General features: G+C 46.0%; 10 protein-coding genes and 1 long non-coding RNA gene across 33 annotated transcripts; 5 read left to right on the top strand and 6 right to left on the bottom strand.

Moving 5' to 3' along the window:
- The first annotated feature begins 18883 nt into the window (after positions 1-18883).
- Positions 18884-25183, top strand: LOC125744956 (uncharacterized). Its single transcript, XR_007398533.1, has 3 exons — positions 18884-18935; positions 21072-21257; positions 24387-25183. It is a non-coding gene; the product is annotated as an uncharacterized LOC125744956 (long non-coding RNA).
- A 34444-nt stretch (positions 25184-59627) lies between these two features.
- Positions 59628-228538, top strand: prdm16 (PR domain containing 16). 9 transcript variants are annotated; one of them, XM_049017754.1, is made up of 17 exons: positions 59628-59917; positions 113135-113484; positions 144688-144738; positions 204185-204322; positions 209647-209749; positions 213014-213215; positions 213663-213810; positions 213911-214064; positions 214682-216173; positions 216406-216490; positions 218514-218683; positions 219237-219314; positions 223222-223391; positions 223794-223965; positions 226018-226254; positions 227033-227207; positions 228395-228538. In XM_049017754.1, the coding sequence occupies exons 1-17, from the start codon at positions 59881-59883 to the stop codon at positions 228527-228529; spliced, it is 3897 nt and encodes a 1298-aa protein (XP_048873711.1). In that variant the 5' UTR covers positions 59628-59880; the 3' UTR covers positions 228530-228538. The 9 variants fall into 9 exon arrangements, with proteins under 9 accessions (XP_048873711.1, XP_048873707.1, XP_048873704.1 ...); XM_049017750.1 differs by having other exon boundaries at positions 216403-216490; XM_049017747.1 differs by having other exon boundaries at positions 213911-214163; positions 216403-216490.
- Positions 228539-233030: 4492 nt separating this feature from the next.
- On the top strand, positions 233031-238718 carry tprg1l (tumor protein p63 regulated 1-like). The gene is made up of 6 exons (XM_049016016.1): positions 233031-233463; positions 233954-234045; positions 234509-234559; positions 234743-234868; positions 235256-235409; positions 235979-238718. The coding sequence occupies exons 1-6, from the start codon at positions 233233-233235 to the stop codon at positions 236171-236173; spliced, it is 849 nt and encodes a 282-aa protein (XP_048871973.1). The 5' UTR covers positions 233031-233232; the 3' UTR covers positions 236174-238718.
- Positions 238719-240553: 1835 nt separating this feature from the next.
- Positions 240554-256077, bottom strand: wrap73 (WD repeat containing, antisense to TP73). Of its 2 annotated transcripts, none has more exons than XM_049016014.1 (13): positions 255987-256077; positions 255433-255582; positions 255021-255173; positions 254327-254443; positions 246913-246985; positions 245541-245644; positions 244141-244227; positions 243708-243842; positions 243295-243372; positions 243070-243175; positions 242802-242927; positions 242118-242309; positions 240554-241003 (listed from the first exon to the last, which is right to left on the bottom strand). In XM_049016014.1, the coding sequence occupies exons 2-13, from the start codon at positions 255499-255501 to the stop codon at positions 240876-240878; spliced, it is 1368 nt and encodes a 455-aa protein (XP_048871971.1). In that variant the 5' UTR covers positions 255502-255582; positions 255987-256077; the 3' UTR covers positions 240554-240875. The 2 variants fall into 2 exon arrangements, with proteins under 2 accessions (XP_048871971.1, XP_048871972.1); XM_049016015.1 differs by having other exon boundaries at positions 255991-256075.
- Positions 254440-297561, top strand: tp73 (tumor protein p73). Of its 7 annotated transcripts, none has more exons than XM_049016004.1 (14): positions 254440-254565; positions 263838-263933; positions 264960-265098; positions 272996-273241; positions 283221-283407; positions 284298-284413; positions 285125-285234; positions 285992-286134; positions 286224-286312; positions 286859-286980; positions 288595-288746; positions 290553-290685; positions 293205-293298; positions 294353-297561. In XM_049016004.1, exons 1-14 carry the CDS (start codon positions 254534-254536, stop codon positions 294659-294661), a joined length of 1968 nt encoding a protein of 655 aa, XP_048871961.1. In that variant the 5' UTR covers positions 254440-254533; the 3' UTR covers positions 294662-297561. The 7 variants fall into 7 exon arrangements, with proteins under 7 accessions (XP_048871961.1, XP_048871962.1, XP_048871963.1 ...); XM_049016005.1 differs by lacking the exon at positions 254440-254565 and adding an exon at positions 256820-256982; XM_049016006.1 differs by lacking the exon at positions 254440-254565 and adding an exon at positions 259908-259925.
- A 22-nt stretch (positions 297562-297583) lies between these two features.
- On the bottom strand, positions 297584-311234 carry LOC125744328 (myo-inositol 2-dehydrogenase-like). Of its 3 annotated transcripts, none has more exons than XM_049016012.1 (10): positions 311159-311234; positions 309686-309927; positions 303323-303838; positions 302514-302584; positions 302291-302399; positions 302056-302186; positions 301712-301819; positions 301022-301140; positions 300316-300472; positions 297584-299301 (listed from the first exon to the last, which is right to left on the bottom strand). In XM_049016012.1, exons 2-10 carry the CDS (start codon positions 309925-309927, stop codon positions 299153-299155), a joined length of 1602 nt encoding a protein of 533 aa, XP_048871969.1. In that variant the 5' UTR covers positions 311159-311234; the 3' UTR covers positions 297584-299152. The 3 variants fall into 3 exon arrangements, with proteins under 3 accessions (XP_048871969.1, XP_048871970.1, XP_048871968.1); XM_049016013.1 differs by lacking the exon at positions 311159-311234 and adding an exon at positions 310460-310725; XM_049016011.1 differs by lacking the exons at positions 309686-309927; positions 311159-311234 and adding exons at positions 307444-307686; positions 308993-309403.
- On the top strand, positions 309809-317128 carry rer1 (retention in endoplasmic reticulum sorting receptor 1). 3 transcript variants are annotated; one of them, XM_049016018.1, is made up of 8 exons: positions 311596-311641; positions 312171-312206; positions 312965-313052; positions 313392-313496; positions 313592-313691; positions 313990-314068; positions 314900-315035; positions 315150-317128. In XM_049016018.1, the coding sequence occupies exons 3-8, from the start codon at positions 312972-312974 to the stop codon at positions 315237-315239; spliced, it is 591 nt and encodes a 196-aa protein (XP_048871975.1). In that variant the 5' UTR covers positions 311596-311641; positions 312171-312206; positions 312965-312971; the 3' UTR covers positions 315240-317128. The 3 variants fall into 3 exon arrangements, with proteins under 3 accessions (XP_048871976.1, XP_048871974.1, XP_048871975.1); XM_049016019.1 differs by lacking the exons at positions 311596-311641; positions 312171-312206 and adding an exon at positions 309809-309945; XM_049016017.1 differs by lacking the exon at positions 312171-312206 and having other exon boundaries at positions 311506-311641.
- A 14911-nt stretch (positions 317129-332039) lies between these two features.
- On the bottom strand, positions 332040-368281 carry LOC125744912 (probable G-protein coupled receptor 153). Its single transcript, XM_049017214.1, has 6 exons — positions 367857-368281; positions 355001-355584; positions 347329-347758; positions 339694-339883; positions 337711-337883; positions 332040-335072 (listed from the first exon to the last, which is right to left on the bottom strand). The coding sequence occupies exons 2-6, from the start codon at positions 355351-355353 to the stop codon at positions 334299-334301; spliced, it is 1920 nt and encodes a 639-aa protein (XP_048873171.1). The 5' UTR covers positions 355354-355584; positions 367857-368281; the 3' UTR covers positions 332040-334298.
- Positions 368282-372080: 3799 nt separating this feature from the next.
- acot7 (acyl-CoA thioesterase 7) lies at positions 372081-448196 on the bottom strand. 4 transcript variants are annotated; one of them, XM_049017222.1, is made up of 10 exons: positions 447912-448196; positions 433542-433659; positions 432058-432214; positions 421115-421206; positions 416048-416162; positions 415783-415797; positions 414770-414856; positions 397917-398033; positions 390225-390409; positions 372081-372456 (listed from the first exon to the last, which is right to left on the bottom strand). In XM_049017222.1, the coding sequence occupies exons 1-10, from the start codon at positions 447959-447961 to the stop codon at positions 372361-372363; spliced, it is 1032 nt and encodes a 343-aa protein (XP_048873179.1). In that variant the 5' UTR covers positions 447962-448196; the 3' UTR covers positions 372081-372360. The 4 variants fall into 4 exon arrangements, with proteins under 4 accessions (XP_048873179.1, XP_048873176.1, XP_048873175.1 ...); XM_049017219.1 differs by lacking the exon at positions 447912-448196 and adding an exon at positions 446702-446917; XM_049017218.1 differs by lacking the exon at positions 447912-448196 and adding an exon at positions 437373-437495.
- A 1562-nt stretch (positions 448197-449758) lies between these two features.
- Positions 449759-450997, bottom strand: LOC125744922 (transcription factor HES-2-like). The gene is made up of 4 exons (XM_049017233.1): positions 450896-450997; positions 450682-450777; positions 450468-450555; positions 449759-450357 (listed from the first exon to the last, which is right to left on the bottom strand). Exons 1-4 carry the CDS (start codon positions 450983-450985, stop codon positions 450050-450052), a joined length of 582 nt encoding a protein of 193 aa, XP_048873190.1. The 5' UTR covers positions 450986-450997; the 3' UTR covers positions 449759-450049.
- A 4773-nt stretch (positions 450998-455770) lies between these two features.
- Positions 455771-456700, bottom strand: LOC125744923 (transcription factor HES-2-like). Its single transcript, XM_049017234.1, has 4 exons — positions 456620-456700; positions 456435-456530; positions 456215-456302; positions 455771-456117 (listed from the first exon to the last, which is right to left on the bottom strand). Exons 1-4 carry the CDS (start codon positions 456698-456700, stop codon positions 455771-455773), a joined length of 612 nt encoding a protein of 203 aa, XP_048873191.1.
- Between the last annotated feature and the right edge of the window lie 13620 nt (positions 456701-470320).

The following is a 470320-nucleotide window of genomic DNA, read 5'->3' as shown; positions in this document are numbered from 1 at the left end:
AAATTACTCACTGAAAAATAAACTGCTGGTGCGTACAGGAGTGGGGGAGGCGTGGTATGACATGGATTGACTGTGTCACTGGTGTTGGGTTACCGCGAGCACCGGCGGAGCAGGCCGAGACGTCCCCTGCACTTCCTGACTTGGAGCATATGCCAGCCCCTATACAGAAGGTTTCCCCCAACCTCCAACCCCCCAAAAAACATACAAAAGACACTTGATGGCCTGTGCCCCTCTACGCCACCCAGTCCCCCACTCTGTGGAATTCCTCTCCGTCTGCGTTTACCTCTGACATGTCTTAGGTGAGACTTCTGCGGAGCTTCCTGCAGGCTTCCCTGTCCTGGGACACGCGGCCATGGTACCTCTGCTGTGCTGTCCATTCCTGCTGTTCCGGCACGATCCCAGTGCTCCGCACACGCGCTCTTCATTATGAAGCATGACTTCTCCGTGTTGACCCCATGCCCACTTCTGAAAAAATTAAGCTCTGCATTATAAAGTTCCATTCCCCTTTGCCCCCTGAGACTACAGCGTTTGTCTTTATTCCTGAAAAGCATGGGATATTCCCAAATATGTGCTGTTCCCCTCTCCTTGCTCCCTGTGGCAGATGTAAATTTGTAAACGTATGCCGGCCCCCGCGATCTTGGCATCCGACATACTTGCCTTTTCCTCTCCCACCTGTAGGTGGCAGCGCAGCCCACCGCATCTGCCCACGCTGCCTTCCAACCATCCGCCCCCCCCCCCCCCCCCCCCCCACGCTGCTGTCCGTCGCTCACATGCCCAGGCGGCAGCAGCCAACATATGGAAATGCTTGATTTGATATAGTGTCGTTTTACATTGTAGAAATGAGCGTACGTATTTTTCAGTTCGGAGTGAGAAATGCGATCTGGGGGTTACTACCAGTTTTTTAAATAAAAAACATACTTCTTATTAAACCATTATCTGAGAATAGCGGAGGGGCTGGAGATAAGGGTACTGGTGTACGTTTTACGACATGGCGCTGGCGCAGGTTTGAGAGCCGCTCCGGGGGGGGGGGGGGGGGGGGGGGGGGGGCGCGTTACGCGTCAGGCCAAGATGGCCGACTTCACACTGGGCCTCAGGCCTGGTCTGCAGTTCCTGTTATACCAGGCCCTGACCTCCACCCCCCCCAGGGCTGTCGACATGGCAACACAGGCCTCAGTGATTCAGTGGTACTTATGTCATTCCAGCCCATCTAATGTAACATCTGACATGTTAGACAGGGAATAATTATGCTCCGTTGTTTTTTTTTGTCAAGAATGTGAATGTTACATAAATATAATGTGATTTTGTTCATTTGAATGACAGCCCCAGAGGCAGCTTATTTACCCCCCAGGCTAACAGTCCAGGCACCAGCCTTGACGTTTGAGGTGATTATGAAGCACGCGTCCACATGCACGCTCAGGCTTCACCTTCACGATTATTTATCCTAAAAAAAGGCAAAAGACTTGCTGAATGTCTCCTCAGATACTGATGGTGGTATGTTTCATAACTAAGCCTGCGGTGGTTTGAAAATCATTTTCCTTGTGCGACTGCACTATGCAGAATATTCAGATTGTATTTTCAGTTCCGGACTGAAGGGGAAACGATGCAGGTTTGTGGCTGGTGATTACGGCGTCCGAATCGGCATCTTCTGATAAAGGAGATATTGGGGTGATAGACTGTTGAGAAGAGTTAGTGTTTGTTTTGCTAGGGGACATAGAATGCATTGGTCTTTAGTGCACTTTAGTACGCTTGAGATAACAAATTTGGGGGGTGCGTTGGATGGAAATGATGAGCGATTGTGGCTGTCGCCTCGTGGTTCTGGCGAAGTCCACCTCGCGGAAGTCCCAGCAGACGTTCTGTGAATGAGTCCTGAATAGAAGCCGCAGAGATGAACGTCTGGCCCCAGTGTTTTTAACCACATCTAATGACACGGAAGCCTTTGGAGAAGATCGAGGTTTTCTAACCAGATACTTTAATCGGTCCACTGATAGCAGAAAGCAAAAAGTCGTTACAAAGCATGCGGAAAGAATTCACCGAAAACAGCCTTTGGTTTAGCGTTCTTTAGGGATCCATTTTATCATTGTCTTTAAAGATTCAAGTTAAGTAAAGCTTTATTGCCATCACAGCCATGGACAATACACAGTGAATGAAATTGTGCTCCTCCTGAACACATGATGCATCATTCATGACAGAACAAACATTACACTGCAAAGAGGCCTGTACAATGATCAATAAATTAAGAGGTGATCATCAGAGGGAACACTGCTACCAATATTTCCTACTAAACATAACGTAACATTCTACGTCGAACAAACAAGAGGTACTCTACGCAACACTGGGAAATTAATGCAAGTCATCTGTGAGTAGCTTTACACTCGGCTGAGATTCAGCTGTTTCTTTCGCCTGTGATTCTTTTGCTGTACATCGTTTCCCTCGGAAACATCCCCCGTTGGTTCCTGAAGAGTAAGGAAGGAATCGTAGGGTTTGGCAGACCCTGCGAGGGGGCAGGCGGTGCCGCGATTCTCAGCCATAAAAGGGCCGTGAGGCTGTTGGGACAGATCCAGGACCAGAGCCAGACCCTGCCAGCGCGGGTAGGAGGTCGGGCCGTCATCTTAAAGGGGGTGTGGGCCACCGGACTCCCAGAGTAATGGTGAAGGAGGCTGCGATCCAGAGGGGGCCGCTACCATTACTTTACCATGTGTCTTTCTGCAGTGAGTAAGACAGAGAGAACCGTGGATCGGCAGAACATGGAGAGCCCACCTGGCCTATAACTGCCGCACCTGGTTTGGGAAAACCGCGACCCAGTGGGCGGAGCTCCGGCTCCGTGCTACTGCTTCCCGCCGCGGGAGACGAAGGCGGGCTGCGGGAAACACAAACAAACATAACGGATGTCCCAGACGGATATCCGCAGCCCTCACCACGCCCTCCCGCAAACATTAACACGCCGCGTTTTATTTTTAGGGGAAATTCTCCATGTCCCGTATAAAAGTAATAAAAAAATGACCTTATTCTTTAAATTTATTTAAGCGCTTTTTCTTGTGTAGTGTGACGCTCACTGGCTAGCGGCCGAATCCTCTCTGAAAGCTTCACCCGATTTCTTGCCCCGCAGAAATAAATTTAACTACCTACAGATACTGGGTAGTTAACACTGATGGTGTTGTGGTTAAGGTGACCTTGATTTTGGTTATTTTACAGTAATTTAATACCCTGAGCACACCAGAGGCTCCTGTCCAGGCGTGAGAGATCCGGGGGGGGGGGGGGGGGGGTGTTATAAAGAGAAAGAGGACATGTGACATGTATCTGTTCTCTGACAGAAAAGGGCCGGGTTTCCTTTAAAGGTACAAATGGGTCTCCCGTCACAGTGCCGTGTTCCTGTTAGCGTAGCCGCGACGCTGCGAGCTGCAAGCAGCCAGATGCTTCCCTCTCCTCCGAGCAGGAGCTGGCTGCCCTAATCTCCCGCTCATTGAGACCTCAAGCGGCTGTCACCCTCCCTGTCACGCTCCGCTGCCCTCAGCCGATTGGCTAGAGGCAGATTTATTTCTGGCTGTCACAGCCAATAGCGTGCCGGCGTGGTTCACACTGCTGTTTAGTTCCAGTGACAAACATGCTGATTAGAGGAGCCCGGTGATGGATGGCTCTTTGTTGAAGAGTAACAGAGTTTTCATTGCGTCACGACGGACCTGACGCCGCACAGCCACTCACCATCCTGGCTGGCGTGGCCTCACCTCCACAGGTCATCCTGGGAAGGTCAGGAGTTAATGAGCAAATTGTTTTTTTCCCCCGTACTTTCGCTGAAGTAAAATTGCTCGTTTTGCAGTCATATTTGCAGACACTCCATTACTGTTGCTTCCATGACCATCATAATCCCTGTTGTGTTCCAGGTTGGCCCCACTCCCCTCTCACGCCCAGAGGGCGCCGTTGTTCCCCTAGGCTCCCTGTTTGACGTCCTGCTAAGTCCCGTGTGTGAGGGAAGGTGTGGATGGAGACGCAGAAACAGGAACGCGGAAACGCACGCGACCAAATTCCAGGTAATCAACCCAAGATCTGTGTTACCATAGCGATGCATCGTCCTGCTCTCTGAAGGCAGCGAAAAGACAACGAGCTTTTCAGACACATTCCTACAGACTCACCTTGATGTGAAATTTGTTTTTAAAGGATTTGCGTCTTCGAGTCCGATGAGCGTGAATACCAAGCCGACAACCATTGGTTGGTGGCTAATTGATGTTGTTTGATTTTACAGCCAAACTAAATGAAACGTTGGTGAGTCAAAGGCCAGGGGGAAAAACCTGTGAAAACACATATTGTTTGTTGGGGGGGCGGGCGGGAAAATAAACACGTTTTACGAGAGTGGCACAATCTTTGTAAAATCTGTGAGTCTAAGCTGAGGGAGCCTGAGGTTTCGGGTTTGGTGTTATCACATCTTCCCTGGGGTGTCCCAGCCCTTGGAGTGAGGTGGGGGGGTTCTCAGGATGCAGGTTGATGGTGTTCCCCTGGAAGCAGACGCTCGCCTGCATTAATGACTCCTAACTAAAACATTCATAAAGTGTTATTGGATTTTAAATACCGAGGTTAAGAAGCGCGACCTTGGGGGGCTGAAGGTCGCGTTTCCGTCCCGGCGCCCCCCCACCCCCCACCTCCCTCACCCTCACCCTCTGCACAGGTCCGGCCGTTACATCATGAACCTCTACTCCAGACTGGATGGAGTTCAACAGTGGCCCAAGGCACTGAATATTTTTCCATTTATTTAGAAGAGGGGCTCAGAGTTGGGGCGGTGGGGGGGGGGGGCTGACACGCCGGGGAAGAGGGCGGAACGCATTATGGGTTAAGTAATGAGTAATCAGCAGCGGCTCCCGTCTGCGCGGCCCCCACTCAATCTCATGGTTAACTGAGCCATGGCGGGATGGGGGCAGCTCTGCTGGATTCGGGGGCCGGGGCCTGGGCCGGGGGTGCCGCCCGCCCGCCCGCCGGAGATCTCTGCACGCCAGCCTGCTCCGCCGTACCGCCAGGGAGCCACAGCGCCGTGACGACTGGCCGTTTCTCTGTGCCTTCTGTGGGTAAATCTATTACCCATGTGTTATTAATGTAAGCAGGCCCTGTGGGCAATGCTCCCTCTGCCCCCCTCCTCTCTTTATCAGCCCCTCCCCGTTTATTGGGACGCCAGCTTCCTCTGGGTCCGAATTCGCCGAATCCACTGCTGCTCCTCTCAGCGTAATTATTAAAACACCTGATGCAGAAAATTGATATTCTCCTCTCCTTCTCATAGCCCCCCCCTCCCCATAAAAAGTAGACACTTTGTGTGTAAGAGGAGAGACAGCTGTTCCTGGGCTCCCAGCGGCCCTGGTGTAGCATATGTCAGGTGTCAGGTTGGGAGATTCCCGCGGTTTGTCGGAGGGACAGGCCTCCAGAAAATCCCAGGCTTTGGGTGGAGAACCGGGACTCAAACCGCATCTATCCAGTTTCTCGTTTTGCAATCGGACATGGTTCCCCGCACAGGTAGCTGAGTTTGAGGGGGGGGGGGGGGGGGTGCGTTCAGTGTCACAGCAGTAAAGTCGAACGAATGTCAGTCCGCATCGCACAAACAAACGACACTGACCAAACCACCGTGCTGGCGATTACCCCGCTAGCGCCGCCGTCGCCGCGCAATATTAAGTGTAACGATGATGAATTAATGTCACGTCACGTGGCGCTAACTGTCACTTTGATTTCTTGTCAGGCGTCACGCTGCTTCAGCTGGGAGCCCTTAAAGTACGGCGGCAGTAATCTGGTGAAAAAGAAAGCGCTAAGCCACCGTGAAGCAGAGGTTTCATTTTGGTTCCGGGCCCAGTTTGTTTTGTCACAGGGCCAAACCATCTGTATGGACCAGAGGGGGGTGTGGGGGTATCTCAGACATTTACAGTGCAGCCGGGCCACTTGAGTCAGTCCCCTGGTTAACTTAATAACCTCGATCACGAGCTTGATGTGCAGTTTTCTTTAAGGACACTAAGGCAGCCATCTTGCTGGGCCCTGAGGGGCATCCCCCCACATCAATTTGCATAACTCCGCCCACCTGAACATAAACCATTAGTTTTCGTGGACGTGTCGGCTTGTGAGTGTCGGTGCCATGCATGGCAAAGCATGTCTGTGACTGTGAGCGACAGCGTTATTAAGACAGAGACCAGACGGATGTCATTAAACGGGCCAGGCGCACTGCAGAAGAAGTAAATCAGGCACGTTTTCGGCCGCCCGTTTCGGTGGCGGGCCTGCAATCCATCGGGTCCTCAGTACCCCATTACCCAAGAAGCCAAGGGCTCTAAATGGCGTCTGCTATTTTCAATAACTTTGCAGTCACAGCAGCAGCGGTATTTTATTGGTCTGTGTGACTCAGAGCTGTTAAAGATATAAAAAGGCAGTAAATGATACGGCAACTTTAATCACAAACCAGAAGAACGTTATGCGTGTGCATTCAGAGAGAGGGACCCGCAAGGGCCTCCCGAACACCTGTCTGGCGTTACGCTACTCGAGGTTATGGTCTGTGCCACAGGTTGGCATCCGTGGTCAATGAATCGTCCATGTCGATTAATCAATCACGTCAACATCGACGAGGCAGAAAATCTCGCGCCCTTCAGCGAGCTGTCCGTGGGGGCAGCCACTGATTTGCAAATCGCTAAGTACATCCAGGTCGCTAATAAACGTGACTGGTGCATAATTTGGCTAATTTAAAGTCAACCAGATGTTGAGGTCCTGCCCATAGCAGCCGTCAAAGAAAGGGCCATGTGTCGGAAGATGTGATCGCGGGAGGACGACTGTCAGCTCCATTATCGCACTCGCAGGGCTGGTGTCCATGTCTGTTTAACACTCTTGTCTGTGGTATAATAAACACAAGAGGTCTGTGGGCGCTTGTCCACCAAAAGAATGGATTGTTAATCCCTTTGACTTCTAACCAGCCAATATGTCCACAGTAAACTTTAACAGTCACAAACACTCTTAGCTGAATCTGAGAAGTAACAAGATAAGTAATTCACCAAAGCATATTCTAAGGCATGACCAGATTATCCGTGCATTAAAAAAACGTGTATGTGTGTGTGTGCGTGTGTGTGTGTGTGTGTGTGTGTGTGTGTGTGTGGACCACGGCGGGGGGGGTGTCGTAATTGCTTTCTCATGGTAGAATGTTTTTATGGGTGAGGAAGGAGCTTCCTAACATTCTCTTTCTGGTGTTGTTTGTCAGGTTTGTCTTATGGAAGCAGGAACATGTGGGTTCTTAGTGGAAAAAACATTCCGCACAAGGATGCAAATCAGAAAGGAAAAGATAACAGCTTTTATTTCGCAAACCTCTGAGCGGGGGGGGGGGGGGGGTACAAGGGGGGCTTCAGCTTCCTGACCATTACGCTGATCTTTTTGCACATTTAAGTAAAGCTCCAGCAGACTCAGATAGCCCTCCTGTCCAGACGGGGGCGCCGTCGCGTGAATCCGTGTTGGCTGCCCGGCATGTAGCCGAACTCATCATGTGTGCTAATTCAGCATTATGGCAGCCTGGCGTAATCATGTTTTTTTTCCCTAATCCGCTGTTTCAGTAACTCAAACCAAAAACAATGTGAAGACCGAAAACATGCTCCAAAAATTGCCAGTGGGCGCTAATACGTTTGGGTGCGCCTAAATGTGGGGACCAGCTTTCCCTCCCATGCCATTTGGCTTCAGTGTTGCGGGGGCGGGGGCTGTGCATGCATGTGTATTTGATTTTTGTATCTCTGCGAGTGTGTGTATGTGTGTGCACGCCTGCGAGGGTCTGCACATGCCTCGGGCCTCACTCCTGCCATGTGACAGTGCCCCGTTACTCCCCTCTCCTCCTCTCTGTTTTGATTTCTACTTAAAGTTTTATGTCACCCCCCCTCGAGGGGGCTATTAGCTCGTATGCTAATGGCCCTATGCATATTCTATTAGCGCTGTCAACAGAAGATAAGAGACACATTCAGTATGGAGCACTTAGGGGGCAGTTAAAGAGGGGAGGGGGCTGCTCTTCCTGTGGTATCAGTCATTTTCCCCATCCCAGGCCCCCGCCGTCTGTGATCAGGTGACCTCTTCAGAGTGGGTCATATGATGCCGACGGCCCTGGGGGGGGGGGGGGGCACTCCCTCCATCGTACACGAGGCTTCGGCCGGTTCTGTCGCACGCTCCGACGTCCACGTTTACTCCTGGGAGCGGGCGGGCATGTCTGACGTGAAGCATGTCTCGAGGAAAACGTGCTGGTGAGCTGGAGGGTTAATACAATCACGCGTCATGGAGCAGAGGGGTTGGACAGAAACTATGAGCAACCACGATTCCCAGACCCATTTTTACAGCCAACCAGTAAAAGCCGGCAACTGGAGAAGCAGAGTACACTGGCAGAAAGGCACGGCCAATTTCAGCATTCGAATCAAAATGCTCGGATGACATTTCTGAGTTTGCTAATTCAATCCAGGTCTGTGTAGCCTGTCCCATCACGCGCTTTCTGTGGGGCACCTCTCCCGTTATCAGAGATGGCGGACTACGCTTTTAAAGTCATCCTCAATCTGCTGAAAACTACATCTCCTGTCCTGTCAGGAGCGGCATTTGTTTGGGAGTGTGTCCGCGGTCTGTGTCTTTGCAGGAAAACTGCCGGTCTGTGTCTTTGCAGGAAAGCTGCCGGTCTGTGTCTTTGCAGGAACACTGCCGGTCTGTGTCTTTGCAGGAAAGCTGCCGGTCTGTGTCTTTGCAGGAACACTGCCGGTCTGTGTCTTTGCAGGAACACTGCCGGTCTGTGTCTTTGCAGGAACACTGCCGGTCTGTGTCGTTGGCGGACGCGGCTGATTGGCTGACACCTTCGACGGCTCGTCTGGGATGCTTGGGAGAATTTTTTGTTTTAAATGAAAAGATAAATCACACCGTAAGATAAAAAAGACCCTCCCGAATTATGCCCCCCCCCCTCAAAAAAAAAATCTCATTTTGTTTCTACCTAAAACAGATGAACATTTTATGGAAATGTGGAAACGATTAGTTTAAGGGTCGTCTTTTAGAGCAATTCCCAAATGAAACTAGCAGGCCCTATATTTATGAAGCTCATTGCAAGGGGTCTTAATGACGCAATTAACCAAAGGTTCTGCTGACTTTGATCTAAACGTGGTGATTTTTACAAAAACATCTCGCAGTGATAGATACTCATAACTCAGAGTCCTTAATTGTGCTTAATTTGTTTGGAATAGGAATGTGCTTTCGATTAGCGGGTGGATTCGGCCCTCGTGTTTAAAGGAAGCTGTCAGGCAAAATTAAGAACCAGTTTGCTTTCGGAGTTACTGTTTTTTATCACGGACGGAGGGAGAGCCCCAAACAGAGAGCAGGGGATAATTAGGCGCCAAACAGAGGCATGTGAAGAAGGAGGAGAGGAGGGGAGGCGAAGCGATACGAGCCAGGCTGAAGTTTCATGTGTACGAGTGGCCGGAAGGTGCCATTAAGAAAAGTCCCGCTCCTGGTTACGCGTTACAGCTGTCTTCAGCTCGCCTGTGGCACACCTTCATAGGATTCGGGTGATAATAATTCCATATCACTTCCTGCTGGGACTGCGTGAAGTCCATTCTAAGCAGTGCCCCCTCCTCCCCCGCAAGACCCCCTGCACCTCCCCCCCCCCCCCCCCCCCCCCCCACCCCCTCCCGTGACATTAAACAAAAGCAGAGCCCTACCTGCCACACCGCCTCACGCTGATGGAGGCGCTAGATGAATCCTGTTTCCGATTAGCCTGAGGGCGGCCAGGCCTCCCCGAGAAGGTGCGCTCGGGAAGGACCCTCTAATTAAACATCGCAGATGCACTCGGCACATGGGCTGTAATGGGGGTTTCCTGTACGAAGAAATAAGTCCCAAACGAAAGCAGAGTCTGTCGCAGTAGCAGTTCGCAGTGTCCGCTCGGGACTGACCTTCCCTTATTTGGTGAAATAATCCGCAGTTTACAACCTATGCCACTTATGATGACATGCACATATAACAGAGTCTTTTTTTAACAAAAAAGTAAATGTATGGGAAAAAAATTGCAAAAAAACTGCAGCCATGAAACTGGCAGCTCTATGCTACCCAGTGTGAGCTGCATGCTGTAGGACAGTCACCGTGGGAAAGTACTGCACTGCACTGCACTGTACAACAGCGTGACCATCACAGCCTGAGACATGCATCTCCCTGTCTCATGCCTAAATGTCACGCCAGTTATCATATTCTGGCATAGATCCATTTCGACGTTCAAACTGTCGGTTAGAACGGAGCCCAGTTGTCAGCTTGGGACAATTTGTATTTTAATTTTCTACTTTCTGGCTCAATGAATTCAATCCACTGGAATTTACAAGCACACACACTCACATATATAATATTGCAATGAAAATCAATTTAAATGAAATATAGACATATTTCTGCCCCTCAGTAGATCACAGTATATTATATTGAAGATGTATTGGCACCTGTGCTTGTTTGGATTCGTTGTATGTTTGTCTTTGAGTCGCAGGGACATGGTGGATGTAGGTGTGGAGTCGCTGGCTTGGAGGTGATCGGACAATGTGTCTCAGAGCAAGTCTACATGGGAGGGATGTGCAAACATGTATTTTAGTATTTGTATGTGTATGTGTGCTTGTTCCGCGTGCTTGTCTCGGTGTCTCACATGTATGTTTGCACTATTACTGTCTTCTCCTCTGCGCCTCTGTTCACTAACTTCCAGCTAAAACATGATATTTTACGGTTTCTCCACATTTCAGGTTGTGTAGCTATACCCAGAGTATACCAGGGGTTACGTTAGGGGACGTGACCCCACAACCTCCTGTCACCTTTATTCCTTGGAACCCTCAGCACTGTGCTCCACATGTCCGTTCCAGCTTTCCCTCTTTTCGTAATGCTGCTGGAAGGTGGCCTGATACCAGCACAGACCGACTTCCTTGATCAGCGGAACTCAGAGCGGGACTCAGAACCCATCCATCCTGGATGAGAAACACTCCACGTTCGGCGCAGATGTTTCCAAATGAGCCAGATGCAGGTTTCTGCAACGGGCCGTTTCCCTGATTAGCTTTTGGAAGCTCAGAAATGCGTAGCTTCCCTCTGATGATTTGGAACGTCCGCTCACCCTGCGTCCCACCGCCGCGTAACCCCGCGGTGTTCCCCCGCCGGGAGGCGTGCTGGCGGAGGTACGGGCGGCCAAGCTCTCCTCTCATCTTTGCGGGCTTGGCAGCCCGCTCCCTCAAACACTGTCCCCCTCCTTTTGTTTTCCTCCAGAAGCTCAGGGTATTTTTTCATGGACTAAACCTTATGAATCTGTAACCAAAGTTGCTCGGCTTCCTGCTCTCCGGAGACCAACTAAGCCGGGCTTGAGAACAGCCAGATAAGCGGCTCACAGGCCACACGCACCCTTCTGACAGCGCCTTCGCAGTCGGACCTCCCAGTGTCCCGGACCTCCCGCCTCATGGCCCATTACAGATGTCCCTCCTCATCAGTGGCCTGTCTGTCACCTCGCTGTCCCCTTCCCCTGTCCCGTTCACAGAGCTGCGGATTCCTGACACTTTGAGCTCGTCCTTGGGGGGGCACCTTTTTGCTTAGCTGACAGTCTCTGTCAGCATAGGACAATCCACTGGCTCTGAAGCCCTGGCTTTAAACTTTAATGCTGCCACACAGACACGCAAAACAGATTCATTTTAACGTTCATGCGAATGAAGGGGAATCCTACCAAGGTCCCAGAGGTGACCTGAGAGCCCAAAAAAGGGTCCCAGATAATCCGAGCAACTCAAATACAATAAAAAACAAAAATACAATTAATACAGAGTAATACAAAGTGCATATTACTAGTAAAAAGCCGGTTTTAAAAAGTGTTTATAGAGATGGTTTAAATGAGAAATTCAGTAACCTCAGACTTTGAGTGGCAGAATGTTCCAGAACATTTATGACAAAATCCTTATTCATAAGCATGCTTCTGTTTCCATAACCCCCACCCCCCCAATCACACCTGTCATATTCTATCCCCCTCCCCTTTTGTTTGTCATGTAAGCTCTGTAGTTCAGCCCAAGAGGATGACTGTCCTACAGCCCATACGGACAAGGACATAATTAGTTTGACTAATGTTATTGAAACGTTACCCTGTATTTTAACTTTAGATATTTTTTCTCATCACCTTTTATTGTTATTGTTAAGGCTAATGGTCAATATGGGGAGGTAGCAGACAGAGGACTCTGGATGGGATGAAGGGGACCCCAGGTAGCAGACAGAGGACTCTGGGTGGGATAAAGGGGACCCCAGGTAGCAGACAGAGGACTCTGGGTGGGATAAAGGGGACCTCAGGTAGCAGACAGAGGACTCTGGGTGGGATAAAGGGGACCCCAGGTAGCAGACAGAGGACTCTGGGTGGGATAAAGGGGACCCCAGGTAGCAGACAGAGGACTCTGGGTGGGATAAAGGAGACCCCAGGTAGCAGACAGAGGACTCTGGGTGGGATAAAGGAGACCTCAGGTAGCAGACAGAGGACTCTGGGTGGGATAAAGGGGACCCCAGGTAGCAGACAGAGGACTCTGGGTGGGATAAAGGGGACCCCAGGTAGCAGACAGAGGACTCTGGGTGGGATAAAGGGGACCCCAGGTAGCAGACAGAGGACTCTGGGTGGGATAAAGGAGACCTCAGGTAGCAGACAGAGGACTCTGGGTGGGATAAAGGGGACCCCAGGTAGCAGACAGAGGACTCTGGGTGGGATAAAGGGGACCCCAGGTAGCAGACAGAGGACTCTGGGTGGGATAAAGGGGACCCCAGGTAGCAGACAGAGGACTCTGGGTGGGATAAAGGGGACCCCAGGTAGCAGACAGAGGACTCTGGGTGTGATAAAGGGGACCCCAGGTAGCAGACAGAGGACTCTGGGTGGGATAAAGGGGACCCCAGGTAGCAGACAGAGGACTCTGGGTGTGATAAAGGGGACCCCAGGTAGCAGACAGAGGACTCTGGGTGGGATAAAGGGGACCCCAGGTAGCAGACAGAGGACTCTGGGTGGGATAAAGGGGACCCCAGGTAGCAGACAGAGGACTCTGGGTGGGATAAAGGGGACCCCAGGTGAAACATGAACATCACTAACCCTAACCTCTCCCCAGCATCTCAGACTTTCCACTGATTACATGCTTTTTTTCCTGTCTAACAGCTTTGAAGCAGGACGATGCAGACGAGAACCAGGGCTGAAATTAAAGCCTTTTTAGGATGAGTGCCCGGCAGTGTCGAGGGGGGGGGGGGTGTTTTGTTAACGCAGAAGCCACCAAAAGGATGTGCCACCACAGGTGGTATCAGGACAGCGTGCGGCACACAAAGCGATGTGGTATTTAAGCCTAGGATGCAGCTGGGGGGGGGGGGGCGTGTGTGGTGTACATTCATGCACCACGCCGAACCCCATAGAGGAACCACATTATTAACACTCCCCTGTGATTCCGCGGGACTGGACCTTCATTAAGATGCTTTTCTTTTTTTTTGTTCTTTTGTTCTTGTCAGGAGACTTAATTAGATTAAATAATAGCCATGCATGTGTTGGCTTAATCCACTCAAAGCAGCCATTCCAGTCATTCTCTGCACTCGAATTAAACAAAAAAAAGAGAGAGTTCCTTTTCAAGTTTTAAAAACATTTCTCGGCATGCTTGCTGTGTTTCAGACCTTCCCTTCATCCTTTTCAGTCTGCCCAATGGGATGATGATGTATCCAGTGCAGGAATTAAACCTCTTTGAGACCCGAATGAGTGTACAAATTACTCACTTCCTCCATTCATATTAACTACAGTACTTTTTTTTTAACATGCATGCTGTTGCGCCTGAAATTGCTGAAAGATTTTAAGATATTTGGGAACATTTGACCCTCCTCGCTTCCGCAGAACTGGAGAAGTGAAAACCATCTGTTTGCATTTTCAGACGCTGAATAAAATCGCCGGTTGAGAAACACGGTCTCTTTGAAACCAGAACCGCTCGTGGTCTCGTACGTGTTTCCCGTGCAAATTCCCAGTTTAATTCCCCATTTCTGATTGATTGAGCGATTAATTGCAGTGGATGGTGAAAGAAAGGCTCTCTCTCTCTCTCTGTCAATGACCTTGTTACATATTTCTGTTTAAGTCCTATTTGTAAGGTCATTAAAAAAAACATTTGAAGGGTTTTTCTCCCTGGTGAGCGCTAGAGTTTCGATATCACTGATAGTATAGTGCAGTGTTTTAGAAAGTCAAATAAGTGACAACATGATTCTCGTGGCAAACTGGGCTGCAGCAGTGCCTTTGTTTCCCCAGTCGGGGGTTTGAATGCTGCCCTGTTCTGCGTGTGGAGTTTGCACCCTGTGGGTTGTCTTCAGGTTCTCTGTAACCTCTGTTGTAGATCAGTAGCCGATGACTGAGCATGCTAACTGCAGTGGCTGCATAAGGGAATACACATTCGATTTTAAAAGGAACATTTTGCAAAAAGTAATATCCAGGTAAAGCACAGGCATAAGCCAGTCGGGGTGGAACATGTTTATGACATCACACTAGGATAACAGAATGAACATTCTAGATGAAAATCAAACATGTCCGACCTGGCAGCAGAGCAACAAGAGAAGAAGAGGTGAAGAGATCAGATGGGAAACGACAACTGAGAGAACAATTCACAAGAGATGAGATTTATCAAAGATGTGAATCAACACGTGTGAAGGAGGAGAGAAAGCAGGCTGGCAGTTTGTTGTCATTCTTGCGGGACGGCGAGGCCCAGTCGACGGTGACCTCCTGAGAGGAAGAACGGCATCCTCCGTGTCCGCAGACTGAAAGAGGTCCCAGGGCGATTCCGCTTCCCAGAATGCCGAGGGTGAGGGGGGCCAGCGTTGACAATAAATAGTCCCTGACATCTCTTATAGGTGAAAGTCGTTTTAGAAATTTTTAATGGACAGTATAAATCTTTTAAATTATAAATCAATAAATAGTTAATACAATAATAGGAATCTCTATAAATATTTAAGTAAGCAGATACACAGAGTGGAAGGCGTGTGGAGGGGAGACGGGAGCCGGGCGTCTTTTATAGACCTCCGACAAACTGCAAACCCACCTCTTCTGGGTTTTTGGCTCTGGCCCTAAGAGGGCAGGACTGACTCCCGCAGCCTTTTTACAAACTGCACCAGGTTGCACTGAAGGTGCCTTCCGGAAGCCGTCGGCCCAAACCCAGGTTCCTACAATTTCAATTTCCTGTAAGGGCAAGGAGCAGCACTAATACATTCAGCCAGTAAGATTTAAGGTAAACTATCCAACACCGATATCAATGAAAAACAACAAAAAAAAAAAAAGTAATTCTGGGTGTAATTGGGGCAAGATGTCTGGATGACATGTTTGCTCAGTGGCGAGTGGAGGGCGTGCGATTTATAAATTGAATCATAATGCCAGCGGACTAGTATTGATGATCCGGTGAGGAGCGTGACGTGAGTGGAGCTGACTGCAGCACACTGAGCTAATTGCTGTTGTTTTCTGTGAGGTTGCACGGGACACGAGGCAAAACCTCAATTTCAACACAACAGAGGAACCGTTTACACTGAGTGATGTTTGCATCACGAAAATAATGCTCAGCATAATTCGATCCAGCTTTGAGTTTACGCGCTCAGCCCACCAGTTTCGCTCTGTCTCGTAAGCGTGTGCGTGTGTTTCTGTGTGTCACCCCAGTGACTTTTTCCCCCGTAATCCATCTGTTAATCAAACTGACAGGCGGCCGCCTCGCCTGTTGATCCGCTTGCAGCCCCCTGGCATCCAGTGGGCCGCACCCTCGCCCTGCGAGCCCTTCGCTGCGATTACCGGCACCCGCTCTTGCTTCCCGTCCTCCCCACGATGATATCGGGGGGTGGGGGGGGGGGGATTCTGCATCAACCGAACCACAGAGGAACGGCGACTGACCATGAGGAAATATCCAGGCATTAACCGATCCAGATGCTCGGAGAGGCAGCATTTTAATACACATGGCTTCCCGCTTCGCATGAGACAGGAATTTCCATCCACCTCGGTTCACGATCTCTGTCTTCCCAATGCCCATAATGCCTTTTCCATTTGGAATTAATTTGCCGGAACATTACTGCCGTGTGATCAGCAAAACGAGTATCTCCTTCATCAGCTACTCTGGAAATGACACCGAGGGTGACAGTTCCATTTGCCAAGAACGGATGACTGCCATCATAGCATGCTGGGTTGTTGATTTTTATTTTGCCTTCCAGAGGTAATATGGGTTCACCAGAACCTCCAAACCGCAGTCATCTCATCTGCTACTTAGAGGATAAATCCTTGCTGCTTTATTTGCCCCTGTCAGAGCTGTACTTATCGGGCAAAATTATCCCTTATTTCACTTTACCCCCATAAAAAGAGTTATTGATCTATATCTTCTATTTAGCTGGTCTTATTGTTGTCGTAGGGATTGATATCCAGCTAAGAGTGATATTTCTTCCCCCGTTGCCACTATTAGATCCATCAGACGCTAACGATGTCTCAATTTTAATGCTAGCTTTCTTCCTGTTGCTGTCATTCCCCCTCCACCAACCCGTCTCATTGAAGGGAACGTTCTCTCCCTGCCGTCAGCCCGCAAGGAGTGGCCACGGTCCATTCATTAGCCCCCCGTCCCCTCTCCTCGTAATGAGGCACGGCACGCAGAGGAATTTAATTAGCACTAATTCAGTTAGAGGCCCTTTCGCGGTGGAAGATAACCAGGGACATTTGTTATGGGGGGAGGCAGGCAATTAGGGCCCCCGTCAGGACAGCTTTGTCATATTCCGGGAGGACATCCTAAGACCACTGCAAAATAAATAAATAATGTTAAATAAATCCAGGACCATGAATCCATGCAAATGACTTTGTCCTGTGACACGTTTTGGTCAAATAACCTACCTTCTGTGTGAATATATGTAATATTCATGTATAATTTAGCCAAATTGCAGCAAAGGTGATGCATTTATTAGTTTTTAGGAATGAATCGCCGCTTTTCCCCAAATTGTCTGTATTTACGACCTCCAGTTTTTGAACGGATCTTGCTTTTCTCGGGGTCCCTTTGGACTGCGGACGGCGGCGTGTGCTCTGGCCGGCGTGGGGTGCCTGTCCCCGACCGGACCAGCGAAACGGGCCCTTTTGTGCGTTTTTATTATGTGTGAGGGACCATCAAAGCAGAAGGAGCCACTTCACCTGCTCCCTCGGGCTCTATTGAGTTTCACTGACTTTTATGTCTCCTCTGACCTCTGGGGTAGCGGGGGGTGGGCAGCCTTTCTCTGTCATGTTACTGGGGCTTTATCTAATTTTGGTAATTTTATATTCCGCCCCTATGAAAACAAGAAAGGAAAGCAGACGAGAAGTTTGTTTCAAAGGGCTATCTTGCCGATTCACTTTTTTTAAAGGATATTACATTACATAAGAAGGTTGGGATTTCTTTACTTGAAATTTGCAGAATGAAGCAGGCAGCTGCGCAGTGGAATGGGGGGGGGGGGTTCAGGGGCTCGAGATCCCATCCTGTGCCAGTGACGGTCCCTGGACTGGTTTTTGCTGACTCTGCTCACATTCTCCGTTGTCCCGCAGGTTGCTGGAAGTTTCGTGGACTGTGCCACACTGCTCCGTAACTCGGTACCGTTTCAAAGTCCCATAGGCTTGGTCTGGGCTTTTTGCCGACCCGGTCCAATGACCTCTGGCAGGCATGGTGGGGGCTGGGGTATTTTATCAGGTCGTCCCCCAGAGGCCCTTTGGGCTGCAGCAGAGGCCGCGGTTTCATGCTGAAAGTGGACAGCAAGCATGTGCGGTCACCCCCCCCCCCCCCCCAATCCTGTGCTCTGACCCTAACGGCCCGTCAGAGAACACGATGCGTGCATGCATGATGTCCCAGTCGGGCTGTAAATCTCATGACCGCCTCCCCCGAGCCCGCTGGCTCGCACCCTCCTATTGTATGGTTTGGCGAAAATCACGTCCACAGTCACCGGGGGACAGAACATCACACCACATGTCTCTGGCAGCCTGGGAGGGGAACCCCCAGTGTGGTACACCTCACCCCAAGCGGCGTCTAAGCGGCCAGACCTGGCTTTCGACCCAACCTGCATAAAAATGTTCAAAACAAAAGAACGGAACCATCAGTGCGGGGTGGTCGACTCTGTGCTGCTCGCTGGCGGTTCCTGAGCTCCTCTGCCATGCAACTGGGATCAGCCCATCGACCCCAGTGTGGGAGAGAGTCAAGGGGGTCAGGGAACCGGCTGAAGACAGACAAATGCCACATCGACACAGTACAACAGAATTTACCACTACAGCAAAATTAGGCAGGCAAGGAAAGAAAACGCGTATCAATACACATTACAGCCCCTTAATAGCTATAATGAGGAACCCACACAACCCCCTCCCACCAAATTAGCAGCAATTACTTCTGTCCTTATTGTTTTTTTTTATGTATATGCATCCTATATTTTACGTCGTTTACGCTAATTTGTAATAGACCGACATTGCAGTGCATGCTTCTCTGCACACTGCATTTTGTTAGGCACGTTCTCTCACCGTTAGCCTTCTGTGTATAATCTGTACTGTAGATTTTATCGTTTTTTTTTTTTTTTTACATGCGGCGGGACGAAACAAATTTCACGTATATGGTAAACTACCTGGCGCATAAAAGTGATCCTGATTCTGATAAAATAACATATAAATGCAATACAGTCGTGCACTTAATATTGCTTCCGGCCACAGGGTGAAACCAACTGTATAATCGGAATTAAACGTAGCCTACAATTTCTGCACATCTTTAGCACTTCTGGGAGAGGTAGATAGCGTAATGCACTGCATTTTAAACCATATGTATAGAAATACACAGTAAATGCATATTTTATTTTAGTCTAGTACCTGAGAAGTAGTGGGACACGCCACACTTGTCTGATGTGAGCCAGTGCATTACTTCGGATTGAAAGGAGGAACCGAGCGACTTCGGTTTTTATCGCCGTACAAAAGCCCGTGTTCAGCAGCGGCGGTGGGTGAATGGCAGGGAAAGCGCCCTTTTAAGGGGTGGGGGGCAATAAATGCTGAACTCTCAGCACATTTTAGGCGCCGGCTCCCGTCAAAAGCACGCAGGCAGAAGTCCTGACCGACAAACATTTAAATGTTTAAGCAGGGGGGAGGGTGTTTCGTAAACAAAGCAGTAGTTAATGTTTAAATAGGACGTAATGGAAATACAATGACCAGAAAATAGAAAACAGACCCAAAATGCATTTTATGAAAGCAAACGAAGTGTAAATAATGTATCGGAAGTAGCAGTTTTACAGAATGTTTCATGCACGGGGGGTTTAAAACAAGCGATTGTGTGTTTGTCTACAAATGCGGGGCCGGGAGCGACATTGTGTTACGGTGGAAGTGTGAAGTATCCTAGATGGGGGGGTGCTAAATGTAAGTGGCTTAGTAAAAATTATGTTGGTTGACATCATATGACATCTGCGTTTGCAGGCGTTTTATCCTCCCATTGTATTTATATAAATCATGTATGTGTTTTCCAGCGTTTCTCTTCCCAGGAGCGCAAAGTTAGACATTCATCTCAGTTAAAGAAAGTTCATAGAAAAGCATATCAGCGTGTGTTCCGTGTTTGCCCGACTTCAGTTAGGCCTGTACTTAACATCGCACTGACCTCTTTATCAGTATGCCGCTTCTTAATGAGGCGTAACTATTTTAATAGAAGAGAGGAATGAAGTCCCCGTTGCGTAAGTGCAGAGCCTGCGGCAAACTTAAACTCTGACTTATTCTACCTGCAGGACACTAACGAGGTAACTGAACCTTCTCGCGTCCGGGGGAATAAGGAGCCTAGGGGACGACTTTCGTTCAGGAAAGTTGGTTTTAATGTCTTCAAGTCACACTGAGGTTAAGAGCGCAAAGAAAACAGCGCTCCGAAAGCCTTCTATCGCCCGCAGAAGGGGCTTTAATTACGCGGAGAAGGCAGGTGCGCTCTCAAGCATTACCCTGGAAAAAAAGGGAAAACCAACAATGCAGCATTTTTATTTTTCGAGATTAAATAGGTCCCTCTCAGTGGGAGGCTGGATAGCAGTTCCTCCTTCTTTGGTGCGAGGACAGCAGAGTTCTCACTAGGGGGCGCCAGTCAACAATGAGAGCGGGCCTGAGCCGCACCGCAGGGAGCAGCTTAACGCCGGTAGCTTAACTCCTGCTGCCATAAAGACCTCTAGCCGGTCGGCCAGCGAGGCCGCTTTTCCTGTTTGTCTCATTTATTTAGGTCAAGCGACTCTACAGTCATTTAATATATCACAAACATACTAAATGACTGCAAAGCCCATATATGTGTATACTTAATATATGTATCTGATGTCATCTGTATTTCAGGCTTCAACATTATTTCGTTATTACAGTAAAGTTTTCAGCCGATTTTATATAATTTTTTCAGCATTTAATTTTGCACGGAGCAGATTCCTGGATTTGTCTGAAATGTCATAGCGTATTTCACGACTGGCAAAGCCCGGGTCAGAAAGCGTGTTTCTCAATTTCCCTGCGTCCCAGACCGTTGAGCTGTTCCTTTTTCTTCACCCCCTGCGCTACAGACAGGCAGTAATGAAAAACAAACCGCTGCAAACTTCCCGCATGTAGAAAATGTTGCCCTAAACGCACACACGGTTACCTACGCCAAATGTATTGGAGCGGCGAGCGCCTCGGTGAGGAAGCATCGCGGGGAACCCCCCGGCGCGCGGACCTTTCAGCGTCACGAGGGGCGCGGGGGATCAGCCATTATTCGCTCGGCGATTTGGGCCAAGGGCTCTTGACCCAAAGGGCTGTCTCCACTCACCAATAAAGGTGTCAGGGCTCTGATAGATTCCTGCTAACTTAGCAAGAAGCAAAGAAGAAAAATACAGCCTGCCTTCTAGTTCGGAAAGGGAAAAGGGAGAAATCTCCAGCCGTTAATACTGTTATTGTTTCGTAATAGTCTGTGAAGGAAAAGCTAGCGAGAGGAATTATGGTGCTGAGCCATATTTTCGTTTAAAAGATGATGGCATTGCCTGGGTTACGTGTCACGTTTGTGGGTTAATAATATCAACCAGGGATTCTCTTTATGTCTCACCTGTCCAGTATTTTCGATTTCCCTCTCATCACTTTAGTGATTTTGCCCCCACAGCTGGACCCTCGCTGGACCCTGGAAGGGTTCCCCTCTGGCCGGCGGTTGATGTCGTCAGCCGTGACTGCGGGTTCCCAGCGACGCCCATGGGCCTGAACACATCGCCTTGGCTGCGTCGTCTGAGCGTGGCAGCCAGAAGGCTCTGGCCCCTTTCAACAGATGCTGCAGTATTTGTAACCTTTGCAGGTATTTTCTTCCAAGCTTAGCCACATTGCTCGAAGTTTACAGTGTTTTTCAGCCATTTATACAGATGGGTTTTTTACTGAAGCAATTAAGGTTAAGTACACAGCTTAAGGGTACAAGAGCAGGACCCCCTCTTGGGACTAGAGTGTGCTGGGCACTGTTCCCTAACCACCACGACCACCTACCTCAATCAGATGTACTTTTCCAGTGCATACATTTCCCTCCCCAACGCAGAGTCTTCACACTAGCAGAAGGGCTATTACTGCCACGTATGCTGCGAGTCACCCTGGCCAGCTGATTAGCGTTATGCTAATAATTTCAGAGTGTGAAGTTGCATGTTTGGGAGGGAGCGATCGCCTAACAGCGTTGAGGACCTCCCCCACCCCCCAGGAGCCACACCCATATCAGAGGCTCTCCGCAAGCAGCGGGTGCATCAGTATCTCTGTAAACCCACTTCCCCGTGGAGCCCCGACCCCTGCAACCCGAGGAGCCGGGGGGGGGGGGGGGAGCTCGCTCCCTGTGTCTTACTTTTCACCTGTCTCCCGACGGCTTTCTCGCCTTCACGTTTGGCCGCCGCATGACTTCTCAGGTTCGCCAGAGTGTGAAGGGTTCTTGTGGGACCCCTGAACGGGAGCGGACAATGGGCCGGCATGGAGGGCTCCGCCGGATCCGGGTCCTGCAGCCGGCCACAATGGGCTGACTGTGCTTCTCACCCGTAATGTGACTTTCGTGTCGGGCTGGCCGGGTCACCGCCCCCCCTCGAATACGCAAAAGAAAGACACTGCAAGGTCTTGGTCGGGCGCCAGTCCATAACATCCCCCCGCACCCCACCCCTTCTCCCCCGCATCACCTAATTTGATCCGTATTTCCCTTTTGGAAACGACAGGACAACTTTTGAAAAGCCTTAATTTAATTGCATGTCCTGCTCTTGCCATTTTTTTAGTCTGAGTGGGTTGGGGGGGGAGAGACAAACATTGCACAAACATGGTGGCAAAGGGATCACCTTGGTCTGTTCCAGAGGTGCAGTGTTTGCTAGAAATCTGGGCTGACAAGAGTATTCAGGAACGGCTGGATGCAAAACAAAGAATACAGGATTATCTTGTTATACGTGCAGTGCAAATAAACAGAAATAACTACGCTGCATAGTAATTAAATCCATGCGTCGTCACGCCGACTCCAAATAAGCCACGAAATAAGGACATTAGTTATGAATTCCTGTCTCTTGTACAGTTGTGCTTTCTCTCCTATTCCTACACAAAGAAGTCGCATGGTGATGGCGAAAGTGTGGTCAGGACCAGGTCGTTAAGCACAGTGTGACTGCAGACCGGTAGGGGAGCGGGCAGGGGGGCCAATTTTGCTAGGGTACGGTACAAGGCAACCAGGCCAGGTGTGAGTTTGCCAGGGGAAGAACTCTGGTTTGGCTCCAAGATCCACGTGGGTCTGTTCTACCAGGTTGCAGGCAAAGTTATGTGGTGACCCTTTGTCAGGGACCAAAAGCAGTGTCTATCAGCTGACGTCCCATAATTACCCTCTTTCAGACCTTTGAACGGGAAACCAGCGTGCATTATGTATAAAGGTACTTCTTGAAGGTTAGACAAGTTTTGTGGCCTTTTTTTTTGCGTTTCCCTGGGAGGTGAAATAGGTGCTTCTAAGCCAGCGAGTCCCCCAGCCGCGGACTGTTTAGCTTTCGACAACTAATTAAGGGGCTCTCATCATCATTAGGGCAGAGTGCACTGTGACACATTATGATAATGCATATGGTAATGGGTAATTAACTACAGAGAAGGAAAAAGGGTTTGCCCGAGCCGTTTCCCCACGGAGAGAGTCGTTGGGATGGAGTGCAGAATAGGAATCGCTTTCTGCTGCCATTACTGCTGGAACTGTGATTGGGTAAAATCCCCATATATAGTATTCATAGGGACTGAATATAATTTCATTGCAATACATTGAAAGTATTTGGTAGGTACAAGATACTACAAAATATTACAATGCAGTGTGTGCGGCTCAGCGGGCTAAGATTCTGTGCCTGTTAGTGGAAGGTTGTTGGTTCAAATCGTGTGCTCAGCAGAGCAGTCGCATTGCCATAGGTTTCAGTATATCTGTTCTTGTGCGAATGGCAAATACAGCTTCATTTCAATGCATGTGTCAAGATGTCCAAATCATAGGCAAATATTTGCCAGTCTAGGGTCACCCGGTCAGGAGAGTGCTGTACTATTGAACCAGGTGTGCACGGACAGGTGTAACAAATGTCAGTGAGGAGATGGAGGGGTCTATTTATTTCCAGAACTTTCCACGACCTGAGCACACTCATTTCCAAGGTGGTGTCCATGCACCATGAAATGAGTCAGATATCCCAGTAGGCACGTCGTTGATCTCCTGCAAAACTCTGGGCCAACTCCAGATCCCTGGGATCCTTGTTTCTGATTGGTCAGCCATCGAATGCACGGTTTTGCATATCGGAATAATAGAAGGCACTTCTATGCAATGAACAGGCTCCCGTTTGTAGTGTAGTTATTAGCCAGCCTACCTGTTACACCTGTCTGGGCAAGGCTGATACCCAGGACAGCAGAGAGTGGAGACAAAAAGGACATTTGTGTGAAAAGCTAATTCTGTACACTGTGTAAATGTCACGTCAGAAAAGGAGACGAATCTAAAAACCCAAAGGGTATAAAAAGTCGGATTTTTTTTCCCAGCTACCTGTGTGTTTCAGTTGCGGTCACAATAATGTTTCAATGAATATGTAATTAAAAATATAGAAGCCAGATTTTGTATTTTCGGGTCATGGGTCCTGCCGACGTTGGAGACCTTTTTGCAGGTGCAAGTACTGCCCAAGAAAAACAATAATTAATAACCCACAGAACTTAGTCCCAGTAAAAATAATAGATGAGGATTGATTCGACTGAGTTGTAAATAGACTGAGACAGGCACGTAAATTACCGGGAACCTCGACTGCTTTTATGAGCGCCGGTTGCCATGGTGGCCGGACACATGTGAGGTGACTTATATGCCGGTATTCTTCTGCGTAACTTTTCTGTTTTGGGGGTGTCCCATTTCAAGACACCAAAACAGGGTCCTTTCACTCGCCTTCTGTTTTTTTTTACCCCCCCCCCCCCCCCCCGCCACTCTACCCAGAAGTGTCAGAACCCCTTTCTAATAATGGATCAACGCTGGAAGCGTTCTCTGGTCAGTTCGGACGGGACCACTCTGAGTGATACGTTTAGCGGAGGGATCCGTGGCGGCCCTTACAGGAGCTGCAAAGCATGTGCACCGTCCCGTTACGAAAGCTTCCTGTCCGGCAGTCAGGAATTAGATACTGGCATCCAGGAAGCACGGAAGAGCTGACTGCCTTTTCCAGTTGCGTTGGCTGTCGCTCCCTCGGAACGGATTGATTTTTTTCGACTTAGGCTGTAAAAAGACCTCAGTAAGGCCTTTTCAACTCGGCCGTAAAAACGCTTAATCAATAAAATCTTTGGAGACAAATATGTTTGAGTACATTGACTCGATTTCATATCCAAGCCCTAAATTAACTGCGAGATGCTGTCAAGCATTATGCATCATATGTAATATTGTTTGTATTTTAAAAATTTGCAAAGACTTTACCCCTCCCCCCTTGATTCATGGATGATATAATGTACATTTTATTTGTGCAGCCATTTGTGAAATAGATGTATTGCGCAGATAAGAGTTTGAGTTCACCCATTCATTCGCCCCTTACTGGTAAATATGTAACATGCTTTGGATACTTCCTATCCTGTTCTACTGCAGAGTATCCTTTTTCCTTGAAGCATTACAGTAATTGTGGAGTTTCCCTAAAATCTGTAACAAATATCAAAGGAATTCAGAGGCTTTTTGATAAACTCAACACACAGCACGCTGCTTAAACATACCCGTTAAGTGTTAAAGAGGGCGTCAGTCCCACAGGCTGAATGCGGGTTTTCTTTATACGCAAAATCGACTCAAAGTCTTCCAGCCTGGTTTCAAGCTTAATTCCTGCATTGTCACAGGGCTGTAATTTAAGTCAATATGAAGTAAATCATTTTTGTGGCACTAATTAAAATTTCCCTTTAGCTGTAAAATGTCCCCAATATTATGTTCTTCGGCGGAGCCCGCAGAATAAATCCACGTTGTCACTGGCGATTCACCACGCCACATTAAACTCTTTTAGATCAATTAAACTTCCCGGCTCAGTTTACAAGCCACCAGACTTAATGTCCTGAACTTCCGAGCAGGAAACGCCCACACAGGAAACTGTACCTGCATTTTAATTTATTGACCCTGGGCCAAGTAAACAATGGAGACTTCGGGGTATGATTTATTTGCTCTAACGTTGTTTTAAAAAAAGATGTACATACAATTTAGCAAATGAAATTTTTAAAAATGCTGATTGGAAGGTAATAAAGTTAAGGTTCACCATAACTTTTATATGTTCTTCAAAATATTTACACGGATATGTATCTATGTGTGTATTACATATGTGCTTACAACAATTTAATACTATATATAATACACAGGCCTGTAGGAAATACCTATCTATACTTAAAACAATATTATATACAAAACGTACTGTCATGACGCCACCCGCACCAAATGAAATTCCTTGTATTTCTCTGTACTTGGCGAATAAAAAAAAAAGATTGTTTCTGAGATTCTGTTTCCGTGTTGTCGTCTCTTATTAAATGAGCCAGACTTTTTTAGGCTCAACAGCTGCGCGATTGCAGTCATCGCGTTACTTACTGAATGCTGAACCGCAAGATGTGTGCGGCAAGGAAGACGAGGTACGATTCAGCACTCAGATGCTCTTGATGAGTATGGACTACCGCCGAAACGTGCATTCTTTCGGCACGCAGATGAGCCAGAGAAGGGGGGTGGGTGAGTGGCCGGTCTCCAGATTTAGCCGCGGGGGAAGCAGGTGTTTCGCGTGTGTGACGTGAAGAGAAACCGGCGCCAGGAACATCTGCTGCCTTCATCAAGGCCTCTGAGGGCCCCTGGCCGGTTAGTGTCTTGTCATTGGTACCTGTAAATAACACATTCATCAAAAAGTGTGACCATACCTCTCCTTTCCCCTTGTGCCAGAACTGTGCGGAAATTCTCTGTGACGGGGGCTTGGATTAATAATAGCCGTCTCTCTCGGTGCATTCCAGCTTTTCAGTGGTGTAGCAGATATCCAAAAAACATAACGCACAAAGCCGAGGTGGAAATCCCTGTTCTAGAATCGTAAGAAAAATCAGGCGCCCCCCTAGTGGTGTGAGATGTTTCTGCAGTCTGTTTCTCATTGTTAATGAAGCTCGGGGTACTGACGCACATAAACTGATATTGTTGGGTCCTCAGTGTTGGTTTGCCCTGATGTTAATCCTGCTCCTCTGAGGTTGTGACCTGTTACAACTTTATGGACCCTAGAATGCTCTCCTCCAAAACCAGCAGTATGTTGCATGCTGAATTGCAGTTGTTTTAGTCTTGTAGTTTTATCCTATTTGTAAAGACAAAGTATAGTAATTTATATAGTTCAGGTTAGCCTGTTCTCCTTTAAATGTTATTAGTTGATTTTCTTTTTTAGTAAATAATACTTTGTCATTTTTAGACTACATATTGTTATCCACCCTTAGTCTTCTACAAATGGAATTTCAAAAAAACCGTCCATTGTTATTAATAAAACGCTGGTATCGGTACCTGAAAAAATACTTGACTGCTGTCTTTTAAACTGCTGGATGCCCAGGTTAATTGTTTTTGAAAACCTCCCTTGGGGGAAACAAACTCCACAGACTGAATTCGGTGTGACTTAACACATGCACTTTATGTCACCGGTGTGCTATGAGAGTCTGTGATTTCACACGTTTTATGTAAAATTTACAGTTGCGGTGTTAAATGACGCGGCAGCGGGGACACCCGAGCTCCCGGAGAACAAAGCGGCCGTGTTCAGAGAGCCTCCCGCACGCCGTCTCCGGCTCCCCCGGTCGTTTTATCGCCTTCCCCGCAGCTCCGAGGTGCGATCATAGCGCGGCGCTCAGTGTTATAACTGTTAAGCGACGTAGCGGTAATGAGGAAAACACATGTACGTCGCACCTCTCTCTCATAAGATGCTGCACCCAGCAGCCACCCGATGCGGGGGTCGCTAATGCCTGTTGGTGCAGTTAGACCGCAGGCAAGATTTGCGCGCTTGTGTGTAAAGTATCTGCGGATGGTAACTATCGTTAGTGAAGCACAAGGAGGATTTTAAATGAATAAATCGGCTTTCGGTTCTCCCGTGATTAAACGGGAGCTGTTCAACGCCGTCACGCATAGTAGGCACTTCGGGAAAGTGAGCGTTCCAGCCGCAAATAAACAACGTTAATCCGAAGAGGAATCCGATGCCATCCCCGTTTATATCAGTTTCAGAGCTGGCGGGGTCCGTCCACATGAGCGCACGATTCTTCTGATTTTTCCTTCTGGCGGTTTTGCGTAAAAATAAATATTTATTCGATAGGGTCATTTTTACTGTTGCAAAAATTACATAATAATAAATACTTTAAAAAATAAAGTAATGCACGCACAATTTCCCATATGTTAACCTGAAACAGTTGGTTAAAATTGCAAAAAAACAAAAAAAAAAACAAACATACAAAGCAAATCATCTCCATGTAAAACGGCGCTTCTGCTCACCTTTGCAGTTTTGGTATATTAACGTGAGGGAGCCTTAATGTTATTTTCAATGATGATACAAAAATGAGGCTCATTACAATTTTTATTACCATACTTTCTGGTTTAAATGACTTTAAATTTCTCGTCCGGCTTTTACAGACTTTAAATGACTCTGTAGATGCGTATGATTGCTGATTACGATAGTCTTGTATACGTATATAGTTTTACTGTGTAAAATGCTGGTAATATTTTAATTTGTAGTGTAGTGTATATAGATGCATTATAATCATTGTTATTGTGTACCATATCCCCAACTGAATGTGACAGCCCAGCTTTGACATCAGTGCAGGCAGTGATGTAAAGGTCTGAGGAAGATTGCCAGCATTTTAAAATTCATTTCAACACCGACTGTGCAGCTCGTCCCGTGAAAATAATTTGGCCTGTTGCCTGTTCATAAATCGAAAAATAACTGAGGCCAAATGAGTTACCCGTGAAATTAAAAGGTATTCTACTTAAGGAAGGGTTGTGGGTGGGGGGTGGATGGCGCTTTCGTAGTTACAGAATGAATTGGAATTCCCCTCATATCGATAACAGATTAACGCGGTCCATAAAAGTGCTCGGCCTGGACTGAGGTGCCCGTGTAAGTCGCAGGTAATGAAATAAAGCGCTAACCTTTCTGCGGCGGCAGTGTAGGGGAGCGGCTCTTACAGGCCATTCCACTCTGGGCCGCCGAGCAGCGCCAGGCTTGGCAGAGGAACACAGGCACCGCCTTTATAGCGAGCTGCGAGCTGCTCTGCTCCGCCAGCAGACCCAGTATTAATGAAAGTACCTCTGGCTCCAAGTGGATGAGGTCAGTTTTTCGCTCAGGTCTGTTCTGGCTGAGGTGAGATTATTTGGCCCTGCGGGGGTTTATAGTTCTCTCCCCCAACCCCATTCTCCACCCCCGCTCGATTAGCGTATAATCCCGTGTGCTCATGTAGCGTTCCTTTCTGCCGCGAATTGCTTTATGCCGAAATGATTTATTAAAGCTAGTCAACCGGTATCACTGAAATGGGGGGAAAAAGTTTCACAAAAAGAAAGTTATGTGTACCGGACTGGTTCGTCATGGGGAGGGTGAGAGGGTGAAGGAGCGTGACGGGCAGAGGATGCAATGCATGCTGGGAAGTCTTCAGCAGGTAGCACGAGCTATGACCTGGGACTGCTTTTCATGCTGTGCTGCCACACAAACACCTAGGCATATAGTATGCAGCAAAATATTTTGTACTGCAGACAAACCCCTTCCCAGTTCCCCTGAACTCAGTGACCAGCGCACTCAGTCGGTTGCCAAACGCTGATAAGTATCACTGATGAACAGACAGTTCTGTACTTTACCCTTGTACTCTGTTTATACATATGCAGGCATATAATTTCCCTGTTTTATTTATTTATTTATTTTTTTACTTCGCAAGGGGCCAGGAAATCATTTTCAGCTTTTTTTCCCCCTGAGCTGGCAGAGCGTAGGCCTTTCGGTCTTCTGGAAAATCAGCTGTAGAATGCGCTTTGTCAGCCCACCTTGCTAAATAATATATTGATCGGTTGGCTGTTTTTTTTTTTCCTGGGATGGGCATCTTCTTCTCTAGGGCAGGCAGGAGATGGATGCTTTCAGCACCCTGGACAGGGAGTTTGGGGACGTATAAAAGGAGCATGAACAGTGACTGATCATAATCTTTACATGCATGGATAATATAATGCATGATTCTGGTTATTAAATTTGCTCCAGGGGGTTTGATGAGAAAAACACATGAACCCCTTGGCTGAGGGGTTGGGATGGGGGGGTGGGGGGTGGGCTGGTAACTTAAACCTGGCTTTGTGTGAATCTGCCATGTGAGGGAGAAACACTGGGACATGTTGCGTAATCTGGCGTGTCTTGTCAGTACCATCTGCAGGACAATACGCACAGGCATCGCTTTGGGCTTTATCTAGGTGTACGCGGCCTAGTGTGGGGGGGCGGGGAGGGGGGTGGGGCGGTTATTTGGGTGAACTAGAGGTGTCCAGGTAACCAGACAAGGCCGTGTGACCAGGACAATCACATTATACAAGAACAACAACCACATGGGTTGGCCCCCCCTTACAGGGTCGTTCCCCTTGCGCCTGTAGCTTCTGGGGATGGTCTCCAGGCCCCCACGCCTGTACAGGATGAGTATGAATGAATGAGTATGAGTAAAAATGAGTGGGTAGACAGTAGTAATAATAATAATAGTGATGATAATTGGGTCTACCCCATACCCCTGTGCTGTCAGAGACCCTCTCCGAGACCCTATCTTCCAATCGGTTGGAAGATAAGTGAGTTATCATTATTATTTATACTGTTATTAATATTGCATGCACTTTACTCCCATGCACTTTACTCGCATTCCGTTGATTCTTTTTTCAGTTCTATGAGGTGTAACATGTCATCGTTTGCCTCTGAAAATGTGTACAGTGGCCCCCAGCCTGCCGCCCACCTCCCAACCTGCAGTGGGGACTTGGGTTGGAAGATGTGATGTGTGGTCTGGAGTGAGAATTTGAACAAATGTGACAATCTGAGCAAATGTGAAAATCTCAGCAAATGCACATACTCTGTGAAGGGTGCTGCAAAATCTATTAATGCAGTTTGACAAGGAGCGAATTATTACAACATGTAAATGTTTAGGCCATGGTATTTAGTCTACTTTCTGTTTTCAGTAATTGGGTTAAATTGTAAAGTTGTTTCGTTCCAAAGAGGCTATTTTATATTTTATTTACTGACTACCTACAGTAAAAAAATCCCTGCACTGTTCATGACAATCACATGGCAGCCAGCCTCAATGTCAGAACAGTGAATCCCCCCGTACTGCGGTTTGTTTTTATGTCTAAGCCCATAGTTATCTCAGGTATAACCAGAGAGCAAGACACTCTGGATTCAGCCCATAATCATCATCCCTTCCCCGGCTGGGCCACTCAAGAGATCCAAAAACCAGTTTATATTTTCTTTTATTTTATTTCACATTTCCCCTCTATAAACAGAGACTGGGAATGTAACAGAACAAAACTGTTGTACTGCATCTGGCCAAACTCAGTTTTTTTTTTTCTCTAAATAATCTTCCCAGTCGGCTTACAAAGTTGTGGGAGGATTTTCAGTGATTACATATGTCCCTAAATTCCAAACAACGACTCAGATTTGACACTATGTAAATATGCATATTACATCTGTGACTCCATGCAAACAAACAAAAGAAAACTTAATGTAATTTAAGCTGGAAATATTTTCATCCTCCTCTGTTTTTTTAATTTTGCCATCACCTACGAATGGAATGTAAATGTCGCAGTGGGGAGCTCTGTGATCCGCCGTTTCGTTCCACGGGAGGTTTTTGGCGGCGGCGAGCAGATGGACAGTGTGAACCTGCACTGCATTGAATCTGAACGCCTCTCTATACCAAAAAACACTGTGGCTGCAGATATCTTCCTAGGATTTTGAGCAATCCCAAGCTCGACAACAGCCTGTCGCGGCCAGGGCTGGCTGTCGGAAAACTCCTGGCGATGTCAAACACCTCCGGTGTCTGCTTTTTGCCGCCCTTGAAAGGTGGGATTGGACTCTGCTGTTGAACGCCAGCCCGAGAAGGCTGATTAATTCACCTCCCGTGTTCTTTGTAAAACGTTATCCACGGGATGGGAGCCGGGATCCGCAGTGTCGAGACTCCTGTTGGACTGCAAGTGTTGGTGGGAGGGGGCTTTAGATAGTGTGTGTGTGCGTGGGGGGTTGTTAGGCAGGTCCAAAGTCCCAGCGAAGTATGGATTGTCCCCATAGTGCTGATGGGTGGCCACACGGACTGGGTCTGTGCAGTTTGTGGCTCTGTACCAGTACTCACACCATTCGCATGTATCATATTAGCATCCTAAAGTGTCCTAAGTGTTATTGCAGTCTTCATTGTTTTGACACTTCTTCAGAACTTCCACTTCGAATCCCTTGACGTCTCTTAACATGCCATGACCCCGGTGCCCACGGAGTTAACGGGATCTTGTCATCGCATGCGTTTCCTTTGCTTATAACGAGACAGATGCATTCACGATTTATCTGTGACGTTGCAGTTCAGCGTAGTTATTCTGAACACGGCCATGCAGAGTCTGTATGTAGGATCTTCACATCTGTCATCAGATTTGCATATGGTCTTATTTATGTGGTAAGTGACTCAATGGGGATTCTGTTGCACGGGTATAACACTGTAATGCATGTTCTAAATCCTGCTGTATTTACAGCAAGGTCTTAATTAGCGGTGTTAGTGTTATTGTGAGGGGTTGCTGTTAAAAGGCAGAGCCCTCGCTGTATTTCAGAGCCCAGTGGTACACACCAATGGGTTTAGGTCTTTCCCCAGTTTCTCCTTGGTGCCAGTAATGGAAGACTGAAAAAAAAGGTTCTGTCAAGGTCAAGACCCAAACCAGGGAACGTAACTTGCATTAAATTCAACCCTCAGCCAGCAGCATAAGACCTTGTCACTGAAAGGTATGTTCAAAATAAAATATCCAAAGCACATTTTAACATAAAGCTTGTTAACAAATGTTAATGAGAATTTTTTTTTCCAGATGAGATAAAAAAGACTTCTTCACCTCAGAAAAGGGCATCTTGAAAAACGTGAACAGCAGAACATTATTAGTAGATGGTCAGCTGCCAGTTTTAACACTTAATTTGAGTAGTAAATGTCCTCAGTTGGGCATATCTGCAGAAGTATGTGCATATAGGAGGAAGGAAAATGACTCATTTGCAAAAAAAGCATTTAATCAGTGATTTTTGGCACCATTATAAGTTATATTGTGGCGCAATAAGAGTTTTTCTAAGAGAATGGAAATGAATTTTTGCTTGTACACACTGAAGTAATTTAAAAATGCTTGTCTGGGAAGAAGGCCACATGTTTAAAACTGTTTTGATGCAAGCAACATCACACAGACAGATACTCACACACAGAGAGATACTCACACACAGAGAGATACTCACACACAGAGAGATACTCAAACACAGACAGATACTCACACACAGACAGATACTCATCTGAGTCAACAACAGTCAGTTTGCCCGCAATGCAGTTAACTGTAATTTGAAACAGATAAAAAAAAATAAAAAAAAACAAGATGCATTTCCTTGTTCTGTGGGAATGTTATACAAAGATCGACAATTTATCACAGGGAAAAGCCGCATCTTGACACATTGATTGTGAAAACAGCAGGCAGCGCACGGTTCTGATCCGAGACCGCCCATGCCTGGTTCCGGAGCTCCCCGACTGGGGGGCTTATCTTAAACTGAGCCCCAAACAGCTTTATGGAGGACAGTGCTTGGAGAGTAAGTCATCCCATCTGCCCCATCTGCCTGTCAGTTAAGCGCTAATTAAATCGCACCCCTAAAAGCTGCGCAAATTTGGACCCTCTTGGAGCAGCGCTGCGCACCTTAGAAACTGATGAATGAACTGGTGCATTGTGTCGTCATCCTTCCTGGTCAGGGGTTACGCCCTAATGGCCTGTTTGAGGGGAGGGTCCAGCCTGTCGGCTGTTCTCACATTTGAGTAAACACTGCGCACTCACAGATCATCATACAGCACCTCTCTCTCTATCCCACACCCCCCCCCCCCCACCCACCCCCTTTAGCGAAGATCCCTCATGGCTGAAATGGCCCGGCCACCCAAACAGTGAGGGGGCCCCGGCGAGCTGGAGACCTACACTTCAGCAGGCCCCGGGTTTCCGCCGGCCAGAGAGCGGAGAGAGAGCTCAGTGGAGCCGCGCCAGTCGAGAAACAAACCTGATTTACTATCACCAAAGAACGAGCTGCAGATGTCAGCTTCCAGCTCCCCTCTGCTGCCAATTAGAGACACTCACGCAAAGAGAGCTTCTCTTTTTTGCTTTTTTACAACCTTTTTTTCCTGCCCTCCTGCTTCGGAGAGCCAGGCTCTGCTGATGATGACTTCGAAATCACACGTTGGACCCAAAGCGGACCCTGTGCGGGACAGTTCTGCAGAGTTAGCACTGAGTAGGGAGCACTGGGAGCACTGGGAGCACTGGGAGCACTGGGAGCACTGGGAGCACTGGCATTATAAACAGCAGCATGGAGACAATGAAGCTCTACGGTTTCTTTCTTAAAAAAGAAATCTATGATCTGACTGCAATTCAAAATACACGTTCAGGACAAAATTAGCGTCTAATTAGCGTCTGTCCCTGTAACATTTCTTAAGTTAGATAACATTCCCACCTGATAAACATGTTTTAAGACAGAAAATGGAACAGAGAATATATCTGTTGTTTCCATACATTTCAGAATTTACCACAAACACGCACCACAGTTTTCGGCCCAGATTGATTCTGCAACATTGTTGCTCAACCTGGTATGAATAAAAATTGAATTAGTCACTTTAAATTGTTACTGCAGGTTAGAATTGCATAAAACTAGAGCCCTTTCGAGTCATTCTGACTGTTCTTGTGTTGCTGGTGTGTGTGTGACTGATTGCATAAATTTACATTTTATTCCCATAAATCACATTTTATTCACTGATTTGATACGTTTCTTTTTACAAGGACTGTGTTTAATGTTTTTTCACATGTATGTGAAAGTATTCAAAGCAATTTTACAAGGACACACTTACAGATGGAGACCAGGGGAGCATTTGGTAACGCTTCACATTAACTGCACCTTCATAATGCATTTATAATGCATTCATAGAACATTCATAAGCAGCATGTAAGTGTATCTCAACATCCTAACATACCTTAACAGCTTTAATATACATTAATAGCAAATATTATATCACAATAACAAACATTATAATAGTATAATGCTTGTTATTAATGTATATTCAAGCTGTTAGGGTATGTTGGAACATCAAGGTATACTTTCATGCTGCTTATGAATGTCCTATGAATGCATTATGACAGTGCAGTTAATGTAAAGCGTTACCAAATATTTAAATTCTTTCCAAACTGTACCCATATGTGAGTGTCATTGACCTGTGTAGAATAAAGATGAATACATTATTAAACGGCATTATCGTTTTCTCTCTGTATTGTTTAGGAGTCATAATATGCATCTGTAAATATACGTTTTGTTGCTAAGAAAATCTTCCTTAAAAAGGCTAGAGGCTGAGTTGATGTATTTGATTTGTTTAGTCTGGAAACCAGATTGTGTCTCTCAACCCTATTGAGTGTTCTATCACAGCCTGCGCTGGAAATACGCTATCGGTAAGCTGTTATTCTACGCCACAGTCGAACGCGTTTAGAGGTTAGTAGGTTACAGATGTCGGAACTGCATTTATAATGCCGTCCATGTAATAACTTGTAGCCAAATACATAAGTAATGTTTTCAGCTGTCCACATGGGGTTTTTTAGAATTTCAACAAACAATTTCCAGCTTAACATTATTGGGTTTACCGTACCCAGCACTTAGACCATTCCAAGTTTAAAAGGCAGTGCTTTTAAAAGAGCGTGCAAGAGATTTAAGGAAGTGAGTGGAGCAACACTTTGAAAACCACTGGACTTCCTCTTCAGTAAATGTTTGCAGGTGAACAACGCTGTGGTGTTTAAATGCGATGTTTGCTATTGTAAATAAATGACGCGTAAACAAATGCATTATGAATACAATGATTTATACATTAAATGTTTAGTCCATTCATATTTAGTCCCAGATATTTTTTATGAGATCATACAGAGGGCTGCCCAGGCAGAGAACAGCTTTTGCACCAAAGCAACCAGAGGTTAATTTTTAGTTTACGGTATCTAATGGTCCATGAGCTAAATAATAATAAAGCTAGTGGTTGTGGGTTAATTAAATGTTTATGAAGGGACCTTAATTTGACATATTGCTGATCTATATTTAATGCTGTTAGCATCGTTTGGTGTAATATAAATACATGACGGAGGTATGGGTCTGTTTCCAATAGGAGCCTTTGTAATAACATTTATGGGATTAAGTGGGAAAGGGGAAAATAGTTACCTGATTTATTACTTGGGGGTTTCTGCTTAGTGCAGCAGTTTTTTAAACAAGTGTTTTTCCTTTTCTCCCTCATTTGAGCCCTGTGAATAAATGCTAGTTTGTGTTTCTGCCCACCCCCGAGGGGCTGGTCGCAGACCTCTCTGCCGCAGGTTCCGCACCTCACGCTTTGAACAGGAAGCTGAATCCGGGCTCCCGAGGAAACAGGAGGAGTCGCGAGGCGTCGGGCTTCGGACAGCTGAGACCAAACAGCGGCCAGATCTCTGCCCTTCATCTCACCACACGTTTTAGTGCCAGCATCCTCCATCCGATCAATTAAAAGACACTGACGTGCAAAATGTGTATCCGAAAACTGTGCAGTCTCATATCATACGTATTCCTCTGTTTTTCTCTAAAGATGGGTGCAAAGCGTGAATTGCTTCAGCAAAACATTAAGCTGTACAGATGTTAAAAAGAATGTACATTTTTGAGAGTGGCTTTAAATAAAATCTCCTCCAAAGTAAATCACTGTCAGCTGTGGCTTCCGCGGATTTAACGCCGTGGAGCACGTATTCATATTGATTTTATCCCGTTGTGGGAAGAAAATGGTTTGCTCATTCAAAGCCGTTGCCTTCTAAGGAGAAAATTACAGCGCTGAATGAAGTGTCAATTATAATCAAAGAACACCTCAAAAGTGGCAAGATGTATTATATATTAATTACCCTATTTTAATGTCAGGTTATTTTGATTGGTCATTAGAATGAACGACTTGTACCGAGTCTAGATTATGATACCATTCAAACCACACCTCACACCCATTAAATTGTTTGACCTCTTGGTGGGGACCCTCATTCTCTCCCCCAGGTGGCTGATTGGGGAATTGCAGGCATAAAATGCCTTCAACGTACATAGAACTTATAGGCATGTTATGCGGCTCTCGCTTATAGGAATTCTCATTGGGGATCGGGAAACTCATCTGGTCACCGGGGCAAAGGTGTTAATCCCCCCCAAAAATTCTCGTAGACTGGAAATAAGGGTTGGAGGCTGAGACCGAAAGGGAACATCAGGTTTATACAATAAAGCTAGTTCGGGGAGAATGGATATAGTTGCTGAAGTAGATCGCACATACTTAGCCAGTCTTTCTAAATGTTGTTGTTACATAGCGTTTTCAGTTAAATTTATATAATAGGCCTACATCATTTAATGACATTTTCATCGTCTCCTTGTGTCCGCGTGTGTATGTGTTTCAAATAAACTAATGCGCAGTTAGAATATGTTGTTTCGTTCTGAAGTCTATATGTACATTCTCGTAAATTTTCTTAGTAAAATATACAGATGCAAATATATGCGATCCTCTTATACTGAAGGGGGATACTAAAAACTAAATAACACGACATTGACTATTCTGAGATTTTTTAACAATAGTTCTACATAATAAACGGTTTTATATTTTCTTAGGTGCTATAAATAGTAATGCTGGATTTATATGAAGTACTAAACGACACCTGTTATGCACAGGTAAGGTAATAACGGAGTTTTAAAATATTTAGAACCGTAAAACACTTTTGAAATAACTTTTTCAATTTTAGTGGTCTCGGAAAACCTACAAAAGTGGGCTGGACGAAAGACTGGGGAAATATGACCGATTAATCATTAACACAAAAGCTATGTTTCGTCTTGTAACTTCCGTATAAGGGGTAGCTACATGTTTCTTAGGGTCCTTGGAGAGTTAATGACCAAAACATTACAGGCATGAGACTCCGTCTCTTTCTGCTGATACTACTTTAAACAACTTTAGATAACCTTTCATTTATTTTTTGAAGGAAAACACATTTGTAACCGGGAGTAGGTAATACTGAGATGTATGAGTTGCGTGGCACGCAATACATTTCCTGTTTAAGAATCGCAAATCCAATTTATAGACTAATTGCCGCCTTAATAATGTTTGAATATACTCAGTAAGTCTAACCGGTCTACGCGCTGTTCTGTGTGCATGGATGTCCTGGGTTAGGGAAAGCCATGTGTATTAATTGTGTTTGCGGTATTTATGTTGCAATGTTTGAATGTTTGACCACGTCCGTCTAATTAGATATGCATCGATTATCCATTTTTGACCTTCTAATGTGCCTGATTTTGTAACGCCAAATTAGTTGTTTTCTCGCCGCCTATAGAGGACTGGAGCATTTGCATAAACCATTAATTGACAAAAAGTGTGATAATCGGTGTTGCATGTTTACTTTTACGCTGCGCCCCAAGAAGTTTACAGTCTAAGTTAATGCAGTAATTAGAGCTGACTATTTATTTTTTGTTTCATTGTTTCTGGGTGTGAGACCTTAAATAATACATTTACTGCACGTGCTTCTGCTGCGTGTTGCACTCAATTGCTCTTTTACATTTTCGTACTAAATCTCCCTGCAAATGTTTGGATATGTTTATTGTTAGAGCCAAAGTGCTTCATCTCAGGGTAGTCCCACAAATCAGCAGCTGCCTTAAAAAACAGTTTAGTAGATTTATTAAACAATATTTTATGGGTGATTGAGATACGTGTCTGGCTCCAGAACGATCAAGTAAATTAATTTTGAATTGTAAGAAGCACGCTCTCCAGAATAGCCGCCAAATCGTGTTATAACCCACCACAAAAACATCCTTCGAATTATTAATACCTATTTTAATCTTCCTTTATCTGAAAATATAGCCATTTTTACCTTTTCCGTCTCATACATAAAAATATTTCTCATGCAAATCACGCAATACGATTAGCCCAGTTGTCTGTACCAGGTCTTTAAAGTTGCCATATTTCTAAACCTGGGCAACGTTTAGGAAATGCCAAATGTGAATGTTTTATTTTTATGGCGTCTCGTTATTAATAATAGATTAATAATTTTTCACATATGGCCCTATTAGCCTGGCTAATATCAATTACCTTTCACATTTACGGTTATTTTTATGTTTATGAGTGGTTGTAAATTTTGAAAAATCTCATACTAACAAATTTAGAGTTGTATAAATTAAACATGTATTGACTCTTCCCCATAGATATTAGAACAGGGGAGCTTTTCCTTACTGTAAATGAATAGGTGAACGAGTCCTGTGTAGACTGACCTCTTCCATCATGTTTATTTTTATTTTTCATAACAATCTAAGAATGGGTGGCATATTTGTATGATGTAACGCTATGAATGAAGCATGTCTGTGCGGGTTTCTGAATGGACGAAATGCTCAGTACAGCGTATATTGTCACAGAGGTGTGCGAAAATATCAGCCTCTGTCAAAATGCGTAATATTTCCCCGAGCCAAACTAGCGAGATGAGGCCTGGGACTAATCAAAACCCAAGTGTGTTGACGTCTGGGGCCTGTTTTTCCTGCGTGTCTGTGCCGTTGCATCAAGGGCTCCTTTTGCAGACCCCTAATAAAACCCTAACGAGCCTCCTCGCCTTCGTTCGCCTATGTGCAGAGCGCACGCCTGCGCTTTGTGTCGCCGCCCAACTCACGCCCAGCACCCGCCCGCCCCGGGCTGCTCGCCACGGCCAGTAACTAAAAACGTCGCAATACTTTTTTGCACCACAAACAGTTATGTTTTATTTTCGTTTGACAAGGGCGGTCCTACGTTTAGGGGTGCGTAGAGCGCTCTATGATATCTTAAGTCTTGTTCTAAAAATACAGTTTGTCCAATTACTGACACATTAACTGGTTCTCATCTGACACACCGGGGGAATGTGTGTTTGGGGATGCCTTTTATGGGCAAGCAACACTGGGACCGCGCATTTCTCCGAGCGCCGCGCATCCCCGGGGGAGTTAATTAGCCCGCTGCTGCGCTGCTCCGGTCTGCCTGCCTAGGAAATACTCCGACCGCGTTCACACTCTGTAAATCTCCCATTTCCATGTCATTTCGTACAGGTCTGTTACGACCGAGGACCTGGACGTTGGGCCAGGAGATTAGGAGAACCAGACTTAACCTCCTGAGACTTGATCGCCCGGCTTTATGGTTGTGCTTCTGAGCAGCGCGGTGCCGATGTTTGCTCTTGTCTGGGGTTTACATTGGAACACAACCTGACAAAACATCAAACATATAAAACTGAGAAATGAAACGTCACCAAATATGGTGCAATTTATGTTCAGTTACATTTCGCCTGTCTTACCAATACGCTTCTGGTGTCTCTCTTCGTATTTTTTTTTTATTAATCATTTAATCTGCTCGCCACTTCGCTCTGTTTAAGTTATTCCTTTAATGAACTATCACGTGGTACAGGTAACGTGATGGTTGTTCAAATGCCCGTTTGTAAGAACATTCTCGATGGTGACAGCTCACAGTATCCGGGATTAAATAAAAGAGCAACATACTTAAAAAAAAAGTCAATGAGTCACATGGAGGGAATGGGAAGCCAAAGCAGGTTTGCGAGCCAGATGCAGTTTTGCTGTAATGTATGAATTTTTCAGTTCAGGAACAGCATCAGCCGCAACACTGTGATGAATGACTGTTGTCCTATAATGAGTCTTGGGAAATCAAAACACACATGTGGGAAGAAAATTTGGGCTGAACGTATTACTTTCAACCAGCCATTGCAAATAAAGAAGGCTGTGCATTCCTCATCTGATCTGACCCTTCACCTCAGAGAGAGAGAGAGAGAGAGAGAGAGAGGAAGAGGGAGATAAGGACGGCATTGCTGCAGCCAAATGGAAATCAGGGACGTGTGTCACGTGAGTGTGTTCATGGAGAGAAAACCAAAACAGTATGAGAAGGAAAGAAAAGCAGAGGTCTTGACCTTGGTGTCCTCCATGGTAGCTGTGCAAAGGATGATGGGTAACTGGGCTGGTCTGTCATACTGCCTGTACAGTCGGTCATTGTGCCAGCAGCGGCTCGCTGCTGGTCCAGCGTTTTTATCTCATGTCGTCTGGACTCTGCTGTGATTATCTCACTCTTGGAATGGGCTCGGTCCGGGAGTGACGAATGACACCGGCACGAGGCGAGCCAGCCGCCCGGTCTCCGCACTCAGCCGTACTCAGCCAAACGTCTTTTCGTGTTTCGTTGAGCTGGGAACTCTGTCTAGGAAATGAGTGTCACCTTTTCAGAGTGTTCAGTCACTCGGCTGTCTGGGAGGACACTTAAAGGCCAAGCAGAATGTTAAATCTGCTCTCATGATGAACTGATAAATTGTATGCATAACTAATAGTGTAATTACTGTAGAAAACTACTGTGAAAAATGACTGTGAAAGTTGACCAGTATTCCTATTGGCTAGACCATAAACAGTAAACTTGTTCTAGAGCTACCCAATCATTTAAATGTCATGGCAAGATTCCTTTAGCTAAGGGGTTTTGTTAAAATCCTTCCTCATTGCAAAGTATTCAAAGGATTCGCGTGCCATTTTGGAAATACAAACCATTTCTTTTTATTGTAAGTGAAGACTGAGCAGCAAAACAAGAGCTAAAACTGAACAAGACCTTATTGTTTTTATGAGTTTATTTGACTCTAATGTATCAGGAGAACTAGACTCTGAGATGCAGATTTGGATACTGACGTACACTGCGGTATTGCGGAATGAGCAGCTATGTAGTGAATGTCAGAAGGTGTTTGGCTTTTCTGCAGCCCGACTCTCCATGGATGCTCATTTCCAAACTCTAGTTTCAGTTGATAGCCATTGTTTCGGGCCACATAATTCTGAGAATGTAGAGGTTTTGTTTTTGCCTTGGCTTCTTTTGTTTCCACCGAGAGTGTACATGATGGGGTGCTATGGGCTCTAGTTGGGGCTAAGCAAAGCATAAAATATCCTGCTCAATTGAGTGAGTCTGTCAATGGCGTTTACTTCAATTTGGAGTGCAGTTTAACTAGGGGGTTGAATATTCAGACGTGCAATTTTCACCCCATTAGCCACTGTTTCATGTTTGGCTGAACTTTCTACAGTATAGTATATTTTAGAGTAAACACACACACACACACACACACACACACACACACACGCACACACACACAGTGATGTTCTTCCATGTTTGTGTTGTAGCTCAATACATTTTATTTTTCAGGGCCTTCATATAATTACCATGGAAACCATTTCAAACCCTCATGAAAATTGGAAACGACTGACTTGAGTTTCCAAAGCTTTTGTCTGCAAATCGTGTGTCGCGCAGTTGAATGGGATATATGTTTATATTCTTCCTTTCCCAGAAACGTGTTGCCAAACATGATAAATATAGCCAGAATCAGAAAGCCGGTTAAGTGTGTAACGATGGCAAGAGCATCACGAGCAGAAAATAAAGGCTGCATGGCTCAACCAGTAGGGGGCGCAACGGTTAAGGATATAGCGACCAGAAAATTTCCACCTGAGGATGGGGGGGGCTTCTGTTTCAGCCTCCACAGGTACCATGAATTCCTTCTAATCCACTGTTACATTCTAAGGAAATTGTTGAGTGTGATCGATGTTACAAAAATGCATTGTCTTTCAGGAACCAGTCATGCAAAGAAGCTGTCAGGCCATCATATGGTCCTTCTGACACCGGAAGCCAAATGTAACCAGCCTATAACATTTCCTCACAAGGCTTTCTGCTCCTACAAGGTTTTGAATCTTATTTGTACCATTTTATATTAGGCATCATATACCATATTCATGCACCTAGGCGACCGGATGAGTGAAACAGAGCAGCGGGATAAAGAAGTTTCATAATGACATTTGGGGGGTGGGGGGGGGGGGGGGGGGGGGTGTCAAGGCTTCAGCATGAGGCACTTTGGTCTGTTAAGGCTTTGCATGTTTATTCACTGATAATTGAGTCACACTGTAGTTTTTGACATTCGTTTACGTTCTATAATGCCATTATTTTGCATGTATTTACAGTGCATAAATATACTCTTTTCTGTGTGAATGCATGCTTTTGTGATGCATTTTTCTGTTTGCACCAGGTTTCCGCATTAACGGCGACTTGTGCATCCCTAACGTCTCAGCGTGCGTGGCGTGCACAGGCGTGCGCGACACGTTTCCCTGCTCTCGACGTGCCCTTGGTCTTTGCAGCACCTTTACGACGGTCGTGTCTGTGAGGGGGTGTGAAATGAGACATTTCTAGCCTGGGCCTAATCTCCTCTCCATTTTTTGAAAGGTCAGCATTGAAAAATCGTGAGCAGTGAGAACCCCACAAGGACTGGGGGGGGGCGGCACCGGATAGAGGTCTCCATTAAAAAGAATAAGAAGAGGCAAAAAAATAATAAAAAAATAATTAAATATATAACCACCACCACAGCTCCCCCCCCTACCCTCCCTCGGAGGTGCACAATGCCCAGAGCTAGGGTTAAGTGCTAGGATTTCAGGATGGGATTTGGGGTCCTGCATTTAAGCCTTTCCCCATCGCTGGGGCCCTCCCCCAGTCATCTGCCATTATCAGAACGATGATATACAGGCCCATTAAAAGAGCCAGTCGCTGACATGCCAAACAATGGCCCCTCACAGCATGGCCAGGAAGCCAGCCCATCCAGGTGCTCTCGCAAACCCCTCGTAACCAGAGCGAATTCTTAGTCTCCCTCCAGCCGTTATTGTGTGTCCAGGGGAGTCTATTGAGACTTTAAGGTTGGCGGGGGCAAGAATAAGGGCCAGTGGGGGACCTCTGGGTAGTTGTGGGGGGTGGGAGGGTTAGCTTGGGGGGGGTGTAGCTTGGGAATGGTGTGGGGGGATATGGGGGCCCCTTCAGGTGTACTAAAGGAGGACAGACATCTGATGAGGCTTGGAAGGTCACCAGGGCAGAAGTAGCGGTGATGACAAGGTACTCTTTCGTGCCCCCCCATGTCCATACCTACCGCAGTTCATCAGGTACAACGTGAGGACGACTCTGACGCGGGGCGAGAGATCACGAGGATATCATCCTCTCACGGATCCCCCCCCCCCCCCCCGGGGGGGGTCACGAGGAGAAGATCACACGACCGTGAGCAGGAGTTGGGGGGCTGTCCGTCAGCGGCTGATTTAAGCACAAAGCTGGGTCAGCAGATTGACGGGGGGGGGGGGGGGCAGCATGGGGACACAGGCCGGGCCCTGTCCCTGGTCAGTGAGACGTTCATCGGGGGGGAGCGGGCACTTGCAGTGGATAGCCGAAAGAGCCATGCATGAGGGGATGTCACTGTAGGCTTCACTGCACAAATCCGTGCAGTAATACGGGGGGAGAGCGACTGCTCCCTGTGTGTGGTCCTTCCAAAAAAAAATCTAACTCCTCATAAATTAAGGAAAAAACTCCTATCACGAACGGCACCTATTTACAGTCATCGCCCGCGCACCGAACAAGATGTTCACAGTTACTTCATCAGTTTCCCCGAAGTCTCCCGCCTGCTCTCTTCAGGTCCAGAGGATCGCTCCCCTGAAATGTGGAGCTTCACTGCCCCAGGTCATGTCCAGATTCACACCTCTCGCTGCCATCTGGACCCCTCCCAGGCGTTAATGGAAAATTTGGGAAAGTTTGGAGAAGAAGTCGAGAAAAGTGGCGAGAATTTTAATGAACTGCTTTATGCCCCCCGCTTTCCTGGAGGCTTTGGCCAAATTGCTTTGTTGTATTACAAAACACCCAAACAACCTGATAGCTTGGCTACCAGCGGCCAGTTAGAGAACTGGGAAGAATATGCTATGGAAAAAGCCGGCAATCAGCGTGGCACCTCTTAAAAGAAAGTCTACTCTAATTGAGGAAAAGTGCTACTTTATCCAGGAAAAGTCCAGATCAAATAAATGCATTTTGTTTACACATCTTCTTTTCTACTCCTGTCCTCGGAGTAAAGTGTCCACCTTGGTCAGCTGACCTCTATCCCCCAGTGTGAAGGATGACTATCGTGAAAGAGCTTGTCAGATTTGCTTCTGGGGATAATGCAGCTATTTAACATCATTGTTACGGTCACTATTATGAGTAAGATGGTTGTTGGGGTGTGCGTACCAGTGAGAGATACCAAGTCATATCTGCAGTGCCCTTCCTCGAACTGGGAATTCCTCAAGGAGCGACTGGGCGCTCTGTTTTAAAGCCACGCGTCTGTCTGGTTAATATCGCCGTGTGACAGGACACAGGGAGACGCAAATTAATTTGTATCCTGCCCGAACCCCCATCCCTGCCCCCCTCCAGCCTCCAGACTGCCACACATACGTGCCTCAGATTCTGTGAAACGAGGGTCGATGGAGGAAGCACGTTTCGCTTTTTTGAAACTTTCGGCGAATGTCTACTTCACCACAGAAACAGACAGACATGAGCTAAAGAAACAGATTTTGTGTCTGACTTCGACAAAAAAAAAAAAAAAAAAAACACTTTCCCCCTGCATCTCAACGCTGACTCTATGTCCGGCTGTGTTGCATGTAGGAAATTATCACCTTACAGCTGTCAGTGGTACGCCATAGCTACACCTTGTCTTCTTCCTTTATTGAGTGAGAGAAGTGTTATGCAGGCATCAGATGTAGCCACAAGGCCCGTCTTACTTCTGTTCAGCGATGCTTACCAGCTGAGTTGAATGAGGCCCCAGCAGAAGGTGCCAAACCTATGAATGTTTGACCTCTGACCCCTGACCTTGTCAGCCACTGTTGTAGCGGTAGAGAAGTAAAGAGTGTGACCGGGAAATCCATCATATATGCAATGTGGTCTTATGTACTGTTGGCAATATTATCGGGTCTCGCGAGCTGCTAGCAGTTTCAGGTTTTCTCCTGCCACTTGCAAAGTCAGGTCAGCGATTAGGCCAGAAAATGCTAATCAGCAGTCCTTAACTGGATGATACTGCACAACAGGAATACTGGTGAATGCGTACTGGTCATAATGAGGATGAATAATTCATCGACAGATGAAGTTAACATTACACATTAACTGTCTCTCCCAAAAAACTTGTCCGCCATGAGAGGCTTTCGCCCTGCGAGGTTATGACGCTCGCCGTCGTCAAGAGGCAACTCAAGAACACTTTAAGGACACTTTGTAACTTCTTTAAAACCTAGGGGAGCTTAAAAAAAAAGCAAACAATGTCCTTCATAACGGGAGCCTTCCCCGCTTCACTGCTTTGTTGAAAATATATTGTGAAATAAGTTGCGTGTAGCTTTAACATGCCTGCAGTTGTACTGTGATAATATGCTTTATTAAAGTATTACAGGCATGCCGTGATCATGGAGTTTGATCTTGCTACAGTCGATTATCTTCATTGCTAATTCACTACACACATACACATGTAAAAATAGCATTTGAAATAAGCAAACACACACGTACACACACACACACACACACACAGATATATATATGTCCTTAATAACTAAGTGAGACTTCAGAGAAACACAAGATTCGCATATATGTCAATAAATCTATTATTGGGTTGTCTGAAATAATCGTTAATTAAGTGTGTAAACCATTTCTAGGACTTGCTGTCTACCGTTCTGCCGGCTCAACTTTATACCATTTCATTTGCATTTTAGACCTATCTTCAGCAGTTACGATGCTGTTACTTGTGGATTATACTGAGCTTTGCTCTCCCATTGCTCTTGGATGAAACGTTTTAAAATATTTATTTGGAAATGATAAAATACTCCGGAAAAAAAACGCTCGAACAGTGTGCATGTAATAACGCCATTTATTAAACAGGCAGGCAAACAGACAGACCTCCGCAATAAGGTCTTTGTTTCAGCAAATTATAAAAGCTTTAAAATGCGCGCCCCCAGCTACACGTTGCTGGTAGAGAATGGGTTTATTATTCTGCACTGCGCAGTGAAGAAGAAGAAGAAGAGGGCCAAGTGGTAACAATTTTAAGCGTATGTCAATAAACTGCTAATACGGCGGCTTCAAAGGATACCGTGGGTGTTCCGCGCGGTAATGGAATTGTTAAGCATGCCCGGGGATTCTGTGTGCGCTCCCTGGAAAGCCAAGGATGACAACCTGTTAATATCCAGAGCGGCGTATATGGCATTTCATTAAACTAACCCTCAATCACAGATCCCATTGTTCCGCGGTCCGACCAGCGCGTCTTCCGCTCCATCTGGACTCACAGATCATAGCTCGGTCTCTCAGCCTGAGGGCCCCGTGATCGCTTAGGGCGAAAAGCAGTAAGGCACCTCCCTAATCTCCGGTGACTGTGGCAGGACCATGGTGCACGATTAACGCAGGAGGGCAGTCTTTATACGCCCTGGAGTCGAGATCGGTGCCCTCCGTGCTGCCGAAGTACCTGAACACGGCGGTATCGCACCCAATGAGTTAGATATCAGCCTCCTCAAAATCTGCTTGCGTATTATACCTACCCTGTCTCCTCGCTGTGCCTGTATTATGTTAGGAAATACAACTACAAATTGGGGAAATTCGGACACAGAAGATATTATTGCCCCACGAAACAGGAAATATATATTTTTTAAATGAGCAGATTTTAATATCAGATAATTATACTTGTAAAGATCTAAGGAGGACGTTATTTTTTTCTTTAACATTTCCGTTTTTTTATATTGAAAACGTTACTCTATACTCCATTTAAGTTGTTCTATAATAAAAGAAAAAAGTTAATCATCCTATTATAGTGTATTATAGTGGTATTGTTAGGGTGTAATAATAAGTGGTGGCACTGACGTTACTGGTTGGCCCATGTGTGTTACCTGACCTCGTGCATTAGTGTGCTTGGAGTGAACCACGTGCTCCTGCACGCGCTCCCGACACATGCTTACCAGACCGAGCAGCGTCCGAACTACGTGTTGAGATGCAGAAATCGATGTTTTGAGTTTCTCTATTACACGGGCTTCCTACTGTATTCCAGACGTGGTTTCACAAGGAAGCGCTCCTTGAGAGATTTTTATAGCGCGTTAATGCCTATATGAGACAAATCTGCGTTTTTCTTAGCTGTAGAAGTGCTCGGAAATTATCACATATAAACATGTTTTAGGTGCTCTCGAGGACCGATCTTAAGCATTCATTTTTTCACGTGTGCGCCACATGATTAAAGTTATAGGATCTATTTTAAATGAACAAACAAACTAATAAATGTATATAAACAACACCATGTAGAACAATTTAACATGCGGGTGAGACGTGAATAATGAATTGATTATGAATCACTAAAATAATGTAAATAATTAAAATAATGTAAAACTGTTATCTGGGAATTTTTTTATTTTATTAGTGCTCTACAATTAAGGAAATTTGAAACAAGAATGACCTTTATATTAAGTTCCTTTTATTTTCTGTATACAATGTTTGTCATTACCACTCATACGCATATCATACCATACGCATTTTTAGCATAAATTAGAATTAATCAGTATGTTTTTATTGTAACCCTCATATAATCCACAGCTGTTTCGCAAAAAGTTTTTTTTTCTGTATTCAGTAAGTTTGTTATGGTAATGGTTCTGCCACAAAAAAAAGGAATTACTGAAAGTGAGGCTTGCTAATGTACAAGATGAATTTGTGGCCAGACTTTCAAAAAAGTGCTTTCCGGCCGGTGACTGTGTTCCCTTTGATGCGATGGTGAGGCTAAAACACACGGCTTGGCTTGACAGAGAGTCGTATTAATCATTCTGTCAGAAAGCCCCGCGTTGCAGGTGGACAGGAAAATGAAGGAACTGAGAAAGCTAATGAATTAATAAACAACATGATGGACACACATATATGTACACATGCGTGTGTGTGTGTGTGTGTGTGTGTGCGCGCGAGCGGGTATACCTTACCTTATGGGGACACAATGTCCCTACAACGTGATGTATTTTTTCCCATAACAGAAAACGTAATTTAATAAAAAATCCGCTACTGCAATGAAAAAAACTAAAAATGCAACAACTCTTGTATTTTGCTTGGTTAGGTATGGTTATGATTAGGGCTGGGTAGGGGTTAAGCTTCTCATAGTTAGCGTTAGCATTTTTCCCATAGAAATGAATGAGCGGTCCCCATAAAGATATGCTTACCCAACACGTGTGTGTGTACTTGTGGATTCTGGGTAACTGTTAACCTACAGAATATATCATAGGGTTTAGGTCATCTGAATTTTAGGGAAAACCCATTAAATGTAATTTTCCAGGTTAAGAAATCTCAGGTGCGACTCAGTCAGTCATTAGGATTTTTATACTGACAGTACTCAATGAATTTAAATTTTTTTTTTTGGTTTTTATTTTACAAAGAAACATTGCTTTGATTGAAATATTTTAGCTCATCGTAACATAAATCAACATTTTCTGGTATTTTAAAAGTTGTCTAGAACAATAGTGACAGTAGTAGTAATAAAATTGATAATAGTGTAATGAATATTCATTTAAATCTCAGTAAGCATATAGCATATAGTGTAGTGTAATATAGTATAATATATAGTGTAGTGTAGTATATAGTATAGTGTAGTGTAGTATAGTTAGCGTAATACAGTTTATGCCAAAAATGACGTGCAGCTGAACCTGTGTGTTTCTGCAGTCGTGGGGCTTTTAAATGTTTTTTCCTCTTCCTCGGCTGTACTGTAGACAAACCCAACATCGTAAGTGAGAGTCCAGCATCGTCAATCACTTCCATAATCATACTGTCTTCATAGATGGCTTGTCCTGCATCTTCTTATTTAGGTGCATTTACCTGGCAAGAATCAGATCAGGCTGGACTTGCAAGTGCCATTTGTGCCGCCAAAAAGCAAGCGGGAGAAAGGCATCATGGGAGAAAGAGTCGCCGTTGTTGCTTCATAGACATCATGCTCCTGGGCTCTTGTGGTATGCTGAAATGGTAAACTCGCTCTCTGATTGGACGGCCTAAGTTTCATTGAAATATTTTAGCTGCTCTCCATTGGTTCCTACGCTGCTTTCTGTGTCACTACCATGAGTGTGCGACACTGCCGTCCATCCTTCATGGCAGCCTAAGAAAGGATAAGTATGCTAAATGCTAATGCAATATTTAACATGCTGTCTGATGTCAGCATTGTTACAGTAAAGCTCTTTCTCAAGCTGAAAATACAAAAAGAGAACTTATACAGAGGTTTGGAGACAACAGGTTCTCTTGTGAGATTTTGCACCTCCTCTAACCTCTGCTTTACAGCAACCCGGTTCTTGGATATCCACATTTTGCTCCCAGCTTCCGATACTGAGAGGGAGCAAAAATGTGGACCGGGTTGGGAAACACTGCTTGACATGATAGGCTGTTCAGCCAGGCTCTTATAAATAGCAGTTAGAAATTTGTTTCCTTTCAGAATATTGGCTACATCTACAGGAATGCTCATTCATTCTTGGTAAAAACACCTTGAATTGATCGCCAAACCTGACCATTTTACATGAATGTTAAGGTATACAATTTTAATTTAATTTATACTGATAAATACAACTTCAAACATAGTGTCATGCAGCATTTCTCTTAAGTTCCATGTTTAAATGTTGCTGTCACAGGAAATATAAATATAATGTTAAACTGACATCATTTAAATAGCAATGTATGTTTTCACTGCTGCACTGCAGAAAATTTTCAGAAATCTGCATGAACTGGATATGCACTGGGCCAGCATTGCAAAGAAGTATCTCTGCATAAAATATTTTCATTGCAAATATTATTTAGCCTACTATTTAGTAATTAAGGATGCCCCATGTCCCGTTTGGAGGTCATTTAATCCACCCACAAGGCACACTTTAAGGTTTGGACTAGAACCAGCCAAATGTCTTGGCGAAACTAAGTTCCAAGACCGTTACACGCATTAAGGTCTGAAAATATGGCTCAGGTACTCTTATGCTATGTCTGGCTGTGAGGAAAAGTCTACCATTTAAGGACTTGCATGACCTTTTTTATTTATTACATCACAGCAGACCATATGATAGGTGTATCATAGGGTGACAAAGCATTCATTTATGTATATTAGGGGCAACCATGGAAACAAGCAAGCTTTATCTATTAGAATGTTCTTTTAAGAAGTATCTTGCACCAACATTCCTAGCAATTTCACCAGGTTTTTGGTTATTGATTCATATTTAATAGTTTCTTTTGCTGGGAGTTTAAAGGTTTGAGTCATTGCACCGTGTCTGGAAAAGACCTCCTGGTTTGAATGTTGTAAACCGGGAACCGCAGTTGCAGTCTAGTTACAAGCGTTCAACAATAACTGCTGAGTTGTATGTAACAATGCAATATATGCAGAAGCCTTTATTTGTATTACTGGAAGTGGTGTATTCAGGTACCTCGGTGTCATTTATCCTTTGTATCTAGTCTCTGTTTTATAAGTTACATGGATTCTCTGTGTTAAATGCCTTGGCCTTTGCAAAATCGTTTTGTCGCTATTTAGATTCCTTTGCGAAAATTATGTTGTTGTTATTCTACTTACGTAAAAGCTGCATTTGCCTTTATGTTTGAAATAGTGGAAAACTCATACAGACAGCAGTAAGTAGTTCTCGAAGCTGTTCGGAACTTGTGAAGGTTGAATTATATAACATGTTGCTGTAGTTATTGGAATTTGCATTATTTTTGTTGTTCGTTTTTTTTTTTTTGAATTACACACATAATCTGAATTAAAAGGATGATCTTGCCTAAGTAATTAGAGGCACTGAGTTCTTTGATTTCGTTTTGTCAGAATTGATTTCACAATTTTCTTACCTGGAGCTACGCGTGATATTTACTTTAAGTCTTCGCTGGAAATTACATGTAAATAACATTATCGAGAACGTTGTGATTCCAGTTTTGTAAGTGCAGAGACGTGGGCAGATGAGTATCTATGTGGGGGTAATGGGGGCTGTTCCTTTTTTTCATTTGACATGCCCTTCCAGTCTTCCTCGCAAACTGAAAACGTAATCAAATCGTATCTAATTTTTCGGCAACTTACATTTGAAACAACTGATAGAAAAACACATTCCTGCACAGAACAAAGGATATTGATGTCCCTACCACAATGCCGAAGGGAGAAAACGCTTTCTGAAATTTCCATTATCTCGCAATTAGCCACCTGCATCCAAACAATGTGAAATGATGTTGTGGTCTGTAGCGTGTTTGTGTGCGCTCGCGCTCAGGAGAGAAGTGTTTGCGCAATATATTCTAAGTGTGTGAAAACAGTAACAGAGAGAAATCCTTGCCATTAGTTACCGGTATCTATGGGTACATATTATCACCGTTTCCCATAATGCCATCCCTTGTTATATTGTATTTTACGCCAGTTTCTTACAAATATTTTGAATTGTATAGTGTATTAATGAGAAGCAACTGCGAAACGGACGGAGTTTTTATGGTCTTAACAACTATTTAAAATTGGGAAACTGTCAGCCACGATGCAGACTCAGTATTTTAGATTTCTGCTTTGTTTCCAGACATTAAAACTTAAGTTTCGTGTGTGTGCTTTGACTGTACACCTGTAAGACGTGACACATTAATGCGTGATATGACTAATGCTATAGACGATCAGTCATGCCCTCACTGCCCCCCCCCCCCCCTTACTGACCCCCAACTTAAGAACTGATTAAAAAAACAGCTATAGGCCATACTGATCTTGGAATTATTATTATTATTATTATTATTATTATTATTATTATTATTATTATTTGTTTCCTTGTTTAAAGATGCATAGTTACTAAATAATAAACGGGGAACCCCAGTGTTCTGCACACTATATAAATTTGTTATCAGTCCATAAACTCGAGTCTGCTGCAGTATTTTTCCCTTGTAGATGATGATTATGGTTATAATGATCTAGATGTTGAAGACCTAGCAGTATGTGATGAAATGGTCAAATTACATATTTTCAACCTTTTAAAACCGATTCAGAAAAAAACACGTATCTCCTGTCCTTGTTGTCTGAAAGATTAAGATTATGATTCGGGTGTCCCAGCAGACAGTATGATTGATTACATCATATTAAGGTCATTACTACTTTGGGGTAATTTTCTTTCCTTGCCCGGGGCTCTCTTCGGTTGTGCATTTTTATGTCGGGTTGTGCAAAGGGTCCACTTCGTTGTTTTCATGCGCTATCAAATTAACGATTTCGCGGCCATTGGAATGAGGTATGGACACCATAGCGGGACCGAAGTGAAGTTTGTCATGAATAATAATAATAATAATAATAATAATAATAATAATGAAGATGATGGTGACGATTTCGTTTGCAAATATTAAAACTTCGAAAAATTCCTGTGCATTTGCTTTAAATGTGCGAACAAAAAAATACATATTTTATAACTGTTTATTCCGATTTTGACATTTTTCGATCATTTTCAAAGTCACGTGTGGTATATGTGAAGCTTCTTTTAATGGCAATAGAAATACCGTGAATTTATTTAATTAAAGCTAATCAAACACGTATTTTTGATGCACGATTTAATGAGTGGCGTTGAATTAACTGACATAAACGATAGATTAAACAGCGGATTTCTCAAAATATGTAAAATAATTGTTCGTTTTAATACACATGAATATGCTCTCCAGTTCCATCTGTTTTCAGTGTATTTTCAAGGTTCAAACGAACAAGCTTACAGAAATCAATTCTGCTCCTCATCAATTTTAACAGACCAGTATAACGTCTAGAAACTCATAGAAAATTACGTATATATAGAAGAGTATTTAAAATGTCACATATTTGCATATTTTTAAAATGATAGTCAAATTTCGCAAGAGACTATTGTCATCTTCTTTGACAGTATTAAAATGGACTTCTCATGATCTATCTAATAGAAAAATACGATTGTTAGATTTTTTTATTTATGTAGCTATGTTACAGTCATTGCTGGAAACACATTATGTCAGAATGGCTTTGACACATGCTTGCCAGACAGCTACAGGTTCAGAAGAATTGGAATAACAGATACTGTAGATATAAGCCTTTATTGATTTCGGGCGACCTACGCTGTCTGATACTGATACAAGCAAAACTTAACATTTGTGAAACTCGCACAGGAAAAAAAACATGACATACACATAACCGAGAGGCAAATTCAAGACATACAATTCTTAAACTAAAGTTGTTGCTCTTTCTCACATTTTGTGAATAGCAACCACCATCGACGTGAAAAACGTTGCTATATGGACGGAGCTCTGTCACTGCACGCCCGTCATTGTTGACGCGCGTATGTGGAAATATTGTGCACGTCGGATAAGGTCCGCAGTTCTGTCTGCCGCTTCGTCTCGGGCGGCGAGTTAACAGAGAAAAAGGGAGGGGAAAGTGAGTGGGATTAGCGGTCAGATTCACCATTTCCCATAGACGCCCAAGGTCTCGAACCCAATTAATGGCTAATAATTACCAAGGCAGCTTCACCGCGGACGCTTCTGCGCCTTCATTAACCAGCTGAGAAGAAAGGTAGAGCTCTGACTGCAGGAGTGCTGCACTACCTCAGGCCTGAAACGACGTGCTCGAAGACCCTTTCTTCACAAAATCGAACAATAATTTAGGAAAATCTACTAATTGATTTCAAGACTGTTTGTGTTATATCACATTTGTTTTTCTTGTGGATTGAAGTTTTTATTTCTGAATTCAATTGCTTTGGCTGCGATTCAAATAATGTCTTAAATTTACAATTATGGATACTTATGTATACGGTGCTCATTAACCCCTGACATTTAATCTACTTTCGGTCACAGTTTTGGCGGTTCCGACCACTTGTTCTCCCATGGCGCCACCATAACCCACGAAGGTCAATGTTCTCCAGGCATTTAATTTAAAGGGTGCATCACTTTTTCGTTGCTTATATGATATAATGACTGAGGCGCTAAACATCCATCCACCTCCTGTACATGGTCACGCATCGTCCTGCCTTCCGATCCCAGGCAACATAGGACACAAGATAGGGGTTCACCTTGGGCGGGAAGCCAGTCCATCGTAGGGCACATACAACCGCACACTACGGACAATTTAGAGAGAACATCTAGCCTAATTACAGGTCTATGGGAAGAAACCGTAGTAGACGGCGGGGGAGGGGGAGAGAGACATTGGGTGTACCTGTATACGACACGTACTCAGAGTCTGAGCGGGATTCGAACCCCAAACCTTCTAAGTGTCAGGTAACAGTTCCAGCCACTATACGACTGGGGAGTAACCGCCGAAATTACCAATAGCACACAGTACATTTTTTCGCTGTCAAACCAGCAGTGAGTAGTAGGGAAAAACTGAAATGTGTTTACATTTTTTTTGTAACTCTCTGTCCCGATGTAGTGCATATTCGGTGCACAGTCCAGGTCTTTCGAATTAAATGTCGGCTTCTGTTTTGATGTTTGTCTTGACCGCCCTTTCACCGCTCTGGACTTGCTTGTTTACGTTACTATAACAGGGGCCGAATTACAGTTCATATAATTCACATCACAGGTCAGTAATCCTGATAAGTATTCTGACTATTCCTTACAATCTCCCAACGGAAGGGTTTTATTTCAGATGTCTAATGTACTAAGATGTTATCTCCTAGTATTTTATAATTCTAAATCTATTTTCCCTGCCGTGGATATGGCTTCAGTTTCACCGCGCAAGGATCAAACCCTCGACTATGCAGACCACTCGAATACCTTTTTTTTTGTTCGTCGTGTTTCATATTTCTGAGTTTTCTCTGCGGTGTTATTCTGCTGTGCAAAACACCGTAATGAATCGAATCGGTCTAGATGCTAAGACGTTGAATTGGATTTTATTTTCCTGCAAACGAATGCATGGCCTGTGTCTCATGGCCCGTATGGAAGCGCTCAGACTTAATATGCAATGTTTACGTCAAGGCGTTGCTTAGGTTGTTTTCAGTCATCTATCATTACTGTGTTTATTTAGCCTATTTGACTCAGAGCCTATTTTACAACATGTTATATTTCAGCCTCACAACAACAGCTGTCTTAATGTATAATCTTATAACACTAATTAATATTACAGGATTAACTATTATTATTGCTATTATTGTTCTGTTGTTTTATATCATTATAGCAACCGGACTTTCTCTGTTGCGGCTGTACCATTACAAGAAAAATTTGCGGAGACAGAACAGCAACTGCAGCCCACGGCTAAAACCGCATATATTTTATTGCCATTGTAAAATGTTCGTAATCGATTGTTTAAATATGCGTAAATATTTTACAAGACACAACTAAATCTTTCTACAATATGTGAAACACAATGGGTAAGACCTACGGCAGGAGGACAGATGGAATGGGAATTTAAATGGATATACGCACAGACGTAAAATTAATTTGTTTGCATCACACTTTATAATTAATTTAGACGTAAAATATTAAAACACAAAACCAAAATATTAAGATCATATTACGCATCCATATATGTATCTTAAGTACGTACACAAGCACGTTTCGATTGGCTAACACCTCAAGCAGCCTTTTGATTGGAGTTTTCCGTCATGCCCGCTTGATTAATTCATTAAGAAAACCAAATTTGTTGATGAAACCAGTGCCCCGAACACGGATATTACTGTGGTCTGGATTGCAGAACACCGCTTTTCCGGGGACTGAGCCAGCATCTCTACCTTCCTGTGTTCCGAGCACAAGAAGATGGCAAAAATCTGGAAAGAAATCTCCCCAAACACGAGGTTAAGGAACCGTCACGTTTCCAGGAGCTCGTAAAAGCATACGTTTAAATGACGCAGAAAACTATTCCCCAATGAGCGAGTTTACAAGCGTAATTGCAGTTAATTAGTCTTTTAAAAAGGTGTTGCTGCGTATGAAATAATTTGTCCGAATCAGTGTGAGAAAAATGCTTTTCACGCATTTTAATTGTTTTGAAAAGCTGTTGAAAACATGAAATAAAAATGGCCTCGATCCGAGGGAAGTTTGCTATTTGTGTTTAATGTTTCAGCATTGAGAGAAGATACCGCTTTACAAAGAAAATAATAAACTAAATGAACAGAAATAAAAATCCTGCCAAAACAATGGTTTCACAGCTGCACTAGAAAACAATGTAAATGCTTTTGTTTTTTATCAGATTATTTCACTGCCATGTGTATATATGCACGCATGTATATATGTATCTGTTCATGCATATATGTATGTATGTTTGTGTGTATGCGTGCATGTATTGATGCATGCATGTATACATGTATTACTGAAAGTGTATCGTGTTATTTATCATCAAAATACACTTGAAACGCTCAAAAACACACAGTTCTATGCATACACATAATAAATAACACTCATACGAAATTTCAGCCAAGTCGCACTTTAACCATACCAGAAAAATCATTGCCTGGAGATAAAAATATATATATATATATATATATATATATATATATATATATATATATATATATATATATATATATATATATATGTTAACATTATGTACATTTAGATACGCTTACACGAGCGAACACGTTTATAGACGGCAATTTAATACTGTCACGCATTTACAGGATTTGTGTTCTTTCCATTTGTAAATTTCAGAATGGTTTAACCAAGTCTGTTTTCTACCTCAATCGAACTAAACAAACTTTATTTTATTAATACTGGTCCTATATATGAAACAGTAAGTAGCGTGTTTTCCCTTCCCATTTCCCTTCTATAAAATAATGCAATACAAAACACAATTATTATTATTATTATTATTATTATAGGCGGCTGTTGTTGCAGATAGTATTAATATGATATATACAAATATGACGGAAAGCGTGTTTGCCAAATAAACCTATGTTAATATGTAGGATAATCATAAACTCTTCATTTTGATGCTGTGCATTACAGCGACTCGGCCCGTAAGTCACACCTGAGTTTGTGTTGCACTGTCAGTGGTTGTATTTTTGCTTGTATCCTGACGTATATGAAAGTCGATTATCATCGTTTGCCATCAGGCGTTGCTCCCCGCGGCTGTCAATGGTAGTCAATCGATTAACGAAATTAGATTCAATAATTTACAAGGTCTTTTTCTGTCCTGACGCATGACTTTTCAGATCCGCTTAAATAATTTACATAACCCAAAGCATCCACGTGTGCATTCTGACTGACAAGAAATACCGATATATGAATGCAATAAAAACATTATTATAGGCATATGTAAAATATATGTTTTATTATCTATTGAATATAGCTGAATTTGGTCTATTCAACGGAACCGGAAAGTGTTCGTGTGTTTAGTTAAAGACTGATGTATTTTACAGAACCAGGGAGGTGCTTCAGTACACGAGTGCCTGACTTTAAACTAAATTCTTTTCAAAGCGCTACGGCTACTTTGAAAAAAATGAATATGCTGGAAGCTTGATGGAATATGCTGGAAGCTATCGTTTTTGTTACTTACAGTTTTAACTTCTAGAGGAGTAAAAATACCCCAAGCATTCTCACCGGAACTCTCCTTATAAGCCGAGAGCAATGTTAAACTACAGAAATAAATGCACATCTGTAATCGTTGTAAAGGACAGCATTCCTAACTGATATGTTAACGCCCCAGTATTGTCTCGTTCATTTATATTGATCGTTTGATAAAGTTTTGATTCGTGACAGTTCAAGACAGGCCATCATAATTCTTATTAACTAGAGAATCATAGAACACGACTTTTACACACTTAAAGAATTTTAATTATTATGTTTAATTTAATAACAAAATATAATAACAATAAATAAAATTATAAAAAACACGTTTTTTTTTTTACAAAAGCACCTTAAATACATAATTTATTTTATTCAAGACATAAAATATCATTTCGGCAATATGATAAGCTATTAAATACATTTTTAATGATTTCCATATTAATTTAAGGACTATTTGTAACAATTTAGAAATAATGCTTGTGATTTTAAAAACTGTGTTTCAGACAGTGCGAATGTATATGAAGACGTATCACAGCAGTCAACGTTTATGTGACATTGAAAACCGTAGTCCGGTTCCTATTAACGTGTCGAGTGCCACAGGAAGAGCATGCAGCACATACACTCACACCCACGCGACATACACACGCGCGCACACACGCATATTTAGACTCGCTTTCTTTTTCTCTCTCCCTCTCTCTCTCACGCACAATCACGCACACATATTAAACAGTATATATAGCATCATGTATAGGTATAGATATAGATATAGATATATATCTAGTATGAACAATCATGCACACGTAAAACATGTGCGAGTGAAATTCATACTTACCACATAAGATATTCTTTACCTTCGGCTACCTGGACTGTTCTCGGTTATAATAGGGATGTTGCTGTTTGTTTATGCTATACGTTCGTTGGTTTCCTATGCAGTTAGCTTTACAGAAACATCAAGTTGTGATTTTGTTTGGAATGGCGCTACACTAAACATTTTTTATCCGTGAAAATAAAATCCTGAACCGAAACCACGGGCTGGGATCCGGCACCTCCGGTCGCCTTGTCAGCTGAGTGTAGAAAACGCTCAGAGGGCTGCTGCAACGTGCGACACTGGCCAGCGCGTGCAGCGCGGTTACGGCATACACAGTACTAATTCATGTCCTCTAAAGCCATACAGCTCTCATTTGACCTTATACCTACTGAAGGATCTCAATTAATGGAAAAAGGGGGGCGGGGGGATTGTTTAAAATAAAATCATGAAAGAATGAACATGTGATAAACACTTTATGCGTGATCGACAATGTTTAAGCGCCTAGATTACATAAATTATTTTAAATAAAAAAAAGAATCAGTACAGGTATATATTACAGTATAGAATTAACTTCATAATAATAGCAAAGATTGCAATAATAATAATAATAACAATAATAATAATTATTATTATAAATATTATTATTACTGTAATAATATGTATATATACAGATATTTATACTGTACCTTAAATCCACTGTAAGTTGCAATACTTCCATTCTTTTTTTTTTATTATAATTTGCTGTTGGTATTTTATATGAAAACGGTCACCTTGCAATGCAGGGATGCGACCTTGACCCTGCATCCCGTGCAGTGTCCAGCGCGAGACCGGATCCTGCAGGTTGGCGAAAAATAAGAGTTATAACTCTTAAAGGACCAGACGGGGGACGGGTAGGGGGTGGGGGGTGGGGGGGGGGGAATGAACGAGTCTGAGATGGTGCGGAGAGAAGGGGGAGGAGGGGAAGAGATAAGTGATCTAAAGGGGAGACGATAGGACAAAAAGTGATGATGATGAATACATTGGAAAGTTTTTGGCCCTGACGAGGGTGTCAGATTGAATGGCCTGTGCGCATGTGCGAAGGTGTCCAAACTGACAATGCTTGTGAGATGAAGATAGTGTTGTTGCTGCTTCTGGGCTCAAGGAGGACGAGAGGAATCTACAAGCCGACAAGATGAGATCCAAGGCAAGGGCGAGAAAACTGGCCAAAAGTAGGTGTTTTTTCCCTTCTTATACTTTCAGCCGGCAGCTCGAAACTCCGAACTCTCGCTGTGTTCACAAATGTGTCCTTTAGAAATAACAGTTCCTGTACGTGTCGCTTCATCGTCCTCGATGAATATTTTTGTCTTCAAAGCAACCTAAAAGCGTAAATGCATCATAGCTTGTATGCCCACCCTTTTCGCTGTAGCTGGCTCGGTTTGCTTGTTCTCAGCGTCAGAAGTTTCTTATGTGATGAAACAACGGCGGTGTTTGTTATTTAAATGACAAGGGGAAAAATCTTATTGTAATTCCAAGGTAATTTTGGCGTTGTAGTTCCACCGATTCCTGCCGTCTTGTCGTAGAAACAGCAAAAATGTTAAAGGAAAGTTACTTAAAGTTGTCGAAAGCGATAGTAACTTTTTATTGAGTCGTTCCAAGTCTTGTGAAACAATATTCCTAGTTTTTGTAATAGTGGGCGCTGTAGCACCGCTCATGGTAACGGGGCGTTCAGTATCCAGTGTGGATAGCGCTCAGAAACGCGTACATTGGAAAGAGGCGCGTTATGTAGGAGAGGGAATTTGAAAGAAAATGGCTATGTTTTCAAGGAGAGTTTTCCGAGTTCTTTTATTATTTTTCCCTTACAAGAAATGGCATCACTGAAGCCTTTTTCCCTGGGCCGCTATGTTTCAGTTCTGTTTTGGTTCTCCTTCTGGGAATGGCAATCGATAATGTTTGTGGTGCAAGAAAATAGATTTCTCTGGACTTTTGCTAACTTGGTGGTATTTCACATGGGAAACGCGTTAATTCTTTTTTTTTTTACTGTCGAGCACGCAATTTTTGTGGCTAAGGTAGTTTGCTTTCATCTTTCTTTTTATAAAATGAGTTTGTTTAGGATGCAGTTGTTCTTGTGTGGATGTAGTGTTCGGGAGGGCTGGCAAAATGACATTGTCACTTTGACTGTATTCTTTGAAAGAATGTGTATCATTTGACATAAACATGTTTAAACTTCAGTTCTCATTACAATTAGCCTACGAATGCAACAATTTATACGACCAATTGCATTTGAATGTTTCAGCGCCACTTTAGCTGCTATTAACTTTCGAAGTTTTAACGACGTATGTGCTAAGATTAGATTAATCAAGCGGTTTATTCTTTAAAAATAGGCCTAAATTTCTATTGAAATTATACAAATTTATACAAATATTTTAGGACCGATTTTAATGAGCATACATCGTTCGATTGTTCATTTACTCCAAAGCTAAAAAAAACAAACGTTACAGTTTAACAGTTTGCATTTAAAAAAATTAAATCAGATTTCGAAATGAAAGGTATGGTCCATTATTTAAATGCTTAAAACACTTTTTCTTCATGCTGTGTAGGTATCACTTTACGTTGAATTTGTTTCTTGTTATGTTACATAACTGAGGTATGTACCAATTGCAACAATGTATTTGTGTGTATGTAAAGAGGTCTAACAGGTATTTTATGCATTTGACCTGATTTGTTATACATCTGTCCTATTAAATTCATTTTGTATGTTTTATTTCCTGCAATTTTATTTTTAAGCGCTTTGAATGTGACTTTAACTAAATAACAAAACAGAAGTTGTCATTAAAAAGGCATAGATATACTTGTTAGGCGATTCGCTAAACTGTCGAAAACCTATGTGCTTACATTTTAATTTTCAACAGTTTAAATTTGGTCTGAAAATTATTTAAAATGGGTTGAGAATTATTTGTTCGAGTTGATTTTCGTTCAATTCATCCTGACCTTGACAAAATACCTTTTCTGCTTTTTTTTAGGGTTAAGGAAATTAAAAAGCCAAATTTGCATTACTTCTGGCGTTAACAAATGCATCGGGTTTATTAATGTAGGGTCGAAGTCGTTTTCATCTGACCTTTTACTTTTTACAGTCACCCTGTGCCGTTCACTGAGTCTGGAAGGCCTTCTGTGTGCTTTATGCGAATGTACAACCTCCACCGCTGAACAGCGTGTTTATATGCAGGGCTGAGATAAAGAAAATACTGTAGATGGTATCGGCATTTTACAAATGTAATCGTGTCTTGCGAATGATAATACAGTTGCTTTCTCGGACGGATGCCTTCTACACGCCGAACTTTTTGCCTCTCCGAAAATATTAAGAAAGGGTTCTCAGTTTTATATTAATTAAGAATTTTGATTGAGACGGCCGATTAAGTTGCAACAGTTAAAAACAATCCGCAGGGATTCCTAGTCACCGTACCGCTCTTGTACTTCGCTAATTACTGTCAAAAAGGATAAAGCCCTACCGATCAATTATAGCCCTTACGATGATACCTCGCTACGCTCCGCGAGATGGGTTGTGACAGTTGTAAAGTATCTTGCTAACTTGTCGCGCATATCTAAATCTTGCAAAACTATATCTACAATGCGCTCTGCACAGTAGTTGCATATTATATATTTTTTTGTAAATATCACGCATAAGTTATGTTGTCCTAATTCAGTCTTTCAAATACTTGAATAACTTTGCCAACTTTGAACAAAACATTAATTTTTTCAGCTTTTATCAATAACTACGTAATATTGGCAACGTATTTTTTGTATGTTTTAGTAACACTCTGCAATTGGGTTCTTTGACGAGTCTACGTAATTTTTTTGTCAGAGAACCAATATGAAACAAAGTTAAGTTTAACTTTGGCATGCATGCTCGTCGACCGCTCTGACAATTTGAGTGCCAGTTTTCATGTAGTGATGGCCGCCCCAGATTTGTAATAATTGTTTACACTTTCATACTTGTTTAAATATCGCGACCATATAGCCGTGAGACAATTTAAGTAGTGCAACAGGAATGGAATCATTAAACAGTTAAACTCGCAGTCAGAAAGATGACGGGGAAACAGACTCAAGTCTCATTTTGTAATGTTCTTACACCGAAGCCTTCTGCGGAACCACTTTGTAGCATTCTGATATGAAGAAGAAAATTCTATAATTGACATTATATATAAAAGCGAGAAGAGGCTGGAAAACTCATTAACAGGAAAATCGATAGAAATGAGTGCAGGCATATTGAAGAGAAAAAACAACAGAGATTTTCTGCAGTTGCAGCAGAGCATTTTATTGTGGCAGCTACTTGTTTACATGACATGTGGAGGAACCGGCAGGGAATTTTCGAGTTCGTTTTTATATTATTTTTATGCATATAAGATTACATCAACGAGAGAAACGGTGAAAGACAACGACACGATTGTTTGCAGTGTGTCCTGTTTGAAATGTCTTCTGCCAGTTTACCTCTTGCCTTATTTTGATGAAACAGGTAATATGAGAAGATTGAGTACCCTGGAACTTTTACTGTAATATCGCTCCCAAAACACCATGATGTGAATATCCAGGTATTTGGGGTTTATATCCGTTATGCCGAATAACCGTTTAGGTACTAAAATACAAGAATTTTTTTAAATGTCGCCGTTAAGCATTTTAATTCTAAAATTATTATATTTCCTCAGAGTTTACAACGGATATTAGTTTTAGGTTGGGTAATTTTGCATTTCCGTTTATATATATATATTTTTTACATTTTTTTTTATTGCAGGCGCGCTACCATACACCGATGTAACGTACCACTACCACACCCGCATAAACACGTCTTAATTCAAACATATAAAGACATATGTATACACACACTCACACACGCACACATACATACATGCATAGGCCTACAGACACATTGCACGATAGCATTTCAAATGCATGTTACACACGTAATTATTATGATATTACAGTAAAGTTACTGACATCAGATTGTTTTAATTGTAATATAAAAGCTGTACGTTATGTTCACTTGCGTGTAGGCTACGTTTCACTTCATAACTTACAGGGTTAATATAGCATGCTTAATAAACACAGCAGATATAATTCATAATACATACAAATGGCATTTGAAAGGGCTGATATTGTCGCTTTTGTAACACTGCATGGATTACATAGCCCTACTTGCAGATCTTGCGTACAACGCGACATGATTCTAGCGGGCATTTAATTTATTCACTGACCGGTCCTCGAAGGCAAAACGGTTTATTGCTTTATTTTAATTTACTACATAAAACATGAAACAAAATCACCTTGCGTTAATATCAGATGGCGCTGCCTACATACGAAATTATTTTCTAAAGTTGGCCTATCCACAACGAACAAATTAGTTAGTATTTTGAAAATGAAAGAGAATATAGGCTTACTGGATATTATATATTCACGTATTTATATAGGCCTACATATAATCGTTAACTCATATACATACTTTGACACACACTGTGGCATATATGGCCTATCTTCGTGGTCACATATGATGGCTGTTCGAAATTATGAATATGTCACAATCAAAGCTGGCAGAGCTAGACACGCACAGTTTTATCCTGTTTAAGTAAACGGGGCTTAGCCTGCTATTACTGCGGCTTTACAAGAAAAAGGGCTATTAAGTTGCCTAAATATATCGTCTGGACACTTATCACCAACTATCAAAAACTCCCTCTCATAGAGAGTCTTTATTAAGCGGGAGTCGCGAGGTCTTACTAAAAGTTGAAGCTTTATTGTGATTCCTGACCCTCTGAGAGAATACTGTTTATTCGCGGAAGCATTTACTGAATGAAAGGAAACTGGTGCATACTAGAAAATAAAAGGTCCTTCTTTACAAATACCCCTAATTCATTTTCTTAACCCCCCTCCCCACTCCCCGCGCCTGCCGTCTTTCCCTTCCTCTCGCTCAGTCCATGATTCCTGGTTTACCTGCCCAGGCGGACGGTTTATGCAGGTGGCAGGTTTCGCGATTTTACTGCATGTTCACACGATCGGATCTTTATGTCAGAGAACGACCTTCTCGGGACTGTCCTGCAAGGGTTTATGTGCTGAGCAGAACCGGCGCTGCTGCACCGTCTGTTACGGTCTGAGAAGCCTTAGTAACGAGACCCTGACAGCGTAAACGAGCAGCAAAGGCTGTTTCAGAACTCGAATAACAGAAATAGACAAATTTCTCTAGAATCAAGTTTTGCACAGCTAAAATGGCTGACTGTGCAGATTTGTCCCCTACAACTGGGTAACGTTTCTTGGAACTAAACTATTCGAATGGAAGGGGAGTTTCATCAGGTCATTTTAAACAGGTAGACGTTATTATTCACCTGGGAATTTGGTTGATAACAAGATTTTGTCAATGGAAAACTCGAGTGACCCTGCCAAAGCCGGGAGTGTAGATTTGGACTACGGAAGCCGCGCAGTGGGCGTGTCTTTGCAGGGGTCCCGCCCATATAGGTGTGTCATTCTGAACTCTACTTCGCACTCTACCTGAAATTAAGGCTACATACACACGTGATTTGTAAAATTTTGACTTTGGACTGGAATGGATTGACGTCAGTCTTCACTAAGCTTGGGGGGGAGGGTCTCTTTGACAGTTGGTCAGTCCATGGTCCCATTATATTATAATTTTCTTTCCCACAAAAGGGGAGGCAGGCTCGACCTCGGCCGTACCATGTCTTGTCGCTTGTGACTCGTTATGCAATGCCCGCATGGTGTTTGTACCCCCCCCCCCGTGCCCGTGTGGGTGTGTGTGTGTGTGTGTGTGTGTGTGTGTGTGTGTGTGTGTGTGTGGGGGGGGGGGGGGGGGGGTGGTGGTGGATGGGGGTTCCTGGTGAGCCCAGGAGGAATAGTCTGTGAGCATACACCAGTCCACCTACACCCAAAGCAACATCTTCATCCCTTTCCCAGATGCCATGAGACGTTATTCAGTTTGTTTTATTAGTAGTAAATCACATCTGGAGGTGTGTAAAATGGTTCACAAGTTTGTCTGGTAGAAAATGGATCAGTATGGCCACCTCAGGCCACATGGAAATAAAATCATTACTGTGTATTCTACGTCGCCCTCTTCTATTCACTTTCTAAGGTTAGGTTATTTAATTTTCTTTAGGAATCTTTCACACCGATTCTCCTAATGAGCGAGTGCTGCAGAAATGCATTAGTTTCCCCCTCGATTAGGACAAGTCCTCCTGTTGTCCTGCCTCATGGGAACTTAGCACATGCCCGACGATGGCTTGAAGATCCTCGCTGTCACAGTGGGTTAATATGTGTCCAGGCTGCCCAGAGTAAAAAGAAACACTCTCCAAAACACCCAGAAGCAGGAACAGGCAGGTTGACAAGTCCAGTGTCCCAGCCTGACCGAGTGACATCAAACAACCATGAATTAGAGGCAGGTCAGAACAATGTAATTAGCACTGAATAAAATACTCGGTGTTGTTAATTTGAGCCTGTAAAACGACACAACGTGTAGCTTATAAAACACCTGTACAGTCAAACCTGCACATTTCTCGCTCTGTGTTCAGCAGGAAAGTAACATAAGAACTTTTTAACAGACCTGGCACAGTTTTCCAGAAACTTTAATAAAATCAAATAGGATCATAACCTTTTGTTCAGTTGAAGTTAAAGTCCATCATTATTCATCATTCAAACGAAAAATAAATCTGAACAGATAAAAATTATTCAACATCTTCATTAGAACAAGTGAAAAGGTTTCCCTCAACCAGTGAAGGATATATTAAGGAACAGAACAGAAGGTTACTTGCTCTAACCTTAAACATTGAGGGAAATGCTTAAGCAGGTAAATATTTATAAGGTGTTCTGAGCTGTGAGGTTCGTGAGTCACTTTAGATAAAAGAGTGACTGCTTGAAAAAAATCACAGTAAGCGATACTGTATAACATCGCTCACCCTCTACTGAGCAAAATCATTTTTGGATGAGGAATTTTCTGTGGATCAGCCTTAATCTCACACTCCCTCCACCCCCCACGCCAGTGAGCAAACACGTGTGTGTGGCACGTGTCACAAGACCGGAGCACTGCTGGCTGACCCTTAAATGGAGGCTGGAGGTGTCGTGGTGGAGGTGAAATTAGACCACAGAGAAAGTGGTGGAGTGTCTCTTCCGTTATACCATCCTCGGTCTGCGGTCCTCCCTAATGGTTTGAGACCTCGATGTTCCATCCTGTAGAGATAAGGAGACAAATGTGTTCCCCTGTGCATTCTGTTTCTGAGTGTGTGGTGGGGGGGGGGGGGGCGGGTGTGTCGAAGGTCTGCATGGGCTTTCATGTCGCCGATGGGCTGTACTTTCAAAGGTTTGGCCCCCGTCATTTATCTAATGGACTCTTCCGGTATCCTCCATGTTTTCCCATCAGTGGGAGACGTTAGTGTCCCGTTAGCGTGGATCTGAGGGGCGCGACAGGACAGGCAGGCGGCGTCTTGGAGCCCTGCGCTTCTGCGCCCCCCAGTCTTTGATTTTGGGATGATGAAAGAATACTTTTAAGTCTTTGGGACTTAAACGATTAGACTGTCATCCTATCAGTGTTTCTGACGAATCAGCTGTGGGTGATCTCCAGATTCACAATAATTGAACCATCATTATCACCAGACTGCACGGGCCTGTCAGACCAAACTATATATTTGTATAACGCTTAACTTTCTTTGAAATTATGAGATGGGGCGGGGGGGTGGGGGGTGTCCCAATCCCAGATGAACGCTCCGCTTATTTTACTGCTTATTTGGACTATTTCTGTCCATGAAAATTGGTTTAATTATATCAATGGTATGTTTCCCTTTTTTCACTCCGCAACACAAGCAAGCCGCCCTCCAACTGCAATTTATTTTCATAAAAATTTAAACTGGTGGCATGTTGATTTTTATGCTCCCAGCGGAGGGGAGGCTATTGGTGTATTTAATTGAATTAACTACAGTGCGGCCTACTGGAAAAATATATAAAAACTGTAACCAGCCTTCATTTTCTCAAACCACTTTAACGCCAACATCCTAAACAGATCATTAGTGCATTAGGTCCCAGTCTTTCCAATTTAGGAACCCTAGACTGCTTTTATAGCCTTTGATTACACAGCAAGAGGGTCCAGGTCAATATCAAATCCGAGTTTTACTTCCTGATTGAGTTTTTTTTGTAGTCTGTGCCATGACATCGCTGTACATTTTACAAACGACGACGAAGATGAGTGATTCTTAATGGTTTCACTGAATATTCCGGCTTTATCTATAATCTCAGGATCTCGGTGTCTTATTCAACTTTACATTGTTATCAAAGACACAGCCTCCTAAAGTACAAGTAGATTTGGTTTTGAATAGTATTTTTCAGACAGCTTAGTCTCACAGTATTCTCATTGCTAGGAATTTACACTTTCTATGATCTGTTTTTAATGCTTATATGACTTTAAACGTAAGTTATTGTTGCTTGCATTTCGTCGCAGCTCCTCTATATATTTTTTGACAACAGAATAAAAACAGTGCAAAGAATTGTGCCCTTTTCTTTATTGTTGTTTTCTTTTGTTTTGTGTTTGGATGTCATTAGTTATTATAGAAGCTGTGGTTTTAGTTAAGTCTCAGAAACTGATAGGTCTGAGTCGTGCAGCCATGTAATGCTGGGAGGCTGACGGCGTGTGGGTTTGTGTGTGCATGTGTTTGCGCGGACAGGGATTGTTTCAGTCTTTGCTAAAATATTTCAAGATGGGCTATTAACTCTCATCCCGTACTGTGAGTTTCGTGCTCCTGAAAGCGACGGCTTCATGCAGCCATCGCTGGGCTCCCCGGTAAGGACAAGGCCGCGTGTGAAAATATTGAATTGCAAAAACATCCCAGGCAAGAGACGGCGTGAATGGGGCTTTCAGCATCGCGGCGGTGCACACCCGCCATTGCCGAGTGACGAGCAACAAATGGCATTCTGTGATCCCAGGGCCCGGCGCGGGCCACCTTCAGACAGGCCGGTCCTGTCCGCTCACGGCGCCCCCTTCCTGTGCGCTTGGGCAGTGGGGTGCCTGCTTCGCTCATGAGATTCGGGGAGCCGGGAGAGCACAGCGCGCAAAAACGAGCCTTTAATTGGCCGAAGATTTGGGTCTGGGAGCTTTGGGTCTGGGAGCTTTGGGTGGACGGACTTCCTGAGAGAAACATGTGTTACGATGACAGTGGAGTGTCACATAAAAAATGTCCCCTCACAGTCTGAACGATACTAGGAATCTTTATAGGTGCATTACCAAGACTGGTGGAAATTTCTGTTGGCACGGCTTGCTACTTTGGAGATGCCATAACAATAAAAAAGTTACAAATAATAAATACAGGACACGAGATAAACAATCCAGTGTTGTTTAATCATAATCAAAAGAGGAAATAGGTTCTGACCCATTTTTTGAAAATACCACAGCTTTTATGCGTCCGGGGATGTTTTCTGCTTTGTATCGACTCTTTATTGCTTTTGTTTGTATTCATTTTTTGCTTTTAATAACCAGCACAGAACAACTTTCTGATTTCGAGCAGAAATGTTGCATGTGTAAGCGTACCATCTGCGCAGATTTGCGACGCGCGCAGTCCATGTTGGATTTAAAGACAGAACCAGCTAGTAACACACTAAACATGCTCAGTCCGTTTCACTCTTCATTTTAATAGGAAAATAATTTGATGCAGAATGTATATATAGAAGCATTCTTTGCAGCACTTAACACAGCTAAAGCTGAACTACCAGGACCTCTGAATTTGATATTTTACTTTGCCATACTTCACTGGCTCTGCTCCCAGGCCACTTTTGGAAAGCATGTATATATTTTTGTCCACATTTGACCTCTGTCGTTTTTAAACTCTGAAAAGAAAAAAGAGGCCTGTTTTACCGATGTTTCGAGGTTGCATCCGGCTGCTGTGTAATTAGCTTATTTATTGTGGTTGGGTTTCCAACACAACTTTATGCCCGTGTTTAAAATGACCCCGAGGGTGTGTGTGGAACGGTTCTTTCGCTCCCTTCGTGTGTGGAGTGGTTGTTTTGCTCCCTTATTGTGTGTGGAGCGGTTCTTTCGCTCCCTTAGTGTGTGGAGCGGTTCGTTCGCTCCCTTAGTGTGTGGAGCGGTTCTTTCGCTCCCTTAGTGTGTGGAGCGGTTCGTTCGCTCCCTTATTGTGTGGAGCGGTTCGTTCGCTCCCTTAGTGTGTGGAGCGGTTCTTTCGCTCCCTTAGTGTGTGGAGTGGTTTTTCCCTCCCTTATTGTGTGTGGAGCGGTTCTTTCGCTCCCTTAGTGTGGAGCGGTTCGTTCGCTCCCTTATTGTATGGAGCGGTTCGTTTGCTCCCTTATTGTGTGGAGCGGTTCGTTCGCTCCCTTATTGTGTGGAGCGGTTCGTTCGCTCCCTTATTGTATGGAGCGGTTCGTTCGCTCCCTTATTGTGTGGAGCGGTTCGTTCGCTCCCTTATTGTGTGGAGCGGTTCGTTCGCTCCCTTAGTGTTTGGAGCGGTTCTTTCGCTCCCTTAGTGTGTGGAGCGGTTCTTTCGCTCCATTATTGTGTGTGCAGTTCTGGATCATGAGCTGTCTATAGTTGTTCTTCTGAGTCTTGGGTTTGAGTCCTGACTTAACTCGTGACTCATAAGACAGGGACTGAAGAGTTCTGTTGTCCTCTGTAAAAAAGAGAATCTTAGACATATTCCATTGAACCACATTAATAAAAGTCAATTCCATTAATACCAATAATTTTTATACTATGGCAAATCATTAAGGATCTATGAGAAGTATTTACATGCCATTGATTTTTTTTAGTTAATTATTGGATTTGTGTAAATTCCACTGAGTAGTTCCTTCAGATGTTTAAAACAGGGAGTGCAAAATCAAGTTAAGTGTTGAGGGCAAATGCAAAGTAATGGGGTTTCTTACACTGTGACAGATTTCTGGGTTCTGGCTGAAATGGTACACGATTGGTCACTCATGGACTACAGCCCGTCTTTTTATAGGTCCAGTGATGAGAGAATATGAAACACAGATGTAGACACACACGTGTGTGCTGAGACACATGCATGCACATACGCCTTTCTGCCCCACGCACTGCACGTCACTGCGCACCTCTCCGCCGACTGGCGTCCACGTTTTCCGGAACGTTCTGCTCCTGCCTTTGGAAGGAGGCGGCGGCTTTGTCCCATCCGATAAAGGATGCCATAGTTTCCCTTTTCCTCCCCTTTGTGTCCTTGCTGGCGGCTTCCGCAGAAGTGCAAATTGTACCCTCAGAGGAGCCATCCTGGGCTGCGCAGGGCCCCGGGTCCGGCCCGCTAATTACGCGGAGGATTCTATCCTGGAAGGGCCCCGATTCCCACAGCCACCTGGCCTTCTTTTCTTGTCAGCTTTGATGGCAGACACCCCACCGCCCCTCTGCCCCCCCCCCTCCACCCCCACCCCCCCCTTGCATTTTTCTTTCTCTCATTAATAGGGGTTTTAAATTGCTTTCTGACCCTGACAAACTGCTCTTGTTGAAAAGAAGGCGAGGAGGACTCAGGACGGAGGGTTTGAACCGACGGCGGGGGGGGGGGGGGGGATATGGGGGTGGGGCAGAGAATTGGAGGTGGCTGAGAGCTTTTGCAAAGTATGTATCTGAAGTCCATTACCATTACTTTGAATTCTGTTAGGTCTCCCGAGGAAACCCCCACCCCCAGCAACTCCCACAAGTTCCTGCACCCTGCCAAGTAGAACATTGCATTGTGGGAGAAGAATACGCAGAGGAAGAGTTTTGACTGCTAATCTCCTCAAAAACCCCCCTCCGCCCCCCCACTGTGCTTCCACCAGAGGAATCCTCACAAACCCGGCACCGTCACTCAGTGCGCACCGCGATTAAGAGGCCTGCGTTCCACGCGGAAAAGTTTCAGAGCCACACGGTCCGGAGCTAACCGGCCTTGACGGTGACCGCGGCGTTTAAGTCGTTAAGAAAACGCGCCTGATTTAGCGAAACGCTGCCCAATTGGGGCCTCAGCCGCCTGCGCCCTGTTTTGTTTTACGTTAACACTCCGATTAAAAATTCTAATCAATAAGTCCCTCTGCAGTTTGCCAATTCACAGGCGGAGAGGGAACAGGGAGGCGCTCTTAGCAAAACAAATTGCCCTATTATACTCCCTTCTCTATGACATTAGGAACAGCGGGTCCTGGGGGCAGATTTGCATCTTCCACGCAGAGGAGGAAGCAGACCAGGCCATGCCAGCTAGATAATAATTAACCACCTGCGCAAACAGACGCGCTTGACTGTCTTTGCTTGCCTCTTCATCCACATTAGCACATTAGCACCATCCTGCGCTACTTGCGAGTAAGTGAGCACACGCTTTGATTAAGCAATTAATCTTTTAACCTTCTGCAGGCAGACCTTGCACAGTATATAATCTCATCAAACCTTAATATATATATATGGAGGTATAGAAGCAATTAATATATTTGTATTGTATTTAAAATTAGATACAGCCTGAAGTATCAGATTTTAAGCTCATAGGTATAATTCTATGCTATAAATAAAAGAGAGGGAGTTATTTGATCTTTGCGCCTTGGATTCATTAAGTCAATTACATCCTTTTACTGTTATTTATTGCAATGATATAGCGGCAATTAATGGTAGGTCAATGCAGTCATCCGTCCCTGTCCAGTTCGCTCGATGACTCGTTTCCCCCGTTAAGTCCCAATAGCTAGTTTCCGTCGAAGACTCTACATTAACATTTGGGCAGGAGAGTTATGGGATTGATGCTCCTCAGGTGAGACCGACCCAGGGGGCGCCGGAGTCCTCTGCAGACTCCCTGATGGTGACACGCGTCTCTGCACGACGGTAGCACCGGAGTCTTTGCGGCCAATGAAAACGGCCACATCTGTTGCCTTTTCACTTGTTGCTCCTTTCCTTCGGCCTCCGAAAGCCAAGGCCTCATAATTCATTTTTAGAATCGGGTCCCTGAAACCATTTAATATGGTGGCCATTTTCCTCCAATTCATTTTTAGAATCGGGTCCCTGAAACCATTTAATATGGTGGCCATTTTCCTCCCCCGACGGCGCTGCGTTGTGCACTCACCCGTATTTGAGGTTTTCAGAAGATGCCTTATTAAACTTTAATTGGGTCTCTGTTATTTGAAACAAATGTGCAGCGTGACTGAAGGCGCTTCTCCGTCGCCGCCGTTGGTGTGGACGCCTCGGTCGCTTCCCGCCGCCCGCGCTGATTACCAAACTCTCACCCCTAAAAAGATGTATGTGTGCAACCCCACTTACGTCCCAGGGAAAGGGAATCGTGTCCCAGCTGTGAGGCTCTAAAACTCAGCTGCCTTTGCAGGAAAAATTCCACACAACCTAGAGGTAAAAACGAAAAAAATGATTCCAGAAAGTTCAGCTTGATGGGCGTGCTTGTCGTCGTTAGCAGAACTTTATTCTTTATAACTCAATCCAGTAGCGATGAAAACACAAGTAATTGCGCTTATAGTTGCCATTGTTAAACTGCCCCGTTCTCTATGTGAACAGAACTCCTTTAAAACAATTGTGGGTATTTTATATCTTAAGTATACCCTTCAACAATATAAAGACTTGACAGTTTTTCAAGTATGTGGTATAAATGTTGCAGCATTATAGCTAGCATCCTACTGTAATCAAACTTTCGATGAAATTGTTCATAAAATAAATCATTTGGCAATCAAGTTTGACAATTTATTCATTTTAACTCGGCCTTACGCTGCTTTGCTCAATTAATGATACCGAGCTAGTTCTGCCATACATATCAAAAGTTGAAACATCTGAGTTTGTATAATATTTTTTTAGCGAAATGAGACAGAAATTCAGTGCTGACGCCTAAAACACACATTTTGTTCTCATGATGACAACAAATGGATGTACTTAAGGCTAAGCCAATTAGCTGGGAAAAAAAACACATTTGAAGAATTCTTTTCTGAGTAATTTTGTGTAGCTTCCAAAACACAACCACTCTTTTATTTTATCAAATGAATTAGCTTGCTAGTTTGGCCCTAATTTATGCCAGTCTTACATTTAACTAATAAAGAAAAGATGATCACTGTTTCCCGTATTACTTACACATTACGAGGGCACTTGAATCAATTAATAAAATATGTCATATAATTAAAAAATAGCCAGCCTCTCAGTTATTGGGGATTTATGGTATTAATAAAGACCCAGAGATACACATAACGAATGTTCTGAATTTCACCAGATTCCTAGAACTATAAAATGTACCCAGTTAGTGTGCAGGGATTCCTTTAATAAGTTTTCACACGTCGCTAAGCTAAAGCTTGCTTTTGACTGCTCTCTTTCCACACCGTCCAGGTTGTAGACGCACCAGATGTGCCCCAAGGTCAGAGTTCATGCCTCGTTAGTGCCTTTCCCCTATCATATCGCAATTGGCGGGCTCTTTCAAGCCCACGCAGACTTTGGACTTGAATGCGCTCAAACGAAAAAGCGGAGTTATTTTCGGCGATTCACAAAATGTGGCGCGGGAGGAAACCTTTGCTCCTTAGTGCCAGTCCGGGGACGAACGACGGCGGTTATGAGATAGAGACATGAGCTTTAAACGCGCCGTGTAATGGGATGAGCCCTCCTTCTTCGGCGCTTGACTGAACGTAATCTCTCCCATTCCGACGGCAGATTCCCTGGAGGGGGACTCGTGGAAACATAATACAGAAAGCCTCCCTCCATAAATCCCGCCGTGGAAGTCGGCGATGCGCATTTTAATTAAACGTAGGGCGGAGGGTCCGCACCTTTTCCTCTTGACACCTCCGTATTTATCTCCTGGACACAGTTTCGGGGCAAAGGCCCGTGAAAAGGAGCAAGATCTTCGTTTTGTGGGAGTCTTTTCTTTGATGCCAAGCACCCCCACCCACCCCAAAAAAAAAGTCAAGGCCTTCACATCTGAGTCGAGTTTACTGAAATAACAGCAAATGTTTGTCTTGTATTGCATGGCATGCTGCTTGAGGAGTAGTAAGACTTCCCTTCCAGTGCCTAAAGCGCCCCCTTAATAAAATCCTAAAGAATAACTTCTTTACCTTAATCTCCCTGATAGATTACATGGCCAGAGGCTGAATATTAGTGGTAGGCCCCTCGGTCTCCCTGAGTCACTTGCTCGCGACTCTAGTAAATAAACTCTACGTGCCCGTGTTATGACTGTGGGGGGGGGGGGGGGGGGGGGCAGGGATGTCATTTTATTGAGAAGATATTGGGAACAACATTTGGCTAATGTGATCAGATTTTCCATGGTCCCTAGTCTAGGTCACAAAATGCTGGTCAGATCCATGCAAAGGCCACCGCGCCATCGAACCTTGGGCCGGAATCCTTATATAATCGGGTGGGTTTGAAGGACCCCAGAAGGCGTCCGAGCAGATGCCTTTGGGGTGCCGAGACTTACATGTGTTACAGCGTCCCTCTGAATGTTCTGGAATGGAGCCGCTGCAGTGCCAGGGCCTGGTCGAGCGGACCGCTCTTGTAAAAGCAGGAATGTTAAAGTTTCCTGTCGTCTTGCTGCAGCGGCTAAGTAGGTGGATACTAGCCTGTGAACGGCGAGCTTTTAAGAGGCAAAACAGGCCCATAATGAAGCTGCAGTATTCTGGTTTGCCTTAAGCATTTTGAAACCCATATAACTGGGCACATTTTTAAGCCTTCTGTCTGGTTTGGGGATCTCTATATATTTATGTGTTGAAATGAATTGTTCTAGTTAATATGTTTCCCGGCTGGCCTCTAGCAAGGACGTGTCAGAGCGGCCCTCGCTCACACGTGATGGCATATGGCCGTGGCCCCCGGGTCTGGACATGTCGGCCGTCTCCAAACGGGGGCCGGTGGCCGCTGAACACTCATCATCGCGGTGGTACACGGGCCCAGGGCACCAATGAAAATTGCTCCTCCACTTCCATAACCTTTCCCACTGATGTCCTCCTCTGAGCCGCCTCTAGCCGTGTGGGAGAGGGGATCCGGTCGATTGGGGTGAATGGGGTGGGGGGGGGGTTGTTAGGGACCGGGAACTTAGTGTGGTCCAGAACAATGCTGAGGGGGGGCAGTGTGAAGGTGGCCTGGGTGACCTATGGAGTTTCCCGCTGTGCTGTAGCATCGAGCATGCCGTTGGTGTCTGGACCCGATCCACCTTCTTCCAAGAAGCCGGCCTGCTCCCCCGCAACAAATACCACGTAGAGGCACTAGTGTAATTAACGATTCATCATACAGAAGTCTGCGGATCATAATTACGAACGTCACCGGCTACTGTTGCCATGGCAGTTTGGGAAAGGTCTCCGTCGACCCCACTTTCTGAGGTGGGCGTGGGAGCCTCAGGAAAGGCGCCCCCTCTGGTGACTGGCCAGTGGTGCACTCATTTCCAGACACCCGTAAGACCACGCCACATGGCGCATTGTAACGAACGTTTCTTTAGCGTGTTCCCCACATCGTCGTCAGCTAATTAAAGAGATGGCTGCCGTATTATTAGGGCGAAAAGACCTGTGCGCGATATTCAGACCTGAGCTTCACTGTAATGGCCGGTATAGAAATTTTATTTAGCAGGGGTGTCAGAGGGGCATCCGATTCAGGGGGCCCAGCACTTTACAGGGGCCCCTGAATATATAAAATTATACAATGTATGGGGGGAGGAGCAAGGGGGCCCAAGGTGAAACATATATACGTATGGAGACGTATAAATGTTTTATGCTGTGGCGGGGGGGAAATGAACTGGACCAGATAAAGAGTGATCATAGGGGTGGGGGGTCAAAACCGTGCTGTTTGGTCTGCAGCCCATGTGCCGGTCTCAGCCATCTGTCCTCGGTGGACAAACCCGTCTTTTTAAGTGGTGAAACTTTAAGTAGCCATGAATAAAACAGCGCAGGATGAAAGTGTCCGAACGGGATTGTTTTCACTGGCTCTGGCGGCTACGCCTCCAGTGGAGTGTTTTTGGGGGGAGAAAAAACGTGCAGCCTTATTTATTTTCGGTGCTGGAGGTGCCCGTTACAAGCTTATTGGTTTAGAGTCACTTGTTAACTCCTAACCACAGACCAGGGCTCCTGAGGTAAAGGGGTGAAGGAGGAGGTATTTGGGGGCATGGGGTAGGGGCATTCCTGTCGTATTATCTCTTGGTGTCATATACTGGGTAGAAAAAAACATGCCTGCTAATGTGATGAAATTGCCCCCCTCCCCACGCCACCCTAGGCCCACTGAATGGGCAGCTGTCTCTGGAGAGACCCGTGGTCTCGCTGTCTTTGGGGTTAGGGTCCAATCCCCTCCAAGTGTAAATCTGTTCGGCTTCAACTCTCCAAAACTGGAAGGAAGGCTTCTCTTCCCCACAATGCACCCTCATTTGTTTGTTTCAAATTGTGATTTAATTAAGTTTAAATGAATGATGATGTCATTTATGGCCAGTAGGCCTCCCTGGTTGCCGGTTCCAGCCAATCAGACTGAATCCCAATGCTCTGTAAATGCCGCGTTCGACATAGAACGTTCCGTGTGGAATAACATGCATGTGCAGCTGCTGTGGGGTCAGGCTGCCCCCAGGTGTGCTGGTTCGACGGGGTGGCCCAGAGAAGGACCCACTTCTCCTCGGGAGTTGGGGGGGCGTCTCTTGGGTTAGTCCTTCCTAGGTGTCCCATCTCTCCACTCATGCATTATTGATTACATTAACTTTAAAGGCCCGGCAAAAACTCATTAGTGGCAAAAATTGACGACCAAGGCTGAAGTCGTGGAGCAAAGGGTGTAGAGGGAGCACTGTGACTGCAGCCATGTGCGGTGGAAAATACACCATTATTACTCAGAGATAAATAAAACAAAAGAACAGGCTGCCTTCAATAGGATACATTAATATTTATACAGACGTGTATATTCCATAATATACCTGCTACTGCACCCATCCCCCTGACTGCTTATCCCAGTGCTGGTTGTACTACTGCTACAGAAAACACCATAAATATAACAACAATAATAGCAACAATAAGAGTAATATGACCAGCAACGGACTGGCATCTCATTGGTGGTTTACCCTGGCTTTGTGCCTGGTGCTGCGTGGGATTGGTGGCTGCAACCCGGGCCATGATAAGAGCTTAGAAGATATGTAATAATAATAATAATAACTCAGCATCATCACATTATGTATCTCCATATGTTTAATATGTTAACGTACAAATCTTTTGGGTGATGGCCAATAAGAGAGACTTCCTGCGCTTTTCTCCAAATTGCCTGAGGTGTTCTGCTGCTCTCACGAATTCCTCTGTATTATTTGTAGAAGTGCTTCCTGGTTCAGTTTGGCTCTCGGCGTGTAGTTCATTAACGGAGCGATCGGTGGCTTTCCCAAATTCCTGCGCGGAAGCCGGCCCGTGCCTGTCCATTGGGGTCCAGGCTTGAACTTTGCTGGCCCCCTCGGCTTCCTCTTCAGCGGTTCCCCTGCCTAGGAAGGTCATCGCATTACTGACTGGCCAAATGACATCAGCATGCGCGATAGCGGCTGGTGCGTGACCCCCACGACTTCTATTAAGCTATCAATAATAAGATTATTCAGAACCTCAGCCAGTTACTTTGGATTCAGCCGTGGCCTTGATTCAATTACAAGCCGGGTTTTTCTTCAGAACTCAGATCCGTTTCCAATTGAAGGGGGTCACGCTTTGTGTTTTTCATTGTCTTGACAACGTTTTAGAAGCAGGGACCTTCATAATTATAACTGGGGGGGGGGGTCACAAGTGGTTTTACTTCAGTACTACAATTGTGTGCATTTCTTATAAATTCGATTTAGCATCACGTTAGCGTCGAGTGCTAAGGAGGCTTTGAAGTATCAGCTAAGCTTTGATAGGCGACCCGGCTTTTCCTTGGGTGGGGGTCTTTATCTCCTTTGCATTTGCTTTCTTAGAGACACTCTTGATTATCTATTTAGTTGAATAATCAGGAAGGGACAGAGTCTCTAAATGAACATTTTTTGTCATTAATTCTGATCCTGTTGGATGTACTGATCTCAGTTAACGTAGCGGGTCAGCAGTGGGTGCCGTACAGTGCAGGAGACCCCTTCAATGTGAAGTGTCCCACCCCAGTCCAAACCATTCAACCTCGTGTTGACCTTTGACCTATTCCTAGTTCCACCGTAATTGTCACAGCTGGGAATAGAAAGGAAAGCATAGCAGGGAAGAACAATGAAAACACTGGGACATGTTTGCAGTTGGGATGCCTGCAGTACGGACACAGGAGTAAGTTCCTGCTCACTCAAAGGCTCTCATGAAGGTGGGATCTTCCGGACTCTTCAGTGACTTGTCAACTCCAACAGCTGTGAGACCTGAGAGGCAGCTATCATCCTGCTCACCAGTTTAATTTTGGAACCACCCCCGTCCCACCCTCCCGCCCTTTTTGTGGAATCTTCAGGCTGGTCCATGTGCATCTGACCCATGATGAACTTTCAAGGAGTGCTGTAAGCGTTTGTTGTTGTAGTGACAGATAACATCGTCAGACTCTGAGAGCAGACATGGTTGTACCGTCTTTCACACAGTCTTCATATTCCTGAACTTTCCGACGTTCCACGCGGCATCTCTTTTACTTATTTTTACTCTTCCGATACTTTGGCAGTGCTGGAGAGAGTGCAATCGCAGATCTCTCTTACTTCTCAGAAGTGTGACTTTCATCATGATGTACTTTAAATACACGCAAGGGGAAGCCGTCAAAAAGCATTTTCTTTCAGATTTAACGGCTCCTATGATTGGCTTGTTTCACTGGTTTATTTCGAATATCGGTTATCAACCATGGTAATAAAGTATTAATGGGTTTGGTCCTCTTCAAGCTACGGAACACGGACCAGATTTACCCATCTTAAAAAATGCATTACATTTGTAACCAAATATAAATGCGAAATGTGGCTCTGAGAGAATCGAGTTTTTCTTTCCAAGAGCTGTGTAAGTTTAACTTTCTGATTTGTTTGGAGATTAAAAAATGACCATTCTGGGGTGAACAGAATAACTGTTCTTAAAAGTGACATCTTAGACATGGCTGAAATGCAGCCACACACGCATGAGGAACCCCCTCCCCCGCCACTGGGGGCGGCAGTGAGCCACGCAGGCCGTACAGTAGGGAAAATTCTGTACCTCAGATTGTAACTGCTCTGTGCTCCTTATTGGGACTGCCGGACCCTTTTCTAAAGCCAGATGTTTGTGTGTTGGGGGGTCTGGTGGAGCGATGGGGGGGATGGTGAGTGTAGAGGCTATCCCCTTGTCCCCCCAGGCCTGTTCAGGTCTGGCTGGGGGTGGGTGCTAAAATCAGGAATCAAAACCTGTAACTGGGAGCAGGGGATTGTGGGATTGGGAGTCACAGTGCAGCCGAAACATTAGGGGGCCAAAGCCACTAAAGGGCCTTAAGGCAGCCCCCCCGCCCCCCCCCCACCTCAGGTTCCTCACTGAACTCTCACCCAAATGAAACCCCATCAGGCCCCCACCCATCCTTGTCCCCCCCCCTCCCGAAGTGCTATTTTTTTGTCATGCCCCGCTTTCCAGGCAGATGCGTATTTCTGTGGTTTTCGTTGGCGTGGCACCATGGGGGGGGGGGGGGGCTCCGACACACCCCTGCCAAATTGCTTTGCCTGTCATGCTTTTCCCGTGCAGGATGCCGGCAGGTATCGCCTGGGAATGCCGATCTGTGCCGAGAGTAACACCATAATAGGGAGATGACGGCATTCCTGGGAAGTCCTGGCATTTTGATGAGTATAGCAGTTATTGTACCAGGAAAAAAGGCAAGTACTCGGTGCTGGGTCGGCGTGTAACCTCACGTGACGTGAATGTTCTCGAAATCGGCCCAAACAGTCCCGTTTTCCTCCACAGGAACCTGGAAATAGAAATGGCTTAGAAACTGATCCCAGTTGAGAAATCAGACATGTCATAGCAAATTATGGCCATGCCTTTTGAATTATGGGGGTCAACCCTGAAAGCAGTCCGGAGTTGTGCTCCCTAAGCGAGTCGTCGCGCAAAAAAAAAAAATCCAAGTGTTTCTCTGGAACAAATAATATCACCGAGGGCTGACTCATTCGCTGAGCAAATGAGGGATGATGAGAAGAAGCCCTCGTCATTCCTCTGGCTAAATCCGGGGCACCGTTTACTGAAACTGGCTCGGGCTCCGTGCGCAATAATAACCACATCCTTCAAGCATCTTCAGCAAGGTCTGTTTTTATAGCAGGGGCGGGATGGGGCACGCTCGTTAAGGGAGAGGCTATTTCTGACGGAGCTCGCCGGCGAGGTTCACACACTCAGCAGTGCCACACTGAGTCATAAAGAGCTTTACGAGGTGGCCGGCAGCTTGTGCGGAGCCGTGGTTGGCTGGCACGCATTATTAGGAAATGTTTTTGAGCGTAATGCGTCTGTTGATTGCTCTCCTTTAATTGTCTGGGAAGATGGTCGACTCGACAGCGATCTGGGATCCCGGCACGAGGGATGAGCCATCACCTGAAGCCCCCACCCACCCCATCCCCTTTTCGGCGGACCAGGCCGGAGGCTCATGTTAGCGAACGGAGTTGGACAAACAAGCCACTTCGGAAGACCGGGTCGAAATTGACACTGATCATCTTCTGGAAAAGCTCTGTAAAGTTGTAACTTGTGCCCCCCCCCCCCACACACAAAGATATGCTTGCCCCCCTGCCCCCATCATTCGCTGGCTGGACCTGTCTTGGGTGGGTGTGGCGTGTGGTAGATATGAGGTTTACAACAGAAGTACGCAGCTAACTAACAGCCTGAGTAACAGAGTGGGGGGGGCGGGCAGGGGGGAAGAGAAGGATGGATTGAGGATAGTAAGTGAGAGAGAAAAAGATGAAGAAAATGAGAGGCAGAAGTCAATGGAGGGTTATTGTTATGAGAGCTGGTGTTTAATGGGATCTCGACCATTCTCACTTCTGGGCTTTTCCACTCTGTGCTGGTGGCTGGAGTCATGGCAGCCAGAGAGATCCAGGTAGGACTGGAAGCGGGAATTTCAATGCACAACAAAGGTGGCGAATTTGCCACACTTGTCAAACCGGGCCGGAACCAGTCACCTGCCAATGTCCCCCTGCAGTGCTGACCATTAGGGCTTCATGTTGAAATCTTTAGCTTTTATTTTTGCTCCTATGTAAATGTGGCGTAATTTAAGAAAAAAAACTGTACATTTTTCCCTTGAGCGCGGCCCAAAATGTGCGGCCATTTGATTAGGCAGTTATAGCATAATCATATACATGTGATGGCTCTTGCTCGCATCTCTTATAAATGCTAAAATTAATGACATCCAACAGCTTGCGGAAGTTATCCTCACGCCCTCGCCATGTGCTTTTTCGCTGCGGCGTGTTCCGAAACCAACAAAGAACATCAATCATACTCCCCCTGCCAAGATCATAGATTGGAAATAAATATTTATACAACATAATGACTCGTCCTCCTTGAGCAGAAGCTTTAAAGCCACATCGACTGTCCCTGTAATGCCCTACAGGGCCCAGGGACCCCTGTGCAAAGCCTGGTGGTTTTGGTACATGCGCGGAGTCTGAGATATCCATCTGGGGTTTGTCATGTTAAACATCAGCCCCTGTCTTTTTCTTCTGTAATTATGGGAATATTTATTTTTTCTGTTTCCCGCGGGGGAATACTTTATGTGGGTTGGTTTGGACCACGCGGAATAGGAAATGGTCCGTTCCCCGGCTTAAATTTGCAAACTGAATGTAGTTCAGGATCTCCAAAAAAACTGTGAACCGCAATTCCATGATTTAATGTAATCCAAGTGAGGGTTATTTATAAATGTGTTTGTTTGCATGTGTGTGTGTGTGTGTGTGTGTGTGTGAGGAAGAATGAAATTAAAGCATTTAAAGCGGCAGGATTTAGACGCAGTTCACGTGTGATTTAACGCAAATGCGTTTCAGTGCTTAAAATTAACCGTGGTTTAGAAAAGGTGAGCCGGACTGGGAATACTTGCAAAGTCCAGGTTTTTTCGGAAAGGAGGCTCATGTTTACTTTGGAGAGGAAACCCCCCTGTTTAAACTTGGCCTCCAACCATGGCTCTGTACCCGCCTTCGAACCCACTGGCTGTCTAGAAGGACAATCTGTCCAAGGTGATTTCAGGCCCGTAGCTGGCCGTCTTCATTTTCGTCTTTGCACCTGAAGAGCGCGAACTCCACGTATGGGGATGATGCGTCACCCCTCTGCTCCACCGATTCGAAATCACAAAAAAAACACACCCATGCAATCATGCATGTTTGCATTGTGGCTACACCCCCCCACCCCAAGGCCAAATGTGGCTCCCCTTCTGTTTTTTACATTATTTCCAAGAGGACACATGTACAATAAGTGTCCGATGCCCATACATCTCCTGCTTGCCCCCCCGCCCCCCCACACACACACACACACACACATCCCCCACTGGCGATCCATAACATAAATCAATGGTCATCTTCACCCACACACACACTGCTGTGTTGAAAGACCCAACATCACAATAAACTGAGACTAAATTAAACAAATGACAACTGAGTCACATGGACCCCCCCCAGCCTGTAAAAGTGGACTCTCCCTGGCAGCGACACCCGCTACAACTTGGCACAGCTGCACACGGTCCGGCCGGATCTCCCCAGTACGAGACCGGGCCGGATCATTAGCGCGGGGGCCATCATTGTGAGGCCGACCTCGGTGCCCGCGAGCCCTTTTCATCTCCTGCGCTCTGATTGACGCCTTGTTGGTCCTCTGCATTGTCCCGACACGCCATTGGTGCAAAGACGTGCCCCCCACCCCCACCCCCCCCATCCATCGCCTCCCTTTCCTGTTGCTCAATGCTGATGATAGTGTCTCCTGACCCAGCTGGCATCCGCGTGTCCTGGGCCCTGAATGAACTTGGCACACAGAACTTTCTTCGCCCCCCAATCCTCTCACTCCATTCCTCTTTCCTCTCTATTTTCCCTCTTCTCCCACCCCCCCCCCCCCTTGCCCCTCCACCACTCCCCCACTCTCTTCTTTTCCGCCCTTGACACAAATGCAGACGATTCACAGAAAATGAGAGATAATGGCTACTGTCCAGTCGGGCCGTGCTAATCAGCGAGCATCGTGGGAAAAGCGCAGGATGAGGGAGGGAAAACAGCCCATTGTCTGAAGGAGATTAAAGTCCCGAAAAGCCCGCATTGTCCCTGGAAAGGATAAATCTTCCTGCTGTCACTCAAACCTGAATTAAATTCTCCTTCATTTCTAAAAGGGGCTTATCTCTGCTCAATAGCTTGTTGCGCTACAAGCAGAAGGGAATGTATTTGGTGAACTTTTTGTCTCAGACACCTTATAAAAAAATAAATAAGGGATGTGGAAGTAAAGGCAAAGTGTTTGGCCCCCGTCCCTGAAAGGGGATGTGCATTTTGGGCCGATTGCTATCATGTTAGCACTAGAAATGCCCCAAAAGCTGATTGACTGTTGTGACGCTATTGAAGGAGAAGAATATTCCTCCTGCCCCCCCCCCACCTTCCCCGTCCTCCCCCAGCTTTTTCCACATGCCAAGCTGCCTTTGGAAGCCTGGCGCCCCCCCTGGCACGGCTTGAAAACCGACCGAAGCATCATTTTATCTTCCAACACAGCCCCTCCCGACGTGCCAAATCCTGCTCCTTCACACCAGGACTTGGAAGGCCCCCCCCCCCCCCCCCGTACCCAGCGCATTGAAAACAGTCTGATTTAACGCAGAAAAAGAGAGATATACATAAAGGAATCTGTGGTAGGAGGTGAACAAGCAAAAACGTGATTTTTTCAGTCTTTTTGGGGAAGTATTGCAGTCGGAAGGAGGGGAGACTGGAAAGGCGATATTGATCATTAAAGAGGGTTAAGGAAAAAAGCCCCCACCCCACATACACACACACACCCCCTCTTTAGCACCCACGCTTCTCTGTCTCAAACAAGATTTTCCCGCTCGCTGTTCGAGGCTCAGCACTGTTGTTGTTTACACCGCCTTTAATGCTCCCTGTTGCAGCACCCCCCCCCATCCCCCCAAACCCCCCATCTCCTCGAACTCTGCCCCCCCGCCGACGCGCTTGGCTCTCTAACACACAGGCTTACACCTGCTTACAGGATTAAATTAATTAGCACGAAACAGTGACGGGGGAAAGTGCACAATTAGCACAATGAAGCTACGAGCCCATTGTTCCCAGACCCTGGCTGTTCTGCTGTGGGCAGGGTGCAGGTTTGTTGTGTGTGTGTGTGTGTGTGTGGTGTGTGTGTTTCATTTTATTCCCAGGAGGAAGTAAAGAGGCAATGTAGGACAAAAACCCTGACAGATTTGTTTGGGTGTGAATTCAATGGGATAAGGAAGCTGACAGAGTCACCGTGGTCTTAGTTGATCGGGAGACGGATCTTGCTACTGCTAAGCACTAAGGCTAAGTGCTAATATGTGGTGCTGGGCTGGTTACTTAGGACCATGTTTATCAATGTCCGGTGAGGACGTCAGACTCTGGGTTCCTGTTATGAACACTATTAGCACAGACTCTAGGCTTTCAGTGTCCAAATCAATAGGCCTGACCAGAAACACTGACCGCTAATTAGCAAATTAGCCTTTAGCTAACAGGGCTGTGCTGATGTTCCTCTGCGCAGCCAGTGAAGTTTGTCTCGTCTATGTGATGTCTGGTTCTTTCAGAGGCGAAGACGACTTCCAATGAGTGGAGGGGCAGAAATGCTAAGCCTGCCAGTGCAGACGTTTGCAGGTGTTTCACTTGAGTGTCCCTGTTAGCCACCATGGAGGACATCGACCTTATGGCTGTAGACAATGTTTGTGTTAAGGCCACTCTGTCCCGACTCTGATTTCTACCCAGCACATCAAGGCCGCTGAATTCTTATGCAGCGCCCCTCCCCTACTCCCCCCAAGAGTGAATTGGGGCTTCTTTGTTGGAGAGGGAGATCAAATAGATCAGTGCAGAGGATTGACAACAGGGCCACTTGACCTGTCACCCTCCTAGATAACCTTCCCGTCTGGGCCGGGGTTGTTTGCACGTCCAGGGATAGAGGGAGATCAGCCCTGTGGACGGCATCCATCAGCAGGAGGAGTGGGAGGGAAGCTCGACAGACCACGGGCTGCTTCTGTGGCCCCCGCCCTTGCGGACATGATATCTTCCACCTGCCCGTGACTTTGTTCCCTCCCTGTGTGGGGTGTCATGGGGGAATTCCAAAGCTTCTGAATGGGGAGTCCAATGAGTGCATAGGAGAGAGCAGAACTACAGAGAATCCTTGGTTTGTGCCATCGGCTAGCTGATGATGGTACGCCATGTTTGTCCAGTGGGAGGGCAGGTCATTCGTCAGGCAAAAGCTTGGGTAGAAGGCAAGACGGACACAGGAAATCCCTTTTGTATGACGGCGATTAGTTGGGACCCAGGCAGCGATTCCGGCACTGCCTCCCTACCAAATTCCTTTTGCGGACTTGAGCTCTCACCCAGCTGATCGCATTCCCAGCCAGCAAGCTGATTTGATCCTTACCAGGCTCTCCCATGGTGTGCGGCTCCTTCAGTTTGCACAACTATCCCAGCCTAATCTGTGGCTCATGGGATACCTTTGCCCACGTTGTTCTCGTGGTCTCGGTAAGACCTTGGTTAAGACCTCAGGAGGACCTCTGGCGGACCTCGGTAGTCTGTTAGCCACTCGTCATCTGAAGGGGGGGGGGGACTATAGTGTTGTCCCTCTTGTTTGCTTTCCCCCCCCATATACACCGGACACACACATCCGCACTTTCCTGTGTGATAGCATGCAGCTGTGTGACCCCCCCTCCAAGCGAGGCCTGTTTTGGCCCAGCCACTGCCCGCACAGACGGCGGATTGAGTGGATCTCTTCCTGTTTCAGACAGTTTGATGGCTCGGTTTGCCCGTGCGCAGCGAGCAAAAAATGTGGATTAAATTTACATGATCAAACTCAGTACTTTATATGAAACACTTATTTAACAGCACTGTCATCAAATAATCGGGGAGCATTTAGCTTTTTATTTTAGAAACCTTGCTGCATATCGAGGTTATATCTGTGGTAGGGAAGTAGGGGGCGGCTTGGTGACACATTCTGTTGAGGTGAAGAGCAAGTAGAAAGCCTCCCAGGAAGTTTCCTGTTAGGAGCACGTCTCCCACTCTGCGCACGCAACCCTCCTGGTCCGAGACGGACAGATGTGGTCAAGGCGGTGGAAGCTTAACTTGCCAGGAATGGTTTTCCTCTTTTCAAAAAAAGTGAAAGAATTTGAGTAACAGGACTAGTCACAGAGCCTTGATCCCATCAGGTATTCACGCCATTGTCAGCCGATATAACGGTCGTTCTGTCAGGCCCGCGGTCAGAGGCCTAATCTGCTCTTTCTTTGCTCTCTGAAAGGGGCCCAGCGCCACGGTCAGGGCGACACGCCGGCCGCCTATTCACCCTCCCCCGCGGAACGCAATCATCGGACAACCCTGCAATAACTCACTCCCCGACCGACCCCCTTTGAAAAACAAAACAAAGGTGGCCGCCTCAATGCCGTTAGCCCGGCGAGATAATCACGCTCTCAAAATTAACTTCCATTGAAAAAGAGCGGGAGAAGAAAAGGCATCAGCGACCGGGCGGAGCACTCTGAGGAGCAGCGGCTCGGGGCTTGATAAATGTCAGGGCGGATAATTTGAGGGGCCGTGATTAAGATCTTATCGAGGTAGGAAGTTAATGGAAAAGACTTAATAAAAAATCGGCAACGGGGTTCTTCCATGCGTCCGCACATGCGGCTGGCTCCATTCTGGACTCCTCTCTCTCGCCCACGTCCCCCCCCCCCCCCCCCCCACAACACCCCAAGATCTTACCCCATCAAAGGAGTGACATGCACTGGAGTTGGCAATGGGGGGAGGTAGGTGGGTGGATGTACTACCCAGTTCACAGTGGGGGGAAAGACAATGTACCACTCTCGGATTTGACACAACCACCAGAGAACGATTTAGGCTGGCCAGGTGATCCCAGAGCCCCTCTCCCTCCTGCCTTATCGGGCTAATTGAAGACAAGCTCTTTCATGGACCTCACAATGGATCAGACAAGAAAAGCGTTTCCACGCGAATGACTACACGGGCTGAGCCGAGTGGAGGGGGGGGGGGCAAATTCCGCCACCATTGATCCGAAGTCCCCCTCATCCCTGAACCGTTCATAAGCCCATTATAAATCCAGTTTCATTTTCATATTCCATATTAGGAAAGCACTTTCTTCTCACCTTGTGTAATTTTCCATTGCAATACAGGAAGTTGATACGTTTTTTTTTTTTTTTTGCCATCAATTAATCCCGCCTCCCGCCTCCGTGACAGACCGGGTTCTCTGTCAGCCTACGTCACCCCTTCTCAGCCGTCTCAGGTGTCTTCTTTGGGGCAGAGAGGCAGCCGGGTCAGCGGAACGCATGTAATATTTCCTCATCTGTTGTAGGAACGTGGAGCTGAGAGAGTGGCAGCTTTTGAGGGCCAACCTTTTTCTCCTAGTGCTTTCGCAGTCAGTCGTGCCGCCATCGCCACAGGTTGGCACAAATGCCCTTCCCCCCCCGAACCCCCTTCTTCTCCTGTGTGAACCCACTAGCGCCCCCTGTTGGAAGGCAGCACTACCACGAAGGTGTAATTCAAAACATGTCAGTTGATATCACCAGTGACCTTCTTTATGGGCCATGACTTGCCTGTTTGCCCAGGTGAGCCTGGAAACCCGAATGTTTGGTCGCACTTTCAGTGGGAAGGGGAGGGGGGGTTGAGGAGGGTGTTTCTAGGTTAACCACGCTGACTGGCAAAGTCAAGTTATTTGAGTGCGATTCAGCAGCTCTTAAAAGATCACAAGAAGGCATCAAAAGCGGAATTGTTTTTTTCTGCACATTCTACGCTCTCGCCCACGGAGGTGACAGTCACCCTTGCCTTTTGTGTCCGGATAGCAGCTCCCAAATCTTCCTCGTAATCTGTTGTAGGTTGGCGTTGCTGGTGGGGGCTGGAGACTGGCAGGCACTGCAAATACAAGGCCTGCTAAGCAAACATGGGAGGACAGGAGAGGAAGACAAATTACGGGATGGGTGTGGGTGGTTGGGGGGGGGGGGGGGAGCTAGAAACACGCCCGGCCTCAGGGTGGGGCAAGGAGCGAGTTGTCTCTGTGCAGAAATGTGCCAAGTACGCAGGTTGCCGATGGATCACACACACTGAGTATCTCTCCTTCCACCATTCTCTATCGTCGTAAATTCTGCACGTCATTCACGATGATCGAGTCCTTGAGCCGGGGAGATTTACGATTAATATAAAGACTGGCTATGGTGGGTTCCGGAAGCTTCTGGAGAGCTTGCGATGGGTGTCTCCAGGCTTGGTACCAGGAGGCCTTCTTGGTACCGGCACTGCACGGCCGTGCCGATGGCCCCCGCTCTCCGAGTCCTTGACAGGAGAGAATTAATTGGGCACTCTCGGCTCATTTGTCTTTATTGGATGCTAATTGGGAAAGAAGCAGGTGTTAATAGAGAGGGGGCCGGCGCTCGGGATGGGACATGCGGCAGAGCGGTGTGACAGGACCCCGCCGGCGAGCCTAACCGCATTTAATTAGACCCCCGGCTGAAATGAAACCTCAAATTATTTTTTCTCTCCCCCCCACCATAGGTGAAGTGAATAAAAGGAGGCAGAGTGGTGTGGGGGGGTGGACATAATTTACTGAAGGAATCTCGTTCCGTGCCCGATTTCACACCATCCCGAGACAGGCAAGCGCGCCAGTGTCCTCGACAAGGGGCGGGGCCACAGAGGCACTGGCCCCAGCTGAACATTGATTGGCCGCTCTCCCCTGTCATTCATTGATTCAAATCATATCATTGGCTAAATGATAAGGTTGACCACTCTTTATGAGTTATGGCCCCTCTTAAACCCCACCACCTTAAAAAAAATCCTAGAATCACCCACTGGGCCCCAACCCATGGAGAACGTCATGCAGCAAGAAGTCATCCTGTTACGTGCTGGTTATCGGTGCTACAAACGTCACCAACTGCCCCGTTACAGTTAGTTTGCCTTTGCTGGGAGCCAGTTAACTCCATGTCCGTGTGGGCAGGTAGCGTGAGGGGATGATCTCTGCAGGAACGTGATGCGGCGGTCAGGAGCTGAGAGGGGGCCCCACTACCCTGGGCGGCTGAGCGGCACCCCCGGTAGTGTCAGCAAGTTATTAATGGAGGACAGATTTAGTCAATTACGAACCGCCGGTGTCTGCACTTACAGCAGCTGCTGACGCACTCGGCGGGAGGGTAAGAGTCAGCGAGAACGTCGGCTCAGCGGAAAACGTCAGGCCCCTCCCCTTTCTCACCTGTGGTGTCGGGTACGTTGCCCCCCCCAGAATGAAAAAAGTAAACACACAGCATCCCTGGCCAGCCGTGGGTCTTGCCTCGGGGACGGGCAGCGTGTTTTGGCGTGGAGCCACTCAGCACCCCCCTCTCGCGCCGACTGGGGGCTGGGGGTGGGGTCACCGTATCCAGACCCTCTCTTCAAGCGTCTGTAGCTACTTCTGCTTTCTGTTTCCCGGCAAATGAGCAAACGCTGCGCAGACGTCCCCCGAATCCATTGCACAGAATGCGAATGACAAACATGCTCCCCCAGGAAACGGGGCTGGAGGGGGGGGGGCAGCTTTCCCTTTCCCTCATGAACACAAGAATGGTCTGTTGTCCTCACCTGTGAGAAGGACTCGTTAGATTACAGCAGAGATACTTTCGAACTGCTGTCATGATCCTTGTTTGTTTGATCTTACAGAGGCTTTAGTGTGACCCGACCAAGTCTGTATTTTACTGGGCCCCCCCCAAACTGCTGTGTGTGCCTTTCTGTTCGTCCGTGTCTCTGTATGTGTGTGTGTGTCTGGTATATATGCGTGTCTGTATGTGTGACCATGTGACTCCCTGTCTGTGTGTGTGTGGAGTGTGAGAACAGGCTGCCCTTCTTGGACCTCTGACACGGTGCCTGGCCCCCCAGCTGCGTAAGCTCGAGGCCCCCGACCCACAGTGCCCGGGCAGCCCGTGTCTCCTTGGATTGGGCCGGGAGGTGGGATTGCTGCAGGCGCTGCAGCTCTGGGCTGCAGTGATTAGGGAGCGGCTGGCTCTAATGGCTGCCATGTGTTTGTCGGGGGGGGGGGGCGCGCAGGGGCTGGAGAGGCTGTTTCGCACCCCACCCGCTAAGACCGTGCTTCCTAAAACACTCCTGCATGACGCTTGGGTGCCTCCCGTGCTCCATTTGCTGTTAGGGAGCGAACGGGAGTCACCGCATCCGGCCCTGCGCCCGGCAACACAGCAACTGCGGATGGAACTGCGACGCTGCCACTGCAAAGCTTTTACTGCGACCAAGGGTGTATGACAGCATTTGATATTGGGGGGACACGATTTACCAATTTAATTTCAACGGTTTATTTTTGCAGGGGTGGGGGGGGGGGATGAAGCCAAATTAAATATGGGGGGGTAGTTCCCCAGTCCCCTACACCCCTGACTGTGACAGTATTATTGTGAAGCTTTCACCTCAGACCTTAGGGCCCGTGCTTGCAAGTCCAAACGGAAAACTAAAGAAAAACGATGAAACAATACAGGGGACGTGCCGCCGTTCATTCGTAATCTTTCGCTCGCTTTTCCCCCCTGCCCAGTTATCTTGAAGCAATATGCTGTTTAAAAACACCCCCAGGGTCACATCGGACAAGGAAAATACCCAGGAGAAAATATATAGGAGGAGTAAAAGATCGTAAAAACACACAGCAGAGCTCAGCCACGATAATTGTTTGTCCGAGAATAGAGGCAACAGTGGTTCACTCTCCCCCCCCCCCCCACAAACAATGTATCGTTGCATATTCCTCCATTTAACATTCCACCGCAGAGAAAGTCTCCTTCCGCTGAGACCTGAGTAGTTTGTCAGGCGAAACCCCCCTTATCTGTCTATTAGTTTAGGGGGTCAAAGAGACTAAACAAAACTCGAGACTGTGAAAAAACAAAAGGCTCGTCTTGCAGGCCTAAAAAAAAACCTGAAGAATGGCAGTGTGGCGGAGAAGGCGCAGCGTGGATATTAAAGAGCCCCGTCCAGGTTTAGAGGCGGGCGGCAGTGCGGGCAGGATCTCACCGGGCTGGGCGGCTCTGCTCGTCGTTCCGGGTTCCAATAGCTTGGCCGAGGATGGCCCACGGATCATGGCCCACTTCTTTCATCATCTCTTTTTTTTTTGTGGGAAACCGCTGGGCTGGAATCCAGGGCAGGGTAACGACAATCGGGCAGTCGGTCGGACAGCCCCTTAATTTCGACCCGCTCCAAATTTGGAACTGGGGCCTCTCAGCTGAGTTAGTGAAGCTGCTCCTGTGGACCGTTTCGGTGCTGAAAGAGCCGGTGTGCGGTAACACTGGAGTCAGAGCGCTGCCCCAGAGTCAGAGCGCTAATGCTTTTCAGAACCTTCCGCCGCATTCCTGCCACATGTTTAACAGCTTGCCGGTTTTGGCTGATAATTCATTTGTGGAGTGATAATAGGCTGCCGATACCCTAATGCTTAAGCGCAGTTAGGGAGGGCCAGGGTGCTTGGAAGGCTTTGATAGTCAGTCAATAGCTGAACCCCCCCCGCAACACACAGAGACACACTCACTTAAATAAGATCTTCAGGTCAGGGCCGTGCCCAATACCCAGGCTTCCTCAGAAAATGTGAAGAGGAGAGGGAGGTGTGAACTCCAGGCTGGTGAAGAACGAGGCCTTCGTTTACTCAAGGCCTGTCCAAACAAGGATGTCCCGTGAAAAGGCGCCTCGCGGCATATTTATTGGTCATAGATGTTTCTTCATGACTGCATAAACTTCTCCCGAGGTGACCCCGGTCACAGAACGCCCCGATCTCCCTCCCCCTCCCCGGCGAGTCGGTGTGCCGAATGGGAGTGAAAATCAATGGCGTCGATGAGCAGGGAGCAGACGGGAACCCGACGCTGCCGAGGTCGCTCATTAAGACTCTAACGCCACGTCGTTTTCCCCCATTAAGCCTCTCAGCTTTTGTTTTTGAGAGCGGCTGGTCCGTCGGGGCTTCTTAGAACAATTAACAGGCTGCTTAATTAGCGAATGGGCTGGAATTGGAGAAGCCCAGGGAGGGGGGGGGGGAGTCTGATTACACATCGATGGCATTTCGGTGGGCACCGCCGTGCTTTCCCTGGATCAGTGTGGTCATGCTCCCTGGGTTCCCCCCCCCGACCCCCCCTCAACCCCCCCCCCCCCCAACATGGCGCTCACATGCCATCACCCATAATGAAGCTCCTCGTTAACATTGTTAATAGCGGGCCGTCTTGGCCTTTTCACCGGCACCGTGACGAACGGGGGGGGTGGGGGGGGGCGCAGTGTGATCAGCCTATTTTACCGTATCTTGTCAGTGTGCTGCCAGGCCTGCGTAACTCATAAAAATAAACCAAATGCCTTTTATTAGCATCTATGAATCAGAGTAAGAGGCAGCCAGACCCAGCAATGAGGCAAGCGGAACAGAATGTCTCTGCTCCCTGAAGGGCTCGGCGTTCATAACGCAAACTGTATGCGGTTATGGCCTCGGACATAGGTGAGGGACTGGCCACCCAGCAGTGGGAGCTGCATTTGGCGCAGGGCGTGTGCAGGGACTGCAAAGACGGCAAAGGCCATCGAGGAACAGGTCGTGTCCATTCGCCCGCCTCGGTGACATCGCTTCATTGCTCCCGCCACTGAACTTTTCCCGTCACATTGGAAATAACATCTCCCTGATTCCCAGCGTGCAGCGGTCACAGGCGTGAAGGTTGGGATCAATACTGAAGGTCATTTAGCTAAAAGGCAAATGGCTTGACGCGTACGAAATGTCAGCTGTGAAATATGTCTGCTCCATTTGCCCCGCGCGGCGCCCGGCCCTTTGGTTATACGCCTTGACTAAGGTGGACGGACCATTTAATCTCCTGGAAACGTCTAGACTGGGTACCGGTGCTGGGGCAGCCTGTCTCAGAAGCGTAGATGCTGGCTGTGGATCGGATGGGGTTGTGGGGGGGTGATTCCGTTGCACGGTTGGTGGAGGCAACGAAGTGTAGCGAGGGAAGGAAGGAAGGCTCTACACCATGGGAAGGAGGAGGGGTCCACAGGTCTGCGGGGGGAGAAAGGACGAAGACTCCACATGTCAGCTGAGGAGGAAGGGAGGAAGAGTCTGCACTGGTGGGGAGTGACAGAAGAGGAAGACTCTACAGGTCAGCTGAGGAGGAAGGGAGGAAGAGTCTGCACTGGTGGGGAGTGACAAAGGAGGACGACTCCCTGCGTCCCTGGAGGGCAGCGATTGGCCTGCAGCAGCTGCATGGCTGGTATTTACCGGCTCTTGTCTGTGCCCCTCGCCTGCTGTTCCTAATCAGCCCTCTTTTGTGCTGTCCCACCCGTCACCGGCGCCTAGACCTTCCGAGCCACAGCCTGGCTGTCCCACATGGGTCCTCAGCAGAGAGGGAGGCAGAGAGAGAGAGAGAGAGAGAGAGGGAGAGAGAGTGAGAGGGAGCACTGAGAAGGATGTGGCGCTGAAGGCCTCACTTAGAGCCCTTGACACACTGTTGCATGGGGGGGGGGGGGGGTGCTGCGCTTTCTCTTCGATAGGTGCCCTTTCAGGTCAAAGGTCGGGGTCAAACGCTCTGTCACGCAGAACCTCAGCTTCCCCCCAATCACCAGACTAAGATAAATGTGTCAGCGCTAAAAAGCGGGGGGTGGCCGGGGAGGGGTTTGCTGTACTGGATGGGGTGGGGGGTTGTGCTGCCAAACATCAACGCCTGAAACATAAAGATGGAGATTAGCGAGCTTGGGGTTCACCGTTTCCCCTGAGCTGAGAGTTAACATAACCGCGCCCCCCCCACGCACCCCAAAACAAATTGTGTTCCTGATGGGCGGCTTTTTTATATAGACAGCCTTCTGTCTGCCTCACTCATACTGGAAATAACTCTTCCTCGCGGACACGCGGTCTGGCCGAGGCGATTACGCACGCGTGCAGGCCCAGCCTGCCGCTTGGCGGGCTACTGGCTCGGGGAACACTGCGATATTGTTCTCACTCCCGAGAAAGAGAGCTGCGCTGCGCTCAGGGAAAAGAATGATGTCGTCATGTGTGGTCTCTGATAAATCCTGACCCCACACGGCAGCTGGCTTAAGCCTCTGGATTTATTGCCGGACTGCGCTTGATCGCTTGTTTTAATATATACCGTAATTTACAATCAGCCCTTTTTTTTGCTGATAAGATTACGGTTCCCTTCTGGTGAGGACTTGCCTTAATGTTTGGATCTATTTATTGGATGGATCTGTCAAAACAAATTCCTGTTCCGTCAAGGAGAGGTTTGCAGTAGCCAAATGCGCACGTGCATCTTCTGGGGCAGGGTTGGGGGGGGGGGTTGTAAACTTTTACTTGAAGTGTGGGCATTAGAAACCTCCTCACCCATGCCCTCATAACATAGCTGGTTCCAGTCCCAGGAGGAGTCTTGCTCATATTCCCTGAGCGAGGAACTCAACCCCTCTCAAGTAGGACTTCCAACTGTAGGAGAAGGTGAACACCATACGTTTGTGTGAAGTCGCCCCCCTCCCAAATAGATAAGTCCTTTTGCAGGTGAAAGTAGAATGCCCTCAGACTTGAGAGGAATGTGACATGCGCTGACCGTCCGCCATTCATTTTGCGACAAGCGCAGGGTTTTAATTGCGCCAGGCGCATTAAAACACGATCTTTTAAAACAAAGTAGATGGTGATATTTGAGCTTTTAGCCTGATGTATTTGGAGTTCTCGGCACGATGTTTGTCTTCCTGCCGCGCGTAAGAATGGCACTGTTTGTGCTGGGGGAGGGAGCACAAAGGCAGGAAGGGGCCGGCCGAGAACTTCCCTGCTGTATGTGCCTGCTAGTCCGGTGATTAATGATTATGGACTTGTTATCTGAAGGTGTCTGGAGGGGCGTGCACCATCGCGCCACTGCGTGAGGTGTCTCCTCAGCCTCGAGGACATAAAGTTTGGATGATGGCGATGTCGGGGGGGGGGGGGGGGGGGGGGGACCAGCCCAGGATAAAGTCGATCACGCAGGTTATGACTTTGCGTCTTTTCGCTTTGCATTCCCTCGGTCTGCATGTTTCCCTTTGTCCGGCGTGTCTGTGGTCTGTGGCGCGGGCCCTGTGCATTTTTTTAAGGGGTGGGTGGGGTGTGGGGGTGAATGCAAGCCCAACTTCTGTAACTTAAACTTCCTGCGTGCTCAAGTAGGGAAATTAGTATGTGCTTGAACATGAAGCACAGAGTATTGTTAGCATTGTTGAGGCCGGTGTCCTGTGTCTGCGTCCCCTTACAAAGGTAAATAAAGAAAGACAGAGGGTGTAATCTGAGTGTGGCCAAAGAGAAAGGCGGTGATGCAATGCAGGGCCCTGCCCTCCGGCGCTGGCTGCGTGTAATTATGTGATTAGTGTGGCTTTCGTTACATGTGTCATGCAGATTCTGCTGCCATGGAGGTGTGCGATGGGGCAGGAGCCTGACCTTTAAACCTGTCTTTGCCCGCCCGCACCTCCCATACCCTGATCCCCCACAACCGAAAAAATTGCTGTGAAGTTCACAGAAACAGCCACAGGGGGGCGTGTTGGTCAAGGAACAGGCCACCACAAGGCTCATGCATCTGCATCAACTTGTCATTATTCCTGCTGTAACTATACTAAATTTGGACAGGTTTTAGTTGATGGGTTGATGACCCCTAAAATTCAGCCCTGACCGACACTTTTAAACCAGCTGAAGTTTCGACAGGCAGCTGTCTGAAGCTGTTTTCCTCTGACGATCTTCAAACCATCCATCTTATAAAATCGGGGACATCTGCCTCCTTCAGGGACAGACGTGCACCTACCAGAACACCCAGGATCCCATCCTTACAGCCCTCTCTTCCCAGCCACCCTCCCCCCCCCCCCGCATACAGGGGACCCTGACCTAATTAAACTGAGCTGGATAACAGTCAAGTAATAAGCATCACTACTCTGGACTTTCACAAAGCTCAACTTAAACTTAAAGAGATTAGACAACTTTTGCAAGATATTAGCTGTTCAAAAAATGAGAAAAATGTCCTTAAGCCCTTCGAAAGAAAGGGGGTGAGCAAACAGGCGGCCTTTTGTTCCCACGATGGGGTCCGACCGTAGAGGGCCGGCGGGGGGGGGGGGGGGGGGGGGGGGGGGTTCTGAGCCACTGTGTGCGGGACTCCGAAACAGAGCTGATCCCCGGCCAGTAAACCCAGTCAGCTCTGGGAATTAACCGGCGGATTATGCTCCAGAACCTGCAAGCACAGCGCTTGTAAAAAGACGAAGTGATGGGGGGGTGCCCACCCAGGAGGGCAAATCCAGAGACTGGGGGGGGGGGGGTGGTAAGTCAGACGAGAGGGCTGTGGAGCAGAGGCATTGAATAATAGGACAGAGAGTCAGAGAGTGATTCGCCGTAACCGCGTGGCTCCTGGACGAGGAGCAGCCTCTGTCTGCCTGTGTTCCAGCGCCATGCCACTGCGGAGTGGGCGTGAGGAGCGGTGACTGCTGGGAAGCCTGGGATGGGGGGCAGGGGGGCATGATAAAGGCACTGAGCTCTGCAGCGTGACAACATCAGCACCTTGACATCGAGGGCCGCTCAGAATCGCCCCGCATGTTGTGTTTGACCCTCCCCCCCGCCGGTGGCCCTGTAGTGCAGACAAGGCTACGTGAGGGACTGTCATATGGAACAGATTTAGTCCCAAACCTCGTATCATCCTGTCACAGGAATGCGGTTGCCCCTCCATACACTCTCCCCCCCCCAAGCTCACCCCGCCTCTGCTCACAAAGCTCCATCATGTGGGGCAGGGGGACAGTCTGCCAGGGCTCCAGAATCCCCCCTCCCAATCCCCCCACCATCATGTGGCCGTTTCTGTCAAGCTACAAGCACCCGTCAGCCCCGTGTTACTGCTTCTGCTCCACCTTCCTGTCCCTCTCATCCATGCTTCCCCTCGCTGCTGCCCTGTTTCCAGAACTTTCTGATAGGATCCTTAAAAAACGGGCACATTGGTTTCTCCCAACACAACAGCAGAATCTCTCTTCTTTCCCTCAGAGGTGAGACGTTCCCACCCCCCGCCCCGCTCGAATCTCCTGACAGTGCTTGACCTCACGGTGCCCTTGCTCCGGCCGTCATTACCGCTCACTTCCGTTATCTGTGCCACGTTAACGCCAGCATTCTCACACGTTAGCGGCATCGCCGCACAGATAGCTGTGCTGGTCTCTGCCTGTCCTGCGGCTGCCAGGTTGACGTGGTTAATCGGTAACTGGGGCTTGAGGCAACTGGACAGGCTTCTCCGTGGCACCCGCCTGGGGGACGTGAGACTATGTCTGCCGCCGGTGAGTTTTCACTCGTTCTCTTGTCCCGTTCTCCCTTTGTCGGCTAGTCCGTGTCGATTCCGTTCAGCGTGTGTGCTCGTGTGAGACTTTACGCTCTCCGCGTTTTTCATTCATTCGTGACACGTGTGTAAATGGTGCTGGGGAAGGTGTGTGGGTCCGTGCCGTTTCCCAAGGCTTGCCTTAAACTCGCGGATCCCTTTGAGCCGGGTCGTTTCCTGCGGGGCGTGCCGCTGATACGCACACAGGTGCTGAGCTTATCGCCCCTTGTCCTCACGTGTCTTGATCATCTGCCCACTAATAAGATACACCTCCTTCACTCCACAGCATTTTCTAGTCTTTATAGCTCTTGCGAGTGTTTCTCAAAAGCATGTGTTTAACATGTAAACTCTCCACTCTATTCCATACGCCTGTCCTGTGTCCCCGGTCCCCATTTACACAGATGATATCATTGCCACAGTGACACCCATCTACCGGTTTAGCAGTTTGGCTGCTGTGTCCTCAACCCCCCCTCCCCCCCCCCCCACGATCCCCCCCATTGATTACACGTTCTCAGCGACCCTTTGGGGAGTCATTCGTATTCCTGAAGGGAGCGTGTCAGAACCCTCTAACGGGGGCCATTTTTCATCCCTCCGTCACTGTTGGTGCGGGTATGATGTGGGGTTGGGGGCAACTCTTCCCCCTCCTTTGAAAGAAGAATAAAAAACATGAGGTCGGTGGCTGACACGAGGACCCAGGGAGAGTCAGGTTCCCCCAAACAGCAGGAAGTGCAGTCGCCACCGCGGATGAGCAGCACTGCGTAGCATGTCCGCCCGTGGAAGGTGACCTCCGAGCTTCCGTCCAATCAGATGCTACTATTCCATCCCACGTGTGGCCGAGAGGAAGGCAGAACCCGAGAATCAGGAAGTACGGGGGCCTTCGCACACTCCCCCATTACCTTCATCTCTGCCTGCCCTTGTACCTCAATTCCTGTTTAATATCTAGACTGATGAGCCCAATTTGAGGGCATTTTTCCACAAGCCGCATGATTAATGGTGCTGTGAGGTGGCATCAGCGTGGCGTCCTCCGCTGGCTCGTCACCGTAGCGACACCCCTTCCTCGGCCGGCTGTAATTGATGGCAGAAGCCCACAATTTGCAAATCAAATAGCAGGAAGGCTACACACTGCCCGACACCTTTGCCTTTCACTTTCATCTCTTTTGTCATTATTTCACTTATTATTAAGTGTCCCCCCCTCCTCATTTTTTTATGCAAATGTACGCCGGGCTTCGATGGCTCCAAAGCATGATAAATATTTTATCAGGCATAATGGGAATTGTCAAACCCGTCTAATTGTACACATATTATCAGCAGCACAGTATCAAAGTCAGACAGCCTTTGATCTCTCCCTCTCCCTCCTTCTCTCTCTCTTTCTCTCTGATCCTTCGTTTTCCCCCAGTTTCTTGTCCTCTTTCTGTCTTCCTCTCCCTGTCTCTTCCTCAGTCTCATCCCTTTCTCTCCCTTTTATTTCTCTTTTTCTCTCTTTCCATCTCTTTCTTCTTGTCCTCTTTCCATCATCTCCCTTTTTATCTTCCATTTTCCATCTCACTCCTCCCTCACTTCCATCTTCTTTCTGTCTTTCTCGCATGCCTCTATCTCCCTCCACCTGTCTCTCCCTAGGTCTCCATCACTCTTTCTCTCCCTCTCATCCCTTCTTCTCCAGTCTCCATTGGTTTCCATGCCTCTTTCTATCACATTGATAAATTCTATCTCATTCCTCTATATTTCTACTATTCTCTCTCTTGCTTCCTGTCTCTTCCTTTCTCATCATCTTCTCTGTCTCCATCCCTTCCAGTCAGTCTTTCTGTCTCTATCTTCCTCTCACTCTCTCTACTCCTGTCTCTTTCACTTTATCTCTCTTTTCCTCTCTCCCCTCCTCTGTCTGTCTCACATAACTGAGCTGTCCCTGTCGCCCTATCACTCTCTGGTTCCCATGCCCACGTGGCACTGAGCACAGGCCAGGAGAAGCACCCTTTGGCCCAGTCCCTAAGCTTTTCCATCACAGCAAAAGGACTAAAGTCGTGAACGCCACGACAGAACTCACAACTGACACCCGAGCCACAGACAAACCAAGTGATACTAAAAATGGTGAACATTTACATTTCTGTCGGCCACTAGCCATGCTCAGGTACTGGCCCAGACGAAGGTGATTGAACTGCATGAGGCATCTCTGCGACGCTCGAGAAAACATTGGTTGAGTTTTCTTGGCGCTCGGCGGAGCTCAATGCAGGCAGCGGCTGAGTATGATGGACCATGGAATGTTTCTGTGGACACTGCAGGTCGCCGCGTATGAGGTAATGGATTATGATGGGTACGTTTTTAAAGTCTTCCGTTGGTTCTGAAAAATTTCTTTTGACTGAGTGACGCGCCTGAGGGGTGGGAGGCTTTTTTGTTTGTTCAAAGGGTCCTTCAGCCAGTGGGTGACCCTCCTCCGGATACGTAAGCTGGACCTATGGTCCGTGAAAGAAGACCTGGTCTCACTTCCAAGTCGCGTCCCGAGACAAAGTGCTCAGAATGACTTTGAGAGTCGCTGACAATGCCGGTGGCATCCAGGTTATTTTGAAAGATCTTTCTGGACACGTCTGCTCACGGTCCTGGGATGCTGACCTGGGTTTCCCTGCTCCCTCCAAGGGGAAGGAATCAGCACGTTTTCTCCAAAAAGCTCCATTGTTAGATCACCAAAAAAGGCTATTTTTTAGCACCACTTCAAGCTTGTTCTTTGTCATTTTTTCCCTTGTAGGCCAAAATAGCCATGTACTCCTAGTACCTTACAAATGTATTTAGACATCTCTCACACGGGGGTTGTGTGTGTGTGTGGGGGGGGGGGGGCAGGCAGGGGGGCAGAGGTATTATTGACACAGTGGCTGCTTTAGTGCAGAAATCACCAGCACCATCCAATTCTTCTCTCTCTCTCTCATGAAGTAAGGGAGATATCTTGGAAGTATTGCCTCATTTTCTTGTTATAAGATAATGTCTGGACATTTTTGGGAGAGGGTGCAATTGCTAAGTTTAGTGCCGCTGCATACCCCCCCACCATCCCAGATAAGGCCGTGTCACATGATACAGGGCCGAGCAGTGGCGGTTTGGTGTCCTGTGTTACCACGACGGTTCCCCTCTGTCTTTTCGCGGCGTTACGATAAGGGTCCTCGACGTGTCTCCACGGGGTCCTGCTGACTGACTCGCTTCCCGCCCGTTTCATCTTGCCAGCCCGTTCCGTTTTAATGAAGACAAAACAGTCTAATTAGACTTATCAATGGATATCAGTTTTTGAATCAAAGCTGTCACCAAGTACAGATCAGCAGGAAGGCAACCAAGCCCACTGACAAATAGAAAACCAGCTTTTTCGTCTAGCCCTTGATGAGTGTGAACCCCGACCAACCTATGCAGAATGACTAAACACCCCCACAGAGGCCCCCAATTTTCTGCACGGAGCCAGTTTTTTTTTATTTTACTCATCTGACACTTCTTAGTAGGGACACAAGGTGGCGTGGTGATAAAGGAGCCACAACTTTGTATGATAAATCTCCCAGCAGGGCAATCATGATCATGCGGTGTTGTAAGTTTGGATAAAGTGACTTTTCAGTATCATTAACTCTGAAATGTGTGCATAGAGGCTTTAGCAAATTAGCTGCTTGGTAATGAGTAATTAAATAACACGGTTGTCAGAGTAAATGTTTTAGCCTCGCTGGTGCTCCCCATTCGTTTGACTGTTGTAGTTGAATTACTGCACCGTGATCTGAGGAATAACAGTTGTGGTAGGGTAATTTCACTCCTATAGGACATATTAATCACGATAGGGAAAAATTTACAACAGTCATTTCATAATTATTATTCTTTCCAGTTAGAGTAAAAGCCGAGAGGTTTTGAACTACTAAATAGTGTAAAGATGCTGGATCCTCAGATAGTGCTGCAGCTGAGGGTGACGTGATCATACATCTCCAGCTGGACTTCACTCTGATGGCGGGTTTTCCCCGCTCTGGGCCTGTGCTACTTTCCTCCTCCATTGCTTCTCACTGTCTCTCTCCCGAGGGGGGGGTGGGGTGGGGATGTATTTAGGCACTACCCCCTCCTGACCCCCGCCCCCGAGAAAAACACACACACACACACCATACCCACCGGTGCTGGATCGTCTCCCTGTAGCAGAACTGTCCTAGTGCTGAATAATAAAGCTGTTACACTTGGTCCCTGAAGGGGAGGGGGGGGACTTATTTGGGATGTCACACAGCGAGCGTTGTCACAGATAACAGAGACAAAGCTGGGGGGGCACGCTCACATTACACAGGCGGCCACCTGAGCTGAAGCGAGTCGTTTGTTCCCGGGCCGACCTGACGACCCCCTAATTACCACCCAATTATCTGGAATTCACTGCAATTCTCCTGGTTTAAACAGGAAAATTGCTTTTCGCTCCATCTTCCTCCTGCCTGCCCCAGCCCCGCCTCCCCTGGCCTCCTTACCGCCTCCTCACAGCTGTCAGCGGTACTGGGAGACGGCAGCACCCTCCCGTCTTAAAGACTCTGAGAATCACTGCTCGTCTAGCTTATTTTTAACATTTATACGCATAATTTATGATCTTATTATTCACTGGCAGATGATTTAGGACAGACTTGTTATCTGGGTGATGTTTTAAATATAGTTTTAGAATGAGATCCTTATGCGACTCCTGTTGGGGAAAAATGACATAATGAAATGAATTCTTAATATAAGATTGAAGTCAACAGATTCTGAACGGTAATCGATAGCGCCGCCCCAGTGGTTCAGCCATGTCACTGCAACCTACCTTCCGGTCCTAAAGCAGCCCTACGAGGGCCACGTGGTGGGGTTATGGCAGGTTAGGTCAGGCCCTCACGATGCTGAGAAACAGAGCCAACCCCCTCGCCAAGCCCTCAGCACCTCCGGAGGCCCGGGGATGCGAGGCCCTGCCTCGTTCCCAGGATTCTTCATGCGGGCCCCCATTGTTGGGCAGCCACGCCCGGAGTGGTACGGCGGCACGGTGAGCGAGCCGATTGTGCCCCGGCCCGTTCTCATCGCCCGCTCTGCCGCCAGCACCGGAGGAAGCGACCTGCCACATTGTTCCAAATACACTTGTTACCAATTCCCAGGCTGCTCCATCTGTTTCCCTGCTTCCTTCCACCACAACCCCCCCACTCCCCAACCCCCACCCCAGCCTCACTACTTCTCCTGAGGGGAAAAAAAAAACTGGAACCTTCTCAAAAAGATCTTTTACTTTTTAATGTCGTGTTTGCAGCACCATCCAGCCCTAACCGCAGTGACACCGAACGTACTTCCGTCCCGTCGTCCGGCTAATCTCCTTCTGGCTGGCTCCGCTATCCCCTAATACCACCTTCCGTGTGACACCCGGCAAAGGCACTGTCTCTAAAATGAAAGCGTGCTTTAATTTGAGTGCAGCCACAGCGGCGAGCAGAGGCGGAATAAGCACTCATTGTTCCTCACTTGGGTCATTCTTGGGTAATTTTGTGTAATCGTGTTGTAACTACATCTTCTTGCGCCCTTACATATCCAGGAATGAGGCCAGCTCAGCCACTTATTAACCCGATTCCTTTTTAGGCGTTTCAGCGAGTTTCAGCTTCGGGATATTAAAGCACACACCCACCCACCCCAAGGCGCAGGTTGCACGTTCAATCAGCTGTTGTGAGGCATTCCGGAGGTGCTGAGTGGGGAAAGGGGATTGGTCGGCTCTCCCATTGAGGCTGGCACCACCCCCGCGGAAAAGCCGCAGCTGACGCTAAGTAGCCGCGACCGTAAGTGGATTAGGAGCTCGGCGTCGGAAACTTTATAAATGCGCCGATTTTTAAATTCATTTGTTTTGTTTTTTTTTTTTGCGATCTAATCCAGTCCGGTGTTTGATTAGTTTCGTCGACCTGCAGCTTTAAACGCATGGCCTCCACCACAGGTGGCAGTGAGACTGAACCGAAAACGGAACGGTCCAACCGGGGGGCGGCGGGGGAGAGATTTATTCGGCTGTGCCGAGCGCTCCATCATCCCGCTGAGCGGTTGTTGAGAATAAAGTTACATACAGATGGGATCTGAGGCCGGTGAAATCAGTCTTTCGGTGGCCGCGGTTGACTGTGTGTGCCTGAGATGTGCTGGCGAGTTGACTTAGCGAATGCTACTGTCCGTATATCCTCCGTGAGGGTATCGTCCTCACTGAGCTGCTCTCTTTTGGTTTACTAGACACAGTTCACATGGTGGTACTGGACTTGGGGTCCCCCAAGACGGTCCACATTTTTGCTGGAAGGGAACTGGGAAGGAGCTGGGGGGGCTCTGAAAAACACTGATCTAGATCATTGTACCTCCGGACCGAAATACAACTCTCAGCAATTTTTTTGGACACTCGGTGGATGCAGCGGACTTTGGCTTTGCGTTGCTGATGGAATTTGGCTCTCAGGGAGAAATAGTTACCAGCTGCTTCTGGATCATTCCGTTCCGCTCTGACGGACTTGTACCGATGGCCTCTGCTTGCTGGGGCATCCTGCCACCTGCCCCCTGCCCCCTGCGTGCAGGTAGACAGGTCTGCAGCCCCGTTGTGTGGTCCTCCCCATTACCCGGCCCCGTTTGGGCGCTTGGAGCCATAACTCGCTCTGGCTTCGAAATCTCGCAGCCACGGGCCCCATTTTTCCTGTAATTCCTGTAGTTCTGGGGATGCCGTGCCCCCCCCCCATAGCTGAGCTCCCAGCACAGGCAGGATAAGGCATTTCGCCTCGTTATCATGCCATTCCAGCTGATCTGTTTCACCCTGACCTGAGAGGGGGTCTGCATGCGTGTGTAAGATCAGGGGTCGGCTGAGACAGAGGGGGCCCGGAGCGTATGTACACAAACCCCATTTTCATGTGCTTAGCAGACAGCGTCCAAACTCAGGGCTGCTTCCAAAGCTTTCACTATTTCTCTCCCTGATATTGATTATACACTTATAGACTCTGACTCTTTTAAGCACATTTTTAAACACATTTTGCCCCTGATTTACACTCTAGTAGCACCAAACCAGACCCCCAATTCCCCGCTGATACTTACAGAACATAAGAACCCTGACTGACCACCATGCTAAACTCCAGCCTCAGGGCCTTAGAAATGATCTCATTGGTTGTCCATTCAAGGCCCTTCCCTGCGGAGGCTTTGATGACAAATACTTCACGTCTAGCATAACTAAACCTATGTGCACCTATATATCACCATGCACAGTTTTTCATTTTAATGGCCTTCCCTTGACGTCCGGTACCCCTGTCTCCATGGTAGCAGCTTTCTTTCACTCTTCAGTCTTCCCTCCTTCTCCGCCCCTGACTTTCCCCACCTCTCCATCTGTGCTCTTTTCACTTTCATTCCGTGCCTCCTGCTCCCTCCATCATGCTTTCCAGTCCCCATTCCTGCACCAATCTTCCTCTTCCTTCTGCACGCCTCCTCCTCCTCCTCTCTTCCTCGGCTCCTCTCCCCTCCTCTCCTGCTCCCGTTCTCTGCCGGCCCATCCCCTGGTGCCCAGGCGGGTCAGCAGTGGTGCTAACACTTTGTCAGCGTGATTAATGGCAGCGTGGATTGCCGTTAATTCAGTGGCTAATGACTGAGACTCGGGCCAGTCTGGGAGTAATCGGGTGATATATGTGTGGAGAGTGCACCCAATGGCAGAGGTGAAAATCATTTCCACGAGTCAGACATTGTTGCAGGGAACGAAGCGCTCTCTGTGTTAATAAAAATTAATGCATTTTTTTCTCCTTCCCGCCTGCACACCTTTCCCTCGATTCCCAGCGGGCCGCTAAATGAAGTCGCGCGGTGGACGAGCGGCTGCGACTCGCCGGTCCCACAATCGGCAGCGCGCGATTCGCTACGGCCATCACCGTAACGTGCTAATAGAAGCACCTTGTGCCTGCTAAGCGAGACGTGTCATTTACTGGAGACGCCGTGGAAATGTAGACGCAGCGATTTCTGTGGCGGTGCCACAGTGGTGACGTAACGGGACAACGGGGCGATCGTTAGCGTTTCCGGTGTCGAGCGCCGCGATTGGTGGGAGCCTTAAAAGCTGAGGCCGAGGCCTGGGGGAAACAAGAGAGGGACTGGCGTGAGAGGACGCGGTAAATGGAGAGGGGTGGGGGCAAACGGAAAGGCTTGCCTGAGGGGAGGAGATGGAGCGAGAGCCGTTTCCAGGGTCGAGGGTCCTGTGCAGAACAAAGGTGGGCTTTCTCACAGCGGTCAGGCTTCAGCGAAAATGTCAGTACCATCCCAGCATGCCCTGGGCCAAAGCTACGGGTACGGGCAGCTGTCATGTGACCTCGGCACCGGGTCCTCTTAAAGAGCAAGTCAGCTATTCAGTGGTACCCACAAACTATAAATATGAGCGCTAAGTCTAAGCCATCCCTTTAGCTAACCTGAGTAAACGTTCTCGTGTCCTACTCCTTCATGCCAGTTTTATTCATATAATTCGAATTACGCTGCAAAGCGTTTTTAGATATCAAATGAACAGCGTGCGTTTAAGAGGAGAATCAGCAGCCTGGATTGTCTGCAATAATAATAACAGCAGAGGCAGTCAGCATCCTCCCCTCCCGTTTCCGTTTAATCTGGGGGCTGGGCTTATACCTGCTGTGGGGAGCCAGGGGGTCTCACCCCCTCCCCATATCTGTGTCTCTTGGGTGATGTTTGTAACTCAATTTAGCAAATGTAAGTTACTATTGATTATTATTAATATTTATCATGTTTGCGAAAATGTCTTTTCCCTGGTGCTATTAATCTGCCGTGTTAATAAATGTCTGTTCAGGCCAGGCAAGCACCCCCAGGGCCTCAGGGGAGGGGGGGTTGGAGCAGCACAGATGTGGCAGCTCCAGGGCAGGGAGGAGGGTGGGAGTAGTTAAACCGCCTCCCTCCCCCAAGCCAGCACCTTTTTTTATGAGAGATCAGAAATTGACACTGATACTTTGATTTTTTCACGTAGAATTTCTCCTTCGTCGTACAAGATAAGGACCTTCCTGAGCATGAGCCTTTCGGGCCTCGATAGCATAATGGCTAAATATGCACTTATACCCTAAAGGCTGCTGGTTCAAGTCCCCGGAGGGGCTCTGCTATTGTGTTCCAGAGCAAAGCACTTTACCCAAAAGCTCGCTGGTGAAACGTCCCATCAGACGAGTGTAAGGATCTTCAAGTTGCCCAGGACAAAAGCAGCAGCTTAGCAATTAGCTGGTAATTAGGGTCAGGGCTCTTTACAGCTCGAGAGGGCCGGCATTAATCACGAATAGGAAAAAAGTAAATGAATATGACCTCCATCTCACTTCATTCCGGAACTATTCCTGCACCGGGACCCTGGCGGCATGGTGGGTAGGGACATAAACCCTCACCTGCAGGATGCTCACCTGGGCCTCGTGAGGACAGGTGCCTTGAGCTACATGCAATGTCCCCATGTTTTATTAACGGTTAATATTCTAGCCTGCTTTGGTGAGAAAAAGAGCCTGTTATCAACTGTGAAATATGCAAGAAACGATCACATGTGGAATTTATATTTGTACAGATCAAATTCGTGTTCAGTAAGATTGGCACAGCTTCCTTGATGTGTATCCTTTCTGAAGAGTCTTTCTCTGGAGAGGAGGACATCTCCTGAGCCTCAACCTTACACCCTTCTGGTTGTGAGTCTGGTTCTTTAACCACATTGCATCCTGTTACCGCTTTGCCAGTGATGGGACCCCCTCTGAAAGAGCTGGGCAGCAGGATGTGAACTGGCACAGAGGAAGGGGGGAGAGAAGGAGAGAATGAGAACGAGGGAGAGAGAGAGGGAGGTACAGCAAGAGAGGAGCAGAGGAAGAGGGGGGTGAGGAGTGAGAGAGAACAAGAATGATGGAGAGCAGCGGGGACAAACGAGTGGCATGGAGTTAGGATGAGAAAGATGGGATGCTATCTGTATTATTTTGTGGGTGCTGCCGTCTAATGCTGCGTCTGTAATGGGAAGGTTGCTGGTTCAAATCCCAGGTTCTGCAGAATGATTTTGTGGCTGGGCCGTTGACCAAGACCATTAACCCCCAACCGCTGCAGGGATGGTCTCACCCAACTTTCTCAAAAAGGGATGCGGCATTGGATGAAAGTTTGGAAAGATGGAGAGAAGGAGAAATGCGTTCGAGTGAGGAGAGGGCTGGCGGGGGGAGAGGGAGGGGGCCTTTCGGCATGTGCTGGGCCCCACAGCCTTTGTGGAAACGCAGGCAGGGCGGGTTTAATAGTGGTGAGTTAGTGGAAGGTTCTTTCTACATGTATGGAAGTGACCCGTGGTTCAATCTGGCCCATCGCCAGTGCTGCCCGCCCGCCCGCCCGCCCGGGAGAGGCCGCGGTGGCGTGAGCTGGAATGCCCCCCACTGGTTTTACTGAGGGAAACTGTACATGTTTCTGGAAAGCTCGCTGGGTATTGTAGTCGTCCATCCTGATCCCCCCCCCCCCCCAGCTTCCTTACGTCAGCGCTAACGATCCACCGTGATGGAAAAGTGGACACGGCTCTCCACCACCCCACCCCCCAGAACCCCACCCCCCCAGCACCCCACCCCCCAGCACCCCACACACCCCTGCCTTATTCATGTTCTTTTGATTTTAGCTTCAGTTTCCAGTCTTCTCTTTCTTATAAATCAAGCCGGATTGGTGCCGTAGTTAAGATAAAAATCATCAAAGGCCTGATTAGAGAGCGACAGGTAGACCTTTCCTTTCTGCATCTAATGATGCGCATAATTCCCTAAGTGGCACCACATTGAGGGATTATTGGAGGCGTGGGCTCCATCGCTCCCCCCGCACCGGGCGTCTGGACACTCGTGTCAGTCCCACATCAAATGTTCTGAAGTCCTTGCACAACCTCCCTCTCATTTTTCATATGTCGCCCCCCCCCCATCCCCCTGGCAACAGTTACACCCCCCCCCCTTATTTGGATGGGGAAATTTTTTCTGGTGAGTCTCCCTGGATACATTTTTAGCTTTTTATCACAAGTCACCCGGTTGGGGGGGGTGAGGGAGGGGGGTAGATGATAGATTGTATTTGTTCACTTAATTCTGTATGTTCCTCCTCTGCTTTCGTCCCTCTGCCAGGGTGTGGTGGGGTGGGGGGTATTTTTTCATTTGTCAAATACAGTGTAGTCAGAGGTTTGAGAGCAGCGAGTGTGGCTGCGGATGCTGACAGAGCAGGCGGTCTGCCAGTGGGAGGCGCCGGAGAGGCCCGGTAGGGCGGCGACCATCCCTTACTGGTGTGTCTGGTGGCGAGGCCCACAGATAGGAGCCTTAGCTTTGAAGTGTGTGTGACCAGGTAGGTATGGAGGCTGGTCTGTAACAGGATGGTTGTTGGTTCAAATCAAAGTGTTGCCACCACTGGGTTTTGGGCAAATCCCCCAAACACAGTCACTCCAGGGACTGTCCCACTCTGCTCTCCCCAAGAATAAAAAAAGTATGTTGTTTGGATAAAATAAACTTTAAAAAAGAGTTGGGAGCCAAATGCAAGCTGCATCTTTACTCGCACGTTACGTATTTCACGTATCAGAATCACATTAATTCCTGAGTTTATTGATTACCCAGCGGAAATCCTTGCTGTTTTTTGACTAAACTGGCAGCGTGAGGGTTAAATGGAACTGAACTTATCGGTTTAGGTTTAAAGTTTCTGTCGTACCCAAGAGAAAGATACTTAACCTCATAGGTTCAGTAAAAATCCAGCTGTGTAAACTGATAAAATATTTTAAAAATGTCTTCAGCCAAAAAAAAAAACACATAAACACAGAAAAATAATATTGTAGATGATAATATTGATAACCAGCCGACTGGCTGGAGCAGCCAACGCAGAATGTGTTTGTTAAAAGATCCTCAAGTGACAGAGAAGTGAGAGTCCTGACTGGAGGGGGGGGGGGTGGGTGGAGGGGGCATTATGGGTAAAAAATGAAGTTCAGACAACTTTTAACCTTCAACCTGGCATGGAGGGCAGAAAGACCAACACCTTGGAGTTTGAGAAAGGGGAATGGAGATGAGGAGAAAGGGGAATGGAGATGAGGAGAAAGGGGAATGGAGATGAGGAGAAAGGGGAATGGAGATGAGGAGAAAGGGGAATGGAGATGAGGAGAGGCACTTCATGCAGACAGGGGCCATCCTTTGTCACCCGCCACAGTCTTGAATAACAGAGGCCCCCATTTAAGTTTACAATTTATCGAACAGATCTGACGGCGAGGCGTCATGGCGACAGCGCCCGCCGCACGGTAGTTTCCAGAGGAATAACAAACTTGAACAAGCGTCTCATTGTCAACCGAGGGATTTTTTTTAGTGGGGGGTGAGGGGTGCACAGACCCCCAAGGTGCGAATTAATGATTGACCCCTGATGTAATCAGGATACATAGTTCCCTGTGAAGGAGAGAAAAAGAAAACATCTTCCTTGGAAAGGAAGTCACTATCTGTCAGTTTGTTAAGGTCCTGGAGGACAGCGCTAACATCACTCTTCACCACTGCCGCTCCCACCCCCCCAAGTCAAAACAGCCTCTCTGTTTCAGAATGTCATATTTTACCCTCCCCGTTCCTGGCCTCTTAATTATTTTGGCTTTTTTCTTTTATTTTATTTTCTGCATCTTAAAACTCTCTTTTTTTTTTTTTGTTGCAGTTGAGCGAATCCCTGCCTTCTGCCAAGCCATCACTATGTTCTCAAAACCCTTGCAATGACCGAAAGAGGAGAAGGACGATATGTCCATCCTCACTGCCCAGAAGAGTGGGCCGCTTCGGAGATCACTCGCTAAACGATGTTTTGCTCATTAACATCGAAATTGTAAACATGTTCCCTTTTTCTCGCACCAAATTTCAGTGCGGTGATCAGCTTGTTCTGCTCCAGGGCCCTTAACACTGTTTAATAGATTTTCCAAGCCCAGTCTTTGGTGGGTGAAACTGTAGCCAAGGGATCTGAAGCCAAAAAATGGGGGAAAGTATTTTAAAGGGTCAAAATCACTTTTGATTCTCGAAGAGTGCAGCAGATAGGCAGTCGTTATAAAACTTTAATTGATCTGTGAAACGGGGAAGCTACCGCTGGTGCATGTGTTCCCAAGTTAATTCCTTGGCAGGTCTGAACTCCTATGAAACTGTAATCATTAAAAAAAATGGGTAAAACTTTTTCCTTTTCCCTCAAAATCACAGGATGACGCAAGATCTGCTATATAGGTTATAAAAGGCTTTATTTTACTGCTTGGGGTTAACGTGATACATTTCCCGGATCTCCATGGACAGCTCAGCTGCCCCCGCTGTGGAGGATCTGCCACATGTCATTACTTCTTACATTTATATCAAGAGCCACTTAATTAAACCGGGTAATCAGTTAATTAGCCGATTCAAGAGCAAACAGTCTGCGTTCTTTCTGAGCTCACACACGGAAGAGTTACTGGAAAAGAATAGTATCGTTGTATATTAAAATGTCGTACATTTGGTGTGAGTTTATGCACGCGATAAGAAGTGGCTCACGAGTTTATGCGTGTTGGGGCGTTTCCTTCATGTGAAGCAGAATCTGCTTGATGGGGATTTTTCTGGACAGAGAAGGACGTTGTGCTGGATTAGAAGGCTGGGATGGGGGGGGGGGGGGGGGGTCCGGTGTTGCCATGACGTGGTGAGAGGGTTGATCAGAGATGCCTGAAGGACATTTTTTTTCAGTTTGCTTACAAGTAAATAGCCTTCATTTCAGACAAAAAACATTTTCAAGTCATAAAAGTTATGTGCTTGGCTGGGTTTGTGGAGGTGGGTGGTGGTGGAGGGGGGCTGGCAGGGGGCACCGGCAGGGGGCACCGGCAGGGTGATTGGAAACACTCCTGGTGTAATTGTGGCCTAGTTAACTCTGATTGCCGGCCCTGTGTTTGGATAGCAAACTGCAGCAGCACATCGACAAATTACACCAAATACGCCAATGTACTGACACCGCCGTTGTCCCGGCAACATGAAAATAGATGTTTTGTGTGGCCTCTGCTGGAAATGGAGGCTTTCTCTCATGTGATACTGCTTTGAGCCGTGCCAGATAGGTGCTGTTTGTGGTCATGCATGCTTTATTCCTCTTTCAAACGAGATTTGCTTCAGTCCGGAATGTTTGCCATCTACTTCAGACTCACTAAGAGGAAAACTCATACACGGCTAATTTAAAGAGGAAGATTTTACTCCCTTTAGACTGTTGATTACTGGACTATTTTAGCCTTAACAGCCATTAAAATATACTGGCTTCTATGAAAGCAAGGAAAATAAATAAATAAATAAAACTGTTTCACTATCAGAATTAAAGTGGTCAGAGAGTCTCGGGACTCACAGGCAATAAATCTTTGTGGTTCTGGGTTCGAAACTCCTTTCCACCATTGTCTTATTACTTTCGGGCCATTCTGCGAAAATGGCTCTCGACCACAGACTGGCAGCTGGCGATAAACACAAGTGGCTAATCGAAAACACAGGGAGAAAAGGCAATACTGCCCGATAACTGGTGCATTTTACCCTATTATCTGTAAGACGATACGACAGGAAATGTTTGCCGTTCTGGCAAGGCGGCATCGGAGTCCATCATTATCACAAGTTGAGACGTTTTGGAAGACAGGGAAAGTGGTGAGACATACTTTTCAGGAAGGCTCAGTTTCTGTATCCAGAATAACAGTTTTGGTTCTTAAGTGGATGTAATAAAGGATCTGGAATTGGAGGCTGAGGAGTTAACGTCCGTCAGTCCTGATGATGTTTGCGGTTCGGCGTGTGAATATTGACGACTCTGCGTGTCCCCAAGAGCACGGAAGTTGGCATCTGATGATCAGGGCAGCCACTTGCTCACTGGTTAATGACATTTGGATCAAAACTTTTGAAAGATCTAGAGCCAGCAAGAGTTTCGCCCCCGAAACCTTAACCGATAAAATTAACCTTAATTGCTTATGGAAAAAAAACAGCTGTTTAAATGGGTTCATTTCAGTGCAGACTTTGCAGGAAAGCACCTCAAGCGAGGTCCAAACTCAACACTGCCAGCGTACCGGGCAGATTTTTCCAACAGTACGGTGAAGACAAATCAAAATGTTTGTTTAAATGTGGTTAAAAAGCTGTGAAAAGTGAGACGTCGTGCGATGACCGCAGCCACAAGGTGAATAATGGCGAATCGATTACGATTATGCTTGGTGATGAAGACGGGCAGCGGAGGGGGTGAGGATGGCAGAGACTGATCGTGTTCCCTTGCATCTTGCTTTTAGACGACAACGATGCCACGGACAGTATGTACGAGAAAGAGCTCAGCCATGCGGCCGGGGAAAGTGCAGAGGAGGAGACAGAGGAGAGCATAATGTCCCCTATCCCAGTGGGACCACCCTCGCCTCTGCCCAACGACGAGGGCCTCACGCCCAAGGAGGGCTCGCCCTACGAGGTGCCCGTCTACATTCCCGATGACATTCCCATTCCCAGTGAGCTGGAGCTGCGTGAGTCCTCCGTACCCGGGACAGGCCTCGGGATATGGGCCAAGGCCAAGATCGGACTCGGCGAGAGGTTCGGCCCGTACAGCGGAATGCAGAGCGCTTCCATCAAGGAGACCACGTTCGGATGGGAGGTATGGAGAGTCATCGTGCGCGGCATGGTCTGGGGGGGCAGGAGGTGTGACTGCGAGGGCATGAAGAAAAGGGGCATGTAAAGATAAGGCTAGGGGCAAGCACACTCATCCACCCATCCTTCTATCTATCCATCCATCCATCCATCCATCCATCCATCCATCCACAACTACTCATTCAGGGCAACACCACAATGGAGCCTTTCCCAGGAATCACAGGGCAGGGCAACACACAATCAAATAAGTAAGAAAAAAAATGCAACTTATTTACACGGACGAGCCCCCCTGTAAAGTCTCACTGCATTCTGGGTAAAACGCGCCCCAGGCCTAGCGCATTATGAGCCGTCACTGTAGGTAAATGGCGGCGGAGGTGGCGTGTGTGAGTCTGGGAGAGGCAGGCAGACCTCGTCATGATTTGCTCCTGATTTCCAGGAGAGATACGGAGTGGGCGAGGAGCCCCGTGCTGCCCGCTCCATTTGCATCTCATAACCTGATTGGCGTCGGCCCTTTGAACCCGGGTTTTCAGGACGTCGGCACCACCGGTTCCTCGGGATTCTTGTGGCGGCCCCGATTGCCACAGATACCGGCTTCTCCATGGCCGTTTGGTCACGCCACACGATATGGCCGCCAGAGAGGCGTGCCCCACCCTCGCTCGCTCTCACCCTCCCTTCTGCAGTCTGTGGTCTTCAACCATTCGGTTTCTCTTCACCATACCGGGGGGGGGGGGGGGACGTTGGGGCCGCTCTGCCCCTCCCCCTCGTCTCCAATACAAACGGATCGAATGAGAAGCCAGATACTGACGGGATGCAGGTTCCACAGAGTCTGCATCTATATTGCATTACATATTTATATGTAATTACACATCACAGTTAATCTCGTTCACAAGCAATGAGCATTTCGCATAAATGGGGAGGGGGGCTGTCGTAAAGCACTGGGCAACAAAGTCTGGGCAACAAATGTTTTTCCGAAAGTGCCCCCCACCCCCCAGAATGCCCGTGTCTTGGACGTTTCTGCCTTACAGTCGCACTGGCTTGCGTGCAGACGGTATTGACGCCCCTTCTGGGGTAAGAGTGACAGACCTACCCCCCCCCCACCCCCACAATGGCCACATTGTGTGGGGCAGAATCCCCCACTGTGACAGAGGGATGCATTGCGGTTAGTTAGCGTGACGCCATCTTACAGAGAGGTCCCTCCTGTCTGGCTCACGCTGTGACCAGCCCCCTTATCGCACCCATGACGCCCCTCCCGCATCCACCCCCACACAGGTTTGGGGGGCTGCTGTCAATGGGGCTCATCCACAGATGGTGCCCCCACCCCAGACAGCCAGAAAGTATCCTCCCACCCGTGCCGGGCTCACATTTCACTCAAAACACATGTAAGTCTCCTTGTTAGCTATTCTCCCAATGTCAGTCCCCTTACCGCTGTGATCCGCTATGGCAGAGGCTGGGAAGGGACCAGGGATTCATTGTTTGATGGCCTGTTTCTTTTTTCTTTATGGGGGGGTTTTCACTTGAGTTGTGGTCATGTTAGGAGCAGCTGCATTCTTCTAAAGAACATTCTCTCTGGTCATAATGGAGAACCTTCCAGGCTTGTTCCCTCCTGTCACAGACAGTTACAGCCTCCAACAACTATCGCAGGGCTCCCTGAGGACCCCTAGGTGGCGCTACATCAGCCCTGCCACCACGGAACGTAGACAAACGGGAGGGCTGGTGCGATGGGTCGACACTGTTGGCTTAACCAGATTATGGGAAAGCCAGGGTGGGGAGGTTGCAAGGAAAGCTAAAGCAGCGGGGGGGGGGGGGGGGGGGGGGGGCATGAGGAATACCAGGGGGGAAGAGGGTGGGGGGGTATGGGGAATGATGGGATTGCTTGGAAAAATAATAATAATATTTGTCGGAGAGCTCGTCGGCGGATGAAAGCACCAGGCCACCGTTACTGCAGCACAGGACTCCAGGCTGCAGGGGTCTCGGCGACCCGCCCCCCCGTGCGACACGAGCCAGCAATTATTTAAACGGGCCTCTCGGAAGCACTGTGCCCAGAGCGATGCTGGTGAGCGGCAGAGGCTGGGAGGAGGCGAGCATCCACATCTGAGTCCTGGGTAATGAGTCCAGGTGGAGGGAGGCTTGTCCAGTCCACCCCGGGGTGGGGGGGGGGCCGCGGCAGGCCGGTGAGTCAGATCCATCTGAGAGAGACGGACAGCTCAATCTGCCGGATGCTTAGCTGGGGCACGTCCCCTCGGCCCCTTGCTGCCTCTTCTGCAGCCTCTGTAATAAGACTCCCAGTCATCTATTTAAAAACAATTATGCTGCCTTTATCACAACATGATATAACACGCGACCCCCACCCTGCGACCCCCCCCCCCCCCCCCCCCACCCCCAGCCTGCAGCCCATTTCAATCAGCGTGCCTCTTTAACCCCCCGCCGGGGCCTGGAGGAAAGCCTTTCAGCTCGCCTGCCCCTCAGCGCGGGCCCCGTGAAAAGGGCACCACGTCATTATGGGACTGTGGATAATGCGCCAGTGCCCAGGCAGCCGTGAGCCCCTCTCGGGCAAGGGGGCGGGGGGTGGGGTAGCCATAGGGGCTGCTGATCCTACAGAACAAAAGCATCAGGTGTACGTGGTTTCCAGAAAGCGTCGATGAAACGCCTAATGGCGATCTCAAGGTATTGACTTGTACGGCAGTCAACTCTCAGAACACCAGGCTACGCCTGGCGTGCCTCACACTATATGAAACTGAATCAGACAGAGCCAAAATGGAGATTAGAATGAGCCAAAATGGCCGCCAAGGTTTTTCGGTACCGAACGTGAGGGAACAGAGAAGGGAATCTAAAGTAGTTCAGAGTGAGGGCAGGAAAGTGGGGGGTCCCTTAGTCAGTAGATGTAGTCTTGTGACAGTTTTCAAGAGATGGGGGAATAAATGACACAAGTGCCTTCAAGAGTGACTCTGCTGACGTTTGCTGACCTTTATGTGACCTTGCATGAGTCGCATTTCTCGCTTCAGCACTCATTTGTCAGCTTCTGCACTAGTGGCTCGTCCTATTGTTCAAAGACCCGCGCACCCTCGCTATGTCCTCTTGACGTATAACCCCATCGGTAACGCCAAGCTAGCCTTAACATATCCGCGTAAATAAATGCCATCAGCGTATTCATCGCCCAGTGTCCCTTGGAATGTGTACATAAAGAATATTGACCATAATAAATATCTGCACAATTAAAAGTGCAGTTCCACGCTGTGTAATTACTAACTAGCTATTGATCCGGCCTGGCCAGGTCGATAGGGCTCGAGCCGTACGCGGGCCAGATGGCGAGACACTACTCCTGGGCCCATCGATACTTTCCCGCGGGCACTGCCAGCTACTTCCTGTCCACAGAGTCCAACGCGGAGCACATGGTCCGGGACATGCTGGTGGTTGGGGGGCGGGGTGTCAGTTTTTGCTCGGACTCCTCTGCTTCAAAGCGTCTGCTGTGATGACCTTCGGGTGACTTGTTGGCAGTTCAAACATTTCGTTTGTCCTCTTTGCGTGCCCCCCCCCCCCCCCCCCCCCCCCCTCAGCCTCCCACGCCCCCATATCAGCATTATTCATCTGATCAAAAAGTGACTATCAGGCATTTCTCTTATTTGCCATCCTATTGACTTAGCGATACGCAGGCCGCATGTGTTCTTTGGGTGTACGTGACAGACACATTCTTCCCCGTGGTGCTCCTCATACTTTCTGGAACGTTCCTTTGTCCTCTGATCCCGCTCTGACAGAGAGCTTTCATGTCGGCACTCTGCCTTTGTTTGTCCTCGTGCTAACGTCCTCTGAGGCACCACCGCACCCTGACACTATCTGTCCCAGGCCCTACCCTTGTGCTGTTTGTCCAGCTTTCGCTCCCGCTGCCAGTCCAGGAAGATAGTGCCTGGTGGAGACCGGTCCGCAAACTGTCTGGTCTGTTTGCCTGCAAGAGGCGGGCCAGAGGACGGCAGGAGAAAGGCTGATACAGCCAAGGACTTCAGGGGGGATTGTCCATTCTGTCAGGGGGAAAAAAAAAAGTTTCCCAGCTTGCAACTTGAACATGACAATGTGATATAGCGCCTTACCAGGGTCGGGTAGGCCTCTTGCCTGATAAGCTGATGGACGCAGACTCTAAGTTCAGGGGAAAAAAAGGGGGATGTTATCAGTGTGGAGCGTAGATACGCAGATGGCAAGATAGAGGGGCAAGCCACACATTGGCCCTTAACGCAAGTCAAACACAGCTCATAGTCTATTTTTTTAAGCATCTCCTACAAATCAAATCACAATTAACTTTGCCCGTGTTGTTCCAGCCAGAACAAAAAGATCCATTCAGGTAAGAAGGTGAAGTTAAGGTCATGTATTCTGAAGAGAGAGAAGGAAGTACTTAATGTCGGAGCTGCAGAAACCATTGTGTTCGACCCGTTAGAATGTGCTGCCTGTGTTAAAGCAGCAAAGCTGAAACCATATTTACACGCAATACAACTTTTCAATTAGCTGCAGATGTTTGCTACCTGCTCTCTTGCCTGATGACTGATAAAATGTCTCTAACTTGAGCTACTCTGTTGAGCAATTCGGTGTGGTTTTCGCCATTATTCCTTTAGGTTAAAAGTAACCTAAATGTATGCATGAAAAAAAGATTAAGAACAAGGATAACACCACAATTTTAGCCTCAGTTGTAATTTCTTCCATTCGCATTCATTTCATGTAGGTTTTAAACGTGCTATTAGCCAATTTAATCCAATTCTCCCAGTTTTCGGAGCACTGCAGTGGAACAGATTACGGCTAATATTAAACATATGGTCCTCGTCGCGGGCGAACGTGACGCACGGGCTTCGGAAGCTGCCGGAGACGGATGCCCCCCGGCTCTCCGTCCGCCCCCTGGATGCTGCCGGCCCACTCCTCCGAGCGCGAAGCCTGATGATGAGGAAGCGGGGAGCAAATTAAACGTCAGCATCGATTAGCGTGCTGATGCCTCCTCGTTTGTTAATAACTCGTTACGAACAGCTGTTAATTAATCTCCAGGCCGAGATGAAAGTACCCTCAAGGGGGCGGCAACAGGGAGATATGAGCAAAGAGTCTTTCATCTTTGACTGCCGCAATATCTCTTTATTAATTTTGTACTCATATTTTTTTTGGTTTGATTGAGATATTTGGTGTACTGTAAAGTTGCCATGGTAACAGTCATAGGTAACTTTTGGCAGATAACTCCACTGATCAGTGTATTAACCGACCACACGTGCTGTGCCTTCACCGATGTGGTCGTAAAACCCGAAATATGAGTGTTGTTTTTGCGGATGATGGTTCCGCTCACAGCCTGACAGCGTCCACCGATTTCGAGTTTGCTGGCTGTGTGAGACACTTCCAGGATCGGTTTTTGCATGCTGATGCCACACCAACGCTCTACTTGTCTGTTTGTCTCCCTGACAGATGTTGTGAAACGGGGGGGGGGGTCCACACCTGCCTGAGTAGCAGTCATGATGTGGGGTTAGGGTTGGGGATGCCTTACTATAGCTGCGAGACTGGGGACCTGGTCACCGCTGGCTAGAGGAAGAGGGGTGGGGGGCAGTGTTATTCACTGGCCCTGTTCTGTGTGGTTTCCCCCAGCAACATCATTCTGCACCTCGGGCCGCCCCCGTGCCGTGATTCTCCCGCCAGCTCCCACAAGCCTCTCCTCCAGCGACTTACCATGTTTTCCTAACGTCATAAACACTCGCAGATAATTGGCTGCTCTGATTGGACGACCAAAAAGAATCGCACCCCTTGGAAGAAACAGCGAAACAAGATGCGGCTTCTCTGCTAGAATGTATGAACACCCCCCCCCCCACCCCCCACCCAGTCTGCCTACTGACCAGCATTCCTCTGCTTTTGCATGGTCCTCACTGCTGCTCTGGGGGGAGAAAAGTCCATGTTGTTCTTTCCATGAGCTGACTTTCAAAATAACGGAACAGACGCGAGAGCTGCAGCACAATGACAGCATTCTGCTTCAACCCAACGTGCTGAACTCCTCTTTACTTTGGAGGGAGCACAGAAACGGTCGAGTGCTATCCGTTCATATCCTCCGCGCTGTCGCCCGAGTGCAGCGCGGCTGTTTGTCTTGTGGAATCGCACGCGGAGTCGCTTTCCAGGACGTTCCGACGTCCCCCGGCAAGTAGGGGGCCCCGGTTCATGAATCATCCCAGGATTTAGTCGTGTGTCTCCTGCTCGACGCCTTCCTGTAAATCCCGCCAGCCGCTTCCTGACGCGGACGTCCAACGTCATTTTTACTCCGTTTCTTCATACAGAAATACGTTCGTGTAAGAAAAGGAAGAAATATACCAGGTGTGAAGCCAAATAGTGGGCAGTTTTATTTAACTATTTATATTCTGTAATCTGCACTGTCAGATTTTTAATGACTTTAATTTGTCTCGTGTAGTTAGGCAAGAGGCCTGGAACTAAAAGGACATAATATATTAATGCGTCTAATTTTAAAGTGTGAATTCCTGTAGGTTTTGAGTTGTAATAACAAGGTGCTCCGTTTTTAGAGTTAAATGTATTTTTAAAGTAAGAAAGCATTATATCGATTTTTTTTATATGCCCCCCACCCCCCTGTGGCTATGCTACACACCATGACCCCTATTATTACATAAAAAAATTAAAAGCACATTAAGGTACACACAGATGCAGTGTAATTCATGTAATTTATTTACATTTAGTTATTAATTGTTTGGGACTCTTCCCTGGTTCATTGTCAGGGGCCCTATGTTGGGTCCGAGCCTAATCTCTCCGCTAACACGTCGCTTCATGAGTAGATGGGTTCCAGTCTGAGGCCAAGATGCAGAGCTCTGCTAATCCCAGCAACGCTATAAGCCGCCATGCATCTCTCTCCGAGTCTACGGAACCTTTTATTTAATCGTGTGATCGTACGGCTGCAACCGCTTACAGGGTCATCGTACAGAGGCGGCACAGGCTACAGAAGGTAAACAGTGCCCATTGACTGCTCTTCAGCAAAACGGGTGCGTTTGATTCGTTCTGTGCGTGTTTCAACAAACTTTTGAAGCCAGACATTATGCAGTTATTCCCACAAGATAAAACTTTAAAAATATTTTTTCGTTTTTCCATTCATTAAAATTCTAGTATTTCTTAGTGAAATTCCCACAAGGGGCCCCTGCTGTCCTTACAGGGGGAACCCCCCGCCCCCCTCCCCCCCCAGTGTCATTACACCCACAGCAAGAGCAGAGACCAAACACACGCAGACATGAGTGGCCATCATACTCGCCTGTCAGGCTTGGCACATCCAGTGACATCACAGGGTCCACATTCTCTGCATGACAGTAACACCTGGACAGTGGTGGTTGGGGGGATGAAAAGTGTAAGATTATTTTAGCAGGAATCGTTCAGTTTACTGACATATTGTCTGTCTACTTAAATAACAATATTCTGATGTTTGATCTGTGTACAAGTTTACGTGTTGAACAATTGGGGGAATCTGATTGGTGAAAGCAGGGAGCAGGAAGTTTTAGTTACTCAGGGTGTTTTCTAATGATTCTCGTGCGGATCTTAAATACGCGGCTCACGTCTGAATCTGCCTCCATCCCTGGCTCATTATTGGGAAGATGCTCCATCCATTTTATAGGTGATCCTATAGCTTACAGGTGTGCAGCCCCCCCACCCCGCTTGTTTGTGTGCGTCTGCCTCACTAGCTGACGCTAAACTTGCACCCTGTAGGACGGTCGACTGCAGGACAACGAGCTTCTTCCTTCTGCTTCTCCTTCCTCTGTTTCTCCCCAGCTTTAGATTTCAGGCTAATTCACTCTTATCGGGGGGGGGTAATTTATCCGGCCCTCCTTGGGTATCGGTCAGCGGCGGCGGGCCCATTGTGCGGTAAGGGCTGTGTTTGAGATAACCCCCCCTCCCCCCTCCGCCCCAAGACAGAACAAAGTCTGACTGACCTTTACAACTGAGATCTCACTCGTCTCCCCTCAAAACTAATTTCTGTGCCCAGGGTCCGGCCCCGGCGGCACAGCGAAAGGCTGGGGGGGGCCACCGGGAAGAGGCTGAATGAGCAGCAGGCAGACTGGGGCCTGGGATTAGGATGCTAGGCTGGTGCTCCTCCCCGTGTTAACAGTGCCACCCGGATCCAACTGCCGTAAGAAAAAGAAAAAGAACGAATAATAAAAAAAAAAGAATATGGGAGGAGAATTCAGCTCCGGAGACTGACAAGTGGACCCCCCCCCGCACCCCCCACTCTTTCCGCTAGATATGCTAAGCCTCGACACAATACAAAAGTCAGCGTCGGCTACCAATGGCTGTCGCCGGCTTTCTGTACACTGAGCGATTATCGGATCCGTGGCAATAACAACCTGCTACTTTCGAGCATCGGCCATTCATCACCATTCGGTTTTTATCAAACGCAGAGAGAAGCCGCTGACACAGTGGAGAATCCTTCTTGAGAGGGGTGATGGCAGACGTCCCTCACGTGAGCGATTCAGGTATACTGATGGCAGGCCTTCCCTGAATCCCTGAATAGGTCAAGGAGAAGTATGGAATGAGTCTGAGGTGGTCCGGGGGGGGGGGCTTTAACGGTTTGTCCCAAGTAGGAGAAGCGCATTGAGAGCTCCTTTCTGCCCACTGTCATCCTTCAACTTGATGAGCACTTAAAGATGTAAATCCAAAATCCCACTGTCCGTCACCCCCCTCCCCAAGAAGCTCCAGCCCGCATCAAAAGCCACTGAAGAGGACGGGCGCAGGAGAGGCAGACCTGGGCAGGCTGAATGGGGGGCGGCTCAAGGGCCTTCCAGGGTCCCGGGCCGCCCACTCCAGCCTTGTCAGGGTCGCCCTTGAGCTCGAGTCGCTCCCGGGGTTCCCAGGGAGATGAGAGTGGCGGAGACTCACTGAGGGATTAACTTTTCACATGGCTGGGAGTCCGCGCATGAAAAGGACTGACAACCAAACAGCTTTATTAAAAAACAGAAAGAAGAAGGGACTGGAGGGAGTTAGCTGGGGGGGGGGGGGTGGCGGGGGGGGAATTCTTCACATGATGGCTCTGAGAGAGGATTTTGGATATAGAATGTCTTTGGATTTTAAGAAAGGCCCTCTTCGCTTAGAATGACCAAATTGTTCCCCCCTTCTGCTACGCCCGTGCGCCTGCCAGACAAGCAGGATCCCCTTTGTGGATTGTTTGCTCCTATTGGCAAATCGAGGCCGAGATGCTATGGAGGGCAGGATAACTGCCATTCATTCCTGTGAGAATCTACCACGCCTGGATTTTTTTTTTCCTTCCCTCCCTTTTCCCATAATTCCTGTCACCGAGCAGGTGTTTTGGCCTGGCCGCTGACGGGCGGCATTATGTGAATTTCGGAAGAGACGTTTCCCCCTGCGTCCGGCCCGATTTCTGTAGCCGTTGCTGACTGAATAATCTCCCCCCTAAGAATGTAATGTTCACCATAAGCCCTTCTCTTTTTTCATAAAGGCACTTAAACCTTATTCCTTCAGTTCCGTCGCCCATTAGCCCGTAGCAGCTGGCTTGGCTGCAGTGCATTTCTGCAGGGAGGCCAACCAGGTCCCATGTCAGAATCGCAGATTGGGGAGTCCCTCCCCCCTCCCAAACTAAGGAAGCCCCCCCATCACAGCAGAGCATCTGAGAGGCAACACCTGGCACAAGAAGGTTAGAAGGTTAGAAAAAAAAGGATGGATTAGGTTTAGTCTACTGTGTATAATGAGTTAGAAACCTGTAGGAAGGTGACAATGGAATGTGTGGAGAAGGAAATTATCTTTGCCCGCCACATACTTTATGTATCTATAAGCGGAGTGGCAAACACTGAGATTTTACCCAGAGGGACTGGTCTATCGTTGGCGTGTCCGAGATTGATTGTCTTTGCAGTGCTTGCACGATAAGATGTTTCGCATGTGACTCCCAAATGTAAACATTGTGCAAACTGGCAGTTACGCAGCAAAGCTCTGCTAGTGAATGACGTGAGTCCCGCCATTGTTCGAACGCCGCAGAACGATACTCATGAACAAACACTGCTGGACTCCGCAGAGGATGTCAAAAAATGTGCTGCTGAAAAGCGGTGTCTGCGGAGAGGCTATAATTTGCACCCTCAGTAATATTGAGGCCGAATATAATTGTCCTGTTCTCATCAGGAGACTCCATTAGAAGTGTGCTTCTGCGCATTGCATTGTGGGAAAACGCGTCAGTTCGACTTATAACGATATTAGAGCGGGGTTTTGTTTTGTTTTTTCCCCTCTTCTCAACTCACTCCTTTCCACTCTCTGACGAATTGACTGTCGATATGCGTTAGTGTGAGAAATCAAAACTAATTGTTCAGCGGGAGTAATATTGACTTTCTCGGAGAGGGAATCAGGAAATCAGGCCCCATTGGCCTGGCACTTAATATGCCTGTGGTCATAGTGGCTGGACGTGGGGGTGGAGGGGGGGTGGGGGGAAGGGGGTCATGGAAGGTAGCAAGGTGTTGTGTTTCAATGTATCTGCTAGGTACCTCAAGCCCATCTTTGTTCACTCCCAGAACCACACACTCCACTCCTTCTGCTCCTCTTAAGCTCCTGGAGTCAGGTACGACTCTCCTGGGCTAATGTAAGGCGTATTATTCACAATTAGCTGCGTTTTTTTGTTTTTTTCAAAGAACGGATTCTCCGATGTGTGTGAATGGGGGCTGAATGGTGCCTGGCTTCTCCCTGTTACGCTGGAGCGGATGTTATGCTTTTCGATGTTAATATTCTTCTGTTTTAACCCAAAAGTGATGTTCTGAGTACTTTATACCCTGTGTGCCATCAGTCACATGGGTGAGTGACCGTACAGGCCACCACCAAACTGGGTGTATTCAGTTCCGTTTGAAGAGCGCCCCCCAGTGGACCGGAGGCTATGCTAATCTCCTCTTGAGGCCACTCTACAATTACCGCGTTTTTTTAGCGGGATGTCGGCACACCTTTCATTTGCCACCCCTTTGCCCCCCATCCTGGCCATCGCCATTGCATTTCACCCCCACCCCCTTCTGCTGGCTCTTCCTTCCTGTCACAGGATCCCACTTGTGGAAATGCGGCAGAGTGGCTGAATGGACCGAGGGAAAGCCGATCTTCTCGTTGCACTTCGTGAAGCAGGAGCCGGGGAGGACTTGTGGCCTGTGGGCTGCGTGTAAACAGGGTTCCTTAGCGGGGTCATGCCCCCGTTCCCGAATCCCCCTGACCCCAACGCGCCTCTAAACGTGCCACACAGCGTCTGTGGAACAGCGCCACCAGGCTGCATTCACCCACCTTCTCGGTGCTTTCTGGGCCATGCAGGGGAACTTCTTGATTGCTTTAATAACACGTACGCCTGGAAACTGTGGCCATCAGGTGGTACGGCGCAAAGATTGCCATCTGAACAGCCGAAGGGGGAGAAAAATGCGTCTGCCGCAGTAACGGGGAGGCTGATTAGGTTGTTCTGGAGTGTCAGGAGAAGGGGATTTCGGGGAAAATGCTTGTAGTGGAACTTGAATTGGAGCCGGGCTAATTAGAGTGTGTGTGGGGAGCCTGCTCATTGTAGGGCATGTAACCCACACACACACACACACACACACACACACACAGACACACAGGTTTGTAATTATATCTTTGTGGGGACTCTCCACTCATTTCTATGGGGACAACTGTAATCCCAACATGACGATCTTAATCCCTACCCAGCTCTAACCTTAACTACAAGTAACCAAACAAAATACGAGACTTTTGGCATTTTTAGTTTTTTTTGATTGCATTCACAGATCTTTGTGGGGACCTGAAAAATGGTCCCCACAATGTCAAAATGACAGGTTTTTTTTATCACATTGTGGGGGGACATTTGGTCCCCACAATGTAATATAACCCTAATCCACACACAGACACACACACACACCTTCAGCAAAACCCGTCTGCGGTGAGAAACCCGGATTACCGGGGGGGCCAGCAGGGTTTGTCCACCAATCAGCCTAAGTCAGGAGATTCCAAAAGGGAGCGATGGAGAAATGAAGGTCAGGGCGGCGTTGCGGCTGAAGGAGGCCCCCGCATTCAGGGCCGCTGAAAGCCCCCCAAGTCGGCCTTTCTCCCCCAGTAAATTGGGAGGAAATCTGGCTATTGTCAGGTGTTTTGAAGTGGCTGGGTGCTTTAGCGAGGTGCTTACCTATAGATGGGTGGTGAGACAATGCGTCTGGATGTCCAGAGGTCACCACTAGGCTAAGTACGCTAAAGCTGGAGCGAAAGGCTAAAATGGAGCATTCCGGCAACAAATCGCCGAACAAAACTCGCCGATCCCAGCAAATAAAATTCAGTTGTTACCCGTCGTCATAATAATACTCAAAGGAGATCATTTGAATATGAAAAAAACATCCGGCTAGCGGACTTCTCCATGTGGGGGGGCTCGTGTCTGACTGTTTAGTGCTGGAAATTAAATAGCAGCCAGGTTGCGAATCACAGCACAGGTCAGTCCGACTCTGTCAGACTCCTCGTTTGAATGCTGACTCCCTGCCTGCCGGTACCCCTTCCTTGGGTAATCAGTATGGGCATGTACAGGGAAAGACTGCCCCCCCCACACACACACACATCTTATAAGGTCTCAAAAGCAACTAATCATGTTCTGCTCCTCAGCTAACGAGTCTTCTGTAAGTTCCATAATTTTCCTTCTCCACTCTTACGTTTTTTTGTTCTTTCTGCTGTGCCTGTTGTGAGGAGACAGAGGCCAAAGGGAAGTTTCCCTGACATCTTTGGCTAATTTGAACACCATTTGCCCCTCAATGAGAAGCCATCGGCACTGAAGCTGTACCGCTAACCAATTGACCTCATTCAGTTGCGGAATGATATACTGGGAAGGAGGCCAGAAAAGAGCAAATTGGACACAAGCTTTATTCTCTTTTACCCCCTTCACTTCCCTTCCACACCCCCCCCCCCACCCCCAACCTGAACGTCTCGTTTCCTAGCTGGAGGGGGCTGTGCCCAGTATGGAGTTGGTGGTGGGTTGGGGTACTCGTGGCATACAGGAAGGGATTGTCAGGATGCTCGTATCCGTTACTGTGGAAACGATGGACCCAGGGCTTAGTGCCGTCCTCAGAAATGGTGTTCCCCTCCCCGAGGTGATTCCGAGTGGGGAATCCGGAACCCTGACGGAACCGGGGGCAGGATGAAATATCCTGTTAGCTTTACAATTCTGGGATTCTGTTTGGGCTCACGATCCTGTTCCCAGGATGATTTCTCATGTCAAGCAGACCCGCGGAACCCTGGAGGTCGATGAGAGGCGTCGCTGACATGCGGTTTCACGCACACAGCTGCCGAATCGGCCTCGCTAAGCCAGTAGCCACAGAGGTCAAGCACACTTTCACCTTACCAGCTAAAGGGACATTGGAATGCCTGTTTGTACCAACTGGTTATAGTGAAGAGCCGAGTTAACGTGAAGGAGAAACGATTTTTCTTAGTGTAACATGATTTATGTGTTAAATATGGTTTATGTAGTTTTTCATGTGTGACTCAGTGCTGTTCTCTAAAACTAGGCTTCTCCTAACTTAGGCTTTTCTTAACCTAGGATTCTAGTAACTCAATCCTCCAGTGACGGTACGTGAGGGTCTCAGTCCCATTTGGAAGGTGCACCTTGGAGGCTGTCAGCGTCCCACTGCTCTGTCACATAGACCACCGTACCCCCCTCCGAAACACCCACCGATGGGCCGCGGTGTGTTTCTCGTCACCGCTGGCACCCTCTTCCTCTCCGGTACCACCCCCCCCACCCCCCACCCCCCGAAAGGCCTTCCGGAGCTTCCTTCTCCATTCTGCCCATGTCCTCACTCTCATTAATCAACGTCAGTCCCGGCCGGAGCGCAACAAGGCCGCCATTCTTCCCCCGCCGCCTCAGTCCTCGTACACGCCATTGTTCCCGTGGCTGATTCACATGCCCGTACAGAGACATGAAAGAGATGGGGCACAAATGAAAGAGGCAAAAAGGACAAAAAGAAGAGCCATTTCTCTCCCTCCCTCTCTCTCCCTCTCTCTCCCTCCCTCTCTCTCCCTCTTCTTCTCTCCTTCTGAGAAGCGCTCGGTGTAGTCCTTGGGTAGAGATGATAATTTAAATTATTCATGGAGAAATGAAAAAGCCATTGAGATGGCCAGTGTATGCTCGTCTTTGTCCTACACATATTGTCCCTTGTTTGTCATTAACCTTTACTGTAACTCCGGGCTACTTCTGACGCTTTTTCACAAAGACAGCATATTTTTTTTTTTTTCTTACCCCCCCCGCCCTACCCTCCATGGGAAAAAAAGCATTTAATCACGTCTTAAGGGAGAAAAAATAAAACATTTTGAGGGATTTTTATGCTGATGCAGAAGCCGTGACAGACAACGGCTTTCGAGGACTCATTAATCTGCAGGGTGTGTTGACGGCGTAAGCGGAACAGGAAGCCGTCCTCAGGCCCCGGGCCCCCAAGGCCCTGGCGCTAGCAGGGGAAAGCAGCCCTTTCAGCAGCCAAAGGGGGGAGGAGTCACCGCACCATGCCTCCCGCGTGGGTCTCGAGGTGACGTTCCTTTATCGTCAGCTGTTTTCATTTTTGTCCCGATAAACAGTCTACACTCCGCTGGGATGGCGAGATATTCCTCCCCCCCCGCCCTCAGAAGTGTCCTCCCCAGATTGGCCATACATTTAGTACAATCATCTTTTACACAAGCAAACTGAGTTCATTTAATTCCAAATATAATTTAAAAAAATGATAATAACATTTTTAACGTTAAAATTAACGTAAATTTTGGATTGGGCCGGAGCAGTGGGAAAATCCAGCCAGAACATCCTTTCTCATGTCTCTTGTCTGCTCAAATCGGAATGCCCCTGTTTTCCTCGGATAAATGGAGGCAGCAGTGAGTTGCCGTGTGAAAGACACGTAGGGTCCCTCCTCCCCCCTCCCTGGGCCGTTGTGGCAGATGACAGACGTGAGTGGCGAGAGTGATGGCGCCATGACCCCTCCCCAGATGACAGATGACCCCCTCCTGTCGGTGTCAGGGCTCTTGCGCAGGGTCCAGTCATATACCACATTGTATGCCACTGTTTGGCGATGGAGGTTTGTCTGAAGGAGCAAAGGCAATCAGCCTTTCCATCTGCGAGCGCTGCCTGCATGCACACACAGCTCCTTCGGGCAAGTTACTGGGAGGGGGCAGGTGGCGTGCAGGGAGGGCTGGAAATTGCATTGCCAATCAATCCTCTCTGTAGCCCTGTTGATGGGTCTTTCAACTTTCCCTTCTTAACTAACCCTCCGCAGTCCATTAAGAGAGCTGGGCGCGAGCCGGAGAGCCAGGCCAGGAGATCACACTGCTGCTGGGGGCATCTGCAAGGGTGTTTAGGATGGGGCGATGTTATGGGCGCCTGTTCCCATGGCGGCTCCACGGAGAGCACGTCAGGCACCCTGCACCGGGCTCTGTGGTCCTTAAGTGACGAGGATCCGGTGAGCTCCACGGACTCACCCCTCCCTTGCAGTGAATGAGTTGTTTCGGGGCATGGTGCAATTCTACGGGCTGGCCAGTAGGGGGAGTGACCATGCACGGCAGCCATCTCGCCTCCCCGTTCCGTCCTACTTAAAAAGCATGAAGGGGTCCTGTGGGGACGTGACATGTCCCCCTGCCCGCCTCACCCATGTGGACAGCTCCCGAGCGATTTTCTCAAGAAACAGGCCCAAAATACCCTGACAGTCGGCGAGCGTGCTCCCCCATGCCCATACACGGTATTAAGATGTCTCCAACCCCTGGCCACCTCCTCCTCCTCTGTCTCTCGCTCCCGCGCGTCTGGGAAGGTGGCCAAGTGCCACCGAGGACAGAGGGGCTAATAAATCATCCCCATTTCAACATCTGCAGGCCCCAAAGGCTACCCCTCACGAAGATGGGCCCTCTCTTTCCCCCTACATCCCCCCCCGGGATGGACAAAACGCCCATTGTCCAAGTCCCCGGTGAAGAAGAGCCCCTCTTTCTCGTCCTGACAAAAGCCGTCTGAAGACAAGATGTGGACTGCCAGCAAAGAAGCACTGGTCTCAGTGGGGGACTCTACTTTCTATCCCCCCCCCCCCCCCAACAACCCCTTTTTCTTTCTGCTTTTAATACTCTCTCCTCCTGTGGGGGTCACTCACTGGAGCCCCCCCCCCTTTTCATTCCTCCGCACTTTCAGGCTCACATAAAGACATCAAGTGAAGTGAAAAACCCTAAATTGGCAGAAAGAGATATTAGACATGGCTGTCAGTCATTTTCTTTGGTACTTTTATCCGGAGAGTCGGAGAAATAAATAAATAAACAGCATCTCTGAAAGTCCGGAGCAGCTGATCGCTGTTTTCTTTTTTTTTTTTTTCATATCAGCAGAAAAATCGAACAAATTCTTTGTCATTACCGATAATGCAGAGAAATTCCTTTGGGAAGTTTTGATGTTGCGTTGAAGTAACACTAAGATATTCATTGCGTTCGAATGTGCTGGTCAGGGGGGGGTGCCTTGCCTTCGGTCGCCTGGTGGGGGGCAGGAGGTCGGGGATGCAGTGGGGTGAGTGTCATGGTGCCAGGTCAGGGGGAATGTGGAAGGTGCTCTTTGGACGTGTGTATAAAACAGGTGGGGTCCACAGTTATACGTGCGCATCTCCGTGGCGACCAGGGGAACGGCCTCCCCTTCCCCGTCGCGGGATGGCTCCACCCCCTTACCTTGACAACAGGAGTCAGCCTTTGGGACCTGGTCTTCAGCGAGGGCCCTGGTTTCACCTTCACAGCAGCAGCAGCCCCCCCCCCCCCCCCCCTAGCATTTTACGCTGTCGGTGGTCGTTGGAAAATATGAAGTCAGTCAGTGACGTGCAGAACTGGGCCGTGAACCCAAACGAGCATAGTTACCTTTGAAGGGCCTGAGTGTGACATCACCTCGGTGCACGATGAAGGACACCCTGCTGACTTATGTGCACGCCAAGGACTAATTACATCTGGGATTTTTTAAAAAATCTGAACTCTTAACCGGGTGTGACTATTTAGTCCGCAAGCTTCTAAGTTCATCTTATTTGTTTGCAACTGTTGCTTCTCTGTGAACTTTGATCATTATTTGAAGGACATACATACAACTTTATTTGAATAGCAGCAGGAAAGGGATAATTTTTTAGTTGGCATCATTTTGTAATATTTAGTCATAAATTATTTACATGCAACCATTGTGATTAATGTAGTCATTGTGTTTGTATCAAAGTGGTTTTTCTGCACAGACATCTGGACTCAGACTGGGAGAAACCCTGCTCAGTCACAGTGGTCACAAGCAAGTCTGTGTCTTGCCCTTATTCCTTTAGGTCAGCTCCTCCTAAACAGGAAAAAGAAAACAGGAAGAAAGAAAGTTATAAATTACTTAAAATACTGCCCAGCCCTGGAACACCCCCCCCCCCCCCCCCACATAACATTTAGATTCCAATTAGGCTGAGAGGAGCAGCCGACTAGCTGCTGCCAGACAGGCCCAACGTCTCAATCAGTGGAACGGCAGTGCTATGAAAGGCAGTGTTTCACGCCATCCCCGGGAGAGTGGCCTGAGTTCTAGTACGCGAGGTCAGGCCAGTGGGCCCGTTACCAGACTGACCATCCGGGAAGCGGAGCTGCTCGCACAACATGCCCATTGTCCGTGCTGCCAGCACTAGAACAGGGGCAGAGCCCTCCTCTGCGAGGTGGGATTCGTGGGGAGGGAGTAGGCAGACGGCTGGCATAGAAGATCTGGGCAGATTATAGCAATCATCTAGCTGGAGCTGCCCATCTGTATGCGACTCACAGCGTTTAATGGAAAGCACGCCGCTGAGATGGATGATTTTGCATGTGGCAGGGAGGAAGCCACGGGCAAGAATGGCGATACCATAGGGTGGCAGTGTCAGGGTCGATGGAATCCGAGCACCATCTTCGCTTCGGTGGCACCCGTCAACCCAAACGGAAGGACCGGATACGGAAGCTACTCAGAAATGCCCGATCTTGTGCCTTTGCGCTGCATGGCCTTATATGGTGAAAAGCAAAGAGGTATCGTTGACCTTTTTAATTGGGGAAAAAAGGGAATGGCTGATATGCTGCAGGAGTTAGGGTCTGTGCGTGAGATGAAATGCTGGAGGAATTTATGAAGGAACATTCATTTTTAGAGCCAGCATCACAGGTTTTAGCCAGAGTAGGATATTGGCAGGAGAGATCACTGGCTTCAGCATGCAATGAGGCTGAGCTCTTTGGGAAACACTGACCACATCTTCTATCTCCCTGTAATGGACACTTGTAGGGGACGGACTCCACTGATAGGTCTCTTGGCCCTGATAAACTGGGATTCCTGTCTGGACAAAAACCCAAACAATGACCAGTACAGAGCAAAGGCTCGTTTTCACTGACCCTTAGAGGGGGCCCAAATCCCCAGCCAGTCTCTGGCTCTGGGTCTCACTTCTGCCAGCAGCGACCTCGTTATCTTGTCTGGGCTGGCCGAGATAACACTTTTAACAGCCCTAAAGTACAATGGGCCAAGGAGTCTACAGCCACGACTAGCGTGAAGGGGTCGGGGACTTTGACACCCTGCACCCCGCACCTCCTGTCAGTGCAGACTCAGACTCCGTCCAATATTAACAAGAAAAAAATTCTTCCATCGACAGACCTTCGCAGACTGACGGCCTTCCCTTCTGACCCGGGGGAGAAAAGACTCTTGTTATTTTAAAAAGCAGACTGTAAAGATTAATGCCGGCTAGAAGAGCGTGTCATCATTTTTTTTTGCCATGCGACTAAAGCCAGGATAAAGCCGTACTGTTTTCTCGTGTGAAGAACGGGCAGATTTTTTGCTCGCCGCGTCTGACGTTCCGTCCAAGTTCTGGCCGCATCCGTTAAAGTTCGATGACACTGAAGGAAAACAGTCTCAAAAAATCGCCTAAAACTCGTGATTCTTTTTGATTTATCATGTTTGGTTGCGGTAAACGCAAGCGAAGGTTAAAAGAGAGGTCAGAAAGTGAACATCGACATAAACAGTAGCCGAGGTATGTCTGCGGTACTTGTGAAATGCTAAAATTAGCCGGCCGCTATGAAGATTACATTTGAAAGCAGGGAAGTGGCACAAGCGCGCTAAGACCTCTGTGGCTGTTAGTAATGCTCACACAGTTAGCGATAATGCTACTGATGAAAAGATGACACTAATGTGTCGGATCACAGCGCTGCCAGAAACTACTGTTTGTATATTTTTAATATCTATCTGAAGGTACCTCCTGATAAGCAGTGATGAGCCATGTCCGTCAGTCTGCTGCGATCGTTCCCTGCTAGCAAGGCAGTAAAACGTTATCACTCTCTAATAAAGTAATTCGTAATGAGCCGAAGTTCATCGGCGGGGGAATTCGCAGACAGCTGCTCCGGCAGAGGCTTCACCCGGCCCGTAGCTGTCATCACCTTCTCCAGATTGCTCGCTCCACCTCATCGTGGCCTTCGGCCTGGTGTAATGGACTCTACCGACACTTTTCTGAAGGAAATAGCTCTGAAAATCAGGTCAGTAATCGGAATTGCTGCAGAGCATCGGAGAAATTCACAGGCGATGGATTCCTGCGTTCCTTGACCAGGGTGTGGACAACAGCAGCTGCATTCAGTTATGTCATGTTGTTGGAACACGACCAAATGACCTTCGACTCTCACAACAGTATCCAGGAGACCCTGGTTTGTAGATTCTGATTCGTGTCTGGCGGAAACCAGCTGGCCTGCAGTCTCGAGTCTGCTGACGACCTCTATTTCTTGATATACCGGTTATTCCCACTGTCACTATCCAACACTGGTCCCCCAAAGTGCTTGCTCAACTTGCTCAACACTACTTGCCTTTGCAGCCTTCTGCTAGCTATTCACAGACGACCTCTAATTCCTTCCTGTTCTCCTGCTATCGTTGGGATGTGAATGACCAGCTGCGTCCACTGCGGTGTCTCAATACACAACGGTTCGGTTTTCATACTTATGACATAACAACTGCTACTTATAAAGGACCAGCAATCGGAAAGTCACTGATAAAAACCGAAAGAGGGTTTAACAGGGTCTGTTCTTGTGACGTACATTTCTCAGAATCAATGACTCAGTGAAACCTCATCCTCTTTCCTTATTTGTTAAAAGACAAAAAACACCGGCATGAACGATGAACTGTGCAATAAATCAGAATGTCGTCTATCTCTGGTCTTTGATTTTTTTTTTTCCAGTAGAAAATGCCTAGAAAAAAAATCAAGGACAGTCATAAAGATGAGGCCACCGGGACTTAACAGGAAAAACAAATCGATGCCTTACGACGACTGAACAATGTCCCACTGACGGTTGATCTTTCAAGTAGACCCTCAGTCTGAGTAAACAGACAGCAGTGAATCATGGGAGCACTGCGCTCTATGGGCCAGATGATCGATTTCATTAGTCACATCAATCATCGCTGGCTGACATTTATGATGGTGGTGATGGGCTGATCTTCTGGACCTAAGCAGACAGCACGGTGATAAATGCTATCTCCTGACTGTGAGTCTAAAGAGACTGGAGCCGTTTCATGGACAGCAGGCAGTAAATGGATCAACCGCTGTTTCAGCGTAGTGCCACAAGCCATAAGGTGTCAGTCAGAGTGGTCAGACAACCCGAGTGAATGAATTCACCTGGACGGCAGTCGACACTGCTCACTCTACTAGCAGAGGTCCATCAGATCTGCAGAGGGGTATTTTTAGTCCTCTGGCTACAGTGTGCAATTCTTAAAGGCATATTTATATGTTAGTGGGAAAAATTAGTCTCTGAAAGCCACAGTAGGTGGGATTACTGTGTGCTGTCAATCATAGCCTGCTTACACCCAAAGGGACGCAACCAAATAACCAATCACATGTCATTACACTGTTCCAACTGGATCCCAATTGATGCAGATTCCCAAACTCTATGACTTTGTTAATTTTAGGGGGGCACTTGCTTGAGTGAGACTTTGAAGCTGTGCCCCCCCCCCGCCAAAACCCATATGCTCTAGTCTCCGGTAGTGTCCCAAGATCTCCCTCTTGACAGCTGGGTACATACCCTAACAGGGGCTGTCACAAATGCCCCCATGTATTTAAGGCCAATTTTTTTGCACAATTTCTTTTTTCCTTACTCCGTCGTTTTTAAAATTTAGATTTCCCTGCATCCCTGCGTTGACATGTTCTATTTCATATTTAGAATGAGATGATTTATGAAGCATCTCTCGATCGTGAAATGCGCCGTGTTTTCATTAAATAAGCCATTTTGTTTCCGTCGACACTCCATGCCTGGATTACAGTGGATTTCCCTAAACGTTTTTGCCAGCTTTGACAAGGCACATAACACTACCCCAAATGTGATTTATTTTGTTGTGTTTAATATGCACGCAATTTCGCAGGAATTTCGCCCCATAAATCGCCGACGGTGACTTTGCAGAAGGCAGCCTTTGTTCCCCGTCAGTCTGGCAGAGTGCATATCTTGTTTGTGATCCTTTCGCCTGTATCACCAGGCACTATCTGATGGCTGATGCAGCTCACTTCACATGGGAGTATTAGTGGCCTGACAATTAAGCAATCTGATTGGACTCCTCTCGCCTGGGCAACTAAACAATTCTATAGCCACAGCTCATTTGCAGTGTACAAGCACCATTGTGTGTCTCTTTCCTGATATTATAAAAGGACAAAGGGCAGTAGTAATAGCAACAATATTACAACAACAAAGACAATATTAATAAGCATCTGATCCATGGTGTCCCCCCACCCCGTGTTCTCTGCTTCTCAGCATAGTCTCACTGGGACCCTGGACTCTAACGTCACTGTTACTGTGACTTGACTGCTGACCCCAAAACATGTTCAGTCTTGGGAAAGGGACTAGCACAACAAGGCACCATTACACTTATTTTTATATTTAACTCATTTATCTGACACTTCTGTCTGAAGCGCTTTACTGTAGAGGGAAGGGCAATAAGTTGTGTGCATTCTCTGGGATTTGAACCCACGACCCATTGTTAGCTTAAAGCTCCACTTGTTGAGTTACAGGAACTCAGGCAGCACCAAGAGAAAGAAGTGGCCTCTGTATCCTATTGGGCAGTCTTGAGTTCTGTTCAGACAAAGATGCCAGCAGGGGGCGCAGTGGTTTGGGCACCTATTCTGCAGGATTATCTGCAATAAGACATCTAGCTGTACGAGACTGAAAATGTCATTACTTTACACCGTAGAACATTTCCCATAGGTAGATGACAACATTGGAAAATGTAGTATATTTGAGCATTCCTAAAAATGCTGCCTGCTTATTATGGTGAGATTTGTGTAAACGATCTAAATAGCTCTTTTGGAAGCTTCTTTCCAGTTCATTCTCTGCTCTGGCCCATGAGAGAAGGTATCAGCACATTGTATCAAAAAGCCCCACACAGTTTACATTGAGATACCATGAGTGCAGCTCCATTCCTAACCACAGTCACGTATGTGCTTTAACTTTTGTTCTTTTCTGTTCTTTTGTCGGCCACCAAAAAAGCTCATTTTCTTTCTCTTCCCCGTGCTGCTGTCCTGTGTCCCTCCTTATAAAACCAGTTTTGTTTCGTTTGAGTCACTAAGAAAAATGTTGTCATCACTGGGCCCAAGCTGTGCGCCGGCCTATTCCAGCGCTGCGTTTGAAAAATCTTTATAAGCAATACATGTGAAAAGACGTTTTTGTCTGTTAGGCAAAACTAGCCCTTTTTTCACGTCCTATAGCGTTTCCCTGAAAATATACGAGCCATTAGCAGCGGTAATAAAGTGGCCTGTCGGTGCGTGAGGGCCGTAATGAGAAGGGGGCTTAGACATCTTAAGAAAGAGGGCGTCTGCGTCGAAACAAAGGCTGTTTTTATAAAATTACGAGGTGTTTGCCTTGGCAGCGCGTGCGCAAGCGGCGGTTTGTGCCTTCCCATTGACGGGACGAGTCCGCGGGCCCCGCAGGGTCCTGGGGAAAGTTCTGCCACGGGGGGGCAACAAAGGGGCCCATTGACAGGAAGGAGCCCACCGGAAGGGCCGCGGGGCCGGGCGGCAAAGCCGTGGCATGAGGGTTATAAGCAGTGTGTCATAGCCAGCCCCCAGGCCCTTGGATTTCTGTCCTCCCCCCTCCAAATTCAGTCTTTCCCACCCTTTTTCACAACATCAGACTGCACCACACTCTGGCAGGAAATACATGGCCGCGGTATTTATTTACCCGGGGAAAGAAATCCCATCAAGCGAGGCGCTGTGCGACTCTCCCGTAGACTCGGGGGAAGTGCCAGCGCTGACCCCGCTGTAAACCCCCGCTGCAGAGAAGGCGGCGTGCGTGCTGCTCGCTGACGCCCCCTTTCTGCCCAGCACCAGGCCGGACATGCAGGGGCTCCATGTTGGGGCGTGCGCCAAATCGTGGCCCACGTGACCCCTCGGCCCCGCGCGAGAGGAGTCCCTGGAAATCCTAGCTCGCGGGCAGAGCCGAGGGTAAAAAGAGGCAGTTTAAAGCTCGCCAGCAGTTTCTGAGTGCCCGCAGATTGGCGGCGCTGGGAAGCGACCAGCAAGCCGCACGCGAGGAGCTGAAATAAAAGACTGGCGAAAGCGGTTTATTTACGCTGAAATTTCCACAAACCGTAAATACCGAGCGCGGCTTGATAAATGATACATGTAATTTAAGTCTGCCCCATCCGTCATCACGTGACAATATCTTGTGGGCGGCCGTCCAAGATGTGGACGAGGAAAGATCTCGTCTTGCAAGTATGTTTTCGGCGTACATTTGCATACAGAGAAATTCCTGGGTTGAATTAAAGGCCCAGACTGATTATTTTTTTTGTGTGTCTCTCGGCCGAGGGCTTGGATCCAAACACACGGGTCGATGGCGAGTGCGCAGATTTAAAACAGGCCGGACGGCAGAGTGCAACACGCCCTTACTGTACATGCCTGCTGCCGGAGCTGGGCTGCTTCTCCCCTTCAGAGCTCTGGCTCACAGAGGGCAGTGGCTGCCCCGGTCGGCTCTCATGACTTGGCAGCGGCGGTGGCTACGAGAGTCGCGCTTCACATTAAGCGAGGGAGGTGTTAATTAATAAACAGGAATGCCAGCACATTCCGCCGGCATGGGGCCACCCCGTCCTGTAGAGTGGCTGCCCATCTGGATTGTTTGGGGGCCATGAGCCAGATAAAAAGCGACACTGGGAGACCACAGAGTAGAAAGAGCAGCCAGATCTATAAGCATTTCTCAATCCATAAGGGTCCTGTTATTTATTGGTGTATGGAATGGACTGTGGCTGTCAAACACACTAATACAGAAAGATATATCTCTCCTTACGCACTCACTTATGATTATTGCCGATCATCTTCATCATCTTCTGAAATGACTTATCAATAAAGCAAGGCTGGCAGGTAATTTATCTGTATTGTTTGGTCAATATGAAGTCCAGAGTTGTAGCTTAAAAGGACAAGGCTACCGTCCGTTGATGAATGAGACGCACATAAATAAAAATCGGATCCATTTAATAAAGTTCTTTTTTTATTTTTTTGTTTATTTCATTTCCCAAACGGCTTTGGTTTATACGAAGAGCTGTCACCGTCAGGCTGTGTTCGCTGGGTAAGCTTCAGCCAGTCATTTCTCAAAGTGATGGGAAGGGTTAGGCCAGTAACAGCCAATCAGATATCAGTCACTCAGCTGGGAAACAGTTAGTCTGTCAGGTAACAGTCTGTTGGTCAATCCGGTAACTGTAAGGTTGGGAAACAGCCAATCAGGAAATAGTCACTCAGCCAAGAAACAGTACATCTGTCAGTTGATCGATCAAGTAAATGTCAGCCAGGACACAGCCAATCAGGTAAGAGTCGCTCACTAAACATATAATCAGCCAGGTGACAGTCAGTCAGGAAACAGTCAGTCAGCTAACAGTCAGTCAGGAAACAGTCAGTCAGGTGACAGACAATCAGTACATTTGAGGAATAGTTAATTGGTCAGGTAACGGCGAAACAGTCAGTAAAATATTTGTCTGCTTTTCATCAGCTTCTGTACAAACCGTTACACTAACCCACGATTGCTCGATTAACTTTTATGCTTGCTTAGAGCCTAACACAGAGACACTCCAGCATAATGCTAATTAATCTCTGGCCATTTTTTATTTCATTTTTAAGTTTTTTAATTGAATTGTTAATTGCAAAATGACCTATGACGAGCTGTCCCCGGATTGAGCAGACCTGCGACTGTGTCAGGCTGAGCGGCGCCATGCCAAGTGGTAGCCACTCTGTACCCGATTCACTATGGAACAGCATGCCGTCGTCCAGTGACTGTAGTGAGGCAGCAGTGACAGCAGTGAGGCAGCAGTGACGGCAGTGAGGCAGCAGTGATAGCAGTGCCCACACAGTGGTCCCTCTTTTGTCCCCAGGGCCTGTCCTCATGTAATGCCCTATCTTCTTGAGCTTTACGTCCCAAGTGCTACATCCCAGTTCAGTAACTGCGAACTTAATCCCATTGTGATGAGTAGCTAACTGCACTGAATTTAATCCCCGTTTGCGGTCAGACGACAGGAGCTGTGCCATTGGCCAGCCAGTGCACTCCCCCCCCCCCCGCGCCTTTCTCACATTCGCTGACGAGGGGCTCGAAGTAGCCGATAAGAATATAATAATGACTCAAACAATGCTAAGCTGGGAGTGATTACGTTTAATTACCCTGCTATCGATAGCCCCCGGGTATGCGCTATCAGCGCTCTCGCTGTGTTTGCCTTGGCAAAAAACAAAAAAAAGGAAAAGCTTCAAGCTCTCGGCTTATTAAAGTCATCATAAATATATTGTATCAGATCGCCACTCAGTTTCCTGGCATTTGTAGAGCAGTCGGGTTTTTAATTTTTTGCTTTTATTTGTTTTATTTTATCAGCGCCTTCATTGTGGAAATATGTCTTAAGCGGCGATAGGCGAGGAGGGCTTGTTTCTCAGGGCCCCGCGCCGATATCTTCGCCAGAAACTCCCGAAATAGCTTTCGTCTGCCTCTCGCAGGGGCGAAACGCCTTTTCGGGGGAGGCACCCAAACAGATGGTGGGGGCAATGTCGTGGGCCTCTTGCTTTCCAGAACCATGATTTTTTTTTTTTTAAATAGCAAAAACAATAATGGATGTTTTTTTTTTCTCTGTGTGTGTGTGCGTATGTGTGTGTGTGTGTGTGTGTGTGCACGATATCAGGAATGACGTCAGCGGCTTGGAGCCGGTACGGCCCCCCCATCTAGCAGGCGTGCCCCCCCCCCCCCCCCCAAGCTTTGATTGACTCGTTCAGGGCGACTGTTTGACTCGGGCTGCTGTAGAACAGGATGGACATGATTAATGTCGGCGTGAGACAGGTTCTCTGTGATCGTGTTTGACATGTTACGCTCACTCTCTTTGAGACTGTAACGCCTCACTGGGAAGCACGATAACTGTATCCAGCACCTGTCTCCTCCCACCCTGCCCTCATAACTGATTGGATATGCCGCTTTATTTTTTTGTCAGGTGCTTATATTCGAAGACGGCTGTATATCAAGGGAGCCATATTGTTATTTTCTTCTCATCTCTTACCTCATTAAATATTGTCCAAACAACGGAGATTTCCCGATAACTGCGCTGCAGAACTTTCAATTTGCGGCTGCCAGGGTGCGGTTCCCCCGGCCAATGGCGATGTCACTCAGACGCTTCAAGGGGTCCCGAGGTTTGTTTTCCTGTCTTTCTTTTTTAGAAACTTGCGGCTTCTGACATCCGTAACCATCTATCGGCCCAAGCATCCATGTTGCCATATTATCCCGAGTTGAAGAGAATTGTTTTTGGCAAGAAACACCAGAGTCTCCCCAAGACAATTCCCGCAGGTTTGGGCCGCCCCCCGGCCCCCCGCCCCCCACCCCCCACCCCCCGCGAGGCCCTTCTATCTGCCCTGCGGCCTCAAATCGGCCATAATTATTTTATAATTGCCATTAGAAGACCTTAATTAGGCTACAAAAGCACTGCAAAAGTGAGGCTGTTTTGATTTATTTTTTGAAGCCAAACTACTGCTTATGTTTGTGAGAGATCAGAACAAAACTACTTTCCTGCAAATTATAGGGGTGTATTTCCGTGTGTGTGTGTGAGTGTGTGTGCATCCCTGCTGCCGCTCAACTGGAAAAACACGACTCGTACTTCAGAGGAATCGCTGAAATGTGTTTTCTTTTGTCCGAATCTGCTGCGGCGGCATGCAACGCAAACAGGGGCTGGTTGCGGCGGGGGGGGTTGAAAATGCCCTGGACATGGAAACTTGGAACCAGGCTTCACTGGATTTTTTATTGAGACCCATGTGTGCTTACGTGATTTCCGTCCAAACACTCAGCAGGCAGCTGAATATTCATCAGGTCATTTAATTCGCTTATTACACGTTTTTCAGAGCGTCGGACGCGCGCTGTACAAAGACGCTTTTTGTCTGTGGATTCTCTGGCCGTGCGACGCATTTGCAGTTTGTCACTTTTTCATAAGCGGCATCGACAGGCGAAACGCCTGAAGGTCTAAAGGTCACGGCAGGGGTGTGACGGGTGTCAGCCGAGTCGCCCGGCCTTTTGAAAGCCTTTTTATTCGATGACATGTCCCGCTTTTTAAATTTCGCACTGTTCTGAAATGAAGTCATGTATGAGGCTGGGGGTGATTCATGTGTTTTTTTTCCCCCCACTAATATTCTAACGTTTCATCGTGTTTTCACTTGTCAGAAGCTTTTTCCGGATCAAATCAACATACTTTACATATTACCCACTAGGTAATACAGCCGTCCGGTGATACACACATGGTCGATTCAGAGGCAGCAGGACAGTCAACAGCACCACACCGAACGCCCGTCTGTGTCGAATTATCCGTCTGTCTTGTCATTTATTTGTTTTTATTGTTGTTATAAGGGGGACCTAGTCTAGATCTAATGTTTTTAGCCCACAACCCCCAAAATAACAGCACCAGAAAGTTTAGCCCCCCCCAATTTGGCTGCAGCAGAGGGGTCCTCTTCGGCTCCTGACCAGGGCTGGGTTTCCATTAAGTAGATTTACCGTGATCGACCCGTCGCAGTTATGATGGATTTCTTTTCATACTCAGGAAATCATATCGCTACCCCCCCCCCCCCCCTGCTGGCACCCCCCTTACTTTGGGAGCCCCTGATCCAGACGGACCTACGTGCATGAAGTGACATTGCGTCTATATGGCCTTGATCCTCCCGTCATTTTAAACCTGTTACACAGAGTCCTGCACAGCCGGCCAGAAACATTAAAGCAGGACCCTCGTCCCTCGGAGCGTTCAGTCCCGTCCACACGGGCACCATGTCTTGCAGTCCAGTCTGATGGACGCCTGTTTCCATTTTGGTGTAGTGCCGCTGCTGCTCTCTTTGCTGTTCTCGCGGCTGCTCTCGCTGCTGTTCTCGCTGCCGTTCTCGCTGCCGTTCTCGCTTCCGCTCTCGCTGCCGTTCTCCATGCCGTTCTCGCGGCTGTTCTCGCTGCTGCTCTCACTGCTGTTCTCGCTGCCGCTCTTGCTGCTGTTCTCGCTGCCGTTCTCGCTGCCGTTCTCGCTGCCGTTCTCGCTTCCGCTCTCGCTGCCGTTCTCCATGCCGTTCTCGCGGCTGTTCTCGCTGCCGCTCTCGCTGCCGTTCTCGCTGTCGCTCTCAGCTGCCGCTCTCGCTGCCGTTCTCGCTGCCGTTCTCCCTGCCGTTCTCCCTGCCGCTCTCGCTGCTGTTCTCCCTGCCGCTCTCGCTGCTGTTCTCGCTGCTGCTCTCTTAGGGCAGCAGTCACCGTTTCTGCTCACTAAGAACCACAGGGATCCAGTGGTTGTGATTTTTTTCAAACTTCTTTCAACAACCAGGGCTGGACTTAAGGGTTTGGAGTTTGTCGTTGCGTCATTGCATGAAGTCTGAAAGTTGGAATAATGCATTACAGTGTTGGGGGGGGGGGGATTTGTCTGCTGTCTGCAAACTCTTGTTGAAAGTTTTAATTACAAATGTTTTGCTATAGGGGTAGCATGGTGGTGCAGTGGTTAGGGTGAGGGGGGGGCATGGTGGTGCAGTGGTTAGCACTGTTGCCTCACACCTCTGGGACCCGGGTTCGAGTCTCCACCTGGGTCACATGTGTGTGGAGTTTGCATGTTCTCCCCATGTCATCGTGGGTTTCCTCCGGGTACTCCGGTTTCCCCCCACAGTCCAAAAACATGCTGAGGCTAATTGGAGTTGCTAAATTGCCCGTAGGTGTGCATGTGTGAGTGGATGGTGTGTGAGTGTGCCCTGCGATGGGCTGGCCCCCCATCCTGGGTTGTTCCCTGCCTCGTGCCCATTGCTTCCGGGATAGGCTCTGGACCCCCCGCGACCCAGTAGGATAAGCGGTTTGGAAATGGATGGATGGATGGATGTTTTGCTATGATCTAAATTATTATTTATATCCATAAATGTAATTCTGGAAATTCTGTCTTCATGGATCCACTGGTTTTTGGGAAATCATAATGGGAAGTCCCTCCCTGTCCACAACTTGGAAGTTCTCCAGGTGGAGGGGACCCCCAAAAATGCCCAGGCAAAGGCAGTGAAGAAGCAGTGTGCCCCCCTGTCTGGCTTCGGCCACCTGGATTGGCTGGTTTCGGAGGATCCCTGCTTAACATGCTCGTACGAATAACCCCCCCTGCCCACAAGCATCCAGCGTGTGGTATGAAAGCGTGTCGGGGGGGGGGAGGGGGGGGGGCGGCTTTCAGCTGCGGGCTGCCCCCACTGGAGGTATACTGCATTAAATAAGAAACAGCAAAGAGAAGGAGCCGGCGACAGTGTTCAGGCTGCGCTCGGCGGTCCTGCTGCGGCGGTCCGCGTCCTGCGGTTCTCTTAGTGCGGTTCCGCTCCGCGGTTCCCCTTACAGTGAGTCACTGAGATACGAAGCCAAAGGGGTTAGCTGTGCTGCGTTCGTGTGGCCAGTGTTCACAAGCCTCCGTCACGTGTGACATGTGCACGTTACCTGTATCTTATCACGATAATATTTCACGTTTCAAGTTTTGTCACCTGTGTTCAAGGAACACAGCAAGATCCTTATGCTACAGTTGCAGGGAAAGGTACAAACTGCGGTGTGATGTAAAACAGGACAGTGCAGGACAAAACAGTGGAATATAATAAGTAAGAAATATGTGATGGAAGACTGACCAAAATAGGAAGCACAGTACAGGAAAATACATGAAGATAAAGAGCAGTAGTAGAATATTAACCAGAGCGTTATAATGGGGGATGATGAAGGTTACTGGTTTAGCGACCTGTAAGCATGGAGATAATTTCACATGTTCTACCAAGTATCCAAACAGTATTCACAGAACTCAGAGTAAGCCGGTGAATAACCAATGAAACATCATCAGATCGTATTGTCATTAAAGACAAGAATCGAAAGATCGATCTTTGCTGCATGGGCAAACTACACACAGACACCGGAGGCAAACACAGGGGGGAACGTTCCAGAAAAGCCTGAGGTAGCTGCAAAAAAGAGAAACATAACAAGGTACTGCGCATTGCAGTTTGTCCCGCCGTTAACCTCCGACAAAGCGACGGTTGACGTTTCCACAAGCTCGGGATCTGAAGATACATCATTTTAACGTACTGAAGAGCCCTTCAGGACGAATGAAAACACGGCGCGTCAGGGCCGCGCGTGAGACGCCGCCAGCTGGACACCCAACAACACGGACTCTGTTTCGCGAGACGGGAGGAGGGGTGGTCCGAGGTGGGAGTAGGTGCTGTAATATGGTTTGATAATCCAGATAAATTCAGAATACAGCCATCTCTCCATCTGTCACCCCCTCCCTACCCCAAATCCCCGATGAATGGGCCCTAGTGAGAAGCCCCAGTATGATTCCCCATTATCACCCCTCCCCAGAACAGACTTCCACTTCATCAACAAGCCTCTCACCAGGCTGGACAGACAGTGGAAGCATTCTTTGCCCCGTGCAGGATAAATATTGCTAAAGGCCTAATTCCACATCTCCTCCCGGGGTTTGAGTCAAGTGTCTTAGCCGAAATTTCCTGCCCAACTGAACTGTGAATTAGCGGTCAGATTTACGAGGGTGGCCCGTTGGTTACACAAAGAGGGAGATTTAACCCTCGTGCTTTTCCCGATGGCAAAGGGCTTTGGGTCGAAGCAGAAAATCTTATTGGGGTTTAGATGAGCGATCCACTTACATGCCATTCCTGATTTATTTCAGGCACTAAATTACGTTGATAAAACTATGTTTGTGTGAGTTCTTGCATGTCTGCTTGTTTGATTTTTATTTTTTATGCATCTGTGTATGTTATAACCAATTATATTCTCTTCTCTACAGCAAATGCTCAACGACCACGACATCACATCCCAGGACAGCTGCATCAAAAAGGTTAGTTTTGTTTTGCTTTTGTTTTGATTGTTTCATCTGTTTGCCTGTTGTCTGCTTCCCGTTCCCTTGCCGTTTGAGTCCCTGCCGTACATCAGCACCCCCTGTACCAACATGCCACCAACCCCTGTCAATACATGCCACCGCTAACGAGGAAAGCTAAGCATATTCCTTATCGTGGAAACTTCCGGAACTCTCACAGGCGCTGCCGCGCTCTCTCAGTATGTTTGATCAGTAAGCCAGTTCCGAACACACACAATAATAAGTATCGTTTTACAGATTCTGTAGGAGAATGATCTCTGCACGTCATCTGTACCCACAAACCATAGTGATCTTCTACTGATTTTGTGAAGGGAGGTCATATTGCACCGAGCTTCAGGCCCACATCCAGATTGAACCCAACACTAATGTCACCAGCTTGTTCGTCATGCCGTATCTGTGGTACTGAAACAGGAGTATCTGTGGCTGAGGTCATGACAACAGCAGGACAACCCGCGGAGAGCCTCTTGTTTGGATAGTCATTGTTGATAGAGCGGAATTCTGAAAAGACCTTGAGGTCGGATGTGTCTCATTGAAGTCAGAGTGGTCAGTTTATGAGGTGATAGATTTATTGAAGGGTGGGTAGTTTGTTTTTTATGGACGATGTTAAGAGGTCAAGGCGGAAAGTGAAAGAGTTTGGGTATAAAGTCAATGGTCCGTGAAGGAACAATGGCATGGCACCTGTTTGGTGGATCAGCATTGGCAGTCAGCAGAATCATCCGGACCGTCTGTGACGCCGTTGCCAGCATGAAGCGTATGAATTCACAAAGCTGTGGTTAGCCATTACAGGAAGTTTGCTTGATTCTTACCACAAATCTGCAATTGTACCAGCGACGGGGTGTGACTCGCAGGGAGAAAAATGAGTCTCGGACTCTAATAGACAGGGTGGCACAGGAGTCACACGATGCATTAAAAAAGCGAGTCTCGGCTCTTATAGACAGGGTGGCACAGGAGTCACACGATGCATTAAAAAGCGAGTCTCAGCTCTTATAGACAGGGTGGCACAGGAGTCACACGATGCATTAAAAAGCGAGTCTCAGCTCTTATAGACAGGGTGGCACAGGAGTCACACGATGCATTAAAAAGCGAGTCTCGGCTCTTATAGACAGGGTGGCACAGGAGTCACACGATGCATTAAAAAGCGAGTCTCGGCTCTTATAGACAGGGTGGCACAGGAGTCACACGATGCATTAAAAAGCGAGTCTCGGCTCTTATAGACAGGGTGGCACAGGAGTCACACGATGCATTAAAAAGCGAGTCTCGGCTCTTATAGACAGGGTGGCACAGGAGTCACACGATGCATTAAAAAGCGAGTCTCGGCTCTTATAGACAGGGTGGCACAGGAGTCACACGATGCATTAAAAAGCGAATCTCGGCTCTTATTGACAGGGTGGCACAGGAGTCACACGATGCATTAAAAGCGAGTCTCGGCTCTTATAGACAGGGTGGCACAGGAGTCACATGATATATTAAATATCCGTTTGGTAATTATTACACACATGAATGCTATTGCCATTTATTAGAGGAATTCATCATTCGTAGGCAGGCACTGCTGACCACTGAGAATACGTGAGATATGTATCCCTGTAGGGTTACAGCTTATTTACCTATGAACTGATGACTCAAAACGTCACATTTAAAGGTGGTGTATTCTAGAGGGAACAGAGTACCTGAGGGTCTGGCCTCCCCCGGTCTCACAGTGATAGTGTTCGTTCTTGAAGCCCATGGAAGACACTGTATCTTGCACTGTGTGATTTATATACTAACTGCATGAAAACAAAAGCTTACAGTGAAGTTTCCCATTGTCTTATAGAATCCTATCTTCATACGTCTAAGCAAAGTCCTTCTATGACTCAATATTATTATATCCATCCATCCATCCGTCCGTCCGTCCATCATCTCCCGCTAGATCCGAGGTCGGGTCACTGGGGCAGCAGTCTCACTAGAGACTTCCCTCTGTCTATATCTTTCCTGGAGATACCCTTCCTCCCACTGGCCTGTGAACCTAAAATGTAGCAGTCAGGATTCCGACCACTATCCGCACAGTGGACACCCAAAGGGTCGTCCCCCATTGACCTTTGACCTCCAACCTCAGTGGCGCTCAGGTGGCCGTGCTGCCTCTGAGGATGCCCTGTAGGCTCTGCCCAGAGAGCGTTTCTCATTTCCCAGCCTCTGACATGGCAACATCTTCATCACTCTCCTCACCAAGGTGAATTTGGGGGGAATGCGGCCGGGGGAGGGGTTGGGGAGGGCATGAGAGCCCCCACCAGAGTGTCCTTTGTTTACTCACAGGGAATGGCCCCAAGCCACGGCAGAAAAATCATCTGTGGGCGATAATCTATAGCATTATCTATCCGTCTCTCTCTCTATCTATCTACCTATCTATTCATTCTCCAACCTCTCCCCAGAGAGCCATTTGAGGAACTCCTAATAAAAAGGCCTTCCAGAAAGTCTTTGGGGAGGATAAAGAGCCTCGTTAAAGGCTGTCAAAGAATGGGGGGGGCATTGTCGCAGCTCAAAAGCCTTCTTATCGAAATCCGGGAGATAGATGTCCGTGAGGCGGGTGATCCGTGTATTTATTCTTCGGGGCTATCGCGGGAGCGTGCCGTCATTCTCACAGCACCAGGAGGAGGCGGCGATAACGTGGCCTATCGGTGCTTCCGGAGATTGGATCAGCGACGTGGTGGGTGCGACGCTCCGTGTGTGTGCCAGCTCTGTCCCCCCTTATCTTCCCTGCCTGAGAGCCCCCCGCCTCCCGGCTTGGCGTAATCCGCCGTCATCCAGAGACTGGAGACTCCCAATTGGATAAAACTCCATCTCTCTCTCACTCAGGTTATCGAGACTCCTCTCGCCTAGGCGATGCTGCCCCTCCGCTGCCATGACGATTACACTGTCCAATCACAGGGCTTTAATTACATCCATTCGTCCCATATTTAGTGCATACTTACATTTCGGTTTTCATATCGAGATGTGCCGTAATATCCTGTCAATCTCTATCCGTCATCCTTTTCTTTCCTCTTAAGGCTGTGACTCAGCTGCGCGGCGGTAATGAGAAAGAGATAAATGACGAGATCATCGGTGCGACTCGCCGCCGATTTGTTGAAGCCTCCCTGCTGTGCCAAGTTATTAACGACACGCCGGTGGTGCTAGAGCCCTCCCGGGAGCGGGGAGAGGATGGGGCCTTCGTGGCAGACAGCGCCGAGCGGGGAGTCCCGGCCGGGTCCGCATGGCGCCGGGCGGTATGGTGGCAATGGCTGCAGGCGACGACGGTGTTGGTTTAGCGGGAAGCACGCGGGACCTGAAATTTATGAAGGTTATTATGGGACAGAAAGCATTACAGGTCACAGAAAAGCAATTTGGGCCCTCAGGTCATACTGTTTAAATGTGATGATTGATTGATAATTATGATAATTTGTTTGAAATTATTATCTGGATATTATAATCACCGGCAGCCCTCCACACAGCAGTGCGCCTGCCCTCCATAATATGGGCCATCAGAAATGCCCCGTGGTTATGTAGTGTGGGGCTGGGGGGGAGGGCAGGGTGATGTTAGCGGGCCCCGCCCCCCCCCCCCGGTCTGTTCCCGAGGGGTGGTGGGCACTGATGAATGATGGCCCAGAGAGCTGAAAATCAGAGCAGAATAAACAGGGGCGGCTGTTAACTATCTGTGGCGGGGCAATTATGCGCAGGGGTCAAGCTGCCCCGGGGCAGGAATCGGACCTGAAAGAATGCAGGACCTTGTAGCCCGGTGCCCCCCCCCCCCTTCCCCGATGCAGGACTGGACTCCTCTGCTCTCCCTCTCTCCTTTTTCTGTGCTGTCCCTGTCCCTTGGTGATCTGCTCTGTTCACCCAGGGTATACCTCACAGAATTCAGCTCCGTAACGTTCTGCATCCATGGGCCAGGAAGAGAGCAAAAGCTCATGCTGCTTTAGGCACCTGGCAGCAGCAGCAGCGACATTCGCTCAGACCTGAACCCTGGGCATCATAACCAGGATGACATATGATTGGCTGTGAGCCCACAACTCACGCCGACCCGTCCGAAGCATCGCACGGGCAAACATGTCTCATTAAACGCGACGAGAAAGAGCGACACACCTATTCTGTTACTCCGAAAGGCCTTCGACTGCCTGCACAGACAGCCTGACATCCAGCGATCTTAACTATTTAGGCTTTGAGTGAAAGCGGAGAGGAAGTGGTCATTGGTCCCCACAATGTAATATAACCCTAATCCACACACTTTCTTACGGGATGGTCTATAATCATTACATGTGATCTGTGGGAACTACTGGAGGGGGGAGAGGTCACTTATTGTACGGTGTGGCCCCAACGGCCCCCGGAAGGCCACAGGACGGGCTGGGACTCGATGTGCGATCTGCAGATGTACCAGCACAGAGGGAAGCCTGTCTGCGACCCGGTGGCATCAGCGCTGGGGCCATGCTCATCACGAGGGGGGGGAGGACACAATCTCATCTGTGGAGGAGAGAGTCTGGAATGTATGTGGGAGAGAGAAAGACCATTGGGGGGGGGGGGGGGGGGGGGGGGGGCGGCGACCGGGCAGTAGGAAACAGTGCAGTGCGGCTGTCGTGTTCTGCGTCAGCGCCGACCTGCTACTTTCTCATCGTCCCACGCTGGACGGACGATTCTGCTTCGTAGAAGTGCGAACAATGGCCGACTCTGTCACACACGAGTGTCGTCCTTATGATGTGCCTGTCCCCCTCTCTGTCCCCCTTTCTGTCCCCCTCTCTCTCTCTCTCTCTCTATACATCCCTCTTCTTCGTCTCCGTGGCACCAGTAAAGGGAGCAGGAGTCCATTAATTCAGACTTTCTGAATGAAAACGGTGCCTGGCCAGTCATCAGGGATAATGACATGTTTGCTCCAGTTGCCAGGGAAACCAGGCATTCTGAAAGAAGTTAGCTGGTGGGGAGGCTCCTTCCCAGCGAGGCAGGGTGACACCCAGGCTTAGCGGGACCGCGCGAGTCGGCGCCCCTTGTCCGCGTGAGGTTCCTCTGCACTTGAGGCCTTCCGGCACCAGGGGGAGTTCTTCGCTTCTCTCTTCAGCCCGCATGCTGGGTCGCCGCATGCCTGATGCAGCGTGGGGCGCGGGACGTGTTCTGCGATCGCGCCTCACGTGGCGAGAGTCGAGGCTGGCGGAGGCGCACTCCTGTGGCGAGAGACTCCTGGATAGTAGAAAAAGAATGGGGAATACAGAGAGAGAGAGAGAGAGAGAGAGAGAGAAGGGAGATTTACAGAGGGAGAGAGGGACAGGGGAGAGAGACTTAGAGAAAGAAGGAGGGAGAGGGAGAGAGGGAGAAAGAGAAACTCCGAGAGAGACAAAGCGAGAGCCCCTGCCCCCCCACCCGTCCTGACCTCCCCCACCCCCACAATCCTGAGGCATGCCAAAATGCCCAGGAGAGGGGCGCTGCCAGCCGGATCCTGTCCGCAGTGGAGACAAGTCCCGTCTGGGGAGCCCAGGCACCCCCCCCCCCGACCGTAGGCAGAGGTCATGTGAACGAAAAGCCTTGACTCTGCCACCCCCATGGTATCCCATGCAAACCTTGAATATTTTCACCAGACAAAACATTGGAGGGGGGTGTGTGTGGGGGGGGGGGGGTGGCAGCTGACGTGGCCCTAATAAGAGGATGCCTCCGCAGTCTGCTCTCTGCCCCCGACAGGGCACAAACCCGCAAACCGCCCCGCACGAGGGCAAAGAGCGCCACATTTTTCTACGTTTTTTTTTTCCGTGCCCTGAAATTCAAAACCTGCACTTCCAAGCCCTGGGCGGACACGCAGCAAGCTCATTAAAACCTGAACGCTCACGGGACACAACCAAGCCAAAGAAAAGCAGCATCCCAGCTGGATAAATTCTGCCCGAAACATAAATCTGAACCTCGGCGTATCTCGGCATCCACGCGCATGTTATCCGGCGTCCCCTTTAATGCACTCCTGCCGTTCCTCACTGCGCGTGTTTGCCATTTGCTGCGACCAATCAAACGACTCCTACGCGTTTTTTTAAGTGCCTCACCCCCACTTATTTTAAAGCAACCTTGACTTCCTGTCACCTCTGCTGCCACAGATCCCTCCTTACATCCCATTTTTCGGTAGTCCCCAGGCTGCTGGATCTGGAGGGGGGGGGGCAGCCCGGATGGACCCTCAAAACTATGAGGGACAGTGACTCAGCATTGCCTTTAAAAACTCATGATGGCACTTAGAAAACTTAAGAATCTTCAAAAATGATTAAGTTAACAAGCGAACCGACAGCCTGGATCTGGCTGCAGTTCCACCCCGGGCCACATGGTGGCGGTCAACTTCCCAGATGGCGCTGGCCGCTGCGTGCCTTATCTTGCAGGTAGCGCTGTGAGAATCGCCCCACCTGGACCAAGCTTGCGTAATATCTGAGCATATAAGCCAGACCATCGCTCATCCTTTTGAGAGGCCTGTCCCCACTGTCAGCGCCATTGACACGCCAAATCCTGCTTTTGTTTGTCATGCGTGTGCGTGTCGCGTCCGCACCCCCCCCGAGCTCGGTCACGTGACTCCTGACCCTGGTTTGCACTGCTGGAGGTTTAGCTTTCAGGAATTGCTGATGGGAGGGGCTCAGTTATAACACAATGGCCTACATGAAAGCCCCCCCCCCCCCCCCCCAATCGAGCTGTTCGCCAAAAATCGATTGAGTTTTCCTAGAAATCGCAACCCAGTGTCAGAGAGTCTTGGGGACACGTGTATTCGTGGAGGCGACGGAGCAGACCTCGTCAAAGAGCCTGCATTCCTTTTGTGGCCCCCTGAATATTTATCCCCTCCACCCCCACAGAATACCTAAGTACTCAGGATGAACTCAGAGATTCACCTTAAATTTATTTGCTTTTGCGTGTTCTCCCTTATGCTCAGTTTGAACGGCTATATCAACAGTTGGTCCTCTTGGGTAAATAGATTCTGCCCAATCCGTGAAGCACAGCTTCTCCCCCACGGGCCAGGCTTGGGCTTAGTAGGCGTACGGCACTCCCCTGCGTTCGGCTAAACACGGCGGGCCGACGTGACCATAGCGTGGCCTCTCCGTCTCGCTCCATCACGTCTGGAACGGCACTGAGAGATGCCCCATGCTCCGTACCGTGCTATAGCACTCACTCCGACGTTGAGAGAGAGGACTCCAGATGTGGGGGGGGGGGGATACTGACATCTGGGCTACACATGCGGCTGGAATAATCCCTGGGTCACTCACCGCCATGCCTCTCTGCTAATTCACCACCCTGAACCCCCCGACCAAGAAAACAGAGGAAAGTGCTCCTCTCTGCATACGGCATCTCACATAAATAGAACGGTGAGGTGAATATAAACATCGTTGCAAGGATCTCAGAGGCCCCCTGCCCCCCCTGCTGGGGAGTGTGCGGGGAGGGGGGTAGATGGGACAGTAGCTGATCTGAGTGTGATACATAAGAGACACACTGAACTTCCAAAAAAACACACACACTCGACCCAAATAATTAACCCTAAATCTCAAGATTTTTCTTGTCACGTGCAGTTTTACAGCTACAAGCCTGCAGCGGTACGAATATCTGGCTCACGCCTGTGACTGGGCAAGAAAAGGGACAAAATAGATAAATTATATTAAGTAATTAAGTACTAAGAAAAAAAGGTAGTGGGACGAATGGACAGTAAGTAAAAGGATGTGTATAAAATACTATTCTGAATAATTACCGGCCAGACTTCAGTCAAGAACAGCACTGCGTGGCTGTGGGCGGCGAGAGCGTCGTCGCGGTGACAGTAGGACGGCTCACAGCGACACCCTGCGTGGACAAAAGTGGCGGACAGTGAAAGAGCAGAGGCTGGTTATTGGATTTATCCGGAGATCAGGAGGATGCTTAGCAAGGGTCATCGATCTTTATCTGTCTGAACGAGAAAACACTCAGAGGGTTATGTCAGGGAATATTGGCCACTCTTCATTTCATTGTTTTTTTGTTTATTTGTTAGATAGTCAAATTATGTTCTTGTTCTTTTCAGATGGGGGGGCGGGGACTTTCTTTTCAATCTTATTTTTAATTTTTAATAGTCCAGCGCTTCTGAAAGGTTTTAAAATTTTATTTCCTGTGTAAGAGAACAAAGAAGGAGAGAAAATCTCTGCGGAAACAATGGGCCACACGGAACGCACAAGCAAATACGCTCAGGGGGGGTTAGGAAAAATCACAAGTGCCTCTAAGCTTGTGCAAATTGCAGCCTGATGCAGACAAGTTAATAAAACAAGGATTTCCCCCTCCCCACTGAAGGTTTCAGGGTTTTAATCTTCATTACAGCGCATTACTCCTTAGCACAGGCCGGGGTGCAGCCTGGCACCATCAGACCCCCCCCTCGCCCAGCCCAAATGAACTGTTAAATAACTCCATCTAATCCGCAGACGTGAAACAATAGGTGTTTGGATGTCTATTTTCCATCCATCAATCATGCTTTCGGGCTTAAAGATTTATCATTAATTACAAGGCAGGGAGACGTCCCAGGTCGGGACAGTCGCTGGAGTGATGCTGAGCCAGCTTCAGGCATATGGTGTACGCTAACGGGCACGCATTTCTGGAATCTTCTAGAAAGCACCTGTTCGACCCCTGACCCTGAAGATGTGCCGTGTTAAGAATATGTCCCGCTAGGTTTCTCTGACCTGGTGACAGGAAAACGTTGCTAAAAGTCCACTAGCAGTGCTCACTTCGTGGGTACATGTGTCGTTTTAGCATTCTATCGATAAGTCAGTGCGCGGATTACATACAGCGTGCTGATCTTCCCCACGCTCAGTGGGTAGAGGCAGTGTGATTTGCAGAGTGGGTGGGGTGCACTGGCACGGCCCCCATGCCAGGCGTGCAGGTGAGGATCCCTCTTCAAGTATCGGACCCGCTAACAGCCTCTATTTAGCACGCTAACGAGGAGCAAGCGGACGGTCTCCTCCGCCTGGATATCCACGTAATTAGGATAATTAAAGAGGGAAGCTAATTGAGTAAACAAGCCGTAAGCCTGTCACCCCTAATTAAGCGATTACAAGGAAGAGCGGGCCGGGGTGGTGAGGGTAATTAACACGCGCTTATTGAGACGAGTGTTAGACATGGGAATTATCTGATGGAGAAACAATGATTAGCTGGGGGGGGGGTGTTGAAGGGGTAGCAGTGGTGGGAGGGGTGGGGGGCCACGGGAACGGCACGGGCCCCGGGACCCCTCGGCCAGGACCCCACGCAGCGCGCCATGTTATTGTGTTAACTCGTGCCCAGTAATCCTTTAGCTGAAAGCGGGATCCCGTCACAGAGTTCCCACGGTGCTGAGAAACGGGGCCTCCGCAAGCCAGCGTACCCCGGAAGACAGGAAGGCAGACAGGCCCCAGGAAGGCAGGCCCCAGGAAGGCAGGCCCCAAGAAGGCAGGCCCCAAGAAGGCAGGCAGGCCCCAGGAAGGCAGGCCCCAGGAAGGCAGGCAGGCAGGCCCCAGGAAGGCAGGCAGGCAGGCCCCGTGAAGGCAGGCCCCAGGAAGGCAGGCAGGCAGGCCCCGTGAAGGCAGGCCCCAGGAAGGCAGGCAGGCAGGCCCCCGAGAAGGCAGGGCAGGTAGGCTTGGGGAAGGCAGGCAGGTGGGGTGGGCGAGGGGAAGGCAAGCAGGCAGGCCCCAGGAAGGCAGACCCCAGGAATGCAGGCAGGCAGGCCCCAGGAAGGCAGGCAGGCAGGCTTGGGGAACGCAGGCAGGCAGGCTTGGGGAGGCCAGGCAGGCAGACCCCAGGAGGGCAGACCCTGGGAAGGCAGGCAGGTAGGCTTGGGGAAGGCAGGCAGGCCCCGGGAAGGCAGGCAGGTAGGCTTGGGGAAGGCAGGCAGGCCCCAGGAAGGCTGATAGATGGGTGGGCCAGGAGAAGGCAGGGCAGGCGGGCAGGCCCGGGGAAGGCAGGCAGGTAGGTTTGGGGAAGGCAGGCAGTCTCCAGGAAGGCGGGCCCCGGGAAGGCAGGCAGGCGGACTCTAGGGAAGGCTGGTGGATCCAGGGAAGGTGGGCAGGTGGGCCCCAGGAAGGCTGCTGGATGCCTGGCATGCACCCCCTCACCACTCTCTCTCTCCTGTCCCTTTTGTATCTCGCGTCCTGTCGCCTCCCCTGTTCCCCAGGCCGCAGCCTCTGCTGCTCCACCTGCTTCCCCTGGTTTGTGGGCGGCCGCCGGTGTTACCTAACCTGACAAAACAACCTTTACAGCATATTTAAAAGATATTACCCAAAAAACGTTGATTGCTTCCTAGTTATAAATCTGTTCTGAAATGTTATTTCTTCAATATAATGTAGACTAGGACTCAAACCAAACTCTCAAAAACACAGAAAATGGTGGCATTTTGTGGGCAAAAGCCCACATACATATTTGCCATACAGATATAAAGTCAGGATTCTGTTATATCCTTTGATATCGATACCGTTTCTGCCTTTACTCCTTGATTATGTCGAGTGATTCATCCATGTTCCTCTAATCAGCACACGTTGGGTGCCTCAGCATCACACAGAAAAGAAAAAAATACAATAAAATTAAAAAGCACATTAATTAAAAAGTGCTCTGAGCAAAAGTATCATTTTTGCCTAGATTTGAACCGGATTATAATAATGCGAGGTTAATACTGGGGGGGTTATCCGACTTTTTTATTGTGAATTTGATTTAAGATTCTGCCATTATGGCCACACGTGCTTGGCAAACATGACTTCTTAGCGGGTGATTTGTGTCAAGTATTTCTGAAATAGCGCATAAATGAATTAGCAATAAAATGGACTTAGCTCTGGTAGTGGGGGGTGCCCATTATTGCAACTCTAATCACTAAAGAGATGCCATTCACTTGCCTTAAGAAGTTGCATTTTTCCCTGCTTGCCGGCCACCCCGATTTCATGAAGTAACATATTTCTAATGAGAGGTCTCTGCTTGAGCTGAAAATCCCTGAAGGTTTCTGTAGATTTTAGCTTTGATTACCGCTGGCAACAGGCTCTTAGCGGACGCCGGAAACGGAGTCCTGGGTGAAAGGACCACAGCATGCCGTATCCTTTGAAATTGCGATGGGGGGGTGGGGGTGGGGGTGGAGGGGGGTTCTCCATCGCATTTAGTACATTTAATCAGCTCAGACTTTTGATAGTCAAAACAATAGCTAATTACAGTAGCACCTGCCCACGAGGTCGGGGCAGATCGTTGTTAATGAGGAACTCTTGTGATAAAGCTTCTTTTTCTGGAATATATTAAAACTGCAGGAATACCCCACGTGGACTCCAAGCCCCACACTCACATTTATTTTTCACAGGAGGATGATTGACGGAGTTAATGGGAGGGTAGGGTACGGACAGGGGGGAAGTGGGTTTAGACGTCGATTCCTTCTGCAGAGCTTGTGAAAATTATATATATTTCCATTCGGAAATGAGGGGCAGAATGGAAGGACGACTGTTTGGCTGCTGTTATTCTTTGTTGTTTTTTCACATTTGAAACTCTCAATTTGGTTGCTTTTTAAGATATTTCTGCCTTGTGCCATTGTCACTTGTTGTTTTTGGTGTCAGGTGAATGTTCGTCGATGGGGAAACGTGTTTTTCTTTTAAGTGCAATTTTTTTTGATGAAGATCCCCTCTGGTGTTTGGGTCAGGTTGTAAGGTCCCTGCTCATCCATAGGTCTGATAGGACCAGCCCTCTTTCCGACGGGGTCTGGGGCTCTGCCATGCCAGGCCTCTTCGTGTTCGTCCTTACTGAACATTAGCGGATGTTAGCAGATATAAGCAGACGTTAGCGGATGTTAGCGGATATACGCAGACGTTAGCGGATGTTAGCGGATGCTAGCAGACATTACTAGACAGTAGCAGATGTTAGTGGACGTTAACAGGGGACACAAACTGAGAGCAGGACAGGCCGGGCAGGCAAGCTCTCGAGGCCCCGACAGGCGAGATGTTGTTAGGGATAAAAAATGACTCCCATCCTTTCTGCTCTCCTCCATCCCATTCTCCATCTCTGCCCCTGGGGCATGGGGGCGGTGGTGGTGGTTGTGGGGGAGATAATGAGACGGGGAGAATGAGGCCATTAAAGGACAGCTTGATAGTTTGCGCACCACGTCCGGAGCACTGAAAGAAGCCTGGCCCAGTGCAGCGGGGAAGGCCGGGTAGGACTTCAAAGCCGCCTTCAAAATGGCCGCCACAGTGCCGGTCATGGTGTCTCCCCGTTAGCCTGCGCTAACGTTAGCGTCAGATCTCCTGTGAGATATTAACTCGCCCCTACCTCTGTCAGCTGCAGCCGCCGCTTTCATTTCTTTATGGTTCATTTATTTGACCTCGAGCCCCTCGGCCCCCCCCAGCTCGCGTAGTAATCTAACTCCCCCACACCCCCGCCACCCCGCCCCCCCGCAACCCCGCTATCAGTAACCATGTTTGCTGTAGCCAATCACTTTGATTGATCATGGGCCCAGGCCACAGGTTTGCAATCAGCTGGGCTGGGCTGCTGCACCCCCCCCCCCACCCCCCCCACCCCGCAGGATTTCCCCACAGGCTGCGCGGGCGTGACAGCGCCATAAACTGGCCATCATCAAAGTGTCCCCCCTGGCGGACAGCGCATCGAGGCTCCCCCCCGGGTGCCGGCAAAGTCATTCCCACACTGGTCAGCGGGGCGACGAGACCCCTTGCGGTTGCTGTCTCCCGTCGGGGGGACAGGGGGCAGGTTTCCTCCCCTTTTTAAACAAAACAAAAGCACTTTTTAAAATGCTCTTAACAATAACTTTGGCCCCCCCCCCCCACACCTGCTTTGTTTTTCCGTCGTCCTTGGCGAAGGAACCGGCATCCATATTCCTTTTCAGCCCCCCGGTGCTGCGCAGCATGGGCCGGACCAGTGAAACCCAACCGCACCAGCCGGTCCGAGTGCAGGCGTTGCCACGGGTACGCCCGTATTTTCCTGTCAGGAGGTCACATGACCTGATGGCTGCCATTTTGTCGCCCTGACTGCGAGGACGCGTTGCAAGGCGGGAACATGGAGGCAGTACTGGGTTGGTATAGGATGTAATGCAGAATGACCCCCAACCCGAACACCTATCCACGTGTGTCCCAGTGGCCTGCTGTGCCCCCTCCCAGCCCCCGGGAACGTAGCCCTGTGTTCAGAGCCTACTGGGGGGCCCCTGCGTTTCACGGTGCACAGGTCACTGGTGATAATAAAAGAGATATTCAGGCAGACACATCGCGGGTGGGGGAGGGGGGGGATGGTTCACTTCCTGAGTACCATATCAGCAGGTTATTTAAAACTCGCTTTCCCCTGGCAGCGGTGGGGGGCATTAATCCGCCACCGCCATCACACTGGGGGCCCTGTAGTCCAGACAAAAGGGCCTCTTTCTGACCGGATCGGCAGAACCAGTCACATATCACCATTCCTCTTCGCCGAGCAGGCGATACGTAATCTGCGCTGATGCCCAAACCGCGGCGGCCGTGTCCGCGATAGCGAGACAGACGGCAGACTGTGCGGGGGCAGGGCAGCGGGGGCGCTGGAGATCCCGGCTCAAGCCCGGGTGCCAGGAAGGCGCTCGCGGCTCTGATTAAGGCTGACTTCGGTTACAGGCAGCAGCGGGGGGGGGCCTGTTATACTGGCGGTCAGGATATAGGGGTTATCCTGAATGACCCGTGTATTGAACTGTATTTATGGCCTTTTCCACTGCTGCTCTTCCTACGCTGTAATACAGAGCCCATCGCCTATTGACGGCTTTTTCCTTTCGCTGCGTTGAGATAACACTTAACAGGCACCCAGGGCAGGTTTCTATAACAGTAAACTCAAGGAAAGTGTTTGCTTAGACATTCATATTGACTTTCCACTTAATTTGAACTCTTACCGAATTTGCCAGCATAATTAATTATAGTGTTTTTTTTCCACCACAAAAATCCCCCCATGTCACTTATAAGACCTACTATTGATTGTTTGGGATTCTATAGACACTCCCCTAATGCACTGATGAAATTCATAGCGTGCAAAGACCCTAAATTATGTTAAAGATATTTTTTACAGCATAAAAATGCACTGAGATGTAAATTTATTTGCATGGAAATTAAGTTTCAGAAATAGGTTTAGTCCCGGAGAGAGACAACCTTTGAAAACAACTGTGGCATTTTTTAAATTTAGTAAGCGAAAGCTTTTCTTCAGAGCGGCTTACGGCTTATTATTACTTGTTAATGCACATTGATGTTTTTATCGAATCACTTTGAGTTTTTTTTTTTTAACGCTGAACAAAGGCAGAACAGCATTTCCCAAACCAAGAAACTTTTGGTCTGACTCTATAACCACTAGACATTTTGAAATGCGGTTTAACGATTTCAGAATGAGTTACGCGCGGGATTACATGGGGGATGTTACTGCAGGCATCGCAGTGCTCCTCTAGGGGGCGCCAGCCAGTGCAGGGGTGCGGGGAGCTATGAGGCCGTGAAACCCAAACATAGACCCAATTCTCTGCGGGACGGCAGGAATCTGGGTCGAGGATGGAGGGACCAAAAAAAAGAATGAAAGAAAGAAAGTACGGTTGAAATAATATTTAACTGCAGCGTGAGCTGTCTGTGACCTCACGGGTTGTCCGTTACCTTTTTTCACTGGCTCTCGGCAAGGAGTCCCCCCCCCCCCCCCCCCCCCCACAGACGCCTGGCACAGCTGAACCGCTCCATGCCCGTACCGCAAGAGTGAATGTCAAAAATTTCTATTTGAGGCCACGGCGAAACCCCAGAGAAAAGCGCTAAGTATTTATGTGGAGAGGCTCTCCAAAGTGTTACACAGTGTGAGCGTACGCAGTGTGAACTTACGCAGTGTGAACTTACGCAGTGTGTACCGCGGTACTCAGCCACGCTGGCCGCTGTGCCGCTTTAAGGTGAGTCTGTCTGAAGTGTCACTCTTAAGTGACTGTGCTTACGCCATGTGCCGCTACCTAAGAGGCCTCACACAATGTTCTTCAGCCATGCTACAGAGTTTGGGCACTTTATAAGGGTATTTTCCTGTATGTAGTGCTGCCGAAATGTCTTAGGTCATCAAAGAGAATGTTTAATATTCTTTATCTGGGAGGCATATCGTACAGTATGTTTGCTAAGCAAAAAAGCAGAATTTGACACTGGAATCAGGGGTTTAATCAGAAACTCTGAACCCCTGAAATGTCACCTTGACCCCGCAGGGTGCAATATTACGTATAACTTTTACATATGCAAGGGCCCCTGTAAAGTGCTGGGCCCCCTAAATCTGCCAGGCAATCCACACCCCCACTGTGCCCCCCATGTTAATATATATAAAAGAACAAAAACATAATAAATTTTTTTTTAATTTCTTCTGTTCAGCTAAAAGCTCGTCAGGGACACCGCAGCCAGTCCATGTACTTGTTAAATTAATTTGACGAGTTATCGATCAGCCAGACATGGTATGCTAGTGGTCGAGTCAGCAAGTGCAGGGGTGGATTAGTTGCTTGTTGCAAATACAGGGAAGATATTTGGGGCGGTTCGTGCAGGTATTCTGGACATAATAGCCTTTGGCAGCCTAAGGATTTTGCTCAGTACTGCACATGTATGTATATGATGTGTGTTTTGGCGTGGATTTGTGTCTCTTTGTGATAGACTTCTCATGGTTCCTGTTTAGCTGTATCACTTAGCAGGTCTGACTCAGCCATCCTGGCTGGATTCGGCCAGGTCCGTGTTCCCAGTCTGATAAAGGCCGTCATTGTTTCCAGTGTCACCCAGGCTGCCGCAAGCCGTGAAACAAAGAGCCGCCATCGCGAACAATTACAGGAGGTGGCTTTCAGCCCATGCCCCGCGATAAGGCGGCACAGTGGCTTGGGGGGGGGGGGGGGGGTTCCCCGGTGGTTAGTTGTCACCTGTAAACAAGCAGGCAGAGAGCTAAGGCTGGGCCTTGGGTCCGGTCCACTCCGTGTATCTCTATGTTTCCTGGTTTGACGCACCATATAAATGTTCTCCAAGTATATTTTGAATTACGCCCCTCTTATATTCTCCACTTTAATGTTAACTACCCCCTCCCCCCTGCATGCCCGTATTTAGGTGGCTACCGTTGCTTTAAGGAAAGTGATTAATATGCACATTTCTGGCATCCTGCTGTGCACTGGCGCCATCTGTGGGCAGCTCACGCCGTACACTACGGTAGGTGTCTCGCCTCAAATGCCACACCCCCCCAGATAAAACGACTGCCGAGCGGCTGGGCTGTCCCACCAAATGGGTACACCAGGCTCAGCGGCAACATCACCACCCCCCCCCCCACGCCTCACTAAAAAAGTGGACCCATCTGCTTTGGCAGGGAAGCACCTACCACATGGAGGAAAGGAATCATACTCAATGTGGAGCGGCGGCGGGGAGGGGGGGGGGTTGGATTGTACACTCCGTCAAAGTGTTCCGTCCACTTTTTAACTTCATTAAGCCCTCCCCGCTCCCCATGATCCCAGATTTGAAAACGCAACAGAGCACTAAAGGCAAATAAATTGTAGAGCGGAATGCAGGCGAGCGGCACTGCAGCGGGACCGAGACCCGAGCCGGATGCATCCGCACAGAGGCTGAGGCGTCTGTTTGGACAACTGCAGAATGTTTTGTTTTCCCTGCCGTGCCGCGAAAACGATACACTGAATGTGTCTCTTACAAATTAGCCAGCGTCCACTGCAGCCCACCCCACCCTCCAAGCCGTCCATCTGGTCCCTGGCTCCTTAACGCGCTTCTCCTGAAACGGGTCCTGTGATGCTGCGCTTCAACCCACCCCCAGCCGCTAGGCCTGCATTACTCCCTCTCTGTGAGGTTTGTACTCGGTCTGCGGGTGTGGGGTTTGCACCTTCCTCACCCCCCCCCCCCCGCCCTGCCCACCCAGCACAGCTTCCCCTGGTAAACATGGTGCCCAGAGGATGTCGCTGGTGGAGGTTTCCCTCCGCAGAGGGCCGTACAGTGAACGGCGCATCTCTTGTTTGCACACCGATACACCAGCAGCACTGACTCATATCTTAGCTCAGGTGCAGTTAATCTGCCCCCCCCCCATCCATTCAGGCAGTGCCAAGCCCCGATTTTCACCACCACCCCATTCCATCCAATGTTTTCATTTCCCTTTTATTGTGAATTTACACGCTTGTAATTCTGTACGACGCACGTTTTCTTTCTTTACATGACATCAGCGGGTCGGCGTCAGCGTATGTGAGCCACACCTTTTACATTACAGCACATTTTGATGGTTCAAGATCCATGCCCCCCCCCCCCCCCAAACCAAGGTCAGGCCTGGCATGCGGGTCTCTCAGCTGATGGGACCTGCATTCCCTCGAGAGTGGCTAAGGAAGTGGGCGGGCCATTGCCGTGGTTACCGTTCTCACTTCAGACGGTACTCAGAGCTTAGCAGCCTGTGGCCATAGGCCGGAGGAAGGCTCCGCTGTTGCTTGGGAAGACGTGTCGCTGCCCCCCCTTCCCCCCCGAGCCACACGTCGCACAGACGCACACACACGCCTGGCCGTGAGGGTGTATCGATTCACCCAGCTCCCTGGTCGATGGCACACAGCAGGGGCCTCTTGGGATCAAGTGCGGTTTGGTGCTGCAGCACTGCCAACCTTCTAGGTCTGCGGCTACGTAAGAAAATGTGATTTAGAGGAAAATTTGTGTGGGGAATGTGTGTGTGAATGGTGTGTGTTGTGTCCCCAGTGGGTTGACACCCTATCTTGGGCTGTCCCCTGCCTTGCACCCATAGGGGGCCTGTTTGGAGTAAGGTTTGGCCTGGTTTGGATTGGAGTAAGGTTTGGACTGGTTTGGACTGGAGTAAGGTTTGGACTGCTTTGGATTGGAGTATGGTTTGGACTGCTTTGGATTGGAGTAAGGTTTGGACTGGTTGGATTGGAGTAAGGCTTGGACTGGTTTGGATTGGAGTAAGGCTTGGACTCGTTTGGATTGGAGTAAGGTTTGTACTGGAGTAAAGTTTAGACTGGTTTGGACTGGAGTAAGGTTTAGGACTGGTTTGGACTGGAGTCAGGTTTGGACTGGAGTAAGGTTTGGACTGGTTTGGATTGGAGTCAGGTTTGGACTGGTTTGGACTGGAGTAAGGTTTTGGACTGGAGTAAGGTTTGGACTGGTTTGGACGGGGGAAGACCTTTCATATGGTGGTCCTGGTCCCCTTACAAAGAGATGAGGTTAAATGAGCTCTGCTAGGAAAAAACATTTGCTGACCTACTGGGGTCAGGCAGGTTGTCACAGGGGCCAGAGGGGGGCAGGATGAGGTTTCTAGCTACTTTGCGGAACTTGGCAGACACTGTGAGGCACAAGCGATTTGCAGTCCTATTGGGGCAGAGTAAACACCCTCCACTGGCACATACTCTCTCTCTCTCTCCCCCCCCCCTCCTTTAGGTTTGAGGGGGGTCCTCATCTCCACCATGAACAGACTCCTGTGTCTTCCGAGGTATTTTGCTTTTTACAAGTCTGACGGCCCCTCGGAAGGAAACTATGCAAATGTACCTGACCCCCCCCCCCCCCACCATGAGGTGTCCGCAGAGTTTGGTGCGCTCACCCTGGTTGAAGAGGAAATCCTGAAAGCCTCACATATCGGGGAGGGGGGGGTTGGTTCTTCACAGACGGGCCATTGTTCGCACCGTGCCCGTAACTCATTTGCCGGGCGGTAGAATGGAGATAAATGGAGCCAGAGAGGGGTGCTCACCATTTCGGGCGATTAATGGCGCGAGAGCACGTCATCGGGCAATTAAAGGGCTATTTACGAAAACAAAACGCAGCGAATCGCGGATACTCGCTGGACCTCTCCCGCTTTTATCACCCGGAGACTATTAAAATGTAAATGTCATATTTCGGTCGGGATATGGGTTGGATGAGGGCGGGGGGGTGTGAAAAAGCCAATTATGGGATTTCTGCTTTTTTTCTTTTGGCCGGAATAACAAAATCAGCAAGCTTTTATGCAAATAATCTCGCACATGCCGGCAGGAAAGTCCGGGGGCGGCCATGTGATTCCCGCCCCCTTACCTGGGGGGGTAATGTTCTTTCACAGTGGAGTTAGTAATTGAATCAAGTCAATACAGATACAAAAAGGCAAAAAGTACGCAAGTCATGTCAGTAATGGGGAACAGATGGGGACCGTCCTGACAGGGAGGATATTTTAAAGGGGCAGATCTCCGGTCACACGTGCACGCTCCCCCACGCGGCCCCCGCCCATCCATCCAGTGCCAGCTCAGGCTGTCTGGCTTTAATATGCCTGCCCAGTGCATCCCGGTGGCCACAGCCTTAATGAAACATTAGAAGGTGCTCTTTAACAGATGCGTAAAGGATACCTGACATCCCAGGGCAGGGGCGGCTCTCGCTGGGGGAGCTCTGTCTCACTTCTTTTTAGACTTGGGGGGTATTCAGCAGAAATAAGTCCTGTTCTAGGGTAACTTGGGTAAGTAATGAAATGTAAGGGCTTGTTGCGGAGGAGGAGGGGCTGGTGTTCAGGTGGAGGGGCTTGGTGCGGAGGAGGAGGGGCTTGTTGCAGAGGAGGAGGGGCTTGGTGTGTAGGAGGAGGGGCGTGGTGTGGAGGACGAGGGGCTAGTCGCGGAGGAGGAGGGGCTTGGTGTGGAGGAGGAGGGGCTTACACATAAAATGTCTTCAGAACGTCCCACGTTTGGTGTCTTCACACCAAGAGTGACATCAGCACAGGACCATCAGTGCCATTCGTCAGAAGGGGCCTGTTTGTGCTGAGTCATGTGTTGGGCTGGCATGCGTCCTGTTCTGCTTTTTCTTTCTTTCTTTCTTTCTTTTTGGAAATGCTATAAATAGCTGGATAAAAAAAAGGACCGGCCTCCGTAAGTGAAGCAAGCGGGAGGCTGTTACCCTGTTACAGTGGGAGTTTGTGTGGCTGCTTGTTTAACATGCGGCCGGTGGAGGGAGCAGATTGGCTTCACTGTGTGATTGCAGGCGACCGCTCCGGCAGTCACAACGCCGCACAAAATGAAGAAAACTCTGAATGAAACTATGTATTTTAGCTATCGGTAGGTGGCGTGGTTGTTAAAGACCCATAGCGAGGCACTCAGGATGAATTACTCTTCTGGAAGCTCCCGTTCAGATGGGGGAAAGACAGGAGATCTGACTGGTGCACCTGTGAAGAGGGAACCGTAAAAACTGTCCTCAGAACATGACTTAATGACTGAAATAAGAACCTATCAATATCTGATCCACTTGCGACAATTCAGCCGGTTTCCAGGACAGAAGTCTTCTGGGGTTGCTGGTGTTCTGGGTCTCCGGCAGATCATCATAGTAACAAGAATGGAACACAAACAGAAATGTCAGTATTACCCATTAGGGATAAGTTATAAAGGATCTTTTTACCATGATTGTGTAAACCCCATGACAGACAGGTAGCCACAAGGTCATGCAAGACAGGCACAAACACCCCCCATCTCCCCAGGAGCGCCAGACAGAGGGGTCCTCTGACCCCTTCCTGGATCGGTGACGGCACGAGTGAGAAATTCCCCTCTCCTCACACACTCCATAAAACACCAGCTGTGTTTCTCTGACCGGGGCACCTAATCGGGGCTCACTGCAGCCTGCTGGGAGGATCCAGCAGTAGATGTCTATTCTAACGTGTGTCACTGGGCTCTAGGTATCGCCCTTACAGACAGGCATTAAGCAGGAGGAAAGTGGGGCATCCAGGTCACCACTGTAACCTACAGAATTCATATGTTTGGCTGATCGACGGGAGGAGACGTTGATGGGAGGGGCCAAGTTGGTTCACCTCAATGCCAACCTATCAGATTATTATTTTTTGGTTATTGTAAATGGAAAGCAAGCCAGTTTTTCAAAGAGAGACTTGCACATCCAAACAGCACCCCCCCCTACCAGGAAGATGCAGTGACACCCCCATGAGATCTCCCAGGATTGAACAGGAAAAATTTTGACCATACGCCGGATCCTCAGACAATAACCCAATGGCCAGCAATATTCGTAGGGTCTCCACAGAGGGCAAAGTGCTGGTTGGTGATCAGCAGTGCAGTGCCACGCCCTCCTGGGTGGGTTAAACCAAAAGGACAGAGGCACCGGGGGTTGGGGTGGAAGTTGAACCTCAGCCAACCACAGCATATGACACCTTTTCACCCCGACGAGGAAGAAAATGCTTGGTAATGACCCGGTTCGACCCCACCAGCTCCCCATGACCCCCCCCCCCTCACTGAGCGCCGCTTAATTCTTACTAATTACATTCCACACTGACAGAAAGTTGGCCACGGCAACTTCAGCCCAGGTAATTCGGCATCTTGGGTTCCAGTGGAGGGTGTCCACCCCGGCGGGGAGCCGGGGGGGGTGCAGGGGACAAGCAGTGATGACACATTAATTAACACGAGGACCCCTCCTCCCCTCCGTGTGCCAGCAGGGGGGGGGCCGCATCACCCGCTCCGATCCGTGTGACCGGGGACGGGACGGATTCTGTTTGGGCAGCAGCATGACGGGGATCAGCTCTCAGGCCTTGTCCGCTGCACGGCTCCAAGTTCACCTCCTCTGTCGTTCTTTAAGGCTACATTCGTATTACAAGCTCATTGTCCAGTTGCCATTTTTTGGCCAGATTGGATTTACTTATCTTGACAGTTCCAGCTCATAATTACAAGTGTCCTGCATCTAACTGTAAGGTGAACGCATCTGTCCTCCGAAACGATACATCGATACATTCTTGCATGAGTCGCCAACAGCAAAAAGCCTCAGGGCTTGCGTATAAGCAAAAACCGCATGAATTCCGATCTGACGGCTTACATCTGTGTCACATGGCCAATGAATTGGATATGTATCTAGTTTAGGACCACATATGAAATTGACTCAAATCTGATTGAAAAGATCGGGTTTATTTGTCCACACAGTCCTAAAAACAAATCAGATCTGAGTCACATTCATGCGGAAAAATCAGGTTTGAGTCACTTCTGCTTGGTGGCGTAGCCCTAAAACCACACACAGCTGCCTAATTCTGCTGCTTCTGCTCAGAAAACCGTCACTCGAGGTGCGTTTCTGTTTGGTCGGGCTGTACACAATCCCACAGAGACAGTGCCCCATAACCCCGCCCCCCACCGGGTCCCTAAGCAAAAGGGACCCTACATTTTCCCCTCTTTTTTATTGAGGATAATACAGCTCTTGTGTCTGGTTGAAGACAAGGGCCCTTCTGCAGCCTCAAATCCTCCGGCTGTCTTTCAAACGGTGATAGTTAGGGAAATTAGCAGCAGAGAAATCCATAAGCGTCCGTCATCGGGGGGCTTATTAACTGTCCTGGGGTGGTTATGAGGGACGGACGGGCTTCACGGCCCCCCCAGGGCGCTTCCTCCACTCCACCGGCATAGGGTCATGACTGTGCTGCAACCTGACGGTGTCAAGACGGCGGGCTTAGAACACATAAGTTAGCAGGACTTCCTGTGTGAATAACCAGTGTGCTTAATACAGCCAGATCCGGGACACTTAGGATGACCGGCAGGCCTTAAATACAGGTGGAACAGGCAAGGTCAGAACACAGTGCGCATAGAACCAATAAGTTTCGCACGCAGTGTTTAGAACACAGTGTTAGAAAACAAGGCAGGCAGGCGATGAGTTTAGAACACAGTGTTTAGAAAACAAGGCAGGCAGGCGATGAGTTTAGAACACTCTGCATGGATTAGGTGAGTTTAGAACCATGCAAGGTAAACTGGCAAATGTAGCATATGCTAACACAGATATACATACGGATATACAGAAAAATTCTGTTAGCACACGCTATACATAGACCCACACATTTAGTATGTAAACAGACCATATTGTCATTCAGAACAAACTGTGTATGGATTCCAGCAGGGCCATCATGCACCATCAGACACAGAACCAGAAGAGTTGCGGGTTCAGTTTATATTGACACCTGTTAGCTTTTCCCCTTAACCATTGGTGAGCTACTGATTCTGTCACCTAGAGCAGAGTCATGTAGACCATGTGGCTGGTAAATGGGGCAGGGTTAGGGTTGGGATTATGGTTAGGCTTAGGTTTAGGATTAGGGTTAGGGTTAGGTTTAGGATTATGGTTAGGGTTAGGTTTAGGATTAGGGTTAGGTTTAGGATTATGGTTAGGGTTAGGTTTAGGATTATGATTAGGGTTAGGTTTAGGTTTATGGTTAGGGTTAGGATTATGATTAGGGTTGTGATTCAGAGTAGTGTTGGGGTTTCAATACTCAGCCGTTTGCATCCCTGCTTATTTCCATAACGATTCCCAATTTATTCTTCAAGGTCACAGGGTCAGTGTACGGTTCCCTGTGCTTATTTACCATCAGAATTTACCTGGAGTTTACCCTGTTAGCAGGGTGAGCATGTAACACTCACAGCAATACGTTTCTGCAAACACAGGGGCTGATTTCGGTAACAGGGACATCGAGGGTAGTGTGGATTCCCTCCACAGATGTCCATCCACCGATGAAGCAGGAGACTTCTGCTCCGGGGGGCTAGGAGAGTGGAGTGCTGGCAACTTACAGGGCTGGCTGGTAAAAATACAATCCCATTATTTCTGACCAGTTGACGAAATGGAAGGCGCTTGGGTCTGGGGAGGGGGGAGCGATGACAGCAAGATTTTAGCTGAGTCTGGAAATACCGCCGCTGTTTGGCCAATGAGATTCCTCTTAGGGTGGCCCCCGCAGTGTTCACTCGCACATCTATTTGCCACCCTTTTGTGGCCGTGTGCAAATGGAGGGGGTCTTACCGCGTGCCAAGATGATCATGGAAGCGCATTTGGTTTTAGGGCAACATTTACCGTCTGTTCAGTCACATTTCCGCAGGACTGCGCGTCTTCGCTCTGCTCTGTGTAGATATTGTAACGTTCTATCTAATGTGTCAGCAGATATGGGGCAGTAAGGGGTTCGTAAGTAAGCAGATGGGTAGATTTAGCCATTTACTCACTGCTGAGTTACAGAGGCCCTCTGGTTGATGCTGGTGAAGGTTCTCCACCATGGAGAAGATGCAGAATTCCTTGCTCTCCAGAGGTTATGGGGAGAGACCCCCCCCTCACAGGGAAAGCCCCTGTGGCTCCCTGATTCCCTTTCCCCTTGGCTGCACTGGACCTCCCCGGCACAGTCCCTCTCAGTGGGGGTAGAGCTCACCAAGGATCCACGCATCTCTGGTCCTAGTTTCAATGTCTTCAGCTGACTTTAAGTAGCATTTTTTTAGTTCTTCTTCTGCACTTTCGTTTATGCTGCTGAATATTTTTTACCCAGGTCAAGTAGTGGGTCAAGTAACATACTGTCTGAGAAGACGGGGGGGGGGGGGGCTGTGACTGGATATGCCACAGAAAAGTCTTTTTACAGAAGCTGCAGCGATGGTAACGGTTTTTCCCGCCTTGTCTTGTCGTGTCCTCGCCACAGAGCAGTGTGGCTCAAACTGGGTCTCCGCTGGGCTCCTTATTCTCAAGCATATGGTCTTAAAGCTCAATGTGAAATATGGTCTCCGAGCTGAAATGGATGTCATGCAGATACGGTCGAATGATGTAATCACAACTGCGTAAATATGATCATAAAAAACATGGCGAAAATATATGGAGATAAACGTAATAAAACTGATCTTGCCTGCAACCCTGATTATCGTAAGCAGTTAGAGTATGGACAGATGGACGGATGAATGTATGGATGGATGGATGGATGAAAATATCTTTCGTTTATAAAATCAGCCATAAGCACACACATGATAAGAAGCAGTTGTCATTTTTAAATATGCAATTTTCAGCTGTAAATGACACAAAAAGGCATCAAATGGTAAATGCATCTGGTTCAGTTTCATAAAAACCCTCATAATGATGCTGACCAGCAGCTCGTCATGTAAATGTACTGGTCACCCTCTTCCGTTGCGGATTAAATAATCAGGCCGTCCTACACCCTCTTACCAACCTGTATCTCCCTCTGGGATTATTATTTGCTCCTATCCCGGCATACAAGCCCTATTTTTGCTACCACACGACTATTTAAGTCCATCTCCAGGATCTGGCAAAGCATCCCCCCCCCTCCTCCTGCACCACCAGAAAACCTGCTGGCCTGTTCAATTTCAGGTCAGAAAAATGTTTTGCGAGTCAGCTGCGCGCAAAGCGACACAAAAAAACGCACCCTGCCTGAGCCATCCCACGTGTGCGAGAGGGGAGAGAGCAGGCGGGCGGGAGGGCGGGTGCTATAGGCCCCTGGCCGCGGGGGTCTCGTATTATAAATCAATAGAGGACTTAATCATCAGAGTTCTGCCTCTAGTGCAGGCCCCCTGCTGTGACCTGTCTGCTCAGGGTCACAGACGTTTTCTCATGTCCAATCATTTTGGTTGTCTGTTGTAATAGCCTGGGCAATTATTAACCCCCCCACCGGCCCCCCACCCCCCGACAGTTTGTCTTCAACGGAAAAGACCCCCCCTCCACCACCACCACCTCTACCACATCACTTAGCCGCCAACATATAACACAAGCGGAGGTGATGCTGGGGGGGGGGGGGGGGGGGGAGCTGCCGGTCTGGAGTGCAAATTGGACCCATCTCTCTCTCTCTTTCTCTCTCTCTTTCTCTTCCTCTCTCCTTCTCTTTCTCGCTCTCTAATGTAAACCAGACCATGCCTTGAACAATCCCAGCTCTGTTGTGGCCTGTCACTCACACTTTTCAAGAAGTCTCTCTCCCTCTCCCTCTCCCCCACCATCTCCTTTTTTTTCGTCCTCCGTGAGGGACTGTGGACGGGTTTGCAAGGGTTACATGAAGAATTCCCCGATATTGTAATAGTCCAGCTTCGGATGGCCTCTCAGCACCGAGGCCAGAATCGCTTATCAACCGGGAAACAAAGTGAGACGTTTTCTGGGGTCGCGTAACGAATTCTGACGATTAGGACAGAGTGCTGCCTCTGCACATTAAATCAACATTAAATGGCTGCATGCCTTTTCTAAACAAACCAAAAATCGCATTACTCCTCTTCCAGAAGCTGCCACTCCCCAAGAACAGGAGGCTGACGGCCGTCAGTGCAGAGCCGTGTGGTCAGAAAACCACATTTTATTTTACTTCACATGCTATTGGTCTCATTAGCCCAAAACCCAGCAAACATCATCATTTTCAGGCTAAAGAATGGTGTTTTATTTGCAGACCTCTGTCTCTCTGCCGGCAGTGGGCTGAATCATTTCCCATCCTCTTTTTTTCATTTCTTAAAGCCGCCCCCCCCACCCCCGACCCAGTCACCACCCCCTCCCCAACCTTATGAAATGTGCTGATCCAAGCCAAAAGCTCTAGACTCTTGGAGGAGAAAGGGGATATGTCAATGGTGTGAAAAGTATTAACTGCCAGTAATAATTGGACCCAAGCCTAGAGGAATCCAAATATAATCTTACAGCAGGAACACTTGTAATACATTCGCTCTGGACACGGCCCAGCGCTGAAAGCAAGACCGACTTGGTGGAGTGGGTGCCGTCCCAGGCTGCCTCCATACCGTCAGAGTCCTGCGAAGCTGCCATGCCTGTCCGGCCAAGGAAAATAGGCCTGTGTTTTGCCTGGCATACTTTAAAAATCTTCCTTTTTGCTCTGTGCTCTTCCCAACAGCCCCCAACCCCCACCCTCAGCCTCCCAGTTTCCCCACAGAGGTTCAGTCTACTGGCATGGAAATGTTTAGTTGTTCCCGGGCATATGCAGTGACGGCGGGCAGGCTCTCGGCTGACTAAGCCACTGTAAGCTCGCCGCACAAGCGTCGGCTTGTGTTTTAAACGCCTCTGGTTCTCCTTAAAGATGGCGGCAGGGCCATGAACCCCCACAGCGGTCGAATAGAAGGGGAAAAAAAAAAGCAAACACGTCGCCCTCACTGCATGGGGGTTTTGCTCTGCTTCATATAGATTTAGGGGATTTTCTGCACTCCTCCTTTGATGGGGATCGAATCAGAGTCACAGCACTGGATTCATACGAGGCATCAGGTTGGCCTTGGCAGTGTTTCTGTTGCGGTTATCTTTTTAAAACCATAATTTCACCCTTAATCGCACTTTCAATTTATTGTATCAGTCAAAGATGAGCTACCAGACATGTTGAACTGGGTCGAATTGAGTGTTTTTTTTCCCCCACTTTGACGCTGTGCGAGGTCCCGAGGGCGTCCGCAGCAGGTGCCCGTCTGGATTTTGGAGGGCGGCTAAAGGAAGGCCGCGGTTCGCCAGTGCATTCCAGTGGCACGGCCGCGCTTGTCGCTCCGCCCGAACAGGCCCAGGGGCGGCCGCAGAAACGCCCGCTCAGGACCCCCGCCCAGCAACTCCCCCTCGTCTCATGGCAGCAGACACGCCTACATTGTATTTTTACGCACTTTTTTTCCATTCTTAAAAACCGCCAGAGTCATTCTGCGAGTAGCAAAAGTTTATATTTACTTTGGGAGGCCTGGAAGCAGGTAGAGCCGCCTGTGAACTGCCGTCGCGGTGGGAGAGCACGCCACTGGGAACGCTCTTTCAGGATATTTTTTTTCCGCATATGCCTCCGATCCCCCCCCCCCTTTGCACTGGGACACGAATATCATGAAAAACTGTACAGAGTGGTTTTCATGATTCACACGTTTAATATTCATCTTCAGCGTTGACGTTTTACTGCAGTGGGCTGCTGGCTCGTCCGGGGGAGGCAGCAGGCCTAAGGCTGCCCCCCGCTTCCTGGTTGAGGGGTCGTCTTCAACAACGGACATTTGGACAACTTTGCGATTTTTTTCCCAGCTTATGTATGTAACAAAAGAAAAATGTCCAAAGATTAGAGTATCAAGAATGATTGTGAAATTTGCAAATAAAACATTGAAACTAGCCAGGTTAAAGCGGAACAGGCTGTCCCACGACAGTGCGTGCCATTTTGTGTGTTCTGTCGGTAGGGTCCAATCAGCAAGCGGCTGAGAAGGGAGGTCACACACCTACGGCCCGCGTCTGGTGACTCAAAGGGTCCAAAATCACCAGACAGCCCAAGCGCTTGAAGGGCTCTAGCACCTTATTGTAACGCTGCCACTGATTGGTCCCTTAATCCTAATGCCCGCCTCCTGCCATCCCATAATGATCAGGCTTGCCGATGGCCGCAAAATGCTGCTTGACACGCATTCCGCATTCTGCATCTTTATGCGACACTGTAATTTTCTGCGTGTGTAACTCAGAATGTCGGATGTGGGGGGCAAAGGGATGGGTTTACATGTAACCTCACCCCGCCCAGCTCTGAGCCACCGGCCTCCATCCCAGCAGCCAATCAGATCCCTCGCTCCGCTTTCTACTGCTGATACTCCAGAACCACCTGGAGGCCAGATTTACTTTTCACTTAAGTTCAAAATGATATTAAAAAAAAAGGAGAAGAAGGATTAACGCATCCTTCCGAGGAGTGCGGCCCAATTTGACATCATTTTCCTCCGGTGCATCACGTCACTGACCCGCAGGACGTCACCCTGAAGGGACACAGGGCCCCGAAAAAAGGCGAATCTTATCCAGAATCACATCGATTTTAAAACGGTTTCATCCGAACCCCACTGGAGCAACATTAGAGGCTGAGAAATTCAGTGGCCGGCTGCTTTAAAGGTGAGAAACCTCAGATATATGAGAGGTGAAAAGCCTCTTTTTTATTGCTGTCTGACCAGAATCGTATATTGTGTCCTGGGCCATATTTGCCCTTTTGGAAAAGCAGCTACCTGAGCCCTGCCGATGTTGCTGAGGCAGTATTGTGAGAGCGGGGGGGACACGGAGCGTTAAGGGCAAACACAACAAAGAGCGGGGGGAGGGTGAAGGAGGTACCGTGTGTGGATTTGAATGACGTCCCGGGGGGGCATATCAGACTTCATACTTCCTTTTATATCCCGAGTGGAGAACAAGACCTTACTTTTAGCTATCAGGGAAAAGGCAGCGCTAAGCTCGGGCCACACAGATAAAGACCCTCCTCTGTTCCTGCCCGTCTAACTCCCACTCCCCTTTTTTTTCTTTTGCCCGTTTCTTGGAGGAATTCAGAGTCCTCCACCATCGGAGCGGCACCCAGCTTTTCTCCTGGCTCGGAGTCTCGGGGCAGCAGGGGCTGGACGTGATTTCAAATGTCTTATGACATTTATTTTCACATCGGGACCTGGGAATTTCCCATTTCGGACCCGTTGGGAAAAGGCGAAGGAGGCATTTCTGAAATTCCCCGGATCCAGTTGGATGACACACAGCCAGAATTTCAGGCAGGGTCACAGGTGTCCTTTCTCAGGAGCCCCCGTCAGGCAGTGCAGGGGACACCCATCCCTCCATACCGGCGAGAGGAGGGCAGCCTGTGGGGGGTTGCCAGGGGTGCTTTCCTCTCGGGCCCCTTCCAGGCTCAGGAATTATCGAATTTGCTGCTCAGAGCTCCCCTACTTAACTCGCCACAATAAAGACATGTGGGGGGTGACTGTGGGTGGGGGGGTAAAGCCCGTCACACATGCGTGCCCCCCAACACCAGCCTAGCAGCAGCACTGGGGGGGCCGGAGCACCCTCGGGTAATTGCAGCTTCAACCAGGGGCTGATTGCGGAAAATTATACCCCATGTTCCCCCCACCCTGCCGCCTCCCCTCCCAGATTGTCCCCCATTTCCTCATTACGGGGGCTCGTGTTTGTCTTCTGTTGATATGGTTGTGCGGTCGATATGTCGACGCAGCAGGATGATGCCTGACTGGGGTGGGTGAGCCCCGGCACGGGGAGGGGGGGGATTTCCCATGGCATGCCGATTCTCCCGCTGCTCTGCCCATGTGCGGATAAACAGAACTTTACGGCAAAGCGGAGGGAAGGCCAGCGGGCAGACCTAAGACCCTCCATAGCCCCAGACCACTGGTGCTCAGGGCTGCTGTGGATTATGTGTTACTCACAGTTTATTTTTTTGCGATGAGCCCCAACCCAGGACCCCCCCCCCCCCCCCCCACGGGTAAAGCCACTGCATGCAACTCAGGTTACTGACCTCAGTGCTGACCTCACTCCCACACTCAGATGACCCCGGCGGCCACCATACTGCTGCCCCCCCCCCCCCTTGAAAATACTCTGGGGGTGAAGTCCAGAGGTGCAATCTCTGTCCACAGGCACACTATTAGATCTCGACCCCTTAACACCATGTTCCCATGTTTCCAGTCCCTTAAACAGACATGATGCTTGCTCAGGTTGTTGCGGTTTTAGCAGAGATGGGTAATGGGAGAACAAGCTGGGGAGAGAGGGAGACAGAGATGGAGAGAGAGAGGGAGTGAGAGCAAGAGAGAGAGAGAGAGAGAAAGAGAGGTGGCACACGCCAACTTTGGAGAGGCTGCATGAGACTATGGACACCGAACCTCCAACAGATGACCTGTTGATTCAAATCACATAGTTTTCTAACAGAATATAGTTGTGAAGGGCTGGCCGTCTGTGGCTGGGGAGATTAGGAAGCCCTAGTGAGTCTCAAGCATAGATCTCATTCTGCCACCTCTCCCATTAACTCCCTCCCTTTTCGTTTGTGTGACTCCTCGTCAGTTTGTTGTGAGTTTCTGCCCCATTCAGAAGCACGGATGGGTCACAGCAGGGCCCCTTAAACTGTGAAAATCACCCCCCCATTATCATATTAAAAACGTCCTCACGCATCTGCGGGGGCGGCCAGTGAGTATGAATATTCGGTGTCTCATTCGCTTATGTGTGACGCATTTGTTTCAGAGTGAGTTTCAGGGCCAGAGACGGCGCTCAGCTGGATTCGGGGTGAGGACAGATTCGCAAAGCCTGATGTGGTCCCGCTGCTGGCTCGCGTTCCCTTAGGAGAGTCGGGATCCCTCTGCCAGATTGGCTGCTTCTCCGACGTTGTTTTCCGTTAAAATAAATCCAGTGTGAAGCCAGAGTGGAGTCTTTAAGACGCTGTGGGAGAAACACCAGGCACATGCTGTAAAATAGCCCCGCCCACGCAACCTTTATATGCGGGATGTAACACACCTGAGCCACCCGCCCCCCATTACCCCTGCCCCAAAAATGGCAGTTTTACAACAATGACGCCCCCCCTGGCCCAAAACTCTGTCGCAGCATTTTTTTTATCAGAGCCAATATTTTTAAAAAGGGACATAAATGAAAAAAAAATGAATATTTCACATTTTGGCTCAATGTTACTGAAAACAATGAAAAAAAAAATAGTAAAAAAAAATGTGTAGGGTTCAGCTGGATTGTAAAATGTCGCTGGTGGAAAATGAAATCATAACGTGTGCTGACCCACAGAGAGAGAGAGAGCGAGAGAGAGAGAGTTAGCCAGCTTCTGGCTTTGCTGAGGAATTATCGCGAAATCGATGAGCGTGCGGGCAGAATTGAAATGGGACGGAGTGCCAAAGGAAGGGGGGTTTCCCAGAATCCAGCAGGACAGGCTTAATACTTTTCAAGCCGTCCATCTTCGTTTGCTCGTCGACGGTATCGGGTTTAAACAGCGATGACCTAATATTTTTTATTGAAAAAAATGATCCAGTGCCTGATCTCCGACGGCGTTAGAAATTGGCCGGCAGATTGGTGCATGATGGGGTTTAACGGCAGTGACGCCAGCTTGTGGTTTGGCCTACCCCGTGCCCCCCCCCCCCCCCCCGTACAGAGAGGGGAGGTGGATGCCTCTTGCCTTGGCCTGTCCGACAACAGCCCCAGGTTCTGTTTACGCCCGATAGAGGATAGGTGGCTCCTTTAACTGAGTCATGCGCCAGCTAGCCGACTACCTCTCGTGGGATTCAGGGGTTTTTAGCGTGAGAGAGAGTCAACGTGGCAAATAAGTGCAGCCCCCCACCCCCCCCTCCCCCGGAGCCTCTCAAAGCAGGCCCTCGGGAGAGGGGTCACCCCTTGCGCTCCTTGCTCAGCTGGAGAGGAGGCCCGTTCCACCGGGCCCCACTCGCCGCGGAGCGTAGTCGCGGCATGCCAATGCACGCTCCGCTCTGAATCGGCCCCAGGTTCCCTTTCAGGCCCCGCGTGCCGCACCGAGCTGCATGGTAATGAGGGGAGCCGCCGATGCACGACATGCTAATGCTAATGAGCGCTTTCTGAAAGAGAGGGAGAGGGGAGGGAGGCAGAGTGCTGTTTTCGGGTTCTCCAGCGACAGGAAACCTTCTAACCAGGCTCCCCTGACAATTGACCCGGCTGAGACCATCTTGTGTGTTTAAGAACAGAGTAAATCTGTCATTTTCCCCCCGACTCTTCGCATCTGGAAGAGATTAGCCTGTCTCTTCAAACTGGGATGATAACCCTTCGGCAAAACCCCCGTCGATTTCAGTAAAATTTATTAAAAAGAAAATATCATTTTAAAGTAACAAAAATGGCTTTATTAAATATGAAAGGCGCTAGTGGGAGTTAGGTACGCTATGGTTGAGAGCAAGATGCACAAATCCGCTAGTCATACAGTTTTGCGGCAGTTTTATTGCTAAGTCATGCAGTCCTTCAATTTTATTCGTTTGCATCTGATATATTTCCCCAGTTCACCAATCCACCATTTCAGACACAGGGCTAGATGTAAACCTTCCTTTTTTCCTTCTACTTGACATTCTCTTTTTTGGGCACCATCAGCATAGCATCTCACTCATCCTGTGTTTCAGGTGCAAGACTATCAGACTTCTGTTAACAACCCTAGACCCAGGGCAGGGGGAGCAACACAGAGGGCAGTGACGGTGACAGGGAAGACAAGACCCCGCTTAATTAGCTCCCGCTTCCCTACAGCCGTAAGATGAATTAACATGACAGCAGATTTTAGGAGGCCATATTGGAAAAGATGAGCCGAACCCGTGACTGCAGACGGGATAGCTGAAGGTCAGCCAGGCGATTGCTGTTGGCCAGGAATGGGGACCTGCAGTCCCAGGCTGCGTGTGGTGGGCCCGGGGGGCGGGATGGGGGGTGTGCATTCAGGAGGTCAGCCTTCACTGCCAAGGACTGTTGAGTCCTAAAGTTGTAGTTTTGACATAGTTAGAGTCCCCAGCCCAAGAGATAGACAGTGTTTTTCATTTTGTCTGACGGTTATCTCTTGCCCAAAATTACCCGGACTAATATATCTCTTTTCATCGGCCATGGATAGGTCCAACAGAGGAGGAGGTGGATAGGGTGATGGCTGGGGAGGGGGGCATTGGGGAAAGGGGGTCTGTTTTGTCTCAGGGATAAAAAGGTGGGTTTCTGGCAGTAGCGGAGGCCACACTCAAGCTCCGGAGGACACAATGTCCCTTCTGTCTGTAGCAGAAAGCAGGCCTGACAGGAATCAGCTTTCAATTAGCTCTCAGGCTCCCCTATTCTTACCTCCCGCTCGCCGTAAGGGCCCGGCCGCGGCCCGCAGTCCCAGCGAGCCGCTGAAGCTGAAGATTGAGAGCTAGATTATAGGCAGCCTTGTGACAACCAAATTGTAGCTTATTTCTAAGTAATGGCATCCTGTACTGTGCGCACCGCGGATGCCTCCGCGGCACTGCACAAAGGCACAGCTTTAGATTAGCTCCGGCGTAATCTCGACAATTACCGTCACCAGAATACGAGCCGCGGATTAGCCTAAATGGATGCTATTTCCAACATCCCTCAACCAGTGATTACTTGTCAAATTCGGCTTCGAAATGTGTTACTCTCCTCTGTTTTTTTTTTTTTTTTTTTTACAACTCCCTCATGTACTTTCAGTCGGCTGGGCTATGGGAAGGTCTGCATAAGTGCATCATTGTTCCTGGTCCTCAAAGCCCCCCCCCCCCCCCCCCCCCCATCCTGGAAGACTATCATATCTGTTTTGCCCACTCTGGGTTATACCGGAGCAGTTAGCAACACGAGCTAAGCAACGTGAGAGCCTTCTTAGAAAGGTCAAAGGGCAAGAAGTCAGCTCGTACCCTAGGAGATCAGGTTGGGGTGGGGGTGGGGGGGGTGGGGGGACTTGGAGAGGATTCTGTACAGAAACTGAGGTAGCTGCCAGTTCACGCTCGACTGGCTTGGAGAAGTGGTGCCCAGCCACACACATCATCACTATCTGTCTGGGTTGCTCTGCATACATCCTGTCATTCATCCGGGGGGGGGGGGGGGGGGGGTTACATTCTGAAGTCCATTCTAGAATGTGAATTTTAAAAATAAATTCAAAAGCAGTTTGCCGAAGAAGCTACATGTGACCATCGGACAGGAGAAGTTTGTCTGTTTGTGTCTTTTGTCTTGGTTTCTATTTCCCTTGGATACGCGGCTGCCGTCCCAAATCCCGCTGGCCAAACGAGAGAGTGAAACCCCCCCACCCCAGGTCCCGTATATCGACGACATCGACCCCAGCGCTGAGAAGAATGTGGGGGGTGGAGAGGAATGCGGGCAGAAAACAACAGGCATTGTGTGGGCGTCCGTGGGCCAGAGGGCCAGGTGCCGGTCCGTGGGGATCCCGGGCCGCTATCTGAATGCGATCAGGATATGAATATGGATCCGGGGCACCTGTGAGGCTCCCTGACAAAGGGGCTGCACAGGGAAGGAGGAAGTCCAGCCCGGACACTATCCACTGCACGTCCTCCGCGGTGTCCAGGGTGAGAGAGCGAGGGAGGGGGAGAAAGGGCGGGAGCAGGGCTATTCTTTCCCTGACTGCCTCCGCACCCCTCCCCCACACTCCCTCTCCAGCATTCCCTCCATCAAGGTTGTCCTGATGCCACCCACCTATTGTGACCCCCCACTGCCAGAATCAGGCAGCCTCGGGAAACACGAAAAATGCCTAAAGAAATGCGGCGCAGTGCATGTGTGTGTAATGGGGCGCAGTGCATGTGTGTGTAATGCGGCACAGTGCATGTGTGTCTAATATGGCACAGTGCATGTGTGTGTAATGCGGAACAGTGCATGTGTGTGTAATGCGGAACAGTGCATGTGTCTAATGTGGCACAGTGCATGTGTGTTAAAAAGTGAGGCACTACGACAATACCCTCTTAAAGAGAGAGGCACCCCGACGGTAGCCCCTTAAAGACAGAGGCACCCCGACAGTAACCCCTTAAAGAGAGAGGCACCCCGACGGTAGCCCCCTTAAAGAGAGAGGCACCCCGACGGTAGCCCCCTTAAAGAGAGAGGCACCACGACGGTAGCCCCTTAAAGAGAGAGGCACCCCGACAGTAGCCCCTTAAAGAGAGAGGCACCCCGACAGTAGCCCCCTTAAAGAGAGAGGCACCCCGACGGTAGCCCCTTAAAGAGAGAGGCACCCCGACAGTAGCCCCCTTAAAGAGAGAGGCACCCCGACGGTAGCCCCCTTAAAGAGAGAGGCACCCCGACAGTAGCCCCTTAAAGAGAGAGGCACCCCGACGGTAGCCCCCTTAAAGAGAGAGGCACCCCGACGGTAGCCCCCTTTAAAGAGAGAGGCACCCCGACGGTAGCCCCTTAAAGAGAGAGGCACCCCAACAGTAGCCCCTTAAAGAGAGAGGCATCCCGACGGTAGCCCCCTTAAAGAGAGAGGCACCCCGACGGTAGCCCCCTTTAAAGAGAGAGGCACCCCGACAGTAGCCCCCTTAAAGAGAGAGGCACCCCGACGGTAGCCCCTTAAAGAGAGAGGCACCCCGACGGTAGCCCCTTAAAGAGAGAGGCACCCCGACGGTAGCCCCCTTAAAGAGAGAGGCACCCCGACGGTAGCCCCCTTTAAAGAGAGAGGCACCCCGACGGTAGCCCCTTAAAGAGAGAGGCACCCCAACAGTAGCCCCTTAAAGAGAGAGGCACCCCGACGGTAGCCCCCTTAAAGAGAGAGGCACCCCGACGGTAGCCCCCTTTAAAGAGAGAGGCACCCCGACGGTAGCCCCCTTTAAAGAGAGAGGCACCCCGACAGTAGCCCCTTAAAGAGAGAGGCACCCCGACAGTAGCCCCTTAAAGAGAGAGGCACCCCGACAGTAGCCCCCTTAAAGAGAGAGGCACCCCGACGGTAGCCCCTTAAAGAGAGAGGCACCCCGACAGTAGCCCCCTTAAAGAGAGAGGCACCCCAACAGTAGCCCCTTAAAGAGAGAGGCACCCCGACAGTAGCCCCTTAAAGAGAGAGGCACCCCGACGGTAGCCCCCTTAAAGAGAGAGGCACCCCGACGGTAGCCCCCTTTAAAGAGAGAGGCACCCCGACGGTAGCCCCTTAAAGAGAGAGGCACCCCGACAGTAGCCCCCTTAAAGAGAGAGGCACCCCGACGGTAGCCCCTTAAAGAGAGAGGCACCCCGACAGTAGCCCCTTAAAGAGAGAGGCACCCCGACAGTAGCCCCCTTAAAGAGAGAGGCACCCCGACGGTAGCCCCATAAAGAGAGAGGCACCCCGACAGTAGCCCCCTTAAAGAGAGAGGCACCCCGACGGTAGCCCCCTTAAAGAGAGAGGCACCCCGACAGTAGCCCCTTAAAGAGAGAGGCACCCTGACAGTAGCCCCTTAAAGAGAGAGGCACCCCGACGGTAGCCCCCTTAAAGAGAGAGGCACCCCGACGGTAGCCCCCTTTAAAGAGAGAGGCACCCCAACAGTAGCCCCTTAAAGAGAGAGGCACCCCGACGGTAGCCCCTTAAAGAGAGAGGCACCCCGACGGTAGCCCCCTTAAAGAGAGAGGCACCCCGACGGTAGCCCCCTTTAAAGAGAGAGGCACCCCGACGGTAGCCCCTTAAAGAGAGAGGCACCCCAACAGTAGCCCCTTAAAGAGAGAGGCACCCCGACGGTAGCCCCCTTAAAGAGAGAGGCACCCCGACAGTAGCCCCTTAAAGAGAGAGGCACCCCGACAGTAGCCCCTTAAAGAGAGAGGCACCCCGACAGTAGCCCCCTTAAAGAGAGAGGCACCCCGACGGTAGCCCCTTAAAGAGAGAGGCACCCCGACAGTAGCCCCCTTAAAGAGAGAGGCACCCCAACAGTAGCCCCTTAAAGAGAGAGGCACCCCGACAGTAGCCCCCTTAAAGAGAGAGGCACCCCGACGGTAGCCCCCTATGTGATCATATCAGCAAAGGGGCTCCACGCACAGAAAGTGATTGAATTCTCCACTGGGCAGGGTCGTGTAATACCTTACAAGGCAGCAGGGCCACCCACCGTGGCCAGATCTCTTCCCCAGGGCCTGTCTGCTGTAGGGCCAACCCCCCCAGGGGGGTTTAGACACAGCCCAGGTCTGCTTAGAAAGGGTGACAACGGGTCTAGTCACTGCAGCCGTGACATACGTCTCCAGCACTGTGCATTAAAAATACTTAAATCCCGTGCATTGTGTGTCTTGATTGAAAAGATGCGTCGAGACATAACAGCAGTCTGAGACTTACTGCTAAATTTTTGGCTTAAAAAAACCCATTATTTATACATAAAATTATAAGTATTGCCACACCTTAGTATAAAAGCAATGACTCTTTGTAACGGCCCTTCTGTTCACCTGAAGGATGCAAGGCCTCATCACCGGCCGGTTGTGGGTTCGAGCCCCAGGCTCCCTGCTCTGGTGGTCTTCAGCTTGGTGTGTAACATGTGCCGCCTGAGATAAAAACCATCCAGCCATTTTAAAGTGCAAAAAACCTGAAGTGGACGGGAATGTCTGTAAGTAAAACTTGAGGCCGCAGCCTGGCCCAGAGGCGGCGTCTGGGAGACAGAGGGTGGCTGAGGAGGCCCCGGGGCCCGGTGCTGATCCAGTGGCAGGCAGAGGTGATCCGGGGGGGGGCGGAGGGGGGGGATTCAGGTCCCTCGTGCCGGGAGCGCCTGCCCAGCACAGAAGGGGGGAGGGGGTCGCGAGGTCGCCCAGATAAGGGCACGGGGTTTTGTAAAGGAAAGCTTGACTTTCAGCTCACAGGAAGAGGGGATGAATGAAGAGGAGGAAGGTGGGACAAGGGGGCGCTGAAACCCCAAACCAGCGCATCTGATAGCGAGCCTCGCATTAAACGGACTTGAAGGAGCAGCTTGGAAGGAGAGTGTGGCCGAATCTACAGGGAATAGGAGCTTTGTGGGCCGCACACGCCAAGCACAGCGCCCCTGTGTGGCGGGAGTCGGGTCCTTCACACAGACAGCCCACTGGCCACCGGCATGATACTGCGGTCGCCGTGGCTATACACACGACTGTTTGTTTGTGGTTGCGCGGGGGCCAGGTGGGGGGGGCCACTAGCCGTGGGTTGGGATGCGGGGGCACGTTCACGTTACGTCCCTGCTTAAAGACCACTAACCCCCTCCCCCCAACCACCACCCCGCTGTGTCTAAGATTACCGCGCGGAGACACTTTGATGACAGCGCTATTTACTGACACTGACCAAGGACGGCGGGGGGGGGGAATTATTTTACAGATTCTGCAGTAAAACGGTCAGCTTGAAAATATGAGATCCACCGCGGGGGACAATCACTGACCGCTGAGATCTGATTACCGCGCGCTCCTTTACACGTAAGCCGAGACGGACAGGAAACACTCCTGGGAGATGGAAAGGAAGGCTGCGAGCCGTGGGCCATCTTAAGGAGGCTCGTAAAAGGGGGGGGGAAATAAGTGCCCTCACCAACACTTTCAGCTGATGTGTGCGGAGATATCGCAGCAGTGAGGACTTCTGACGAAGCCGGTCCAGGCTGCACATTCTGCAGGGTAGTTATGGGATTAATTAGGGCCCAGTATCACGCTGAGATGCTGGACGGCGACTAAATCAACATTTTCTTTTCCTTTTTTTTTTTTTTTCTCCCCGCAAAGCCTTCATTTTTACTCTAATAACAGGCAGCCTTTCACTGCTGTTTGAGCAGCACTTTTCGGACAAAAGTACACCAGCGATTTAGCTAATCGGACGTCCATTTTAGAGTGTGAAACGGGTTTTTTGAAATGATAGGGCAGCTTAAAGTCTCCATCCCTGCTTAGTGCCCGTGGAGGGCAGGGCCTGTGGGGAATTAGCCACTCCCCCTCTTAGGGTCACTGCTTGCAGTGTCACTGAGCCGGAGGCGCCTTGTTAGCTAAAGAGAAGGGGGACATCTAAGCAGCTCGCCGTCTGATGGCGGCGGGATGAAAAGCTACGGTTTCGGTACCACACAAGGAGTCTGGGGACGTGCCAGTCAGGGGGGCGGGGGGCAGGGGGTGGGGGGCGTGGTTGGCGGGGGCGGCTGGGAGCTTCACTATCCAAAGCCACCCGAAGAGGAGTGAGAGGGACCTGTAGGTGACATGGGCGCCTGCACCCCGAGCAGAATCGCACAGGCCTCTGAGAAACGGACCTCTGGCTTTCTGAGGGTATCGTTTTCAGAGCAGAGTGTGGTGGGGGCGCTTTAAGAAAGGCGGGGTGAATTTCAATCACCTGACACGACCCAATTGTGCCCAAAGCAAAGCCAGACTGGCAGCCCCCGCCCTGAACACTGGGTGGGGGGTTCCTGGGATGTTGCATCTCCTCATAAGCCGTCCACCTTAACTCCTGTCCCGCTTCTGCCTCACCCCACCCACCCAGTGCTGGGGTGGAGCGAGCAAACATGGCGGCACGGATCATAAAGGTTCACCACACATTTTTATTTCTGTCATTTTTTCTTCTTATAGATCAATGGTGTGATTTACAATAGAAGTAGGATATGTGGTGAATGGTGCAGGGCTCGTTTGGACACCCCTAAGGGGCGTCCAATGGAGCCCTGCACCATCCACCAAAGATCCCTGGCCTGCCCATCTGCCTTGCCCTTAGGACACCATTGTGAGCCTCTGCGGAGATCTCAGCTCTCAAACTCCATTTTAAACATCCCACGCTGTGGGGTCAAGGCCTGGGGGGCTGGGGGCTGGGATCTGCACCCCCACACTGGGGCGGCATCCCGCTCCATGGGTTCTGCGTCGGTTTTCCATACCGCCCATCCATTTGAAATATTTGCAGCTCTGCTCCTCGCTGTTCAAATGCTACCGTGCCGGAGGAAAGAAGAAATATATGCCGGAGTTCGGCGCCTCTCCCCGGTCGGGTGTGTGTCCACGGTTACGTGCGTTTCATGCCGATGTCAGACCCCTTCAGTAATTACAAAGGAGGGCAGTAGACTGAAATCAGCTGGGGGGGGGCTGCACATGGCCCCACAGGAACACCTGGAGGTCCAGTCGAGGCCCGGCCCACACGCCCCCTCGCGAATCGAGCTTTTACGGATCACCGGACCCATCAGCGTCTCTCTCATACCTCAGAGCCGAAATTCGGGCAATTATTTCCGACGCCTGACATCTAACATCAATAATATAATTTCATTTCTCTCCCCCCCCCCCGCATGCCACGCTCCAGACAGCTTATGCTCCATTCTCTTATCTGTATCTTGAGGAAATATGAGACAGGCCACTCGATAAACCAATTTTTTGCACCATCGATCCAGCAATTGTGTTTTCCTTTCCGTCTGTTCTCTCTCTTTTTTTCTCATTTATGGAAATTCTATAGACGGTGGCATGGTGTTAAATTATTAAGTAAATGTTAGAGGATGCCGGGGAGATGTGTGTGTTTTTGTACAGATCAGCGGGGGCATGTGGCCCCCGCTTCTCCCATGAAATGAATAGCCAGAGGAGTACAAGCCAGTGAAACGGACACTAATGGAAAGGCCTCATTTATGACCGCTGAATGCGACGGCGACTCGCCGGGCCTTTCATGGCAGGAGATGATTTGAGCCCTCCGACCCAGCGGGCTCGCCCTCCGGTTCTGCCGGCTTCCGAGCACCGATCGATATTGCAGCCATATTGCCCCCCCCCTCCCCCATTTGTAAACTCGCAATTGGCAGAATTAAAGGTTTCAATTTCTTGCGGTGGAGCCGGCTGCAACGCACATGGCACATGAGCGGTCGGCGCCCCCTTGGACTGTTCCGCGAGCTCCGGGTGACGGCAGGTGCGGTGTCGCCCCCTGTCTGCGGCCGAGGGAACTGGGCCGGCTTCCGCGTCCTCTGGCAAAAGAAACCCGTAATAAGTCATCCTCTTGTTATGCCTTTTTAATTATTGCTGCGGAGTTATGGGCCCCACGCGTGTCATTTGCTGGCCACAGCTGTAGCTCTGTGCAGACGGTATAAATCATGCCCCCTTTGCTAGGCTTTCATTTACATATATGAAGGCCACCCCCCCTCCCAAATTAGCATGCTGATTAATTGTGCTGTTGAGAAAAGTAGGGGGTACGTTGGTTGGGGGTAAGTTCCCTTGTTTACTGTAAACACACCCGACCCTACCCTAGGCAATGGGGCTGGACTGGTTTTGCCCCCCCCCCCCCCGCCCCCCAAGTTGGGACAGAAAATGTCTTTGTTTATGAAGTTATATTATAAGGTCCTATGCCCTGGTCATCTTACAAACCAATTAATTGTTGAATGTGTGTGTGTGCCTGTTGGGGGTAGTAGGGATTTGGGGGGGGGGGGGCGGTTATGCCAGCTTCTTGCAGCAAATGTCACTCAACTAGTCCTCGTACCACTGTGTTCCAGAATGTAAAGCAGCTGGTTGAGAGTTCTAGAATGTTCCAGACAGACTTCCCATTGTGAACCTTCACTGGCCAGTGATACGGTGAAACCCATCCCTGGCTTTTATGTTGCGATCAGAGCTGGATGGTTCTGCGTCGCCAACAGAGCCTGGCATCGCTGCGGCCGACCTCAGGGTGGGAAGGTGGTCATTATGAGCGCAAGGCCGCCAGAACACTGGCGCGACTTACGCGATGGTGCAGTTCTCCGGGCAAGCGGAGCGCACACTTGTGGCAGTTCCAGCTCGGGGAGCAGAGACCAATAACGGCTCCTAATTGCCTGGCGTCCGCCTTCTGCCGTGCCATTAGCCCGTCGATCATGGCAGGTCCGCTGAATCCTCTGGTACCCCCCTCCAGACCCCACCCCGGAGGGCTGCTCTCCCCAGATTCCCAGCTTTCACACTCCCTGGTAGCAGCAGGCCCTTCCGGAAAGGGCCGGAAGCAGAGGTCACACACACTCATTACATTTCCCTGGCTAAGACGGCGAAGCTCTGCTCCTCTCCTGGCGAAGGCCGAGACGCCGATGAGCTATGACGCATGTTCCAGGCTGCCTAGGGAGGAAAAACAGGCCCTAGGACCCTTATTTCAAAATGAAGCATATTATTCATCACCGTAGCAAAACAAAATGGAAGATTTTTTTTTGACACTGTAGTCCTGGCGGTGTGATAACGAGCCTTATATGTTATCTCAGGGGGCAGGCGTTGTTCAAGACAGACCAGTCCTTAACGGTTAAGCAGCATTTGTGTGTTTGTGAAACAGACACTCACATAATACAGCCATTCATCCGTCTCCCCCAGCCATTTATCCAGTACAGGGTGATGTGCATGATTATTTTTTTAAGCTGTAATTAACATCACTTTTAAAAGCACGCCGTGGCTTGATAAAAGACCCCATTTTGAGGATTTTTTTTTCCCCCCAGCATAACCAATCAGTGCGCCAGACCATCGGTAACATTTCGCTTGGGTGAGAATTCTCTCCGACGGCCTGACATGTTATTATTTACACTGAAATTGATCCTGTTTCCTGTGGCCCAGAGCTTGAGGCACTTGGAGCCTCATACCCGTGACTGAGACACCCCCCCCCCCCCCATCCCTCCAAGGATTGGGTGGGACAGCTGGGCAGCACGACAGCCCCCCCCCCAGCACGCATGAGGGAGCCGCCGGCAGGACGATAGATCAGGAGCTCAGGGGCAGCGTTGGGACGGACGTACGAGCTGCATGCTTGTTGCCAGGGATGGCGGCTGATCCTGCATTTCGTATATCCCCATTTCTCCGGGAATAAGGGGAGCACATGTTTCCCAGCCAGGAAAAAGCCCAGTTATAGCAGTATGTGGTACCCGGTACATTTAACAGCCAAAACTCATTTAAGCAGCCTGCCTTCACGTCCGGCTAAAGTAACTTTAAGATAAGACCGGTAGTCACAGCAAAGCCAAAACACGACAGGTTCCCACAATGCACTATTCTCTCCCGCCACAGAATTCCAAATTAACCAATTAAGGCTCAAGTTGGTTCATCATAAGAGCCATTAATATATGCAAAAAGTATATTACCTGCATCCGTCCGTGGAGAACTGGATGAGTGCAGGAAAAAAAGTCAATGCAAATATAACAGCTGAACAAAACCATTTCACATAACATTTGCATTGGTTTTGCATGTGACTTGATGTCTTTTCACATGCATGTGAATGTGTTAAAGATTTTCTATAAAAAGCAGAAGTCGTATCGTGTTGTTGGGGGCGTATACATTAGTTTAATTTCTTAGAAAACCAAAATTGCGGTTCTCTAAAATGCAATAAAATACCAGACAGTAATAAATTGCGTTAAATACCAAACGATTTGTCTTTAGTTAGTGAAACACATCAGTAGTGATGAACTGAACACACAGCAAATTGTTCCAGATGGCTGTGGCCTAGTGCCTCTAGTGGTTATTTGGTTTTGCCCATTTCTGAATTGATCTCTTTATTGGTTTTCGCAAACAGCTTTTTTTCTCTAAGACGGACATGCATTTCCTAAGATTGGGTGTTGTGCATAATCTTAGGCACATCCCTGATTTTCCTGTGGGAATTATTGAAGTTATTTGTTCCTTTAGCCTGTAGAGAAACCCGAAGTTCCCCAGAGCGCTGGGCGGTCACATGATCAGACAGCGGTCCCGGCAACGCCCCCTAGTGGGAGGTCGCTCACACCTGCCGGGCGTGACAGCTGACATCTTCGGCTGTGACGGCACCTGCTCAGCACCTTCGGGCTGCTGAAATGACCCTGATCCCCTTCCCGATTACCCCCCCCCCACCCCCCATCCACAGCTTCCACTCTGCCCACCCCCCGCAGAGCTCACAACAACAATGTCCAGGTTCGCGCACCTACCACCAAACACTGACGAACCCGTTGGACCTGTTCACAATTTTATTACCGCTGGAATAAATCAGAGGAGTAATCTGGCACCATCACTGTTGAATAATGCCGGTTACTAACAGTAACCAGGATTCACACAGCTTCCATTTCAGCGCATCGTTACATGGAGGGTAAATACAAGATTATTCAAGGGAAATTACTGACAGTCCTTCTAAGTACTTATAGGAAATCTCCTCTAATACATCCTTTAAAAGCAAACGATAAACCTATTTAGTATAGATCTAAAATATATATGTCTGCTTTATCTTTTTATGTACAATTTTGTCATTCTGCAGCCTTCAGCTCTGTACTCATGTCAGGAAGACACAAATTACACCTTCTGTCTTCCGCCGGCACAAATTCAGCGCGGTGTTTTTCTCTGGAGACATATTTTCATTTTTTTTCTGCTCGCCTTTAGGGTAGCAACAGGGAACTTGCGGCCATTATGCCCTACGTGTCACCATGGCTACGATATGTTTTTAGCTGTAGTTCCAAACATAAATTTTAGTGCCGTTTTTATTTTTTCCTGATCGATTTCTTCAGCCCTTGCCGCTTCAGTGGGTCTCTTAGGTTTAACCCTTCGACTAGATTCTTAATTTTATTATCCACAAATTAAACTGCATATCTTTTGAATCTGTATGGCTTCTGGCTTTTTCATTTTTTTTGTTTCTTGAGGATCTCTCAGTACGACGGATTAAAACGGAGCAGATGCAGGCTGCCGCTCGCGCACATGGCCGTCTAAGTCATACTCGAAAGCCTCGCTTTTTAATCACGCACCAGGCCTGAATGTTAAATTTCGGATCCATGCTGAATTTCCAGCTTTCTTTTTTTTTTTTTTGATTGTACCCATCTCCGTGCGTGTGCCCCCCCCCCCCACACACTCTGCCCCCTTACACCCATTGATTACTGCAGCCGCACTCCCGCTGACCGTAATAGCGCCGAGCGGAGGATCATGGGATGTCGGGCCTGCTTTGCCTGTGGCGGCTTGAATGGCTTCTCCACAATCACCCTAATGCACACTGGTAACCATTACTGTCAAACAGGGAGCGGGCGCCTTCCATATTTTAACTCCAGTATGAAGGCAGGTAGGTTTGCGTCATGGGGCTTGACGGACGCTCTCGCTGCCGTGTTAAACGAGAACAAATGTCCAAGGCCTCCTGTGCCGGACATGTGATTTAATTAGAAGCCCGTCTGGGCTCCATGGTGTTCATTATGCCGCCGTTGGGGGCTGCTTGTCATAGTTAGGGTTACAGCACTGGCCAGAGGGTCAAGGGGAAGGCTGATGGCAGCCATAACCATGGCTCAGTGGCAGACTGGAAGCTGCCCAACCCCCACCTTAGGAAAGGACGCTGACATATACCCTCCCCCCCCCCGCCCCCACGACAAGGAGAGCCCACGGAAAAATGCTAAAGGGCGGGACTCAGCAGCAAGTCGATGCGCACGCATCACAGAGCCATTAGGACCCATAAACGCCGGAGAGGGCCAATCCTGGGCCTGATGCAGAGGGGTCCTTTTTTATGGGGCTGACCGAGTCAGAGCCTGTAAAGGCAGCAAACAGGCCGGCCTGTTGTTGGCAATGGGTGGCGCCGGCGGACTGAGAGTTCCTGCAGCTCTCGACGCACTTCGGTCGCACGGCTAACCCCCTGCGCCCCCCTCCCCCCATCGCCCAACAGACGGTAACCACATACTTACATTTATTTATCTTCCATGGCTGCTTAAAAACAGTATGTGTAGCCAGCGGTGGGAGAGCAGGAACGCAGGAAGAGCACGCTCTTGGTATACACTCCGCCCCGCCACCCACCTTCCTCACTGAGGCATCAGTCTGATCTCGAAAAACAATCCCGGCCAGGTATGTGCCGGTCCGCTTCAGCGCAAAACTCTGCCAAACACAGGAGCCCATTAGGAGCGGCTGCTCATCTGTTCCCCATCAAGCCCAGTTCAGGTTTATCTACTCAACAGACCCAGGACACGCAGCCCTCTTCCTCGCTCTCTCTCCCCCTGCAATAATCCCTCTTGTTTTTGAAAAATCTACCTCTTTTTTTGTGTGTGTGCGCAGATTTGCCGCAGCAGGTTTGAATTTGAAAGCAATATTTGGAGGTACGTGGTGCCGTGAATTGGAAACCCATAAAGTGAATTTGCATTTCACAGCACAAGGATTTAATAGAGCAACGAGATCTGGGGCAGCCGCCCTATTGAAACCATGTGCTCCGAATCTTCATTTACAGTTACAATGTGGCTCTGGTTTCTGACCCCTCCCCACCTGTTGTCAGCCATTATCCCCCCAGAATTACAGCCTGTCGCCCTCTTGCTTGAGACCTTATTTAAACGCGCCTTTAAAGCGCGAACGACGCTCTTTTCTCTTCCATCCCCCGGTCTTGCGCGTGACCCGGCACACCGGTAGCGCTGCCAGACGCGTACCAGCGAGCGCGCGTCCCCTTGCACGGCATATAGGCAAGCATTCCGACAAATATTTGCTCAAATAAACCAATTACATAAATGAATCATTTCCGTTATAAGTCTACATAAAGCAAGCAATTGATAAGAACGAAGCTGAAAACTACTGCAAAACTATGCGGAAAGGAATCGAGTGCCTCCCCCAGAACACTGCAAATACGTATGGATGGGCAACAAGAACTTTTAAGATTGTCAGGCAAACGATTACACGAAAAATAAAACCAAGAATGCCGAGATACACATCAGATGTTGGACTACCATGCGCTTGGAAGGCATAGACATTTCCTGCCTTTTTATGTGAAACCGCGTCCAAACGCGATGTCTCCGGTGCAAATGTTTACTGTCTGTTATTACAAATTAAATGTTAAAAATTGGACCAGTTCCGAAAAATCTTCATGCTGATTGCACAAATTTGCTTGATGCTATCCAGCGACGCAGGCGCTTTCATGTTTCATTTGGAAAACGGCGCTTTCGCCTGTTTTCAGTTTAGATGTAATTATAAACAACGCCGTGACAAATGATACATGTCTTCGCGGTGTCCAAGGGCTTGTTGGCTTTATCTGGATACGGACCTTATAGGTTTTACTTATGATTTAATTAACTGTGCGGAAACTTAATGAATGGGATCATTCCCCGGATAAATCAAAAATATATGCATGTGATTGCAGCACACACATATTATTGCTATTATGTTTTTTTTTTTTTTTCAAAAAAAAAAAAAACTATCACTAACAGCATATATCAGCCCCATCTCATTTACAGGAAATACAGACACTGTGTGTCGGGGTTAATAAATAATTTGACATTGTTACATGTCCTAGGCGCTGTTATTGAATAGCTCGTTTCGTATTTGCGTGTTCATAGTTCCGTCTATTGTCCAGCTCTGGGTCCGAACAATGGCGGCACTGGTAAAGTTAATGTGAGCTTGTTTAAAGTCCAAATACACGTTTCCTAGTGGCGTTTTTATTCGCCGTTTGGCCTGGCAAGGATTTGTTTGTCGGAATGATTTAAGGCACTTGGTTATAGTCCAAGAAGACCGCGTTTGAGAGGACATCTATTAATACCACACGGAGGGACTCCTCTCGCGCTCTCCTTTAAAGTCGGTAGTGACGTAATTGATTATCTGCTGCTGGTATTTCCCCCCCTGTAAATAATTGGACGCGATGTGTCATTGAGTAAATACCTGAAGCTGTCTTTGGTGCCGAGCTGCGGTAAGTGACGGCTTGCGGGTGCAGGGGCCGCTGCCCTGGGATGACTGTACACATGCTCCCCCCGGCTCATTAGACTCAGAACAATTTAACATCGTGACACCCGGACTTCCAGGAGCCAGGGAGGAAGGAGTGTGGCACTTTTATGGATTAACCACCGCCCCCCCCCCCAAAAAAAAGAAAAGAAAAACGACTCTAACATTTCACCATTTATTTCGAGCAGATTTTTAACATTAGCCTACCAATAAAATAATTTCTTCTTGCTTTTTGACTAAATCTGCCCGATTGTCCTCAAGAAAGCTATGACCTGGATTACATTATTGGCCAATTTTATATCATTTGTTTGACTTCATATGATTTCCCAGTTGTTCCGTTTTCTGGACCCGCTTTCACAGAGACACTCGCGACTTTACATGTGGTGTACAGTGCTTGCTATTCGGAGAAGAGCAGAACTCGCCTTGTAAATTTGACGGTATCTGTTACATGTGGATGTTGTTAAAACCGTGTGTATTTTATATCCTCATGTCCTCCCTGAGTGGGATAAAACAGGATCCTCGCTTATTTTTACTTTTTTTCCTTTTACAGATTTAACCCCCCCCCCCCCCCAATAAAAAAAAACCAGTCAGCTCCGACACTGCCAGGGGCATTAAAGTCTCCCCTATTTCCTCTGGTTAGAACGCAGATCCTTTTTAAAAGGAATGAAAAGATGTGAAATTACATCCATGCACCATCCCACTTGCTCACAGACACCCACGAGCAGTCACACCCACACACAGTCACACCCACAGACAGATACCCACACACAGTCACACCCACAGACAGACACCCACACGCAGTCACACCCACAGACAGATACCCACACGCAGTCATACCCACAGACAGATACCCACACGCAGTCACACCCACAGACAGATACCCACACGCAGTCACACCCACAGACAGACACCCACACGCAGTCATACCCACAGACAGATACCCACACGCAGTCACACCCACAGACAGACACCCACACGCAGTCACACCCACAGACAGACACCCACACACAGTCACACCCACAGACAGACACCCACACGCAGTCACACCCACAGACACATACCCACACACAGTCACACGCACATATAAACACCCACACGCAGTCACACCCGCATACGAGCACCCACACGCAGTCACACCCGCATACGAGCACCCACACGCAGTCACACCCGCATACGACCACCCACACGCAGTCACACCCGCATACGAGCACCCACACGCAGTCACACCCGCATGTGAGCACCCACACGCAGTCACACCCGCATACGAGCACCCACACGCAGTCACACCCGCATACGAGCACCCACACGCAGTCACACCCGCATACGAACACCCACACGCAGTCACACCCACATACGAACACCCACACGCAGTCACACCCGCATACAAACAGTCCTGGGGACCCACTGTGATTAGCTGACTGAGAGGTCATCCCAAAAACCTGCACCCAGAGCGGCTCTCCATGGATCCGGTTCCCCTCCTGCCCCGCTCTAGAACCTGGTCTTCCTTATGCCTCCTGCAGCCATTTTCTGTGAAGGCTCCCACACGCGGGGCATTGTTTGGCCTGTCCAGGTGTACCTCTGCTGCATTCTTCTTCGAGATGGGGGGGGGGTGTTTTGTATTGGATTTTGCGGGGTCTGGAGCTGAAAGTAGGTGGCGCATTTGCAGGTCAGACTGAATATCTGCACCTTTGATCCCACCGCCCTCACTCCTAGGGTTCGGGTTTCAGCTCAGACAGCGGGGCAGGGTTGGGGGGGTGGGGGGGCCTCAGTAGCCAGTGGTCCAGCTTTTACTCTCTCTTTATGGACCAGTTTTTATCTTTATTGTGGCTGTCACAGGAGAGCCCCGGGAGAGCAGTGCGGAGAAGTGTCACTGCTGTGTATCACAGTGCTTGTTTTTGTTCATTTTACGATGCGTTTGCTGTAAATGCGGATCCCTGATGCCGCCCCCCTTTCTCAAAATGCTTACGTTCATTTACATTTATGATGTTGAAGTATCACTTACGAAGTCTGAAATCAGCCTTTGCATTGATTGTCTGTGGTATTACAAGTACAAGTAGGCTATACTCTACATCTGAGGGAACTGTTTGTTCGCAGTGATCCCCGGGTTTGCTTAATGTCACAGCCCCTTTAAACCCTTTAAACAGCATTTAAAAGGCAGGGCTGCTGATGTCATTACATCAGCAGTGGGTGTTACTGTTAAGTTAAAACATCACACGATGACCCAGACATCATATATTTAGTAAAAATGCTGCCTGCGTGACGAACGATGGTTATGGACATGGACCTGTATCCTGAAGGTTTCTGGTTCGAGTCCCTCGAGAGTCTCTCCTTTGGTCCTCCTTAGCAAACCGCTAAGCTTGAACAGCTCTAGCGAAGGAGGTACTTGCAGAAACAATGACAGCATGAGGTTCATTCGGATAAAAGCGTCAAAGTGTAAATAAAGAACATATATACATTTTTTGGGCACCCCCCACTCAAAAACGAACAAAAAGTCGAGAGTCTACTTCTGTTTCGCCTGGGCTGCTTTGCCAGAATGCCCCAGAAAATACACCCTCTATGTCATTTCAGCGTAAAAGAGGGGTGGGTGGGGAGGGGTGTTGATTCTCGAGTCAGCCCCCCAAGTACAGCGTTCCGATTTTCAGGCCTACCCTGCACCTGCTTTCCTATAATGAGTCAATATATCTCCCCCCTAATTGCCCTAAATACATATCATAAACCGGCCCAATAAAGCTGAGTTCCGAAGCCGGCCAGTAAAGCAGAAGCACGTTAGGGGCGTGGCCAGACCCAGCCATGTTAACGAGCGGCAGTAAATTACACCGGACCATTTCATTACTGAGGTGCAGCCTGAAAAATAACTTTTTTAAGAAAATGAAAAAATAAGCTGCTCCAGGAATTATCCCAGTAAATCTGTTCGGAAGACAAACTCGTTCGTGTTTGGGGAGTCCTATGGGGAGGGGGGCCGGGTAGGCAGAGCTGGAATTTGTGGCCCCTCTTCCCGTAAGCAGGGGATCCGCCTTGAGGCTTTTTACGCCCCATTTATCCATGGCGTAAATTAATCCGAAAATACGAATCAACCAATTCGGACAAATCCCGACGAACGTGGCAGGAATGGTGCGGAAAGGCAGCCGGGTGTCAAAAAAACGGGACAAATGTTTAAGCTGAATTTTGCATGAAAGCTTATTCTGTGATAGGAGAAGAGGAGATGGAGTCTTGTTTTTCATTTTTGTCATTAACACCCCCCTACATACACACACACACTTGGGCCTGAAGTGTTTGTTGTGAAAAGCCAGTCCGCTGACCAAACGGTTAAAAGAGGTCCCTGCCCCCCGTCCATGGCCGCCGACCTGCCCCCTGACCCCTGCCCCATGTACCCCCTACCTTGTGCTTGCCTTTCCATTTAATCCCCTCCATAATAAAGTAGTCGCTGTGCAGATTGGATCTGTCTGGTGCCCTTAACGGGGCTCCGCGGTGTCAGACATTTCAGCAGATACCGGCTCCTCAGCGGAGGAAGCTTCTCACTACAGGAAACTTTATTTTATTGTTTTTTTTTTTGTCTGTGTAACTCTGCTGTTGCCCTCGGCGATTCAGGACAGTGCAGATGTTGAGAGTAGAAGTGTTTCTGTCCTTGAGTGAAGCACGTTGCTTCTGGTAATCATGCAGAATCGGACTGTTACTTAAAGCCCCTCAGATGACCCAGTGATTATCTCTGACCCGTGCTCCAGTGTCTTAAAGGGCTTAAGAGTGCCCCCCCCCACCCCCACCCCCCCGCTTTAAGGATTTAAGAGTAATATGACTTCAGCTTCACATGTGTCCGTGTGTACATATGCGGGTCTGTGTGTTTCTGCCTGGCACGTCTGTGTTCTGTCTCTCTGGTTGGTCTTCAGTACAGGTCTCTACAGAGAGGCACCCCCCCCCCCCCCCCCGCTTTGCCGTGGTAATTACGCACCCAGCAAGCCCACCGCAGTCACACCCCAGCCCAGATGTCGCTTTATGAGATCCAGACTTGGCTGCTTTTTAATTATTTAGATCTTGCTCTCAGAGATGTAGGGAGACAGGAATTATGAATGGTCAGGATGGCCGCCCCGGCCCTCTCACACGTTATGGCGTACAGAACCGAAATAAGGGCTCATTCCTATATATATTTTATTGCTCCTCAAAGACTTGATATATATATATATACATTTAAAAAATAGCTCTAATGGTCCACTGACATGGGTAACAATACACCTGTGTTGCCAGAGGTGGGAGGAATCAGGTTGTAAATTGCAAAAACGTCTTACCTACCTAAACACAGCCGGTAATACAGACCCTGGTAGATTTGGGGGGATGTGACTGCAGTCTGTTCCACCAGAGTGATCTCATTGGCCACATTTCCGTGGTTTCTCACGCATTACACCCACATAGTCAGCTTTTTGGGAAACAGGCCCGTGAGTCTGCAGAGCCTAAATGCACAGGGTTCAGAACCAAACGGCGGTTTGGACTCGGGTCCCCCAGTGTCACCGTTGTAACACTGAGGCTTGCTGTCATTTCAGCAGTGAAATACACGGTTGACAGACACGGGGGTGAGTAGCGCCGCTGGCATGAATGCATCTGTGCTGTGGATTCAGGACCTCCAGCGGCGTGCAGAGAGCTTTCGGACCCCCTTTCCCGCCTGGCAGCCGCGACCGGGATACACTAACACACGCCTCCCACCCCGGCTCTTTGGACCTTTGACGTTTGGAGCCACTGACGGAAAGCAGAGACGGGGGGGGGGGTGGTTGCCGTCCACTCAAAAGCGCGAGACGGGCCGTAAAACGGAGGCATGTGTGTGAACAGGAGGAGTCACTTAGGGCGCTGCACACCACCGGCGCGGAAAACCTGCCTCCTGTCCCGTTCAGCGGATCTGACGGAGTTTCGGGCAGGAGGGAAAAACGCAGGAGTCTCCGATCACCGCAACCCTCATTACTCCCCGAAAATAGCCAGAGTTACGGGCAGGCGGCTTTCTGAGAGGATTATTAAAGATGATGCAGCCTCTGATCTCCCCGGCTAATCCCCACCATCTCATTACCGACTTTTTTTTTTGCACAGCAGAGGCAAGCAGTAATGGCTTCAGCTACAGATTTTGGGAAAAACGTGACAAACCTTGAGAAGTCATTGCTGGTGAAGGGGAGCGGGGTGGGGGGCAGGGGGGTGGGGCTCCCAGCCAACATCAGCCGGCCTGCAGGGGGCAGTCATTCGTGAGGAGCGGGAACGGCGACACCTTCTGGAGAGGAGTCGTGAATCCCCGGGTGCGAGGTCTTATTCCCGGTTTGTGGGCCAGATCCCCCCACCCCGCCCAGAATTAATACACAAGGAGAAGCTGCCAGTCTACCGCAGTTGGCCTGGTTTTATTGATACTGGTGGTGGTGTGCTGGGTGTGTATGTGTGTGTGTGTGGGGTGGGGGGGGGTAATGCTGGAGAGGCTCCCCCCCCCGCCAGCCCTCAGCCCCTTCACATTATCTTCACTGCAGCCAAGGCTGCTGAAGTTAATAAAACATGATTAATGGCCCCTTTTTCCATGCCTCTCCCACTCTTCCACTGTAATCTGTGTAACAGACAAAAGCTGTCAGCCAGAATTGCTTGGAAATAACCGTTATTGGTAACACCCCCCTTACGCCCCCTTAAATTCGCTCCCACCCTCCGACCAACGCCCGCTACAATCACCATAACCCCTCCACTTCCAAGCACGCCAGGAGTGACCCGCTGGGGGCCACACTGTCCCCGCGAGGCCTTCATCCATCACGGCCCGGCCTGCTGTGTGTCACTGTCTTTTTTGGACAGCTCTGAGTGGGCTGGAAGCGAAATACCCCCCCCCCCACCAGCAGAGCCAGGCACAAGGGTCTGTTCTCAGACAGATGGTGGTCCCTGATGAGATGGGACCCGGGTTGGGCTTTCCCAATAACACCAGCGTCCCTTCCCAGTAACACCAGTCTCCCATCAAACAGCCTGGTGGCACCTCTCCCATTTCTGGATAACACCTACCTCAGCTTGGGCATCATGGGAATTGGGAAGTAGGGCCCCTCATGGCGGGGTGGGGGGAGATGTATAGGACCTCCAAAAATCCCACGTCAGTGCCAGGTTAGCGCCACCACATGGGCGATGATGAATGTGCGCCACGTTACTGGGCTCACATGGTTCTACCAAGCGTTACAACAGAAGATCATTACAGTAATGGGAAAGGCCTGGGGATTCTGGGAACTGCGCTTGTGAAAGCAGCACTCGTCTGCAACGTTCGGTCGGCGAGGATTAGGCCGGCACTGGAGCTCAGACTGACAACTTTTCTGGGACAAACTGTGTTCTGAACTGTGCCCTTCATGTGCTGTTATACTCCTACAACTGGCTTTGGGGGCGTTTTTCTCTCTTTCACTCTGCTACTTTCTGACGTTTCTTTCAGTCCAAGGGCCTCGTTGTGATGGTGGTGTGGTCATGTTGTGTAGCGCCATGGCCCCCGTTCACCACTCCGTCTGGGTGGGGACTGTGTGAAGCCATTAGATTTCTACGACTCACCAAAATCAAATGGTGACTCCCCCCCCCCCCCCCCCCAGCCACTCACACTAAAACCCCTTCCATGGATGGTGACTGAGCAGGAACCCTGCACTTCTCGCGCGTGACTGCCCTCTAGTGGCTGGAGTGGGTCACTCCACCCCACCCCACCCCCCTCCATGTCTCTCCTCCCAGAGATTACAGCCTTGAGCTCTTCTGTGCAGGATGAGGAGTTTTTTTTTTTGGGGGGGGGGGGGGGGGGGGTATCCAAGGAGGACAAGAAGTCTTACCAGCTGCTCACAGTCGCCGGTCAGATCCAAGAACCCGTTGTGGCAATTCAAGTGTTTGTTTGTTATTCTATTATCACATCGAGAGTGAGAGAGGAGGAACCGTCTGGCTCTCATGCATGGACACGCACACAGGTGCACAGTCATGCACGGGCACAGGCAGGCGGGTGCATGCACAAGCGCGCTCCCCAGTCACACGGGAGCTGCGGGCTCGGCATGGCGAAGAGACTCCCACAGCTGAAGAACAATAAACAAACAGACTATCATCTGACGCCGCAGGTCCCGGGAATCCACTGACAGCCTCTTGTTCCTCGCTTCCCCAGGATATGAATACACAAACCAGATAGAGGCCCCTCGCATTAGCCGCTGGGTGGCCATTGTCTTCAGACTCCCCCCGTTTAAGTGTTTGCAAACTCTTCCTGTTTTCGACCGTGAAGCTCTTTGAAAGGAAATTATTCGACATCCTATAATTTTTAGGTGCAAGGCGTGTGAACTTCGAAGCAGCTCCGCCGAGCTGTACTCGACACGAAAAGAAACTCACGGGCCAGAGAGTCATTGTGGAGAGTGTATGAGAGTAGGGACTCCTGTAGAGCGTAGGGACTCCTGCAGACTCCCACAGAGCGTAGGGACTCCCACAAAGTTTTAATAGACCGTAGGGACTCCCGCAGATTCCTGCAGACTCCTACAACGCGTAGGGACTCCTGCAGACTACTGCAGGTGCAGAGACTCCAGCAGACTCTTACAGAGCATAGGAAGTCCCACAGACTCCTATAGACCGTAGGGACTCCTGCAGATTCCTATAGACCGTAGGAACTCCCACAGACTCCTGTAGACCGTAGAGAGTCTTGCAGTGTGGTATATTTGGGCCCAGGACTTTATAGGGGCCCGAGAACTGCGAAGGGTCCAGTGGTCAACCACCACTTACACCCCTCAAATTGCAAAAATCTACCAGTAGGAAGCCCAGAATTTGTAGATAAGTCTCTGGGTCTCACCGTAAAAGCTCCGATTTCCCCCGTCCAGCTACTTTCGCATGCCTTGTTACTGCACCACAGCTTCTGGCTTGTGTGGGCGAGTGGGGGGGGGTGGGGTTGCAGCATCACCCTCACTTTTTCAGATTCCCACATCACAGGTACCTCTGTCACCTCTCCCTTCACACACGCATCCCCAGGCCTTGTCAAACACCCCCACCCCCACTCAATAGTAACCTGCGCGAAACTTTCCGCATTGTGGCTTGCATTTTGAAGAAAAAAAGAAGCTACACGAGCTACACCGCCCGCCCTCGTTGACCGAGATGCAGCTCGCTGCGTGGGTACAAACCGCCGGGGTTCCGCTCCCGCACTCAGCAGTCGATGCCGAGGCAGATAAACGTTTCACAGAGAACCACCAACTTTTGCCTTTTTCTGCAGGAGCGTAAACAGGGTTACTGGAACAAAGGTGTGAGTGATCGTTTGATATAACTAAATCATTTAAATGCAAATGTCTATCTTTTTGGATAGGGACACGTCCCTCCGGTCTCACCTGGTTTGGTCTATGCCAGAACACTCATAGTACATCGTCTTCATAACGTGACGAGCAGGACAGATTCCATCGAGCAGAAAACATCTGGCGTTTTTTGTGACCCTTTTAAATCTGCAATTGGCATTTTTTTCGTCCGGTTATCTCAGAAGATTCTAGAGATGGGGTCAGTTTTTCGGGCGCAGCGATACCGAAAATAGGTTGCAGGTGTAATCTTACATCAGGCCGCTGACTTCAGGAGACCACCACCAGTCTGCAGGGAAATACCCCAGCGGAACAAGATAAAGCCTGCACTTAAATGGATGAGTTTGGCTGCCAGGGGCTGGAGAGGCCTCAGTGTGGAGGAGGCGGTCTGTGCCTTATCTCCAGATGGGTGAAATAGACTTCATTCAATGGCCTCCTTATCTCATTTCCTGTTGGCTTAATGGCACTTCCTGTCACCGGGGCCCGAATTGAGAGAGAGAGAGAGAGGGAGAGGGAGAGGGAGAGGGAGCGCATCTCTGTGGTGCAGAATTCGACGTATGTGTCCTGTAGCTGGCAGCACCTTGCCCCGCTACGTCCGTGAAACTGGGGCCCCCGCCGGCAAGTTTCAGGGCCCACGAGCAGTTTGTGATGTTGTGCTTTAACACGCGTTCATGCCTTTTCTCGCGGCCTTGTACCCCTATACATTTTACATTTTTTATCCTTTCGCACGCAAAGCACTCGTTTTCCGGGCGTATGATGCCGTCATTGCGGACACAACGGAGAGTCGGCACTGAATGGTGAGAAGGGGACCCTGAGTTTCCCGCGAGCCGTGGGCCCGAGGTTGGGGGGGCTGTGCTGCCGGGCGACACTCCGAACCCACCCTGGCTCATGTCACGCTGCCGTGCGGATTATTCGGGAGAGAGTTTTAAAATGTTAAAAAAAAAAGATCTGAAGTACGCAGAGCAGCAGATGTGAAGGGGATCCCCCCCCCCCCCCCCCGAAACAAGGGCCACTGCAGCTTCAGCGGATCGCCGGTACTGATCCACGGCACCACTGACCCAAACCAGGCCCCCTCTCGGAGGTGCTGCCTGCCTAGTGTCTCATCTGACCTACCCAGAGGGGGGCCGGAAATCAGCCTATGAGAAGTGAGGCATTTATATGCCCCCCCTTCCCCAAAAGCTCACAATGGCCCCCAGCTTACACACACCTGCTCAGAATAGCTGCCTGAATCTGTCAGGTCCAGACACAGCCACTCCAACCCCCCCCCTCCTCCTGTCAAACACACAAACGCAGTGTGACCCCTGGCATCTATAAGCCCGCCCCCAGAGCATCACATGACCGCCATATTTTAGGCATGTCTTAGGGTGGCACTACATGCAGGTGTCTCTCAGAGGTAAGCAGAATAAGACAAATAAATAAACAATGGGCATTTTTTTTTTTACTTGCACCTCATTACGTCCATTATAAATCAAAGCCACACCTGGAGACGGAGCCTTTGCAGACCTGGCCGCCGCCTGCGTCTCATTAGGCCCCATCGGGTCCTCAGCTACCTCCGAGGTGCCCCACCGCCCTGCCCGATCTAAGCTGTTTTCCATCTGTTAATAAAATGTGCACAATGCCTACGGTTTTGGACCCGGTAGGCGGTGGACGGGCCCCCATGTGACTGCGGGGCCCCACGCGGGGCCATGCCTTGTTTTTTGGCGAGCGGTTAATTCTGCTGCACGCCTGGTTAGTTTTCAGTGACTGCTTTTCGCACATAAAGTAAAGGTCTGGTGTGTATCACTTTTCGGACGTTAAACGCGTAACCCGCGCGGTGGCCTTTGTCGCAGAGACTCTGTTACGACTTTTTCCCAGAATGCCGAGCATCCAATTGCTGATGGATTTCTGCGGGGTTGGGTCACCTCGAGGCCAGCCTGCCGCGTTCCGGGTGTCTCTATGACCCGTCGAGGGCGGCAGGGTGGACCTGAAACGCAGAGGGTTGAACATCGACAGACTTAGGCGGCTCGTTCAGTAAGAGTGAGTCATACTTCACAACAGTAGCTGAAAAAAAGCCGTAATAACAGCCGAAAGACGGACGGGTGACGAGGAGCCGCTGCACGCTCGTGTGCGAGCAGAGTGCCACCACACCTCATTGTTTCACAATTAAAAAAAAGAGGGTGACCTCCGTTGAACCCGAACCCCCTCCTTGTCACAGCACCATGACCCCCGCCTTCACGCTCACAGACGCCGCAGCCTGAACCCGGGCCCTCAGCACTGGCACCCCCACAGTTTTTTTTCCTCACCTTGCTGGTCGCTCTCTTGTGTACTAACCCCCCCCACTCAGGAGATCAACGATCAACACCGGCCCCCAGATTCTCTCATACCTGAATGTGATTGCTGGGGTGGGGGACAGGGTTGGGGGGGGGTGGGGGGGACAGGGTCAAAGTTCACCCCTGCGTACTCTCATTATGACATGTAATTAGAGTAAATCTCGGGCCTTAAAGGCTCAACTGTCACGACCTGGGAGGATCTGCTACTGCGATCCGGCTCAGCGGGACGGGAAATTAGACCCTTATAAAAGCGAGGCTGCACATTTTCAGCATTAATTACCAGTCAAGTGCCTCCTCCCAGTTCCTGCACCTCGCAGTCCCTGCACCTCCCAGTCTCTGCATCTTCCTGTCCCTGTACCACCCAAAACCTTGACTTCCCAGTCCCTCCAACTCAATCCCTTCACCTCCCTGTCCCTGTACCACCCAGAACCTTGACCTCCTAGTCCTTGTACCACCCAGAACCTAGACCTCCCAGTCCCTGTACCACATAGAACCTTGACCTCCCAGTCCCTGTACCATATAGAACCTTGACCTCCCAGTCCCAGTACCACCCAGAACCTTGACCTCCCATTCCCTGTACCACATAGAACCTTGACATCCAAGTCCCTGTACCTCAGCCCTCACCATGACATACGAAGGGGACCAGTGACCAGCGACATCTGATTGTTATGCTGGCCTGCAGATGGCTGGCAGAATAATAATAATAACAATAATAATGATAATAATACAAAATGAAGAAGAATAAGAAACTGGAATAGTGTGTGATAGAAGATCGTACTTATCAAGGTCACGTTAGCGACACATGGGGGTGTAGCAGCAGCAGTCCAAGGTGCCTTTAATCAAATTCACAGCAGAACCAAGAGCAACCATCTCATATCATGTACATGATTAGACTCATAGCAGCTGTCAGAGAGGCTTGTTTTCTGTTTACTGCATATTAATGGGCTTCTCCCTACTTCATTTTTAAGCACCGTTTCATTGCTGGTCTTTCTTGGGATGGGAGGGACAATGAAGGAGTGAAGGAATCACGGGACACTGAGACAGATTTCCATCGTCTTCTTTTGGGGGATAATCAGTTGCGACAGATTCGCCACGCTCAAAACAGCTGCCATTCCGGACCCGCCCCAACTCACCGCTCCGCAGTTAAGATAATCCCCACCCCCACCCCCCCCCCCCCAATCAAACACACATCCACCGCTGAGACCCAGAGAGCCTGACAAAGGGAAAGAATTCCTCACATCAGCTTGGAGAAGGTGAGGGGAGCTGGACAGGGCAGCTGGGCCTAACCTTTCCACACCTCTCGGCATGTGCGCTAAGAATGTGCTGATTTTCTCACACACGCCTGCGGCCCCGCTTTCACCGTTGCAACTCGATATGGGGGTGCGCAAACAAGTGCTTTCACCCAGTTCGCCATCCCCAACCCCCCAGCACCACCCCCCGCCCCGCTACACCCAACCCTCCCCATTTCCAGGTTCTGAAAAAAATGATCAGCCGTGCCCAGTGAGCATCTGACAAAATACGCAGAACCTGAACACAGACATTGATCTCTGTCTCCGTGCCTCTTCCCCGGCAGGTAGTGGACGGCATGGGCAATGTGAAATTCTGCATGGCCACCGACCTGGACGGCAGCGGAAGCTGGCTGAAGTATGTCCGCATGGCCCCGTCCTTCGAGGAGCAGAACCTGACGGTGTGCTACCTGAACGGCGATCAGGTGAGGCACTTTACTTAATGATCATACATTCCTTTCACATGCCACACCATCTGTGGGAAACCATGCTTCTTTACAACCAGAAGCTCTTTAATCTAACTCACGCTACACGCGCTAATCACAAACCCTTGTGAGTGAAACAAAGGTCTTTATTGTGGGTGTTAGTCCCGCCACCTTATCCATCAGACAGAGTGATTCACGTACGAAGCAGTAGAGTAATGGCTGTCCCATGTTTTATAACCATTACCTCCAGCTGCATATTCAGACAAAGTTAACTGGGTATCTGCGCTAGGGACCGTACGCTTACTAAAGCAACATGTCGATGTAAAAGAGCCTATCTGAGCGGAATAGGGGCTAATCTCAGAAGAGGAGCTCAGGCGCGTTCGTGAGCGGTGTGGGCCGTTAAACTCAAAAGCCCGGCTCGTTTTTTAACCCTGAAAGGGAGGAGGTCGACAGGGAGGGGGATGGCCTTCCTGTGCCTTTGTTCCTGTCCGTCCTTCGTGCTGGAGAAGGCCTCTGCTGGTGCGAGTATTGATGTCCAGGCACTTCAGACAGCTCAACTCAGCACAAAGAAAGGGGGACATGAATAGGACAAAGATGGACAGCCACCAACTGACCTTAAATACCAAAAGTGACTGCTGTTTTGTTTATTTATATATTGGCAAAATCTTGCAGACAGCAGCCCAGTCAGAACACCCCACGCCATTTGGTTTATTCAACCCCTCTTATTAATTTATTTTCACCAGGTTTTATCTGCCATTCTATGTGGTTTAGGGCTTTATGGACAATAACTTATCATGTATTTATGAACACTGCACATAAATACAATACATAATTGATTAAACTTTGTGCTGTGTCCTTGTTATTTAACCATAAATCCCTCACGTGTGTGTATGAAGCTGTTCTAATCAGGACACACGTCAAGTAGCGCGTCTTAATAACAAGTTATTTAATCACTTATTTCACATAAATTAATATCATAACAATGCATTATGGGATACACAACCTGGTGTTTAGAATTCAGAGGTTTCTGCCGTACAGATTTCCCCCCCAGTCATGTCAGGGATTAAAGCATATAAATTGTGGTGAGTGAAGGACAGGTCAAGTGTTTATCTGAAAATACATCTCTTTAAAACACGCCTGACCTAAACAATTGTTCTCATTTCCTAAATGTTTTGTCTGAGAAAAAATAATTACGTATTAGTTGCTTAAAAACATTTTTTATCCAAAACAGATTGTGTAGATTACAATGTCGTGCTTTATACCATATTTGATAGTTATATCAACGTAAGTATATTAATCCAACTTGCGAGGGGGACACTCTCAGATGTGAGAGTGTGGTCCGAACTCCAGTGCGGTCCAGAGGATGGAAGCTGGCTTCGTTATCCTCAGCCTCGTTACTTGGGGCTCTGGGCTTCCTCAGCGAGGACCTCCATTCAAGAAAGCCTATTAATCTCAGTACACCTCCCCAGCTCATCAAGGTGCACTTACAATGGCCACCGCGGAGGAGAGGGTCTGCATCCTCGTCTAATTTAACCGCAAAGTCCCCGTCTGTGAAACTCACTTCATGCCTCAAAACTCGCGTGAATGGTGAAGCACGTTTCACGGGGCCCTGAACACGCGAGTTAAATGTAGGATGTAGTGTTTGCAGGTGTCTTTGTGCCTATGTGCGTGATTGATCACGTGGGGTGCGTGGGGGGGGGCATTGGTTTCTGCTCTGTCACTGCGCTTAGCCACATGAGGGCTCTTCGTCATGGTACAAGGACTTGGACCCAATACACAGTCCGGCGTTCAGGTTCCGGGAAAAAGCTGGTTAGCATTTGTAAAGTGTAGCATGTTCTCACAGGTGCAAGTCCAGAATGCCGGTGCCCATGTTTAAATGCCAAAGCAAGTTGCTGCTTTAAAAGGTATCCAGTTAGCTGAAAGATCAGTAATAATGGTACTTTATGTCTTTTCCTCTGTAGATGGGAAGGGTCTGCGGGGGGCTTTGCAGTTGAGACACAGTGAACTGTGTCCCCTCTGTCACGCTGTCATTGTCTGCTGTGTCACGAGTGGCCGGCCCTGATCTTGTTTGATCTTTCCTCTCCTTCGCTATAACGTGCCCAGTGATAAATGGAGCCCAGTGTGTGGAAACAGGATCCACTGGTTCTTAGCGCTACTCATCGGGGAAGGGGTGGTGACCACGCGGGGGATTATGTTGCGTCTTGGCATTGATGGATGACACATCTGCCCCGGACACTTGAAAGCACAGAGAGGAGGTCAAGATGTTTCTCCGAATTCTGTCAAAACTCGAAAGATTGACTGTAGCGACGACTCATCTCAGCAACGCCGACCGACTCGATCAAACGGCGCGAGTGACGCGAATCGCGCCCGGTTCCCGGTTCGCGCCCCGAACCTTGCTGTGAGGTCTCACCAAGTCAAACTTAACAAGTTAAGCTGAAGTTTGCCCTTCGCTTGTGTTTAGTTTCATTATCGAAGTTGGTCTTTCCTGACTTGTAAAATTAGGAGACTCTGGTACAATGACACGGTGCATTAAAACACAGATTAAACGTTTTGAAGTACTCGCCTTGGTGTCATTTACACTGGGGTATCGTTTAGCCCAAGAGCCCCTTTTGTTTGCACCGTTGTCTCCGTTACTACATTGGAATCGCACTCATTGCTGTGACTTATTTTCTGAATTCATCAGACTAATTGATTCGTCAGAGTATTGATTAAAAATAGGAGACATAAGGGTTTTTACTTAGTTATTTATCTATTTGCTTACTTATTCAACCTACATACTTATTTGTCAGTTTAGTCGCGAACTGAGTCAGGTTAAATAAATTAACATAATTTCTTTATGGAATAATAATGTTATTGTGTTACAAAAATATGTAGAAATATAATCGCATTTAAATTGCATTCACGTAACAAGCAGATATAGAAAATGGATGAACGGGTTTAATATTTGCCTTTTCTTAGTATTAAGATCACGTATAATAATAACTACAATTATTACAATAACTGTAACGTTACATTAATAATTAAAACGGTTGCAGAGTTCAAAACTACATATTTTATTATTGAAGAAACAATTATTTGTATTTTCTAAAATATACAATTTCCAATTATATGTATAATTCCAATAGATATAACAATAGTATGTCTGTATACCTTACTAAAACTATCTGTAGTGAGTAATTGTCGTGTGTATTTGTGGACAAAAAATATCAAATTATTTTATAGCAATTAAATCATTTTAGAATTGCATTAAATCGTAAACAACAAAGTGTGGAAACTCTTAGTAGCCGTGAAAAGTATCTGGCGATAGATAACGACTGAAAACAGGTGTCGAGAATGTGCCGTAAACAAAGCGAATGGCACCGGTTTTCGAAAACTCCATTACAATGCGTGAAAAACTGCGCGTTTTTTTGCGCGTATTTTTAAAATACTTGTTTCATCATGTAAGGTATTTTTCATCAATAATAGATTTATCTTGTGGTCAGAGCGGAAAGAACCCGTGGGGAGGGGTCTGTGCAGCAGATCAGTCAATCCTCTCGTTTTAGATAAGAGGGGAGGAGTGACTGCCGGTTAACTCTCCGAGCTCCGAGGGGCAATAGGGAATCACTAATGAGGGGAGAGCTCACCTCATCAAAGACGCTCTCAGACAGACTAGAGAGTTGAGGACTCGGCTCGCACCAGGACAGTCTGCGCTCGCCTCCTCGCGCCTTCCTCCTCGCGCGACTCCCGCACGGAGCCTGCCTCGAGCCAGGGTTCTCCTGTAATGATACTATGGGTTGTGTTGTGAACTCCACCGGGACAGAACTGCTATTCCAACTGGAAGCTGTAAGATCAACCGCTCAACTTTCCCAACTCTACCACCTTACGGAACACAAAAAGGTCAGCATACAGATCATTGCATAAATAATTGCATTTAATAATAATAATAATAATTAATAATAATAATAATACACATGTGTTTGTTGCATTTGTACATTGAATATTGATTAGTCTGCTAACAATGACATACCCTTGCGACAATGGCATGTTCTGTTGTCTCGGTTTTAGGCCGATAGAAGGCCAATCTCGGATGAAGTTATTCTAGTTTTATAATTCTTTTGCTTGCATGTTTGTTTTTTTTCCGGAGTCCCATGTGTAAATGATTGGCCGCTTGTATCTTAGCGATGAGCGCCCCCCTGAGGGCATTGGTCGTATTGAAGCATATGTTCTTGAACATGATTTAAATTGTCTTTCACGTAGCTTTTTCCTGTATTCTTTTACGTTATTTTTTAATTTAATTAGCATAGCGTGTGGTCTTATTTTTCTGTTAATTTTATTTTTTTATACGCCTACTCTGTCGTTTTGTGTACAATACGTGGTGTCTCGAAATTAATGAAGGAGTTTTAAAACAAATTTCCATTTCTTCAAAATATTGTGTTCATGTAACGGTAATACGAGGAACAGTGGTTAACTGCACTATAATTTAATTAACTTAAATATTTCGTGAGCGCGGTGTCTTATGCATATTTACTACAGTTCACGTGGGTTTGGGTTTTAAATGTTTTGAATGAATTCTCTAATTTAATTACATACATTTGATGTTTTAAATTCATTATGCATCGTGTGAGATTGTTCTCGTCGTTGATTTGCAAAGCAATTTTTAATATTCAAATGCTAAATAATAAGAGTAATTTAAAACGAGTTTGGTTGATTTTCTGGTAATCCTCTGAATATTTTGCGTTTTAATTTTGAAACGTTAACATACAACAAGTTATAATTATTTTACATGTGTTAAATTGTTTTTATCGAATTGTAACAAATGAACGTCCTTTTAGTGCTGGATATTTAATTATAACAGAAATTTAAAACAATTAAATAATTAACAAAATCGTAATTACTCATACAATTAAAATTCAATTATCCAATTTTCAGCTGGGCTATAAAAGCAGGTTAAATTATTTTACCCAAAATTCGGGTTATTTTGTAATGACTTTACATACATATATTGAGGTAATTAATTTTTTAGTATAATACATATTTTCACTGAATGAACGAAAACAAATCAATATGCTTTAAATTATTACAATTAAATTTTAAGCAATGTAAGTAAAAGCAAGATGTTATTTTTGATAAAGCATTGACATTATTAAAAGTAATTCGATATTTTAATAATAAATTAGATGTAGTTGCATGTATTATGTTCTGTCGTTGTTGCGTTAAATACGTGAAAATTTGGTGCTAATAATCGCAAATATTTCTTTATAACAAAACTGAGGACTCACTTATGTGTGAAATCGGTCTCAAATTTTAAAGCTAAATTTTACCTTTTACCTTGTCTTTTTTTACAGATTTATTATAAAGCTATTAGGGACATTGACGCGGGGGAGGAGCTTCTGGTTTATATGAAGGACGGAGTCTTCCCTGAGGAATCCATGGCCCCCAATCTGGAAGGTAAGATTAATGCGTATCATTAACGAATATTTTAAACAAACCCGGACCATTTTAGCGGCGTTTTTTTTTTCGCTAACAGACGTATTAGCTGTTTTACGGCATACCCAGTCTCTTGGCAACGTCCAGACTAACTTGTTCCTTGCGATAAATAACCGCGACAACTTAATCACTCTTCACTGTGGTGTTAATTGCCCATACCTGTTTTCTGCTAATCCCCAATTAGGCCTATTGTTCACAGATAAAAGTCAATGATGTGCTCAGCGTACATTAGGGTCTACAATAGCTTTAATTAGGCTTTTGAGTTTATTCTTTTTTCGCTGAGAGATAATGCTATTGTCTGCGTTACGGCAGGAGTGTTCGTTTTGTCTCTCGACGATGCTACAAATAACACATTTAGTCCCAATAGACAGATCTGTGATATTTGTCTAAATATTGGCCTAACTATTCAAATTTGTAGTTTTCAAATAACAATGACAAAAACAGGTTCTCTAAATGCCAACCTGACCTGGATTTCGTAGCCGTAATTACAAATGAACCATTACTTAACCTAATTATTTTCTGTCGGCTTTTCATTAGTTTTTTTGTGTTGTTTTTTGCTGCTTAAATTAACAAACTAAAAATGCAAGAAAAAAGTGCTTCTCCTGGGCCAGTTGTGCCTAGATAAGTCGAATTAATTTTTTTCTGTTATCTATCGTAAATTATTTAATCATTTATCTCCATTACTCGATCAGAATGATCATTATTATTATTAATACTACTACTACTACTACTACTACTAATAATAATAATAATAATAATAATAATAATAATAATAATTATTATTATTATTATTATTATTATTATTATTATACTATGTGATAATAACTATTATTAATAGTAATAACCTTTGATTTTTTTTTTTCTCGGTTGTTGACACAGGGGTCCCCTATAATTAAAACTGTAGAATAAATTAAGAAAGTGGAGATTTTAAGGATATACTTACACAAAACATTCACTATTAAAGTGTCCTCAGGGTCATCAGGGGCTGATCGGGAAACCTACACAGTGTGATACTGTTTATACACTTATTACACTTAGATACACTTATTCCTTTATTGTTATTTTGTAATAACTTGAAACATTAAATGGTATGTTGGATGTTATTTTCATAAGAAATACATTCTATTTAGTGGATGTGTGTGTGTGTGTGTGTGCGCGTGTGTGTGTATACACACATACACACATACATGCTTGTATTCATATTGGTGAGGGGACTGTCCATTAATTTTTATGGGCATAACCCTAATCCCATAAATGACAACCCAGACTTTTGACATTTTTCGGTTGCAATCACACATTTTTTGAAATTGAGTTTCCCCTTGTGGAGACCGAACAAATGGTCCCCACAACGTGAAAATAACAGGTTCTTATCACGATGCAGTATGTACAGGCCCAGACACACAGGATAACAGTATGTAATAGTGGCTGCATCTGCGTGTTTTGCTGCAGTCGTGCTGCAGTATTCTGTGTGGTCCCTGTCCATATGACTGACTTTTTTTACCTCGTTATAGTAAATATGTCGTATATCCCGGCTGAGCTCACCGATTACCCATCATGCTCTTCTCAGCAGGGTAGCGACCCTAACGTCATACGTTGTCTTTGGGAGATGCCCGATGCGCATCTGGGTTTTCTTTGCTGCGCTGTCTTTGCCTAAAGTGGGGTTGTCAGGTACACTGTTTTGTTGTGTTGCTCTTGATTTAGGGGACGGGGGGGGGGGGGGCACGATTACATTTTGCTTGTCACGGATAATAAGACGCGTCTCGGACGGCGCAAGGCTTTCGTGAGTCATGGACATTTTCTAGCACACACAAAAATGTTTGCTCAGAAAGATAGGTATCTTCAGATCTCAGTGCCAAAAAGAGGGAGATCGCCCCCCCCCCCCCCCCGCCCTCGGCCCCCACCGCTGCTCGCTGTGGCTTATCGGGGGTGGAGAAGCCCCCAGAGACCTCACCCAGGCTTGCAGATTACTCACTAAACGGCACATAATTGTGTTACCCTAACTTCTCTGAAAGAGCTATTAGTCTCTCATTTATTTTTTCTTCAACATTCTTCCTTTGTCCTGAGTGTTACGATGGAACAAAAAGATAATGTGGCACAATTATTTCAACCACCCCCCACCCCCAGCACCAGACTCCCCTTCTTTCTAAACACTGAAGCAGAGCCAATTCTCCGGTGAATTAAAAAAAAAAAATTGCATTTTGTACAGAGACGTGCAGGCAGAAGCCGACCACCGGGATGGTCGGCATTTCCCAAATCCCCACTTGGAAACATATGAAGCGTTCTCCTCCACAGATCGGCATGGATGAAATTTCCCTGCCTGACTCCTGACACCCTAAGAACACGCAACTTTTATTCCTCTTTATAGAATAATGTTTAAGTGATAAGAGACTCAGTATGTGTTTTATGCATTTCAAATAAACGGTGGTTTTAATCCTTCCTTGGTGTTTTGGGCTGAAGGTCATGAAGATGCTTCTGCGCTGAGATGTCAGTCAGAGGCTGGGGGGGGGCTGTGTTTGGAGGTGAAATATCCTCAGCTAGCAACGTCTGCGGGTTTTTTACCAGCCCGGGGAGTGTGTTCCCTCACAACGGATGTGCAATCCGGATCACGCTCACCCGCTTACAGCTCCCAAGAGGCTATGGGAGTGAGGCTCCAGGGCCCTCCCCATCCAATCCCCACCGCGCACACAAACACAGAGTGTAAAATGTACACCTCAGCATGGGGTGTTTGACTTCGAAGCGAAGTCAGGATGCCACCCCAGGAAGCTGCAGCCTGTGTCATAAATGCTTGACGGATCGCTTGCCACTGAGCTGCCCAGTGCCACCTGGCGGTGCTCAGTATAATTGCCGTCTTCCTAATTAAGGGCCAGGAGGCGGCTTTGGTTTGTCTCTCTGGTTTTACGCAGTTGTGGGTGATTGAGAGCACTAGAGAATTAATTGGACATGTAATGTGAAGGCGAGGCGCTTTTATTAATAGATAATTATGCACTAAATGCAATTTTGTTAATACGTATTTATTGGTTTATCGAGTCCATTTATTTCTGGCATTATAATCCGAGCCCAGGAATTCAGCCGCTACTCTGTTCTGGCTTCGGTTTCCTGGCTCCAGCAACGTGTCGCACCCGATAGCTGGTTTTGGGTGCCTCACGCACACCACCAACCATCCGGGTAATGCTGGGGGATATCAGGGAGCTGACGGCCAGCCTCGTTCTGCTTCTCCCCCACCAGACGAGCAGATGTACCGCTGCGAGGACTGCGACGAGCTCTTCCCCTCCAAGCCGGACCTCCGGCGGCACCAGAAATACTCCTGTAGCAGCGCCGGGTCCATCTTCGACACGCTGAACGAAGACCTCAAACAGGAGCGGGAAGACAGCGACGAAGGGGTGCATGAGTGCAAGGACTGTGAGAAGATCTTCCCCAACAAATACAGGTCAGCCACAGAGGCCCAGGTCACCTCCGGGGTTTGGGGGAAGTTACTCTCAAAGGTAATCCATCACAGAGAGATGTGGAAAGTCCAGTTCCAGAAAGTACAAATCCAGACCAAGGTTTTGTTTCAACCAACTGAATACTTTGTGACTGCGACTCTTTATACTATACTGGTTGGCTGAAAAAAAACTTTGGTCTGGATTTGTACTTTCTGGAACTGGACTTTCCACATCTGTCTGTGATGGATTACCTTTGAGAGTAACTTCCCCAATATTGTTAGACCTCAACAAAGCAATTTTTGTCCATTGGAAACCGAGTCTTTGCCGTTACTGTTACGCTTATCTGCACCGTCTGATCGTCACTCTGAGTTTGAATGCGGGGGGGGGTGGGGGGCAGCTAAGTGTGGTGCAGGCCCACTGAGGTCTTTTCGTTCCCCGGTCCTCTCCCACAGCCTGGGCCAGCATATGATCGTCCACACAGAGGAACGGGAGTACAAATGCGATCAGTGTCCCAAAGCCTTTAACTGGAAGTCCAACCTCATCCGGCATCAAATGTCCCACGACAGCGGCAAGCGCTTCGAGTGCGAGAACTGCGACAAGGTACCGGGATGGGGGAGGGGGTAGTTATTCATTCACCACTGTACAAGCTCGTCTGGCTCTGAAAACGAATATCTCAAAGGATGCATCCCCCTGTCGGCAGGTCTTCACAGACCCCAGTAACCTGCAGCGCCACATTCGCTCGCAGCACGTGGGGGCGCGCGCTCACACCTGCCCGGAGTGTGGCAAGACCTTCGCCACCTCCTCTGGGCTCAAGCAACACAAGCACATTCACAGCAGCGTCAAGCCGTTCATCTGTAAGTCGCCGTCGTGCTGTAGCCTCAGATATAATTGCCCCCAGCCCAAGACCTTCCGTCTGACTCCGCCCCCAACCAGAGGCGGCTGTCATTCTATAGGTCAGAGCTTTAAATGAAATTCTGCTGCCCTTCATTTCCGCCCCCCACCCTCTGTTTCTGTCAGCCCCCCCCCCACCCAACCCGAGTCATTTTCTCCATGGAGACTGTCAATCCCAAACACAGATTTGGCGTGTGGGGGTGGACGTCTCCGATACCCCAACTTTCCGCTTTGCTTCTCAGTGTTCTGTGTGTGTTTGTCCCGTCACACGAGCATATATGCACAAATGCAGTATGTAGGCATATTTGTGCTTTATGCTTATAGATTTACCTGTGTAAGACAGATGGATGCATGCATGCTTCTTTTGGCTGGATGTGTTAAGCAGCATTACAGAATTCGCTTTTGAGCCCAGCTTAAGTGATAATGGTGATGTCATTTGCTGAATTGAACTGTAGAAATGATCACAAGTAGCTTCAGAATAACAGCATGCATTGTCAATTATGGCCAGCGGAGGTGTGCGGAGCATAACCGGCAGGTGTGTGTGTGTGTGTGTGTGTATGTGGGCTCTGTGTCCTGCCAGGCGAGGTCTGTCACAAGTCCTACACGCAGTTCTCCAACCTGTGCCGCCACAAGCGCATGCACGCCGACTGCCGCACGCAGATCAAGTGCAAGGACTGCGGCCAGATGTTCAGCACTACCTCGTCCCTCAACAAGCACCGGCGTTTCTGCGAGGGCAAGAACCATTATGGCCCTGGGGGTATGTTCGCGGCCGGCATCCCCGTCACCTCCAGCCCCATCGTGGGCAAGTCCAAGTCCCACCACGGCCTCGGTCACGCCGGCATGGGCTTCAACGACTACTTCCCATCTCGACCCCACCACCCGGGGGCGCTCCCCTTCTCCCCCGGTGGCCCTGCCTTCCCGGCGCTGCCGCACGGCTTCCCTGGCATCTTCCCACCATCGCTGTACCCCCGGCCTTCGCTGCTGCCCCCCAGCCCCCTGCTGAAGAGCCCACTGGGTGGAGGCCAAGAGGGGAAGCTACCCAGGGGACCCCTGGACCCCCCCGCCCTGCCCATGGTATCTTCCGCCAGCAGCGACGGCACCCACGGAAACCCCGGGGACGACAAGAACGGGGAGTCCAAGCTGGGTGGCCCGTATGGTGACGGCAAGTCCAAGGCGAAGGTGAGCGACGCGTCGGATGGGAGTGACCTGGAGGATGTCAACACCACCAGTGGCACGGACCTGGACACCACCACAGGCACCGTGTCGGGCTCCGACCTGGACAGCGACGTGGAGAGCGAGGCCCGCAGGAAGCCAGCCGGCGAGCCCAAGCAGGACGACGTCAGCAGCAGCTCGGTGTCCGTGTCCAGCTCTGGAAACCCACCCTGCGACCGGCCTTTCCTCTTCTCCCAGCATTCCTTCTTCCCCCCGCCGGACGAGCAGGCCCTGCCGGCTTCAGGGGCGGCCACCGACTCCATCAAGGCCATCGCCTCCATCGCAGAGAAGTACTTCGGTCCAGGCTTCATGGGTCTGCAGGAGAAGAAGATGGGCTCGCTCCCGTACCACTCCATGTTCCCGTTCCAGTTCCTGCCCAACTTTCCGCACTCGCTCTACCCCTTTGCCGAGCGAGCCCTCAACCCCGGCGTCGTGTTCAAGGCCGAGCCCAAGTCGCCGCGTGAGCAGCTGCACAAGATGGCCGCTGCCGGTGCCGAGTCTCCCTTCGACCTCACCACCAAACCCAAGGAGGTCCGGCAGCCCCCACCCTCTGCCAGGCTGGCCCCGCCCCCTGGGGCTCCAGCCCCGCCCCCTCCTGGCGAGGAGCAGCCCCTGGACCTCAGCATCAGCAGTCGCAGCCGGGCCAGCCACAACGGCGGCACCGCCCTCCCCGAGCACCGTCGGAACCACGTGTACGGCACCAAGCCCGCGTCCAAGGATGAGCCGCCAGGCCCGCCACCATCGCAGGCCCTCCACCAGCTGCCATTGCCCCAGCACCAGCCCCCCCAGCAGCAGCCTCAGCACCAGCCCCCGCTGCACTACGCCAAGCCCTCCCCCTTTTTCATGGACCCAATCTACAGGTATTTCAGCCCGAGTTGATCAATGTGTGACCTGTGCTGCCCCCTTGTGGACATCCCAACCCTATGCGGTATCGCACCACCTCCGTAATCTTTAAAATTCATTAAGAACAGACCAAACCTCAGCATAGCCGCCCCCACACCATTCAGAAACAGGACCCCAGTACAGCCACCTGACAGCCACCTGACAGCCACCTGACCTCCGTACGTAACCCTGTGTCCTGTTGTCCAGCAGGGTGGAGAAGAGGAAGTTGATTGACCCAGTGGGAGCTTTGAAAGAGAAGTACCTGAGGCCATCTCCTCTACTCTTCCATCCACAGGTGAGATGCCTTTACTGGTGGATGCCCCCTGCACCCACCCACTGGGAATGATTAGCGATGCTGTGCTAAGGGCTCCCCCATGTGGCAACCTTGTCCCTACATACCTTGCCCCTAGGAGAGTGATTAAAACCGACGTAGCCAACAGCCCAGGATCTGTTTGGAGCTGTTTCTTTAGTTTTTCTTTAAACATTAATCTCAGCAGGCTAACTAGCATATTGACTTGTATGTACAAAGATGATGTCACTCGCTTTCCTTCAGCCCTCTTTGAAAATCCAAGCGCTCCATTGTATTAAGGCCTCCCTGAAGAAAAGGCAGCTCGGTACTGGCCACGCCCCCAGCCGTGTCGCGATACCGCCAGTGATAATGCTGACAATAATGGCACGTCGGCCTGGCTGCTATCCCACGCAGCGCACCGTTAGCGGCCATTGTTCCTCTTGCCCCCCCCCCCCCCCCGCGTGCAATGCAGAGCCGGACGACTTCCCATCATTTTTCTTTCCTGGTCGGCTAGATAATGCCCCCCTGTCCATCAGGAACATCCTGTATTTGTGTTCAGTAGAATAGGGTCTCTTGTTGGGAACATGCTTTATCTGACCTGGAAATCTGGTCCTCTATCAATAGCTAGTAGCTGCCCCCTCCCCCGTCGCCAACATCTTCCCCCTCTGTGTCTGGATGGCCCAGGGACTGCTGGTATTGACAGGCCTCTTGGATGTTACAGTTCACCTGACAGGACCCCCCACCCAGGGACAGCAGACTGGTCACCCTCTCCGCAAATTGAGCATATCGGACCACCTGAGTGTCCTTTTTTAGGTCAAACTCCACCCCCTTCCCTTGAATCACAGGTGTGCCTGCTTTCCGCGGCCCGGCCTTTGATACGTCGGCAGCCAGCGGGCTCGAACCTGGAGCCTTTCTCTCATCCACTGCCCACTACGTTTTTTTTTCTTCCTTTATGAAAATAATCACGCACACAAAGGCAGGCTGTGATCGTGGCACGAGAGGGATGCCAGCCGGGCCAGTGGTGCGGGCGCAAGACTAACCGAACGATCTGCCCCTGCTCTGTGCCCCCCCCACCCCCAGCAGGGAAGGATACAAGCCGGCTGGGTGCAGTGGGCCCCTTTGTTCCCGGCGTGGCTGGGAAGTGCTATCAGCGAGCACTATCTTAGGCTGTATTGTACACTTGGCGCTGGCCCGTGAATGGGTCTTTTAGGGTGGCCGCAGTGGCCTTCCCTCCAAACACCCCCCCCCCCCGGACCCCCCCCCAGGGGCTGCTCAAGTGGCTGCGAACGTGCGATAGGTCAGGGAGGTGACTCCCGGTGGCACAATCGAGAGCCGACCCTCTGATATACTGCTTCCTCCCGCCTTTCCGGAGTGATCCAATCTACCCCCCCCCTCCCCCCCGCTCTCTCCCAGCCTGTGCGACCTCGCTATTGTGTTCTGCTGCCGATGGGGCTAACCCCTTCGGTGTCCTCGCCTGCCCGCCTCCGTCGAGCTGCTGTGGCAACGGTGAGCCTGACTGACTGCATCACCGTCCAGATAAAAGCAGGGTTAATTACACCCCTACTGAACACTGTGCTCAGTTCATGCTGACTGTACACTGCTGCTAAACGCAGAGGACATTGATAGCTTGTTTGTACGGCTGCATATCCTATGGGTATAGCAAGACAGCTTCTCATGGGTCTTGAACTAACAACCTCCTGGTCGTAAACCCAGGCGCTTAATCACTTGCTGCCTCCGATGGTCAGATACCAGCCAGGCTGGGGGCCATCAGGAAGCCTGACCAGAGACAGAATCAGAAAGATCATTATTGATCGAGTATGTTAAACATTTTGACGTGTTTGTTTTGGTGGGTGTGGGTAAGTACATATGAATTTTTGCATATCCTGTTTACAGTAGACTGTCCACCTACAGCTAGAAGCAGCACAGGATTGAGTAGTGGATGGCTGGATTGCTGTTGGTGAGAATACTGCAGGGGGAGAGAAAATGTCTTTGTCTGGTTTTGACTGCTTTCCTTCCTCCGCACCCTAAGATGTCCGCCATGGAGAACATGACGGAGAAGCTGGACAGCTTCAACCCGCTGAAGCTGGACGGCCCTGGCGCGCTGCAGCATGCATCACACCCCCTCTTCAGCTTCCGCTCCCCACCACCCTCGCTCCCGGACGCCATCCTGCGCAAAGGCAAGGAGCGCTACACCTGCAGGTATGCGCACACCACGGCATTTCAGTCCCGGCGGATTACGCATCGCCCCCTGCTGTTTGGAGTGTGAACATCTCCGCCCATGTTTTCCTTGGATATGCTAGCTGGACTGCAGTAAAGAGCGTATTTATTTGGAGCTGCTTGCATTACGAAGTGATTTGGGAATTTTCGTTTGACTACGTCTATTAAAACTGATCTGAAATAGTGCAGCCGGGTTTTAGGTAAACGTGTTGAGTCTTGGATTTGTCATGCAGAGAACCTCCCTTGGAGAAAGTCATGCGGCACAGAGCCATTTCGTTAAGTTTGTCCACTCACATTAAGTGTAAGAGGGTGGTTTTTTTTTCCAGCGGTGGTGTACAGGAAATGACAGATGACTTAAGGAAAACCGAAAATGTAGAATATGACAAAATGTAAAGTTCATTTTAATTTGGCCAGTGGTCAGTTATAGTAAAAGTGGTAATGGCTCTCTCTCTCTCTCTCTCTCTCTCTCTCTGTGTCTCTCTGTTGCCACCTCTCACTGCCTCTCCTGCTCCTTCCCTGTCTCCCATTTCCACAGGTACTGTGGGAAAATCTTCCCCAGGTCGGCTAATCTGACCAGGCACTTACGGACACACACGGGAGAGCAGCCTTACAGGTGAGAGTGCCGCTCACTCCTGCTCCAGACCCTGTGCCTGTACACACCGCGAACACTCCGGGCCAAACGCGGCCTGCCTCACGCCTTCCCGGGCCAGTTCTCTTCCTTTCTGCTGGGCCTATTTCTGCTGTGGCGGGGAAGCGCCTGACTCATTCCCTGGCTTCGGCGAGAGAAGGCGCAGTGGAAGATAAATACGACCCATTCCTTTATGTATACACGCCGCCTGATATACATTCCTGCGTGTGAGGACTTAAGTGTCTCATGCTGGGGACGGGGAGAGGGGGTAGAAAGGGAAGGAAGATTGATTCTGTCTGCCCAGATGTTACGGAGGTGGGGGGACCGGTTCTGGACAATGTTGGGCCGTAATAGCACCCAGGGGAGCTCTGCGCTCTGTTTATGGGTCGGGGTAATTATCGTTGATTTGGCGACCCACCAGCCTCGAAGAGGCTTCCAGTGGCGCGGAGGCAGACGGGGTTGGGGGCTGAAGCCACTTTGCGGATCAGGCAGCCTGGCGAGGGCAGGGGGGGGCGAGGGAATGGCCAGTGTCAGGGCACTCTGACAGGGCAAAAGGGGAGGGGGCCACAGACTTTAAATCTGTCCCCCACCCACCCCTGATTCCCTGGTTACCGGAAGCAATCTGTCTCACCGAAGTGTAAACCTACCCCCCCCCCCCCCCCCCCAGCCTTGTCCCATCATCCTTCCCAGCAGCTGGGTGTCCCCAGCATGGAGATGATGCACAGGCACCAGCTGCAGCGGGATCCGATAGCAGCGACCCGACATGAAATAATGCAGCACCTTATATTTTTGGGTTTCCCTGTCAAATGTCAGGTCCAGAAAGCAAAAATACAGACCAGGATTTTGTTACAACCAACCAGTTACATTCTCTGTGACTGTGACTCTTTGTGTTCAACTGGTTGGTTGAAGCAAAATCCTGGTCTGGATTTTGACTTTCTGGACCTGAAATTTCCACTTCTGGTAGCAGGACTTTTTTTTTTAACCCAGTTCATGGATTTATGCAGCGACTAAGGTGGGCTGTAGCCCAGGGGCCCGAGTTGTAGGGGATTTTTTTTCCTGGACAGAAGGTAGGACCCCAACTATGACTTTAGTCCCAGTAATGATCTCTTCTGCTGTGGGCATCTGTGTCAAATTGTGTTACTTTGACACATTAAGTTGGCAGGCAGTTTGGTCCAAGGAGATGCACAGGTGCCTCTTCCAACCAAACATGACCTGAGGTATTTAGCAGATCTGTCATTTAACGTTAATGAGCTCGTTCGTGATCATGAGACCAGGCCGGGCTCTGCTCGGAGAAGCTCGACGCTAGCATGGAGATGGCTTCCGACGGCTATTACCGCGAGCGCTGCCGGGACCTGCCTCCAGGGACCCGGTCACCGCATGCTCAGCTCGTTCCTAACAACCCACTGATTAGCTCATTTAGCAACAATTTACCCTAACAAATGGCAGACATCATTATCTCTTCCACTCTCAGGCAAAAAAAAGGGGGGGGCAGGGAGAGGCCGGGGGACGTTTGAAACCCCTTCATGGCTCATTGTGGAAAGCTTTTCACCGAAGGAGATGGTATCTGTCTCGCTTACGCAGAAGCGGGCCAACTTAGGGTGACCAGTGAAAGACCCCATTCAGATCGTAACGCTCCCAAGGCAGTCCCTGTGACATTAAAACGAAAAAACCTGGATGATGAAGTCATTTAAAGTCCCATTGGACACCCTAATAAAAATAAACAACAAAAATCAGCCATTAAAAAAAAAAAAACAACTATTTTTGGCGTCCTACCATTCTTCATGAACCATGATGCACCTCGTCTGGAAAGTCAGCGGGCACGTGGAGGACAGACAACACGGTGGGTAACATAAAAGGACCCCGGTGCTTGACAACGAGCCATTTTCCCCAGAGCAATTACTGCTGAAAGGCAGGCGTGCTGGGAGAGCAGCCGTGGTATGCTGGAGTACAGGGCTCACAGCGCCCCCTACAGGGGGACGCTGTCTACTAGCTCGCAGCTCATGATGGAATGACTCATCGCACAGACTCATTGCACTGTCCTCTGGAACAGTCAGCAGTCCAGCACTGAGCAGTGTGAAAGCTCTTTGTCAGTGCTGAGTGTTGTTTTTCTCAGCACTGAGCATTTGCGCATTGTTATCAATGCTCAGCACTGTCTTTCTCAGTGCTGAGCACTGGTTCATCAGCGTAAAGCTTTCTTAGCGTAAAGCATTGTTTTTCTAAGCGTTACTTTTATCGCCGCTGACCATTGTTTATTGCCGCCGTTAAGTGCTGTTTTTATCAACAGCGATCGCTGTTTTCATCAGTGCTGAGCGCTGTTTGTTAGCAACGCTAAATGCTGCTTTTATCCGCAGCAAGATCTGTTTTATCAGCACTGAGCTCTGGGGGTCAAACGTGGGGTATTAATGAGGCGTAGCATTTATGGCTTAGTCTCGCCATGGCGGCAAAGCATGTTACGTGCACAAGGGCAATAACAAGGTCAGCAAACCGCACTGTAAAACAATAAGTTTATGTTCAGTGGTGGCCGACAGCTCACAGATCCATCTCTTTGTCTCTGCGGGATTTACGATTTGTACTGTAAGAGGAGAATAAGCCCAAATGCCACCCCAATCACGTACACACAAGCACACACATTTTTACCAGTCCCTGAAATTGCCTTTTCAAGAGGCTTGGTACAGCATCCAGGATATTATTTGATCTCATACCCAAATAGGGATTTATTTTTTTCTCATTTAAGTAAAACACTGTTTTCCATCCCCACTGCCCGTCTCCTCCCAGATGTTTTCAAGACGTGTTTTCTTAAAAGCTCGTCCAAGTGGATTTCGTGTCTGACCTGCTTATTTGCTTAGTGTGGATGGAAACCAGCTTTATGCATTTATTGTATTTATTTATTTATTTTTTTATTTCCACCTCACCTGGAGAGCGTCTGTAAGAATGACACACAGAACGATGAGTATGTGGAGTTCATTGGGGGTTGGGGGTGGGGGGGGGCAGACAGACCTATGGCTCGGACAGCAGAACATAATACCGCTCAGCCATTAAGCGGCGTCTCGGCTTGTTCCCAAACACGTTCCTCAGCCATTCATGACCTGGAAGTCTGCGTAGATAATCCCTTTAAACTGAAACTCAGATTGGCTATATCATGGCTGTTTGAAATGAATGTACTTGTCAGCTCACTGGTCTTCTCCGTATTCGAGGTTTCTGTCATGGTGTGCAAAGCCAGCACTGAGGCTTCAGCTTGGAGGGGGGGGGGCTGCTTGGTGCTTGGGTGGAGCCCCTCGGACTCCGCAGCTATCCCCATGGCTCCATGTACATGTGACACACCTACACGCAGACCGGTACTCACATCTTTGCGGAGACCCTCCATTCATTTCTATGGGCAAAACCCTAATCGCAGCAATGACGACCTTAACCCCCACCCACCTAACCGTAACCACAGGTAACCACACAAAATACAAGAGTTTTTTTGCTTTTTTGGATTTTTTATTGCAGTCACGGATTTTTATTAAACTGAGCTTTACCTTATGGGGACCAGGAAACTGCCGCCCAGAAAAACGGGTACACACACACACGCACACACACACACACACACACACACGCACACACACACATGCAGACACACACACACACACACACACGCACACACATGCACGCGCAGACACACACACATGCACCATTCTGTCGAGCTGGGTCTGCTTTCAGTCCTCGGAAGCTGTTGAATTCTTTGTCTGTCAGAAGGTCAGTGACAAATTTGTCTAGTGAAAAGAACAAGATCAGTGGTAATATGCCCGCGGTGTTTAGACGGCGGCATCCTGGGGGGGCCAGTGATTAGTGTTTACACAGTGGAACAGGGCACTCATTTAGACTGCACCCCCACCCCCCCTTCTCTCCCCAGATGTAAATACTGTGACCGGTCATTCAGCATATCCTCCAACCTTCAACGGCACGTGCGCAACATCCACAACAAAGAGAAGCCCTTCAAGTGTCACCTGTGCAATCGCTGCTTTGGCCAGCAGACCAACCTGGACCGTCACCTCAAGAAACACGAGCACGAGAACATCCCAGGTGTGAACGGGGAAGCCGCCCCACCCCCAGCACCGTCCCAAGGCCGCTTATCTCAAAATGGCCATCCACAATGTTAAAACCTCCTCCCCACATGGCGAGGCCACAATCGGGGCCGCATAAAGACATGGCTGAGAAAATGGATGGATGGATGGATGGTTCTTCAAACCAAAGCTACCATTATCCCAAGATCATTGACTCATGGGCGCCCCCTGGTGTCTGGGCCCCGTCTTCTCCTTTCTTCGTCCTTTATAGGTTGCCTTGGGGAATCCCATTAGACACACCCTCAAGTGTAACATGGCATGTTTAAGGCTTGCATAGTTCCTTGTTCACCAAGTTTAAATTGGACGTGTCCCTCCATTTTCCCGGGGCTGCGGTGTCATGACGTGACTTTTATGTTTTCAGTGAGTCAGCACTCTGGAGTCCTGTCAAACCTGGGAACAAATATCTCTTCTCCGAACTCCGAGCCAGACAATCACGCACTTTTAGACGAGAAGGAAGACTCCTACTTCTCTGAGATCCGCAACTTCATATCCAACAGCGAACTGAACCAGGCGTCCAGCTCCACCGATAAAAGGTCAGCAAACGCCGACACCACCCCACCACTGCCTCGGGGGGTCCTGTCACAGCCACCACAATCTGTGTGGGATGTGGCTGAAGTTTCTCTCTCTCACACCATAAGTAACCAAACAAAATAAAAGACTTTTGCCATTTTTTTTTTTTTTTTTGACAAAATTGAGTTTCTTCTTGTGGGAAACGAAAAAAATGGTCCCCACAGCGTCAAAGGAATAGGTTTTCATCACGTTGGGGACATATGATCCCACAATGTAATTTATACATAACCCAAACATACACACATGCGCACACACTCTTACCCTGTTTATATAGAGCATATAGAGCCAGTGTAACTGAGCCTCGACACATCTGGCATTGCGGCCTGCGTCCCGGCCTATTAAATCGCCCGTTCTTATCAACATTTTCTACCTGTCCTTTTCATCTGTGCTCCTCCTCCTCTTCTTTCTCCCCAAACCCACCTGGGGGTGGGATTCCGCGATGGATCTCAGCTCTCTGGCCAGAGAGCAGACCCCCCCCCCTGTTATGGTACCAGGCAATGCATGAAGCTCATCTTCAAAGATGCGAGACATATTCCTGCAGAACCTTATTATTTTCTGGGAGGGCAGCGCAGGCTTGATCGTGTTCAGGACAAACACCCCCAATCAAACCCCACAGTAGATGCTCTTCATGTGCAGACGGAGTGTCGCCCTGAGGTCACAGTGTCAAAGGCAGCTGGACATTTTGTTTTAGGGCTGTGCATCGTGACACATGTTGCCATGGCATGCAAGCTTAGGACTGAAAGATTGTGGGCCATCGATCATCCTTCTTGATTTTACTCCTCTACATGCCAGTTCGGGGTCTGTTGGTCTCCCACTTTGAGACACATGAAAGAGTCTGCCAAAGAATAACCCCCCCGTCCACCCCCGCCATCTGGGATCAATAGTCCGTCCCGTCTCTGACGAGCGAAACCCGGTGTTTTAATATCTGTAATTCAAATAACTGTTCTGCTTTCTGTCTGTCCCGAAATGACTCTCGGTGAAGAGGCCCCTTTCACGGGCCGCCTGTCCCCGTTCCAGGAAAGCACCGCGTCGACGGCTCACTCGTAAACAAGGCAGGGGCGATCCAAACGTATCAGGGCCGACGTCCGTCCCGAATAGAGCTGGCATCATACTCCTTTGTGGCCGCTTTTATTGGACGTTAAAATGACGGCTGGTGAGGAGGGATTCTGGGAGTGCTGGCTGGACGAGGTCGCCTCACTCGAACACGGGTCTACATGCCAGACTGGGACAATGCTGGAGCAGATGCCGCCTGGCAGGGGTAAACCCAGGGGGAGTCAGATTGGGGCATTTATCTGTAAGATACATGGATGGAGACCCCCCCCCGCCCCTCGGTAACCCAAACACCCAGATGACATGTTTAGACTAGATGACAAAATCCAGGTCCCCCATCCAGGACTGCGCTGTCTCTATGAACACGGGCCTGTCTGAACGGGAGTCGACTTCATTACGTGACATTTAATCTGGATTGAAAATGGAGAACAAGCAGTGGTCATATTTGGGTCCGACTTGATAAATGTCTGTATGTGTTTCGGTGTGGTAAACTACTCGCCGAGTCAATTTCGCTCCAGGAAATGACATCAAACTTTGAACCAGCAGGGCTGGAAAAGCAAAAAAAAAATGCGAAATTCCGTAATGGCGTGTGTTGATAGCCCATTTGCAGAACACCATTTTTTCCTCTCTGGCTCCGTCTTTTTGACTGAGAATTACCAAAGTGGTTATGCACCGCACTAAAGTTTTCCTTAAGGATTAGCTAATTAATCATACCACTGTTGTCTTTGAAATGTCTTTCGTTAAGCGTCAGTTAATGTGTTTATTTTGAAGGTTGTATGCTTCTCATAACGGAGGCTTTGGGTCACTCTCGTCTTTATTTTGGATCAGCGCAGCTCTCTGAAAAGTGATCCACACTTGTGTTTGTACTTAGTTCTTGCACAAAAAAAAAAAATAAAAAATGATCTGTTGTGACGAGGCACGGGACAGTAGACATTGGTGTACTGATCCACCCCCTCCTCTTATAGGCCGGACCTCCCGGAGGAGGACCACCCCCAGAGCCACGCCCTCTCGGCCTCCAAGCTCCGCAGGAGGGAGTCCGATGTGGAAGAGGAAGAGCTGGAGGGAGATGATGAGGACGAGGACGGCAGCCTGACGGAGAAGTCGCAGGATGAGGTGGCATCCCCGGCTGCTTTAGCCCAGGGCACCTACGAGGACGAGGAGGAGTCCAGCTCTCTCTGTATGACCTATGAGCAAAACCGGAGGTGAGACGCCCCCTTGCCGCCGCGTGTGGTATTGCATGTCATATAGTCCACCTTATGCTGCATGTCCGGTAGCCCTGTGCCTAAGTCCTTCTGCATGGCAAATCCTTCTGCTCCAATATCTAACCCTACTAATAACAAAGACCACCACCCCCCCCCCCCCTCCGCGTGGACATCCGAAGAGCAAAATAACTCACTGGGTTTCGCAAAGTGTATGGAGCCAAAAGGGTTCCCCCTAGAGGATGATTCCTGTGCTTGAGACAACCGGCCCAACCACGCAGCATGCCCCCTTGCGGACAGCGTCCATCCTTCCTTGCCAATGCCATCCCATACCCCACCCCATAAGAGCTGCACATCTTGCCAGCAGGTACTTGCAGTGGATTAGGGCCGTGCCTGTGTCTGAACCCCCCCCCCCGCTTTGAGATGTAACCCTGCAACTTTATGCGTACTGATCACCGTGGCAACAAAGCAACTTCCACTGGAGTGTGACTCCTAAGTCTGCGGCAAGTCAGACAGGATAACGGGAGGCTGCTGTGACGTGGAACGGCCCACAATGCACTTCTCCCCGCTAGAACGCCTCCCCCTCCCCTCTTGCCCGCCCACAACATCTCGTCATGTTTGCCATCCTTCCCCCCCCACCTGTGCATGCGCAGTGTCCTGTGCATAAACAGCGGGCGTGTATGTATGTGTGGGGGGGGGGGCGGGGCACAGCTGGGTCGTGCTGTCGGGGAGCACTAACCCGTGGTCACCCCCCCCCCCCCATCCCCGCTTCCCGGTGCAGGTGTATTGACGAGGAGGAAACAGGCCTGTTAGACCTGGAGCCGATCGCAGGCTTCGCAAAAAGCCTGGACCTTCACAAGGCCGCGGAGGAGCCCTTTGACGTTAAAGACATTTTTAACACCTCCCTAGAGTCGGAGGCGCTGAAAGAGACGCTGTACAGGCAGGCTAAGACCCAGGTACGTAGGAGGGCCCTGAGGTGGTGTGGAGATGGACGACCGAACAGGTGACCCTGCCGAGGGCAGCCAGTCACTGTCCGGCAGCCGAAACACGACGTGGTTCTCGGTCAGCTTCAAAATGACCCTCCCCATGAGGAGTGGGTGCTTTGGAGACCCATTTGAGGCAGCCAGTCACTGAGCTCTGTCGCTCCTCTATCCATCGACACATCTAAACATACCCCTCCCCTTCCACTTACTAACTAAATTAATACCCACCTCCCACTCTCGTAGCCAGTAGATTGCCCTGCACAGTTCTGTTTATAGACATCCTATGTGCAGCTCAATTGTACGTATTTTTTAAATGCCAAACTGTGTTACCCTTTACTGAATATTCACATTGCCAGTCAAAAAAGTTTGGACACGCCAAGCTGCCTACAATGGAGAGTGATGTTGTCGCATCACATGACCCGGCCACCTGATCTAAACACAGCAGAGATGGTCTGGGAAGAGTTTGACCAGAGAGCGACGGAAAAGCGGCCAATGAATGCTGAGCATATATGTGGGACCTCCTTCAGGACCAATGGAAATGCATCCCAGGAGGCCACCGCATGAAACAGCCTGTTCCTGGATCATTTGGGGTTAAAGGTTGTGCTCAAGGGTCCAATAGTGGGATCACGGGATTTCGGCAACCTTCTGAGTCCCAACCCACAGAACTACTCCCTAAACATTTTTTTTGTTTAATGCTTCATTGGTCCATGCATAATTCCAAATATCATTTGTAGTTTTGATATCTATAATTATATAAAATATATAGATTACTACAAATTAACCTTTCTGTGGGTAGGTGAGTCCAAGCTTTTGACTGGTACTGTACATTGTACTATATACAGAAGTAATATTTGTCCAAAGACCTGTAGAGTCAGTTCTAACATGGCCGTGTGTCAGTAGTACAGCAGCTGATATGACACAGCGATGATAATTATTGGGCATTATGGGAGTTATCGGATTTGAAGAGACGAGCCGTGATCGGGTGAACTAGCCTGCTTTTCAGGGTCAGCATGGCTGTTGGGTTTAACCCAGATCCTAAATGTTGATTAGACAGTAGTCCGTAGCACGTTATCTCTGTGTGTGACATTCCAAGTCTCACCAGCAGGTGGGGTCTCTGTGCCGTTTTGATTGATGTTTTTATTTGGCTTACCCCCCCCCAGGCTTATGCAATGATGCTGTCCCTCTCCGAAAACAACCCTTTACACGCGTCCACTCCGAACTCTCTGGAGGCCTGGCTGAACATGGGAGGAGGACCTTCAGAGAGCACCGGCTTTCATCCGCTCAACCACATCTAAGGGTGATGGGCGGGGAGAGGCTGGGGGGGAGGGGGGCTGGGGCGGGCAGAGGGGGAGAGAGTGAGGAAGGCGGCGGCGACAGCGTCCATGTGGAAGACTGTGAAACTCCGGGGGGGACACCAATGGCCAGAGAGAGAGAGCTGAGGAGGCGGGCCTATTCATCCTACCAGCCAATCACCACACAGCTTATTCAGCCGCCGCCCAATCTCATTCCCCTCCGGCGACTATAGGCTGGGAGGACACACAATGGTCCCGCCCCTCTCCATCCATGAACAGCCCGAGCTGTCTCATTCAAAGCATACCTGTCCTTCCTCGAGGTAGCCCTGCCCAAACTCCCCTTCGCCGAGCTGATCCGGCACGGACCGCCCTGCCCAGTCGAAGTAGGCGCCAGAGGAAGAGAAACTGAACCACGATGTTGCCGAAGGGAGGATCCCGTGTTTGCGAGCGGCTGCCAAGCCGGAGTGGCCTGGAATGGGCGGCTTCCCCCGCCATCTGGGGTGAACTGACACTCACAGGGACATCAGAACAACATACACCCCCATCCGACATTTCCACTGACACTACACGCTTTCTGAAGGTTATAAGAAGCTTATAACCCACTTGACAGGATGGACAGTTCCCCCGGTATGTAGTACCTAGGCGATCACTTCCTTCAAGCACCGTCAGATCCCCCCCCTCCCACCCACAAGTCACCTCACACAGACAAACCTCTCCACAAGCGACCTTGGCCATCCCCGCATATTCGTCTCAAGAATAAGGACAGGGAACCTCAGTTGGCTGCGATTAAAAAAGGCGGGGGGGGCACATTCTTTAAAGGAATCAGCATCTGGGGGCTAATGGTGCCTCAGCAACATCCACCTTAAATTATTGTCCATTAGCACCAATGGCAGATGCTTACAGCTCCCTTGGTCCAATCAGATAAATTTCTCAACGCATAATTTTTTTCCTTGTTTTGTTTGTTATTTGTTCTATGATAAACAGTATTGTTTCCTTGTTAGGCACCACAGTGCTAAAATGTTAATATAATTATTTAGTGAAGGACCAAAATTGTATGATATTGATGTGTGATGTACAAAATAACCAGGACGTAAGTAGCAAGAGTGTTGTGTGCCAAATAACCCCATAGAAAATGTTTTGTTTTCTGACAATCATTTCATTTTGAAGGGTTTTTTTTTTCGTTGCTGTTGTAGCTGATATTGCTTTTGTTTCCTGTAGGTTTTGTTGATTTGATGGGTTTTGTGTATCCTATTTATTTTGGTTGTTTTGTCATATTGAAGAAAAGTGACAAACTGAAAGCTTCAGCCCACGATGTTTTTTTTTTTTTTTTTTGTTTTTTGTTTTTTTGAAGGAATAAACGTCGTAGGAAAGTTTGTAGAGATTCTGAATCTCCGTTTCCAAGGGTGTCTTGTAGGGACCAGTGTGCCAAATTTGAAAGAAATCACAAAAAAAAATCAGCTTTTCAAAAAAAAAAAAATCTATAACGATTTAGTCCTTTAGTTTGGACATTGATTTTTTTTTTTTTTTGCGTTGTGTTCATTGTGAGGTTTGGTTTGTGTTGGTGCCGTCCAGCAACTTCCTTCTATATACAGAATGTTTTGTGTGAAAAGTGGTTGAGGTCTTCATTTAGCAACCCCATGTACGTGGTGCATGGACCACTACGGATGTCAGCGTACCTTAATGCCGGGGATTTTAAAACCCATAATCAAAATTTTAAACAGTTAACAAACATGTTTTTCCGCCCCCGCCCAGTTACATGCAACCTTCCCTATTATTCCATCACATTCTGACCCCCCCTCCCCCCACCCAGTGTACTGTGATCTGTACTTGTGCTACAGTTTAAGTTTTCATATTTGTGCTTGGAATGCATAGTTACACAATTTCGAGTTTGACATAGAACAAAATATCATAGTGCAAGAAGACATTACAGTGTGTAAAAGAGTAACTGGATGTAGTTACTCCAGCTGTGAAATTCAACCTGAGCAAGTAACTCATTTCTAACACGCATAGTTGTAATGTGGTACTTTTCAATGGCTAGACGGAGGCAGTACGATGAAGTACCAGATTCCGGGTTATCAAATCGTCACGTTTTGATTAAATGTAATAAAATGCCTGGAGATCAGAGGCAAACGAAAAAGCCACTGGGTGTGTAAACATACACGCTGTGGACCTCAACCATAGCTGTCTGGACCTCGAGAAGCCACCTCTGGAAGAGAAAAAACACCTTAGGCGGGGCTTTCCGACTGCAGGGTGCAGATCTCTGCCGCGCTGTGACTGCGTGGGGGTTGGGGGGGGGGGCATGGGGCTGCCGGGATTGCCGGCAGTTTGGGTGTTCGGCCGTCTGGCGGCGCTGTCGGGCGCTGAGACCATGTGCGACACCTTTACGCAACTGTGAAGCCAGCAAATGAATCGTACAACAGAAAAAAAGTGGAACTGTTCACATTGAATGTGTGTATGCCGCTAAATGACAAGCTTTACACCTTATATGTTGCTCATTTGAAACGCGGGCCCCCAAACAGCACCACATAGAAACGTTATTTCAGTCTTAGGTGAAGCTAAATCATTTTCCTCCTCCCTTATAAAATTTCGTTTCTTTGCTTCTCTAATTCATTCCAGACGTCCATTCCAGGCCATGCGGAGAGTCAGAAATAGCACTTACTTGGTGTTCACCTAACAATACGCTGCTGCATTAATCCACGTATTTGTGCTCTGTTACCTGATGCTGGTCTCGTTAGGAAATCCAGGATGACAAGAAATTGGTTCAGACAAGCACTTTAACTCTGAAGCAAAAAAAAAGCCTGGGAATGCTGTATCAGATGAACCGAGAAGTTGTGTATGTGGTCGTAGGTCAAATAGTTGACTTTAACATACCCAGCAAAGCAAAATCTATTTGTACGTTTTTATCCCGGGTGCATAAGCATGCATTAAAATCCATGTCTCTATCCTGTCTCAGAAAGTGTTAAAGAAATGTCGAGCTGGACTTATTTTTAAAATAAATAAAGCCCTTTTTAATCGTTGTATTTCGTGAGGAAACAGGCAAAATGAGGACGATATATCTACCAGCAAATTACATTTTTAAAATGATGCACTGTAGTGTACAATTATGCCAGCAGGTGGCAGCATTACATCGGCTGTGTTGCATTGTTAACCGCAAGCAATTAAAACGAAATGAATGGCACTATTCATTGGCAACATGGGCGTACATTACGGGGGGTTTGTAGCCTCCCCCCCCCCGAATAAATCAAAACCAGGTAATACTACCCCCCCCAGTAATTATGTTTCCCCCGTAATGGTTGGAGATCTCGACCCCCCCAATGTTCCAGCCAAAGTTACGCCCTTGATTAGCAGGACTACAAACTGGGACTTAGCAGTATTTTAGAAAATGATTTCACCCGCTGGGATTAATACACATAAACTACATCTTGGATAAATTCGTGTCACATACTACTGTAATAAGCGCGCGCTGTAGGTTGATCACATTGCAAGTTTTCTAAAGAAACAGATGAAGGGTCACTGAGTTTTTAACTTGACAAGGTTGATTTTTACCCCCCACTGTTACAGTACAAGCGGAGATAATATGGTTTCTTTTCAAGTGTATAGTATTCTAAAAACAAATGTTGCATATGTCTGAAAATTCATTAAAATATATGGGTTTAAAATGGATGGTGCTTGTTTCATTTGGATCTGAATTGTATATCGCCTTTGTTATGTTTATTGAAAACAATTTAATGTGCATGACTTGTGTTTAGCGGTCATAATGGTGTCCATTTGTGAAATGTGTATCAAAAATCTTAAAAAGAGCAAAATAATTACAAAAAAAAATAAATCCGTAGATGCACTTATTGTACATGTGGTTAGGTTATTAGATCTGAGACATCGAGTCCTTTACTGCCTTAAAAACACAGCGGGCAGGCGGCTATTAAATAAATACAATATGCTTGTGGGAGAGAAATTATGAAAAAAAAATATGAAAAGATTGTAGAATAATACTGAAAATCTGAAATTACAGTTTGATGCTTGTGATTATCGAAGATGTACTTTAGAGGAATTCAACTGAGGAGATTTTCTGATTCTGATGTTAATTCTGTAGAATAGGAATGTATACCAAATGTAATCTTTCCAATGCTATGAAGAATTTATACATGAAATTGATATGCAATAAAAACCTGTGTGCTTTTTATATGTAATGTCATTTTCGCCTTTTATCTGTTCATTTGTTCCGCTGCGCGTTAGTTTGCACCACACAAAAATGCCAGAATAGATATTTTTTCTAATCATTTTTGTATTTCCAGTTTATAGTAGTAATATTTAGCGGAAATTAGAATTGCAGAAGGAATCAAAGTGCTATAAGTGAAATGCACAAATGTCATGTATTTACAGAAATTAATCTTTAGACTAATAATTATGGGGAAATGGGATAGTGTTTAATTATCAGCTAACATTTTTCATCAACTTGCGTCCAACCTTCAGTTCGGTCGAATCCAAGGTCGCGGCCGCTTTAATGCTGGAATCGACGCGGAGGAAGTAGCGCAGCGCCGCTCTCACCGCTGGGCTGGGCGGCCCCTCGGAGCTGCGGCGTCCGCCACCGTAAAGCTCGATGCGCGCCTGCTTCGCCAACCCACCGCTAGACATCGCAAACTGTCAAACGAGACATTTAATCGTGCCTGTCATTTTATTTCGAGGCTCAGAATCGCTTAGCCTGTTGCATGATGCTGCAGCTGAACGACACGGTGGAGCCCGCGAGCCCCGGAGCCGCGGTGCTGGATACGGCGGCGAGCGATGACGGGGTGGAGGTCGCCTTTACTCCGCCCGGAGCCGGGCCCGGCCGGGGCTACGGCTCCTCGGTAGCCTGCTGCTCCCCGCTGCAAACACTGACGCCTTTTCATATCCACAACCCGACAATGCAAGCGAAAGTCAAAGACTATTTCGTCTTTAGAGTGAGTATATTAGCTGCCATTAATCGGTCCGCGACGAGCCGCAGATTCCTGCGTAGTAATTTCTATAGATCAGGAAGATGGTTCGTGATGAAATTTTGCGAAGAATATGAAGGCAGTGGCCCTTAATCACATTAATGCCTAGTTCTATAGACGGATCACTATCTTCTATAAGATTTTACAGCAGTTTGTCAGATTCGATCATCGTTTATTTTTTCCCCCAAATAACCTACGGCCCCCCTGCCACTGCTGTTGGCATAGAAGCATGAATTATCGTAATGCGCAGTACTGGTTCAGATTTTAAGGGATTAAAATACTGTTTGCGTGTTACGGAGCAGAATGCAAATTAAATGACGATTTTAAAAATAACATGATTGTAGTGTCTCTTATCGCATCTGTTTATACTCGCTTTTTAATGGGCAGCTGACCCCAACCGAGAGAGGGTAGGCGTCGATGCATGTGTCAGTGCCTTTCAGCACGTTGCTCCTTCCAGCCAGGGACCATCGAGCAGGCGGTGAACGACATCCGAACCGTGGCCCTGCCTTCGGAGGACGGCGAGGTGCTGAGCGTGTGGCTGCTGGCAGAGTGAGCGCTGCGGGCCCCCCGCGTTACTCAAATACCGGCCTGCAAATACACAGACGCAACACACATGCTAAGAGATGCAACAATTTAATTTAAAACAAGCCAAAAAATGTAACCATACGGATCGATGAAAAGCAAATATTGTCGCAACAGTGTGATCTTATTTCCCACCCACACAAATTGTACGTTAAATAGCCTGTTGTTTTATTGTTGTACCTGAACCAGCCAGCAGAGGGAGACATACACATTTGCGTTAGTCAGAACACTAAGGAAAAGTAGCGTGATATATGATTACTGAATTAGTAGCGTTTTAACATATGTTCGCTCTAAGATGTGTTACACAGAGTGTTCTTTGATGATGGTGCATTTATGGGGAATGCCAGCTGTATTAAGTTCTCCATTAAGATTAAGTTCTCCATTTTTGATTGAATATTTCACCTACACTCTCCCTAAATGTCTTCCTCAGAATAGACCACTGGAATAATGAGAAAGAGAGGCTGGTACTTATCACCGACAGGTAAGATTTCACTTAGGGTGAAGTTGCTACGTGCTGCTTATATTAATTCATTAAATGTTTAGTATTTGTATGTCTAAGATTTGTGTATATCTACTGCTTACGTAACGAAGAGAAAACCGAACCGTGGAAAACCATGTGACCTGCTCGTCTCAGGCATCTGAGCCCTGCTGCCTCTGCTCCTAGGTCCCTTCTTGTCTGCAAGTACGACTTCATCAACCTGCAGTGCCAGCAGGTAGTGAGGATCTCCCTGAACGCAGTGGACACCATCTCCGTGGGCGAGTTCGAATTCCCCCCCAAGTCACTTAACAAGTGAGGGCCTGTGTGTCTGCACCCCCCCCACCCCAGTACTGCTGACTTGACCCTTCACAGTGATGTTATCTGTCTCCAGTTCGCTGACCCTTGCCGCTTTCCTTCGTTAAATCTCCTTCTGCCTGTATGTGCTGCAGCTATTGCGCTATGCAGAGTTTGTGGAATTGGTACAGTTAGATGGATATGAGGCCTGGTGTGCTAATCACGTTGGATCACAACAGTAGGTGTATTGTGTTCCACTCTAAAAAGGATTGTAATTAGTCTCCATTAAAGCCATATGTCAGGGTAGCTAAAGTAGGGTTGATACTGTGATGGGAGGGTCGAAGGTCAATCCACTTCCTGTAAAAAGAGAGTTGAAATGTGCCCCTGCTCTCCTGCCCCCCCCAGGAGGGATGGCTATGGAATCCGGGTGCAGTGGGACAAACAGCCTCGGGTGTCATTCTTCAATCGCTGGAACCCGTGGTCCACCAACATGCCCTACATCACCTTCTCTGAGCACCCCATGGCCCACGCGGACGAGAAGGTGGTCTCGCTCTGCCAGGTATCTCTTCTCGGTGACTTTTTAACTTCCACTGGTTGATTAGCTACGGGTCCCACGAAGCTGCATATATATATATATATATATATCCTTTTTTTTTCATACCCAGTTGTCCTGTTCAGGGTTGCAGGGGTTTGGAGCAAGTCAGCTACTGGTGCAAATCAGGGAACAACCCAGGATGGGGTGCCAACATATCACAGGGCACACTCACACGCTATTCACTCAAACATACACACCTATATATTTGTTTTCTATAATATATTTATTTGTGTGTGTGTGTGTGTGTGTGTGTATATATAAATAATATATATATATTACATACAGCTTAATTGGGTATCATTTATAACAAGGCCAGCAGATGACAAGTAATGTTGTCTGAAAAAACCAGGAGAATCATTGCCTGTTTTATGAGGGGGGGGGGGGTAAGCCTTTGCTTGGGGATCTGATGGAAATGGCCCACATTATTTAAACTAAATTACGGTACATTCATTTTGGGGGGGGGGGGACAGATAACATAGCGACACCCCCTGTGAGAAACTTGAAAAAGACGAGTGACTGACCTCTGTCTCCAGCTGGAGAGCTTCAAGCTGCAGCTGATCCAGGCGGTGAAGAAGGCCCACAAGGAGAACCCGCTCCCTGGGCGCGCCAACGGGGTGCTCATCCTGGAGCGGCCCCTGCTCATCGAGACCTACCTGGGCCTCATGTCTTTCATCAACAACGAGGCCAAGCTGGGATACTCCATGTCACGGGGGCGGATCGGCTTCTGAGTGCCACACCTGTCGCCATGGACGCTGGCTGGTCGTCACGGCGACACGTGCCACGCATGTCCGTGAGCTGTGTGTATTAGTGGGGGGGGGGGAGTGCGGGGGCTCTCTTCGCCTCACTCCCCCACTGTCCCATCTTTGCTGCTGCCATTGTCACTAGGGGCCCCCTACCCACTATGTGAGCCAGCGACTCGTGGCCGATGGTCGGCACCACGCTTTGTCCCATTAGCGCCCCCCTGTTGTAACCACATGCTTCTGTTCACAACGTCCTGCTGTTTTGTTTCAGATGTGCAGACGCTTGTAGCAACGCGGGCGTGCCCGTAGTCAGACAGCACCACGGCTCCAACGGACAACCCGCTTACCAGTGGGCCCTGTAGCCGCCTTCATTATAGCACCTCCCCCGGGCTGCCCAGAGAGCATAGAGCCCCCTCATGACAGCTAGGGAGGCTGCTCTGCAGCTTAGTCGTGCCGTAATGGAATCGGATGTGAGGAAGTCACCCCGCCCCCCCCCCCCCCCAGCCCCAAAAACGCACCAATTGCCGACTCATTTCTGTCCAGTCAGCTCTGATTAAAATTTAATGAAATATTAACAAAGACAAGAATATCAAACGTGAGATAAGTGTTACATCGTAGGAATCGCTGCTGCATTTCTGCCGATTTGACATGACGAGGTTAAGGTTTTAATGTTATGACGACGGTCGAAATCAGTGAAAATTGTTCACAGGTTTTGGGATGTTGGTCCATTTTTGGTGGTCTTTGCGATTTCACATTTTGGCTACTAATTTTAGTGTTTCGGAGTGTTTTTTCAGTGAATCTTTACAAACATACTGTGTTAACAGCCACAGATGGTAGGAGTAGCACATGTTTAACTTGTAACCGTTTTTGCAGAATAGTTACTGAGGCATAAACTTCTAACTCATCTAAGGTACGACTCCTTTTTATGGATGGACTGGGAAATACGGACAATTCGAGCCGGATTAGTTTTTCCAGCTTCACCGTCCTCACAAGGTGCATCCGTTTGAGGACAGCTGGGGTTACTCACCGCCCACTTGGAATCGTTCCTGACTTTGCTTCAACTTCAAGTGCTGTCTGTATTACTGAATGTAACCTGCATGGTTTTTGCACGACAAGTATGCATGTGACGGTCTGACGTTTACATTCCACATGTCCTGATTAAATGTCTTTAGTGTTAAAGGCAAATTCTGTACATATTGCCAAAGATATACAAAGATAAAAACGTTTATGTAGTGGCAATGGCTTGCAGAGACTCAAAGCACAGTGTTGATTTCAGTAAATTTACAAATGGATTATCTTTTGATATGCACCAATGCAGATGTCTCGGGGTACTGAAGTGGGTTCATGTCAGTCATAAGTGCCCTTTTAATTTGGGGTAATAATGGATTTCCTGAAAAGATGAAAACTCGGGTGCAGGGATTGACACGGGTGATAAAATTCTGGATTCTTGCGCTGAAATGACCGGATTACGTTTTTCTACTTCATTGCCAACCATTTTCTGCCTAAAAGATGTTTTTTCAGGAGGTGGACAAAATAACGGAAACCGCCAATACTTAGACGGCTTAACAGTTGTCCTTGCAGTGCCTCCTCCCCTGTCACTCACCGATTCAAATCATATCATTGACTAATGATAAGGTCGACCCCTTTCCGTGAATTTTGTCCCGGAGTATTATGTACGTCTTTAAGAATGCCTCCTATCCACTGACCGACGGAGGAGGTGGAAGCTTTCAGGGTGAACTTTGCACTTTGAACTTTGAGCGTGTGAAGCCACCCTACAGCTGCATGCATTGGAGCATCATAAAAGAACCTCGTTTGCACCGTGGGTTGTACCTGATCCTGTAAAATAGCTTTTCATTGGTTACTGTACAACTAGCCAGTTCCCAGCAGCGTGACCCCATGACTTCCACAAGATGGCTGCCTGCACTCTTACAGATCCCCCGACACATGGCATACCGGCATCATGCCACCAAGTCCTCCATCTGTTCTGTACAGTGAACGCCACTAATCTTCACTAATCTTTCTTGTTCACTGTTCATTGCCTCCTGTTATCTTGGAAGCACGTATCCGAGTGCGGATCGCCACACCACTCTAATAGCTGTTGGCCACGGATATCGGAAATCCAACAGAAGACCTATTTGACAGCCCTAGCGATTGCGATTTGTTTACTTTAAATATTTTCTCTTGTAGTGTTTGCTTTGTTTTGCCACGCCCCCGTACATCATCTGAGATCACAATCTGAAATTTTAAAAATAGCCAACATTTCTAACTGAGACTTGAGCCAAAGTTTATTGAAAGGTACCGATCAGTTTTTTATTTTCAGCTCAATAATTTGGTTTGTCCTGGTTATCTTGGAGAAGTGCCACTTTTGTGAAATGCTTGATGATGTATGTATGCAGAAGCTTCTAGAAACAAGGCACTTCTTCGTACAACACTTGTATATCAATGATTGCTAATGATGATTAATCACAATTGCTTTGACTTCCACAGTTCAGCCTGACAAACAGAAATGTATAAAACTTTGGATTTGCTTTGCCTCAGCTTGTTTTGATTTTTTTTTGTAGATAATAAATTCAGTGTAGTCCAGATTCAGGGGGGGGGGCAGGGGGAACCATTGTCTTTTGATAAAAGCAATTCCCATCATTGCGTAATTCTGGAATACATGAAACGTCACTAAACTTGGGCTTTTCGGTCATCAGTTAAAAATGTAAATGAACAAAAAAAATGTCATCCACATCTGCTGGTCATAGTGCGTCTGTTGTTCACACGCTGAGCTTTAAGAAAAACCCTTGATTATGAGGTCTCTGCTGTGTGCATCAATCACATGGCATTGTCAGTCACTGAAGGAATTCAGGATCCTGCAGGTTGTAGGGTGTGCGAGGCCTGAAATAGTTTATCGTAACCGTGCCTGTACTTGTGAAAGTCGGGGAATTGATCCGGTTTTTCACTTTCTGTATCAGTTGTTCCGCATCATTGCCTTGATAGATGCATTTCACAGGGGCGGACAGTATAGTGAGTGGAAATGCACCGATGTGGTGACGCTGAAGCTATTGACTACTTTGCCGGCTGTTGCCCAGTCCAGATGTACACGCATCCTAAACATTAAAGCAACACGGACATTTAAAAGGTGCAGCTGTATATCACAGAATGCTGCGTTTCCCAGTATGCAGCCTTGACCATATTTGTGTTCCCGCGTACCTGTTTCACATCATCTTCCATTACCGAAGACCACTTTCGATACTCCAGAAGTACAGACCGTAAAAACCCCCGGATGTCTTTCGTACCCCGCCCCAAATATCAAGCACACAGCAGCCGCATCCTCGTCAAACAGGATCAATCCCATGATTCATTGCTCCGCAGGTTTGTTCCTGGGAGGAAAAGTTAGCAAGACTACAAACATGCTTGGTATTGAGAAACAGCCAATGGTTCGTTTGTAGTTTTTGTATATTCCAGGTAAACAGCGTGAGATGCGATGGAAATGGTGTGAATCGCAAGCTGTCAAAAACTCATCTGATTGAAACACAGGGAGAGCACAATGGGTAGTAGCATCGTTAGCATTGAGGGTTTGAAGCCTGTGTGGAGTTTGCATGCTCCCCCTGGTCATAACGGGCTCCTCTTAAGCCTAATCTTTGTCTTTAAATTGCCCAGAGTATGACCGAGTGGCTGCATGCACCCTGCAATGGACTCGCTGAGAGTCACATGCTGTTAGGATAAGCTCCAGACTTTCGTTTACTATCCATTGTCCCAAGGTGGAGTGATGCTGTTATAAGTTGATCTGGTTTGTTCCTCAGTTAGGAATCCTCAATTAGCTGGCTTAACTTAAGGTAGAAATCATGACTGTCCAATAGGAATGTTTCTTGCCTAAAATTTCCATTGGGCAATCATGACTTCTAGCTTAAGTTAACCCAGCTAACAGACATCCTGCTTTGTTGAACCCCCTCTGTAACCTGAAGTCTTTGGACGTTGCTGTTCATTTCCCTGAACCCGGAATCTAATTATTCCATGAATATGAGCCTGTGTGTGATAACCTGGCTCTCAAACAGCAGATTCTGGCTGTACTGGGGGGGGGGGGGGGGGCCGCGCTTGTAATTTCCCAAAAACCCCACAAACAAAATTAATGACCCTGTCATATCACAGCCCCCACAGCTGACCGTCCACCGTCTCCCAGGTAAAAGTCTATTTCAGAAAGGTGTAACAAGACTTAACTGGAACATAAAATTTCTGCTTATTGAAACAAGATCTTACTTTCACTACGGCAGTCTAGCCTTTACTCGGCCATGTCGATGTTAAATATAGTTCGTACTTCATTTCTGTTCAGTTTCCAGTCTGACACGACTGAGCTGACCAACAGACATGAACAGTAAACCTACCAACAGTCATAGCAAAGTTTATTGAAAAATATTGGCCTACAAAATTTTTTTTTTTTTTAGATATACAAAGTCAAGCCATTTCCACTTACCTAAAAATATGTACAGCGATTCATACCACATGGAATAAATTACTTTAATTTCTTCTGTAAATGGTATAAAAGTCCTCCAGGTAGAAGAAATGTGAGAGTATCAAAAGGTGTCTTGGCCATCGGTGCCGTCTGAAATGTAAACCTGCGCCCCGCGCAGGTAGAGCGCAGCGTCTGAGCAGAGGCGTGCTGGTGCCCTGGCCGGGGGCCCGGATGGCGCACTCACTGTGCTGCGCGCTAGCGGGCGGCTACATCCCCCCGCTCGGCCTCCGTCTCCATGTAGCACAGACACAGATGCTCTTTGCTGAGCAGGATAAGGGCTTCGCCGCTGCTGTGCCAGCTGAGAGAGAGCAGCGGGAAACTACCTGGCAGACAAAGAGGGACGGAGACGCATGAACGAGGGACGAGCCGAAAAGGCTTCGCTTGTACACTCATGCAATGTTCTATATTTAGGAAGGTCTATGAAGTTCCCTATACAGGGAATTAGTGAAACAAGACGACAGTTTGGGACACGACATCCCAAGACGCTCGGTGATGCTATCCTGAGCAACCAAATGTCAACTTTTGCTGGTACCAAGTTGTAATTCTTAAAAGCGTTTAAACAGAAATACACAAAAAAGTTGCCCCACTGCACCATCATGTTTCAGAAGTGATCAGCTGATGACAGTCAGCACCTAACTGCTATGACGACACATGATACATCGATAGTATACTTCAATTTGCAGGGCATTGTGAGTAATCGTCAGCGTACTATAGAGCACGTACGACTTGCTGCTGAGAACCTGATCAGCAGTATGAAACGGCGCATGGACTATTTAGGACACTTTCTGTAGCGGAGTGAATCCAGACAGCCAAGGAGAGTTTGGGGGACACAGCGGTCAGGGAATGACTCTCCGGCTGGAAGCACTCTGGCCACGAGGCGAGGCCTTAACAACGCGCTGCCCCCAACCTGTGCATAGCAGAACGCATACAAACTGCCGCTTCTTACTCTGTGAAGCGGAGTAACCAGGGAGCACTGGAAACTTCACACCTAGTCCAAATTTACCCAAGCGATTGCTAATTCTGCTAGCGTTTGAGGCTAACATAACGCGGCGATTCTCAGAGACATGCTACTGGAAATTAGCACAACAAAAAAATCATGATGTACACCGTCTGAACGGTAAATAAGCGTCTCTTAGAGACGCAAAACCAATCGCTCTCCAAAGCCGGCAACGCCTTTACCAAGTCGACCCTTATGCAGTGGAAAACCAAAGTGAGCTGGAATCGCACTCTAACGCATCCTGTTATTGTATTCCTGAGCAATGTACTGAACCTAAACAGCTACGATAGACGTGGAAGCTTCCGGTATAGTGCGAGCTCGGTAGCTGTGCAAGGAATGTGCAAAGTGCCCACAAATGCCATAAAACGGTGGGTGTACCTACTTCCTGCTGGTGACATATTTGACAATGGCGCACAGATCAGGAAGGCACCAGCCCTCACCTTCGACAGGCACCGGCACTGAGATGCAGCCAGCCGGCGACCAAACGTAGAGCTTGGAGGTGCCAGTGCACAGGGCCAGGCGGGGACGTCGTGGGTCCCACTGGAAGCAGCGCACAGGTGCCGTCTGCTCCAAGACGGCCAGCAAACGCAGCCTTTGGATGTCCCACACCCATACGCAGGAGGGCATGTTGTCTGCGTTAAGGGGGGGACGGAATGGGGAAAATAAGCACAGACCACCAGCTCCCACCCCCACAGTGCCTAGCGCAGACAGAATGCCCATGAGTCATGAGAACGGATAATAGTAGCTCTGGTTTAGAGAGGAAGGCTTGGGGACATTGGGTACTCATGGCCAAATGAAGCTCTGTGAATAATTTGCTTGTATTTTTTTGACCACACGAGATGGCACTTTGTTCGAAATCTGGCATGCCCCAATGCAAACCGACAGCACCATCTAGTGGGGTCATAAAATACAGCAAATGGTTCACGAAGATTCATTTGGTCATCACTAGCATTCGGTAGAATTATGGCCCTAGGTACAAACGTGGGGTAGAAACACATCAAGGAACAGCAAAGCTGTCAAGCTGGGCTTCTCAATCCTGGGATGTTCCATATCTCTGAGGTAGGTATTTAAAGACACAAAACTCCCAACATCCATCAAGAATTAAGAACTAAGAGGACACATACCGTTCTTGGTCGCAAGGTAGCGGCTGTCGGCACTGAAAGCCATGGAGGAAATCCCTACTTTGGGATTTGCCCGATCGGGATCCGGCTTGACGACAGGAATCTGGACTGGCAGCGGGCAGATCTCGTCTATAATGGAAAAGATGCAGAGTTTGTTTTACCAGGAACGAGACTTTCAGGCAAAGCACAAGTTTACCACCATCGTGTTTGGAATACCCGCAATGATAGTTTTTAGGATACAGAAACAAAAAGTATCCACATGAATACTCACACTTGCTCTGAGTGTTGAACAGGGAACTTCCCGTGGTAACCTGGTGATGGAGGGCGAGATCAGCACTGCCAACCACATGCCGTCTTTCCATTTCCTTGTAAACAACCTTAGAGTGGACAAACACACTACTTTATTCTTAAACATAAGGATGTCCAGAGATGGCAATCATTAACAAGAGAAATGACAAGCCAGCAACAGTCATTGACTGTAAGCATGGAAACCTACTGATTTTGAATTACTGACAGTAGCTGGATGCTCAAACTCAATGAGTTTTTTCCAAGTGATGTGGTTCAGTATCCGGACCTGTTCAAGAAACAGGGATAGTGATTCGATTACCCACTGAATGGCAGATAATGGGGCACGGCGAGTGTTTCCAGGGTCATGGGGCATATGAGGGACCAAAATTCACGGAAAGGGGTCAACCTTATTAGCCAATGATACGATTTGAAAATCGGTGAGTGACAGGGCTGGAGGCACGTTGGGACCAATCAGCTTTCAGGTAGGGCCAGTGCCCCTGTGGCCCCACCCCTACACATACACCAGGACACAAGTATTTATTCTCGACAAGATTTAGGCCTTGGCTCTTGAGGATCACGATGAGAAATGTGGGTTAGCAGGTAAGGAGGGCAAGGGCAGACCTTTTCGTCATAGCTACCGATGGAAAGGAACTGGCTACTGGGGCTCCAGGCGATGGACTTGATGCCCAGGCACCATTCATAGGCACTGTAGGTAGACAGTGATCGTCCGTCCAGGGAATACAGAAGCACCCGATACTGCAATACAAAGGAGAACACAGATTGCTTACCAAGGGCTTGACCCGACCCCACACCAAAAAAAGGGGGAGACAGAGTAACTTTAAAAACATTTACTGCAGTGTTTCCCAATCTGGTCTGCAGGGATGTTTTTTTTTTTTTGCTAGGGAGCAAAAATGTGGACCGTCTGGGGTTCCCCGAGGACCGGATTAGGAAACACTGATTTACTGGAAGCAAGTAAAAGTATTTTTTCCCCCCCATTACATATAATGACTTTTCTGACATATTTGGCAGCCTCATGTGAGGCACCCTTACTCACTTCTAGACAAGTATCCCAAACTGCTAGCACACACCCATTGGGCGACCACTCGACTCCAGCCAGGTCCTGAGTATCCGTCTCAAAATGCTACCAGGAAGAAGAGAACACAAGGTAATCAGATTGCGTCGCACCTACACTGGCACAGCAGTCTGCACGGCCATTGTCAGGTGGTTTGACTAGGGCTGCTACAGGTACAGGAAGGACTAGCAATGTCCCTACACACGTATCAATATTTATCCAGTCCACTAGATCATCCATCCGTCTTCCAAACCGCTTATCCTACTGGGTCGCGGGGGGTCCGGAGCCTATCCCGGAAGCAATGGGCACGAGGCAGGGAACAACCCAGAATGGGGGGGCCAGCCCATCGCAGGGCACACTCACACACCATCCACTCACACATGCACACCTACGGGCAATTTCAGTAACTCCAATTAGCCTCAGCATGTTTTTGGACCGTGGGGGGAAACCGGAGTACCCGGAGGAAACCCCACGACGACATGGGGAGAACATGCAAACTCCACACACATGTGACCCAGGCGGAGACTCGAACCCGGGTCCCAGAGGCGTGAGGCAACAGTGCTAACCACTGTACCACCATGCCACCCCACTAGATCATATTCAATTGTAAACACTGTACACCAAACTGTTAACGTCAGACACTACACAGATAATTAGTCGGTTCTAGGGACAACAGGCGTTACGGACCTCGCTCAAGGGTCTGACAGTGATACGATTACTCCAGTGACCACAGGGTTTCAAATCAGATCACTTGACTCTTCACAAGTACAGGTTCACAATAGCAGTAACAAAGCAGTGCAATAAAACAATAGTACAAGAGGAAGTGTACATAGAAAGGTAATATACAGCACTGCGGTAACAGTGTGTCGATTAGACAAATGCAGCAACAGTGAAGAGCTACATGAAAGCAATTGTGGATGTGATGGATGGAACATTTGGGGAAAAGGGCACAGATTTCTAACCCTCTGAGCTAAACATCAGGCACATTATTTAGAAGTAATACTCATTCATCCTGATGGGCGGCCGTTCGATCACAGCCAGAGCCACACAGTCTCAATCTAGGAGACTGGCCCATGTGATTCTACTGAGCCAATCAAAGTGTCCCAAAGTGACCCTCTCAAGGAGATCTGTTGATGGGGTTACAGAGGCATGCACACAGACACACGGACGTCGAGACCGGGGCCTGAACGAATCACACAGACACCCGAGACGTCTGCGGCCGACAGGGACTCCAGTTACCACCCCCTCGGCCCTGCAGCCTCACTCCTGGCTGGTTCATGTTGAGCTGCCCCAGGCGGCATTGCCTGGGGTTGGGGGGCAGCTGTTGGCCGGTGCCACTGCCCCCGTCCTGTCGCGCGCCACCGCACCGTGCCCCCGCTCACCCGCAGCAGCTGCCAGTCGTCGCAGACGAACACGCTGACGTGGTCCTTGCAGTCCCGCCGCTCGGCCAGTGCCACGTACCTCCCGTCTCTGCTGAAGTCCAGGCCTGCAGCGGAGTGCAAACACAGACACGCGGGACACGCAAACACTCGCAATCACGGCCTCCTCTACAGTATCAGGGTGATCCCCAGTCTGATGGCGACTTAACTTTAAAACCACCATTTCCCACACCAATGAATTTCAAACTCCTATATCCACCGAGCAAGACACACTTCAGCGTATGCAGCCCTTCTGTTTGCGCTGATGTGCCGTTGGTGTCAACAGCACCAAAAATCGATCGCTCCCAACCAAAACGCCGTAATAGAGTGGCTGCTCCGTCCTGAAATCGCACAACTGAGGAGATTTCAGACACGATACGCATTTCATAAAATGTTCCATAAATAGACGCTTATTGGTGATTTCATGTTTGTCGAAATTTCTGCTTTTTAAAAACTGTATAAAGTAATTTTATACAAATCAACCCAAGCAAAACTCTTAAAAACAGTTTTATTTGAAATTAACTGTAAAATTGCACTGTCTTCGGGTGAAGCGGCTGGCCATTTCGTTTGTGTTGTAACTCTGACAGACGGAAAACGAATGAGAGAGCATTACCCGTCAATTCTGTCTTTGAGATAATAAGACTGCCGATATCCAACCGTAATAGTGAATAAAGTGATCAGGTCTTTTGGTATTTGTTAAAATGAGACTTATTTTATTACTGGTGTGAGATTAAGATTAATCTTGCGAAATTAATCTATCAAAAGCAACAGTTAAAATCACTGAGCACAAAAAACATGACAATCAACTGCATTAGGAGTTTTACGGCTTTTTTGGGATGACAGCAACTCTGCAGCTGGGAGGATTACTGACTGTCCTATCGTTTTCTTGTCAGAAAGTTGATTCAGATTCTGTTTCTAAGCAGTGATCGTGATCCTTTTTCCATTACCAAAAACATGTGATGCTCATCGGAATTCACCGTCTGCACTGTACAGGCCTGACCCCATAAATAAGGGCTTCAAATACTTCCAACCTGGGAAAAGCAGGGCATTATCTCACGGGCCGCTGACAGATCAGCATCACTAGCATGTGCCGTTTACCGGGAAAGGCCTCTGCTGTACAGACAGAAATGCCTGCCTGCAGAGTGGTCCCAAACCAAAAGGTTAAAAGGTCAACATGCAGCATTCCAGTGTAAAGCTGGACACCCCCAGCCACTGCTGCCTGCCACACACTCGAAAAGCCTGTTTCTTCTGGCTGTTTCTGTCTTGCTATAAACAAGATGTAAGAAATAGTCCCCATATGACAGCTAAACACGTACACACATACACACATACTTACCCTTCTGACATGCCTTGGGGTACTTGATATACGACACAGACTTGGAGCACAGGGACCAGACAGTGACCCGCAGCTGTCGGGGGAAGAGAAGACACAGGAACACAATCATTCCCTCTGTGGGCGATAGCATGGCTGCCGTGCGGGAGCCTACAGCTTAACGCCCCAAGGCCTCCATGCTGGCATACTGATGACAGGAGAGCTTAATTCTTCATGGACTACCTATTGTAAACCAACTGCCATGACAATTATCCTATTCAAACCATAAGGAGGGGTGGTGGGTGGGATTCTACACCCACTGCTTGGCACAGCGCCCCTTACAGGCCATCCAGGGCTTATAGTGAAAACAGATGCATTCGGAAATCACAGAAACGGAGGGAGAAATAATGGATGGAAATAAGCGTTTCTGGCTTAACATGTCATATTCCGGCTTTGTATGTCGATTATTTATTTCATCAGTTTAAGGAGCAACTTGATGGCACTCATGACTTTCATTTAGAACCTTGGGTGAATCTCAATATGAATACTCGACTCTAATCGTGTTCTCTCGTACCCATTTTATGTTGTCATCTTCCATTGCCGAAGTACAGTTCCAATACTAAGAATAGTGCAGAAAATCCCCGGATGTTAGTCTTTCTCTGCCCCAAATATCCAGGAAACTCTGGTTGCATCCTCACCGAACAAGACCAATCCCATGATTCATTGCGTCCCAAGTTCATTCTTGAAAGACAAGTTAGCAAGACCACAAGTACGGTCTTTGCACTCTTGGTATCGAGATTGTGCTTGGAATAACTGGAAGTGACTACCCACCACTGACTTTTTTTGTTTTTTAAAAGTTCAGTACTTTGTTGATGACCGATGTTCTCCAAAGTAAGCTACTGGCGAACAGTCACCGGCCAATTTAGCTTCAATCTGGGATTTTAGAAATAAATTAAATTAAAAGGTTAAATAAGGGCTTGTCAGTGACTCCCAAAATAATCTCAGCACAGATTACACACAAATGGGGCAGCGGTAACAGCAATTAATCACATGCAAGTGCTGCGGCCCAGAACTGCTCTAACAGTTCTGCCGGATTTTTAATCCTGTGGCCTACATATGCAGTCCAGAGCAGAAGACGGTCATATCGTCTCTGGGGGAAGCCAGAGGGACCAGAGCAGGGGGCAGGAAGAGAGATGACACTGAACAGCACTTTAAGGAGCTCACAGCGAAAGGTCTACCAACGAGGGAGCCGAGTGACTTTGTGGGGACTTGGGTGTCAGTCCACAGGTAGCTAGTCAGAGTGTCACCCACAGGAGTTGGCGTAAGCCAAGCAGGGCTTGGTGATGGGTTTTAATAAAAAAAAAGCACCATGCGAGGTAAATAAAAAAAAACTGCTTGGGAGTAGGGGGGTGCCAACAAGAGAATTTGCCGGCATCACTGGCTCCCTTCAAGGACTACCCACTCTCTGAAAGGACAGTCAAGTCGAAACAAGCTCTAGCATTATACCAGCTCAATGCAGTTTATCAGAAGTATGTCAGATGGAGGACCATCCTACAACAGACATCGAGACCCAATACCCACTGTTCCACCATGCCGACCTTTCATCACCTTACAGCAACACCTACAGTTGCCCAGGGTGCCCAAAGGTCTGCAGGCAGAGTCCAGCAGATAGGTCATGTTACATCTAACAGGCCCAGATTTACGCCGCAGTAAATCAGAAATTTGGGAGCACCGGGCGAGAGGCGGGGGTCTTGGCAGGACGACGCGCCGAATAGCAAGCCGTGTCTTGTTTGGTAAACGGCGCGTGATCTGTGGGACGCGTGAGGAAGCAAGGGGGGGGGGGGGCAGAAGATGGGCAGAACTATGCGGCTCGGGTTTCGGACGCCTCAGAAGGGCCTGCCAAGACGGCGCATGGCTCGCATTTTGGTGCGCATTGTAAAATGCGATCGGTTTACCTGTTTACACCCAACATGCTTATTAAAAGGCAGGCATATCTGAAGGGCCAGGGTGTACATTACTGCCACCCTCCCCAGCACACACCCTGTCCCCAGCACCTAAATAAGCTTGTGTTCCTTGGGGGGGGAGGGGTCAAGCAAAATCTAGCCCGCAAAACGCACAGGAAGGCAAGGAAGAAAACTGCCATGCTTCAGAAAGTGCAGATACGACGAGCTCGCTGAAAGCAGGGATACAAGCAATGTCCCCGTGGCAAAGATATGTGCAGCATGTGTAACAAACACAGCTGGGGGGCTGCCACAAGGGACAGGATACTATTACTGCACTAACAAAGCGATTTTTTTAAAATGCCATATTATATTTTTATTTATGAGTGATTACACTGCGCTCATAAGACCTCAGACATGCAGGGGAGCTAAATGCCATTCTTCATCCAGCCCACGCCCCGTCTTATTGGGTCGTGAACGCCAGCAAAATGCCCAGCCATAAAAAGCCTTTCTCGGCCTAGTAACTGCACGCGGCGGCGTCCAGGGTCTGGGGGATCGCGAATGTGTGAGCCGAGATGGAGCTGCCAGCAGCTCCTGGCTGCAGAAGTGCTCCTCACCAGCGCCTGCGCCGCCGCTCACCTCGGGCCGGATGCCGGGGGCTCCGCCACCTAACTGCTCTTTAAGTAAAAGCGTTGTAACCTTACTGGCAACAATCATGTTATTAGCCATTACATTATTTGCAGCAACATCTGCTAAATGAATCAATGTAGTGTCACAGTACACCACTTGTATTACAAGAACAGCTCTACTTAAGATCTTAAAAGCTTACAGAGCTGCAGGAAGGGCCCTCCTGGGTCTCGAACCAACAGCATTCCGGTTTTAACCAATTACGAACCCTTAACTCCTATGCTACCCGCCCAGAGCCTCCATTTCCCATTCCTAGAAATGTCCCTTAGAATGGGTCAAGAGTTAAAGCCCAACCGACAGCCATTCCATCTCCCCCCCCTCTGCTGTCCTGCTGAGAGGATTCCACCCTCTACCTCGCAGATGTCCTGACGTATCTGATGTCGCTCAGGTCCCTGCTCTATGCGGCCGCACCCATAAGGGATTTGTCCAGGGCCATCCAGCTCTGCCCTGTATATCACGTACCATTCCTTTCACCGCTGGGCTGAGCGAGGCTCTATGGAAACCAAGTCAATAGAACTCAAACAGCGGGTCGAGGAGGGCCCGGTCCTCCCCCGCAGTGATGCTATCGCGGGACCAGGCGGGCCAGCAGACCCAGATTTCATGTAACCCAAAGCTGCGAGGGGGCCAAGGCAGAGGAAGAGGGGTGAGAAATGCCTTTCGGTACATGCGCCTGGGCGCCCAGTTGGGTTGGGGGTGAGGGAGGGGGACAGATCGCGGACATTGATGGGACAGAAGCTGGAAGAGGGGCACAGGGGACACCACAGCTGCAAGGTATCAATCCAAAACCCCCCCCCATTGTTACCTGGTTCCCTAATGATAAACACGCATCTCAACAATGTGAATGTCAAACTCAATCACAAGTCACTTTGCTGAAACTAGCTGAACCTGAGGCAGATGGCTGTAGACAGTGGCATCGTTTCCAAAGATTGTTACAATTATTATTTCTAGCAAAATTCTAAATAAATATCAAGGCAGCATAATTAACTACTAAATAAACTTTCCTCCTCACCAATTTACCCCTCGTATCTTTAGGGGTTCCGTCGTTACTTGTCTTTGATAGTGGCAGATGAGAGCTGCAGTCACATTCATTTAAAGTTAATGTGAGTTTTACGGAGTTTTACTTTGATGCATTAGCATTGTGGCCATCATTCAAATTCCTCAGCGAGCAGATCCAACGTTAATGGGAATTTAAATCGCCACTGGAAACCGGAGAAGTACCAGGAGATAAAACTGGCAGTTTTCAAAACGACATCGACCAAAGCTACAAATAAAAATGAAATTAAATAAAGTGTCCCATCGCATGGCACGCCCCAGAGAGACATAGATAGGGAGGTGGGATCTTTAGACAGACTCGTGGGTCACAGACGGATTAGCTCATGCGCATTCCACACCACGAAACATTTTAAAACCAATATAGCCCTAATTCTCTTGTTACAGGTTTATAATTCTCTTCGCATCCAGGGCGTGAGGGCCAGAGCGAATGCTGCGTGATGGATTGGCCGTCACACCGTCAGGCTGATGGAGCTGCCCGCGTCGGCAGGTCTGCTGGAGACTGCGGTCCGGCTGCCACGCGTTAGCGGAAGTCCAGAGCTTCCAGTCGAGGCTCGGATGGCGCCCAACGACGGAAAACCATTACAAAGATATCCACGGTCGCTAATGCCTCTCAACGATTTATGCTACTGTGTTTTACACATCCCAGGTTAGGAGGAGATCTGAAGGACACCAACAGTTAAGACACAGAGGGCAAGACTGACCTTTCCACCCGTGAGGTCATTTAAGAGATTCCAATGAGATGTCTACTAGGGCTGGGGAAACGCCTTTTAATAAGGCATTTGAAGATGTATAAAAGGACTGATTTATCATTTGAAGAAAACTGAATACTATTTATTAATAATAATAATAATAATCACACTGCAGACCCAGCCTGTCATCACGCAGGAGCCTAAGCCCACTGTACACAAACGACCGTGAACAGTGAATTAGCCTGCTATGGTCTTAAGTGAGGAAAATGACGAGTGGACGATAACATAGCTACACACTGGCCAGAAATGCTAGCGTGAAATTAAACATAATAAAATAAACAATTAACTTATGCACATAAAATAGCTCAAAGCTGCTGCCTTCACTTTAGCCTAGGTCAAAGTAGGCTTGGGGGGGACATCTAAATTATCATACCATCCAGACGTAATGCCACTCTAACGGTTTTTGACAGTATTTCCGAAGGTAGCATAGTTGCAGTATTTTGAAATTCACTGAGCATGCACATGCAGGGGGAAGATAAAAGCTGTACATCTGGCTAAATCCAAAGTTTCCAAACAGCACTTTTTTCCCTAGTTTCAGCCATATTAGCTAGCTGGATAAAGTCAAAGAAGTCTGCCCCTAGTGGCAGGTCCCTTATTTTACGTTAAAAGATGAGCTCAAAAAAAAAAAAAAAAAAAAAAAAAAAAAAAATGTTCATAGTAGCCTACAAAATCTTCAAAAATCGAAATATAGACTTTTGCCATTTATTATGCAAATAACCGGAAAATGTCAATTTTACTCGCATAACTAAGTTTGACTAATATAGAAACACACCAGTACACGTGTATTCATGCTTATATGGCCAGTGAGAACCCTGTCCGAAACACCCCTCAGAGATGCAGCAAATTCATATCGAGGAACGGCAGGTTCTGGGAAGAGACAGCATGAGTACAGCACACAAACAAAAACATTCCTGATGCGCTTTGCTCAGGAGGAGGAAGGAAGGAAAACAGAGGTGATGCAACAGGCCAGCTGTCCCGAAACAAGAGAATTTAGCTTCAGCATTCCATCTACAGCTGGCGGGAAAAGTGAGACGCGACACGGACACCAGCCTGGCAGGGCCTTAATGAACCCTGGGGGGGGGTCAAGGTGAGGTCAGAACCCTGCCACCCACACACCTCCCGTGCCACTTGCGCCCCCCCTGGTAGGGCAGCCAGAGGTCTGTAAAGCAGATAAACCTTTTCCCAGCTGCTGGAAAAACAAGCGACGATCACAGTCATCTAGCAGCACACGAAAAACACAACCATAAAACTTTAAACCTTAAATTTACACTTGTTTTTGACAGGCCCAGTACGGGCAATCGGCCCAACGGAATTATTATTATTTTATGCTTAATAAACAAAGCTAAATATACACTACCACTGACAGGGAGAGATAGTGAGCAGACTATTTCAATTTTCTGAGAAATGCAGACACAAAGAAGAATGCCACCCTGCCCCCCCCCCCCATCCCACCCTCCTCCACCCCGCCATACCCAGACACAGTTGGGCTTGGCCTCAGCACCTGTCGGCGATTCTTGGAGTCAATTTCGGCCGGCGGGCGGCTCCTGTCATGGCACAGTGCCCAGATGTACCCCAGACTGGGGGGGGGGGGGCTCACTTCCCCCCCCCTTCAATCCCGGTGGCATAACATAAATAAACACACAGCACCAGTCAGAAAAAGCTCAAAGTTTCACCTACTCCATGCTACTGTGATGAGCTCTGAAAATGTGTTCTAGAGGGTAACGTAAAACTTGGTTTACCCTGAAACACCACGGTTAAATGGTCAACTAGGAATTTATTCGTTATTCATTATAGCATTTTGGAGCTAAACTATACTGCCAGCGGATAAAGGGTAAAGTAAAAAGATTTATGAACCTTTACATTTCTCACAACACAATACTATTTCTTGGTGGAAACCTTTATAGACAAAGTTTGTAGCTGATCTAACCATTCACAGTAAAAACAACCGGCCACTTATTTTCTGAAATGTGTACTGAGTCATGGAATTTGTCAGGGTGAATTTTCCAAACAAAACAGCAATTAAATGATGGGTGTTGTGTATGAGGAAAGCTACATAACATTTGAAAGCGACAAACCAATATTAAGTCTATATTAAATCGGCGGCCATCTTCCATGAATTCTTGATCCTGTACAAGGGCATTGAACACATGTCAAACTGGACCACTACACACGTCATTAGGTTTTATTATCTCATACCTGACATCTGATCAGGATATTAATCATTTTCATGTACTGATTGCTACCAGGTACAAGCTACTCATCCTTTATCAGCAACGACATATTGCTGCATGAAATATGTTGCTATAAATTCATCTTCGTCAAGATGTCGAATCATGGACAAACATCACAAGACGACAGTTTCAAATGGGAAATTCGCCAAATGTACCCATACAGTCTCGCTAGCAAAACGCACCAGCAAAGCACTTTCCCACCACGCTACACCAGTCAGATCGCTGGTGGTGGTATTAAACCTTCAGATCACTTTCTCACAGCATTTTATCGCGTTATTTTTTTCAATTGCGATATTAGATTATACTTAATGAATTTTTATACATGTGACAAATTCCAATAAATAAAAAACTTCAAAAAAGTACCTCGGAAATCATATCATCTAAATTTACTTTACAAACCTGCTTATATTTCAAATAAACCTGTTATTGTTGCGTTTGTCTTAAAGACAAAAAAAGTTAAGTCAGAAATGCAAAACTGCGAGTCATCCAGTTATCTTTCTGACACCTGCCCGGTCAAGTGCCACTTTCACAGTTAACCAACAGAAAAATCCCGATCGTTAAACTGAAGAGGGCTTCTTGTTAGAGCGGAGCCTCGTAACATACCAGCTGTCATGTGCTACAGCCTCAGCGTGGATGCTGCCCTGGACAGGACAGGCAGTCGAGGGGTTAAAGGAAGCTGTCCACCAACAGCAGCCCCTCTACTATTTTCAGGTCCCTAACTTACAGGCAGCGACAGTTGACGTGCGGCGGGGGCAGCTCCTCCTGACTCGGCACTTACGTGGAACTCAGTGGTGTTGAGAATGTGACGCCCGTCGGGGCTCCAGCGCGAGGAGACCAGCCCCGCCGAGCCCTCGTCGATCTTACAGTGCCAGTCGGGCTGCTCCAGCGACCACACCTGAAGAAGGGGAGGGAGCCTGCTGCAAAGACTGAGGAGACCCGGCCGAAAACCCGCCACCCATACCCACCCCCACCTGCTTCTGACAGAATGAAAGACTGCCGCTGGCTACCTCTGCAAAGGTAAGGAGCTTCCAGAGCTTCACAAGTACTGAATGTTAGAAGTCATTTTCATCTACTTCACTGTGGGTTCTGAGTACAAGAACCACTATTAGATCTTAAGCCCCACAGGCATATCAGTTTGGCCAATAATACTGTTCCCTGAGGTTTTCAAGGGTCTGTTTCACAATCAGAATGCAACCTGAGGGATTGGGGGAGGGCAAATTGAGGTGTTTCGGCCCCCTTTGTACTTGCTGTAACGGTAACTTTTAGGGAATTTAAGTGCGAAAAAAAATGTTAAATATTCCAAGGACTACAATTTATCATTTAATTCCTGTTCTACTCTTATACTAAACACTAGTTTATTTGGCCTGGGTGTTAGATTTCCTGACTAATTTTAATCTTAAATACTTTTAAAACGATCCTCAAACATCGAAGCAAACTTCTGATAAAGTGGAAGCTGGAGCAGCAGCTTATACCTGCACCAGAGCCCTCTTGTACATGGCGCACAGGATAAACTGGGAGTCAGACGACCACTCCATGCAGGTGACCTGATCCAGGCAGGTGTACAGGTGTAGGATCTGCAAGCTGCTCACGTCTCGCACCACCAGCCTGTACTGGACACAGGTGGCCTGCAAGCACAAGAAGGAGCCAGTCAGAGAGGTGGCTCTTCACCTGCCTGAAGCACGGTGCTCCATGTGTTGGAAATTAATATTTAGTCACATGTATGTGAAAGGGTTGGGGTCAGCAGGAGGGCACCTCATAACTGTGAAATTGTGAAAATAACAAAAATTCAGCTTTAAGTATAAGAACTTGATGGTAAAGATAAATTGATTAATGCCTTAATATTCTGGATAAACTTTTGCACAGAAGGGTGCGCAACTATTGTACCAGATATTTCCCGTCTGGTGAGACTCTACACAGTTGGTTGGTGTGCTTGAAGACCTCCGAGAAGTTCATCTTCTTCTGCAGCTCATCCACCTGTTGCTATGAAGAAGGCTGGGCAGTCCAAGGGCCGCTGGCGGTACTGACGTGCATAGACTAAAGAGAGGAGTTAAACCAAATGTACCTAATAATCTGCTGGTAATCCCTGACATCGGTAGGGCCTTATTAATACTGCATGCCGCGCACTTTCCAACAACAACAAGAGGTGGCGGTGTGAAGATGAAAATCTGTTTCACTTCGGACTTCGAGTACGCCGCAATAGAAATCAATAACAAAACTTTTTGAGCGATTTTTAAGCGAAGGCTGAATAACAAACAGTTTAAATAAAAGCATAGTCAAACTAGCATGGTTTATTACAGCCAGCAAGCGACGAGAGCTAACCAGATTCACGCCCGCAATACTTGCAAATAACATATTAGCAAGCTAGAAAGAGCCAGTTTGCTGTTACACGCACTGCTATATAATGCTAATAATTTTGAATATTTAAAAAGTAGTATTACCTACAATTACGATCTCAACTGGTCCCAGGTTACATGCAGCTCGCCTAACGCCCGTCCTTCTTAAGCACCGGGAGTAACGCTGTTTAGGAAGTGCGGCGTATGTTTATCCTGATTGACAGGCTAAGGGACAAATCAGCGACGGCTGTGGGACGGGCTCAATGCATTATGGGAATGTGAGTTTTTCCCTCAAATTTAAAATGGTCAAATTTATTGCAATTTGGATGTTTTTTTATAGACCTGGAGTACTTTCTTATTGACCATTTAAACACGTTTTTATATTACTGTTGCAATCCTCCATCATTCGCAACTATTTGCGATTTGCCATCATTCAAAACCCAACCAGGCACACAACCACTTTGCGATTTGAGCAACTTTAAATGTTTTCAGATTGAAATGTATTCAATGAAATTTAAATTTAAACGTGAATATTGTTAATATTTTAATTTACTTCTGCTGTTTTGTTATTATATGCACTTCAAAACAATTGTACTATTAACTTTATCGGCACATAAAACAAACAAACAAACGTGCTGATTGTTTATTATTTGCAGTTAGCAGCCACTTCAACTAAAGGAAGCGTTTCTCAACCTCTTCAAGACCCCCCAGCGAGAGGACAAAATGCTTCCCGCTCCCGTGTGCTCTAACGGCGGCTAACGCCTCCTGTAGTTACCCCTAATTCCCAGAACCCAACCCTCATACTCAACTAAGAAAGAAAGTCTTGTAGGCAAAGAGGTACCTGGCTAATCAGTTATTTCGGCATATTTCTGAAATCGTATTTCCTGTCAGTTTGCTTTCTGATTACTACTTAGTATATACAATGACTGTTGATTTTTATAACGAATCCGTGGAACAGTCGGTCCTAATGGCATGAAAACTAAGATTTTCTTTTAGTTTTCGGGGATCCCGTAAAATAATAGTAACAATATAATCTTCATCTCTTCAAAAGAACCTGCTTTAAGGATATATTGAAACTGGAATATCTCTTCAGTTTATTGGGTAAGTCACGTTATTATTAGCTGCTTTGCAATGATAGCTTCTTTAATTCTGCAAAGCAAGCATTATTTCGGTTTCATTATTGTCTGAATGTGCAAGTTTCATATATATGTATTGTTATAGATTTTCAGTGCCTTCTCTTTTTATATATCGAAGATATGATTTTGTCGGCTCTGTAGTCAGTTCAAATATATTATTGTATAATTCCCTTATGAAATGTAGCAACAACTGACGTGCGGAAACTATTCTTTTAAGTAGGCTACGTGAATTATTGCTATTAAAGTTAACGTAAGTTGTATTTTATGTATTAAGCTTATAAACATAAGTTGATAAGGAGAATGGTGTGCAATGCTCGTATGTGATATTAAACGTTTATCATTGGTTTATTACAGTGACAACCATATCTATATTTTTATATATATTGTGAATGTATTTTATATATGTGTGTATGCATATGTGTGTGTGTGTGTGTGTGTGTGTGTGTGTGTATTACATTCATACATTGACATTTGTGTAAAAAGACGGTTCTCCGTTATTCGATTAATCCCTCTTCAGACTTAAACATTTAAGTTTGTATTTTAATGCCTATGAATTGCCTCTATTCTGACTGTCATTCGTGCGAATTTGTCCGAAATAAATTTGTTTGGACACGCACATGGTAATGAATCACCACATTTTTACGTAAAAACACTGTATATTCGTTTTTTCTAGATATTCGTTCTCTTTAAATCCACCCAGACGCGGTCAATAGTTAAATCAATGTTTGTGTTTCAAATATTGGGTTTTTTCTGGTCAGAGTACACAATAATAATTTCCTTTCAAGAAATTTCCTGTAAACGCAGCTTCGGAAAGCTGTTAAGTAAGAGCAGCTGCGCCCTGTTGTAGAACATTCAGATTTCATAGAAAAAAAATGTTTTTGATTTTTATCATTGTTATTATTATTATCGCTATTGTTATTTGCAAGATGGGTAGAATGTTTGAGAAGAAAGCACAAGATAGAAATAGTAAAAGCAAATTAATAAAATCTCCCTCACCCTTTTGTGTCTTCAGTAAAATGCAAAGTCTATTAAATTGCAAGAAAACCAATAAATGATTCCAAATTATGTTAACAACAATAACAATAATAATAATAATAATAATAATAATAATAATTGACTGTCTATATATTTTATTGACTGTATAAATTGATGCATTCTATTAAGGATGTTAATTGATTTTTTTAGAAGGCACGTTTATCTGTTACTGAATGCTGAAACACCTTTGTTGAATTTCTCAGCAAGTACCAGTAGCACGCAAACAAAGCAAGATATCCCGAACGAAGATTATCTCTTTCTTAAAACATAGATTTTATATCACTATATACCCAAATATAATTTAATTATGTTATGCGGAATCGCAATGGAAATTGTTTCCCAAATGAACATCAATACGCCGCGCGGATTAACACCGAGAGTTACAATCTGCGACGTGGTTCCAAGGTGACAGCTCCAGGTGAAGTTAATGACCCTTGGGACGAACGATTTGTGTGCTGTAACTATAGTAGTTGTCTTGGGTACTGATATAACTAACTTGGGCATGGAACTGGCGTATCCAAATTATTCTACAATGAAGAATGGTAAATATTACACTCTTCCGTTATGCTTTTTATAACACCAGAAATAAGTATGTTGAGTTGAATTATTTTAATAAAAACGCCAAAATTTAAATCAGAACTACTTTCTTAGAAGCTTATTATAGCCTATGTATAATTTTTTTTATATATTAAAAAAATATTTCTTCGAGTGCATGGTGAACGTAGTTGGAAATTGGAAATGTTACACTGCAAAAGCATTCATTCCCTGTTCAGCAGTGGTATAAGTGACAAGCTGCGGTTCCCATCGGCGGGAATTAAATTCTCCATTCGACCTCCGCTTATTGGCATCTTTTAATTGCTGGAGGTGCGCATCTCATGTTCTCTAGAAGGGGTAGCTACCACGGGAATAGAAGAAGCCTAATTTAAGAGATGTACGCCTGCCTCAAAATGCGATCGCCGATTCAGGTGTACCGCAACACACGTATTGCGCTGTCAATTAATGAATATAATTAAATTTAAATTTTATGTTTGATGTGACTGAGATTCTGCAGTTAGCAAAAGAATATTGGATGTAATGTTCAAACGAAATGCAGGTGCACGGGGAGTTAGTTATGATCTTACTCTGTAGGCTACAGGATGTATATTACCGGTGGGGGTGTGTGTGTGTGGGGGGGGCTGCTGCAGTTTTGATGACTCATGAGTCACGTGCTCTGTAAGTGAGAATGATGTGATACTTGCCACACATCATTTTCACGTTTTCACTATCTAGCTGCCAGGAATACAACATCTGAGCAATTAGTGAGACCGTCTCACCATTGTGTTTTTTCTATTCCTTTGCAGCGAACATGTCCAAACGGGTGACTTGTTTCTGCCTCCCAATATTTCACTAATTGCTTTTGAAAATAAGACGGCAGCTTAGCATGAACGTCCCGCCACTTACTGCGACCTCACGAGAGAATCTAAAATTAATTTTAATTGTCGGAACTATATGGCAGTGATACGACTTAAAACGAAATTCCATCAGATTGCATCAGGTTTCTCTGCGAGTTTTAATACATGCATACGAGGAAAATCGTCATTATATTATTATAATATTATTCAATGCAAAATATTGTGCTTTGTATTTGTGTTTTCTACACACTTTCCAACCAATGCTGTTAGACTTGGCAGACTTGCTATACAGTTAGTCATATATCCTATGAGGATATCCTGAAGATTCCAAAACGCCGCAAACCTTTGCCACACTTTCTTGCCTTTGCCTAACCAGTGGCGTTGCCGGGGAGATACGAGACGCTACATTCTGCCATATAATGAGCTTTAAAGCAGCAGAGCCGTGCAATCTGAGAGCTGAGAGGAGAGTTGTGAGTTGGAAAGTAAGTTATAAACGCCATAGATAACTTTTGAAAATGCTCCATGCTAAAACATATCATACTATTAACTGGTGATTCGAATGAGTAATTGTGTACATTAGATTATCAAAGTTTTGCCTTTCAAAGTACAGTACATTTTCACCGACTTTTGATAAGTAACGCTCAGGTTATCATCCCATTTGTCTTAGACTTATTACATAAGTTTGTTAGAATAAGCACGGTTTCCAAACGTTTCAAATTAATATTTGTAATGCGTAGATTCTTTTTTGGAACGCCGCGTTAATACACGTTTGAAGAATGTAACACAGACCACAGTCTCGTATTTTTAGCAGTCGGGAAACTTAAAATAAGCTCTAGGATCTTGTGTGCTGCTAAGTAACGCTAATATTATAAAGATTAATTTAGTTACTGCCCAAAAAATAGTCAGTGGATTGTAAACTCACGTGACTCCATAGAATTGCACTGACTATCGATCTACAAAATCAGCCATATCGCGTGTGTGTAATATGCCAGCTTGTCATGTGGGGTCAGGGCAGTAGTCAGGGTTAGGCGGTCACACTGGGCACCGTTTTCTGGGGGAACCTCCTGTTCGGCTGGTCCTTTCTTCGAGATCTCCGCATTTTGAAGCTAATGACGCCCAGACGTATATTGACGCGTGGAGCCGCGTGTTAATTGTAAATTCCTGTCCAAAATGTTGTCGAAGGTACATGTTAGAATGAATATATACTCAGAGGGTAAACAGCATAACGGGTCATCAAAGAAGCTCTACCAGGAGCGGGGGACCTCCAGGTGACTCGTCCGTGGGGGACACTAATTCTCATTGTCATCCTAATGGAGGATGGAAAAAGATAGCAATTAACATTTTGGTCTGTGAAATCAATACATATTTTAATACTCTAATACAACTGATAGTTGATTTATTAGACTTCTTGAGTTGTTTTAATTTCATTAAAAGGGTATCTACATTCTGGACATGATAAATACTTATGTCACTTATAATACTTATGTCTTATGTCATTCAGTTCACCCCAAATACCATATCCTCTGGTTCTTTCCTCCACGTTCTCTCACTTTTTAATCTCCCTTTTTAGTTTGTGTTTAATGATTTCATTTATCATTTACTGTAGAGACAAAAGTATTGGGAGCTTGCAGGATACGCGATTGCATTCGAATTGTGGCGTATTTAGTTTAAAGACGCTTAAAGTAACAGTGCTGGTCCCGTATGATGTCACTGCAATAGTCGATACGATAATGTTTTCATCCATATCTGAACCAGAGTCAGAGTTCTTAAGGGTCTCAGCCTCAAAAGTACAAGGTTGTGGGTTCGAGTCCACTCTGGGCTCTGTGTCTGTGTGTAGAATTTGTGTCTGCAGGCTTTCAGCTAGATCTGCATCTGGACTGTGGTTTAAGATTGTCACTTCAGCTCAGCTATTCCCCAAATGACATCACTTTGGATAAAGGCATCTGCTAAATAAAGGCAAAACTTAATTAAAAAACGCTTCATAAGGAATAAGAGTAGTTATGCTCTATTTAGCAGGTGTAGTTATGCTTCAGAGTACAATACTTTTACTGTAAATGGGGAAGTCAAGGCAGGAGCTCCCGCAACCTCAAAATATGGAGCATCGTTCTAAAATGCAAAGACTGGGGACTCACTTCCTGAGGCGTACAAACAAATTATAATCCTTCTGTCTGCAGTAAGGTGCTTCGCATAGAAGCGTCACACAAATGAGGCAACAAAAAACACATAAAACGTTTACAATGCAACTAAAAAGTCCATCAAGAGCAAACGAAATCTACCACCTCACATCCCTCGTTCATCTCTTCATGCTCTCCAGGTGACCCTCAAAATTAAAAGGGTATTTAAGGTAACAAGGGCCATCTGCGTTTTGTTAAATCGGTAACCTGTGGGCCCTGAATTGGTTAATATTTGCCATAGCAACACAAGCACTCACCCAAGCCTGGACCGCTGTGATCTACCTCCCACCGCATCAAAGAGGTAGCTGAAGTCTCATTTATGAGCCACTGAGGGATGAAGTACAGTCACAAGCCAACAGAAATGCGTTCATGTCTCAATCTGAGATCATTTGTTTTGCATTTACATAAGTCATCAGTATGTTTTTTTTTTATAAAAAATTCGGGTTAGTCTCTCTATGGGCGTGTGTGTGTGTGTGTGTGTGTGTGGTGTTTATACATTCCTGACATTTCAGATGTTAGTGGATATACATTTTTGTGTATACTGAGAGAGGCACTGTGAGGTTGGAGATTAAGAAATTCTTTATATCCAAAAAATATGCTGATATATATACGTTGACTCTTTGACCCTCTGTATACCGCAGTCAAGTCCTTGTGCAAAGGTCAGGGGTCACAGGTCATGTCCTCTCACTTCCTTTAGCCCCTTTTCAAGGTAGAGTGTAATGGTCAGGTGAGCTAACATGTGATCTGGGGGTTGGGGGTTTGTGCCTCATGTTGTACTTCACCTTATCAGCTTTGGTAAACCATTAAGCTGCAAAATTGTGTTGTAACAATGTTCACTCTATACTGAACTGTAACTGTTTATTATGAGAATAATAACATAACAGAATAATAGCCAAAATATTCATAATCAGTGTTTAAAGCATGATGTTCAGAACAACTGTATTACTGGTTTTCTTAATGCTATTGAATAGTAAGCTTTGAATAGCAAGTTCTGGGTTATTTTATGTTTATGTTGTGTGTGAGGCTCACCACTGCACCACTGCGCCACTGTGCCACTGCACCACTGTGCCACCCCCCTAGTTTGTAATAGTTTTTAGTATTTGTGTTATAAACATTCCAAAAAGCATTACAGTTGGGTTTAAAGTTAATTCTAAGTAACCTTCTCTTTAAATAGTTGACAGTTAAATGACGTGTCTCTATTTTAATGCTTATGTCGGCGATTCAGCCTCAAACCTCCGGGATTTTGCCCTGATGTGGTTATTGCCGGTGTCTCTGAATGATCATTAGTGTGAGATTCTCGCGACCATCCGGCGTGGTGTACTCTCACTGGAAACAGGCTCACGATCGTGCATCGTCTCGCATAGGATAAGTGTTTATGGAAAATGGATGGTTGGATCAACACCAAAACGCGGTATTTATACTAATAACCACAAGAGGGAGCCCATTCATACGGAAACACTATGACTTTTTCAAGGCTGAACTGCATAATGTCGCAAAAGTTGAAATCAGAAGAAGGGGATGATCATTTCACATATATTTGGTTGATCCACCATCCGAGACCCTCCCTGCGGTACGGTATCCACAGTGCACTGGAGCTGGTGGGTAGTGCTAAGTGTATAAGATGCTCTCCCCAGAGTAAGGCTGCAGTGGCAGGGGTGGGGCTGGCAGTTGGGCTGCTAGTAATGTGTGACGCGTGGGAAGGAGGCTCTGCTCGGAGCCTGGAGCCCAGTTCCCCATGGGCCCTCAGCAGACAGGTCTGGGCATGCCAGCTGTGGCTGCAGCAGCACCCCATGCGGCCCGCAGAACAGCACCCTGAGATCTGCTCGGAGGAACCGGGAGACCCCCACACTCAGGGCCAGATGGGGACCATCAGCTATTGTTATGGTCGCTGTTATTATTATTGATGTTGTTGCTATTGTTTCTGTTATTGTTGTCATTTACTTACTGATTTAATCTATACCAATATCTGTTGAAAATTAAGTTTCTGTTCAATGGTGCCTTAACAGAGCACATCCTAGAATTTGGACCAAAAGCCTTCTGGGTAAATTCGGATAGCGTGTGCCGTGGTGCGTGATGCAGAAATGATCTGTGTCAGGGTGTCTCTTCCGTCAGTGATGTTTCACGTCACGCTAAATCCAGGCTCAGTCAGCTGCCTGCAGATGATGATGATGATGAAGATGATGATGATGTTGATGACGATGGCTCCCTTAACCCCCGCAGAGTGATCTACCCCTCGGTAGATTACCCGTCAGCGAAGATGTCCCAGTCCACAGCCGCTGACGAGGGGACGACCTTCGAGCATCTGTGGAGCACACTGTGAGCACCTGCCCGCCCTCCGCCACCCTCAGCCTGGTTCCTCGCCACCCACACTCTACCCCAAACGCTACACTGTGTTGGTGATCAGAGCACTATATGCACATGTTTCGGGTAATAATCATGGAAAGGACAATGGCGTGCTCGCGTCTGTCATCAGACATGTATGTCATCATCGCATTTTTCGGTGCCGAGGGAAATTCAGAGCCTCCTCTCTGGACTTCCTAGCACAGAGAACCATGTGTGTTCAAATACAGTGGACACTGTATATAAGGTTACATGATATCTTAGGTATCACACAGAATTCAAGATTCTAGATTCTTTATTGTCGTCTCACCATATAGGACAAGGGTAGGCGGTCTTATCCTTAAAGGGCCCGTCTCTAAGCCTTTAGGTCGGCTGTTCAAACCCAGGTGTGAGGACTCTACAGCCAATCAGTCCTTTAATTAGTAATCTAATTAGGGAGTTGCAGCGAAAACCCGCACACACAGCAGCTCTTTCTTGATAAGATTACCCATCCTTTTTTTATGTACCAAGCCCAACATACTGTAGCTACCATGAAATGTCGTTTCTCTGGAGGCAATTAAAAATAAATTACAAAACTAGAACAGTTTTTGAACATCTGACAAACAGTCAAGCATCTGACATAGAATGCGATATGTAGAATGTATATACTACAGTATATAGAATGCAGGGTAGCCAATAAAACACTCTAATCTATTCCATAAACTCTTTTATGATTCACTGTCAATACCTGTGTTATGTTGTGTGGTTCTATGAATTTCTATGATGTATAAATATTTCTTTGTTTTAGGAAGGTATCGCTATCTATTTCATGCATTAATTATGCATTTATCCATGCTGTACCGCACAGGTATACCGTTATCCTACGATCCATTATCACTGTCCATATTTTAACCCGTCCTGTCCTGGGACTAGGTGTCCTACACGCTCCGTACACTGATCTGACCACAGATGCTGCATTACGGTGCTGAAATGGCTCAGATGTACGTCTGTTAACCCTTTCAGGGAGCCGGACAGCACGTACTTCGAACTTCCCCAGAACAGTCACACCGGCAATCACGACCCCGGCAGCAGTGTGCCCTCCAACCGCGCCGAGGTCTGCATGGATGTTTTCCACATGCGGGACATGAACGAGAGCGTCATGGTAAGGGGAAGATCTCCGTGTTCGCATATAATCGCTGTGCTCTCGAGATCTGCGGCGGCAAGATCTGTGGCAGCGTTAGCAAGTGCAAATCAGTGATACTTCTAATCCTGCTTGTGAACATTTAACTATGTTAACACTTTACTTGTTGGGGCACAAATACCTAGTAATAACTCAGTTACTACTGAAGTATGAATCATGAACAACTTTACTCTCGAATAAAAGACGCATCACGATTAATTAATGATGAACAAACACATGATCAGTATTTCACTTGTCATTCATTACTTGTTCCTAGTTCACAAAGGTTTACAGAATTAACAGATAGAACAACAACAGATACTGCTTAGGAAAAAAGGAGCATCATGACTAATTAATGATAAATTCACATGAGATCAATATGTAATTAAGACTTAGTTTGTGGTTAATTAATACATAAGTAATAGAATGATACTATATTATTCATGCCCCATCAAGAACAGTGTTATGACTTTTATTGTTTTATTGGCAATTAAAGTCTTCATTTAGAAAAGAGTATAGACTTAAATATGTTCCATGTAAATGAGATTTTTTTTTAAAGTATAGAGCCTGAGTAGTTGTGCTCTAACAATAGAGTTCACATGCCTGCAGGCAGTAGTACATGCCTCTGTTCTATAGCCATTTTACTTTAGCAATTATACTGAATACTATTACACTTAATACTCAGTGGTGTGTGGAAACACAAAGACGGCATGGGCCACATTCGCCCCATATTTCCCATAATGCACTGGCAATGACCGGCTCCCCTCCAACGTCCAACAGCTTCCCTCCTATTTTCCCTCCCTTTCTGAGCATTTTCCCTCCCTGTGTGCTGGGCCAGACGGATTAGGTGGGAGGTTACTGCACTAATTAGCAGCCAAGCCAAGCCCGCTACCCAAGACCTGCTGCTACCCATCTGGAGTCGTTTGCAAAGTGCGCCGTGCACCTATAAATGGCGGCGCTAGTCGGGCGACTCTCAGCATCCTTCCCCTGGCCCACGAATTAGGAACACGGCAACCGTTGGCCATAAATTCCATGGAGAATCCAGCCTGTTAGCATGAGCTAATGTCATCCTTTAGCTTTGAATTGTTTCATCATGGGTTGGTTTTCCAAATAAAGGAGTGTTTCTGTGAGGATGGCTGATTTGTGTCTTTGGAAGTTAATCTTGGCCACGTGGCTTAACAACGGTGGGTTTTTTTTAACCAGCAACGCCAATGACTGTAAACTTACTCTGAGTGTGTATTGTGCTGTTTCAGTTAGAATCCCAGTCATCCCCCTTGGGTGTTACTTCACCTGGTGTGTGTGTGTGTGTGTGTGTGTGTGTGTGTGTGTGTGTGTGTGTGTGCGTGTGTGTGCGTGTGTGTGGACGAGTGACAGAAACAGGAAGTCAGTGATATTTGGCTCTGTTCTGAACTGGTTTAATCAGTCATTGCACAGGACAGTGGCATGGGAGTGAGCTTGAAATTGTAATCTGGATTTTTGTATGATGACATAATGGCTACTGTAAGCACCGAGACAGGAGTGTGTGTAACAGCTAAGATGGGATTCCCTAATATGACTTTATCACACAAACTGCGGCGGTTTGGCGTCCAGGAGTGTTTCTCTTTGTTTCTTTCCTTAGTCTGTTTTTTTAAAGTTCCATTCCTATCATTAATATTATTCTTTATATAGAAAGTTATATGAGGCTTTAAAAGCATATAAAACATGCCAAATGTTCTCATGCTAATGCTAGCTTCCTAAAAGAATAGGCAAAAAGCTTTTTTTTAAGGAACTGATTTAATGAGTATGCTTGGTTCATTGTGAACAAAGTCCCTATGCAATGGTTGGTTTAAAAATCCAAGTAAGTTATTTGTCTGTGACCCCCTGTTTTTTGAAGTTGGTATAGTCCAATACATCAGCGAACAAGCCTGGGCCTGCCTGGTGGGTTAATGAATAGTCATGAGAAAAAAAGGGGGAGGTCCCAGATTTGTTGTTAGAGGCAAGTCAGGCACGAGGGCCAGGGGAGATGGGGGAAAGTTGAAATAGGGGAGGTAGCCCTGTGCATCCCCCCTCCTGCGCCCTGGCGTTCCTCCGCTGCCCTGTCCGGCGTCACCGCCGCTGCCACCGGCGCCCCCCACCCTGCGTTCCTGCTTGGGCTCCTCTCACAGGCTCCACTGAGCACCACCTGTCGACCTGGACCAGGCCGGGCCCCTGTGTGGCCACGGACAGGCTGCTCCTGTGGGCCAGGTACCATGTTGTACATTAGTGACCCAACCCAGCGCGGCAGAACGGTAGGTGGGAGCTGCTGCCTCTCCTGCTTTGGCTTAGAAAGGAAGCTCGTGTTGCACGTGTGTGGGTGCGTTTGCATGCTTCGGGGGGGTTTTACCTTAGCACCATGCTTGTTGATTGGTTGAGCTAGACAGTCCTCTTGTGATTCGATAGATTCACTTCAGGGAAAATTGGATAGGTCGGCAGTCGGTCCTCAACAGGTGTCATTCGCTGGTCCTACACCTCCATGCAGAAGTGATTCAGCCAGCTGTGCGTTATGTCAGCTCTGGGGTTTCAAGTTAGCTTCGCAACATCTCTACCTGGAGTAACCAATCACCTACTGACGAAAGTTGCGTGAGTTGTTGACCGGTGACATTTAATTGGAGTTTAACCTTCCCAGAGGATGCTCTCTATGTATGTATGGATAACACTTCATGTTTTTGACCTGTTTTGCCTACTGGAAAAAGAGTAAGATTTTTACTGAAACTCATAAATGAATTAATATCTATTATTGGATGGATGGATGGATGGATGGATGGATGATTTTTTTTCCATCTATCCATCTATCTTTCAACTGCTTATCCAAGACAGGATCCCAGGGGAGCCTGGAAGTCATCCCAAGCAGTGTAGGACACAAGGCACACGGGGCAGGACGCCAGTCCATTACAAGGCATTTGTTCATCATATCTAACATGTTTTATCTACATACGATTCATGCTAAATAAACATGAAGCAAGCAGTTTTTTTTTACCATATAATTTATACATAATCATTGACTGCTTGGGTGCATAATGGTACTGAAGTGGTTGGCACTGTTGCCTCATATTTCAGTGACCTGGGCTTGAGTCCCCACCGAGGTTGGCACCCCATCCTTGCCCTCATAGCCTCCAGGACAGGCTCTGGACCTCCTGTGACCATGAATAGGACAAGCGGTTGCAGAAAATGGATGAATGGCATTGGAACACATTCCATTAACTTCCTTTGTATTGGATTTAAAGCAAAAATGACGTCATAAAGGAATAATTATACTAGCGGGTGCAGTGTGGAGGGCATCGTTTTTTCGGAAACGTTCATATCAAAGGGGACCGTTTGATAAATAAGTGCATTTACAAAGATGCATACACATCCAATTAATCTCGCCTCGTCTCGGTCGCTGTACTTCACGCATCGATCAGCAGATGGCGACATTTTAACACTTTTTTTTCTAATCTAATTAACTTCCCGAGTATTATAATATACACAGTAAACACGCAATGTATAACACTCTACTTTACCGTGCCTACTTTCATTAGATTGTATTATAATTATGATAATACATATATCACATACTGTGTATATATATTGAAAAAGTGGGCACTTTCAATACGGAGGGGCAGGTACTCAGACAGTGTCTTCGTTGGGATTCCACTGGGTTCTCCGGTTTCCCCCCCATAGTCCAAAAACTGCTGAGGTTAATTGGAGTTACCAAATTGCCCACATATGTGCATGTGTGAATGAATGGTGTGTAATTGTGCCTGGCGATGGGTTGGCATCCCATCCAGGGTTGTTTCCTGCCTTACGCTCGTAGCCTCCGGGACCCTGAATAGGACAAACGATTACAGAAAATGGATGGATGGATGGAGTCAAGCACGCTCAGCCCCTCTACACGTGCCTGTGTATTAAATGTAATTTAGTTGCCCTTCATAGTATCAGGTAGGACCCCCTTCTGCATTCAGAGAAGCCCTTTCTCCGCACCACTGATGTACTGTCAGCTTTTAAGAGTGTGGTGATTATCTGCTGACGTCTGTCATTAACAAGGTGTTGCCTTTGAATGGATTTTTTTTTTCGTCACACCATTCTCTACAAGTTCAAGTCTGTATTACGTGAAAATCCAAGAAGGATGGATCCTTCTGAGATGCTGGAACCACCAATCACATTACGTTTAAAATCTTTTAGATCGCACGTCTTAGCGGCTGGAAAGCTTTGTAACTGCAGCTCTTGACGCATTCTGTGTGTGTGTGTGTGTGTGTGTGTGTATGTAAATGTATGCTTGGCATGGAGAGCAATGAAATTACCTGGAGGGCGAAGTTTCGCAAAGCGCGGACCGGCGGTGCGTGGATAACACCCCACTGCTCGCCGTTGTGCGGGATCGTTTCGGTGGAGGCGCACCGCAGCGCCCCCTGCCGGCGCTGTGTCGGGACTTGCCGGTTTTATGCCGGTATCCTCGCGCCACGCACAGCTTTCTCGCCGCGTTCCTCGTACCCACTTGTCCGTGTTTCGTAGGAGCGCTGGCGCTGGCATCAATTCTCTGCCTTCTTTTGGAAACTCCCGAAAAAAAAAACATAAAATGGGGGCGAGGATAGTCTTTGATCATCTTGTGAATTGAGAGACTTATCGCATTCTTTCCGCCGTCAAGTTTCAGCAAAGTTAAAAAAAAACTTAAAGGTGGAAAGGTAAAGCTGAACTCTTTGACATTTTGACCGTACATTTGCTGGCTAAGTACTTGATTATACTTTTATTGAAATTCTTGTTCTCCTGCCTCCCCCAGTAAAGCACTTTGAACTACAGTAGACTTATGTACACAATATGCTAAGTCAATAAATATTGATTGAATGATTGATTGATTTTATTCAAAGCGACTTATAGTTCTACCCACATATAAATATAGACTGAAGCAATACCTTCTTCAAGAGATTCTCCTGGGGCTAATGTGGCCGTCAGATGTTTTGTCTGCCTGGTTTGAGGATCAGTCTCCTCTATGTGATCTGGTGATACTGCAGTCATAGCATTAGAAAACGACGTCAGGTGCAGTTCTGACACACCGTCTGATCGATCGTTTGAGAGAACGGAGCCATATACTTTCTTGCTTTGGAAATGTCTTTGAACTTCAGCACACAAACTACACATCATCAGGTCATATCCCGTTATGTCTGTCATTGGATGGGATCGCGTCTTTCTTTTCTGACCACACGCCCCAGCGCTGCTAAAATAGACACATGGCATTTGAAGCAGAAGTGTACTTGGGGTGCCCCCACCAGCTGCCCGAGACTTTTGGAGGGTGCATTCCTTTGTACCTTGGTACTTTTCTCTATTGGCCCATATTTTAAACATTATAGGCTAAAGCAGTTCTTACAAACCCAGTCCTCGGGGCCCACAGACAGTCCACATTTTTGTTCCCTCCCTGCTCCAAGCCAATCAAGATCACCTAGTACCTGGTACAGGTGTGTTGGGAGTTGGGAGAGAGCAAAAACGTGGACTGCCTGGCGGTCCCTGAGGACTGGCTTAGGAAACTGTGTTACTCGGCCTCAGCGCTTGCATTTTGGCACATAGTCAGGAGGTGCATGAAGGCAGAAACCACCTTCCCACTTCACTCTCCTCCGACAGCTGAACCTACAGTGGAGACCATTCCCAGAAAGCAAGACCCCTCCAGTGGTGCCTCATCGGTGCTCCCAGTGGATAGGGAGTCACATATAACTCAATTGTTTGGATGAAGCAGAATCTTGGTCTGGATTTTTACTTTCTGCACCTGAAATGTCCAGCTCTGGGAGCAACCATTAGGGGAGGGCGGGGGGCAGGGGGTGGGGGAGGGGCTGCTCTATTTATGATAAACTGACAAGTTTGCTGAGCTCATAAAAGCACTGGCTGCAATACAGAGACAGCATCTGATCTAAGGTTTCACTGGGAAGCACTGCACTGTGTCTCATCTACGATTCTGCTTAGAAAATAAAATAATCAATATTTTGTTTTTCTAATTTTGATGTGGGGTAGTAACAGGAGTGGCCACATATTTACCTGGCCATGGCTTAGATCTCCCCCAGCACTCCTTGTACACGATAATGCCAGTCAAAAGCAGCCCCTTTTCAGCGTGAAAATGTCACACACTCTCACGCCAAATCAGTATTCTGTAGTGGCCTAATCTGGCTGAATCCGGTCACTTTGCCCACGACATCAGAAAGTGTCTTCACTTCACTTACTAGATTTTTTTTCAGGTAACATTTTAACACGGAACAGACACAATTTTGTAGACTTTCGAAAAACACGACTTCCTCAAGCAAACTGCAGCATCAGTGATAAGGAGCCTGTCTGAAAAGAATCCCGTAGCCCATATATGGAAGCGTACAATCTTCTCTCTTTGACCTTTGAACCTTGCTATTCATTCTTTTTTTTTCCTCCTTCGTCTTCGTCTCCTTCTCCGAGACGAACCCGCCAGCCCGTGTTTACTTAGGTCGGGCCTTCTGAGAGCGAGAACAGCTTCTTGCAAGTATCTACCTGTATCGATGTTGTAGTCTGGGTTAGGGCATGTCATAATTAGGGAAACATGTGCTTTTTCATTTGCGCTCTGCTCCCCACACGCTGCACTGCGCTCTGCAGCTGCCTGGTTGCCCAGCCTCACATTGGGAAGGGTTCCTTCGTTGGAGACGGTGCCACAGACCAGGAGAAGGTGAAGAATGCACTAGTCGACCACACGGGCGCATGCTCCTGGCAGACCCAAGCAGGGACTATGCTGCCCACTTCTTAAGGTTGCTGGTCTGCCGGATTTTCAAAGAGACTTATATATTATATTTCTTTTTTTTTTCTTTGAGAAAACACAGCAGTCGTTGGACAATGTACTATGTCAAGAAGAAGGTAATATATTCTTTTAACAAATGGGGAAGAGGTGTTGTGTTTCAATGAGAGTTCTCCCTTTCTCACTAATTTAACAGCATAGCTGCAGTTCATGTCCTCCATAGAGGAATGTTCAAAGCATCGTAACTTTAATATGATATTACCTTGCTTCATATTTTACTTTATGCTCTGAAGACTGTGTTTTGTACCATGATCTACTGTATATAATTTTATGCACATATAATACATTTTTATCTTGTGAACAGATATTTTGTCTATATATGTCTGCTATACTTCTCCGTTACTATGTAAATGGCAATCAATTTCTATCAGACCTTAATCCTTTCTCTCACTGGGGGGAGGGAATATTTCCAGCAATATAATTTAGCTTCTAATGTCAGGAGCTGATAACCCTGAACATAGAGCAGAATACATATGAAATCCACCAGTAAACGTGATGACGTCAACCAGTCAGCCTTTAAAAGCAAAACCTGTTTATATCCTTAACCAATCATGCCAAGGAGAGATTCGTATGCAGCATATTGCTGCTGTGCTTAACTCGTCTCCTACATGGCAGAAGAGGCCATAGAGTGATTCGATCTCAGCACACAGAGAGCATCCCGCGTAGGAGCGAAGGGGATCGGCGCAGATGTGTCGCAGAGCCCGAAGTGTTTCATACTTCATATTTTTCAAAGTCGTTTTCTTCAGGCACAATTTACGTGCTTACTCTCAGCCCTCCCCCTTTGCACGCTAGTCGGACGTCTCCACGAGGTGGTCGGTACACTGTACCCCCAGAGAGCTTCCTGACTTCAGACCTAACCAGAGGTGTGTGGAAAATGGCAGCAATTAGGCTACGGTCAGATTAGGATTTGTATTACAAGCACCCCCACCCCCCACCCCCCCACATGCCGGCCCCTCGCTGCCTGCCTCGGGACAGGGATGCTACCCCTTTAAGTGCGCCTGGATGTAACAGGAGCCCGCCAAGGCGGGTGGATGTCTCCCTGCTCCCTCTTACCTATGTGTGTCCTGTCTAACCCCCCCCGACCCTCAGTCCCAGTACAGCCTCCTGAGCAGCAGCATGGAGCCCAGCCTGGGGGGCCGAGCAGCCTCTGCCAGCCCCTACAGCTCCGAGCACGCCTCCAGCGCGCCCGCGCCATCGCCTTACTCTCAGCCCAACTCCACCTTCGACGCCATATCGCCGGCGCCCGCCATCCCCTCCAACGCCGACTACCCCGGACCACACGGCTTTGAGGTCACCTTCCAGCAGTCCAGCACCGCCAAGTCCGCTACATGGACGGTGAGTGTCACCCCCCCCCCCCCCCCCCACCTACACCCCACCCTAGCGTACACGGGGCACACACACTGACGCACACACACCTGTAGCCACTGCGGCCACTAAGGGGGGCCTGCCGGCGTGCGAAGACATACCTGTATCACCCCCCCCCATCACTGTCGTCATTCTCCCGTTCTTCACTCATGGGAGGTGACTTAGTGTCACTGCCTGAACCGTGTGGCAGTTCTGCGCAAATCTTCACTCGGGCCGTCCAGTCCGCCCAGCCCCTGCTTGATATGTCCATCTTCGTGGCAGCGTGTCATGCTTGTTTCACTCTTAGATCAATCGGGTTTCGGTTACTGAGGTGGTTGGACTTACTGGAAATGGCGCAGGTGCCTTTGACTCACTTTGTGCAATGGGGTCACCTGCCTTGAGAGATGGACCGATGCTGGACTGGTGGAACATTCTTCAGTTGATACTTACTCAAAGTTTTTTTTTTTTTTTTAATAGATTAAACATTGCCATTAGCAAGCCTATTTACTTTTTTGTACAGTTTGTCCTAAATTCTGTAGGGATATAATGTTAATGTAGTGTCTTTATTGTGATTTTGGCCTTGTCGAACTAGAGGAATGTAACATTATTTTTCTCACGGTTTAAAATGAGACGAGGAAACGTGTATGGTGTATTTGTGTGAGTTTGTCGCTGCGTTTGCGCCAGTCCGTCCGTCCGTCAGGGTGACAGGTACAGTATGGGGGCGTGGGGGTGGGGGGGGGGGCAGAGTGCGGGGAAGTGCGGTGCGACTGGCGGAGAAGCGAGAAAACGCGGGACCAGGAAACTTCAGAGAAATTGCCCATCATATTTTTGGGATGTGATCTTGTTACCATAGGCGGATCGGGGTGCGGGACACCGGAGCATTGCTGCAAAAACCCGCCGTCCTCTTGCTGTGGACCGAGGTCCTCAGCGCTACCATTGATGGGCATTGTATGCAGCGATTATTCACGGCAAAATGCAAACGCATTTACACCTCTTAATAGGGTCTTTTAATGAAATGTTATTAAGTCTGTGCCAAATCCTTAAAGATGGGATACAAAAACGGATACGGGAGCAACTGATGATATTTGTCGCAAGTATTTCTGCTACTTACTCTTGTTTTATTCTAACTGGGCAGTTACAACAATAAATTTACCAAGGCACATAAACCCCAGTATTAAAGTACTTGCTGTTAAATATGATTTAGTCACATTTTTGCAAGGTTTTCACGATATTGTTCCCGTATTATACGGTTATACGGGCACTTTACGCTTTATTATCCCTTAATTATACCTTAGTCTCTCTTTCCAAGGTGCAGCTGCCAGAAAAAAAAATGATAAAAGCTAGAGGAATATCATTATTACGTTTTTTATACTTCGTTCGAGTGGCGTGTCAAGAGTTTACCTTCCGAATATGATATTACAAAGATAATTACGGTATATAACAGACAGAAGCATTTAATATATTTTTTGCAAGAGGATAAAAGGATGAAAGAACCACATAAAAGATAACAGTCGTTATTTAAATTTTGCAGTTGTATATTTTAAAACGTCTTGAGGCAGAATGTGAAGTAAGGGTGACTGAAGGGTGCAGATAGAAGACGGGCAGTGTAGATGGGCTGCGGGGTTTCTCCTTTCCCGAAACCCTATACGCGTGTATTTCCTCTCAGCTGACATGTGTGTATTATAAAAGCATTCCTCAGCAGCTAAACGCGGAGTTTTCCTGGTGTTAAAAGAGCGATCGCGGATCACAGGAATGCGAATCTACTCCGGGCCTCTGTTTGTCCTGCTATCTGATTACTTTGACTGAGCAGCCTTTTCAACTAAATGCCACTCCGGCCGTTTTTTCAGCCCTGCTCTCGAAGAAACGGAAACTCACGTTTTATGAAGGGATTCCGTAATAACGATAAATACGGTAGGTGTGACAAAGGGTGCAGAATCAGGGGGGAAAAAATTCTGATTTGGGTGTTTATTGAGAAACAAATGGCCTTGGGTGGCAGTTACTGCAGGGGTACGTGACCTCAGCCTGTCACCAGCGTGACCTTTTGGAAACAGAGCCAACGCCCACTTGCTTTGGGCCGGTTTCGCTCTGTTTGCCCTATTAATTCATGCGTGAGCAGGACCCAAAGGTGCTGAAAAGTGATCCGAGGGGCAGAGCAGTGGGGTTAGGGTGGGGGTCACTGCAGGGGAAACTCCCCCCCCCCCCCCAATTCCTCAATGCCATCGTTCCCAAAGGCGTACATTTCGAGGCAGTGTCTCACATTGACTGAGCAACAAAGACTCTCCCCTCCTTTGTCATCTGCAGTGCTGAACCAAATGCTGCAGACCATCATTTAATCCCCCTTTTTGGACGTAAAACTGCCAGTGAAAGCAACTTGTCATAGATATCGGCGCTGGATTGGTCTGAGTCTGTGCAGTGACAGCAAGGGAACCCCTTCCTGTGTTTATTAGGAGTGAAATCGAATATTTTTTAACTTCATCAACTAGATTAGAAGACAGTGCCACTTTATAGTGGTGCTAAATTAGCAATAATGAAAGATAAGTACATTTTTGTGCTGGGTGATCACTGCATTTTGTTTGATCTTGGTAAAATATACTTATAATTAAACCATCTTTTCATGGCATTAATCAGTTTTATCTTGCTGGCAGACACGTCCGTATTTAGTTGGTTGTGTGTTAGATATGGTTATGTTTTGCTAGCTGCCTATAAATAGGCGACGTGTGGAATAGCAAAAGGATTAAGGCTTCATTGTTAAAAGCTGACGGACAGGAGCCGAGGAGATGTAACCGGGACGACCGGCTACTATGACGATTTGTCCTGAACGGCAGCTACCTTCCACTCTCTAGTTATCTGTTTAGCGAGAATCGCGTAGGATTTCCTAAGAAAGGTCAGGATCTTACGCTACTGTGAAAATCCTAACGTTTAGGACCTGTACCACAGAAGTTCAGAAGATACAGCTTTGCAGGGGCATCACAATGAACAGCCCCCCCCAAATAAATGTACACTAATTAGTTGAAATAGTGTCTTCCCTACATTAATTTTCATTAGAATCAGACCCTCCCTAGTTCAGGCCGAGCTCCGCTTTTCATAAAACTCTAGTCACACTCCTGCAGCTAAACATTGTTAGCAAGGCATTAGGCCCCTAACTTGCACGTAAATGCAGCAGGAGTGACTTTTACCTGCATACGCCTCGTATGCTTGTCTTATAGGTCGTATGAGTGATATGGACATGCAGACTCCCAAGGGAGAAGCTCTGACGGCTCATAAATCCAGTAGCTTTCAAATGCGGGACAAAGTATTAAGTTCCTTGGTAGCGAAATCGGCCGGATTGAGTGGCAGAGGAGCCAAACTGTCGATGTGAGATACAGCCGCATTGAGACGGACGCTGAGTGAAGTGGCGTTCTAGCGACCAACGGCCCCCTGAGCCACACTAGTATCTGCCATTAAGGGCCATAAACACAGGTATGAAACTCTAAGCTCCCCTCATTTAAGGGAGCAGGCACTGAATAGGCCTGTCACGCTATAATCAGACAGTTTGGAGCAGGAGGAAGGGAAATAGTCTATTATCAGTACAACGGCCATTTATTTACCCGTCAAAATAAATCCCCCCCCCCCAGGCACTAACAGAGGTCAGAGGTCCCCTTCTATCCCTGGGCCCCTTTTATGGAAACCTGTCTTATTTATAAATCCCTGTTCTCGCCAGGTGAAGGTGGTCATTGGGTTAGAACCTGAAAAGGACATGAACTTCTATAAAGATAAAGACCCCTGTTAGTTTGCTTCTCTGGACACGAGACATTTAGAGAGTAGCTAAGTATCTCCCTGTAGTCCGGGGCGTGTTTCATAGTGGCGTTACTGCAAATCTGTCTAAGGAGTTTTATGTCAGAACTAAGAGATTGTGTGATACCGCATGACCGAAGATGTCAGCACATTGGTGTTATTGATAGTGATCGAACAAGAAAGATAAAAATTCCAGTCAAATTATTTTTTTTTTCTCTGTTTGCTATTTTGAACTTTTGAGTTTTGGTTTTATATGTGATCTTTTCTTATATGAGGGGGTCCTTTTGCTTTTTGTTTTGGCGCTGTTGGTAATTTGATATGGGGCAGACCTCTGTCTAAGTTTGGATTTTTGTCCCCCTCGGTTTTGATGAGTGCTGTTGGATCGACACACACCGGTGTGCTGGCCTCCCTCGCGAGTGAAAGGGACGCATCGCCTCCCTTCCGATGTTCAACGGGTTAAAAGCCAAGTGCGACAGATGGTCCGGTGCCTTGGCAAGCGCTTCCCTAGACAACAAAGGGATTATGGCTGCACGGCAGCCCAAATTAAAGTGTTACCTTAATATGGGGGGGGATTCCCAAATCACATCATCGCATGTGTTTATGTCTCCAAGCCCCCGTCATTAAATGAATGCTGGCTGTGTATACTTACAGAAGTTGTGGGATTACACACTGCAGAGGGGTGAGGCACAGCATTGAGAGTTTTTAAGGGTTAAAGAGGGTGCTTTGTGCAGGATTGTATGGCCCCCAGCCATGGGGAATGGCATAGGGGCATGCTGAGTGCTTTTTCTGCTCTCTGACGGGTGTTTTCTACGGTCACGTCGTGTGGGATGAATCATTACTTTGCAATGGTGCACCAGTAAGACCAGCAACACTGAGACGTGTCACAAACCTGGAACATTCAGGATTGAAGTTCCCATTGATTCTGAACAAGACCCAAGTGAACCATTTAGCTTAGATATTTTAACAACCATACCCACCAATTGAGAATTCTATACATAACAACAGTTCTAGTCCAGAGAATTCGATATGACGGCCTTCAGACAGATTAGGTCTCCTGGTTGAGCCCTTGATGTTTTAGGATGCTAGTAACGCCCCTGGTGATACCCATGACAGTTTCATCCCTACATTTTCTTTAATGGTGCACATATCTAGCAGAATGTTCTAGAGAGAGAGCTGTGTGGTCGGGGTGGAGTGCCCAGACAGGTGAATGGGGTATGCCGACGCCCCCCCACATTTAATCGGTCTTGCATGACTCTGCCTCATGTGGACGTCCCGCTTTCACAAAAACAGCCTTGTCCTCCCCAGCTCAGAGGAAAAGGAGTCACGGATGATGGAAATTAGATTTAACACCCCCAGACTTTTCAATACACCCCCCCCCCCATGATGCTGAGGATTTTATTTTACCCAATGGAGGGCTTGGTATCGACGAGCTGGAACTCGCATCCAAGCTGCTCTTCTCGTCTATTACCCTCTCCAGCAGAGAACACGTTCCGGCACGCCACAGCCACCCCCATCTCCGCAGAAAGCCCCCCCACCCCCCTAAATCCAAATCTAACTGCTCTTAGTACCCCCCCCCCCCCCCGGGACTCAGTACTACATAATTCCGAGTTCTTCCCATGTCTAAACCTCAGTCACTCTTCCTCCGTCCTCATCCTGTGTTGACCCTGCTGCCATATTTTTTTTTTGCAAAAAAAAAAAAAACCCACAAATTCAGCTTCTGCTCTAATTATCCAGGTCCAAAGATTTGCTCTGTTCCGCATCACATCTTACTGTTCTGCAGCAGAGCAGATTAGTAAAGGTTTAGGCAAAGATCAGGGACTTCGGACCAAAAGTACAGCCATTGGTGTTACGGTTTGATGCAGTAAGTGTGCAGTAAATATTGACATGTTTTGTATATAAACAGCCGTGTATTTTATCTGTTCGGGTCACGCTGCCACTTCCCATGTCTGTTGTTTTTGACAGGATACAAGTTTCACTGAATATTTATCCATTTCTATGTCTTGAGACATTCTGAGCCCTGATGTCAGACCACATCCACGAAGGAACATTTGCTCACCGTCAAAAAACCGCTTGACAGGATGGACGTGTAACGGTGTTAGCAACGTTTCAGACAATAGAAATCAAGCTCAGATAAGGGATCAAAGAATGATTACATGGACTTTCGCGAAGCTGTGTCACTCCACTTATATGACGGCGTTATTGTAAATGATGAAATGTGCCTCAGTGCTTGTGGTGTAGAGCTGCTTGGTGTCACCCGGCAAGGAGTAAATCTTCCAGATCAAGATGTCGAACAAAGTCCCCGAGACCGTGAGGCGGCCGACGCAGAGCGTGGAGAAGCGGCTGTTGCTGCTCCCGCCCGCGCTAACATATCTGTCCTGTTAGCCGGAGTGGCGGCTGGCAAGCTGCGGCACGCTGGAGGAGATGACAGACATGTTATTATCACTCAGTGTCTCCTAGCTTGTCCAAACCTGCGCCGGGCCATTGATCAGCCGCAGGAGACCCGTCTGTAAGCCCCCCCCCCCCCCCCCCCCCAACCCCCGAACACACACCTCCGCAATCTCCACAATTTCTCTTGACTTTATATATAAAATCTGGCTGCTTAAGACATGCTACCCAAAAAGACTTGCATCTGCCTTACGAAGCTTAAGAGGCATAAGCAATGTGGGTTACACATATTCCATGTGGACTTGAACGAGCAGTACTAATCCCTGTTTATGTGGTTTCGACCTTAACCACTGCTCCACCTGCTGGCTCAGCTGTGATTTTCTCCATTCTACAGTTCACAGTTGGCCCCCACAGTCACCTCTTCCCACCGCATTTCACACTCACCCTTCGCTGACCATGTGTTGGTCCCCCTCACCCTCCATTGTGTGCGGTCTGTGGGAAGCTTAGGTGGTCCAGGAACAAGGGGGAGGGGGGCTGTCATTACCAGCATTGGTTTGATTAAGAAGGTAATTAAATGTAGGAAATGGAAGGAGGTGAGTATAGTCTTGGATGGGCAAGTCTGGGCCCTTCCCAGAATACCACTGCATTGATTCACCTTGTACTTCTCCTCCATTGTCAGTATGGTTCTGTCCAAACGTGTTGCCAATTAGTTGTTCCACTCTCATGATCCCAAAAGGAGAGGTATTGTTCAAATTAAATTACAAAAAAACTTGGCAATGGGAAAAATGGAAACATTACCATGTTATGGATATCTTAACTTGCTGATGTTGACATGTATTTCTGTTCTGCATTTAAGAGGCTTGGCTTTTAAAGGAATTTCCCGTTTCATGGCATATTTTATCTATTTCTTAATCTACGTTTATCTATAACATCCCTAGATATATGACTGTTTATTGCATTGATGAAATTCCTATTACATAAACTGTTCGTAGGAACAATAGCTGTGCCACTTCTTTGACCTGAACTTACCATCCAGTAAGGAGACCAGCTCCTCAAACACTGCACGTGCTGACATGCCGACTCATCTGGAATCCTTTGGCATGCCTCTACTGAAGCAGTGACCAGCCCACCTTGACATATTCACTGGGATACATGGGATTCAGTTCAGTGACTCTTGACCTTGGCTTGAACTTCTTTGAGTTATATGGATACGCTATGGACAGGATAACAGTCCAGCTTATGGCTCTGAAACACACATTCACCTGGTCACATGATCACATTACCCCAGAGGAAAAAATATACCTTATGTATATGTGTCAGGAGGAAACCTAGAGCCATCAGATGAAGTCTTTGTGAAAATGGACCTGCCTTTGTAGCTGACGGTGCCTTTCAATATGTAATTTTTTTAAGGGAACCCTTGTCTTACCCCAGTTATGTCTCTAATAACTCAGCGTTGACTCCCCTTTGGAGTTGATATCTCAGCTTTGACTCCCCCTTGACTCGTTTTCAGGGTGATAATTCAGTTTTAATTCTACTTTGACTCGTCTTCGGGGTGATAACCCAGTTTTGACTCTACCTTGGGGTGATAACCCCAATACGCCTCTTCTTGAACATACCAACTCAGCCCTAACCTAACAAGTCCCCCCCATCAGTTATATCCAGGTGAGGTCAGGCCAAGACACGGTGAGAGCTCTTCTCCCAGGAAAACCAACTTCCATCCTCAACCAACCCCCCCCCCCGACACACACACACCAAAACGGTTTGCCGGGCGTGTCCCCATCTGCCTGGGAATGTTGGCTCAGGAAGGGGGTGTCAGGGGTAAGGGAAGAGAATGCATTTTCACACCTGCATATTTTAATCATGTCTTGAACCACAACATGTCAACAATCTGATAGCTAGTAAAATTTAGTTTTTCTATGGATTCCAGCAAATTGTCATGGCTAAATCAAGCGGTAGCATCAGTTTTTAAGACTAAATCATTCCTTATTGTTGCCTTTTAATAATACCAATCTGTATTCAGGCACTCTACCTTATGACTATAATAGGAGATTTTCGTATAATCAGAGAATTTTTTGAGGTCCCACAGTTGCCTGAGGACATTGATTGAATTCTGATATGTTCATATATCTTTCCTCTCTGAAGAGCGATGTACGATTCCCTCTGGTAAATGTTTTAGATTGCTTTATTGCATAAAGTCTTGTTGCGACTTGTCATTTTTGGGAAGATGGTGGACCCCCCCCCCCCCTCGTCCCCCCGCCCCCCCATCGTTTAGTGAATCTGAATTTCAGTGGATGGACGACCGCCAGCGTGAATGATTCTAAGCCGTCTGAGGTCATTCGATTTGCATACATGCAAATGTTCACATTTATTTGTTTTAAACAGAGCGGGGGGGTTGGCTCAAATTTTGCGGCACTTTAAGGGTGACTGCAAAAAAAAAAAACGGTCGTTTTTCAGATGAAGTCACTTCGCAGTACAGCTTTAGTCCAAATGTAGCCAGTTTTTAAAACATACATTTCAGTTTACTTGTTGGAGCCTGGAGCATTTAATGGCACCTCTAGGCTCCAGTACTAGTTATTAGTTATTAGGGGACATTCAGAAGGAGAGATGTGGCTGAATGAATTCCGCTGTGCCAACAGGGGTGGGTACAAACCCATAAATGATGCCTCATTCCTAATCATACTTCACCTGCCACTTCTTCTCTGCCTAATTCTGCTGGCCATCTTTGAGGAACGTTGTAGCACACGGCTTCACTTAAAGCTTTGTTATGTCTGGCAATTTTACGCGTGTGTGTTAGCAATCGTGTATAATACTGTCCTGAAAAATGATGTATTTATTTGCCTTTGGTCTTTACCTACTGCATACCAGGGTGGTTCACTTTCATTTTTGCGATTTTTGATAGAATCTCAATAATAAATACATTCCTTCTATCTAACTATCTATTAGGGGTGTAACGGTACACAAAAATCACCTTGGTTTTGAAGTCACGGTTGTTTCCGGTACATCTGGGAAACGCAAATAGCTTCTTTTTTCCTTTATTAATCAGTGGTTTACCGGACGAAGTAAGACGGTATTTCTCAAATAAAAAGACTCTGTCAACACTGCTGCCATCTACTAATAGAAAACAAAAAAAATTCCTTAAAAGTAACTTAAAATAAATATTATCTTAATATAATAAAAATAAAATAAATAAGCCCCCTGAATCATTAAGGTGCACATTTAAAAACAAACTTTATTATGTTATCTATCTATCTATCTATCTATCTATCTATCTATCTATCTATCTATCTATCTATCTATCTATCTATCTATCTATCTATCTATCTATCTATCTATCTATCTATCTATCTATCTATCTATCCAGTCTGAATGAAAGTGTCTGTGTACGTTTGTTACAATTGTATTACAACCATTTTCACATATAGTTCCGCTCTTTGAACAGAAACACATTGCTATCATTTCTGCATTTTTTTGTTTGTTTTACACATAATTGTTTCTGCAGAGAAAAAACAAGCAAAACGTTTTTATCTGCTGACATACATCATAGTAAGAGACTTGAGGTTAATTTGGACACTGTTTCCTTGCATCAAAGTCGAGAGTTGATTGGTGGCGTGCAGTAAACTGTTGATTACAGTACTTAAAAGGGAAATTTAAAATTCACATAGGTAAAAGTAGCCGATATGCATTTTCAGGTTTAGTTCTTATCACTTGCAAAACACGTTGAATGATGATAGCTAATTGTCCTTGAAATGCAAACCGGTGGCATTCGCACTGGGCCAAGGACAAAACGTGACTCTCTGACTGGCTTCCCCAGTACTCACCCTTGCTGAAGAAGCTGTACTGCCAGATTGCCAAGACGTGCCCCATCCAGATCAAGCTGTCCACTGCCCCGCCCCCTGGCAGCGTAATCCGCGCCATGCCCGTCTACAAGAAGGCGGAGCACGTGACCGAGGTGGTGAAACGATGTCCCAACCATGAGCTGGGTCGCGATTTCAACGATGGTAAGAGACCAATGCCCCCCCCCCCCACCCACAATGGCCGCTTTAATAACACCCTAGACAATGGAGGTGGAGTTAGAAGAAACCAGTGTGTTTCTCAATCCGGTTCTCAGGGACCCACAGGTGGTCCAGGTTTTTGCTTCTTCTCAGCTCCCTACCAGACAGTTCATGTTTTTTCTGAGCTGGGAGGGATCAAAAATGTGGACTGTCTGTGGGTTCCCAAAGGACCGGATTGGGAAAGACTGGAATAAACCGTGGGAGAGAAGCTCATCAAAGCGTAGTGTGTAGGCAGCCTGAATACACATACAGGTGGTGGAGTACAACAGTTTCACCGCATGCAAAAGACATCATGTGTTGAACAGGCTGGACAAACAGGATTTGATTTATGTTATCAGAGAGCGTCGGTGAGAACCAAAAGACGCACGCTCTCACTAATGCCATAGCTTTTAGCTTCAGCTAATGAAGAACACATTCTATCCCCCAATGCAGGCAACTCTGGGAGTTTATAAACACTCTGTCAGCTAGGCCAGAGCTAAGCATGGGCAGATTGCTACGTAAGGGTGACAACTGGCGCAAGGGGAGCCAGACAAAGTCCCCAACCAGCGAAATCTGCTGAGGGGCACTCCTTCACCAACACCCCCAAATGTCAGCACAAAATATGTCCTGCTTATTGAACATGAGTGTAATTGTTGTTATTTAGGTTATTAGCAGACATATTCTGTGTTTTGTGAATATTGTTGACCGAAGTCAACGTGTCATTTTTGATGAAGCAGCATCGTAATGACGCTTTTCATGAGCTATATTATTTTTCCTCATTCTTCTTTACTATGAAATGGCGTGGATTGCAGTTATCTTTCACCTAACGGCTCCCGCTACCGCTGTACCCTACCCAGGCCAGGTGGCTCCAGCCAGTCACCTCATCCGAGTGGAAGGGAACAACCTGTCCCAGTACGTGGACGACCCTGTCACAGGTCGGCAGAGCGTGTTGGTGCCCTACGAGTCTCCGCAGGTTCGTGCTCTGCTGCCCTGCTCTGTAAGGACTGCCATTGCACGCACACGTTATCATTATCACTACTTTGCATAGCTAGCACCTTTACCCAAAGTAACTTACAATTTTACAGTTGTGTAATTTTATCACAATGACAAGCAAGACCCTCCTTCAACTTGCAACCCTCTGGCATTGAAGTTCATGCTGTTATCTGACATGTTGTGTATTACGCTAACGTTGCAAATTTTAGATGACACCTAAAAACAATGATAGACCTGTCCCTGGGCTCTTAATCTGAAGATTAAAGGCACATACTTCAGCTGCGGGTATTCACCCACACCATGGTAGGATTATTTCGCTCCCAGAGATGATCCTTCAGCTCCTTTGGCTTACAGACATTTCAGGAGACTCCGGTTCACGTTCCTGCCATCTATACTGAGCATTTCTTCCCAGCCACGACCTAACAGTAGTTCGGGCCCTGCCAGTAAACGTGTCTGAACTAGCATGAAGAGAGAAAGTATGGTATTTCAGCAGATCAAATGGACGTTTACCAACGAGCAAAATCACTTTTAATCATTATTATTGTTATCATTGTTCTTTTTGTCTAATTGCTGCTTAGAATTTTGTGCCTGTTGTACATCATTTCTTATCTTGGTTTTTGACATGATGGATATTGTACAGGTTTAGAAACAGGATATTACTGAGTGATGTGAAGTTGTTCACTTTTCACAGGTGGGCACTGAGTTTACCACGATCCTCTACAACTTCATGTGCAACAGCAGCTGCGTGGGAGGCATGAACCGGAGACCCATCCTCATCATCATCACGCTGGAGATGAGAGAGTAAGAACCTCTAGCCATCCGTATATAAACACACATGTGCACAGACCTTATATCCATCCATCCAACCATTTTCCAAACCGCTTATCCTACTGGGTCGCAGGGGGTCCGGAGCCTATCCCGGAAGCAATGGGCACGAGGCAGGGAACAACCCAGGATGGGGGGCCAGCCCATCGCAGGGCACACTCACACACCATTCACTCACACATGCACACCTACGGGCAATTTAGCAACTCCAATTAGCCTCAGCATGTTTTTAGACTGTGGGAGGAAACCGGAGTACCCGGAGGAAACCCCACGACGACATGGGGAGAACATGCAACTGCACACACACACATGTGACCCAGGCGGAGACTCGAACCCGGGTCCCAAAGGTGTGAGGCAACAGTGTTAACCACTGCACCACCATGCCGCCCCTCACCCTAACCACTGCACCACCATGCCGCCCCTCACCCTAACCACTGCACCACCATGCCGCCCCTCAGACCTTACATGGCATGTTAAATACTCATAGAGGCTTTCCTTATACAAAAATCTTCTTAGGGCAGAATGAAAAATGATTGGTTCATTGGGATAACCAATCAGATTGCAGAGGAGGTGGGACCAAGATATCTGATTAGTTAATCCCTCCTCTAGTTGCTTAGACTCACCTTCTCTATAATCTGATTGGCTATCTCTCTGAACCAATAATTTTTCAGTCTCCCCGAAGAACATTTTTGTGTAAGAAAAATTCCCATGAGTATGTTAAATCTGCCCACAGTGGCCAGGTCTTGGGTCGGAGGTCGTTCGAGGGCCGGATATGCGCGTGCCCAGGGCGTGATCGCAAGGCAGACGAGGACCACTTCCGGGAACAGCAGGCCCTAAACGACAACGTGGCCAAGAACAGCAATACCAACAAACGCAGTGAGTAGCAACCCTTCTTAGTGGCCCCCTGCTGGACTCACAGCCACTGCACCACCAACAACATTCCCCCTATTGTGTCCCATTTGCAGCTTTCAAGCAGACGCCAGTGTCCATTCCAGGACCTGCTGTGAACTTCAAAAAGCGTCGACATGGAGAGGAGGAGATCTACTATATTCCTGTAAGAGACAAAAGGAATTGGCCTACAGATGTGACCTACTCACTGTCCACTTTTCTTGAATTAAAATTCTCACTCCAGCCAGCTGACTAAAGTTGGCAGTCCTGTTATTATTCAATGGGAAATGCTCCATTTTCTGAAATCAGACTGTATATTTACCTGATACTGACACTATAAAATCTGTCTTTAAGAGGGAATAAACTGATTGCTTGTCCAACACTTATAATGTCTACTAGCAAGAAAAGAAGTCTGCTGATACTAATTGCTAAACTTCACAAAGCAATTACACCAACTAACTAATTACACCAACTACTTTTTCCACACTGCAGTTACTTGATTAATTATATCCATTACTCTCTTCTGCTTTGCACTGATCTCTGTTAGAAAAATTACATTCATTCTTATTCATAAATTCATAACAAGGTATGGTCATGCATTAGATAATCGACTGCCTGTGATCCAGTTACAGCAGCAGGCATACTAAGTCCTCTTGCGTGCGAGGTGTATGGGGAGCTCTCACGGCCTCTATGCGACCCGTGTGCTGTGCAGGTGCGGGGCCGGGAGAACTTTGACATCCTGATGAAGATCAAGGACAGCTTGGAGCTGATGGAACTGGTTCCCCAGCAGCTGGTGGAGTCCTACAGGCAGCAGCAGCAGCTCCTGCAAAGACAGTAAGTCGGCTGCTCGTTCGGGTGGGGGGGGGGGCGTGGAGACTACCCACCCAAACACACCGTCTGCCCACCTGACGGAGACAAGCCAAATTTAACCAAACATTAGTGATTTCGTAGAATTTCCCTTGGACACCCCCTAAGAGAGAGAATATTATTATTTTTTTAATTGTTATTCCCACCCCCTGAATCAACTTTTACCTACCAGGGATTCCCCAAGACTTCTGACACAATTCAAACACACTAGTGCCTAAATGCCCAACCCCAGAATGCCATTCTGTAGACGCGCCCACAAGTTACACTACCATTCAGAAATGTGGGGTCACTTAGGAATGTCCTTGTTTTCCATGAAAACATGCATGAGACTTTGCTTTCATCGAAGAGTCCTCAGTTTGCAGCAGATACAGCCTTGAACACCTTGGGCATTGTCATGTTGTGGAGGTAATCTGACAAGATTTCACTATGCGCTTCCTGAAGCATCTCCCACACGTTTGATTGGCTTGATGGGCACTTCTTACGTACCATTCGGTCCAGCTGCCTCCATAACGGCTCAGTAGAGTTGAGATCCGGTGACTGTGCTGGCCGCTCCATTATTCACAGAACACCAGCTGACTGCTTCCCTAAATAGTCCTTGCATAGCTTGAAACTGTGTTTGGGTCATTGTCCTGTTGTAGGACGAAATTGGCTTCAATTCATCTCACGAACGTTTTGTGATCTGAACACCTTAGATTTTCCGTCCATCCATAGCACTTTTTTCCAGTGTCCAGTGTCTGTGTTCATTTCCCCTCTCAGTCTTTCCTTTTAACTGGCCACTCTGAGATACGGCTTTTTCTTAGCAATCCTGCCTAGAAGGGCCAGCATGCCGGAGTTGCCTCTTCACTGTTGACGCTGAGGCTGGTCTTTTGCAGGTCCTATTTAACGAAGCTGCCAGTTGAAGACCAATGAGGCGTCTGTTTCTCAAACTACACACTCTAATATATTTATCCTCTTGCTCAGTTCTGCATCAGGGTTTCCTCTCCTCCTTCTATTGCAGTTAGATCCAGTTTGCGCTGCTCTGTGAAGGGAGTCATACACAGCATTGTACGAGATCTGCAGTTTCCTGGAAATTTCTCGCATGGAATAGCCTTCATTTCTCAGAACAAGAATAGAATAATGAGCTTCAGAAGACAGTTCTTTGTTTCTGACCTTTTTGAGCTTGTAATCAAACCCACGATCACTGATGCTCCAGACACTAGTTCTAAGGTGGCCAGTTTTATTGCTTCTTTAATCAGCACAACAGATTTCAGCTCCGCTAATATAATCGCAAAAGGGTTTTCTAATGATCAATCAAGCTTTAAAAATGATAAACTCGCAATAACTTTCCACTGGAACACAGGACTAATTGTTACTGACAAGGGGCCTCTGTACACCTAAGTAAATATTCCATTAGAAAACAGCCATTTCCATCTATCATAGTCATTTACAACATTAACAATGTCTACACAGAATTTCTGATCAATCTGGTCTTATTTTAATGAACGAAAAACTTGTTTGTTTTCAAAAGCAAGGAAGTTTCACCCCAAACTTCGGCACGGTACTGTATGCTCACCGCAGCCCAACCCCCTCTTTCCCGGACAGGAGCCACGTATCGGCCCCCTCCTCCTCCTACGGCTCCCCCATGCCCAACATGAACAAACTCCACGGGGGCATCGGCAAGCTGCCAACCGTGAATCACCTGGTGGGCCAGTCCCAGCAGAGCCCTGGACCCCTCCCCGGCATGACGCACATGGGTGAGGCCCACACCTCCATTCTGTCATTATTTACCCATCCATCCATTCATCCATCCCTCCATCCTTCCATCATTCTGCTTATGCCATTCAGAGTCATCATTGGGATCTAGAGCCACACACACACACACACACACACACACACAGCTGCAGTCATATCCTTATGGGGACTCTCCATTCATTTCTATGAGCATATCCGTAATCCTAAAAATGTTAAATCTGCCCACAAATCTTAACCCCTACCCAGCCCTAACCTTAACCATAAGCAACCAAACAAAATACACAACATTTTTAGTTTTTTTTTTAACTTTAACTACAAAACATCAAAATAGCAGGTTTGTATCACTTTCTGGAGAAATGTGTTCCCCACAATGTAATATGTGCATAACACACACACACACACCCACACACACACATACACACAGAGTTGCACATTAAAGCCAAGTTTACAGTCTCGCCTAAAACGCTTGTGTTTTGACTGCCATAGGAAACCAGAGTAGCTCTCAGGAAACCCACAGAAACGCAGGGAAAACATACAAATAAGCCACACACACAGGCTCAATTCAGACTCAATCAATAATACCTACAATAATTAAATGATACATTGTAGTAAATGTAGCTGTTTAGTCGGCTTTTACGACCTTTAGATCTCCAGCACTTTGGTCAATGAGAATCAGTCATTTGGGCAGTTAAATCAGAGCATCCTGCAGAAACACAGACACCTAGAATCATGCATTTTAATAGAAACAAACTCTACAGCCCCAAACATTAATGATGTGTCATATTTCGTTGGCTTGTCTGTGCTACCATCAAGCTATTTACAACTACACTCTCAGAAAAAGGGTAAAAATGTGTTGTCACTGGTGCTGTACCCATGTAATTGTACCTTTTAAGGTACAGAAATTGACTGAGGAACATCCCAAAGGTACAACCAGCATCAATGTCCCATCAATGGTACAGAAATGTTCCTCAGAGTCCATTTGTGTATCTTAAAAGGTACAGTTACCTTCAGCTAAGGGAACAGTTGGCAGACTCTGGAGGGTACAGCCCCAGTGATAAGCAAAGGTACACATTTTTACCCTTTCTTCTAAAAGTATACTCTTCATTTATTTTCTTCAATATGCAGCTAATAAGCCAGTGGTTTCACCTCCTCATCGAGTTTGTTACATTATGGGTGAAGAGGCTATTAGGTGGATTCTGGGACAAACTCTACCATTTATGCAGTAACCGTGCAGTAACAGCAGCTCGGACAGTTAGCACTGACCAAATGAAGAACAAAATTCCCCAACAGGATTAGTTTACCGAAAACCTGCTGTGGAAAATGAGCGAGTTTAGGTTCCCGACACCTGTACCATATGATGAGGAGGCCGGACTTTACATCATAGGTGGTATCAATTGTTCTTCGCTTGACCAACTGTATGGAATAGAGTAACCAAAGGAAGGAGAAGCTGCAGATGCTGGTGGTAGTTTGTTAATGGATACTGCTTAGTGTTATCCAGATTCTGCTCCCTCAGCACGTCACTGATACACACTAAGGGAGAGAATGGACTTTATGCATGAGACACAACCAAGCATCAAGCTGCTTTTAACCAAAAATGATGAGATTTCTGTGCCCAGCCTTGCCGGGTTGGTACACACGTCTTCTCCTGGCACGCATCATGTGCATGTTTCCATTCCCAGCGTGTGCTTTGATTCCCGCGGTTTGTTACTTTGTGTCTATGTACCGCTGCTTTTCCCGCCAAATCCGCCACCTTCTAAGGCAGGAATGTCAGCGGCCCCTGATCGCTCCTGCGTTTCTCTCCCGCTCAGGTTCCAACATGCTGAACAGCCATCACATGCAGGCCAACGGCGACATGAATGGGGGCCACTCTGCCCAGACTGTGGCGTCCGCCTCGCACTGCACCCCTCCCCCTCCGTATAACCCTGACCCCAGCCTCGTCAGGTACTTAACCCTCCACTGATGCACCCGTGACACACCCCAGCCCGGACACCCCCCGTTCTGCCTCACTGGCAGCCCGTCGGGCTAAAGCGGAGCTCAGCCCGCTCAGCTCTTCCGGCCACGATGCAGAACGGTCCCATCCACTGTCCCACATTGTGTCACTATCTGCATTTGGGCTCCAAAGCTGCATCTATGTACCAGTAACTACGGTGCCATCAGTGGTTCTCAGCTTATGCTCTAAATGTATGAACAGCCTAACCACCAAGTGCGCATGTCTGCTTTTCCGAACCCAGTTGGAACAAAATCACGCACATGCCCGTATGACATCATGAAAGTAACCCCCTCCCCCCTCACAAGATACATACTTTCATGGTGTAAACACGCGAAACTCATACCATTTCGTATTGGATCGTACTAGTTTGAATTGCACTATTGCTTGTTACTATCGTTTGTGTCCTATATTTATTGTCTTGATTTTAAAGTTCTAGTAAAGTAGTCTGAAAAAGTCTTTTTCAAAATTTCATTCAATCTAATACATTTCATTCAATCCCATACATTTAACGTGATTGTAACAGGCTGATTGTAATGAGACTGCAATGTTAAACGTACTTTTTTAAGCACAAACACTGCAGTAACATCTTTCTCAGAACTGTCACTGAATACATGAACACAGTAACATATTTAGGAGACGCCGAGTGAAATTCGCTTGTGACGTTGCACTTCTTTTTCAAGCAAACGATTTACGCTTTTATTTACATCTCGATTACCGAATATGAATACATTGACGCGATAGCGTATTTCACAAATAAATGAGCACACCGTGTATTTTTTAAACTTTTCCTTTTTTAAGCGAGAGGTTTTCTCTCTTAGTTGCAGCTCGATCACCGAATGCGAGTACATTAGTGCAATAACATATTGTAAATGTCCGCACCGCCGATGTTTCACTGGAACAGGGGCGGTGCTTTCATGACATCATACGAGCATGGGCGTGGTTTTGTTCTAACTGGGTTCAGATAAGCTTGCACTGAATGAGAGCTTCAGGAAGATGGTGATTTTCAGGCGACGATTAAGATGCAGAAATGTCGGAGCGTAGCATCAATTTGTCATATGTATACATATGTAAGCCTGTTACACCTACATTATATTTACTTAGATATTTCTCTGTGACATAACTGTGGTCCTGACTGAGGCTTCGGCACTGACATGGCTGTGTATTTAAAAAACAGCAAATGTAATGCACCTTCTGGTCACAAGACCAATTCCTTAAGTATTACGCCACCTGCTGGCTTATACTAGCAAAGAAAAATAATATGGTGTTCACTCACGTCAGTCCTCGGGGATCTGATTGGGGTTAGACTAAAAATGTGGCCTATTGCATAATTCCCATTACTGCAAATTTACTACGATTCTCATTTAGGAAAAAAAAAACACAGTAGGAAGATTAGCACCTTTTAGAAAACTGTTCACTGTTTAAACAGCAGGAAGCTGAAGGAATGAGTAGTGTTTTTTCTCAGTAAGTAATGCTACTTGACCCAAATTCTTTTAAATTTGCAAATGGCTTTCAAAGCTGAGCTGTTTGTCACAGACAGGGCTTCACATGCAAGATCTTTTAATGATCAAAGCTGAATGAAAATGACTCAGCTGGAATAATAAGGAACTGGACACTTAATTTGCTTGTAAGTAAGCTGTCCACAGAATAAGGATGTATGTATATAAATGGTGTATACACATTTACTAGAGCATATCTTTGCCTAAATTCATTCATTTCAATATTTCCTTCCTTGTCAGGCTGTCACAGTCAAGTACTAATGTGCAGCATTTTATTTATTTGTTTTAAATTCTGTTCAGTATAGCATTATGTTTGATAAAGTGGAATTATTGGTACTTTTTTATATTGTACAATACTTTCATGTTTAAAAAAAAACCCTCTGTGTTTATAATAAAAACATTATAGAAACAAAAAGGCGTGAATCATTTAATGCAGAGTGCATTTCCATAACCTTCCATAACCATAACCCAGTTCAGCAGGGAAGATTTGAGGGGCACCACTGGTGTGACGTGTTACTGCATGATGCATGTTTACTTACAGATGTGTGGGAGTTTTACTTACACGAAAATGTTCTGAGGGCAGAAGGAAAAATGATTGGTTCAGAGAGATAAGGTGGGTCCAAGTAACGATAAGACCAAGACAGATCTGATTGGTTGGTCCCGCCTCCTCTAGTCACTTGGACCCACCTCCTCTACAATCTGATTGGTTATCTCCCTTAAACAATAATTTTTCCTTCTGCCCTCAGAACACTTCTGCGTAAGTAAAACTCCCATGAGCCTGTAGGTCTGTTACACAGCAGAGTACTAACACACACTGTGTTCTTGACCCGATGGGTTCTGATGGGGACCAGGCCAGGCCTTTAGGAAGACATGCTCCTCAGTTCCCTCTGCCGTGCGTTCCCGTACTTAAACACTGACGGTGCTGTAAGCAGGAAGGAGCTGTCTTCACAGCGGGATTCTTTTTCTCTGAACAGTTTCTTAACCAGTCTCGGATGCCAAAACTGCATTGACTACTTCACATCCCAGGGCCTGCAGAGCGTGTATCACCTCCAGACCCTGTCTATGGAGGTAAACGACAGCCCTCTCGTCATCTTCACTTCTGCTTTGTGGCCATCAAACTCCAGTCCTTGCGGGCCATGCGCTGTGCTGGTGTCCATCCCTGCAGAGTACTTATCTTACAGAGCCATTGATTGGCTGGATCGCACAATTTAAATGAAAAAATGACCAAAGAAATGTGTTGGTTCATGACTCACCTTTACTGTCTCTAAACCAAATTTGTTCATTGTTATTTAAAAGCTTTTACAGGTGTAATCCTGGCCTAAATTATACAAGATTAAATTATAACTCAATTTAAAATAGTCATAATTCATTATTTACGGCTTAAGAATGATTAAATAAAACCTCATTGGTGGAAATAACTCAAGGGCTGTAGTCAATTTAAAGGATGAAAATACTAGCATCAATACCACAAATTTTTAGATTTTTTTTGGCAACATTACTGCAAAATGACCACCAAACTGAAAATGGCATGTTTGATTTAATGCAATTTCTTGATGCAGTCTGTTCAAGAGTCCAAAAAAAAGTTTAATTGAGGGGTGTGCTGAAGTGAAAAGCAGGACCACCCCACCCCCCCCGCCCCCCCATGTCCTGTGGGGATTGGAGTTTTACACATTTGTGATTATTCTGGAATCTGGATCAATGAAATTTGTTCATCTGTGAGGTGCAGTCATGCAGCAATGAAAGTTACGTGCACAGTCATGGTGGAGCAGAGTGCCTAGTTGCACATAATCATGCTTGTTTGGAGTGTTCATGGCCAGAGTAGCTAATAATAAACACATGGTGTGATGTTCCTGCTTGTTTGCGCACAGTGAAAGCTGATCAGTGCATTGACTGCTGATGTCTCATATTGTACACAGTCTCGATGGGCATGTTTCTTAATTGTGTGATAGTTAGTGTGCACAGTGACGTCCACGCCTGCAGTTATACACAAACACAGCCGACCAGCTGCGCCTTCTCCTGTACGCGGTCGTGCTCTGTGATCGATTGCTCATGCCTGTTGGGCCAGGTTGTGTCAGAGTGGCTCAGCGCTATGTCTGCTCCCCCCCCCCCCCCCCCCCATCAGGACCTGGGGGCCCTGAAGATCCCCGAGCAGTTCCGCCTGGCCATCTGGCGGGGCCTGCAGGACATGAAGCAAGGCCACGACTACGGGCAGCAGCTCATCCGCTCCAGCAGCAATGCGGCCATTGGGCCGTCGGGTGAGTTGCAGCGGCAGCGCGTCATGGAGGCCGTGCACTTCCGCGTGCGCCACACCATAACCATCCCCAACCGGGCCGGCACCGGCGAGGACTGGGCCGACTTCGGCTTCGACATGCCAGACTGCAAAGTGCGCAAGCACTCCATCAAGGAGGAGTTCGAGAGCGACATCCACTAGGTCGTCGGCCATCTCGCCTTGGAGCTACGCTCTTCACATCCTTATTTAAAGACTGAGAATCTTCTGGAATCAATAGAGGTCGTGCTCGGCTTCAGCTTATATGACCATTGCGACAAAGATCAAAAACAACCGCTCTTTCCCGTTATTTTTTTGACAAAGCACTCCCACGCCGAGGTTATTTTCAGTCAGTCTTGCCTACATTCTTTGACCAATCTGGACAGTTCACCTCTGTCTCTTTTCCTACGTACTTGCAGCCTTTTATCTTGAGAAAACAGTGACTTATATCGATAATCAGAGCCGCAGACCTGAGGGAGCAGGCCGGGCTGTCATCTTGTAGGTGGGACAGTTTTTTTAGCGGGATTCTTGGGTCATGGCCCCCGTAGCTAAGCTCCCCGCTCGTGTCTCATGGTCACAACCTCATATTCTATCTACACGGGCAGAAGCCAAGGCCGCTACGGACCACAGAAAAGCCCCTCGCTGGTGCCTCGGAGTGACAATTTCCCCCTCGACTGTAACACTGCTGTGCCCTCCTCCTTCTAAGTGGCCACCAGCTTGCTAATTAATTTAACAAACTGCCAACTTGCGAATGTGGAGGGGGGGGGGAATGTATTGCTTGAACAAAATGTGAGTTCTTTTCTTCTGTGTACATATTCATGTAAAAAAAAATGTGGTTTTGTCCTCAATCAACAGAAAGTGTTCATTGATGTGTTGAAATGTATTACGTCATGCATAGATCAATGGCCGCATGCTTCACGAATGTGGATTTTAAATACACAGCATGCGTACATGTACATGGGAGCGCACGTATGGCCCATTCCACCTGCACGTCTGCTTTTCGCTGTGGAAACAGATTCTGACTATTGAACGTGCTCCGTGTGGTTATAGAGTGCAGTAGTTTTGATGGAGACTGAATTCATGGTAAGAAATACAGAGAACGTTGCGAATCATTAGCTCTGTCCTTAGTTTATGATATTTTGAATAGGTCACAGCTCTCCTTCAAACCCACCGTATATCTTGGATTACAGCAAGAGATCGTTTCTGTAACTAGATCGGCCGGCTGTTGGATACCCTTAGACTGAAATTTCTCTACTGTTGAAAATCAAGTACAACTGACTAAATGCAGTATTATGGACTGGATATGCATACTTACTGTTTTTCAAAAGTACTACAAAAACATTTGGTATTGGTAGACACTAGAGGCATTCTTGTTGTATTATAATATAAATATAGAGAAAATATAAATGTTCTTTGTTTTAAGGATGGAAAATTGATATCTTTTCCCTTTTGGAATTTGCTGATTGAGCAGTAACCTTCAAAAGGGAAATAATATTTAATCCACGGGGCTGGGCTGGGTTGTGCAACTTTGAGTCAAACTGGATTCTGGTCAGAAAATGGAAAACGCCAGTCTTCTGCGGCAGACTTAGCCATAGGAAGCTCAATGAGTGTTGGCTGATGATGGTTCCTGTTGAGTAACATCACTGAAGTGTTCAATGTCGACTCACACCTTTTGATAGGATCGTTTTTCTTAATCCTGGTCACCCATGGAGAATGACGCTTTCTGACCAAGCTGGGCTCACAATTAGCTTTGGTTAACGCATAGCTGAAGACTTGCTGCATTAAAAAGAAAACGCTATCCCGTAGTTCAACTTTCTATTTCTCCACCTTTAAATCACGGCCAGGAAATCAAAGAAATTTGCTGAATAATAGAATCATATATACGGTCACTACAGCAAAACTGTGGACGCATTATCCACTATGTTAAGACAAATTTGTGTTAATCAGTTAATCCTTAAAACTCTAAACTCTCAGGATTGGGATTGAGACCCAGACGACGCGTCAAGATGCAAAATTAGAAGTGACAGGAGATCGTGTAGTTCTGTACTCCGCCACTCTGGCCTGAACGTGTTGGGTGCACACCCAGCTATTGCAAATAGATTTTCATGATTTTGAAAAATATTTCCTTGTGTTCATTGTGTGTATCCATGTTAGTCTTTGAATTCCAGTACCCTGCCGACATCCCATCTTCCGCTTTCAGGCTTTCACAGAACTGTTTTTTCCCCCCTTACATTTGTAAATAATTAATAATGATAAAGGGAGACATCGACAGCATTAAACATGCTAAGTTTAAGTTTAGTCCTTTTGCAATATTCAGCGTGATGACAGTGTGAAGTGTTTTTCCCTGTATAACAAAAGCTAGAACTGAAATCTTTTTGTTTTGATATTCTTACCTTTCATTGACATTGTATTCTATTGTTTTTTAATGGTGTTCTGAATGTCCTTGCAGGGCAAGGTGTCCTATTTATCTCTGAATTATACTCTGAGAGAAACCCTCTTCAGTGTTCATTCATTCGTTTCTTCTTTTTTTCATCTTTTCATCTACAGGAATCCTGATAATCGAATTTCATACCGAAAGGCTTTTTCATGACCTGTCTCAGCACTTAATGTAAAGTTGTTCGAGGGTGATGCAGGGCTGGACTTTCTTCTTCTGATGAAATTTCACGTTCCGTCCGTCTTCCTAAAGTGGTGACCTAGTGGCTGCCTAGCAACCGGTATTGTTGTTCTTCCTGTCCTACATCCCAGCTGTCGCTACCTTACGTGGCAGACACCTTCGCCATATTTATATGTGGCATGTTACTGTGCACAGATGAAAAGTGTAGCCGATTTAAGAGGGGTGATAATTGTTGAACTACTGGAAACATTTCCGTGTACAGAGTATTGTACTATAATTACGTAAAAAAGGACTTGGACATCATGCAACCCAGGTGGCAGATGACTAAAAGGTGGTAGGTGGGTTTAATTATCCAATTCATCACTTTCATCTGGTGGCGAATGTATATATGACAAAAGGAGATGCCTTGTCTTTCACCCTCATACGAAATAAAATGAAAATGTGGTTAAAATATTTTATTACGTTATCCCTTTTATAAAAAAAAAAAAAAAAACCTGATAGAGAAAGTATATATTTGCATGAAATTTTCTGTTCAGAAATGGTAGCACTAGCTTTCGGGGTTGATGGTAATTGTCCTGGCTGGTTAGACATCAAAGGAATCAAATGAAATGTTACTCATAAATGCAGTATTAAATGATAATCTTAAGATTTTAGATTTCGGTTTCATCTTCAGAGCTGTACAACATTGTAAGTTTTCTCTCCCATTTTAGGTAGAGAGGACGTGGCTTATTTTTACAGCGTTGTCTCACGGCCAGTCGTGGATGTATTGCTTCACAGACAGGCTCCAGCAGTCCTGCTTTTCGCTATAGAATAATCATGCCATTTCATATTTTTTACAGTTAATGATATTTGATCTGTGCTGGTATCCACAAATCAAAGCAACTTATCAAATGTCACTTTGGCACAGGGTTAGGGTAGCGTGTGTGTCGGGCGGGAGCTGCGGTGAAGGGAGCGGTGTGAGAGAAGGGAAGAGAGTGTATCGAGAGAAGTGTGTGGGAGCCGCAGTGTGTTGTGATGTTTTTTGGAGGATGAATGTGGAGAGAGTGTTTTGGAGAACGATGACTGCAGCATTTTGCCTTAGTTAACTTTGCTCAAGGGTACAACATCAAGATACCTGCCGGCATTTGAACTGGCAGCTAGCAGGTTGCGAGCCCATGTCTGCCCATGACAGACAGCAGTAGTTCTGTACTGTTTGTCGAGGATATGATTCGCTTCAAACTTCCCCTGCGACTGCAAAAGCATCATGGTGAAACGTGCTTTCTAACCTCCTACCTGGAATAAAGTGTGTGAAATTCACTCCACACTAAGTTTATATGTTTACCTTCACAATCCCACCGAGCGCCTCTGGCAGGGACACAACCTCGGAGCCATATTTTTATACTGATGAATTCTTCAGAAGAAAAACAAACTAAAGAACTAAATATAACAAAACTGGAGAAGTGTAATTATATGTACATATATGTCACAAAAGCACAGGGAGATAGCACCAGAACAGTCACCGGAACACAGTACGTCTTCGGAGCATAATGTCACAGTTACAATAGTACGTTTGGAAGACAAGCCTTAATAAGACTTCAGTTAAATTACCCAAATGTGGATCTGCTACAAACTCTACTCCTAGTGAGTTTTTTTCATGACTATTTTCTAAAAACAAATTTGGATTATTTGGAAAACGCACACCGTCACTATATTCTTAGTGCAGGTAGAGTATCACTGGTGATCCTCTAATAACCGACCACATGCCCAGCGTGATCCTAAACTGATAAAGCATAGAGCTGGTATATATTTCTAAAGGACGGATCTCTAGGCCTTCGTCCCTCCTTAGCTCGAGCGGGATGAAATCAGCTTTCGAAACGATGACTTGCAACAGACCATCAGTCTGGCTCCTATTGCACCTGACCCCGCTTATAGACCCGATAAACTTACTGCGAGACGGAGCGTTTACTGTCAAACAGGGCGAGAGGGAGGAGAAATGTGAGCCAAAGAGAGCGACAGTCCAGGTGACGCTGAGTGAAAACGAATCACCCCATGAAGGTGACGTGTCACGCCTCAGTCTTGATGGTGGTGGTGCTGTTGGCTGCCATGTGGCGCAGGTCCACGGCAGAGCCGTTCTTCCAGGACTGCTCCGCGGCCGCCGCCACCTGCACCGTCCACAGGTACTGCTCTTTGCTGAAGAACGGTGCCTCCCGTCCTGTTGGGGGCAGAAACACATGTTGGGGCTGCGTCTAACTGCGTGCTTCGCGCACAATGACTGCTTATGTCTGGGTATCCAGGTGAGGGTTATGTTTTGCCCCCCCCCCATTAGTTCAGGAAGATCAGTGGGTCTACATTGCTGTGGATGGCTTAGGCTTGGAGGGTGGATGGACGGGCAGACAGACAGTTGGTATATGGGTGTTATGTTATGCCCTACAACACACTGACATGCCATATTTTTAAATTCTCCTGGGACAAAAAAAAACAAATGAAAGCCCAGCAAACCACATGTTGATACAGTTCAGCTCTTCTTGTATCACAACAGCCTCAAGGCACATTTTCATTTTTATAGAGCAGAGATTAAAATCATTTTCAACGTTTAAGATGTTGGTTTTCGGCTTGCTTGCCAAATGCGTTCGTTTCACTGCTATCTGTCCCCGTTGCTTGTCTAATCAGGTAATCAGACATCTGATGAAGTCTTTTCAAACTCTGCTTTTACATGCCTTTGTCCAACTGTCCTTTATTAACCCCTCAATGTCTTTCTATGTCAACTTAGCATCTCATTAGCATTATATTTTGTATTAGCTTAGCATCTGACCCGCAGTCATACTATATGTTAGCATAGCAACTGACCCGCAGTCATACTATATGTTAGCATAGCAACTGACCTGCAGTCATACTATATGTTAGCATAGCAACTGACCTGCAGTCATACTATATGTTAGCATAGCAACTGACCTGCAGTCATACTATATGTTAGCATAGCAACTGATGTACAATTATATTTCGTATTAGCTTAGCATCTGACCTGTAGTCATGCTTTATGTTGGCTTAGCATCTACATATTAGGGGAAGAGAAGCTAAATGGCTGGTTTTTGGAGGAGCCTGTGCCTGTGGCTAACGCTAGCTGTGTTCCAACTTTAGCTTGGGTTAGAGATCCGTGACATTATTGTGATTGTGGGGTCCCATCACTACACCGAGGAGGCCATCCGTGACTGCCGTGTCACCTGACCTCGGAGTGTGCGGAGGAAATGCCGCAGCAGTTCTCCGTGGGCGTCCCGGAAGCGGTCGGCGGCGCTCTGGGGGCAGGGGCCTGGCGAACGGCTGTGATCGGAGATGCCCAGCGGATTCCTGTTCTCCATCTGCAGGGATCCCTCGGAGCCGTACACCTGAACCGTAACCAAGGGGCAGGAGATGCTTTGGTCACACACCCAGGATATAGCATAGAATAGAATAGAATAGAATAGAATAGAATAGAATAGAATAGAATATCTTTATTGTCATTCAGGCACTTGGGCTCCCATGTTTATCAAACCAGAGACAAAATACACAAGACCAAAAATAAAGAAGAGACAAGCGGCATACTAGTGAAGTAAAAGGGAAAACCTACGTTGGAATTGATATAAATAATACATTTTAATGATTTTTTTCCAGGATGAATCTTATATTTACACCACAAATGAGCACAAGTTATATAAATATGTATGTGCGTGTGTGTGCAAAAAATTATACTGACTGCTGAGTATTAACAAAGAATTAGCAACCCATCTACCTATAGTCCGGAAAGGTCATTCAGATGAATATTAAGAAATGCACACACTGATACACACACACACACACTGATACACACACACACACACACACACACACACACACACACACACACACACACACACACACACACACACACACACACACACACACGCACGTGCACGCACTTCGAGTCTCTGGTCGCAGCTCTTGTTGCAGTGCTGGCTCACGTCCAGGGATGCGATGGCGCCACTGGGGAACTTCATGCTGACAGAAACAGCATCGGCGTCATTGAGGGAAGCCAGCTCTGCGGAGAGAGACCACGGCGGGTCAGTCTGCTCACCCGGCGTCAGCAGACTGCCCTACTTCACCCTGCGGTGTTTCGCTGCATTGACTCTCGTGCATGTTTTCATTCGGAGGCCCGCAAGAAGATGCGCGAGCCACTCAGCACTTGTACTACACGCCCAGGTGATGTGTGGCTCAGCGGGTCAGAACGCTGATCTTGCGATTGGAAGGTCACTGCTTCAAATGCCATGATTAGCAGAGTAGCTTCACCATTGGGCCCTTGAGCACAAGCCTTAACACCCCCCCCACCCACCCACCCACCCACCCACCAAATTGTCCCAGGGAGTGTCTGACCCTGCATCTTGCTTTGATCACCAGCTAAACAGAGAAAATGTAGAAAAATATTTCCATGAAAACAGCAGTACATCCAAGTACTACCTACGATTTCTTGCTTAAGAAACAGCCACTAAGAGTGACGCGTCTGTCCAATTCCACACACTGATGGCTTCACACACAGTGACGAGACGACACTCAAAAATCGCAGAGCGTAGCGGAGCGTCTACAGGTCACGGCAGAAGGTTCCGGCTTTGCACCTGCACAGAACGCATGGCCCAGCGAAAAGACGGTGTCTGGGATCGTCTCCCCCAGCATCCAGCAGATGATGTCGATGTCATGCACAGCCACTCCGTGAAAGATTCCGCCTACAGCGAATGACAAAACAGGAACACACCCGTCAGGTGCGCTCGACAGTACATACATCAATGTCCAACAACACCACGAGGGACCACAAGTAAAATCATTATTGTCTGATTACATAATAACTGATCTCACAGCGGAAGCCAGTGCTGTAATGCATAGAGAATATACAAAGTCCTATATCTGACCTGTATTCAGACTCTTTGGGAAACGTGACCATATAGAAATATAAGATTCATACCAGATGATCTGATAGCGGCGACAGAGGGCTGAGGATACAGGCGACTCACAGCTGAAATCTTCTGTATCCTACCAAGACTGTCGTTCTCATTCACTCGCTTGTATAAGTACTGCAGGGCTGGGTCAAAGCGTCTACAGCAAACACACAAGGCAGATGTTCGCTCTAAGCCATAGCAGACATGGGCTTCTGGAAACGTCCGTTCGTGCTTCAAGGCTGAGCAGAACAGGAGACGTACTTGTAAAAGCCGCACACAAGTGGTCTTCCTCGCCGGTCCGCTTCGTCGAAACAAGACTCGGCGATGTTCCTGTCTAAACTGGGCAGCCTTTCGCAAAACACACCTTTTCCTGCAAAACGCAACACGCCTGAATGACCTCACATAATATGTAGGATGCATTTCTGTCCGAGATACTTTCCAATGCTGAGAAAATTAGTTTTTGAAATGTTTCGAAGGGATGAACCTGCACGTAAGGCACGAAGGACAATTGCCGAGGCCTCGTTCGGTGGAGAGCAGACGATGACTCCTGTAACCCTGGAAGAGGAGCAGATAAACCTCATCTTAGCTTAGCAATTGAAGCTAATGAACACCAAAGACGCCCCTGATCTATAACAGACAAATCCTGACGTTCTATCATCCATCCATTTTCTGAAACCGCTGGTCCTATTCAGGGTTGCGGGGGGTCCAGAGAACACCCAGAAAGCTATGGACGCAAGACAGGGAACATCCTAGGATGGGGCGCCAACCAACCAGAGGTAATCATCTTTAAGCAACACTTAGATGTATCAATGGTCAATTAATCACTGGTTGATGATTATAAAAACAAATAAGGAATAATAGGAATTTCTCCACTGGAGACCAAAATAATATATCTACCTAACTTTTGTGGTGAGTCTAACTTGGGTAAGATTTCTCTTTTCAATCGCACCGCTTTCATTAGAGTCTAGGCATACTAACAGCTAATTTCAACCAAATTTGGTTTTACTGAATATGACGCTTATGAAGTCATGCAGGTTTATAGTATATACCCAGAAGATGTGTTTCCAACAGTATAATTCAGTATATAACAACACTTTTTCATACAATGTGAGGTCATTTATGTTTATGCACATGGTCGTGAGGGTAATTAACCTGATGTTAAGTCAGGCAGTAGCCCAAACAGCCAATCAGCATGGCCCAACTTCAGACGGCCAATCAGGCTTAGCAGCAAACAGCCAATCAGGCAGAGGCGACCTCAGATAACCCACAGCTCACTCTCAGTTCCTGACCTACCGCGGGTCACTCAGCACGACGTCTGCATCCGCGGCGCGCAGCAGCATGGTGTGGGCCAGTCGCTCCTGGCTGAAGAGACCTTCCACTTCCCGGCGCTGGTCATCCACCACATACAACAGCTGGCAGCGGCTCTCCTCCAGCAGGCTGCGGCACAGGGCTGTGCTGCCAGATCCAGCGCCGAACACTGCCAGTCCGGTACCAAAGCCACCTGGCTTCCATCCCCCGAAAGCAGGCCGGGCCACATCCGGGGGCAGCAGCCGGGGCCTTGGGCCCGATGCCTGAAGCCCCAAGCCACAAGTCCGGGGGGCGGAGACCGATGGGGTGACCACACCCTTCCCCTTGGGGCTCCCACCAGAGCAAACCCCAGAAGCTGACTGAGAGGGGGGACAGGAGCGGGACACCAGGCTGGAAGAGGAGCAGCAGTTCCCAGCCAAGATGAGCTTGGACTGCAAGGCCAGAGGAGACGTGGAGTCCGACTCCCCCGGCGAACCTGGCGGTGCCTCCACTTCTGGTGACCTATGAAGAACCAACAAGAAGGTCTTCTGTGACTCTCCGTGGATGGAAGCGGATGAGGCGCCATTCAGACGAGGGCATGGAACCAGCATGAAAACCACGATGATCTCATAAGAAGGCATCGCAACGAGAAGGTAATCCAGTGCATTACAGTGCATTCTGAGTTCTTAAATGCACCAGGCCAACTAAAATGTTAAAGAGAAGACAGAGGAGAAGCAGAAACATCACGAAGATGATGGAACGGCTCATGGAACGGAAACCAAGTTTTAAAACTTCCTCAAAATACAACATGGATTCTGTCAATTTCAGTACACACTGTATTTCATACTTGACTGACATATATGTCATAAAATGTGCTGCAATAACATAAAAGACCTGCAACTACTTAACAAATACAGTCGACTGAGCATAAGGAAGCATACAGGTTAAGTTGTACCCGACAGTCAATTCTCCTCCCTGTAAAAGTCATACTCTAACACCCTTAAAAAGGAACTTAAGGTGAATTTATTTATTAAATTATTATTGAATTATGAGTAATAATGAGTAATCATTTAAAATCACTTTGCATCAGTATCAGATACGTTTTCTTGGTGCATACAAAAAACGGAATCAACTACTAACTGGAACAATAAAGCCAGATGATCCCTGATCTAAACAAAATGTGAGGAATGCAAGCAAATGATAAATCGCTCTATTTTATCAACTGTCCAAAGTACTAAAGTCTTGAATCTTCCAATGTCATTTATTTACATTGCCAAATTTCATTATTTCTATAAATCAAAAAAGTTACATTTTTTAATACAGTAAATGTTTAGTTCTTTAAAATCAACAATATTTTTAAAGAAAATATTTAATAGACGCTGTAACCCTGTATGGATGAGTTCTGAAAAGCAGATGGATTGATGGAGGGATTATTTAACTGAATATTATGTTTTATCGCCATCTAGTGGCCATTAACATAGCTGCTCAATAAACAATTTCCAGTTTACATTAGTATAAGTCAGTGGTTCTCAAACTAGGTCCTCGGGACCCACTGCCCTGCTTGTTTTCCAGCTATCCCTCCCATACACACTGCTGATTACCTGGATCAGATGTGTTCAGTCAATCAGAAGCTGAAAGACAGCTGGGACTTGTGTGTAGGGCAGGGATAACTGGAAAACAAGCAGGGCAGTGGGGCCCAAGGACAGAGTTTGAGAACCACTGGAACCACTGGTATAAGTAATGGCTGAATAGAATATATTTTAAAAATGTACATTTTATGGAAGGTAACTAATAAGTTTAATCATTCATCAATGCCGTGCACAGCCACGCCTGCTATTCAAAGCAGCGATTCCTCGAAGAATCCCTAAGTTTTCTGACCAGGCGATGAAAAAAAAAGATGCAGGTACCTAACAATAAGTCACTTTCGTTTTCTAGGATTCGGGAGTCACGGTGCAGTTTACAGAAGTTACGATGCAGATTACAGAAGTCGTGGTGCAGATTACAGAAGCCACGCTGCAGATTACAGAAGCCGCGATGCAGATTACGGAAGCCGCGATGCAGATTACAGAAGCCGCGATGCAGATTACAGAAGCCACGATGCAGATTACAGAAGCCGCGGTGCAGATTACAGAAGCCGCGGTGCAGATTACGGAAGCCGCGATGCAGATTACAGAAGCTGAGCTTTCTGTGATAGGCAGAGACGATGGAGAAGGGCAGCCTTAGTGCTGGCGGACTTGGCACAAAACAATAAACAAACCACAACCCACCCCCCCACCCCCATTCCCCACCTAGAAAGCATTAGCGTGTCTTGCACCCTAAATTACTTGGTTGAGTCAAATACAAAGTGATGTATTAATATGCTGGAGTAATTCAGCTGAAGTACCTCCCTGAAGTACATTATAGTAAAGTACATTATACTCTCTCCTCAGGCATCCTACCTAAAATCTCCACCCAGAAGTTCACGTCCTTAACATCCATACGAAGCAGTACTATTACCCCAAAGGCTCCTTTGACTTGAATACAGTGAGTGTTTTTCATCAGTAAAAATGTGACAAACGCCACATACTCTGATTCTGTGCAAGAGATTAAAAGGCAGATGCTTTTAGCACCCAGGTGTCAGTAGCCAACAGTGTTGTGTTATTATTGCTGTTACTATTGCTGTTATTATTAATTATCATTATTATTATGCCTTTTATATTTGTATCTTTGATTGACTGATTGATAGACTGACTGACTGATTGATAGACTGACTGACTGATTGATAGACTGACTGACTGATTGATAGACTGACTGACTGACTGACTGATTGATAGACTGACTGACTGACTGACTGATTGATAGACTGACTGACTGATTGATAGACTGACTGACTGATTGACAGTGACTGACTGACTGACTGACTGACTGACTGACTGACTGACTGACTGACTGACTGACTGCATATGGATCCCATTTTGGAGCCTTCGGCCACTGAAGTGACATGCAACCATGCATCCATCACAGTGTTTTGATGGAACTTTTTGTGGAACCTGGAGGAGGGAACTGAGGAGGCCGGGTGCAAATAGACACTGCAGGGGAAAAAATGATACATGGCATCTATTCAGCTATTTACACCAGGCCTTCTCAGTCCCTGCACCCCAGTTCCACAAAAGACGTAAACTCTGCATTGCATGCATAGTTGAACATCCCTTCAGTGGCTAAAGGAGGCAAAGTGAGATGCAAGTATAAAAGGTGGGGTCCATTAAACATGAAATGTAGCCTTGTTTTAGCAATAGTTAGCTAGCCAAAGGCACACAGCAATCTTTTCAACAAGTGTGAACGCTTGCTACAGGGGGAATTTCCCTTTTATGTGTTGCACATGGAGAGGAAATTTAGAATTTAGATTAGGGTGCAATAAAAAAAACTGTGTGAATTCAATTGCATTTTCCAGGGGATTTTAGTGGAACTACATTGTTAAGTGCAAATAGCATCTGCTTGCTATACACACCTGGGTGCAAAGAGTCATTTTGGCTGTCTGCCTCGGGTGGCTACTGACACCGGGATGCAAAAGGCATCTGCCAAAATAAAACCCTCAACCGAAACCTGTGACATATTTAACAAAAATTCATGTAATTTTCAACATTGTATAGCAAAAAAAGAGCCAAACCATAAGTAACACAAATTTATATGTAAAATAGACAGAGGCTGAATGAACTTTCAAAAATAATTAACTGAGGGAAGTTAATAAACGTTTACGTCAACACCATGTAAACAAACATTTATATCTCAGTAACTAAAGCAGCACAAACGAAAATCTCAACGATATAAACTAGCACAGACGACTGAGACCGATATGGTTAAAATCTGGAACACATTGGGGGGGGAGGAGGGCACATCCCGCAGGTGTTCAAGGTAACGATGACCGTGACGTGACGTATGATCACACAGCGTACGGAGCTTGTCGGTAACTAACGTCAGCTCACCACATAAATTTAACTTATTCACTTAACTATACTTATTGTACGATATTATCTCCTCTTTGCAGAGCTATTGTATACATGAACAATTCGCGTCCCTTGTCAATTCAATACAAGACCCAGCATTTTATATTACAATACGGAACAATCCCGTATGGCAGCCCTACTTACAGGTGACTGGGCTTGCGGTCCCACAGCTTTGCGAGTCGTCTGTTCCTGAAATGTCTGGCCGAAGCCAGGTGCTCGAGTATCCGGTCTCTGCGGACTCTCACCGGGATCTCGCATGATTTACAGTACAGTATTTCCAGTACGGTCCTTTCTCCGGAGTTGTGCTGCTCCACCAGCTGCCTCTTAACTCCCAGATCGTTGAACTCGGCAGCATAGTCGTGCAATGTCTTCTTTTTTCTCCCCATCCTTGGGAGAGCATATATGTGGCTGTTCAGTTTCTATTATCTTTTTCCTGATAAGCCCTTTTTTGCACTCTGTAGTGCAGGGTAGACTGATTCGTTATAAGATACGGAGTGTCTATTTGCACCCTGGTGAAAATAGACGCACGACATCTATTCGGCTATTTACACCCGGCCTCCTCACTCCCCGCCCTCTGACTCCAGAAAAAAAAAAAACGAAAACACTCTGTTGCATGCATGTCCATAGCCAGCTATGAGGTCACCGAAGTCTGGACATCGGTCATTTTTTAGATCTGGGGGGAAAATCGGTGCTAAATACAACTGGTTAAAAAAAAAATCAGCAACTGAAAACTTCTTATCCGAGACGAGTGCTGCTTAATACAGCTGAGACTTATAGGGTCTCCGGAGAGTCGTGGGAGAGCGCGCGCGAGCCCAGCCCCCAGCATCAGCCCTCCTTCACCGACAGCAACTGGAATTTACAGACGCTGGCAGCAGCGTACCAGGCTTGTGTGAGAACTGGCAGGCAGCATACCATTTGGTAAGACAAAGCAATAATCGTTTTGACGTTATCTATAAGAAACGTTCAGAACAGTTACTTGGGGTAGCGTCTCGAGTGAAGGCAATTGTATGAAACATGTGAAATATGTGTACTCTGTCCATGATGAAGGTTTCTATTTCTCTATATACACACACACACACACACACACACACACACACACACACACACACACACACACACACACACACACACACACACCAATAAGTGTTCTAGTTTAAAGTCACAGACAAGGGAAAGGATGTGGCCAGACCTGTATCCATAAAACGTGTTTTGCGTGGCAGAGGATACTCAACATCCGACATCAAAACAATCCAGTTGGTGTAACTTAATTAAAACAGCAATATACCTAGTTTCTTGTATATAGCAACAGGTTTCGTTTTATTTTTCAAATCCTGACTTTGGCCCTGTAGGACCCATGGCTGCACCACTTAATTTCAGGCGCTGAAGGCGCCGGAGTGGCATACAAATATAAAAGTTAGGGTATATTAAACACAAATTGTACACTTGTTTTAGCAATAGTTAGCTTGCCGAAGCCACTCAGTAATTTTGCCAACTAGCATTAGCACCAGCTACACTTGGAATTCAATTCTCAGAATGAGGTAGAATTCCTGTCTTGTGTGTAATACATGGGGAAGGATTTTCTGCAATAACAACCTGTGCAGATTCAGTGTCATTAGCCTTGTAACTTTCTGTGGAAGAGCATTATTGGTTTACTCACACCTGGGTGCCAATAACATCTGCCTGCTATACCCACCCGGGTGCAAATAGCATTGCTGGTTACTGACATCTGGGTGCAAAAAGCATATGCCTAAAAAACCCTCCTAACGGAGACTTGTGACATAATTGACAGCAATTAATTTAATTAAAAACGCTGCGTTGCAGCAGAAAGAAAATAGACAGGGGCTGAATACACTGCTTTTTTTAAAGTAACTTAAGTAAATTAAAAAATAAACGTTTAAATTTTGATCCTTTCCGGCAATTTAGTAACATTGACTCTGGTTAATTGACATTTGCTACAAGCATCGTTTACGATTATCACGCTACGATGTATCACTGGAAAAGTTGCACGTGCTGGATGCTTGGCTACATTGACGATGGCAAAGAATCAAACACAAAGCAAGCTAGCTTAACTATTCACTGCACGACGGTGAACTTAGATCTGTACTTATCTACCGCCTCTTCGTTTTGTCACTGTACCACCCATAAGGCAGTTATGGGCAGCTAAGCCAGCCGCCTGGCCACTTAACGGTCGGGGACGTCTTAATGTCTTAGATAATAAAATGGTTTTGCGTTCATCATCGCAGCTAACAGATGTTAGCAAGCTAATCAGGGCCAGTCGCCTTTACTTTGGCGATCCAAAGACCCTGACAGAGGCACGGACGAGGAGCGCTCATAGCTCCGGCGGCGAAGCTTCGCCTTGTTAGGCTTTTGTGAAACCAGTACTTACAGGTGACTGGGCTTGCGGTCCCACAGCTTTGCGAGTCGTCTGTTCCTGAAATGTCTGGCCGAAGCCAGGTGCTCGAGTATCCGGTCTCTGCGGACTCTCACCGGGATCTCGCATGATTTACAGTACAGTATTTCCAATACGGTCCTTTCTCCGGAGTTGTGCTGCTCCACCAGCTGCCTCTTAACTCCCAGATCGCTGAACTCGGCAGCATAGTCGTGCAATGTCTTCTTTTTTCTCCCCATCTTTAGGAGAACATACAGGTAGCTGTTCAGTTTCTGTTATTTTTTTCTGATAAGCCAAAAAAAGCACTCTGTGGTGCAGGGTAGACCGATTCGTTATAACAAGATATTATGCGGTGTATATGTTTTTTAAAACGGAGTGGCTAACAGCTATATAGCGAAACAAAACAATATATACATATTTTTTTGCCCGAAGACCAGAGTGACGGCGTATTTCTCCACATTTAGCAATTCGGCGACACTTCCTCCTGCGTGCAACCCGTAAAGTGCTTAATTCGGTGTTTATCGAATTAAAGGGGTCTCATTGTTTGACGTTTCCTTCCGCTCTTTCGCATTATTCTTTGTTTAGCTTCATATAACCAACAAGCGAGCTGTTTAGCGGTTAGGGGGGATTATTTGTACGGGACAATTCATTCCTCGAATTTGACTTTCAATAATGTGTACCGATAGATGATCTTATTCAAATTTACCCAGAAGAATCTGTGAACTATATATATTGCTGAAATCACACGCGTAACCGAAATATATCTTGCACCTTGTTTTCTCCTCATCTTGTTTGACTCGAACTTTTTTATGTTGCACTTCTATTATGCTTGATAACTAGAGTATCGACCCAATCAAAGCGGACGTTTTTATATGCTGTTAAAGGTTTTAAAATGAAATTGTTTCATCCAGTCTCTTGTCATGATGTTTATTTTCAATAGCTGAACTGGAGCAAAGGGTATCTCGTGCCGGTATCCTCATCTTGTCAAGTTACATAGGAAGTTTATCCGCTGCCAGATTAAATGTACGTGGGATATGTATATAGGATTATTGAATATACGTTTTCCTCCCTACAAACATAATTTGATTTTAGACCTTTAATGTTTCTGCCACCATAATTCTATCATGTTCATAATTTTTAGCATTTATTTCAATTACTATTGTTGTTTAACTTAGTCTACATGTTTGTTTCTGATACTGGTATCAAAATTGACACGACATTAGGTTAACTGGAGAAAAATAAGGAGGAGCCCAGTGACGACCTCAGATGTAGGTTCAAATCCCACCACTGCTGTCAAGTGGGTTTTTCCTGGATACAGTGTTTTCCCCCCACATTCCAAAGACATGTAGCTAGGTTGTTTGGCATCTCAAAATTGTACATGATGTGTGCATGTGTACCAGGCCACGGACTGGCATCCCATCCAGGGTGTTCCCTGGTTTTTGGCCTCTGCATCCCAGGAAAAGCTCTAACCTGTGGCCTAACGTAGCGATCTTTCTTTTGATTCTTTCCTTCTCCATTGATATTCTCTCCTTTTGTCAGCAGTTATCTGAAAGTAAATGGCGAGACTGATTTTCAACTTAAACACCCCCCTTCTGCGGTTTTTTTTAATGTACTGCTATATACAATTGTATATTTTATAGTGATTAATTGTGCTCCGAGGTTTTACAAGGAAAATTCATTGGTTCTGAGATCCGACCAATTTATACAAAGAAATAATATTAGTATTATATAACCACAAGTGACAGGATAACGGATATTAAGGTTAAATATTAATAACGCAAGTGTATTCCAGATAAGCAGTTAAATAAGAGAGTTAGGCTAGTAACCTGACCGACGCCTCGTCTCAGAGCTCGATTAATCTTGTCTGCGAGGTGCTCGGAAGCGGTCTGGCGGAAATAGTGACGCGATTACACTGCCTGGGGACACGCCGTAGCGACGCGGCAGCGGTAGTAGGTAAGGAAAATATTTTAGTGAGATACTAAATATCAGTTTTTTCGTTCAACATTTGACAACGATATTACGTTATTGGCGATGCTAAACGATACAGAGAAACGCTGAGTGGAAGTGATAAATTTATGTGTAACCTTTGCATCGCACATAAGCATTTCCAACATTTTAGGCTCAACTACCGAACTCTGCTTCCACATTTGACCGGAAGTGAGTTGTTCACTCGCTGAGGGGTTACTGGTTTCTGTAGTGTATAATGGGCGGGTTTACGAACACTTCAGAGGAATGGTCTGCAGTTATGGACTACAACACCCATCTTTACGGTTAATTAATTGATAGTTGCCTTTTTCTCGAATGTATTGTCGGTGAGAATAGCTTTTCTGTATTTTACTGGGATGAGAATTACTACATATGACTAACGAAGTCTTACTTGTCATGAGTTAAGGATTCGGTGAAAATGAGGGTTTACGATGGCTTGAAAAGTACGTTGCTAGTGGCATTGCACTAACGTAACTGGTTATCCTTGTTTCTATAGCAGATCTCGTACATAGTATTCATTTCGACAAGCTAGGTAAGTGAATAGACTCGTAGTTCACTGGCTTGTTTTTCGTGTGATCGTGGACTAACAGATCGGCCAGATAAGACGGATCTCCGCAGGGCTTGTAGATACTCTGTCTGTATAGAGTAGACACTTGCAGGTGAAAAATCTGACAGTCGTTACTTTTTATGGAAAATAACATAATCATTCGGAAAGTAAGGGATAATGAATAAATCATATAATCAGTGTGTCACAGGACTCTGACCCGCAGTTGTCCAAATCGCTTCTAAACAATTTGTTATAAGTGCATATATTCACGCCTACTTCCAGATAATGTCGGGACATGGTTAGTTTTTAGAGGTGATTTGTAGTTTGGCGGGTTCTGTTGCTAAGTTGAAATTGAATCTACACTTAATCGATATCGTTAACGTTTATTTGTAAAGGAGGACCGGAAGGACTAATTGTAAATCAGACTAACAGATAAAGCTGTTGATCAGCACCAGTGATTGAACACTACAGTGCGTCTTGAACCTTGAATAACACTTTTAAATAGCACCAAGTAAACACCTGAGTCGATCCTATGTTATATTATAGCATTAGAATGTTTAACTTGATACTTCAGTGGCTATTTTTATGGTGTGTAGGTCGGAGTTCCACTTAACCCACCTTAGAATAGTTATCTGACTGTAAATGGGTCTTGTAAGATTATGTGTATTATGTAAGCCGTTTAGTCCGTGAATAGCTGAATTATAAATGAAACCTGAAATTTTGTTCCTACTGATCTTCGGCAGAAGCAGGATGTCGGAAGGAGATAGTGTTGGAGAGTCCATCCATGGGAAGCCATCAACGATTGCAAGTTTTTTCACACGGCTTGGACAGGTACTGTCAGGTTAAATACTTGGACCCCCATCTGGATTATACCTCTCCTGGCCTGCATTAGCTGCCTCTAACAAGGAGCCTGGGATTGTCAGATAGCTGCATCATTCTGTAGCAGATTTCCTGCTCCTCACTTTCACAGAACATTCTCTCCCTATGGTTGTGCTATCTTCTGCCTTTTTTTTTTGGTGGTGGTGGTGGTGGGGGGGGGGTGTTACACACTGATTGGCCATTCTGAATTATAAGCAGTTTGGGGAGAAGTTGGGTCTTGTATGAGACTTTATATGGCACAGCGGATTTTGAAATGAAAGCCTCTTGAAATTGCTTTGACTGTTTTTGCAGGTTTATCAGTCGTGGTTGGACAAGTCAACACCGTTCTCAGTGGGCCGGTGGGCTGTGACAGTCATTTTAACAGCTCTCTACATGATAAGGGTGTACATATTGCAGGTAACCTATTAAATTTTTTTTCAGCACCTGGTTTATTGTTTAATATGTGGTGTGTTTTACTGACATATAAATACACTGTGTGTTTGTTTATGTAGGGATGGTACATCGTTTCCTACGCACTGGGCATCTACCACCTCAACCTGTTCATTGCTTTTCTCTCACCGAAAGTGGACCCTTCACTCTTGGATGATGCTGGTAAGCGATGCTGAGGCTGAAAAGGGGGCCGCTGAAGCGATTATTGCAAGGGGTTTAGCTGATATTGTCATAAAACATTCACAAAATACAATAGGTTACACGATTCTCTCCATCAGATAAATGAAATGGCTTTAAAATATTATGATAGTGACAGTTTATTTTGCTAACTTGTTACCAGTCCACTGTTACCCGGATTTGGTGCATTATGCCAAGAGAGGAGCAGTAACAGTTGAACAGCTTAAGCACTTGCAGATGTCGCTGGTCTTTTCCGTGTTTAATGCTACCCCCCACCTCCCAGATGATGGGCCTTCTCTACCTACGAAGCAAAACGAAGAGTTCCGGCCCTTTATTAGGAGGTTACCCGAGTTCAAATTCTGGTATGGAGACTCGCAGTTCAGCCTGATGTGCTACATTGTTTAGGTACCATCGAAAGGTGGGGCAAGACTGTGGAAGCACACCCAGTGTGAATTAGGGGCAAAGTAACTCGGCTAACTTGCTTTTTTACATAGTCTGTATAACATCAAATTATACTTCCTTCTTATCTGCACATATATATGTAGTTATATAGGTTATGTGTTTAAAATTGATATCCATAGTATTATGTATTAATTGTCCAAAACACAAGTGTACAACACAGACATTTTGTGTTACGAAACGTGCATAAAAATAATTCATACAGTCAAGCCAGAAAGGAAAAGAGGAACTAGCATATTACTGCAAAGGTGCTTATATCACGCCTCACAGAAACAGAGCAGTTCGCATGTGTGTATGCAAATATGCTTTTGCAGTTGCGTGATCTGCGCATGTACCTCCTCTACTGCTTTAGTATTTAATGATTTACTCCCCGCCTGTTTCAAATTCCACAGCTGGCTGGTTGACTTCTGACTGTATGAACCCACTTCCTGTCAGATACAAATACTGGTTCCAGTTGAGTTAAACCAGACCACGATTGCCAACACGCAGAAATCAAACATCCCCCCCCTCCCCCCCCCCCCCACAAATATTGCATAACATGTTGTATTCTTTTTGAGTATTATATCATCGAAGACCTGTTATTTCCTGGTCTCTAGGGGGCAAATAATAAAATGTGTATTACTGGGAGTTTAACAATCAATTTTAAACTGCACTTGCTGATTGTAATTTACATTCGTGAGAGAAATCTGTTTCCTGTTTCTGACAAACATTTTCATTTTGCGTTTCCCAAACAGGCATTCGGCCACAAAAGGCATCATCGTCGCGATGGTCTGCACATTCTTTGAAATCTTCAATGTGCCGGTGTTCTGGCCAATACTCGTAATGTACTTCATCATGCTCTTCTGTATCACTATGAAGAGGCAGATAAAGGTACCCATACTTGAAAATGACAGTGTTTACTTTGTGGGTATGTTATTTTTCATTCATATTTTTCAGTGTGATTATGAGTCTCAGTGTGTGTTTTTTTTTTACTCTGTTTCACAGCATATGGTCAAGTACCGATATTTGCCCTTCACACATGGGAAAAGGAAGTACAAAGGAAAGGAGGACACGGGGAAGGCATTTCATAGCTAAATTTTTCTCCTGAGCAATGAATATGTTGAGCAAGAAAGAGCTGGAAGTGTATAGGGCAGTAGTGTGTGTGTGTGTGTGCGCGCGCGCGCGTGTGTCTTTTTAAAGGAAAAGAGTTTTGATCTATTGTGAAGTAGTGACTAAGGGGACAGTTAATTTCGTAAGATTTATTTGCATTCACTGCCGTGTGTGTGTGTGTTTGGGGGGGGGGGTTGGGAGATCTTGCTGCTGCTGCCAATTCTTCTGCAGGTACAGTGCAGTGTGTGTGTCTCCCCCTCCCAGCCACCCCAGCAAGGTGGTGTTGTACAGAATGTAGTAGTACGTTCGCAGTGTGGAAATCCCGATACTTTCTTGCCGGTGACGGTATTTATCCTGTGATATTCAGGGATCATACAGATTAATAAATCTCTTTTTTTTCTGCCTTTGGCCAAGTCATGTGACCCATATTAAATGGCTATAACATATTTATTAATTATTTTATTTTTTGTTCATAATTGCCAAGATTAATTGTGCCTTTAATCAGTTCTTGTTAATGCAGTTACTTTGTTTTGATTTATACCCCACCCCCCACCCCACATTTTTTAAAACTGCACCCACACGTGTTGCTACTTTGAAATGTCTGTTAAATTGTCTGTTGGGTGCATTTCCTGGTCCTGATGAGGAAATGAAAGGCACGCCAGGCCGTACTCCGCTTGACGCCGGCCCTCAGACCGTCTCTCTGCTCCTGCTTATTAAGACGTCTTCGCTGCCTGAGCTGCTCTGTGTCACTTTGCCTCGAGTCTGTGTGTGGATTGAGAGTGATCACGTCCCCTCTCTGGGAGAGAGATACTGTTTTCATAATTCCTGTTTTTTTTTACTCTTTAATTCCAAATTTTCTAAGGAAAAATGCTTACCTAGAAATAGATTACGTAGATTGCAGGTTTTTTTTTTTTTTTTTTTTTGCATTAAGGTATAATTTCTTTGCCCCTTTCCCCACCGTTTAATCCACCAAAGGATTTAGTTGGTCCGCGAGCCAGATCTCCAGGAAACCCCCATATTCCGGGGAACTGGCTCTATGGAATGCTGGCGTCGTCCCATCAATGAATGTATCTGTTGTGCATAGTTTAAGAATCTGACAAATGGAACTTCTGCTAGAACCGTGTTTGTGTGTGACTGTGCACTTCGGTCAGCTGCACACACACAGTCTCACAAATCGCAGCTCAAATGAAATATTAGAAACTGCACATTTTTCGTTCACTGCCACAACCTGAACTGACTAGAGTTTATCTGCCAGGCTTTTGCTTCCTGGGAGGGGTGGGTACATCTATGTAAACAAGAACTGGAAGATACCCGATTGATAATAGTCTCAACCAGTAATATCCAGAATAATAATGAATCGTCAAGGACCCCCCCTAGCATATCAGCCAGGATAATTTACACCGAGGGCAGATCAAAAAAATGGAACTAGGATATATACTCCTTAGAGACGCTTTTTAACAGTATCTGTTATACATCCCTGTTTGTGCCGGTCTGCCGTTTTCCAGTTCGAAAGCTTATCAAAACAGAGCTAAATCATTCCAATAAAAAGCAAGACATTTACTATGTTGGACTGAGATGTACAAGTTACTTTAAGGGTGGGGGGGTGTTTGTGTGTACAGTAAAAGCTTGTGGGTATGCAAATAAAAAAAAATGTTTTCCTGATGTTCTTTGCATCATGCTAATTATGTTCCAGAGGCCTCATGTTTTGTGGGCCTTAGCCAAAGGCTCCAGCAAAGCTTAGACTCCTTGGAAAGAATTTGCATGTTTTTCCCCCCCATGTGTTCCAGATGTGAGCAAAGACGTACATTAAAGATGAATGCTGAAGTGTAATTTTTCACTCCAAATTGTATTAAAGAGACTGTTCCTTTCTGTTTGATGCGGATTATTATTCAAACTGCTCTTTCCCGCGTTTTCATCTTATATGGGCCGAAACTTAACTTTGGAATGTTTAGCAAGGGGGAGGACTTCACACGAATTAACATGCCTTCGTTTGTTCTGTTTGCTCGCGTAGTTCAATAAATAGCGTGATCCGTGTTCTTATGCAGTAGTCAAGGATCTTTCGTTTTCTTCACAGTAAAACTGTTCAGAAATGGGGTCATCCAGCATGTGCGTGTAAATTGATGTAAATACAGTCGCCAATGTGATAGTGGATGAAACAAATGGGCATGAATTATTCAACTTTCTTTGGTTAGCTGCATGCATGCTGGGATTTACCTGAGAACAACATATGTGATTGATAATTTATATTTTTAAATACATCAATATCACATGAATTAAACTGCACGATATGAGTAGCTCACAGTTAGTAGCGGGGTATGGGGGCACCCACCCCCTGAACCTAATGGCAGGGGGTCACTGCAAAATTTACCAAAGGGGACTGACTCCTCCCTGCTGTGAGACCCTTTTCCCGCCCCTGCTCACAATTAATAGGCTGTTCCGCCAACAATACATTTCTTACGTGTCATTCTGTTGACATTTTCTGCATGACCAGTAGGTGGCAGCAGTATGGTGTCCATCTCATGCTTAGCTAATGTTTTGCATGGTAATCTGTCTGTCGTTCTTCGTATTTGGATTTGGAGCCAACAAACACGAGCATCACAAAGTAATGCGTGCATTCCTTATTAATTACCACTGTATTTAACCTCGAATTTTTAACATAATAGACTTCATAATAATAAAGACAGACTTATTTTAGTATCAGCAATTTAAACGACATTTTACATTGAGATATCTTGAAAAACATATTTAAACAATCACAGTAATTGACAGAAGAAGCCCTTGGACCCTTATATTTGATTATAAGTGCATGGAACCTCATTGTGTGACCCCTGTCATTTCTATTTTGAGTTTTAGACACCCTGACCATGTTCTGAAACATGGGTTGTTCCCTGCCTCGTGCCCATTGCTTCCAGGATAGGCTCCAGACCCCCCGCGACCCAGTAGGATAAGCGGTTTCGAAAATGGATGGATGGATGGACTTGGAATTCATTGGTCCCTGAATGACTGCAGGGTGCCCACGTGCTAACGCAGCGGAACCCCCTCTCCCCCAACACCCATCTTCGCTTGTGGAGTGCGGATTTGCTGTTACTATACTGCATTCTGTCTTCTCTGGTATTATAACGCAGTGTGCATTTACCAAAAACATTCAATTTCTGTGTCATTTGTCCACAAAGCATTTTTCAAGTAATGCTTTCAAACACACAAGTAGCTTTTAGCAAGTGAGACCAGCAGGTTGCTGTGGTTCTTTCTCGGTTCTTTGGGGGTTCAAATGAGTTCTCTGAGTGTTTTGTGGTATTTCAGAACTCCGCTTCCGTGAGCTGTACAGACGGTGCTGAATTTCTTCCATATGTAAGTTTACTGACGGTGAACTGATGGAGACCCAAGTTATTAGAAATCCTTTCGTGATCTTTTGCTGCATTACAAGTCTCACAAAGAGCATGTAACCAAAATTGTAGGTTTTGCCACCTACGTGTAATTAAATTACTTTGTACCACTTCACAATAAGGCTCCCTTTTGCCACTTGTAAATGGTAGTAACTCGTTAATAAAAAGAAAACAGTGTTACAACTTGTTTAAAATTGTCTATCGATAATTCACAAAGTGTTACAATCTAATTTATAACCAGATTATAAACCATTCATAAACCCTTTATATGGGTAGCCTTATTGCAAAGTGGCGCCAATTATTAAAAAAATAATAATTGAACGAAACTGCATGAATAGCATCACTGCAGCTAAAGTGAGCATTTAGCTGGTGATAACATCCGAAATGAGCGCTTCAGCTTTTTTTGCATATATCCCTGTATTACATGACTTTTCTCTGGTTCTTCTTCTTCCTATTATTATTATTAGTGGTAGTAGAAGTAATATTAATTGTTGTTGTTGTTGGTACACCTACAATTATAAATACCACTAGTTTTATTAGCGGCACCGCGTGACGTAGCTATTTCCTGAATTAGAAAACAGTTTTACGTTAGCAGGGTGAGACAAAAACCTGCTGGAAAGCTTCCCCGATAAGACTCTCAGCAGGCTTCCTCAGTGGTGAACGGAAACGGCCAGGCGTGTAGGCATGTGCGAACATCAGAAACGCTAAATTGCCGCTGCGTTGTTCCATTGACGAGTCGGGCACATTGCAGTGGAGACACCGTGAAAGTGGGGAGGGTGATGCACCCCCCATTGTGGCTTTTGGGGCCGTTTGCCAATTGCAACAAATTGACGATTTCATACCAAATTGGTGGGAAAAGCACCACCCAAGAAACGGAGACGGATGGTTGGCGTATTATGCGGATATTTTTCCGCACAATACGATTTATTGATAAATTATAGGCAAAAGAGTTTAAAGTGAATACAAGTAAGGCCTAAAGGAGAACCGTTATTGATTGTCATAATCCATCGTTATAAAATAACCATAACCCACTGAAATGTTTAATTACCTTTAAGGAACGATGAATTAACTAACAGAAACGAAATTCGAAAGTAAACCTAGGCGAGCTGCCCGCCGATGACTTTCTCATGAAAGTGGGTCCTGGTGGGTTTTGTAAAGCTCATAACAGGCACCAGTAACTGCATTCAGAGTTAAACAGGCAGCGGACCTCTTTCTGCTGGAAAATATGAAGCGAGGAAAATTGGGGAAACGCCTCTCAGCATTTGACCCGTAAACCCTGATTTTCCACTTTTCGAAATATAAAAGAAATACCACGGGAAAGCCAGCGACACAATAAAGCCACTTTTCCTTTCAGCACCGCCAAATCTTCCTTAAACATTGCTAATTGTATTTCGGCACTGCGCATCTTTATTCTCAACGGACCACAAGCAAGATCAAATCCAATTTCGGTCCGGTGGCACGTCGAATTACTATTTGAAGGTATCTCTAAATTATTTGCAGATATCTTTAAAATATATATTGATATAGTGACATTATGTGTTGAAGATATTCAAGTATATAAGCCTATTAGATATACATATTTAATATTTAACTTATTAGCAAATTTCTTTAAAACTCTATATGTTAACATTATCAGACGCATTTAAAGATGTCTAAAAGGTACTTGCAGGTATCTTTAGACGTTGTATGGCTAGCCTAATTATACGCATCAAAAGTGTGGACAACAACTGGAATAATTATTTCTTGATGAAGGATTTTTTTTCTTGGAATAAATTTATGTTAATGAAACGTTGGATTTTACTCAGTTTTTCCAGTGTGACATGAATCTGCTTCACCAAAAGGTGGATTATTTTCTAAATTTTTACAAGGGTTGCCAATAATTGTGGAGGGCGCTGTATTTTAACTAGACATACCTTTCACACTACCCACACTTCCATCCATCCATACATCCATCAATCTTCCAAGTGCTTCAGCTGTGTGACAGATCTTTTATTCTAACATAAATAAAAATGTAGCCTATAGAACATTCCTTATTTAAGTCCTATACTTTACACTTGCAGGTTCTAAATTCTCCATTAGATTGTCCACCATTAGATATAGTGATCGCGTACTGGAAAATTAATCTGTTCTGATAATTTATTGTCTAAAGAAACGTTATAACTTGCACTAGCATATACTGTCATATAAATTCAGATACTACCTGTTTTAATTTAATAATTAGTTTTGTTGGTTGTCAAGGTGGCTATGAAGTTAACTCACTGTACAGGCGCAACTTCTTAATCTTAGATTTTCTACGAATACTTTGTGGTAGACTAAGTAGCAGATGTTTTGCAACTCAAGGCGCACCAATGACCGGTAACAATACTGTTTTCCCATGAAAAGACTCCTCTTTTGTTTGGCACTTGTGTCTTTCAGAGACACGCCAACAAAAGATTCGTCCTTCATAGAGTTATTAAGTTACTTTCCACTAGTTCATTTGTGCTCTTGAGAAACCCCAAAGCGATGTTAATGTGCACCTCCGTCCTTTTTAGACTGTAACCCCAGTGCACACAACCAAACACAATCTATTGTCAATCTGAACCAAAGTAAAGACTCTTAAATAAGCCCCAGTTCAGTCTATAGAAATTCATGATATTGCATGTTTGATCAGAGCTCCATGCAGTGGCCCGTCGCGTGACTGTCCAACTACTATGCTGTACTATGCTAAATATTGTATAGTCAACCTTCTTGTTTTCTGTGGGACATTTATAAACTACGCCTACACATCAGTTGTCTTGTTTCTAAGATGAATATTTCTTTCTTTAAACATTTCTCATCGTAATAGATTTACATTTACAGTGAAATGCGTACAAATAGGATCTACCCGACATAGGCTACTTTGAATACGTGACTTTACAATTACATTACATCGTTAACATTATATAACGCAGCTACATAAAGCATTTCTCGCAAGCAATCCTGGCATAATTCAGTTAAACTCGTACAAAATAGTTGCGTTTAAAGTTAGCAGCAAAACTGAAAGATTGCTTGGAAATAACAATACGATTTCTTTAATTGCGAACTTCAGTGAATTACATTGGTGAACCGGTTAATGAATCGCTACTTAATACGTAGATAAGATTAATCTGCCAATGCAGAGAATAAATAAACTGCAGTTTTATTTAAATATTTTCAGCGTTAATCTAACAATAACCTGCTTTGATTGTGATTTGCTTTTTTTGAATGCCTATTAAGCACGTTGACTATTATATATATATAATAAAGTACAAATAGGCTACGCCTGCATTAAAAAAAAAACGTTATTTTTCTTTTTAATGTGAAGTATTTTGTAGATTGAATGTTGACCGCTCAGTTTCACGTAGATTCACCATGGCTTTCATTTGTAAACTAAAATTACAGGGCATTTCAATCAAGGTTTATTGTGGGTAATTGTGTAATTGTTTTACTAATTGTTGTTAACAAGTCTTTGAATAGTCAAATTATTACAACGGTTTCTCTAAGCATCCCGCTGTTAACCGTGCATGACAAAAGTAGTTGCGGTTAATGAGTTACTAAAAGAAAAAAATCATTCAACGAAGCAAAAGACAAAAGATCAGACTTCAAAGATGTTACTTTTATTCAGTGTTATTGCATCCTTACGGATCAAGTCTGGTCAATATTGTAGAATGAGTGAGGCCATTAGATCAAAAGGTCTCCATGCAGTATTAAAATGTTGCGGCAAATTATAATTTATCAATTCAGTCTGAAGAGTGTCTTCTTCTTATTAAAATATTTCTTTATTTTGGGTTTAATGTCACTAAGTATTTCTGCCATTCATACAGCCTGCAAGTGTGGGATTGCATGTTTCGCGGGGCGCTGCACTGTGAAATCTGTTCTGCCTGAATAAAAAAGGATTAATTCGATCAGTGACAGCAGTTCTGCTTGTTCAACGTGAGCGTGAAAAAAACACAACATTTAGGTAAAAGGAACCTATTTCTAACAATAGTGGAGACCCGGCCTTCGTACACGAAAGGACTGCGGTCCGATTTCATACTGATTTAGCGGTGAATTATATCGCTTAAAACGTGACAATGTAGTGTTACATCAATTTTTCGGCGAATTACACGGACTAAGATCCTTACATTTACATCCCTGCGTCTGGATACATGTGGGGATCATGTAACATCATAAGCAACATAAACATCATTTGCCAATGAGGCGAGATTGCGTGATCTGCAAGTCTGCTGTGTATTACTTTCCACCGCACAGGTAACATGTTGATTAATACATCCAATTCTGAAGCGCTAGTTTATTGCAAAGATTGGGTGCAATTAGGTTACAAATTGGTCTATAATGTCTTTGCACTGCTGGGCATTGTTCCCTTATTTAACACACGCGTATCGGAGACAATTGTACATTTATCCTGCCTTTTTCTTTGTTATTTTGCACGATTTAATGTTTTGCATTGAAAGCGGAAAAAAAAACTTAGTAAAAAAATGAAAATTCGTAGGCTTATTGCGCTTACCTACGCTAAATTATCTTTTTATTCTGTAAATCTTAGTCCTAAATCTCTGCCAATATGAATTTAGCTACTTAACTACGCGTGTTGTTTTTCTGGCATTAATAAGTATATCTTTCCGAAGGGTTTGCGTTAGGCCTATTAGGTAAACTGCATGATACATTAATGATCTTAGTTGTGCGTTTGGCGGTTTTCGGGCAACCCGGCCTTTCATTGGCTTCTACTTTTTTGTTAACACACAAGAGACGTATAATAAAAGATCAATGGCTTCGAGGCCATACATAAACTGCAATCCTTTCATCCACTCAGCCTTTGACTAAACCTACAGATATGGTAATGGCAAGCGCTGTCCATTTCTACGCCATTCGTTACTGCACACAATTGAAATATAAACAAGTCAACTGCTTTAAATTAAATAAAAAGAGATTCGGCCCACTTTAAGAGTTGTATACGTACGCAAATACCGCCTGTCACGTGTCGCACAATAGGAGAGGTTTTAAAAAAATGGAATGTATGCGGTAGGATAATTACAAGATTATTCCTTTATTCTATATTATATGATTTCTGCACGAGATTCTTTCGTTTTGTTTTTTACATGTATAACTGTAGGCCATTTCACTTTAGAGAAACGCGTAAAAGTGTGGGCTTGATCCATAGCTATTCTTGTCTGCGGGACTCATAAAGTATAGGCCAAATTACTCTAGTAAATAGTTTGATAAGGTATTTAAATTGATAAAGTAGGCCTACTTGTTTTTTTCTTGTCTTAAATGAATATATATTCCTCCATCTTAATATAAGTGTAAATATAAATGTTGGTATTTTATAATGTTTAATTAAAATAACAACATGATTGCAGCATATTGGGCTTATGGGAGGTACAGGACATTTTGAAATGCCCGCATTTTTGGTTGGCGCAGGACTTAAATACGGCTAATGCGAAGCCCACTGACCTGCGCTAGTTTTAAGGGGGTAATAGCCTATTAGGTTAGACCGTTCAAACCATAGCCATTGTTTATTTCCCAGACCGATTTAAATGTTTCCTAATACTGATAATGTTGTAACTGAGGGGTGATGCGATATTGTTGGTCTGTTACATCGCCAGAAAATCGACATGTTGTAGGCTATACTTTCTAATTGGGAAGTCGAAGTGCGAAGGAATCATCATATTACAGGGCTTGACTGTGGTGGGCGATGGGTATGTGGGCCGCCGAAATCAATCGTGCCCCCCCCCCGCGGAAACATTTAGTCCAGTTTTTAATTCCAGTCCATGGTGTCTGCCCCAAAAACGTTTGGTTCTCCTTCGAGGAAGTAAAAAAGTCAGAGGGGTGAATTTCGCCGACCGGGAGAGGGTCCCCTCGAGTTTCCTCAGTCCCCCCGGAAGAGTAAGCAAATTTCGAGGGGGGGGGGGGGGGGTTCAAACTTATAATTTTAGTAACGGACTACATACCTTATTGGGGGCAAACAATTTTCGGTGCTATTCAACCCGTTATTTTATTAGCCCTACGTAGTTATGTTCTAATTGAATAAAGTTTTTCTTCCAACCACATATCCAGGTCAGGATCGAAGAGTTATAGTGAGTTTGCGTTACTTTTTTCAATAAAAAATTATTGGACTGTTTCCTTATCAATTTATCAACAGAAACTTACGGCTCCTTAATAATAATAATAATAATAATAATAATAATAATAATAATGCATTTTATTTGTGGGCGCCTTTCTAAAACCCAAGGTCATCTTACATAACCCTTAAAAGAAAAAAAAGAAAAACAAATAATTAAAAAGAGTTATTTTGGACGTTACCCTGCCTCTCTGTTCAGCGACGGTGAATTTGAGTCGTAGAGTAGGCGTAATGCATTTGCATTGAAATGGTAAACGGCTGCCGGTATAAATTGTGTGACGAGTACAAATTCCGTCAGTCCCATCACAGCGGTCGGCTAGTGGACGCACCCCGGATTTTACGCAAATGGACGCGCCACCAGAATGCCATGCGAAGACGAGGACAATGAGCGGCAAAAAGGTGTGTATTTGGAGAACATGCATTGGACATCAGAAATACAATAATCAGAACAACGAGCAGAAACGTATTCAGCTAGGGATTCTTTTCAGGTTTCCAAACCTTTAATGGAAAAGAAACGCAGAGCCCGCATAAACAAGAGCCTGGATCAGCTGAAGTCCCTGTTGGAAACCTACTACACTAACAATGTATGTCTTCAGTTGATTTAGTAGTAGATTTTTAAATGGGTTTTTGTATCAGTTAAATCAGTTATGCATATTATTCTGATTATATTAAATTATGAAATACGTTTCGCAGGTTCGAAAACGGAAACTTGAGAAGGCCGATATTTTGGAAATGACAGTGAAACATTTGCGGAATCTTCAGAGAAGACAACGTGGTAAGATCCTTATTATCATCAATATCTCCAGGTCTACTTTATGTCAAATCCTTCTACTACACTTATTATTGTTGTCATTATCTTAACCAAGTGTTTCCCAACCCAGTCCTCGCTGACCCCGAACAGCCCACGTTTTTGCTCCCCCCCAGCTCCCAGCCAATCAGGAACATCGAATACCTGGTACACGTGCGCTAGGAGCCGAGAGGAAGCAAAAACATGAACCGCCTGGGGTTCCCGAGGACTGGGTTGGGAAACACCGTATAACCATGCACTGTTTCTTCCTCATTTCTTTTAAGGCTCCACGGTGGATGCCAATTTGGCAGAGTACCAGGCAGGTTTCAGAAGTTGTCTAGCTGGTGTGAATCGATACCTTCAATTGACGAATGGTTGGAGCAGGACGCTCCGCCTGAACGTCCTCGACCGTCTGTCCAGAAGCCTTTCCGCGCCAATTCAGGACTCCAGCACCGCGGACAGCAGCCGTGTGCCGCTGGAATCCATAGAAAGGAAGGATCCCAGATCAACGGAAGAGGAACAGGGCTCCAGCATGGCGCATAACACAGTTCGCCACATAATGCGGGACAAGAAAAAAAGCACGTACGTGAACATGTCCTCACTTTCTAAAACAACAGAAGTTATACAGGAGCATGTAAAGCTGTGCAATGGACATCAAGCCTGGGAGAAAACCCGTATGAAATCCTGGAATTCCAACAACAGGTGCCTTACTGAAAGGTCGAGTAGTATGAAGCACGCCGTGCTCAGCTCACAAGATTTTTGGCGCCCTTGGTAGAATGCTGAATTTAAATAAAAGATTATCTATTACTGAGGTATGCTGTAATCGGTATGATTTCCTTCTGATTTGCATGTTGTTAAATTTACATTGTAACCTATATAAAATATATAGTAGCATTTTGTAATAAAACACTTAAAATATGGTTGACCGACTTGATCTTTGACAAATAAATTCATTAAGACTTAAATGAGTATTTATTAATATATCAAAGGCTGTTAATGCCAAACAGTTTTTAGAAATAATAATAATATTAATAACCGACAATGAATCCGACATCCAAAATGACCCACATTGCGTTAACCACATACTGAGGCTCTGTATCTAGCCTGTATTTTTAAATAAAACTACCTGGTTGCTATTCAGTCCTGAAGTTCTGAAAATAGGCTAATAGCTCCTCTTATTCACTCGTCATTTCATGTAGCCTAATCTGTTTTGATACTGAGCAAAATACATTTGCGACGGTCGTGCGTCGTAAATGCTGGTTGTGGCGAATACTTGTTAACATTTAATCGAATCACATAATTGTCTATTACACGCCTTTTGGGAGCCGTAAAACCAACCATTATAACGATAGACATAAACAAAATATTGCCACTGATATTTTTTTTTGGGTGGGGCAGGCTGATGATTTTTCTACAAAAATGTGAAATATTACGAGACTCATTTTAATTTAAGAAATGGATATTAAAGATACATGTAATTGCGTCTGAATGTTAGAGAACATGTTTTATAGCTATTTTAATTTGGATAATAATATCCATGAGCGCAAGGGCGTAGCTTTGGCTGGAACATTGGAGGGGGGGGTCCACCCATTACAGGAGAAACATGATTACTGGGGGGTTGTATTAGCTGGTTTTGACTTATTGGGGGTGGGGGGGGGGGGGGTTGTGTCCCCCGTAATTTACGCCCATGCATGTGCGTATTATTAAGACAGAACCTGATCTGCCTATCGAATAACTTAGGGAGAGCGACACCTCGCATGCAGGAAGTCACGGAAACGCCCCCCCGCACCCCAGTCCTTCACAAAGCGTTTAAATTCAGTTCAGTTTTCAAGGCGAGAAGGCGCGGACTCACTGACCAATAATGAAGTTTAGTCATCATGTAGTCGTTAAACGCATAACAGGCGTATTGCTTACACCTGTTATTTCTCCGTCGATGTAGGTATATATTTATATTAGCGAAATCATTCAGCAAGACTACCAAACTGTACTGAAATCATGGGCGTAAATTATGGGGAGATAGGGGGTTCTAACACCCCCCCCCCCAATAATCAAAATCAGCCAATGCAACCCCCCGGACCCCCTATGCTCAACCCAAAGTTATGCCATTGACTGAATGTATTGCCCATCTGGAACTTTTTCGGGACGTACAGTTTTCCCCCCAGACACTTTTATTTAAAAAGCATGTGTAGCCTATAGCGCATCTTCACCCATGACTTGCATGAACCCCTTATATTCTTCAAACATCCACCTTTATTATTGCCCGCAGTGAAAGGTCGTTTGAGCAGAAAAAGAAGGGCTGTACCATTTGCATTACACTGTGTCTATCCGAGCGCTCGTAAGAGGCAGACGAGCTTTAAACGAATGCTAAGTGGCAAATCCCGTCTTTAGTGGAGTTTAAAAGCTCTCCGGACAAAACAGTCCCGCTGTAATACTACAATACCAAAAAGGCATTGTCGGATGAACTGTGCTGAAACGGAACAGATGGAGGATAAGCTTGCGTTTATTTACAGATAAATATATTACATTGAAAAGTATAGGCATACAAAAAAAGATGAATATTATATAAAATACAAAAATTGCTGCGTGACAATTTAAACTAAAATTCTAACAAATGTGTAGGCCTTGTCTTACATGTAAATAATTATTCATTTACATTTTAAAAAAATGGCTTATCATTTTTTATAAACCAACTAAAGAACACTTTTTTGATATAACGACGTAGGCCTGTGTGTCTTGGGTGGTCCCGAAAAAAAGGCGCCGCTAAGAGACGCTAATTCGGCGTATAATTGCGCCAATAACAGCGTGAGATCCGGCTTGCTGCTTGTTTAATTTGCGTTATTACCGTGTAATTTTTTTTCTAGCGTTGGGAAACACGCCCCATTACGGCTGACAAATTTATGGAAACAAAAGTACTAGCATTTTTATATAGCGGGGGGAGGGGGGCACCTTAAAAGATATTAAAAGGTCGCTGAAACTATTTAAGAAATGTTATTCTGTTGTGTATAGTTATATAGCCTACATCTGTGCTATTTATAAAAAAGTTTCTTGAAAAAATGGTACTGCTATTTTTTGTATGTGTTAATCTAAACCTGAAATAAATTGATACAAACAGTTTTGTTTGGGACGAGTATTTGTCTGTCTGTCTGTCTGTCCGTCAGTCTATCTATCTATTAAAGTGATGCCAAGTTTTATGTACATGAACACATGTAATATCACACACAAGGATGACGGTAATTAATCAATGCAATGTAAAATGAGCACCTAATTTGTGCTGCTAGTACTCGGATGGGGTTTTCAGGTACTTACAGAACTCTTTGTTATTCCTTGTAGAGTGAGATAGTGCTCATTCGTCCGCCTTCCCCGGAAGGTTATTTCCTGCAGGGCAACAGGGCACCTGGAGCCTGTTCTAGGAAGATAGCAAATCAGATGCCACACACACAATAAATGGACAATTTTCACACCATGCTTTGCCTAACTGTGTTTTTGAACAATGATACAAAACTGCACTGTAAAAAAGAAAAAGTTAAGACAACCTAAAATTTCAAGGGAACTTAGTGCACTAGATTTTTGAGTTTTGAGGACTCGAAATTTTAAGTTTTGAAGAAAACCACCTATTGTTGTGACAACTATTTTTTATTCAGGTAATCTAACTTTCATATCTATAAAAACTTCTGATTTTTAGTTTAACATGCTAAGAATTACAAACATCAAAAGTCGTGCAAACATATTGTCTTTTGTTCAGATGATTTATCTTTCATATGTGTAAAAACTTTAAAATTTGAGTTAAACATGCTAATGATTCAAAATAGCAAAATATGTACCAACTAATTATTATAAATGAAGGTAACAAAACAGTTCAATTAACATGTTTATTTTAAACATTATGGTAATAAATAAGAGCAAGTACAAATGCTGGGGGGGGGGGGGGGGGGGTCACAGGCTTTGCTCAATAATTAATTAAGTTATTACACCTCCAAAGGCACTGTAAAGAATCCAGACTTCATTCTGTTCCGGAGCCTCCTAGTCTGCTCTGGTCCTGTAATGCCAATATTCTGGCATTAATTATATGTTAAGGCTTAAGGAATTTCTGTGATTAATGAATCAGCCGTGTATTTGATAATCAGCCATAATTATCAGGTTTAATGGGCTTTATATTGTGGCTCTTTATAGGTGAAATTGTAATAATCAAATAATATTTATTCATTGAAAGGTTTTACCATTTAGTGTTTATTTTGACCAGTCAGGTCATGACAAAGATATGTGGAAAAATGCTCTAGGAAGATGCGCCCATGGAGTCTATAAAAGGCATGGTGTCTGTCCGCAGGCTGCTCCAGCGACTGCGCATACTGCACAGACTGCGCAGACTGTAAACCGCTGATGGACTACGGCATTTCCAGACCTCCTTGGTGAAAGATGCACATCATACTACCCATGCATGTTTCAGTTCTGTCTCCGGTTCCGTCTGTAGCCTGTCGGGACACATGAATAGTTAATGTCTGTCATGACTCATCACTTTAGCTCTGAAACCTTTCCAGTGAGGCAGCTCTTTGGTTGTGGCCTGCTTCTCTCTCTCTCTCTCTCTCTCTCTCTCTCTCTCATTCGCTCTCTCATTTTATCCAAGAAAAGCCATTTCTTTCACCTGTTCATATAAAGGGCAGAGTGGTGGCTCAGAGGCTCAAGATCTATACCTGCAACCGGAAGATTGTTGGTTTGAATCCCATGAATGCCAGGAGTGATCTTACTCCTGTGGGCCCTTGAGCAAGCCCTTAATCTATAATTGCTTTATTCTGGGTAAGATTTTAAGCTACATCCAGCCCTGCAAGGAGATTTTCCATCTTGCAGGAAAATTTGGGGGTTGGTAGCAGGATTGGCACTTCAGCCCCTGGGAAAACTCCCACAGTTCCATTCGGATTAGCATGGTGCTGAGGTATCAGCTGCTGCATGTCCTCGGGTCTCATCCCTGAGGTGCTTTGTTGTGTGGTGGGTGTAGCAACGTTGCTGTAATCAATGCACACTCCTTAAATTCATATAAATGGGCATTTTATGGAAGAAATAAGTATTTCACTCCCTAGTACAACAGCCAAACCTTTCTTGGAAGCGACCAGCTTCAGATGACTGCCCAACACCAATATGCTCGGTGGAGACACGATCTACGTCTCCTTCACCATCTACACTTCCTCATTCAGTCCAGCATGGCAGTGCTTTCGAATACTTGTGGTTGTTTGATTGAGATGCTGTAAGCAGCAAAGAAAAGGCAAAGATTCTGCTGACTACCAGTCAATCACCATCTGTCCTCAGTGCAGCTTTCATATGGGGCATTTACCCCCCCTCCTCCCCTCCTCCTAAGAACGTCCCATGACCCCCAACCGAGCAATTATTTTGGGTTCTAATGCTACACACTGAAGCACCATACAGTGACAGAACAATGGCCTCTCTGTTCTCTATTCTGTACCTCCTAGCATTTAAGAACCAATGAATATTCTCAGGCTCTATATCTAACCCAAGCAGAATGAAAAGATGGAAATTTGTCATGAGCTGGTTTGTGATTTCCTACCAACTTGTGCCAGCAGATCGTTACTGTGAGAGCTGAACGTCCCAGCGGTTCAGCGCAGGTTTGTTTTCCATCCATCCATCCATCCATCCATCCATCCATCCATCCATCCATCCATCCATTTTCTGTACCCAATTGTCCTACTCAGGGTTGAGGAGGATGTGGAGCCTATCTGGGAGGCTACGGGCACAAGGCAGGGAGCAGCCCAGGATGGGGCACCAACCTATCAGAGGACACACTCACACTCACACACCATTCACTCACACCTATGGACAATTTGGTAGCTCCAATTAGCCTCAGCATGTTTTTGGACTGTGGAGGAAACCGGAGTACCCAGAGGAAACTCCACAATGACATGGGGAGAACATGCAAACTCCACACCCATGCAGCCCTGGGAGAGGCTCGAACCCGGGTCCCAGAGGTGAGGCAACAGCGCTGACCACTGCACCGCCTGGCTCATTTTCACTTACATGAATTAATTACATTGGCTTTTTCACTTTGCTAATGACACTTTCCAGTTGTCGGGTTCTGATTCACATAACTGCCCATGAATACGTCAAGAAATTAACGCTGATTACTAAATATCACCTAGTATTCATGTTCTGAGACAATCTCAACATTTTCTCTCCTTTAGAACCACGGGCATGAAATGCAAAGTCGTCGATTATTATGTTTGAAATAGCAAGAAGATCTTGAATATAGATCACAGTGTGAGATGTTCAGCAGCTGGTACTGCAGCATTACGGTTCCAGGCTTGTGGTCTGACTGGGGATTTAGGAACTTAAACCTCCCAGAGTGCGGAACACCAAGGCATCAGCAAACACTGCAAATATAAATTAGTTTATATCCATGTAAATCTGGATTCCCATTTCTGAAGAAAACCAACCAAAATCCTGTATGAATGTAAAAGAGATAAAGGCAATTTCAGATCAATAGCAATGGTGTTTTCCATTTCAGCTTAACTTCAGTTTATTTGTCCTTTTGAAACATAATCATCAGTTGTACAACATAAACACCAAACATTTCATTAGTTTGACAGTCATTCGCTTTAAACAGAAGAGGGTATGTACATACATATATACGAGAAATTAATTTTCAGAAGAAATTAACAAAGGTTTGTAATTGTTTGTGATTTTTTTTACTAATATAGGTGTGAAAAATATCACTGAAAATTTAGGTCTGCTCAGAGTCCAGTAGATATGTGTTACAAGTTGCATTTCAATGACTGTATGATTTTCTTTTTCTGGAGAAACATACTGAGAGAAATCCAATCCAATATGTGTGCATGCATATTTGTGTATAGATGTTGAAGAGAACCCAATGAAATCAGAACCAGTCCAGTGACTATTGCCTTTGTATATGATTTTTTTTTTTAAACGTACAAAAAGAACTAACCTCCCCCACCTTCAAATCTGGAGGTAAAGGACCAGCTAGGCAGTAGGTAGCAGTAAATATACTTTTATTTGTATTTTTATGGTTGCAGTTGAGGCAGTGTCCTCCCAAGATATGTGTGTTTCGCTCATGGGACTTTTACTAACACAAAAATGTTCTGAGGACGGAAGGAAAAATGATTGGTTCAGAGAGATAACCAATCAGATTGTAAAGGAGGTGGGTGCAAGCAACTAGAGGACTCAGGATCAACCAATCAGATGTCTTGGTTCTACCTCCTCTGGTTACTTGGTCCCACCTCCTCTACAATCTGATTGGTTATCTCTCTGAAACAATCATTTTCCTTCCGCCCTCAGAACATTTTTGTGTTAGTAAAAGTCCCACAAGCGTGTGTTTTACTACATTAAAATTTCTCTTCTAAATTTCAAAACGGGAATTATTTTGCCTACCCCGGAGCCCATGTAGCTGATGCAACACCAGCCATCAAAATTTCAGAAGATGACTATAACTGTAATGTAAAGAAGCAACAGTTCAAAGTTATGAGCAAAGGATGAAAGAGTTTAATGATGAAAATAGTATCAAGGCTCTTTCGTGTGAAAGGGCTGGTGAGGCCTGAGCCAGCGCCCGCAGGTGACTGTACAATCCACAATATAAATTTTAGATAAAGTGGTATAAATGCTAAAAAGGTTGACCTTTCATGTTTTAATCAACACATTGCGATAAGTTCCGGCTTCTGTGCCTATTGGGATTTCATCAGATTTCGGGCTGTGTGTCTAGCTGCCAATAAACTAGTCAGCGTTAAAAAGTGCGGTAAGCTCTGTAAATCATCTTAGAAACTTAAAAAACTATTTTTTTTTCCTGTAAAACCTAAGAATATAATAACCTATATAATATATCATGACCTCAGATTATTGCATTTAATAAGCTTCTTGTGTCACTGAACTTAAATAAGACCAAATAAAAAAATTATTCCCTGTAAATCCTGAGAATACAGATGCATCAATACAGTCATTACAAAACAAGATTTTCCTGTTTTTACTGTAGTTCATATTGACATGTATTCAGTTGGTTATTGACTGCACGCTGCACTATTCCAGGGGTATGGAAAGTACATACAGTTGCTCTGTCTCTGTGGACTTTGGATATCTCACATATTACCGCTGTGCCTGATATTCCATTTGTGTGCATAGACTGGTATGGCGTCCAGGACAAACTCCGCCCAACAGCTGTGCTGGTCACTTTTCATAAGAAATTTCCAGAAAGGGCGACAAAGCAACGGAGGACAGCCGTAAGGTAGGGACTGACATGTGCTCAGCATTACTGAAGTACTGAAGCAGTACAATGAAACCTCTCGTGCAAATCTGTGTTCCAGCAAATCCAGAAAGGAATGCAGACGAACAGGTCAGTTTCAAATTTTCTACACTGCTGAGTCGTATCTGAAGTGGGAGCAGAAACAGAAAACTCTCATAAAAGACATTTTGCACTCAGTTACAATGGGAGGACTTTTATATACAGGTATCACAGGCTTTTATCACAACTTCTGAGCCTTTGCAGCCCCCTGCTGTTAAATGCAAATGGCTCAGCAGTATGAATATTAGTCTCAGCTGAGTGCACCTATAGGGGGCAGTATTGTGGGTGCGTCACAGGTCTGATCCCCAAAGGCTTCTCATCCACCATTACCTTCCCATGTGATCATCATACTAAAGCAATAAACATTCAACATGTAGAAGAAGAAACCAATAAAACGGCTGCAGTTATTAATGAAAGGGTGGTAATAATAATAATAGTAATAATAGTAATAATAATAATAATAATAGACCTATGAAGAAGATCCTATAGAATCTGGCTGAAAGGCAACATATCCAGAGGACACTGAAGCGGAGCTTATAAAATTATTCGTGTTTCGTTTTCCCTCGGCTCCAGGCAGGAGTTTTTGATCCGGCCAGTTGTCGCTTCCACACGGGCCTGTCCTGAATCCCTGGAGCCCGTGTTCCCCGGTCCGCGAGGCTGGGCTCGGGGGCGCGGACCCCGGCGCACTCTTCCCGTCCCTCGGCTTCCCGTGGCAGCCTTTCCCGGAGACATCCCCCCCATTCCTGCCCGACCCGGGCGAACCCCTGAGCCTCTCTAGCGCCGCCCTGTCGGAGAGGCGGCGCAGGGCGTGTGGCTCGCGCTCGAAGTCGGTGAGCGGAAAGTGCGGCAACAGGACGATGCGGTGCTCGGCCGCCTCGGGTACGATGGACGATCGGCGTGGGCTGCGCACGGGACTTGGCAGCGGCGTCTCGTCGATGAAGCTGATCACCTCGTCCCGACTGAAGCAGCGTGGTTCCTCCTCGGCGCAGTCTGTCGGCCGCGGCGGAGGCGGCGGGCGCGGCAGTGAGTGCGTTCCGTCGTTGGACCGCCGTCTCTTGTGGCGGGGGAGGCTCCCCTCATGCCAGGAGGCCAGGCTGCTCCTCCGGCGGTCGCGGCGCGGCGAGCCGTTGTGGGGGATCCCCGCCATGTCCTCCGTGGAACCCCAGCGGTGCAGGTAGGACGGGATCAGGCCCGCAGTCCACATGTCGGACTCGTCGTGGGAGTATCTTCTGGTAGGGGGCACCTGCCACGACACACAGGTGACACGCGTCACACCCACGGGATCACGGCAGGATATCTGCCTTGGAATGTTTGGAGGATCAAAGACACAAAATAAAACCCACAAGACGCAGGTCTTTAACTAATGAAGAAATGTAACAATTCATTTAGAATTATAGTCTTTAGGCATTTTTTGGTGCTGGCATCTAAAAGTCCCTCGATAATTAATTACGACAGTAAGCTCAATTTTATGAGTAAATTGGATGCAACAAAATGATACTCACAATCCACATTGGCCTGATGTCTATGCAAGGGATACACACCATAATGTTTTACAGTTAAAACACTAGCGTGGTCTCCAGAGTGCAGAAGGAGATGCTGCTTTTAAAAGTCTGATAGTTTAACAACTGCAGAAGATACAGTAGCTGCAGACATGAGATGTGGCCAGCAGATGGCAGCAGAACACCGGTGTTGCAAACGATGCTGGGATAAAGTGGAATGGCTGTTTACTGCCCCAATGAAAGATAGCTTAATTCGGCATTAACCCAAATGAGAAATGCAAGCTTTGGCTCAAGGTCAAATATATGTGCCAAGTGCATTTTATTATACGATATCTAACTCTTTGTTTGGGGCAGTTTGTATTAATGCAACAAAAGGTTTGTAAAAAGCATTGGGGATGACTGAATTATGTATGGGTTAATGCATGACGCGCCGTGCCTTATACGTTTTTAAACACACGGCTGTGGAGGCAAAGAACCAAAGCAGCGTTGTTCTTTGTCCACCCCATTCAGCATCTGCTCTTTGTGGCAATTTATTTGTTTAAAAATTTCCATTAATGTTAAATTGTGTTATATATCTGGAATTTTAAATAACGTTACTTAGAATTAAAGTTTTTAGCAGCACATTGATTTGTTACAGTGATTCGATGGTCTGGCATAAGCGTATCAGCTTATAGAAAATTGAACACCCTTCTGACCAGAGGTGGAAAGTTCGTGTCTAGAAAGTGAAAATCCAGACCAAGATTTTGCTTTAGCAAACCAGCTGAGTACGCTCTAACTGTGACTCTTTATGTTCAGAGTGGGGGAAAATCTTGGTCTGGATCTCGACTTTTTACGCATGAACTTTCCACCTCTGTTTCTGACCAGTCAGATTCGAGGATTGTGGAACAGTGATGTGGTACAAGAACCGTAACATTTTAATAGCATTATATTCTACATATTGTATGCTGAATGTGTTACCTTCTACCACTGTATTCTATGTACTGTATACTGACTGCGCTAAATGTGAATTATTTCATTATTATTCAATAAAAAAAAACCCACCCAGGGTGTATCCGGGTGGGACAGACTCCTGCCTCCCAGTTAGTCCTGAACAGGACATTGGTTTGGAGGCTGAGTGGATGCATGAACAATAAAAGGGCATAAAATGCCCGCTGAAGTTCATGAAAGTCCAAGAAGAAGGTGAGGCAGCATGCGGTGAGAGGAGGAATGTAAGATAACGGGGGATGAAAGGAGGAACAGTGACGTGAAGGGCGGTGGAAGGATGGCTACTGTATTCATCTCTGTTTCTATCATTCTATCATTACATTTAAACCATAAGTCTGGTTTTTTTCATTTCTTTTTTTTTGCAGTCAAAATGTACTCAAGGTACAACCCCGCTTGTTAAACACACATGCAACATCATGCCAGCCTATTGAAAAAAAATGCTGTCACAAAAACTATCACTGAAATGCCTTGTTGCAAAGGATGCCTGTCTCTTCCCAGATTCAATCTTCACTAAGCAGCTGTATTCCGCCATGTCCTTTTATGCAATTGGAGGTTTGGTTTAGGGCATGTTTTGCAAAAAAAAAAAGGTAAATGATGGGAATGTGGTGACCATCTTAAAGGATTTACTGGTATGACTGGTCTGTTTAGAGGAGTGAGGTCTCACATTCGGTCTTCAAGGGCTCCGTTCCTTTTGCATCACCTTAGTCACAGATCTGAAAGACTCATTCCCAACAGGCCTTAATGTACTGATTTTTTAACTGTGTAACTCAGGCACACAAACCCTCTATACGATGATGGGTTTATAGGGAGGTTAAATGGTGGATGTAGGCGGCCCTTGAAGACTGCATGCTGGGAGATTTTTTTTTTCCTGGATTAAGGGGTCAAAGATGAGTATTTCACAGCTCTACGACTGCCTGGCTTAAACGCTGGAAGCAGAATTACATTATTTCACCTAGAATTTTTATTCTGAAAAGCTCAGTAGACATTTTGGCAGAATATGATATGTTTAAGATTTACTGGGTCATACTGCTGCCTATTCGACAAAACGTAATATGGCTGTTGCTGATGCAGTCACTTAACACAGTTCAGCTTTAGAATGACAGATTCACAACTTTGTCATAGGAATTAAAACCACACATATATTTAAAGCAGCACTTTCAAGTTCAATATTTAAGAAGCTGCTTTTAGTCACGATTACAAAACATTTGCAGGAAGAATATGCCTTACACTCTGTTTCCAATAATACAGTTGGATATATTCAGGTGTGAAATATTTCTTGCACTTGTATTTGGTATATATATATATATAGACCACTTCTACATGCATATTATTGTAAAGAAATACAAATTATACGAATGACCGGAAGGATCAGTTGCAAAATTAAAAATGGAAGAATACCTGCAAATACTGCATTTTATCTTCCTGTGGTTCTCGCAATGGATAACCTCTTTCTAAAGTTGAGAATTCATACTTGGCAATATGGTCTACCGTCATGATATCAGCGGTGGGGCTATAGTCAAATGGTCTGTCATATATTAAGTCCGGATGAATTCCTCCATCCTGGCTGTTTTCTGCAAATGCAGAAAAGCATATATATCAGGATTAAAAAGAGACGTGCCCATATACACAGACAAACAGACAGACAGACGTATAGATAAGAGAAACAAGATTCAATAGCTCTCTTTTTCTATTCTGTTTTGGGGGGTGTTACAGTTTACGTTAAAGAGTAGTACCATGCGAAGGCATAAATCCCTCTCAGAATGAGCCCCCCTGGGTCCTGTAACAGACTGACTGCTCCATGAATGCATGACTTTTTTAGCAGCGAACAGTTTTCTTCTGAAATTGAACCCAGCTACAGAGTTGGGAGTGTGAGTCACCTTGATCAGAATTTCTGGGCCAAATTAAAGCCGCATAGACAAGCTGAAAGAAGGTGCTTTAGAAGCGTTTGTGTCAGGAAAGTTCCATCAGAGAACAATAAGCAAACCGTTTCCAGGATTCAGTTGCAGTAACTGTGTAAAATGCTGATCTTGGGACAAATGAGGGGCATTTGTTTGGATGGAAGATGAAATTACCTGTACAGGCAGTTTGGCATGCAAGAGTGTTTTGGGGCAAGAAGATGACCATCGTACATACAACTGAGCTGGGAAATACAAGACAACCCCTCTGAAAAAAGCAGAGAACTGGTAACTACAGATAAAGACAAAACGACAAATCTCTCATTTTATTGAGCAGTGATTCAGGTCTTGATCATCTTAAAGAATGACTATGCACAGCTTTCAGCTGCTCAGTAAACCTGTAAGTCCTGTGTCAGATTCACTTTGTTATTGTCACTCTGAACACTCGCGGTACAGGTACACATTAGTACTGAATGACAGATGCACCACTGAGGGGACTGGGTGGGGTGTAAGCTGAACTGGTCAGATGAACATGGGACACACGTTTAGGAGCCTCCATTCTGGCGGGATGCTTAACATTTTTACATTTAAAAATAAGCTGAACTCTTCCCTACCACAGACTGAGGTCAGGCACTACATTAGCAGAATTAAAAGATAATAATGAATATCTCTAAATTTCACATAGTAACCTAAATGATACGTATCATGTTGAAGTTTAACTGTAATTAAACATAAAATATAGTATTCATAGCACTTTACAGCACATGACCGCTACCGTGAAATGCTTGAAAACACTAAACTACACAGTGGATAAAAAGCCCTAACCCCCCCCCCCCCAAACAGGAAGCCAGTAGTATTTTGAATTCCTTTTATAAAATAAAAGTAAAGCATTTTATTTATGATACTTTCACTATCATCCTGCCGCTGTGCTCCAAAAACGTAGTCACATGGTAATCTGACCATTTCTACGTTTATCATAGCTGGTTAACGGACCCTATGTAGGCTAATCAAGTGTGGTAAGATCCATAACATGTGGAACATCTTAGTCTTAAAAGAACAGAGTAGAACCATGTATTATTGGCTGAGAACTCACACAGAAATACACAACAATTAGAACCACAAAACACAAGAAAGAATTTAATTGAAGAAGCAGTGACAGGATTAATCATCTAGACAATAAAAATGGAAGGTTTCTAGACAGAATAATCCTGGATGTCAATGAGGATGTCTATGAATTCATGTGTTCAAACATTTTCAACAACATATTTTACTTGACAAAATAAAGTTTAAATGTATAATTTAACGACTTGGAATATGTGTATCTTTGCTTGGATCGGCACACGTTATGTTGAATGTTTGACATCGATTTTGTGTCATGTTTGAAACTTACATGAAAGACATCCATCCCCCCTCTCCCCCCACCCAAACCACACCGACACATTCCTCTGTCTAGATGTTGACCAGGTCTCCCCGCAGTGCCACCTACCTTCATCAATGTCATCACTGGACATGACTGCCACACACTTCTCCCACACGGTCTTGGCGTCGGCCCGGTAACGGTCGCAGGCCCACAGGAACATGGGGAGGAGGGCTGACTGGGCGATGGAGCACCAGAGCACACACAGCACCATCCAGTCGTAGGAACGGTCGTACTTCAGGCTGGCGAAGCTCACCACCTACAGGGAAGGACACAGCACCACGGTCGACCGATAAGGGGCAGGCGGACCAGGCAAAGACGGGAGGAGCAGATGCAGCAGCGTCAGCTTACCTGGCGGAGCACAGCTGGAGCCGACAACAGGTCCAGCATAGCTAGCCTGTCAAAGCTGGAATACCTTATGGAGGCAGACAGGCTAATCTAGCAGAGCAGGGCTAGTGAGTCAGGGTGAGTACACCTTGGGCAAAGGCCCAGAACCTGGGTGGACTCAGAGGTTGCACATCCTTAGCAACAAGTGCTAATGAATATCTATAATTATACTCAATTCTCACACCTACCCTGGGGTCAAATTCACCCCAAAGGCACATGTCAGGTGACACCTCATAGTAGCATAATTATTGCAGGAGCGTGTAAGAGTTAAACACCTACTACAGTCAAATAAACAAGAGAAATGCCTTATGCACAAGTAGCCCCTGCAATGCCAGCTTCCCTGTCAAATATTTCAAGGGGATTATCGTCAGAAGGAAGCGTCTGTGCAGGAGTGCTCAAGAACGTCTCATAAGCATACAAGAAATTTACAAACGAGAGGAAGGCATTCGACCCATCAAGCTCGTTTGGGGAGAACTTAACTTAATAATTAATCAATTAATAGCTCAGAGTTGTTAAAATCTTATCTAGCTCTGATTTAAAGGAACCCAGGGTTTTAGCTTGCGCTTCACTAACAGGAATACCATTCCATAAGTTAAATTCCTCAAATTCAGTTTGAAATGTTCTCCCGCTAATTTCCACGAGTTCTAGTATTTAAACTAATATTGAAGTAGCCATTTGGCTGAACAGCATCCAGACCTGTTAGAATCTTATATGCCTGGATCATGTCCCCCCTTAGTCTCCTTTGCTTGAGGCTAAACAGATTCAGCTCAGCTAACCTCTCCTCATAAGACATTCCTCAAAGACCAGCAATCATTCTCGTCGCCCTACATTGCACCCGTTCTCCTGAAATAATGTTTTATCTTTGGGACCAGCTGAAGAGTGACAGCAATAAAGGGGGCTGGATAAAATAATAAGTACATGGGAGCAGCAATGGTGGGTGGATTCAGCCAGTGCTAAGGATGTTCAGAGTTCAGGGGAGTTTTGACAAGAAAAACCTGAGAACTTGAATATAAAAAGATATTGAGCTGAACAAGATATTGACTGTCAACCTTTTTTTTTGGCAAAACAGTCCTGCAGCAAAACAACAATCACGGCAGTATGGTTCAGTCCGTCTCGCCATCAAAGCATTGCAAAAAAACTTTCTTTTTATTGAAACTTGTAATTTGAACTCTTTTCCTTAAAAACAACTCCGTTGCGCTGTTAGTTCTCACCAAGGTGAGTCTTGCAGGAAGGTGTTGAGATGTCGGTTTTCTCCTGTTACACCTTCCGAGTCATGATCACATAGTTTTGATGGATCCTTCGTGGCTTATGGGAGGTGAGTGAACCGATGCTCCTCTGCTGTCTGGCTGCTCTTCAGCGTTATTTGTGTTTCCTAGGCACCTTAATATCGCTTTAATTCTCCAATAACCACCTTTATTTTCACCTGTTATGCCCCCTTAAGTACCTGTTACTAATACATAAAAAGATTATGACGAATATAATCCATATCGTGCCTTATCTGGATAAATTGTACATGGCACACTTGGAAATTCAACATGCAACTCGTCAACAGAAGTGGGGACATGTGGCAAAATCTTGAAACGTTAATCTGCCGTTTGCTCACAAGTTTATCGAAGCCCTTGCACACCCTATATTGCTGTTTCTGGTTCTGTCCAAAGTCACGTTGCAGTGAAACTCTTTCACCAGAGCTAACATCAAAATACTTCCAAGAGCAAAATGGAATAAAACACAAGATTTAATGCACCGCCTAATTATAATACACCTGGATGAATGGATCCATTTAAAATCAATTCAGCGGGTACCACAAACACAGCCAGCACTGGATATTCCTACTGAAAGGCATTCATAAATGGGCAAGACTGAATATAATTTAATTTCCATGCATTTAAATAGCTCATTACACCACATAAAAGATGCAACAAGGCACCATTGAGTTATACTTGAATTATGGTCAGATTTGGTAAGATATCATAATATGAAACAAGCTCACAAACCAGCAAACAAGCAAATTGTTTCTGGTGTGAAAGCAGGTCACCGTGTCAGACCTTTTTATAAGGATCTCGTGTAAATGGATCTCAAAATGTCTCAAGGGGTCAGAAAATAGTATCTCATTTATCCCTTACTGGGAAATGTAGTTTTTGATTCACCTTTAATGTGATTATTTATTATTATTTTTTTTTTGCAAAAACCCAGCATAATAAATAAAGCTTAACTGACTCACGTTTCCAACATCTTTTGAGGTAATGTATTCCGCAATGCCTGTGATGACATCACATGTTGCCATGTCAACAGGAGGAACAAACACAGAAAAACCTGCTGTAGACCTGGTTATGTTCCATCTTTATCTAAAGCGAGACACGGGAGGGGGGTGGGTTTGAGTCCCTTGCTTTTAAACCCATGACCCTTGTACTGTTAGTACGACACTCTACTTGTTGAGCTACAGGAGCAAACTTGCGTGTGTTATTTTGTTTATCTCTGGAAGATTGAAAAATTACAGATGGTGCTTTTAAAGGCTACTCAGAGATGCTGTGCTCGTTCTCAAACACTTTAACGACGTGCTTTGGTTGAAGAACCCGTCTTTTATTCCACTAGTTCGTAAGCTTAGATGATTCAAAGGCCGACTTCTGAAGGAAACAAGACGTTCGAGGTTGTGAGCCAGGCATAGAAGCATTAAAGTTTTTCATCAAAGCGCGATTCTGTATATACTTACAAATACAAAGAGCAACTGCCAAATTAGCCCAGCCGTTACAGAGACAATGTTGGCACCCCAAAAGACTTGGTTTATTAATTAAGGCATAAACAAACAAAAAAGAATTTCGCTGCTGATGCAAAACAGTGCAGAACTGAACACGTATTATTTTAATTGTTGCTAAAATAATGCGACACGAACTCAGTAATATACCTTTGTGGTTTCACCAGGGTGCTGCCTGCTGGCTTCACAGGACAAATAATCACAGGAAAAACTAAAGTCAATGAAAAGCCCCAAAGGAAGCCAGCCCAACTCCTGTTTTGACTCGATATAATTCGAGATTTACAGAGGTCAAGGTTTCACGTTGACACAAGCAGTGTTCATTAGAGGAAACCTTGCATGCAGTATACCAGCTGAACCCATGGACTTTTAACACTCCCCAAATGATATTTTAAAAGGTTCGTCTAAATGACATCAATACTGCAAGGAACCAGCTTATTTATACAGTGCCTTTCAAGAACAGATGTCACAATCTGATTCACGCGTAATAAAACAAAGAATCAGACATCAATAAAAGGCTCGTCTATAAAAACCATTTTCAGACAGCGCTGAAAGGGGCCCACACTGTGGGCTGACCTAATATCCGTGGAGGGGCTGTTCCAAAGCTTTGGGGAAACAACCGCAGAAGCTGTCAGTCCTGGTCTGAACGTGGACCCGGGGACATCAAGAAGACCATGATCACGAGACCTGAGGGTCCTGTTGGCTGAGTAAGGGGTTAAAAGATCATGGATTTTAATGGGTGTAGACTATTAAGAGCCTGACCATCCATCCATCCATCCATCCATCCGTCCATCTTCCATACACGCCCGTCCTGTGCAGAGTTACCGTGGTCTGGAAGCTACAGGTCCAGGGTGCGGATTAACCCAAAACGGGACGCCAACCCTTCGGCGTATTAAGATCTTTATAAGCAACCAACAGAGTCTTTGTATTGTGTCATGTTAATCATTATATAAAGCATGTTATTATCTTTATTATTCATTTCAGCGTTACTTACTTTAATACAGAAATTGAAGCTGGCATATTAAGAGAGACTGTGTCGACTTGCAGCCTGATTAAAGTGCGTCGACATGTTTACCCGGCACCCCTGTAACAAAGAACACAAAGACGTCTTTCCGAGCTCCAGTTTCACGCACGGCCATTAACGCCCCCCCCTCACAAGAAACCGAGGACGTAAGGAAGAGTCCGATTTTGATCAGCCTGAAGTCTCTCATATCCCAGCTGCAGTTTTTTCAAGGTTAGTTCTGTTGGGAAAGAGTCTGATTACTAAGAAGCTGTTATGAAGACTGTGACCAACTGACTGAGGGAAAAGTCGCCCTTTTTCTTTGTGAGGAGAGAAAAGGCTTTTAATCTACTGTTAGTTTATTGCGGCATTATTATGAAAATGATCGTCCAAGTCTGAATGTGGAACACAGGACTCTCCATAGCTCTGCAAGCGATGGACAAATGAGAAACATGGGGAGGAGAGTTAGATGTTCTGACCATTGTTAGAACATTCAGTTGTATTAATTATGACTATGTACAACTTCTCTGTGTGGGCTTGCGTGTCCAGAATTTAACATCACCCAAGGAACCAAGTCCAATTTCATCCTGCCAAAAAAGTAAGATTGATGTGTCACCGATGAGCTCCATGCGTGATTGATGCAGTTGTTGGTTTCTATTTTCGGTTGTTGTTTGTAATTGTTGTTGTTATTCTTGGTGAAGTTCCACGCTTAGAATGTTGTTGCGTACAGAGTCTGTTGTTTAAGGAAATTACTTCCTTTTCATTTTCTGTCCATAGATACGAGCTCACATTCAACCACTATACACACGTTTAGTATTTTGTGCTTGTCTTTTGTGTCTGTCTACTGCCTCTAGATAGCCGCATTTCTCTGCAATCCATTTATTATTTGTATCTACCGTCATATCCTATCACTCCCCTTTGTGTTCTGGCTTAACCGTAGACTAGGCTGTGACATCATCCAAAGCCAAGGAAGGTTATTTGTATGACTGACCCTGCCCTGACCACCACCCCCACAAACACAAAACAAGAGAAGCAACAGGGAGTCCCAGAACTATGTCTCACATACCTACTCAAAGACCGACCTATTTCTCGACCCCTCGAAAATTATTTTAATGCCAAACGTTCCTTTCAGTAATGAAGTATTGCACCTTGTTTAACTCCCTGCTGGAGCATTAGACTATTAATTAAAAATGACAGGCTTAAAGACTGATGGGGTCCCTCCCAGAGTAGCTGGTGGTCTCCAGCTTGTTCATCCATGCCTTTTGCCAGCTGAAACACTTTCACTGGCTCCTTCCTGAACAGTTTATGAAGGCTGCTATGGGTCTCAGAAAAGCTTATGGGAGTGATAACCAATCAGATTGTAGAGGAGGTGGGACCAAGGAACTAGAGGAGGCGGGACCAACCAATCCGATGTCATGGCCCGCCTCCTCTAGTTGCTTGGACCCACCTCCTCTACAACCTGATTGGTTAACTCCCTGAACCAATCATTTTTCTTTCTGCCCTCACAACATTTAGTGTAAGTAAAACTCCCACGAGCATCAGAAAAGCCTGTAGCCTGGCGAGGTGAAGCGGAGGAGACCAGTGACCCAAGGATGCATTCAGTGCCATCTCTGCAAGCTCTAGCGAACACTAAAAGCTTTCCTGTTTCCTGAACACTGTGCAAACAGAACTACTCGTCCAGTAACAAAGGCAGACCCACTCTGGCACATTCAGCTCACCTCCCTTCATTCCCAGCCCTGCTTATCCCATTCAGGGTCTCTCTTTTCTCTTAGCTGACACGTACATTGCAGGCAACCTGCGACTTCATTTGCTGCAGGTAATTTCACTGTATAAATCAGATCAAATGCCCTCCCGATGATACAAGAGCTGATTCCTTCAAGGCATCCTTCAGGTTGTGAGTTTGAGCCTCGAACCTGCATGGTATTTGTTTTGAGGAGCTGTGATAACAAAAACGACACATTTACGCATTATTTTCTGTATACAAATAGAGTGATTCTCATTCACAAATATCACAGATATGAAGTAAATATTGCAACGCATTTGTATCCATTAGAAAGCAGCACAAAAGAAATGAATTGTTAGTAATTTAGGAATGTAAAATGAAAAATGCAAAATAAATGTGGAGGCTGGTATCTCCAAAATATTATATTTTGATGATACTCTAAATGCTGCAATAAATATGTAAAAATAAAAAAAAAATGACAAAAAATCCTTAGAGAAAAAAGTACCAGGATCCCGAAATTCAGATCATATTTCATGGTGCATATGAGTGCTTTGGAGTGGGGATTTTTTTTTTATCACAATTGAAGACAAACTCCTGAGGTTATTCCTGGGCTCCAGACTATATTTAAACATGATTCATGAGAAAATCATATATTCGCTGGACTCATTTTTAAAAGCCACCAGTGGAGCCTACAGAAGAAATAGCTGCGTGATGGATGAGATTCTCGGCCTCCGTGACACGATAATTATCCACCTAAATAGACTGGCCCTGACTTACAACTTATTCGACTTACGGCGACTCACACACTCGACCAAAGTTTATGCAAATATATGAAGAAATACATTTTCTGCAGCCATAAGACTGGCAGCTCCATGCTACCCAGTGTGAGCTGCATGCTGTACGACAGTCACCGTGGGAAAGTACTGCACTGCACTGTACTGTACAACAGCGTGACCATCACAGCCTCAGACATGCGTCTCCCAGTCTCATGCCTAAATGTCACGTCAGTTACCGTATTTTGGTACACATCCATTTCGACATTCGACCTGTCAGTCAGAACAGAACCCAGTTGTCAGTTAAGGAGAGTGTATATTTTTTTAAAATATGAATTACATCCTAAGCATATTTTTCTCCTATACTATTTCACATGATAAACATAGATATTATTATTATATTTCCCTCCTGTCCTGCAACAACCGACAAAGAATTAGCTGCACACAGACAGCCACCAATCAGCACGCAGGCTGTCAGTTACTGTGTTTTCATCACTGTTGACTCCTGTGGGGGGGGGGGGGGTGCTAACGGGACGCGGCAGGCGGCTGCTAATTGCTCCATGCAGGGGGCTGGTCTGTCTTCCTCGGTTCAGCATAAAACCCATGCTGGTTTGTGACTCAGGCATGACTGCTGCCTCCCCATGACCCACCTGTGCCACATGGACCCCTGCCCACCTATTAGGGCAAAGAGGAGCTTCCACCCTTAACTGGTGGCCTCTGCCCCCCTCTGGTGCCACAGCTTTTGTATATCTTCCCATATCCCTGAAATAAATCTCCTCCTTGCTCAGCCCTCCTTCTAGCATTAATTTCCATGACATTTCATCCAAGGGTATCCTGCAAGGTTCTGGGTGCCCAGGAATCTACAGGGGTCTTTGAATATGTGGAATTCTAAGTAAAATTTGGGTGGGGGCATTGAAGCTGACATTTCGTCAGGAAGACCAGAACTCCTAGCTATAACCCTGCCCACAGGTGACACCACCGAGAGATGAGAAGACCATGGTCCACAAACACAGAATCCCGCAACCCCTTTCTCGAAAAAACCAAGCTCTCAAAATGCAGGAGGGGGACTTACAAGAACAGGAAAGCCCGTGAGGAAGTCGTAGATGAAGACGATGCCGCTGATCAGGTAGGTGATCTGGAGGGAGGTCTTGATGGGCTCCGAGCCATCGATGGAGGAGCGCCGCTTTCCCTGGGCGTCCTCCACCACGATGGTGGGCACGTTGAACTTGTTCTTGTCCACGCGGCGGCCCGCCTGCATGGAGAACGTCTGGAAGAGGGCAATGCCGATGCAGACGACGCCCATTGCCACGCTGCCGGCCACCAGCAGCAAGAAGCAGACCCCGAAGCCCAGGCCGATCTCCGTGACGATAAAGCGGCAGTCCTGGGCATAGAAGCGCTCGGTGGTGTCGTGCCAACCCACAGCGGGAAGTGTGGACAGGATGAAGGAGACCATCCAGATACCCATCACTGTGTGCACCGCCTGCTTTTTGGTGTTGCTCAGCCTGGACACAAATGAGAGACAAAAGGTGATGATACAAAGGGCAGCTTATTTGAGCAATGTTGCTGTCCATTGTTGCTTTAGCATATTCCCATTGATACTGGGCGACACATTTCTGTTTTGAAAACCTAAGATTGGCAGTGGGCAACTTTTTGCAATCATCCACATCCAGATGAGTTGCCCTTTGCCTCACCTCTTCGACAGCTGCCCGGCAACGTTGCTCAATAAGGAAGCGTACTGTACTTTATATAGCCTAGTTTCAGTCCTTCTCAAGCCAAAGGTCCTTTTTGTCAAACAGGAAGTTTCAAAAGCACCAGGAACTCCTCCGGGATCCACACAGACCACAGCATGAGCTAACCTGTTGGTCTCACCAACGCCTCTCCCAGTGTGTAAAAATTTAATCATATTTCATTTGACACTGTACCTTGTATTCAAAACAATAAAACTCCGAACCTCGAATCTAACATGCAGAACATGCAAACATCACAGATGCATTGTTAAGAGTAAGACTGAGACTGTCACTCAGCACCACTGAGGCCATTTATAAATATGCCAGATGATGTCATAGTCATATATATGACATCATACGGCATGTTTATAAAAACTCATATATATGAGTTTGATCTGGATTTAAAAAACAAAGTCAAAGTCACACATTGATATCTACGGCTGTGCACATACACAGACTATACGCACATATGGGTTTTCACAGTAACGCCCAGATGGAAATCTTAAATATAATCCTGCCACCTCTCACATAACACGTCAGGCACACGGACACACAAGGCCTCATTTTCTGAATATGGAATTCAGCTCATAAACCAGCTAAATGGAATGTAGTGGGCAAAAAAGTATTGGGTAATTTCTCACCATCCATGCAAATCCACTGTGATGAAGCATGTGATACTGGAGGCAAAACAGTATGGGGGGGAATGACACCCTTTCCACATAAAGGATTACATCACGCACTTAATAAGGTCTCTGCTTGCTCAGGGTTTTGGTGCACTAGCAGGGGCGTACACGTGGGTGGGACCACAGGGGTACTGGCCCCAGCTGAAAGCTGATTGGCCCCCTAGATTGCCCCCCTCCTCTATCACTCGCCGATTCAAAGCACATTATTGGCTAATGAGAAGGGTGACCCCTCTTACGCTCCTCACCTTCAAAACTTCCTAGAATCACCCTGTGCATTAGTCTGTGTCAGATTGCCAGAGGGGAGGAGGGTTTTGGGGAGAGGATAGAGTGGTTAACATTAGAAAGATGTATGTCATTAAGCTGCCCGAATACATTTCGGTTTAAAAAATGTACTTCTTAGTGCAGCCAGAACAGATGAAGAAGCATTATTTCCTGGTGAAAAGGCTCGTATAAATTATCCTGAAGTGCCGCAGCAGAGGAACAGTCACTTACCTTTGAATGAACAGAGGTAGGTCTTCATTTATGCTTAAATTCTTCCTTGGTCATTTCAGTGTGGCACCACAACAAATAAAACAGCACAGATTGATTCTAAGGCATTCAGAAGGAGACGCAGGAAGCAGCCCATGCAGGTCCTCGGCTGAGGTGATTTTCAGCGCAGATTTTTGAAAAATGAACTGGATCGAAAGGCACTAAGGTAAACATTCCAGGTCCGCATGACTGTGACATGACCGTGACCTACAGTAAGCTGATGTGTCTGTTGCATGGCACAGCCAAGCAGACAGAGACCTGCCTTTGGGGTGTGAGCAGAATGCTAAGGAAAATGCGGGATGGCGCATCTCACTCTCAGTCACTCTGCTCACGTCCTTGTCCTCACTACATCGCCGCCATTCGTCACCATACAGTGGCCACAAATCCTTCCCCTAGATCAGTGTTTCTCACTCCAGTCCTCAGGGACCCCCAGACACTCCACATTTTTGCTCACTCCCGTACGGGTGTGTTGGAAGCTGGGAGTGAGCAAAAACATGGACTGTCTGGGGGTTCCTGATGACTGTTTTGGGAAATGCTGTTCTAATCAAAAGGTAGCTATGGAAAAGTTGTTTTACAGTTTTTTTTGGAAATAATGAACACTTTCAGGTCTTATTGTATTCACTTTGTCTTTTTAAGTTGACTTCATGCCTGAGGGGCTAGTTACAGCGTTCCCTGAAAATCTGCAAGATTCTGATCGTTATGCTATTGTTTACTGCCTTCTTTTCCTGGACCACCCACCTCCACTGTGGGTAAGGGTTACATGCATAAAAATACCTGCATTGTTTTTCACCAATATGTCTTTAAATGTGTCAAGAAATGGTTGCTAATGTAGGGCTGATGTCAGGAATTGCCAGGTACAATGCGTGTCTTGTAATCTGTGCATTGCTAACTTTATGCAGCAAAGATGTCATTCTGTGAATTTGGAGTTAATATCTCATTGGTTGTTGGCAGTTGACAATTATTGACAATTGACAGTTATGTGAATAAAACTTTAAATTTTAAACCCTAACCCTACCACTTCTTTGTAAGGCCCAAGCTTCTTGGATCAATACACTTTCACCTTGCTAAGAGCACAGGAAAACTGAAAAACATCCTCATCTTCAACGATACAGCTTGCCAAAACGCAGCACTCTTAGCATGGAGGCTAAAGGGAATTAGTACGCTACGCATGTTAAAGGCAGAACGCTTCCTGGTAAAGTGTTTAGCAATGATGACAAATCCGAGCGTAGCATCATAACCGAAGCAAGGCTGAGAACATTCCAGCTAAAACCAGTTGATGGAATCAAAATGAAATGAACACATAGAATACGCATTAGGAATTTATAAGGACAGTAAATGCACAAAGGTAATGAAATACAAAGCTGAGTGCGTTTGACGTGGTTAACGTGCTGCCTTTCAAGCTAATTTCTCTGGGTGAGACCGCCGGCACATCTCTGCAAGGTAACTCTGCGAAGATTATCACTGGAGGCACAGTTATCGATCTTTGACGGCAAAGCGGCTGCCGCAAGATTCAAGCACGGCAGAACCCCAAACAGCTGTTGGTGTGAGAACAGAGGAGGTGTCGATATCTACACGTTTCTGTTACTTCAGTGGTCGACAGATTTGAACAAAGAAAGCCTACAATTATTAGAGTCTATATCAGGATAACCGGCAATTCTGCGGAGAAACAATGACGGCTCTGTATTGTCAATCAGCAGGCTATAAAAGGAGGTGTGAGCTGAATTTTGCAGCCTGTAGATATTACAGCTTTGAATGCGCAGTTGACTGTACATAGATTAGTATTAAGTACATCTGTGAAAATGATATAAATCACATGGCGGCAGAAGACTAATCGTAACCAAGCAGCAGTATGGTCGCGATTCCATGCCAAAGGCTTATTTCCATCTACCGAAATGTATGTTTTCTGATATTCATCCCATTGTTTATTCACAGATTCCACTAAAAAAACCTGCTATTTCATTTACATACAATAAAAAACCTTAAAGTACAAAGCAATTTATATTTTATAAAAGCGCCTATTCCATATACACCTATTCCCAAAATCATGCCTAGATTACAGAACTATGCAATGCAAATTCTATGGAAGTTGTTATAATTAATTGTTTAGGGGGAAATTCCAAAAAAACGTTGCACATGGACCATACAGTCCGGTCATTTTCGAACCACGATCATTCAAAACCATCCTATCGAAAACAGAGTAAGTAACATTCGGCTGCTCGTAGTCAGCATGCTGAATGTAGAAAAGATCTGAGTGAGTCTGACGAGGGCCAAATCACTACGGTCAGATGACTGGGTCAGAGCGTCTGGGAAAGGGCCAGGCCTGTGGGGCGCTCACGGTGAGCCGTGGCGAGATCCTGCCGAGAGCAGTCCGAGGAGGGAAAAGCCATGAACTGCCGACAGGGTGTTGGATGGCCAAGACTTGTATAGTGACTCCTCTCTTTGCACTACAGCCATATGCTAACATACCATTTGCACGATTCTATCTCTGCACTTTAAGGTCATTTGTCTTTGCACTGATGTATCACGTTCACAATGCCACCATCCAGCTCAATTTCAGTACCTCAGTTAGACATTACCTCATCTATGGAGCCTTGAATGTGTTGATATATATATATCTGTATTCTATGTATGTGTCATTTATGTATAATGTACGTCATATATGTCTAATTTATGTATAACGCCTCCCCTCCTCCTTCTCTGCCCCCCCCTCTGTCTCGCATGTTGGCATATTCCAGTGAAACCACAATTCTATTCATTCACATATGTGTCTGCACATTGCGTTAATGACAATAAAATCAAACGGAAATGAACCAAATCGAAGACTCATTGATGCGGGATGTGAATGAAGGGTGATCTGAGTGGCACAAACCAACAGAAGGCCTATTTCGGTAAAAATGGCGGATCGTCCTGATGATGATCATAGGAGTAACGTGATACGACCCACAGGGCAACAAGCCAGAGATACCAGTTTACCAAAGACCTCATTTTTAAACTGTGGGAAGAAACCACAGTTAATTACATTAATTACATTTAAATGCTTGGTTTTATTCATGTGTTAACCATTATACAATGTAGTAACCACAATTCCTGTAACATAACCGCCGAGGTTTATTTTTCTGATGTAAATAAATGCAGGGTTCTGAGTTCTTTTGGGAACTCCTATAAGCGTGTAATTCCCTAAAGGTGAGCTGAGCCGAGCTGTGAATCGGGGCTGCAACAAATATTCGATCATTTCAATACATTTGAAAATTAATATTTTGGATAAAGAAACACGTCTTCGGTAACGATCTGTAATGGCTGCTTGGACACTTCCGCAAATTGGAGAATCTCAGGACTTGAAGATCAGTCTATTATCTTCTGCAAATAGTGACAATATCTGGCATGTCGATTAAAGCAGAGAAAAATGGCAGATGGAAGCGAAGAAGATCGGCCATGAGAGTCACTGGTCTGGCAATTTTTTCGCACCAGTGGGGACAGTTATGCGAAGTGTGAAATATGTGAATGATTTAATTAGCATTAATTTTAAATACATAACGATATAGAAAATGTGTAGTAATGTGCAAAGAAAAATGTTTAAAGCTATTTACATTAAAAAACCCATTGCGACAAAGGCTTCACATAGAACTGTATAAGAAATATATGGTATGTATATTAAATAACGTGAAAATTCTATTAAACATGAAATATATCCCCATTCAACAGGAAATATACACAAACAAATCATTTACTTAAACAAACTCTCGCTCTTATAGTGTCAAGTATGCAACTGAGATTTTCATTCAACTATCAGAAAATTCTATAGAATCTGAAGAAACAGGATATCAAAATATTAAATAGTTGCAGTCCTACTTTCAAGTAATTAATGTACTGCAGACTATGACGTTCTGTGATATGTAACCCATATTTTTTTATGTAAATCCAGTTAACCTTTTTATTCTATTAACCTGCTTTATTGCTTTTGCATAATGAATGTCATGACTAAGCTGGATGGATGGACACATCCAAGGAGACTTTTAAATCTCTGAAAGATCGTCTTAGCATTTACCGCGGAATCCGGTCTGTATCACACTGGACGGTTACACTGAACATCCTGCTCTGACCCAAACTCACCCTGCTCCTTTCATGATCCCTTTGAGATTCAGGACGTGTGAGTGACAGACACAGACCAATAAGGGGTTGGAAATTCGCTAAATTGAGATTCCAACAGAACAACAGGGGCACTGGGTGTGGTCACAAGGCATGTCGAAAAAATTATTAGAAGTGGATTAAAACTGCAATTAGCTTATTAACTTCAGTTACGTTTACAGAGATCTGATTCTGCGTGATACTGTGCGGATGACAAACCAGACGTTTGATTTGATGATTGCAGGTTTTCAGACACTGAGATTATCCAAGGTGATGAAGCGTGAGTCTTCAGGCGAGGCTCACCATCATTCAATCGATCTACATTCCAATCCTTGCCTATGGCCATTAGCTGTGAGTGATGACTGACAGAAGCCGGTTACCAAATGAGGTTCCTCAACAGGGCTGCTGGGTTCACTCTCTATGATTGTGGGAAGAGTTCAGAGACCTGGAGAAGCTGGAAACAGACGCTGCTTCTTCAGATTGAGATGTCTGGGCATCTTATGACAGGGCACCTTATAACAGCCCCCCCCCCCCCCAGAGAGCTAATCCAAGCACATCCTACACCCAGGATATGCTGGTGAGATTACATTTGGCTTGCAAACACTCAAGGATCCCCTACAATAAGCTAGGAGTCTGGATCTAAAGAAAGTCTGGATCTAAAGAAAGTCTGGATCTGCTCCGTCATTAGTCTCCCTCTCCACCTTCAAGAAATACCTCAAGACCCATCAGTCCCAGGAGTTCCTCCACTAGACCGATACTATACTGATACTAGCCTATTCCCTGAGTGTTCATAGTGTTGCACTTTCTGGTCATCGTACAGTCTTATTAGGTTCCTACTTTGTTTGGAAGATGCTGTGTGGCTCTTTATCCACTGTGCATATGTTTGTACCAGGGCATTCATTGGAAGCTCTGCCTAGTCGCACTTATGCTTAATCGATTCCTTGACAGCACGTATGTTTGTAATGTACTATTTGCCTGAAGTGTATGTCGCTTTGGACAAAAGCATCTGTAAAATATAAATAGATGCAAATGTAAAAAACGTGCTTAACAAAACATTTTAATGTCAAGCAAATCAGCTAACATGATGTGTCTTTCTAGGAAACGGAGAAGCCTCCTGCATGATCCTGATCAGGGTAAGTTGGTTCAGAATGAATGGATGGATAGATTGATGGATGGACGGATCTTTATGATAAGTGACCTGAAAACTGGGTTCAAATGCTGCCGTCGTTTCTACATATGAATGTTTTGCACGGTAAAATACAAGAAACAGTTTAGGGCACTATATAACAAAAACAGTCAGAATCCAGTCAACCAGGAATCCCCTGCTGTCTGTTGAATGATTTTAGTGTTTTTAATATTCCGCCCTCTTCAGCTGAACTAGCAGGCGTCTGACATATTTTCACTGGGGAGAGCAAAACTCATTATGCAGAAAACAGGGGATGACCTGAGAAAGATTATTAAACCCAAGTCACTGGAGGTCGTGACCAAACAGATATATTATCCTTATAATTTATCTGTGATCTAACGTGAATATTTACAGATATATTTAGGCATTATTTGCGAGGAAGATTACTCAACAGCTTCCCTTAAAGGTTTCCTTTCACTTTCAGTTGTTTTTCCTCTTAATCGGTCCTGATTCACTGACCACAGCCGTAACTGCCTGGCATGTTCTCATCCTCACCTGTAGTTGACAGGCCAACGCACCATCCACATGCGGTGGTAGGAGAGGGAGGTGACGGAGAAGCACGTGACCAGGGTGAGTGTGTAGAAGGTGGAGACGAAGACCTTGCAGAGCCCCTCGTTCCACTCGTAGGTGGAGTAGTGGCGGCGCAGCTGGATGACGGAGTACATGGTGACGGGGATGCCCATGTTGAGGATGTGGGTGCCGGCCAGCATGCAGAGTAGGAACTCCAGGGGTTTCCACTTCTTCTGCTTAGCGCTGATGCTCAGGATGGCCCAGCCATTGGCCAGGATGGACACCCCTGAGCACACCAGCCAGGCCAGCGCACTGTCATCGAAGGCTTCATCCCTCATGGTGGGGGCGTGGCGGATGGGGGGGGCAGTGCCAAAAGCCGGCAGTGTGGGCGGAGTGAGGTGAGGAAGTGGTGTCGTTGGGGCAGCTTCAGCATCCTACTGGGCCGGACGAAGCTTCTCCAGGGGCCGATGGAGCTGAGCCGAGGGCATGACGGATAGTGAAGAACAGGGGGGCCGGGCTGTGCACAGAGGGCTGCCGTATCCCCAGGCCGAGGGAGGGCGCCAGGAGTCCTGAAGGAAAGAAGGATGGAATTTAACCCTCTGCCCAGGTGGGCCAGTTTTCTGCGGCACACACAAAACATTAGTGATGGCCAAATGAAGCTTCATGAACCAAATGCTGTGTTTTCTGACCCCACTAGATGGTGCTGTTTTCAAAAAAGGGCTCAAAACATGTACCAAAATAAGACAAGAGCACCATCTAGTGGGGTCAAAAAATACAGCAAATGGTTCACGAGACTTCATTTGGCCATCACTAGTACTATGTTAAATGCTATAATACTTTGAGAAGAAACTTCACGAAAAAAGACCAAGAAGCTCTGTCTCTGAGAATAAAGCATCTAGAACAGGTAACAGTTCACGTTTGTGTCCGAAGTTTAATTGAAACATTTAGGATAAACAGCTACTTTTAAAACGCATGGTAAGCTTTTTAAGTGAAAAGAGTCAGAATTAAAGGCCAAAACATTAAAATTTAAAATCCCAGACCAATAGGCAGTATGTGTTCAAGAAAGACTGAGGAACCATTTAAGATGTTTAAGGCAACGGATTTACATTCAGCTTGGCCTATAATGCAAATCAAAGAAATGAAGCCATTCTGTTTTTATCGACTACATCTGCAAGTATAGTTTCAGTGTTTGGAAGAATTAAAAACATACTGAAGTCTGGTTTATTCTTTTTTTATTCTTTATTTATATGTATTTGTTCAATCTAGGGGAGACTATGAGACTATGCAATCCAAGTTGCATGTGTGGCTTTTCTTATAACATATAAGCAATGAAGGAATTTTATCTACTGCCAACTTCAAGGTCTGGAACTCAGCTCCAGCACTCAGGAGTTGATTCCTAACCCCTGACCGGGTACACCTGGAAAGCAGGACTGAGACGGGCTGTTACTTTTGCCTGAGTCTGACATCCATATGCAAAATGTCCCACTGAGTCACAGCAAGAGAATTTTCTGGAATGAAAATGTTGCTTGTGCAGTAGTATGATAAAGGAATTTTAAAAGGTGACATTATGGGTAATTAAAGCTATTACTTCATGTGTATAATGTATTTTATTTTGTTTCGAAATACAAATTGCTATCTTATTTCTATAAAATGATAAGAAAATAATATGGAATATACAGTGAATTTATTTTGGCTGTTCACTCCAATACCGCATTTCTGTGTTTGGCAGACATTCTTGCTTGTAACGTTAAAATAACTTGATGGTTCCAATAGAAAAGCAAAATTGTTTTGAGATTTGTTGCGGTTCATGATGATTTCTGATATGGTTCTAAATAAAACAAGATTAAGATTTCTTCTCAAAATGACATTTCCTAGATGGCTTATCTACTACTAATATATTTCTCGCAAATGCTGGACCTGCAACACAGACCTCTGCAGGGTATTGGAGATTTCTCACACTATCTGTACTCGATCTCTAGACATCTTAAAATAAGATTATTGGAAAACAGTTTCTTCTCCTGGGTACCACAGATCACATATCACGGTCTGTTTTTTTCCAGCTATTTATTGATCCAGTATCAATTTTGGCTTAAATAATTTAAAAGTCTAAAAATGTGTACCCATGCCAGTACAACAGGCTTTCCGAGACCCGTAGCCCAAGTTTCCCTCATGCAGAAGCCAAAAATGCTGGCTTTCGTTTTTGCTCCACTCCAAAGTGCGTGTTTAACCCGTTACCCCGATAAACTACCCACTCCAATCTTCCAGCTCTGTCCCATGTGGTTCTGTTTAAATTTCACTACAGTCAGTACAATAATGTGCAATAACTATAAAGTAGAATATCAAATACCACTAACAACTACATATATTAAGGACGCACTCAGGAATACTTAATTACATGATAATGTTCAACCTCAAACCTCTCATCCTGCTCAGAGTCACTGGGGGTGGGGGGGGGGTGCACTTGTAGCCTATCACAAGCAACATATGACAAAAGGAAGGGGTTTTCTCTGAGTGGAATGCCAGTTCATTGCAGAACTCATACACATGTCATACTCTATGACCAGAGATGCCAATCGGCCTATTTGTAAGCCAACAGTGCTCCCCAATAAAAGCCAACATGTCACCCAAAGCGATAACGTGACATGATTAAATGCGGCTGAGAAGTCAGCAGACTGAGAAAAATAAAGCATTTTTTGGTTGGAAGAACCTCCCATTATTTTTAGAATCTCAGTAAGCTTTTTATTGCATCATACGACTCCCAGATGGGAAAGTTGTCAGATATGGTGACAAAATTCCTAAAATCTGACAGGTGAGATGATGAGAAGAAAATCCTGTGGCACCAAAAACCTAAAAATAGTTGAGAGCTCTTCTTAAAAACAGTCAAAAGCCTCATGAAAACAATCAAGAGCTCTGCGTAAAAATAATCCAAAGTACTTCTTATAAAAACACTCGAGAGCTATCAGTATCCCCTAATCAAACAACCCTGTTTACACACAGCTCACTCTTCTTGGAACCAGAGAAAAAGACACAGAAAACATTAAAACCACTGGATTCCAGTCTTACATCTTGGGGAATTCTTTTGAGTCAGGGGTCAGAGAGATCATGGAAAACAAGCAGAGGGTTTGGTCAGAATTCCCTGTCCTACGTTATGGATGCTGCCTCAGCCGCAGACAGGAAACAGTGTTAAACTTCCACCTTCGAGTGACACCAAACTCAACGAGATGTTTTCCTTGTCATATGAATCAAGAAGTACAATTGGATCAAGAATACTGAATTGGGAATAAGAAACCCCTAATTAGCAATGCATTAGACGCACCATACCTCTGTATTGGTGTAACACACCTAAACGTAATGTTTGCTTGTTGACAATGTGATGAGTATTAAAAAAAAAATACTGATATACATTTGCATACTGTTATAAGTAAAGTTAGTTGTTACCTGACCTAAAATTGAGGAAGATGTTTTATGGGGCAAACAGCCCATTCTGATTTAGGGTCAGTCAATATCTAATGCATGAACATGTAGGAGGTCAGGTGACCTGCATTAAACAGCTCCAACTCCGGTTCTTTATGAAGCTGTTCCAGGTGCCATTCATAAATCTTTGAGGCGCACACGTACCCCGGGGGCAGGTTTGTCCATCCCAGCTGGGGGGTCTTTTTTTATTTCATTTTTTATTTCTTCCATCACCTTCATTTCTGCTGCTAACCCAGGAGTTGCCAAGTGTAATGACAACGACGATATAAATTATCGTCATTAAAACGCATCTGGGGAGTTTGGAGTTTTTCTCAGTGTTCTTTTCTAGCGTAGGTGTTAATCAAACTTCAAAAAGATCCAAATGCGTTACGTTTATTAAATAATGACAGGAACGCCACAACTGCATGATCTTATGAGGCAACTGGGATACAAATGTATACTAGCAACTGGAATATTACTCCAGCTAAACACACTTAAAGGGTGTCTTTGTGCAGTTTCATTGCCAGCAAATTGTTCTTTCAGAAAACTGCTATCTGTCAACACCAGATTTCACAGCAGACTCTGAAGACCTCAGAGGAAACCCAGATGTGGCCTTCTTGTGGCACAGGGTGAACAGTGGATGGAGAGAACAGTTTAGCATCTGATCCAGGTTCAGACCGGGCCGCAAACGCTTTTGGCAGCTTTCATAATCAAGCTCAGGCTGTACCGCTCGCAAACACATGGACTACTACAAGGAAAATTCAGCGTACTGAAAAACCTGATATATGACATGGGGAGACAATGGAGGGCCGGAGGTTTAAGGGGACTTTCCAGGCACGAGACACTGCAGGGGGAGGGGTCTGAGCAAAGTAAAAAAAAAAAAAAAAGCTGGCGCTCTGGCAGGGGGAAATGCGAAGACAGTAGGCTTCATAGCCTGGGTCACTGGAGGAGAATCACAACAGCACTGCACTGCTAACACCTGGGAAGAAAGACCCACATAAAAGCAGGGGCATAACTTTGGGTTGACATTGGGGGGTGGGGTTGAGGTCTCCACACATTTAAGGTGGTCCAGGGGTTGTATTGGCTGATTTTGATGACTTGGGGGTTCATAATCTCCATTCCCCCATATTTACTCCCATTTGTAGAAGAAATCAATGTGAATAAGCTGCCCGCCCCTGCTGACACGGAGGGAGCCCCCACCCACATTGTCACACTCCCATTCCCAAAATAAGGCTCTCATGTAATGGGAGAATCTATGCACGTTTATGAGGAGGATGCCGACTATTGTGACGTCACTATTAGTATTTAACAGAAGAGTATGTCCTTCAGAAGAAGCTCTGATTTTGTGAAGTTGTTTATCTCATGGTATTTCAAATCAAGATTTGTACATTATGTATATATGTATGTGTCTGTGTGTGTGTTTAATCTATTTGTAATACTCATGGATTAAATAACTTACCGGGATTAGTATCCCTGCTCTTTTACAAACCAATTTTTAAGCCGTATTCAAGAGTCCAATTAAGGGAATAACTGAGTGCTGTTTGTCAAGTACCTTAGCAAGAGAACATTATGATCTTTGTCCAAGGATGTAGCTGGGTATGGATGTTTAGGACACATCCCTACCTATACTGTGGGAGCACTGTGTGTGTTTCGGGAGGTAGAGAGGTTGGGGCTAATATGGTCCCTACCAATGTTGAAACCAAAACCTACACCCTTGAATCTGTCCATCGACATTAGTAACAGGCCTCAACTACTTCTGTGCCCTTGGACAAGTCAACCTGAACTGTATTATCTGCCTCAATGCTCTATCTGCCTCGCCTGCAAGTCTTTTTTGGACAAGTGACTGCAAAATAAATCAATGCAAATGTAAATATGGGATGTAAGATAAGTTGAGTAGCTCTGAGGAGACGACACAGGCTACAAGCTAATACTGAAAAAAAAAAGTTAAATGCCGGCAAAATGCTATACGGTTTCCTTCAATCGTTTCTGTGTGCTGCATCAGCACTGAACTACGCCATTTACTTCTCGCAGCACCTAAAACTGCTTATTATTTACTGTGAAGGAAAGTCTGAATATGCACAATTAAAGGCTAAAAATTGATAACAAATCAGGGGCAAGTTGGTGGACAGGCAAAAAAAAAAATGAAATCAGAATGATCACAGTTGACAGCATTTGCAGGCATTGATTTTTTTCAGTTTATGGTCTAAAAGGGAAAATGTTTAGTCAGCATGGGGCTGGATTAAGGAGGTGAGTTCGGGTTTTGCCTCACCCTGCTTGTCATGATGTCATTACTCTCCTTCTCTTTACTTCAGGTGAGCTGAGGATCAGTCACTTCTTCTCCATTTTACTGATGCCGCCCGGATCCGATAACCAACCCCGGAATCACCAAAGGGGCATCAGCTCACACACAGCAAAGAACCCGCCAAAGCCAGTCTGTTACAAAACATTTTCATCTGCTTTCATCACCTGAATTGTGCACGTCGCAGAAACCTCGGATGCATTTCGATCATTGATACCGCAAGTCATATAAAAAAAACAGAAATATGATATCACATCCAAGAGAGTGTGGGTTGTACAGCTCTGCCTTGGATGAGGTTTCCTGCAAAGTGAAGCAAGCTGACTGAGTGGTGAATAAAATCTAAAAACTCAAGCCCAGCCCTGGCGTCAGCTATGGAATGTAGATGAGGGCTGATGAGTCTAAGATTTTAATCTCATCTCTATTTTTACAGTATTAATTAAAACTCCAGAAATATTGCATAAGGGACCTAGATTTAATTTAATATCCACCTATTCCTGGGATGATTAATTCATCGTCTTGCAAAGGCTTTAGGTCTTATGTTAAAAATAATGAATAGCAGGCAAACTATATGCACAGTCTACAAACAATTAAGCAACACTCCCACTTGTGAGGAAGTACATTAGCATCAGCATTGCAGTTATATAACAGCACGACTAAAGTTTAGCGAAAACAGTCAGCAAGTGGCACATTCATTGGCTATATCTGAGGAAATAAAAGCCTGGACAAAACACTTAGAAGATAAATCGGCAGTAGTCTTGGTTGATATATAGTGTTCAGATCCACAGGGCGTGGGACTGTCGTGCTGTCAGTCAGCATCTGATCCAACCCATTTTGACTAATTTATCAGTTCCCAGTGGGTTTAAGCCACAAACAGACATGCCACCCACTCCGGATTAAAATTAACTCACACCAGAAGTAGTGCATGTCTCCGTACACATCCAGCAGGACCTATATATCCCCTCAGATCAGATCTGGCGGGTCCTTCTAGGAGAGCCTGTAACCCCCGCCCCCCTTTTCAGAGAGACCTGTCTGTAGTGCAGCTGATCCCAGAGTCAGGAGACATGCTGCTCGGTCCAGAATTTCAGACCTACCGTGAACGGCAGCTCAGCATGAAATCTTGTCTGCGGCAAAAAAAAAAAAAATCACGCATATATCCAAAACCCTTAGCATAGACAACTATTACCCCCCCCCCCTCCAGGGGCTGACCCAGTGCTTGGACCACAAGCAAGCTTCTCTCTAAACTGTGTGTGTATCTCAAAGGAGAGCTGGATGAAATATGCAAAAAAAAGTCAAGTTTTTTGTAAGTACAGCGCATACTTTGTCCACTCCCCTTTTCAATCTGTCCGTCTTACAGCATCAACAGGGGGCAAAATCCCGAGGACAGAGTCCTCACTGAACCCCTCTGTGTGTAATCACAGTGAGGCAGACAATACCCCTCACTGCATGGCGCATCGTAACCCCAGGGATCCAAACAGGAGAGGCAGCACATCTCAAGGATCTCCACTCGAAACACAGCCCCCAACGTGCAGATAGTCAGTCTGAGTCACTGGGTTTAGTAGAACGCATCTCTGAACCTTGCAGACAGCCAAGGTTAACTGCTCCTACAAGACATAAACAGTTGCTTTCCAGTGCTTCCAAAGAACTTTATGATAACAAATATAATCATTCTGGAAACACACACTAGCTGTAAGAGTGGGAAACCTCTGCCCAGTGCCTGATAGGTCACTGATCCTGCATTACAAATGAGCCTGAAACCCTCACACAGGACCACACAGATCACTAGTAAGGATGTATTTTCTGAAAGACCCAAGCAGGTCAGCTACCAGTTCAATACTGTGTTTTTTTTTTAACAGGGTGGCTGCTTTGCGACAGAGGACACAAGCCTCAGACTGGGGAATCATAGTGCGCTGCTGTTGATTCGCCAGCAGTCATTCTGCTGTTAGGCCGAATGAGAACTGCGACATCAAACCGTTTTGTACGAATGTGCGGCGGGTGATTTTCAGCAACCGTGTCGGCCTCGAGATCACGTGGATCCGGGCCGCCGTCATCCGGGCCGCCGTCATCCCTGAGAAAAACTGACCCCCAAGTGCTGATTTTATGTAGTGAAGCTTGGCTCTCATTCAGACTTACGCCGTCAACACGTGGTCAAAGCATGTGAAAGAGACACATGGAAAGTTATACATTCGTAGAAGTAAAAATGTCTGTACTACTTAGGAAACTGGTTAATTCTGTATTACTTAAAAATACCCAGCATAAATTAGATGTTACTGTGGCTTCATCTACTAATTCTACAAAAATAAATAAAATAGGTTAATATATACGCTGCTCCGTAATGATGGGGCTATTGCGCGTGGTGTAAGGACAGAGGCACAGCGGAATGCAGTTATACCAGAGTCCAAAATCATTAAACCTCTGGCTCCAATTAACCACATTTACAGTGTGGCCATGATTTGTGATTGTGTCATTTTTAAAAGCGAAATAATGTGTGCAAAGTAACACAAATCATTTTCTGGCATTAAAAATGTACCGAAAGTTAAAAAGTGTAACAGATGAGAGAAAAGTAGAGTAGCAGAGTGCGGTTCTGTGGGTCAGGGCTCTGCCTGTGATCAGAAGGTCGTTAGTTCAATTCCCATAGTCGGTAGAGTGATTTCGGCCCTTAACCCCAATTGCCCGAGGGACTGGCTGGCTCTGCTTTGTTAATCGTACATTCCTTTGGTTAAAAGCTTTTACTAAATAAAAATGTCACTTGAACTCAACAAGTCTGCTGATGAAGGTACAGACTGACCATGGAAAGTCCTGTTGGGTTGTCATGACAACTTACCTGGATATAACAATAGGCCTCACACATCCGGCATACATACATACCATTAAAGAAAACACATACAGAGAACTATAAAGAGTTTAGACTATTTTGCCAATGAAAACCAAATCAAGTTACACATTTTATGTGGAAACATTAGACGAGCCATTCGTCAACCCTCCAGTTCCCTTGTACACCAGCTTCCCAAATTACTGTAATACAGCAACACTCTCAAATATTTCAACAAAAATAAAAATGAAAAAAATAACACCTATGTCCTGCAAGACCGGTATCTTGGTGGTTAGCGCTGTTGCCTCATACCTCAAGGGGTTGCGGGTTCGAATCCTGCCACTTCATCTCTCTCTAGTTTGACGAATGTTCTTCCCACAAGCCTAAGACATGTGTTTAGGGTGAGTGATGTCTCTACACTGCCCATGTAGTGTGCATGTACCCTGAAAAGAGTGGCAACCTGTCTAGGGTGTATGGAACACAGCATGTTCCAGGTAGACCAGGAACATTCCAGAAAATCATCACTGCTCATATAGGCAACACTGACTGTCACAATACACTGGTCAATAACAGATGCATGAAAGGGACATTTAAAATTGATTTAGGTTTAAGGTTTGTATTTAAAAACAACAAATCAATGATGATGATTTGTGTGCCATTTGCACGAATATGAGTATGCGTACCCTGGCACGCTTCTTTTCACATATCCCAACCTGGCAAACACATGGTAGAGAGCAAAGCTTGGGGTCTGTGCACAGGGACAGGTCCTATATAGCTATTATATACCTATAATTTGTACCTTTGACACTGAACACTGGGACTGTACCCTCAAGGGCCTGCCAACTGTACCCTAGTTATAAGTAAATGTACCTTTTAAGGTAGAGAACTGGACTCTGATGAACATTTTTGCACCACTGGGGGGGTACATTATTGTTGTTTGTACCTTGGGGAGCAAACTTGCACCAGCGCTTTACCCCTTTTTCTCACCATGCAGGGGGCTGAAGTCCTTGCTCAAAGCACCAACAGAGATGTGATAATTCTGCCCAGGCTTGAACCAACAACATTCTGGTCATAGGCCAAACTCATTTAGCCACACAGTGCCCCCAATTCCCATGAAACAACATGCTTATGTACTGTACACAATCTGGATTAATAGGTTTGAGAGATCTGGGTACAACTGTAGATGTATAACAGGATGTCAGAATTCTTGACAGAAATGGTCAGATTTTGTTAATTTAACCTGGGTGTCATGCCCGGCTCGTCCGCTCCTCCTGTGTGCCACGCCCCCTGATTACCCACGTGTTTTCTCCCGATTGTACCCAGCTGTATCCAGTTCATTTGCTCAGTCCTGTCTATTTCAGTCCGTGTCTTACCTGAGTCCTTTGTCCGTCATTGATGTTTCCTGATGTCTGATGTCCCTTGCCCCGATTCCCACGAATAAACCCCCGTTTTCCCGTATCCCGCTTGCCTGCCTTCTCCTTACCCGCACGATCGCCCGTCAGCTACACCCCGGATCGTGACACTGGGCACTGAGTAATATTTTTCCCTTTTTAAAGGATTTTTTTAATTATATGCCAAAAATCTTTTAGGAAGATTTTTATTGTGGTTAATTTCACTGAATCAGTGACCTAATGGTTCCAAGTACTTTACCCATATGGCTAGTTACTGGCCAGAATGAAAATTATGATACCATGACATGTAAACCTAAGCAAAAAAGAAAAATTACATGAAGGATACGGACATATTCTGGCTCCCCTATTTAGTTCTTTATATATTTCAGGACTGAGGAATGTTGATCTGATAAGAGCTTAAGTACAAACTGACCTGGCAATCCACTGTACAAACCTTAATATTTTTTCAAACGATATCAATGTTTTTCCTGACTCATATTAGATTGGTATGTCCCATGGGTTAGTCAGTTGACTTTAAATCAGGACTTTTTTTCTCATTATGCAGGAGTTTATATTTTCTTTTCCTCCCACTATCCTCTGCCTTTTTTTCCACACTCATTTTTAATGTCGTTGTGGGAACATTGGCGTGAGTTAAAGACCGAACCACGTGACACAGAGATCGCCAAGGAACTCAAGTCTCTGTTTTAGGGTGCACGTGGGCGTGGGTTACTACAATGAATAAACGCACAGAAAAATCTCCACATGCCGGATAATATTGCCATTTTGGTGGAGACGAGACAAACAAAATGCTTAAGTGTTCTGACATAAGAGGATCCGGTCCAGGTACAGTGATACACGTGCTACAATACAAGCCGTTCACCAAAGTAAGGAACGGGTCAGATGAATTATAGCAAACAAAATGCCCGATCACCATTAAAATGGTATAATATTAAATTATGGTACAGCTGCTCATATGACGGTGATGTTGCCCTTAATTAATTTCCAGTTCGCAGTGTTGTTTCTGAGTCATTGTTAAGTGCCTTGGGGTGCTCTACCTCGCACGGAAGTTCACATGTGACAGTGACATCTTCACATGTGACAGCGACAGTCAGCACATCAGCCGTCAGTTCAATCGGAGTGCTGGGGGCTGCGCCCATCAGCACCGCACCATGTAGGCCTACATGTACTTTGCGCCTTGAACGAAGGCGCTCCAGTGAAATTCACACCAAGTAGTACAATAGCTCTTAAAACCCTTACACAACAGAGACTCCCCTCAAGTACAATCGGCAGGAATCTCTTTCAACATGTGTTTAACATGAATCACTTCTTTTGAAATGGTTTACATTTGGATATACCACTTCCTGCTCATTTCTCTATTATTTTGACGGTTAGATTTTGGCTTTATAAGCTTCGCTGTGGGGGCGGGGATTATATTGTTATTTTTGGAGCAGAGTGTGTAGGATTCCGTCTTAAATTTAATTTTAGAAATTCTCGCCATAGACAGTTAAAGCGTTCCATGATTTTTCATTTGTTTTGTAAAAAAAGAACGTTATTTTGTAAAGCAGAAATTATAGTAACAATTAAAAAAACAGTTTATGATCGGAAATATAATAGCATTAAACTTCTTACACTTTTAACAAAGGCATTTGCCATGGTCCCATTCCAAGTCTGATTGAAACAAGGTAAAAACCAGAGTTCATTAAGTAGCAACAGCTGTTTGATGTTTTAGCTATTTGTCGATTCAACATGACATTTGCAGAACATATATAACGAAGCTACAACCTACATAATAGTACGCAACATCTAAACCATACCCCTGAAATCTCTACTAAAATTTTGACTAAAACAAAAATATAACACCATAGACTAAAGTATGTCACAGATGGCGGGATACATATATTTAAAGACCCCTGGAGTCCTTTATGTCTCTGCTTTCCAGTTTCCCATCGTAAAGGAGCTGTGCAAGTTCCAGTGAATCGAAACGAGATCACATGCCTGCATTCGCTATTGACGCACAGCGCACTGCAATGATATTGTTGTGAGACTTTCAGCCCAAAGAAAGGGGTGACGCGGAATTTGCAGCATAAGCATTAACGTCCTCGGTCGGGGCACTTGTACACTGCGATAAACCGTCTGTCAATGCCCGTAATGAAGCGTCACTTTGGGGGCGAACGGCAACGTGATCCCGCTGACATAACTAGGCAGTGTCAGTGTACATAACGGCTTTCCCATTATACATGGGATTTTAATAATTTAGTAGACCCAGTACTGAACACTCACGTAGTGACACCAGAAACTAAAAAACTGGTTTGGTTCAAAATACTGTTTCATGATTTATCATTATTAAAAAGAATATAATTAAAAAAAAAAATCTTGCCCAGCAGAGTGATAATCGCACCTTATAAGGCGTTTTATTTGTTAACGACTAACTAATTGATCCTTCTCACTTACTACCTTTAATCCGATTACATGTTCGCTTGCTTTGGCACATGCATCTAACACGTTCTTGCTATTGCGCTTTTCTACAAGCGTCCTTGCTTAAATACTCAATGTACACTAGTCCTTATTGTACCGACAACCATCTCAACAATCGGAAGTATAGTTTCCATAGCAGTTCGCTTTTCCACAGTCCATAATAGCACATTTTCCATGTTTGTCCAGCACTTTGGCTCCAGGCATGGACTGAATTGAATAAATTGACCTTCTCTTTATGAACACAGACATAAGTTTTCTCCCCCGATGAACAGTCGATTCGTTACTAGCGAATGCCAGGCACAATACTGACCTTGTATCACAATACAGACCAACTACTTCTACATTCCCAGCGGATACATTTGTTTAAACTACGCGTGCATGTTCCCACTGCTTGCCGTATGAAAAAGCGTGTACCTTTTTGCCGAAGATTTCTTCGATTTCCAGAAAATATCTTTAGAATCCTTTTCCTGTTTGGTTTCTTTCTTTTTGTCTTCTGGAAGAGGATCCTGTTAAAGCCCACAGCTGGCGTTCTCAGCCTTTACATTGCAAACAAGCAAACTGGAAAAGATCTCCTAGCCAGTTAGGCTCCGGGTTGCAGTTATCTCACATAGGGAAAGATCAGGGATTCCCGATGAGGGCGAGAATCGCAACCGGACTTTGCATCATTGTAGAGCATCATTTATTAAATCAGGCCGGGAGTCCCGGTTTCTCTTATGCATGCTGGGGAAAAAACACAAGTGAGCAAGATTCGTGGTTATACCTTATAACCAGCGTCAGGGAAGCGAATTTGTTAATGGCGTTAATGTAGACCAAGCATGCTCACACGGTGGAAATTGCCATCCAGCGCACCACAGCGCAAATCATGCTGCACTTAACATGGGGAGGGAATGAATGGGAATGTCTTAGACAGAGATGGAAATCATGGTTCTTTTAAGATCGTTCAACTAAAAGAATCAGAATCGTTAACTGATTATAGTTCACTTCCGACACGTATACCTAGAATATTTTTCGCTTTCATGCACTTAAATTCTGTGTACATAATTAAAAAAATATATATTCGTGATAACATATTTTGTATGCCATTGTGAATTACGATTCATTTCAAATTATATTAGCCATACTGACTCTTTCAGATGTCCTTACACTACTACACCAGTAGATGGCGGGAGAGCGGATCACGTTCGTGAACTGAGCGAATCAGTGCAGTGACCGGGATGTTTTTCTGCACTCGTTCAAAAAGGCCGAAAGGATAAATAATAATAATAATAATAATAATAATAATAATAATAATAATAATAATAATAATAATAATAATAATAATAATAATACATTGTTCATGGCTATGTTTTTTACAATAGGAATTGGGCGCAATATTATGAAATCATCTTATCAAAACCATGCCCTAATGCTCTGTTCTCTGTCGTGAGTTATTTAAAATTGAATGCAATGAATACATATTAAACTGGATTGTTAAATGCTTACCACTAGCGCTATGATGAATAACAGAACCGGCATTGGGGACGATCGACTGAATGTGGAAGCGAAGTTCGCATTCCGTAAATCTGATTCATCTGTTCATCTGTTTCAGATTAAACATCTATTAAAGATTAAAGAAGTGGTACGTGTGATATGAAGGATGTGGGGTGGTTATCTGGAAAATTGTTTGGTACGAGTTGAATATGCGCATCAAGGACCCCCCCCCCCCCACACACACACACACACACGCACACACACACACACACGCACACACACACATACACACACACACACACACACACACACACACACTAACACATCAATCACAGAAATGACTAGGCAGACATGCTGTTACCGTGCCGCTTACAGAGCAATCGGTGGGTGTCGACTTCGGCAAAAGTAAGAAAGAAACGCCAGACTGGAGCCTCATGTCGTGACGTAACTTGAAATCACCAACAGTGATAATGAGATTAGCCTTGCTCTGACAGACGCCTGCCCAGAACACGCCCACATCAAAGAAAATACATTTATAAGCCCAAGAGAGATGGAACATGTTAAACAACGTTAGGACCAAAACTATTCACGATTTAGGTCATGCGTTATCCCTAGAGTACCAGTCAAATATTTAACCATTTTTGTTCCGATTTCACACCAGGTTTCATGCTCTTTACAAATCAGAAATGTAGGCCTATCATTTAGTTTTCATGTTCATTTACATAATAAATACACTTTACATGAGCTTTAACAAGACGTGCATCCAGTTCTTAAAACCATCTTAAGGTCACAGTTTAAATCTTGAATGAAACCAGAAGGCCTTTTAATAATATTATTTGATTTAAGTATTTCACTAATCATAAAACAAACCGTAAATTAGTCTGTTCGGGGATTCCATGCTGCCTGACCTTTACAAGTCATTATCCTTTTTGAAAGGTTTGTAAATCATTCACGTCAGTAATGTATTACTATTATATGACCAAGTGCTTGGTTGTTGGATATGTGATGTGTGAAACTGTAACTGAAAACTGTTCTTCAGCTAGTTTGTGTGGATGATGAGTACAGTGTGAAGCAGAATCTGACGCGTTGAAAATGCAGCTCCTTAACCTCCTCGGCTTTTGTTCACGATAATACTAAACTCTGATAAGACATCACTTCATCATTACGAGACCACTATGTTTTTAAGCAAATCTGCATTTTTAAATCCTGGATTAATCGTGGTTCTGCTGGCAGAAGGCTATCATTTTAATTTAGCAAGTTTGGAGTTTTTCATAGTCGTTACTTTTTGTTTCCAGTTCAGATAAATAGTTCACATGTCGTCGCGCTGCTCAGCCAGTAGGGTTTCGGAGGTGGGGGCTTGTCAAAAGATTTAGCTTGAGCATTATTGTCATGCCCGGCTCGTCCGCTCCTCGTGTGTGCCACGCCCCCTGATTACCCACGTGTGCTTCCCTGATCGTCTCCAGCTTTGTCCACTTACTTTGATTAGTCCCGTCCTATTTAAGTCCTGGTCTTACCTGTTTCCCTTGTCTGTCATTGATGTTAGTTGGCGTCGAATGTTTCTCATCCTGAATTTCCCCATTAAATCCCCGTTTACCCTTCATCCTGCCTGTTTGCCTGCTTTTCGCTCGTTTTCCGACCCATGTGGCCACCTGATCGCCCAGCGACCCATTCCGTTCGTGACAATTATCACATTTATATGGAAAGGCAACTGCTTCCTCTGAAGTATGAGAGTATGACTGACAGCTGTTTAACTATGTGTAAATGGCAAACACATTGTGCAGAATTTTAGCCATCAAAATATCATTTCCCTGGAAAATGCATTCCCATAGTCTTTTAGATCTTCTGCCAGAGAGAGAGAGAATTTTATAAAATAGAGTAGTGATGCTTTATTGATCACCATGGGGAAATTGTGTTTTCATATATTTCATCTTGTGTAAAAATCTCCATGAGACAGAAATATACAGGTAAGAGCAGGCTTTGGGGTCACAGCACAGGGTCAACCAGTGTGCAGACCCCCTGGAGCAATTAGGGGTCAAGGGGCTTACTCAGGGGCCCAAGAGAAGCATTAGTCTGTCGGCCATGGGATTTGAACTGGCAACCTTCCGGTCTCAGGCAAAAGAAAGTGAAGTTTTCAATCCGCAAATTTCACGCCTCAGTTATATGTCAAAGGCTACAATATTTCCACTGTGCAAAAATGTGGTGCCTGATAAACAGCCCTGACACTTTAAAATGTTTCTGTCTGACTGGGGATTTTTTTGGTAGTTGAATGCATATAAGAGGTTTATTGGTCAAGAGTCAGAATATTTCATGTAATTTCATTAACATTCAGCTCAGTCTTTGCAGAGGTTAAGGTTTCCTGCAGACAGCACTGGTAAATCATGCAGTACGAGGATGAGCTGTTCAGGGGAACGGCTGACTCACCCCCGCTTTGGACTTCCTGAGAAACACACCAGGTCAGATAAGCCTCATTTAGCAAGCATTTACACTCGGTGGATGGACGCAGAGGTGAAGCTCTATGCCGTATGGAAGCTTGCAAAAAAAAAGACGAAATCTCAGCAGGTCGATTCCAAACTTGTGGCCATAACCGTTTTACCATAGTTTCCTCCGCAGGCTCAGAAAGATGCCGGAGGACAGTTAAATTCGTGACTTGAACCATATTCCACACCTCAGAAAATGAATCCTGCATTTAAACCTTTCAGAAAGCGGGCCTCATTATTTCGGTCTTCCCGCTATCTGCTTGCATTTCATAATCAGCAGATCGGCTTGTTCTGGCTGTGCTAATGTTAGCTTCAACCCCTCATCTATAACGATCCATGACAGCCTATGTTGATGACTCCTGTTTTCTGGTATGTTCTGCAGATGAGCAGACTGAGCCTCTGTGCTGGAGAGTGGCCTCTTGTCGTAAATCTGACTCCTGGAATGCCTCCAACCCCCCCACCCCAGCATCTCAGTGGAGTTAGAACGACAGATTATGGGAGCCCTGGGGAGCCTTCAACTAATCGCTCATTTCTGACCTCCCCCCACCTCCTTCTCCTTTGAGAACACTGGGGTGGGGGAGTAGTTGATCCATGGGATGATTCTTCCCTGGAAGCAGCAGCTTAGCAAAGAGATGCACGCTGCTCAGTAAATGTCCCCAGTGCCACAAGGCAGACAGACCAGTAGACTGTGTGGAAGGGTCACACGGACAGTATTTATTTATGGTGGACAACAAACCATGATTTCTCTTTGTTTGTACATACAGAGATTAAATCTATAAATAAAACAAACAAATCCTTTAAGTTTAAACAACAGTGTTTTTATACTTATCCAGATGCTTTGGTATGCAGCACTTAAAACAAACGCTGTGTCACTTCAAGTAGAACTGAAAGTTATCATCATCGTATGAGGTTCACTATGACGCTGCGGATGGGGGGGTCTGACGTGAGCAGCTCGTCTGCCGCACTCTGCCTCATTTCTGCTCTTTCTCGGCGAGCCGCTTAGCTTTGTTCTGTAGGTAGCGTGCCTTCCCTTCCTCAAAGCGCTTCTGTTCCTCCTCATTTTCAAGCTGTTAAAAGGGGGAGAAAAAACGAAAATGGAAAAATGGTGATGGGGAGGGATCATATCCCAGCAGTCCCATAACCAGAATTTTTCTTTTTTTTTTTGGGGGGGGGGGGGGGGAGTCCCCCTGGGATGGTCCTGGCAATCATGGGGCAAGAGCAAAATTTGAGGTTGTTCAGACTTAATAATTGTCTGCTCGGAGGTAAACAAATTTCGGGGGGGTTGTTATGAAGGCATCAAGTATTCCATCTTTTGTTTACAAAAAGATGTGATTATGTAACTGCGAAACCCAAGAGGCAAAACTCCGAAATGATGACAACGCCAACATTTTTAAACGGCACAAATATGGCACAAAAGATTGAGACCAGTTTGGTCCAAACTGGACACGAATGAGATGCCAACTCCAGGGTGGTGATGTCACCATGAAAACGATCTCAGAAGCTAAAGCGGCACAAACGAAAATTTCAATGTTTATAAATGCAGCGCAAACGCAGTACAAACGACTGAGACCAGTTTGGTTCAAGTCCCATGTAAATGCGGGGGGCACAGTGGTGACGTCGCCATGGATATCTCAAACGAAAGGAACACAAACGAAAATTTCATAAACTGGCACAAACGATTGAAACAGGTTCGGTTAAAATCTGTAACACATTGGGGGGGGGGGGGGGGGCAACTTCACGCAGGTGATAAATTTTACCATCAGCTCACATGATTAATTAACTTAATAATATAATTAACTTGATGAGATATTTATTAGTCAAACATGCTATGCTACTGGTTGAGATAACAGATACATGGGTATACTGGATGGTTACTGGACATACTGGGGAGAAGTTAGGAGATGTTTTTAAATGGGTATACTGACACCCTTTGACGGGCATAAAATCATAATTTAACCACAAGATTATTTGAACATAATTTTCTATGCCTGCTTAAGACTTTTGCGCGGTACTGTATCAGTCGCAGGATCAGATTAGTTTCTTTAAGATATCGAGCCAAAGCTCAAAACGATTCACCCTGCTCTGCTCCCTCTCTGACCAGGCTGTTCGTTTCGCTTTCCTTCTGATGTCCTCACACATCATAGTACGAGCACAAGACTATTACTGTGTCTGCAGGCAGCATGAACGCCATCCGGCCTCCTGCATCGGCTAGGCCAGCCACCAATCTGGGGGAGGGCACCTACAAAGGGAATCCACAGAGAAGACTGGCTCAACCTCAGCGGAAGCCTTGTGATCATGATGGGGGGGCTGGCCAGCGATTTCTCTCAGATCAGTAGCGTGACGAAGGACACCTGGGGGATGGGAGGCTAAAAATCGGACTCGTGGATTTTCTAGGGATTTAGAAATCAGAGAGGAGGACATTTCATCTCTCTGAAAGGCAAGAAGACACGATTTAGGCAGAAGACAGCAGGCCAAGCATGGCTGCCCACAGCCGAGGGGGATCTTGTGATAGTTCGGGATGGCAATTCGGGTGGTTTTCTGAACCACACGGGGGTTCAGCGCTCATGAACCTGTCAGGCTGACCCTGGACCTTGCCCTTCATCCATTTACGCCTGTTCACATAACTTGATGCAGTACCGTAGAAATGTATTAATAGCCTGATCTGCTTCTGAAATTCCCAGTGCTTGTTTTAGGTGCTGTGTGGCGGAGAAGCCGATGGCAGCGATGGTGAGCATAGCTGTTTGAAGACTGAAGGGCTCTGGGGAGGTGCCCTGACCACAGAACATGTCATCAGAACCAGGACCGTCACGCTGCCAAGTCATCGATCGTACCACTGGTGCCCCGAATATTTAATGAGCAGAAGTAGAGAACACAGCCGTCACACTGGTCCTCCAGGCGAAGAGGCCAGTCCCGTTTGTTGCATTACCGGAAAATGTGAAAGTTTATGGGGAGAAAAATGCTATCAAACCGTAATCCATCTACAAGTACTGATCATATTTCAATGATCACTTAAGGGGCAGCGTGTGGTGCAGTGGGCTAAACCCGTGTGCTTATAACCAGTAGATTACTGGTTCAAACCCAGCTTCAGCATGTCTGTGGGTCCTTAACCCCCAGCTCTTTGGGTGCTGCTATGGGTAGCAGCCCTTTGCAGACAGCTTACTTCAGAAAGCATAAGATGAGGGAGGCATAAAGACAATTTCCTAATGGGGATCAATTGTTATCATCATCCACCCTGTACACCCCCAAAAGCAAATCTTACAGGGCACACTGAAGCGGCATCGTTAGAAAACCATTGGCACCAAAAGCTTTTCCTGAAATGTAAGCAATTAAATGTTAGATACTGCAAATAAATGTTAGATACCGTCCTTTTATTTGGTCAACTACAAAAGCCACGTCACTTGAAAGAACTTCAGAACAACTTGCAAAATGACTGAGGTTCTCTTTTGAATACCGTACATCTGGTTGGACTTTTCAATTTCTGGACATTTTCAGTAACTGCAAAGAAAATTGTGACTGCTATAATTACTTGGCACATGTCACAATTAAAAACATTCATTGACAGAAGACAAGCAGCATGTATAATACAATGAACATCTAAATGTAAAAGATGTATGAAAAAAAATAACCGATGAGGTAGAGTTCACATTCCCCGTTGTCATGCGACTTTATCTGTCAAATTGCTTTAATAAAAGAATAAGAGATAATGTGCTGGTATTGGCCTATGGCTGATTTCTAAAGAGATAAAGGTAATAAGGAATGTCAAGGAATACAAAGGAATAGCAAAGGAATAGCAAAGCAAGACCTCGAACCCAAATTGCTGCAATTTAGCATATTCAATTGCCAACCCAGATTAAAAACAAAGCTAATCAAACGTGACAAAAAAGCTTCTGTGTATGCACACTCCCCACCCCCTCCCTCCCCCCCACCCCAACTATGGCCAGTACTCCACCGGGCCACAGAAAGCTGGGGTTTTTATGAAGGGGTTGGTTAATTTCCAAAAATAAGTCATTGATACAATTTTCCATACCTGTCTATCTTATTCAGGATTGTGGGGCGTCCGGAGCCTATCCTGGAAGCTACGGGCACAAGGCAGGGAACAGCCCAGGATGGAGCGCCAACCCATCGCAGGGTACAATCACACCTACAGACACCTCCAAGTAACCTCAGCATGTTTTTAACTGAGGAGGAAAACCAGGGAAACCAGAGGAACCAGAGGATCACGATACGGGGAGAACATGCAAACTCCTACAACCCTGCACATGCAAACTCCTACAACCCTTCACATGCACACTCTCTGTTTACTGCAGTTAAACTTATAAAACCACCAACCGATCCTCCAGGACCCCCCCGTCTGTAAAATTTGTGTAAAGCTTAAACCGTTCTGCGGGCATCAAAATATTAGGAACTGCGACTCTAAAAGACATTTTGACCTATAAGTTCCTGCCGGTAGAGGGCCCATACAATCTTACCAGCACCCTTTTTAAAATATGAAATCTAACTGCAGCAGGCCAAGAAATTGAATGGCAGCCGAGTTAAGTGCCGCTGACAGAAGAGCCTGAGGTGGGGTACACTCTGGGAAGCAGGATCGGGCTGCTACTCCACACCCATGGTAGATCCAGCTCCGAATCAAAGATATTTTACTTGAACAGATTTACATATTATTGCAAAAGAGGATACATTTCATAAACCCACCATCTTTTTTGAAATGCTAAGCTATTGAGGCCCGTTTGTGGAACACGCATCATCGCTATGGAGGCATAACCAGCAGCTGACGACATTTTATAATCCCACGTGGAAAGTCCCCAAACACGTAACAGTGACCACAATAAAGTCAGTCACTACTTAATCCTCAGTCAGGTCTCACACGATGTCAAAGGTTTAGTATTATTCAGATTTTCTGCTTGTGATTGCAGATAAATGCTTCTGGGAGTTTTACTTACACATAAATGTCCTGAGTGCAAAACGAAAAATGATTGGTTCAGAGAGATAACCAATCAGATTATAAAGGTGGTGGGTCAAAGTAAATAGAGGAGGCAAGACCAAGACATCTGATTGGTTGGTCCCACCTCATATAGTTGCGTGGACCCACCTCCTTTGCAAACTGATTGGTTATCTCATTGAACCAATCATTTTTCCTTCTGCCTTCAAAACATTTTTGTGTAAGTAAAACTCCCATGAGCCGGGTAAATGCTTGTGTATACACTGCCAGGCGTGTTTGGCTGGAGTCCTTGTTGAGATGTGCAAGTGTTTACAGGGCTGATGGTGAACTCCATTATCACACCTCAAATCGATTTATGTGGAAGAGGGGGGACTGTGCTGATCTGAGTTAGGTGTGTAATTTACTGGCTCAGACTTGGGGTGGTGTTTGAAAACTTTGCTGTCATCGTGAATGTCATTGGAGAGAGCTGAGACAGGAACAGCAATTCCATCTGTCAGTGTTACAGTGAGGGAAAACATTTCACATTCAAAACGAACATCACATATCACTCTCTTAAACATTTGGCTCTTTTAGATACTCAGTTAGCTTTCAGAATCAGCCATTGTAGAGACGACCCCAATTACAGAAAAGGAGATCTTCTGGGGTAACGGACTTCTGTGCACCAGACCCCACAAGCTTCCCCTCTTCACGGCCAGCATTGTGGCATCTTGTGTGGTAGAATACCACATAAAATCCCCGAAAAACCAAAGCAGCCTCCTCTGACCTAATTATGTCACAGCACATGAAGGCACATTGTTCAGCTGCTGAGAAGTTCAGCACGAATGCATGAGCAGAAACGGTGCAGCCTGTAAACGGGAACGAGAAGGTTGGGAATACATTCACCTGGAGGTCATTGTACCTCTGTCCCATTCAAACCCAAAGCTTTTGCAGTTGGTGCTGATTTCAGTATGACCTTCCAGACTAGATAATGAAGGATTTTACATTAGCTTAAAAAGCCAAAGAGCTTGGTAGAACTGAAAGCATTTCAAAACATTGTCGGGGGAGGGAGATTTTAAGTGGTCTGCCCTGAAACCCCCCCCCCCCCCCCCGCCCGTATCCAATGTCAGCTCATAAAAGTGCGATGTTGCCACAGAACTGGAGAGTAGCAAGTCTAGATCTGGCTGCATCTCTGAGTGTTTGAAATGCAGATGGTGCCCCTGGGTGTATGTGTGGTACCCCACCATCCTCACAGGAAATGCCGTCCAGGAGTACTGGGGGCAGCACAAATTGCTGTTAGCTAGTGAATCTGTTTGTGTGCGATGTTGTGTGTTTGTGTGTTTACCTATGGTTGGGTCATCTAGTGTATGTCCTCCCCAGGGCTGAATTTAGGGGGTGGGAATCCCTGAGCTAAAGTCATTATTTGGGCCTTACCTAGAGCAAAATATAATGCTGCAAGAACCAGAAAAAGAATGTGGGGCCCCTACAAGCCAGGCCCCTGGGCCCCAGCTCCTGTTAGCGTGTGCCTCAGCCTGGCCTTGGTCCCCCCTCACACTGCCAAGACAGTATACATTCTTTGTGTGTATTTCACTGGCTAAAAAGTATAGTCTCTTTATATTAATCAGCTATAGCTCTGGTTGAATATGAGAGCGCTATTAGCGCACATATACAAAAGGCTCAGATTCCAGGATATTCTGTGTACCCGAATGAAATTTCTTTTTTTTTTTTTTTTCCAGGAAACGATCAAAGTCCGGGGTGATTCCGGAAAATTCTGGACAGGTGGAGCCCAATCTCAAGGACAGGCTGGACATCACTGAAGCTCAGACTGAACAGCTGTATCACTTGGACGGCTGGAAGGGTGTACGACAACGGTTTCTGCTGTTCTGCCAGACCTTACTGCACGTGAAAAGGGATCATTTCTCAGTGCAGCCTTACACGTCTCAGCTGATCCTGAAGTCAGAAAAACCATAAGAAATTTCAGAATTTTCCACAGCATCACACATTTGCCTACCCTGCAGCCTCTTTACACTTTCACAGTGATTACAGAGTCTTTCTTTTAAACTATATCCTGCATCGTTTGTAATCAGGCCACATACCATACTCATTCACTACCATGACTTATACTCTGATACTTACATTGATCCCCACAATATAAAACATACATGACCGCACACACACACACACACACACACACACACACACAACACTCGTGCAAGCATACACACAATCCCACAGACACAGAGACAAGCAGACATGTCCACACACGCCATCACAAACGTACGCGCCATCCCGCCTGCGTTCAGCGTTTAATTAGCAAAGTTCAGAGGCACTAAGAGTGTCCTGCAGAGGACATAATAACGTCTCTCCCCAAAGCCCTGAGGGGCCTGTAGGCTCCTTAATTACCACCAGGCCTTGGGGAGCACTTTGCTTATAACAGGGATGAAGAAGCAGCTGGCCAATAAGCCAGGCAATTACAGCATATTCCAGCATTGTTAATTAAGAGACATGCAGACAAATCCTCTGTCATTTCTGCTGAGAAATCGCTCGTCCAGGCACAGCTCAGAATTAACGAGGGCACTTAGAAGTTACTTTCCAAAACCATCCACAGAACTCAAAACCGTAGACTTCAACATAATTACGCCACTCCATATTTTCTTAATTGGTAACTTACATTAAACTCACAATACCCCTACTGGGAACTGAAGCTTCAATGCATATTTAAGTTTTGAGTTTTTTTCTCTTTTATTTTCAAAATTAAAACTGGTATTTTTGCCAAAGGTGTGATGTACTGGCAGGAAAATTCCCTGTAATTACACATCACAGCCCGAGCAGAGGTTTAGCTGAATGCTTGGAATACTGAATACTTCAAGTCAGGCATGCAGTACAGACCCACTGGAACTTATGGATCCTGGAACCCTCTGAAAATACACTGTGCCCACCATGCTTCTAGAAAACAGCACATTAACAATAACAACGCATCAATTTTATATTCAAGGTTTTAAAAATCCCAACATCTCACTGCAGGGTAAAGAAAGGTGGCAGGTTCGGAGGTGTACAGATTAACACAAAGAATTACTAATTAAGTAATGGGACCTTCCACAGTCAATAATATAAATACTGTAGTATGTACTGTAGTATGACAAACAGCAGAAGATAATGATTGGATAATATCAAAGAAAGAGTGGGTCGTCTAATAAAGATTCAGATTTTACAATTGTATATTCTTTTTGTTCATCAGTTGCCAAGAAAATATACTGTCACCTTGTACAGCTAAGCTACAATTTTTAGTACTTTCCAACGCATATAATCTAAATACAGTGCTTAATCATTGCGATCTCTAAAATAATGTCATCTCGCACTGTTTAGGTCATAAGTAGTTGGGCTGTTACACATATATATATGCTGCTTACTTATTAAGCAAATAATCGCAAAGACAAACCTAGAAAATCAAATCAAAACTGCTGCTTCGTAAGCAAAAGCCTGAAGACGTGCAGCAGGTATGAGCAGCATCTTGTGTAATGTGTTGGCCAGACTCCGAGGATCTGGGCGCTTACTAAGTGTCTCAGGAAACCGTGTCCAGACCGTCAGACTGGTCGATACCGGGAGGACATGCTCACCGTTTTCCGTGACGCGCTGCCTGGATTAACTGGCAGGGTTCACCCGTGTTAGGAGAACCAGCTGCTAAATGGTGTGGAGTATCGGGATTGAGCGGCTGATTCTATCGCATGTCGTGCTAGGGGAGCTAAACGGCACAGACAGCAGCGGACAGGATGTCGGTGAAATCGATGATGAGTCAAAGAGCAGGACCGAATCGGAAAATGGGGGGGTTTGTATTACTTCCATAATGTGTAGCCCACAGCTATACGCATTTGTGCCAAGAGAGATATCAATAGGAGAGACTGAGACAGAGGTATGCGACACTGAAAATGATCCATTTTCCCATTTTCTAAACATGGGGAGCAGCTAAAGGAAGACAGACATCTTCAGTGACGAGAGGGTAGCCACATCTGCACGTTCGTCCCTAATGATCTCAAAGAAGAGCTCACGGACATTCTTACCGTGGACCTAGCCAGATGACCAGGGGGGTGCGGCAATCCAGGCCGTGTTACCATAGTAACCAGCCCCAGCCTGTAACTAAGTTCCTGTTACTGCCATGAGAAGGGTTCCCAAAATTCCACAGGGTTTGTCATCATCAGGTAGGTCACAGATTTTCCTGGGGCTGCTGTTATGTCACACATACACATTATATAAGGCTCCTCCTACTGAAAGATGACACATGAAAAAATAATAAACAAATAAATAAACCCCAAAGCCCAAGACAGTCGAGTTCCAGGCTGATCCTCTTTGATGGAACAGCAAAGCTGCAGCCGTCTGAAGGGAAGGTAAGGAGCTGAAGCTGCTGAAATTACATGATTCGGGGTCACTGTGATGAAACGCTGCAGTCAGATATTGAACAAGCAGGTAAACTTTCTGCACTGAGTCACAAACTCCGGCGTCCGTGAAAAACCACCCGAAAAACGGTCCACATTAATCAAGCAGGCGCTCACTCACAAGCCTAAATGTTCATCTTTATATCACAACCCTTTCCTACTTCAGATGACTTGTGACCTTGACATCATTTTTCCCCGTCAGAGAGAGCAGGGCTCTGTCTCAACACGTCCGAACATGCTGCAGCCTGTAAACTCTGGCAAACCCGACTTACCGTACTTTACACCCTTCAATAAAGGTGTAAAAATGTTCGGAAATAGAAGTAAAACCATTTTCCCAAAATCACTCTTAAATGTGCCCATACATTCTTGATAAGGTGGTAAATACCATCAATATAACCTTAAAATTACATCACTGAAAAACTATAGGTGAGGGCAAAATTCGGAGCACATTTCTTAAATCAGCATTAAAAAGTACATAAAGCATCCCTTAGCTATTCTGTAAAAAAAATTTGTTGACCAGTGTTATGTGAAATACCCGCATTTTAAACATTGTACGATAATTATAACAAAACTGGCCTTTCCTCAAAAACCTTATGTGATGTGAAGTTATTTCGGTAATGAGCATACTGTAACAATCTATCTATCACACCAGAAATGACAAAGGAAACAAAAATCTTGTACACCAATGTAATCTGTCCTCCACTTTTTTCTTTCAGTCATTACTCACGAACGAAATGTATGAACTTTTACTGCTTGTCTAAACCCACCTGGATTTTAAGGGATGTTCTTCCTCCTGCCTCACTGAGAGCTGGCTGGACCGAACCGCTCCAGACTCAACTGAAACCCTGGGAATCTCATTCTTCAAAGCCGACAGGCCAGCAAAACTTTATCTGAAATCGCACTGAGGCAGCAGATGTAGGATTCGGACAAAGAATTCCACAAAAAAAGATTGCTGGCCTTTTTACCCGCGCAGAAAGTTTGCTTCTGTTGTTCTCATCAGCGTTATCAATCCGCTACAGTCAAATGTGCAGTCAGCATTTTGTGAGTGTGCATGACACACTTCTGCCACTGAAAAATCTAATCTGGATTCTGTCATTATAGCTTTCAGAGATTTCAGTCATGCTTGTTTGTCTGATGAACTGGCTAATTATGAATAACAAGCGGCTTGCTGCAGCCCAGATAATAAAACACAACACCTCTGCTGAACGATATTGCCAGAAGTCTAATGTGCGCCCCTACAAACCGCTCATTAGGTCCAGCCCGGCCAGGTTGCTCCATATTCTGTCATATAAAGAGAAGCGTAAAACCTGCAAACGGTGCGGTGCATGCATAGGGACTGTTCTAACACCAGGAGAGACTTCAGTTATGTACGAGAGGAGTCCAGGTCTTGTTTTCCAGCGATTCAATCCTGACCAACTCGGTAATCTTTCTGCATTGAAGGGTTAGGCTTAGGCCTGGGGCCCAGGAGAGGGGGTCATGAGGACTTTGCTCTGGACCTGAGAATTATGCATGATGGACCAGCCTATACAACAGACCTCAGGGAACCCCAGACAGTTCACATTTTTGCTCCCTCCCAACTTACAGCCAATCAGAATCACTGAATACCTGGTACAGGTGTGCTGGGAGTTGGGAGGGAGCAGAAATTCAAAAAAAGCCAAGGACTGAGTTGAGACATGAAACAGAAGTGCAGAGGGTGACCGGAGAACAGCATTACTAGTTAACAAGCTGACACTGGATGAAAAACCTCTTGCATCAGGGTCAAATTCTTAGCAAACATTATCATGTGGGCATTTTTCAAACCATGTAGCCAGTTCATCAGTTGCGGGGTGGGATAGTGGTGACACGATATTGTTGAATCTGAAATTCTCCAGTTACCAGTTCAGTTTCACTGTTATCACTCAAGTGCTCAGAGACACCTGTTGGTGAAAGGAGCTCTCACAGTGTGTTGTGGTGTGAGCGGCAGTGTAGAGCTCGTTTGAATCACCTCTGGCCATTTCGAATGTCCTTCCACTACTACGTAGAAAATGACCATAGAAGGTCTTGCTAAGTCCAAATAGACTATGTGCAAGGAAAGTACAGGTCGGTCCCAAGGATGAAGAGGTGCAAATTTAGTCATCGTTTGAACATGCTGGCATCCAGCACAATAAACTGGGAACTGTTCTGTCTACTGGTCTGTGACATGCCACTGTGCAAAACCTCTAACCAATGCCTTCATTTTGACGACGGTAAGGTGGCTTAGCCTAGAGCTCCCCCAGCACTTCAAATCTCAGCTTGGGTGGTGTTATCAATCTAAGTCGCCGCGTGATACAATCATTGCGGAGCTAATTCATTATGAGACACCAAATTAGGATTTCTGCTGTTCAGTCCAGCCATTCAGTTTTACTACATAAACCTAACATAGTGTGGGATGTCTTTCATTTTGAGCTATCTTCGCCGTAAGAGGAAGACTGCCGACTTGCTTCAGCAGAAACGTGAAGATCTGTCTCTTTTGTGACCTTCCCAAGCAGCTCAGCAGCTATAACAAAATTATGTGACCATCTGTATTCAGTTTCACATCTGTGCTCGCTAAGGAACAATGTCCATCTCTACATGCGTGTAGCTGACGTGAGGAGAACGTCTTTCCGTGGTTTAAAGATGGACACAAAGGGTGATGGTCTCCAATGGGGGTGACGTCCTTCCCGTGCATGTAACAGAGCGAGAAACAAAGGCAACTGGCTGTTCACTTCCATCTGCCATGATGTGTGACATCATGACTCCAGCCCCCGTACGGTGAAGCACCGCATGCATGCAGCAGCAGATGAGGGTCGTAATGCGTGACCCACACTGTCTGAGGTCACCGATTCCACTGCAGAAGGCTATGCGAGGGATGGAGGACAGGAAGGAATTCATTATAGTAACATAAAGCGAAAGGACGTTAACTGTGATACATCTCTCAGGATGCAATACAGATTGTATTTTTTCATGCGCATCAGTAGTCTGACCTAAGTATATGGTGCTGGGTCTGAAGAACTTACACTGGTTATGGTGAACTCTAAGCCTGAAGCCTACTGGCCTCTTCAGTGCTTCGATGAGATTCTGGACCACTGGCGACAATGTCAGACAAATAACACTGCATTCCAGGGCAACCTACCAGCACTGGATCCGTGGCTCTCTGCCAAAGCACTGGCGCCAAGGCCACGCGGAAAACAAGCCTATAAAATAGTTATAGACCTTTGTGGGTGTTAATAGTAAGAAACACCTTGGACTCTCCCATCTCCATCTAAAGGCATGCATCTGTTAAAACAGCAGGCTGGAAAAAATACTGTCAGTCTTATTTATTACTGTTCTGTCTTCAGTACTGCGCTAATGGTCACTTTTAAACCATGCAGTCTAACGCCACTGTTCTTCTTAAGCCTAGTTCATATTTCACTTTTCCGCATGTGCTTTCATGTGCTTTCGGGCTGCAGATGGTTGTACACGTGGCAGATAGTATTCATACTACATTTGGCTGTGGATGCGGATGGTCGCGGTCGGTGCATGCATGCAGCGGTGATATTCCACCAGACCAGCAGGAGGCAGACGTACAAACGCAAATACCAGCAGTGTAGCGAAGCGAGTAAACTTTCATCAACAGTTTTAAAGTTATTACCGAAGGCTTGAATGGTATTATAAGGCCTGACACCGTATTTACAGTAGAAATCCTTAAGAGAAAATTAGCCAGGACACCAAACTCTCCTATCCACTCGGTGAATTTTATCGGCAAGATTTCAAAATAACGGAATAGTGCTGCATGGTCGATGCAGACCGATGGGGTAGGTTTCTACTAGACATAAACATCTGAGCTACAAGCGCACCAACAGCAGTTATCTGCAGCCAACCCCTGATGACGAAATATACGTCAAGTCCGCTCGTCCTCAACCGAAAGGGCATGCGGAATCGTCAAGTATGAATTAACCTTTAGTCACAGGCACTGCTGGTGCTGCCAGTGGTCTCCAGTTCCCATGATCCTATTCGCCGTCTACTTTTTCTCAAGCAGCTTAAGGAACTGCTTATAACTACCATACCCTTGGTGTGTTTGTGTGCCAAGTCCCTCATCAGCCACATCATCTAGAACTGTTTGCAGGTGTGTCTCTGTGGCACAATTGTATTTGCCTGACCCAATCAGGACCTCACAGTGGTGGTCCCCCTGATCTGACAACATGTAAGTCCATCAAATTCAACAATGCGACACCTAGGGGGGTGATCTTATCTTTGGTTTTGTATATTTTGCAACTATCTACCAACCTCAATTTTTCATCCTTGAAATGCTACTCAAAAATAATGCTACTCTGGGACACAGTGGAAGCTGAATCTAACATCCTAACAGCTTGGCCCTCCATGACGGCAGTGCGCCATACTGCTTGTCTGCTGTAGGTTTCTACTGATAGATTGTACATTTCCAGATTGCTGATCTCCATCTCATCATGAGATCTTTCATTCACAACATGCACATCAGCATTTTTCTTCATATTTCGATCCGATTGGGGAAATAAACTGTTCACAGGGAAAGTACAGTGCAGCTTCTTGGAAAACATCCACTGTTATAGTTTTGCAGTGAAGTGCTACAAATAATGCTTTTCCACTGGCCAGCAGGAACCGAGCTGTGCCAGAGCTATACTGTCAAGAGAGACTAGTTGCAGTGCAGTTCCAGCTCACTTCGGATTTCCACTGCAGAAGGGTCAGCTTGGTAAAAGCATTGCTGGGTTTGTGCAACGAAAGTGACATAAAACTGCTTATTTACAGTTCAAATAGTGTACATCATGATTTATTATGTACTAATTTCTGCTAGCAAGCCTTTGAGAATCCCCGCTTTATGGTAGCATTGAATGGTACCGAAAGCATTCGCTTGCGAAAATGTACATTACAAATCCACTCTATTCCATTCAGCTGGTCTATAGTACTTATTTAGTAGGGGTTTGTCCATTTTCAAGTTCCAAGTTATCGGGAATGCATCAATACATTGTGATGTGTGATGCTACTGATAATGAGGGCGTTTGGAGCTACTCAACACCTCTCTGTCTGATTCTAGACCACCGGTATAGAAAGCACCTTGAACCATGAGTTATTGCACTTTTGCATTATGTTATGTATTCTGTGTTAGAGATCTACAGTGTGTTCCAACTACCTCATAGTCTTATTTTGCAGTACATTTAAATTGCATGTGTCCCCTGTTGTATACTTTATATTATGTACCTATTCTGTATAGTTTATTATTTGTATCATGTCATCTTATTCTGTTTGCTGGCTAATTTAGGCAATGAGTTGTATCAACAAAACTTTCCACCAGCCTCAGCCATTTGGCAAAAAAAGATTCTATTCTATTCTATTCTATTCTATTCTACCTGCTTTGACTTTGAGAATATTTTTAGGGTGTATCAAACAATTACCCAAATGAATCCGCCAGCTGGGTTACACTTGTAACATCCAAGAAGACATACCCTACCCATGTGCCTTCAGCTACTTATACACAGCTGCCCGACAAGTCACACGGCCAGAGTCGGCCAGCAGACTGTGATCAGGCTGGCTGGCATGGATCTGGCATGGGGCCAAAGCAGCAGGTCCAGGATAGGCTGCTTCGGGACAGAAGACTGGCCAGTTGGTTAGTGCTCTCCTGCCAAGTGCCACTGCTCCACCAACAGGAGGATTAAACAGCGAATAACAAGTACATGCAAATGACCTTCTGGATGGAGACACATGATTGGCTGAGTTGCCACCCAGTGCTTTCTGTTAGTTAGCATAACTGACATTAGCATGCAATCTTCCTATTCCAGAATCATTTCACCCTCATGACAATAACAATATCATCAAAACCCGATGATGCAATTTTAAAAAACTCTAATTTCGTATTTATTTCAAGATGCAACTTTAACAGACACTTTTATTTTCATTTCTCATTTCCCATTTTGCACATTAGGTGGGTCTGCTTCCCTTTTTAAGATAAAACATGCATTTCTTTCTTTAAATCATTCCTCACCACTACACTTAATATTAAAAGATGTCTGCCAGAAAACTAGTTTCACTCAAGATAAACTTATCTCTCTGTTTTGAAAAACAGTGGCTGCTTGTTGGGTATTGGCCTTTTCCACAAATTTTACACAATTTCACGGTTCCTTGTCTTGGAACGCTGCTCTCAACACTGAAATAATTAACGTCGCCAAGGAACATCAAAGCGTTCCTGAAATTGGCAGTATTGGAAAGGCAACACAAAACATCCTTTTTAAATATCGGTGTGGAGTCCACAGCACAGGGTTTGAATCCCAGACCTCTCTGTGTGTGGAGGTTTGATGTTCTCCACGTGTGTGTTGTTTCATGTTCTCCACGTGTGTTGATTTGCTTGCGGTACATTGGTTTCTGAACAAAGACATGTGTTGAAGTGAACTGGTGTCTCTCTAAAATCTCAGGTGTCCCCCACCCTGTGCCCACCATTGCCCTGTGTTGGACTAACTGGTATGGAAAATGGGTGGATGCAAAATACTGAATAATGCAGGAAAGGGTAACATAACACCTACAGACTGAAACACAATATTGTAAATTTTGTTTGCATCACTTATTAGTGGTGATGGCCCAACATGGTGTGAACATACTGCATACTGAAGCTCTTAACTGTTTTGCTAAAGTAATTATCTGTTTGTCACCTTGTATTCTGGCAGCCAACAGGGAGCTGGCTAAATAAGTTCTGGAACAGGACCGAGACATGTGAGCAGAACCTGCAGGGCCACTGATGAAGGTTGACCTCCACTGACATAGGGAGTGTGATACCTGCAGCAACTGCTTATAGTCAACTATTAGCTTAAAGTTCCACCCCTGCCGACAGTCACATCATATGACAACAGCTGAACAAGGGAAAAAGCTGACGTTTGAGAAAATAGAAAAATTGATGTGATAGAGTTAAGTAAAAACTTAATATTTAGCCATTGTGCGAAGCTGTAAAGCACCGGAAAAGGCAGCACCGTGGAAGGGAAACAGTGTTTCAGTCCAGAGAAACAGATGGTGGATTCAACGGCAGTGGTACCGATTCTGGCATAATTCCAGGGCGATGTGTCGTCCCCACCGGCAGCTTCCGGAAAGCTTCAGTTCAGAGGTAGCGTACGTGGGGCTGGGCGCGTACAAAAATGAGCACGGGTGAGAGGTTAACGCGGGCGGCACACTCCAGCGAGGCTGCTGACCCCTGTCAAACGCAGAAGCGTGTAAAAATAAACTCCTGCTTTCCTACGCTGAGGGTTGCTATAGCAACCCAACTTGTTCCGTGAGTGAAGGGACCCAGCTGAACACTCTCCAGGGCGAAGGCCTCAGCTGTCACTCTGCGGCAGCGTGCGTTCTTCGACCCGCCGTGCCGTAAATCCCGTCGTTAGGCTCCGCCGTGCCGTAAAGCCCGTCGTTAGGCTCCGCCGTGCCGTAAAGCCCGTAGTTAGGCTCCGCCGTGCCGTAAAGCCCGTCGTTAGGCTCCGCCGTGCCGTAAATCCCGTCGTTAGGCTCCGCCACGCGGCAAGGACACACAGGTGTACACCATGTCTCTGCATCTCCTCCCCCACCAGTGCAGCCATGCACGTTGTGTGTACAAGTCACGTCCAACTGGCCAGACGCGTACACACACACACACACACACTGCAGGCCCCGGCAGCCAATCACGGCCCCTTCCCCAGACTCCCAGCTAAAATAGGCCCTGCTAAAAATAGACACAAGAGTATTTTTTTTCCCTGAAGATAGCATCACCTTAAGTTAAATTAGAGCTGCGCTTGCCCGGTCGATATATGCTATTTATACAGAGGGCCATGTTATTTCTGGAAGGAGGATTACCAGAGCTGAAGATGGGGAAAACCGAAGGCTTTTATATACAGGAACCCTGAGCATGTGCTACATTACAATCATATTTATATATATGGTGCTTTAATTACTCTCCACCCAACTTGCCAATAGCGTAGTTTAATTTACGGTCATGTTACATAGCTGAAATGCAGTGTAAATTTTTTAAGGCTATGCCAATCTATCTATCTACTGTATCTTTGGTCATTTTGGATATAGCAAATTCCCATTTTCACATCTATTTCTTCAGTTTGAACTATGCTAATCACGTTGTCGCCTCTTTTGGGGGGTAACGCCCTAGCAACCCAGCTGCCCTTCTCGAGCGCTAACATGTTTCGTCCATTCAGTTTTGCTCATAAAATTTCATTACTGTGCTAGTTGTTAATAAACTACTAGCGATCAAAAATGATCTTACAGCATTTTTACTGCTTTGTTCCTGCCAGGAAGTGCGGGACCACAAACTGAGAAGTAAACAAATGTGGGTTAAAATGTGGTTTTTTTTCGCTTCCGAATAGTGAAATTTTGTTACCAAGAGCCACTTTCACATCCGCGATTGGCAGGCAGAACCAGAAGCAGTCCGATGCCATTGTGCTTCCTAGTAGTAATACAGTGACGACTGGGTTGCTATTTTGCGCCTCGTTTGTCTGGAATGTGACATCAGCACCCTGGCAGCAGGCCTGTTTGGGCATCATTCTGTGGCAACCAGCCAATTATCAACAGATGGGCCTTTGAAGCACGTATTTTAAATGCAATCACATGCTAAAACTACAGTACTGCAGGTCTTTGTTGTTGCCATTTCCTAGTCTGAAGTAAAAAAAAAACAACAACAAAGTTTACTGTTTCTTTGCTGACTGAAATAGTTTTTAAGACAAGGATCTGTCAAGTGCAGTAGCCATCTAGGACAGTTTTCAGTGACAATGATCAAGGTGAAGTCACAGGCTTTTGGGGGGGTCAATGAGGGCCACAGAAAGTAATATTAAATTTAACAATAGCTTACAATTCTCACACAAATTGTTATGACTGAAGCAAATCGCTTTCTTAATGTAGGATACAACTTCAGCTCGGGCTTCAGACCACAACAAACCAGGCAGCCGATCAGGATTTCGCAAGTCCGTACTGCTCCATCCGAGACAGTAATTAATTAGCCTGGTTCAGCTGTCAGACAATTCAATTCACAGAAACAAAATACTTCACAAGTATTTAACTCCTCATTACTGAACTTAACTGAGCAATTAGGGAAATAGATCATAGTGATCCTTATTTTCAATCTGAGGTACCTTTTTCAGAATTATAGGCATTAATGCAAATTAGACAGAATATGTTTTTAAACGTAGCAGTCTTCAGATATGACTTTACAATGTGTTACACACTGTCAGTCATCCAATCAGCAAGTCAGTAAAGATTGATCAAGAAAGTGTTTGGCTGGACTGAGAATCACCAAACTTAGTGGGTCACCTGCACTCAGGTCAGGAAACTCTGAGCCAGATTATCTTGGTAAAGATCTTAAGGGATCCTAATATCGATCACTTATTAACAATTTGTTTTGGGGGGCAAATAAGAGTGTACAGTTCCTTCTTGATTGGCCGTGTGCTGGTCATGTGCTGCACTGATGGGCGTGTCTTCCCAGCATTTAGCATGTCCCATGCTACCCACAGTTCTCAGGGCCTACCTTCAGCGGGGGAACAGGAAGAGGCTTGCCCTCCTTATCCAAGGAGATGTAGGTGAAGAAGGCGGTGGCGGCGCGGTAATTCCCCTTGTCTGCCTCCACCAGGTTGTCGGCATCCACAAACACCTCAATCTCCATGGACTTGTTACTGGTGAAGGTCATCCTGCCGGAGACGGTCAAAATGCAGCCTGGAGACGGAAGACATAAGGATTCCATGTCAGCCTTTCGCAAAGCTGTTCATCGGCCAAGGATGCAGGTCGGTTACAGTCACATCGGGCAGCTTTCAGTGCTGGATTCCTGTAGGGAAAACAACACGGTTGGTTGCCGCAGAGGAATAATCTGCCGCACGCTATGGAATCTCCCCATCTATCCCCAGGGTGTGCTCCAACCCCAGCATCATCAAATGTCTCTTACGCTACACAGTCACGCACCAGAGCTCTATCATCAGCGGCTTGCCTTGCTGTCACTACTGGTTTAAGAGTGATGCAGGCCCCCAAAGTCTGGGGTCAATGATGGCCCCATAGCTTGTCCTTGACAGACAGGTCCTCCTTCACAGCGACTTTCTGATTAACTTGTACTCCGGCTCCCAGCTGCAGTGTCAGCACTCTCCTTTTCTCTTTGTACAAGCCCCCGACGGTTTGAATAGTATTTCAGCTGCATGTCATGTCAGTCCATGGTGCCTTTATTGGGATGGGTGGCACAAAGCGGACCTCTGGAGCATCATGGGAAGGCAAAGACTTAAGGTTATCATAATGCATGGATACATATGATAGGGAAAAGTTGTATTGAACCTACTGTCCATCTATATTGCAGAAAACAGGATACAAGGATACAAGCTGCACTTTGAATTGCCTTGTGCCTGAATGGGACTATTTAAATAAACTTACCTTGCTTTGCCTGTTTCTAATTGTCAGAAATTGTCAGGTTCAGAGACCTTTTATCTCCTATGACAGTAAAGCTGTCAACTAATGATTGGAACTGGGTTATCACCGTCTCTTTGTATTGTTCTAATTAATGCATTTTCACTGTTTTGCATTAGCAGCAAAATTTTCAATTTTTAGCTCGATTTCTGGCAACTCATCCAGGGGGATCAGTGACTGGCATCGCTGCACAGCTGCACTGCACAGTTTCGCGGACTCTGTGCTACAGGTCATGTACCGAAGGGTCTGTGCCTGCAATGCATCACAAACCATGTTCACCGCAAACAATCAAGCATTCTGTCCTCAGACCATTTAACGCCGGGCTCATAAAACGTGCACAAAATGTTGTGCTGTTCTGTTCGTCAGTGATATTGCCCAGAAATCCAGCTTAAAGGATGTAAGGTTTCACTGTCGCATGTACTGTTGCTACATTTACTGCGTCCCTCAAGAAGTTTGCTCTTCTGTTTTGTCACTGAGCTGCTGTTGTGGAATGCAGGCATGACTTAATCCAACAGAGTTCAAAAGAGCCCCGTTCTGCTTCTAAACCAGGACGATTATCCCTGGGGATCCATGTCAACCTTCCTTTTCTCATACTGGTTCCTTGTCTGATTGCCATGGCAACCGCATGACTTATTGATTAGTTACTTTGCTTGTTTGGGGACGCTTGAGCTTGCCTGAGGCAGAGACCTGGGGCAGGCGTTTTTAGCCGGGCACTGTCCTGCTGCTCTGCTTCTGGGTCTGTGATAACATACAGGCCACAAGCGCGACCAATCAGAGTGCGGCTTCACACGGCGGGATTGAGATTCTCAGTAAATCCCAATAAATTAATTTCCCAGCCCAAGTCTCGAAAAGGGCTCCGCTGCTTCGCCCTCAAGAAAGGTTTTAACCCAAATTTATATATTATATAAATGGTTAAAACGATTTTGTAAGCGGTGTTGGAGAGAAACATCTGCTAGATAAAAGTGTTTTCAGAGGATTTTTCAACGCATGTCTGCAATAAATATCATTTGCAACACAATTCCCTTGCTTTTAAATAATTGCTTTCACCCTCATATGTTGCATACAGCTGACAGTTGGTTTAACCAAGTTCATGTCAGTTTCCTTCCATGCAAAGTGGATACTTCATATAGAACCACTCACACATTTTCTATTCCCACTTGCCCTTTGCAGAGTCACAGGGGTGAGACTCACACAAGCTATGCAGGGAACAACCCAGGACGGGGAGCCAACACATTGCGGCGTCCACACATTTGGACACCAAAACATCCAAAGCAAACCCAACGACAGTCTTGGGAGAACATGCAACCTCCACACAGTAAGAGCGGGGGGGCAGAGACTCAAACCTACGCCAACCACGGCACCACTGTGCCACCCACAGATGGCCACACCATTCAGGAAATTCACAGTATCTCATGCGAAGACCAGGGCTTGGCGCTTTCCGGAACTTTCCTGGAGCGGCAGTCTAAAGCCCACATCCCACCCGGTACAGTACTGGCTGCCAGTTCCATGCCAGCGACTTCCCGCTGCGGCAGGTGTGGGAGCCGGTTCATCGGCCGTGACGGTGGAGACGTTTTCCGATGGGCGTCTCCGGTTAATAGCTGGTCTGCGCGGCGAAGTGTGCAAACAGCTGACAGGCGACAACAACGAAACCAGCAAGGTCAGGAAGCCACTCATGCAGCACCTACTACACCTCATGCAGCTCATTACGACATTCACTCACATGAAGGGCATAGCAATTATCAAAGGTCGTACCCTATTGCACCTCCATCCATCCATCCATTTTACAAACCACTTATCCTACTGGGTCGCGGGGGGTCCGGAGCCTATCCCGGAATCAATGGGCACAAGGCAGGGAACAACCCAGGATGGGGGGGCCAGCCCATCGCAGGGCACACTCACACACCATTCACTCACACATGAACACCTATGGGCAATTTAGTAACTCCAATTAGCCTCAGCATGTCTTTGGACTGTGGGGGGAAACCGGAGTACCCGGAGGAAACCCCACGACGACATGGGGAGAACATGCAAACTCCGCACACATGTGACCCAGGCGGAGACTCGAACCCGGGTCCCAGAGGTGTGAGGCAACAGTGCAAACCACTGCACCACCATGCCGCCCCCTCTAGTGTACCTATATTACTTTGCTGTTTGCTAAAAAGTGCAGAGTGATGGTCACTCAGTGCATGGGAGCTGGAAACATAACCTTTCCCAAAGGCAACGTCAGAATAGCACCACAAGCAAAACACACCGCAGATACTCAGGCAGTTGGGCTGCGGCCGTCCAGTCAGACCGTTTGGAATTTCAAGAACAGGCCAAGTCTTTTGTAATATTTGTCATTTATTACTCATCCTGCATTTGAGGTGTCTGTATTTTTACTGATTCATGCAGATGAACAGAAGCGACATCCTTCCATACCAAGGCTCCTTCTGAGCTGCCATCCAACACCCTGTTACCTCCACAACTCAGTGTCTTTAACCTCTTCGCTAAACATGCTGGGTGTTTGAAGTTGCAAGTTAATGCTGGTCTGGTGAAAATTACAATGTCATTCTGATTATAACAATATGACTTCAAATTTACGTTGTACGGGCTCTTGCGTGTGGAAAGACCTCAGGAGTGGCAACGTTAAATTTTCCAGCGGCTGTGTGGTTGCGTAGATGTTTGCTATAAGCTAATATATGTAAATAACAAGAAGCATATTCAGGAACCCAGTACTGTGATAAATCCAGAAATTCATATGTGCAAATTCTGAGAAATATGCGAAACGTATGAACATCAGGATAATCTGTAGACAGAACTGGGCACAGATGGTTTGGAGTTATGGGAATAGAATTATTATAAAGAAACAGGATAGTTTCAAGTATTGCAAGTATTAATTTGTTCATAATACACCAGCAGCAATTAAAAAATAGATAAAAAAATGTCAGCAGTCCTGTGTGGACACTTACACTGATTAACATTTAATAGGGTTGTCTGAGGACATGCTGATACAGAAATACGTCAGTGTGGAATAATCATCTCGCACAGCATGACCATGTGGCCACAAAACCCAATGATTTCATTATAACATTACCATTTAAGGGAACAATGATGGAGCGACCTCAGGATTGAGATTCGGAGTCCCCCAGCATGTGTCACATCAAAGGAGGGGCATTACACCAATTTTCATCATGAGTGTAACAATGCAGAGGAGTCCTGAATTATCTCAGCTATATTTGTGGCACTTGGTGAACACTACTGGAGGCCTGGAGTGCTGCTCAGAGCACTCTGAGATACACCGTGCTGAAGCGAGATACACAATCCCTGCCTAACGCTGAAATCAAGCCTGACGGTTCTTTAACAGGAAATCGAATCGAACGTCTTCGGCACCAAGATCAAAGAGCTGGACCCCACAGAAGAGGACGTATAAATTGGAAGCCACATCTTCCACAGGGTAGAAATGGACATAGATTTAGTAAGAAAGCCATTAGGAACTGAGCGAAATGCTTTATTTGTCCGAAGGATCCTTTTATACAGGACCAGGAGATAGGGGTGAGTGATTGTCATTGTCCACGTTGATTAATTCCATCTGCTCATTCCTGATCTCCCTCCATTATGACCACTCCACTTTTATTTTGACACCCCAGACCTTAATGGTGGACTCAAATCTCCATGTTGCTGGGAGCATATATGCTGTCTTCATTTGTTTCCTTCCCTGCCAAAACCACCGTATTTTAATTGTATGTTGCACTTTACTTCAATGCAATTTTACTACAAGCCTGCACACAAGACAGAGCCTGCCGCCGTCCTCGGTGTGCTACACGCCGGGTGCAGTTCGTATTAAAAAAGACACGTTTAACCAATGACAGCATAACAGGTGTGATGAACATCACCAGGGCATCGCCAACTCACCCCCACAAAAAACATTTACACGTCAGGCTTTTTGATGTACCACTCCATCCCTTAATAAAACTCTGGGCCTGAATTTCCCTGGTCACATGGTTCTTTCCATCAAGGAGAAGGGACTCTAGCTTATGGCTTGATGCTTGACCGAATAATAGATATTTCACTGAAGCAATTCTGGTTAAGAAGAGGTGAGATGCGGGGGCCCTCGAGAGGGATCTAAGTGGGTCTTGGTCTAGCACCGATAACCTTAACAGGTAAACCACGGTGTGGCATTTTCACGGTGCTGGAGGGTAAGGGGATGTAACGGGATGGACGTCCCCAGAGACAGGCCATGAAGACACAGCAAGGGATTATGGGGGATATTCATCTATGATTTTTTTTTTTACGTTTACTGTTCAAAACCAAGCTTGCGCAAACGAAAAGGGTTAGGGTTATGGAATGAGTATGATACTGTTTAGATTACGTGACCAATTGTTAGTGCTGGAAGTCTGTTACACCCTGAAATGCAGACAAACCCAGTAACCTTCTCAGCATTCAATATGTTCATCTCGTAAACTTGTAACATGTTTTGTTGTCTTTTGGGATAAATTGGCCTCTTTTTAAAAGTAAAACAATTGGCTATTCTTCTGTTTAATAAGGTTGGCTGTCAGAATTAGAGATTTGTGTGGTAAAAAGGAGCACTGAGAAAAACATCACAGATATCCTGTTTATTGCACAGATGCTATCTGTTGTTGAGGTTACTTTTATGGCAAGATGATTTATTCCAAAACAAAACAAAACAATTCTCTTAATTCTCACAAGACTCTTAAATGTGAGAACGGTTCTGCATGAGTTCCTCTCAGATCAGCAAGCACATGATCTTTGCACCGCAACTGGCCTATGAAACTAGATGAATGTTTCCTAGCTAGTCACTTGTGGCATTGTGTACAAACTTAGGACAATACTGCCTGGACATATGTCTGTGGGAAGCAGCTGATTTCTGGGAAATGGAACTAAAAATTGTCCATTCGCATTAAATTCCACCTTCCACAAGCAGCCTAGCACCTTATGTCGGGCAAATGTTCTCTCTTGCTTATGTCACAGTTGCTGAAAATTTGTTGGCCAAAGTGGACTGATGCAAATCAATGTCGGCCTTTCGAAAAAGATATATCTGGGTTCTTTTTCCTTTAATAATGTCTCGTACACAGTTCACTCCTTGGAGGATTTTGTGTACAGAAAGTTCCAGAAACAAAGAACGAATGATTTAGAACAGAAGCATCTAAGATATGAGAGAAAGGAGAAGAGTCGGTGGACCGTTTCCATGAATAATGAATCTTATCTGATAACATTTCAAAATAAGCATGGAAAATAGGGATTCCTCAGTAATTTGCCACTGTATAATCGAGGAAATTAGCTGCTAATTGTCTTCCAGGTTTGACAACAACAGCGAGACCTGGAAGTGCTGTGAGTCCAATGCGTGATGTGGGCAAACGGGTCCATCCAGAAAGGCGAGTCGTTAACTTTAGCCCAAATTATGCAGACAGGTCATAAAATACAAGGTCACCGTGGATCAATGAGCAATTTACATGTCTAGCATCTCTCCTCATTAGTTTGTTCCCTGAGGAAGAAACAGAAACATTCAGGGCCTGGCATCCAGGCTTGTGCATAACCACCACAAGGCAAAGCAGCAGCGTCAGCCTTATGGGAGTCTGATTTACACGAGGCAGGAAAATGGCCGTTCCCTCGCTGAACGAACTCCTGCTCGTTTGCTCATCCCGTCACGAAAACAGCTGGGCAAGACGGTTAATAAAAAACGAGCCATTCCCTCACCACAACAGCATTTTAAGGATAAAAATGCCACAGCCATGGAAAATAGCTCAGGGTTATTTATTTCATTCATTCTTTCCATACTGCGCTAATGAAAATGATTTCCTCATACGGAGAGAACATGCAGCGGAGTCAAACTATAAGGTTACATAAAGGAATGCTAATTTCAAGAGGCCCCCCTCCTGGCAGTTTAAACGTTTGTTTTATGTTTTTTTTTCCTGCTTTGAGGTTTTTTTTTTTCCATTCAGCAGAGCTGGATATTTCCTGGCGAAATGACACTGGCAGAGACGACCAAGCCTGTATTAAAATCAAGGGTTTTAGTTCTGTGGAGCAGGACAGAATTTAGCCTAAATTCGTATGATTGCGCGTATATTTGGGGGGAAACGGTCCGATAAGGATCGATCATCGTCTTGTCCTCTCAAACCCCCCCCCACCTCCCCATGCCGGAAGCTCTGAGAGTCACTGAGATCACGTGGTTGTAAATAAGCAAAAGGCCCAAAATATCCATCATGTAAACACAGGGAGCATGTAGTCCCCTGACTCACCAATCGGCAGCTACTTAATGTGGCACAACGAGACTCCAGGAACTAAGCCCCGCCCATGAGACATAGTTTCCATCTGCAGACCCCAGCTCTCCAGGAACAAGGGTCCCCTGACACAATGGGCAGGTTTTCCATTCTAACATAACCTAGGGACTCCCAACGAAAAGCCAGACTTAATTAATCCCAGCAAAAAGCTGCTACTTTATATCAGAATTCATTTATACTGCATATGCAAATACTCCTTCACAAATCCTGCATAAAGAAAGGAGACATGTAGCGCATTAAAATCTATGACAAATCCTTGCTAAGAAGCCTGTCAAGATCATCACAGAACAGGGTCATAGATTTGGGTATGTGGGAGTACCATGTGTTTAGGGGGGTGGGGGGGGTCCCTATCTGTAATCTATGCTGGTAGAATCATAAACACCATCGTTCAAGATGATGGAGAATTTTATTTGATGGTGGAAAAAGCCAACCCAGGTTTTGTTTGCTTGTTTTTTTTCCAACCTTTTGCACATCCTGTGTGCCGAGGTCCGTCTTACCTTTCTTGATCTTGCGGTGAAAGTTGATGGCGTCCACCGAGGCCGTGACGATGTTGGTCTTGCAATGCCGGGCGGCCACAATGCCGGCGACCTCGTCCATCAGCTTCATCGTCACCCCTGGCAACGGAAAACAAAGCCGGGTAATTACACTTGACCAAACAGCAACGGAGAAAGATCATGAACATTAATGTCAGTTAATCTAATATTCCAGTCATTGTTCAATAATCCTAAAGTCCAATGACTTATCATTCAGAGCAGACAAGCGTCCCCAGATTTTCCCTCCCCCTCTTGGCTCAGATGGCTTCATCACAACCATTAGCAATTGGCTGGACAGTTCGCCTTTAGCTGCACCAGAGGTTACATGAAAATGGGCCAGAATCTATTCAGCTAATCAAGCTTTTGAATCCATATGGACGCAGTCCGCAAAAGAATATTATGAACCCAGTTTTCACAATGACGTGACTCTACACTCATTAAAACATTTAACTCACTATTAGTAGCTAGGATGCCATACAGACTGCTGACAACAATAACGTCGTTAACTCCCTCCTACACAGTGCAAATGAGTGCAGGCTGCCCCTGTCCTGTGACACCTTTCGTGAGTCTGTCGGCCTGTTTTTACGGCCACTAGCCGAGTCGTCATCCGCAGACGAATCCAAAGGCAGAATGACCATTCCTGAAGAACCTTTCCCATGCTATTGGACAAGATAAGTCATGGCCAAAAATGCAAGGCTTGTTGAGCGATACTATTTACAGTATGTTTTCCACGTGCGGTTATTCGTGCCGCGAACTGTTCGCCTACAGATACACTCAGCGGCCAGTTAATTAGGTACACCTGCTTGCCAATGCAAGCAGCCTGCTCATCCAACCAGCCAAACATGGGGCTGCTGCTGAATACACACAGAATCGAGGGGTTTCACTTACTGTTTGGCAAGAATTAGAACTGCTAAAATGCCTGATCTAACTGGTTTGGGCCCTGGTGTGATTGTGGGCGCCATATGCAACACTTCCATTATCTCAGAATCAGCCACTTTTCAGGGATGTTCACACACTAAAAATTTATGGTGTGATAAAAAAAAAGTCCAGTCAATGGTATTTGGGTAACAGCAGACACCCTATTAATATGAGGTTAGAGTAGAATGGCCAGCTCATTAGGCCAGAAGTTCAAAAACAACAGGGTAGTCAGTGAGGTGCTCTGAATGTGTCTGCCCTTGATGTGGTTCGGGAGGAAAAGTGAGTTATATCCAGTACCACCAAGACGCATCTAATAAAATGAGTGAATTTCTCATTCCACATGTTGACATCTAACATGAGGAAAAATTCGAATGAAAAATTAGGATAGCGATGAGCTTAGCAGAAAGGCTGTAACGGTTAGCATATTGGGTTTAAGACGTGACTTGGCAAACTGAACAGCACAGCTAAATAAACGGGCATTTGAATAATAACCATCGGCAGAGCATGTGAATATAAACGACAGCAAACACCACCCCCATCTCCCCACGGCACTGCATTCCACGTTAAACCCGAGATGCTCAATTCCGTTCGTAATTCACACCGCGCATCGCTCCTGCTCGGTGGACGCCATTTTCCAAACGGGCTGCCTTATAAATCGATCTATTTTATTCATCCAAATGTGAGCTGACGAGGGAAGACCGAGGGGGCATTGGGCGACGACGAAGAAGAGGAGCAAGTGATGGCGTGGGCACGAAGAGGGCACGGCAGGTAGGAGGTGTGATTCTCCGAAGGCCCTGGCCTCACATGAGGGGACACTATTGATTTTATTTGGCCTGACAGGCCGTGTTGCACATAAATCTTCAGGAAGTCTCTGCTCCTTCCGTAGCTCCTCTGTCAGCCCCCCCGGGGAACGAAGCTCAGCTTCATCATGCCGCCTAACAGTGCTGGAGCTGGATGAATGACACCCAGAGCAGCCCGTGTGCTTAATGGATGACAGCAATCTGCGTCTATTTGCTGCTACAATTAATGACCTATTCTCAGGTATTTATGTGGCTCAGATTCAAATCAATTAATTTGCAGGGTTGCCAAATTTAGTCAGCTGGCTGGAGTTAGATTTTCAATTCCAGACAAGTCTGCACACGCATGCGCACGCATTTACATGTATGTAACAGTTTTGTCACCTTGCACATAGTCAGTAGGGTTTGCAGGCTGCCCCAACACTTTTGATGTAGCTAATTTTAGGTTTAAAATCTAATGATATGGATTTACTGTAAGAGTTCTTGCGTGAGAGTGAGAGTCTGAAAGCCTGAAAGCTGGAGTTAAATAGAATTTCAAATCAAAGTGATATTTAAGCAGTATTCCACAGGGCTCCTGACTTTTTAACATTGTTACTTCTGATCTTTAAAGACCCCTGCTAACCAGATAAGTCCTTTGTCAATGGCAGAAATGTCTTTTAATTAAGCACAGGGCTGATATGACCACACCAATTAAGGCTGCTGACACTGATTGGCTGAATTAGACCCCAGAGCCAGCCAACGCACTCGCTCTTCAGATGCAGATCTTCCAGGCCAAGACTCAGGATATCTAGCACTCTGACTCTATATCTGAGACAACGACTGAATCTCTTAGCTACAGACTACACCGGGTCATGTGACATGGGTGTGGTCAGTGGAGGATATTGGTGGCACCTAGATCTTTAGGGAAAGGGGAATAGCAGCAATTGCAAATCCCTTCTTCCTTCCAGAAGGGAACAAACACATCTTGGGCAGTCATCACAGAAAGCCTTCTCATGCTGTGGCCCACGGGCTTAATCGAGAAATTTTACAAGGAACAGCTCATAGCTTCACCAACTCTAAATATCACGGTCCACGCCCCTGCCTCCAGCTCTGTTAGCGGGGGCCCTAGTGGGCACCTTCTGCTTCACGGGCCGGACAGCAGCCCCCTTAATGAAGATCTGAGTGTTACAGGAAAACCATTACTGCACGGCCATTATGCTGCAAACAGTTTGGCCCAAGCATCCACAGCTGCAGAGCATCAGTTCTGCGTAACAGAAAGCTGCACGGATAAAATCAAACAAGGCAGGGTGAGCAGGATGGGAGATGAAACAGACCCCTCGGCTCTCTCCGACCTTTTTCATCCAGACATGCATGAAGCCGGCAGTGTCGGATAGGGGGATGATTATACACAGCTGAGCAGCTCAGTATCGCTATATGAGGTGCATTGCATTCTGGGACAAAACCTTGCTCGTGAAAAAAGGGAACCGCGCGATCGTTCCTCCTTGCGCTACTGTATGGGAGCGTCAAGGAGAAACAGCAGCACAAAACAGATTTGAGGGGACCTGTAACGATTGTGGTTTTGAGGGAGTCAGCACGAGCTTGAAGCTCATGAATGTGAACGATTTAAGCTACGTTCCATAAACTCTGCAATGCCATATACTGTCACACCATAGTTTCGTTTTGTGAGAAATGCGGAAACCATTTCCATAACAATAAAAAAAAAACGGACATGAGGAGATATGAGAGACATGAGACACGCCAGGCTGCTCTCAAGATGGGAAAGGCAGACATTTTTCCACTTTGCTTATCCTTCCCCCGTCTTCTCGCCAGTGAGACCGCTGGCCTTTTCGAGCGCCTGATCCTTCTGTTTGACGGAATAAGGCGGGAAACGTGACAGCCATCCACAGAGCCTTGAGAATACAGACAGCTGCCGGAGGATCTGGCTATTGTTCCCACAGAACTGGGCTGACCAAGGGGGGGCGGGCAGGGGGGGTTTGGAATGTGTTTCAGCTCCTACCTCCCATCTGTTTCTCTTCTAAGTCCCACTGAAGGGAGGGTGCCGAAAAGAAGGGTAGTGTTTGTGGTGTGTGGGGGGGGGGGCATCTGTGCAAGATTTCATTTGCGTGCATCATGGGAAAACCGGGGGGGCTCCTCCGTGATTCTGGGGGCGCTTGCCAAGGGTTAGACCACATGCCGGATGCATGCATGGAAAGGGGTGTGTCACTCGTCCCCGGGAACGCTTTGCCCCCTCCGCTGGTAGCTGCCAGAAACCGAATTTCAAAACAATTGAACGCCTGCAAAGAAAACTATAAGAAGCCATTCAAGGGCACACCTGCGGCTGCAGTCAGCGTGCTTCCAGGAGTGAGTCGGCACTGCCGGGGACCATCTGGGCCGGAACCAGCGAGCAGCGGCTTCACCGCATGATTCCAGGGCCACAACAGGTCCAGGCTCCGGTCCTGCTACACGTTAGCAGCTTGTTTCAGTCCTGACAGCATGGCAATTAACGCGGCTGTCAGAGCCAAAGTAATCGTCCAAGGCAGGAGGTAATGTACAGGTAAATGGGAAAGCGGCCCAGTCAGACCTTTCTGGCGCGATTTGGCGAGACCTCAGACAGCCGAACATAGTGTCAGGACTGAAAGCGAACACAGTCAGGCTCCACTGTGAATCAAGGCTTTCAGTCAGCTAACAGAAATAAAAATGTAGATTACCTGTAAATATCTTTCTTGGGGGGGTTGCGGTGGAAGGCTAATGGGGCACTCATATAAGTGCTGAGGTAATACTTCGCAGTTCCAGTTGACAACATGCAGTTTTGTCATATTCCTGCAAAGGCCAGGGCAATTAAGGAAGCAGATTTCTGTAATGATTTTGTCAGCGAGGTCTGCAGTTGTGCTCTTGACTCTTGAAATACTTTGTTAAAAATATCTCATAAATGACAAGGACTATATAAATGATTATATAACACGATGGCCTTTGCTCAGGTCTCGGCTGCCCAAACCACGTTTGGCGGATCAAGGCTTTTTCCTCCTCAGATCACTGTGGGTAGGACCTCAGCATGGCTGACCACCGTCACTCCACACACCCTGCCATCTCAATTTGAATCTTGTCACAGTCACTCAGATCTTTAGCCTCTGTCCATTACTTATGCATTCTACACATCAACTACGAGTAACAAATGCTAGCTTATCATCTAATATATCCCAGACCTTGACATCAACTGTTTTTCTGAGATAGGTGACCTTATTTGCTTCACATTGAGGAGGTCATAATGTTTTGTCTCATCGTTGTTTGAATGACAAGTACATTTTTAAGATGCCTAATTTTGATATCTATCCATAATGGTGAGGCGGAAGTCAACCTTACGATGCACAGATGGCAATGGAAAAAAAAACATACTGTGATGTACAGAGAGAACCTTAACCAGCCACTGCAGACCCCAACCCATGGCTTCATCTGATGTGTGATGAAGAGCATACAAGCGTAGCCTGATTCGAACCCGAGACCAATTACCGCTGAACCATGGTGTCTTCTCTTCACATTTTCTAAATCATATTCATATTCTATTGGAATGTTCCTCACACACCACTCGCATGTTCAGGCAGTCCTCACTCCTAGTGCAGCTAGTTTCAGAAACCAAAGTTTGATTGAAGTTCAGTTCTTTAACCACGTTCTAATTACTTGCTTCCCCATCTCCCTGGGGCTTTGTGGCTTCCCAGTGTGCACTGGGCCACAAACGGCTAACAGTTGTATCTGCGTACAAGGGAGCCCTGTTGCTCCACTCTTAAAAGAACTTGCTACGACTTACACACGCTGCCTTTTAATTTTCTGTATTTTCATTTAAGGTCTTATTTTTACCAGAGGTGCAGCTGCATGAAGAAGAAGGCGAGGGTGGGGAGGTGGGGGGGGGGGGGGTTGGGGGCAGGTAGTCCTCATATTGTTTATGCTGCCTTTACACCTTGCCTGCTCTTCTCCCCAAGCTGAGCGAAAATGAACAGCATCTCACCTGGAGACGGACTTCCAGCCGGCTCCTTGTGAAATCTCCCGCTGATGCCCGAATCCCTGGCCTTTCCTTGTTTTGGCGTGTTTTACAAACCAATCAATCCCCCCCCCCCCCCCCAGAAAACAAAATAAAGAAACAAGTCTTGTCGCAATTCACCATTCAGCACAGGGGTAGCCAAGTCAAGCGTATAAGGCTACATAAAGGCATTACTGACTGCATTATGTACAAACGATGTGTGTATATATAACAATATGGAGGCTTCAATGTAAATGTGAGTCTGCACTGAATAAGGAGTTATAGAAAATGTATGGAAAGTGCATGGAAAGTGCATAGTCATAAAATCATAACTGCATTACAAAGATCATAAAAAGAGAGATGGATGCCAAATTAGAAAGTACTCTAAGGTTTATGCCGTAATATCCAACAGACAAGACTGTTCCATCATTCTGACAGTATTTTATTACGTAGTTATGTAACGTACAACCTGACATATACACATATATACACAACCTGACACTACATATGTAGTGCTTTCTATCTATCCATTTTCTATACCATCCATACCACTGTTGCCCACTCTGGAAGCACAGGGCCCCTGCCAGGGATGCACGGTTAAAGAAGTGCATAAATATTATTTAGATATTTAATCTGGATTTCACTCTCCAGTCTATACTGGTTGTTTGGACCTGAGGCAAGTCCTCGAAGGTCAAATCGCCACGAAGTCTTCAGTAGGAAAAAGACCAGCGGAAGCTGCCCTAGATTCAGCTCAGGTCGCTACATTTCCATATCAGTAGCACAGAAAAATCAAAAAACATACTCCCTGATTATATCAGGAGGGTAGATTAATTACATTTTTTTGTCTCCTCACCGATTCCTCCTGATGGAACCCCCCCAAGCGTCATCACACCCAGGTCACATGGAGTGGCATTCACCAACCGACCGAGGGAAGCAGCAGCGAGACTTTGCTCCTGCGATGCCGGAAGCGGCTTCACGAATGGATCCACGCGATGTCTAAACTGGGAACCTTCTGGAGCTTTGGGTTAAACATGCCATATGCCTTTCCCAAGCAAAATGAAATTACAAAACAAAAAAAAATGCCCGTATAATTAGTCCCCCAACCCATCTCTGACTTCTCATAATTCCACTGTTTCTCTTTCTTTGCGGCAGTATAACTACAGGTGATGTGAGTTTCTTTGAGTTTATTGCTTTAAAAATAATGATTTCCCTACTAAGCTAAACAAAAGCAAGGACGTCAAAGTGATACGGGGAGTGTGGTCGGCTTGTAATTGTCTCTCCTTTTCATGGGCGTACTTAAACCCATACAGAGACAATCTGGCATTGAAATTCTAAAGCCAAACAGGCCATTGTCTTAACCAGCCATGCAGTAAAGTGATTGATGGAGTGGTGTTTGGCGATGATGTCCGGCGCTTTTCGCACAGTATGTAGACAGGCTGCCGTGTGAAGCACTTCCTAGAGTTCCAGGTAACGACTCATTCCAGATTTCCAGCACTGCAATTTTTTTTTACTTCTATATACTTCTTTGGATTTTTTTAAGGCACAAATGTGATTATGAAAAAAATACAGTAAACATACAAAGAAACCAAACACAGGAAATGAGTCTTTAAAGAAAGTCTGCAAGGGGCAAAATAAAAGCAAATCAAAACAATCGATGCATGCAATTTTTTTTGACGACATAGTTCCGTGAGCTATATTTCCCATCTTACTCACAGACTGGCCAATACAGCACAGGTCATGCCTGCAAGATGAAGGATCAGACACAGGGAGATACTAGTTGACAGTTGAGGCCATGCCATGGATTCTCCAACTGGTGAGATGCAAATGGGGGAGCGCAATGGCTGGCGTGCACTGGTTTGTAGGAGCATGTCAGCTCACCTCTGCCTCCTGGTGGACATGTACGCATTATGGGCATCTGAGTCTCATACAGAACGAGAAACGATTATGGTTAATAGAACTGGATACTCCAGACCAATCCGGTCCATCTTCTATACATAAAATTCTTATTTATATGCTGGTCATACTTTATTCCGACCAATAAAGATATTTATTCATGAACTTCTGGTGTGACAGAAACAGGTAATTATCATGGTGTAACGCTGAATATATTTCCATCGGGGTCTTATGATGGACACTGTATATTCCATATATTTATTTCTGTCTCAGTTTAAATGAGGGATTTCATATTACCTTGCAAATTTTTGTATGGTTTTGAGTACTTGCTTGTATTTATTTTGATAAATGAAGTAGAAGATGTCCGGGTAATTGTAATCTGCAAAAATAATATTTTGTCCGAACAGTAATAGCGATCATTAGAGTTAATTAAACTCGGAACTATCCTTGTCAGAGCACTGACTGTGACTGAGTGACTGGGACCAAGCTGTCTAACTCGCAATTAGTTTTGCACATATAATAGGGGGTTCTACCATCCTGTAAAATGAAGAAGAGTCTCCAGCAAGCTGAATATTGCTATAGTGACCAGCTATTCAAGGCCTTTCAACCTGGTACCTTATTATTCATATCTTCCTCTTACTACACTCATCGATTTTAGTGTGTAGAGCAATGGTTCCCTGATTTAAGAGCACGTCACTGCTGCACGTCTTGCATGCAGGACATGCAAGAGACCAACTAAGTTAATGAGCCAAACGTACACTAGATGCATTGTATTTTGTGGTTTATTAAAAATATTGCAAATGTGTTTTGATGTAATGTGAACGTGACACCCCTTTTCTTTCATTAAATAAAATATCCCAAGACCCTCAAACTCAATCAAATCATCATACTAGCTTCTATTAACTGTTCTAGGTAAATTCAGATGTTCTTCTCAGAAACAGCCCAATAAATGATTCTTTACAGACTTTAGACTGGACTGGATTACAAATATCACAGATGGAAAGGTTGAATAAATTGGCACAGAGGACCGACACAATGCTATGACTCATATTTTCCATGTAAGTTCATCTGAACTCCGGTATCCACATTGGAGGACCCAAGATAAGCCGTTTTACAAAAAGACTGACATGTGAACACTGTAACAGATGAACACACAGTGTAACTGACATGCGAACACTGTAACAGATGAACACACAGTGTAACTGACATGAACACCGTGGATATTGCTCTTCCAAACAATTTAGTCGGAATAAACATGTCCTGCTCCATAAAACCACATGAAATTCAGCAGTGAAATCTGGGGCTGTCTGAGATTTTAGCATTTTCTCTCGGAACGTGTAGCACTTACGACAGTAGGTGACCATAGCTGCACAGAAATGAATTAAATAAATGGTAATAAGAGGGCTGCAAACAGTGACCCAAAGCGCCGAAACATTTCCTTCGAACATCCCTCCAGAAAGACCCCTTTTAATCAAGTTACCTTGATTACTATTTCCGTTACTTACCTTTGTTGGAAACATTATTTGTTCATCTTATTCAGGATTTGAGTTATATGAGTTAAAATCCCTGCTGAAATGGACAAAAGCACTCCCTCCCCATGTGGGGGGAGGGGGGTATGGCTCTGTGCCAGTGATCAGAAGGTCATCGGTTGCAACCCTGGCCTTCACAGACTAGCCATACCTCTGTTGGGTCCTTGAGCAAGGCCCTGAACCCCCCCCCCCCCCCCCCGAAATGTTTGGGGGCCCGGTAAAATGGCTCAACCTTGTCCTTGGACCTCAGACTTTACTCTAAACTGTATACATGCATATCTTAGAGAGTAAGATGGGACATGCAGGAAGAAGCATTGCCCTTGTACATGGAAATCTGCAAATGCAAATAAAGCATCATTGCATCTTAAAATGTGGCAACGTCGCACGCAATATGGTCAAGGGAGTTAAGGTTCCTGGCTCGTTAGATATTACCGTACAGGCATTTGTTTGAAGTTCAGTAGAAGGTCCAACCTAGACTCAGTGAGGGAATGGTCTACTGGCCAATGGAGTTTTCCAAGCTGGAGAGGAAGAGCAGTTACAAATGAGGAAGAAGGATCCCAGTGAAAACTAGTCTGGCAGAAGCAGCCGGTTGGGGAATCAGGGTCCTTGTGAAACTGTAACTACCCAGGTTCCTTATTCAAAGGCTTCCCTGCCCAAACATGGGTATTTAACTGCACGAGTTCATCCCACCTTCTCCCATCTACAGCTTATCCAGGTCTTACTCCAGACCCCCCTGATTACCACTGTGGACAAAAACAGCCATATATTTAGTCTTGTAAATAAAATCTTTTTTTTTCCCACGGCATTTAATTAAAGCTGTATAATTAAAGGACTTCAAATACTTCATTATGTGATGTTACTATAGAAACAGTTTTCACTGGTATCACTTCTAGAAATAGAACAAGGTTCAGAAAAAAAGTTGATCTGATTAATGTACACGTGCTGGGTTCTCACCGACGATTATTCGTATACATGTGTAAAGCATGAATATAAAGCCAAATAGTCATAATTTAAATTAATCTATTTACAAAATTCTGAGAAAATATTTGAAATAACCAGCTTCGCTGTTCTAAAACTTAATCAGATATGTATATAATACAAAATATGTTACCTGGACATATGCGCAATTAATCTAGGATTACATAGCAGGGGGGATATTAGGAAGGGTGACATGTCCAAAGCGGAACGGTTGTCCAGCCGTTTTTACAGGTTTAAAATTGCTAAATTGTAAATTTATGAACGCTAATACGTTTATATTATTGCAATTACACGCCAACAAGAAAATAAACACTTTAATTTAGCAGGATTAATGAGCATTCGCTATGCCGTGAAAAAGTGTGTCCCGTGGAGCCAGTATTTGTTGAGGTTGATAAATATTAGGTGATTAGGGTGAACTGCGGCTGCGCTGCGGGGACACTGCGGCAGTGCCCGGCGATAAGCGGCTCGCCGGCCTACGGGGTGCGCGCCGCGCTGCCGGCCGTTCGCGGGTACTGGCTGGGCGCGAGCTGGACTGACCACAGGATCCGCAGGGAGGCGCATGCTAGCAGTTTGCGGTTGACTCCAAAAGCGTTTTATTTCGTTAGTTTTTTAGTTTCATTGAATAATGGGGACAATTTGTTAATTAATAAATTGTCAAATTAAATCCACTGAAGCAATGCTGTGGGACTTGCTTATCGTTCAGGTCAGAGATACGTATTTCCGATTTCTTCGTAAAACTGTCGTTTTTTTAAATGGAGAAACAAAACTTTGCAGTCATATGATCACATTTAACAATGCTAGGTCTACTTGTATTTAACGCACTACTATTGGGAAAGACAAGCACTCTGTCATCCCACAGGATAATTCTAAGTTGTTCCGCAGTATATAATATATAGTATTTATTTTCCATCATATGGGACAAGCTTGACGCAAACTGAATATTTGTTGTTATACTACGAACCGAAAGCTGTCAGTCTGAGCCCCAGTAAATTTCATTCAGTCCTACACCTGAATACGCTGTTTAAACTGCTTCACTGAAAATACAGACGATATGTACAATAAGGATACCGCCATGTAATTGTATAAAATTGCCCTCAACAAAGTACATAAATTAAAAGAATAACATAATTACAGGGTACATGAGGAAGTGCTGTTAATATTAAATTATGATTAACAGTCACACAAAATGGTGGGTGTGATGTCCTCAACAGACAAAAACAGTGAATATATTAAATGAATAAACTATTACAATTTATTCTGGAATAATTCCCCTTCCCCATATACACAAAAGTTCAATCAACACCAACCTGTTTTCTATTTAGTTTTCATATGTGTTGTAATTAAAGGTATATGCCCTATCAGAAGCCATTAGTGATCAGCAGGCGTTTCCATACATGTAGGAACAAGAAACAAAGAACCCATCAACCGAAGTGGGGGGGGGGGGAGGCTGGGCCAGAGGTACCACAGCTGGCAGAATAAAGGTGCCCTTCTCGACAGGCTCAGCCCTGCACCAGGATGGGGGGATCGGGGCTGAGGTTCCCTCCCGCTCTTCTTCAGACAGCCGGACTACAGCAGGTGCACATCATGTGTAGCCCCACCCCCAGCAGGATCACCGGTATGGCCCCGCCCACATCAGGGGTAGGTCATGTGTGGCCCCACCCCCAGCAGGATCACCAGTATGGCCCCGCCCACAGCAGGTGCACGTCATGTGTAGCCCCACCCCCAGCAGGATCACCGGTATGGCCCCGCCCACATCAGGAGTACGTCATGTGTGGCCCCACCCCCAGCAGGATCACCGGTATGGCCCCGCCCACAGCAGGTGCACGTCATGTGTAGCCCCACCCCCAGCAGGATCACCGGTATGGCCCCGCCCACATCAGGGGTAGGTCATGTGTGGCCCCACCCCCAGCAGGATCACCAGTATGGCCCCGCCCACAGCAGGTGCACGTCATGTGTAGCCCCACCCCCAGCAGGATCACCGGTATGGCCCCGCCCACATCAGGAGTACGTCATGTGTGGCCCCACCCCCAGCAGGATCACCGGTATGGCCCCGCCCACATCAGGAGTACGTCATGTGTGGCCCCACCCACAGCAGGAGCACAATATGTGTGGCTATGCCCACTACAGACCACAGAAATCACAGCACGGTTTTGGCTGAGGATTCAGTTCCCTCAGTTTAGCTGGAAATATTACGTTAGCATCATTAATCAATGGTATCAGGGTATAATTCCATTACTAACTAAACAAAGGGAGCGAAATTAAACAGAACAGGGTGTGGGGAGGGCACTCCTCGCTACCCTGCCACAGCAGAACATTTTGTCTTTGGGAGCGCAGTGCTGATCGAAATGATCCTACGTGTGACGCCTAAAGTGAATTGCTCATGTGGGTCTGGAACGTCACAAAGTGATCAAAGCATGGTGCGGGGTACACCGACATGCGGCTGCAACCAAATTTAACATCTCAGAATTTGTTTCACAGCTCTCATTTCATAACCCTTCTTAAAAACAGAACACAGCTCAATACCAGCTAGTCAAGGAGGAGGTGCAATCTACCGTAACCGCAGTACATGAATTATTCAGACAGGTGGATCTAAACAAAAATAATTCTTGACCACTGGGCAGTTTCCGCTTAATCGCTGTTAGTGGTTTGGTTAAACAAGAGAAGGGTACGCGGCAAATACAGAGTAACTCATTAAAGCGTTTCTCATGAAATGCGTCAAGGTTTAGTCCTCTCGCTTATTCGACGTTGCCGCCATGCAGAGAAGAAAGATGAACTGCCTGCAGCCTTCAGTCGTGACTTTCCCCCCCTTTTTTAAGGAAAAACAGCCAAAGTAAGTAATTATTGACCAGCTATGACAAACAATACTGTAGCTTAACAATTGTACGCTTGTGTTTACTTGTGTAGGTCAGCATGCTACGTAACAATAAATAAGATCCAGCTATAACTCCATGTAGCAGATCAAGTGCTACATTTAATTCAGCTGCCCTACTGCAAGGATCCATCCATTTTTGGTAACCCCCTTATCCAATTCAGGGTTGCAGGGGGTCTGGCGCCTATCCTGGAAGCTACGGGTGCAAGTCAGGGAACAGCCCAGGATGGGGGGGGTAACCCATTGCAGGGGACACTTACACATGCACAATTTGGTAATGCGAATTAACCACAGCAGGTTTTTGGAGCGTGGAGGGAAACTAGAGTAGCTAGAAGACACCCCACAACAACAGGGGAAGGACATGCAAACTCCACACATATGGAGCCATACCAGACATTCAAACCCTGGGCCCAGAGGTGCGAGGAATAAAAAGTCACTCAATGAAGCTGAATAGCACAGGTGTCCTGAAAGGAACACATGTATTACTGCATTCTGTCACACGGGGTTAATCAATTATTTCTGCAAGCATTAAGTAGCTTTCAGTTCTCCGTGTCTGTCTGTACCTGAACACGCCCTGCACACTTCCAGTTTTCATCCCTCCATACTTCCCCAACACGGCGAGAGAGAGGGCAGCTAGGCGCGATGTCGCACTCAGGGCCGGCTCTAGCTTTTCAAGGATCCCAGGCAAAGCTGTCCTTGGGAGGCCCGTCCATCAGGAAAGCTGATGATCATTTCACTTCCTCCGCAACTTCGGCGAATTGGGGGGAGGGAACTGCAGGCAACTGCCTGTTCTGCCTTTAGAGTGAAGCCAGCCCTGGTTTTCACTATAGTAAAGGTGGCAAAACTCTGCCTGCTGAAAGAACCAGAAGCCAGCCGAGTCAGCAGCTCACGCGCAAACCTCAATATTTTGCTTAAATTTTAGATCAATTGCATCATAAAAACCACTTTAAAGATTACATCGATTAGTGCATTTATAGTCAGTCTGCAGTACATGTTTGGGAGAATCTGCTTTTGTCTGACGGCCTAAGAACACGAGTGTTTAACTAATACTATCATTGCTGCTACTAAAACTAATAATCGATTCCGTATCTAGTCCTCTTGGCGGAGGAGGCTGGAGTCTGTCCCAGGCAGTACAGACTGCGAGGCAGGGGACCATCCTGAACGGCATGCTAGCTAAAGTACACCCTGCTGACTGAAAAACCGATGCCAACATTTTATACAACCAGCTTGCCTGTGATGAGTTATCGCTGTTTGGCCCAGTGGCCCGTGAAACATCACGTTCCTTCTCTCAGAACAACGTGTCGTCCCAGTGAACCTGCCGCTCAAAGACATCTCTTTACTTTGACCATCCTTTTTCCAAGTTCGTTGAATTGTTACCGTTTTTAACTTATGTTTACGAATTGTACAGTTTTACAGAGATGCTTCATGGCTTGTGTATTAGCTTGATTCGTGTTATTAAATAATTAAGTAAAGAATTACTATATCTATGTGGTAAATTTCTGAAAGTTTTCTTCAAAAGCACAGCCAAACAGAGTAGAACTATTAAGTCGAACAGAGTCAATGGTCTTACTGGACATCACTTGGAGTGATGTTTACATTGTGGAAATGCTCACCTATTTAATGTAATTGTGAAATGTATACGTATTGTTAATTGCAATAGCTATAAACACAAACCCACTCATGAAAATGCAACTGAAAAATGCAGAATGAGCTCTGGGAACGATATCTGCCAGACAGAGAAATCGGTCTCTGAATTCCCTGAGCTTGGTATTGAAGTGAACAAAGAAGAAGAATGAAAATGACTAGGAGAGCTTTTTATGTGGCTATAAAAACTTTACAGATCACACTGCAAATCATTAGGATATTTTCTTCAAAACACAACCTATGAGAGTCACCTATACGGTCCATCAGATAATCTAGATATTAAGGTGCGGTTTTGAAAACTGGCTCAACTCTTAGATACTCCGGCTCACAGACAAAAACCTTGTGTTGTGTGCGTGTGATAAACATCCAGCTAGAGGCTGGCTTACAGGATAAACAGGGAAACACCAGACACTTTATTATCCAAAGAAGCACAATGCAAACATGCCAATGTGAAGCGCACAGCATTCTCACCATCAATCCATGACACTGGTTATCCTGACAGGAGCGTAAACACTAACTATGCAACGATGTGAATTAGGGGCGGCTCAGTGGGCTAAGCCTGTGTGTGTGTTGAGCCCTTAATAGGTGGCAGCCCATTGCAGACAACTTACTCTGCAAAGAGCGAGTTGAGGGAGGCATAAAGACAATTTCCCCATGGGGATCAATGAAGTATCGATGATGATGATTATTATGAAGCGGATGCTCGCCGGTTACCCACTACAATGTCATTCTTTCAGAGAATCAGTGTACTGAATATTAACACTGTGTTTTGCATTCATATTAATAGCCTGATTCAGCAGTAAACTTTAACATGATTTCAGGTTAAGCTATTTCTTCTTGTGATTTACAAATATGCCTTCCAACGCCCTCTGCGTTGACATGCATGCTTGTTATTCCACACAATGACAAGTACAGCTCTTCACATCAACACCTTGAAAGCCACGTAGAAAGCAAATCGCTACCATAGGGTGTTTGATGTTGACTCTGTTGGGAGTTTCACAAGGGGGTGTCAAGCCGGTTCTGGGCTTTCACAGAGGACAACTGCACGGGCGATCCCGCAAACTGGATACCCAGTGATTGTCCTCACCTCTGTTCCTGCACCAAAGCAGTTGCTCTGGGGAAGGGAGGCTGTGGTACGTAACATTAGCCAGTAACCCAACGGGGGACCAAAGCATGTCACTCCATAAGAGGCTTTTTAATTTTTAATTTCAGCTCACGGTGGAATCCTTCCAATTCAATAACAAACAAGCAACAACTACGGCCAGATTCATTTAAACAGTTCCAGCTTCAAAGGAGGGTCTGCAATGAATCATTCCTGCTTATGTAACTCACTCAGCCATTTAGGGTCAGTGAATAACCTCAACTGCACTGTACCAGTGCAGACCACTGGCGATTACGAGAACGGCTTGCAGGCTGGCCTTCTTTTAGGAATGCAACCTGCAGAAAAACCAACAAACAATAGTACCACCGGACGACGACTGGAGGAAGGAATTGTCTTTTCTCAGCAAACTGCGGGCGAAAAGTATCCATTAATCATGCTGGTTTTGCAGACAACAGATAATGGAACTATCTGCACGACAATAGCGTTTCTGCACGGCAGCATTCATTTAGTTTAACCTGTGCCATTTCCTGAATATCAATGCGTAGCCGGATGCGAGTGGAGCGAGAAAAAGGCTCTTCAAATGTGAGGCACGTTAAACCGAAGACTTCCTAAAGCCTACTTCCATTATGCTTTACCATCCTGGATTGAACAGGGCTGGAAAAACTCACAGTCACGTATTTCCGCAGAAATCCCAAATAACAGCATGTAATACAAAAAAACACCAGTACAGGAAATTAATGGCAGGCTCTGAAATAAGCAGAGGGTGGGATTATCATTCGCTGCCAATCGCACACTTGTTAGACCATTTTCCTATTGGAGATGTTTCTCAACAGGTCAACTGGTCATCCAGTGACAGCGACCTGTAGCTCCACCCACATGACACTGCCCATGTGGTACCCAATACTAAAAGAAAGTCACACCTCAGCTTCCACTATATTTGTGCCTGTCATGATGCGCCTGTAATTCTAGAGCGTAAAATGGCAACCAGAGTGGCTCCATATCCAAGGGTCATCCAGCGTTTACACACAGGGTTCCACCCGCTTTGTCATCGTTTTTGGCTTTCTGATGGACCCAGTGTGAAAGGGACGGACCTCACCTCCATGGACGAAGCCTAGCAGTGTGCAGTCTGAGGGTCCTACCAGGTGGATCAGGCTAGACTGGCTCAACCCCACAGTGAAGTCATCTGTGCCAGAACACAACACACAACCAGAGACAGGAAGACGCTCATTAACAAAGAAAAGACTCTACAGTTTCATACGGGTCAAGTTAATTCATCAATGACTTCTACAGAAACAGCTACATTTTTTAATGCATTAGATCAGGCACAAATGAGAATATTAGCACAGTCTATGTCATTTTCAGGGCTGAAATAAAAGACCTATATGGCCAAAAATATGTGGACACCAGCTTGTCCAGCATCTCATTCTGAAATCAAGGGTTTTCATATGAAGTTGTTCATATGCCATCGCGGTTATAGACTCTGCTCTGGGAAGGCTTTCCATTGGGTGGTGGAACACTGCTGGTATAATTTCCCACCAATGAGGATGGGTCTTGGTGATCAGGTCCCTTTCGGTGAGTTATTGTGATCAAACGCTTCACTAGTGAACTTGCTCCCAGCCGTAATCACTTCACTTGTGATTGATGAGGGCATCTCTAGCAGGGCAGGAATGTGCTGAACCGGTTGGTTGGAAAGATGGCGTCCTATGATGGTGCCAAGTGGAAAGACACTAAGCTCTCCTATCCCGTATAATCATCCATTCTGATGCGAATGTTTGTTGCAGATTGCGTAAATGAGCGCTTAATTATACACCTGTGCTGATCGTGACTTAATTAGGCAACTCCTGAAATTAATAGGGGTGTCCACATATTTTGGGTCATATAATGCATATTAAAATATATAAATTGTATGCACAAAACAACAAAAGTCTTTGAAAATTAAATATAATATTATGATTCTTCCCGTTTTAACCCATTTTCTTTAATTACAAAGAACACCTTTAGGGCTTCGTGCCATTCAGTATGTTACAAACGCTTTACACAATATAAAACGTGTCGATATGCAAATCAAGTACAATTTTTTTTTCAGTAGGAAAAACAAGAGAGACTCACCTTTCGTTTGTCTGTCTGTAAGGCGGGTAAAATGAAGGAAAAGAAAAATCAGCAGGAGAATTGAAGAACACGTCTGTGATTAGGATCTTCACTCTGTGATTTTTAACAAATGCATTCCTCTTGATGTAATTGGCACATTTAATTAGTTGCCTGGACACCTGAAAATATATATTATAGTCTTCTTGGGCAGGTACAGAGATTTTCCATTGCTGCTGATTGTTCGCGAGATTAGGATTCTGATTCTGGTTGAATGACAAGCCATCACCTGTGCTGAGCACAGGCCAGATCTTCTCCCCGTTCCTCTCCTTGGTCTCCAGGCGCTCCATCTTCTGTGCCTCGTAGCGCTTTTTCCCCTCTTCCTCCTGCTCCTGGTTGGTGTACTAGCACATACAAACACAGTGTTACGTTCACTGACTTCCGGGACAGTATGATACCACCTTTTACACATGCAGGATTCTCTTTTGCCAATTCAATGCCATTGTCGCTTCCCCTGCGACTCGCTCCGCTGTTCTGAATACAGCACCGAGCCAGTCGGCATCCCTTCAAGGTCACACTTAGTTTATCTGACCAGGTCTTTGTATTGTATCATGACGATAAAGCTGAGTTGGATCTAATGACTTCTGATCCATAATGCAGCCAATGCGGGTTCAGAAAGCAAAACGAATCCGCTAAAGTCCAGAAATACTGCAGGCTTGAGGTTCTGCAAAGACCGAGTACAAGAAATGATGGACTGATGTAGACAGTTTATGTCTTTCATAAGAAATGACGCCACTGAACAAATGTTATTTTTATTTGCTTTAGTCCTATTACCAGTTTTGGAATTTTGATGAGGTCTAGTCACTGACAAAGGTGTTATTACAAATGTGTGTGCATATATGTGTGTGTGTGTGTGTGTGTGTGTGTGTGTGTGTGTGTGGTTCAAATATAACTTACCTTGTGGGGACCAAATTTCCATTACCATACCCATTTTTTTACCTTATAAGGAGTGCTTCCTGGTCCCCTTCCTGGTTTAAGGTCATCATTGCTGGGCTTAGAGTTTTTCCCATAGTAATGAATGGATGGTCCTCACAAAGATATAATCACAAACCTGTGTGTGTGTATGTATGTGTGTGTGTGTGTGTGTGTAATGACAGCTACACTATTTACCCCCTGTAGCTTATGGAAAACACAAACTATACTTCTATGAAGAAATAGTGGCCAATCCCTAGACCTCAGTCCTGGTCACCAACATTTTTCCGCCCTTCCCTACATACCGCATGTAGTACTGCATACTGCATACTCCATACTGCACACTGCATACTCCATACTGCATACTGCATACTGCACGCATCATTCACACCAGCTGCCAGACATTCGGGTCTAAGGGAATCACACCCATTATTCTTTATTTTGTCTTTCTTAAGATATACCTATTAGCTGTAAGCAGAGATAAATAACTATCTTGGATTATTAAATTTCGTTTTAGCGGGACTCTGTTTTCAGTTATAAGGATTTATTGCTCCTTATGTGTGTCTGTCACTGCAAGTCATGCATAATTAAATTAGAAAACAGCCCAGTGTGTCAAAGCAACACAGACCTGCCTGGATGTGTGATTTCCAGTTGGTTTCCCTGCATTATTGCATGCATTCTTGCAGCTTGAAATCTGCTGCTGAATAAGCTGCCATCAATTCCAGGTAATTTGTAAAACAGAGATCAATGTGGCGTGAAGACGTTTGAGGCAATGGAGAAGCTCCCCAGCTTGATGGGGCCGTCGCTCACCGTGTATCAGGAACGACTGCGTTGGGGATCGCCCTGACAACTGCCCCCCCCCCCCCCTCACCCTCCACCCCCAGAGCCTGGCACAGCCCTCCAGTGTCTGCCCACTGAATCCCAGGTTTACCAGGGTACCGTCAGATGGAGTCAGCGAAGACAGCTCCCTGTGACCAGCGACTCACTACGCCGCACAGGAACTGCTGTTCATGGTCGCTCCCATATCCTCAGCACCCCCCTTAAGTATCAGGATACCTAAGAGAGTCGAGAGCCAGCCCCGCATTTATCTATGGCCGGTTAAAATGTACCGAGAAAATGAATTCCCAGCTCGTCTGTCTCATTTCATATTCCTCTCTGACATGCTCGCGTGCAAAGGCCTCGGCTTGGATGAAGTGGATCCCGAAAGGTCGCCGTCTGCCATGAAGCACGGGGAAGTATGGGTGCAGTACTTCAAGGGTTAAAAGGATGGGGGGTGGGGGGAGGCATTGCCCAATTGAAGTGCAGCGATGGAAACATAATACATTTCCCCGCTAACACTGATCCTGCACAATCCCTTTCATTTAAGGACAGTTCAGCTACACCGATTTATCTCTAATGGCCTGAAAATATTCTCCATTTACATCCATGTATCGCATTAATGCATGGTTCTGACTAACAGGGAAATCATTTAAATATTTATTTACCTTAAAAGACCTATAGCTGAGAGTTCCCTCTAGGGTAGCAGGTTACACTCACCTTCAAACTGTTTAATCTTTTTCATACTGAGAATATGTACATTTTCTGTTGCATTAATCCAGAGTAATAAGCTGTTTGGACTGTATGTCCATCTGTTGCCAGATTATCCGTCTTTGTGCAAACATACTTTACTCTAGTTGCAAATCTCAGGCAGCATAGTGGCTTAGAGCAGCGTTTCCCAATCCGGTCCTCTGGGACCCACAGACAGTCCACATTTTTGCTCCCTCCAAGCTCCCAGCCAGTCCACATTTTCATTCCCGGTAGGGAGCTGGGCAAGAGCAAAAATGTGGACTGTCTGTGGGTCCCCTAGGACCGGATTGGGAAACACTGGCTTAGAGGGTAGTGCTGCTGCCTCACACCTCTGGGGCAGAATATTTAAGTCCCATCTGGGCTCAGCGTGTGCAGCGTGCATGAGCTCTCTGCTCTCTGTGGGCTTCCTCCCTTAGGCAAATGGACGTGTGTAAAATGTCAGTAAGGTGTGACTGTGACACTGTTCAGAATCAGCAATCAGAAGAAGGATGGACAACACCCCCCCTTCCAGAAGGATGTTTTGCAATGTAAATGTTATTTTATGTACTACAGTTTTCAATACAGATTTATTGATTTGTTTATAGCGTATTAATCATGAGCGAAAAAAGAATCTCCCAGTTTCAATAACAAAACCAGTCAGCCACATTTAAGAATTGGTTCTAAAGGGGAGGAGTTGATCCAATACCAAAGAATAGCAAAGTTGTGACCAAACTAAAATTTAAAAGGGGGGTGTTAAACTAAAATAAGTGGCAGGGTGGGGGGGGATCATTTCTAGGAAATCATTTCTAATGATGATCATTTCAAACTAGGTGATCATTCTACCCCCTCTCCCCTTTCCTCCCCCATCACGGTGAGTAGTTCATGGTAAGTAGTTCATGTCCTGCTCCCTATAATATAAATATTCCAGGTAAAAAAAAATGTTCGTTTAACGTTAGAATCAATTCTCGCATTCGGACGGAAAGATCGCTATTTCAGCATCGACGTGCACATCCTTAGCAAAAGACGCTCAATAATAAACCCAACACTGGATCAGGCGGTTGAGGAAGACCTCGTCCACATGGTGCACTCCTCACTCCGCTGGCAAATGGAACGAGAACGCAGCGAATTCGCCAAGGGCGCAGTCACGGTGCGCCAAATGAACCCCGATGCGTTGGTCACAGTCCGCGGTGCCAGTGCGTGTTCCCCGGGGCGAGCCCAAACCGAACCTCCTCCCTGATTTAATTACCTCGATAATTAGCTAATCATGCAAACCATTTCTGTGTACGATTAGCATAACTGGTCTTTCATGGTGAATTAGACCTTTTCTTGCACGGTGTTACGCTTCACTCTCCAGCACCGGGGACAACATGACTGCTAATGCCCCGTTTCAGACCGGTGATCTGCCATTGAGGGGCTGCATCGTCGTTACGAGCAGCACCTACACAATACACAGCCCCATTTTTATGGAAGGCCTTTTTCAGGTAAATTTCTAAAAATACCACCTAATTCCTCGCTGTGGCCCCTTTCAGCCACAGCTGTGTTGTAATAATTTACACCCGGCAAACAAAACAGGGTAAAGATTACCATGACGACACAGACAGACACATTAACGTCGTGTTGGTGAGGTAGGCATCCTTGTCTTTGGTCATATTCATCACTGAACAAAGAGGTAAATGAACCTCATTATCATCTCTTTATTCCCCATTGAACAAAGGCACCCCCCCAAACCCAGGCCAGTACAATCACATCTCCCAGAGGGCTAAGGTCACCTCCTTCTCTGTGTAGAACTTCCTGTTCCTCTGTCGTTCTGCATTAGCCTCTGTTACCCCTTAAGTATAAAGTCAAAATGGCCACCATGGATTACAAAACAAAACCTTCCTTTTGACAAAGGCTCCTCCATACTCAGATCAATAAGCAAAACCCAAATGTGGATAAATCAGGCTAATGGATCTGGGTGCCAATGTCAAGTCAGTGGTGCATAATATAATCTGAAATGATGTGCTTGCGAATATGTTGCTAGTTCAGGCACCAGAAAAGGATTTGCTAATGTAGCCTTGAGTACTTCTGCGCTAACAATTGTGCATTTTAGGAATGTTTACCGAACTCTACAATTAAAGTACAGAAATGTTCAAAGCGTCCAGTTTTCTTGATGTTCCCAGAATGTCATCCCACTACTACAACTATCCCTGTAATTAAGATTAAAAATGGTAGGGCAGCAGGGAACAGTAGTGCTTTGCGGATCAAAGATCATGGGTTTAGGGCTGTTTGGTGTGCTTGCATATAACACTTTTATTAAATAGTATTTTATCATCAAACAATCATTTTCAAGAATTGCATTAAAAGGATGATCAAATGATAATGCTCTCGTGTCGATGTCGACAGAACGTTTGTTAAAATGGAGGGAATGTTACCGTAACGCTACACGTAAAAACGTTCTCTGCCAACTTTGAGATAACTGTCAGCTGGGCTGACCCTGAATAATACTGCTTTGGATAAAAGCATAAGCTAAGTAACATCCATCCATCCATCCATCCATCCATCTTTCATGCAATTTATCCAGCGTAGGGTCATGGTGAACTGTGAAAATTCCAGCCAAATTCAAGTAACATCATATAAAAGAATATTTATTGAAAGGTCAGGTTCAACATAAGGCCACCTGCTGTGCCTCAGAGTGGGTATTTGGGGTGAATTGATTCAGTGAAATATCCAAGAGTATTAGTGAGAGAAGCTGCTCCTTGTACAGGTCGCTCCTGACAGAAACATCGGCTCTGCAAGTAGAGACTAATCATTTTGAACAGCACCGTCCAGGATTTTACCCAGGTAAAAAGGGCCTGCCTACCTCAATGGGGGGGACTTCGATGATCTTGTCCACGTTTTGAAGGGAGAATGGGACGTACCAAAGGGTGGCCTTGTTTGTTACCTTTTTAGCCCCTGGGAATCAACAGCAAAAAACAAAATCAGTGTGACATTAATTTGACAAGACATCTTATAGACTTGAATTAAGAAACCAAAATAATTCCAGGATTAAATGCGATCGCCCATAAATCTTTGATCTGTGGTCTATTCTGAGTACATGTCCTGGCAGACCTACTAATTTCGGAATTCAGATTTCCTTTTTTTACCTGTAAAGAGCATATTATATTTAGAAAGACAGCCAAAGTGGATGGTAACCAAATGTAAGAGAAGGAAAACTGTGTATATTTGACACATATGACATTTAGATATTTCGACCTGCTCAATCCTGAAAGTTTGAAACTGTATCTAAGCAATACACAAAATTATCAAGCTAATGCAAGGATTTTAAGTACAATTTGAACATTGTTGAAGGATTACACTTTTCAATAATAAGACCAGCAACAATACAAAGGATGATGATGATGATGATGATGATTATGATGATGAAGGGCAGTATGGTGGCTCAGTGGGCACTTCCTGGGTTCCCTACGGAGTTTGTATATTTTCTCTGTGGTGTAAAGGTTTCCTACAGGTTCTCCGGTTTCCGTCCTCAGTCTAAACTCAGCTAGCGCCTCTAAATTGCCCTTAATGTGTGAATCTGAGTGTGTGTGTAGACTATAAACATCTCATCCCGGATGGCACAAGGAACATCCAAACACATGCAATCATGACAGAGACTTGAATTCTAATCATCCCAGTGTGAGGTTTGTTCCTGAAGAGTCAGAACCATCCCAGTGTGGGGTTTGTTCCTGAAGAGTCAGAATCATCCCAGTGTGGGGTTTGTTCCTGACGAGACAGAACCATCCCAGTGTGGGGTTTATTCCTGAAGAGTCAGAATCATCCCAGTGTGGGGTTTGTTCCTGAGGAGTCAGAATCATCCCAGTGTGGGGTTTGTTCCTGAAGAGTCAGAATCATCCCAGTGTGGGGTTTGTTCCTGACGAGACAGAACCATCCCAGTGTGGGGTTTATTCCTGAAGAGTCAGAATCATCCCAGTGTGGGGTTTGTTCCTGAGGAGTCAGAATCATCCCAGTGTGGGGTTTGTTCCTGAGGAGTCAGAATCATCCCAGTGTGGGGTTTATTCCTGAAGAGTCAGAATCATCCCAGTGTGGGGTTTGTTCCTGAAGAGTCTGAATCATTCCAGTGTGGGGTTTGTTCCTGAAGAGTCAGAATCATCCCAGTGTGGGGTTTGTTCCTGAAGAGTCAGAATCATCCCAGTGTGGGGTTTATTCCTGCACAGTCTGAAACATTCCAGTGTGGGGTTTGTTCCTGAAGAGTCAAAATCATTCCAGTGTGCAGTTTGTTCCCGAAGAGTCAGAATCATCCCAGTGTGGGGTTTATTCCTGCACAGTCCTACTCATTCCAGTGTGGGGTTTGTTCCTGAAGAGTCAGAATCATCCCAGTGTGGGGTTTGTTCCTGAAGAGTCTGAATCATTCCAGTGTGGAGTTTGTTCCTGAAGAATCAGAATCATCCCAGTGTTGGGTTTGTTCCTGAAGAGTCAGATCCATCCCAGTGTGGGGTTTATTCCTGCACAGTCCTACTCATTTCAGTGTGGGATTTGTTCCTGAAGAGTCAGAATCATTGTAGTGTGGGGTTTGTCCCTGAAGAGTCAGAATCACCCCAGTGTGGGGTTTATTCCTGCACAGTCTGAATCACTCCAGTGTGGGGTTTATTATGTATTATTATTATTAAGTAATTATTCTGCTTCATTATGCATAATAAAACAGGTTGTTCTAAGGACATGAAGCACAGCAGCAGGCAGAAACATGAGATTAGCCATGTCCATATTCCCCAGAGTGCGTGTGTGTGCCATACAATGGACTGGCTCCCCATCCAGGGTGTCCCCTGCCCTGCACCCTATGCTTCCAGTGATCGGCTCAGTGCTCACTCAAAGACAGAGACGTGGATGGATGGATGTGTTAAAGTTCCCCAGTATCACAAGTCTTGGCAGCATCTCCATTGTAAAAACTGGCATTTAAAATGGATTGTGGTGAGCAATCTGTGTCAGACAAGGTAGCCTGATTTTGCCATTAAGGCAGGAGTGCGCCTCAATCTAAGCTCTAAGCTGACTGCATAGACAGACTCGCAAATTTAGTGCCGATACGTTGATGAAAGGTCAAGTGTTTGGTTGTTTTTCGCATGTAACTTGGTAGCAACTAGAATGTGGCTGTCATTTGAAGGCGCTCCAGCAGCCTGCATCTCTCCATCACTTCCCAGTTTAATGCTTGTTTTTGTTGCCCCGTCCAGTAGCTACACTTTAAACAATGCAAATCATGAGGTACAGAACACACAGGGGCCATGGCAAAGGAGAGTGATTTCGATAAACCGCTTTTGGGAATAGCGCTTGCATTTTGCACCCAGATAAAGCAGCATGACAGGCCCGTTGCCATGCCAACAGCATGAGAATTCTACTGCGACAACAAACAGTTTCTCTCCACAGTTCCTGCAGAAAATCCTCCAAAAATATTCACCCACGGTTCAGTGTATTTACGTGTACTCATGTGGCAAAGACCGAATACCTAAAAATCAACTACTGGCAAAATCTTAAGACAACTCCATGAACAAAGGACGGGGGAAATGGCTTTAACATTCCTGTGGTTCAAAATGCACCAACAGTTGCACTGGAATATTCAAAAGAAAACAGGTATCGATGTGTCTTGTCAAGTACAATCAGTAAGACCAATTGCCACAGCAAATGAAAGCTCTTGATTAATTACTATCAATCTTTATGAATTAGTATTTATTCAGTTTAGGGTAACAGGGTAACCTTATAGCCTAACTCAGGGAACACAGACAAGAGGCGGAGGAGACCTTGGGGCACGTTTCCCAGAGGCATAGCTGCTAACTATGTAGCAACTTACATAGTTGGAACCATGCAACTGAATGGATCCAACTAAGTAAGTCGCTAAGGGAGCTTTTGGGAAATTCATCCCCTAGATAGGATACCAGTCTATCACGGGGCATAGTGATTATTTCTTTATTTAAATTACTCATATTTTGTATAGGTACTATTTCATCCATTTATACAGCTCTGCGTTTTGCTCGAACTATTCAGGGGGAAACCTGGCATTCCTGGCACCGGCAAAACCAGCAATCCTCACCTGATTAGCATATCCACGACCCCTCCTGCCACCACTCCAGCCTGTACGCTGACCCGCCCCCCCCCCCCTGCCCTGAGACCTACCACCCCTTCATTATCACAGTCCACAGAGAGCCTGGCCTGTAAGCATCTCTCAGATATGCAGCTACATGTGACCGTTGTTCTGGGTCCACCTTCACGCTACGCCCTGCGGCTGTGCTCTCTGGAACAGCCTCATGCTATTTCCTTTTAGCTAAGAGCTTCTGGGCGCCATCGCATGGACCCTGACTCTGCCCTGCAGTCTCCTCCACCCGTTACCCCCCCCCCCCCCCCCCAGACCCTCTTCTTACTTCTGCCCCGCTAGAATCTCCTTTTTCCCCACCGCCTGCGAGAATCACAGACGTTTACATTCAGGGCAGCGTTTAAATCGTTTTAGCCATCAAGCGTTATCTATTGGACTCTTGGGAGCCCGTCGGATCCAGCCATACGATTTGTGGACACGTCTGTGTCCCCGGCCAGTGAGCTCTACCTAGTTATTAGGTCAGTTACTAGAGATTAACACAGGAGCTGAATTGGACCACGGAAAGGTTCACCTTCTTAGCTAGGAATCAGTTAAAGTATCGAACAGAAAAGGTCCAACTCAGATGAACATGCCAGCTGGTATAAATGCAGTTAAATCGGACCAGATGGCAGCTCTAATATGAATGCATGAAGGCTCCTGCACAGACGTAAACAAATATGTATCAGGATGATTATGCATGCAGGCATACAATTATCATGTGGGGCAGTCTTTCACCCTATAGCATGAGAAATGCCAATCATTACCAAGCAGGGTGAGTCATGACGATACCCACAGAAGTTGAAGCAATATCTCCAGCATAAAAACTCAACCCATCGTTCGCTTCAGCGTGCCACACCCTACATTTGACGTGCAGGACCTAAACGGTCGTGTTCATACAGCTTAAGATTGCAGTATCCGTCACAAAAGTTGCAGTCGTATTTTTCTCATTTTCAAGAAATGACACCCTGGGTGTTTTTCGATATGCAGACTTGACCGTACTTGTGTTCTCATGTACCCGCTTTACGTCGTCTTCCACTGCCGAAGACCAGCTCCAATACCCAAGAACAGAAATACCGCGGACGGTATAAATCTTGCCCCCCCACCCCAAACACCAAGGATGTGTGCGTTACGTCCTCACCAAACAAGAACAAACCCATAATTCATTGTGTCCCGGGTTTGTTCTTGGGAGGCAGAATGGCAGAGGGCGTGGCTATAGCACGAGGAGAGGTCATGTGATCGTGATTTCCATGTTGATTAGTTCCACCAGTCCCATGTTCCCAAAAACTTTATTTAAGGCAATGTTTGGTTTCAGCTTTTAGCCCTGAGTAATCGGTAAGTTCTTGTACCTGAATTTTGTATGGGGAGTTAATGTACCACTTGTGAGAATCCCTTCAATCATAGCAAGAAATGAACCTCAGGTGGGGAATTACAGTGTGAGCATCTAACCCCTAAAGCACCAAGAACGAAGACAGGTGGAACTAATTAACAAAACCCCATGTCACGTGACTCCCTTGGTGTGCACATTCCAGTCCTTCAACTGAGGATGTGTGATTTGTACATCACAATAAGGTAATGTGTTATTCAATATCAGGATCACAATTAGTATTATTATGGCCAAGTACATATGTGTATGCAGGGAATTTGGCATGGTATGGTATGCCAGTGCAGTAACACAGGGGCGTGGGAGGGGCACGGATACTCTGGCAGATTCGGGGGGTCAGCACCACTTAGAGATGACATTCTTCAAAGCAATCCAAAATTTATAGGCGGCCCCCCAGTCACAATAATTTATAAAAATAAAAATAAGGACACTAAAGCATTAGATAATAACACCAAATACATGAGACAACAGCATCAACCAGAAAATATGGCACTAGCGGGTTAATAACCACTTTTCACAAATGTTTCATATCATAATAAAATCTACAGATACTGCATTTTGTCTGTTGTCTTTGCACAGTTGTGTATAAGTCAGTTCACAGACCCCTGGCTTCCACATCTGTTAATACACTGATACTCCAACACAAAACAGACTATGTCTACATATTTCTTTTTACAATTTTGTTTAGTTATGTCTAATGGGCCCGTTGCCTGTTCTATAAAGCATTTAATGTTATTTTTCACTGAATACTCTATGTTATACAAGAAAAAAATGGATCTGTTGAATTATTATTATAGCATGACAATGTAGTGTTCTACAATTATAAAATAGCATTTACAGACCAAAGAAATGCAGTTAGGCTTATTGAAGAGGTAATTTCCAAAACTTGCTCAGACAATTTGTATTTGTTTTTGAGATAAGACTGCCAATTTCTATGGATTTAGTGAGTTTTAGAAATCTAATAGAAGCTCTGTATTGGATTAGATGAGGACTGAGTGAGTTTCAGTTCCTGATGCTGTAACGTATGATGAGGCAGCTTGACTTAAGGTCACTGACGGTCGCATCTCAAAAACAACAAGAGATGGACTGAGTTTTGGAAATCAGCTCTTCAATTGTCTCCAAATTGCCCATACAGTGTACCCTGCTCTCTGTGCTGCCTGGGATAAGCTCCAGGGTCCCCGTGACCCCGACAATGATAAATCAGCATTTACAGTTCTCCAAAAGTACTTGACATATTCATATTCAATTTGTTATAAAGAAAAGCAGAGCAATTAGAAAAAGAAAAGCAAAGTAATAGAAATATGGCTCAATCGCTTGTTTCTGTCATGGACTGTTGGTTTGTATGGATATCTGTGAAAGGCCAGACTTTACAGGGTCCAAACAGTGGTCTCTTCTACAGACACGAGCAGAAAGCAGAGCTTAGGGGTAATCCGAGTTCTCAGGAGTACTGCAGTTCTCGAGAAGCCGAACATGCAGGAAACGGACAGTGGGCCATCATCCGGTTGGAGCTCCTTGAGACGTCTTGTAATGAGACGTCTCATTACAAACATTTCTCGTTTGTGGTTCCCCAGTGGTGGAATGAGCTACTGAACCACATCCAGTCACCAGACTCCCTCTCCACCTTCAAGAAACACCTCAAGACCCATCTGTTCCAGGAACACCTCTACTAGCCTATACCGCTCTACGTTCTCTGAACGCTCACATCGTTTTACTTTCTTTGCCGGTTTGAACAGTTGCCTTGTTACGTTCTTTGTTTGCTTTCTTCGGAAGACGTAGTGCATCTCTTGCTTCAATACCGCTTGCACTAGTAACTGGTCAATAACTGGAACACTGGAAGTTCAGCCTAGCTGCACTTACGCCTAGGTGACTCCTCGATGGCCATTTGCTTGCAAGGTGCTGTAGCTTTGGAAAAAAAGGCAAATGTAAAAGTAAATGTAAATGTAATGTGAAATTTTAAGGGAGAAACCTGAGTTTAGAAGTACGGTTGATCGGAGGTCGCAGCGATACTTGTGCATGTACCAGAGATGCACTCTGCATTGTGAACGCCGAGCACCCTGCACCATTCCCTCCCCCTGCTTCCTGCATGTTGCAGCCTTCCTGCCCTGGGCCTGTCAGCACACCTCCTGCACTCCCCCCCCCCCCCCCCCCAGTGGAACATGATGGAGGCTCTGATGATGAGATGCGACCTGACTGTGTGGGATGGGGGGCATGTGACTGCCCTTGGCTCCACCCTGTCCAATCAGCTGGGGTCCTGTGTGACCTCTGCTCAGAAGCATGTCGCATGTGAAGTCTACCCAGACATCACACGAGAGCGGCCCTAATTAACTTTTAGTTAATTATCATTCTACCTTAAGGATGCAATATTACGATGAACAGACTACTGTTACATAACAACTCTGCCCCTGTCACCAGTAATAAGATGAAGCACAGTGACAGATTGTTTTATTCATAATGACCTTTGTCTGGGGACATGGGGTCTGTGTGTGTCTGTCTGTGTGTGTGCAGATGACAGCAGAGTTATACAAGGAGAATGAACTATTTCGTAGCCAGACCATCCAAACACTGGGCTGAAGCTCTGGAATTGGTCAACATCCACGACACAGATGACAGAAGATCCCATTTGGGTGCAGAGCTACTAAACCAGCATGACAGCAGCAAATAATGCCTGCTCCCAGCACACAGGTACCGTGAAGCGGCTGAGTGGGGCAGCATGGCGTGGATTAGATGCAGCTCACACGCATGAAAGCATGAAAAACGCACAAGAGAACATTAAGAGAATGAAGGAAATTGAAGGTCCAGACTCAACATGGGCCTTTAGAGAAATGCTCACTCTGTACTATGGGACTGGCAGCAGCTTGTGTGATTGGCCTGCTCCTACGCATTATGAAATCGAAACATTGTGACATCATCGCAAGAAATGTCCTTAAACAAAAAAAATAACTTTCCATAAGGGTCCAAAAACCCCCTGCGGAAAACTGCGCAAGTCGTGGTCTTCCTTCATACATAACACAGTGTTCTTCTGCTTCCCTAAATGAAAGACCGAGACCAGCTACTATTACACATTATGACATCATGACATTATTACATCATCACAGGAGACACCCTGAAACTAAAAAAATAACTTTAGGTCCAAAAGCCCCCTGCTGAAATCCATGGGAGTCATGATCTTCCTTCACACACAACACAGTGTTCTTCTGCTTCCCCGGTTAGCTAAATAAAAGATCCAGACCAGCTGCTACTACGACTGCTCTGCCTCACCATCATTATCTCAATTATGGATGCTGTTAACGCTGAAATGGCCGGCCTCACACAGCTTAGCATGGCACTTACTGTCAGCATCACAAAGCTCGCTGTCTCCGACCCGTAATGAGTGTTCTTAGGGTGACAGCGCCCGGTCTTGGCTGGGTGAGCGGCCTGCCCACACGCAGGTGCTGTCGATGTCTCCGTCGTGCCCACATGTGACGCGGGGGGGGATACAGCTGCTCATCTCACAAAGACGGGGGTCCAGCTTCGATCCTCCCCCTCAGCATGCGACAGATCACAACCATTGAGGCTGAAATGTCGAATGATCGCCTCTCCCCTTCCACCTATGCCTACTTCACAGCTCTTGTCAGTCATACGAGTGATGTCACATTGAAAAGGGGGCAGCGTGGAGTCACAATCGAGTGGGGAGGGGGTGGGGGCACTAACCTTGTGAAAGTAGTGTCTGTGCCAGGGCGTGTTTGGTCCACTGCTCCACTTTCTAACAAAGCCTGGACCACATCCAGTGGAAGGAGCTCCTGGCCCACAGACAGGATGTGATGGTACACAAATCACAAGCCCAGAGGGAACCCCGTCCTTACACACACCCCCCCAGTGCACGCACTCTGCCAGCTGTGCACGCTTAGCTGCTCCCGTACAGTCGCGCCTAATGATAGTTTGGCCTCCTGTCTGAGCTCAGGAGCTGCAAATGAAGACCCCACTGCTGGTACTACAGCTATGGAAATTCACTATGATTTTTCACTGATAATCCGGAGTACCACTCAAACAGGTACTCGTGCATTATACACTGGTAACGTCCATTTGTCCACGAGAATGCTTCTTGCGAACGCTGGTGCTCATTAGACAAACTGGGAGTATGTGGTGGAGAACCAGAATATATAGTCACTCTGTGCAAGCAGCACGGAACCGTCAATGGACAAAAAAAATAAAATCTATTTTCCCCTTCTGCATTCCTTGTGGGTATAAATAAGCGTATAAATAAAATGGTACCACGACCCTGGCCGAGAGAAGCGGCTCCACGACAAGGTGAGATAAAAGGTATCTATAGGAATGACATGTGTTAGTGCTTGTCCTGTTTTTAAGTGTATAGGCGGGTTGCCTTGGGCTGTGACAGTTGTGTGCACATCCAAGCCCGACTCCTCCCAGCAGACGCCATACGCGTCCTTGTAGCTGTCAAACCTCGTAACAGCAACCACATGGTTTTTATTAAATTTCAAATAAACTTGATGAACTTTGTGGGGGTTGGGAAGTGGGTGCTGGGTGGGTGTGTGTGGGGGGGGGGGGGGGTGGCGCATGTCGCTCCATGGCAACAGAAGGCTGGCCCCCCCTCCCCCCCAACATCTCGGAAGCTTACCGCCGGGTTACTCATTTATCCGCTCAGCCCCCGCACCAGCAGCCCAGCCTCTACCACGGAAAAAGAGATGGTTCCCGTGGCAACAGGCTCCGAGGGATACTTCCGTCGCTTCTCTTTCGCTCGTTCTGCTCTTTATATCCATTTTCCTTTTTTTTTTTTTTTCTTCATCCCATAATGATCTTCCGGGCGGCTGATGGGACACCCACGGGGGAAAGCTGGCGGAGGTGTGGGTGAGGTCGGACCTCCAGAGTCGGCTGCTGACCTCAGTGTGCCTGAACACCATACGCACGGGGGTGTGAGGCCCATGTGACAGGCCCTCCACTGGGGGGGGAAGAGTTTGAGGCTTTTAATCTGCACTCTGTCACTCTGCAGTAAACACGCCTCTTTACGACAATGCCTTGGTTTTCCTGAACACCAAGGTACACTGGGAAATATCCTTAAATCAGCAAAAAATGGACATCATTTAACAGCACCTGTGCCATGGCTGACCAGAGGAGAGAGATTCTCTACTACCAGCCCAGGATGCCAGCTCCCTGCACTAGACATACCTGCTCAGCTAGTTTGGATTTGGGATGCATGTTCATTAGGGAATAATCATATCTGCACCCAGCAATATAGCAGGAATGATGATCGCCCAGTCAAAACAGTTGTCAAGCACCATTCTAAAAATTTCATATTCAGACGCAGCCAAGATCAGCGGCCATCACTCCCGTTTCGGATCTGTGACAATAACGAAGGTTTCGACGTTTGGTACTCGGCCGCTCATTCGCGGCAGTGGGCACGGATTTATGGGCGCCTGTTAATTAGCAAACTTTCCCTTCGCGCTAGCTCCATCTGGTGGTCATTTTACAGAATGACAGTACGTCTGTATGCAAAAATTTTATTCCATGCATTGTAATCTTAAAAGGCATCCCTAAACTCTATTTTTCGCAGTGACTGGCAGTGATTTTCCAGCAGGCAGCTAAATGTTAAAGTAAAACAATTTGTGATATTAAACAATAAGAATGGAGAACTCTGGTGTCCAAAGGCTCATATGGGTCACTCAGTGGGTAGCAAATAATTCCATAATGGACTGGGCTGCCAGCCAGTGGGAGCTAGGGGTTCCTGCTGTCCCTGGTCCGGATTCTCAATGGTGGATATTTTTACATAATATAACTCCATGCCTGTCTTTCTTTAATACTACAAGGACCAAAAAACGTACTTTTAATGTCAGGGAATTTAACCTGTTTAAATAACAGGAAAAAAAAAACATTTTATGGACCAAACCCCCAAAACCTATCAACATCCCACTATATAAGTATGCCACCTAGTGTTGGATCTTTATATAGTGCTGAATATACCATAAATGAGTGGTTCTCAACTGGTTTAGCCTCAGAAAGGCACAACACAAATTCATGGATGAAATTGTCAACTGGTATTTTTTTTCTAACAACCTGCTGAAAACAGTCTTGCGATTACTGTCCTGCGAGAACCAGACCTCGGCTAAGACGTGAGATACTTATATTTCTGGGTACTTATAAGTTTCTCATGGGGGAACTCGGGGTAAGTACTTTTAGGACAGTAAAGTGAGGACCCCGCCGGGTCTTAAACTGTCCATGAGTTTAATCGCTAAGCCACTCGCTGCCCCCCCCCCTCCAGTGTCCTGTCCCACGGCAGATGGCAGTGATGTGGCAAATACTCGGCCCTACTCACCGGTCAGGATGTTCTCCGCCAGCACGTTGACCTGCACCTCCACCGAGTGCTTGGAGGTGTAGGAGATCTCAGCGCTGACGTGCGCCACCTCTCCGATGAACATGGGGTACAGGAAGTCGGTGCGCTCCACCCGGGCCAGGGCAGCCACGCAGCGGTCCTGTCGCCACAGGTAGCTCCGTTAGTCCTGACAAATCTAACCCTGCTTATTAATCATTCATGTTGCATTTATTTGTTTATTTAATAGTTGAGTGAAAACTTTTAAACCACTAAAAGAGCATGTATCCTTCTATACAGTTAGCACTTTAAGCACTGGATAAGATACTGAATCAATACGGAGTAAGTACTCTACAGCAGCGTTTCCTGATCCAGTCCTAGGGGACCCACAGACAGTCCATGTTTTTGCTCCCAGGAGCTAGGAGGGAGCAAAAATGTGGACTGGCTGTGGGTCCCCTAGGGCTGGAGTGGGAAACGCTGCTCTATAGGTATTCAGTTCAATTAATTAAACTTTTAGACGTTTTAATTGAGCATTTTAACCTATGATCACGCTTGCAGTGTTTTTCATATTTATCTTTGCAAACACGTTGTTTTGCGGTTAGTCGTAATTTCATTTTGCAGACTGCAAATTGCATTTTAAACCAGAAATGGCTATTCTCCAATACCTAAGTGTTCGCTAGCATAGGAGGATGACATAGGTCTTTGTAAAATATTCTTATAAATGAAATGTTATTCATTTGCAAGTGCATAATTTGTATTGTATGCAAATGAATGTGACATGCATCCTAAATGGCTTCTCAGCCCTTAGCACTGGACAACTGATCTTTTTAACTATCAATAACTTTTGGCTGAACTTCAGCTGGGAGGGAGCAAAAACATGGACCGACTCTTTATACTCAGGGACCGGACTGGGAAACACTGGGCTAAGTATTGCTTCGAATTGCTAAGATGCATGAATTAAGCTATTTTGAACTTGTCGTGACTGTTGGTGCCAGACATGGTCATTCTGGACCTTCCTGGGATTTTCACAAATTGCAGTGTCTAGAGTTTACAGAAGTTGATGCAATAAACCAAAAGCATCCAGCCCAGTTACCAAAAACACCCTGTTAGGGTGAAAGGAGAACGGCCAGACTCGTTAAAGCTAACAAGAAGGCAAGAGGTGTAAAAGGTGGCCACGATGGTGTGTGGAACGGCACCTCTGAACGGTCCCCACAGATACGTGTCACGGTAATTCAGGGTCATTCAGAGAAGCACAAAGCATAAGACAAGGTGCATCATCCAGAGGTCGGCATTCATAATGACTCTCTTCAAACATAACTGCGTGTCCTACCCACAGAGACAGACTAAACATGGATTCACACTGTCATGCGCTCTGTGGTTTTTCCAAATAACTGAAACCTGACATGACTGTTGATTTCTTGTTGACTGGTGCCTCGTGGGATTGGCTGCACGTGGGCAGTGTGCTCCTTCCCAGAGTAACGATCGCTTACCCCTGGCTGGGTGTTGCAGTGCCGTGTGCTAATGATGCCCCCCGCTTCCTCAATCATCTTCAGGATGGTCCCTCCATGGACATTTCCCACGATGTTAGCGTCATCTGGCCGCATGACCCTTTGGGAGAGAGAGTGAGCCTTTAGTGACTTCTACTAGCCTTTGTCCGGTGATGTCTTCCAACCAGACAGCCACCCATGTGCCTGTACACCCAGTCAACGCAGGATAGACCACATCGACCTTGGACTAAAGACAAGCTGGTACCCCATCCGTAACCCTCTATACATTCCCCTACTTTCATATGTGCTGTGGGTTTGGTGGATCACCGATAAGAGACTCACAGCTGCCTACTACGTCAGCCTCGAGTGTGGAGGCTGAGTCAGCGGTGCTCCACTTCAAGGGCTTTAACCTTTGTGGAAATTCAAAAGTGCTTCAGAGGAAGGGCAGTTCTGAGCAGAAAAGCGACGTGCCCTAAGCGACCGTCCGCAGTGTAATAAAAACCAGACTATAACTGGAAGCAGGAACCGGAAAAAAACTACAGGAACATAAAGTGTGTTTCCAATATGCAATAGAGACACTTCACTCATCCTCACGGGGAAATACTTTTTTTGCCGACCCCCATCGAGTTCTCTCCATGAGACACACAGATAGGTTTGTAAGGGGTTTTTTTTTTGGGGGGGTGGGGGGTTCCTACAGCAAGGAGTCAGCCAGTGTGCAGTGGCCCTTGAGCTGAATGTTGAGGGCCTTACTCTTGCTCTGGGGCCTAATGGCGGATCAGTGACCTCACCATGACCTTTCACCCAGTGACCTTCCAATCATTCCTAACCTACTGAGCCACAAATGACCACCAACACGTTTATTCTGCTCACGGTACTGTGGCCCTGTATTGGCTAAGGCATTATGGGATGGATGGATGGATGGATGGATGGATGGATGGATGGATGGATGGACTGGGCTATTGCCCAGTGTCTTACAGTACAGCCCACTACAATATATTAGACAAGAGGAATCAGCATCTCTTTTGCATTTCCTCTAAAAAGGAGAACTCGAGGGCTTTCTCTTTAAACGGCTGACTTTCTGACTCCATGAAGCAGGCCGGCAGCACTGTGGCAGTGAGGAGACCATTATCACCCAGCTGCTATTCACAGCCTCATTTTTCATTCATTAAGTCTTTTGTTATCACTGCACGCGTAAGCGACATACCTGGCAGACCGGCACACTGGCCGTTTCGCTGGAATCGGTACCAAACGTGACGCCCTCATCTTAACACACACAGATTGTTTGGGTATTATGTAAGAGCCACGCACTGCATCTGACGGGTCGTCAGTGACACTCTACTGTCAGCGTCTGCCAGTAAGTGGACTTATTCGTGCCAGGGGTGGAGAAACCGCAAACTGACAGGATGCGCTGCTCACGTCAGGGCTCTCTGTGAGCAGGAAGCAGCTGTTGTCACATGACACCGACTCGCCATACCACCATCTAGTTGGGTGGCATGCTAGAGACGTAAAACCATATTTCTATCATAACCACTCTTTTGTTTCCTCTTAAAATTATAAATTAAAATTATTATAATTTAAAGCCTTTATCGGTTTAAAATCCCTCAAATTCACTTACCAGTTAAAATTCAGACATTTGAAAAGAAGAAAAAAAGCACTCATTCTCTATCTGTCAATCTCTCACACATCTACAGCACGGACAGCAGCACAGGCAGCACAAGCAGCACAGGCTGCACAGGCTACACAGGCAGCACAGGCTGCACAGGCCATTCATACCATTTGCATCCTATAGCATCCATACTTTCAGCAGTGTGCTGCTGTCACCTTTATCCCAAGCAACTTAAAGGTCCCACCCTTGGTAACTTATGGTTATGGTTAGGACTGGGTAGGGGTTAAGGTTGTCATAGTTAGCGTTAGCATTTTTCCCATAGAAATGAATGAGCGGTCCCCATAAAATATTTTTATCTGACATGTGCTTGAGTGCATGTGTGTGCGTGTCTTTGTGTGCGTGTTTGTGTGTGTGTGCATGTGTACGTGCGTGTGTGTGTTTGTGTGTGCGTGTGTGCGTTTGTGTATTTGTGTGTGTGTGTATGTGTGTGTGCGTGTTTGTGTGTGTGTCGGTGTGTGCATGCGTGTGTGTGTTTGTGTGCATGCTTGTGTGTGTTTGTGCGTGTGTGTGTGTGTCGGTGTGTGTGTGTGTGTGTGTGTCGGTGTGTGTGTGTTGGTGTGTGTGTGTGTCGTGTGTGTGTGTCGTGTGTGTGTGTGTGTGTCTGTGTGTGTCGGTGTGTGTGTGTGTGTGTCTGTGTGTGTGTGTGTCGGTGTGTGTGTGTGTGTGTCGGTGTGTGTGTCTGTGTGTGTCGGTGTGTGTGTGTGTGTGTGTGTCTGTGTGTGTGTCGTGTGTGTGTGTGTGTCGGTGTGTGTGTTGGTATGTGTGTGTGTGTCGTGTGTGTGTCGGTGTCTGTGTGTGTCGGTGTGTGTGTGTAGGTGTGCGTGTGTTGGTGTGTGTGTCGGTGTGTGTGTCGGTGTGTGTGTCGGTGTGTGTGTGTGTGTCGGTGTGTGTGTCTGTGTGTGTGTGTGTCGGTGTGCCTCACCTCTTCAGGTCGTTCCACCCAGGTTCTACTACCAGTTTCCCGCCTTTCCCACATTAACTTAAAAAAACGGAGATTCGCAGAGGAAGATGCACAGAATAAGACCTTCCGGAAGGTGCGTTATTCCCAAGTAGCCGTCTCTTACAGACGCCAGGTGCAAACAGGTATTTCGTTAGTCCCGGGCAGCAGCACAGAATGAACATTATAAGATGGACAGGGTTGGGGAAGCTGTTCAGTGTAATGATGCCTTTAGGAAGGTCCACATTTCACACGAATCGGCGGTGGATGCAGCTGCTATTTCGAGGCATTTCTCTGATGTGTATCTATCATTTCGGAGGCCTGGATATTGGCAACAATAAAGGGAAAAGTACAGATATAGGACCAGAACGGAACATATGTAAGAAACATGAGAAACGCAGAATAAATTATATAAATGATATTATAACAACTAATATTATGGTTATATAGGAATGATTACCTAATGGATCTTAGAATTTAATACCTACTAGCCCATGCATTGCCTTAACTACTGAAAACCCATCCAGAGACATTTTAAGACTTTAAGGAACCTTGTTTCAAACCATTGTGATATTCTTTGATTCCCTAACCGATATCTTTTGTGATTTTTTTTTTTTAGGATACAATGTTTATACTCGTATTGCTTTAATTTATTAGATTGTTTCTGGACTTTTGCAGCCTTTTGTCAGGTTCCTCCAGTATATCTATACATTATTTAGCCACTGTAACAGAAACATTATGAGATATATATCAAGGCACATCTGAGTCATTCTGACGTGTTGTCAGCAACCTGCAATTACACACTGAGATCTAAACACTCAAAAGGAGCATTGACACAAAGATACGACAAAATGACACTCTCACTAGACGTACACACACACACAGGCCGCACAGAGCGGGGTGTCAGCAGTGTAAATACAGAAGATCAGGCCGACACGTGACTATGAACGACAGAAAAGTGGAAACAAATTTTTAAAAAGAGCGATCATTGAAGCTCAGTGTTCGATCATGTCTGCATATAACGGCGAGAGAAGTTACGTGTGCCCTACCAAACAGGAGAGCAGAGAAAGCACAGAACATACTGAAGTTTCAATGACAGTTTGTTCCTAATTCTGGAGAGAAAGTGTCATAGAGGTTGACGCAGTTCAGGACCCGTCACCAGCCGAATGAATCAGCCGCGTCGTTCGATGGTGCGTGTCCCTGCATGGGCGCGTGTGTGAGACTGCTCTACCTTCTGAGCTGGAGCTGCGAATGTATCTCCAGCATGACGGACGAGACGCCAAGCGTGAAGAAGGAATGACGGCTTCTCTGATCTACAGCAGCCTCTGCTTCTCTTTTCATTCATAATTCACACCCGCCCCATGTACCCGATGACATCACACACTCCCTCCCACTCCTACTCCTCAGCCTGACTGGTTTTGCATCCACCCATTCCTGTGTGATGTAACAGACCAGTAGACAATGACAGAAGCTCTTTCAGTGAGGTTGCCATGGGAATTTAGCAAGGGGAAGTAAGGACAGGAAATACTATTAGAAGCAAGAAAGACGTTGACTGGGTTTAGTCGTTCAATCTGTCCAGTATAAGGTGTAGATATGAAATCCCTCAGTTACTTTACAGTTACTCAGCTGATGCCTGAGCACAGTGTAGCCGTCTGTGTGGAGAACAGTGGCTTTCGACTTTTGCCTGTTTAATTTAGGCGTTTGCCAGGTTTTTTAGTAAGCAGGACTCGGCTCAACCACAGCTGACAGGTCAGCTGACAATTTTTCACAATGATGCAGTTTTCTAATGTATAACATTTGAGTACATTGTACGATTTTCTTTTTTTATTATTGCTGGTGACCATAAAACATTACGAAGTCCTATTTAAAACACAAACAGAGAAATTGACCATACTAAACTGAAATTTATTCAAAAAACAAAAACGTTCTACTGGTTTCTAAAATCTTTCAGAAGCCAAGCTGGTGTGTAGGTTTAGTATATCCTGTTTTGGTGAAGCCCTCTCATTAAATCACATGGTGAGTAAAAGACCAGTGGATAAGCCTACTGGAGAGTAGAGCATGCCTGACTCAACAAGATCAGGCTGCTCAGTGAGGCTCGCTGGTTTCATATTTGGATGCAATAGCAAGAGATTATTCCAGAAAATGGCTAAGATGGCAGTCAGGAATTACCAGTTTATACCCACAAGATAATAATCACAGTGAGATAAATGATGCAATCATCCATAGCACTTTACTGTCATGTAAAATGCTGTCACTCACCGTCTACAGGCACACATCACATAATTACGAGTACTATTTAAAGAAATATATAATACTGAAGGTTACATCACTCCAAGTTTAACATCTGAAAGCCTTTTAAAATCCATGGACAGCTAACAGCTGGAGACACTTTGCAATTATGTTAAAGCTCGTTTTACGCATCAAAAGTTGAATTAGAGGATAAAATTGTGACAAATGGCAGAGACGCTCACCTGAGCGGGTGGCCAGAGCCCACAAGGTACTTCATTACGTTCAGAAAACGTCCTCCAGTTCCCAAAACAGGCGTCATCTTGGAGGGACACACTGGGTTTGTGCCTGGCACGTCTAGCCCGTCTCATATAACAGCCTCTTGTTTCCATGTCGCATGGTTCCCTTGCTAGGAGCGCTGGGCATGTATGAAGAACCGTCTGCCCGCAGTGCCCAGTATTGGCTAGTATTGGACAACCTTCTGCAGTGGGTCATTTTAGGATTCTTTTTTACCCATTTTCAGAAGCTTTGTCTAATTGTTTGCTCAGACCAAACAATGATAGTTACCGAACGGAACCTACAATTCACGTGGTAAGTGATGATAAATCATTAAACTAACATCTCTGCACATCAAACCCTGGCATTTTAAGAGCGATGAAATAAATAAATGGTAGTGTAGCTTTACAATGTGGCACAGAGCTAAGTGGCTGTAATGGATACGTTTCGAAATCACACTGGCCAGTGTAATAGATCTGTACCTCCACCATCACACTACTGGTCCTAGTGAACTCGGCGGCGGCGGCACAAGTGATTTTCATTGCACCACTTTGTAGAACTCTGACATAATGGAATTCATACGTTACGTAATAGTAGGTTTTCTCGGGAATAGGGTTTGGCAGCTGAATGCATCATTTCATTCTCTACTGAATTTCTGGGGTTTTCACAACGGTGTCTTGTGGTCTGACAGTTGCCTGTAGGGGGTTTTTTGTAACTACGTACCAAGTTTCCTATCCATTCAGTTAGTGAGTCACCACATGTGATTATGTGTATCAGTGGATGCAGCTGAATTCAAGCTGAGGTAACCCTTCCCATTTTAGCTTTATTGGACGCCTTCTGAAATGTGGCTGCAATGCAGGTCACAAAAAAAGATGAGTGCGACTGTATCAGACGATGCTCCTCCACCTCTGCTCAAATTCTGATCTTCTTGGAGGTTCTCTTCCACCTCCCTGTACCTGATCACGAAACAGCTGATGAGACATGACAGAATTTACAGACACCATCAGCCCTCGGCTCCTCAAAGCCATTGAACCCCTCCCTTTATAAAGCTCCCCTGAGCCAACACTTTCATTCATGCAATCACTGCAGGCTGTGAGGTAATCAGGCCTGAAGACTGCAGGGGACGGCGTTAGCATGCAGATTTAGCAATTTCGCTATTGAGAGAGGCTTCAGGTGTGATGCCACTGATAATCTGGGGCCTAGCAGAGCGGAGAACCTGCTGAGGTCCTGCAGAGAACCTGGATGGCCAGTGATGTGTAATAGCTGTTCCTCCCCTCTTTTCTCTTACACTTCTAAGGTCTGGTCCTCTAAGTGCATTCATTTCTTATACTGTATCACATACATTTTTAAAATTTTGCTCAAGGATTTTAATGTGAATGGGGAATACAGCTTTTGCTGTTATTTAGAGTGTGGAGACGTGGCCGTATTTACGCAAGTGTTACAGTTTTAATGGTCATCAATAGAAATATGCAAAGGTACACAGAGGGACTTTGGGCTGACCGTGTTATAAAGATCATATCTGCAAGTAAAATGTATTTATTTAACACTTGAGTGCAGCGACAGAGTCAAAATTCTTGACACCTGTTTTTACTGCATTTGCCTTTGTTCACCTTATAGCAATGACGTAACACATATCAAATATTGCAACGACCAAGGGAAGTGTTCAAGATCTCAGAATTTTCCGGAATTTTAGACTCTTCAAAATACCCTATTTTTGTCTCGATGGCAGCACTGCAGACTCTTGCCGTTCTTTCAACCAGTTTCCAGATGTAGCCACCTGGAACGCTTCTCCAACAGTCCTGTAGGTGTTTCTACAAGTTCTGGGCAGAGCAGGCTACGTTGCTCTTACTTTTTGATCCAATACATCCCAGAGGGTTTATTTGGATTGCTATGTTGTTGAAAAACCGATGGTTTTCAGTAGGTGTCAGCAGACGTTTGACTGGAACGTAATATATTTTATCAGCATCGGTCCCTGTCCTGTTCACTTCTCTATGTCAGTTCCCCATTTGGCCAGCAGATGTCGCTGGTTATCCCGATCTTAGCTCCGAGTGTGTTCTCCTATTCCCAAGACCATCGTGTGGCTTAATGGGCTAAGTGGACGATCGAGTCACCCTGGCTCTGTTTTATCAGGGGTTGTTTAGTATTTTACATTTATAGTTCTTGGTTTATACCTGTGTTGTTTTTTAATGTGCAGTTCTTTGATTTGTTCTTTCTTCTTTCACTGTTTGCAGTAATGTTTAGTTACCCTTGTTCTACTCTCCATTGGTGTTTCATCCATATTGGTCCCTGACTACCCACACCTGTTCCTCAGTGCTCTTAGCCCTTAGTGACTGTTAACTGCTCCCACCTCTCTCTTGCTGTACGTGGTTATCTGTGTATATATCTGCCTGCCCATGCTGTAGTCTTCAGTCAGTCTTTGGGTCTGTCTGTTCTATTTCCTGTCTAAGTGTGTTGCCTTTTCCCTGCCGGTTCCCCTTAGATGTTTAGTTAGTATTCAGTTTCTATCTGCTTTATTTTGATCCCACGTGGTTCCTGATGCTTTCTGGTTTCCTGTGGAGTTCAGTTTTGTTCAATAAAGCCCTTTTTGTCTGAGAGCCATATGGTGGATCGCCATCCCACCATAACAGAATGTACTCTCACAAGAATTAACCAGGAGAACCGGAGGAAAGATGTTGCCACACCTATCACCTTTGCATGCTTTTTCTAGAATGATACATCTGAGATTCACAGATCCATAACCTTGCAGGAAGATCACAATCACTGATTCTGAGAAATGCTTGTACCTGCTCAGACTGAGACAGAGCGTGTGGGTATGACCTGATTATGGCCCGGTTATGTGTGCACATTAATATCTGCCCTAAACTACGCCTGTTTTTCTGCAATCTCAGAGATTTCACCTTTAGTCAAGAGAACAGAATGTTAACACTGGGTTTCCTACTGCACCCACTGTAGCCTTAGCGCATGGGCAGCAGGTCTCCAATGGACAAGCCTCTGTGTTATGGAAATTAGCACTGTATATATTCTGGCAGTGTATGAGTCAACAATTACCTACTAATTGGGAAGGCATTTGTCCCTGTCTACATGCTGCCAGGAAACCAGAAAGCAATAGGAACCACTGCCACTGGTTAAATTTGCAGACGACACCAAAGTGGGTGGTGTAGCAGATACTAATCTAGCAGCACAGAGGCTACAACGGGATCTTGATTTAATTAGCGATTGGGCTGATACCTGGCAGATGAAATTTAACGTAGACAAATGTAAGGTACTCCATGCAGGGAGCAGAAATATAAAGTACAGATATTTTATGGGTTCCACTGAAATGAAGGTAGCTGATTATGAGAAAGATCTCGGTGTGTATGTTGATGCTTTCATGTCCCACTCTCGCCAGTGTGGGGAAGTAATAAAAAAGGCAATAGGATGTTGGGTTACATCTCTAGGTGTGTGGAGTTTAAGTCAAGGGAGGTGATGCTACGATTATACAATTCCTTGGTAAGACCCCACCTAGAATATTGTGTGCAGGTTTGGTCACCATATCTTAAAAAGGACATTGCTGCCTTGGAAAAGGTTCAATGTAGGGCTACGCGAAATTATGAGGCGAGGTTAGCTGAGCTGAATCTGTTTAGCCTCAAGCAAAGGAGACTAAGAGGGGACATGATCCAGGTATATAAGATTCTAACAGGTCTGGATGTTCTTCAGCCAAATGTCTATTTCAATAGTAGCTTAAATACTAGAACTCGTGGCCATAGGTGGAAATTAGCCGGAGAACATTTTAAAATGAATTTGAGGAAACACTCCTTCACACAGCGTGTAGTTTAGACTATGGAATAATCTTCCTGTTAGTGTAACACAAGCTAGAACCCTCGGTTCCTTTAAATCAGAGCTAAATAAAATTTGAACAACCCTGAGCTATTAGCTAAGTTCACCCGAAACGAGCTTGATGGGCCGAATGGCCTCCTCTCCTTTGTAAATTTCTTATGTTCTTATGTTCTAGGAAGAATAACACAAAATTATAAAAATCACTTTCATTCCTATGCTAATGACACACAAACATGTATTGATTGGGCCAAATGGCCCATAATTGCCCTACTAAACTGCCAGAAGGAAACAAACGAGTGATAATTATCTGTCCCGAAATTCTGATAAAGTTGCAATAACACCATTTGTAATGCATCGTCAGCACATGTCTGCATTTTGCTGAGTGATTTTCAATACAGGTTTGTCGTTTTATTCTCAAATAAAGGACAGACTTCTTACAGATGCTGAAATGATCAGCTCTCAGGGAACACAAATGGCATGTTGTCCTACCTGCAATGCAAAATGCAGCCGCAACTCAAAAGAACAAATAAGAAAACGTCTTACTTATTCTACTGTCTCTCCACTAGCTTCCAGTTAAGTCCAGGACTGACATTAAAATTTGTCAGCTTACTTACAAAACACTGAAGGGTCAGGCCCCTAACAGAACTCATTGTCTACAATCTAGAACAAACAACTCCTCACATAAACAAAAATACTTTGGTTCTGACATCTTCCAGCTTCTAGACTCTTGGTCTATAGAACAGCCTGCCAGCAAAGAGATACCCCCTCAATTTCAGTATTTAAATCCATGCCAAAGGTCTGTTACTTTAGCTTAACCTACCATTAATAAAGCTGCTGGTGCAATTGTTCATGCCGCTGTTTCATGTTTGCTGCTGAAGCTGTTGGTCGCCTACCAGCATTTGCATTGACCCACTGTGTCACTCTCCCCGTGACTGGATGCCCAGTACACAGGGGTGACAGCCTCTGAATTCATGCCATGGATGTAGCAGACCAGAGGCTAAGCTTCTAGTCAGCGGAGGACTGAAGACTCATACAAAGCTGGCTGTAGAAAGAGCTGACCTACAGATGGCGGGATGACCCACATATGGACTGACAGAAGATATGCAGAGCACACCCTGCTGTCTGACTTGGTTATTGTGAGCCTGCCCAGGGAAGGTTGGGCAGCCTGTTGTCCTAGGTTTCGTTTCCTCTCTTCCATTGTCCTCTGGCTCTCATTCACTATTCATTTACACTATTGTTACCCTGAATGAGTGTAATGATTATTTTACACGGGTGTTCACAGTAGAGAACACAAGTAACCTACCACCATTTAGTATGAACACAACGTTGTCTATGACCAATATCCAGCTGATGTGATACAAAGCCTAGCTAAGCTCAAAATAAATAAATCACTGGGCCCTGATGGCATCTTACCTATAGTTTTAAAAGAGATGAGGGATATTATTAGCCAAGCTTTAACTTTACTATTTCAGAAATCGTTATCTGCTGGTGTGGTACTTTCTGATTGCTTGCATGCTAGTATAACGCCCACATTCATAAAAGGGGACAGAAGTAGCCCAGCAAACTATAGGCCAATCAGTTTAACTTGCACAACTGGAAAAACATTCAAATACCATTCTGAGGGGTAGCCAACATGGATGTAGGAGAAGTAGGTCCTGTTTAACTAATCTATTTGAGTTCTTTGAGGAAGCTACAAGAGAAATTGGTCACAAAAAGGCTTACGATGTGATCTACTTAGATTTGATGGTGCAATTATACAATTCCTTGGTAAGACCCCACCTAGAATATTGTGTGCAGGTTTGGTCACCATACCTTAAAAGGACACTGCTTTGTAGCGCAAGCTAAAACCCTGGGTTCCTTTAAATCAGAGCTAGATAAGATTTTAACAACTCTGAGCTATTAGCCAAGTTCACCCGAAACGAGCTTGATTGGCTGATTGGCAATCAGATGTTTGGTCCCACCTCCTCTACAATCTGATTGGTTATCTTTCTGAATCAATCATTTTTCATTTTAAACTCAAACTTTGGACATATTCTTTATTTCCCTTATGAGGATTTTTCTGTTTTCTGCAATGACTCAGTGGAAACATGTAGAGGAGAAAATGCATGTAGCAGGAAAACGATCAGTGTTTTCTGTTCTATACTGTACATCTTTCTCTGATTTGCGCAATGTCACCCATCGACCACACTATACAATGACATAGTCTAATGTCATCATCTGTGGGTCCATATAAACACAGGGTTTTTGTCTCAATAGGTCAGGGATCACCAACATGATGCCCCCAAGGACCACATGAGTCGCCCGCGGACCTGTTCTAAAAATAGAACAACTCACCAGTGAGTAGCGTCTGAAATTGAATTTTATTATGTTGCTTTTCTTCCTTAATCACATTTGCATTTATATAGATTTGAAAATGATAATATCTAAAAACAAGCATTTAAAACATGTTTATTATACATGAAGTTTAGATAAGTTTGGGTAAAGTCTGTTCTGATAGCCCTTCCTATGGATCAGCGCCTGTGAAGTAGCTCTCAGGTTCAAAAAGGTTGGTGAGCCCTGCACTAGGTTATCTGCAGCTACCTGTCTAAGATGATCCTGATGACGGTAGGTCATCTCAGAAAGCTTATCTCAGAACCCTTCACCGCAGCGACTGTGCGCCTCTCTATTATAAAGGAGCCTGAACTTCTCGAGCTCCTAGTCGGCTATTTTGTCTCTCTGGGGCAAACTGCAACAACGTTCTGCTTGACCAATGTCCAGATCTCCAGAGTATTCTGCTGCAGCAGCAACTTGAAAAAACTCCCTCTTGCTGCAGGCTTTGCTGAGTGGCGTCACACTGTTGGAGGAAATAACTGTTTGCTCTGTTTCACCTGCGCCCTGTACACACTCGCCCCACGGGGGGGGATGGCAACCCACCTGACCCAGCCAGTTTTAAGTTCCGGGGGAGCTCCCTGCCACAGACACAAAGAGAAACCGAGGCACAGCAGGTTTGACACCCAGATCAGCATGGCACAGCACCCACTCCTGCCGGTTTGCGTCGTATTTATAACACGAGCTCTGCCTTGCCAGGGACCTGCACAGCTCCGCCCGATTTTAATGGAGCAGCAATTCCCTGAGCTCTGGGAGCTGAGGCCGCAAATCACAGCAGATGACAGTTCACTGCAGCAGGTACGCAGCTGCAGGCAGGGGTGTAGCCCAGAGCCTCAATGACGCACCGGATGAGAGTCATTTAAAAAGCAAACATACCACACAACAAGTTTACCATGAAGTGAAACTCCATTGGATGACGTTCAAAAGAGTGCAGTGCGATTTGTGTAAATGAAAGCTAATTTTGTATATGATTTAAGACACACAGGGCAATTCAAACACCGTGAAAACTACACAAAATTAGGTCAAAAGTGAGACAGGCCAAGCAGAATGCTTAAGCTACACCTTGAGCGCGGTAACGCGCACACATATCATAGATAATCAGTATTTTGCTGCCAAAGTATTTCTACCTTTGAACAAGGAGTGGCGTGTAATGGCCTGGAACCTGGCAGCTCTTTCTGTTTTTCTTAAAGCCGTACACTAGGACGCAAGATAGCAAGAACATCTGATGAGAAAATCAAGTTTGGCAGCATAACAATCGCCGTAACAAGGGCACTATGTCACTAGCAACAGAAACGCGCATTTCCGGTTTAATACACGATATAAATCCATACTCTTAAATGTCAAAGCATGATAATCCTTATCCTATCTGAATGCTTGTTTTTATTGCCAGCAGTCGCTAGTGCACCATGATCCATCTGAAACGACCGCCGTCAGCAGCTGTTGCCGGCCGGAGGCCGCATTGTGGGAGTCGGCTCACGGCTTCACTTTACGTCCATATAATAGCACTCATCAAACAGTAATCACAAACTACAAAATTTAGGGAAGTTCACAATTATATTTTAATGTCTGGGTATATTTCTCTTTATTATTTGGTTCAAGAACTTTCAATGTAGACAACATTTCGCTTAATAAGTACAAAATGATACAGAATGCATCCTCCCTTTAATTAAAAACATCGAGCCGTCTAAAGTTTCATTTTGTAATTTTGAATCTGTACGTGCATTCCGCAAAATAGTTGCAAAACACATGTAACCTTTCTCGAAAATGCTTTGTAATGCAATATACGAATATTAATACCCGACTATTGGAATAAACAGCAGATTTGCCTAAGCCCTTAGTAACAGGGATGTTATTCGCCTGCGCGCGTAATCATACCTCTTGGATTCCGCAGGTACGTGACAGTATCCAATTGCACTTTGTGCTTGATAGATGTGCAAGAATTTTGTATAAACTCCAAAACGGTAGAATCTCATTTTAAGTAAAGCCAGACAAACATAAACTCATTGCCTCACTGTGAAGTGGACTATGTCCGTAACATAGGCAGTCCCACTCACTTAATGCTTCAGGTTACAGAAAGCCTGGAGTAATCAGTTACAAACCCAGTTCCAGTTTCCTAGTAAGATTAAACCCTTTTGAAACACGGTTCTATTCACAACCAATCAAACTATCTTCAGCTAAAAAAAAAAGCAGCAGAATAAATAAATTTAAGTGACATTTTCCCTTCGTCACCTGATCCCGAAAGGCAAGAAAACACCAAAGAGCGCTTCTCGGATCTCTTATTTTTGAGAAAAGCTTTAATATTGTTTAATTACTGTTAATGTCCCCGCATATTTTGTGCAGTAAGGCAATGCTGCAGTTCTCTTCTTCGCCAGTAGGGGGATTTCATAGAGACACCCAGAATGCTTTGCTGAATAATGCTCAGCCGAAAAGCGATATCAGTATTACACTGCAGATATAAATTACACTGCTAACACATGGTAGGCGAAATACGTAAAACCACACAGGCAGAACCAAATTACACACGTATATATATATTTATGAGAAACAGTCCGCCAAAATACGCCCTTATTTCACTCATGTCTATTACTAACCTAAAATAATGTCTACTATATACCTTTCGGAATAAAGGTGAAATGTAGCTAGTAAAGCTTTTCTGTGTTACCAAAATTATGTTTTGAGTTAAACGTATTGCATTACTCGCGGTTCGATTTTAATTTGCCGGCAATGACCTTAAAATGCTCTTGTTTCCTTCCCCGCACCTTACATGGAACCGGCATCATTATCGGGTTCAGCACATTTTACACATAACATGCGGATTATGAATGAATCAGGGTTTCACAAGATATACGACTGTCGTAAAAGAATATCTTAATATGTCATTACAAAACCTTGCGGCCATCTAAAGTACAAAGTATAGTTAGTCCAGAAATGGGAGCAAAAATCTAAATCCACTTGGCTATGGCGCGGATTGACGTGCCCCTGTATCATGTAACGGTATAATACGCGCTGGATACACTATATCTAAGATGCCATAGTGATGAGAAATTATCAATGGCTAAACTGAAGTGAATTGCGTTTGGGTTACCTGCATATCTGGATGGGAGAGGCTGCGGATGGCGACCGGGGCACAGACATGATCAGCTTCCCTTGACTATTATGGGCGCAAGTGAGACTCCCGGTGCAGAGACGGAAGAGAGAGCGGAGCGTCCCTGACGAGGCGCGATGCTGCAATGAGTTAGGCTGCTCCCACGAAAGGTCTTACAGGGATAAATATGGTTATTATCCACTACCTTTTACATCTCTCCCCTATTGTCATACATTTAAATTACGTGTTTATCATTGAGTATAATGTATTTTTAATTTATATACAATTGCAAAAAAAAAAAAAAAAAACATTTCGAGCCGTTTTACTTATTTAGATGTGCCGTTGAATTATTGATGGTTTCGGTTTCTATTGACTCGAGGAACACTGGAACAGTGTAATAAATATAATATATTTTAAGTTAGATAAAAGCTTTTTCTAATTCGTCGCAAAAGTTTTTGTAGCGTACAATAGAAATTGAAATGCGACATTCTCCTAAGTTACCCGGCTATAGTTATGCTCTTTAGATCTTTTTGACTTCCGCTTGACCCAAAAATCCCAGAACATCGCGTGCCATCACAATATAACATGCAATTTCCAAAATGACCACTACATGGCAGCAACGACCACGACATTCAATTCTCGGTATAGTCGAGGAGCAATACGGTGTATTATAGACCTATTACCCTCGCTTGTCAAAACTTTCTAAATAAAAGTGGGAACACCGAAAACTGGTTACCGTGTGGAACAAATGACATATAACGTACTTATCCATCCATCCATCCATTTTCCAAACCGCTTATCCTATAGGGTCGCGGGGGGTCCGGAGCCTATCCCGGAATCAATGGGCACGAGGCAGGGAACAACCCAGGATGGGGGGCCAGCCCATCGCAGGGCACACTCACACACCATTCACTCACACATGCACACCTACGGGCAATTCAGCAACTCCAATTAGCCTCAGCATGTTTTTGGACTGTGGGGGGAAACCGGAGTACCCGGAGGAAACCCCACGACGACATGGGGAGAACATGCAAACTCCGCACACATGTGACCCAGGCGGAGACTTGAGCCCGGGTCCCAGAGGTGTGAGGCGACAGTGCTAACCACTGCACCACCATGCCGCCCCATAACGTACTTATATTTAGGCTAATTAATTCAAAAACATTTTATTATGATAAGAAACATGTAATCAAATTATTAGGTAGGCTTCACGAAAGCTCAACCTACCTTTTTCGTGTGCTGTATTTTTCCCCACAGAACAGAACTGGGACATTCATTATTACGCGAGAAGAATAAAAAAACACTAAATTTAATTAATTTGTGACTGTTGATTTGTTTCAGTAAAACATTATATGTGAAAATGTCAGAAAGTGCACCGTAAATGACCGACACTTAAATGACCTGTGATCCCACGCCACGACCAGGGTACCCCGTCCAATGGCTTCAAAATTCTGGTCACGGGAATAACGGTAGCATTTTCTCTATTGTTCTTATAAACTGCATGGATCGGTGAGCTGTTGTTAAAAGTAACAGTCGCTGACGATTCCTTCGTCAGTGGGTATGATCTTTTTTTTTAGCCGCGTGACAGCCCTGAAATTTGCATTTTGTATTTATTTAGTTCCTAAATAACAAGTCCGACGGAGAAATTTGAAAAATCATGTAGGATCATTAACAAAATAGCAAGAAACTTTAAGTCGATGTTTTTTATTAAACAAATGACATGCATTGTATTATTTGAATAAAAGGATAACTTCCAAAGTCAATTAAAATAATAACAACGTATTTACATATTGCATCTCTGCATATTAGTTGTGTAAATCACATACTACAAATAACCCTTTGGGTTTTACAAGAGTTTGTTTATAACTCATATTCATTTAACCCCCAAAGAGGACTAAATTCAAATAGTTCATTGAAATTACCAGTACAGAATATTCAAAATGTAATTACAGTGTAACTGTTTAAAACCTTGACCGTTAACAGTAGCCAAGCGTAATATAATTAAATATAGAACTCAATCCAAATGTAACATATACTGGGGAATTATTCATGTTCTTTTGACACTTAATGTGCGCATGTACGTACGATCTCCCAAACAAAAATATTTTTACAAAATATATTGACAGTTAGGCATAAATCTACCATGGTCTCCACATGTTCGCACTGAGGTTCTGTGAAACGGCCCGTATATGTGAATTGGTGCTGCTCGGTCTCGGCGTGGTAATGGGCGTACAGGTCGGATTTCTCCGGTCCATCTGAGGCAACAAGCCGGCGTTGTTGTCTCTGCAGTTCTGGCAAGGAGGTGCGACTGCTGCCGAGAGTGACTGCCGGAGGTAGCCGTTCACGCGCGTGTAGGTGTCCTTGTCCAGCAGGTTGGTTTTGGGGAGCATGGTCGACACGCGCTGAAGACATGCCTCGTACCCTTCTTTGTAACTGTCCGATCGATCTGGTAATTAAATGAAATATTTCAGTTCCTATTTCGCCCATCATGTAATAAATATAATGCATATGAATAACAATGTATAGTCTACCAATCAGAAATGACAGGATACTCACTTTTAACTGGTGCGGATGGAAGGTCTCTGAGAAACCTTACAGTCATGTCCAGGATATCAGCTTTCTCAAGCTTAGAGTACCGAGAATTCTGAAAAAATACATATTTTAGAGAATAGTCAGACACAGGAGTAAATGAAATCGTTTTATATAAGTCACTCACAGTGAATAAATTGTATTCCGTTCATTTTCCGGCTATAGGTATAAAGGGACTTACATCTTTGCCGATCAGAGGTACGATGAGGTTCTTCAGCTGGTTGAGGCTTTCGTTTATTCGTGCTCGCCTTCTCTTTTCCATTAAAGGTTTCAAAGTCTGAAATGTTAAGTAAAACAAACGATTTTATGTCGCTGACAAGCATTTCATGATAATAGAAAGATATAATAAAACAGTTCATTTGGACGCAATCTTTAATAAATGGAACGGGCCTCACCTTTCTCGTTTCATTGGCTTCTTTTCTTTCGGCCACCGTTAGCCGTGGATAGTACGGCTGGGATGCTGCAAAAGCGATACTGGGAGTCATACTGGCGGTTGAGTGGCGCACTTCCCTGGAGTTTCGGAGCTCTGATGATGGGGAAGCTCACGCTCCGCGGTATATATGGAGGATGGGCGCGTCATGGGAACGCCCCCCAGCCACCAGACAATCACCATGCAGAAGAAAAGCGTATCCTTTGGGGAGTGACCCCCGATTACGGGGTGTTAAAAAAAATTAATAACCATCTGTTTCCCTGCGCAATCCAGCCATATACAGTGTTGGCATGTCTGTAACACGGAGAATATGTATTTAGTATTCATATGTTATATGTTATATTGAAATTGGCTACATATTTAAAATTACAGTGTAAATGGAGAATGTAGACCATCCATCACACCTGCAGGCGTTAAATATGTGGAATGGGACTACATTTGGGTTCTGGTTTATTTAGCATGTAAATGATAAGAAATAATTTATTTAAACCCACACAAACATTTGACTGGCACAGTAAACTCCTGCAATAGAACTGCCTATAGACTATAGGGAGTGTTTATTGTTTTAATTGCAAATGTACAGGTAGGCCTAAATTGAAATTATAACCTAAAGACCAGTATTTGTATATGTGATGCCAAGTGAGATGCTCTTCGTGTGTATCATACGTATTTGTCTGTAAAATGTAACAAACTAAAACAAAGGCAACTTGGCGGGTGGGGCTTGGTCCTGGGGGCGGCCAGGGGGGGGGAGAGAGAGAGGGGGCAGTATTTTAAATATAAAAACTTACCCCAAGCTACGCTATACTTAAATAACATCTGCCTACCAATTTCCCTCAACAATAGCGAGTGTGTTTTTTTCCTTCTTGTCTGTGAATTTAAGTATCTTCACCTGCAACGCGCTTGTTATGGCAGTTGGGGGAGTTTGGCCTATAGACGCGATATTTAAGACGCTGTAGACGTATATGGCTCCTTCATCCATCCATCTTTTTCCCTATGTAGTCTATATTTTAGAAGCAGTTTGCATCAGGCATCTTCACCGTTCACCGTGTTATACATTCCCATTATGACGACTGATTATAAAGAAAAAAACGCACTTTTTGCTCAAACAATAATATAATATTTAAATATAATATATTCCGATGCTAAATATGTTTGAGTGACAACGCACTTGTCTTAATGCTCCCCTGGGGAGTAGTGTCACGGGTCCGGCACGAGCACCAGCACCAGATGGACCCCACCCCCCATGTCTTTCAAACTATTAAACTTTGCGTATCATGTCCTGCGCTTGGTTTCCATTTTTTCAATCGAGTATCAGTTTGTGTGACGTGTTTTTCAAATAATTTAGCGTCAGTAGCCCATCTGCTTTTTCATCGCGGATGGGAGATGCTATAGTGATGGAACAAAAGAGGCACGACTTTTCTAGAAACCCATCAGAAATAGATTTAAATATCTACGTCTCAATGGACTTGTTGCTCCTTTTAGTCTTTGCCTGACACTGGACTGAAACTATTTTTAATACTCTGTGCTCCATATTAATACCCGCCAGCATAACCGTACGCTTTTGCTCACCAGTACGATATAAAGCTGCAGCTTTCTAAGTTCCGCTGTTCCGCCTCACCCTAAAGGCACATGACAGCTTGTGATCGGGCGGTCCCGCCTTGTACCGATGCTCTGCGGGACCGGGTGAAGGATAGCAGCGTCGCACGCGCTGTACCTCCCCATGGGACAGTCGATTAACTGGCCCTGTACCGCATCTGGGGGAAAGGCGGAGGTTTCAGGTCTGAAACTTCTTACTTTCGGCAATTCGGTTGGAGTCGGCTTTGTCATTTAAGCAAATTTGGCGTCGGGGCCCCATCTGTGCAAGCTGTCAGAACGGGGGCGCTTTGTTTAAAAATTAAAATAAGTGAGAATTTAAAAAGTACGAGATGAATGAGTATGGGGGACAAAGCGCTGCCATTTTTACCGCGGTAATGTTCAATACATTCTGTGTTCTTGCGACGAAATGCCTCATTTAGCCATATATGTATAATAATATTAACAGGGAAAAGGCATATATAGCTTAATTCATTTTAGTATTTTCATCACAAATATGAAGATTCCTAGCGCTTAAACATTCATACAGTTGCGTGGTAAATCTCCAGACTATGCCGTTTATTGTTTCCTTCATTAATGCATGAATTTTCGTATTTGATATGTAAACATCAGATTGAGTTAGATGAGTTTTACGGTTTGTGTGAGTGTGAGTGTTTACATGCTAAATAAACCCGAACCCAAATGTAGTCCCATTCCACATATTTAACGCCTGCAGGTGTGATGGATGGTCTGCATTCTCCATTTACACTGTAATTTTAAATATGTAGCCAATTTCAATATAACATAGCATATTAATACTAAATACATATTCTCCGTGTTACAGACATGCTAACAGTGTATATGGCTGTTCCCTGATGCTGGTGATGATGATCGTAGTTGATGCGGTTTCGGATACTTTTACACCAATAGTTATTTGTATTTTGCGATATCAAGGTCCTTCCTTTTGTCAGTTGTTTTAAACTGACATCAATATAATGTTTTTTGTACTTTCTACCATTATTTTTTTTAGCTGTTAAAATACATATTTCTCAAGAAAAATTGTTTAATTGAAATGCTTTTTTACACTCGTTTTAGCGTTTACTTGAAACCGTAGCTTCGTCAACATTTTACAGATTGAGAGGGAACAATAGATTACTAAAGTTCTCAAAACATCCGTGGCGAATCTACATTTTCACTCATCCATCCATCTTCTAACCAATTATACTTCATGGTCAGACATCCATCCATCCATCCATCCATTTTCCAAACCGCTTATCCTACTGGGGGGGGGGGGTCCGGAGCCTATCCCGGAATCTATGGGCACGAGGCAGGGAACAACCCTGGATGGGGGGGCAGCCCATCACAGGGCACACTCACACTCCATTCACTCACACATGCACACCTATGGGCGATTTAGTAACTCCAACCAGTCTCAGCATGTCTTTGGACTGTGGGAGACCCGGACTCAAACCCAGGTCCCAGAGGTGTGTGTGTGTGTGTGTGTGTGTGTGTGTATATATATATATATACATACACACTACCATTCAAAGTTTGGAATTTTCCTTGTACTCCATGAAAACATACAGGAAATGAGTCAGAATGGGAAATATAGCTAAATAATGATTCAGTTTACAAGGAGCTGGCATGTCTAGTCACCAGACGCAGAGGATGTCTCGTAGATGCATTAGATAGCATTACCAGCTCTCGATGGAGTTTGATAGGGGTCACATTGTGGGTTTGCGTGAGGCCGGCTGGTCGTATCGTGCACTTACCCGGCATGTGGGGCTTGCAGGTGTCACAGTCGCCCGATGTTGGAAGCAATGGGCACATGAGGCACCCACACACATCGTGAAGGTACCGGTCACACAAGGCAGACCACACCAAGGGAGGATTGTTGTATTTTGTGCCCCAAGCATTATAGAACCCCATGACATCTGCGCTTGCCATCCGGACACAGGTATTGGACTCTCTACAACACCCTGTGTTATCCTGCACCGTGTCTGGATGACTGGCATCAGCAGGACTGCGGGTTCACTGTCCCATGCGTAGGCTGCTGTTAACACCAGCGCAGAGATGGCTGACCGGAATCTAACTGCACTTCCATTGTATAAGCTCCATTCTGTACGCACTACATAAGATTCTGCCTTGTATGTAGTATCTACGCAGATTGTTAGAAAGGGGGTTTTGAAAGTAGACCAGTAATTTGCAGAGCTCAGCATCCTTAAATCCAACCATGTGTGCGTGTGGAGGGGGGAGGGGCTGAGGGGGGCACCTGCCCCTTTTGCACAAACAATTGACAGTGCCCCCCTTTTAAGGTTCTTAGTGCCCCTTTTCGATAACCGACAAATTTACCAAGAGAATCGCCCCCCCCCCCCATCCCCCACTGGAGCACCTGCCCCTCAAAGAGCTTGTGCACGGTGCTGCTTATTCCCGTCAATGTCATTAAAAAGTAAGACTTTGGTCTGGATCGAACCCGACCGTCTGCTGCATATCCAATATTCAGTTTCTGCATCTTTCACATTTTTAACAAGCAATATTTTGCTTTGTTTACTGCAAATGCTGTTTGCATGACAAAATAAAAACAGATACCTGGAGTTATAAAAATTCATCATTGCTGCTATTTTCCTCTAAATATGATTCTGGGCAACTGATTTCCTTTTAAAAATATGCAATTTGTAACATTTCTACATCAAATTTAGTATAATAATAATAGTTATTGAAAACACAAAAATGACATTGAAAATTAAATAACAAATGTGAGATGAATTTAAGAAAAACAGAGAAATAATTTGTTTGCACATTAAGTGCGGCTCTTTATTTGAATTTCAAACATTCATGTTAAGTCACATTTAAAATCACGCTACTTAGCAGTTTCCTCCATCAGCAATCAATGTTCTAACACATAGTGCTTACAGCTCACCTCTTTGCACAGACCCACCTTATAAAAGTTAACTGTGCAAATACAACACATACAAAACAACCCCTGGGGTTTACAAAGGTGTCGTTTATAACCCATATCATGCTCATTTAACCCCCAAAGGAGAATTAAATATAACACAGAATTCATATTTTTTTCCACAGCGCATGAACTCGAATCATAAGCCAATAAATCGCAGCTTGTCATTGAAATACTTCAGCCGGTATACATTACAATGCACTGCGATATTGTTCAATTAGGCTTGTGACAATCTCTTTGTTTCCTTTCCCCCTTAAGTGCATACAAATACAATTCTTTGCATTTAGGTGGGTCTAACTGCTAACGTTTAATCTACCAAGGTCTCCACATGTTAGTACTTATAGCTTGTGGCATCGCCTGGTGCTGATTCACATACGGAATGCTGCTGTTTGAATTCCCGCTGGAATCAGGACGGGAGCCTCCAGCGCCTGTAGACGCTGCTCTCAGAGATCCAGTGCTCATTTGGACCACCCCTTGACAGTTCTGCCCCCTACGCTTGCAGTTCTGGCAAGAAGGAGCGTCCCACGTCGACATGGAGTGCCTGAGGTACTCATTTACCCGCTGGCTGGTGTCTTGATCAAGGAGATTGGTTGTGTAGAGTAAGGTTGAGATGCGTTGACGGCATGCTTTGTAGCCGTCTTTGTAACTTTCAGATGGACCTAGAATATAGTGGCTTTGTTTTAGTATTGCATTTCAACGGGACGCAGAAAACTAGTTAATCATGGACAACAGCAAAAAACTACAGAAGACGCTCACTTTTAGCTGATGTAGACGGAAGGCGTCTGAGAAATCGTACGGTCATCTCCAGAATATCCGCTTTCTCAAATTTCGAGTAGCGAGATTTCTGTAACAGACAAAAGTGGCAGAAAATGATTAATGTTGCAGGGTTAAAATGTTTTCATATTATAACATTGTTGCTTTAAAAAAAACAATCAATGTAACAATTATTCAATATAAAAATAATACATGTACTTACATCTTTGCCAAACAAAGGCAGAATAAGCGTCTTCAGTTGCTCGAGGCTTTCGTTGATACGAGCGCGCCGTCTTTTTTCCATTAACGGCTTCAAAGTCTAAAAAGAATGCAAGTGAATGCAAGTTAAAATCTGAATGTAATGCACCGGTCACCTGAATGTGTCACACTCCTAGCCGTCGTTCTCACCTTTCTCAGTTCACTGGCTTCCTTCCTTTTGGCCGCTTGTGAGCCGTAGTTCTGGGCTGTTGCAGCAGTGATTCGGGTCATGGTTTTGGCAGTGCGCAAGTGCTTTCCGAGACGGAGGAGCGCTGCAGTAACTTTGGGAGGGGGGGTCAGCCGTAGGTATTTATAGGCGAGCTGAGCGTCAAGAGTGCGGTCCCAAAGCGTCGTCACTCATAGTTTCGACGCGAAAACCTTTGTTTTAAAAACAATTTCATATCACCATCTGTTACTTATACGATCAAGGATAACTTATATTCTATGTTTACGTGTGGTTTTGCTTTGTTACTGGGTTATCGACCAAGCAATCCACTTAAGCGCCAAAACCCTCAGTACTGTATGTTTTTCAAAGCTTACAAATATATATATATATATATATATATATATATATATATATATATATATATATATTTTTTTTTTTTTTTTTTTTTACCGAATTCGGTCCTTTTTTATCGGTTACATTAGCTATACATAAGTAAACAAAAGGTCTATTAAAATTAGGTTAAACATACTCCTTCTTCAACAGCTTATGCAGAAATGATCAAATCATATACTTTATAATGTAGATATATTTGTATGATTTAATATTTTTTAAATGTTAACATAACATTAAGTTTTAAATCTGTATATTACTCATTGTGTTAATGTACACGGTTCTTAGGTGAAATTTGGATTCTGGGCTGAATTGTTCTCCTTGGAATAAAAACATTTGAATTACAGAAGCAGGTCCCCAAGCCAAGCTATATTTAAATTAGATCCCACATCTGTTTAAACAATTTTGTTGTTGTCGCTTCTTCTTCGAAGTCTCAGGAAAGGCACCTTCACCTGCGCCGACTGTGCTGGGGGCGGCGGCGCCACGCTGGCCGTCTGTCAAGGCGCTCAAACTTCCAGCTATACGGTGAATAGTAACACATGTTTTTCGCGATATAATGACGAATACGTTATACATTTAAACAAATATGTAAAAAAGGCATACCCTAGTCATGGTTTCTACTTTTTACATACTTACATGGATAACGTTAAAGTTTTTAATATTATACCTGTCCCCAAGGAATACCCTCACGCGTCCGGCACGAGCCACCAATACGCGATGGGCGTGGCTCTCACCATCCCCCACGCCTCCCACTGCTGCGCTATGGGGCAATGTCTGTGCTAGGTTTACGCATTATTCTTTTGTATATCCGTTTGCAAAACCTATTTTCAAATCATTTGGCGTCCGTATTCCATCTGCAGCCCTGTCAAGATTTGGGGGGGGGGGGAGGTGCAAAACGAGCAGAGAGGCTGAAAGAGTAACGCCTTTATTTTGTTAAACGCATGATGTCGCAGCATTCAGTGGCATCTTATAGGATAATGTAAAAACACGAACACCAACTAACCCAGTGTGTCATTTTCTACTGTTCTAAGTTTAAAATATAAACTTGCCAGACGTGATCATTTCACTGTAGAAGAGTCTCTACGGCGAATAACCTGTGCACATTGGCAGTGCAAACTTATAACTGAGAGTTGGTTTAATAGGAAAAAACATAAAGTATGTATTATACTGTGATTTACAGGAACTCCACATTAAAGCTTGTGATCAAATAAACGATGTACAGTGGTTCTACTTAAAATAAATCGCAGGCTAACCCTTTCTACACGGACTACGCACTAAACAAAGGCACTATTGGAACTGATGCAATATTTGCACGCGTCCCTCTTCCCATGGCGAGCGCAATAAACAGCCAGTGCAGCCAGCACGAGCTCCACGGAGTTGGGATAGTTTAACATTTGAGCGTTTCGGTTAGAATTTCCTTTGTCTTTGAATGAATTTGTAATGGCTACCCCGTCTAAGCACCCTGAAAAAATAGCGCTTTTGTCTAAATTTTTCTTTCCAAAATATGGTATTTGCAACTCTGCAGTAAACTGGGGATAGCCAACTAAAATCGTTTGAGTTTCGTTCAACGTAATATTGCATTATTTATGTTATGCCGAACGGCCAACGGTACAATATAAAAACTGAGAAACATGCACATTTAAAGCTAGAGAACAGCATATAACATCTGTTGTAGTCTGTATATTACAACCACCGCCATAATCCAGCACTACGCGCGAAATTGCCGTTTGTTGAATTAAAATTTAATAAGTTTAAAGTTTTAGTATTAGTTATAATTTAATAATTGCCACTATTGTATAGATCAAAGAAAGACTCTGTAAAGCTGTTCAAACATCTCCGATGCATACAAAAGTATGTGCCAAAATAAGGGCTCACTAGGCGCAATATTTTTTTTAATTATCAAGGATCTTAAATGACTCTATTCACAAACTGCGTACGCCTAATTTCAAAAGTGTTTAATCGTTTTCAATATTATTTTCACCATGGACCTTCCCGCAAGGCTTTGCCTAAAAATCTTGAATTGATTACGATTCGGCATGAGACGAGCAAGTGTGAACATCTTAACGGATAGGGGGCAGCGTCAAGTCCTCCTCTTCAATGAAAAGTGAATTGACCCAGGTTCACATTCAGCATATAGACAGTACAATCGTACTACAATGGGTTTTTTTTACCATCAGCTGATGTATAGGGGGAATAACAGCGAATTGCTCTATTCTCTTTCTGTCTGGTATTTTATCAGTAAAATTGGTGTTGATTTACATAAATTTTTAATTATCTAGTAGTCTTCTTGTTCACGTAACTATAATATCAGCAAGGCAAGAAAGACGAGAAAGACGAAAATTTCCACCTGCCATGGCCGGCCGGCAGTGATACTGATTTTGACTGCATGTTTCTGTACAGTGAGAACAAAAGTTTATATATAAGACCAACCAGCAATACATACTGGTCAAGGCGCCGTATGAGTTAGGTTCCATGTGTTATATTTAATGTATCATTTTTTTTTTTTTTTTGTGAAAATTAAGGTGAAGCGATGCCCGCGAAGCATGCTTACCCCATGCTTAACCCTATGTGTGTTATAACACTCGTTGACGGACAATAATCCCACAATACAATTGCTACCATTCTTTCACTCAGTGCTTAAGATAATATAACCTTCTTAGGTGTACGCACAAGTCTTTGGTCATATTGTAAAGCGTACATGTCACGCTCGGCGTTTGCGGGTGAGGCGCACGGACGGGGCGAGCGGGCAGGAAGCAGGCGAGCAGGCAGACTCAGGGCAAACGGGGATTTATTAAAAGGACGAGGACTTGGGAACATGGCACGCCGACTAACATCAATGACAGACACTGGATTAGTACACAACAGGAACTTAAATACAAGAAACAAGGCAGCAGGAAACAAGACACGACTGGGCACGATCAGGAAATCACACGTGGGTAATTAGGGGGCGTGGCACACACGAGGAGCGGACGGAGCGGGCGTCACAGTACACACGTTCTTTTATAAAATCATTTCGTTTTGTTTCCTCTTCTTGCTATTAAATTTAGTTTCACGCATCTAAATCACCTACACGTTACATTGCACAGAGGAATTTGTATACATCAAGACTTAGGTATGTTACTAACAAAATGCATAGTTAACAGACATGTGACCTACAGAAACCAAAGACATTGCTTTTCTTTAAAACCCTCCAATGTTGTATGACTGCTGTCGTTTTTCTCTTAAGAAAGTATGGATTGATTGGTGCGCAAATGGTCAAGGGATCAATGTTCCATTTCACTGCATGTTCCAGGCTCGTTTTAAGTTGCGTAAAGTACGCTTCTAGTTTTAGTGTATATAGTTTAGTAATGCAATGGATTACACACACGCGCACACATACACACATATGGACAAAACTGCCAGTTAGCATTCTTGCCCATTTACTAAATGCTAATTGAAAATATGCTCAGATATGCGAAGGTCGGCTTCCTAAGTAAAACCCAACACTCAAAGACATAAAAACATCAGTCACACCGTAGAAGTACGAGTAAGACAAATATTTTTTTCAACTTGAAAGTGCACGACTGGGGCACGTATAGCTACAGCCCAATCTTTATGTACCAAGCATTTTGCAGCGTAATGCTAAACCATATTAACTTCACAATAAATTAACAATATTAACATTTTACATCCTGTCTTTTAATTCAGTCCCCAGTATGTTCAATATAATTAAATTTTTACTATAGATGTGACACAAGGGCCACGTAGTCAAATTGTATATCTTTAAAACCTTAAAAGCGCGTGAACCTCTCTCAGAGTTAAATAGAAAACGATAGATTTAAACCTAGCCCCTCCCAAAATCTGTCCCAATTAAAAATACCCAAGCCGAAACCCAAGCCAAATCATGTACACATCTGGTTATCCGCCTTCATTTTTTTTAAACAAAACCATGTTGTCTCTTAAAAAAAAGACAAACTATAAAATAAGGTTGTGGCGTCAGACGCCAGTCTCTGCTCAACCTCCAATCCTGACTTTCTCGGCGGCTGCACTCCTGTACTATGAGTATTAGAGGCGCTTCTCCGCAAAAAAATTATTTCTTATATATTGTCTTAAGCAGTCGTGTTAAATCAACTTAGTAATATAAACAGAAATATGATTTATGAAATATGCCTATACAACATGCAAATCGTAGATGTAAGTAATTGCAGATTACGTCCTACTTATAGCCTATTACATGGGCTGCTCACTGGCGCGACTTTCAAATGCTACATTTTCTCGTGGGCAGAGACACCCAAAGCCCCCTCCCATTGTAACGAGGAGACAGTGGATAGACGGCACGAGATCGGCACGAGCCAGGAGAACAATAGGACAGATGGTCCCCTTCCAACAGGAATTATACAGTACTTGAAGGGGATACAAATATCACATATTTCTTATGAAAAATCTTAGTAAAATTATTATTTTCGCTTGTTTTATTACAAATTACGGACTGTATACTTTTCTCTTGTTCCTAACATTTATGCAGTTTCTTGATAGACTGTTTCTTTAATTTCCTTTAAGTCAATATAGAAACAGCGATTTAAATTCGAGCAATTCTAAGGAACAATAGCTTTCCTTTTACCCAATTTAATGATACTATTTGCTGTCAACTATTACACTTTTAACATAAAGTATTAGTTTAATGCCAGTGTGTCCCCCTCACATTCAAAATGCTTCTAACGACCCTGCCGTCAGTACAGGGTGTTTTTCTGCAAAAATAATGCTGAAGCACTCCTCCTTCATATAGAACGTTCAATTTTACGTAAGCATTGCTATATATACATTATCCTATATTGAAACACGTCATAAAGACAGCACTGGGCACCTAGTGGCGCGACGGTAGCGCGTTTGACTCCAGATCAAAAGGCTGCGTGTTCAAATCACGTCGGGGTCATTCTGAATGGCTGGGCCCTTCGGGGTTTGTCGGATATTCCAATTTGGTGGCTAGCCGAGTTGGGCCCTTCATCTCAGCTTCTCCATGCAATACCTCGATAAGCTTCTGCCCAAAAAATAGGTAACTCTTCGAAAACGGGTATATATCGAGCTTTTGACCAATACAGATGTATGGCACATTTTCCTTAACTAATGAACATTATACAATCCGATCAGCGTGATTCATCCACTCATTTCATATGTTTGTGATTACGAGGCAGAAAAAAAATATTTTTCCAAACTCAGTGTAACCACACAATTGTAACAATAACATTAACAAGCAGGAACATTGATGTAAGGGAACATTAGGCGACGTTATACAAAATGTGAAGGTTGAGGGAACCACATGACAGACGCAGTCTATGGTACAGAAAAAAAGTAATTACAGTATGAATAAAAACAGACACATTAATCTTTCACAATAGCACAAATATATAGTGACATAGTACAATTTCTTTCTTCTTTTCCATTGCGTTCGTTTTCTTTACCCTCTATTCTTTCCTTAGCTTCTTTTCTAGCATTTCTGGGGACATTTTCATAGCAATTAGCGAAATTAACTATATAAAGCAGTACACTGACCAAAATGACGCCCACAAACAGGCGTATCTGATGCGTACAGGCACCTCTCGGTTCATCTCGGCTCTTTGGTCTCGACCGGCATTCGGGTCGTAACTAAAGACTTTGGTCGTAATTCAATACAAAAATTTTGGTCGTAACCCAAGTTCTTCGTATGTCAGGCTTGTTCACTGTATACTCAGAACCGATGGGTTCCCAAACCAAAACCAACGCTTCTTAAAAACAACATCTGTTAGTCTGTAGGAGTACAGTAAGACAACTGAAGGTTTGCTGGCCAGAAGGTTGCATGACGTCACTCAATAGGTGAGGGGTCCCTACCGCACCACTTGAGCTATACTCAGCGAGGTGTTTGTTTGCCATTCTTCTATTATTATTACCTATAATAAACTATTATGTGTTTATTAGCTGTATTAAGTAATACACGAATTGCCTTTAAGAAAACAAACGAGTTCTAAAAGAACAGTCTTGGAAAAACTGATCTGATAGACGACCATTCACAAATACATGATACGGGAAGTTCCACGTTTCCCAACTTCAGATGTGAGACTCTGGAAGGAAATTCTCTCCCATGCATCTTCCAGACCCGTTCATCCAGTACAGAGAGACGTGGATCCTATTACTAGAAGCAGAGGGCGCGAGGCAGGGGACGCTAGATGGGCAGCCAATCCATCAGAGGACACATACTGAAGGGTGTAGCAAAGAGTTTGATATTGGGGGGACACGATAATTTTAATTCAAATGCCTTTTTATTGGGCGGATAGATTAAGCCAAATTAAATGATTGAGGGTTCCTAGGAATCTGCACACACACTGCACCCTTGATAAAATCTACCAAACTTTGGAGGCAAATTGTTGCGATTTTTGCTTGATCGTCTGTTATGAATAGAATCACTCTGTTAACCCTTAGGTGGGCTCAGCTGCCGATGTGGTTACCACTTTCAAAATAAATAAATCCAGGTTTTCAGGGGCGCTCAAACAGAAAATAGGGTGGTGGAACTGGGTCTAGAATCGCCTGTGCTTGAACCTACAGAGAATTCCCAGAACGATAAACTTTGCAAACCATGCTTTGTAACTTTATTCGTTATTTTGATTAATGAAATATTTACATTCTACGTACAATCTACGTGAATGTATTCATATTTTAAAGAATCGAGAAAATGAAATGAACGAAGGCTAAATTATGTCGGTTAATTTAGAAAGTAAATGATTTACTCCCTCGAGACACAACGCGCGTGAGCTGAGGATAGACACGAGAGCGACACGAGCCAGATACACGAGGACCAGATGGTTACGGCTTCAGTTCATTTCAATTCAAAATGTCTTTTCGTTTGATTTATGATAGGATGTTTATCTGTTAAACTTTATTTGGAAATTATGCTTAATATATCTAAATCGACAGTATTTTCGGGATTAAATGCAAGATATCCTGCATATGTGTTTGTATAACATGCCTTAAAAATTTAAAGTCTAACGTGAGGTAGGCTCTATTAATCAGCCGACCGCCTCCTGTTTGAGATGTCATCAACATTGTCCTGTATTAAGCTTGATGCACCATACTGTGGTATTCTACACAGCGTGATCCACAGCCTAACTCTGTTAGCTGTAATCAATTAATTAAGCTTGGCTTCTATATATTGTTAGCTTTGTGTTGGATTAGAAAACCCCTCCAGAACAAATAACCCTCCCCAAAGTTTTTTTGTGAACCTGTCTCCTAGTCAGTTACGTGAATGGGATAACATTAGGCATGCCCCTCCCCCGCCGCCGCACCCCCACCCAAAAAAAAAATAAAACAAAAAAAACTGACAAATTAAAAAATACCCAAGCCAAAACCCAAGCGAAATAACGTACACATCTGGCGATGCAACTTTTTTTAAACAAAGGCGTATTTCTGTATACATCATATTAAGAATTTTATGGCGTCAGATTGGACGCCCATCCCCCAATCCCAACGCATGACGGTTTGGCTACGTCACCCCTTCTAATCAAATTTGCAGTTCAGTATTGGAAACTCCATATATTATACGTATTAGTATTTTGTATATTTATATGCTAGAAATCTGTGTTATTTAAGTGAACCTGTAATATAATAGTAAAATCGTATAAATGTACAAATTGTGGACTCCGGAACAGGCTAGTTAAAATAGTCCTAGTATTGTATTACAGGCTTCTCATTGGCGCGACTTTCAAATGCTACATTTTCTCGTGGGCAGAGACACCCAAAGCCCCCTTCCTTTGTAACGAGGAGGCAGTGGATATAGCCGGCACGAGATCGGCACGAGCCAGGAGAACAATAGGACAGATGGTCCATTTCCAGCATGAATTGCATTTGTAGTGAATCAGGGTCGCAAAAAATGAATCCTATATAAGGGTAAAATTCATATCGTTTATATGCGATTGCAATAATCTGTATGCCTGTTTTCGTTTTGGTAATTTGTAAGATACTTCACATTTTAACCAAAGCACTGAAATAAAAATTGCGAGTAGTGTAGCTTCGATAGACATACTGTACATTTTATCGAAATGATATTTGAAAGAATCATCAGATATGTGCTTTTGTAATTGATCAGCTTCATAGTAAATCATTTATGTGTATATTGCTTATAGGACTCGTGACACTCAGCAGGTGTCGCTCCTTGTTCTTGGCGATTTGAAGACGCGCTGCAGCACCCACGCCCACAAAGTGGATGGCTTCCTACCGCAGTTTCCAAGAGGGAGTCCACTGCAGCGAAGGCGATGGACACGACGCTTAGTTTGCTGTTTCAAGAGGGGCCGACTCGTAAGTACACCATGGATAGATATGGAATATATCATTTTCTGACTGTTAAATAGTTCGCTTTTCTTTCTGCATTAAATCCTCAATGATTGTGAATGATATGGGCTTAATAGTTTAAACATGATTAACCCTAAATTGCAACATTTTTAAGTAACATGTAATCTACAAATAAAATGCGTCCGTTTACCTTACTTTAAAGCGACCCCATTCGTGTAGCTCCGTTGTAGAGCGAAAACCATGCCAGTATCATTTAATTCGGTGTCATTGAATATGATATTTAGAAAAAAACGCTTATATAGGGGGATCCTGACTGCACAACAGTGCTGTCACGCAGACGCAAAATCAAACGCAATATAATATTTTCATTTTTTAAGTTGAATTGTGTGATTAGTACAAGAGTGGAGTGCGGATATACCTGACAGTTCCACGTGCGTCGCGCGACCGGTAAGTGGAATTTTCTCGCACGTCATTTTCAGATCCTACAATTAACTTTAGCCGCAAAGTAATTCCGCAAGACATAGTACAGTTTAAAACACTGTCCAGCTAGGGGGTTCGCATAAATTGAACATTAAAAATGTTTTCCCTGGTTTTTTGTTTTTCAAAACTTGCTGATCCCCACTATAACATATTGCAACAACATACATTGAAACAAATGTGATATATATTGTGCTGTATACTGTTTAAGTGTATTATAGTTAAAAGGTTTATATATTAAAGAAATGATGGTGTTATTTTGTTGAATAATGCTATAGTTTTGTTAATACCTAGATAATAAATTAAGCAGCTTATATTTGTTACGAGTGCATTGACTGACAACACTGTACAATCCAGACAACACAATATATACATAATTAAAAATTGCCAAAATAATTCCAGTAGAACTAATTGAAACTCTCCGATCTTACTGATCTTGTGTCAGCTGATGATGAAAATCAGTTTCCCCGAATCTCCAATCGTCATTTGAACAATTTATCAGCAATCTACTCTCAGTGTTTCATTCTTTATAGGAGCATCCTTTGGGAAATCTATTTTTTTTTGACTAAGTAAAAAAATGAATCTGCTTATTCACACTAAACGCTGAAATACAATGCGTATACATGCTGCTTTGTTAAATATCAGGTCCATCCATCCATCCATTTTCCAAACCGCTTATCCTACTGGGTCGCAGGGGATCCGGACCCTATCCCGGAAGCAATTGGCACGAGGCAGGGAACAACCCAGGATGGGGGGCCAGCCCATCGCAGGGCACCCTGATCCTGGGGAGTCGGTATCCAGCGGGTTTTCTATGCTGACACTGCAGGATCAGAACTGCCTACCCCTGTTGTAAGTGGTTACTTGTAAGACTATATAAGCATGGACATGCAGTAAAAATGCAGTTATGGGAGTATGTGTATGAAACAGTAAATGCAAGATAAAACATTCAACCTAAATCGCTCTGAATGAATCGCATGAATCCTGATCTGTATGAATTACACATCAACCATAATATTTACAAGCAACAAATGTACTTGTAAGTTAAAATGTTCTATCTGTGTTAGTGCTTTGTTTTTGGCCATTATAGCACCCGATCACCCGATCGCAGGCGATCCGCCGCGCAAGCTGCAGTGAAGAGCCTTGATGGAGAAGAGAGACAAGCTGCAGTTACGATTGATGAAACTTTATTAAAACCAAAGTCTCCGTGTCTCTTTTCTCTTTCTCCTGAAAACCGCGTGCAACTTGCGTTAATGAGCGTTAACACTCATTGAACATTTCATGCTCACTGAAAATCAAAGCGCGTGTTACCAAAATATATGCCCGAATGCCTGGCCTTCATTGCCACATAAACCTATGTGTGGAAAAGGCAATATTATGGATTTTGTGTGCTTCTTTTGAAAATAAAGAATACAGCATTGGAAAGTAATAAAGACATAACATTGAAAAAACGCATTCTGAAGGATTACGAACAAGCAAAATGATTCTGAAAATACCAGCACGATGGTTTATAACAGGGGCGTCAGAAGCATTTTGAATGTGGGGGGTCACATTGGCATAAAACTAATATTTTATGTTAAATGTGGTGGTGTCCAAACGAATAATTATGAAATGTAAGGGGGAGACGTCCCCCTCAGATTTAATGGTGGCAACGCCCATGGGTCATAATATGCTGGCATAAAGTACACAATGAAATGACGCCTAATTCAACAGGCGCGTTCTCTATACATTAATTATATCTATCTATCTATCTATCTATCTATCTATCTATCTATCTATCTATCTATCTATCTATATATATATATATATATATATATATATATATATATATATATATATATATATACGTGAATTCCCACAACTAAAGCAGGTGCACCTTACAGCAGTGTGATGCTAAAAGAATAATCAGCTATTATGCATCTTATGTATAAGATAGCGCAAAAACACTTAATCATAACTCAAAGTTATGTCGATATAAACAGAGCTTTGGGTGTTCATGCCAGACAAAAATAGTGGGGGATATAATTTATCTTGCATCCAATGTACAAAAAACATAACATTCACAAATAAAGCGAACGCTGAAATAAACGTCCGTTAAGACAACCCAGCTAAAACGCTGAGCCTCGGGCGCCTCGTCAATCCCCAGAGGTGCTCGCGAGTTCACTCACCCGAAATAATTAACGGCACGCGACACAAAAGGGGACCCGCCGGATGGGAACTCCCACTGAGAATGCAGAGGCACTGGCTGCAGTGAAGGAATTCTCTGCAGCGTTAAACGTGTTCTACTCCAGTAATTATTACGTATTTTGAAAAAAAAGGTTAGAATTTTTTAAAACCTATTAATAGCAAAATAATTGATTCATATGTAATTTCTGACGGCGTCTAATATTTGATTTAGCGGATTTGGATTTTCATGTAGCCGAACACATGATTTTGTTGTGATACTTATTTCCATATATATGCTATTGCATTTATATTGTAATGAGCCTATAAATGCAACAATAAATAAATTGAACATGTACAACCACAAGTCCGTGGTTAGCGTCTTCTAGAAAGTTTAAAGAACGGAAAAAAATGATACAATAAGATAAATGCGACAAAGTATAAATATATAGAGCTTTATGCGTTGTCATTGTGATTTTTTTTACTTTAAAAAGAAATGCAATATGCTAACAAGTCCATTCATGAATAAACTCCCTTCAGCGTTTCTAGTTTCAGTCAAGAACATCTAATCAACAGATGGCTGTTACAATGAGGTCCCAGTCTGGCTCAACGTAATTGGAGGATATTTGAATAACTGTCACGCGGCTGACGCGTGCTACCAATATTCCCGCTTTTCCAGACTTCAGAGTGGTTGCACATTAATATCTTTCAGTGTCGTCATGCTAATTTATGAATCCCTTAAGAATAAACAGCAGATATTGTAGTGGATGCGTTGATATGTTTTCATATACACCCATAGGCTATATACATATATAAAATTGCGTATTAATTTATAAAATATGCCATCATCACATTGAGTAGTTAATTTAATAAAAGTCCGCATTTTATATTTGGACTTAGACTATGTATATACTTTTAATAGGCCTATTGTTATCCACTAGTTTTGATAAATTAATTATGATTTACTATTATGATGACCAAACCAGTCTTTCATTCGTGTATAAATTGGTATTTCAAATGAAAATACCGATTGTTAAAAATATAAAATGTAACTGAACGGAAAATAACAGGTGTATCCATACATGTAGTTGGATATGGATTTGTCAGCCCGTGAATTTAAACGGACCCCCCCATGGGATCTCTGGGGATTGACTGACTGCGTAAGTGGCCAGGGCGACTGGTGTCCGTTTCACTCTGAACAATTGGAACAGACTGCCGCGCGGCACGCGTCAGACACGAGGCTAAAGTCTCCAGGGAAGCACTGGGTTAGAAAATGAATAGACAGTGATCAGTTATTGTTCAGTGGGCTTAACGCGGTCTTAACAAGACAATTACGAACGGTCTCCGGGGAGGTCAATAACGGTGGTCGAAATACGAACAGGCTAATGCTGTATGCTTAATTCCCACGAAATCACATTCCTGGTATTATAGTGTTGGAAAATAATTATTCCCTGTTCTGTGTACTAAGTAGCTTAAACCCACTTTAAGAGGCAGAGCAAGAGTAGCTGAACTGAATTAAACTCTTTATATGCTTAGTGCGCTTCAAAGGGAAAGTCTTCCTGCCATCATGTGGCATGTTTTGGTACTGCAATAAATTTGTTAAAAAAATCCACATAGCTAGGATTTGCAAGGCATTGCTGCCGTCTGCTTCATTAAAAGAAAAAAAATCAATAGGCCAGAACAGATACTTTTCTTGATATCGCTTTTAATTTAGTTTACAGTTTTGCGCATTCAAATGTTAAATTGTGGGTTACGTCGGTATTCACAGGCATCGACAAAAATTGGACTTATCCAGCAGTTGCAGTCTCTTACACAGGGGCTTTTGCTGTAAAAAAAAGCACATTTCTTATGGTTGTTTGTTGCTACACATCTGTAAGGTCTGGGCGCACATAGAGACAGTGAAAAATAAGAAGAAAATCTTTCTATCCCAGAAGATAAGGGAATATGCGTTATTACTTTACCAGGTTAATACGTAAAGAGCACAATAAGCGAAGGACCACATTTAAAGCGTCACATAAAATACTGGACAATCTGATAACAGTTAACTCTTTTATTGTAATCTAGTACATACAAATATAGGAGTATGTATAAGCAACAACAAAAAGGTTGAAATGCAGACCTGCCAGGCCTGTTTTAATTTTTGACATTTAAATGCGCTTGTAACAGTCAGTGGGCAGTTACCGAATGAGCCAACCCTTGGATGATTACCATTAAAGTAGAAAATTATAAAATTGCCGCAACCTTTGCAGGGTAAAGCAGGGAACAACCCAGGACGCGGTTAGTTAGTTAGCAGGGTCGCCTAAATGATCATGTCACTTACGCATGTCATGTCACTCATGCTACCGATGAAAAAGAAATATATC

This window comes from Brienomyrus brachyistius, chromosome 6 (genome assembly GCF_023856365.1).
Source record: "Brienomyrus brachyistius isolate T26 chromosome 6, BBRACH_0.4, whole genome shotgun sequence".
Classification (NCBI taxonomy): Eukaryota; Metazoa; Chordata; class Actinopteri; order Osteoglossiformes; family Mormyridae; genus Brienomyrus; species Brienomyrus brachyistius.
This window is presented reverse-complemented; position numbering and strand designations above follow the sequence as displayed.

What these genes read in the sequence shown, in the direction of transcription:
- prdm16 (XM_049017745.1), top strand. Translation starts at nt 59,881, where the DNA reads ATGAGATCCAAGGCAAGGGCGAGAAAACTGGCCAAAA. An exon ending in AGTGCGAGAACTGCGACAAG is followed by an intron (nt 213,811 to 213,889) that starts GTACCGGGATGG and finishes AATATCTCAAAG; the next exon opens with GATGCATCCCCCTGTCGGCA. An exon ending in AGGCGGCTGTCATTCTATAG is followed by an intron (nt 214,164 to 214,681) that starts GTCAGAGCTTTA and finishes GTGTCCTGCCAG; the next exon opens with GCGAGGTCTGTCACAAGTCC.
- tprg1l (XM_049016016.1), top strand. Translation starts at nt 233,233, where the DNA reads ATGATGCTGCAGCTGAACGACACGGTGGAGCCCGCGAGCCCCGGAGCC. An exon ending in AAGACTATTTCGTCTTTAGA is followed by an intron (nt 233,464 to 233,953) that starts GTGAGTATATTA and finishes TGCTCCTTCCAG; the next exon opens with CCAGGGACCATCGAGCAGGC. An exon ending in CCCCCCAAGTCACTTAACAA is followed by an intron (nt 234,869 to 235,255) that starts GTGAGGGCCTGT and finishes TGCCCCCCCCAG; the next exon opens with GAGGGATGGCTATGGAATCC.
- tp73 (XM_049016004.1), top strand. Translation starts at nt 254,534, where the DNA reads ATGAAAGACTGCCGCTGGCTACCTCTGCAAAG. An exon ending in CGCTGGCTACCTCTGCAAAG is followed by an intron (nt 254,566 to 263,837) that starts GTAAGGAGCTTC and finishes TAACCCCCGCAG; the next exon opens with AGTGATCTACCCCTCGGTAG. An exon ending in ATCACGCTGGAGATGAGAGA is followed by an intron (nt 285,235 to 285,991) that starts GTAAGAACCTCT and finishes ATCTGCCCACAG; the next exon opens with TGGCCAGGTCTTGGGTCGGA.
- wrap73 (XM_049016014.1), bottom strand. Translation starts at nt 255,501, where the DNA reads ATGAACTTCTCGGAGGTCTTCAAGCACACCAACCAACTGTGTAGAGTC. An exon ending in TCAACACCACTGAGTTCCAC is followed by an intron (nt 246,986 to 254,326) that starts GTAAGTGCCGAG and finishes TTCCCCCGACAG; the next exon opens with CTGCGGGTCACTGTCTGGTC. An exon ending in GTTCAACACTCAGAGCAAGT is followed by an intron (nt 242,928 to 243,069) that starts GTGAGTATTCAT and finishes TTTCCATTATAG; the next exon opens with ACGAGATCTGCCCGCTGCCA.
- LOC125744328 (XM_049016011.1), bottom strand. An exon ending in CTTGTGTGCGGCTTTTACAA is followed by an intron (nt 302,187 to 302,290) that starts GTACGTCTCCTG and finishes TGTTTGCTGTAG; the next exon opens with ACGCTTTGACCCAGCCCTGC. An exon ending in CGCCGCTATCAGATCATCTG is followed by an intron (nt 301,820 to 302,055) that starts GTATGAATCTTA and finishes CATTCGCTGTAG; the next exon opens with GCGGAATCTTTCACGGAGTG.
- rer1 (XM_049016019.1), top strand. Translation starts at nt 312,972, where the DNA reads ATGTCGGAAGGAGATAGTGTTGGAGAGTCCATCCATGGGAAGCCATCA. An exon ending in TAAGGGTGTACATATTGCAG is followed by an intron (nt 313,497 to 313,591) that starts GTAACCTATTAA and finishes TTGTTTATGTAG; the next exon opens with GGATGGTACATCGTTTCCTA. An exon ending in TTCACTCTTGGATGATGCTG is followed by an intron (nt 313,692 to 313,989) that starts GTAAGCGATGCT and finishes CCCACCTCCCAG; the next exon opens with ATGATGGGCCTTCTCTACCT.
- LOC125744912 (XM_049017214.1), bottom strand. Translation starts at nt 355,353, where the DNA reads ATGAGGGATGAAGCCTTCGATGACAGTGCGCTGGCCTGGCTGGTGTGC. An exon ending in TCACGGGCTTTCCTGTTCTT is followed by an intron (nt 339,884 to 347,328) that starts GTAAGTCCCCCT and finishes CCTTCCCTGTAG; the next exon opens with GTGGTGAGCTTCGCCAGCCT. An exon ending in ATAAAATGCAGTATTTGCAG is followed by an intron (nt 335,073 to 337,710) that starts GTATTCTTCCAT and finishes GTGTCGTGGCAG; the next exon opens with GTGCCCCCTACCAGAAGATA.
- acot7 (XM_049017218.1), bottom strand. Translation starts at nt 437,482, where the DNA reads ATGAAAAGAGAAGCAGAGGCTGCTGTAGATCAGAGAAGCCGTCATTCC. An exon ending in GGCGGAGAACATCCTGACCG is followed by an intron (nt 421,207 to 432,057) that starts GTGAGTAGGGCC and finishes GTTGATTCCCAG; the next exon opens with GGGCTAAAAAGGTAACAAAC. An exon ending in TCGAAGTCCCCCCCATTGAG is followed by an intron (nt 416,163 to 421,114) that starts GTAGGCAGGCCC and finishes TGTATGTGCTAG; the next exon opens with TACACCAACCAGGAGCAGGA.
- LOC125744922 (XM_049017233.1), bottom strand. Translation starts at nt 450,985, where the DNA reads ATGACTCCCAGTATCGCTTTTGCAGCATCCCAGCCGTACTATCCACGG. An exon ending in TACCTCTGATCGGCAAAGAT is followed by an intron (nt 450,556 to 450,681) that starts GTAAGTCCCTTT and finishes GTATTTTTTCAG; the next exon opens with AATTCTCGGTACTCTAAGCT. An exon ending in TCCATCCGCACCAGTTAAAA is followed by an intron (nt 450,358 to 450,467) that starts GTGAGTATCCTG and finishes TTTAATTACCAG; the next exon opens with ATCGATCGGACAGTTACAAA.
- LOC125744923 (XM_049017234.1), bottom strand. Translation starts at nt 456,700, where the DNA reads ATGACCCGAATCACTGCTGCAACAGCCCAGAACTACGGCTCACAAGCG. An exon ending in AAGCCAGTGAACTGAGAAAG is followed by an intron (nt 456,531 to 456,619) that starts GTGAGAACGACG and finishes CATTCTTTTTAG; the next exon opens with ACTTTGAAGCCGTTAATGGA. An exon ending in TCCGTCTACATCAGCTAAAA is followed by an intron (nt 456,118 to 456,214) that starts GTGAGCGTCTTC and finishes ACTATATTCTAG; the next exon opens with GTCCATCTGAAAGTTACAAA.